The following is a 565,785-nucleotide window of genomic DNA, read 5'->3' as shown; positions in this document are numbered from 1 at the left end:
CCTTCTGTCCAGAGAGGGCTGAAGACAAAAGCCTCCTGACTGGCTAGCCTTCAATTTTCCAGACTGCTTACACCTTTGCACAGATGGGAATGATAGTAAGTTCACCTTGATGCTTGTGTGTGAGACACACACACATACACACACATATATGCATACATATACACATACGTGTATACATATACACCCATGCACCGGCATGTGTACACACATACATACATACACGTACATGCATACAAATAACACAATACATCTGTATACATATACACATATACCCGTCAGCATATACACACAGACATGTATACATATATAGATACACATATACATGTAAATACACATATATGAATACACATATTTCATATATCAACAGTGAACTTCTCTATACATAATTATATGTAAATAAAAAAATTTTAAGCAAATATCTTATAGGAGAGTTTATAATTTATAATTTCAAGCATATTTTCACTGAAAGCTCTTATGGACAAAATAATTGTCCTCTAATTAGTTAGTTTTGACTCACTTTTTTTGCTTAGCATAATACTTTCGAGGTTATCCATGTTGTAGTGTGTATCAATACTTCATCCCTTTTTATAACTAAGTAATATTATATCGTATGGATGTACTACATTTGTTCATCCATCAGTTAACAGACTTGTGTTATTTCTACTTTGTAGCTATTATGAATAATGGTTCTGTGAACATTCACTTTCAAGTTTTTGTGTGAATCTGTTTTCAGTTCTCTTTGGTATATACCTAGGAGTGAAATTGCTGGGTTATATGGTAAACTTCTGTTTAACCTGTCAAGAGCTGCCAAACTTGTTTTCCACAGTTAGCTCACCATTTTGCATTCCCACTAGAATGTATGAGGGATCGAATTTCCCCATGCTTCCCAACACTTATTTTCCTTTTTTTTTTTAAGTTATAGCCATTCTAATGGGTGTGAAGTCGTATCTCATTGTGATTTTGATTTGCATTTCCCTAATGACTAATTGTATCAGTCAGGCCTCTCTAGGGAAACAGATATCTGACATATTACGAGGTTTATAAAATTGTCTTATGCGACAGTGGGAATGCACAAGTCCAAATTCTGTAGGGCAGGCTGCAATCTGGGGACTCACTTGAAGGTTTTTGATGAATTCCCCAAGAGAAGCTGGCTGGCTGACGTAGAGATGGAAGTTCTTTCTGAACTCTACGTCAGAGAGACAGCTGAGCTCATCACCTCTCCCTCTAAAGCCTTCAGTTGATTGGATGAGACATCTCATTGCTGAAGACAATCTCCTCAGTCCACCATAGATGCAATCAGCCATAGATGCAGGTGATCTCCTGGTGGTTGAAGTCCCCAGAACGTCCTCACAGGAGCACTCAGGCCAGTGCTCTAGGGAGAAAGGGGGCTCGGGCCTGGCCTCTTCCTCCCCAAGCACAGCTTCTTCTTGATATCTGCTCTGGTGCCTGCTGCACACTGGAGCTTAGCCAGGCTTCCACAAACTCAGCCCACCCAAGTACATTCTCCTAGAGCCTCTTCTCTCCGCACTGAGGTTTCTTTAGTGCCAGTAGTAAGTCAGTGTTACAGCAAGACTGAGTGGGCAAACCAGTGAGGAACTGCAAGGGTAATGATGGGTTCTTTAGGTAATTTCAAATAAAACACAAGCAACAGACTTGAGAGAGTGCCAATAGGTGCCGATTTTTAAAAATCTCCCAACCAAAGCCAGTTCTCTCTCAATCCAAAGACCAGGAAATGGGAAGTCAAGCAAGATAGGAAACATTTAGACAATAATCACACTAGTCCAGCCAAATGACACTGAAAAATCTGTCATCTATCTGACCCCTACTCCCACCCCAAAGAATAAATGGGGAATCGGGACTTCCACACTTGCCAAGCTGTAATGTGGCACCCAGCCCCCTTGCTGGGATGGTGTCACCACCCAATGGCAATACTACCCAAAGTGGGAAACGGACTTTGGCCCAGTGGTTAGGGCGTCCGTCTACCACATGGGAGGTCCGCGGTTCAAACCCCGGGCCTCCTCGACCCGTGTGGAGCTGGCCATGCGCAGTGCTGATGCGCGCAAGGAGTGCCGTGCCACGCAAGGGTGTCCCCCGCGTGGGGGAGCCCCCACCCGCAAGGAGTGCGCCCGTGAGGAAAGCCGCCCAGCGTGAAAAGAAAGTGCAGCCTGCTCAGGAATGGCGCCGCCCACACTTCCCGTGCCGCTGACGACAACAGAAGCGGACAAAGAAACAAAAGCAGACAAAGAAACAAGACGCAACAAATAGACACCAAGAACAGACAACCAGGGTAGGGGGGAAATTAAATAAATAAATAAATCTTTAAAAAAAAAAAAAAATACTACCCAAAGTGATTTATAGGTTCAAGGCAATTCCTATTAAATTCTGACTACCTTTTCTGGAGAAATGGACAAGTTGATCCCCAAAATTCAAATGTCAATATGAGGGACCCAGAAGAGCCAAAACAGCCTTGAAACGGAAGGACTAAATTGGAGGACTCACTTCCTGAGTTCAAAACTTACAATTGGGGAAGTGGACTTGGCCTAGTGGATAGGGCATCTGTCTACCACATGGAGGTCTGTGGTTCAAACCCTGGGCCTCCTTGACCTGTGTGGAGCTGGCCCATGCACAGTTCTGATGCGCGCAAGGAGTGCCCTGCCACACTGGGGTGTCCCCTGAGTAGGGGGTGATGTGGGCTATGGGTGGCAGGCTCTTTGTCTCTTCAGAGATAACCTAAACTATCTGTGACTTGTGGGTGTGGGATGATAAAAGGTTGCAGTCCTGCCGTTGGTGAGCAGGAAACAGTTTAACAATGCAAGTTCTATAAACTTTAAGAATTCAGGGGAAATGCAAGCCAAATATGTTAAAAGCTTATCTAGAATGTCTGGAGTCCATGCTAAAAGCTTACCTAAGATGTGGAAGACAGATATGCTAATTCAAGCCTATTGAGAACTGAAACAAAGGGGCCATTTGGCCTTTCCTCTCTGTATAAAAGACATTTGAAAATCTTGTTCCGGGCTTGGGATTCAAACAGAAAGCTCCTGAGTCTGGCCGGCCGTAAATAAACCATTTTTCCTTCTCAAAATCATTCCTGAGTCCTGGCCTCTCTACACGCAAATAATTGAACCTCTCTCAAATTCTACAACAGGGGAGCCCCATGCACAAGGAGTGTGCCCCATAGGGAGAGCCACCCAGCACAAAGGAGGGTGCAGCCTGCCCAGGAGTGGCACCGCACACATGGAGAGCTGACACAGCAAAATGACGCAACAGAAAGAGACACAGATGCCCCTGCCGCTGACAACAACAGAAGTGGACAAAAACAAGAACACGCAGCAAATGGACACAGAGAACACACAACTGGGGTGGGGGAGAAGGGGAGAGAAATAAATAAAATAACTCTTTTAAAAAAAACCCCAAACTTACAGTTGTCAAAAGTGTGGAACTGTCATATGGAATTTTGAGTTTCCTTGGCTGCTCAAGCAAATACCATGCAAGGGGTTGGCTGTAACAACGGGAATTTATTAGCTCATGGTTTTGAGGCTAGAAGAAAGTCCAAATCGAGGCATCCTCAAGGCAATACTTTCTCCCCAAAGACGGTTGCATTCTGGAGCTGGCTGCTGATGATCCTTGGTCTGAGCTTGTCTCATGGCAAGGCACATGGCAGTGTCTCCTGGTCTCCCCCTTCTTTTCTGGGTTCCATTGGTATTCAGTTTCTGACCAGTCCCTCCCTAGCTCTCTTTCCTTCTGTCTGAATTTCATTCCACTTATAATGGATTCCAATAATAGGATTAAGATGCATCTGCCTGAGATGGGCCACTCTTTAAATGAAAGATCCTGCTTACAATGGGCTCACACCCACAGGAATGAATTAATTTAAGAACATGCTTTCCCAGGGTACATATAGCACCAAAGGATAGACATGTAGATGAGTGGAATAGAATTCATCTATGTTCAAATGACTTTTAACAAGGGTCAAAGAACCTTAAAGGGTAAAGATGGTCTTTTCAACAAATGGTGCTGAAACTGTTGGATATTCACATCCAAAGGAAAGAATCTGGAACCCTACCTTACGAATATATACAAAAATTAACTCAAAATGGGTCAAAGACCCAAATGTAAGATTGAAACTATAAAACTCTTAGAAGGAAATATAGGTATAAATCTTCATGTCCTTGGATTAGGTGATGGATTCTTATATGACATGAAAACAAAGCAACAAAGGAAAAACGTAGATAAACTGACTTCATCAAAATGAAAAACTTTTGTGATTTGAGAACACTATTACAAAAGTGAAAAGACAACCCACATAGTGAGAGATATTTACAAATCATTTATCTTTTGAGAGTCTAGTATCCAGAATTTATAAAGAACATCTGTAACTCAAGAACAGAAAGACAACCTATTTTTTAAATTGGGCAAAGGATTTTAGTAGACATTTCTACAAATTATTTTATGAATCTCCAAAAAGGAAAGATGATTTTTTAAATGAATCTATTTCTGTGGGTGTGATACCTTTTGATTGCCTTACATTCAGTAGAGGGTCCTTTGATTAGATTATTTGATAAGATGGATTTAGGGCTTTTGATTGGACTGTGTCAGGGAGACGTGGCTTAGGTTGTATGTTCACCACCTTCCTGGGTCTGATATAAACAGAGACCCAGCAAGACCCAGAAAAAGGGAGCTGCCATGTCTGATGTAGCCGTGTGAGAGAGGACTAGAGATCATTTGAGCACAAAGCCCCCAAGAGGCTGGTCCCACGGGGCAGCTCCAGAGGAGACCAGCCCTAAGCCATGTTCCCCACAGCGGCAGAAGGACAGAGGCCTGCGGAGATGGCCGCCATCTTGCTTTCCCAGGTGGCTGCCCACCTTGGTGAGAAAGCAGCTCTTATGGGGTCCTGCCTTGGACTTTTCACAGCCTCAGAACTGTAAGCTTTTACCCTAAATAAATCCCCTTTATAAAAGCCAACCCATTTCTGGTGCTTTGCATCGGCAGCCCTTCAGCAAACTAAAACAAGAAGAAAAATAAATATTATAAATATTAAACATTAATTTATAGTTATATAGTTCAGTTTGTAAAGAGAGAAAATAGATTTCCAGGAAGAAACAAGTTTTAAGGGGATTTTTTTCAGTAACATACCATTTAAAAAAACATTAGGAAACAATTTTCAACTTATCAAAATGTTGCAAAAATATGAATAATACCAAAAAATCATTATACCCATTATCCAGATTGCTGACACTTTTCTCCATTTCTTTATCAATTGCCCTCCCCCCTCTGAAAATTTTTGAGAGTATGTTGCGTATATCTTGGGCCTTCACCCCTAAAAATGCATGAGTGTATATTTCCTAAGAATAAGGATATTCTCTTACATAATCAGAATGTATTTATCAACTTCAGTAAATTAAACATTGATAAAGCAATTCAATACACAATCTGTACTCCAGTTTTGTCAGTTGACCCAATAATGTTCTGTATAACATTTTTCCGCCTCCAGTACAGAATTCAATCTAGGATCAAGCAATCCATTTAGTTATTATGTATCTTTACTCTCTTTTAATCTGAAACATATCCTGTGATTTTTTTTTTTAAATCAGTGAAACGGTAAAATTGTATCTGTCTCATATCATTTATGTTATTTATAGGTACTTGAAGCAGATTGTTATGAACTTAATACAAAAAAAGTAAAATTTTAGTTCTCTATAAGAGAAAAGAGGATCTCTTAGAAGCATGTAATTAAACTAGAAAGCGAAGTCATTACAAAGCCCATAAAAAAACATAAAATGTTTGACCCCAAGTTAGGAAGTTATTTATGTAAATTAGAATGGGAAGTATTGTTCTATCTTCACTTAAAAGCTTCTCGGATGACTCATGGAGGTACATCTGTACAATTTACACAGTAATTACCTGCTCCCAAAGTTCTAAAATGACAGATTTAAACCTGTGCTTAAAACAGTTTCATTTTAGCCTGCAGTGTCAGATTTTCCCGATAAATCCCGTTTGGATGTGGCTTGGGTAAGCATAGGCGAGAGACGCTGCAGATCTTCAGTCACCCTGCAGGCTGCACTCAGAGCTGCTTGTCAGGAAACTCCTGTTTAAAACTGGAGGGGCCGTTTTCCTGCAGGTGAAAGTGTCCTCCGCGTGAGGGGCTTGCCTTCCCGGCCGTGCTTGAACAGGGCACCTTCGACTGGGTCTCGGGCCTGGGCCAAGCCAGCCCTGGCCCTGTGTTTGCCTTTCGCCTGCATGCCCTGGTTGCACCGGCCTTGTGCTCTCCGCAGAGCTCTCTGGTGAGCAGCCCGGAATTTTCCTCACAGCCAGGAGTTGCTGAATTCTGCCTTCCTCTCCCCAGGGGCCCGAAAAATGTATAGTTTCTTACTGGCTTGAATTCCCGGTTTTCAAAAACAAGTTCCTGCCCTGCCCCTGGAGAAGGAGACAGCGTGCTTTCACAATGCTGCAGATTTTTGAGGTCTGGATTAAACCAGATATTGAAAGAGCTTTCCAAAGGAGAAGCAAATTTTCTCTGTAGTATTTATATTTGAATTTTAAGCAATGTGATGCTTGGATTTTCAAACCTGAGTGGATACTATTTTTTTTATGTGCCATTACTCTTAAACCATATTTCAATTCAGTGGTTTTGAAAAAACATATCTTGGTTTTATTTTCCCTAGTTGCCTTTGTGGTACAGCATTGTGTTGGGGTGGGGGGGGCGGGCGCCTGGGGTTACTGTCCTGATCAGACCCCGTCACCAGTGGGCAAGTTCCTAAAACCCTTTAAGTTTGTTTCCTCATCTGTAAAATAATAGTATAGGACAATGATTTAGTTTGCTAAAGCCTGCAATGTAATATACCAGAAATGGGCTGCCTTTTACAGTGGGAATTTATTAGGTTCAAAGCTGACAGTTCTGAGGCTGTGAAAATGCCCAAATCAAGGCATCATCAGAGATGCTCTCACCAAGGTCATCTGCACGTGACCTTGGACGCCTGCCATGGGGCAAGGCAAAGTAAGGTGGCGGCCAGTCCCTGCCTTCCCTCCAGGCTCACCTCCTCCCCAAGCTCAGCTGGGGGCGGTGGGTCAAGCACATAGCCGGGCACGATGGCGACGTTGGCTCCTCTCTCCGCTCTCCTCTGGGCCTGTTGCTGGGTCTGCTTCCGGCTGCTCCATCCATGGCTGTTCTCTTTCCCAGGTTCACCGACTCCTGGAGGCGTCTCCCTGTCCCTTGCCTTCTTCTCTGTCTGCAGCTCTCCCCCTCCATTTATAAAGGACTCCAGTGAGAGCGAGTCACGCCCTACTAAAGTGATCTAATCCAAAGGAAGGTCCTTAACCCAAGCTAATCAAAAGGTTGGCAAGCACTGGGATGGGTGGGCTTTAAGGACAGCATTTTGTGGGATCCACCAAAAGACACCTACCCCTGCAGACAATAGTAGTAGTGACATCCCAGGAGTTTAGGAGCAGGAAAACTTTAAATGAGACGGTGCTTGTGGAGACAGTAGAGCTACCTCGAAGCAGCACGGGGCCCTCGTGGCCCCGACTTCAGAGCGTCTGCTCCTGCCGCCTCGGGCAGGCTCCTGTCAATGCAGAGCAAGGAATCGGGGAAGAACGGAGGGGTGGAGGGAGGCCCCGCTCACCCCTCGGTCACGCTGCCCTTCTAGAAAAGTTTCAGCACCAAACTCGCCGGATCCGGCTGAGGGTCCCAGGCCCCCTCCCAGGACCCTCGGGGCCCTTCCCGTGTCTGTCCCCGAGGGCCGTGTGAGCAGCCCTCTGAGCTTGGCTGAGGACAGGCAGCGGGCAGCCGTGGAAGCAGCTGGGATTCAGCCTGGGGGGTCCACGTGTGCACACCTGCGGCCCCTCGTGGTGGGAGGAGGACGGGGTGAGCTGGGGCTGCCTTTCCTGAGCCACCACGTTCCCACGCGGAGCGTCGAGGAGTCTGAAAATCCTGCACCATCAGCCTTGTGCCCTCCCAGGCTCTTCCGAGTATGTCAGGATGGGAGAACACAACGTTGGATTTAAATGTTCAGTGTGACCAAAATAATTTCTAAATAATGCAATATTGTAAATATTTTCCAAAAAAATAGGACCCATGACCCCCATTTGGATTCTTGCCTCAGACCCCACAAATTTTGGGGAGAATGTTCGAAGTCTGCCCCATGGGGGACTCTTGCCTATTAAAGGCACCCGCAGTTTCACAGCAGCCGTGTCTTGGGCCCCAGACTTTAGACAGACAGCAGTTTATTTCAAGGACAAAAGGGTGGTGCTCAAGCACTCCAGAGCTGATGCCAATAATCCAAAGGCAGCTCGTTGATTTTGCTGGAAGGTTCTGTTCTTTTTGACGGATGTTTGTAGCAAGTCCAGAGTTGATTGCAAAAACACATCTAGTACACCTGAGTGATTACAGAAACTGTCACCTGGAGGGCCAGTGGAGAGGACTGGAGGGATTTTGTGTAATCGTTATTTTTAGATACTGGGTCTATAATATTTTTTTACTTGAAGTCCTGGGACTTTAAGTATTCAAGTAAATTTTTTTTTTTTTAAGATTTATTTATTATTTATTTTATTTCTCTCCTCTTCCCCCCGACCCCTGTTGTCTGTTCTCTGGGTCTATTCGTTGCAAGTTCTTTGTCCGCTTCTGTCGTTGTCAGAGGCACGGGAATCTGTGTTTCTTTTTGTTGCATCATCTTGTTCTGTCAGCTCTGTGTGTGTGTGTACAGCACCACTCCTGGGCAGGCTTCACTTTCTTTCGCGCTGGATGGCTCTCCTTACACCCCACTCCTTGCGTGTGGGGCTCCCCTATGCGGGGGACACCCCTGCGTGTCAGGGCACTCCTTGCACACATCAGCACTGCGCATGGGCCAGCTCCACACGGGTCAAGGAGGCCCGGGGTTTGAACCGCGGACCTCCCATGTGATAGACGGACGCCCTAACCACTGGGCCAAGTCCGCTTCCCTCAAGTAAATTCTTATTCTCTCAAGCCCTCAATTCTTACTCTGCACAAGCTGAGTAGCACAAGGATCATCACAGAGAGGCAGGGGGGTACACCAGCGTGTGCTGGTTTACACGGGTCTAGAGTCGGCTTCTTGAATTCTTCTCCTAGCTTCGCCACCTGATCTTGGGCATGATACGTAACCATTCTTGCCTCAGTTTTCTCATCTGTAATTGTAGTATTAGTGTTTACCGCATAGAGGTGGAATAAGGCTAAAATGAATTAATACTTGGAAACTGCAAGAGTGCTTGGCATGTGATTAAAACAGTGGAAGGTAGTAATATGGTTTCTGTGAACTAAGCACTGAACAAAGACAAATGAGATGATATCCCAGGCTGGGGAAACTGGTGACCCGTGAAACAGACTCAGGAGCACATTTCAGGTCATCAGGCAGCAGGTGGCAGGACTGAGGTAGCACAGGGTCTGTGGAAGAGAATGCGGGGCCAACCAAGGCTCTCAAAGGTTATTTGCTTGTGAGCATGAATTAAATTTTGAAGGATGATTAAATCCCAGATTAGTCATATTGGACGAAACCCAAGAGCTGGCTACTAAAATACAACAGTGACTTTATTCACTTGCACGTTAAAGGTCTATCTGTCGGTTTTTCCACGATCTACTTCAGGAATGTAGAAGAAATGTAATGTCAACAGTGAGGCGGGGAAGAGGAAGTTTTCTCCTCTGCTCCAAATCATAAACCCACTCCACCATTCCTCGGAGGCATGGCTTCATCAAGGCCACTCTAACGGGGTGGGCTGGTTTTGTTCGGCAATCCTAGAAGCAGTCTTAAAGAATGCCTTTGTATTGGAGAAAATCCAAATTTTGGTCAAGTCCCAACCTTTTGAAATGAGATCCTTTGTATTTGATTTATTTTCAGAAGAGACAAAGACAAAGTGCCTCCTCGGCTTTGTGAGTGACGTGCCCCTTGGCACGAACCACAAGCAGCACAAGAATATGGCACTTGGGTTTTATCGAGTCAGGTAATAATGCTGTGGTGGTTTGAAGCTGTATGGACCCCAGAAAATCACATTCTTAAAGCTAATTCGTTCCTGCAGGTGTGAACCCATCATAAGCGGGGCCTTTTATTAGGTTTCTTCAGTTAAAGCTGTAGTCCAGCGTGGGTCTTAATCCTCTAACTGGAGTCCACTATGAAAGAATGAAATACAAAGAGGGAAAAAGGCATGGAAGCCAGAAGCTGAAGCAATGAAGGCTGGGAGAGAAGGGAGAGCCCGGCAGATGCCACTGTGTGCTCTGCCATGTGACGGGGAGCCCAGGATTGCCCGCAGCCAGTCTTCAAGGAGAAAGCATGGCCTGATGGTGGCTTGATTTGGACGTTTTTCCTCAGCCTCAAAACTGTAAGCTTGTAAATGAAGAAATCCCCCGTGTGAAAGTCAACCCTTTTCTGGTCCATCCGCTTTTTGGCAGTCCAGCAGACTAGAACAAATGCTAACGATGGAGCTGATTTATGGGGTGCTACCTACCAGCATTGTACTCCGTGGTTTACACATATCATTTAATTTACTCCTTATAACCCAGGAGGGATAGGAGACCTAATGAGGGCGACTAGTTGCCCAAATTAACAAAGCTAGAAGAGGAGAAGTCAAGATTTGAACCCACATCTGAAAGCTAAAGAATGTCAAACATCCCCACCCCCAAAAAGGAGGGGATCATTTTCCAGCCCCAGATATGCCAGGTAAGTAGAGAGAGGTTTCACGCCTACCTGCTGGGGCTTGTAGAGTCTTTAGCGGTAAGCTGTTCTTGTTATAATCTTGGAAGAGTGATGATGGCACAGGTTCAACTGGATGGAGTTAAGGTCATGTTACATTGTTTGGAGTAAAAGAATACCATAACATAATTTGATAAGCCTTTTTCACCAGTCCTCAAAATACCATGTAAAATGTAAAACACCCTTGATTATTTTCTCTCTTTTTTTAACCTATCTTTCCTTCCAGCCTGACCTATTCTCCCACACACCCCTCCGACAAAAAAAATCGAAGCAACACTAGTTTCAAGTTGTTTCCTTCCAATTAGCTCTCAAAAATATCTATTTTTATGTCTCCCCACTGTCACTACTTCAGTCCAGGCCCGGGGGCAGAGACCAGAACAAAACTCCTGGCGTGGAAGCTCCAGCTCCAACACTCACAGCTGCGTCACCCCTGGCAAGTGAGCCAACCCCTCTGCCCTCAGCTTTAAATCTCTAAATTAGGAATGACAGCACATTAGACAAGTTCATAGAGATCAAAGAGCAGATAAAAAGTATTTAGAGGGAAGCGGATGTGGCTCAACTGATTGGGCTCTCGTCTGCTATATGGGAGGCCCTGGGTTTGCATCCCGGGGCCTCCTTGTGAAAGCAGGCTGGCCCATGTGCCATGGAGAGCTGATGGCCCATGTGCCATGGAGAGCTGATGGTCCATGCCCGCGGAGCTCGTCAGCTCCGCTGTGCCCGAGGAGAGCTGGCGCAGCAAGATGATGCAACAAAGGGAGACAAGCAGACACAGAAGAATGTGCAGCAAATGGACACAGAGACCAGACATCAAGCAAGGGGGGGGATGATAGATAAATAAATCTTTAAAAAAAGTGTTTAGAGTAGTGCATGGCACATATAAAAATGGTAGTAGTGTTCTAAACCTATTGTGAAAAATAAATCAGAGATCTAAAATACAGGGCTTTCAACAATTAACAACCTACTCCTGGTCATTTTCATTTAAAAGTCATTTGGTCGGGAAAACTATCCAAGACTTGGAAATGGGTGAGAACACTGTGTTTCCTTTCAGTGTATCTCCGGGCCTTGTCCAGTGGACCCCCCAGAGATTATCTGAGTCTCCAGGTGTGTGCCCCTTTGATGGTGTTTACATTGATTAGGCTACTGTACAAATCTGTATGGTTAGAAGTTACAAAAAATGGATAGTAATGCAAATAATCCTTGTCAGAAAAATGCAAAAAAGTTTTGCCTTTAGGATATTCCATTGATTTGATTTCCACAACATGAAAAAGATAACTGCAAACAGTTACTTTTTTGCCCTATGGGATATCAGCCAACTTCACAACTCTTAGCAAATTTGTTTTCATCATTCCTCATTGTATATTGTGCATGTGTGAGTGTGTGTGTGCTTTTATGTTCTTTGATTTCTCCTTTTTTAAACAGTTTTACCACCTTACTGGCTCTTCCATCAATGTTGCATTAAACAAAATCTTTCAAAGAGCAAAGGTCACTGCAGGTCATAACTAGGCCACCTGGGAGTTCCTGATGAGAAAGTGGAAATGATGAGAAGCTGCTCTTTTCTCAACACTTTCTAACATCCAAACAAGGGCCCCAAGATTGACCTGAGGCAGGTCTGGCACTGGCGAACAGCGCCCTAGGGAGCCCCGGGCAGGCACCGCAGCATGGAGGGGCAGAGGAACAGCTCGGCGTCTCCTGCTTTCATTCCCAAATCCTGGGGTCTCGCTGGGATAGACGAAGCACTGCAGGATGGCGACGGCGGGCAAGAGAGCCCTCTGCTCTGCTCGGGCACCCGTTCCCCTCCTCCCGCAGCACCGAGCTCCGCGGGCCGTGGCGGCAGCCGCCCTGCGCCTCGTCAGACGGCGCTGGACTCTCCCTGGCGGCTCGGCGGGCGCCTGGGCGTGGAGTCCGGAAGACGAGGCCCGCTTCCCGCCCTCACCTGCTGCGAGGCGGCCGGGAGCACGTGGCGCACTCTCTGGAGGGGCCTCAGCTGCCCTTGAACGGGTGCTTGGTGTGGTGCCTGGCTGGGGGGAAGCGGTAAAAGGTAGCAATTCCCTGCCCTCCAATTAAAACTTCCAGCAGTCTATGACCACACAGCCTGCACTGTGGCTCGCAGTGGTTTCTCCACCCAAGAAGGCAGAACCATTTTCACATGGCCAGTTTGGAAGTAGGAGGGTGGTAAGTTCAAAGCCATCTGTTCCTGCAGGGCTGACAGGGTCTACGCAGTGAGGAGCTCGTGATGCTGCAACGGTCCCGCAGTCGCCCATTCAGGTGTTCACATCCCTCTAAGAGCAGTCATCTCCACGTATCCTCCGTGCGGGCGTCCCAGCCCGGGCCCTCCTGGTCCCCAGCGGAGGTGAGCCAGTTCAGCCCTCTCTGCCTGGCGCTCTTCTCCAGGGCGGTTCGGGCTGGGCGCGGGGCGAGAGCTGTAGGATGGGTGCTTGACCTGAGCCAGGCTGTAGGGCACCTCTGCCTTTGCCCATTCCTGGCTTCCCCCATCACAAAGTGCACTGGGATCATGCAACACAGCAACGCCCAGAGCCGGGACTGCTGTGATTCCTGGGAACGGTGAACAGCATCTCTGCCTTGGTCACACTGCACCAGTGCATGGTGCGTTCAGGAAATGCGTGTCAGCCAAATGCTGCAACAGCAGTGGGAGGGGCCGTCGTGTCTCCGACCCCAACCCCCAGGGCTCACCCGCCCACCCCTGCCTAATCACGAGCCATATGTCGAGAGCGTGTACTCTCAAACCTGAGGGCGGGGAGTGGAGAAGGAGAGGCTACCGCTGTGGTCACAGAGCAAACAAGGCGTGGGCTGGGCTTAGGACTTCACTGGATGGTGTATTAGTCAGCCAGAGGGCACTGAGGCAAAGTACCAGCAATCTGTTGGCATTTATAAGGGCATTTATTTGGGGTAGAAGCTTACAGATACCAGGCCATAAAGCGTCAGTTACTTCCCTCACCAAAGTCTGTTGCCGTGTGTTGACATAAGACGGCGGGCGGTGTCTGTGAGGGTTCAGGCTTGCTCTTCCTCCTAAGGCTCCGTGGGTCCAGCTCCTTCCTTTCTCAGCTGTAGGTTAGCATAATGCTTGTCTCTCTCTCCAGGGCTCTCAGCTGTCCAGGGCGCTGGTCTCTTCAGCTGCAAACTCTCAGTCAAACGGCTCGGCTCTGTCCCTGGGGCTCCGCGTCCCCCACTCAGCTCCCCGTGCTCTCCTTCTCTGTGCATCCACTTCCATGGGAGAGTCTGTTTTATCCCCACCAAGGCGGTGGGCACTCAACCCTTCACACCCACTGATGTGCTTGAATCAAAGCCTCATCTTGATCTATCTAGGTGAAAGTGAAACCTCCGAATCTAATACGATCCAGTATGCCCAGAGGAACAGACCGGTCTACAAGCACAAGCCAGTATCTATTTCTGAAATTTATAAACAATATGAAACGGCTACAGATGGAGAAGGGGGAAGGGGAACATTTACACCGAAGATCTGAGGCTGTCCCTCCACTAGCCGCGATGGGGGGAGCTTCTGGGGAAGGCAATGGAGCACAGAGAGTTAGGAAGAGGGGAGGCAAGGTTGCCGGGGGTGGAGCCGGGTAGAGGGAAGAACAAGCAACCCGTGCATAGGAGTTAGATACAGGGAAGAATAGAGAACAGGGCGGGGCGTTGATAGAGGGAAGAAGGCAAGGAGGCAGGGGGATCCCCAAGTTAGGGGACCGTGGGAATGCCTGTCTTACTCTATCAAGGTGCTCTGCACGGAAAGCTCCACGGCCTGTCACCGCTCACGCGGGGCAGCAGAGCTGACGGGTGCTGCTGGCGCTCAGGAGGGCTGCCACGCCCCCGCCGGGCATGCACAAGGCTCCAGGCCTCTAAACACACCGCAGTGGTACCCACTCCGTGAGCTGGGGGCCAGGGCGCCCGCTGGTTCTCGGCCTCCTTGTCCTTGTCCCCTCCCTGGTGCCTCAGGGAGAAATCACGGCAATTCCTGTGGCTTTGTGAGGCGTGAAAGACAAGCAACTCTGACAGCCCTGCGAGGCTTGGTCTGCTACATACACCTGCCCCTGCTCTCATTTTCCTCGTTTTCTAATTGCCACAGAACACCCAAGTCAGGGAGCAAAGCAAGATACTGATGAGAAGAGGGGATGGGAGCTCGGTTTCCCCTGTGAAGCGCAGTGCCTGAGCCCTTCAGAGGTCGGGTGAGGGGCCGTGGGGGCTAATCTAGAGCCGGGGGGCTGCGGGCGGCGCAGCAGACAGGCGCCCCTGCGTGCTCCCGGGCAGAGGCAGGGTGAGGGGGGGCTTCGGCAGGGTGGGAGGATGGGGGTTAGGGTGCAGAGGGAAGCAAGAACTGTTTGGAATGACTGCAGTGGAGAAGTCAAGAGTGCCGGGAAGTAGCAAGGAAAGGAACACGTGAGCAGTGCAGGTGCGCCAACTGCAGGGGGCTGGCGGGCGGCGTGCTCCTCTCTGATGTTCTTTTCACCAACATTTGACAGCCCAGGAGAAGGCAGGACGCTGGGCTGCCTCGGAGGTGGGCATGTGTCCACTCGTGCTGCAGAAACCAGGCAGGAGTTTTCCGTGCATGCCTCAGTATGCCGCGTCAGTTATCATAGGATTTATGGCAATGGCGGGCACCTACCAAGTAAGGCGTCTAGCTGTATCTGTGCGCATGTGTGACTGCAGGTGACAGAACGCGCAAAACGATGCGCATAATGCAGCTTATGTATTAGTCAGCCAAAGGGGTGCTGATGCAAAATACCAGAAATCAGTTGGTTTTGATAAAGGGCATTTACTAGGGGTAGGAGCTTATAGACACCAGGCCATAAAGCATAAGTTACTTCCCTCACCAAAGTCTATTTGGAGCAAGATGGCTGATGACCTGTGAGGGCTCAGGCTTCCTGGGTTCCTACATTCCTGGGGCTTGCTTTTCTTTGGGTTCAAGGATCCTTCCTTCCTGGGGCTGGCTTCTCTTTCCTCTGCGTGCTGACTTCCCAGGTCTTCAGCATCAAACTCTAATATCAGAAACCCTCAACTCTGTCCTTTGCCTTTTATCTGTGAGGCCCCACCCACCAAGGGGTGGGTACACAACACCATAATCATAACTCAGTCAGGCCCAGGTACAGACCAGATTACAAGCATAACCCAATATCTATTTTTGGAATTCATAACCATATCAAATTGCTACAGTTTATGAACAAGTTTCTAGATTGGTAGGCTCCCTCTCAGGGCTGTTCCATTGATTCAATAAATTAACCATATAAAGCACACAAAACAGCTGCTAGCCCATGAGAGCCATGCAGTGAAGAATTCAGTGTCTCAACTGTCTTCCAGAACCCAGTACTTTGCACCTCTTCCTTCTGCCCACCCTTCTGTCAGCTTCTCCCTTGTTCAGATCCAGCATGAGAAGAGCTGCTTTCTAGTCTCTCTTCCAGAAGCACGAGAAAACTTCTTTCTCAACCCCCCTGCCCCTCACTGCTCATTGGTTTTTGATGTGGGCACATTTCCATTTCCCAAATCAGCATCTGTGGCCAGGGAATGCACTTGTTCATTAACTCAGACAATCACTGTGGTTGGAAAACTAGGTTTAACCCAGGAAAACAGAACTCACCCTTAGAGCTGGGGTGGGCCATTTTCCTGCCCAGATTACCAGCCTATTCCTAATGACTGGAAGGACGGGGAGTATGTCTGCTGGACAGACGATCCACAGCGCTCACCGTCACTGAGCTGTTTAAGAGAAAATGTGCAACTTGCTACACTGAGAGTGAATGGGAAAACGCTGTCCTAGGTCCCATGGAGTTGTTTAACTGCCATGAGATAGGGATGTCTGAGCGGGCACTGGCCCTACTGTTTAAGGACGGGTCAGAAGCACTGTCTTTAGGTCAACCGCTCAACATAGCAGATTTTGCAGAAACCCTTATATAAGTCATAACCCACTACAACTGAGCAACTCATTAGCTACTTAGACATACATTTTACAATGACCATATTTCCTCAATTTTAAGTCATCAGTTGTAAGATGTGCTATTGATTTGTGAACAATTTTTTTTGGAGAAAACAAGAATAAACAGTACATTAAATAGTCAAATCAATCTTGATTTCAGAAACATTATACTGTGGGAAAATGTGTACTTTAGAATCAAGGAGATGTGGTTATTTATCTTGGAGATATCATCAGGAAGTTACATTGTTTAAAACTAGATGATTTGTGAGTAATAACTGAGAATTTTAGAAAGAGCTGTCAAAGGTGATTGATAATGTTTCTTTAAAAAATTTCCAAATAATCACCATCAGAGTGATAGGCGAAAGCACAGAAATCACTCATTTGTCAGTGTGTTGATGATCCAAGAACTATTTCTGGAGTAAATGCTGACCATTTACTTAGATTTTTCCTTGAAACACACTTTGATCTTTTTAGCTATATTTCCTCTTTTGGAATGATTTATTTTTATCAGCCTTTGAGATTTTTTCCCCCAAATGATGCCATACTATAACTGAATAATGGAAAGTAGGAAGGAACAAACTGAATTGGCAGAGCATCCAGGATAGTTCTTTAAGGAATCATCTATCACTAGGAATTGTTACTTTTGCTTCCTGGAATCTCGGGAACCCTTCCACAACGGCCCCCTAACACTTCCGCGCCCCAATCCCAGACCTGTGAATAGGTTATGTTACACGGCACAGGAAACTAAGGTGCTGGCCGCTGACCTTAAAATCCAAGAGATTATCCCTGATTCACTGGTGGGCCCAGGGTAACCACAGAGTCTTGTAATGGGGGAAGAGGTGGGCAGGAGCCAGAGCACGCGGGCTGGCGCTGTAGGATGACCAGCCACTGCTGGTTTTGAAGATGCAAAGGAACGAGGGCGACCTCAGCAGCTGGAGAGGCCAGAGAACAGGTGCTTCCCGAGCAGCACCTGCCCGGCCTGGACACGAGTGGCAACAGTGCAGCTGTAGAGAATGGGCAAGGAGAGGAAAGGTGACCGTTGATGGGAGCCTTCCTGGACCTATGGAAAGAGGAAATTCCAGACATGAGACGCTTTGGTCTAAATAATTCACAAGGATTTCTGTAATCTGAAGTAACTGGTGCAATCATTCAATATCTGCACAAGGCCTACAAAGTCCCAGACCCGGAGCTAGGTGCTGGGGACAGCCAAGGCGCTTAGAGGACGGGACACAAAACAGCTTACATGGGACGGTTCAGGGCGTGGCCGGGGGAGCACCGGCAGAGGAGGGCACAGAGCCTACACGTGGGGATGCTTGCAGGAGGCGGCGACAGCTACTAGGCGGGCATTAGCCCCCAGAGGAGGGCGGTCTGGAAGGGGACCCAGTGTCCCAGGAGAGGACCCCGAGAGGAGGGAACGTGGGGCTGGAGGACCTGCAAGACGCTCGGGGCGGCTGGAGCGTGGAGGGGCCCTGAGGGAGCCTGTGGTTCCCTTGGAGCCTTGGGCTCTGCTTAGCAGCAGTAGGGGCCAGCGGGGGGTTTTAAATGAACGAGTGAGACCAACCCTTCGGAGAGCTCCAGCTGCAGAGGGGACATGGACTGGAAGGAGACAAGCCTGGAAACCATGTAGGACGTCTTTGCTTCCCACCACACCTGTGCAGCTGAGCTTTACAAGCCCCCACCCAAACCCTAGGTCTAACGTGTGTTTTTTCCAAACATGGCACCCTTGAGAATTGTTCAGACAAAAGTAAAAACCTGGAGGTGGGAGCTAGTCCTTGAACCTTCACATATACCAGTTTAATAGGTTCTAATGTTGAAGGGAACTAGAAAGGTGGAAAAAATAGGGATTAAAAAAATCAGAAAAGAAAGGTACACTGCATGTCATAGCTAATCTTTCAGTTTGCAGAGTGCTGTGATTTTAGGCTTTCATGGTATAAAACCATTAATCCTTTCTTTTATTTCCTTTTATTGTACTCACAGAGCTCCAGTTACACCTTTTCAACAAATCTTCCTGATTCTAAAGCCGGTGCCTGGGACGACAAGAAGGGAAGGGTTCGGCAGGTGCTGGCATTCCCCCTGGAAGGACGAGTTCTGTCATCGGCCTCTGCAGGTCTCACCGGCAGTAGCAGCGCCCCCGTGTCCTCCTGCCTTTTCTGCCCGGTCCCCTAACTTAGGAAAGCCAGGCCACCCTGAGTGATTGGAGCACTGGTTTTTCTGGGTGTGCTTTGTGTTCTCAGATCTGTAATTGGGCCCTGCTGTGCTCCACAAGACACCTCGGGAGACGCGACAGAGCCTGCCTGGTCTCACCGAAAGACCCTTAGGCCTGCACGCAGAGGACTTGGGGCTAAGTGCAGCTAGCACAGCCTTCTTCTTCACCATTTTCCATATAGGCATGTTTAATAATTCATATAATTCACTTGCTCGGCAAGTCTTGGTGTAGGTAGAGATACTATATGACTTCAAGTACAGGTTCACAAAGCCACGACTAAAAACATGAAGTAAAATGGCAAATTCCTAATCGTTATTCTTTTTTTGTATTTTTTTCCTTATTTTTAGTTCAGAAATCCAAGCCCTGCCCCGCAATGCCAAGGTTTATTACTTCTGTGGCAAGTGTTCGAGAGTGCAGGGCTGGAAGAGGGAAGCCCTGCGCCAGTGCAGACCTCTCTGCAGATAAGCGCATGCCACGGGGCGAGGCTTTGGACTCCAGCGTGCGCTGTGCGTGGTTCCTGCCAACACATTAGCTGGTTTGCTTTTCTGGACAAGGAGTCTGTCCGTGGAGCTGGTGTAGTTCTCAGATGCCGAGGGCTCAGTCTCTTCTAGTCTGTTCCTAAATGCAGTAACTTCAACTTGTGGGGTGGCTCTTTGTGCAGTTTCAGCTTAAGAAACAAAGTTAAAATCAGTTGAGTGTATGCAAGTAAACAGGAAGTGGCTGTCACAAATAGTTTTGTGCAGTCTCAGACATTTCTCCAAAAGTTATTAATGACATATATCACATACTGTAGGCTTCTGAGAAGGATTTATGTGAAGGAACTCAAAAGCAATTGAAATATTCTAGCCTGCTAGAATATTTGATTTAAGATAAAGTAAGAAATCACTTTATTGTCATTTGGGGAATATGAGACAAAAAAATGGTGTGAATATTTATATCCTTTTTAAAGTTAACATTTCTTACCCTTTCCCCACATTTTTGCACTGGTAGACAGTCTGCCAAACATGCTATGACCTAAGCCAAGATTTAAACGCTGCGTTAGTCCCCAGCTGGACGCACTGCTCGTGGGCTCCCTGTCTATCTCACAACAGCAACTTTGCTTGGTGGTCATCTCTAAAAAGTTTCAGATCAGAAATGGATTTAACCTTGAACACATAGAGACGTGACGGACTTTGCTTTCAAATCTTACAGATGTGAGCAAGGCAAAGCAAGGTAAATTCTTCCCCACACTTAATGCTGTGAGGATTTTTTTATCAGGTTTCTGTGTCCCAAAGTGATTTCTTGAGCTTGATCCACATTTGGTTAAGTTTTCTGATACAGTTCCATTTTGGGAAGTGCTTGAACATAGTGCAATAGAAACGTAGATTACATTTATAATAGTGAGGATTTGCTTTCTACATCTGCTTTCAGGATGATCTCAAGACTTGGCTCATTCTTTAATCCACTGGCATGGTTTTAAAACTTAAGCTTTTGATACTCGTACTTCTGCCAGTGAAGAATTAACTACAATACTATAAACACCTAGAAAACCAAAAAATATATAAAACATCTCTTCTTAGAAATTGTGTACCAGGGAGAAAGGAAATGAACAACAAAAGCCTTCTGTACCACTGCATTGGGGAGAGGCGGTACCCAGGACAGAGTGCTCAGCCACCCCCTGACTGGAGGAGGGAGACGGGAGCTCAGGGAGGCGGAGCAGGGAGGGCGTGGGGGCGGAGCCCAGGGAGGAGGGAGCCAGGGGAGGACTCCAGAGGTCTGCAGGCCCCCGGGGATTCATCTGGAGGCCGAAGGAAAAACACTGTAACGTGCGTGGCTGAAAAATAAGTGGAACTTAAGCAGGGCTTGGAACAGCTTTTGTTCCCTTGAGACTGAAGAGACTCAGACTGTAAGGGCCATTGGGGGGGTGTTTGGAGGAGTTACACCTCAGTAACGGTCCTTTGTCAGACTGGCCTGGGCCCCCCTACAAAGGCTTAAGAGCAGCCCCTAAAGAACCACCCTGGCCCTCCGTGTCTGAAGTGCATGGTGGGTCAGAGCAAAACACTGATTAAATTTAGGTTGTATGTATGTTATCAGAACAGAAGTGTACAGCACAGAAACTGAACCCTGATGTAAAATATGGGAAGTAGTTAATGCTTAATTATAATAATAATGCCTCATCAATTATAACAAAGATTTCACACTAACACAAAATGTTAATTATAGGGGAAACTGGTGGTGGGGGGGGATATGTGGGAACTCTGTACTTTTCTGCAAACGTACAACTACTCTAATTTTAAAAGGGAAAAAAATCCCTCTAAATTCAGTGATATAAAATTTACAATACCATCCAATAACAAATTACAAGGTGTGCAAAAAAAACCCCACCAAAAACCAAACAAAAACCAGGAATATATGATCCCTAATTGAGAAAAAAATCATTCTATACAAACAATTGCAGAAATGATCAAAATGATGGAATTAGCCAATAGGACATTGAAAAATCCATCATAAATATCAAAAGTATACTTAAGAATGTAAAGAAAAATATGAATATGATGAAGAGGAAAATGGAAGTCATTAAAAAAACCCAAATGGAACTTTAAGAAATGAAAAATAAGTATCACAAATACAAATACACTGGAAAGACATAATATGAAGTTAAAAACTGCAGAAGAAAAATTAGTGAGCTTGAAGTCATAGCAATAGAAAATACTCAAAAGGACATATTCAGAGAAAAAGCACTGAGGGGTGGGAGGACAGAGTGGACCCTCAGTGCCCTGTGAGAGCAGTTGAACGTACATGTGCCTAGAATCTCAGAAACACAGATGGACTGTGTGGTACTTTGAAATCATTTTATGAATACCAAAAAAGAAAGATTACGTTTGTAAGCGAATCTCTTCTCCTGGTGTGACACCCTTTGACTGCATGAAATTTGGTTGAGGGTCCTTTGATTAGATTACTTGATGAGATTGCATTAGGGCTTTGGATTGGACGCAGCAGTGAGGCGTGACTCAGGTTGAGTCTCTGCCCTCCCTCTGGGTCTGACATAAATGGAAACAGAGGCAGACAGACGCAGGAAAAGGGAGCCGCCATGTTTGATCCTGCCATGAAAGAGAGGACTAGAGGGTCTCTTAAGCAGGAAGCCCCAAGAGGCTGAGCCCTGCTGTATGGCTGAGAGCATAAAGCTGAACTCGAGAAGAAAGTGGAACAGCCAAGAAAGAGAAGAAGCCCAGGAAGAGCCACGCCGTGTGCTGGGTGCCCTCAGCTAAGCCCCGTCCTCGGCAGGGTTCGGTGGCCACCCTGCCGCAGCACGCGGCCGCTGCTGGTGAGACAGCATCCCTGATGGTGCCTCGGTTTAGACTTTTCACAGCCTTGGAACTGTAAGCTTTTACCCCAAATTAACCCCCTATATGAAAGCCAACCCATTTCTGGTACTTTGTATCAGCAGCACTTTGGCAAACTAAAACAGACAGAAAACGTGTTTGAAGTTACAATGGCCAAATGTTTTCCTCACTGATGAGAGCTGTGAACCCACACATCCGAGAGGTCAGACAAACATGAAGAAGATTAAACACCAATAAAGGCACGTCATAATCAGAGTGCCGGAAATTAGTAATACAAAGAGAATATTAAAAGCAGCAAGAGCAAAAAAATTATACGCAGAGGAACAGATATAAGAATTAAAGCAGGCTTATGGCCAGAAATTATGTAAGCCAGAAGATAATAGGATGGCATCTTTAAAGTGCTGAAAGTAAAAAAAAAAAAAAAAAAAAAATCAACAACTTAGAAATTCAGATACATCGAAATATCTTTAAAAAATAAAGGCAAAATAAAGACTATTTCAGACAAACAAAGCCTAGGAGACTCTATTGCCAGTAGACTAGCACCACAGGGACTACTAGTTCTTTAGGCAGAAAATAAATGATTCTGGATGGAAATTTTGTTCTATGCAAATATACATAGTTGAGAAAGTGTATAGGTAAAAATAAAACATTAAATTTTTTTTAATCTCTAAAGGATTATCGACTGTTAAAAGGAAAACTAACAATACAATTTTGGGTTTATAATATATTTAGAGTTAAAATATTTGACAACAAGAGCACAAAAACAAAAGGTGGTAAAAGAAAGAATATTATAATACAGTTTTAAGAGTCTTACACTGTACATAAGATGGTATAATATAATACCTAGAGTAACAGTGAAAAGAGAAAAGCAAAGGAGTGTTACCAGAAGACTGTGGTTTCTGGGTTCAGGACTTGCCACAGGGTAGGCAAGGGAGTAAAGAGTTTTTAAGAAACAAGAAAATGAGAAAAGTACCTGGTCCGAGGCATGGACCACGGGTGCACTGCAGGGTGAGCTGTGTGCATGGGGCCCTGGGGCCTCCTTGACCCGTGTGGAGCTGGCCCACGTGCAGTGCTGACACGCACAAGGAGTGCCCTGCCATGCAGGGGTGTCCCCCATGTAGGGGAGCCCCACATGCAAGGAGTGGGCCCCATGAGGAGAGCCACCCAGCGTGAAAGAAAGTGCAGCCTGTCCAGGAATGGCGCCGCCCACACGGAGAGCTGACGCAGCAAGATGACACAACAAAAAAAGAAACACAGATTCCCATGCCGCTGACAACAACAGAAGCGGACAAAGAAGATGATGCAGCAAATGGACACAGAGAACAGACAACTGGGGTGGGGGGAGGTAGGGGAGAGAAAGAAATAAATCTTTAAAAAATAAATGAGATTCTCATGGCCAAGATCTCGCAGTGTCTTTCCAGCAGCCTTCTTCTCAGGAGGTTTCTGGGCGGGTTTCTTGGCCAGGCCATGTTGTCTATTGGCCATGTTGTCTCTTGGGCCAGCCACCTTCCCCCTTCACTATGCTAACCTGTATCAGGTCTAATATATCAAAAGAGGACATGAAGTGGAAACTAAAAAGATGCTCAACTAATCCAAAAGAAGGCAGGAAGAAAAGGAAGAAAAAAACACAGAAAACAGAAGGGACAAATAGAGGATAATAGCAAGATGGTAGATTTAAATGCAAACACATTGTTAGTTTCATTAAAGACATAATCTAAACACTTTCATTTAAAGGAAGACATTGTCAGATTGGAGTTTTTTAAGGAGGTCCTGGGGATTGAACCTAGGACCTCGTACATGGGAAGCAGGTGCTCAACCACTGAGCTACACCTGCTCCCCGGTGAGGGTTGGCTTTTTCCGTTTGTTTCATTTTTGTTTTTTAGGAAGTACGGAGATCCAGCCCAGGACCTAGTTCATGGGAAGCAGGTGCTCAACCACTTGAACTACATCCGCTCCCCAGATTGGGTTTTTAAAAGAGTAAGGCCAGCTCTATGATGTCTATAAGAAACCCACTTTAAATATAAAGATACAGATAGGTTAAATGTGAAAGGATGGAAAGTCACCACACACCTGAGTGAAAAATAAAACTGGAGTGACGTTAAAATCAGACAAACCTCAGAAAAAGTAATGTTATCAGAGTTAAAGAGGGAAACTTCCCATGATGAACAGATCAAGTTAGAAGACATAAAATTTCCAAATGACAAAGAGCCTATCAAAAGACAACTGAAAGACAATATAGACAAATCTGTAAATTAGCTGGAGATTTTCAACTTCCTCTACCAATATTTGATAGAACAAGGTGACAAAAAAATAAGATCGTGATAGGGAAGACTTGAACATAATCAAGCAGCTTTACCCAACGGAAGTTTATAGAACACTACACCAAGCAATAGCAGAACACATTCTTTTCTAGTGCACATTGAACATTGTTTAACAAAGTTCATATTCTGGGCCATAAAATAGGTCTCAAGAAATTTAATATGATTGAAATCATGCAGAGTTTGTTCTCTGACCATATCAGAATTAAATTAGATGTTGGTAATAGAAAGATAACTGAAAATTATCCAAATATTTAGAAAAAATGATATATTTCTAAATGACCTATGCAACTAAAAAAGAACTTAAAAACATTTAATAGTAAATGATTAATAAAAACATACCACAATTTATGCTAATTTGGAGATTTAGTGGAGATAATTTTAACTACTTATATTAGAAAAGAAAAAAGTCTACAATCAATGATCTAAGATTTCTCTTTAAGAAACTAGAGAAAGCAAGAGTAAATTGAAACCAGAATTGGTAGAAAAAGAAGAAATAACAAAAATGAATAGAGGTATCAATGAAATAGATAATGGGCAAAAAGGGAAAAACAAAGACATAAAAAGTTGGTTTTTTAAAAGATCAGTTAAAGTCATACCCATCTAGCCAGACTGAAGATGGAGAAAAGTAAGAAAACACAAATTACCAATATAAAGAACAAGAGCAGCGTGGTTATACAGACCCTGCAGATGGTAAAATGTTACTAAGGAAAGAGTATACATAATTTAATGAGGGATAGTTCCAGAAATAATGACATGCACAAATTCCCCGAAAGGCACACACTGCCGGTGCTCATTCAAGATGAAATGATAACATCAATTGTTCCATATCCATCACAGAAATTGAATCCATTGTTTAAAATCTTTCCACAAAGGAACCTGCAGGTCCTCATGACTCTGCTGGGGGAATTCTACTAAACATATAAAGGAAGTAGCAGTATTTCTACACAAACTCTTTCAGAAAAATGGGAAGAGGAGGGACTTCCCAATTTATTTTAGTGGCCACTTTTATTCCAGTATCAAAAGTAGACATAGACTATTCAAGAAAGGAAAGCTATATCAAACAGCCCTCATGATTATAGATACAGAATGCTTAATGTTTTAAAATCGTATTGAATCCAGTTATGTAGAAAAAGGATAATGTATCTTACACAAGTATCAGAGGTTTATCACGGTAAACAGAGTTGGTTTACCATTTAAGAATAAATCATTATAGGAAACAGACTTTGGCCCAGTGGTTAGGGCGTCCGTCTACCACATGGGAGGTCTGCGGTTCAAACCCCGGGCCTCCTTGACCCGTGTGGAGCTGGCCCATGCGCAGTGCTGATGCGCACAAGGAGTGCCCTGCCACTCAGGGGTGTCCCCCGCGCAGGGGAGCCCCACGAGCTAGGAGTGCGCCCGTAAGGAGAGCGGCCCAGTGCGAAAGAAAGTGCAGCCTGCCCGGGAATGGCGCCGCCCACACTTCCCGTGCCGCTGACGACAACAGAAGCGGACAAAGAAATAAGACGCAGCAAAAAGACACAGAAAACAGACAACCAGGGAGGGGAGGGGAATTAAATAAATAAAAAAATAAATCTTTAAAAAAAAAAAAGAATAAATCATTATAATTCATAATATTAACAGACTAAAGAACAACCCTGTGGTCATCTCAATAGATGCAGAAAGTTTAATACTTATTCATGAAAAATTTCTCAGCAAAATAGGACCAGAAGGTAATTTTTCAACCTGACGAAGGGTGTCTTTGAAAACCAGCTAACTAGTTAGTTAAGAGTGACAGCGCGACTGTATTATTCCCAAGGCCAGAGACCAGGATGTCTGCGGCTACCGCTTCTCCTCAGTATTCTCCTGGGGTCCTAGCCAAGGGGAGAAGGCCAGAAGATAAAGAAACAAACGGCATGCAGGAAGCTCAGATGGAAAAGGTGGTGGTCTGTGGACACGGTGCGAAGGAACCTGTGAACAGAGCTGCAAGAACTAAGGAGTGAGTGTGGCCAGGTCCAGGACCCAACGTCAAGGTCAGGTACAAAATATCAAAGAATTTTCTATATCCCAGCAAACAGTAATTGGAAATTGCAATTGAAATATAAACTTTTAAAATGAAGCATGCGTTTTATTTCAAAATGTGAACATCCCTAACCATGTATACACGTTAAACCAATACATTTACAATCTCGTTAATCTTTCTCTTTTTGCTCATGCCACACAAGATGCATATGAAGTTTCACCTGGGCGTGTGCCGGGCAGCCCCGGGGCTGGACAGTGGTGACACTGCAGGGCAGAGGCTCGGGACGGCAGCTGTGGCAGGGGGGCGAGCTGGTTAGAGCAAGGAGAGCCGGTGTGGGGAGGGCCAGGGGCCACCCTGAACGTGCGCTCCCCGCACCCGACCTCGCGCGCCTGCTCTGAGACTCCCGCACGTGGGCCTGGGAGGCCACCCTGAGCGGTTAGGGCAGCGCTGGGCAGTGGCCCGGCTCCTCCTGCTGGGCAGCCAACTTGGGGGGCAGCCGACCTCGGGGGACAGCTGACCTCACGGGGGGCATGCAGCCGACCTGGAGTGGGGCATCCAGCCTTGGGGGGGACAGTCGACCCGGGTGGGGCAGGGGGCAGCTGGCCTGGGGGGGCATTCAGACTTGGGGGAGACAGTTGACCCAGGTGGGGGGGGCAGCCGGCCTGGGGGAGGCAGCCGGCTTGGGGGGGGTCAGCCGACCTTTGGGGGGCAGCTGACCTCAGGGGCAGTCTCTGGCCAGACCCATTTCCCATGGGTGTGGGCTGTGGCCTGCCCACGTGTCCTTCAGGAGGTGACATCAGTGAAACCTAAATGTGCTGGGAGCCGGAAAAATAAACTTTTACAGAAAGCATGAAACAGAAGTATTAGAGCAAATTTAACAAATTATATGCAAGACTTGTACACTGAAAATGACAAAACATTGCTGAGGACAATTAAAGAAAACTAATGTATCATGTTCATTGATTTGGAAGACTCATTAAGATGTCAAATATTCTGAAATTGGTCTATAAATTTAATGTAATCACAAACTCTCAACAGGTTTTAATGAAGAAAATTGCAAGTGGAATGTAAACTTTATATTGAAATGCAAAGAAACTGGAAGAGCCAAAACTATTCAGAAAAACATGATCAAAATTGGAGGATTTACACAATCTAATTGAAAGACTTCCTATAAAGTCATATTAATCAAGATAAAGTGGTACTGGCTTAATTATAAATATATAACTCCATGGACCAGAATGCAGAAGCCAGAACTAGATCCAGACATATGGGGTGATTTGTTTTTTTTTACTAAATTCCTAAGCAATTGAATGCTGGAAAAGTTAGTCTTTTTGACAAATGGCAGTGGTACAATTGGATATCCACATGAAAAGCAATGAATCTTGACCCTTACCTTAAACCAAATACAAAATTAATTTGAAATTGGTCATAGGCCTAAATACGGGAGTAGAAGCTACAAAATTTCTACTAGAAAATATAGGGAATAATTAGCGATTTGAAGTGAGGCAAATATTTCTTACATTGGAAAGAAAAAGCATAAGCCATACAAGAAAAAATAAATTGGACTTTATTAAAGTTTAAAATTTATTCTTTTTGAAAAATAATTTACAAAAGAAAAAGACAAGACAGATAGGGAGAAAATATTTATGTTACACTTTTATGACAAAGGAATTGCTTCCAAAATATATACAGGACTCTTACAATTCATTAAAAATAGAACCCAATTTAAAATATGGACTAAAGATTTAAGCAGACATGTCACCGAAGAAAATAGACCAATGACCATTAAGTGTACGAGTGATTCTCAACATTGTTAGTCACTAGGGAAATGCAAATTACAGCTGCAATGAGATTCCTCTGTAAATCCACGGAAGAGCCAAAACTGGGGGGACAGGAGGATAAAGACCCTGACAAATATATTTCTGACGGGAAATGTTAATGATGTGTAGCCGTTTTTGAAAACACTGTGGCAGCTATTTATACAATTAAACTTACTTCCAGCAACACCAATTTTAAGTATTTTACCCAGGAGAAATAAAACACACGTCCATGCAAAAAGTGTTGCCCAAGTGTTCATAACAGCGTCAATCATCACGACACGTGTCCATCAACGCGTGAATCAAGAGATCACCGTGTCACCCCAGAATGGAAGGGACTCAGTACCAGAGCAATGTTTTCCTGCACCGCAGCAGAGTGGATGGATCAAAACCACTGTGTGAACTGAAAGATCATATACCCTCTACTTCCATTAACATGGTTTCTCAAAAAGGCAAAGGTGGAGTAAAAAGAAAGATCAGTTGTTGTCTGATGACAGGGATGATCAGAGCAATGAAAAATGGCAGCAGGGAAAGTTTAGGGGTGACGGAAAGAGTTTTTATTTTGTTTATATGGTGGTCAAATTAGTGTATTAAAAATCATCTTTTCCACCATATTCTGCACTTGTGCATAGTTCATCACTTAATATTCAGCATGGCAAACAATTTAAAACAGTACCCATCAAAGCCTTTCCCAAGGATCATAAGAAATATAAGTTACAATGTGAAAGCAGTTTAAAGCTTCATGTTTTTATTCAGCAGTAGAAGACATATTTAAATTTTATTAACCATTTCTGTTCCTTCACTGGCCAGTTGTTACCTCTGGGTCATAAGATTATTGTTGATTTTTATTTTCTTCTTTATATTTTCTTATTTTACACACATTCTGTAATGACTGTCTTTGTTAGAAAATGTTGTAAACTGAAAGGACGCAGATTAAGTGATGTTGACTTTCACCGTTAACATTTAGGAATTTCGGGTGGCATTCTTGCGTAATGGAAAAGAACAGTAAGTTTAACTAACAACTACAGGATGGAAAGGCATATTTTAGTAATATTTTTTTATTCAAAAAGCCTATTTTTCTGCCAGGTTCAAACAGAAAAATAAGGCAATCCTTAAAGCAAAGCTTGGGGTAAATTTATAAAATGAACAAAAATCACTGGCAGTTAATTTTATAGGATTATTGAGACTGGTGAGGTACTTTCAGCTTCTCTGCAGTGAAATTATAAAAATAAATTATATTTTGTCAACTGTGCTTCTGGAAGACACATGTCTCCAGAGATATAGGGAAAAAAAAAAAAGCTAAAAATATGCTGCCTAGTAAGTTTTGAAATATTTTATCTTCTCAGACCAGGCTGAAAACACTTGCTGGGTTGAAAACAACATCATTTTTGTGTGGAGTTCTCTGTTGCAAATATTCAGATAGTGTTGGTTTTTTGAAATAAATTATCTGTTTTTAATGTGGGCTAGAAAGGAGAAAATACAAGGGCTACTCCTCATTTCATGATTATTTACCTAAGTAACAAGAAGGTTTTGCTGTTTTCCGTGGTAGTTCCTGAGTGGGAGATGTGGCCCCTTTCCACTGGCCCCGTTCTCACTCTGACTTCAGTGTTTTGAAAGTTCCAGGAGAGTCATTAGGAAAATGCAGGCCTAAGGTGGGAGGAGAAAAATTCTGACAGTCCTCTGTTCCTGTGACTCCAAAATGAGAATACACTGCTCATTGGGGCATATGTATCCAAACCGCCAATCTGTTTCGCTGCCTTACGTTTTAAAAATCATCACAACATTAGACTGGCATTCACAGACTACACTACTCTGCCACTTCGTCAGCCTTTTGCTTTTTTTAAAAAATATTGCAGATTTACTGGTGCCCTTCTCTTTTTAGCCGAGCATATTTTATTTCTGTAGTCTGAGCAAAATCTCTCCTGGAAAACACTGCTGAGGTTATGGATTTGATTTAAAACGAGTCAAAGAAAAATGTCAGAACACTTTCCTTAAAGCTTCCACAAACTCTGGTGCTCGCTTCACTTTTCCACTTTTCTGCCATTTTTTTCCCGGTCTTTGACAGTTGTCTTACCCACACCTAATTCAATACCAATTATTTAAATAATTTTCTGATCATGTTCTGGTCTCTCTGCATCACTCACACAGTTTTCATAGAAACAGCTACTTCTTTTTACATTTGTGTCTTACCTATTTACAGATCATTTAATTTATACAATTTTGATAAAAAGTACAACCGAAGTAAATTCGAGAATAAACTCCGCTCACATTCACGCAACTCAGAGCAGAAGCGGGCGTGGCTCGGGTTTGCTGGAGAATGTTCTAGGGTGCAGGGACCCATCAGCACGGGGTGCAGAGGGAATGGGGGTGGAGATTGTAAGGGTGTCTTCCGTAGGTGAAAGACATTCACCGTGGGTGAATGGACACAAGCTGTGGCTTTCCCCCTTCTCCAAGCTCCCCGCGTGCCCCAGTGTGGGCTGATTCTAAGGGCTGGTCGTCGGGGGCGCAGGCCTGGGCAAGTGAAATAAAATTCCCTGTTGCCTGGCGGTCGGGAAGGTCTCAGTGCTGTCACCAGCAAGTCACGAAACGCTGAGCGTTTCTCCCCAGACGCCCCTTCTCAAACTCCACTCCCCTCAGGCCCTTTCCTCCAACCCCCTACTGCTGCTGCACTCGTGGGGAGACCCCAGCCTCATGCGGGAGCCCCAGCCTCGTGCGGGAGCCAGTGCTGAGAGAACAGGGATCCCCGGGAACCGAGAAAGCCTTTTCTTCTGCAAAAGTATTGGTTATAGCACAAAAAATATACAAACCAAGTCAGATTTACTTTTTCCTCTGATGTCAGCGAGTGAGATATGTTACCGTACCTTTAGGGAGAGTCAGAAGGACTCAGGCAGCCCTAGGACTTCTGGAAATGGTTGGTCGGTTCCCACTGTTGACTTGAAGAGAAAACCCAAACGGAAAGAAAAATGTGTTCAAAGGATTGGAAGTTCTTAATATGCTGTTTCCTGTTGGGGAACTAGAAGGAAAGAAGGCGCTTTCACTGCTCCTGTACAAAAGGAATCCTCACTTTTTAATTTGCTAAAACATGGGAAAGGATTAAAATTGTATGGGGTTAAAATTCATTTAATCCTTAAAATAGACAATTGCATAGAGTAGCTCCACTTACCAGTACTTTGTCATGCCTCTTGTAAGAAAATTCCATTAGATTCTGATAAATTATTTTGAGTAAACAGAGTAACGTATGAAAGGATATTGGAGAAACACCTTATTGTTTGAATTGTAATGAAATTTAAAATGTTTTAAATTCCTGTTCAATGCTATCCTATGATATTTAATAAGATAATTTTATTATAATTCTTAATGAAAAGTGTACTTAATAAAATCAGTGGAGTCTGGACACTGAATAGTACCAAAAAATCTTCTTTACATAGCTCATTTGAATGAACATTTTAAATAACTCTTTCGTGGCTATCAGTGACCTTCGAAACCAGCTCACATGTATTTCTGGAAGAATTAAAATATAACTCCAATTGTTATCCAGGGCAGAGAGGACTGCCCCTGTTGGACTAGTGTTTCTATCTCTGGGGTTCACGTTTAGAACCCCAAATATCCTTTATGATATCACAATCAGAAGATTGAAATTGTCTCTTCTTGTAGATAAAATTACATTCTCATTCTATGTGCTGTGTTACTTAAGTCTGGCAAAATACCAAATGACTGTTTATTAAATAATTATATTAAATATAATTGTAAAAGTGATAAATTTTAGTTCATACCGGTCATACTTGTAAAACTAGATTTCACAATCAAAGCACTATGTATTTTATTCAGCAAGGATTTCGGCTTTGGTTTTGCCTCATACCTCCCTTGCACTTCAAAAGTAGTTTACTTCGTCTTCTACTGTACGAGTCAGGCGGTTTGAAGCGATGTTCTTTGGGTTGTTGAAATGGAATGAGAAGCGGTACCTGACTTACAGAGTTACTGTGAGGACTAAGCAAGCTGATGTGTAAAGCTTCAGAAGTGGCCCTGGCTCTTGTGCCCATTCTAAAGCGTCAGCTGAAGCTCCAGAGGCCAGCCCGACCCCACCCCGAGGTGCCCGCGCCCCGCTTGACCGCGCCCCTCCCGCCTGGACGTGCAGTACCGGGCGCGGCCCTCCTGCTTCCACTGTGCCTCCTTCCATCCGTCCCCCACGGCTGCCCGGGGACCCTCGTGCAGGCCCTTCCCACACAGAGCCCCCACAGCCCACCTCGTCCACAGGAGGCAAGGCCTTTCCGTGGGCAGCCCGCTCTGCCCAGCTGGCCCGTCACCTCTGTCCCCGTGGTCAACCTGCTTTGCCCAGTGGGTCCATCCACCTCCACACTGGTGGTCAGCTCACCCTGCCCAGCTGGCCTGTCCTCTCTCCATCCCACAGCGTGCCACTTTCAGCTGGCTCCCTCAGCTCAAACCCAAGGCCTCTGGGCTTTTGCACCTGCTGTTCCCCTGCCCAGAATGCTTTTCCCTGATGCCTGCAGGGCCCACCTCATCCCTCCTTCAGGTCCTGTCGTCCCCAGCACCTCCCTCCCGCTCCCCATTTGTTTTGTCCACAGCCCGGTCACCTCTGAAGTGCTTACTTACTGTCTGTGAATCGTTCCTCTACTAGCGGGTTACCTCCACCAGAGCAGACATTCTGTTTATACCCTCAGCTCAGAGACCATGGCAAACACATGGTAACATATAATAAATGTTGACTGAGCAAATGGAAAACGTTCTGGTGCTTTTTCTCTTGTGAATTGTCTCAAGTGTGCTGGAAACCCAACCATGCCTCCTGGCAGCAGATCCCTGAGGCAGCCTGCCCGCCGCCCTCCCCCCTCCCTCCTGGGCTGAGAATTCCATATTTTGGGTTCTCAGGGATCTCACTTACTACTTGTGCTCCTTCCTTTAAAATAGTATTTAAACATTCTCCCTGGTCTCCTCTTTAAAGAGCAGATAAGCACACGCCCTGTACTTTCTCCTCTCCAACTACTCTTCTTTGCAATCTCTTGTCCAGAGATCATGTCAAAAGTTCTTGAAAGGGTTGCAGTAGCCTCTGCCCCTTCCTCTTCTCCTTCACTCCTCAGCCACCTGCAGCCTGGCTTGTGCCCCCCCTCCTTGAAACTGTCTCTCCAAGGTCCCCAACCCCCCCTGGCACTTTAATCCCACTGATGCCACTTAGATGTTATCCTATCGGCTCTCAGCAGGACTTGACATTCTTGTCCATTCCCTTCTCCTCAAAAGTCTCTTCCCTTGCTTGTGGGACATTAAATCTCTACTCCCTTTTTTTCTTCTTCTCTTTATTTTCTTTTAAAATTTACATTAAAAAATATGAGGTTCCCATATACCCCCACCCCCTCACCCCACTCCTCCCACACCAACAACCTCTTCCCTCATTGTGGCACCTTCACTGCACCTAGTGAACACATCTTGGAGCACTGCTGCACCACGTGGACAGTGGAATATTCCCAAAATGCTCTTGGTTGCTCTGTCAATCCCCTCCTTCTCTAAATCCTTCTTCTCAATCTTTGCTTTTTCTTAAGGGATCTTCTTGGTCACTTCATCCCATACCTCTCACCTGAGCATCAGCCACCCACCCTGCTGTCTAATGAACATTCCCACAATTGCCCTCTGCACCTCAGACTCAGAGTATCTCAGCTTAACTCATCAAAAACTCTTCCTTTTCCTTTATTGTTCCCACATCTATCCTGGGCTTTAGTGAGGATAAAGTGTACAGTACAGTGAACCCTGTTGCTGAGGAAGAGTGTGGTACATAGTGCAAATATGAGAATGTTCATGAATCAGAACAAATGCATGTTAATATTAAAAGATCTTAATAGTAGGGTGATATTTGAGCAAAAATACACCTAAAGCAAACTATGGACCATATTAATATTTTTCATCAGTTTCAAAAAGAGGACTTTGCTAAGTGACAGAGCCTGGACACCAAGAACTACATGCTGTTGGACTCCAGTTATATAAATTGTAAATATAAATACATTTATAGAGATGGAGCTACACAAGCAGCTGGGAATGGCAGGAGCAGGACAGAGGGGTTGAGAGGCGAGTGGAGGGCCAGGGGTTTCTCCTTCTGGCGTAGTGGAAACGCTCTAATATTGACGGTGGTGGTGAATGCTCTGCTCCGTGATCACACCGACAGCCGCTGAATGTCCGCTTTAGATGGAGTATGGTGTGTGTGTATCTCAATAAACCTGCTTTTTAAAAAATGTAGTAGAAGGACCACCTGTTTCAGAAGCCACATTGGTTCTGAGAATTCTGATTCCTGGGTGACACCCACCCACTGTGGCAGCTCTGCAGACGGGGCTGGGCGTTTTGAACGGCTGGGGGGCTCTTAAGGACCTCCTTTGGGGTTAAAGACTGTTCTCTGGGGGTGAATCTCAGTTGAGGTCCTGGTTTCTCTCCTGATTACTTCTTGACAGGACAAAAGATTCACGTGGTTGGCGTAGCATTCTGGGCAGATGAACTTCTGGAGGGGTGGTTTTGGCGTTTCGAATTCACAGAGGGTGATGGGGAAGACTGACTCCATTACCAAAACAGACGAGTTTTCCAGAACACTTGTTTTTTGACAGTCTAACTAGCTCACTTTGGTATGGTGTTTGCCTGCCAGGGAAGCAAGTTCTCCCAGATGGAAGAAAAATGTAGCTGTGTTTAGTTAGCTGTGTTAGCTGTGTTTCAGTGCTCTGGAGTCTCATCCAGGATAACATTTGGTGAATGACAATGTCATAGTTCCAGAATACTCCAAGTTGCCTTGGTTTTCTTATTTCTTGTAGGTGTATGTGGCTACACAAAGACTTTTTTTCTGGTTCAATCTCTCATATATTCTCCCCCATGTATTAGTCAGCTAAAGGGGTGCTGGTGCAAATTACCGGAACTCTGTTGGCTTTTATAAAGGGTGTTTATTTGGGGTGGAAGCTCACAGTCACAAGGTCCTAAAGAGTCCTTCAAGGTACCATAAGAAGTACTTTCTCACCCGAGTTAGTTGTCGCGTGTTGAAGTAAGATGGCGGGCGGTGTCTGCCTGGCCTCTCCTTCCTTCTTCCTCTTTGGGCTCTGCGGGACCTGCTCCTTCTGATCTCAGCTCCAGGCTGGCACAGGGCTTGTTTCTCTCCAGGCTTCCTCAGCTCAGCTGCTCTGCTCTCTTCAGCGGCAAACCATCAAGCAAACGGCTCATCTCTTCCCACAGGATCAGAGTTCTCTCCTCTGCCATGTCTGTGGAGCTCTCTTTCCCATGTATCTTCTTCCGTGTCTTCTTGAGAGGGTGTCCATTTATATCAGCCCACCAAGGGGACGGGGGCTCAGCCTGAGTCACGCCCTACTGATGAGGGCAAATCAAAGCAATAATCTTACCATAATCGAATCAAAGACACCTCAGCTGAATCTAATACAATCAAAGGGGATCATGCCCGGAGGAACAGACCAGTTTACAAACATAACCTCTCTTTTTGGAATTCATAAATAATATCAAACTGCTACACCCCATGAAAGAGCTTTCCAGAACTCACGTTCTCAGTGAGGATTGTAAGCGGGTCCTCTAGGCTGTGTCCTCGGGCCCCCTCACCAGAGGCCGAACGTGGCCCTCGGGGGAGTTCCTGTCCTGTCCAATTTCCTGAAGGATCTGCTCCGCTGCCCCAATGCCCTCAGGAGGCACTTGCTGGTGAGGATACACTTTTCCCTCCACCACTCTCCCTTCCCTGAGTCAGTCCACCACAGGAGCCACAGGGGACTTCGAAGTTGTCATAACCTCAGACGTGGACTTAAAAAACTGAGCGTGCTTGGGTTTGCACTGGGAGCCGAGCTGCTCCGCTGGCTGCCAGGATCCTCTGCCTTGAACAAGGACTGGCAAAGTTTGGACTGGCTCTCCCCAGGCGCTTTCGTACATTCTCAAATAGAGAGAAACCTTCAAGTCCCAGAGCGCACGGTGTGAAAGGAGGTTGTCCCAAGTGGCCCCGAGTTAGCGACAGAGAAATAATGGATGGTATCTCCACAGGGAGCGCAAGTAGAGCAGCTGACCGCAGAGAAGGAAAGGGTGCTGGGAAGATGAGCGAAGCCTTGCCTGGCTTCGTCTGGGCTGCAGAGGCGGCTGGGTCCTGCGGGGCCCTCTGTGTCTGTGCGACCCAAGGACCCCAGAAGGGGCCGGATGGAGGCTGGCACGGGCGGCGTGCGCGCAAGTGCGCAGCACCAAGCGCGGTGCCCAGCGCCGTTTGCTCTCACCGCAGCCGGGTGAGATGTATCAGACCTAGTATGGCAGGAAGGCAACGAAAACATAGGCATAAACCCAAAACCGCACAGCTAAAAAGTGTCCCCGTCAGAAGGTACCGAGGGCTTCTGAATCCAGATGCGCTGTTCTTTCCCATCAGCAGTTTCCCATCCCTCCTGTCACAAACACAGGCTCATTGTCCTCACTCCAAGCCACCAAGAACAGTTTAAATTATGGTCCTTATCGTCTGTTTAAGAGAGCAGGAAAAGGAAACAGCAAGTAGGAGAGAAAGTCATTCCTTCAAATCCCCGCCCGCTGGGACCTCGGGAGCTAAGCCCCGAGTCAGGCCGACTGGCTTTCAGGGCTCATTTCCAAGGCGCCTCCTGCGACTTGTCCTGGAAGATGAGTGGACTCCTGGGTGGCTCTGGAGCTCTGCTCTTTGCCCTCGTGTGAGGTCAGATGACCTCGACTTGTCCTGGAAGATGAGAGGACTCCTGGGTGGCTCTGGAGCTCTGCTCTTTGCCCTCGTGTGAGGTCAGATGACCTCGACTTGTCCTGGAAGATGAGAGGACTCCTGGGTGGCTCTGGAGCTCTGCTCTTTGCCCTCGTGTGAGGTCAGATGACCTCGACTTGTCCTGGAAGATGAGAGGACTCCTGGGTGGCTCTGGAGCTCTGCTCTTTGCCCTCGTGTGAGGTCAGATGACCTCGACTTGTCCTGGAAGATGAGTGGACTCCTGGGTGGCTCTGGAGCTCTGCTCTTTGCCCTCGTGTGAGGTCAGATGACCTCGACTTGTCCTGGAAGATGAGAGGACTCCTGGGTGGCTCTGGAGCTCTGCTCTTTGCCCTCGTGTGAGGTCAGATGACCTCGACTTGTCCTGGAAGATGAGAGGACTCCTGGGTGGCTCTGGAGCTCTGCTCTTTGCCCTCGTGTGAGGTCAGATGACCTCGACTTGTCCTGGAAGATGAGAGGACTCCTGGGTGGCTCTGGAGCTCTGCTCTTTGCTCTCGTGTGAGGTCAGATGACCTCGACTTGTCCTGGAAGATGAGAGGACTCCTGGGTGGCTCTGGAGCTCTGCTCTTTGCTCTCGTGTGAGGTCAGATGACCTCGACTTGTCCTGGAAGATGAGAGGACTCCTGGGTGGCTCTGGAGCTCTGCTCTTTGCTCTCGTGTGAGGTCAGATGACCTCGACTTGTCCTGGAAGATGAGAGGACTCCTGGGTGGCTCTGGAGCTCTGCTCTTTGCCCTCGTGTGAGGTCAGATGACCTCGACTTGTCCTGGAAGATGAGCCGAGTGGACTCCTGGGTGGCTCTGGAGCTCTGCTCTTTGCCCTCGTGTGAGGTCAGATGACCTCGACTTGTCCTGGAAGATGAGCCGAGTGGACTCCTGGGTGGCTCTGGAGCTCTGCTCTTTGCCCTCGTGTGAGGTCAGATGACCTCGACTTGTCCTGGAAGATGAGTGGACTCCTGGGTGGCTCTGGAGCTCTGCTCTTTGCCCTCGTGTGAGGTCAGATGACCTCGACTTGTCCTGGAAGATGAGTGGACTCCTGGGTGGCTCTGGAGCTCTGCTCTTTGCCCTCGTGTGAGGTCAGATGACCTCGTAGACCATCCTCGGTGCCCTTGGAGGTGCCGCCCATTGCCCTAAGTCACCCGAGTTTTCCGTGATGGACCGGGAATGGGATTAGAGCAAAACCGGAGTATCTGGATTGTTAACGATTTCAGGTGATGAAAAAAGCTGGCCAGGGGGCCGCGTGCCCTTACCCGATCATTCGGATGTCCCGAGAGGAGCTAGTTCAGGGCAAGGTGGCAGAACCAAGGCCACGGGTGGTGAGAGAAGAACAAGGCACTCAGAGCTTGGCAGGGACTAAGGCGGTGAGAGAGAGCTTTGTCCTGTGAAAATCAGGTTTATGACCTTCTGGTTATATTTTCCTTTTTAATTTATTTTTTCTAAACATGGACCAGAAATAAATATCTTGCCTTTGGCTTAGTTAACTTGAAATGAATTACTGTGTGAGAATGGCAATCAGACAAGTCAGAACGTGTAGACCCAAAACCAACTGCAAATTGTTTAAACAATAAAAAGTTGCCCAGATCTCTGAATTTTGAACAGATTACACAAAATCTAAAGGAAATGACTGAAATAAAATATAAAACCAAACTTTAATCTATAAATTTCATCAGCCAAGTAACCTTTGTTTATTGTCTGAATAACAGCCCCATTTCATTGCTTCCAGACCCTGGCCCCTGCCCTTGAGTTGAAGTAAAGGATAACAGTAGAGTTGAATGCACTGCACATTATATTTTATTTTATATTTTGCTATAAAACTGAGCAAGCCAAGTTTTATATGCTTTCTTAATGTTATCAATCCTACATGTGCTTTCCATAACGCCATAATTTTCAAAGACGTTATATTCATTTTGTATTTATAGGAAACAAATTCCCTGGGTAAAAAAGAAATCTTAGTAGCCCAGTTTCCTGAGAACTGAGTTTATTTGACTTCTCTCTTTGAGAACTGGTCCCTAAGATAGGCCTTTGAAACAAAGTAATTTTCCCAGTGAAAGGTTTAATTAGTAGGGGCATATTTACAATTTCCTCAATGGGCTATTTTCCTTAAATTTGAATTGCATTGTAGTTTTTGAAAACTCATAGATTTATAGAAACCATTGGTCTCCTTGCGTTTCCTTTTAAAAACAATTCTTAGTGATACATTTGCGGTAGTAATAATTTACATATTGTTAATGATCCATAGCTTACTTAATTTCCTCCAGCCCAGCCGTGGCTTCCTCAACTGTAAAAGAGAGACAATAATAATTCTACCACAAAGAATTGTGAAGACTAAATGATCTAAAGTGTGGAAAAACAATGAGTTTAAAATACAATACAAATATAAAGTTGCACCCCATTGACATGCTTTTTAGGCCTATTTTTTCTCCCTGCCTTCTGCTTTTCCCTTCACATATCATCCCTCTCACTGACTATGTCTTAGTCACAAGTTATACGATGCATTTAGATACGATGGCTAAAGTCCAAGGGGCAGCCAGGTCCTAGCTTAGCAGTTTTCCTGATTGTCATTCAGGACATGCTCTTAGATACAAATTACGAACCCCGTAAATGATCAAAAAGTTGTTGTGCTTTTTAAGCATTAAATTTTCTAATATTTTAATTAAAAGGATTATAGTTCTCAAGGGATTAGAGATTATTTCCATGACAACTAATTTCTTCCTTTCCCTTCAACACATTAAAATCTCTTATGTATGTTCATATTAGGAATTGTATTATATTTGTACTTCTATTTGTCTTTTAAAGAAAATAAAATTGCTTCCACTTTAGAACTACTTAAGAAATCAAAAACAGTACCTTGCATTGAATTTTTAAAAATTCAATTCAGAGAAGAAAATGAAAAATCAATAGCAAGGGAGTCCCCATAAACAATCTAATGTTGAATAAGACCACAACAAAGAAAATGCGGTGACTGTCCATACTGATGTTCAAAAACGGGCTGAGAAAAACAGTCTACACTGGTTCAGTAAAGCGTTTGTTGAGTTTTCTCTGACTTTAGCATGACCTACCTGCAGAAATCAAGATCAACATGCGCTTAAATTTCTTCTGACAGACTTCTTCTGAACTACTCATCTTCCAGTAGAAAATAGCCGCCCCCTCTCTCCTGGGACCTCAAGTCCCGAGGTAAATCCAACCCTGGCGTAAAGAGGAACCAGACCAAGTGTGGGTTTTCTTTGCAGGACTCTGCAGTAAATTAAAATGTCTGTTCTAAGAGAAATTTGCACTGTAGAAAATCAAAATAAAAAGTGTTATTTTTCCTGACGTGACTGTTGAAAAATCCTTCTAATGAAATTGAGCTTTGTTTCATAAGTCATGCAGTGCTGGCATGTGATTAGCTGAAGCCCGGAGGGATTTTCACTTATCAGATGCGAGAAAGAGGCGGTTGCTTGCAGACGTTTAGCATTACCAGGAACAAAACCTACCTTCCCCTTCTGGGCGTGGAGCGCCCTGCTCGGAAGCCCACGGGGGAGCAGCTGGAACACCAGCAACCCCATTCCTCGAAGCCCATTCCTGGGCGGCTGGGGCTGTTAAAGCAAAGTCTGCTCCCCCTCTGGCTGCCAGGACGTCCTCCCCCGCCAGGCCCCACGATCCCCCGGCTGCAGCCCGGCTTTGAGCACAAGGTGTACGGAAGGGCCGCTCTCCGAAGAGAAGGCTCAGGCTCCCAGAAATGGCCTCTTCCGTGGCGTGCAGGGATCTGCCCCAGGTGTGCTTCCCACCCCTGCGTGGCACCCGCCTGCGTGGACTCGCCCTTACCATGTCCACTTACGCTCCTTGACTCTTTTAGAGAACAAGGGGCAATGTGCTCTCCTGACCACTTCCAGGAAGCAGAAAGTCATCTGGAAGCACAAGCTGTCGGGGAGAGTTCCTAGGGCGAGGCCCAATCGGGAGGCAGAAGGTGTTTTGTGCCTGTATCTCTAGCTCTTACAGCATGTCCACTGCCTCTCAGAGGCGACACCCGGGATTTGCAACCTCTTAGTCACTGCCTGTCGCAATCCCTGCCAATTCCAGGCGTCCAGAGAGAAGCAGAAGGACATCCCGTGCCCGGGGTGTTTTCTTTGTGCGGCTCTCTCTCCTGTCTCTCAAAAAGAGCCTCCCACGCTCTTGTGAGGGCTTTTAAGCTGCACAATTCTTTCCTTGTTATTAAGGGGAACATTTCTCAAGATATCTTCTTGAAAATACTAGTTCTGAGGGATGTCCTTGTGTAGGATATTCAGGAAATGCTGGGGCAATGCGGCTTGTCTTCACTGGCCGTTTGATAGAAACTCCTTCTGCCCCCAAATTAGATGACTCTTCCTAGATGGAACCGAGAGAGAGGCCGAGCCTGGCCTTTAATTGTCCAGACTTGACAAGTGCCAATTCTGGTTTTATTCCTGGGCCTTATCTCAGCTTTTCTACACTAAAAGCCAGCTCCACAGGCTTATTTCTAGTATCTTGGGTAACACAGATGGAGAGGAGTCATTAAAGGCCAAATATGTCCCCTCTAAATGTAGCCAAAGTAGGTGAATCTTGGCTTCTTTCTAGATTTTAGTAAGGAAGTAATTGATTTCCTTGACTCTGGAACTAGTGCAAATTTCATTTACTGCTCTACAGCCAGCCCCCCTTTTGCACCTGCTTCTGAACATTGGGAATGTTGTCGGTCTATTTTATTTTTCCTCACATAATTGTGCTTCACTTACTTTTTTAAAAGGTATATTGCCAGAATTTTTATGATGAAAGGCAGAGTCTGATGGCTGAAGGAGGAAATGAAAAAAATGGAAAAAGAATAAAGAGAAAGAGCCATTTGGGGAATAACATTTAATTTTATTGGCAGAAATTTTGAACGCCTTCCTTTCTCCATCATGGAGCTCCTTCACCCCAGGAGCGTCCACCGACTTATGTAGAGGGCTCTGTCTGAGCTGGTGGTTGGCAGTTCTACCTGAGCCAATGGGTTCTCTAAAGCAGGAACTTGAAGATGATTATCGGCCCAAGCAAGCTTGATTTTATGTAATCCTGGTAGCTTTCACCTAGTATCCCAAATCATGCATCACTGGAAAATTATTTCAGATTCCAAGTCAATGATTTTCTTATTGAAGTAAAATGCAACAGTGTTTGTTTGTTTTTGATAGAGGAACATGGGGACAAAAGGATAAGTGAACTATGCCCCACTTAGAGCTTTTTGTGCCATCGTGGGCAATGTGCAGTCTGCTCTTGTAACCACTTCCAAGAAGCAGCAGAGTAACCCTTGGACTCAAACTGTCCAACCATGGACCCAGCAGAGGCCAAGATGTCTTATCACAGGTTCCCCAGCGCCGTCCCCTATTCAAGCAGCCGTGGTCAAGCTAGACGGCAGTAGAACATCAAGGGCCATTGTAATTTCAAGAATTGCTGTCCTTCTCATCAGGGTTTTAGTTACAGTGCCACTGCCTCTTCCTAGGGCAAAATAATATCCTCCCACTCTTTGGGAGGATATGCTACTCATCTGAAAGAATTCTTTCCTTATTAAAGTGAGAGGAAGATATCTCTCCATGTCTTTCTGAAAATACTAGTTCTAAGGGATGTCCATATCTATTCTTTAAGTTGAGGGTTAGGGTAGGGGGTTTGAGAGGAGTTCCCTGGTCAAATAAGTTTAGGATTTGCTGAGTTAAGCAAAGCAAATATGTAGATTTCTTTACTGTGACAGCCTTCAGTATGTAAAGGGTCCTGGGAAACATTTACAAAGGAAATGTGGTTACAGCATTGTCCAAGGAATGACTGTGCAGGGAAAGCCATTTCTCAAGATCAGCCTTCCAAAGAAAATACTTTGTGGGAAAAGCAGAACTAGAACTCAGTATAATTACTGGTTTATGCTATAAATAAGAAACAAAGGGATGGAATCAGGAGTGGAAGTTTCTGTTCCTATGAGTGGGCTTGGTTTCCACTCACTGTCATGCTTAATGCACTTAGGTCATGAAAGATGGTGCTAGAATTGGAGTCTGCATCTTGTATTTTTATTAATAAAAATCCCAGACATGCAGGTGATGTTAGTGGTGATGGTGTTTAACTTCCAAACTAATCAGGATGAAAACAACAGAAATAAAAATAAAGATTTTAAAAACAGCGGCATCAAAGAAAAGTAATGAAATATTTTTATGTTTCTTTCTGGATCTGATGATTCACACAAATAACGAAGTGGTTTCCAAATTTATAAAGTGGAGAGCAAGGAATGTGCTCCCTCGCTTTTGCACAAATTACCATGCTTGCCCTTTGTCCTTGCATTTATGAGATGATCAATAAGCACTTTTAACTGAATTAAAATAACTCATTAGAAATTCAGTCATCATACATCATGCTGTTGTAATGCCCTGCTTGATTTAAAAAGATGAAACATTAAAAATAACATTAAACTATTCTCTAAAAATACTTTGAGTTTAAAGCATCAGATATAAAAATAAAAATATCTTTAAGGGATATCTTTTGAAATTCAAAATTTAATAAACTAATTTTAATGAGGCAATAAGACTAGGTTTTCCTTTTTTGTTTATGAATGTTTCTGTTCCAACAGAATTAGTAAGCATTCTGGAAATTCTGAGTATTCTAAGCAGGCGTAATTTTCTTATCCCAGTCCATTACTGCCTTCAGTTCTGGCTCTCAGTACTGTTTGGGCAAAGGCTCTCTCCAGATCTCCCATGATGCTGATGGACTGCTTCTCTTCCTCTAGCCTCTTGGTAGCTGCAGTGTACTGTATCTCCTTTTCCTGCTTGCTTGCTTTCTGGCTCTTAGGATCTTATAGCACATGGGTCTTGGTGGACATGTACGGGTTCAGATGTTTCTTTAGTCCCAATAAGAGGATGCATTGGGGTTGGCTAATCATGGGACAATTTTACTTTATTGTATGGTGACAACATCCATCATGTCTCTGAATTATTGTGTTCAAAAGTGGCCTCAGCGGTCACCATGGAAGGAGACATACCACACAAAAATAAATGCCTTACTGCACAATTAAAAATGGTTTAAAGAATATAAATCAGTAAAATTAAAAAAAAATGAAAACAGGTACTATTTGATAAAAACTGAGCATAATGAACAAAAAAAAAAATACATTCATGAGGCAGAAATGAATGTTCTTTTAGTACCAGGAAACTCCCTCTGGAAATAAAGGAAATCAAGATGAGAGAAAAATAAGTGTAGTTATTGTGGTATTCATTTAAATTATAGAAATATATAATGCTTATTATTTTATTCTACCACTCTTAGACTTTATGGACACTTAGCTCTTCATGTATAGTTCTAAGAACTCATTTTTAAAAAATAATTACTGTTTCTTGAGATACGCTACTTACAGCCTACATAACAGAAAGTCTGGAAAAATTCCCTTCCAAAGCAGACTGCTGCCCTTTTTGTCTGTTTTTTTCTGTCTGCTCCAGGCCTCAGGCCCTTCAATTCCACGATCCACTGCTGTCCTGTGGCCACCTCCAAGCAGGGATCTGCCTACAGTCCTTTATGAATGAATTTTGTTGGAATAAATGTGAGCTTTGACCGTTCTAGATGCTCTAACGATGAGGGACTACCAGAACATTCCATTCCTGCAGGAAAAAATGTGGGGACATATTTTGTTTGGTCCTTTGACCCATTTGACAGTTTGCTAGGTTTGGGTCTTTTCACTACAATTATTCTCTTTTATTAAAATACTTTGACTTCTTTTACAGACATTTGAGTTCCACCATGAACCTGGAAGTTAATCTGCTGAGATTCTGTACAGCACAGCTACAGTGCGAGGAATTGATGAGGAATAGCTTTCCATGTTGTTATTCTTAATTTACATTATTATGACTGAATTTGCTTGGAAAGTAAGATATAAAGACATTCTTTCTGAAAATAGACAAAATTAGAATTAATTTTTATGGATGAGTAGAAACCCATAAAGGCCCAGGATAATGAAATAGAATATTTAAATTTGGGACATAAGAAAAGCAATTTTTGTAGATAATTGAGTAAAGCATTTGTTAAAGTTTAATTTTGAAATCAATGATGAAAAGAACTCATGACAAAAGCACATACTTCCCTGATTCCCCAAATTACCATTTTGGTACATAAAATATGGTTGTTGCAATAAGCCTTAGAAGTAAAACTCAGAAAAATATGAGGTAGTAGTTTAATAATTGAGAGGTATTGAAATTTGATTTGATAATGGGATATATTTAGTGTTTAGCAAATTCAATATCAAGAAAATAAAGTATTGGGAAACGGACTTTGGCCCAGTGGTTAGGGCGTCCGTCTACCACATGGGAGGTCCACGATTCAAACCCCGGGCCTCCTTGACCCGTGTGGAGCTGGCCCATGCGCAGTGCTGATGCGCGCAAGGAGTGCCCTGCCATGCAGGGGTGTCCCCCGCGTAGGGGAGCCCCACGCGCAAGGAGTGCGCCCCGTAAGGAGAGCTGCCCAGTGCGAAAGAAAGTGCAGCCTGCCCAGGAATGGCGCCGCCCACACTTCCTGTGCCGCTGACGACAACAGAAGCGGACAAAGAAACAAGACGCAGCAAAAAGACACAGAAAACAGACAACCAGGGGAGGGGAGGGGAATTAAATAAATAAAAATAAATCTTTAAAAAAAAAAAAGAAAGAAAATAAAGTATCAAGAAAAGCATATCAACCATTATTTTGAATTTTAAATGCTTGGGATATTTTTTCCTTATAACTTCGGCACAAGCCCACCATCCTTCATATCAAAAACTGAAGTCTGGGAACCCAGGACAGCAGATCTTTCCTTCCCCACTCCCAAATCTAGAACTCCTGGTTCAATGGATAGGGCCAGCATTCCAATTAGAACTCCGGGATTGGCAAGTTCTGTATCCTCCTCTTGGAGTAAAATCCTGTGTCCCCACACCCAGGGTGATCCCTGGATATCCAGGTTACTTGACACCTTGTCCCTCGCCTCACTCCCGTCATGTTCTTCTCTTCTCGCCCTCGTCCAGGTGACACCTGTCCCTGCCCAGGGCTCTGTGTCCATATTTCTGAGGCTATGCCGAGCATTTCGTAGCACACCTGCCTTCCTTGGCAAGGCCGTCCCACAGTCTCAGAGCAGCTCAGGGCCTTGAGCACGAGGGCCATGTCTCCAGGTGCTGTCCACCTGGTGTCTCATCCTTCGTGAGCAGCAGTCCTGGTGGTCCAGCTCCTGGGTGCCCTTTACCACTGGGCCCGTCTATCTTCTCCAACGTGGGAATTCACCAGCACGGCCACGTCACTAAATCCTTTTCTTCCTTTAAGGCCTCATCTCGAAATGTCCTCTTTGACTTCAAACCCCTCTCTCTCCCACACTTTTGTTTCCCCACCTGCTCTCTTCTATGGACGCTGATCTTTAGAGGGTCTTGGTGAAGATCTCCACAGTCCAAACAACACTCTGCTCTTTTTTCCTTTTCTCAGACCCTAACGTTATATTCCCTTCCTTCCTTAAAACACTAGTTCATCTCCCCTCTCACTCCATAATCACTTCTCTTTACCATGCTCTTCTCAATCGTCCAAGCTCTGGTCTCAACTTGACTTTGCATTCATAACCTCTGAGCCCTTTCTCTACTCTCAAGTCAGGTGAGGAACATTCTAGATCGGCTCAAACCTGCCTTTGTAACTGTCTAGTCAGCTCCCACCTCAGCAGGGAACCCAGCGGCCTGCTTCCTAAGCCACCGCTCAGGCAACCAAGTGGTGAAGGAGAGAAAGCACTAATTTTAGGAGACTGGGATCCTTACGATGCTCTGCAAAACAAACACTAATAGACAATATTTGTTGAGGACTCATCAATTCACCTTTTGTGGACTTATTTTTATGTATGTATTCAGCTTCTATAAAGATTATATAAAATAATACTTATAGCAATGTATTGTTGGGTTTATAACATATCTATATATTATATGTAATATGTATAAAACAGCACAAACTGGGGGAAAGGGGAGTAGACCTATACAGGAGTGGTAATTTCTAGATCTCAGAGGAATTATTTTAGTAAAAATCTAAAGTAGATTCTGATGTATTAGATCAGAATAATGCAATAACTTTAAAATGTAGTGAAAAAGTATTATAGATATCAAAATGTTGTATTCGAAAATATTCACTTGATGCAAACGAAAACAGTAAAGGAGTACTAGAAAAATAAAAATATAGGAGACATATAGAAAACAAAAGCAAAGTGGCAAAGTAAATCCAAGTATAAATAGGATTAAAATGAAGGAATTGAACATCCAATCAAAAGGCAGAGATTGTCAGAGTGGAATAAAAATAAACAAGATCCAAGTATATGTTGCTACAGGAGTCACACTTTAGATTTAACGCTACAAATATATTGAAAGTAAAAAAATGTAAAAGAATGTTATCATATAAACAGCAACCTTAAGAAAGTGGGGGTAGTTAGATAATTACCTACACTACAGATGCACTACTATAACTGCAGATTTAATAGACTTTAAAACAAAAAAAAATGTTACTAGAGACAACAGGGGACATTTTATAATGATAAAAGAGTCAAACCATCAGGAATTTATAACAATTATATTCATATATGCATCTATTAATAACAACATAGCTCTAAACCATGTTTAGCACAAGGTGATGAAAATGAAGAAAGAAACGGCAATTTAACAGTAAGAGTTGGAGACTTCAATACACCACTTTCACAAATGAATAGAACAACCAAGCAGATGATTGAAAAGGCATAAAACTGAAAAGCTCTATAACCAACTAGACACAACAAATATCTGTAAAATGTTCCGCAATAGCAGAATATACCTTGTTCTCAACTGCACATGAACAGTATTCAGATAGCCTATATGCTGGGTCATAAAACAAACCTTAGTAAATGTAAGAGAATTGAAATAATCCAAAATATGCCCTCTGACCCCAAAGGAATGAAATTAGAAATCAATAAGAGAAATAAATTTGGGAAGCACACAAATAAATAGAAATTAAATAAAACATTACTAAATAACCAATGGGTCAAAGAAAAAATATCACAAGAAAAATTGGAAAATACATTGAGATGAACAACAGTGAAAATACAACATACCAAAAGTTATGGGATACAGCTAAAGCAGTGCTCAGACAGAAATTTATAGCTAAAAGCTCCCTTTATTAAAAATAAGAAGCTAAATCTCAAATTAGTAACATAACTTTTCACTGTAGGACACTGGAAAGAGAAGAGGAAACTAATCCTTAAGCAACAGAAAAGAAGGATAATAGAGATCACAGCAGAAAGTGATGAAATAGAGAATAGAAAAACAATGAAGAAAATTTTAAAAATCAAAAGTTGGTTCTTTGAAAAGATCAACAAAATTGAGAAATTTTTAGCAACTGACCAAGACAAAAAGAGGAAAGGTTCAAATTACTAAAATCAAAAATGGAAGAGGGGAATTACTATATATGATGGTTTGGAGCTGCATGTACCCCAGAGTGACATGCCCTGAAATCTAACCCATTTTATTCAAGGATTTATATAAAGTAATCCCGGATAAGTGAGTTTTAATCCTCCTCTTCCTCCTCTTCTTCATTCTAGTTAATCTGGAAGTAACATAATTCATAGCTTTCTGTGCTGTTAGAATCTACAGGCAAACAATCACGTAGATTAGCCTTCTTCAAATATTTTTTGGTGAGCTCTTTCAAATGCCTTTTGGAAAAGGGCTCCTCTGAGGCTACAGTAATCTCACTCTTGTTCCTTTCAAAGGTGATGACCCCTCCACCAAGGTTACCAGTTTCCCATTAACTTTCTTTCTTGTAGAAACTGCTCAAAATTGGCAGCATCCTTGATTCCACCTTCTGCAGGGGGTGTGTGGTCAAGAATAAACTTCTAAACCTGCTTCTTTTTTTGACCCCCCTCTTCGCCATAAGCTTTCTCATGGGTACCATGGTGGCAGCCAAGGCAGAGAGTCTAAGTAGGACTTTTTTTTTTTACCATAACCTCAAGATTTTATTGTCATGACAAAAGACAAAGCTTAGACCTGGATCTCTTGGCCCTTTCTCTTCTTGTCTCCTGGTTGAAACTGTTCGCATCTCTTAATAGCCAGCATCCTCTTAGGTCTGCAGCTGGGCTCCTCTCATTCAAGCCACAGCACAATCTTCTTTGCAGTTTTATCCTTCTTCAGAAACTTGGCTCATCTGCCCACTGTTGCCGCTCTACTTCCTGTCATAACGACGCTTTCCCTGGGCATGTAGAGACTATTTGCCCTTCTTGCACTGTGTCACTTGGTGGGACTGGTACGTGCCGTGCTTCTTACAGCAAGTCCCGCAGGCTTTAGGGACATTCACCACGTCGCTAAGTGTTATCAGCACGCAGAAGACGTTGAGTCGGACTTCCGATGAGGTGACTTCAGTTAAGGCGCCGCCCACCTAAATCAGGGTGGCTCTTAAGCCTGTTATTTGAGTCCTTTTTAAGAGAACGAAATTCTGACAGAGAGAGGGAGCCGCAGGGAGCAGCCGGATGCTGGAACTCAGTGGAACCCAAAGAGAAAGGAGAAGCCGGGAGAGGCGGATGTGCGTCGTCACGAGCAGGCAGCCAAGGGCCAAAGGCCACCGGAGGCAGCCCCAGGGCTCCAGCCTTCAGGAAGGAAGCAGCGCCTAGATGACGCCTCCATTGGGACTTTCTTTTAGCCTCAAAACCATGAGGTATTAAATTCCCATTGTTTAAGCTGACCCAGGCAGTACACAGCATTTGCTTTGAGCAGTCTAGGAAACTAAAACACTGTGCAGACCTTACAGGGGGAAAAAAGGATTATGAAGGACTGCCATGAACACCTGTATGCCAATAAATTAGATAACAGATGAAATGGACAAATTCTGAGAAAGACACAAACTATGGAACCGGCTCAAGAAGAAATAGGTTATCTGAATACGGTCATAACAAGTAAAGAGATGCAATTACTAATAAAAGTACATCCATAAAGAAAAGCTGAGGCGAGAAAATGTGGCATTGGTTTGGGAAGGGTGGCCATGGTGGCTGCTGGGTGCGGGGAATGGGAGGAAGAGATGAGATGGGGAGGCGTTTTCGGGACTTGGAGTTGTCCTGGGTGGTGCTTCATGGACAACTATGGGACATTGTAGCTCCCCCCAGGGCCCACTGGATGGAACGTGGGAGAGTGTGGGCTATGATGTGGACCATTGACTATGGGGTGCAGTGATGCTCAGAGATGAACTTACCAGGTGCAATGGATGTGTCATGATGATGGGAGAGAGTGTTGCTGTGGGGAGAGTGGGGGGTGGGGGCGGTGGGGTTGAATGGGACCTCATATTTTTTGAACGTTATATATATTTTTTTAATGAATTAAAAAAAAAAGATTAAAAAAAAAAAAAAGAAAAGCTGAGGCAACCAAAGAAAGAAAATAGATAAATGGCTCATCATCAAAATTAAAGAATTTATGTTTCAAAGAACACTATCAACAAAGGGAAAAGACAAACCAACAGAATGGGAGAATATTTTTGCAAGCTATTTACCAGATAAGGAATATGTAGCTAGAATATATAAAGAACTTTTATCTAGACTTGTAACTATAATTTAAAGGACTCTCATAACTCAATAATAAAAAGACAAATAACCCAATTAAGAATGGTCAAAATGGTGGAGCAGCTGTAGATCAGTGGTTGAGCACCTGTTTTGCGTGTACAAAGTCCTGGGGTCAATCCCTGGTACCCCCTTAAAAAAATTGGGTAGTGGGGATAGCTCGGTGGTTGAGCACCTGCTCCTCATGAATGTGATCCTGGGTCCAATCCCTGGTACATCCTAAAAAAAAAGCAGCAAATAAACAAACAAAAAGGTCTGTTTGAAAAGGGTGAATTTTATGTAATTTGAATATCTTAATAAAAATATTAAAAAATGGACAAAGGATCTGAATAGAAATTTCTCCAAAGAAGAAATACAAATGGCCAATGAGCCCATGAAAAGATGATCAACATCATTAGTTAACAGGGAGGTGAAATTCAAACCATAATGAGATACCACTTCAAACTCACTAGTATGATTATAATTAAAATGTCAGATAATAAATGTTAATGAGGATATAAAAAACTAGACCCTCATATACTGCTGATTGGAATGTAGGCTGGTACAGCCACTTTGGGAAACAGTCTAGTAGGTCCCCAAACAGGTAAACATAGAGTTGCCATTTGTTTCAGCAATGCTACTCTTAGGTATATTCTGGGAAGAGATGAAAATACGTTCATACAAAAATTGGTACAAAATGGTCATGGAAGTATTATTCATAATAGTAAAAAAATGGAAACAACCCAAATACCCATCAATTGATACATAAAATGTGATGTAGACATACAATGGACTATCATACATCAATAAAAATAAATAATGTACTGATACTTGCTGCAACATAGAGGAATCTTGAAAGCATTATGCTAAAGTGAAGAAGCCAGTCAGAGAGGACCACATATTATTATAAGAATCTGTTTCTATGAAATGTCCAGAAAAGTTAAATCAAAAGAGACAGAAAGTAGATTAGTTGTAGATTAGTTGCTTAGGAGAGTTGGAGATTTGGCAGGTGATAGTGACGGGTGCAGGGACCCTTTTGGGGGTAATGAAAATCTTCTAAAATTGGTTGTGGTGTTGGTGGCACAACTCTATGAGTACACCAGTCACTATGAGATGTAACTCTGTGGGTACACCAGCCACTATGCAGTGTAACTCTATTGAGTATATCAGCCGTTGAGATGTACACTTGAAATGGGTGAATTGTGGCATGTGGATGATATCCCAGTAAAACTGTTACAGAAAGTTTGAAAGTAAAATAATAGGAAAAAAAAAAAGAACAGAAAGAAAGGTAACAAAGCTATACTAAAATCAGGCAAACTAAACTAGAAAGCAAGATACACTACGTGGGTTAAGAGGTACATTTCAGAGTGATACAGAGTTCAGCCACCTGGAGGACGTCACAATTCTAAATCTGTATGCAATCAGTAATATAGTTTCAAAATCTATAGAAGAAAAATGGATAAAAGTGAAAGGAAGAATAAACAATCCACTTCAGAATGGGAGACAATGAAACACTTCTTTCAACAGCAGATGGAAGAAGCTTTCATACACACACATCTGTGCACACGAACAGTAAGCTATATTGATCAGAAAAACAAAATTAACAAACTTTACCTAGCTGACATTACAGAACACTGTGTCCAACAATGATCAAAATTTTTTTAAAGTACTCAATGTATCAACAAATTGCAAAAGATTGAAATTATTCAGAGTATTTCTTCACCACAATGGAATTAAGCTAGATAACATTAACAAAAAGATAACTAGAAAATCTCCAACCATTTGGAAATTAAGAATATACTTCTAAATTATCCCACTGGATCAAAGAAGAGTCACACTGGAAATTAGCAAATAACTTTTTTTTAAAGATTTATTTTTTATTTATTTCTCTTTCCTTCCCCCCTGTTGTCAGCTCTCTTTGTCCATTTGCTGTGTGTGCTCTTCTATGTCTGCTTGTATTCTTGTCAGCGGCACTGGGAATCTGTGTCTTTCTTTGTTGTGTCATCCTGCTGCATGAGCTCTTTGTGTGTGCAGTGCCACTCCTGGACAGGCTACACTTTCTTTCGCGCTGGGCGGCTCTCCTTACGGGGCGCACTCCTTGCGCGTGGGGCTCCCCTATGCGGGGGACACCCCTGGGTGGCATGGCACTCCTTGCACGCATCAGCATAGCACATGGGCCAGCTCCACACGGGTTAGGAGGCCCTGGGTTTGAACCCTGGACCTCCCATGTGGTAGGCGAACACTCTATCAGTTGAGCCAAATCTGCTTCCCCAAATAATTTTTTAAGATTTGTTTTTAGAGCAGTTGCAGGCTTACAGAAAAATCATGTGGCAAGTACAGAGTTCCTGTATTATCCCCCACCCCCCATACACACAGCTTTCCCTATTAACAGTTTGCATTAGCGTGGTACATTTGTTACAGCTGATGAACCAATATTTTTATAATTATATTATTACCTAGAAGTCTATAGTTTGTATTAGGGCTCACTCTTTGGGTTATTTAGATCTACAAGGTTTAAAGTCTTTCTGTTGTGGTAACATATATGTAACCTAAAACTTGCCATTTTAACCACTTTCAAGTGCATGGTTCAGTGGTGTTAACTGCAGTCGCAGTGATGTGCTGCCATCAACGCCACCCTTTACCAAAACTCTTCCTCCACCCCAAACAGAAACTCGGTAACATTAACCATTAACTCTCACTCCCCACCCCACCTGCATTCTAATTTCTGCCTCCATGAAATCACATATTCTAGTTATTTCATTTAAGTGAGATCCTACAATAATTGTCCTTTTGTGTCTGGCTTATTTCACTCAACAAGATGCCTTCAAAGTTCACCCATATTGTCACATATACCAGGACTTCTCTCTTTTTGCATGTGAATAATATTTTGTTGTATGTATATAACACACTTTGTTTATTTGTTCATTGTTTGATGGGTGTGAGTTGATTCCATATTTTGGTAATTGTGAATAATTCTGCTATAAACATTGGTGTCCAAATAGCTGTTTGAGTCCGGCTTTCAAGTCTTTTGGGTATGTAACTAGTAGTGGGAATCACTAGAGATGTTGAGCATCTATTCATGTACTTTTTAAAAAAAGATTTATTTATTTATTTATTTCTCTCCCTTTCCCCCCCACCCCGGTTGTCCGTTCTCTGTGTCTATTTGCTGCGTCTTCTTTGTCTGCTTCTGTTGTCGTCAGCAGCACGGGAATCTGTGTTTCTTTTTGTTGCCGCCATCCCACCGTGTCAGCCCTCCACGTGTGCGGCACCATTCCTGGGCAGGCTGCACTGTCTTTCGCGCTGGGCGGCTCTCCTTATGGGTGTACTCCTTGCGCGTGGGGCTCCCCTACGCGGGGACACCCCTGCATGGTGCGGCACTCCTTGCGCGCATCAGCACTGCACGTGGGCCAGCTCCACACGGGTCAGGGAGGCCCAGGGTCTGAACCACGGACCTCCCATGTGGTAGGCGGACGCCCCAACCACTGGGCCAAGTCCACCGCCCCTATTCATGTACTTTTAATCCATATGTATTTCCTCTACGGAGATTGTCTACTCAATTTTTAAATTGTGTTGTTTGCTTTTCTCTTGTTGACTTGTAGGAATTATTTATATATTATTATGGATATTAAACTGTTATTGATTATGTAATTTCTAAGTATTTTTTCCCATTGGGTAGGCTCTCTTTTCACTTTCTTGACAAAGTCCTTTGAGGCAGAAAAGTTTTTAATTTTGAAGAGATCCCATTTATCTATTTTTTCTTTCATTGGTTGTGCTTTGGGTGAAAAGTATAAGAACCATTACCAACTATAAGATCTTGAAAATGCTTTCCAACATTTTCTTCCAGGAATTTAATAGTTGTGTCTCTTATAATTAGGACATTGATCCATTTTGAGTTAAGTTTTGTATGTGGTGTGAGATAGTTGTCCTCTTTCATTCCTTTGCACATGGATATCCAGTTCTCCCAGCATCATTTGTGGAAGAGACTATTCTTTCCATAGTTAGGTGCATAAATATTTATGATTATTATTTCTCCTTTGGTGGATTGCCTTTTTATTAATATGTAGTGTCCTTTTTTGTCTCTTATGACAGTTTTGCCTTTAAAGTCTATTTCGTCTGATAGTACTATAGCTACCCCAGCTCTTTTTTGTTCGCTATTTGCATGGAATATCTTTTTTCAACCTTTCACTTTCAACCTGTATGTGTCTTTGGGTTTAAGGTGAGTCTCTTGTAAACAATAATATTTGGTTCATACTTTTTAATCCATTCTGCCAATTTCTGTCTTTTGATTAAGGAGTTTAATCTATTAAATTCAATGTGATGACTTACTTCAGCCATTTTATCCTTTGGTTTTTACATATCTTTTTTTTTCCCTCTCTTTTTACCCTTTTCATTACCCTTACAGATGATCTTCATTTCTTCACAGTATTCCAAGCCACTCTCTTCTGTCTTTTTCTTTCCATCTGTAGAACTCCCTTTAGTGTTTCTTGTAGGGCAGGTCTCTTTTTTATAAACTCTCTATTTCTCTGTGACCATTTTAAACTTTCCCTCATTTTTGAAGGACAGTTTTGCCAGATAAAGAACTCGGGGTTGGCAGTTTTTCTCTTCCATTAATTTAAACATGTCATACTCCTGCCTTCTCACTTCCATCATTCCCGATGAGAAATCCATACTTAGTCTTATTGTAGATCCCTTCTACGTGACAAATTGCTTTTCTCTTGCTGCTTTCAGAATTTTCTCTTCATCTTTGGCATTTGACATTCTGATTAGTATGTGTCTCAGAGTAGATATATTAGGATTTATTCTGTTTGGAGTACATTGCCCTTCTTGGACATATATGTTTATGTCCAAGAGTTGGGAAATTTTGGCCATTATTTCCTCAAGCATTCTTTCTGTCCCTTTTCCCTTCTCTTAACCTTCTTAGACATCCTGATGCATATGTTTGTATACTTCATGCTGTCATTCAAATCCCTAGACACTGATCAGTCATTTCTTTTCTTTTCTAGTTCTTCTGATCATATGATCTGATTTTTCTGTCTTCTAGTTGCTGATTCTTTCTTCTGCCTGTTCAAATATGCTGTTATATACCTCAAGTGTATTTTTAATCTCTTCTACTATGACTTCCATTCCCATAATTTCTGTTTCTTTTTATATTTTCAACATTTCCTTTATGTTCATTCCGTTTCTTTGTAATAGTTTTTATCACTTTATGCTTATTTTCCATCATCTACTTGAATTGATATAGGAAATTTCTTTGAATATCTTTGATCAGTTGTTCCAAATTCTGTGTCTTCTCTGAAATTTCAATTTGTTCCCTTGACTGGGCCATATCTTTCTGTCTCTTAGTATGACATGCAAATTTTTGCTGTTGTATAGACATTTAATTATCTTGATTAGTTTACTCTAAAGGTCAGTTTCTCTCCTTGCCTAGTGTTTAAGTTTTGATTGCCTTTGTGTTAAGTTTCTTCTTTGACACTCAAAGTTATTCTAATACTTTAGAATAGCCCATATTTAACTTATTATCTTTTTTCATTTCTTCTTCATCTGATTCTTGCTCTGAATACACAACATAATTTTTAAGATTGTTTCACCCCCAGGAGAAAGTTTCCTTTCATCTGTTTCTTAAACCAGAATCTTGATCTAGTTCTGCTTGATTTTGTTTTGCCTCTAAAGCAGGTTTTGTTTTTTGTGGTGTTTTTTGTTTTTTTGTTTTTTTGCCTTTTTTGTTCCACGGACCCCTTTGCCAGTCAGGTGAGAACCATGGACTCCTTATAAGTCCACAATATACCGTGTATTATTTAATAAATATATCACACCTGCAACCACACATCTCCACAAGAATAATGTTTTTTAAAATTTCCATTTAAGTTCATGGACCCCTTGTTAAGAACTGCTGCTCTAGTGTTTTACACTCTTTGCCTTGTCTCTAGCTGCTTTTGCCTGGAGTGCAAATTCTGGAAGGAGGGCCACCCAGGAGAGGACTTTTCCTAGTTAGTATTTCCCAGTCAAAACATGGCCAGTAGTGCAGAATGGCTCCAATGTGCCCTGGGGGAGGGGATCAGAAAGGATGCCAAAAGTCTCTTTGACAGTGCTCCAAAGTTGTGCTTTCCTGGTCTGCAACAAATACAGCCCTTCAGCCAGCTGTCCACCATAGCCATGAGGAAACACTGCATCTTTAAATCTCCACCACCTCCTCCCCTGTTGAGCAGCATTAGAACAATGTCTTCTACCACCTTTGGTCTAGGCTGGTTGAAACAATAGCTCAGAGGTGGGACACAGCAGTCTGAATTTCCTAATCAAAAGCTGTGATTAGTTATCAGCCATGCCCACCCCTGTTCCTGGGGAAGAGGATTTTTATGTCCCTTACTGTTACCAGCAAGCTGGCCAGGGATTGGACCCAAGGTGGCCTGCTGCACGAGTTGGGGTGGGCACCTGTAGCCACCTCACAGAGACAGCAGCTCACTGTTCTCTAGGTAGTTTATCAGTCTCTTCTTCCTGCTCTTCCCCTGATGCTTTATAGTGTTCTTCTATCATCCGGAGCCCAGAACAGTTGTTTCAGACAGTTTGTGCCTATTTAATAGCTGTTTTAGTGGAAGGACTGATTCCTTGGCACTCCCTACTCCGCCATCATTCCTGGAAGTCTTGCCCAGCAAATATTTTAAAGTCAAAATGAAGACATGACATACTAAAATTGTTAAGTTTTAGGTAAAAGAATACTTACAGGAGAATTTTACCCTTTAATGCACATATTATTTTTTAAAAGAAAAAAGACTGAAAATGGGTTATCTTAAATTTCACCTCAAAAAAAAATGATAAAGATATAGCAAATCAAGTTCAAGGAAAGTTGACAGAGGAAAAAAATTAAAATGCTTGTATCCTATAGCTATTCTTAGTATTTTTTAAAAATGTATATAAAATGTGCCAGAACTATAGTTAAACTACAGTCAGGTTTATTATTTTATTGTTTCTTCTTATTACTCTTATTATTATTAGCTTAGGGAAAAGAAGAGCCATATGATCCCATTTATCTTCAGGGGTAACATTTACTTTTTACAGGGTCTCTTGTCAATGTATCAGTGTTCTCCTTTCACTGGAAATCTGCCAGTGGGCTTCTGGTGGACATTTCGGGTGGGAATCTGACTGAAGAGTGAAGAAATAGCCAGTGGAGCTAACATCTATCCCATTTTCTATGTGCCAGACACTCTGCCAAGCACATTGCTTACCGTGACAGTTCGAAGTTTTATGAATACCAGAAAAGATCATGCTCTTTGAATTAGTCCATTCCTGTGGGTGTGGGACTCTTTGATTGCATTAGATTCAGTTAAAGGACTCTTTCAATAGGTCACTTTTGATTAGATCACTTTAGGGCCTCTGATTGGTTGCTACATCAGTGGGGCATGGCCAGGGCGTCTCCACCCTCTTGGTGGAGTCTTCTATTAGCTTAGAACTGACACAGACACAGACCCACTACTTTTACCCTACAATGTGAGAGTGGATCTAGGATATGCTACAGCCCCAGAATGACAGAGAAACCCCGAGAGACACAGAGAGGGGCTAGAGGCTGGAATAAAGTGAGCACAGAGTCAGGAAAAGAGGTCCCTGGGAGGTCAGGCCCACAGAGAAGCTCAAAGCTGAAGAGACTGAGCCTGCCTTGGGCCTACTCGCCCATGGCTGGGCTTGGGAGGAATTGAACCTAGAGGAGAAGGCAGAGCGAGGCCAACGGAGCCGCCATTTTGCCTGGCCTTGTGGCAGGAGTCCAGGATCGTCTGCATGACCTTGGTGAGACGGCATCTCTGAGGATGCCTTGATTTGGGCATCTTCCCAGCCTCAGAACTATAAGCTTTTACCCTAATAAATTCCTATTATAAAAGCCAACTCATTTCTAGTATTTTGTTCCAGTAGCTTTAGCAAACTAAAACACCCACATAACTTTATTAAACCCTCATAGGAACCTGAAGAGGTAGAGACTAATATTCACATTTCACAGATTTGGCTATTGAGGCTCATAGAGGTAAAGCAGCTTCTGTGAAAAGTCAAGGAAAAAATGTAGAGTAAACCCCAGTTAACTAGATACTAAATTTCCCTTTTGTTCCCTAGAGATAAGCTTGGTAAACTCTGATGACATGGCAGGGCCATATAAAAAAAAAAAGATGCTCTATAAAGATGCTATCAGACTTCAGAATCTAATCCTCAAAATTTGCTATTTTAGAAAAAGTGGTAATGTCTAATTTTACATATAACTTAGTCTGTCAGAAAAAGAAAACAATCTTCAACTGAGAGAGAGAAAGTGTTTTGGAATCTAACTCTTTCTCTCCCACCTCCTCCCCCAAAAAGCAAGCAACAAATCCAACCAAAGACCAAGGAACAGCAACCAAGAGGGTTTCCCAGCATTCCATGCCGACTGCTGCCAAATAGATGGCCAAATACTTTTGTTTCTGTTATTGGCATTTCTGAAATTCTCCTCAAATGTCAATATTTTTACAAAACAAATGTCTGTTTTCAGTTTAAATAGATGTGTCCAAAACGTAGACAGGAAGCTACAAAGCATATCTAAATCTGTGAAATGATGAGGCCTTAATTACCAAATAAAATGTGGTGAAGCTTTATTTGTTTTTGCTAAATTTCTGCCATGAAGACAGAGCCAGGAAACTGAGATGATGTAAACGTTTTCACTCAAATTAGAAAGGCATTGTCACTGTGGATAATCAAGGGAAATTTCCTTGTGAATCCAAGAACGTTTCCCGGGAAAATCTGCACCCTTTGAACATGACCTAATTTCTAGTGGACATTCCTCTTACAAAATATATGGTGTACACAAACAGTGAACCCTGTGTTAAACCGTGAACTACAGTTAATTATACAATTTTAAAATGTACTGTCATCATTAAAACAAACGTTCCATACCAACATAAGGTGCTCCTAATAGGGTGGTATATGGGAAGTCTGCATCTTAAGCATCGTGTTCTGTAAATCCACGATTTCTCTAATAAAGAAAAAAATCCACGATGAAGCTGCCCTGGCCCCAGCAGCCCTCTTTCAGAGAAGTGGCTTTTGTAAGTTCCGAGGGGAAAAACATTGGGGGATTTTATTCATGTCATGATGTGTATGTGGATAGTTGAGTGGAGGGCATGTTTGTGTCTACCCTAACTCAAAAAGGACAATCAGAACAAAATTATCCCTGGAGAAACTTCCCCTCGCTATTGCAATATTTCCTAGTGCCACCCCCACCTCCTCCTCAGCCTCCTCACATCACTGCGGCAACCAGAGTTCTCTACCATCAGGGAAAGTCAGCCAGCCACTGACCGGGGCTCAAATTGTCCCAGAGGTACCTTTCTCTCCCTCGGTAGGTCGTGGCATCCCGTGGTGAGGAGATCCCTGCTGTACTAGGGTTTCACAACTTGTCCACACACCAAGGAAATGCAGGTGGCTAGAGGGACCTGATGTTGGTTCAACCTGGAGCAATTTTTACTTTCAGCTGCTTAACTCATTTGATCAGGAGCCCCTAAGAGTTTCATCGGTGCCAAATGAGCACCCTTAACAGAAGTTCTGAGATCAGTACTGTGTTTCCCTGGCTGGCTCGTGATTCCAAAAGGCATTCCGGAATTTCTTTGCTGTGACTTCAGACTGACGAGGACCCATTGGACAGAGTGTGGACTGGGGGCCACATACTTGTACAGTTTCAGCCGCTTTTATTCTATCCATTTGATCAACACCCATGGCCTGGGGAATTTGGTTTTTGCCAATATCATGTGGAAAAACAACCTGTGGATTTGGTTATCTACAACACTTGCCTGGTTAATTCGGAAGCTATTTATTTTACTAATTACTCCTTTCCTTTTGAATATACTTGTCAATTCAGTACAAATGGTTTGCATGATAATCCTTTATAAATGGAGCCTAAATCAATATTTGGTTTCTGGTTTCCGTAAGTTATTTATCCTCTAAGCTAAATAAATGTGTTAGGAAGTTTTAAATTTGTCTGATTCCATTCAGGGGTCATGTGTATTGCCAGAGTAAATAGGTTTTTCATTTTATTAAGAAATTTCTTAATAGCATTCTGAAATGTCTTTTTGTGTTCTCTCCCTTTTTTCCTTAAATATTTAACTCCTGAAAAAACTACTTTTCTAGGAAGTTTTTCTCTCTCCTTGAAATGGAGTTTTAAAATGGCTTCTGCTGTTTTCTTTTTTTTTAAGCCACTTTATTGAGATGCAGTTCATGTAATGAATACAATTACTCATCTGAAATGTATAATTCAATGGCTATTAGGATACTCATAGAGTTGTGCCACCATTGCCACAATCAATTTTAGAACATTTCATTATGCCCAAAATAAGCCTCCTACCCCCTAGACATGGCGCTTCTATTCTCCATCTGTCCTAAACAACCACTAATATACTTTCTATGAACTTTCATATACATGTTTTTGTGTGATATTTTTCTTTCCGCTTGGGTATATATCTAGGAGTGGAATTGCTGGATTGTATGGCAACTCTATTTAACCATTTGAGGAACTGCTAGACTGTTTCTACAGTGGCTACTCCATTTTACATTCCCACCAGCAGTGTATAAAGGTTCTAATTTCTCCACATCATCACCAACACTTGTTGTTATCTTACTTTTATGATTATAGCTCTCCTAGTGGGTGCGAAATGATAGCTCTTTATGGTTTTTATTTTCATTTCCCTGAAGACTAATGATGCCAAGCATCTTTTCAAAAATCTAGTAGGTCACTTGTATGTCTTGTTTGGAGAAATATCTATTCAGATATTTTACTCATTTTTAATAAGGCTATTTCTTTTTATTGTTGAGTTGTAAGAGTTCTTAATATATTCTAGATGCAAGTCCTTTATATTTTATATGTTTACAAAATTTTTTTCCCATTTTGGGGTTGTCTTTTCACTTCTTACATGATATTTTTTGAAACACAAAAGGATTTAGTTTTAATAAGTCCATTGTATCAATTTTCTTCTATGGGTTGCATGTGCTTTTTTTCACACTCTATGACACAAAATAGCCTTCTATGTGAACTCTCTTTGCAACAAGCTGCTTCTGGCACTTAAGAACTAAAAGTTATGGAGTAGGAATTAGCTTTTCCTCTACAGGACTTCCTCTTGCCAAGTTAGAGCAGCAGGGTTTTTTGTAGTAAGAGCAGCTCTCAGCTGTGATAATCCATGGATCAATTCTGTAGAAATCTCGGTGTTCGTGCAGATCACCTGGGGATCTTGTTAAAATGAAGATTCTGATTCAGTAGGTCCGTGTGGCCCCAAGACCCTGATTTTCTAACAAACTCCCAAGTGATGCCAAGATGGGGCTCACGGATGACACTGCAGGAAGCAAGGTCACAGAGGTCAAAGTGAACTTCTATGGAGCCGGATAGAATAAGCCAACAGGGTGGGTGGAAGGCACAGGCCTCTGAACCAGGAGACTGGCTTTATGAATATGGACAAGTCACTTAACTTCCCTGAATCTAAACTGTCTCATGGGGAAAATGAATATACTAATAGGACAGTAATGCACACCTCATGAGATCGTTATGAGAGTTAAATGGGTAACTTAACATAAAAATGTAGGTGCACACTTCTTGCATGGTAATTGGCCAGTAAAGGACTGCTGACTCTCAACAGTAAACACATAACCCAGAATTGTCAGCCAGTAAAATGAGGAACCCTTCCTTGTGCCTCTCAGTCGTTCACACCATAGTGTCAGACAGCCCAGCACTGAGCAGAGCCAAAAAAGTGCTCCTAAAGGTCATTTAGCAGCCGAGTTAAATGCTGCCAAATTAGTAGTGTACATTTTTGCCTTAGAAGACACTGATACCTGGAAAATGGCCTGATGGCTCCCTATGGCAGGAACAAGAGAAAAAATCTTCACCAGGCAGTGATAATTACTTCTAAGTCTTGGTTCATCTTTCGTAGTCAAAAGTACCGTCGCTGGGAGACAGCTCGAGCAAAGAAACCAGCAAAAAAGTCCAATAAAAGCAGCGCTTTGGAGTTGCTGATCTTTCTCTGGCGGTTGGTGACCACAGCCTTCACTCGTTTCATAAATTGGATATGAAATTCCTCCATCCTTGATATATGGCCGGAGGACGACCGAGGAGTGTGGCCAGGCAGTCCCTGGGGGTGGGTCAGCTGCCTGGGAGCGCGGCCAGCCGTGGAACCGGCCCCTGTGGTCCTGAGCCGTCCCCCTGGGCCTGCGACTTGCCCCCCGCGCTGGCCTGGCTCAGGCTCGGCTGAAGGTCCAACAAAGGGCTGCGGACAACTCACCAGGCTCCAGACAGAGCCCCACGGCATGGGGGAGCGCGGGTGGAAGAGCCAGAGGCCCGGAGCGCCCCTCAGTCTTAGCATCTCCCTGGATTCAGCGGCAGAGGCCTCCTGGCCGCTCGAGAAAGTCTGGTTCAGTCGCCCTTCGGTAAACATCCAGAGTAAATGGCGTGGGCCTTCCTGAAAGAAATGAGATATTAAATCTAACCAAGTTACTTTAAAAAGTGTTATTAAATGGTTTTCTACTATCCCTTCTCATAATCTATAGGCTCCAGGGCAAAAAAGGCCCCATCATCTTTACTGAAGTCCAGTAAATACCATCCAGAGTTTGCAGGGGAGTAGTCAAACTTTGCCTCCTTATTAGCTGAGCAAGTATTTGTTTCCATTTAATTTCACACAATATTTTTAAAATTTGTTGTCAATTTTATAAATTAAAACTGCACAGATTTTCATATAGTGGCTTTAATTTATAAATTCATAATGGAGAACTAATCTCTATCTCAGTTTTCTTTTGATAAAAATTACAAGCCTAAATTTCTTCATTCCAGGGTAGGTAGGCTGTAGGTCAGGAAAACCCATTATATCAAGATATTCTCTATTGTCTTAGTATATTCTCTATCACCTGGGTGAAAGATGTTTCATGAACAATATAAGATTGCAGTTTTCATGAACACTTCTCCAGCCTTCAGTGAGGATTTGATGTTGTCACAACTCAAACGGACTCAATTACTGATAATATAGAGAATCTTCTTAATGCCTCTTAGAAGATCAAGGAAACTTGGGGTGATGGCTCCCCAGGGGGTAATATCTCTAATGCCACAAAACACAGATGCTGTTTATCCCTTCTCCTCCTTTCTCTACTTGTATCTAAATGATTTGATACTGTTTTCAATGTCCTGGATGTATGACCCGGCTATTGAGATGAAAAATAAAAATGGTCTCCTCTAAATTATTTTATAGTTTTATTATCACCTAGACATTTCCAAGACAGACAACAGATTCTCTATGATGTTTATTTTAGATAGACTATCCTTAAAATCAAACTCAACTCTTTAGACATGTGCACCACAGCATTCAATCAGCTCATATCTGGTACGTGAATCTATATTGTACTCTGTGCTTAGATACCCCTGGAAGATTCACCAGGAGGTAAAATTGGAACAGCTGGAGGCGGACATGGTCCAGTGGTTAGGGCATCCGTCTACCACATGGGAGGTCCAAGGTTCAAACCCCGGGCCTCCTTGACCCGTGTGGAGCTGGCCCATGCGCAGTGCTGATGCGCGCAAGGAGTGCTGTGCCACGCAGGGGTGTCCCCCGCATAGAGGAGCCCCACGCGCAAGAAGTGCGCCCCGTAAGGAGAGTCACCCAGTGCAAAAGAAAGTGCAGCCTGCCCAGGAATGGTGCCGCACACACAGAGAGCTGACACAGCAAGATGATCAACAAAAAGAAACACAGATTCTCGTGCCGCTGACGACAATAGAAGCAGACAAAGAAGACGCAGCAAATGGACACAGAGAACAGACAACTGAGGTGGGAGGGGAAGGGGAGAGAAATGAATGAATAAATAAATCTTTAAAAAAAAATTGGAACAGCCTTTGGATACTGTAAGCATTTTTTCACAGCTGTAATAAGGGATTTTCAAGCACGAGTTTTTTTCAATACTTTGGCCCTGCCCTATGCTTGCAGTTCCTTCCTCCTCCACCCACTTGCCTGTGCGCTGACACGGACATAGACTCTTTTCTCAAGGAGACATTCGCTAGGGCACCTAAGCCTGGCTCGTTCATTTTCTAAAGAGGACCCTCACTGGCCCTCTGCCAGCTGGTTAGGGAGAGTATGGAAACTTTGTTACCTTGGAACTGACGCATTTCCTCTACAAGTTCTCACCAGAGATGAGAACTTTGGAAGTCTCCTCTATTGATTCTCACCAAAGCCTAGTTTCAAGAAATAATATTTACAAAGAGGTTAACCTACTAGTCTTCTTGCCATTATTTAAACATATTGTTATTTTAGAGATTTTGCCATTTCTTCTGCCACTTTTCTCTCAGATATCCCTATGGCTTCCTTCTTCATCTCATACGTGTCTCTACTTAAATATTACCGGATTGGAAGCGCCTTTCAAGAGGATTCGGTCCAGCACCTTCGACCCTGTCATGTGCTCCAGCCATTCTGCCTGGCGTGGATTTCCCGTAGCATCCACCACACAGCATTTACCTTCTTCATTTGTGTCTCCATTGTCTGAATCCCTCAACAGAGTGTTAGTCAGGGCTACCTTCCCAGTGACTGTCGCTTCGTGGGTGCTCAGTAAAATCTGTGAAATGCATGAACAAGTGTAGACTAAAGACGTGGCCCAGCCTTTCCTGTACGTGCAAATGTCACTCTGGAATCAAGAGGTTTGGGTCGTCAGAGACCTGGGCCATGAGGGCCACCCACAGCAGGTTGTGTCCCACACAATGTTCGTGCCCGACACTGAGGGACATGATGAGACACAGCAAGGGGAGATCATTCATTAGAACTGCAGGTTTGGAAGCAGATTTGGCCCAGTGGTTAGGGCATCCGCCTACCACATGGGAGGTCCGCGGTTCAAACCCCGGGCCTCCTTGACTTGTGTGGAGCTGGCCCATGCGCAGTGCTGATGCGCGCAAGGAGTGCCCTGTCATGCAGGGGTGTCCCCCACGTAGGGGAGCCCCAAGCGCAAGGAGTGCATCCTGTAAGGAGAGCCGCCCAGTGCGAAATGAAGTGCAGCCTGCCCAGGAGAGCTTACACACAGATGATGCAACAAAAAGAAACACAGATTCCCATGCCGCTGACAACAACAGAAGTGGACAAAGAAGATGCAGCAAATAGACACAGAGAACAGACAACTGGGGTTGGGGTCGGGGAAGGGGAGAGAAATGAAAAAAATATATATATATATATAGTTAATTTAGAATGACTTCTTACTATGTCTACTAACCATCATTTCCCATCTTCAGAGACAACAAAATAATGGATTCCATCATATTTTCTAGTATTTTGACTGTGACTGATACTATGTTCACTAATCTGTTATTTCTAGAACTCATCTTTCCAATTTTTAAAAATTAGAAAAATAATGTTAGCCTTAGTTGTTCTGGGGCCTTTTCTATTAGCCATTATTCTTTAAGGATTTTGCCATTCTATTACAACAGTATTCGCTAATAGCTGCATAACGCTTTTCAGATACCTTCTCTCGTTGATCCTTCCTAGGGTGTTTAGAAGGTCCATGTAAATATGTACCTCAAGGACCTGGGGTAAGGCGTCACCAAACCAGGAGGTCTGTGCAAGCAGGAGGAGCCAGGTGACAGGTGGGAATAAGGCACAAGGGGACCCAGGAGAACCTGCTTTGATGGAGTAGAAAGTCTGGAATGAGGAAAATTTGTAAAACGAGACAGAAATTTAGAAGAGATTGTATGGAGTGGTCAGTAAGACCCATACTGGAATCCAAATTCGAATTTGGTAGGTAACAAGCAGCAGGGGTAAGTTTTGAAAAAGGAATTTTGAAATGTGTGAGAAAGACTCTTGGTGCAGCATTTAAAGTCCGAGAGGCCTGCTCCGTACATTTAAGCAAGAGGAGCTGAAAGCGTACTTGAGAAGAGCACGTTGGAAAAGATGAAGTCCACCACAGAAGATTCGATCGCACTTGGGTCTGAATGTCAGGAAGGAAGGAGCTCGAGGACTAGGCAATTCAGGGCTCTAGGACAGAGCACCCAGAAGACGTAGAAGAGACAAAGCTTCTGATTCCACAGCAGAGGACACAGGAGAGGCAAGGCTTGAGAGAGGGATGAAATACGATCGGCTTTTGGCTTTGAATAATTTTCCAATTACAGCAATAATATTTTTAAAAATGCAATATTGGAAACAGTAGAACTCAAAGTAACTCACCCTCCACATATGTACAATTTATCATTTTGCTGTATTTCCTGTGGGACAAATGCATGTACAGCCTCTCCAGTTTCCACATCTGAACCACATTTCGGGTGGGAGTCGTTCTGTCTCTGTAGCGATGTACATCCTCAGAAACACAGCCCTGCTGTGAAGGACCTTGCAGATGTGATTAGAGCCCCACTCAGCTGACCTTCCTTTATGGGGATTATCTGTTCAGTCTGCGCTGACCACAAGACACTTAAAAGGTGGACAAGGTAGAGGCCAAAATGACTTGAACACGAGACTCTGGGTACTGCTGCTGGTTTGGAGATAGAACAGCCACATGAGGAGCAGCCCAGGCATGAGGCCACACAAGAAGCACCATGGGCACGAGGCTACACGAGAAGCAGCATGGGCACGAGGCCACATGAGAAGCACCGTGGGTGAAGCACCATAGGCAAGAATCCACGTGAGAAGCAATGTGGGCACGAGGCCACGTGAGAAGCACCATGGGCATGAGGCCACGTGAGAAGCACCCTGGCACGAGGCCACACGAGAAGCACTGTGGGCGAGGCCATGCAAGAAGCACCGTGGGCAAGAGGCCACACAAGAAACACCGTGGACATGACACCACGCGAGAAGCACTGTGGGCACGAGGCCACACAAGAAGCACCATGAGTGAAGCACCATGGGCAAGAGGCTCGACAAGAAACACCATGGACATGATCCATGCAAGAAGCACCATGGGCATGAGGCCACGAGTGAAGCACCATGGGCATGAGACCACGCGAGAAGCACTGTAGGCAGCCTCAGAAAGCAGGAGCCCAAATGTCAGCCAGTGAGGAAACGGGGACCTCAGGCCTACAGATGCAAAAAAATACACAAAAAGCCCTGAATTCTGCCAACAACCTGAATGAGCGTCTGTGCAGATTCTTTCTAAATCTTCCAGGTGAGAGCCCAGCCCAGCTGACCCCTGCCTTTGGCCTTGTGGAGCCCTAAGCAGAGACTCCAGCTGGCCATCAGCTTCTGACCTACATTTAATGGTGAGATAATAGATGGATTTTGTTCTAAGCCACTTAGTTCAGTGTTAATTAGTTACAGAGCAACAGAAAACTAATACTCTCTCTCCACCCACATTCAATTGTTTACAAGTTTATATCCTGTTCTATTCACTTGCCATTATATTATATAAAGAATATGATTTTATTTATATTTATTTATTTATTTTTAAAAATTACATTAAAAAAATATGAGGTCCCATTCATCCCCACTGCCCCCACCCCCCTCTCCCCCCACAGCAACACTCTCTCCCATCATTGTGACACATCCATTGCACCTGGTAAGTACATCTCTGAGCATCACTGCACCCCATAGTCAATGGTCCACATCATAGCCCACACTCTCCCACTTTCCATCCAGTGGGCCCTGGGGGGATCTACAATGTCCCGTAATTGTCCGTGAAGCACCACCCAGGACATCTCCTCATCCCGAAAACGCCTCCCCATCTCATCTCTTCCTTCCATTCCCCAAACCCAGCAGCCACCATGGCTACCCTTCCCACACCCATTCCACATTTTCTCTGTGGACATTGGATTGGTTGTGTCCATTGCACATCTATGTCAAGTGGGGGCTTAGATTCCACATGGATACTGGATGCACTCCTCCTGCTTTCAGTTGTAGACACTCTAGGCTCCATGGTGTGGTGGTTGACCTTCTTCAACTCCATGTTAGCTGAGTGGGGTAAGTCCAATAAATCAAAGTGTAGGAGCTGAAGTCTGTTGAGGCTCTGAGCCTGGGTGTCATATTATCAGTCCAGAGATTCAAATCCCCTAAGTATATCTAAAACCCCAGCACCAACTACAATTCCAATACAGTAGCATGCAAGTCTTGTGAAAAGAGATCCCCTCTGAGTCCAATTCCATCACACAGAAACACCAGCTCCAAAGAAGGGCCATCTGCCATGGCAGTGAACCCCATCTGCCATGACCATAGAATCCGTGGGTCTCTTTATTCCTCAAAAGAACCAATACCTGGGGTTGTATCTGCTTTATCTGTCTCTCAGACTCTGCTCAGTTGTGCATAAGGGCATTCCTTCTGACAACCTTGACTCTTTTTTAGAGACTCACAGCCTTATATTCTCATTTCTCCTTTCCATTTCCCCCTTACATTAGGTCAAACAGCATTTTGAAGTCATGTTATTATATGTAGACAGGGATATTCTGCTGATCTGTGTTGAACCTTTAATTCAAGGTCCTTTTCTAGTTGCATCTTCAGCTGGTATATGGTAGTGATCCCTCGGTGCCGGGAGGCTCATCCCCGGGTGTCATGTCCCATGCTGGGGGGAATGCACTGCATCTACATGCTGAGTTTGGCTGTGAGAGTGGCCACATTTGAGTAACATGAAGGCTGTCACGAGGAAACTCCCAGGCACAGTGCTACTCTAGGCCTTGTTCTTATTGCAGGTGTATAGGCTCAAAAGCATAGCCATTAGTATCAGGAGCCCACTGTTGGGCCCTCCTTCCTTCCTCGTTCTTGCCGTTGCACCTGGGGAACTGCCGCTGCTCCCCCAGGGTCCACGACAATGACCCCCCGGCCAGGGGCCCAGTACCCCCCCCAGCTGTTGTTCTTAATTGTTTCCACTATAAATATATCTAGACATTACTATATACCCTGGGCATATGCCCTGTATAACTCCCTGTCAATAACATCCTATATCAGTATTCCTCCGCTGCCATTGTTGAACCACTCTGTGATCCAAAACTTCCTGTAAAGTGAATCCCAACATAATGTCAGCTTCACAAGAGTCTTAGATCACCGAAATTCATATATACAATATACAGTACTTCCCCAGATTCACCATAAAACCTTTTCCCTTCCACAGCGATAATCTCTTAACTTGTTCATATCATATTGCCTGAAACTGATGTACAGATTCCGAGACAATAGCTTTCAAACAAGATGACATCTGTGCTTACTATGTGGTCCATACTTTAGGTTGTACAGTTTTCTAAATTTTTTAGTTATCCTATGTTTTGCCTTATGGTTTACATTATTAGTCTGTCGTCCCCTATATGTTTTTGGTGTAATATTACATGTTTTATATTCATCCTCGTGTACTCTCACAAAACTCCTCTCTTGCCCCCATATTTACCTTGGTTCCATCCATTCCACATCCATTTTCCCCTCCCCTTGGGGCCCACAACGCCAGCCAATCTCCATTTCCCGAGAAGCCATGTCCAGAGATACTTGCAGCAGTATTCAGGGCCTGACTTTCTCAACTGCCCTAATGCCCTGGGAGCCATCCTTTCTCACTAGAGATACAGTTCTCTCTATTTGACAGCATTAGTCCTCCCCAGGATGTGGGTCCACCCAACTCTCACTTCTTGGGTCTCTTCCCAATGGTACAACCCACCTTGGCAAAATGAGCCTTCAGCTATTTGCCCAGAGTCCGTCCCGCATCAGACCATACCCCCTGAGCATCCTAACCAGGTGTCCCTCCTACTTATACTTTGATACGATTTTCTCAACATTTTGTTCTCAACGAACACCTGACACTCTCCCATGTTCATATGTTGCCCCTCCCTCCCCCCAATTTTTGGACAATATTATCCCTCTGCCCATCCTCAGCCCCCCTCAAACCCACAAAGCCCCACCCGAAGGTAACCCCTTGCCCCCATTTTGTCCCTTCTTTGTGCTCATACTTACCGCCAGCTCATCACAGATTCCACCCCTACAGACGTTAACTCACATCCTTCCTCCACCCCCCGATTTCCTGTAAGCCTCTTTTCCGGAGTCTAGCTCTCTGAGGCAGTTTGCTTATTTCATATCATTGAGGTCATGTAGTATTTGTCCTTCAATGCCTGGGTTGCTTCACTCAGCATAAGGTTCTCAAGATTCATCCATGTTATCACGTGTGATTGTAGTGTATTTGTTCTTACAGCCGAGTAGTATTCCATTGTGTGTATATACCACATTTTATTGATCCACTAGTCTGTTGATGGACATTTGGGTTGATTCCAACTTTTGGCGATAGTAAACAATGCTGCTATGAACATTGGTGTACATATATCTGTTTGTGTCCTTGTTTTCAGTTTTGATGGGTATATACCCAGCAGAGGTATTGCTGGGTCATATGGCAAATCTATGGTTAGTTTTTTGAGAAACTGCCAAACTGTCCTCCAGAATGGTTGGATCCTTCTGCATTCCCACCAGCAGTGGATGAGTGTTCCCCTTTCTTCACATCCTCTTCAGCATTTGTATTCTTCTGTTTTTTTCATAGCTGCCAATCTTATGGGAGTAAGATGGTATCTCACTGTAGTTTTGATTTGCATTTCCCTGATAGCTAGAGATTTGGAGCATTTTTTCATGTGCTTTTTAGCCATTTGTATTTCTTCTTTGAAGAAGTGTCTGTTTAAATCTTTTTCCCATTTTTTAAATGGGTTGTTTATCTTTTTGTTTTCAAGATTTATGAGTTCTTTGTATATGTAAGTTATAAGCCTCTTCTCAGATATATGATTGCCAAATATTTTCTCCCATTGTGTGGGTTCCCTTTTTACTTTCTTGACAAACTCCTTTGAGGTGCAGAAGGCTTTAATTTTGAGGAAGTCCCATTTATCTATTTGTTCTTTTGCTGCTCGTGCTTTTGATGTGATATTCTTGAAGCCATTTCCTATTACAAGTTCCTGTAGATGTTTCCCTACACTGCTTTCCAAGATCTTTATGGTCTTGGCTCTTATATTTAGGTCTTTGATCCATCTTGAGTTGATCTTTGTATAAGGTGTGAGATGGTAATCCTCTTTCATTCTTCTACATATGGCTATCCAGTTCTCCAGGCACCATTTGTTGAATAGGTCATTCTCTCCCAGTTGAGAGGGTTTGGTGGCTTTATCGAATATTATATGGCTATATACATGAGGTTCTATATCTGAACTTTCAATTCAATTCCATTGGTCTGTGTGTCTCTCCTTATGCCAATACCATGCTGTTTTCACTACTGTAGCTTTGTAGTATGTTTTGAAGTCAGGAAGTGTGATTCCTCCTATTTTGTTTTTCTTTTTCAATATGTCTTTGGCTATTCGGGGCCTCTTTCCTTTCCAAATAAATTTCATAGTTAGTTTTTCTAGCTCCTTAAAGAAGGCTGTGTTGATTTTTATTGGGATTGCATTGAATGTGTAGATCAGTTTTGGAAGGATAGACGTCTTAATAATATTCAGTCTTCCTATCCATGAACAAGGAATATTCTTCCATTTATTTAGGTCTTCTTTGATTTCCTTGAACAGTCTTGTATAGTTCTCGGTGTATAAGTTTTTTACCTCTTTAGTTAAATTTATTCCTAAGTATTTGATTTTTTTATTTACCATTGTGAATGGTATTTGTTTCTTGATTTCCTCCTGATCTTGCTCATTATTGGTGTACAGAAATGCTACTGATTTTTGCGCATTGATCTTATAACCTGCGACTTTGTTGAACTCATTTATGAGTTCTAGAAGCTTTGTTGTAGATCTCTCAGGGTTTTCTATGTATAGGATCATGTCATCTGCAAATAATGAAATTTTGACTTCTTCCCTTCCAATTTGAATGCCTTTTATATCTGGTTCTTGCCTCAGTGCTCGAGCCAGTACTTCCAAGACAATGTTAAATAGGAGCGGAGACAATGGGCATCCTTGTCTTGTTCCTGAGTTTAGAGGGAAGGATCTCAGGATTTCGCCATTGTAAACAATGTTGGCTGTAGGTTTTTCATATATACTCTTTATCATGTTCAAAAAGTTTCCTTGTATTCCGATCTTTTGGAGTGTTTTTATCAAGAAGGGTGCTGTATTTTGTCAAATGCCTTTTCTGCATCTATAGATATAACCATGTGATTTTTTTCCCTTCACTCTGTTTATATGGTGTATCACATTAATTGATTTTCTTATGTTGAACCATCCTTGCATACCTGGAATAAATCCCACTTGGTCATGGTGTATAATTCGTTTAATGTGTTGTTGAATACGATTAGCAAGTATTTTGTTAAGTATTTTTGCGTCTAGGTTCATTAGAGAAATTGGTCTGTAATTTTCCTTTTTTGTGGTGTCTTTGTTTGGCTTTGGTACTAGGATAATGTTGGCCTCATAGAAGGAGTTCGGCAATGTTCCTTCTGTTTCGATTTTTTGGCATAGTTTCAACAGGATTGGTGTTAGTTCTTTCTGGAATGTTTTGTAGAATTCACCTGTGAAGCCGTCTGGCCCTGGGCTCTTCTTAGTTGGGAGGTTTTTAGTGACTGATTCTATCTCTTTATTTGTGATTGGTTTGTTAAGATCATCAATTTCTTCTTTCGTCAATATGGGCTGCTTATGTGTTTCTAGGAATTTGTCCATTTCCTCTAAATTGTCATTTTTGTTGGAATATAGTTTTTCAAAGTATCCTCTTATGATAGTCTTTATTTCTGTGGGGTCAGTGGTGATATCACCTTTCTCATTTCTTATTTTGTATATTTGCATCTTTTCTCTTTTTTTCTTTGTTAGTCTCGCTAAAGGTTTGTCAATTTTGTTGATCTTCTCAAAAAACCAGCTCTTGTTCTTGTTTATTTTTTCAAGTGCTTTCTTATTTTCTATTTCATTTAGTTCTGCTCTTATCTTTGTTATTTCCTTCCTTCTTCTTCCTGTTGGGTTACTTTGTTGTTGTTTTTCTAATTCTGTCAAAAGTGCAGTTAGTTCTTCAATTTTTGCTCTTTCTTCTTTTTTGATATGTGAATTTATGGCTATAAATTTCCCTCTCAGTACTGCTTTTGCTGCATCCCATAAATTTTGGTATGTTGTGTTATCATTATCATTTGATTCAAGGTAGTCATTGATTTCTTTTGAGATTTCCTCTTTGACCCACTGTTTTTCTGACAGTGTGCTGTTTAATTTCCAAATTGTGGTGTGAAGTCTGGGCCTCCGTCCCTTGCAAATTTCCAGCTTCACTCCACTGTGATCAGAGATATTGTTTTGTATGATTTCGATCTTTCTGAATTCATTAAGCCTTTCTTTGTGGCCTAGCATATGGTCTATCTTGGAGAATGTTCCATGTGCGCTTGAGAAAAATGTATATCCTGCTGTGTTTGGGTGTAATGATCTATATATGTCTATTAGATCCAGCTCTTCTAGTATACTGTTCAAATGTTTTGTTTCTTTAGTGATTCTCTTTTGAGATGTTCTGTCCAGAATTGATAGTGGTGTATTAAAATCCCCCACTATAATTGTAGATGCATCTATTTTTTTACTTAGTTTTTCCAGCATTTGTCTCACGTATTTAGAGGCACCCTTGTTAGGAGCATAAATATTTATGATCGTTCAATCTTCTTGACATTGTCCCTTTCACTAAAATGTAGTATCCTTCTTTGTCTCTCACAATTGTTTCGCGTTTAAAGTCTATTTTGTCTGATATTAATTATATTAATATAGCTACTCCTGCCTTTTTTTGGTTGTTGTTTGCTTGTATGATTGTTTTCCAGCCATTCACTTTCAACCTCCATGAGTCTCTGGGTCTAAGATGTGTCTCTTGTAGACAGCATATAGATGGGTCATATTTCCTTATCCAGTGTCCCAGTCTGAATCTTTTGATAGGTGAGTTTAGTCCGTTGACATTCAGTGTTATTACGTTCAAAGAATTATTTGTGGTAGCCATATTTTGGTTGGATTTGTGTTTGTTATATTTTGTTTGTAATATTTTATTTTCCCCTTCTATTTTTGTCTTTTTTGTTGCTCTTACACTCTCCTCCATCTCTGACTGTCCTGTTTATTCCTTTCTTCCTGTAGAACTCCCTTAAGAATATCTTGAAGGGGAGGTTTCTTGTTGATATACTCTTTCAGTTTCTGTTTATCTGTGATTTTTTGAACTCTCCATCATTTTTGAATGCTAGTTTAGCTGGATAGAGTATTCTTGGTTGGAGATTTTTTTCCTTTAGTACCTTGACTATATCATACCACTGCCTTCTTGCCTCCATCGTTTCAGATGAGAAATCAGCACTTAATCTTATGGGGCTTCCCTTGTATGTGATGGTTTTCTTTTCTCTTGCTGCTTTTAGAATTTTCTCTTTGTCTTGAGCATTGGATAATTTGACAAGTATATGTCTTGGGGTGGGCCTGTTGGGGTTTATGACCAGTGGAGTGCGCTGTGCTTCTTGGATATGTACATCTGTCTCTTTCAGTAGATTTGGGAAGTTTTCAGTCATTATTTCCTGCAACACTCCTTCTGACCCCTTTCCCTTCTCTTCTCCTTCTGGAATGCCTATAATACGTATGTTTGGGCGTTTTGCATTATCATTCAGGTCTCTAAGTCCTATCTGGATTTTTTCTACCTTTTTATTGACCACTTCTACTATCTGTTTGATTTCCAATGTACTGTCTTCCACATCACTAATTCTCTGCTCTGCCTCTTCTAGTCTGCTGATATTTGCTGCAAGTGTATTTTTGATTTCTTGAATTGTGGCGTTCATTTCCATCATATCTGTTAATTTTTTGCGCCTGTCTGCAATTTCCCCTCCAAGTGTTGTCTTCATGTTGTTAACCTCTTTCATTACTTTATCAAATTTGTCGGTGATAAATGTTCTGAGATCTTTCATTGCTTGTGCGAAGATCTGCTCCCCTTCCTGATTTTTAGTTTGTTGTTTGGATTCAGCCATGTTTTCCTGATTACTGGTTTGGTTTGTAGATTTTTGTTGCTGTCTTGTCATCATTTTTTCTTGACGGGTTTAATCAGTTCCTTAGCTTCTTTGTCTAGTCTTGGAGATTAATTAGCTGTTGTTTTTGCGTAAGTGTTATATCTTCTCTTTGTCCCTTTGTTCTTCTTATTCCAATTTCTTATTGCTGGTTAAGTTCACTTTAAAGGAAAGTATTAGTGCTGGGGAAAGGCAATTGTGTAAGGAAGGAAAAAGTGTAAAGTAGTATTGGTTTTATATGTTAACAAAGCAACAATATGAGTTCTGGGAGGATGGAGGTTAGATCGTGTAAATTGTGTAGAGTTAGTAGTAGGAAAGTACCTATAATGAGGTAGATGACTGAATATGGGAGGAATATGGTAGGTACTAAGAAGCTATTGTTTTCGTAAGAGAGGGAAAGAGAAAAGAGAGGTAATAGTTTCAAGGGCGGATACCAGATGGAAAACTAAACAAAGGTATTAGAAATTAAGAGTTAGACACTTTGTGGGTCAAAGAAAGGGAGGTGGAATATAGGAGAGATAGCAGATGGTGGAGGATATCAAGTTGTAGGGGAAAGGGGATAGTGTAGATAGCCTAAATCTATTCACAGAGAAATGAGGCAGTGGAGGATGAGGAAACCCAGCAAATGTGAGGTGTTTCCTGCAGGACCTATTGTATTGTTAAGATAAAATAGAATAAGAAGAAGATCAGGGGCAAGAAAGAGAGGATTAAAAAAAAAAGAGAGAGACTTTGGGGATATGCTGGGAGAAAAGACTAGGGGATAATGAAAATCAGAACATTAAAAAACTAGAATAAAAAATAGAAATAGAATAAAAATAAAAACAAAACAAAATAAAACAAAGAAGAAAAAATGCAAACGTTGAGGGCTAGGACATTCAAGGGCCTCAGATGAGCCTCAGGGCGTGGTGGATTCAGGGATGGACAGTCTGAGGTATTGAGGCCTCAAGAGGTGTGAGTCTCTGGCGTGTGGGCCACCAGAGTCCAGGGAACTCAGACCTGGCAACCTTGCATCCAGTTAACAGGAAGCCTGGGAGCACCACAGTGCATCACAGCCTTCAGGGATCCCCGCAGCTGGGTGCCAGCCCTATGGGTGAGGTCTCATCCACAAGCTCTATCCTGTGTTCTGTGTTCTACAATTCACTTACTTACTAGGGTCTATTGTGTGGATATATCACCAATTGACTTCAGGAACCCTCCCACCCTGTGGTCCCCGGGAACGTCCACCTGGGGGCTCCTCTAGGCTGCAGCCAATTTAATGACTCAGATCAATATCCAGTTCCGGGGGAGGGGCTCCAGCCAGAAACACTAATAACCGAGTGCAAACCCGAAATTCCCACACTTCACAAAATATTCCCCTAATCAGCTTCCAAACGTCTGCCACCCCGCGAGACCCTGGTAGCATCTCTTTGTTGCTATCCCTTTGAGACTGCTGTAGGTCAGCAGCCAGGCTTGGGGGGGGGGCGTGGCTCTAGGCGGAAACGCTATTGTTTGTATCCGCAATCAAAAATTGCCCCCACTTTGCCCTAAAATCCCCGTCTGTCTGTCCAAATGGGTCCGCAAGCACCTCCCTTCCCACCAACCCCCAATAGGCTGCCCAGGGCCCACGAACTCCCCAGTACTGTATAGCCTCCAAAAAAAAAACAAAAAACAAAAACAAAACCTAAGAACAGAAACCCCGCCGGGTTCTGCCCCCGGCTCCCCCAGCCACCGCCGCTCAGCGCTGGGCCCAGCTCGGCCTCCCCCCCCCCCCCGCCGCCGCCCGGCCCAGCTCCCCCCACCACCGCGGCGCCAGACGCCTCGGCTCCGCCTACCCAAGGAGGGAATCCTCCACACGTAGCTGGGATGTCCGTATATATTTCACAGACGGATCCTGTCTGTTACCTTCCCTCCAAATCGATGTCCAGACACCTCCAGACCAGCAAAAATCCCGAAACAGCCTGGTCCCAAAGAGTCTCCAACGCTGCCCAGCCGATTCCCCGCAGGAGCTAGTAACCGGGAAGTTCACTCAGCCGCCATCTTGCTCTGCTTCTACATTCACAATATTGTGCAACTGGGAAGCAGACTTGGCCCAATGGACAGAGCATCCACCTACCACATGGGAGGTCTGTGGTTCAAACCCCGGGCCTCCTTGACCCGTATGGAGCTGGCCCACGCACAGTGCTGATGCGTGTAAGGAGTGCTGTGCCACCCAGGGGTGTCCCCCACGTAGGGGGGAGCCCCACATGCAAGGAGTGCACCCCATAAGGAGAGCCGCCCAGTGCAAAAGAAAGTGCAGCCTGCCCAGGAATGGCACCGCACACACGGAGAGCTGACGCAGCAAGATGACCCAACAACAACAACAAAAAGAAACACAGATTCCCCGGTGCCGCTGATAAGGGTAGAAGCCGTCACAGAAGAACACACAGTGAATGGACACAGAGAGCAGACAACTGGGGGGGGGGGGGGGGGAGGGGAGGGGAAGGGAGAGAAATAAATAAATAAATCTTTAAAAACAAAAAACAAAAACAAAAAATAATATTGTGTAACCATCATCACCATTCATTTTAAAAAGGGCTCATCACCCCACACAGGAACCCATTAAGCAATGACTCTTCATTGCCTCCCTGCCCTGGCAACTGCTAATCTACTTTTGTTGTTGTTTAGAGAAGTTGTAGGTGAACAAAAAAGTCATGGAAAAAGTACAGCATTCTGTATTCCCCCCTGTTACTCACACTGCATTTGTGTGGGCCTTTGTCACGAATGAAAAAATAATAAAATAGTATTAGCAACTATAGTCCGTAGTTGATGTTTTCCCCTACGTACCGCCCTATTATTCACACCTTGCATTCGTGTGGTCCATTTGCTATTACTCATGAAAGAACATTTATATATTTGTACTATTAACTGGAGTCCATCATTTACAAAACGGTTCACTGTGTCATACAGTCCTAAGTTTTATCTTTTAATTTTTGTTCTAGTAACATATATATAAACTAAATTTCCCCTTTTAACCACATTCACATATATAATTCAATGATGTTAAATACACTAAAAATATTGTGCTACCATCACCACCATTCATTTCCAAAATGTTACAAGTAAACTAAGTAGGAATTCTGTACAAATTAAACATAAACTCCCCAGTCTCTATTCCTAGCCCAGGCTCTGGGAACCTACAGTTTAGATTCTCACACTAGTAGTTTGCTTGTTCTAATTGTGTCATGTCAGTGAGAGGGAGATAATACAATATTCAGCCTTTTGGGTCTGACCTTTTTTTTTTTTCTTTTTTTTTTTAGGTATTGGGGGCTGGGGATTGAACCCAGGACCTTGTTTGTGCTCAAGTTCTGAGCCACATCATCTTTCCTGAGTTGTTTTTTTTGTTTGTTTTGCTTGTTACTTGTTTTTGCCTTTTTTAGGAGGCACCTGGAACTGAACCCGGGACCTCCCACGTGGGAGGCAGGCACTCAACTGCTCGAGCCACTTCCGCTCCCTGGGTCTGGCTTATCTCACTCAACATGCTGTCTTCGAGGGTCACCTTGTGGTCGCACATATCAGGCCTTCATTCCCGTTTAGGGCTGAACAGTGTTCCATTGCCGGTCCACACTGCGTTTTGTTCACCCTTCATCAGTTGATGGGAACCTGGGCTGCTTCCCTCTGGCAATTGTGAATACCACCTCAGTGACCTCAGGCGTGCGAGTGTCTCCACGAACCCTGGATCAGACGTTCTCACCTCTTTTCCATCTGATTCTCGCCCTGGATGGGTGGTCCAATTTTTCAGATTGCATTTTATGTGGACTTGTTACCCTTCCTGGAGAAAGCTTCCTTTCCTCTGTATCTTCTCTGGGAAATCTTCATCTGTTCATTTGTTCTTGTGAAGAATTTTCTCCCGAGCTCCTAAGGTTTGTTTAAATTCTCTCGCTCACTAGTGCCCCATCTTCCTTATCCTTCAGTTTCGTGGCCCGTCCTGTCTTCCAGCAGATCAGTTTAACTCTCTTCCTCCTCCCCTCGCCCCCCACACCCCCGCTTGTTTATCTTAAGTCTTTTCTGCTTCTGGTTTCTTTCCCATTAGGATATCCCACCCCGGGGAGCCAGATGGGATCTATCTAGAAAATTCCATTTTTCAGTGATGTCATCCAGCCAACAGATCCTCTGCTATGTGAGTGCATCCCGCGCCAGCCTCAGCTGTGTGGTCCCCCTCTCTCCCCCTCTCTCCTTCCCTCCTTTGGGCGGCTCTTTTGTAGGCAGCGTCACTCAGCAGCTTGTGCCTGCCCTGGGTCTCTGTGACGCAGGTCCCTGGGCACGGGCGCACGTGGGCTCTAGCTGCCCTGGCTCCTCAGGGTGGGCTCTAGCTGCCCTGGGCTCCTCAGGGTGGGCTCTAGCTGCCCTGGACTCTTCAGGGTGGGCTCTAGCTGCTGCCCTGGACTCTTCAGGGTGGGCTCTAGCTGCCCTGGGCTCTTCAGGGTGGGCTCTAGCTGCTGTGGGGGCTCCTCAGGGTGGGCTGTAGCTGCCCTGGGCTCCTCAGGGTGGGCTCTAGCTGTCCTGGGCTCCTCAGGGTGGGCTCTAGCTGCTGCCCTGGGCTCCTCAGGGTGGGCTCTAGCTGCTGTGGGGGCTCTCAGGGTGGGCTCTAGCTGCTGCCCTGGGCTCCTCAGGGTGGGCTCTAGCTGCTGTGGGGGCTCTCAGGGTGGGCTCTAGCTGCTGTGGGGGCTCTCAGGGTGGGCTCTAGCTGCTGCCCTGGACTCTTCAGGGTGGGCTCTAGCTGCTGCCCTGGGCTCCTCAGGGTGGGCTCTAGCTGCTGCCCTGGGCTCCTCAGGGTGGGCTCTAGCTGCTGCCCTGGGCTCCTCAGGGTGGGCTCTAGCTGCTGTGGGGGCTCTCAGGGTGGGCTCTAGCTGCTGCCCTGGACTCTTCAGGGTGGGCTCTAGCTGCTGCCCTGGGCTCCTCAGGGTGGGCTCTAGCTGCTGCCCTGGGCTCCTCAGGGTGGGCTCTAGCTGCTGTGGGGGCTCTCAGGGTGGGCTCTAGCTGCTGCCCTGGGCTCCTCAGGGTGGGCTCTAGCTGCCCTGGGCTCCTCAGGGTGGGCTCTAGCTGCTGCCCTGGGCTCCTCAGGGTGGGCTCTAGCTGCTGCCCTGGGCTCCTCAGGGTGGGCTCTAGCTGCTGCCCTGGGCTCCTCAGGGTGGGCTCTAGCTGCCCTGGGCTCCTCAGGGTGGGCTCTAGCTGCTGTGGGGGCTCTCAGGGTGGGCTCTAGCTGCCCTGGGCTCCTCAGGGTGGGCTCTAGCTGCTGTGGGGGCTCTCAGGGTGGGCTCTAGCTGCTGCCCTGGGCTCCTCAGGGTGGGCTCTAGCTGCCCTGGGCTCCTCAGGGTGGGCTCTAGCTGCTGTGGGGGCTCTCAGGGTGGGCTCTAGCTGCTGTCCTGGGCTCCTCAGGGTGGGCTCTAGCTGCCCTGGGCTCCTCAGGGTGGGCTCTAGCTGCTGCCCTGGGCTCCTCAGGGTGGGCTCTAGCTGCTGTGGGGGCTCTCAGGGTGGGCTCTAGCTGCTGCCCTGGGCTCCTCAGGGTGGGCTCTAGCTGCTGTGGGGGCTCTCAGGGTGGGCTCTAGCTGCCCTGGGCTCCTCAGGGTGGGCTCTAGCTGCCCTGGGCTCCTCAGGGTGGGCTCTAGCTGCCCTGGGCTCCTCAGGGTGGGCTCTAGCTGCCCTGGGCTCCTCAGGGTGGGCTCTAGCTGCCCTGGGCTCCTCAGGGTGGGCTCTAGCTGCTGCCCTGGGCTCCTCAGGGTGGGCTCTAGCTGCTGTGGGGGCTCTCAGGGTGGGCTCTAGCTGCCCTGGGCTCCTCAGGGTGGGCTCTAGCTGCCCTGGGCTCCTCAGGGTGGGCTCTAGCTGCCCTGGGCTCCTCAGGGTGGGCTCTAGCTGCTGCCCTGGGCTCCTCAGGGTGGGCTCTAGCTGCCCTGGGCTCCTCAGGGTGGGCTAGCTGCTGCCCTGGGCTCTTCAGGGTGGGCTCTAGCTGCTGCCCTGGGCTCCTCAGGGTGGGCTCTAGCTGCCCTGGGCTCCTCAGGGTGGGCTCTAGCTGCTGTCCTGGGCTCCTCAGAGTGGGCTCTAGCTGCCCTGGGCTCCTCAGGGTGGGCTCTAGCTGCTGCCCTGGGCTCCTCAGGGTGGGCTCTAGCTGCTGCCCTGGGCTCCTCAGGGTGGGCTCTAGCTGCTGTGGGGGCTCTCAGGGTGGGCTCTAGCTGCCCTGGGCTCCTCAGGGTGGGCTCTAGCTGCTGTGGGGGCTCTCAGGGTGGGCTCTAGCTGCTGCCCTGGGCTCCTCAGGGTGGGCTCTAGCTGCTGTGGGGGCTCTCAGGGTGGGCTCTAGCTGCCCTGGGCTCCTCAGGGTGGGCTCTAGCTGCCCTGGGCTCCTCAGGGTGGGCTCTAGCTGCCCTGGGCTCCTCAGGGTGGGCTCTAGCTGCCCTGGGCTCCTCAGGGTGGGCTCTAGCTGCCCTGGGCTCCTCAGGGTGGGCTCTAGCTGCTGCCCTGGGCTCCTCAGGGTGGGCTCTAGCTGCCCTGGGCTCCTCAGGGTGGGCTCTAGCTGCTGTGGGGGCTCTCAGGGTGGGCTCTAGCTGCTGCCCTGGGCTCCTCAGGGTGGGCTCTAGCTGCTGTGGGGGCTCTCAGGGTGGGCTCTAGCTGCCCTGGGCTCCTCAGGGTGGGCTCTAGCTGCCCTGGGCTCCTCAGGGTGGGCTCTAGCTGCCCTGGGCTCCTCAGGGTGGGCTCTAGCTGCTGCCCTGGGCTCCTCAGGGTGGGCTCTAGCTGCCCTGGGCTCCTCAGGGTGGGCTAGCTGCTGCCCTGGGCTCTTCAGGGTGGGCTCTAGCTGCTGCCCTGGGCTCCTCAGGGTGGGCTCTAGCTGCCCTGGGCTCCTCAGGGTGGGCTCTAGCTGCTGTCCTGGGCTCCTCAGAGTGGGCTCTAGCTGCCCTGGGCTCCTCAGGGTGGGCTCTAGCTGCTGCCCTGGGCTCCTCAGGGTGGGCTCTAGCTGCTGCCCTGGGCTCCTCAGAGTGGGCTCTAGCTGCCCTGGGCTCCTCAGGGTGGGCTCTAGCTGCTGCCCTGGGCTCCTCAGAGTGGGCTCTAGCTGCCCTGGGCTCCTCAGGGTGGGCTCTAGCTGCTGCCCTGGGCTCCTCAGGGTGGGCTCTAGCTGCCCTGGGCTCCTCAGGGTGGGCTCTAGCTGCTGCCCTGGGCTCCTCAGGGTGGGCTCTAGCTGCTGTGGGGGCTCTCAGGGTGGGCTCTAGCTGCTGCCCTGGGCTCCTCAGGGTGGGCTCTAGCTGCTGTGGGGGCTCCTCAGGGTGGGCTCTAGCTGCTGCCCTGGGCTCCTCAGGGTGGGCTCTAGCTGCCCTGGGCTCCTCAGGGTGGGCTCTAGCTGCCCTGGGCTCCTCAGGGTGGGCTCTAGCTGCCCTGGGCTCCTCAGGGTGGGCTCTAGCTGCTGTGGGGGCTCTCAGGGTGGGCTCTAGCTGCTGCCCTGGGCTCCTCAGGGTGGGCTCTAGCTGCTGTGGGGGCTCTCAGGGTGGGCTCTAGCTGCCCTGGGCTCCTCAGGGTGGGCTCTAGCTGCCCTGGGCTCCTCAGGGTGGGCTCTAGCTGCTGCCCTGGGCTCCTCAGGGTGGGCTCTAGCTGCCCTGGGCTCCTCAGGGTGGGCTAGCTGCTGCCCTGGGCTCTTCAGGGTGGGCTCTAGCTGCTGCCCTGGGCTCCTCAGGGTGGGCTCTAGCTGCTGTGGGGGCTCTCAGGGTGGGCTCTAGCTGCTGCCCTGGGCTCCTCAGGGTGGGCTCTAGCTGCTGTGGGGGCTCTCAGGGTGGGCTCTAGCTGCTGTCCTGGGCTCCTCAGGGTGGGCTCTAGCTGCTGCCCTGGGCTCTTCATCTGGCCGCAGGAGGAACGCTGGCCCGGCTGCCTCTGCCCCCACAAAGGGGGGCGGGGAGGGCCTGGTGGGTCTGGGGTGGAAATTTCCTACCTGATCTTGGGGGTGGACTTTTCTTTTTCTTTGATTCAGCATCTGTGGAGTCTTCTCCAGTCTCCATCATCCTCCAGAATTCTAAGCACGTGGGATTTGTCTTTTTTTTAGATGATTCCTCGGGGATGGCTGACACTGTCATGTTAATCTCATCTGTATCATCAGCTTAGGAGTTATAAAATTCATGCTTTAGGTGTTAATTAACAATTCCCCAACTTGGGGGCATTTAGTATCCCTTCTGATTTCTTTGTGGAAATAAGCACATGCACATGACTTCTTAAAGATGGATTTGGGATGATCGACTTACTAGATTCCTTGAGGTAGAATTCCTGCATCCTAAGGTAAGACGGATTTTCCTGCCACGACACGGTTGTGTGAATGGCCAAGTCAATATAGACTAAAGCTTCGTTTAAGGTATCAGGGATACAAACTAACTGCACCTGAAGCAGAGGGATTGCGGGTGTAACCAGCGGGCGCCGAGCTGGCAGGAGGAAGCTGCAATTGTGTACTGATTTTAGATTTTTTGCATGGTCTCATGTCAGTGCTATAGTCCTGGGGTTACTGGCTCATGTATTACTGTTCTTTAGCTTTTATTTTATAACATTTGGCATTTCCTCTTCAAAACGATATTTCTTTCTTGCTTAAATTGTTACAGTTTAGTACCGATCACACCCTACTAGCTGCTGGGAAAAACTCAGATTAGAAATGAGCCCACATTTTCTGGGTAGGGAAGCAGGCAGAATTCCAGATGAAATGATTCATCTCAGTTGTAATCAAAAGATGATTTAGTGCACAAGTACTGGAAGCAAGTTTCTCATGAAATGCCCATATGGATAATAGAAAAGTGAGAGAACCATTTTGTAGAGAAAATTAACGCAAAAGTAGTTGAAAGAGGCTGCACGTTCCTTGTATCTTTTGAATTACAGCCTGAAGAGCTGGTGTCTTGAGGAAATAATTGGAATAACTCTCAATTCTCACTGGCCCTGCCCTACTTCCTGTGGCTGCCGTAACGCATTGCCACCATCTGGTAACTTTATTCTCTCACAGTTCTGGAGGTCAGAGGTCTGAAGTCAGGGGCCGGCAGGCTATGCTGCCTCTGGACTTCTGACTTGTGTCTGCAAAGACCCTTTGTCCAACGAGGTGCCTTTCATGGTTCCAGGGATTGGGGGGTGTGTGTGTGTGTGTATGACACAAGTCAACCCTCGACAGTCCTCATTTACCAGAGGTGTTGTAGATTAGAAAGCAGTTAGGTTTATAGGAGATAATTTATGACCCACAATTGACGGGGGTGAAAATACTTCCCGGAAGTCCTTCAGTGCACGGTCACGATGTCGGACACGAGGGCGTCCTTCCAGCGGTGGCAGCTTCACGCACACTCCCTCCAAACTGCTCCTTCATCGCTTGGGAACGTCACCTTACACTTTGTGCTGTGAGCATACGCTACAGAGTATCCAAGCAACACTCACCCAGGAACATTTCTGGGTGTGGCGTTTGCCAGTGTCCGTGGTGTGGCTTGGCCAGCTGCTGGCTGCCAACGTGACCTTGCGGAGTGCGAGGTTGGGAAGAGATGTGTGCGGCTGGACCAGGCAGGGTTACTGCTAGAACCATTTTCTACTTCACATGCATTTTTCATGAAAGCTGACTTGTAACTATTTTATCCGCTCTTCCTCTTGAACTCATAAAGGCTGTAGAGACCAAGAATGGGCAGGCTTAGTACAGGAACTTCTAACAGGGTGAATTAACTGGAAGCAGAACTGCCTGCAATTGGGCTGACACTTAGGCAATGCTACCATTTAGCATAAACACACTGCCTGTCCTCAGAGCAAAACGTGACCCGGTGTTACGTGTAATACATGGCAGGTCTTTCCTCCTGCAAGGGCCTCTTCTTCTCTTTTAAAAGTGTAGTCTTGATCACTCCTTGAATTTCAGAGTCACGAGTGAAAGGTTCCAATCCCTGGAACCATGAAAGGCACCTCGTTGGACAAAGGGTCTTTGCAGACACAAGTCAGAAGTCACGAAAGAAAGGCAAATATAAATACCAAGGGCACATTCCACTGAACCAGAACTTAAAAGTATACTCTGCGGCTAGGGAATTAGACAGCGCGATTATTTGTTCTTGATAGATGCGTTGATTTGAAATCCCTTGTTGAAATTTTGGATTTTGAAATCTGAGTTTCTACTTGATCTCTAGCTGAGTAACTCAGAATTGGAGGGAGAAGTTTTAGGTGAAACACTGTGCTCTCTTTGCATTCTTTTTAGAACAAAAAAAAAGAGGGTGAAGTGAAATTAATGCAGGAAAGATAGTCCCTGCACTCTCACTTACTATGAAGTGCACCGTCTCAGGAAGTACCCGTCGGGGGGAGCTCAGTTTGCTCCTTTCCGGGGAAAGCGCCGGCTGAGTTTGTTTACAAGGGCGTTTTGACATCTGCGGTGTCCCGGTTCGTTTGATGCTAGAGGGAACGCGGGAAGAAGGGAGCCTGGGGGCTTTGTGGGGGTTTCCAAGGACCCTCGCCACTCCCGCGGGGCAGGCAGGTTTTGTTCTGTGGTGGAGACAGCGAAGGGCCCCGTGCCGCCCCCTCCGTGCCGCCCCCTCCCCGCCAACACCCCGCAGAGGAGCTCCCAGGATTCTCCAGGACCATCCCAGGTCGTTCTCCGGGGGACCCTGGTGCGGGCTGGCCTGGGATGAAGGTGTGGGAGCCCCACATACTGGGGCGCCCTCAGCCCCCCGGGAACCAAGACCACCGAGAGCCGGGCAGGGCTCCTGGATGGAAACCACTGGGAACTTGGGGACCACACCCCGTCTGCCCCTCTCCCCTCCAGGGGCTCCCCACTCTGTTAAAATTTCCGGTGTAATCTCCCCCCTGGCCTTGAAGGCTTTTGAAGCATCTGCCCAGGTGAGCAAACGCTCAGGTCGTTTCTCCCAGCAGGCGCCCGTCTCTCTTGGGTTGTCCGGTTGTCCTGGGACCTCAGTTACCTGAGGGCGTCCAGAAAAGCTGTTAAATTGTAGTTTGTCCGGCTCTTTTCCTATTTGTGAATGGGAGCAGTGCTCTTTCCTTTCCGGCTATGGATATGGACTGTGGATTAATATTGACTTGCACCCACAGTGTGCAAAAACTGAATCATATTGCCTGGCACATAGTAGGTGCTCATAAATGTTAGTGCTCATAGATTGTTGTGTTGGTGTGTTGTTGTTTTACACATCTTTCATGTGTAGTCTTTGTTGTTCTTTTTTAAAGAATTTTAAGGAGGGTGAAGACATGAGTTAGGTGAGAATAAAGAACTGTCTAGAAGGCTCATACACAAAAACCATGGGGTTTCTTGGTTGACATCATTGAGATTAAGAAGAACCTCCTCCGTTGAGGTTAGGTTACACTCTTCAGGCCTGTCTATCAAGCAAAATGGAATAACCCAAAATAATGCCTTTGAAATAAAATTCACTGAGGTGGCAGGAAGCTCACAATGTTGACAGCCGTCTTTACCTTGGGACTGTGATTTTTTCCAACTCTCCAAGTTCAGCTCAGAAAAATGTGCCCAGAACTTATAATCATGTCTCTAAGGAAAACTCTCCAGGCTGCAGGAAGTAGCAATGATGAATTTATTGAGTAGCAGTCTTCTGTTTACATCATTTATACAAGCTTCTACAAATCCACGGTGATGAGATGTTCCCCTCCAGTGATGCTGAACCTGTATCTGAATCTACACACAGGAGCATGGGAGACACCAGCTTTCTACAGAAGACACGAGCCTCCAGGGTGGTTCTTTCCAGCCTTACTTACTATCCATTATAGACATACATCTAACATACCTTAGACTTGATACAGTGCTCTTGCCTCATAAGTGGTCTGTAATATCCTCTTATTGCAGTTTACTTAAAGCAATACCATATGGGAAGGGATTCGATTTTCTCTATGATCTTGGCAGAACTTCATATCTCTTGGATAATGAATACTTATAAAAATGAAGAGAAAGATTTTAGGTTTAATGCAAAAACACGACATCAGTGTCATTGTCCAGTAGATGAATGCCCGTCCCATGGGAAAACTCAGCTTTAATCATTTTTATGTGTGAGTTACTCACAAGGGTTTCCTGGTAAATTTTAAATTCACTCGTTTTCGAGAATATAAATGTATATTTCGGATTTATTTAATACTGAGCAGCTGTTTTCGTTTCCTGGCTGCTAAAGCAAATACCATGCAATGGACTGGCTTAAAAATGGGAATTTATTGGCTCATGGTTCCGAGGCTAAGAGAAGTTCAAAATCAAGGCATCGACAAGGAGATGCCTCCCCGCGGAAGGCAGGGGCTCTGGGCTGGCTGCCGGTGCCCCTCGCGCCTCGGCTTCTCTCTCGCCTGGCAGCGCCCTTGGTGGCCTCCCAGCTTCTGCTTCCTCCAGATTCCCCCGACTCGCGGCCTCTGGCTCCTCTGCGGCCGTCCCTGTGAGGCCTGAGTCACAGATGAACCCCTGCCTGAGCTGGCCCCTTCGCTGGGACAGCCTCACCAGAAGGCCCCGCGTGCGGTGGGCTCGCACCCACGGGGAACGGTTCGGGACATGCTCTTCTGGGCGCCGTAGCTCCAAGCCACTACGCCAGCCGAAGGAGTTTGCTCCACTCGCACTTACAGTTATTGTATACGACTGTTTGCTCGCCTCTTAGCAATGTAACATGAATAAGGAGTTCACACATATTAAGAACTTAACAACCAGAAGATATCTCAAGGGAATGGCTGGTGTGCTTCAACAACTAACAGAAAACAAACCCCCAGGTCTAACTGCTCTGTGCATTTGCCAGTGCTGTGCGTTCTCTTTGGCTCGGTATTTTCCTGCTTGTGAGCCCCCGGGCCCTCCCGCCACCTGCTGTCTGTCTGTACGCAGGTTTGCCTTTTGGCACCCCTGAAGAGACAACCGTGCCGGGAATAGTTATTCCGTTAGGGAGAACGCCGGCCAGTGCACCTGTGTGGAATCTCGTTGGGCGCTACTTTGGAGAAAGTTCTCTAGACTAGAGACCAGGCTCCACCTCTCACGCTGACCCCCACCCCTTGCCTTGGGGTTCTTCAAGTCACTTCACCTCTTTGCGCTTTACCTTCTGTGTTCGTAAAAGGGTAGTTTTGTCATACTTCTTTGTAAGAGGAATTTCAGACAGCTGGGTGATTTTTTAAAACATGCTGGTGGTATCATATGGGATCCCACAAATGAAAGGATTTTACACGATATTAAAAACTTCACTAGACAAATGCAAGAAGGCCTTAGTGTATGATTAAATGTCCTATCAAAGTAAGCAGCAGCAAAACAACAATGTGCGATTGGAAAAGAGACTTTCAAGCTTCAATGGACACGTACTTACTTAAAGCACTGTCAGCTGGAGCTGTATGTTCAAGGCTAGTGACTGAGACCTCGGAATTTGCTACAGGATGATTTGCCTTCACAACAGTCAGGTCTATTATTAGCCCTAAAGTAAAGCAAGAATCCCTTGGCTAACTGAGAGCTACTGATCATTTCAGAATGTAGTTATGGCTGGGATGTTGGCCAGCAAACATTTGTTTTAAACCTCTTTGATGACTGGCGTAAATGGTGAATGGCCTGAAGCTGGACAATGCGGGTGGCAGGAAGAGGAGCCCAGGGTGCGACGCGTAGCAACAAGAAAGCATCGCGTGGTGGGAAGAGAGCCGGGGCGGCCAAGCGTCTGCTGAGCAGCGAGGCCCTGGACTGCCAGCCCTTCCTGGAGGCAGCGTTTCCAGAAGGACAGTGGCCCTTCCTCGGCCTGGGCACAGGTCATCCTGTGGCCACTGACTCTGGGAAGCCTCCACGGTGGGAGAAAACCACAGAGGAATAGAGTGAAAATGAGCGGGGAAGATGCTTTCCCTCACTTTGCTCAGAAACCCAAGCATTGCCCGTTCACGTTGTAGCTCACTGAGAGAAGCCGCCCTTCGAGAGCTAGTAAACTTCAAAACTTTGCTGGCATTGATTCTCTTCTTCAAAATGAATAAGGAAACGAGGCACACTGCCCTAATTGGTGGTGGACCAGCTTGCTGACGACAGCGTGGTGTTAACAAGCTAAGACTGGAATTCATTCTACATTTCATTTGAGTCCATTGTTTTCTACATCGCTAGCAACAACTACAATTTTTGCCATGGCAGGTGCAAGGCGGTGCCTTAGCGAGCCAGTCGACCGCACGTGGAAACGACCGCCGGCCCTTGGCCCCACACCGAGGACTTCCCTCCCAGGCTCACGGCGTGAGGTTTTTTTCCCACCTTTGTCCTGATGTAAACTCAGACATCAGTGACAGCGTAGTTTCAGCCTAAGGGTAGTCCACCCCAGTGGGTTAAACCTGTCAACCCTCTCAGAACCATACTTTTGGGAAGAAAAGTGATTCTACCCCCTTCTTAAGCTTCAGTGCTGGGGCGGACTGCAAAGGGAGCAGTGATTCCAGCACCGCCGCAGGAAGGGGGCGCGCAGGCGGACTCAGAAGCGGCCCTTCTTCAGCCTTTTCACGGGGAACTCCTTTGGCATCAATCAGCGGATGGCCGGGAAAATCAGTGTGATTTGCAGTAGAAGGATGCTTCGATGAGCCTTAACACTGGAAGCGGGATGTGTGTGGTATAACTACATTTCATGACTCTTGGTCTGGCCCCAGTATTAGATCCATTCACCAAAGTCATACGCACCAAAATTGCTGTTTAATCTAAATTTTCAACTCCATGCACGTCCTCTCATTAAATATGCAGCCAATGAAACTCTTTCTCCAACGAGCCCACTCTTCTCTTTAACCCACAGCGGAGGACTCGGCGCTGTGGCTCGGATCCTGGTGTGACTTGCGCAGTCACTTTCCTTATTAAAAAGCACAGCTCGCTTTCCTGGGCCTCTCTGGTCACCCTTGCCGGTCTCAGGCACAGAGGGGGAGGGAGGGCGTGCGGGCTGGTGCTCTGTGGGTCTATCGAGAGACTTCGAACCTTTTCAGTGGGGTTTTCGCAATGCCTCTCTTCTAGGATGCCTTATCCGATGAGGTCACAAAGTGTCCTCCAAGCCAAGCCTGGGGTGGCTTTGCAGGCTCCTGTGTGGGCTGCGAAGGCCAGAGGAAAGAAGCTGGAAAGACGCGAGTCAGCCCGTGTCGGGAGACAGGGTGCGTGGCCGCGTGGCCGGGAGCAGCCTCAGCCCTCGGGGGCCAGGCGCGGGGCACCATCTGCAGCTGCATGGCTGCAAGGGCACAGAACAGCTGCCCCCAAGGGAGGCTCCAGTCTGCACCGTTCCAGGAGGAAGTGGCCTATTATTCCCTCTTCTGCACACTTTTCACAAATACCCCTTAATTCCTCCGATTTCCTTCTTGAAATAAAATGATCTTAGCCCATGTTTAGTATAAAATTTATGGGCTACTTTAGTTCCTTTTGATCACTTTCTATTATAAGATGCTAACATTTTGCCATGTTCGTTCTAGTCTTTTGTCTCATTTTACCCTGCGAGGCAGATGACCCACCCTGTGTACCAGCTATTTTCATTATTTCCATTTTATCGCCACAATACATTAAATTCATAAATTAATTCAACAGGGCTATACTGAATGGCTGCTTTTGCCAGATATTGTGGGAGGCAATAGGAATAGAGGGTGTTGAAAAAGAACAGAAAAAAGAGGTACAACATTTGTCTTACAGCCTAGACAGGGAGATTATTAATCAAATAATCACTCGACAACGTATGTGAAATTATAGCTGTGCTCAGTTATAGCATGAAGAGATGGTCTCCAAAGAGCAGGGGTAGGGGTAGAATATTCCAGGCAAAGAAATTGCACACCAAGTTGCCCTAAGCAGGAGAGAAAATGGACTATGTGAGGAGGTGAGAAGGAGCGAGTTGTCAGTCGTAGGCCAAGCCTGGGGATGAGGACCTGTCGGGGTCCTTTGAGAAGAGCAGTGCGAGCAGATGTGTCCCCTGCAGGGGCTGCTGGGGGCAGAGGAGCTGCTGGGAGGGGCGATGCACATGTGAGCGGACCGAAGCTGGTGCCCTCTCTCGTTTTCTTTCAACTGCGTCCACAACCTCCTCAAGTGCCACCATGGCTTTTCATTGTCACGAATTTATAGATGGAAAACTCTGAACTTGTCAGGGCACATCGTTTCTCACTGCAAATGTGAGGGCTCTGACACTCACCCGCTGCATGTATTTCACATGTTAATGCCCACTGATCTGCAGGAACAAAAACTATGTTTTTATTTTTTTTCAAGCAGGGTTCTCTTTACCTAATCTGCTTTCATTCTTTCCTAATTTTCGAACTCTGCAGGCACTTAGCGCCGTAGACAAGGCTCTCCAGCTACAACCCAAGTGCCTCAAGTCATGTCTGAACTTTTTTTTTCACAAAAGGAAATCAACTAATAGAGCAGAACCTTCTTGACAACGATTTTAAAATATAAACACTTAAAATCAAAACTTTAAGTCCATGAATTAAAATTAATACTTCTTCAGTCTTTAAATATGATTACGCAGTAAAATCTAAGACCTTCACGTTTGCAGAACGAATTTTCTGATTAGCTGACATTATTTAATTTTTTTATGAGCCTCTTTTTTATCATGATCTTTTTTTTTAAAGATTTATTTATTTATTTCTCTCCCCTTCCCCCCACCCCAATTGTCTGTTCTCTGTGTCTATTTGCTGCATCTTCTTTTGTCTGCTTTTGTTTTTGTCAGCGGCACAGGAGTCTGTGTTTCTTTTTGTTGCGTCATCTTGTTGTGTCAGCTCTCCGTGTGGGCAGCACCATTCCTGGGCAGGCTGCACTTTCTTTCGCGCTGGGTGGCTCTCCTTACGGGACGCACTCCTTGCGCGTGGGGCTCCCCTACGCGGGGACACCCCTGCGTGGCACAGCACTCCTTGCGCACATCAGCACTGCGCATGGGCCAGCTCCACACGGGTCAAGGAGGCCCGGGGTTTGAACCCTGGACCTCCCATGTGGTAGGTGGACGCCCTAACCACTGGGCCAAATCCACTACCCAATCATGACCTTTTACTTGGCATTGTACATTCTTGCTTCAAGCCAGACTGCCCTCCCTTCCCCTCCCCTCCCCTCCCCCTCCCCCTCCAGCTGGACTGGCCTGCACGGTTTGGGACGTGTCTATACCTGCTTGTGCGCGTTAGGCTGTGTCTACACCTGCTGGTGCACACACCCAGGACACCCTCCCCCACCTGGTCCCGCTCAGCCCCTTGGGCAGCGCCTGCAGCCCCTCCCTGTTGGCAGCCACCTGCTCTGACATCGCTGGCCGTCCTGGCGTTCACGGGGCAGCTCGCGCAGGCGCTGCCAAGGTCTCTGGCAGGATGTTCCAGCTCCCGAGAAGCCGCGGTCTTCCCTGAGAGGCGGAGCCGCGCCTTTCGACGTTCACCTCGTGCCCTGGATCTTCTGGCTCTGCATGTGTCGTGGACGGCATTGGTGGAAGGTTCATACACAATCTGCACATTAATAAGACATTTACAGTAAATATAAATGTTATAGAAACACCATCCCTTTTCCTTTTCTCTGATAAAGCCACTAGTTGGAATTATTGAAGTCACAAGAATATACGACTGTATTATGAGCAAAGGAAAATTGCAAGACAAAATTTTGTCTTCATAGTGAGTACTGAGTGACTTTAAAATATGATTATAAAGCAAGTATGAGGACATTTGAAGAAATGGATTTGAATTTGAACCGTCAATACGAATGATCATGACAGATTTGAAATAGAAATTATCTGAATATTCCTCACCTGAGAAACCTTTTTATCACCTGCCTTCTTAAATTATGTTCTATAATGAAGATCATAATTTTCTTTGTAAAAATATGTATGTATGTTACTGAAAGTATGACTATATTGTTTTGAACACACACACAAAAGTATTAATGATTACACTATAGAGGATATATATATAAGTGGAATATTGGGTAATTAAGGGATGGAACGTGAGAGAGTCTGGGCTATGATGTGGACCATTGACTATGGGGTGCAGTGATGCTCAGAGATGAACTTACCAGGTGCAATGGATGTATCACGATGATGGGAGAGAGTGTTGCTGTGGGGGGAGTGGGGGGCGGGGGCGGTGGGGTTGAATGGGACCTCATATATATTTTTTAATGTAATTTAAAAAAATAATAATAAATAAATATTAAAAAAAAAAAAAAAAAAGAACAGCTAACCTGGGTTGAGCTGCAGAGGGCTTAGCGGGGGCACAGCCACCTGCCCAGGGGGAGCAATGAGTACAGGAATCAGTACCTTAAACTTGAGGTGCATCTGTGCGGAAGACGGGGGGCAGGCTCCAACTGCAGAAGAGGGCTCTGCACGTGGGCTAAGAACATGCTGGAAGGTACAAGGGGGAGCAGGGGATCTCCGTGGTCCAAAGAGAACTCTAGCACTAGAAGAGTGCTTTGTTGGTGGTGGGGCGTGCTGAGTGGATAAATGAGAGAAGGCAGGCGTGGGCTAGAAAATAGCAGGAAAAGAAGCATGATGAATTAACAACTGTGGGCAAAGAAAAAATACATGGCTTGGTGACAGACTGTGGCTAGCATAGTTGGGGTTTTTTGTTTTTGTTTTTAATATGGATATATTTTCATTATACCATAATGAAATGCTATCTGGGCCAGTTTAATCTTCACAACAACCCTACAAGGTAGGGGATGTGATTGACCCATCTACATTAGTCTCCTAGGGCTGCCCCATCAACTTAGTGCAAACTCAGGGGCTTGAAGCAACGGAAATATATCCTCACACGGCGCTAGGGACCAGAAATCCACAGTCAAGGCGCCGGCCACAGGCACCTGCCGCTTCCCAGCTTTTGGTGGCCCGGTCACTCCTGGCCTCCCTTGGCGGGCACCAGTCCATCTCTTGGTCGGTCTTCACATGGCTTCTCTTTGCTTCTGTGTCCTGTGAGGTCAGGCTCATTGGACTTCGGGCACCCCCAATCCAGGATGGCCTCATCTCCATCCTCACCGTAACTACATCTGCAAGGACGGTGTTTTCAAACAAGGCCCCATCCTGAGGTTCTGATGGACGTGCCCGTCCTAGGAAAGAATTGCCTAGCCCTGAGGAACGCGTGCAGGTCACACAATAACAGACATAACCAAGGTTTCAACCCAGGATTTCACCTACTCCCTTATGGTCCCACCCCCATTAAATATTAATTAATCCCAAAATATACACCCCACAAGTCTGTTTTTACGTTTTCTTTTAAGAGAATATTTTCTTATCATTTGCTTGTTTTATGTGTAAATAAAATGGAGGAGGATGGACTCGATTTTGTCGATTTAATGCATCTGTCCAGTTGTATTTATGCTAATTGAAATAATAAAAAATAAAAAATGGAGGAGGATGGACTCGATTTTGTCGATTTAATGCATCTGTCCAGTTGTATTTATGCTAATTGAAATAATAAAAAATAAGTATGTGCTAACTTTTAAATGTGTCAGTCTATATTTGAGTTGAGGCAGCTTTTCAGTCTTTGACTTCACACCTTTAAATTAACAGGTTTATGGCCATCACAGTTAGAACAGAAAACCATTATGGGGAATTTATTTGCAGGAAAATAAACAAATCATTTAAAGAAAATTCGCCAGGATATTCATTCAAAAGGATATTTATACTTTAGATAAAAATAAAAATCGGGGAGGGAGAGACGATGCAAACCAAACATTTGAAGACATTGCACAAGGCAGGAGACGCTCATCATGTGTTACTCCAGACTAAGAGGCATAGTTTGACTTAAAATATGGAAGGAAATTCTAGTACTTAGAACTCCCCATCGGGGAGACAGTCTTCTCGAGGAGGGGCTGGCCATGGCCACGCGTAGACGAGGTAACCACAGCGACGATACTAAGAAAGGCGCGAGTGCGGTGAGTGCTGTGCTGGGTTAAGCAGCTACTCTCAAATTCCATGGTAAGGAGGAATTTTTATTACAAGCTCCGTTTATATTGAAAACAGCAGAAAACCACAGGTTTTTTTATGGGTTGAGCCAGAGGGAAAGGATGCACTGTAATAGAAATCGCCTGGACTCCCAGCTGGCCTCTTCAGACTCTTTTCGTCTGCAACGTTAATTTGCAATGCCTTAGTGCAAGTGACGCATTTCCCCGCCCTCCCACAATGGATGCCATGCCTGGGACCGTAGAAAATAACAGCAAGAAAATGGCTTCATGGTGCCAACTATTGCATTTATCGTTTAAATTCTTGGATGGACAGAGCCCTTTTCCAAACCCTGCTGGGGTGTGCCTGTGACATGAAGACATAAATGTTCTGAAATCTACTCGTTTAGAGTTAGAGGCTGTCGTAGAAGAACTTCCACCCAGCGCTCAGGTGTGAGAAGGGAGTGTCACGGTCACCCTTCTGTCTTCTCTTCCACGACTCTCTTCTCTCTTAAACAACTGGAACCTGCCGGCTATTTTCTGTCTGAATTATTTGGAGATTAAAAAGAGATATTTAAATGTGAGATTAGCATGATTTGCCCCGTGTTAACCACATATCACATGTCATGACTCCTGCTTTTGTTTTTAATGTGCTGTTGCATAGTGGGCATGCCATTTTACTAAGCACACAGAGGGTCATGTCATCATGAGATGGAACATGACACATGTAACTTTTGTTATCGTTTAATAGCAATTGTACGTCCCGTGAGAACCGAGGTTCTCTAGTTCTCGACTAAGAAGATTTTGCCCCCAGGGAGCGTTTGGCAACGTTTGGGAACAGTTTACTCTCCTGACTTGGTCGACTCCTCTACCCTGGAATCTGGGGCCGGGGCCAGGGTGCAGCTAGAGACCCTGAAACTCACGGGCAGCTCCCACAACAGGGGGCTCCCAGCCCAAAACGCCAGTGTGCTGAGGTGGGAAAGCAGATGAGAGCTTAGCGGGGCTCATTTTCTTCACAACTTGACTTAAAAGTCAAGACTGAAGTGTTCCTTCAAGTATGGTTTTCCCACTTCTCCTGCATAGACTTTTGACTGGTAAATAAGCTTGCTTTGTTCAGTAGTAAAAGCTAATCCTGCTGACCTTAACTGGCAAGATCTAATAACAGAAAAGACTCGCTGTAATTCATTTATTCATCCACTTGTTCAATGAGTATTTATGAACGGTAGTCTCCGTGTCAAGTACTGTCCAAGGTCCTTTCTATGCATGCTGCCTTAATCGCCCACAACAGCCCTTGAACAAATCAGAGAACAGTAAACAAAATCCCCGCCTTCATGGGACTTCCATTCAACAGGAGAGAATCCATAAATATAAATACACACACACATACACAGAGACAGATATCAGTGAGTGCCATAGAACAAAGAAAGCAGATGCTAGGAAGTGGGGTTGCAGTTATAAACTAGAGTGGTTAGCGAAGGCCTTGGGGAAGGGTGACATTTAAGCAAAGGCTTGGGGGCCGTAAGGTGGCAAGCTCATGGCAATCTAAGCGAAGCAGACAGCAGGTGCAAAGGTCCTGGGGAAGCAAGTGAGGGGACATGGGAGGAAATGAGATCAGAGGTCCTCACGCCAGCCGGTGCTGAGCCCTGAGGACTGGGAGTCGGGAAGCCTCACTTGGTGCGGGATGGGTCGGGAGGTTTGGGGTGAGCAGGAGCGCTCTGTTCGAGTGAGCCATCCTCAGGCGCACCCCTGTGGGCCGAGCAGGTGACGGGTCCTGACCTGACCTACACGTGGACTGCCAGGTACAATGGGCAGTGGAGCGTCTGCCCCAGGCCCACCCCCCCTTCCCTGAGCCTGGGTGAGCTTAGGATGGGCAGGGGGTGGTGGTAAAGAGGGGGGCCCGGTGCCCCTATCAGAGGAGACAAGGAGAGATGAGGTGGGGGGGCATGGATGGCTCTTCCCAAATATTTGGGGAAAAAAAGAAGAGGAAGTGATGTAACTTCCTCTGGGGCTGGGTCTAAAGTGGATGGTAGAGATGGCCCCTCACCATCAGCAAACGTGATCAGCCTCGCGGAGACGTAAGCCACCGCTCTCTTCAGAGACAATGATGTTACCTACACATGGCAAGACAGAACCCTAGGACTCAGGGCTTTCAGACTCTTAGTCAAAGGTTCTGAAACTCGTTTAATGGCTTCTGTTTCAATGAAGTTAGGGCATCTTGGGGAAGAAAAAATGAAAGGGAAATCTGGGACACTAAGGGCTGCCACGCTTGGCCTGGTTTTCTTATTTATTTTATTTTAAAGGAGGCTCTGGGGGTTGAACCCAGGACCTCACGCGTGGGAAGCAGGCGCCCACCCTCTGAGCTAAAGCCGCTCAGCTTGGTCTGGGCTTTGAATGAAGGGCCAGGAGAGAGGTGCCTGGAGAGCAGGGGAAGGCCGAGACCCTGGCCCAGGCGCCTCAATTCAGGGAAACCTCTTGGAAGGACAAACTGACAACCAGCCCCGCAGAAGCGCATCCTGAAACCTGAGCTGACCGCCGGGTGTGCTAACTGAAGGAATACCAGAAGATGCCGGTAAGAGAAACATTGGGGTTGGAAAAAAAAAGAAATGCTGTGACAAGTTCTCGCTTGTCCAGGGTTTCATTAGTGTCCTCCTCAGGAGAGTGGGAGTTAGTAAACACCAGTTTTAAAAGACCCTTACCACTGATTTGTGCTTGGGCCACGGGGAGCCTGGGGGTCCCACTCAGCAAAGGGCATTTCTGAGCGCGCCTGTTCCTGCTCTCCCTTCCGCCACCTTGACAAGCAGTTCCGGGAGGAGCAGGCGCCCTTCCCCGCGCCTGGGGGCAGCGGTCCAGGCAGAGCTCACTGAGGCAGGCCCGCCTCAGCCCTCACGGAACCCTCATTTGGAACAAGCAAGGAGCCAGGGGGTCTTGGGTGCGAGCAGGTAACAGGACTTCACTTCCAGGGATGTTATGTTTGGGCCCTGATCAAAACCGAGAGAGTAGCCGTTTCTCATCCACATGCACAGTTTAAGCAAAAAATAAAAAGGAGAAAATTCATGTTTTTGGAAAAGAGAAAAATCAGAGGCGTTAGCTCTGAGGCGTTGCAGGAAATGGATATCAAAGGAGGCTGATTTACAGCCAGGAAGGAGCTGGAGGAAGCAGACCTGACGGTGACAGCAAAGGGCTAACGGGGTGGGGACAGGAGGGGGCAGGTACAGCCCGCGGCACTGAGGGCAGAGCAGGGGTGGCCAGCCACACTCGGGCAGTTGGTAAGCTCCACTGTCCCTCTCCCCTGTTCTCTTCATTTTATGAAAGATTCCCCCGCAGCCCGGGCTGTGTACCTGCTGCTGACACCAACGGCCGTTCAAGCGAAGATCAGAGTACGTCCCCTCGTCCCCTCGGCAGGTCCCCGACGTCAGCTCTTCCCTCCTCCACCTTGCAGGGCCAGAAAACCATTTTAGGTCTCCTTCCCGCTCGCCTGCCTCCCTGCCTCCCTCCCTTCCAGCACAGGAGTCTTCCAGACCCACGCTGACGCCTGACGAGCAAGGCCAAGCTCGCTCGCTGGGACGTGGCAGTGCGGCTGTCACCCGCACGGGTTCAGCCGAGCGCGCACTCTCGCCGGCAAGGCTGAGGACCCCCTTCTGCTGCCTGACCTGGTGGTGCCCCCTCTCCCTCAGTCTCCCTCGGGTCGGAAGTCTGAACCAGCAGTGCGTTCTTCAGAGGCTCAGGGGAAGCAGAGCGCGTGCAGGCAGGTGTCCCCTGCCCCCGGCCCTCGGGTGTCCCCTGCTCCAGCCCTCAGGTGTCCCCTGTATCTCCTGCTCCAGCCCTCAGGTGTCCCCTGCCCCTCAGGTGTCCCCTGCTCCAGCCCTCAGCTGTCCCCTGCTCCAGCCCTCAGGCGTCCCCTGTGTCCCCTGCTCCAGCCCTCAGGTGTCCCCTGCCCCTCAGGTCTCCTGCTCCAGCCCTCAGGTGTCCCCTGTGTCCCCTGTGTCCCCTGCTCCCGGCCTGGCCTCGGGGAGCCCTGCTGGGTGGGAGGCAGCCGCCTGCCTCCGTTTCTCCCCTGAGGATGGCGTCTCCCTCGGCTCCAGGAGCAGCTCTCACCGCCGTTTCAGGGAGTGACGCCTGCAGGAGAGTCTCCTGACCCCGGGTTCCTAGGAAAGCCTCGTGGGACATCCGCGGAGGGGCTCAGCCTGGAGGCCTGGGCCCAGCCTGGGCGGCGGTGCGGGGGCTGGGTGGGCCGGGGCCTCCCAGCAGAGGCTGAGGCCGCAGAGCGCTCCTCGCTCTCCTCCGGGGGTGTTTGCCCCACGGGCCGTGACCCTGCTCTTCTCATGGTGGAATGGGTAAGTTCAAGAGCAGTCAGGGAGGGTGCGGGGCCTGTCAGAAAGCTCCGCGCTCCTAGGGGCTCCCCGTTCGCAGGCAAACCCCGCAGGGCCCGGTCCACTTAGCTCCCACTGCAGGCCAGGCCCCCCGGGGCGGCTCTCCAGGCCCCACCGCAGGCTCTCCGTGGTCACCTGCTTCGCACCACCTGAGCCCCTGAGGCGCTCCCACCCCGCTCAGGGTTGGTAATTTGCCAGAACGATTCCCCAAACTCACTGAAAGTGCGACATTAAGGATTTAGTTTTGTTAAAGGAAAAGGTGACAAACAAGAAGCCGAAAGAAGAGATGCGCAGGGTGAGGGTAGGGGGCCTCAACCCCCAGCTGCCACGCCCTCCCACCATCTCCACCCATCTCCCAGTGCTGGAAGCGCTCCCGGCTTTGAGGGTCCTGCACCCCCCTCGGGCGGGGAGGGGCCGGCGGGTGCTCCAGCCTCCTGAGCCACAGTCCCCGCAGGGCCAGCCCTGCCCCGATGCCACCCTGTGGGCCCCTCTCTGCCCTCCGTTAGCGTATGAAATACCAGGTGCGGTCCTGGGTCCAGGGAGAAGAACAAAAGCACCCCAGAGCTTCCGAGGGTCTTCTCCAGGAACCCAGGCCAGCGGCCAGCCCAGGGTTTCATCGTCCTGCAGAGGGAGAGGTGGAAAGCTAAAGCTTCAGCCGGGTCCGTGCTCCAGTTAGCTCCTGGTTTCCTTCCCATGCTGCTCTGCTCTTGCACAGGGAAATGCCATTCCATTTTTAGCCATCCTGAAACTAAACGCGTAGAGAGCCACGGAGGCACAGCCTCCACTCTGTGTGGGGTGAGATACTTCAAAAATGGCAACTCCTCCAGGGGTAAGCCATTTGGGAAACACCTTCAAGAGAAAGCTCAAGTATTTCTTCAGAACCCAAATTAGCATGTCTGCAGTCTTTGTGGATCCTTCGGGATGACAGGGAGAAAAGGGTCAGAAGTACATTATTAGAACAGGGGTATAGTAACTGAGCTGGGAGAATAGAACCCTAGTAAGAAGTAAGCTAAATTCTACTTTGATACAAACTTTTCTCTTATCCCAATATATCAAAAGGAAATTACGATATTGTACATGGATATCCTTGCCCTAGGAAAGATCAAGGAGCTTGGTACCAATAATTCTTTGAGGAAATGTTTTAAATTATTTTAAGTTCATTATAAATGTCACTAGAATAGCAGTTCTCTGAAGTTTCAAAAGTATCCTAAAAACTGTAAATGTTTCTTTCCCAGTATAAAGTTATTTTTGAGGGGAAAAGAATATAATCCTACAACAAAAACATAGTTATAAACTATAACTGTTGCTGTGTTTCTGATTTCATTCCTGATATTTTCCCTTTGTGCTTTCTTTGCATTTACTTAATTATTTTGGCAGAAGTCGTGGGTCTTTATTAGTCTTTATTCAAAGAATGAGCTTTTGGTTTGATAGTGAATTCTTATTAATTCCTATTATCTTCATTTCTTATTTCTTTGGGTTAAGCCAATGGTTCTTCTAACTTCTTGAGTTGGACTCTTAGCTCATTAACTTTGTAGTTTTTCTTACTTTCTAATACAACCAAGCTTTAATACAAGGGAGAATTATTTTTCTACATTTCTATATGTGAAGATATTTGTTGCAAATTGATTATAGTAGTGAAAAGACCTAACATCAGGGAGTTATCTAGAATATTTGGTATATGCACCTACTACAATATTATACAGTTTAAAATAACTATAAAGTCCAGATGCAAAGTGAGCAAAATGTATTGAATTGAAAAGTAGAGAATATTAAATTTTGTTTACCTATATGAAAAACACTATATGAATATGGACAAGGATTCACATGAATCAGAAAAATCAAATGAAATCTTTCTTTATTACGGAATTTGGATGAATAATTTCTAAAAATATGGGCCTTTTTTGGCTTTATTTGAACAATTAATTGACATAGTTTACTTCATTGTTCTAGTCAGAGAAGTGAATTTCTATCATTTATTTATATGGGGTTGGAGTATATAGAGAGGATAAATGGGCTTTGTTTATTTTGATCTCCTTCCTTTGAGTTGGCAAGGTAAGCTTGTAAAGCAAGCAAAGCTGATTCCTTTAGCTGAGAATACGTAAGATAAATGTTTCATGTCAAAGCTGGTTAAGCTGTATGTAACAGCACTCACTGCTGGGTTAAATTATAATTACTATAGGTTGTGACTGGAGATGCAGGAAAAGATGCAGAATATATGTTCTAATAATAGGAGACTTAAAGAGAGCACTTGTTAGGTAGGTAAAAAATAAGTAAGGGTATAAAAGATCTAAACAACATAATAGGACAGATATTTTTGAATTTATATCAAACACTACACCCCAATAATAGGGTGTCACAGTTGGAGAAGGGAGTCGCAAATGTGGAAATGGAAAAGACTTGAATAAACCCAGTGAGGTCCTGGGAACAGTGACACACCAGTAACAATGTATACTACAGGAACAACTCATCAAAATTCTTCCAGTTCTGTGGGCCTAGTTAAAATTCCTTCTCTATAAAGCCTTCCTGGCTTATTGCCTCTGTACTAGTCAGCCAAAGAGGTGCTGATGCCAAGTACCAGAAGTCTGTTGGCTTTTATAAAGGGTATTTATTTGGGGTAGAAGCTTACAGTTATAAGGCCCTTGAAGAGGCCAACTCAAGGGTGTTTTCTCATCAAAGTCTGTTGCCATGTGGTGAAGCAAGATGGTGGGCGATCTCCTATGGTTTCTCCTTCCCTCTTCCTCTTAAGGCTCTGTGGTCCCAGCTTCTTCCAATCTCAGCTGCAGGCTGGCAGAGGGCTCGTCTCTCTTCCCAGGGCTTTAGCTGTTTGAATGTTCTCCTTTATGTGTGTCGTCTTACCTGTGTGTCCATTTATATAACCCACCAAAGGGGTGGGACTTAAACTGAGTTACACCCTACTGCCATGGTTGAATCAAAGCCCTAATGGTAACATAATTTAATCAAAGACATCTCAGCTGAATCCAATACAATTAAAGGGGATCACACCCAGAGGAACAGACCAGTTTACAAACAATCTCTCTTTTTGGAATTCATAAATAACCTCAAACTGCCACTCCTGCCCCATATATTTTTCTCTTTGGAACTAACAGCACATATTATCTATACCAGTCACTTGAAAACTCACTTGCCACTACTCACTGGGGAAACACCACCTGCTCATTGTTGATATCTATGAAATTTGACTCATTCCAACACTATTACACTGCATTCTTGGACGTTTTCACCATCACCAGATTCAATAATCTTTTTCTCAAACCTCGATCTCTAACACCATTCCATCCCAGGGCTTTTTGTAGAAGTGGCTGCTTCCAGATTGGGAAGGGTAGGTGTAAAATGGGCCGGAAACATTTTGTTTCGCCAGAAAGCAGAGCAGCGCTCACTGAAGTGGTGGGGGTTGCCACAAGAGCGCAGGTCCCGCTCGCAGGGCCTCTCGCTGGCCAAACCTGGAGTGATCTGAGCATCAAAATAACTAGGTTCAGTAATGAATTATAAACCTAGACCCGACCCTAAAGTAACAGCTGGAGACCCAAGAAAAGACACCCCGTGTGCTCACACAGGCGTCCTGAGCGTATTATATTGTTTTGTGTATTAAAAGAAGAAGAAGTTGGGGAAGGAAGAGAGAGGGGAGAAGAACCAGCGAGACCTGAAACGACACACCTGAATGTGAAGAGTTGACGGAGCACGGCAGGGGCCACGCAGGTGTTTGTGTTGCTAGTCTTTATACTTTGTTGTGTATTTGAAAGTCTTTTAAAGAAAAGGAAAGGAAAGAAGGACAGCCTAGTACAGCATTATACCTCCGTGCCCAATGAGTGATAGAGTATACACTATAGCAGTCGAAAGCTGAGACTTCTGTGGCCTGGATAATTAGGGTACATTAGGGGACAAGTCCAACTTAACCCGGGCTTTGAAGGACAGACACGAATTACAGATGAGAGCAAAGAGAAAGATATTCCAAAGGAGAGGGAAAATACAAACTTAACTATGGCTTTGGGATTAAGGAGAACACGTTCTAAGGCAGCGGCTTCTAAAGCTGAGTGTGTCGGGATCCCTGGGAAGCTTTTCGGCCCTGCATGGGCTTGAAGATGCGCTTTTACAATACACCTCCGGTGCCTCTCAGGTGGCCAGCCACGGACAGGTTCTCGTGAAAAATACGTGGAGCTGGCCTGCAAACGTGACCTGGGCACAGATGGTAGCAGGTTTATATTCTGGACTAAGTTCACTTTTTCTTTTTTTTAACTTTTTTTTTTTAACAAATCAATTTTATAGTACATATTAATAAAGCACACAATTCATCCAGTGTATACAATCAATGGTATTTGGTATAATCACATAGTTGTAAATTCATCACTTCAATCATTATTATAGCATTTTCATTATTTCAATAATAATAATAATACTCAAAAAGCAGACAAACAAGTAAACAAGAAAGTTCTTCTACCTCCCAAGTCTTTCTGTTTCCCCTGCTGTACATAACTGCTATTTCTAGTTATTCTTGCACAATTATTTATTTATTTATTCAGCACTTTTATTGAGATATATTCACATATCATACAATCTCTCCAAAGTGTATATGGTCAATGGCTTTTAGTATAATCACAATGTTGTGCATTCATCACCACAAAATTTTTTTTAATCATTTCATTACTCCAAAAAGAAAAACTCCACACTCCTTAGCATGTCTTCCCTAGCCCCACATTTTTTTTTAAAAGATTTATTTATTTCTCTCCCCTCCCCGCCTGGTTCTCTGTTCTCTGTGTCCATTTGCTGCGTGTTCTTCTTTGTCTGCTCCTGCTGTTGTCAGCGGCACGGGAATCTGTGTCTCTTTTTGTTCGTCATCTTGCTGTGTCAGCTCTCGATGAGTGCGGTGCCATTCCTGGGCAGGCTGCACTTTCTCTCACGCTGGGCGGCTCTCCTTATGGGTGCACTCCTTGCGCATAGGGCTCCCCTACGCGGGGACACCCCTGGGTGGCTCAGCACTCCTTGCGCGCATCAGCACTGCGCATGGGCCAGCTCCACACGGGTCAAGGCGGCCCGGGGTTTGAACCGTGGACCTCCCATGTGGTAGGCGGACGCCCTAACCACTGGGCCAAGTCCGCCGCCCCCCTAGTCCCACATAACCACTAATCAAATTTCACCTTTATAAATTGATTTCTATTTACATTTATATAAAGGGAATCATATAATATATTTAGTTCACAGTAACGCAATCACACAGTATTTGTCCCTTTGTGTCTGGCTTCTTCATTCAATATAATGTCCTCCAGGTTCTTCTTACAGCTGTATAATACCTGGTCATGTTAGTATGCCACTGTTTATCCATTCATCAGTTGGTGGGCAACTGGGTTGTTTCCAACTTTTGGCAAATCGTGAATAATGCTGCTATGAACATGGGTTTGCAGACGTCTGTTTGTGTCACTGCTCTCAGTTCTTCTGGGTAGATACCCAGCAGTAGTATTGCAGGGTCACATGGCAAGTCTATATTCAACTTCTTTAGGAACTGCCGAACAGTCCTCCAGAGTGCACCATTCTGCATTCCCACCAACAGTGAAGAAGTGTTCCTATCTCTCCACATCCTCTCCAGCACTTGTAGTTCTCCGTCTTTTTAATAATGGCCATTCTGAGAGGTGTGAAATGATATCTCATTTTAGTTTCGATTTGCATTTCCCTAATCATGAGTGATGCTGAACATTGTTTCATGTGATTTTTGCCATTTGTATTTCTTCTTTGGAAAAATGTCTATTCAAGTTTTCTGGCCATTTTTAAATTGGATCTTTTGATGAAAATAGTGAAAACTATGAACTGGGAAACCAGAAACAATGTCAAAATCTTTAAAATGAAAAAAAAAGTAACACGTATTTTCTAAAGTTCTGCATGTTTTTGTCTCCCAAAAAAGCCTGCTCTATAATCACTTATCACATTGGATATGCAGGCTTTGGAAAATGGTACTGATGCTGGAAATTCAGTGGTAAATAGCTTGAAGACGTACATAATCTTCTCTGCCCCTTCCCAACTCTCCCCTCCTTTCCAGCATTTAGCATTGGGCAGAGCACATGCTTTAAAGCATTTAATCAGTACTTCTGATGAATTCTAAGATGTTGATTTCCTGCTTACTTTTCTCCGTAGCTACAGAGCACAGCCAAATAAATGATCATCCCTATTTCCCTGAAGGGCATACAAATGTAATTGGCTTCATAATCCATTCCTTATGCACTTCACTCTTTGAAGATGAAAATAAAATGGAAGGTAAAAGTGTGGAAGAAGTTTGTACATGATGAGCATACAAGAAAAATTGCCATAGGGTTTCTTTTTATTATTATTAATTTAGCTCTTTCACACAACAAAAAGTATTGAGGGCAAGATCTTAGAAGAGTGTTCAGTAAAACTACTTTTAACTCAGAGAGAGACAGAAAGTTGTGGTTTTATAGAACAATCATGCATAACATAGAGGATTCGCATTTGCCACCCCACCTCCAACACCTGGCATTGGTGTGGAACATTGGTTACAATTGATGATAGCACTTTTTAAAAATTGTACTATTTTTTAAACAGCAATTACCTTTGTTACACTTGATGAACGTTTATTAAACGTTCCATTAACCATTGTCCATAGTTTAGGTGTATTTTCCCCACTAACCACCCTATTATTAAACCCTTTATTAGTGTCATAAAATTGTTATAATTCATGAAAGAATATTCTTATACTTGTAGTATTGCTCTAGTCCAGGCTTATTCTATTGACTATAGTCCATACTCTGTAACAGGGTTCACTGTGTTGTACAGTCGTTTTATCTTTAATTTTTATTCTAGTAACACATTCAACCTAAAGTTTCCCCTTTTAACCACATTCTTATATATAATTCAGTGCTGTTATTTGCACTCACAATAATGTGCTACCATCACCACCATCCATTTCCAAACCAAAACAGAAATTCTGTGTAAATTTAGCATCTGCTCCCCATTCTCTAACCCCAATCTATCCCCTGGTAACCTATATTCTAGATTCAAATTCTATGAGTTTCTTTATTATAATCAGCTCATATCAGTGAGAATATACAACATCGTCCTTTCGTGTCTGGCTTATTTCTCTCAGCATTATATCCTCAAGGTACATCCATGCTGTCACATGCATCAAAACTTCATTCCTTTTTATAGTTTAATAATATTCCATCTTATTTATATACAACATTTTATTTAGCCACTCATCAGTTGACGGACACTTGGGTTACTTCCATCTTTAGTAATTGTGAATAATGCCGCTATGAACAATGGTGAGCAAATACCTGTTCAGGTACCTGCGTTCAAGTCTGAGTAGTGGTTGCTGGATCATACGGTAATTCTATATCTACTTCCCAAAGGAACTGGCAAACTGTCTTCCACTGCGGCTGCACCAGTTTACAATTCTACCACCAATGAGTGTTCCTATTTCTACACATCCTCTCCACCACTTGCAATTTTCTGTTTTTTAAATTAGCCATTCTAGTGGGCTTTAAAATTTATCTCGTGGTTTTGATTTGAATTTCCCTATTGGCTAAGTGATGCTGAACATCTTTTCATGAGCTTTTTAGTCATTTGTTCATTCTCTTTGGAGAAATGTCTATTCAAGTCTTTGGAACGTTTTAAAAATTGGGTTGTCTTCCTATTGTTGAGCTGTAGAACTTCTTTATATATTCTGGATATTAAACCCTTACTGTATATGTAGTTCCAAATATTTTCTCTCAGTGAGTAGGTTGTCTTTTCACTTTCATGACAAAGTCCTTTGAGGCACAAAAGTTTATAATTCTGAGGAGGTCCCTTTTATTTTTTCTTTTGTTGCTTGTGCTTTGCACGTAAAGTCTAAGAAACCCATTGCCTAATACAAGGTCTTAAGGGTGCTTCCCTATATTTTTTTCTACAGGTTTTGTTCTCTGGACTCTAATATTTAGGTCTTTGATCCATTTTTAGTTAAATTTTTTTTTTTTTTTTAAATTTTCCTTTTTTTTTTTTTTTTTAATTTATTTATTTATTTAATTCCCCCCCCCCCCCGGTTGTCTGTTCTTGGTGTCTATTTGCTGCGTCTTGTTTCTTTGTCTGCTTTTGTTTCTTTCTCCGCTTCTGTTGTCGTCAGCGGCACGGGAAGTGTGGGCGGCGCCATTCCTGGACAGGCTGCTCTTTCTTTTCACGCTGGGCGGCTTTCCTCACGGGCGCACTCCTTGCGCGTGGGGCTCCCCTACGCGGGGGACACCCTTGCGTGGCACGGCACTCCTTGCGTGCATCAGCACTGCGCATGGCCAGCTCCACACGGGTCAAGGAGGCCCGGGGTTTGAACCGCGGACCTCCCATATGGTAGACGGACGCCCTAACCACTGGGCCAAAGTCCGTTTCCCTTTAGTTAATTTTTGTATTTGGTGTGAGATAGGGATATTCTTTCATTCTTTTGTATATGTATATCCAATTCTCCCAGCACTATTTGTTGAAGAAACTAATCTTTCTCAATTGAGTGGACTTGGCAGTTTCTCAAAAATCAACTGGCCATATATGTGAGGGTCTATTTCTGAACTTTCAGTTTGAATCCATTGGTTAATATATCTATCTTTGGGCCAGTATTATACTGTTTTAACCACTGTAACTTTCTAATATGTTTAAAAAGTCAGGATGTGTAAGTTCTGACTTTGTTCTCCTTTTTCAAGATATTTTTGGCTATTTGGCAACTCTTACCCTTCCAAATAAATTTGATAATTGGCTTTTCCATTTCTGCAAAGTAGGCTGTTGGAATTTTGATTGGGATTGTGCTGAATCTGTAAATTGTTTGGGGCATAATTAACATCTTAACAATCTTCCAATCTTAACAGTCTTCCAATCCATGAACATGGAACGTCATTCCATTTTTTATGTCTTTTTAAAATTTCTGTTAGCAATGTTTTATAGTTTTCTGTGAAGAAGTCCTTTATATCCTTTGTTAAATTTATTCCTAGATATTTGGTTCCTTTAGTTGCTAGTTACTAGTGTATAGAAACCCTACTGATTGATCTTGTACCCTGCCACTTTGCTGAATTCCTTTATTAGCTCTTGTAACTTTGCTGTAGATTTTTCATGATTTTCTGTATCTAGGATCAAGTTATCTACAAATGGTCAAAGTTATACATCTTCCTGTCCAATTTGGATGCCTTTTATAACTGCTCTGGTTCCAGTACAGTGTTGGATAACAGAGGTGACAGCAGGCATCCTTGTCTCATTCCAGATCTTAGAGGGAAATGTTTCAGCTTTCACTGTTGAGTACGATGTTGGCTGTGGGTTTTTCATATATGCATTTTATCATGTTAGGAAGTTTCCTACTATTTCTATTTTTCTAAGTGTTTGTTCTTTTTTATCAAGAAAGGATGTTGGGTTTTGTCAAATGCCTTTTCTGTCTCAGTGGAGATGAATATGTGACTTTTTTCCCTTTGCTTTGTTACTGTGGTGTATTACATTAATTAGTTTTCTTATGTTGAACCACCCTTGAATACCTGGGATAAAACCCACTTTGTCATGGTGTATAATTCTTTTAATGTGCTGTTATTCTATTTGCAAGTATTTTATTGAGGATGTTTGCATCTATATTCATAAGGGAATTTGATCTGTAATTTTCTTTTCTTATAGTATCTTTAACTGTCTTTGGCATCAGGATGAAGTTGACCTCATAGAATGAGTTACACAGTATTCACACCTGTTCAATTTTTTAAAATGTGTTTGAGCAGGATTGATATTAATTCTTGGAATTATTGGTAGAATTCGCCAGTAAAGCCATCTGGTCCTGGGCATTCTTTATTGGGAGGTTTTGATGATGGATTCACTCTCTTTACTTATAACTGATCTGTTGACATCTTCTATTTTTTCTAGAGTCAGTGTAGATTGTTTGAGTGTTTCTAGGAATGTGCCCATTTCATCTAGTGTGCCTAATTTGTTGTGATATGGTTGTTCATAGTATCTTCTTATGATCCATTTTATTTCTGTGGGGTCAGTGATAATGTCCCCCCTCTCATTCTAATTTTATTTATTTGTATCTTCACTCTTTTTTTTTTTTTTGTCAGTCTAGCTAATGGTTTGCCAGTTTTATTGATCTTTTCAAAGAACCAATTTTGGTTTTGGTAATTCTATTTTTTATTCCCAATTTCCTTTATTTCTGCCCTAATCTTTGTTATTTCTTTCCTTCTGCTTGCTTTGGGATGAGTTTGTTATTTTTCTAGTTCCTTCAGGTGTTCAGTTAGGTCTTTGATTTTAGCTCTTTCTTCTTTTCTAACGTAAGCAGTTAAGGCTACAAATTTCCCATCAGGACTGCCTTCGCTGCATCTCATCACTTTTGATATATTGTATTCCTGTTTTGATTCATCTCAAGATACTTATAGATTTTGGGACACTGACATGGCTCAACTGATAGAGCATCTGCCTACCATATGGGAGGTCCAGGGTTCAAACCCAGGGCCTCCTGGCCTGTGTGGTGAGCTGGCCCACGCACAGCGCTGCCACGTGCAAGGAGTGCTGTGCCACACAGGGGTGTCCCCAGCATAGGGGAACCCCATGCACAAGGAGCCACTCCACGTGAAAAAAGCGCAGCTTGCCTAGGAGTGGCGCCACACACATGAAGAGCTGATGTCACAAGATGATGCAACAAAAAGAGACACAGATTCCCAGTGCCACCAAGAGTGCAAGCGGACACAGAAGAACACACAGTGAATGGACACAGAGAGCAGAAAATGGGGGGAGGGGGGGAAGGGAGAGAAATAAATAATAAAATAAATCTTTAAAAAAAATGATATTAATGGATTTCCCTTGCAATTTCTTCTTTGACCCACTTATTGTTTGAGACTATGTTATTTAACTTCCATATATTTGTGGATTTTCCAGTTCTCCACCTGTTACTGTTTTCCAGCTTCATCCCATTATGTTCAGAGAAGATAATTCATATAATTTCAGTCTTTTTAAACTTATTGAGACTTGTTCCATGACCCAACATGTGATCTATCCTGGAGAATGACCCATGTGTACTTGAGAAGAATGTACATCCTGCTCTTCTGTGGTGTAATGTTCGATATATGTCTGTTAGGTCCAGTTAATTTATCATATTATTTAAGTTTTCTGTTTCCTTATTGATCTTCCAACTAGATTTTCTATCTATTGATGACAGTTATGTATTGGAGTCTACTATTATCGTAGATATATTGATTTCTCCCTTTAGTTTTGCCAGTGTTTGTCTCATGTATTTTGGGGCACCATGGTTAGGTGCATAAATATTTATGATAGTTATTTCTCTTTGGGGGACTGCCCCTTTTATTAGTGGCCTTCTTTGTCTCTTATAAAGAGAGACATTTAAAGTCTGCTTTTTTCCCCAATATTAGTATAGCTACCTCAGCTCTTTTTATTTATTTATTTATTTTTTGGTTACTATTTGCATGGATTATCTTTTTCCAACCTTTTGCTTTCATCCTATTTATGTCTTTGCATCCAACGTGAGTCTCATGTAAACAACATGTAATTGGATCATGCTTTTTAATCCATTCTGCCAATCTGTGTCTTTGGATTGGAAAGTTTAGTCTATTTACATCCAATGTTATTACTGTAAAGGCTGTCCTTACTTCAGCCATTGTCTCCTTTGGTTTTTATATGCCAGGTGTTTTGTTTTGTTGTTTTGTCTCGCTTTTCCCTTATTGCAATCTCCTTTTCTGTATTGTTAATCTTTCGTGTTGTATCTAACTGGTCCCTTTCTCACTTCAGTGTCTGTGTATTTTTAAATACTTTCTTTGTGATTACCCTGGGGATTTTATTGTTCAACCTACATCTATAACCTACTAATTTGAAATATACCAACTTAATTTCTGTAGCATACCTATTCTCTAAATTGCCATTTCTTCACACTACTTGGTCACTCTTGCCTGTCTTTTCCTTTCAACCTCCACAACTCACTTTAGTAATTCTTGTAAGGTAGGTCTTTTGTTGATGAACTCTCTCAGTGTCTATTTATCTGTAAATAGTTTAAACTCTCCCTCATGAGAACAGTTTTGCTGGATAAAGAATTTTGGTCTGGCAGTTTTTCTTTTTCAGTGCCTTAAACATATCATACCACTGCCTACTTGCTTGCATCATTTCTGATGAGAAATAAGCTCTTAGTCTTATTGAGGATTCTCTGTACTATGGTAAATCACTTTTCTCTTGCTTCTTTCAGTATTCTCCCTTTATTTTTGGCATTTGACATTCTGATTAGTATGTGTCTTGGAATAGGTCTATTAAAATTTATTCTGTTTGGAGTATGTTACACTTCTTGGAAATGTATATTTATATTTTCCATAAGAGTTAGTAAATTTTTGTCCATTTTTTCCCAAAATGTTCTTTTTGCCCCTTTTCCCTTCTCGTCTTCTGGGAACCCATTACAGTGTGCTTCATGCTCTCTCTCTAAATCCTGAGACCATGCTCAAGATTTTCTACTCTTTTCTCTATCTGTTCCTCTGCTTATATGATTTTGCTTGCCCTGATTTCTGTTTGCTAATTCTTTCTTCTGCCTATTCAAAGAAACTTTTTTCCTGTTGTAAACCTCTATTGTATTTTAATCTCTTACTGTGCTTTCACCACCATAATTTCTCTTATGTTTCTTTTTATACATTCTAATTCTTCTTGATGCTCACAGACTGTCTTTTTAATATCCTTTATTTCTTTATGCATACTTTCCTTCATCTCATTGAATTGATTTGGGAGGTTTGTTTGAACACCTCTGATTAGTTGTTCCAAATTTGGTGTCTCCTCTGAAGTTTTCATTTGTTTCATTGATCGAGTCATATCTTACCGTATCTTAGTACAGCTCGTAATTTTTGTAATGGGCTAGGAATCTGATTTTCTTGATAAGTTATATCTGACAATCAGTTTCTCCCTCATGTCAATGGTTTTATTGTTGATTGACTTTGTGTTAAGGTTCTTCTTTGATGCTTTGCCCAACTTATTCTGGACCTTTAGAATAGACCACATTTAACCAATCAGATGTTCTTGGTTCTTCTTCATTTGATTATTGTCCTGGATATACATATAATTTTTAAGATTATACTTTTTGTGTAATTGTTTCACCTCCAGGATGAAGCTTCCTGTCCTCTTGCTCCTTCTATGGGAAATCTTGATCTGTTCTGTTTACTTTTGTACAGAATTTTCTTTCCCACTCCTGTGTTTTATTTAAATTCTCTCTCTCAGTCGGTGCCCTGTTTTCCTTAACTTTCCAGTCTTATAGCAGTTCATTTTAACACCCACCCCTTTTGTTTCTCTCAGGTTTTGCTGTCTCCAGTTTCTTTCCTACTAGGGTATCCTGCCACTGGAGTCAGATGGGATCAGTACAGAAAGGTGGGTCACTCCAGAAAAGTCCATTTTGCATTTATGGAGTCCTGCTGACATTAACTGGACATTAACTGACATTAACTGACATTAACAAGTGCACCTGTGGGCCTTCACCATTTTGGCTTTTCTCTTCTTCCCCTCTCCCCATCGCCCCCAGGCCCTTTTGTGTGCAGCACTTCCCAGCAGCTTTTGTCCCTTCCCTGGGTCTCTGGGACTTGGGTCCCTTACCCTGCATATGTGTGGGGTTCTAACTCTCTCCTGTGAATCCCTCCAAAGTCTCTGTCCCTGGTGGGAGAGACCTCGGCCGCTGCCTCATGAGAATTCCCAAGCTTTGCCCAGGGCCACGTGATGGGAGAAGAGGACCAGCTGTTCCAGGATGGATATTTCATACCTGGCCTTTTTCTTTCTTCAGTCCATGTTTTGGAATTCTTTTCCAGTCTCTACCATCCAGAGTTCTAAGAAAGTGGAATTTATCCGTATATTTACTGAATCTCTAGGGAGGTTTTTTTCATGGTATGTCTTATATCTCCATGTTGATGACATTGCCACAGAAACTTCTCTCTTATTTCAACTCTGCTCATTGATACAGCTTAAATAAAGAAAATATCTGTGGCTCCGAATTGCAGGTAGATTCTACAAACTGAGTTAAAAGCAATGATATAATTGTCAAAATAATCAACAATTTAAAAGCCAATTTGCTTAGAATTAAAAATAGTTACAATAATTTTTGAGTCATTACATTATAAAATTATAATTGCATTGTAAGGCAATGTACAATGTACATTAATGTATTTTAATGTACTAGATTAGGTACCATTGCAAATATACTACTTGTAAAAGGAGCTCTTCTTTGTGTTTCAGGCCTTAAATAATGTATTTGGCATGCCCTTCCCTGTGGTGGATTAAATTGTGTGTCCCAATCTCAACATGATCCTCATCTTGTGGGTGTGAACTCATTGTAAATAGGATCTCTTGAAGGTGTTATTTTAGTTGAGGTGTGGCCCAGTTGGATGAGGCTGCATCTTAAGCTGGATTCCTGGAATCCTTAATAAGCAGAAGAAAGTCAGACACAGAGAAAGCCACAGAGAAGAACCAGAAACAGGAAGTCACTGGAACCTGGAAGAGAAAGGAGAGGAGGTTGCATGTGGCAGGAAAGCCAAGGAAGCCGGGAGCTGCCCACCAGAACCCTGCACTCCAGGAAGCAAGCAAGCCTTCTAGGTCCCAGAACCACCATCCAAAGAGCTCCTGGGTTCAAGCCAACCCAGTGTGTGGTGTCTGTGATAGCGACTCAGGAAAAGCAGGGCCTTCCCGGCGGTGGGCCGGTCTCAGCTCTGCTGTTTCCATTACGCCATAGTTTCTATGCATCATGCACCTGTGCATTCTCGACACAACCAAGATGTCACAGGCAGGTAGCGACAGAACCAGGCTAGCAGTTGCCTCCATTTCTTCTTTGTAGGACAGATGTGATTTTAGTAGGTAGTATTTAGACAATAAAATAAAACCAGGGGACAGCATATCAAATTAGCATGATTTCTTTTATTTGACACAAGAACATACCCAGTGATTCCCCTTAGTAATATTACTCCTTTTTTCATATGTCTGATGACTGACAAGTTCTTTCTTTAAAAAAAGAATTATTTATTTATTTCTCTCCCCTTCCACCCCACCCCAGCCCACCCCACCCCACCCTGATTGTCTGTTCTCTGTGTCTATTTGCTGCATCTTTTTCTTTGTCCGCTTCTGTTGTTGTCAGCGGCACGGGAATCTGTGTTTCTTTTTTGTTGTATCATCTTGTTGTGTCAGCTCTCCGTGTGTGCGGCGCCATTCCTGGGCAGGCTGCACTTTCTTTCGCACTGGGCGGCTCTCCTTATGGGGCGCACTCCCTGTGAGTGGGGCTTCCCTACTCGGGGACACCCCTGCATGGCACGGCACTCCTTGCACGCATCAGCACTGCTCATGGGCCAGCTCCACACGGGTCAAGGAGGCCCGGGGTTTGAACCGCGGACCTCCCATGTGGTAGACGGACGCCCTAACCACTGGGCCAAGTCCACCACCCCGACAATTTCTAATTATTGTTTTTGATCCCCTTGTTCGAACAATAACGTGGTCTCAGGTAGAATGTTTTCAAAGGTGTACAATTTCACCCATTCATTAACATTACTGCAACTTTTCGTACTTTTGTTAGAAGTTATTAAACATACAAATGGAAAAAGTCTAATCCAGAATTGAACCCCATATGAGGTCTAAAGAAAGGTCTAAACAAGTTGTTAGCAATTTTAAAAAGAAAGAGTAACTCACGGTAGGAAGGATTAATCATTTATTTATTCATTCATTCATTCATTCAACATAATCTCACATAGGTTCTTTGAAGCTTAATGGAAACATGGTTCTTTGTTCTAATATAACATTTCTTAACACAGCAGAATAAGCTAACAATTATGTACCAGAGATTGTACTCAGTGCTGGCACTATAGCAATAAACAGAACATAAACATCTTGCATTTTTCAATCTTCTTTTTAGTAAAGGGAGACACAATAAGCAAGAAACTAAAAGACCAAAAGTAATTTATTTTTGAGATACAGCATTTGCACATTTAACATCCGGAGACTTGTAGGCATCTTAGAATTGTCGTTGGCCAGGTGTCAGTCACTGTTGTTGATAGTGCATGAGCATTGAAGCTTAGGTGTGAGGTCAGTGGTTTGGGAGAAAATCCTGGAGACAATAGCAGAGCTCTCTTTTAAGGAACGCTGTATCACCAAAGTTCTTCATGTTTCAGAGTATGGGGTTTCATGGTAAAATACCCATATTTATGGCTCTGAGTCAAATGATTCATAATAATTGAACTCTAAATGTGACGAAGTATTAGAAATAACTTAATTTATCTTTTTGATATTTTCCTTTTAGGTATGCACAATAGTGGTATGTAATGAAACTGATGCCAAAATAATTCCAAAATCACTCTTCCAATGAATGTGAAATAAGTTTTGAAAATAAGGAAAAGCAATGTGTTAGTCTGATTGGCAGGATTTTTAAAAATTTTAGTGATACCAAAAATTATAGTGTCGCCTTTCATTGATCATTTCTTAGATTTAGAGCTGATGAAAGGTGATTTTTGTATACTAGGCAGGAATAAGTACTTTGGAGAATAATACGACAGGGAAGTGTGTTGAGGAATGCCATTGAGTGGGGCAGTTTACAGCTTTCACTGGAAGAGCAGGGAAGTCCCCTGGGAAGGTGACATTTCAAGAAAGAACCGGAGAGCGACTGAGCTGCACAGACAGCTGAGGAGAGAAAGAGAGGCAGCGTGAAGGCACCGAGCAGGAGCACATCTAGTTTATTTGAGAAATAGCAGGAGGCCAAGTGGCCGGAGAGCAGCGACCAAAGGATAGAGTAATAGAAGTTAATGGGGGAAACCATCGCACATAGGACCTTGTAAGAGGTTCTAAGGAGGTATTTTGAGATGAGGATTTTCACTTTTGCTCTACATTAGACTGGGATCTCGCAGAGGCTTTTCAACAGAGGAGTAACTTTACCTGGCTTATGATGTCAAGGATCACTGCAGCTGCTAGATGGAGGAAAAGACCGAAAGGACACAAAGACAGAATCAGGAATACTGGTTAGGAAGGCGTCATCATAATCCTGGTGGAAACGGCAGTGGCTGGGACCATGGATAGTGACGTGGAGCCCACGAGAGGTCGTCAGCCACAGTTCATGTTGAAGGCAGAGCCAACAGATTTTGCAGATATTTTGGATAAGGGATGTGAGAAATAAAGAGGATACAAGGTGCTCCACGGCTTTTGATCTGAGCAGCTAGGAAGATGAACTTTTTAAAAGATGTTTATCTTGAGATATCTATTAGATATCCAAGGGGAGAAAAAACTTGACCAAGGTATTAACTCAGTGTGATGGTTCTGGGCCAAACTCTGTTACTCAGTGGGCCCTGGAGTTCTCAAAAAACTTTTGTTAAAGTATTTATTCCTTTGATTTCTTTTTGGTTTTCTTCTTTGGAATTCCAATTAAGCATATATAGTTTATGCTTTCTTCACTTCTGTAGTTATGATTTGTCTCTTTCTCCTACCTCTTTATCTTTTTTTAATTTTGCTTTCCCATTTCTATCCTCTTTATCCTTTACTAGTCTCTCAATTGTGTCAACTCTCCTTTGTGCTCTTGCTAATATATATATTTTTCTGGAACATTTTTTCTTTCTTGCCTGTGTTCTGTCATCACTTTCTGTGATCTGTTTCTCTTCCCTTAATTCATGGCTTTGTTTTCTTTTTGGTGCTTGTGGTAGGCTGAGTTACGTGCACCAGTTTAGACGTGCTCTGAATCTTCACCCTCGCTCCCATTGCAAGGAGGACCTCCTGAAGATGTTGTTTTGGCTGAGTTGTGGCCCTACTGAATGAGGGGACTCCTAACTTGGAATCCCGGAGGCTCTGTAGGCTGATGATATCCACACGTCACGGAAAAGCTAGGGGGGCAGAAGCCAGAAGCTGGAAAAGGAGAAAGGGGAGCTCGTGGCATCCAAGCCCGGCCACCCAGGAGCACTGCAGCTGGACGGTTCCAGACTCAGAGAGAAAGCACCGCCTCGCTGGTGCCTCGAGATTGGATTCGCCTCCCCTCGGAACCAGGAGCCGATACAGTCCCATTGTTTGACCCCTGGTGTGTGATATTTGTCATAGCAGCCTGGTAAACTATGGCAGTGTTCGTTACTTTTCTAAAAATTACTGATAGACTGGTTATAATTTTTGTCTCCTCTCTGACCACTTTTCCTGAAACCTTCCTTCGTCTATAGAAAAATGTTGCTGTTCTTCCCCCATACTTTCTTCGAGTTTCGTTGGCACATTCGTCCTCTGTTTTGGGGTTGCGGCCGCTTGTCCTGAACAGCTTTCTGCGTGAGGCTGTGGGTGCAGGGACGGGGTGAGGCATAGTAGAGAAGAGGTTGCTCGCCTGCTTAGCAGCTCAAGAACTCTCTTCCTCCTCGTTAGCTGAGTGGAGGAGTGTTTCCCCGAAATACGATGCCCTCGAGGCCGCACATCACTTACTCCTCCCGACTTCAGCAGTTCACCCCTGGTTCCACCACAGCTGCCACAATCACGGGGCTCCCCAGGTGACCCCACACCCAGGTGAGCCTTTCCTGAGACACGCCCCCCTGAGTTCCCTGCACACCTCCTCCACTTTTCTCTCTGCCTTTCCCAGCACTCGCCAACTTGGGCCCAAGGCCTGCCTGGTGCAGGCCCCTCCTAGGACGGAACTTTCCCTTTCTTAGGGAATGATTTTCCAGAGAGTTCTGAAATGTGCTGCCACTGGCCTGCTGTACCTCCCATCCCGCCCCGTGCTTCCCCTGGATTTCTGTGGCGTTTTGCTGGCACTGGGGCAGGTTTACATGGGAATGGAGTTAGCAGACGAGCTCCGCCTCTCGGCTTCACTGGAGGAAGTTGTGAGCTTTTTCCCCAGTTCTCTGTTTGTCTGTGTGACTTCCAGGAAGAGTTGTGCTGAGATTCAGAATTGAGCTGGCACCAAATGCCTACCAGAAGTCCTACGACTGTGTTTTTAAAAACTGCTCTGTATTCTCTTCAAAACCTGTTTTCTATCTTTTAAAAAGAAGATGTGAAAAACCAAGTTAGCCTGAGATTTGAGACACATGCTGTGATCTGTGTTCTCTTTTCTTTGGAGTTTGGGAACAGAGTAAAGTAGCTGAAACGTAGTGGCCTTGGCCAAGTTGAATATTGAGAATGAATGTGTAAACGCTTTCGCGGGGCCAGCATTTGATATGTGATTGTCATGATTTCTTGGTGATTTCTGCAATTAATCATGAGGAGAGAAGTCAAAGGGACAGAGAGAGAAAGAACATATTGGAACTCTGCCATTAAGCCTGTGAAAAGAAATAGAAAATGCCAAAGGAGACCTGGTTCTGAGCCTAAATGGAGCAAAAAAAAAAAGGAACAAAATGAAACAAAACAATCTTCCTCTGACAAGAAAAGCTTTTGCATAAGCTGTGGTTCAGAAATACACTATCAGAGCTGTCCAAACTTGAAAAAAAATTTTTGCAATGTTGGAAGCCCAGAGTAGATCAAGTAACAATTGATAAGAAATTTTAGCATAAAGGTGTATCTTGCCATTTAGTTCAATCTTGCTAAATGTGGTAGCTCTTGTGTTTAGCTAGTATATCCTTTAAAAATGTCATATGATGGGATGCGGCTGTGGCTCCCTCACTTGGGCTCGTGTCCCGGGGCCTCCTTGTGAAGGCAGGCTCGCCTGCACGCTGCGGAGAGCCACCTGGCCTGCAAGCACCACCAAGAGCCACCTGACCCACAGACACCGTGGAGGACCAACTCAGCAAGGTGATGCAACAACAACAAAAATGGGAAACAAGCAAAAACACAGAGAGCAGACAGCAAGTAAGCCACAAGGTGGGGGGAGGGGAATAAATAAATAAAAATAAATACAGACACAGAAGAACGCACTGCGAATGGACACAGAAAGCAGACAGCAAGCAAAAAGCCACAAAGGGGGGATAAAACAAAAATGTCATATGATTGTGGGAAAAGCATAATCACCTGAACTGCAACCCTTATCCCATCCCTCAGTTATCCACGCTGCGGCCACTGCCCGGCCACACGTAGGTGAAGGGTCCACAGCCCACGCTGCGGCCACTGCCCGGCCACGCTTAGGTGACATGCCGCAGCCCCACTGCGCACGCCAGCCTTGGGGAAAGGACCAGCCAGGGTCCTTGGCAACAGAAGCATCACCAGTCTGGGAGCCTCGGGACCTGGAGGCCCACAGCCCCAGACTGCGCTTCTGGAGCTGACCAAGGGCAGAGAGGGTCGTTGTGGTCAGGAGGCCCTTTCCAGAATCCCCCAACCCCCGCCACGTGCCATCCCCCCACTTGCTGCCCCAGGCCGCGGGGAGCGGCGCGGCGGGGGCCCGGGCTCCGGAGCTCTGCGCTGGGGTACGGTGTCCCGGGGCCGGCGAGCTGCGGTGCCAGTGGCAGCGGGTCAGCGGTGCTCCCGGAGTCCAGTGAGGCTTCAGCTCCTGCTCCTGGGAGCCTGCAGGCCGCAGACGAGGTGCCGCGGGCGAGCCGGGCCCCTGCGCCCACTGCTGTGCCCAGTGGGCCCTACCGGGCCTTTCGTCCCCCCTGACAGCAGCGAAAGATCCCGAATGGAAGTAAGTCCTGCCGCTCTGCTGCGACAGGACTGCTCGTGGGCGCCGCGCTGCTTTCTGTGGATGTGTTTTCCACTTTGAAAGCACTTGACACTGAGCTACAGACCAGAGGCGCCCGGTGTTCTCACACGTAGTTAACACGTAGGAAATGAAAACACTGGCGTGGCGTTTGGTGGCAGTTTCTGAAAAGTTTTTCTTTCAGGGACATTTGTCACTCCTTAATGGTAAGTGATATTTACATATGTGCTACTTTCCAATTATGCCCATAATCATTTACAAAATGTAACGGCATAAACGCCTCTCTTCACTTGTTATGAAATCCACATCAACGCGCTGTGAGCTACAAAGGTGCGGGACAGAAATACGGAAATAAAGCCCACGACAGAGTGCAGCTTGGAAGGCAGAGAGGAGACTGCAGGAGCTCGGGGGCTTGTGTGGCACCTGGGTACAGCTGGGAATAATGCACCTGTTTATTATATTAAAGTGTCTTGTGCCTAGGTAAATACTAAGAACGATGCACCTCTTTTTAAAAGTACATCGTGCCTAGGTAGCTGCTAGGAAGAATGCTCCCATCTACTAAAGTGCGGCCAGGCTCCCGGGTGCCTCAGCCTGTGAGTCCGTCCTTCCTTCTCTCTGCGTCCGTGGTCCAGCACCTGGAGACAGGCGTGGGAAGGTGTTGCCAGGACGACTCCAAGCCCTCCCCTGAAGAAAAACAGCCCCTGGAGTTCTTTGGGCACCGGGCTTCCCCAGCTTGGCCAAGTGCAGGGAGCAGAACAGGCCCTGCCCCCGGTCACCGTGACTGACCCCGGGGCTGGTGCCCGCGCCCGCGGCCCCGCGGCTTTGCTCCGTGGGCGCCTCCATGGGGCGTGGTGACAGGCCCCGCCCGCAGGCGCTCTTCCTGGAGAGGGGCCTTCGGGGCGCAGGCGGCGTGGCAGCTGAGCCCCGTGCCCGGGGCTATTCCCCTCCTCTCAGGTGGACCCTGATGCGCAGCCCGCGAGGGGACGGCGAGCCCTGCGCCCGCCTGGGCCCTGCAGGCCGCGCTGCCTCCCTCCCCGTGGGCCCTAAGGCGGGCGCTTCCTGCACCAGGCCTGGGCACGCCGCCTCGCCCCGACTTCTCACAGCCCAGGGGCGTGTGAGCGGCAAGAGGAGGGCACCACCGGGTCCCCAGACCTGGGCTCTCCCTCTAACGCTGCTCCTTGCTAGAGGACAGCGCTGTCAAGTCTTCTCCGCCTCAGTTTCCCAATCTCTAACATGGGGATGTCAACGTGACCAGTCCTACGTCTCCCATAGAGGTCTCACGAGAATCCCCCAAATCATTTAAAATAATGAGCACACAAAAAATGCATAACCTGTAAACGATTATACAGAAGTTGTTTCATGCCTTCCCTGAAGCCCAGTATCTCTCCTATGCTTGTTTATTCTTTTCTTCCGTGTTGCAGCAACGTTGTTTGGGATCTCCAGGGAAGTTTCTTCAATGCCTCTTGCATGCATTGCCGTGTTATACCCGTGCCCTGCTTAGGCCACTCAGAGTGGGCAAGTGGGGCTGCGTCCAGCGGGCAGCACAGCAGGAGGGCCCACCTTCAGCCCAAAGGCCGCTCACACCCAACCTCGCCCCCTCTCACCTGCTGGCACCTCACATCCCCCAGAGCCGGTCGCTCTCCCATCATCTCTCTGTCTCTCCCTTTTCCTTGCGTCACCATCATGCCCCACACTTCAAGGGTCAGCTCCCCTGTACCCAAGGGCCTCTGGGAAAGAAAGCTCCATGTCCATTCCACTGCTGTCTCATTGCAATGGGCCATCTCATCCTCAGCCCAATTTCTGGATTGTGACTCACAACAATTTCTAGCCCCAGTTGGTGAAGCCTCCGCAGGGCCGGTAGAGGGGAAGGAAATGACCAGAGACACAACCAGAGCCTAATTTATTTGTCAGGGGCAAAAGCTGGGAGCACTAGCTTACGCACTTGTCACTTCATTCTACCACACGTGGACCGAGTGGGTGAAGAGCGGCAGCTATGAGGACGTGTCGCATTCCCTCTGGACATTGAGCTCAGTCAGGGAGGAAAACAAGCCCCGCTGCCCCAGCCACCACTGATGGAGCCAGGAATTCCGCCTAAACCAGTCTCTCACGAGGGAGACCCAATCCTGGTGGGCTCCTCGCTTCTCTCTCTCTGGTAGATGAAGCTACACTGCCCTGTCCTGGAAAGCTTCGTGCCGCAGAGGTTTGTACCACGCGCCCTCCCCAGCCCAGGGAGCCGTGCAGGTGCCTGAGGGAATGGTGATGATGAGTTGCTTTCACAAGATCAATCTGGAAATGGTGTGCGGCAGAAAGGAATTGCTGAGATCACAGTGATTTCCGTGTGTCTTTAGGGAGTTGGATGATGTTTGTAACTATCAAGTTTTCTTTGGAATGAAGAGAATCTGCCTGTGTTTGGCAAGCAGAGAGAACAGAAATTAATTTGATTGAACTAAAAACCCATAAAAGTTTGGCATCTGGGCTTCTATAATTTGATGGGTGGGGAAATGTAAATGTTTTGGACCAGAAGCTGCTGAACCATCATTTTTTTTGTCCTGTCTGAATGAGTTTTCAGCTTCCTAAATGGTGCTCAGATAGAAGAATCTAGAACTAGAGACGTGCCGAATGAACAGAGGCTGTGAAGGAGCTCAGGTGCTGCCTGCGCCAGCGTCACCCTTCCTTCAGCCAGCCTTGGCAACAGGTTCACGTCAGTCGGTTCTACCAGCATTCATGAAATGCTCCCTTTATTCAGCCCTCAGAGTGGACGACGTAGTTTTTCTTAATTAACTAGAGAGAACAATTTTTCAGCAATGCCCTAGTCAGGTGATTGAGAGGATTAAAAAGGATAAGGTTGTTGTTATGGGAGGAGTGGGGTGAGGGGGTGGGGGGGTATATGGGGACCTCATATTTTTTGAATGTAACATTAAAAAATAAAGACAAAAATAAATAAATAAAAAGGCTAAGTAATATAAAACGATAAGCACATTACCTGATGCAGAGTAGGTGTTCAGGAAATGTTTTGAGGATGGATGGATGGATGAATGAATGAATGAATGAATGAACACAGGAGAGGATTCGCCTCGCTGCTCTGTAAGCTTCACAGGTTTAATTCTGGACTCAGAGTCAAGAACCATGAGTTCTGAACTGAGATCAGCTCTTGTGATAGAGTTGCATGGTGGCAGGAATGCAGGCTCTTGAGTCAGGTTTGCTACCTTGAACCCGGGCTCTGCCTCTTACCAGCAAGTCACTTTCCTCCTTCACACCTCAGCTTCCTTGACTGTAAGTGGGGATCCAGAGCCCACTTCATATGGTCATTGTTAAAAGCACAGGGAAGGGAAACCAACAAATCAAAGGTATGAGGCGGAATAAGCTTGGCGTGCTCTAGGAAAGGAAATCAGGCAGATAGTGGGAGAACAGTGGACGTGGTGGCTGGGAGTTGTGTCCACCAGTGAAACATGTTCTTAATCTTAATCCATGCCAATGGGTCTGAGCCCATGGGAGCAGAACCCAAGTAAGAGTGCCCACCTGGCCAGGATGGGTCTTAACGCCATCTTAGGGCCTGATGGAAAGGCCACAGGAAAAGGAGCTGGAAGTCAGTGGAGCCCAGAAGAGAAAGGAGAAGGTGCTGCCATGTGCCCTTGCCATGTGAGAGAAAAGCCAAGGGCCAAGGGTGGCTGGCACCAACCTCCGAACGCCCCAGTCTTCAAGGACAAAGCAGCACCTTGTTGATGCCTCAGGTCTGGACTTCTTATAGCCTCAAAACTGTGAGCCCCTAAACTCCCATTGTTTAAGCCAACCCACTGTATGGTATTTGTTTTTGCAGCCAGGAAACTAAAACGACAGGTGAGGGGAAGGACAGCACAAGAAGATGCGGGGCGGGGGGACAGCATGATGCCACTCGTTGTTCAGGCCAGATACTGGGGAGTCATGCTTGAATAGTCCTCACTCACCCCTGTTGTCCTCCCTCCCCCGCTGAGTCAACAAATCCTGCCCGTTTTACCCACGTCTCTATTACCTCACCAATAGGTGTCCTTCTCTCCATCCCCTGTGTCATTGTACTATTTGAGGTTCTCATTATCTACTCTTGAACTCTTGTAATCACCACCTAAAATGCCACTTCTCTTATCTTCTTAAATCCAATCCCAACAGCCAACTGATCTATCTAAAGTGAAAATCTGGTCTTATGTATCCTACACAGGACATAAAATCCAATCTTCTTACAATAACAGAAAGCTCTTAATCTGGTAGTACAGGGTAATTGCTAAAAATATGGGATTTAGAGCCAGGTATACTCATTAGCCGATGTGAAGACTTGGACAAAGCATGTAACGATCCTGAGGCCCGCTTTCCTTTTCTGATAAATAGGGATATAAAAGTGTTGCGGCCACTAACCGCCCGCTACTCACCCTGCCCTGGAAAGAGGTTGAGCACATTTTAGGCTCTTGATGGACGTTTGCTCTTGACCATGTCAGAGCTACATCCTTCCTTAGGACATATCTAGTCTAACCTCATTTATTAAACATGTTCAGCCATTCCCTGACGTGGTCTTCCCCTGAAAAGCCCCAGCAGTGTTCTTAGGGCAGGAAGTCCCCATTCCCTTTAAGAAGACTCACTTCCCGTTACTGGCCGTCCCCTCTTGAGGCTCAGCCCCATCCTCCTTTAATCTTCCTAAGCCTGTCATCATGCCCACACTTTGTCTTTATTGTGAAGTTCGGAATAGAAATTGTTCTAGAAAGGGTCCACTTATGTCCAGGGGGAGTGGAAGGCTCTGTGGTCCTACTGTGCATGGCTTTTCGTTCTTGAACTTGATGGTGCTCTCTGGCCCTTAGCTACTTGTCTCTGGGGCCCCAGTATCTATCCCCTTCACTTTTGTTTGTATGCCCTTTTTTTTTAGGAGGTACTAAGGATTGAACCCGGGACCGCATACCTGGGGGGCCGGTGCTCAACCACTGAGCTACACCAGCTCCCCTTTGTTTACTCTTTCATATCTTCTCCTGCTGACTTCCCAGGCTCAAAGTAAATTTGTTGAGGAGGAAGCTAATTTTGTTTCTGCATTTTCTCTCCTTGAGCTATGTAATTTGAAACTCTAAACTTTAATGTGCTAGTTCCATAACTCAAATGCCCTTGGTAACATTGAGCAGAGTTTTCTGGACCATTGCTGAAAAAGATTCAGATAATGCTGAGCTCCAATGCTTCTCTGTCTCAGCTTTGTACCTCTAAATCTAGGCATAACAGGAACCACTAATCCCTGTGTGTAGCTCACTGCGCTGTCGGGAGCTTGAATGAGAAGCCTTGCAAATAAATCTTAGGAGCTTATAAATGTGTTTTCAACAGATTCGCGCATGAAAGATGACAGCTATTCTGATTTTTGGCACATTTCATTTTGGTCTTTGGGCAGAATATTTCCCTCCCCAGGATGCACTCATTTCCTTGGCACACCATTCACAAGTCACATCGGCCGTGCATTTTTAACAGCACATTCTGTACACATGCCGCAGCCAGCGACCTGGGAAGAGAGAAAGTACTGCTTGTTTAGCAAATTGCTCTCTCGACATGAGAAATGATCCCTAAGGGTCAGTAAAGAGCTGCAACGTGCCTAAAAACATGTTATTACACATCAAGAGCTTAATAATGGTGGGATATTACCTATAATAATATTAATGAAAATGACCAAGTGATCATTTAAACAGCACTCTCCAATTTTTCAAGCATTTTCCCATATATTACTGCATTTTCTCATTACAGAAATCCTGGGCTTACCTATATAATAAAAATCCTTTTTAAGACAGGAGTGCAGACAGCTGACCTCCTCAGGCTTGCACCAGAGAAAGGAGCGGCGTGGGAAGAGGACCCAGCACTGTCCAGCCTGAGGCCACTTTCCTTTTCACACAGTATGTATTTTCTAGAATCATTAATGAACTTAGTTTATCTGAGTCATTAAAATAACACCCTTTCCCGGCTGTGTTGGATCACGCTGCCTCTGCACGTCTAAGCGGGGATAACTCTCCTGTGGCTTTCCTGAGGTGTCCACTGGCCAGGGGTTCGCGGCCCTCGGGGCTGCAAAGCTGGAGCTTCGCAGAGGTCAGCTCCTCCCGACCTCTGCCTGGTGACCGTCCTGGGCTTCTACAGCTCGGGCCAGCAATGGCCCGGTAATCTTTCTCGTGCTTCCACCTCTCTGCTGCCCCTTCTGCCCCATTGCTTCTGATTTCCTCCTCTTCTCTCATCCAGACACTGTTCTCTGCTTGTAAGGGCAGACAAGCTTCTCTGGGTAGGCTCTTCCAAGTTCAGATACGAAACTCCACTTGACTAGCAAATCCAAGCCATGTTCTCCAATATCCCTTTGATATGTTTTATATGCTTTTTATATGTTGTGGTAATATTTGTTTTTTCATTATATTTTTATCTTCATCTGCCTGACTTCTATGTCCATTTTGGAATTCATTCTGAATTCCAGTGGGAAAAGGGGTTGTTTATAAATTTCCCTCAAAATGCAATGCAAATAAAATATAAACAAGACTGGTAGATTCTTCAGAATTTTTGGTGATTTTTTTTGTTTGTATGTCTCTTTGCTATGACTTTCCTATTGCAGCCATAATCTTAGTGGCTTAATAATTTTGTGACCTAAGAATGTTTTGTCTACTCTAAGAATTCTCCTCTGCTTGCTTCTAGAGGTTTGCTAGATTTCACTTTTTCATTTATACCTATATTCCATTTTGAGTCCATTTTTGTGAATGGTATGGAAAGGTGTGATATAGTAAGGTATGGTTTGGTGTATTAAGGTATGGTATGATAAGGTAAAGTAAGTTAGTGTAAGGTATGGTATGCTATGGTAAGATATGGTAATGTTCAATGTAGTATGGCATAGCAAGGTAATGTATGGTAATATAAGGTATGGTATGGTAAGGTAAGCTAAGATATGGTACGGTAAGATAAGGTAAGGTTATGGTATGGTAATGGTATGGTAAGGCATGGCAATGGTTAGGGTTCATTTTTTTTTCCCTAATAGATATCCAGTTGTTCCAGCACCACTGGTTGAAAATTCTTTTCGCATTGAATTACCCTGACAACTTTTTCAAATATCAGTTGACCAAAGTATAAAAAAGAGTGCCAAGTATATTATACTTCATGTAAGAAAATGGGGGATATAAGAAAACATACATATATTTGCTCATTGGGGCAAAAGAAAGATAGAAAGGATAAACCAAAAACTAACAAGATTGATTACCTCCTGCAGGGCACCGGAAAGAATAGGATGGAGTGGCTGGGGAGATGGGAACAGGGCAGTAGGGATTAGGGATAGACACCTTTTCTGATTGTAACTTTCCATAAATCTCTCTTAGAAACAGGGCAACATCTCACATACTCAAAGAATAAATAGGTCATTAAAATCCAACTCGTATATGGAAGGAAAACAGTAACAAAGCAAAGTGTATTACAAATGAAAAACATAGTTACACTGAAGGACATGGGAAAGGAAAGTAAGTACTAGCCCAAGTAACCTGAGAACATAGACCACCCTTTCCTTTAGACACAGACCCACCTGGAACATGTTGCAAACAACTCTTTTAGATTGAAAAGTAGTTAGCTCTTGGGAGAACCCATTTTACAATAAGGGTGATACGAAGGGAAAAAGGGAAAGAAACATTTATTGCTTGAGTACCATATGTCAAGCATTATCTTAAATGCCTTCACATATCGCATAATAGTCAACATGTATTGTCTATTTACAATGTGTCAGATATTGTATTAGTTATACACAGTTACAGTATTTTTCCTCTTCACAAGTATTTTGGGTAAATACTCTTATTTCTCTATATTATAGAAAGGAAAACTAAAGAACAGAAAGCTTAAGGAACTTGCCTGAGGTCACTGAGTGGGAAAGCTGAAATCTGAGCTCCTGTAATCTGGTCACAGAGTCTGGAGCCTGTGCCCTAAGCTGGACAAGATACTGTCATCCCAAGATCTCATGTAATTGTTGCAAATGCCCCGTGCGCTATTAGGTCCCAATTTTAAACTGATAGTAAAAGAGCAAACACTTACATAATGCTTTCTACCTTCCAGGTGGTGTTTTAATTAAAGCCCTGGCATTTAATCCTCGAACGGCCCCGTGCGTTAGTTAGGTTCGGTTCTCCCTTTACAGTCCAGGGAACTGCAGCACGTGGAAGTTAAGTACATTTCCCAAGACCTCACAGCGGTCCAGGTCCAGGCCAGGACCTAGGGCTCTGTTCCATGCTGCGTCTCACAGCAGAGGCTGAGAACCTGCCAAGGGCACACTCGGGAGGTGGCGGCTGGAGAAGGGCCTCTGCTCCCCGCGGCCCGCAGCCTCGCCCGCCGGCCGGTGCTGGGGGCAGACCCACTGGTGACTGAGCAGGCCCCAGCCCTGGCCTCAAGGAGAAGGACGAAGGCCCAGGACACCAGGGCTGGGGCAGCAGGCTCACTGGCAATGCTGAGGGAATAGGCTCTGTTTTTCCTTAGCTCATTAGCTACAGGTCTAAAATTTCCAAACATAATTGCCTTTAAAAATGGGTTAAATCGGGAAGGCCTGGGAGTCTCCGGCAGGCGGGCAGTGTGTGCAGACTGTTTGATTTTAATATATTTATAGAAGTTGTGCCTGTCACCAGGCCTCTGGGAACACTTGCTCAATTTAAAATATAAATTAGAAAAACATGCTGACGTAATGGTCTGCCCCGAGGAATTCTCCCCTCCTCGCAGCCTTCATGGCAGTCAAATCCCCGCTTGGCGGCCCTCCCCGGGCAGAGGTGGGAGTGTAGAGGAGGGTCTCCAGGTGCCCGAGAGCCCGGCGCAGGCGCTCCAGAGCAGCTCCCCGGGCAGCACCCCTGCTCTGCCCCCAGCCCTCACCCCTGCTGCAGGCCTCTGGGCTCTGCGCGGCCCCTTCTGGGGACTTCAAGCCCTCGTGCCCGCCCCAGGCCGCAGACACCCTCCAGCCCCCCGGACTGGCGTCTCCCAAGCCCAGTGCCCTCCAGGGTGCCCTGCCCTGGCCCCACCATGACCTCCGCTGCTCCCGGCTCACCTGGACGCGCTGCTGCACCTGTGCCACCCCGTCGGAGCCCTGTTCCTGCGCACGCCCTGTAAGTCCCCTGCGGACCCCAGAGCTTTCGGGGGCGAGGGAGCTGAGGGCACAGGGGAACGTGCCTGGACCCCGCCCGGCCGGCGCGCAAAGGCTCCTCGGGAAGTGCAGGTTTTCACGTCCTCCTTCTTTGTTAAAAAAAAACATAACCCACAGTGCCTGGCTTTTAGTAGGTGCTCCATTAACATTTTTTTTTTTTTAGGTAGTTTTGTTCAATTTTATTAGAGATACAACTTTACTTTTTCATTACACTTTAAAAACAATTTTCAAGTAACTTAATTTTTATATTAATTTTTTTTTTGCATTGTTAACCAGGTTCTTAGTTTCTAGCATCCTTTTTTTTTTTTTTTCCATTAACATTTTTAAATAACGGAAGTATTGTGGCAGAAATTATTAGAGACAGGTGGAACAATTTGTTGGTGTTTTTGTTAACAAACCACTTCTGGGGTCAGGTTTTCCCTCCGGGGCTCCAGAACCTGGACCTGAGTCAAGTACTCTTCCCAGCTCGGCAGCGAGTGATCCTGTTGAAGTTCAAGGCAAGTCGTGGCTGTGGTTTGACCCCGCTGCCCCGGGGCTGCCCAGCTGTCCAGGAGCCTGCGACGCCCATCCCCGGGCAGGCGTGAGCGCATGTGTCTTCTGCTTTCTGTCCCCGGCTCGGGGCTGAGAGCGAAGCCCGCAGGGTCAGGGGTCCCTGCCTCCAAGGGGTCAACGGGAATATGCCCCCGTCACGGGCCACCTTTAAACCAGAAGAACCAGCGCCTCGCAGGGCGGGTTCAAGGTGCCGCCTCGACCCTCGGGAGCGTGTTAGAGACGGGCCTTCTCGGGCCCACCCAGACGCCCCGAGCCAGAAGTTCTGGGGGTAGAATGTCCGATTTTTCGAAACTCGCCTTGCAAGTGACTGTGACGCACGTAAGCTGGAGAACCAGGACTGGACCGTCTCCAGAGTCAACATTCCGTGATTTATTAAAGTGAAGCAAAGGGGAAGAGCTGGACCCAAGGAGACCGTACCTGGGAAGACAAAGGGGCAGCTTTGGAAGGCGCGGCAGAGCCACTGCCCCCGGCATTCCCCACCGGTCCTCCTGACGCCTTCTTTAAGTCGCTTCACCGGGGCACCCCAGGGCTGTTCTTGTAGAAATCTTCTCTAAAACGCACCAACTATGCAAAGATCCAGGAACGTGTACGAGAAGCTGGAGAAACGTTTTTCCTTGTAATGTTAGAAAGGCGGCATCTATAGGATTAGGGGGCCCGTCACATACCCCGAAGCAGCCTGCATTTCTTACCATGGGACTTGGTTTTATTGTTGCTGTTGTTGTTGTTGTGTGTGTGTGTGTTTTAATTTGGGTCCATATTCGTTCAGGGACAGGAGGAGCTCCCTGAAACTGTGCACAAACCTTTGTTGTACCTTCTTTTCTCAGAGGAAAGCCCATAGTTTTCATAAAACATTCAAAGCATGGGAGCGGATGTCGCTCAAGCAGTTGAGCGCCCACCTCCCCCATGGGAGGTCCTGGGTTCGGTTTCCTGTGCCTTCTTAAAAAAACAAAACAAACAACAAGCAAAGCAAATGATAAAACCAACTCAGGGGCGCCGGTGCGACTCAGTGGTTGAGCGCCAGCTTCCCACACGCGAGGTCCCGGGTTCAATCTCCAGCCCTAGGTACCTGAAAAAAGCCAAAACATTCAAAGCAGTCCACGACTCAAAAAAGATTAAGCGCCACCCATAAAAGGGGTGGCCAAGTGCTAAATACAACTTGAAAACCATAAAGGTCGACTTTCTGCTCCCAGAGCGTCCCCAGCGCGAATTCAAACATGGAAAAGCACTAGCCCCTGGTGGCTTTGTTCCCTGCACATCTGACATCCTTTAGATGCACAACTTGCAATTTCATGCTTGTCAGTAGAGTTTTGGCGTGAGAGAGTGGTGTTGGGAAGTTTCCTGGCCTCACGCCGGAGCCTCCGTCTTGCTTTCGTAGCCTGTTAACGACAGCAGGCTTTGGAGTACATCTTCACGATTCTACAGCACGCAGCGACCTCTGTTCTGGGGTTGCTAATTCTCTCCTCATTGTGTTCTTCTCGTTAAGAGTCTCCCTTCTTCTTGCTCCTTGGCCCTCTCTCCGGCCTCGGCCAGGAGCCCCAGTGCTCTGGGCAGCCTCCGCTGTTCTGTCCACTGAGGACTTGTGCGGGTTGCAGGGCTGGGCAGCCGGGGGGAGTTAGAGGACAGTGTCACCCCATTTCAGGGGTGACCTCCGCTGCTTGCTGGGACACCAGGCGTCTGTCGTTTAACGTCCCAGCTGGGCAGATTGCCCGCCGTGCTGGGGCCAGGCCACCTCCGTTGATGAGGGTCCCTATGGGACTAGGAAGCAGACCAGGAGAAGCCCCAGCGGCGGCGCGAGGGCAGAAGCCCAGCTGGCACTCGGGCGCGGTGGCCGTGCTGGTCCAGCAGCCGCCGGGGCCACGCCAGCTCCAGGTGTGGAAGCGCACAGCCCCCGGCCTGGCGGGGACCCTGGCCCCCCTCCTGTCTGTCCCCTGGGCAGCCGTGCCGGGCCCCCTCCTCCCCAGTCTTGGCTCCTGCTGCCGCCCTCGCTTGGCGCCTCCTCGTGCTCACCCGGCCTGCTGTGCCGCCCTGCAGGTGCTCCAGGTGCTGCAGGTGTGCATAGAGCGACGGGCTTCTGGGCCTCCGCCGGGGGCTCAGGACCCCCCTTCCTGGGTGAGAGCGTGGCCACCGACCCAGGCATGCACGGAGGATTCACAGTTCTAAGAAGGGGGCCGGAGGGTGGCCCCTCCTGACGGCGCTCTGTGCGCGTGGCGGGCCGGGCTCCCCAAGTCCCCCAGGGGCCCCCGCCCCAGCCCGGCAGTGCTCCCCTACGAGGCAGAGGGGCTCGGCCAGCGCGCCTTGGCTGAGGACTTGGGGTTACCAGGGTGCGCCCCGTGAAATCGCAAAGCTCCTTGAAGCGCCTTGAAGGAGGAGGCGTAGGTCAGAGGGCGACAGAGACCCGGAGGCGCTGCGGGCGGGAAGGAGGAGCGGCGGGAGGAGGCAGGCGGCCCCAGCGCCGGCCGGCCCGGGCGGCGCCTCCCGGGGGAGCCAAGCCGATGGGGTGTGGCCCGCTAGAGGGTGCTGGACCTCGGGCCCCAGAGCAGAGGGCACGCGTGCGTGGGAAGCCACTGGGCCCGCGGCAGCAGGTTGGGAAGCTGATACTCAAAACCTTGTCTCTTGGAAGCGCTCCTGTCCGTAAGGAGAGCTTGAGAGGAGCCGGCGGCGCCCGCCTCCACCCCTGCCCGCTGTCCAGGCTCTCCACGGCCGCAGACCTTCCCCTGCGGCCTGCTAACGCCAGCCCAGCCAACCTCCTCCAGGGAATGGACAGACGGCCCAAAGTGGGCCGTAGCTGGTGGCCCAGGGATGGAGAAATAACCCGAACATAAGCTTCTCTGGCACAGACATGGGAGAAGAGCCTCTTAGGCAGTGGCGTTCGAGGGAGGGCTTCATTGAGCACCGTGCCTGTAAACAAGTAAACAAGTAAACCAGCCACCTGGGAAGAGAGGAGAGCTAGAGCCCTGCTTCCATTGGCTCAGCTCCTGGATCAAGCTACCCCTGAAGGGAGACCCCTTCCTGGCCTTTCTAATTGAATGAGCCCCTCATTTAATCCATCACGTTAGCTTTGTTTTCATACTATGTCCAGAATCCGATCCCTTGCCACCACTGTCAAGGCCACTTGCCTACTTCCCCCACAGCCCCGTCTCCCCTGCCTCTCTTCATTCTCTTCTCTCGCCAGCAGCAAGGACGATACTATCAAACCCTGAGTCAGATCTCCTCCTTCTTCCACGGCTCCGCATATCACTCAGAGCCACAGCGCTCCTCGCAGCAGTCCCCGGGCCGCATGTCCTGGCTGGCCCTGCTGCCTGGCCTTCAGCTCTTCACTTGACGTCCGCCTCTCGGCGACTCCCTCCACGGTCATTCCACACCCCATGCTTTAGCTCTGCTCACAGAACCGGTCAGGGTCTAAGGTCCTCTCTATGTCATTCTACCCGAGGGAGAGCTGCCAGCACACTCAGAGCTTTGCTTACAAATTACAAAATAACGACCTTCCTCCAAGCTAAGATGCAGCCCCCAGGACTCGAGGCTTAGCTGTAGAGCCTGGAATTCAGCCTCCGCCTGCTCTCCTGCGCGGCTGCTGCTGGGAATTGCGCTGCGCGACGTACCTGCCAGCCCCGAGCCTTTGTCAGTCTCACCCACTGGGCTCTGCGCTGCTTGAGGTCAGGGGTGTTGGGGTTTTGTGTATTTTGTTAACTATTATATCCCCAAGTACCTAGAACAGTGCCTACTATGGGTAAAGCTCACCACATTGTTAAATTCCCTGATATGTTCGTAAATTTATTTTGCGCTTCAGCCAGCCTGAACTAGTTTCCTGTCACTGGCAACCAAGAGCCCCAGGATACGCAGGAGGTGCTCAGACCTTTAGGGTGAACAGCACAGTGACAAATTCCTGTTCCATTGGACCGTTCATTCCATGTTTAGAGACTGACACTTCTGTGAAAACTCTGTCTGACATTGAACTGAAACCTACCCCCGTGAAAATTCTAGACATTTCTTTCACTTACAGATTGGGCAGCACAGAAGAAATTTAATTCTTCTAGCACCCGGCAACCCTTCCAGTATCTGAAGGCAGCTATGATTACACTCGCGTCTTCTCTTTTCCTGATTAAAACTCCCCAATTTCTTCAATTGTTTCTCATGCAATGTTGGGTGAAAATTTTTACTCTCCTTAGTCTCCCTTTGACTATTTCTGTTGTGCTTGTGTCCCTCAATGCCAGAGTGAAGGCAATACTCTGCAGAGCAGAGCAGGGCTATCATCTTTGGCCTTTATGATAGCCTACTTTTATGAAGGCAATCTGTGATTGCATTAACGTTTTTAGAAAGTCAAATTTAATACTGACTTATGTTTTGCCTACTGCTAATAACCTCCAAAGGTCCTTGTCATGAGGACTGTTGCTAAGGCGTAGATCCCCTACGAGGGCGTTTGACCCTTTGGTCCAAAATCAACTGCACTCGGGTTCTTGAGCCTCTGTGTCTCTCTGTCCGTTGCAGCTTGTGTCCACTTCAGATTTTACAAACGCCTTTTGTTACTGCTGTACAACCCACCCTGCCCTGTTCTGACCGCCCTGCCTTCACGTTCAGATCCAGAGGCAGAAGGCACCAGAGCAGGTCCAACCCCCCATTCTGGACCCTATGACAAGTCACTCTCACCCTGTCTGGGTTCCTCCCTCAGTGTCCTCGGCGGACCAGAAGGAAACCTGTTTTCCTGCACTGTTTCCATTTCATCATCTAGCAATTTGCCTAGAGTCTCAGTCTTCACCTGCCTCTGTGTCTTTCTATGAACTTTTTGGATGTTGGAGAACTTTGCTGATTCTCCTTCTAGTCCCCAAAGGTAGACCATAAGATGCCAGCACCTGCTGGCCAAGACCTCCAAACATCAGATGGTGTCAACTGTGCTCTGCCTTCCTGTTGGGACACCTGCTATCCCTCCTGAGAACCATATTCAAGCCGTAATTAGAAATTACTCTTATCTTCTATGCACAACATGCTAAGTGCAGAAATAAGCAGAAAAGAAAGGAAGGAGAAGAATGTTTCAAAGACAAAATTGTCAACAATGCCAAATGTGGCAGAAAGATCAAAGAGTTTGAGTTCCAGGAGAGCTCTGTAGTGTTTGGCAGAGAGTCCCTCACACCTGCAGAGAAGCTTCCGAGCCCGTTGTCACCCCGTTAAGGTACAATCACCGCATCTTCGGAATAGCAGCCTGGGCGGGTCCTTACAGGACTGCGTGGCTGTGAACTGCGCGGTCACAGCCACCTCACCTAGCCAGGCCTTCCCGCACGCAGAATGGACTAGAACTGAGGCTGCCCTCTCTGCTGGCTGCACAGAACTGGCGGAATCAGTAGATGCCGTTGTTTGCAAAAGGGAGGGAAATTCCAGAGCCACTCACCACTTCTTCCAAAGAGCAAGGACAGGTGTGGACTTGGAGAGCGGAAGGGTCCTCGTGACACCCGAGATCCACGCGCAGAGGAAAAGGCGGGCAGGGCTTCTCGCTGCAGGTGCGCAGCGGCGCGCTGGCCCCTGGGCGCCTCTGGAAGAGCAGGCCAGCTGGTCATGAGGAGGGTGGGCGTGGGGGTGGGGTGTCGCCTTCCTCCTGTGCAGCACGTACTCCCTTCTTTTTTTTTTTTACACTTCAGATGAACTTTTTTCCTTTTTTTTCCCCTCTATTTTTTTTTAAATGTTACACTCAAACAAAATATGTATGTTACACTCATACAAAAATATGAGGTCCCCATATACCTCCCACCCCCCTCACCCCACTCCTCCCACATCAACAACCTGTTTCATCATCATGACACTTTCATTGCATGTGGTGAATACATTTTGGAGCACTGCTGCACCACATGAATAGTGGTTTACATTGTAGTCCACAATCTCCCCCAGTCCACCCCGTGGGCCATGGCAGGACATACAATGTCCAGCATCTGTCCCTGCAGCACCACCCAGGACAACTCCAAGTCCTGAAAATGCCCCCACATCATATCTCTTCTTCCCTCTCCCTGCCCTCAGCAGCTACCGTGGCCGCTGTCTCCACATTACCGATACAGTTTCTTCCATGACTAATCACAATAGTTGGTAGTAGAATATCAGTAAGTCCACTCTAGTCCATACTCTATTCCTCCATCCTGTGGGCCCTGGGACGGTGGTGTCCCCTCCACCTCTATATCGAGAGGGGGCTTAGATCCCACATGGATGATGGCTCACAACTGACAGTCCTTTGACTAGAACCGCCCTCCCCCATCTAGCCAAGGGTGGGCAAGGGACCCAAAAGGAAAACGTGGTCCTTGCTGCTCGGGCTGCCCCGCTCCTCGCAGTCTGACACCTCCCTTGCCAGCCCCTCTGCTGGCCCCGGAGCCACCCAGCACCCTGTCCACTCCTTTCCCACATAAAGCCAGAATCTGTGCTGGCACTCGCAGCTGAGGAACGCTGGTTGGCACAGGCGCCAGCCGGGACAGGACCAGCTCCTTCTCTCCCTGACCCAGCCCCTGCTTCTTTTTAGGAAGCCTGGAGAAGGAAACCGCTTCTCCCTCTGGTGCAGGAATCCGGGAGCACTGCGTCTCCTCTCACAGTGGTTCTCTTCAAGCCGCGGCTCACTCTCCCCTTTCACATTTCAGCTAAACCACAGCAGAAGAGGGAAAGCCTGGAAACTATTTAAATGCACTTTGATCAGCATTTGTAATGAAACAGAATTAGACACACGGACATGCTGTAGCACTTTGATATGGTTATGAATTCCAAAAAGAGATACTGATTATGTTTGCAATCTGGTCTGTACCTGGGCACGATTAAGCTATGATTAGGACTTTGATTGGGCCACGTCATTAGGGCATTGAGTCCCCACTCCTTGGTGGGTGGAGGCTCATAGATAAAAGACATGGCAAAGGACAGAGTTAGAGCTTTTTGATGTTGGAGTTTGATGCTGAAGACTTAAGCTGGAGCCCCAGGAAGTAAGTGAGGAAAGAGAAGCAAGACCCAGGAAGAGAGGAACCCTGAGCCCGGAGAGAAGCAAGACCCTGGAAGGGAGGAGCCCAGGAAGCCTGAACCCTCGCAGACGTCGGCAGCCATCTTGCTCCAAATAGACTTTGGTGAGGGAAGTAACTTATGCTTTATGGCCTGGTATCTATAATATTCTACCCTAAATAAATACCCTGTATAAAAACCAACCTATTTCTGGTATTTTGCATCAGCACCTCTTGGCTGACTAATACACATGCTATCCCCAAGGGTTGGTGATGCAATAAAAATAGACCACACAAGATAAAAATCAACATACATTTCAGGTTCCAGAGAGAAACGTGGGGCCAGAGTTGCCGGAAATCAGCTCTGGCGAACACCCCCTCCGTTCTCACTCCTCTGGCTGTCACAGGAACAGCTCCCCACTGAGCGCCCGGAGCTACATCACATTACTTTCTCTTTGTATTATGGTCAGAGTTGTTTCTGTTTACAATTACATTTTTGGCAGGCCATATTAACGAGCAGCGTCAAAACGAATCAGGTTGCAGGAGCGCTTGCGGTGGCTCCTGGCTGCGCGGCCTTGCCTCTCGCTCTGCCCTGACTGGGGTTGGCTGGTCCCTGCCGTCCAGGGCGCCGGCCCGGCCCGCGGGGAGTTACAGTGTGTGCTGCTTTGAGAAGACCAGTGCCGCGGTAAGTGCCTGCTCACAGTCAAGCCGGACGCTTAGCCGTTGACCCTCCATTCTTCATCAAGAAAGTGGAGCGATCAGCCGCCACCTGACTCTCGAATGTGTGGGGACGCGCTCCGCCCCGCCTCTCCCTCTCGCAGTGCCTGGGGTAGTTCTCTGCGCACAGTCGACCTTCACTAAGTAGCCGGCATCGTCCACTCAACCAGTGCGCCTTGAGCCTTCTGTGCCAGGAGCTGTGACAGGTCTACGGGGGACAGCAGCCTTGGGTCGCTGCCCCCTCCGCCGTCGGGAAGCACGGTCACCGGCAGCTCTTGGCTCGTGGCCTCACGCCACACCGCGTCCCCCTGGAAGGGGGCTCTCTCCTCTGGGAGCGTCTCCACGAAGGACTGGGCTGCCAAGCTTGAGTGGGATTTCCACCCTGGACTAATGAGAGGTGGCTAGGGACGTGCTTACGGCGACAGCCCCGATTTAGCGGGTGCCCCGGGGCCCAGCAGCAGGGACGCCGAGAGCCACTTCTGTCAGGACATGGCACCTCCCGTTGGCCAATTCAGTGGGTAGACGGCATTTCCCAAAAAAGGGGGAGTCTGAGGAGGGGGCTTTTCTGGGCGTGGGTCCAGCGGTGGAGTCTTCGTCTTGTGGCTCGTCGTCATCCGCGTTCACTTGCCCAGTGACGCTTGTACTCGTGGGGTAATGAGTGTTTGTGGAACGGGAGGAAATGGAGAAGCAGAGAACACCGAATTGCCAGGCTATGTGGCGGTGGCTGTGACTGAAATGCAAGTTCTGAGAAGGGAAGAGCAGCGTGGGATGCAGGGCGGCCGTGGAGATGGCACTTCAGATGGGCCTTCAGGTGGGCTGAGAGCTGCTGGGGGAGGGTGGCTCACCTTCCACAAGTCTCGCGTGTTCACCTGAGGAGGCAGGGGCGGAGCCACCAGGGCGCAGGTGGCCTTCCTGGGACAGGGAAGAAGCAGGCTGAGGTGGAGGAGGAGGCTCTGGAGCCTCCACAGGCAGGGCCTGCCCCTAACGGCGCCCGCGGAGCCATCACACGGTGGTAGGGCCACAGAAACGGTGAGAACTGGTGTCACCAGCGGTGACCCTGGGCAAGGAAACGCACTGTGGGAAGTCAGCATCAAGCCCCGAGACGAGCCTAGGAGAGAGTCGACGGGGGAAGCGGACTTGGCCCAGTGGTTAGGGCGTCCGCCTACCACAGGGGAGGTCCACGGTTCAAACCCCAGGCCTCCTTGACCCGTGTGGAGCTGGCCCACGCGCAGTGCTGATGCGCGCAAGGAGTGCCCTGCCACATAGGGGTGTCCCCGCATAGGTGAGCCCCATGTGCAAGGAGTGTGCCCTGTAAGGAGAGCTGCCCAGGGTGAAAGAAAGTGCAGCCTGCCCAGGAATGGTGCCGCCCACACAGAGAGTTGACACAACAAGATGACGCAACAAAAAGAAACACAGATTCCCATGCCGCTGACAACAACGGAAGCAGACAAAGAAGAACATGCAGCAAATAGACACAGAGAACAGACAACTGGGGCAGGGGGGAGGGGAGAAATAAAATAAAATAAATAAATCTTAAAAAAAAAAAAGAGTCGATGTAAATGACTGATTTTGTGGCAGATGGCGTCTAGAAGAGCTGTATTTCAGCAAAGAGCAATTCAGAGAGCACTTCAAGTTTCTCTAAAGCAGCGAAGCCACCAGAACATGTGGGCTGGTGGGGAGGGAGCCAGTTTGGTTTGGGGTGATATGGGAATAACAAATTTCAGTTTTGACATGTCAGATCGTAGGAGAGGGCAGAACATTGGAAGGGGGTGACCACTAGACAGCCGGAAATATGACCCTGAATTCGAGGTGAAAGTGGAAGGCTTAATTTTAGGAAGCTGAAATTACCTGGATTTATGTAACACAGATGTGCTGAGCCTTTGTTCGGTGGAAGGTCTGGACTGGGGGTCCTGTTGGTACAAAGAGGGGACAATGCCCGTCCCACGGCGTCTCCCTCCATTTGGGAGGGCGTGACGAGAAGACACGACAACATAAACAGGCCCGTGACTGCTTTGTTTTTTAATGTTTTCTAACCAAAAAGAGGGATTAGACACTAAAGATAACTTTAGAAAGTGTTCCTAAAAAATTATAGGTCAGCAAACCTTGTCTTGGTCGGTTGTCATGCCAACGGAGCTTGGCGTTATGGGGAAATGTGCACTCAAGTCTCTCTGAGCAGGACACTGAGGCAGCTTCCAACGGCTTCTTAGAATTGCTAATATCTTCACATCACGGCCCGAACATGTACCTTCCCTGATAAAGACAGCTTCCATTTATTAAACTCATGCTTTTTGAGAATGAAACACTCTATGTCCATCATCTCTTAAATCTTGGAGCGGCCGGCACGAAGCCCGTCTCAAAGTGCCGATGACTGGGCTCAGGTCACACGGATCCCCCGTCACTCGCCATCCACTCACAGCTCGTCACCGGCCTCTAGTCCCTCCGCCCTGCCCTGGTCAGGAAGGCATGTCCCTGTTTTGACAAAGCTACGAGGCTGAAGGAGATGCAGAGCTTAAAGAAATTAATCACGGTGCAGTGTGTGGCCTGTTTTTATAGGAGATATGGAAATATGTATCAGGGAAGCAGAGAGGGCTTTGCTGAATAAGCAAGTGACCTTCAAACTAAGCACTCAAGGACAAATGGCATTATCAGCTAAAAGGGAGCAGAAGAGAATTCCAGAAAAATAATATGAAAAACACGCGTGCCTGGCAGTGCAAGGGGCCTTGCCTGAAGGACATGAGGACAGCTCTGTGAGTCTGTGTTGGAGGAAGAGAGAGGGTCAGACAAGCCACGAGTGCCCGAGCCAGGCTCAGACCTGAGGCCTCTGATGCCAATGCCTGCTCTTGGCACCTGTCCCAAACCCTGCTGACGCTTATGGAGAATCCAGATGTCCTAAAGGCTGGGAAGGAATGGGTTTCTAATTTTAGGGTGACAGCGCAGCCCCCCTGCGTGGGCCTGCAGTGTGAACAGCAAGAATGGGTTTTGAGTGTTGCTAACCCTGGAAAATCAGGACATCCCACAACGCAAAGGAGTGAATTCCAGCGGATGGTAAGGGAATTCAGAGAGGAAAACGTCTGGTCGTTTGAAACAACTTGCTGTCAACGCTAACTGTATAAATGACTATTTTAAGATTGAATTCTAGTTAACACATTTTTCTCTCTGGGTAAATTGTTCTCATTTTTGGAAGTGGCCTCTCTGAGAATTGAGACTACATAACCGTAGTCTTCAACCATTCCAGTGTCTAATCTAGAGAGAGAATTTAATTAGTAATTTAATCGTACACCTTTTTAAACAATATTTTTACCTTGAAAGTAGAGGTAATTATAAATCTGTATCACATAGAACTGTGTATTTTCATCAAAAAATGATTAAAGCATAGTTGATGATGATATTTTAAGAGCATTTTAAGAGCAACATTTACTTTGAAGATTATATGTTTGTTTTGCCTTTTGAGTAAGTGAGTAATTCTAACATTGCAAATTTTGAAGGCACCTATGGGAAAGACAAGGAAAATTTAGTCATTAATCATATTGTAAAACTAGATATAGCAGGAAAAAATGGAAGCAAAACTCACTGGACCAAAAATAATCCATGTTGAAAAGTACAGATTTACCTAGTCAGATGTGAGATTCAAGTAATATTTGTTTTTCTGAGTGACAGCCTGACCTAAAACAGAGAGCAGCAGTGAGCACATCTTAGTACTTCCTGTCCTGGACCAGGAAACTGGAAATTAAAAGACATACATTAAAAGCACTCCTCCAAAAAGTGTTACATAATTTAGAATTCCATGTTAAGAAGCAATCATTCCCACTGGTGTAGTTAAATATTAGGAGAAGTAAGTAAAGGCGAAGCCTTTGGTCCTGAGAGTGTATACAATGTCAAAACCAAAGGAGAGCCGCCCAGCACGAAAGGAAGTGCAGCCTGCCCAGGAATGGTGCCACACACACGGAGAGCTGACACAACAAGATGACGCAACAAAAAGAAACACAAATTCCCGTGCCGCTGACAACAACAGAAGCGGACAAAGAAGACGCAGCAAATAGACACAGAGAACAGACAACCGGGATGCGGGGGAGAAGGGGAGAGAAATAAATAAAAAATGGAAAAAAAATTTCTACAAAAAAAAAAAAAACCAAATGAATGCTGTGACCCGAGATGCCTGACGTAATAAAATGGACAAACGGATTCTTCAAAGATTTTCATCATCAACAGTCCCTAGAGATTCTCTCTCTTTGTTTATTAGAAAGCGTTTCTAATTTACAGTTTGCGTTCATTAGAAACATCACAAAAGTGGAAGGGCTTGATGAAATTGGGGCTTGCCACAGGTCCATTTCCTTAGAAATTCCTGATTCGTCTTTTAAGGTCCTAAAGGAATAATCCAGCAAGACTTACTTCTTTTGTGCACCCACCCAAGAGGGTTCCTTGGCTCCTGAAACCTTCCTTCATCTTTCCACGCCGGCTCCCTCTCACTTAGCCCTTCCCCAGCCCCGGGCTGTTTCCCAGGGCGCGCTGCCGCGTCCGGCTCCAGGGAGGGTGGCCAGCGCCTCTGCTGGCCCCGCCGCTGTCCCAGGCCACCTGGGCTGAACCTCCCGCCGACGTTTTTATCACACGCTTTGTTTTACTGTATAAATGCAAACTGTCTTCAGGGACCCCACCTCCCTTCCTTCTCCCTCCCCTTCCCCACTGCCGCTTTCTCCTTCTCTTCCCCCTCCTTCCTCTTTTCGCCATGAATCACTTCTCCCCACGGGTGGTCTCCCCAGTACCTTTCCTGCATTCAACCGGCAGGTGGTTACTAAAGGGTTGGCAATATCAGATTTGCCTCTTGGAAAGACGCGCCTGGCACAGTGTGGGACCCGCTGGGCTGGCCGTGGCAGGAGGCCCTGGGGGTCCTGCTGGCGCTGGAGCCCAGGCCGTGGGGTGCTGTGGAGTCAATGGTTTTGCAGCCTACCTGGGGGGGGGGGGGGCGGTCCCCATTCCCACCTGAACGTGACTTTCTGGACTTTGAGTAATTTTCTACCAAAACTTTGAAAACTCCAAGTCCACTAACATGAAAAACACCTCTGCTCCATGTGCAGCATGGAACCCGGCCCTCCAGCTGTGTGACTCGTGGAGAGAGCCTGCCCCTCCCCACTCGGTTCATTTCCTGTTAAGGTGAACTCGTGGGCTCGGCCTGTCTGGAGGACTGATCTCAGGACCAGCAGAGCTGTGGCTCCAAGGCACCAGGCCCGACACACAGCTGTTGCGGTGCTCAGCCCGTGAGCCCCGTCCTGCAGCCACTGCCAGCCGCCCCCGCCGCTGCCAGCCGCCCCCACCACTGCCAGCCGCCACCACCGCTGCCAGCCGCCCCCACCACTGCCAGCCGTCCCCCGCCACTGCCAGCCGCCCCCGCCGCTGCCAGCCGCCCCCACCACTGCCAGCCGCCCCTGCCACTGCCAGCCGCCACCACCGCTGCCAGCTGCCCACCTCTGTCAGCCGCCACCACCGCTGCCACCGCTGCGAGCCGACCACCACCACTGCCAGCCGTCCCCGCCACTGCCAGCCGCCCCCCGCCACTGCCAGCTGCCCACCGCCGCTGCCAGCCGCCCCCGCCGCTGCCAGCCGCCCACCGCCGCTGCCAGCCGCCCCCGCCGCTGCCAGCCACCCACTGCCACTGCCAGCCACCACCCGCCACTGCCAGCCGCCCACCGCCACTGCCAGCCGCCCCCGCCACTGCCAGCCGCCACCACCGCTGCCAGCCGCCATCACCCGCTGCCAGCCGCCCCCCGCCAGCACCGCTGCCAGCCGCCCCCCGCCACTGCCAGCTGCCACTGCCAGCTGCCCACCACCGGACAACCCACAGCGTTCTGGACGCTTTGCTGTTATGCCTTCAGCTGCATTTGCTCTACATTAATTCCTTTTCATAACAGAGAGTTAAATCATGTGGCCATTATTTAATAAGAGATCCTAGGAGTCCTCTGGTCTGAGCCTCCCGCGTGCAGGTGGCCAGCTCTGGTTCTCCTGTGCAGGTGGCCAGCTCTGGTCCTCCCAAGCAGGTGGCCAGCTGTGGGTTTCCCACGCAGGTGGCCAGCTCCGGGTCCACCCCAGGGCCGTGGGCTCCAGCCTCCCAGCCCTTTCCGTGCGTTTTGTACCTGCTCGACTGAGACGGGAGCTCCTGGCACGCACGCCCCCTGTCGCGGTGGCCCGGGCTCAACAGGAAGGCTTGCGCTCAACGCCCACCGCCAACTGCCAAGGGGAGGAAGACGAGGCCTCCTGCCGCAAGTTAGATCAAGGGGATTTATGAGCTCCCCACTTCCGGGCCCTCCTCACCACCTAAAGGGAGAGATCGGGCGCCCTGAAGCATGCTGCGTTCCCTAAGGACGTGTCCCAGGAGCGCGGGCTCTTGAAACAGCGGTCTGTCCCCGGACGGAGCTCTTCTCTGGGCGGGCTAAGGCTGGTCACAGTGGAGTCCCGCGGCGAGCGTTCCACCTGCTCGGCGGCTCTCCTGGGGCCTCCAGGGAGAGGGGCTCCAGGTGTCCCAGCTCCAAGCCCCATGAAGCCCGCGCCCCCCAAAAGGCAGGGGCGCGCTTCCCGGCCCGGGCAGGCGGGCGGAGGTCCTCGGCAGGTTCAGCCTCGGGCTCCTCTGACGGCGGCGGTGACCTTGCGGGAGGCACCCCGGAAAGGACCCTTCCTAAAAGTCTTCCAGAACGGGTTCTTCTCCGCTGCCCGTGAGCCAAGCGTTGCTCTTGAGTGTCTCCTTGGGTCTTACTTGTTTACTCGCTCCCTGGCCCTCGTCAGGGAGGCACAGTTGCTGGCTCAGCCAGTCAGGACTCGGCAAAACTGGCTCGATGCTGTTGGAGCTCTCTGCAAGGAGCGGAGTCATTCACAGCGCAGACCGCGGTCTCCCAGGACCGTCTGTGCTCCACGCCTGCCTCGCTCCCCTGCTCCCTGCCTGTCCTCTCCTCTCTTTCCCAGTCACCTTCGTTCTTTTAGTTCCTTTCCTCACTTGCTTTCAACAATTTCCTCTGATAAAACTGGCTGCTAAAAAATTGCCCCACTAACCCCCAAATTATAATACCTACCAACCCAAATGGATTTTTGTATCCGACTCATAGAACACTCATTTTCTTAGACTCAAAGAACTTTAAAATTGGAAAGGTCCTTAGAGAATTTGATACTTCCAATACCATTTGAAGTAACTAGGATGCTTTGTGTACAGCTCACTTTAATTTAGTACAGCTTTATTTCATTTATCAAGGGAAACGGTCACAGCCTTGCAGATAGGTCAGAAGGTGAGCAGGTGTCCTTCAGGTGAAGGCTGGCGTCACCTAACAGTCTCTAGGGAGGATCTGATTCTGTGTGTGGTCACCTTTGACTGTCTTTGACAAGGCCGCTTTACAAATCTGTGATGATAGAATTTTACTCTTGCAGAAAACTGATAATGCAAATATTTCTTGTCCATAGCAATGCAAATGACTTTTGTCCAGTAGAGAATGTCAATTTCTCATTTGAATCAGTTTCAATATTTTACTGGGCCCTCATTAACCAAAAAGTTAAATAAAATCTTTGACAAGTGTTCATTTTATATTTGCATGGGAATTATAATTTTGTCATTTCTCATATTATACTTTGTAAGAAGCGGGATTCAGTTTCGTTTTCACATAAAGGCAATATAAAGCAGGGAGGAAGAAAATATTAATTAATGTAACCTGGCAGCCTACTGCCTCAGTCTCCCACTCCCAGGTTAAGCAGAAACAAAAGAAACCAGCTTCAGTCAGTCCTATAGCCAGAAAAAAAGATGCACAAGAAAGAGCTGAGTCAGCACCAGTTCAGCACTACATTCCATTCCCTGTGCGGCAGAAGGAGCAGGTAAAAGCCACAATGGTTGGAATGGGATGCGGGGGGGGGGGGGGGGGGGGGGGGGGAACTGTTAATGTTAAACTGGAAGACTTGCAGGGAAAGTTAGACTTCTCAGATAGGCTGTAACCTCTGAAGTATCCAATCTATGGAGAAACAGAGGAAGGGCTTGTGGGCTAGGCTGAGGGGTATAAATTGTGTCATTTTCCTTTGTTCAGCACCGGCCATGTTTTCTGGTTGTGTGCCCCTTCTTACAAGATTGAGAATAAATTCTTTTCTTCTCTACAGTTGGGTGAGCCTTATTTTATCCCAGAAGATTTCTTGCTAACAGCTTTGGGGGCTCGTCTGGGATTCTGAGGCTTCAGGGAGCAGACCCCTGGGGTGGACGACCGGGAGGCGCGCCCCGCTGTTCAAGGGATCTTGGATTCCACCGGCGGGGGCCTCGCCTCTGGCAGCCGGGAGGCCCGAGAACAGATGCTTAGATCTGCTGATTGTGGATGAGAAAAAGGGAAGGGAAAATCTGCCTATCGTTGACCAGGTGACTCCACACATGGACCAAGGTAAGAACAAGGGCTATTAAGTATTACCTCGGTGGTCGGGAATTCTGACGAGTCTGAGGTTCACTGTGCGTGCATGAGACGCGTGACATACGGTGTGAAGTGAGTGTGGAGTCCCAACTCATTTCCCTTCTTCCGCGAGGGAAAGGGCCGGAGATGGACAAAGCAAAAGGTTCAAGAGAAAGAGACCCAGACAAGATTCAGAATGGGAAACAGAGGCAGTTAGTCGACTGGGAAAAAGGGGAAGGGGGTATCTGTAGGATCCCCCGGAGACATTCCTCCAGATAGTCCACTAGGGAGGATGTTAAGGCATTGGGCCCATAGTGATTGGGCCAGGGGAAAAGACAAGAAGAAAATGATTAAATGCTGATGTTGTATCTGGACCAAGGGAAGTATTTTACCACCTGCCGTATTCTGGCCAAAATATGAGGATTGGCTTTGTGCTGAGCTTGTACTGTATATTAATGGAAAACACCTTTCTCCAAAGAAGAACCTGACTATGCCATGTGCTGGTGAAAGGGAGCCACTCTCTATCCTATGAAAGCTGAAAATCTATACTTTGAGGCTAAGCTTGCAGAAACTAAGGCTGCAGAAACAAAAGCTGCAGGAAGTAAACCCTGGGACCCCCTGTCTAATCTCCCTCCTCCTTATGTTCCCCCTCCCCTCCCAGGAGAAGGGCCGTTAGACTTGGAGGGCCCAATAGAACCCATTGTAAGCCCTGGGGAACCAGAGAATCAAGCGGGGCCAACAGCCCCACTGGTTACAACCCACCAAGAGCTGGGGAAAGAATTGGAACAGTGGGAAGCGGACTTGGCCCAGTGGTTAGGGCATCTGTCTACCACATGGGAGGTCCACGGTTCAAACCCCCAGCCTCCTTGACCCGTGTGGAGCTGGCCCACGCGCAGTGCTGATGCGCGCAAGGAGTGCCCTGACACGCAGGGGTGTCCCCCGCGTAGGGGAGCCCCACACACAAGGAGTGCACCCCATAAGGAGAGCCGCCAGCGCGAAAGAAAGTGCAGCCTGCCCAGGAATGGCGCTGCACACACGGAGAGCTGACACAACAAGAAGACGCAACAAAAAGAAACACAGATTCCTGTGCCGCTGACAACAACAGAAGTGGACAAAGAAGAAGACGCAGCAAATAGACACAGAGAACAGACAACTGGGGCAGGGTGGGGGAAGGGGAGAGAAATAAATAAAACAAATCTTTAAAAAAAAGGTGAAGTAGAAACAATGAAATTAGAAGCAAAATAGAAAAAAAAAAAAGATATACAAAGTTTTCCATTCCCCAGAGCACCTGAGGAGAAGAGAGTGAAAGAGCAAAACTCCACTGAGCCTTTGTATCCCCTGAGAGAAGTTCTGATGGGACCAGGGGAGATTGGCTATGTAAATGCCCCACTGGTGAGTACTGAAGTAAGGAACTTCAAAAAGAAGATGAAATCTCTAATGGAAGATCCAGCGGGGCTGGCTGAACAAGTAGATCAATGCCTAGGTCCTAGTTTATACACCTGGCCTGGACTTATGTCCATACTGAATATCCTCTTTACGGGAGAAGAAAGGAATGGTGCGGAGGGCAGCTGTGAAGGAATGGGAAAGGCAGCATCCACCCAGACAGGGGGTGATGGCAGCAGAACAGAAGTTCCCAAACACAGACCCTAATTGGGATAATAATGACCTGGGGGACAGCGCACAGATGAAAGATCTTAGAGACCTCATTCTACAGGGGATCAAATTGGCTCTACCCAAATCTCAGAACTTGAGTAAGGCCTTTGAAGTAGCCCAGGAGAAGGATGAAACTCCCTCTGCTACCTGCAACGATTGAGGGACCAAGTGAGGAAATATTCAGGGATGGACCCTGATGATCCTGTGAGTCAGGGAATGTTAAAAGTCAGCTACAGGAAGGGGTCTTGGCCTAATATTCAGAAGAAGATTCAGAAAATAAAAGGATGGGTGGATAAGCCATTGGAAGAGTTACTGAGAGAGTCCCAGAAAGTGTTTGTAAGGAAAGAGGAGGAAAAGCAGAAACAGAAAGCAAAGGTTATGATAAGTACAGTTGACCAAATGGTTAGGAAAAGATTGGAGAAGAGTCAGGCAGAGGCGAGATAAAGAAGCAAAATCGGCTTATTTAGATAAGGGGACTAGGAGAATGCAAGGCGGTGCCAGTGCTATCACTGTGGGAGGCCTGGTCATTTCAAAAGGGAATGCCCAAGTTTAAAGAAAGAGAGTCAGGTAATCCACCTCATGAATTTTGAAGATTAGGGGGGTCAGAGACTCCTCACTTCAAAAGCCCACCAGGAACCTTTAGTAAATCTAAGGGTGGGCCCATATCAGGAAGAAATTACATTTTTAGTGGACACTGGTACAGCCCGATCCCTTGTGGCTCATCTCCTCAAAGGGACCAAACTATTTGGCATTTCCCTTACAGTCTCAGGGGTAAAAGGAGAAAGATAATTCCAGAAAGAATTCGAGCCATTCCTGAATTACCTCCTCCCCAGACAAAAAGAGAACTAAGAAGATTGTTGGGGTTGGTGGGATATTGTAGATTATGGGTAGATTCTTATGCATCCCACACCAAAGGGTTATACCAAAAACTGTTGGAGGAGCCTCACAGGTTAGAGTGGAAGGAGGAGGAAGTGAAGGCCTTAGAGGGGCTCAGGCAGGCATTGGTGCAAGCCCCCGTTCCAGCCCTCTCCTCCCTCGAGAAGCCTTTCCATCTGTGTGTGACAGGAGATGAGGGGACAGCTTCGGGAGTCCTAACCCAGATCAGGGGAGGCCAAAGGAAGCCCGTGGCCTCCTTCCCAGAATCCTGGACCCTGTCTCCAGGGGACGGCCAGGCTGTGCTCAGCCGTGGCAGCAGCTGCTCCCTTGGTAGAAGCAAGCAGGACACTGACCTTGGAGGGGCCTGAGTTGTTAGCACCCTCAGCAGGGCAGGACCATTTTGTCTCAAAAAGCAGGAAGGTGGTTAACAGATTCCCGAATTCTGAAATATGAGGTGATTCTAATGGAAAAAGATGATTTAATACTGACAATCGGTCATACTCTGAACCCAGCTTCTTTCCTTTGGAAAGGATCCAGCCAGGTAGAAACTCCTGAACCTGATTGCTTAGACTTAATTGAATACCAAACCCAAGTCCAGCCTGACCTGGGGCCTTCCCTTACATTTGGAGGGAAAATTGTTCATAGATGGGTCTTCTAGGGTCCTGGAAGGAGAAAGGCACAATGTCTATGCTGTCATTGATGGGCTAACTTGTGAAGTGAAAGAAGCTGGCCGACTGCCCAATGATTGGTCAGCTCAAACTTGTGAGCTGTATGCATTAAATCGAGCCCTTAAATTGTTAGAGGGAAAAGATGGTACAGTCTACACAGATCCTAAATATGCCTTTGGCGTGGTCCACATCTTTGGAAAAAACTGGGAAGAAAGGGGATTGATCACTAGCAGAGGGAAGGAATGAGTCCATGTGGAACTGTTGAAACAAGTGCTAGCCAGTCTGCTCTTACCAAGGGAAATATCTGTGGTACATAAAAATGGGCATCAGAAATGTCACATGTTGAAAGCAATGGCAGCAGATTGGCTGATGAGAAGGCCCAGGAGGCTTCCCTCTGCTCCCCTCTGGAACTAATGGTTCTGATACTCTCCATCCCCAAAGAAATTGGAATCCCTGTATTCTCTGAAAAGGAAGTAAAAGAACTAGAACAACTGGGGCAACCTTAGATAGCCAAGGGAAGTGGCTCCTCCCAGATGGCCAGCAGATGTTGAATAAGCAAATAATGAGGGAAGTACTAGCAGTTTTGCACCAAGGGAGCCACTGGGGAGTATGGACCCTGTGTGACCTTGTCCTCAAGCATTTCAGGTATGTGGGCCTTTATACTACAGCCAAGCAAATAAGTGAATGGTGCATAATCTGTCAGAGATACTAAGAAGTTTTAAGAAAGCAAGACCATTCCAGAGCATTCAGGCTGATTATACTGAAATGCCCCCTGTAGGTCAACTAAAGTATGTTCTGGTTATTGTGGACCACCTGACAGGGTGGTAGAAGCATACCCTCTAGCCTCAGCTACAGCATCAGGAACTTCAAAAACTATCCTTGAACAAATCATTCCCTGATATGGGTTAGTAGAAAACATAGATTCAGACAATGGTAGTCACTTTACATCCAGAGTGTTGCAAAATATTATGCAGGGTCTGGGTGTCACATGGACCTTCCATACACCCTGGGACCCACCATCCTCAGGAAAGTGGAAAGAATGAACCAAACCTTAAAAAAAACATCTCTCTAAGTTGGTCTTAGAAAACAAATTACCATGGGTTAAATGTTTACCTCTAGCTCTGTTAAGAATCCAGACTGCCCCTAGGAGGGAACTGAGAATTTCTCCTTTGGAAATGTTCTTTGGTCTGCCCTTCCCTGGGAAGCCTGGAGAACCCCCCTTCTTTGAGTCGAAGGATCTCTTTCTTCAGAATTATGTAGTAGCCTTGTCCTCTACTTTGTCATCCCTCAGACATCGGGGTTTGCTGGCTCAGACTCCGCCTCTTGAATCTGCAGTCCACCAACACCGACCTGGCAGCTGGGTCCTAATCAAGTCGTGGAAAGAGTCCAAACTCCAACCGACCTGGGAAGGACCTTATCAAGTCTTGCTGACAACTGCAACGGCAGTCCAAACAGCAGGAAAAAACTGCACTCGCTACACTTGAGTAAAAGGACTAGGACCTGAGCCAGATGATAAGTACCCAGCAACACTGTCTGAGTCCTGAAAAATAACTCTGACTTTGGATCCCTTAAGGAGCACTCTGAGAAGGCAATAGTTGGGAGGGAGTATCAGAGAGTGGGAGGCACTGGTCAGACTCTATATCAGTAACCTTTGAGGAAAAATATCCCTTCACTTAGAAGGAAGGCTATTTTCTATATCCACCTTGTCTAGTGCCTCAAGAGACTAGCAGATAAAGGATTGAAAGTTTCTGAAAATGAGAATAATTATACTGCCTATAATTTCTCATATTCAGGTCATGACAAGTCTTGTTAAATTAATAGTAAACATAACCGAAGTCCTAGAGTCTCAGTCTGTGCAGTCTGACTCCTGTCCAGTGTTAAGGTGTGGAGATTTAGGGCAGCAGTGGCAGCTGAATGGGCAAAATAAATACCTACCCAGAGTCACTGAGAGGTTTTCTCAACCTCCTCTCCCCCCATCTCAATTGGAGCCTTGTGTGGTGGACTCAGGGTACAAGGGTGGCCCGCTGGGAACGGAGGAGGCCATACTCACTGGAAACCGTTGAGGACAAGACAGCCTTCTACAAAGGTAATACCCCACCAACTGCAAAAACCTCCAGTGTAACCCGGTAGTAATAACCGTTGGAAAGGCAGACAGATTCAGCAATGATAACCGTTATTCTTCCCCTGACATAGCCTATGGGGTGGGGGTGGATGTCACAGGTAAAGCTCCTCTGGGGAGGTTCTGTGTTTGAGTCCTTCCTCTCCCTGTGGATATGTCAACAACGTCCCCTCTAGCTAGCCCATCAGAGATGCCAAGGGAAACACACCAAAGGCCAGTCCCCCAGTGCAGAATGATCCCAAAGCAGTCAGGATGCTTATGGGAGAAGATTTAAAGCAAACCATAGAAAGAGAGACAGGATATGGGGGCATACCCTGGATAGAATGGGTCCACTACACAGTCCAGAGTCTGAACAAAAGCAACAGGCCAGCCCACTGCTCATATTGTGCCCTTTCTGTTAGGTATGGAGGAGCATGAAAAGGAGTTTAAGGGAATGGTGCTCCTCTTCCAGAAGGCTACTCCTGGTGAAAATTGTTGTACGTTGTCCTCTCTCTTCCCTCTTGTCCAAAAGGGAAACATCAAGGCCATCCTGGCTTCACGCCTTGGTCCAGGAAGCCACTCTGCCCTTCTCTCTAGATGGGGAAAAGGGCTGCAGGATCTTGGGACCATGGCCTTGTGTACACGAATTTGGAACATGAGTGAGGATAGTACCAGCAAGGTCTCCAGTTTGGCCAGACCTCAAGCAGACCTTTGGTGGTACTGCAGAAAGTGTATCCTCCAACCAATACTGCCTGAGAGGTGGGGCAGAACCTGTGCTCTGGTCCAATTGGCTATCCATTCACCTTGGCATTTGAAAAAGAAGTGAAAAATAACATCTCAGGGAGGGAGAGAAAAGAGACGTTTACTTGGTTCTTTTGACGAGTGGCTCTATCTAGACAGTATAGGAGTTCCCCGAGGAGTCCCAGATGAATTTAAGGCTAGAAATCAGGTAGCCGCTGAGTTTGAGTCATTCTTGTTCTGGTGGGTCACCATTAATAAAAATGTAGACTGGATTAATTACACTTACAATCAACAGAGATTTATTAATTACACCAAGAGTGCAGTTTAGGGAATTGCAGAACAATTAGATGCTCCTAGCAGAACGGCATGGGAAAATAGAATAGCCTTAGATGTGATGCTAGCTGAGAAAGGGGGAGTCTGTGTTACGACTGGAGGTAGTTGCTGTACATTCACCCCCAATAACACTGCCCCTGACGGAACTAGCACTAAAGCTGTACAAGGCCTAGCAGCCCTAGCTGAGGAATTTGCAGAGAATTCTGGCATTAGCAATTCACTCACAGGATGGCTTGAAAATTGGTTTGGAAAATGGAAAGGGGTTGCACTGTCCATCTTAACTTCCCTCGTTATCTCAGCTGGGGTGCTACCACAGTCGGATATTGTATCATTCCATGTGTCCAAGGGCTAGTTCAAAGACTCATTGAAACTGCCCTAATCAAACAAATGCCCATGCAGTATAGGAAAAACAATCTGTACCTCTTAAAGAGGAGATCCCTATGATGAAGAGGGTGAGATAGCTCTTAGAAAATTTGAAAAACAGAAATGTGAAAACTGAAAAGTTTAAAAGAAAGAGGGGCGATTGTAAGAGATAAGGATCAGTTTAGTTTTCACATAAAGGCGATATAAAGCAGGGAGGAAGAAAACATTAATGTAACCTGGCAGCCTACTGCCCCAGTCTCCCACTCCCAGGTTAAGCAGGAATAGAAACCAGCTTAAGCCAGTCCTACAGCCAGAAAAAAAAGATGCACAAGAAAGAGCTAACTCAATACCAATTCAGCACTAAATTCCATTCCTTATGTGGCAAAAGGAGCAGGTAAAAGCCACAATGGTTGGAATGGGATGGGGGGAACTGTGAATGTTAAACTGGGAGACTTGCATGGGAAAGTTAGACTTCTCGGATAGGCTGTAACCTCTGACGTGTCCAATCTAAGGAGAAACAGAGGAAGGGCTTGGGTGCTAGGTTTAGGGGTATAAATACTGTTATTTTCCTTTGTTTGGAGCCAGCCACGTTTTCTGGCTGTGCACCCCTTCTTACAAGATTGAGAATAATTTATTTTCTTCTTCACAATTGGGTGAGCCTTATTTTCTTCCAGAAGAAGATTTCTTTCTTACATACTTTAACTCAACTTTGTTCAGGAAAATCAGTTTAAAACCTATTAACTGTTCTTCTATCTGTAGTAAATAGAATACAATACACTTTGTTAGCTTTCTTTTTTTTTTAAAGATTTATTTATTGATTTCTCTCCCCTTCCCCCCCACCCCGGTTGTCTGTGTCTATTTGCTGCATCGTCTTTGTCCACTTCTGTTGTTGTCAGTGGCACGGGAATCTGTGTCTCTTTTTGTTGTGTCATCTTGTGTCAGCTCTCCGTGTGTGCGGCACCATTCCTGGGCAGGCTGCACTTTCCTTCACACTTGGGCGGCTCTCCTTACAGGGCATACTCCTTGCGCATGGGGCTCCCCTACTCGGGGACACCCCCGTGTGGCAGGGCACTCCTTGCACGCATCAGCACTGCACATGGGCCAGCTCCACATGGGTCAAGGAGGTCCAGGGTTTGAACCGCGGACCTCCCATGTGGTAGACGAATGCCCTAACCACTGGGCCAAGTCTGCCGCCTATTAGCTTTCAATAACTAATAAACCTGTAGTAATGCTCCAGGATCATTGTGATAAATGCTAATTTATAGCCATGTGAGCAGACTCCAATGAGGGGCACGGGTGGCACAAAGGGTCAGCACATGGGTTTGGGGCCAGCCTGTCGGGTTGAACTCTTGGCTCTGCTCCTTATTAGCTGTGGGCTTGTGGTCCAAATTGCTTATGTTCTTAGCGTATCCTTTCCATCATCTCTCATATGCGCTTGAGATGATGACTAATGAATAAGCATCGACAAAGCACTTAGGACCATTTCTTGCACATGCTTTCATTGAGATTCACGCACTACAGCAGTGGAGTCTTCTGAAGCCTCCAAGCTGCTTTTAACTTCTGAAATCTCAGTCCTGCCACAGGGAGAGAGGAAACTATTTGAAGCTACGTGGGCAACCCTTGCCTGCACAGGGCTGGGTGAACAACCCGCCAAAATCAGGGTCAGTGACAGGCCGTTCCTCGGTGTTTCGTCCTGAGCTACGTTCCCACGGGGGTTCTGTGACGGCTTTGCAATGTGGCAGCTGGGATAGGCTAAACGACACTTCCAAGAATTCCCTTCCTTGTGTTTTTCTGGTTAGGATGGGCCACGAGAGATTCTTGCGAGTCTTTCCCGGGTGAGAAGGGAGGCCCCAGCCACCTTGCGGTGGGCCCTGCCTTCCCTGCTCTGGGGCTCAGCTGCTGGCTCGTCGCAGTGGCTTGGCTCCACCCTCCTGAGCCTTCCTTCGGTGTTTCCAACACAGGGCCCAGCTTCTACAGGACAGCTTCGCCACCCAGGGCAGAGGCGACTGGACAGACACAGCTTGCAGCCTACCGTCGCAGGCTCCACCCTGCATGCGAGCTACCCTTCCTGTCTGCCTACCGACTTCCAGCTCCAGCCCCCGATGCAGGACGGCCTAACTGAGCCGCTCAACCAGCCTCCAGTTACCTTAGCTAAGGTCCTGTGGCAAGTTCCGAAACACGCAGGCCCAGTCCATAGGTGTCCTCTTGATGCTACCTCTCTGACTGAGTGACGTCTGATGGAGAATTTGGTACCAGGAGTGGGGGAGCCACGAAGAGCTCATTCAATTATCTATCCATTCACTCAACAGAAAATGGCCTCTGATGCACATAATTTCTTAATCTATTTTTAAAATTAATTTTTAATCATATTTTTTGGAAGATACATAGATGACAAAAAAAGTTACATTAAAAAAAATAAGAGGTTCCCATATACCCCACCCCCGCCCCACCCCACTCCTCCCACATCAACAACCTCTTTCATCATCGCGGCACATTCATTGCATTTGGTGAATACATTTTGAAGCACTGCTGCACCGCTGGACTATAGTTAATATTGTAGTTTATACTCCCCCCAGTACATTCAGTGGGTTATGGCAGGAATAATAATGTCCAGCATCTGTATAATGTTTCAGCATCTGCTAAAATATTTTTAACACCCACAGCACTCAGATAGAACAAGATGCTAAGAGCAGTTTGAAAGTTATTACCAGAGTCTACCCATATGGTAATGTTCACAGAACTGTTTGTTTTTCATCATTTCCCACCCATTCTTTTTTTTTTTTTCAATGTAAAAGAAACAACCTTCCTATTTTACAACTGTGAAATCAACACCTCTGCAAATGCAGTTTTGAAATGGTGTGCTCCAACATGCACGACATTTTCTCGTCAATCTTCTCCTGTTCTTGTTCTGGTGAAGAAACTTTGCAGATTCTCCTCTACCAGAGAGTGTCCCATGGGCAGTAGCAGTGTTCTGGTGGGTAAAGGGTTAAGGGGCACGGGGAAGTGCTGGGCCATCTGTCAGTGCTGATCTTGGATCCGTAGATGTGGGGGATCTACCCCTGGCCTGGAGAGCAAGGAGAATACTGGACCTGCTGGATCAAGAGACGGGAAATCAATAAAGACCATGGATATATGGCAAAGGTATGGGAGCAAATAAGTGTATTTCAGAAAAGCCAAACAAGGGGCTTTTGCGAGGGAGATTTATTTAAGACTTGGAAGGCGTCCTGCTTCAGCGTCTCTGTCTAGCTAGGAAGATCATCTCTCGAGCGCATGCGGGCGTGCTTGTGTGCAGGCAGCCCCTTAGGTGCACTGCCCCCTCGAATTCACTCTTTGTCATTTGGGGTAATGTGAAGCAATCCAACTGGTTTCCCTAAAAATTCCTCTAGTCTACCCAAATGAGCCAGAAATGAAGTGCTTTTGGTCCTAGCAGGTCTCCCGCTGGGTAGTGCCCCTACAAGCTGCAGGCTGTTAACATTCCACTTGGGAGAGAGAAAGCGTTTGTCTTTAGAAACGCGGGGCGCTCGTCCTTAGACGCGCCAGGTGGCCGAGGCTCTGCTCTGGGGACGGGGCGGCTTCTCTGTAGCAAGGTCTCAGGGTCCTGGCTGTTCACAACACACTTACACGCTGGCATAGTCCCGCAGAGCCTCTCCGTAGAGTTTCAGAATGTCTTTTCTGATGGGCCGTATAAACGCCTGCACTTCAACGTTTTTGGAACCGCCTTCCCCATCTTGCTAGTCCCTCATTAATGCGTTACGCTTTTGACACATATTCATTCCATACTTGTCGGAATCATGTTTTTAACTTCTTGAAAATCACAACCTGATGGTCTGGGAGGTTATCCCACAGACGAGCTTGGCCAGACGATTTAAATTAAAACTGGCCAGAGCCAGTTAAACGTCCAGGCCCTCTGGTGCCAATTCTGTATCAGCCAAGGCCCGGTCAGGAGACAAACGTCGCGCCGTTTACTTGAACGGAGGAAACGTCCTGCAAACACCGCTCGCCAAGCACTGAGCGCGGGACACGGCACTCCGGGCGCGGTGGGGCAGAGTCACCGCTGGACTCGGCCGAGGCCACGGCAGGCGCTGCCGCAGCTCCCGAGCAGGTGCCCGGGGTGCTCCCGGGGAGGCCGGCGCCCCAGGACGGTGGACAGGCGAGCAGGCAGCCCTCCTCCTCCTCCTCCTCGGCTCCGGTCTCCTCCTGAGGTCCGCGGGTCCCAGAGCCGGCCTCAAAGAAGGGCGATGCGAGCCTGGAGCAGAGGCACACCCCGGGCAGGCTCCCCGGAAGTACCCCTTTGGGGCCGCCTCTCCTTTGGCGCCAGGGGAGTCCAGGAGCCGACTGGACTTGACCTGGGTGGGCTCCGTGACTCCGAGTCCCGCTGTTCCCCGCCTTCGTGGGGGGAGCCGGGCGGGCCTCTGCCGAGTGTGGCTCCCTCCCCGCCAGGTCTCTTGAGAGCCTGGAGGTCACCCTGGAGGCGGGGACCCTCACTCCAGGCCCTGCTGGTGGAAATCCCCAGCCCTTCCCTCCTGCTTTCCCCCACTCTCCGTGCATCTTGACAATTCCCCTCCAGAAAAGTGTTTTACTCGCGGGCCTCAAACGTGAAATCTTTCTTCTTAGGCTCTCGGGTCAGATGGTATCCTTCCGTCCACTTACTCTCCTGATCTGATTTCTCCGCTGCCTTCCCGCTCACGCTCACACCCGCGCTCACACACGCGTAGGAGCACACACACACTCAGCGCAAAATCCGGTAACTCAACTGCAGGTACATAGATAAGTATTTTTTCACATCCAATCTCTATGTAGTCCTTTAAAGGACAAAATGTACAAGTTTTAGCTAAAGCCCTTACTCCAAAAGAGCACAATGGAAAAACATGTCCAAAATAAGGATTTTGGTTTCAATGTGAAAATTGAAAGAAAGTCATTAGTCAAAAAAAAATAATGATCACCAGGTTCACCATACAAGAAATGCCAAAGGGACTTCTGTGGATCCAAAGGAAAGGACACTGTACAATTTACTTAAACGACGTAAAGAAATAAAAACCTCCAGTGAGATAATGACATGGAGAAATAAAATACTAGCACTATTGTGTTTCCTACAGGTTCTATATTTAATGGTTTTAGATTCATAATGTATAAATATGTAATTTGTGGCAAGAACTACATAAAGGTATGGAGTATAATTTTATATATGCTATTGAAGTTAAGTTGGTATCAAAGCAAATGAGATTGTTACAGATTTTAAATTTAAGCCCCACAGTAACTACAAAGAAAATATCATAGAATATATAGACTCATAGAGACTGAAAATGGAGGAGCAGGGGCAACGGGGAGTTAGGGCAAAATGAGTGTAAGTTTTCTTTGTGGGAAAGGGAAACTTCTAAGAAGGGATGGTGGCGAGGGAACTGCAACACTGTGAACGTAATAAATCCCACTAAATGGTGTGCTTGGCAAGAGTTGAGATGGAAAGATTTGTCCTATATATATGTTTTCACAATTTTAAAAAAGAAGAAGTTAAAGGGGTAATAACAATTAAATGCAATATATGGTACTGGGTGAATTCTAGGAATGGAGAAGAAGAGCCTCAAAAGGACATTATTGGGACTTAAGAAAAATTGGAATAAAGAATGTAAGGTTTATGTCAATGTTAACCTCCTTGAACTTGATAACTGCATTTAAGGGGATTTCATGAAGAAGTATCCTTGTTTCTAGGAAGTGTGCAGGATGGTATTAGGTGTCCAAGGAGTGTGAGTGTGCCGCCTGCTCGCAGGTATTCAGGAGACGGCTAGACGGCTAGGTAGGTAGGTAGGTAGGTAGGTAGGTAGGTAGGTAGATAGATAGATGATAGATAGACAGGCAGATGGTTGATAGATAATAGATGATAGATAAACAAATGTTGGATGATAGAGATAGATACATAGATGATAGATAGATGGTTGATAGATGATAGGTAGATAGATAGATGATAGACAGATAATAGAAAGATAGATGATAGATAGGTAGATAGATAGATAGATATGACAGTAGATAGATGATGATATAAGATAAACAGATGATGGGTAGACAGACAGACAGGTGATAGAAAGATGATAGGTGATAGATAAACATGATAGAAAGATAATAGATAAATAGATAGATAGTAGACAGATAATGAATGGATGATGGGTGGATGACGGATGGAGAGGTGGAGTGGTGTGGAAAGGGTTTCAGAAGGTTGAAGTCGGCGGAGCTGGGTGTCTGGGGTATGCTGGAGTTGCGCGTGGGATTTGACTACTTTCGCAGGGCTGTGAGGGTTCGTACCTCCCATCCTTCCAGGGTCTTCTTGCTTTGCAGGGGCACTGAGGACCCTCGTCTTAGCAGGGAGTCAGCAGCCGTCCCACGGCTCCATGGTCAGCCCAGCCAAGCCTTGCCTGACTCCGGGAAGGACCTTCTCTTTCGGCCAGCAAGTTCATCATCCTCCCCTATGCCACGAGGAGACAGAAAATAAGGAGAACGTTTAATTGAATGCTCAGTCCCGTCAGCACCTCCCTCCTTACAAATCTTACTTTCTTACCTCACTTAACCTCACAATAACTGGTGGGTTTTATTATCCACATTTATCAGATAATGAACTTTGGTCTCAGAAAGATTAAACCTAAGTCCCTAAATCACAGTTAACGTGTGACAGGACCAGGAGTTTGAACTCGACCTACATACTTTTGTTCTACGATGCCATGCGATGGGATGCTACTTGGTAAAGCACAATCAAATCAGCCCTCTAAAACCTGGCCGTGCGTCCAGAAAAAGGCACCTGCCATTCCGCAGCACCTGTGAGTTCCATGGCACGACCACATGCTGTTTGCTGTGGAACAGTAGCCCCAGAAGCCTGTTCCTGGGAAATGCTTCATCGCGGAGCTCGGGAAATGCTGCAGCATTTGGCTAATGGCAGATCCATTCTCAGGCTGGGCTCCAAGCAGAAGGAAACTCTTTCCTCTAGAGGCTTTAAATACTCTCATCTTCACAGCTTCGAGAAACACCACAACCAGACTACGTGTGTGATATGAAATTACATTTTAATCATATTGAACAAAACTATTTAAAAATAAAGGCATTTTTATCTTCAGTTTTGCTCCCCAAACAAAACTACTCATTTTTCAGTTTTCTTTCAATGTGTCTCCATCAGCATTTTTGCAAATTATAATGAGAGTAAAGATGTAATTTTATAATGTCCTCTCATTCAACTTTAAAAAGGTGAGAGAATTTTAATAGAGGGAAGAAGGAAACTCTAGACCAAGAAGGAAAAGTTGGCGTGGAGAATTCCTGAAACTTGACTACTTCGTGTAACCAGCCACCTGGGGACAAAAATAAAAGCATATTGACGGGACCTACCAGATCATTACCTTTGATTCAGTTCACACTAAGAACCTGATTTACACTAAGAAGTGGATTCCAGAAAGTCCAGGAAAGCCCAAAACTCAATACCTGCTCGCTAAGCCCTTGAGAGCATCAACTTTTCTAAGTCAAATTTTAGCCGCCCGCATAAATTTCACAGTCATCCAGTAACCTGCTGATATGCATCAAGCATCCTGATGTAACCAAGAAGAGGGATGAAACCAAACGCTCCTGCCAAGTAGAAGAGTCACATCAGTAGAGGCGTGTGCGTGCTGGACAGGCATGAAAACAGAGAAGGTTATCAGAAGGACTTCATCCTTTCCTTCTCTTCTTTCTTGGACATGAGTGAATGAATGAACGAGCCGCACTGCCTCATGGGGCAGGGAGTTGTGGCTGCGTGTACTGCGCTGCATCATGTGACCATCTGTGCTGATTTTAGGGAAATTGGGAGTTCCTTAGGGAAGTGTTAATTTGTACAGCATCCTAAGAAGTCCTTCTCACCAGTTGGCTTCACTTGGTTTGGGATAACGAAGGCTCAGGTAAGGGGTGTGAGGTGCCCCGCGGGGGCCGTCAGGAATTAGCACTGGGGCTGGTGGGAATCTGACCCTCCACTAATGATCTGGAGGAGGGAGTCACTGACTCATTAAGGAAACCACATAAGAAATGGGATGATTGACCGGATGCAAGAAAGCCGAGGAGTTAGTGACGCTAATAAAATGAGGTGCAGCTTAGGAAGCGTCACAGCCCCTGTAGACAGAGTCTCCTCTGAAGCTCAGTGATGGCCGTCAGTCCAGGGAGCATCCGTCCAGCAGAGTCTGCAGAGGCGGCTGGGAAGGAGGTGGGCGGGGCAAGAGGTGAGCCAGATGGTCAGCGCCCCTGGCAGGACCCCAGCCTCTAGCCTGTGACCACGTGCTGCCACAGCTCCAGACCCGCCGCAGCCCCTGGACCCGCTCTGCTGCTGCGGGGCCGACTGCGCTCTGGCTTCCGGCTGTGGCTGGGAAAGGGGCTCCCGTGGGCGCCCACTCTTGCTTTCAGCGAGGCCTCGCTGACGGCCTCCAACCTTTGCTCCTTCCTGATTGATGGGCAGGTCCAGGGCCCAGGGGAGGGTCCAGTGGTGGTCAGAGGACTAGGCAGTGTCCAGGGGCCAGGGGCTCCCATCACAGGCCCCATCTGCCGCCCGCAGCTCGCACTTCTGCCTTCACCCACCGGCTCAGCCCCTGGACCTGCTGGGCGGGCAAGGCTGCGGCTGCCCCGCTTCAGTGCCTGTGGCCTCCTGAGGCAGGTGGGGACGCAAGTGCCCAGGTGTCCACCTGTGAAAACCTGTGGTCTGCAAAGACCTGGTTGGATCTCTTGGGCACTGCTGCCGGGAAGGCGAGACGGGGTAGCTGCTGCGGAAAACAGGTTGGCGGGTCCTCAAAACGGTCAACAGAGAGTCACTGTATGACTTGGCGATTCCGCTTCTGGGTGTACGTTCCGGAGAAGATGAAGTCGGGGACACAATCAGATCCTCGTACACCACTGTTTACAGCAGCGTTTACTCAGAACCGCCCAAGTCCACCAACCACAAGGGCCAAACAAAACGTGGTAGACAGTGTTAATCCACCCGGCAGGAAGCGGGGTGGAGTTCTGACCCGCACCGCTGCACGGCGGACTTGGACACCTTCGGCTGGTGAAACAGGCAGACCCACAGGGGCAAGTGTGTTTGCGTCCACATGTGAGCTATCCAGGAAGGCAAGTTCAGACACAGAAAGAGGATTCGAGGTTCCCACGGGCTGGGAGGGGAAGTGGCGAGCTGCTGCTTGATGGGTGCAGAGTTTTGTTTGGGGTGACGGGAAGGTTTGGGTGATGACACCTGTAGTAGCACAGGATTGTCAATGTACTTAATGCCACCGAATGGGACACTTGAAATGGCCGATTCTGATCCACCTGTGTACACGTGCGCTACCACAATAAAGACATGGGCACAGCAATGGAAGACCTGGCCTCAGTGCTGCGGCCGCCCATCCCAGGCCGAGGGGCTCCCACTCCTCGCCCCTGAGTGTGAGCTCACAGGCTCCTGGCCTTTCCTATGGGAGCGGGGCCAGGTCTGCTGGACTCCTTTTCTAGTGCTCCTCCCATGGGGAAATAGGGCAACATTTCCCATCACGTCCCAGCACCACCTACGTTAACCCCGCATCAGGCTTTTAAGCCCTGGAACGATAGGTCGTTTCACAGTGAGAGCAAAATGTCCTTGAGAGGAGACCCCTCCAGCGCTGTTTCCTCAGGCCATCCAGAGGCTGTTTTGATTACCGTGATGTCACCCAGCAGGCTCGGCAGCGCAAGGCTGTCTCAGGTCCTGCGCGGCCCCCACGGGGTCGCCCCAGCCCTGGGGGTGCGCCTGTATCCCGGCTGCTCCGGGCCCAGGGTGCCTGGTGGTTACTCACCCACTGGGGGCCGAGATCGCTGGCCAGCCCCCACGGCCCCTCGGGCAGCCCTTCCGGTGAGCCCTGAGGCCAGAACCCGCCGAGTGTCCAAAAGACCCCTGCCGGCTCCAGCCGTGAGAAGCCGGCGCTGGGGACCGCCCGCGTGCGCCAGAGGCCAGGGGCCCTGACCCCACGGGCAGGAGGCTGGCGGCCAGGGCGCGGGGCGCGGGGGCGCTGCGGGGCCACCACGGCCACCCAGCCACCCTCCGGGGACGCGCCCGTCCCCAGCCGGGGCCTGCTCACCCAGGGGGCCGCCCTCCGGCCGCAGGTGCCGGCTCTTCCCACCCGGGCCGGGGTCTTCCCCCACTCTGAGCCCCTCACGCCCACCCCCCTCAGCTGGCAGGACCCGGTCTCCCCGCAGGACCAGGACCGAGAGGACAGGAGGGCGCGGGAAGGGACAGGCTCCCGCGCTCCGGCTCGTGGGCAGGTCGGTCCGTCCGAACATGGCTGCTCTCCTGTTTCCAGGCGCTGTGCACCCCCAGCCGGAGCCCTCAGAGCGCCCACGGGCTGCCGGGTGGGACCCCCGGGGAGCTGGAGCCAGTCAGCAGGGCGGAGGTGGGGGGGGGCGGGTTGAGGGGACCAGAGCTGAGCCGGTACCACTGCCCAGGGTGGAAAGGACCACCGGCGAGAAACAGGAAGTGTGGAGTGTGTGCGCATGTGTGTGCGCATGTGTGTGCGTGTGCACCCATGTGTGTGTGCATGTGGGTGCGTGTGCATATGTGTTTGTGTGCCTGTGCCTGTGTGTGCACGTGTGCATGTGTGAGAGTGTGTGCGTGCATATGTGCGTTTGTGTGCATGTGTGAGTGCATGCATGCATGTGCATATGTGCGTTTGTGTGCATGTGTGAGTGCATGCATGCATGTGCATATGTGCGTTTGTGTGCATGTGCACACACGTGTGTGCACGCAGGGCAGTACCAGAGCCAAGGGCACTGGGAATTTTCCAAAGGAAGTTCAAATGCAGCTCCTGGCAACCCTTCTCTTAAAAGCCACTCTTTCCCCTTTGGACGCTGGACCACATACAATCCAGAATCATTCCATACTTGTCTGTAGTTACCGGGTATTGGACATTTCTCTATATACAAAGTTTTATTACTTCATTACTTCTTTTTTATCTATACAGTATTTGAGTAATGTTAATTATCCAGAAAACAATATTGATACTTTACCTGAATGTAAGAAAAGAGCCCTTTTAATTTTTTTCATTGATATTTATTTATTTATTGTCTTTATTTATTTTTTTAATATTATGTTAAAAAAATATGAGGTCCCCATATAAACCCACCCCCTTTACCCCACTCCTCCCCCCATAACAACAATCTCCTCCATCATCATGAGACATTCATTGCATTTGGTGAATACATCTCAGAGCACTGCTGCACCTCATGGTCAATGGTCCACACCATAGCCCACACTCTCCCACAGTCCACCCAGTGGGCCATGGGAGGACATACAATGTCTGGTAACTGTTCCTACAGCATCACCCAGGACAACTCCAAGTCCCAAAAATGTCCCACATCACATCTCTTCCTCCCATTCCCTACCCCCAGCAGCCACCATGGCCACTTTCTCCACACCAATGCCACATTTTCTTCAATTACTAATCACAATAGTTCATGAATAGAATATCAGTGAGTCCACTCTAATCCATACTCTATTCCTCCATCCTGTGGACCTTGGAATGGTTGTGTCCACTACACATCTGTTATAAGAGGGGGCTTAGATTCCATATGGATGCTGGATGGAATCCTCCTGCTTTCAGTTGTAGGCACTCTTGGTTCCATGGTGTGGTGGTTGACCTTCTTCAACTCCATGTTAACTGAGTGGGGTAAGTCCAATAAACCAGAGTGTAGGAGCTGAAGTCTGCTGAGGCTCAGGGCCTGGCTATCACATGGTCAGTCCAGAGATTTAGGTCCCCTGGATATATATTAAACCCCAGCACCAACTACAGTTCCGGTAAAAGTAACAGGAGTGGCTTGTGAACAAAGATCACATCTGAGTCCAGCTCCATCACACAGAAACACAAACTCCAAAGTAAGGCCAACTGACATGGCACTGAACTCCATCTGCCGTGACCATAGAACCTGTGGGTCTCTGTAGCCCTCAGAAGAACCAATACCCGGGGTTGTATCTACTTTATCTGTCTCTGGGACTCTGCTGAGGTGTGCATAAGGGCAACCCCTCTGATAACCTCCCAGCTCTTTTTGGAGACTCATAGCCATATAAACTCATTTGTCCTTTCCATTTCCCCCTTGATTCAGATCAAAAGCATTTTTAACTCCTGGTATTATATGTAGGTTGAGATATTCTGCTGGTCCAAGTTGACCCTTTTATTCAAGGCAATTTTCTAGTTACATCATCAGCTGGTACTTGGTAGTAATCCCTTGGTGCCAGGGAGGCTCAATCCTGAGAGTCATGTCCCACGCTGGGGGTAAGACATCGCATTTACATGCTGAGTTTGGCTTCGAGACTGGCCACATTTGAGCAACACAGAGGCCCTCAGGAGGTAACTCTTAGGCACCCTACAGCTCTAGGCCTTGTTCTTATTTCAGATGCACAGGCTCACAAGCATAGTCATTAGTATCAAGGGCTCATTGTTGGACCTTCCTTCTTATTTGGTCTTTCTCGTTGCAATTGGGGGATTGTTGCTGTTTCTTTAGGGACTGTGATAGAGCTCCCCTGGTTAGGAACTCAGCACTCCCTTAGTTGTTGTTTTTAATTGTATCCACCATGAAAATATCCAAACATTTTTATGTACCCTGGATATATGCCCTGTAGAACTCCCTGCCAACCATGTGTCCCCTGTCAATAACATTCCACACCAGTATTCCTCCCATGCCATTGTTGAACCTCTCTGTGATCCAAAACGTCCTGAAAAGTGAAGCCCAATATATTGCCAGGTTCCATTAATAGTAAAATGGAATATAGTGATGAGTTTAAAGGTTAGATATAGAACACGTATTAATTTGGAAAAATTAAGGTAAGATAAATTGGGGTATCAAAAAATTTAAAAATGCAAAAGCTTTCTTTTTGATGTTTTGCCTTCCATCACTGCAATAAGTGTTGCCCTGTATGCAAATTGGCAAGGCAACTACTTACATCTTTTCCTCAGTGTCTACGTCCTATCTTTTGCTTTTCTTTTTTCTAATTATTAAGCTTATCTTCACAAGAGTTTTAGATCACAGTAGTTCATATATACAATGTACAGTACTCCCACATATCCAGCATAAAACCTTTTCCCTTCCACAGCAATAATCTTTTTACATATTCATACTATATTTACTGAAACTGATGTACAGATATTGAGACAATAGCTTTCAAACAAAGTAACATTTGTGTTTACATTGTGGTTTATATTTTAGACTACACAGTTTTCTAAGTTTTTAGTTATCTTATGTTTTACATTATGATTTACATTTTAGCTTATCAGCCCCTATATATTTTTGGTGTAATTTTACATGTCTTATATCCATCCTTGTGTACTCTTGTGGAACACTTCTATTGCCCACACAGTTACATTGGTTCCATCTATTCAATATCTCTTTCTCCCTCCCCTTAGGGTCCACAGTGATAGTCAATCTTCACTGCTTGAAGGGCCATGTTCAGAGATACTTGCAACAGTGTTGAGGGCTTGACATGCTCAACTGCCCTAATGCCCTGGGAGGCACTATTTCTCTTGAGAGATACAATTCCCTCTATTTGAGGGCATCAGTCCTCCCTAGGATGTGGGTATACCTTCACTCTCATTATATGGGTCTCTATCCAATGATATAACCCACTTTGGTAAAATGAGCATTCACATATTCCCTAGGAACCTATCCTGTGTCAGATTATCCCCTTTAAGCATCTTAAACAGGTAACCTTCCTTATTATCTTTTTGAAAAAGTTTTCTCAGCATTATACTCTCAACCAAATACCTGACAATCTCCTATGTTCGTATGTTGCCCCACCTTCCCCCCAATTTCTTGGGCAATATTACCCATCCCCCCATCCCTAGCCCCCCTCAAACCCACAAAGCCCCACCCAAAGGTAACCCTATGCCCCCATTTTATCCCTTCCTTGTACAAATACTTACCTTCAGCTTATCATAGATTTCACCCATGTAGGTGTCAACTTACATCCTTCCTCTACCCCCCAATTTCCTGTAAGCCTATCATCCAGTCTCTAGCTCTCTGAGGCAGCTTAGTTCACTTATTTCTTATCATTGAGGTCATGTAGTGTTTGTCCTTCAATGCCTGGGATGCTTCACTCAACATAAGGTTCTCAAGATTCATCCATGTTATCACATGTGTTTGTAGTGTATTCATTCTTAAAGCAGAGTAGTATTCCATTGTGTGTATATACCACATTTTATTTATCCATTCATCTGTTGATGGGCATTTGGGTTGATTCCAACTTTTGGCAATAGTGAACAATGCTGCTGTGAACATTGGTGTGCATATATCAGTTTGTGTCTTGTTTTCAATTCTACTGGGTATATACCCAGCAGTGGAATTACTGGATCATATGGCAAATCTATGGCTAGTTTTTTAAGAAACAGCCAAACTGTCCTCCAGAATGGCTGGATCCTTCTGCATTCCCACCAGCAGTGGATGAGTGTTCCCATTCCTTCACATCCTCTTCAGCATTTGTAGTCTTCTGTTTTTTCATAGCTGCCAATCTTATGGGAGTAAGATGGTATCTCATTGTAGTTTTGATTTGCATTTCCCTAATAGCTAGAGATTTGGAGCATTTTTTCATGTGTTTTGTAGTCATTTGTATTTCTTCTTTGGAGAAGTGTCTGTTTTAATATTTTTCCCATTTTTTAAATGGGTTGTTTATCTTTTTTTTTCAAAATATAGGGTTCTTTATATATGCAAGTTATAAGTCTCCTATCAGATATATGGCTACCAAATATTTTCTTCCATTGTGTAGGCTCTCTTTTCACTTTCTTGGCAAACTCCTTTGAGGTGCAGAAGGCTTTAATTTTGAGGAAGTCCCATTTATCTATTTATTCTTTTGCTGCTCGTGCTTTTGGTGTGAAGTTCATGAAGCCATTTCCTATTACAAGGTCTTGTATATGCTTCCCTACACTGCTTTCCAAAGTCTTTATTGTCTTGGCTCTTATATTTAGGTCTTTGATCCATCTTGAGTTGATTTTTGTATGAGGTGTGAGATGGTAATCCTCTTTCATTCTTTTACATATGGCTATCCAGTTCTCCAGGCACCATTTGTTGAATAGGCCATTCTCTCCCAGTTGAGAGGGTTTGGTGGCTTTATCAAATATTATATGACTATTTATATGAGGATCTATATCAAAACTCTCAATTGGGTTCCTTTGCTCTGTGTGTCTCTCCTTGTGCCAATACCATGCTGTTTTCACTACTGTAGCTTTGTAGTATGTTTTGAAGTCAGGTAGTGTGATTCCTCCAATTATATTTTTCTTTTTCAATATGTCTTTGGCTATTTGGGGCCTCTTTCCTTTCCAAATAAATTTCATAGCTACTTTTTCTAGTTCATTAAAGAATACTGTGTTGATTTTTATTGGGATTGCATTGAATGTGTAGATCAGTTTTGGTAGGATAGACATATTAATAATATTTAGTTTTCCTATCCATGAACAGGGAATATTCTTCCATTTATTTAGGTCTTCTTTGATTTCCTTGAACAGTATTGTGTAGTTCTCTGTGTATAAGTTTTTTAAAATCTTTAGTTAAATTTATTTCTAGGTATTTGATTTTTTTATTGACTATTGTAAATGGTATATGTTTCTTGATTTCCTCCTGAGCTTGCTCATTATTGGTGTACAGAAATGCTACTGATTTTTGCGCATTGATCTTATAACCTGCAACTTTACTAAACTCATTTATGAGTTCTAGAAGCTTTGTTGTAGACCTCTCAGGGTTTTCTATGTATAGAATCATGTCATCTGCAAATAATGAAATTTTGACTTCTTCCTTTCCAATCTGAATGCCTTTTATATCTGGTTCTTGCCTCAGTGCTCGAGCAAGTACTTCTAAGACAATGTTAAATAGAAGAGGTGAGAGTGGGCATCCTTGTCTTGTTCCTGATCTTAGAGGGAAGGATTTCAGGATTTCACCATTGTAAACGATGTTGGCTGTGGGTTTTTCATATATACTCTTTATCATGTTCAGAAAATTTCCTTGTATTCTGATCTTTTGCAGTGTTTTTATCAAGAAAGGGTGCTGTATTTTGTCAAATGCTTTTTCTGCATCTATAGATATAATCATGTGATTTTTTCCCTTCAATCTGTTTATATGGTGTATTACATTGATTGATTTTCTTATGTTAAACCATCCTTGCACACCCAGAATGAATCCCACTTCATCATGGTGTATAATTCACTTAATGTGTTGTTGAATACAGTTAGCAAGTATTTTGTTGAGGATTTTTGCATCTAGGCTCATTAGAGAAATTGGTCTGTAATTTTCCTTTCTTGTGGTGTCTTTGTTTGGCATTGGTACTAGGGTAATGTTGGCATCATAGAATGAGTTAGGTAATGTTCTTTCTGTTTTGATTTTCTGGAAGAGTTTCAGCAGGATTGGTGTTAGTTCTTTCTGGAATGTTTTGTAGAATTCACCTGTGAAACCATCTGGCCCTGGGCTCTTCTTAGTTGGGAGGTTTTTAGTGACTGATTCTATCTCTTTATTTGTGATTGGTTTGTTGAGATCATCAATTTATTCTTTCATCAATATAGGCTGCTTATGTATTTCTAGGAATTTGTCCATTTCCTCTGAATTGTCATTTTGGTTGGAATATAGTTTTTTATCCTCTTATAATAGTCTTTATTTCTGTGGGGTCAGTGGTGATATCTCCTTTCTCATTTCTTATTTTGTGTATATGCATCTTCTCTCTTTTTTTCTTTGTTAGTCTCGCTAAGGGTTTGTCAATTTTATAGATCTTGTCAAAGAACCAGCTCTTGGTTTCATTTATCTTTTCAAGTGCTTTCTTATTTTCTATTTCATTTAGTTCTGCTCTTATCTTTGTTCTTTCTTTCTTCTTCCTGTGGGGTTACTTTGTTGTTTTTTACTTATTCCTCCAAATGTGCAGTTAGTTCTTCAATTTTGGCTCTTCTCTTTTGATGTATGAATTTATGGCTATAAATTTCCCTCTCAGTACTGCTTTTGCTGCATCCCATAAGTTTTGGTATGTTGTGTTATCATTTTCGTTAGTTTCAAGGTAGTTATTAATTTCTTTTGAGATGTCCTCTTTGACCCACTGTTTTTCTAAGAGTGTGCTGTTTAATTTCCATATCTTGGTGTGAAATCTGGGCCTCTGGCCCTTGCAGATTTCCATCTTCACTCCACTGTGGTCAGAGATATTATTTTGTATGATTTTGATCTTTCTAAATTCATTGAGCCTTTCTTTGTGACCTAACATATGTTCTATCTTGGAGAATGATCCATGTGCACTTGAGAAAATTGTATATCCTGCTGTATTCAGGTGTAATGATCTGTATATGTCTATTAGATCCAGCTCCTCTAATATACTGTTCAAAGTTTTTGTTTCTTTGTTGATTCTCTTTTGAGATGTTCTGTCCAAAGTTGATAGTGGTGTATTAAATTCTCCCACTATAATTGTAGAGGCATCTATCCATTCACTTAGTTTTTCCAGTGTTTGCCTCACATATTTGGAGGCGCCCTTGTTAGGAGCATAAATATTTATGATTGTTCATTCTTCTCGAAAGATTGTCCCTTTCACTAATATGTAGTATCCTTCTTTGTCTCTCACAATTGTTTTGCATTTAAAGCCTATTTTGTCTGATATTAATATAGCTACTCCTGCCTTTTTTGGTTATTGTTTGCTTGTAAGATTGTTTTCCAGCCATTCACTTTCAACCTCCTTGAATCCATGGGTCTAAGATGTGTTTCTTGTAGACAGCATATAGATGGGTCATATTTCCTTATCCAATCTCCCAGTCTGAATCTTTTAACAGGTGAGTTTAATCCGTTGACATTTAGTGTTATTACTTTCAAGGAATTATTTATGTTAGCCATATTTTGTTTGGAATTGTGTTTGTCATATTTTGTTTTTTTTTTTTTTTTCCTTCTCTTTTTTGTTGCTCTTATACTCTCCTCCAACTCTGCCTCTCCTGTTCCTTCCTTTCTTCCTGCAGAACTCCCTTTAGTATTTCTTGAAGGGCAGGGTTCTTGTTGGCATACTCTTTCAATTTCTGTTTATCTGTGAATATTTTGAACTCTCCATCATTTTTGAATGCTAGTTTAGCTGGGTAGAGTATTCTTGGTTGGAATTTTTTTCTTTTAGTACGTTGACTATATCATACCACTGCCTTCTTGCCTCCATGGTTTCAGATGAGAAATCAGCACTTAATTTTATGGAGCCTCCCTTGTATGTGGTGGTTTTCTTTTCTCTTGCTGCTTTTAGAATTTTCTCTTTGTCTTGAGCATTGGATAATTTGACAAGTATATGTCTTGGGGTGGGCCTGTTGGGATTTATGGTATTTGGGGTGCGTTGTGCTTCCTGGACATATACATCCATCTCTCTCAGTAGATTTGGGAAGTTTTCAGCCATTATTTCCTCCAACACCCCTTCTGTCCCCTTTTCCTTCTCTTCTCCTTCTGGGATGCCTATAATACATATGTTTGTGTGTTTTGCATTGTTGTTCAGGTCCCTAAGTCCTAGCTGGATTTTTCTCTTTTTTTTTAAAGATTTATTTATTTATTTATTTATTTATTTCCCCCTCCCCCACCCCCACCCCGGTTGTCTGTTCTCTGTGTCTTTTCACTGTGTCTTCTTTGTCCGCTTCTGTTGTTGTCAGCGGCATGGGAATCTGTGTTTCTTTTTGTTGCGTCATCTGTGTTAGTTCTCCCTGTGGGCAGCACCATTCCTGGACAGGCTGCACTTTCTTTCATGCTGGACAGCTCTCCTTACAGGGCACACTCCTTGCACGTGGGTCCCCTATGCAGGGGACACCCCTGCGTGGCAGGGCACTCCTTGTGCGCATCAGCACTGCACATGGGCCAGCTCCACACGGGTCAAGAAGGCCCGGGGTTTGAACTGCAGACCTCCCATGTGGTAGACGGACACCCTAACCACTGGGTCAAGTCTGCCACCTTTCTATCTTTTTATCAATCAGTTCTACTATCTGTTTGATTTCAGATGTACTGTCTTCCATGTCGCTAATTCTCTCCTCTGCCTCTTCTAATCTGCTGCTATTTGCTGTGAGTGTATTTTTGATGTCTTGAACTGTGGTGTTCATCCCCATCATATCTGTTATCTTTTTGAGTATGTCTGCAATTTCCTCTCCAAGTGTTTTCTTCATATTGTTAATCTCTTCCTTTACTTCATTAAATTGGTCTCTAATATATGTTTTGAGATCTTTAATTACTTTTCTGTTTTGCTCCCCTTCCTGGTTTTTAGTTTGTTCATTGGATTCAGCCATATTTTCCTGATTATTGGTTTGGTTTGTAGTTTTTTGTTGCTGTCTGGTCATCATTTTATCTTGACGGGTTTAATCAGTTCCTTAGCTTCTTTGTCTAGTCTTGGGGATTAATTAGTTGTTGTTCATGCATAAGTGTTATGTCTTCTCTTTGTCACTTTGTTCTTCTTACTCTATTTTCTTGTTGCTGGGTAAGTTCACTTTGAAGGAAAATATTAGGGCCAGGGAAAGCAAAATGAGAAAGAAAAGAAAATGTATAAAGTAGTATTGGTAATAAATGTTAACAGAACAACAATGTGAGATCTGGGAGAATGGGTATTAGACTCATGTATGTTGTGTAGGGTTATAGCAGTAAGTAGAGTACCTATAATGAGACAGTCAACTGAATATGGGGAGGAATATAGTATGAATTAAAAAGCCAGTGTTTTCATGAGAGAGGGAAAGAGAAAAGAAAGATAATAATATCAAGAGTGGATTAAAGACAAAAAACAGAACAAAGGTATTAGAAATTAAAAGTCAGACAATTTGGGGGCCAAAGAAAGGGAGGTGGAATGTAAGAGAAACAGTAGATGATGGATGATGGCAAGATGTGGGGGAAAGGGGATAGTGCAGGTGGCCAAAATCAATTCACACAGAAACGAGGAAATGGAGGATGAGGAAACACAGCAAGCATGAAGTGCTTCCTGCAGCACCTATTATATAAAGAAAATAATTAAGAAGAAAAAGAGAGAAAAGAAAAAAGAGGTGGGCAAAGAAAAGGGGAGGAAACAAGCAAGAAAAAGAAAAGGAGGAAAAAACCTAAATAAACAAAGAAAAACCTTGGGGGATAAAATGGGAGAAAAGACCAGGAGACAATGCAATATTAGCAACTAAGACAAGAAAAAAAAAAAAAAGAAAAAAGAAAAAAAACACACAAACTCCAAGGGCTAGGGTAATCAAGGACTTCAGATGGACCTCAGGGTGCAGTGGATTCAGGGATGGGAAGTCTGTGATATTGCAGACTCAAGGTGTGTGAGTCTCTGGGGTGTCAGCCACCAGGGTTTAGGGGACACAGACCTGGGAACCATGCATCTGGTTAACAGGGGGCCTGGGAGCACCGCAGCACAACACAGCCTTCAGGGTTCCCCGCAGCTGGGCACCAGCCCTAGGGGGCGGGGTCCCACCCGCACCCTCTGACCTTTGTGTCAGAAACCCAAAATTCCACCTCTCACAAGAGTCTCTTCTGTCACTGTCTCATCAAATTGACATCCAGATACCTCCTGCCCTGCAAGCCCCCAAAACAGCCCGCTGGGGGTGCCACTGCACTACAAAGATTTCAGGGACCGCCGGGGATGGGCCGCCAGCCCTAGGGGGAGGGGTTCCACCTAGAACTTCTGACCTCCGTCTCAGAAACCAAAAGTTCCACCTCTTGCAAGAATCTCTTCTGTCACTGTCCCACCAAATCAACATCCAGACACCTCCCGCCCTGCAGGCCCCCGAAACAGCCCGCTCAAGGCTTGGGAACTCCCCAGCACAGCAAAACGTCCAGGAATCACTGCCGCCGGCTGCCAGCCCCAGGGGGAAGGGTCTCGCTTACAACCCCAACCTCTGTGAAAGGGACCCAAAATTCTACCTCTTGCAAGAATCTCCTCTGTCACTGTCCCACTAAATTGACATCCAGACACCTCCTGCCCTGCAAGCACCCAAAACAGCCAGGTCCAGCAGGACTCCAACCCTACTCAGCCACTCCTTTGCAGGAGAGATTATGTGGTGCACCGCCCTTTTAATTTTGGAATATGTTAAGCATGTTCTACAAATTCCTAATTATCACAGTTATTTCACTGAATTATATTACTCATGACAAGGCCAAATGGTCGGGTTGCCAAATTAAGCAAATAAAAAATGCAGGACATCCAGCTAATTTGGATTTTCAGTAAAACATTTTTTTAAGTAATGAACAAATATTACATGGGCATTACTTACACTGAAAAATGTATTTGGAATTCAAAGTGAACCGGATGCATTGTAATTTATCTGAAAAACCTACCAAGAGAACCATTTCACTCACAATGTTCATTTGCAGGCTGTACACCAGTACTGACCACATGCCCTGGCCTGACATTCAGAAACTGACCCCTCTTACAATTGGTCTAACGGCTGGGTGCCAGCCTGGCAGGATGTCAAGGTGGTGAGGAGGAAGTGAAGGGAAAGAGGCTGATGCGCATTTTTCTTCCAGGTAGGCACAGTCAATTAGCCACTCGTTATTCTTCATTCGATGTATAACTACTTGTCTTGGGTTTTTCCCACAAGGACTCCCTGCCCACAATAACCATCTTCATCACTCTGAAGTCTACTTGCATGGCAAAATAATATGAGAAACAGGAATTTCATGCTAGTATTTGGAACTGACTACATTGGTGTAATTGTGCCCAAAAAGTTGTTTTATTAAAATAAGATTCCTGAATTAGGCAAGTGATGTTTCATTTAAGGCTAAGTAGGGCAGCTTGGACTTGATTAAAAAAAAAGTTTTTTTGGTAAAGTTTATATATATACTACTCAAATTACCCCTTTTAGCCACTTCCAAATGTATAATTCTGTTATTAATTACATTTACAATATTGTGCTACCATCACTCACATCCACTACCCAAACTTTTCACCACCTTAAACAGAAATGTCACCCACTGAGCAATAATTAAATGCTTATTCACATTCCTCTTTTTCTGAAGATTGCCTTCATTCTAAAGAAATTAATATTTCTGTCTTTTGACTAAGTAGAAAAAAATATATTTTGACTTGTAAAACTACTATTTTAGAAAATCATTTTCCAAAATTTTTCAGAGGCTATTATGTTTGTTGAGTGAAATTTGTGGTAGGCTGGGCTATACCACTCTTAATTAGAGTTGAACAAAAGTAACTAGATCCTAAAACTTACATTAAAAACGATGTTCAATCATTTTTTACCAGTTCCAATACCCATCAGTAGTAGTGGCACTATAGAAATGATTCTTAAAGGAATGTGCATATATTTATTTTAAAACATTCTCCCAATTATGACACAAATATTGCTTAATGTGTTTTTAAAGAACTTCTTTCAAAATTTAATAATTATAGACAATATCCTAAATAATTCATTAATAAATTATTAGGGAAACGGACTTGGCCCAGTGGTTAGGGCATCCGTCTACCACATGGGAGGTGCGCGGTTCAAACCCCGGGCCTCCTTGACCCGTGTGGAGCTGGCCCATGCGCAGTGCTGATGCGCGCAAGGAATGCCCTGCCATGCAGGGGTGTCCCCCGCATAGAGGAGCCCCACACGCAAGGAGTGCACCCCGTAAGGAGAGCCGCCCAGTGCGAAAGAAAGTGCAGCCTGCCCAGGAATGGCACCGCCCACACTTCCCGTGCCGCAGACGACAACAGAAGCGGACAAAGAAACAAGACGCAGCAAATAGACACAGAGAACAGACAACCGGGGGGAGGGGAGGGAATTAAATAAATAAATAAATCTTTTAAAAAAACAAAAAAAAAGAAAAAGAAATAAATTATTAGATTGTGCCACCTGTATAAGTGACGTTTTTATGAGTCAAAATCGGTTGAATATCTGCAATTTTTATGTGTTTCACCCAAATAATTAATTCTTTTTAAGCCAGCTTTATTCAGACATAAGCTACATACTACAAAATGAACCCATTCTAAGGGGACAGCTCCAAGCCTTCAAGGAGATGACAACCTCATCACCCCAAAGTGCCCTGTGCCCATTTCCAGGCAACACTAACCTCCCACTTTCTCACTCTAGGGGATCACTATCTCCTTTTCAATAAGTATGGATTAGAGCTGTCATTTCTAAAATTTTGTATAAATTGAATAATGAAGTGTATGGACTGTTTTGTGTGTCTAGTTTCTTTTGCCAAGAATAATATGTTTGATATTCGTCCATATTGCTGCATTCATCAGTATTTCATTCCTTTTTCTAGCCAAGGGGTAGTTGGTTGAATGGATATACCATAACTCAGTTATCCATTAAGCTCTTGACAGACATTTGGATGGTTTTCAGTTTGCAATCAGTCTGTAACAAATAAAGCTGCTATGAATATTCATGTACAAATCTTTGTTTGGATATATATTTTCATTTCACTTGGATAAATATCTAGGAGTGGAATTGCTGGGTCATATTTAACTTTGTAAGAAACTGTCAAATTAACTTCCAAAGTGTTTTTAACTTTGTAAGTTCCCATTAGCAACGTATGAGAGTTCCATGTGTTCTGATACCTGAAAAAACACTTAGCAGGAATTTTCATTTTAGCCCTTGGAATATATTATTTTATTTCATTGTGTTCTTAATTTCTACTTTTCTGACCACTAAATTATGCTAAGTCATTTTCCAGGTAGTTATTCATAAATTTTCCATTGTGAAGTGTGTGTTCAAATCCTTTTTCCAGTTTTTAACTAATTTGACTTTCTTATTACTATAACTTCTTTATATATTGTTTATAAAGGAGTACTTTGTCACTATATATATATTGAAAACATTTTCTTCCAATCTGTAACTTGTCTTTTCATCTTTTTAATGGGGTTTTCTAAAGAGCAGGAGTTTTTAATTCTGGTGAAGTTTATTGGTTTTTTTCTTTTACACTTCATGGTTTTATGTCTCATCTAAGAAATATTTGCATAATACAAGATCACAAAGATTATTTCCTATGTTCTCTTCTAGATAACTTTTAGCTTAATATTTAGGACTATGACCCATTTAAATAACTTTTTGTATATGGTGTAAAGAAAGAATGGATCTTCGTTTTCTTTCCTTATGCATATCTAGTTCTTCAAGCACCATTCACTGGAAGGACTGACTCCCCTCCATTAAATTACCTGGCACCTTTGCCAAAGGCCAGTCGACCATGGATGTGTAGGTTGATTTCTGGGCTCTGTTTTGTTCCATTGATCTGCACGTCTATTTTGGAGCCAATACCACACTACATCTTAATAACTGTTGCTCAGTGATAAGTCGTGAATTCAGGTTGTAGATTTCCTATAACTTTGTTTAGTCTTTTTCAAAATTGTTTGGTTTGTCTAGGCCTTTTATATTTCCATATGTTTTAGAGTCAGTCAATCAAATTCTACCAAAAATGTCTTCTCATAGCTTGATTGGAATTATATTGAATTTATCAATCCGTTTGTGAAGCAATAACAGTTCAGTCAAGGTGAATCTACAAATCCATGAATAGGATATGTCTCCATTAACTTAGGTCTTCATTCATTTCTCTCAGCAATATTCGGAGAGTTTTTTTTTTTTTAATTATTTTAGTACAGATGTGGAATTTTTCATAATAAATTTACTCTTAACTATTTCATGTTTTTGAGGTCACTGAAAATGTTATATTTTCCTTTATTTAGTTTTCCAATTATTTGTCACATGTATTAAAAATTTGGCTCTGTATAAGCCTTTCCTGATAAATTCACTTCTTATTTCTCACTTTTTCAAAGATTTCTAATGATTTTCTACATGCAAGACCATGTTTTCTTCTAATAAAAATAATTTTTTCTTTCTCTTTTCCATTGCGGGTTATTTTTATTGACTTATTTCACTTGATCAGACAATGTTTATTATGTCTTGTGTGAGAGCACGTCTGTAACTTGTGACCAGTCCTAGGAAGGAAATATTCATCATTTATCACCGAATATGATGTTAATAGAAGATTTTTTTATAGGCACCTTTATTGGATTGAGGAAGTTTTCTTCTTTACTGAGACTTTTTTTATTATGAGTGGGTGTCAATTTTTTCAAATGCTTTTCTTCCATTTTGAGATAATCACATTTTTAAGTAAATATTACATTAGTTGACTTTCTAATGTTAAACCCACCTTACATTCCTGGAATAAATACAGCCTGATCATATTATTTTATTAATTTATACATGGAAATGTTGATTTTCAAATACTTTACTGGATTTAGAGAAGATTTATGAAGTTGTTCATTCTATTTTCTGAAAGATTTTATATAGTGTTGCCATTATTTCTTCTGTGAATATTTGATAGAACTCACTTGGGCAATCCTTTGGATCTGGCATTTTATTTGGGGGAAGTTTTTAATTAAAATTCAATGCATTCAATCTGTTTTAATCTATTTCATTGATCTCTACTCTTTATTTTTATTAAGTTTTTCTATCTACTAACTTTGGACTTTATTTGTTCATGATCTCTTTTTATTTGGAAACATAGATAATGATTTCCAAACTTCTTGTTTTCTAATAAAAAACAGCTGTGATATATAATGCTTTACATTTTTCTTTAAACACTATTTTAGCTGCATCCTACCAACTTTGAAAATATTTTTAAAATTTTATTTTCCTTCAGTTGAAAATATTTGCTGCTTGCCTTTTTTATTTTTTATTTTACCCATTTAGAATTCTATCACTTAATTTCTAATATTTGGGGAGATTCAGGTATCATTTGTTATTGTTTTCTAATTTACTTACATTCTGGTCAGAGATCATATTCTGTTGGATTGAAGTGCTTTTTTATTTAATGAGACTTGTTTTAGGCACAGCATATGTTTCTGTGAGCACCTGAAAAGAAATAAGTTGACTGTTCTATACTTACCAATTGAATCAAGTTGATTGCTAGTAGTTCATGCCTTCTATATCCTTATTGCTTGTTTTTTTCTTTGTTTTTTATGTTTTGTTTTGTTTTGTCTGTTACTTCTATCAAAGACTGAATGAGAGAGTAATACTGGAATTACTGACTATAATTATAGTTTTGTCTACTTTTTCTTTCTGCCCTATCAGTTTTTTGTGTATCTTAAAGATCTGTTGTTGAGTGCATATATAGTTAGGATTGCTATATCTTCCTAATGAATTGAAATCCTTATCATTTTGAAAAAGCCCACTTTAGACCCTGTATTTGAAAAATACTCTGCTTAATATAAATATAGCCACTCCAGCTTTTTTGGCATTAGGGTTTGCAAGGAAAATCTTTTTCCATCCTTTCCTTTTACCTTACTCTATCTTTATATAGCAAAGGTGTTTTCTGCAAACAACATATCGTTGAGTTCTGGGAGGGTAAGCCAGCAATGCATGTCGTGGTGCAGTCTTCCAGGCAGCCCAATACGCACACAGTGGCTTCTCTGTTTCCTCTGGAACAGAAACAGGGACCTACAGCAAAGCAAAGGCAGAACTGCCCCATGCCGTGGAGGGTGTGGGGGGGCCGTGTGTTTCTCATGCCATTTTTAAGTTGCCTTTCTTGATTTGGCACCTGCCCTGTCACTGCAGCCCTTTTCTGGAATTCTGAGGAAGATGCCTCTGGCAGCGTTTGCTAGGTGTTCAAAGATTCTGTGAAAGGACAAAACCCTGTTTTATGCTGCTATTGTAGTCAGCCAGAAATCCCTCCCATAACAATTTCATTTCAGATATTGTATCGTATTTTCCATCTTTGAAAGTTCTATTTAAAAAAATATTTTCCACATTTCCCTTCATTCATTAAGATATTTTTCATAAAATCTCTCTGTGTGTGTATGAAAAACAGTCCTTTTAATATCCTTTTTCACTTATAACACTATCCCTGTCATTTCTCAGTCAGAGTCTATTGATTTTCTCCCACTTGTTTTCTCACTTTATTTAATATCTAGTCATTTTTATTGGATGCTAGTCATTTTAAAATTTACTTGGTTAAATGATAGATGTTGACATCTTCCTTTAAGGAGTTTTGGACTTTGTTCTGGAAAGCAGTTAAGCTACTTGTGAACCAAATTAATCCTTTCAAGTATCATTTTTAGGCTTTGTCAGGGTGAGTTTAGAGTAGGCTTTACCCTGTGGTTAGTTTTAGTTGCTACTAAATGTCATGATTGTCAACAGAAGGTCTTCATTCCATTTGTTTGAAATTTGAATATATTTCTGTCCTTTGTGAGGTTTGAGAATTGTTTAATTTACAGTTCCCTCTTTGTGATTTACCTTCTAGAGTTTCATTCTACACTGTGTTACTTATTATTCTATAATAGGCTCAAGGGAACTCTATGCAGATTTCTGGAATTTCATCCTATTTAGCTCTCTCTTCACTGCTACTCTGTTCCACAAGTTCATGTTACCTTTACCTTCCCAAATCTAATCTCCTTGTCCTCGATTTCTCTTGAACTTCTTTCTTCTTTTGTTTTCCTTATCTCAAGGAACACAATTGTGTGTTGCCCATTGTCCAAGAGCTAAATAAAATTGTTTAAGATATTTTGTCTAGTTTTCTACATTTTTTATGGCAGGAAATAAGTCCCATCCAATTTGCTCTATCATGGCTGGTAGTATATAGCTTGATTGCATTAAATTTAATATATAATATGAATTAATGTTATATACACAAATTCCTACTTCATATAAGTATTTAATGTGGATTTATAATAAAACTATAATAAAGTTATTAATACTTTATCACAAAAGGCAAATGATAAAGAGTTTTGTGATACTTGGAGACTCAGGCTAAGAATATCAACTAAAGTAGAGCAAAAAACCTGATTTTTTGGTAGCCAAAGTAAAAGATAATAAAAGTTACAAACTCTTGCTAATAATAGGGCAAAACAGGTAATCAAAAAGAAGCGGCAAACATTTTCTAGCTAATAATATGTGTATCAATTAGACCATCACATTAGAGATATTTCTAAACTTAATGACTAATAATTATATAACGATTTGTGATTTATAAAATTTTTCTTTTATGAGTGATTTAAGTTAATGTATTGATTGAAATTCTCAAAAGAGGATTAGAAGAGAAGCCCTGCGTAGTGCATCTTCGTTGTTGCCTGGGCTTTCCCTCAGCCACCTCTGATTTAATATGCTTCCCAAGTTAATTTCATCTCTAAAGGCAGGCTTACCTCTTGTGGAGTAATTTTACATTGTGAATTAGTAAATTTCCTTCAGGTACAAATTTGTCTTACATGGTCTGCAAAGCCATTTAAACTGACTTTTCCTAGATTTTTACCTCTCCTACATTACCTAGAATCAAGGTTCCAGATTTGTTGTGCTAAGACAGCAAACTTGGTATGCAGAAAAATAAATGTAAATTTGGGAATTTTCTAGGGCAATTTTCTTTCTTTTCTGTATCTACCATATTAATTCCTATATAGATTAACATGAGCACTTTCTGATGTTAAAGGAAGTCTTTTTCTGTTAAATAACACATGTATCAGTATGCCTAGATAAACCATTTTTCTTCTATAAATACTTAGGTAAATATATAAATATTCATAATTCTCTAAACCATATTCTCTTTAGTTTATGAACTCAATAATGACTGGGCTAAATCGCTATTTAGATACATATTCTTCAAAGACAAGCCAGGCATTAAACACATATGCCAAAGACTCATTGACCAATGGACTCCTTTGTGGTAGTAAAAGGTCTTATGTATTTTAGCATGATGAAGAGTAGCAAGAGATAAAAGTGACCAAAGTCTTTGAAACACTGGAAAAAATTCTTACTAATTGTGATTATAAATAATTCCATTAAATGTGTCCCAATAATGAGTAATGAAAATCTAGGTAAATACTTGAGTTTCCCAGTCTCATGGATGAATAAATGAGTGTTTAATGTATGTTGTCTTAACTTATTAAAGCACTCAAAAGTTAAAATGACATATTTTACTATTAACCAAGATGGTCATGACTTTAATTGCAAAATTATCAAATTTAGCAGGCACAAGTTCATGGGAGAATCTTCTAAAAAAATTGGTCATTTAAAAATTCTCCACTCTCTTACCACCTACTTCTCTTATCCCTATACCCTCCCTAAAACTTGTTGAGTGTGGAGATGGTTATTCATTTGAATGTAAAACTTGGTTTACTAATTCAAGTATTGAGATTTGTCAGGTTTTTTTTAAAGATTTTTTCCCCCCTTCCCCTCCTTCTTCCCCAGCCTGTTTTTGCTATCTGTGTCCATTTGCTGTGTCATCTTCTGTATCTATTTCTTTTTGTGTTTTCTTTTTTACTTTTTCTCCTCTAGGATTCACCAGGATTTGATCCTGGAGACCTCAGATATGAAGAGAGCTTCCCTGTCAGCTGCACCACCTCAGTTCCTGGTTCCTACTGCACTTCATTTTGATTCTCCCCTTCATGTCTCTTGTGTTGCATCATCACCTTGCTGCGTGACTCTCTTGCACGGGCACTGGCTCACCACACAGGCACTGGCTCGCCATGTATGCACGCTTTCTCTTCTTTTTTGCCAGGCGGCCCCAGGGATGGAACCCAGGTCCTCCCATTTGGTAGGTGGAAGCCCTATCACTTCAGCCACATCTGCTTCCCAATTTGTCAGTTTTTAAACACTCAATATTATTACTGAGGATTTAGGGTCTTTCCTATTGTCAACCTGCCCATGAATTATGTGGGATGTCAGTGATCTCAAGGAACTGTTATATGTTATATGGAAAGCCCTGTCCTTAAATTAAAAACAAAACAAAAGAAAACAAACAAAAAAAAAAACCCTTTGTAAGTAAACTGAAAGAAGGGAGACCATCACACAGGCGATTATAAGAGTTAGTCCACGTTATTGCTTGTGGGTTTGGTGAGGAGTTCTTTGGGCAGGGTAGCAGAAGCAGAGTACGTCTTCATTTTGATTTCTTAAGACAAGTAGTGCCAATGACATGAGGCGTTGAACAAGGAAGGAAGGGCTATGTGAATCACAGGCCATTCGGAGACTGTAATTGCACAGCAAATGGGGATATCACTGCAGTTCTTAGAACCACACACCCACATACCCCTGTTGTCCTTCCTCTCTCTCACTCAGAGAGAGGAATACTACTAGAGCTATACTACTTTCAAGATCTCTAGATGATGTTGTTGTCTCAGAACGAGTTTGGAGCTGGAAGACAGTCTGGATTTGTGGCTCCTGTTTTTAAATGACAGCATTTAAAACAGGGAGTCCACAGGGGGCAATTGTAACACACAAGAAGAATAAGAGCAAGAGGACGACTCACCTTTGTAGGATGCTTCAAAAGCGTCAGCCTGACTGGTAGACCCACGCCAAGAGCACTTCACCCAGGGTCCATTTGGGTCCCACCATGGAGACCCAGGTGCCATCTCCTTCAGCTTAGAGATGGATTTTTCTACCTGACCAGGTGCATCACCAATTGTCAGCAATGGCATAGACACTGCCTTGGTTAGCTCCCAGTAAGTCTAAAGTGATTCAATCATCCAATACTACCTGTTTAGTTATGGAACTATCTTTTATATCTTTGGCCAGATTAAATAATACACTTCTGAAAATTTTTCCAACTGTTTCACTCCAACTTATAAGATGATATGCATAAAAATGTGGATACTTCTCTAGCGTTGAATTCATTGCTCATGTTGTAAGTTCTTGGACGCATATTCCAATGACACATATTCCAATGAGACACAGTGTAGAGGGCATGTAGGGAACTTGAGTAATGGCAATCTCCAAAAATTACCCCATAGTTCATATATCAGGTTTGTGTGTCTTGAGTAAGTCAAGATTTATACACATAAAAATACGCCCTAGAGGGTGCAGGCATTGTTAGGCTGTAGTTGTTGCCCAACATGACAGATGCTTGTCTGTCACTGGGGAAGGGCAGATTTCTTGGTGACGTTGAAAAACTCTCTGAGAAGAGAGTGAAAAGGGCAGCCCCTGTATTTGTCCCTGCCCCTGTGGCATCCCCAGCCCCCACAGGCAGTGCTGTGATTATTTTGTGGAAGTATTTGCTGTTTGTGGATCAGGTTCGGTATTTGGACGATGGGAGGGCAGGTTAATAAGACAGGAGTTCGGGGTGTCTGAGGGTTAGAGATGTCTGCCATATGGTTGTTGATTGACTTTGAGGGAAAGGAGAGGATCTAGAAGTGGGGCTCATTATTGACGTGTAGCCTTCCTGTCTTTTAGAAAACTGTGTTTGCCTTTCACAGCTATCACTCCTAGGACTGTAGGAGAACTGAAGAGGAAAAGTCAGGTGTTACCTTATTTAATTTGCCAGGTGCAGTAGGTTGAATTATGGACCTGCCAACAAACACATGCTCTCAGTCTTAACTCACGTTCCTGTGGGGGTGGACTCTTTGAAACTAGGACCTCTTGAAGATGTTCTTTTCAGTTAGTACGTGGCCCAGCTGAATGGGATTGGGTCTAAATATACTTTACTAGAGCCCTTCATAAACGGAAGAGGTTCAGAAGTAGGAGAGTGCCATAGGGAGGAGCCCGGGAGAGAAGGGAGAGGACATTGCCGTGTATGGAAAGCTGGGTGTGAGCCAGAGCACCCCAGAGATTGTGGCCTGCTGAGGAAGCACACCTCCTTGCCTCCCAACCCGCGAGCCAATAAAGTCCTACCGGGAAGCCACCCGGTGTGCGATGCTTGTCACAGCAGCCTGTCAGGTCACCAGGGCATTACCTTGTTTTGCTTTTGTTCTAAGAACATCTCAAATGTTTGGTCAAATCCAGTAATTGTGTTGGAGAAGTCAAATCCCTTATTTTTAGATTAAGACATGCACAAAAAATTAGGACAGTGCAGCAGAAGCAGCTGCCTTGGACTTGCCCGGAGGGTTGTCGGAAGGCAAGACATTGAAACGGTGATTTTCAAAACCTCCTGTGGACTGGCCCCTCGCCTGCTTCAAAACTGTATTAATATCAAGTCAGTCTTTGCTGGAAGTGCAATGGGTATGGCTCCAGTGAGGACTGCCGCTCCCCTTACATTTTCTCTTGCCGCTCTTCTGGTTGATGGAGTCAGAAATAACTCTTCTGGCTTTCCACTTGGTATTTCAGAGCCAGATGTTAGCATCTGGAGATCTTCCCGAATGTGCTCAAGTCATGTAGGTTTGGGAGGTGGGAGTCCAGGTTCCTGGATGTCTTCTAAACTCTTGGAAAATTTCTGAATCTCTTCTCAGGGTTTGGGGGAATCATGTGCCTAAAATCTACTTGCTCCCCATCCTTTTTTTTTTTTAAAGATTTATTTATTTAATCCACCCCCTCCCATTCCCCATTGTTTTCATACTTGCTGTCTGCTCTCTGTGTCCATTCTCTGTGCATTCTTCTGTGTCTGCTTGTCTTCTCTTTAGGCAGCACTGGGAACTGATCCTGGGACCTTCTGGAGTGGGAGAGAGGTGCTCAGTCTCTTGCACCACCTCAGCTCCCTGGTCAGCTGCGTCTCTTATTCTCTCCTCTGTGTCTCTTTTTGTTGTGTCATCTTGCTGCGCCAGCTCTCTGCGCAGGCCAGCTCGCCTTCACCAGGAGGCCAGGGGAATTGAACCACGGACTTCCATATGGCGGAAGGGAGCCCAAATGCTTGAGCCACTATATCTACTTCCCATTCCAATTCTTTTTTGACAGCTTGTTTTAAGTTTGTACTTTGGTGAGGGAAGCAGAGGAAGAAAGCGTCTCAAGAAGTTTTGGAAAGAGGGAAGAGAGTCCCGGTAAGAAGGAGAGACGTGTGACAGTGACGGCAGGGGTAGAGTGTAGGCAACGACTCACAGAGAAGTGTTCAGTGGAACCAAAGGTCTTGGTTTTTCCACATTTTTCATTAGCTTTGGACAAAGAATCTTTAAATGAAGCTTTTTGAAATTCTGAATTTTGATTAGACGCTTCACCTTAATGCTGAAAATGGCAAACTAATGAATATGAGGAATTTTGCTGCTCTTTTGCTGTAAGCTGCTTCTAAAACAGACAATTTTAATCACACTGAGAATTCATCAAAAGAGCCACATATTCCAAATTATTGTCTGTGATTGTACCGTTTCATAAGATATGCACGAGCGATAGGCTACGCTGAGAATATACACAAGATAGAGACAGCAGGCGGGAGGTCCTCTCGGGCAGGAGACATCCCACTGGAGCGGGCACAGCTCAGCTCAGATGACCCTTCTAGTTCTCCAGGCTCAAGCTCCGGCCGGAATTCAGCCATCACTGACTCCAGCCTGTCAACGAGGCCCGGCCCTGCAGCAGACGGAGGCTTTGGAAATTCACCTCCCAAATCAACTTTCAGGGACCCCGAGTCAGGGCAGAATTAAGAACAGTTCTCTAAAGAATCGGGGCAGGTTTACCTATTAAGTGCACTGGCCTGACGAGGGCTGGAAATCGCCGGTCACCTGGGGCGGCCTTGAAAAGTCGTGGCCCGCGCGTCCCTGGCGCCGGGTGGGACTGAGCCCACGGGGGCTTGCGGAAAGCCCCCCAGGACCGCAAGGCCAGCAGCCCCCGCCAGAAGCGAGCCCGCGCTCTCGCTCACCCGCAGCAGCCCCCCACGTGCCGCCCTTTCCCCGGACACCCCACCTGCAGCAGGCCGCGGCCCCCCCCCCACACACACACCGGGTCAGCCCCCGGCTGAGCACGTTTCAGTGCCCGAGAACATGTAACTCACCCTTGCTGCGCAGAGCGGGGGTCTCCCTTTGGACCCCCCATGCCGGCGGTCTAATACACTTCGCCACCTGAGCTTTGGTCTGCCTCCAAGCGCACGGAACCGAGATCTTTCTGAGGTCTGTCGCGGACGGTCTCTTCCCTTCTGTTTATACCCGTGTGCTCCTCCACGCTGCTGCTAAGTGGTAGAGTCAGAATACTTAGGAAGTGGGGGTTTTAGGGCAGGAACAGAGCCAGCAAACATTAGGCAATGACTTAGCTGCTAGCCCATCCCCATGGCCACACATTGCTAATCAATTATGATTAAAAAAAATTTTTTTTCTCCACTCAGGGATCCAGGTAGCCACTCTGATTCGATAATATTGGCTAACTTTATTGAGCATTTACTATGTGGCAGAAGCACGTTACAGCTCTTTACAGCTGTGCTTTTTGCAGATTCTATAAATTGGCCCAAGGTCATACAGCTAGAAAATGGCGAGCCTGGGGTGTCATCCGCAGCAGCTACATTTTAAGTTCTGCTTTCTTACCGCTGGCCGGAGTGAGCCTCGGCGCTATGACCAGAGCTGGCCTCCGTCAGTGTCACTCTCAGCCGCGTCGTCAGGAGGTCGAAGCACCTGCTGCTGCCCTGCCCCCCTTCCCGGGAGACCCCCTCCTGACGGCCCACAGCGCAGGGGGCATCCAGACCATAAAGGGCACCGCGCGGTGCAGGGGGCATCCAGACCCAGCTCGAGGGCAAGTCAGTGTCCTGCCACATGCATCATTAAATAGGGAATTTCATACTGCCACTGAGTGTTAGGGAAAGGCGGGTCCCTTCCATGATCTATCTACCGCTGAGTAATAAATTACCTTGAACACTAAAAACCAAAAAACAAAAAAATAGGGAATTTTAAATATCCCTTCTAAATGTGACCCATTTATAACTTGGCTCTAGGAATATGCATCATTTACTTAAAATATAACTGAAAATGACATTAGTTAATTCACATTTCATACTACAAATAAATAAAACCATACCAGAACGTAGAAGGGGCAGTGTTGTTTTAAACATAACCACGGGGCAACTCTTTCCTGATGAGAAGGTTTGCTAAACCCCTCCCTCGGGCCCATCTAGTTTTCCATGACTGACGTCTCCCCGGCCACTTTCCGAGAGTGACCCACTGGACGGTCCTGCTCAGTGATATTTTAAGACAAACCATTTGACTCCAAATTCCTGCGAGGGGAAATCACACTCACGTCGCTTAGTTCCCGTAGACCCAGAGCAGTTGTCTGCCCGGGTCTGGGCTGTTTTTCTGCTTGTCAGACCTGGGGGCACCTGGCATCGCCCCAGGAGCCAAGCTCCTGGCCCCGGGCCTGGGTCGGGGGGGCCAGTGTGCAGGGCCAGGCCTGCTGACCCATGCCCCTCGCGCCCGGCTCCCGGGTCTGCTCCAGCCTGCCGCCTGCCCCTGCGCGGCCTCTGCTTTCCCGGCTGTCGCATGTGGCTGTCGCATGTGGACGACGAGCCGCCTTCTCTCCCGTGGACGGTGGTGGCGCCTGTCGTCTCTCTTGTCCTCCGTCCCGTGCCCCGGGCAGAGCCCGCTGGCTGCGCCCGCTGACGCTGCCAGGCCTGGGCCACTGATGCCAGCCCTGCGGCCCGCCGCGCTGCGTCTGAGCCAGCTTCCTCTGAGATGTCATTTAAGTGCTGGAAAGTCGCCACCGAGTTCAGGTAAATTCCCCACAGTGAAGCTGAGCAGACAGCCTGGCCATCTGAATTTCTTTAAAAGCCAAGGTCACTTTGCTGTTAGAGCGACATCGTTAGGTAAACCGATAACCATGTAGGAAAACAATCTTTTCACATTAGGAATTGTTCTCTCATTTGAAGAGTAAAGGGAACTTATTTTGAAGGGTGGCTATTGATTACTGTAAGCTAAGAGAAAAGCTTATGGGAGAGAAATTTTAGAGTAAGAAACTGTGAAGTTTCCTTGTTTGGAGGCTTTTGAAAATCGCAGAAGTTTAGATGAGGCTGTTTGAAGGGAAAACACTGACCTGGGGAGATTGCTTCCAAAAGGCAAATATTTATAAAGGAGAAAAATATCTTTAAAGTCATAACCTTCCTACTTACTTTAAGTCAGATGCATTATTTAGCATTTTATATTTTCGTTGTCTGCGGTGACTTTTTTCTGTTGTGCTAGTAAGTTTATTTATTTTCTTTACTTACCTCAGCCTCATGTACACCATTTTAGAAAGAAATGACAGGGGGAAAGTTCTGTCTTTCCATCCCAAGTCTGCTGGAAATACCGTCACCCTGCTGCGAAGTCGTTGGGTTTCCTTACGAAGGAACTGCTGGGAAATGGAGCTGCTGTTAGCAACAACCCTCTTGCTTGGTTGCTTCTCATTCTTTCTTAAAAAATCTTTTGTGTGTGTTCAGTGATATATGACACACCCATTGAATGTGCTTAAAACATAATTATGCACAATTATGCATAATTACCCGTAATTTCTAATTTGCCTTCTTCCCAGACATTTTAAGGATCTCATTAGGCTTTGTCCACCCTCCTCCAATCACATGCGATTGTATTTATACGTTTTAATTCTCTCTGCATTTGAAACCTCATAAGACATTATTTGTATGGTTTTAAGCAGGCAATGTTTTCTCTTTTTATAAGCTTTGTTGAGCTGGAATTCACAAACCATAAAATTCGCCCTTCTAAGGTGTCCTCGTCAGTGGGGTATACTCACAGAGTTGTGCAACCAGATCACAATCTAACTTCAGAATGTTTCACCCACTCAGAAAAGAAACCCTTTGCGCATCAGCCGTCACCCCCAGGCCCCTGTCCCCAGCCCCAGGAGCTGGCCGTCTACTTCCTGTCCCTATAGATTGGAAGCAGCTGGGCTTACTCACATGGCCACGCTCGCCGTTCCGTTGCCTTCTGCCCCTCTACTCCGTGCTGTCCTCGGGAATCATTTTGGTTTTGCTGAAGACCACACGTTATTATTTCCCTTAGTGTGGTTTTCTAGCGATCAATTCTTCCTGCTTTTGTTAGTAAAATTCTTTCTTTCACCTCTGCTGAGATTCTCAAGAGCCCTGAAGCTGGGCTGAAGTCAGCGGGAGAGCTGAGCCGCTCCGAGCCCCCTTCCCTGGGGAGCCGCTCTCCAGGGCCCCCGCCCCGGCAGGGACGGTCAGTGCCCCCCTGGACCACGACCGTTCTGTCCCTGATCCCTAAGGGCCATCAGGCACTGCTCGCCTCTCAGCGTCTCTGTAAAAGCACAACTGCCCAAAAGCGGGGTCCGCTCGGCTCTCCCGGCCAACGTTCCTCCACCCCAGAGGAGGGGAACCCCAAATGCGGGTCACCGCTCACCTTCTCCCGCTGACGTTTCTCTGCTATTAACGATCTGGTGCTGAGATGCAAACGTAGCTTTTGTGGTGCTGGTTTTCTGGGTATCCTCAGAAGGACGGTTGATGGGACACATCACCCCATTACAGGGTGGAAAAGTCCTGCTCATCTTTTTGCTACCCATGACATGCCGTTTTCCCAGACTTTTAGCAACCAAGGACCTCAGCTCAGGTTCTCCTGCCTTAGCGTTAGAGTAGATGGAGCAAAGGAGCTCAAACTCCAGACCTGGAACTTAAAAGAAAGAAATCCAAGATTTCCCTGAACATCTTGGGGAAAGGATACCCTCAGAAAATATGTATTTTTGTTACACCTTCCTATTTTTAACTAGTTCTTTATCACCATACATTCGGCTTCAGGAGGGGATTTTTTTTAATTGGTTGAGGAGGGGGATACAGGTTAGAGCTAAAACAGTCAAATAATTTTGCTACTAATCCTTTTGTAACCAAGGACAGCCATGAAAATAAGGAATCTTTACAATTTATGCATGTGACGTAACACATTCACGTTTTGGAAAGAAAACATATCAACATTCTTTGAGGAGCAGTCTGATCCCAGCGGCAAGTTAGAAGCGGAGATGAACTGGGGGCTCGTTGGTAAGGGCAGCCCTCTGGGGTCCAGGGGTGGAGCTTTGTCGTCTCAGTCCCACAGCTGCAGCGAGGGACGTGAGCCCGGAGTGCACTCGACTATGGCCATCAGAGTGACGGTGCGTTCTCGTAAGGAGCTGGTGAGTGGAAACCTACCAGGCCCAGGGCATCCGACTTCCCCTTTTCCATCCTGGAGAATAGGAGCCTCAAGAAAATCACTGAGAGAAAAAGACAGAGTAAAACCACGCCCGTGAGCACAGTGTCACCTTTTTTCTTTTTTGTGCATAAAACGCAGGGCTCCCCTACCCGCCCTGCTAGTGACACCTTGCCTGGGTGTGCAGCGTTTGCTACAGTCACGGCTCACTTTTCACGAGCACGTCCCAGGCGCCAGGCCGAGCTCATCTCATCTTCCCCATCGCCCTTTGGGGTACTTTGGCAGTTTAGGAAGCTGGAACCGAGTCTAGTGGTCACCTGGCACGGGAAGACCCGCTTCTCTGTATGCCTCTTGGCTCTAGACCATTTAAGGCAAAACAAAGCAGTTGGTTTGAGAAGAGGTGTGAGTACACGGAGAGAATTTTTTATGAAAACCCTTAACAATTATACAAATTCTGCTGCTAATAAGGAACAACACAGCTTAAATGGAATCCTCCTTTATGCATAAAAAAAAGTACTTTTCAATTTTGGGGTAGGCAAAAACACACAGGGTTATATTTAATGGTGATAAATTATAGCTAAAATTAAATTAGCCATCAGGGCACTTATATGTGTCTAAATTATTGTCTTCTTTTAAAAATGCTCTTAATAGCATTTTCTCATTTTCTCAGCATCCTATTCACAGAAATGCTGTTATATGGCAATTTTCACTTATCCGGTCAATATTTGCAGAACAGTTACAATTTTCAGATACACCTCCCAATAAAATATCCCAAAGTACAAAAGGTGTCTTCTTTTCTGTCCTGCTAACGTTTTTCAGAGATGCATTTATAAAATGGAAGGGATAACATAAGCTAAAAAAGGTGAAATATGTGTGCATGACAACGTTTTGTAAACGGCCAACCTCTGTTGACCTGGAAGGCGCGTTGTGCTTAGTTCCCCGCCTCCCAGCAGCCACACCCCAGCGGCTGGAGCTGGTCCAGGGCTTCAGCTCACGCCAGCGTGTCCGCAGAGCGGCGGCGAGGGCCGTGTTGAGAGGATTCTAAGCCCGCCTCTGGGGTTAACAGGCGAGCCTTCCACAATGGGTCCCGGGGTTTTGCGCGGGCCCCGAGCAGAAGAGGCTTCAGGGTGGATTCCGTGGGCATCACGTCACCGCTGACGCTGCAGGTCGGCAGTGAACAGTGACTGGGCGGTCCGAGCTCTGTTTCTTAGGAGGCAGTAACGCTCATTGTCAGGGAGACGAAGCGCTCCTCTAATCTCCCAAACGACAGGTGAGGGCGAACGGATGAAGTCACCGGACACAGGAGCTGAAAGGGGCAGCGTCCGTGTGAGACTTGGAGTGTGACCCTATCTGGTCTTCTGTATGACCCCCACATCCACGGTACCCAGCGTGTTTCCAAGACGTGCGAAGAAGACACGGTTATTTAAAAAGAAAGCATCGTCACCCTGCCCTGGCTGTCTTACAGAAACAGAGCCAAAAATAAAATCCAAATGGCATATTTTACTTCCTTGTCAGCCAGGGTGGGGCCTGAGAAGATTCACTTGCATCTCTTTTGATTACCTCACGCACAAAAAAACGGGCCAAGAAATAAAACTTAGCAGCAGAAGGGGTAGAGACGGGAGATGTTTATTTCTCAAGGGAAATGGTTTGTCTCCAGATATAATTCTTACTTCTTGGCAGAGAAAAACTCACAAGCTAAGTTCTCCAACTCCTTTGGAAACAGAGTCTGCAATCCTTGCCACTGCCTTCTGGTGAGCCTTGCATTAGTTCGTTTGTGCCCAGAACCCACTAAATTTGGCTGTTCCTAGACCATTGTTTGCCAAGAGTATTTAGACTAGCTCAGAGGAGCTGCGTGAGCTGGGCCAACCCTCAGGAGCACGCTGGCTTCACGGTGTGCAAGTCCTGTCGTCACACAGGGTCTCACGCTGGGAAGGACACCGTGTGTGACGGTTAGGCTGTGTCAACTCGGCCAGGGCACAGTGCCCAGTTGTCTGGTCCAACAAGCACTGGGCTCCCTGTAACACAAGGGCATTTCACGGACTTTAATCATCAGGACTTTGAGTGCATAGCTGGCTGATTACATCTACAATCCATCAAGGAGCTTGCCATCAGCAATGAGCGATGTCTCATCCAGCCAGTGATTTCAGCACCGGGGGAGAGAACCCCCGTCTCTACTTCAAACAGCCTGTGTCTCCTGGGAACTCATCAGAGAGCCCTTTGTCGGAGACCCTGGCTTGCAGCCTGCCCTTTGGAATTCGGACTCGTGCATCTCCGTGATCATGTGAGACAATTTTATAAAACCTCATAGTATTTACAGATATCTCCTGTCAGTCCTGTTTCCCAAGAGAACCCTGACTAACAGAGATGAAATAACATGGTTTAAGGTCTGCTGTTTTTGACTTAAAATTCTTAGTTTTTTGAACAAAGGCCCCCATTTTCATGTTGTACAAGGTCCCACAAATTATGTAGCAGGTTCTGCTAGGGCGGGAGGGCAGTGGACCTGAGGCCCCTCTGGGAGGTGGTGAATTTACAAAACACACTTAGCATTCAAAACTGTAAGAAATATTTTATATAGAATAATCAGACTTTTAGATTTTCCTCATTATTTGTTCTTTTTTTCAAAACCAGCCATCAGTATTGGGATTCCTCATCTACAAACTAATAATCACACCTTAGCTTCTGAGTTTACTTCCCCATTTGCTACCACGCAGTGGCTCTAGGGCTTTTACCATTTGCTTTTTGTTTCATTTTGTTTTTGTAGACTTTACTGAAGATTTTAAATAGGAAAAAGAAGAGGATTTATAACATAGCTTCTGGGCAGCTCATTTTTTTCTTTCATTTTTCTTGCGGATAACTATCCATTAAAAAAAACAAACCCAACTCTGTATTATAAACATTTCTAAGGTAAAAAATTCTTATAACCCACCCCCTATACTAATCACTTCAAATTCTAAATTATAATGCATGGCCAATCATTTCTTCTGACTGAACAGGAATCAACTTAGACTAGTTGTCAAACTCTGTTAAATTTCCAGGAATTTTGTAAGCTGGTTGTTAAACAGTCATAAAAATTAATTATAAAAACTTACAATTATATAAATTATATTAAAAACATAAACAAAGATAAGTGCTCAAAACTTATTATTTTCTAATTATTTTACTATATTTTACTGTTAATATGGTTTTGACCTTATTTACACCTGTTGCATCTGTACGGTAGAAATACTGTTAATGGTTTGTATCTCTTTCAAACTGCATTCAGTGACACTGCCTTGGTAGCCCAAAATCACGATGGTGGGAATATGTATACCACGGAAACTGGCAACTGAATGAGGACCTTTCCTTTTTCCCAGAGAGCTGGCTCTTGAACGTGTACCCACACACCACTCTACATCCCAGCTGATCTACTTCCTTCCCCTGGAGATAATTTTGAAGCACATCCCAATCTTCACATTATTTCATCAGTAATTATTTCACATGTATTTCTAACAGATAGGGAATTTTGAAGAAAAATCCATAACCACAATAATATCATCAGGCATGAAAAAGTAACAAGAATTCCTCATGACCAATGACTATCCAGCCAAGGTTCACGTTTTCCTGCCTGCGATCCAAGTGAAGTCCACATGGGGCATCAGCTCACAGCTCCTGGCTTTCTTTCCATCCCTAGCTTCTCTCCTCTTTCCTTTTCCTTTTCCTACAGTTTAAGAAACCTGACCATTTTTTCTCTAAAGTTTCCCATTCTCTCGACTTTGATGATTGTACACCCTGGGGTGGTTTGACATGTAGCTCTGTCCCCTTCCTTTTTATATTTATATACTTTTTATTTTTTTTTGAAAAGAAGAAACTTAGATTACATAAATGTTACATAAAAAATATAGGGGATTTCTATATTCCCTGCTCCCTGGCCTCCCACACTTTCCCACATTAACAACATCCTTCATTGGTGTGGTACATTTGTTACAATTGATGAACACATTTTGGAACATTGCTACTAAGTGTGGATTATAGTTTACATTGTAGTTTACACTCTTCTGCACATTTTTATAAGTTATTACAAGATATACAATGGCCTGTATCTGTCACTGCAATGTCATTCAGGACAATTCCTAAGTCCTGAAAATGCCCCCAAATTACATCTATTTTTCCCTCGCCCTCAATCAGAACCTCCAGTGGCCACTGCCTCTACATCAATGATAAAAATTCTTACATTGCTAGAATCACAGTAAGTAGAATAAGAGTATTTTACTCTAGTCCATCAATCATTCCCCAATACTGAGGATTCTGGGGTGGTGATGCCCACACTGCCTCTAATTGAGAGGGGGCTTAGATCTTATGGGGTAGATGGATAAGAATATCTTCCTTGCAGTTGCAGACTCTCTCTGTTTCTTGAGATGGTTGTTATCCATCATCAACTCCTTGTTAGTTGTCCTGGGTGAGTCCAATGAACTGGAAAGTAGGTGTTGCAACTCTGTTGAGATTCAGGGCCAAAGACAGGCCAAAGATTTAAGTCTCTTAGACATACACCTATCATTTCTAGTAGTTACTATAGGTTTCCATTGAAGGGGCAGAAGAGCCATGTGTAGGGAAACCACAACTGAGTTCAACTCTGTCACACTGGAGAGCATAAATTCCAAAGTTGGGCCCACTGGCAGGGCACCAACCTTCTGAGCTGTCTGCCCTGGATGTCACCACTATTTGAGGCAATATTTATTTTGGCAGTCAATGAGATCCTGCTGAGATGTGCATAAGCGTAACCTCTGGAAAGACCTCCTGACTCATTTTGAAGTCTCTTAGCCATTTAAACTCATTTATCTTTACACTTTCCCTCTTTTTTTTTTTTTTTAAGATTTATTTACTTATTTTATCTCTTTCCCCTTCCCCCACCCCAGTTGTCTGTTCTCTGTGTCTATTTGCTGCGTGTTCTTCTTTGTCTGCTTCTGTTGTTGTCAGCGGCATGGGAATCTGTGTTTCTTTTTGTTGCGTCATCTTGTTGTGTCAGCTCTCTGTGTGTGCAGTGCCATTCCTGGGCAGGCTGCACTTTCTTTCGCACTGGGCAGCTCTCCTTATGGGATGTACTCCTTGCGCATAGGGCTCCCCTATGCAGGGACACCCCTGCGTGGCAGGGCACTCCTTGCGCACATCAGCACTGCGCATGGGCCAGCTCCACATAGTTCAAGGAGGCCCAGGGTTTGAACCACAGACCTCCCATGTGGTAGACGGACACCCTAACCACTGGGCCAAGTCCACTTCCCCTTTTCATCAACATCTCTTTCTAGTTGCATTGCTAGTTGGTGCTTGGTAGTAATCCTTTGGTGCCAGGGAGGCTCATCCCTGGGAGTCATGTCCTACATGTGGAGGAAGGAAATCCATTTATATGCTGAGTTTGGCTTAGAAAGAGACCATATCTGAGTGACAAGGAGGCTTTCAGGAGATAACTCTTAGGCACCCTATAATACTAGGTTAAGTTTCATTTTCAAAAGGAAAGGTTCATAAGTACAGTCATCATTATTAAGGGCTTATCAATGATCTATACTCCTTCACTGTCACTGCCCCTGTACTCAGGGGATTCTTGATGTCACATTAGAGAATGTGGTAGAGCTCCCCGGGATCAGAATTTGATATTATTTTGGTTATTGTGTGAATCTCCACCCACAGTAATGATGCCCCATGAACACATTTAAACACATTCATATGCCTTACAGGTATGCCCCAGGTGAACCTCCTCCCATGCATCCCCCTTTATTTCTTGTTACATGGAGGTTAAGTCTAGATTTAGAGTCATTTATTTTAGCAGGCTATGTTAGATGCTTCCACTAGGAGGCACAGGATGCCTGATTATCTCTTATGGTAAAGCTAGCAGCCACAGATGACCATTGGCTATATGTCATTTCATCAGAGATTGCAAACTGGTGAAATTCATAATTCTATCATCCCATCTTTATTTATTAGCTGTAATATTTCTATAACAAGAAAACTTCACTTATTTATCTGGTTACCCTGAGGTATACTTTGTATATATGAAAACCAGGATAAATACTTGATTCTTTCCCCTTCTTTATTAGTTTTCAAAATAATGATTTTGAACATTAGCATGAACTTATAGATTTTAAATATACTGATGATGTTTCAAGACATTGCAATTATTGTATCTCTTGATGCTCAAATTGCTCCATCTTTGGGAGGAATTCATTTGTCTTTTAAAATTTCCTTTCTTTCAGGCACATTTCCTCCCTAAGACCTAAAATCACCATTTTCCAAAGAGGTCTGGTTCCTGTTAGTGAGAAATGGTATTCAGGAACTTCAATCTAGGTTTTTGGAATACAGTCCAGAGGGTTAGTCATAGTCTCTAGGCAGTGGCAGAGAATACTTTTTAATAAAACACATCATGAGTTCATACTGACTTAGAGCTACATGGAATTTTTATGTCACGAGCTTTATACTTGCATCTATTTTCCCTTTTAATGATATTAACTCATTATTATACTTTAAAATACACAGCAGTCTCAAGATAACAAGCAACATTAAAACCAATAATATGATTACTTTCAAAGGTAAAAGATGCTTTAGCAAAGATTCTTGGATGTATTCTCCTAGGGAACATACAGTTAAATTGCTTTATTTTTAAGCCACTTGAGATGTTTTTTCTGTTGTTTATGTCAACATCATTATATATATTTAGGTTCATTTATTTTATTTTCTCTTTTTAAGGATTGCTCTTTATTATTTAATTACATCTTAAAATTATGTAAAATATTGAGATGGTTCTAAAGTCTTATCTATAAAACAAAGTACACTTACAGAAGTCCCCATCACCTTAAACTCTCTTACAACTCTAAGTATTTTTTGTTTATGATTTATCTTTTCTTAAACATGTTTTCTTTGAAAAATGGCATCCACTACACCATATTTTTCTCTGCCTTGCTTTTTTTACCTAGCAATGTATCTTGTTTTCCACATGGTAGTATATAAAGCCATTGCTCATTCCTTTTTACAGCTTCACAGTGCTCTACTACGTCATTGTATCACAAGTTGCTTATTAAATCCAGGTTAAGGTTATTCAGCCAATTCCCTGTTGATGGACTCAGGCTCTTGTCACTTTGGGGTAGACAAAGAGTGCCCTGATTAAGAGCCTGTGCTTCAGTCTGGGGTCCTGAAGGAGTAATAGGGCCAAGTGGCTCTCCTCCTTAAGCACAAAGCGAATGAAATAACAGATTCACGACACCGGGCAATGGGCAGATCGGGACAAGGACCCCTGAGCGGGGAACAAAAGGGCTGAGCTCTGAAATTGCCCCAGCTTCCTGCCAGGAGAAAGCCGCCAGGTTGTCACTGAGTCGAGGAGAAACAGTTCAGAGCTTGGGGAAGCCAAAGACGTTGAGATATGCAGAAAACTAAGGGCAAGGACGGACTTCCCCGGGAGGGAAGGACAGGTCTGGCCGGCAGCGGAGGTTGCCCCCTCGAGGTTTGCTTTGAGCACTGACCTGTGTGTGCAGGAAGAGACTCTTTAGACCAGGAAAGAACCGAGAGAGGGGAGAGCGGACCAATTTCCTGGAGCTCACACTGATGTATGTTCTCAGCAGCCGGAGTGGAAAGACCTCCCAACACACAGGGCATGTGGTGGAGTCCTCGGGAGGACAGTATCTTAGCAGGGAGGTTCACGTCAGCTGCCAACTGAGTGCCATTCTGGACACATCTTAACAAAACACAGAAGCAAGCACCAATAGGGTAGAACTGAGTCTAAGTAAATTAGTTGAATCTCAGAACCAAGTACAGCATGTGAAGAAATACAACACACTCAAGGACAAAAATCTCATAATATTCAGCATCAAATTAAAAATTAGCTGGCAAGCAGAGGAAGAGACACATAAGCTGAGAAAAAATAATGACTAAAAGGCTAGAAATAACAAAGGTGGCTGAGTTAGCAGAAAAAAATCATCAAAACAGCTATTCTAAATATGCTTGATTTGTTCAAGAAGATGAGAACATGAACCTGCTAATGAGAGAAAGAGAAAGTATAAAAAGAACCTAAATGGAACTTCTGCAGATGAAATATACAATATCTTATAAAAAAGACGAGATGAAATTAAGAGCAGATTAGAAACTACAAAAAAAATTCAATGTACTTTAAGAGAAAGCAATAGAGATTACCCAAATAAGGCACAGAAAGAAAAAAAGAAAGAATGAAAAGAAAAAACAAAACAAATCAGTGGCCAGGAGGATAACCTTGAGTCATTTAATGTAAGTGTAAACAGAGTCCAAAAAGAGGGGAGGAGCAGGAAATACACAAAAGAAATAAAGGCTGAACATTTTCCTAATTTGATAAAAACTATAAACAGAGAGGTCCAAAAAGTTCAAAGAACTGCAAATAGAATATAAAGAAAGTCATAGCAAGCACATTGTACTCAAATTTCTGAAAACCAGTAGAAAACCTTAAAAACAGAGAGAGAGAGAAAAATACACTGACAGTGAAGAAGTGACAAAGACAATCACACTGGCAGAGCTCTCATCAGAAAGTAGGCAAGACAGAAGATAATGGAGGATCATATTTAAATTACTGAAAGAAAAAATACTGTCAACTGAGAATTTGTAACCAGCAAACTAAACCCTGTCAAAATTGGATGTTATAAAAGGCCTTTTAGGGAGCAGATATAGCTCAGTGGTTTGAGTGCCTGCTTCCCATGTACCAGGTACCTGGTTCAATCCCCAGTACCTCCTAAAAAAAAAAAAGCCTTTTAAGATTAACTTAACCTGAGAAAATTAATTACCAACAAATCTGCAAGGAAAGAAATATTAAAGAAAATTCTTCAGACATAAGGGAAAGAATACCAGATGGAAATTTGGATCAACAAAAAGGAAAGAAACACTAGAAATGGAAAAATGTGGAAAATTTTATCCTCATTTTTATTCTTTTGAAAGTACTGTTTAAAGCAGAATAATAAAAATCATAGGTTCTTTTAAACATGTAAATATAACATAATCTAGGTGTGAGATAGTGATTAAAATTCATTTTTTCCATGTCAATATCAAATTGTCCCAAAACCATTTACAGAAAAGGCTACCCTTTTCCCTTGTACTACAGAGTAACTTTGTCATGAATCAAGTGACTGAATTGTGTGAATCTGTTTGTCTATATGCGTGCCAATACCCCAGTGTCTTAATGTTGCTTTAAAACCATTCTTGATATCTAGTTGTGGAAATTGTCCAACTTTGCTCTTCATCATGATTACTTAGTTATACTTTACTTTCTATATGTCCATAAAATTTTAGAATCTGCTTCTCAGTTTTATGAAAAGACCTTCCAAGATTTTTATTGACATTGCTTTGATTCTATAGATTTGTTAGAATTGCTATCTTAACCATTTTGAAACATCCATTTATTTAGAATGACAGTGAATAGTTTTAAAAATGAGAATTACATGGTCTGATATACTTTTGAGAATGACAACATCGATAGCAGGGTGAAATATAGGAATACCTACTGCACTACAAGACATAAGTGACGTGGCTGATGATGTCCAAAGTGAAACTGAGCTGAAATTCATTGGAGTTGATGAAGTGACATGCGAATGAATGATTCAATGTCCAGGACAAGGTGTCTAATTCATGGGACCATGAAAAATGAAAATGTGGTACTCCTTGTTAAAAAGGCAGGAATAAAAAGTATCATCAAAGGTACTAAAATATAAGCCTAATGCCTTTAGAAATATTTGATTGCTTATAAAGTGTAATAGAGGCAACAGTGACATATAAGGAGCAAGATCATCTTGCAAAATATAAAAAAATAATTTAGTATCATAATTTTATATAGCATAATAGATAATATTATTTTGCCAAGTGAGATTTTAGCTAATCATAAGGTTTCTCTGCATCACTTTTCTGCAAATTCATTTTTGGGTCATTGAATTTTGTATTTTCCTAACTTACTTTTTCAGCTGACGTATTAATATTTGAAAGTGACTTCAATTGCTCCTGACAAATGTAGACTGCAAATAATTTTTGATATTCTAATTTTGAGAAGTATCTTTGGCTGATGCAACTGTTACTAGAGTTGTTGAGGTATTTTATAAATTGTGACAACATTGGATACAGTTATGGTCAATTATTTCAAAATATAATTATCTTTTATAAGAATATAATCATCTAGATTATATCATCATCTAGATCATCTAGATGATTCTCATGGAAGAATTTTTCTAAAAAGACTTAACTTTATACAGATCGGTTTCATGTAAGTTTGAACTTATTTTTACATGTATATTTATGCGATGACACTTTATGCTTTCAATTTATCCTCTAACATTTCCTGTAAGTTGTGGAGGTCATATGAGAAACTTAAAGTAATTTTTTTATTAATATGTAATTAAGGGAAGTAGACATGGCTCAACTGATAGAGCGTCCATTTACCACGTGGGGTTTGATCCCCGTGGCCTCCTGACCCATGTGGTAAGCTGGCCCATGCACAGTGCTGCCATGCAAGGAGTGCTGTGCCATGAAGGGGCACCCCTGCATGGGGTGCCCCACGCGCAAGGAGTGCACCCCGCAAAGAAAGCCGCCCTACGTGAAAAAAAGCACAGCCCACCCAGGAGTGGCACCCACACACGCAGAGCTGATGCAGCAAGATGATGCAACAAAAAGAGACACAGTTTCCCAGTGACACCAGATAATGCAAGCAGACGCAGAAGAACACACAGCAAATGGACACAGAGAGCAGACAATGGGGGGGAAGGGGAGAGAAATAAATAATAAAATCTTAAAAAATATATATATATAATTAAAGGAATTCTGTCACTGTTTACATAGATAATTACAAGAAAAAATTAACTTTCAAATTTAACTGTAAAATTGTTTTCTTCATTAATAATTGTTTCCTCTGAACCTTCATATGAAAATAGTGTTCTTCTGTAGTATGAAAACAATCTTAACATTTAACTTCTCAGCAATATGTAGCAAGTTTCAAACCCAGAGATTCTAAACTCTGAAGAAGTCTAATAAGTCTCTGATTTGGTTTATTGCAGTGTCCGTAGACATGCTTTTATTCTGTAGTAATTTGACAACAAAATGTACTGCCCGAGTGCCTTCAAATGCAAGACTGCAAATAACTTTGAGACTCTTTAACTTTAATTTGTGCAGATGCCGCAGAGAGGCTGGCGTCCGGGGCTGGAGGGCGAGCCTGGTCACCTCTTGAGCAGCCCTCCCCCTTCCATCTGCTGCTGCAAATGTTAGGAGCCCGCAGCGCCCCGGCCCGCCCTGGGCCTGCGTGCAGGGCTGCGCCCCCTGCTCAGCGCGCATTCTGCCCACGTGCACACGGGCCCAGCAGCCCGTGCGTGCCCACGTGCAGTCTCTCGGGCACCCCCTCTGCTCGCACACATGCTCGGCTGGGCCGTTGGACTCTACATACAAAATCCAAGTTCGACGAGGAAATTATTAAGAATTTCAAGGAGGAGAGAGCGGGCTGCAGAAGCCGCACCTGTGAAGCTGGCGTGCACCTGGTACTGCTGTCACCCAGGCAGCAGCTCGCCTTGCAGGCCCAAGGGATGTGGGTGTGCTTGGGAGAGAGCAAGGGGGGTAATGATAAGGCAGCAGGGCTGAACGGCACGGAGTTAATGGGGTACCACGGTGCACTACTCGGGGGGCATCGCTGGAAACCAACGGCCAATAGTGAACACCGGGGAATGCGCTCGCCCCTCAAAAGAGATGCAGAAAGTGGCATTTATGGGAAAAGCTGGTTTTAGTTACAGCCAAGATGTGATGAAACCATTCTGAGAAAAGGCTAAGAGTAAAGAGGCGATTGCTTATCACGAAATGGGTGCTCCAGAGGACAAAAGTTAAAAAGAAAGGAAAGCAGGAGAGTATGGGTGGTCAGAGGAGAGGACTGTGGATAAGGGTTTAGGATTAGCTGTGCTGCGCCCTTGAATTTTAGGGGCTGACACTTTGGGCAAAGAACAAAGATGTCTGGAGGATGCCAGCAGGCTCCCTGACTTCCTGTTAACTGTCTGGTGTTGAGTCTGGTCAGTCTCCGCAGCTCCAGCCTCAGGGCCGGGTCTTGAGCATTGGGTTTGGCTTTGTGATGGAATAGATGGAAAAACTGAAACTGGAGATTGCAGTCTCCTCCTTGACAATAATTCCCACAAAATGGTTAGAACCAGATCATTTTACATCAATAAATATGGTAAAAATGTGGTGAGAATAATCAAATTATTAAAATCCTTGGTTTGCTATGCGATTCAATGTTTCTTTTTTAAACAAAGGCAAATTCAAGGAAACCTAAAGAGCCATGCAGTAGGAGATGGGTTAGCTAAATTTGACATATCTGTAAGAAGGAATATTATGCATTTCTAGCATTTTATCTCAAGTTGCATAATATTGCATCATGTAAATAGAATATTAATGATGAGGAAAATATATAATGATACGGGGAAAACTATTTTACACAATAGAAAAAGCAAGATACCAATTTATATTAAAGAAAAGATATCTATTTGAATAGACAAAAGACTAGAAATAATATAGTCACATATTTATAAGGGATATTTGTGGGTGATAGGGTAGGGATATTTAAAAAAAATTTATATCAGTGGTACATGTTACTTAGTTAACAGAAGACAACAACTACAATAACAATAAATCTGCTTTACTCAGCAGTTATACCCCCCTTATTTTCATTCATTCCTCAATTTTGTGGGATTTGGCATGATGTCCACTCTGACTATTTCAGGCTGAGATGGGATGTACATATTATGGCACAGAGGAATGGAATTGTTTTGCTTGCAGTTGAAGATACTCCTTGTTTTGGGGTGGGGCTAGTCCATCACTCTCATTTTGCTAGTTGTCCAGGGCAAGCCTGAAAACTGGACATTGGGAGTTGACCACCTGTACCTGCTGGGTTTCAGTTCTCAACCGGTACAGGAACAATTCAAAGCTTTAAGGCTCTGAGAAATACAATTAACAAGTAAATTGAAAATTAAAGGTTCAAGTAAAAGAAGTAGAGGAATCATGATTAGGGAATTTATATCTAACTGTAACTCTGTTATATTCTGTTATATTGGGAAATAGCTTTTCATATATTCCCAGATAGAGCCTGCCAAGGAGGTGTTGATTTCATGAGGCTGTGTGGCTTGCCTCTGGTGTCTGGATGTCCCCAGTGCCCTTAGGAGCACTTTTGTTTGTGGCTTTGTTGACTGTGGCATTTTGTGAAGTCTGGCTGAGACCTGCAGAAGCATAACCTATGGAATGACCTACGGAATCACCTCCAGACTTGCTTTGAAGTCTCTTAGCCATAAAACTCTATTTTATTTAATATTTCCCCTTTTGATCAATGTCTTGCTCTAATGCATCGCTGATTAACACTTGGTAATACTCCCTCAGTGCCAGGGAGGCTTTTCCTTGGAGTCATGTTCCACATCGGGAGGAAGGTAGTGAATTTATTTGTAGAGTTTGACTTAGAGAGAGACCACATTTGAGTAACGAGGAGTTTTCAGGAGGCAACTCTTAAGCATTGGTTATAATTAGGCTATTTCTTTATTACAGGAAGAGGGTTCATAACTGCAAGCATTAAGATTGTGTTCTTGGCTTATTAGCCTATTTTTCTTTATTAGGCAAGGCTTATATGTTCCAGAGCTTCTGGTCATCTTATTTGAGAAAGTACTAAGACTTCTCCAGGAGGGAAGTTAAATATTTGGTTAGTTACTGTGCCAGGCCTCTATCTTTCAGGAAAACATACCAATGACAACAATTTATATCCCATAAAAGTATGTAGCTACGTAACATTCAGGATGTTTAAAAGGCCCTGTCTTTCTAGACAGTTACCATATAAAACAGTATAGCTTACAGGAAAATTTGGTATATCTGTGACATATAACACTTTTCTAATAAAAAAATATGCAACATTCCCAAATTCCACCTACTGTTGACACTTAATAACTTAATATTGGTGTGGTGCCTGTTACATCTGATGTAAGAGTATTGAAATGTTATTGCTAACTATGATCCACATTTTGCTTTAGGTGTGTTTTTCCCCATATACCACCTTATTATTAACATCCTGTACCAGTGATGGGTTAGGAATATTTTAATTTTCTTCCTTCTACTTTTCTGTATTTTCTTCAAGAACAGGTAATATTTAAATAATTAGAAAAAATTTTGTTTATGCAAACTATTTTATCTGCTCTTTTGCTGATGTTCTGCCTTTGTGACATTGCATTTGCTCATTTACCAGTGATATAGGATGTACCTGAACATGATGTATCATTAGGCGAAAGATCACACTGGTCTGTAATTGGAAATCTGTTTTATTAAGAACCTACTTGCCCTTGCTTTACATTTAGTTGTGTCCTGATTTCTTTCAGGAACATGGTCCATCCTAATTTGCATGAATGACAATCTGTATGAGCCTCAGAGAGACACTTCTATACTAATTTATGTTTAAATTGCTCTGCGTGATCTAAGGTGTCTTAGAAGGAAGAATTGCTCTAATTATAAGTCCTTTAAAATAATCAGGACTAAGTAACGGGAATTAACTCTCATTTCCTTTTGGGCCCCTTTATTAAACAAAATGAGTGCTTTACACCTTAAGAGACAGGCAGAAGGGCTGATGGCTGGCACTTCACTGCAAACCTTCTCTCTCTGACAGTCACCTTTACAGAGTTTTCTCAAGCAGAGCAGCATAGAATCAAGGAACTATTGAACTAAAACAACTATTTCCCTACTGGTTTGTCTTTGAGAGGACTTAAGGTATCTTATTATTTTAAATTACTGACCTCAAATTCATCATCTGAACTATACAGAATAGAGATGCCCCTGAAATAGAATTGCACTTTGAGATTTCCCCCATCCCTTCCCTTTCAGTACTCTCTGGAGTGCCAGCACTCAGCCCTTAGCACCTTTATCCACTTCTGTCCATCGTCATGGAGAATTCTAATACTATTTCCACCTGAAAAGGAAAACTGGGCCCTCCAACCAGGGGTTATTGCGGGAGGGGAAAAAACACACTCTTTATAAAAATGTAGTATTAGAGGCACGCTTTTGGCTTAAGACCTTGTCTTTAGAAAGCCCCAACTAATAGGTTATTAACGTATTACAACTATAACTGTCCATCAGGGACACTTTCACTATCCATATTGGCTGTTAAGAGAAAGTTAGGCTTTTACGGTATTAACGTGACACAAAGACACACATATACATTGAGCAGCCATGGCCCCCAGACCCATACTTAGCCCTTTGGAATAGGAAGTATAACCTTAATAAATGTACTTTCAGTTGATTGGCAGAGATGTAGAATGGGGAGACGGCACACTCAGGTGTGTGTGGGATCTCAGCATTAAAGCTATCGGGGATGGAAAAGTTTTGAACAAAGGATGGAAACATCCATGCTCTGGATTTCCAGTTTCATTTCCTAATCACTAAAATTTAGGTCACCAAAAACCAAAGTGAAAACGGGTGAAATGTAGGCTGATTGTATGTTTGTTTCAATTCATTGTGTTTTCAACTGCTCAGCTTTGTTGTCTACTTTTCAGAATAAATTGCTGGTAGTAAAGAAACAAATACTCAGCCAAACTTAAGGTATAAGAAAAATTTTCTGCCATTTAACTTATTACTATTTCTTAAGATAATTGAGCTTTCAAAAGATTTTGGAAGGATGGGAATAAAATGTTGATTTTTGTATTTTATGTTTTCCTATGTGGATGCCAAATTCTAGTATTTATAATAATTCAGCAATGGAAATTTACCAGGACCTGAAAGAGTTAAAAGATTTTCGAATCTGGAGAAATCCTAGTAGTCATCACTCCGGGATAACACGTTTATTTACATATCATACTTGGCATTTTAAAAAGAAAAATAATCTATCAGCAAGGCGGGGAGGTTTAAGAGTCCAAGCCAGAGGCCTCACACAGTGCTCTGCAGGTGAAGAACTTCCCAAACCCAGGAAATAATGATCAGCCCCACGTGACCCACTGAGAGGGGAAGAAAAAGTAATTTGTTCAGCATCTCTTGGATGGTCCCAAGAGTTTAAATAAAAAATTAAAAGGGGAGAGATGTTTCCAGAGCCAATTCAGCCACTGCACTCAATCCAAAAATCGAACCGGGGACACTCTGTCTACGAGCAGACAAGAAAAGGCGAAGGAAGGTGTTGGGGCGCCCGGGACCCCCGGGAAGGGCCGGCGTCCCGGCAGGGTGCCCCCGGGCGGGGCAGGTGCTGTCGACGCCCCCTCCCCGGGAGTCGCCGGCCGCGCTGCTCCCCGGAGCCCGGGAAACCCGAGGCTGCGCCGGGGGCGAGGGGAGCCGCAGCCGTGCGCTCCCGGGGCTGGGGAGGGCGCCCGGGCCGTGCACCTGCCGGGCCGCGGGGCCTGGCCGGGGCGCCCCCGCCGCGCCCTCCCCGCGCCGCCCCCCGGGGCTGAGCGGACAGCGGGGGCCGACGCGGCCGGGGACGCCGGCGGGATCCCGAGGGGCGCCCGCAGCCCCTTCCCCAGCAGGCCCCGGCCCCGCGCCCCCCGCGCCCCCCGCGCCGGGAAGGCGGCGCCCGCGGGGAGCCCGGGCGGGGCGGGCGGGGCGGGGGGCGCCGGCTCGAGTCCCGCGCGGGGCGGGCGCGGGTGGCGGCCAGCGCGGGGCATGCGCAGTGGGGCGGAGGCGGGGGCTGCCGGGGACGGGCGGGCGGCGGCGCGCGGGCTCTCCGCACCATGCCCGCGCCCTCCCGCGGGCGGCCGCCGCGCCCCGCCGGGGCCGCGGGGGCGGAGGCGGGCAGACGCGCGGCGGCCGGGGCGGCGGCGTGATGGTGCTGCCGAGCGCGGCGCGCGGCGGCGGGGAGCGCGCGGGGGCCCGGCGGGGCTGCGGGCTGGCGCGGGCCGGGGCCGCGGCGCTGCTGGCCGGGGCCAGCTGCCTGTGCTACGGGCCCTCGCTGCGCGGCGAGTTCGTGCACGACGACGTGTGGGCGATCGTGAACAACCCCGACGTGCGGCCCGGCGCCCCCGCGCCCTGGGGCCTCTTCGCCAACGACTTCTGGGGCAAGCGCCTGGCGGAGAACACCAGCCACAAGTCCTACCGGCCGCTCTGCGTCCTCACCTTCAAGTGAGCCCGCCCGCCCGCGAGCCCCGCGCCCGCCGCTCGGGGTGCCCGCGCCCCCGCTCCTCGGAGCCCGGCGGCTGCGGTGCCCGCGCCCTCGGCGGCTGTCCTCTCGCGCGGGGCGGGCACGGGCTGCCCGGGGCGCCCCCGGCCCGCCTGCGGGACCCGCCGGCTCCGACGGGGCTGGCGCCGTGGCCTGTCGCCGGGGCGCGTGGGGCCGTGGGCAGCGGTGCGGGTGGGAGCGTGCAGGGGCCGCGAGCTGCCCGGGTGCGGGGCAGGGGCAAGACCCCGCGCCCCCCGCGCTGCCCCCAGCGCCAGTCCCGTCGGCCCGGACCGCGCTGGCTCGGGCTGAAGAGGGGACGGCGCGGGGGCGCGGGGGCGCGGGGGCGCGGGGGCGCGGGGGCGCGGGGGCGCGGGGGCGCGGGGGCGCGGGGGCGCGGGGGCGCGGGGGCGCGGGGGCGCGGGGGCGCGGGGGCGCGGGGGCGCGGGGGCGCGGGGGCCCCCGGGAGCCCGGTCCAGGCCCACAGAGCTGTCCTTCCCCTCTGTAACCTCGGAGTCATGAGTCAGCGTTTCTGGCGCGCTTCAGGGGGCAGGGGCCCGGGAGGAGCCCTTCTCCCGGGGGGGTGGGGGTGAGCGTGGGGGGTGTTGCTGGAATGGGAGACGCTCTCGCTCCCGCGGGGTGGGGCCCTAGCGGGCAGAGGCCGCGCTGCGTGCGCCCCGGGCTGGGTGTCAGCGCCTACCGTGCGCCCCGGGCTGGGTGTCAGCCCCTACCGCGCACCGCACCGCTCACCTGCTCGGGCTCCGGTCCCCGCGCCTCGGCCCTCGTGGCGGTGCGGTGGGAAGCGTCCTGCGGGTGCCTGGCCCAAGGCGCAGCCCGCAGCCCCGGGGGCAGCCGAGGCCCTGGGCAGGTGGCCCTGCGCTCAGCGGAGGAAAAGCGGCAACTTGGCGGAGGGTTGCGGGTTTTCCACCCAGTTCCTCCACTTTAAGTTTGGCGTGTTAAGGAGGGCGAGGAGGGAGGTTCTTTCACTCGGAAACGCGTGTCTTCTCCGAAAGTTGTCCTGGGTTTCCGCGGCGAGCCGCGCAGGCTGTGCTTCCCGCACGGCTCCCCCAGGCGGCGCGTGGCCACGGGCGGACTTCTGGGTCGGCTGTCCTGTCTCTTACTACAGGGGGCTGTTCTCAGGCGCGTGGGGCCGGCCGTGACAGCCGTGGAGACCCTCCACAAGCGCAGGGCCACGCGCCTCTGCCTCGGTGGGGGGGGCTGCTTTCCCTTCTTGAATGTCCCCAGTGCGCTTTTTTTCACGCAGGACACTGCAGGGACAGAGGAGGGGGTGGAGGAAGGAAATGGGCAAGGAGATGAGGTCCTTGAAAAGAGGAACACTAGCAGGTCGGTCCCTGGGGAGGGCTGGAGGGGGCCTCTTGCCCTCCTTGGTTGTGCTAACTGGCTGCCAAAAGCAGGCAGCCGTGCAAGATGCACTGTTCCTTAGTTCTTTAGTATTGTTTCTTAACAGCTATCCTTTTTTCTGGAGATTGAGTTGCAAATCTAGAGAGCAACTCAGATCTAATTTGAAAGGGACTGAGACTTAACTGGTCTTTAACTAGTCCTTCTCTGCTGGATGCACTGGTTGAAACAGGACAGGCAGCCTCACCAGGCACAGGTAAACCAGTCCTAGTTGACAGCAGTGAGCTCGGCCAGTACAGCAGAGGACGTTGATGGCAGGGGGCCACTCGTGCTCAGGGGCTCAGGGTTCCTGCGACAGGACGGAACGTCGCATTTATTAACGCTTCCATGTGAAGAAGCAGTGACCTAGGCGCTCGAGGAAGATGATGTCCTTATGGCTTTTATTAAGTCAGTGAAAATAGTTAAGTGACCTTTGAAATATGTGTATTCTCTTTTGACTCTCTCTTAAGTTATGCTGTTTGAGCAGAAAACTTTGAGACTTCAAACCCATTTTTAAAAAATTTATTTTGGGATAATTGTACATTCCCATGCAGCTGTAAGTAATAACAGATTCTGCATGCCCGCTGGTCCATCTGAGGGCCAGTGCACCGTCACTGCGAGGAGACTGGCGCTGATGCGCTCCGCTCACCTGAGACTTCACCTGCTTTGCACACACTGGGGTGTGTATGTTTGGTTCTTCGCAGTTTTGCACGTGTGGGTCGGTGTGCCCATCACAGTCAAGATTCAGAGCAGTTTTGTCTGTCTTGAGCTTCCCTGCTGTAGCAGATGCCTGCCTCAGCAGCCCCCAGTTGCCACTGGTCTCTCTTCCATCTCTGTAATTCTGTCGCTTAAAGAACGTGCTGCAGTGGAATCACGTGGTATGTAAGCTATTGAGAGGGCTTTCTCCTCTTAGCATAATTCTCAGGAGAGTCTCCTAGGTTGTGTATGTTAATAGTTCGTTCCTTTTTCATTGCTGAGTAGTATTCCACAATGTGATGTAGCAGTTTACTCGCTCACCCACTGAAGGGCATCTGGATTGTTGTGAGTTTGGGGCTGTTACAAAAAAAACTACTATAAACATTCATGTACAGTTTTTTGTGTGAACACAAGTTTTCATTTCTCTGGGATACATGCCCAGGAATGCAATTGCTGGGTCATATGGTGGTTGCATGTTTAGTTTAGTTCAGTTTGGTTTTTTTAAGAAAATGCCAGACTTTTCCAGGCATTCCCCCCAGCAGTGTATGAATGATTCAGTTTCTTCAGATCCTCACAAGCATTTGGTATTGCCACAGTTTTTATTGTAGCCATTCTGACAGGTGTGTAGTGATCCTCATCATACTTTTTTGTTTTTTTTTTTAAAGATTTATTTTTTATTTATTTCTCTCCCCTTCCCCCCACCCCACCTGCAGTTGTCTGCTCTCTGTGTCCATTCACTGTGTTCTTCTGTGACTGCTTCTATCCTTATCAACAGCACCAGGAATCTGCGTTTCTTTTTGTTGCGTCATCTTGCTGTGTAAGCTCTCCGTGTGTGCGGCGTCATTCCTGGGCAGGCTGCACTTTCTTTCATGCTGGGCGGCTCTCCTTACGGGGTGCACTCCTTGCACGTGGGGATCCCCTACGCGGGGGACACCCCTGCGTGGCATGGTACTCCTTGCGTGCATCAGCACTGCACAGGGGCCAGCTCCACACGGGTCAAGGAGGCCCGGGGTTTGAACCGTGGACCTCCCATGTGGTAGACGGTGCCCTAACCACTGGGCCAAGTCTGCTTCACCATTGTGGTTTTAATTTACCTTTTCCTAATGGATAATGACCTTGGAGATGTTTTCATGTGTTCATTTGCCCTCTGTAGATTTTTTTCAGTGAAATGTATCTGTGTGTCTCCTGTACATTTTCTAAGTGAATTGTTTGTTTTTAATTGTTGAGTTTTGAGCTCTTCTGTATTCTAGATACAAGTCCTGGTCATATGTTTGGTTGGTAAATATTTTCTCCCACTCTTTAGCTTATCTTTTCATCCCTTTTCACAGTTTTTTGCAGTATAAAAGTTGAACTTATTTTTAAAAATTAAATTTATTTTTGATACATTGTATCGGAATTGTACACACTGAATGAGGACTTCTCTTAGAACAAACAGTGCTCCTTGCTTGTATAGAAACGTACTAATCAATGTTTTTGCCAAACAAGAAAGGGGTTAAAGTTGAGAGGAAGAAACGGATTCTCAGAGCATCTAATTTTGGGGGGGTTGGGGCCGTGGATAGTGCAGGTGGTTTACTGAGATGCTGCGACTTCGCACCACGTCAGTTTTGCTAACCTGGAGCTCCTTGCATGGCTCTGGGTTGGACAGGGCTGTTGTATTCAGCTGCAAGTGGAAGCCTACGCAACGAGAAGGCTGAAGACTCTCCTGTGTTGGAGATGGGATGCTCAGTCAAGGCTGAGCTCAAGGACTGACCAAGGAGCCCTTCGCTCAGCCTGGCTGGACGGCTCCAGCCGGGACACAGGTGCCTGCTTCAAGCAGCTTCCGTGTTTTTAGGGAGAAGAGGGAATCAGACAGTAAACCCCTGCATACATGGACGAGGAGGGATCAGGGAGTGAGGAATGCTGTGTTGAGAATTAAAACTGCGATGTGCTGGGAGCACAGGGAGCACCTCGCAGGACCTCTGTGACGCTGCAGCTGACGAGTCTCCCAGGGTGGCCTCTGGCTGAAACAGGCTGTCACAGGCACAGCCAGAGTCGAGGACGCCCACCCTCGCTTGTCCCTCACGTTGAGGCTGTTGGCGCACAGCATTCTAGGAGTTTGTGATAAAGTTTCATTCTCCTGAAGACGTCTGACGGTGATGTAAACCATACCAGTGAAAGTGGGTGGTTTAAAATGTCAGAGTTAAAAAATAGAAGATCTTAATATGTGCAGCTGTAAGGATTTGCGGCGTTTTGATCTTGGGATCTTGAGAGCTTTTTGCAACAGTTTGCATCTTTTAGTAACAAACCATATGCTAACGGTGAAAATAAGCCCCCAAGCCTGAAAGCAGCGGAGCCACGCTCGTTTTGGTCCTGGTCCTCCTGACTTCACCTCTGGGGCGTCTCTTCCAGGCAGCCGGGCGGTACCAGCTTGCTCTCTAGGTCTGTGATGGGAAACTAGCACCTGGGATGCTTGGCTGGACTCTCCCGTTCAGTGGCCGAAATAGGCCAAGAAAACTATGACTGGAGGCAATACGGGTTTTATGGCAAAACATGAAAAAGCGGCCTTTGACAGTTTTCGGCCCAGCTAAGGTTATTTCAGAAGCGCCGGGGGGGGGGGGGGGGGCGGGGTTGGGCTGGAGGCTGGAGGCTGCGCAGGTGTGGGGTGTGCTCTAGCCCAGGACTGGGGCCGTCGGGGGCTGAGGAACACGAGGCGAGCGTGATCGTGGGGGGCTGGTGTCCGCCACGTGGCTGGGCCCCCAGTGAAGGTCGGTCGGTCTGCTTTTGTCCGTGAAGGTCTTTTGTCCCTTCCTCTGGAGCTCTGGTCATATTTTCCCTAACTGGGACGCGTGGTCATCTAGGTCGAAGAGGGCGTGGGGGGTGCCATGCTGGGGGGGGGGGGGGGGCGGGCCCCTCCTGCACACCAGGGAGCCCGTTTTCCGAGGCCCTCTGAGGACTCCCGGCGCCCCTGACCCCTCCCTGTCGCTCTCCACCCCACCTTCTCCGGCTCAGCTTCCAGAGCCCTTGTCCTCGCCAGGCCTCTGCCCCCCAGGGCCCCTGCCCTCGCCCCCTCCCTGCCCTGCCTGCTCCCTCGTCCCCTCCAGCTGGGGCGCAGGTGGCACACCCGGCCTTCCCTGGCCGCCTGCCCCGCACGGCAGGCCCCCCCCCCCCCAGCCGCTGTGCCCGCAGCCCGCGTGGCGTGGGCACCACGTGTGGGCACCACGCGTGTCCGCCACGCTTCTCGAGGGGCGCCTCCCGCGCCTGCAGTGCATGGTGCGTGGTCGGGTTTTTCCAGGTCCATACTGAGGGAGGGGCGCGTGTTTATCCCGCAGCGAGAAAGCCTGCTTGGGCAGTTTCTGGCGTATTTACCCCTTTTCCTTTTCTTGTGAGAAGCATGGGGGCCACTAGGACGTCCCTGGACCCACCGGGGGGCCCGGCGGGCCCTGCTCCTGGGAGGTGGGGGGCCCGGGCGGCCCTGACTCCACAGGGCGCGGGGAGCTCTGCCGTGCCCTGCCAGGCTGCTGCCGCCTGCGTCGTCCCCCGCGTGGGGCATGCTGGAGCGTGTGGCTGCGGGGGACTTCTGCACGGGAGCATGGACAGCGCCCTGCGCTGACGGGGAGAGGCGGTGGGTGCTGGCTGCAGAGGTCAAGTTTGGAGACAGCAGCTGAAGCTTCTGAAGCAAAACCGGTCCTGGCGCACCCCGCTGTCGGGGGACTGGAACGCATCTAGGGCACGCTCTTGCTTTCTGTAAGTGAGGTAGATGCGAAGCGCCACTTCCTGTTGGGTTACGTGCGGCAGAGGGACCTGAAGATGCGTCCCAGGGAACTGCCATGACCGATGTCCTCGCTCCAGGACCCCACCAAAGGCACGCCTTGCAGAGAAGAAAATGCTGGCAGCGGCACCGTAGCCCTAATTGCACCTGCCCAGATGGCGAGCTGTGCCGGATCTCGATGGTCGTTCTCTTTGAGGACGCTCCTCTGGGACTGGCTACCTCCTGTCCTCCGTTCTTCTGAATACTCAGGTGACAGCAGTGGCAGGCCACGTGCGGGTGCTTCCTCACCAGCTCCCTGGCCCTTCCCTGCTCGTTTCCCTAGTCTAGCAGGAGACAATGCATCGAGCTTGATCAAAACCGTGACTTGGGCTCTTGGCCCGGCGTGCTGCTCGCTCCTCTGCGCTGCTGCTTTGCTTCGGAGCCTGCGGCTCACATCCCGCCGTGCTGCAGCTCCATTAGGCAGTGATGACTGGAAGATTTGTTCCTGGTACTGGAGGGAATGCCCAAGAAGAGCAACCAAAATGATTAAGGGCCAGAGGGATTTGCCTTAGAGGAAACGCGAGCAGGACCAGATGTTATTATCGGCCGAATGATCTAAGAAGGCTCTGGCAACCACTCATAAGCGTTTGAGTGTTCTAACGATGGCCAGAGATGGCGAAGAAGAACGGCCAGTGGCAGGAGAGGACGATGGGAGGATGTGCCGCGTGTTCAGCCTTGGGCTGTGGACCTGCCAGGGAAGGGTGGAAAGCCCAGCGTTTGAGACGCCAGAAGCAGATGAACATTTAAGGTTTTCTTTTCCTTTGTTTGTATTTCTTGTTGGAAATGAACGTGTGTTATGTTACTGCTGAGAAGACTGCGTTGGGTTGGTAAGCCCATAACCCGTGTAGGCTGCCTTGAGGTCTGAGACCTGTATCTCCCATTGCTTGGAGCATCACCTGTCTTCAGTTAATAGGGTTGCTTGAGCCAGATCTCTAGGCCCCTTATCAGATCTACTGACTTATAATAATATTATTGGGGTGATGTTAGGGTGTTAGCAGTTGAAGAAAACCTTCCAGGTGATTCAGAAGCTTGGAAATCACGGGGCACAGTGGTGGCCTGCATTAGTGAGGTTGATGTGCCACATCTCCTTGGTGTATGTCAAGGAGGGAATCTAGAGGCTTACTGAGGCCAGAACGCTGCGATGGGCTCGGGTGACTTCCCTTCACTGCAGCTGCGCTGACCGAGCACTTGCAACTTTGAGAAGCTCTTCGGTGCCTCTCCTCGGCAGGTCAAGTGTGATGACGGGAGGTGCTGCGGTTGAGGTGGTCTCCCCAAGTTCACTGAGGGTGATGGGAGCCTGTTGGACCAGAGGCCAAGGAGCAGAGCCGCCGAAGTCAGGGGGACACTTACATAAAGGGCAGCTGGACATAGTGACCCGTGTGGAGACGGCAGGGACCGTTGGTGCTAATTAGAAACATTCTCCCTGGAAAGGAACTAGATGGGCAGGCCTCTGAACTGTTTGTTCTAGAAAACAGGAAATACTCCAGGTCTAGCGACCAAAACCCAGACCTGAGCCCTCACAATAGTGAGGCACGACCTCCTGCCTTTGGAGGGGAGACAGGTTCCCGTGAAGACGGATCCCAGTTTATCCCCTAGTCTACATTGTTCTTCCAGGGATACAGCCTTTTTTTGTTTTTGTTTTTGTATTTAAATCAGAGTTTATTTTTTATCAGAGCTATTTTTAAAGAAGAAAATTAAAAGGGAAATAGATACTTTAAAGCTGCAGGCTGTGAGGAGCACATTATGTCTTCACCTTTTGGGGTCGTTTTACAGGAAGGCAGACGGGGTTCAGATGGGATGCTTAGCAATTGTATTTGCCAAACTCTGGAACGTTTTGAACCAGAGTTCAAAATATTAAGGTTATTTCAGAATAAAAGGGTGACAATGCCTACTGCTTGACCCATTTTTAAGTGAGAAAGAAAGACTAAATCAAATAAAATTAAAGGAAAAGACGATCTTTTCCAATGTCCAAATACAAATTTGTTTTTTCATTCAGTAAACTTTGATTTAGTATCTGCTGTGCACTGAGATGGGTACAGTGATAAAAAGAAATTAATTTCTTACAATGTAAGAAAAAATGCTATGATCTGAGTAAGATAGCTCAAGAATTTTACAAAACTGGTTAGGTGCTGTAGTGAGGTGCGCAGAGTAAAGTAGGACATGCAATACTGTTCTTTTTTTGCGTGGCATTTTGGGTGGCTTGTGCTTCTGTTTTAACTTTTCCAGTTATCCAAGCACCTGCTCCAGTTTTAAAATTTAGTTCTTTCTTGAACTGAGGGCTGCTTCCTTATGATTTGTATACCAGGGGTTGAAAACTCAGAGACCAAAGTTGTGGGGTGATACAGCAGTTGAATGGCATGAACTGGATGGAAGGCCATCTGTCAGATAAGTGGGAATATTCTCCTCTTCCAGGAATATGCCTTGTTTCATTCCGCTGCCAACGAGTAGTCAATCTGGTCTTTTTGATTTTCCATGTTTGATAGTAATATAGGCCTGAGAAGTATTCTACTGTCCTGAGTTAGCGAGGAGCTGTGTAAAACAACAGCTTCCCACTGAACTGAGAGGGATTTCCCAGACCTAAGAATGACTCGGACGAGTCCAGCTTGGCGAGCAATCCAATGTTTATTAGGGCTTATGTGGGGTCCTCGTCCTTGGTGGGGGAGGAGAGACAGTGTTTTGTGAATTCGATCGTCCACGCCTGCTAAGATGTTGGTGGGTCTTTTTTTTAAAACATAGTTGCTATGTGCAGGTGAGGCGTAAGCATAACTAAAAGAACGCAGCACTTGGCTCATGGTGAAAGGTTTGTAGGTCTAAAGTTGCTTACCGAAGCATGCAGGGGTGCAGGTGACTTCTGCAGAATGCTTGATGACGATCAGAGAAGCAGATGTTTGCATTGTGTACCAGGGAAGGAAAGGCCAGAAAGTGATAGTTTTACTGACTTTAACGCCTGCTCATTCTCAGGCAATTGTCTCCTTCAGCCTGAGTCATGATCCACTGAATCTAGCTAGGGGTTGGGGTGCTGAGGTACCGTGCATATCTATGATGCTCTTGACTATCTGAAAAGACAATAATGCCTGTCTTATGGTAAACGGATGCCTTCAGGTTAGGAACATTATAGTAATTGGCAGGGACTATGGCAGATGTGCGCATTTGTCCATCTAAATGGGTGCCCAATAATCCACGCGGACTCGTAGGCCCAGAGTTTCCAGGTTTTATGATTTTTCAAGAGAAACCAGAGTTTTTATGTGAAATCACCTGATAGTTAAAATGTCAGGAAATTTTCTTAAAAAAAGATGAAACAAAAACAATTTGCAGGCTAAGTCCAGGCCTGGGCAGCATGTTAGCAGCATCGAATTGGATGTTGATCATAGTCTCCCCTCTGGGAGCTGCTCACAGTAAGTGTGCTCCTTCAGTATCTCCCTCCCTCCTCCTCTTTTCTCCTTCCCACCTTCCTTTCATATGTTCATCCACATTTATTGTGTGACATGCATGAACCAGGCATTATGTTAAACACAGGAAATATAGCCTAAATATGGAAAGATTCTTTCCCCTGGTGTATTAGGCAGGGTTCTCTAGGGAAACACAATCAACAAGGGATATCTGTCAATAATAAGAGATTTATCAGAGTCACACAGCCGTGGGGATGCACAAGTCCAGGTTCCACAGGCAGGCTGCAACCAGGAACTCCAATGAAAGTCCAGTGAAGGTTCTTGATGAGTTCTGGGAGATGTTGACTGTCCAAAGACGAGCTGGGAAATTCTCTCTCAAGGCTGGAATCACTTCCCCTTTTAAGGGATGCAGCTGGGTTAAGCATCACTTACTGCTGATGGCAATCTCCCTAATTGCTGTAATTATAACCAGCTATCTATGATTTACCACTGCAGTAAAGTCAATGGTGACTAAAGTCCATAAATGCCCTTGTATTACAGTTAGCCCCGTGCTTGCTTGACCAAACAAGTGGGCACAGTTACCTGGCCGAGTTGACACAATAGCCTAACCATCACACCTAAGGAACTTGCTGTCATTTTCTCTTCCTTCTCTAGTCTGAGCATCCCCCATTTCCTGAACCTGCTGAGATATCACTTTGGGATGCTCCCTCCCCACCATCATCACCCTGAGCTCTTGTAAGGGTGCTCTGGTGTGGAGGTAGCACCTGGCGGTCTACCCACAGTGGCTTTGGACCCCGTGCTTCTCCTGCCCTCAGGGTGATACCCCTTCTTTGTCATCTCTGTATCTGGTAGGTTCTTCCATTGCTGGATTCTTTCACTACCAGTGATTATCTGTTTTAATGGCTCTTTCCTGTTTTGCTGTCAACTTGCAAGCAGATGCCTTACCTTACCGTGTACCTCTGAGACCCGCATCATGCCTGACGTGTAGTAGGTGCCCAATTCATAACTGTTGGAACGGCTTGAAATGAAAATAGTTGACCATTGTAATTCAGTGCATCTGTCAGTTTTTTGGGGGGTTGGTTTATTTTGATAGCCAGGACACAGTAGCTCCTCGGTCAAATCGTGGAGACCGTTTTAATCTGGATCGCTAGCATTTTCTTCTCTTTTGTATCTCAGTGTGGATCTCTACCCTTACACCTATTCTACCTAATCTGTTGGGATTGACTAACCATTCCAGCCATTTAAGCTCTGAATCACAGTATCCAGTACATTCCCAGAGTCAGTCTTTTGCAAGCTTGATACTCACACACTTTATATTTTCATTTAGGTCTTTGATGAAAATATTGAAGAGGACAGAGGACATACACTGGAAGGCTCTGTCTGTGGAGATACTAATTTAGTATTCACCGCTCTTCATGTTTGCCAGAAATCCATCTTATTCCATCTTGTATGCAAGGAGATTCTGAGAGATTTTGATAAGTGCTTTTGTTAAAATGAAGATAAAATGCATTTATCACATAAATAGGAAGATAATCATTTAAGCCCTTGTTTTTGTGAACCCATATTGGCTCCTAGAATCAGAGATTCTTTTTTCAGTGTTCACAAATAGAACGTGCTGTAGGATTTCGTTAGCGTTTCGTCTCAAGGTCACTCTTCTGTAGTGTGGAGACTTCACTCCTCACCATGTTAAACATTTGGGAAGTCCTCCTATCTCCAGGTTATTGAAGATTTTTCAATTTAGCTCAACCAGTGTCAGATACTCGTGTAGGACTGTTCCACCACTACCTATTACTGCAGTCACTTCCCATTTAACAATTTATACTTTGGGATCTAATTTAATTCACTTAAAACACTGGGTACTGTGTCCTAATCGGTTTCAGAAATAACCGTCTTCATGGATAATGCCTGCACATTTTCAGTCAGCACAAAGGGGACTTGGGCCCACCACTTTACATCATTTTTGTGCCACTCATAAAAGTGTGTGATGGAAAAGCACCGTTTAAATGATGCCTTTTATCTTTGAAGTGGTTGCGTAACAAATGCTTTAGAACAGTAGCAAGTCTACTCCTTTTTTACAAAACACTGCTGCTACTTGTAGTCCAAATTTGTGTCTACATTAGAGTGTCTCTGGGAATGAGTTAAATCCACCAGGCATCAGGCGTGGCGACAGCTCGCCTTCCTATCTGTTGCCTTCGGCCCCTGCGCGGCACCTGCACTTCCCGTGTAGACGTGGAAGAGTTTAGACTCGAGCTGGGAGCGGACCGGCCCTCTGTGGTTCTCATATACAGATGAAGAACCGGGGCATTCTGGTTAAGACTTTAGAAAAATGAAGCTTTTTCTGATCATAATACAATAAAACATTTGTGGAAAATTCTGAAACGCTAGAAAAGCACAGAGATGAAAATGAAGCCCATGTGAAATCTCACGCGCCTTACTGTTTGATACAGTTGAGGGTCATAGTGAATGCTGGCTCTTACCCGCTTTCTAAAACTTAATAGCTAGCACAAGTTTACTCTACAAGGTCGTTCTAAACTTGTATTGCTTTATTATACAAGACCTTTGATTACTCTTAATGTTTATATTTATATGTCTTTTAAAAACAACGTGGACCCATACTGTACCATGTTTTTGTAGCTCTCTTTTCACTGATGATTTCTTATCAATTTCACTCCATGTCAATGAATGGAGTTCCACGTAATCATTGTTCAGAGTCCATAATCATTCATGATATGATACTTGCAACATTTTTTGATTTCCCCTCTGTTAGACGTTTAGGTTATTTTCAAATATTTTACTTTTATAAATAGTGCTGCAAGATGCCTTTTCCTGGCCTTCTTTTTGGGGAATTTCCCAGAAGTGGAGTTGCTGAGTCAAGCATTATGTGCTTCTGAAACCCTTTGGTATCCGTTGCCAACCTAGAGCCCTTCCGTCCTGCCCACCCACAGCTGGACGCACTCTTGCCTCTTTCCGCTCCGCGTTGTCATGATGTGGGTGCATTTCAGGTGAGTGGCGCTTCGTCTGGAACCCTTGGCTTGATGAAGAGGAGGCAGGGGATGGACTGAGGGGCCGAGTCCCCTGAGGACCTGGACTCCCGCTGCTCAGTGGCTCTGCTTCCCGGACTTTCCCTCTCCAGCAGCCCGGCCCCTGCCTGCGGCCGCCGGCACTGGCACTGGCGCTGCTCTCTGGCTCGCCTGGACCCGCTGGTTCCCTGGTCCCCTGCCCGAGTGGCCCAGGCCTGCAGGCGCGGCACTTGCCGACCCCCAGTGTGTCGTTCTTCTAAACTCCGGTAGGACCCATCTCTGTAGAGGGCCTGGAAACGGCTGTCATCACTGTTTCTTAGGCTGATGTGTCTGAGTAGAGCTGAGAGGTTGAAATTCTGCATGAATCGAGTTTTTCCAACATGCGTGTGCTGTTTAGAGTCAACTGCCCGTCGAACCACGAGAAGACGGGCCTGGGGTCGCTGTCCTGGCCAAGGCCTGGCCCGTAGGCCGCGCTTAGACCACGCAGGCTGCCCGGCTCCCTCGGGAGCACCTGCTGTGACCAGATGGCTTCTTCCCGTAGCCACAGACCCAGCTGGGGACGTTGTGTTGTCATTGAACTTAAGGCAAACTGGAGAAGCCTGGCCGCTCTGCCTCTGTCTCAGTGAAGCGCCACATTGACCAGTCCACTTCTCTCCTCTGCGCGGTTCATTTTCAGGTTCTTTGTCATAATCTTGGAATCCAGGTCCCAGGATCCGTGGGAATTTACATTAGAAGGCGTTTAACACAGGTTCCGAGACGGGGTTCTGGGCCCGGCCTCTGACGCCAGCTCATGGTGGGGTGCAGTGCGGCGCGTCTTCTAGGGTGCCATCTGGAAATCAGGTTCCTGGTGGCACCGGGGCTGAGGGAACAAGTTCACGCCGGGTTTGTCCCTGCCAGGGCGGGGCTTCTGCCTCGCGCCTTGCCTTCGCAGCTCAGCCGCTCAGGCAGAGCCTGCAGGGAAGGCAGGGTGCTGGCTGCGTGGGCAGCACGGAGGGGGGGGCAGCGCGGGGAGGGCAGGGAGCGCGGGGAGCGGGGGCAGCGCCCGCCTCTGGGAGACCAGCTCCGCCGGGCATGTTGGGGTGTATTTGCAGCGGTTGCGCCACAATTCTGAGACAGGACAAAAGCGATACTCAGATATGTAGAGTGACCAGACATTGGCAGTCCTCTAAAAATAATTTATAACTTACTCTTGTTTTTATTAGAGAAGTCATGGGTGTACACAACGACATGCACAAAATAGGGGATTCCCGTACCCCGCCCCCCCACCTTGCGCTGGTGTGGAACGTTGATTACGCCCGATGGCAGCACCGTTTTCTTCCTGTACTGTTAACCGCAGTCTGCGGTTTACCCTAAGGGCCGCGTTGGTGTGGTGCAGTTCCATAGATGGTTGTTTTAAGAATTATTTTTAACATTTATTTAATTCCCACCCTGCCTTGTGGTTTGAGCTCGCTGTCTGTCCTCTGTGTCTGCTCGTCTTCTTTTTAGGAGGTACTGGGAACCGAACCTGGGGCTTCCCATGTGGAAGGGAGGTACCCAACTGCTTAAGCCACATCTACTCCCTGCTTGTTGTGTCTTGTGTCTTTTCTTGTTTCTCCTCATTGTGTCATCTCGTTGAGATGTCTCCTTGCGTCGCTGTGCCAGCCCTTTGCGTGAGCTGTCTCTCGTGTCTTTCTTGTCTTCTTTAGGAGGCGGTGGGACCTCCCGTGAGGTAGGCGGGAGCCCAACCACTTCAGCCACATCTGCTTCCCTCCATAGATTTTTAAAAAGTTTTTATTCTGCTCCTATATATACAATCTAACATTTCCCCTTTAAATCACATTCAGATACGTCTTTCAGGGCTGTTAATTACATTCACAATGCCGTGAATCCCTTATCTCTTTAAAAGTTGAGTCCCTCTGCTCTCCATGTGTTTGTGTTCTGTTCGTAGCTAACGCCGTATTTTGTTTCTGTTTTGTTTTTTTACAGGCTAAACATATTTTTGACTGGCATGGACCCCTTCTACTTCCACGCAGTAAATATGCTCCTACACTGCCTCGTGACGCTGGTGCTGATGCACACGTGTGACACGGCGGTCTTCCGGCACCGCGGCCTCGCCTTCCTGACCGCCCTGCTCTTCGCCGTGCATCCCGTCCACACTGAGGCCGTAAGTACAGCCGGGGCTCAGGGACCTGCTGAAGCAGACATGCGAAAAGCAAAAGCTCACCCATTTTTTTCCCCTTTCAAAAACCACGTCCCATCACAGCCCTGCTGAAGTGTTTCTCTTTATATAGCAATCATTTTGATTGACACTCTTTCTTTTTGAAAGTTCACAATTACCTTTCTTACACCTCCAGGATTAAGTGCTGTTTTCAGTAACTGCTCTTATTCTTACAGGCAGTAATAAGTGACCAGTAATAAAGGTTTTAGAAAATTTAAGTCCCAGCTTATTTTAAACAGCAAGGGGCATTTTGAGATGCTTATCACGTCGAGCCGTTATTCGTGTTCTGTATTTATTTTTTGCCTCTTTTCACTCTGCTCCCTATTTGTAATATTTATGATGCAGAACTGTGGGTGCTGGGTGGAGGGCCGTAAGAAGTTAGGGTGACACTCTTCACATGAGAACCGCAGGTTCAGGGGACCTACCTTTTGTTTTCTAAGTTATTTGATAAGAAGTCCCTTTATCTGGTGGGAGGGGAGGAATTAATTTAGACAGTAGGGATAGCTTGGCTCTCGGACCATCTAAAGTATTTACTTGTTCACGCACTGGGATGGCATTAGGAAGCCACGTGTTGCGCCTCTCAGCAGGCGCAGCTGATTTCCTTGTATGTGTGTGGCTGGGGTAGGCTCTGACGTCCCGTGCCACCTTTTAAAGAGTCCTTTCCAAGGCTCGGCCACTCCTGGACACTCGGCTCAAGGGACCTGCTTGAGACCCCACCCACGGTAGAGGCAGCACATTCCTCCTCTTTTCCCATCTCCCCTTTCACATTCATCCTCCTCTAGTTTTTAACAAAAATAAGGAATACCACTCAGCCATCAGAATCTTCCTGTCATCCTGGTGCACACACGTCCGAGGCACCTTACAAAGGAGCAATGTGATACACGCTGTCAGCAAAGCCGTCTTCAGTTACGACGTTGGTAAAACCAAGCGAGGGCTTCGTGCTTTCCCTGCCTTATACCTATTTCTGGAAAAAGACAACATGGCCTCAGAAACAGCATGGGGAGGCCCATACGTCAGTGCTGAATCTAGAAGTGGGGTGGTGTCCCGCGGATGGGTGTGTGTGCTGAACTGACACGGTCAGTCTGACTGGCCAGTTGCTTTCTAACGAGGGCTGGTTTTGCTAGTTGGGCTATATGATAGACAGTCCCCCCCACAAAGTAATACTAAACTCATAAACCCAAGGTTTTGACAGCAGTGTATTTAGAGTGATAAGGGAAAATAATTTTATCCAAAAAGTTACATTCTCAAAGGTGTAGAATGCCTTATTATCCCCAAATCTTTCAGTAAGTTTGACAGAAAGAGATGCTTCGGATTGAAATAGTATGAGGTCTTGTAATGGTCAGTTGGAAAGTCTTGGCAAAGCCGTTGTGCTGGACTCTGAGAACCTGTGAAAATAAATAATGACAGGTCACTAGCGATAGGTTTATTTAAATGATTTGCTTTCAACTGAATTAAAGGAGGACCTGCTTGAGTCCTCAGCTGGTAGATCATTAAAAATAATTTAAGATGCTAGATCGCCATGTGATTTTTACAGATGGAGAGTGAAGTCACTGCTGTGATGGGGTTGCTTCCATTCTCACTTATTTATGTGAACATTCTAAAAACTGAAAATTAAGAAATAGAATTGATGCCGTATGCTGTCTCATTCTAACAGTAGGTGATATTCAGTTACAGATGAAATTATTGAAAAAGAAACTACATCTTTATTATATGGATATATTTTATATTTTGTAATGATCAGTTTTTCTTAATTGTTTATGATATGTTGGAAAATTGTGTATTGATAATAACTGAAATAAGAACAAAACAAAATTAAAAATCTAACATTCATAGCCTGGTGGTTACAGAAAACGTAAAAACAAATTTAAGTATATGTAGTGTTATTACAGAGAAATAGGATGATAGCTGAAATATTTTAAAGCTTAATTAGGTAATACATTTTAAAAATGCCAAAGAAGTAATAAAAAGTAAATAAGAGTTCAAGGAGAAAAGATGCAAAATGTCTACCATCTGAAGAGGAGATTGTTCTGTTTGTATAAACGGAGGATGGTGAGCTGCAAACTGCTGTGACGTTCAAATTCCACTTGGTACATTTAAAACAGTAACATTATTGCTCTTTTAAAATGTCAGTATTACAATGCACTTGAAGTTAGATCCTTTCAGTTATTTGAAATGAGAAATTTTAAATATGATGAGAAATTTTAAATATGAACTCGAAAGGATAAGAGAGAGGCATAAGTTTTTGACTTACCAGGAGAAACCATCAAGGACTACCGAGTGCTGCAGCTGTGTGGGAAGGGGGGGTCGCAGTTTTAAGCGGAGACCTCAGGCAATACTATATTTCTGATCTATGCTTTTAAGTGCAGTTGGAAATCTGTGCTTGGAGTGTATTGGGAACAATTAATGCAAGAAGGAACAGGTGAGTGGGGCCGAAACAGTCTTCATCCGATGCTGGCAGAGAGGAAATGATGAACACGGGGAGCCTGGCCGTGTGAGCAGGAGCGGATGGGGTTTAGGTCGAGTTCTAAGAAGAAAATCCTATTAGCGAAATGACCTTTAAAAAGGAGTTGCAGCAGGCTTTTGTGCTAATTGAAAAGGATCTGTGGGACACAGTGAAGGGCCAGACTCGCCTGAGAGTGGACATGTCTGTAGGGAAGAATGTTTGGGAAGGTGTGTACATTCACAAGAAGGTGAGAGAGGGAGGAGGCAAAGGAACTTGACCTGCAGAACAGTTCATACACAAAACAAAATCAAGAGACATATTTAATTACAGAGATTTCTGAGAAGGACAGAGAAATAAGAGCTGCACTTTATAGAAGACATAGAACCTGAGAGAAAAAAAGACCATGTGGAGGAGAGCAGGAGTTGGTGGGAAATTACCTTGTCTTTGTAAAACAAGAATAAATGTCAGCCCACACGTTATCCCAGGAAGGATGGATGACAAATTTTTTAGATGGGGTTCAGTTTGAACATGTTATTTTGTGTAAATCCAATAGCTAGACTAGTGGATTTGCTTTATTGATTATGTAGCCAACAACTAGTTAACGAGTGCTTGCTTGGGACAGGACACTGGGGCTGCCGGGGGATGTGTGGGTGGATTCGCGGTCTCTACCCAAAATTTGTTCAAAGCACATAGAAAAGCCAAGGAACAAACACATAAATAGATGCAAAACAATGCAATATGTTGTGATGAAACAGAAACCCAAGGGCGAGGAAAATTATTTCCAATTTGAGTGGGAGGGGATAGACTCATCTGCTTGCTCGCTCTTTCCAGGCTGTTATCCGCCCGCAGGGTCTGGGTGGGGCTGGGGGTTGGGGGGTAACAACGAGGAAGCAGACCCAGACCTGCAGGCCTTGTGGTTCTTGAGGGATTTCCTGGCAGTACGTTCTCAAGAAATTCCATGTTTTCCATGAGAAAAGTCAGTAGAGAAATTGGGAAAATAAGGAAAATAATTATTTTCTGGGAAGAATGAAAGCTTAGCAGCTGGGAAACACTGACACATGGAGTCACAGGCTAGGGCTGATGTTTCCAGAACTGGGATGGGAACTCACAGACGAGGCTGGGTCCCAGGCTAATTAGCCAGCCTGGCTTGGAGGTGATACCCTGGGTTAAGTGAGCGCTCACGGCCTTGGCTGCGGCTAATGGGAATTATTCTTGCTGATAACATAAGTATTAGGAAGTTTATATGTATAGCATACTTCCTACAAATCCCATGAGTGGTAGTCCAGGAAATAGCAAGGCTTGGGAGTAAATTGCGTCCTTAAATTGACAGTTTCCACACGTGAGTCTGTGTGATGCTGTTACTCTTGCTATTTGAAATCTACCCAGGTCCAGCGTTTGCATATTCACTGGAGGCTACAGTTCTCAGGTTACACCTGCCTCCTAGGTTAGGAAACCTGCAGGTGGAAGCATTTGCATGTATTTTTTCTCGCTGTCTACCTCCCTTGAATCATGCTCCCTTATCATGAATCAGCCAAGTCATTTGCTGTTTCTCAGCACCCTACAATTTAATCTACCCTGAAACAGACTCAAGTTCAGCCTGCCTTGTAACAGACTCAAGTTCAGCCTGCCTTGTAACAGCATCAAGTTCAGCCTGCCCTGTAACAGAATCAAGTTCAGCCTGCCCTGTAACTGAATCAAGTTCAGCCTGCGCTGAAACAGAATCAAGTTCATGTAACCTTCATCTGTGCTCTATTCATCCTGTGCTGTCATCACTTTAGACCTCGCCTTCTAGAAACACCCATATATTTTTAGACCTCTCATTCTTGGTCCTTCTTGTTGGTTTCCTCTGCCTTTCTGTCTTGGAAGCAGCTCCCCCACCTCTGGCTTCCTGAAATCCTCTTCCCCTCTCCTGTAATTGTACTTTACAGGCCAGCCCTTCCACGAAGCCCTCCGAGATCCTCGCTCAAAATTAATCCCGTCTGTCCTCTCACGGTAATCATTTCTTCTCTTTCTGATGCTTGAGTTCCCAGTGTCATGGTTAATCCCCTCTTGGCTCCCCACCAGAATTTAAGCTCTTTGAGGCAGGGTGTATCCTCCCAGCTGGCACAGACCTGACAAATTGGAGATGCTGGGAAAAGCTTGCTGACTGCAGAAAATGCAGTTACTGGTGAACTGAGTCAGTGAATGGCTGGGTGGTGTAGACACATCGTAGCTGATGGCAGGCACTTCTTTTTAGCACTGGCTCCTCGGGGGTAGGAGGTAGGTGTTGAGTGAATTTTCGGTGGTTGAGAACCGGCAGTAGAGCCTGTCAGTGTTAACGCTGACGTTTCAACACCCCGCTCAGCTGCTGCTCCAAGGGGGGCTGCATTTTTAAAAACCTGGGCACATCCAGCTGGCACCCTCTGCAGTAGCGGCTTCCCAGGAACCCCAGCTCGCTGCAGGTGGGAAGCAGGGCTTTAGGGTGCCTCTGACACATTCCTTATGCGTGCCTACCTGTGATTGCCTCGTTCTGCCTTGCTCTACCCAGCGTCAGCGGGCAGTCGTGCCCTGAGTTGGGCACGTCCATTCGGACTGCGATGAGTGTCCCTCCAGGCTCAGATGGCTCATCTTATCCCGAGCCGTTGTTGCTAGCGAGCGGGGCCTTCTCTGGAACCTTCAGGAGGTCTTGGAGGCAGTGCTGAGCTATGTGCTCAGGTGTGTCGGCTGAGCAGGGCTACCTGGGCCTCACAGGTGAACTGCACAGTGGTGCTTGCACTGCCTGCCTCCCCGTGTCGTGGGTCCTTCCTGGCTTGGCATCTAGTTCTCTGTTTATTAACAGATCAATGAAGAGTGTGTAAACCAGTCAGGCACACGAGGTCACAGCTCTCAGCTCCGTGCTGCCAGTGGAATGCTTGTGCCGCGTCCGGGTGTTCTTGTCTCAGGTTGCAATAGAATTTGTCTCTGTATATGACTTGATGTCAATCTTTTTGCCTGCAAATCATTGAGGTACTCTTTAGTTTAGATTGTAACTCATAGTGTTATTATTTAGTGAAGTTCATTTAAAATATCCATGTAAACCTTAAACCACAAACCATACAGAAAACCAGTCTCAGTGCTTGAGAATCCAGCACCAACATTTACTGAGCAAGGCACTTCATATGTATGTATCATCTTGCTAATTACAGTAATCACAAAACCGTGTCTTGGAGAGTTTAGGAAACAGCTAGCACATAGACACTCAGATGGTGAATGAAGAATCCCAAATTCAAACCTTGAATGTCTACTTCCAGGGTTGTTTCGTTGCCTTTCAATCATGCTCCTTTTATGAGGATATTTTTAGGTATATTTCCCAGAAAATTATTTTATGCTATTAATTGTTACTTGATTCTTTAACGCATGATATACTCCAAGTCCTCTGCGATTAGGGAGGTGCTGTTTTTTCTCTGCCTGAAACGTCAACACTGTTCATTTCTCTTGTGAAGTCAACTTTAAGGTTCTGTTCAAATGTGACCTGTACTTTAAGGCATTCTTTAACCATACCCCCTTTTTCCCTTTACATTTTTATTTCTTGCATTCTAAGTGATTACAGAAGAACTGTACAACATCTTAAGTGGTGAAACACTGCAAAGATTTATTAGGAGCTGTCTGTCCCTCCACTCCCCTCCATTCCAACCCCCCTCTGGAGTAACGTCTTCTGAAATAATTGCAAATGGTAAAAAAGGTCGCAAGAATGATGTAGAGGATGGCCATGCCTTCTGTGCAGATTCACCAGTTTTTAACATTTTGACGCGTTTGTTTTATTCTTCCTCTTTCTCAATATGTGAATCGGTATTTATTCTTGATGCATTTGAGAGTAGGCTGCGTTCATGTGCTTTTACACCGTAGCACTTTAGTTGTACGTTTCCTAAAACAAGGCATTCCTTATCCTTCCTCTTTAGTCGGAAGCAGTTGCCAGCCTTTCATTGTCTTTCCATAATATAATTTATAGATTTAAATATAATTTAAGAATTTATATAAGGGTTTACATTATATAAAATGCTATCAATATATTTATTATAAAAATAATCATAACATGATGTGTAATATGCATTATATTATGTTCTTATAATGTAAAATATATTATGCATGTTATATTGTTGATAACATGATTGATATGATAGTTTATTAAAATTACATAAATCAAAGTAATGTATTATAAATATGTAATAAACTCAGTATATACATATGCAATATATTATGTATTTGTAACATAACTATAATATCGACTGAAGTAAATAATATATTTTGATATATTAAATTAAAATGAGTTATTAAATCATGGTATAAGTTAGGATATATTAAAAGAATGTACTTAATGTTAAACATTAGTGATGTAATTCTATTTTATTACTATACAAATATCTGTATTTCTATAGAATGATCCTCATCTTGGATTTGTCTGATGGTTTCTAATGATGATATCCATGTTATGTGTGCCTGGCCAGAATGCCATCTAGATGGCGATGTGTCCTTCGAGCATATCACATACAGAGGCGTGCTGTAATCTGTCTGCACTTTGTATTGGTGATATTACATTTGATTACCCAAAGTGCAATCCAGTGTAGTCCATCTTCCCGTAGTATAATTATGCTCTTTATTTTGCCAGCTAATTATAATTGATGACACACTTTGAGACCCCGTACATGCCCTGTGCCTCATCACACTCTCACGTCCTGTGTTGAGCGTCCATTGGTATGTCTTGAGGTTTGGTTGTTTGGTCCTCAGTCTTTATTCTGGTGGATGTGAGAAGGGTTATTTCCCACCTCCGCTGCTCTCTCCACCTTCATTGTCTGGCTTTTAAGGTTAAGGATGCTTTCGCTCTCGTCTTCACTTCTTTGTTGGGGGCAGGTACACGGGTCCGTCTGCAGGCACAGCTGTGTCTACTGAGCGAGGCGCTCTCATCAGTGTGGACTCGTGGCTTGCGGTGTTTTCAGTGGTTGACAGACCCACTCCTGTCCTTTCTTTTGATGACCAAATAGACTCAGATTTGGTCGGTGGAAGTTCCCGTGTCCTCTGACGTGGGCCCGCCAGTTCGAGCCCTTTCTTACTTTCTGACAAGGATCTGGTCCAAGCTCCTCTGTGTCTCCCCCACCTCAGCCTGAACCAGCACTTCTCCAGGGAGCCCCGTTTCCTTAGGGGGAGGCTTGTGGTGAGCGCCAGGTGGCTCTTCGCTGTTGGGGTATCTTGCTTAGGCCCTTACACTCGGCAGCCACGAGTTCAGACTCCGTCCCAGTGTTGCTGGGTTTATTCCTCAGCTTATTTTTCCCTAGTACTCTGTCAATATCTTCTCATTCATTAGCACCCTGGCACCCCAAGACAAGCAGTGTGGCACTGAACCATTGCTCAAAAATATTTTTAAAGAAATCAATGAATGGGTAAACTTTGATGTTGTGAATCAACGCTTTAGAAAAAAGAGATTAAAAATGAAGGTAAGCATGAGAGTCCTGCCCATTCCTTTCTCCTTTTCTCCTTCTTAAGGTGGTTTCTTAGGAAAAGTTAAGAGTTCAGCATTCAGAGGGCATGGTGTAGACAGCCTCCTTAAGTATTTAGAGAATAGATGGAGGGATGGATAGATGGACGGAACGCTAGAATGGTATGGTGCACATGGCAAAAAGTTAACAGTTGGTAGGCCTGGCCGTGTGAGTGGGGGATAGCATGGAGTTTTCTGTTGGGTTTTGTACTATTTTGCAACTGTTCTGCAAGTTTGAATTTACTTCAAACTGAAGATCGATGGGAAAAAACCACGATAGCTGCAGGAGGCCAGTCGTACCGAACGGCGCTTCCCGTTGGACGGTGGCTTGCGATCAGCTGACGCTGTTTTCCCTGTAGGTGGCCGGGATCGTGGGCAGAGCGGACGTGCTGGCGTGCCTGCTGTTCCTGCTGGCCTTCCTCTCCTACATCAGGTGGGTCCCTGCTGGTGTCCCTCTGTGGGATTCCTCTCCCGCCGGGCCCTGGGACATTCGCCCCGTGGTGGATGGAGTTCCTCCCCGAGAAGGATGGCTTCTCGGCGTTGAGGGCTCAGCGGGCCTCCTGGGGACGGGGACAGGAAGCCGCCTCCTTAGCCCAGGCTGGACCGCTGGCCTGCAGCCACGCTCTGCCCACAGCGTGGCCTCACGAAGGGGCCGCGCCCGGCCCTGCCCTGCTGGCCGCTCACTTCCTGGCCCTTCTTTTATTTATTTTTTAAATGTTACATTCAAAAAATATAAGAGGTCCCCATATACTCCCCACCCCCTCACCCCACTCCTCCCACATCAACAACCTCTTTCATCATCGTGGCACATTCATTGCATTTGGTGAATACATTTTGGAGTGCTGCTGCACCGCATGGATAGTGGTCTACATTGTAGTGTACACTCTCCCCCAGTCCACCCAGTGGGCCATGGCAGGACTTACAATGTCCAGCATTTTTCCCTGCAGTACCACCCAGGACAACTCCAAGTCCTGAAAATGCCCCCACCTCACATCTCTTCTTCCCTCTCCCGCCCTCAGCAGCTACCGTGGCCGCTGTCTCCACATCACTGCTACCATTTCCTCCTGGCCCTTCTTGCGCTCAGTGTCTGACAAGTTTGGGACTTGGAATCTTAGCTCGGAGCCAGAACAGATGGGGTGCAGTCCTTTCTTCTACTTGTCTGTGATTGTTTTATTTTTCCTTTACGTTTTGAACCTCATCTGGTTTTACCTCTTTATATGTGTTTTTTTCTGTTCATAACCCTCACCAGAGTAGCCCAGAGCTTAAAATGACGAGACTGAATTGAAGGCAGTTTCTCTACTGTATTCTTCCAAATCACACATCCTTTCACCAGAATAAGGAGCTCCTTGCTTTGGGAAACTGAAAAGCAATAAAGGGTTTTCCCATTATTTTGCCTTCTCTCACCTCCTCCCCTACGATGGTCAGATGCTCACCAAGCTGTGGCCAGTCTACATGGGTGAAGACATAAAGACGTGGGTAAAGAAGAGAGGGCGTGAGCGCCAGGCCAGGCTTCCGGGCCTGGGCCCGGGGAGGCGGCGAGGCCTGGGGGTTCCCCCGGGTGGGCTTCTGGCCCAGGACGCGACCGCCTTGCCGTCGGTCAGGTCATCGCAGCACCCACGCTGGCCCTGCGGCATTCGGGCTGTTGGAGACGCCTTGTCCCACACCGGGGTTCTCGTTGGGGTGACAGTGCCCCTCTCCCGCCAGGAACGTTCGGCGATATTTGGAGACGTTTCAGTGGTCACCCAGCTGGGCTGGGGCATGTGTGGGCAGAGGCCGCGGGGCTAAACGTCCTCCAGGGTGCAGGCTTCCCCAGAACCGAGGGTCCAGCCCAAAATGCCAGTAGTGCCGAGGCCGAGAAACCCACTAAAACCCACTCTAGAGCTCGGCTCGAGAGTGACCCTGAGAGTCAGTCGCCTGTGGGCCAGGTTTCCTTTTGTTTACGAGAGGAGCCTCTTCTACACGCACACCTGACTCCCGCTCTGTCCCTAACCCTATGAACCAGGCTTCAGAAAGCTTAAAAATTAACCTCCAATTGGACATCTGTGTCCTACTTACACGGGTGTTAGAACAAGCTAACACTCGCGTTAAGTTGACAGTGTTCTCCGGCTTTTTCAGTTGTGGTGGCTGTATTTTGGGAGTGGTATCAGCACAGTCCTGTGCATGTGAGAGAGAGCCACGTTTTTAAGGGCTTTCTGTTGTGCTTGCCTGTCTCACTTTCAGAAATTTAAGCCGTGGATTGGCTCTGTAGAAAAATGCACAGCTCCTAAAAACCTTGCCTACACCTTCATGTTATTGTTCCAAGACAAAACAAGGGTAAAAAGCCACAAGTGCAGAAGTGTGGACCTTTCCTTGGAAGGAGTGGGAGCAGATGGGTGTGGCGGCCGCAGAAGGAAGAGCAGGCTGCTCGGTGAGGGCTGGCGCTATTTTATAAGTGAAAGAAAGGCTCTGCCACACTGCAGAGGGTTTAAAGATCTCGATTGGAGTGTGAGCTGCGAAAAAATATGTTTTTCCTAATACGGGTTCATGGGAGGTAAGTTTAAAATGCAGATTAGCCAACAGAAAAGAAAGGAAGGTGAGAACGTCTCTGTTTTTTATCACAGAGAGAAATGCTGATAAAATTTTGGTATATACCTCTACCAACTTATTTGTTTTGTGTACAAAAGCATGTAAAGACATTGTCGTGAAAGTAATGATGGCAAACATTCATCATGTCATAATCACATGGTCCTCCATGCGTGAGGGGGCCGAGGCAAAGTGAGGTGAAGTATCTTGCCCCCTGTTAATTGTTAGTTAAGTGCAGAGCTTTGGTTTGAACCCAGGACCCTGTTACAAACCCATGTTCTCCTTCTGTGCATGGCGCTTAGTAACCTGCATTATTCACTGAAAATATACTCCCTCCAGCACTTTCCCGTGTCTCTAAATAGATCTCTCTGCAGCATTTTAAATGGTTTTTCTTGTTCCTTTGTTGGCATTCACCACAAGTTAAGCACCAGATTCTCTGGTTGGATCTCTGCCTTTTTTCATCTTAGCAATTTTAATGTGTCTATGATGAACTTTTTTGAAGAAATCTTTGCTCACCTACGTAATTACTGAGAGTAAAATGAAATGGGTATCAGCGCTTCTCCTTAGGAGGCGCTGGTTGGTAGTGGTCACCGTCCTTCTCAGATTAAAAGCCCCTGGGCCTTGCTTTTCAGGAGCTTGGATCAGTGCTGTGCTGGGGAGGGGTCCCCTCCCACGGCCTCGCCCCCGTTCCTGCTGCTCAGCCTGTTCCTGGGCACGTGTGCCATGCTGGTGAAGGAGACGGGCATCACGGTGTTCGGAGTCTGCTTGCTCTATGACCTCTTCTCCCCGTCCCACAGGCACCAGAAATCGTAAGTCATCTTAAAGCTCTGCTCCTAAGCCCTGCGTGTACCGAGAAGAGTTACTTAAGAAAGAGAAATACAACGCTTTCTGAAATGCCACCTTATCTTGGATGCTAATTTAATAAATGAGATTTATTTCATTAACATAAATGCATTTGATATGTTCAGACTCTTCAACCTTTTATTAAATCAATGACGACTATGAGGTTGACTCACTGTTAAGTCAGACTTTTTTCCAAAGGGGAGAGATGTCTCTTTTCTTCCTCAAATCATCTTTCTTGACCTTCGTCATCATAAACTGCCAGACAGCGAGTTCTGTGGAAGGAATAATCCTGCTGCTGAGAGGCCCGGAGGCTCCGTAACGCGTGTTCTGTGTTTCCCAGACACGTTTTGCTCTCCTCCTCAGCCAGAAACCTTCATTCTTTCCTCGATCCTTTCACCCCACTTGTTCAAAATAGACTTTTTCTGTGCCTGGACCCAAAGAGCATATGGGCTCTTGGGAGAGAGACATTACACCAGTTCTTGCATGGAAAATTGATTACAGTTGTGGCAAGTGCTGTGAAGGAAACCCACGGGGGATGCACGGCGGCACGCAGCCCGGGCCGTCGGGAGCAGCTAATGCTGCACGCCACGCACCGCGCCGGTCCCAGGCAGTAAGGCAGGTGATGCGCTCTGCAGCCCTGTGAGTCAGGAAGCAGGAAAGCACTTTCCTTTAGTGAGAGAGTTTATCCCTAAATTTTACGTTCAGGCCATCCGAATGGAATAGGATTTTTGTTTTGTTTGACATCACCTTTGGGAGGAAGTATTTTCAGTGAAAGATCAGCTCCTGAAAGCTACCTTTTTCCTTCTTTTTGTAAAACTTAGGATGTAATTTCTGACCGGTAGGAAAAGCATTCCCTGGTCCTGTCCCCTCCCCTTCTCCTTGGGTGACCATGATCCTGAATTTAGAGCTTTTCATTTCTAGGTTTGTTCTTGAATATCAAATAACATTCTTTACAGGCTTTCAAACTTTGTGTAAATTGTATCACTTGCTTTGTTTCCATTTAACCTTAGATTTTTGAGTTACACTGAGGTTGACACAAGTGGCTGTACTTCATTCATTGTAACTGCTGCAACTTTTCCACTATCAGAATTTTATCCATCCCTCTGGATTTTTAAATTAGATTGTTTCCACATGTTCCTTTTGAGAACTCTGCTACCGTGGATTCTGGGCATGTAGAGGAGGTACCTGTGCACAGGGACCTGCTGAGGTGGGGTCAGCTGCGTGGTCACAGGGAGATGCCTGAAGTTGCCCTGCGTGACCCGCCGGGGCGATGCTCCCCGTTCACGCTCTCACCTTCATTGGTGCCACCAGACCTTCCCCTTCCTGCCACTTTGACGGCTTTGAATCGCATCTCAGGGAATCCAATGAGAAGAATGTCTTCCGACTACACTGGGTTGGCTCGGCTGTGAACCATAATTTCCAAGATCACGAGAGTGCAAATCGCGACCACTGAGGCAACCTACGAGAGAGGGCAGAGGGGGCCGGAGGGCGAGGGGCGACCAGGAAGGACGGGCTCCCAGCCTCTGCAGGAGGCCAATCTGCTAAGGCCTAAAATTGAAACACAATCAGGAAATAAGAATACAAGTATGTTACTTAAAATACGGGGGGGAGGGGGCAAATTACAGAAACAAGCGGAGCCCCCGGCCCTGCTGCCGAGCAGGGCCCAGGGCGGGTCGCTCTCCTCGGGCCTGATCCCCTCCTCTGTCCCCTGCCCCAGGAGCAACGGGGTGGTCCGTGCGCGCAGCCCCCCGCGGCCCCGGAGCCCGCAGGCCCCGCAGCTGCCGGCGCACCCCCACCGGGAGGTCGGGAAGCAGCGCTTCGCCCAGCGCGGAGCCTGGGCCGCCTGCCACGCGCCGCCGCCCGCTGAGCCCACGAGCCCGGGCTTCCCGGGGTGTCCGCGGGCCGCCTGGAGCGCGCTCAGGTACGGGGCACGGCGCGGGGCATGTGGCGCGGGATGCGGGGCGGCGCGCAGGGCACGGGGTGCGGGGCGCGGGGCACGGGGTGCGGGGCGCGGGGTCTGGCACGGGGCGGGGCCGTGGGGCGCGGGATGCGGGGGCACTACGCGAGGGTGCTGGGCCCGGGTTCCCCCCGCCCCCGTCTGTAGGCCAAGCCCTGGCGGGCACAGGCCCCCGCTCCTGCGCCCCCGTTTCCTGGAGGTTTATCAATCGCAGCGAATTGGCGGGAGGCCCGGGGCCCACCCTCCGGCGGCAGGAGTCCGAGGACGGCGTCCCGGCTCCTGTCTCGGGAGGCTGGCTTCGTGCTTTGGCTCGGCCGGGAGCCTTGGCACAGCGTGGCCGGCGCGCGCTCAGCCGCCCCAGCACGGCGCAAGGCTCGGGCAGGACACAGTTTAACAAACGCGGCAGTTCCGCTCTGCGACCCCAGCGCGCCTCCCATGTCGTGCGTCCCTTCTCAAGGCCTGTGATTCCAATTATTCCCTCCTTTACCTGCCCTTCTGTAGTTTGCCTCATTCGTTCATTCGTTCACATCAGCGAACCTTTGCTGAGCATCTCCCCTGGGCCAGGCACGCCCTTGGCACTGGGCGGGGGGTCGGGTTTTGGCCCTTGTGACGCCCCTTCCAGAAGGGAAGATGGGCAGGGTGGTGTGCGGTGGCCAGGAGGCCTGGCGAGGGTGGAGGGACGCGGGCGGCCGTGGACGGCGGTGGGCTGGGGGCCAGGGAGGCCTGAGGAGCGAGGGGTCAGCCCTGCAAGGCCTGCGGGGTTCCAGCCTGAGGGTCATGGGCGAGTGGGGACAGTGGGGACAGGGGGCGGGCAGGGCCCGTGAGGCAGGGCGGGGCTGGCCATGGAGGGAAGTGTGGCCTCCATCCTGGGGGGGAGGGGAAGGGTGGGCTCCATCCTGGGGTCAGGAGGCCGGGGAGCTTTACATTCTAAGGGTGGGAGCAGCACGGCCCCATTTCTGCTTCCTTGTGTTCGCGCGCGGCCTTCTGTGTCTTGTGCGTGGAGGCACTGGGAACCCGCGGTGATGGGGCGTTGCGGGTCTGGGGCGCGGCGGGCCTGAGGCGTGGTGGGCGTGGGGCGTGGTGGGCGTGGGGCGTGGTGGGCCTGGGGCGTGGTGGGCTGCGCAGGCTCCTCCTGCTCCCCCTGCCAGGGGAAGGGTTAGGGGCTGCTCTGCAGGCGGAGTGAGAAAAGAAGGGCTGCGGGTGAGAGGGAAGGGGAGGAGGTGTGGTGGATCGGGATGTATTTTGAATATAGATCGAGCAGAACTTGCTGATGTTTGGGGTAAGGGCTGGGCAAAGGGAAAACTCAAGAATTTTTGAGCTTCTGGCTGGCACAGCTGAGTGGCTTGTGAGGGTCGGTTACTGATGGAAGGCTAGAGGAGGAAGAGGTTTTCTGCATAAAATCACAGGAATGCGTGAAATTCCTGAGGGAGACGGAAGAGGGAAAAAACAGACAAAATATTGAAGAAATCCTGTCTTTTTTGAGGAGGTGTGGAGGGAAAGAAGGTAAAACAGTGGAGGAGATGGGGGATTTCTTTTGAGTAAGATGGAGTTAACCCGGTGGAGAAGCAGCGCCTGGCAGCAAGGCGGCAGTGGTGCTGGGGGCAGGGCTGCGGTGGCTCCGCTAGTCGCCGTGCCCAGCTCCGGGGCAGGGTCTGGCAGGCAGCAGCTGCTCCCGGATTTGTAAACTGAGTAAGTTGACGAGTGGACAGTAAGAGAGAGTTGGAATTAATCACAGATGGACCACTTTCAGTAAATTTGGCAGTGAAAGAAGGGCTGGGAAAAGTGGCTAAAAAGCAGAGGGAGGTGAGGTGTCTGTTTTCTTCTCTTAGATTTGGTAGACGAGTGTGCCTGTTCACTCCTCTGTGCGGAGGGGAGGTGAGAGGTGCTGGGCCCAAGGGGGTGAGAGGCGCTCGGTGGTGCTCCAGTAAATAGTCATTAAAAAAAAAGATCATGGGGGAAAAAAAAGAGAGACAAGGGGAGAGCCAAGGTGAAGCGCAGCAGAAACCAGGAACTGAGGTGGCACAGGTGACAGGGAACCTCTCCTCCCATCCGACATCTCTAGGATCAGATCCCGGTGAATTCTAGAGGAGAGAAAATAAGTAGAGAAGACAACACAAAGAGCAGAAACAGCAGGGCAGGAGGAGGGGAAGGAGGGGAAGTAAATAAATCAATTTTTTTTAAAAAGTCAAAAATATAAATAAAATACCTTTGAAATAAAAAAATAGCCAACTCTAAAGAAAGGAAACGTGATTTACAGCGTTTGAGATTCCCACGTAAAGACTCCCGTTATGGCTGGTTTCACGCCACCCCTGACGTTGCTGAATGCACGTGGGAGAGAGGTGCCCTGGCAGATCGTCCGGTATCATCTCTCTAGAGACGCGCATTGGGCGTCAGTAACGCAGGAGCCGTGAAATGAAGGATGCTGACTAGGAAGTGGTGTGTTCTGGGTATTTCTTACCTTTGTTTTAAAGATGACTCGTTCTGTTTTAAGTTCAAGTACTTTGATTTTTAGGAGTGGTTCTGTTTAGCGACCAGCTCTTGTAATTCCTGAGATGTGACCGTCAGCTCCACCGGCCAGCTCCAGGGCCCAGCGCGGGGTCCTCGGGGAAGGGCTGGCACGGCCGTGTGATCTGCGGGCAGCGCCCGCTGTGTCCTCTCGGGGTGGACGGCATGGGCACGAGTCCGAGCCCGGGGACCTGAGCGGTGAGGAACCCTTGCCAAGTGTGCAGGCCGAGCCATGGACGCGGGGTCCCAGCCCTGGCCTCTGCGCCCGTGCCTGCCCCCCAGGCTCTGAGGTCCCGCCAAGGCGAGGATTTCGCTGTGGGGGAGCCCCTGCCGTGGTCGGAGCAGCCCCTGCTGCTGGCCGCAGGGACAGGTGCTGGCAGCGGCCCTGGCCCCCACGGAGGCGGCTCACCTGGCTCCAGCGTGGACACTGCTCGACCCGGAGTTAGGTGGCGCACTTGGCAGGGCCGCCTCGGTGTTCGACCCTAAGCCCCGGGGTACTGCAGGGACGGGCGGCCGGAGGGCAGAGCTCACTGCGGAACTGGCCTGACGGTCGCTGGGGCCATGCACCTCTGGCTGTGTGCCGTTTCCCAACTTCAGAAGGATGGTTGTTGTGTGTTCCTGCGTCAGGAAGGAAGGCTGGCATCTGCTCTGGAGGAGGAATTGGGTTAGAATTAAAAACTGAGCTGGAAGTGCTGCCTGTTCTGTCAGGAGGTGATAGGGTCCAGCAGAGAGACCCAGTACGTGATAAACCAAGATCTGGAGGCATCTGCGCTGGAATCGATGGAATGTCAGTGCACAGTGCCTTTTCCTGAGTTGCTTCGTGAGGAGTGAGAGGTGTTTTGTATGTAGATACTCCTTAGCCGCTCTCCTAAGACATCACATTCGTGCACATTTGAACACATTGCCATTTCCCGTGAGAAAGCGTGGTGAATTTTACATGGCATCTTCATCTTGTGCGTGTGTGTATATGTATTTACACAGTCTGCATGATGGGTTTCACCTTTCAGCGATACTGAGCACAGTAAGCACTGAAGATAGTTCTTGGCTCGACATGGCGTTTCTCTGCCACGCTGCAGGATCTGGCATTTAACAATATTTACTGAGCACCTGCTATGTGCCAGGCAGGATTTTAGGTGCTGGAAATCTGGCGATGAACTAAGTCTGCCCTCCTGGAACTTGGCAGGTTGATATTCATGATGCTTCAAATGGACTCGGGACTCCAGAGCCTTTGTGGAGGAAACGTTGCTCAGATTTTCACTTCAGTGGTTGAGCACCAGCTTCCCACAGATGAGGTCCTGGGTTCATACTCTGGCACTGGTATCTCAAAGAAAAAGAATGCCTTTACTGTAAATACTTGATTATGAGCTTGTAAATTAAGGAACTAAGAAGGATTTGAACTTAACACTTCGGCATTATGGTAAAATTGTGAGATAATTAAAATTCACAGGGCTAGTTATTTGACCTTCACTGATGGAGCGGGTAGCCAGTCTTTTGAGTGTTGTTTTCAGGTCATATCTGTAGACCTGGTGTTGAACTCTTTTCCCTGAAGTGGGAAGGGCTGTACAGGTTAAACCCAAGGTGGGATTTTGAACTTTTATTCCATAGACGTGATACCATGAGTAGAGCAAATGTGTTTCAGATAATTATTAACAGCTTCGTGTCAGTTTCAAGAGAAACGTAGTGGCCTAGTGAGGAGAGATTCACAGGCGACCAGAAAAAAACCTGTGTTTTAAGCCCGTAGAGTTGAGGAGGAACCGGGTTTCTTGGGACCCCACTGCCACGCCCCTTCCCACCATTCACCCCTTTCTTGTGGATTGCTCTCATTCAGCTGCTGCCTTCAAAAATGAAATGACCACATGAAAGCGGCATGGAGCTAAGAAATGGGTCAACAAGAAAATACTTCCAACTCTTACAAGTGAAGTGTGTGGGTTCTTGTTTGTTTAGGAACCCCCCCTTTTACGATGCCTTCATGAAAGTGTAAACCGAAAGGGTCAGTGCTCATTGAGAGCACGAGCCACTTCATGAAGGTGTAGATGGCACCTCACATTTTCTTTTCAGGAGTCTATAACCTTCGTAATTGCCCCAGATTGTTTTTTCTCACTCCCTTTGCTTGGTTCATATTTTGCAGTGGGCTTTTCTCTCCTCTTGGGTGATGGAAACCCTTCAGTCTTTAGACGTAGCCCTCACGTGGCTGCCTCTAGACCCCCAGGGCTTCTTTGGGGGAGCTGGAACATGATGGTGGTAGACCCAAGAAAGTGATAATTTTAAGACTGCATTTTATAATGACACCGACCAAGACAACTAAAGGAATTCTTGTTAAATAATTTATGATTAGACAACCTTATAACTATTTATACTCAAGATCCTATCACCTGGATAATATCAAAATGCTTCTGACCATTCTCTATATGCATTCCAAAGGTTTTCATTGTTTTTATGGTTTACTCATTTTTTTTTTAATAAGTCAGTTTTAGTGATACATATTAATAAAGCATAAATCCATCCAAAGAATATAATCAGTGGTTTTTGGTATAATCACATAGTTGTGGATTCATCACTTCAATCATTAGAGCATTTGCATTTTTCCAATAATTGAAAAAACAAGAAAACACCTCATTACTTCTCAGTCTCTCTATGCTTTCCCTGTTGTATAGCTGCTATTCTGTTACTGTCTCTCTAGTTTGTGTTTATATTTTATAAAAAAAGTCTCATACATGCAATATTACCCATATTCACACTCCACATGAGGTTTTCCTATATTATACAGTCCCATGTTTTTTTTTTATCTTTCCTTCTAGTAATATACATGTCCTTAGACTTTCCCATTTATCCAATTGTAATACTTATATACTAGCTTTGCAAGTCACAACACTGTGATGTGCTTTCACATTTCTATTTATTTCCAAAGATTTGCAACCACCTTTTTAGACAGTTCTGCACATATTAACCCTCAGCTTTCCATTCTCTACCCTCGTTGTATTTTCTGGTGACCTATATTCTAGTTATTAACTCCATGAGTTTACAGAATATGTTTAGTTCATAATAGTGCAATCATACAGTATTTGTCCTTTTGTGTCTGGCTTGTTTCACTCAACAAATGTCCTACAGGTTCATCCATGTTGTCATATGCTTCATGACTTCATTTCTTCTTAGTGCTGCATAATATTCCATCGTTTATATGCACTACATTTTGTTTATCCATTCATCAGTTGATGGACACCTGGGTTGTTTCCATCTTTTGACAGTTGTGAATAACACTGCTATAACTGTTGGTGCACTGAGTCTCTTCGTGTCACCGCTCTCCGTTCTGGGTATATGCCTAGTAGTGCTATTACTGGGTCACATGGCAAGTCTATATTCAACTTCCTTAGGAAAAGCCAAAGAGTTCGCCACAGTGGCTGTACCATTCTACATTCTTATGCGGATAAGCATTCCTCTCTCTCTACATCCTCTCTCCAACATTTGTAGTTTTCTTATTTTTTAATAGTGTCCATTTAAATATTGTGAAATGATATATATCTTTATATATCATGGATATTATATTAGTTTGCCAAAGGGGTTCTGATGCGAAGTACCAGAACTCTGTTGGCTTTTATAAAGGGTATTTCTTTGAAGTAGAAGCTTTCAGTTACCAGGCCCTTAAGAGTCCAACTCAAGGTACTATAGAGATACTTTCTCACCAAAAGTCATTTGCCACGTGTTGAAGCAAGATGGTGGGTGAGGTATGTGAGGGCTCAGCCTTCCTCTTCCTTTTAAGGCTCCATGGTCCCAGCTTCTTCCCATCTCAGCCATAGGCTGGAAGAAGGCTCGTCACTCTCCCTGGGGCTCATTCCTTCTGGGCTCAGCAGCTCTGTTCTCTCCACAAGGTCAGCTGTAGACTTATCAGGCTCTCTCTTCCTAGGGCATGTCTATGGATTACTCTCCTGTGTATCTTCTTCTCCATGTGTTTACTTCCCTGTCTTTGATTGAGCATCTGTTTATATAGCCCACAGCTCTAGGCTAGCCATAGGCAGGGACTCAAACACTTACCCTAATGATGTGGTCAGATAAAAGTCCTAATCTTGATTTAATAAAGTAAAAGTGAAACCTCTGAGTCTAATACAACCTAATATGCCCAGAGGAACAGACCAGTTTTCAAACAACCAAAAATAGATATTTTTGGAATTCATAAATAATACCAAACTGCCACAGATATTAAACCCTTATTGAATATTTGATTTCCAAATATTTTCTCGCATTGAGTAGGCTGCCTTCTCACCCTTGTGACATAGTCATTCAACGTGCAAGAGTGTTTAATTTTGAGGAGGTCCCATTTATCTATTTTTCTTTTGTTGTTCATGCTTTGGGTATAAGGTTTAAGAAACCACCACCTACCACAAGACCTTAAAGGTGTTTTTCTTCATTTTCTTCTAGGAGTTTTATGTTGTTGCTTTTATGTTTAGGTCCTTGATCCCTTTTGTGTTAATTTTTGTATAAGGTGTGAGGTAGGGTCCTCTTTTCTTTCTTTTGGATATAGATATCCAGTTCCACCGGTACCTTTGTTGAATAGACTGTTCTGGCCCAGCTGGTTAGACTTGAGAGCCTTGTCAAAAATCACTTGACCATAGATGTGAGGGTCTGTTTCTGAGTTCTTGATTCAGCTCCACTGGTCAACCTATCTTGTCTTTGTGCCAGTACCATGCTGTTTTTATCACGTAGCTAAGTAATATGCTTTAAAGTCAGGAAGTGATTGTCCTCCCATTTTGTTCTTCTTTTTTAAAAGACATTTTTGGCTATTTGGGACCCCTTACCCCTCCAAAATTTTTTGATAATTGGCTTTTCCATTTCCACAGGAAAGGCTGTTCGGATTTTTATTGGGATTGCATTGAATCTGTAATCAGTTTGGGTAGAACTGATATCTTAATGATGCTTAGTCTTCCCACCCATGAACATGGAATGCCCTTCATTTTATTTGTCATCTTTAGTTTCATTTAACAATGTTTTTTAGTTTTCTGAATAAAGATTTTTTATGTCCTGGTTAAGTTTATTCCTAAATATTTTATTCTTTTAGTCACTGTTAAAAATGGAATGTTTTTCTGATTTTCTCCTCAGTGTTCAACAGTGGGTATAGAAACACTACTGGTTTTTGCATATTTATCTTGTATCCTGCCACTTAGCTGAACTTGTCTATTAGTTCTAGGAGCTTTGTTGTGGATTTTCAGAATTTTCTAGATATAGTATATCATCAGGGAATAGTGAAAGTTTTACTTCTTCCTTTCCTATTTGGGTGACTTTTATTTCTTTAGCCTAATTGCTGTAGCTAGAATTTCTAGCATAATATTGAATAATAATGGTGACAGTGGACATCCTTGTCTTGTTCCTGATCTCAGTGGGAAAGCTTTCAGTCTTTCACCATTGAGTATAGTGCTAGCTGTAGGTTTGTCATGTATGCGCTTTACCATATTGAGAAAACTTCCTTCTATTCCTATCTTTTGGAGTGATCTTATCAAGAAAGTACGCTGTATTTTGTCAAATGCCTTTTCTGCATCAATTGATTGGATCATGTGATTTTTCTTCTTCATTTAATTTAAGTGGTTTATTAAACTAATTGATATTCTTGTGTTGAACCACACTTGCATACCTGGTCATGGTGTATAATTCTTGGTCGTGGTGTATAATTCTTTTAATGAGCTTTTGGATTTGATTTGCAAGTATTTTGTTGAGGATTTTTGCATCTATATTCATTAGAGATATTGGTCTGTAATCTTCCTTTTTCATAGTATCTTCATCTGATTTTGGTATTAGGGTGATGTTTGCAACGTAGAAGGAGTTTGGTAGCATTCTTTCCTGTTCAGTGTTTTGGAAGAGCTTGAGCAAGACTGGTATTAGATTGTCTTTGAATGAGTGGTGGAATTCACCTGTGAAGCCCTCTGATCCTAGGCTTTGCATCTTTGGGAGATTTTTTTGATGTCTGTTTCAGTCTCTTTACTTTTGATTTTTTGTTGAGGTCTTCTCTTTCTTCTAGGGACAATGTAGATTGTTCATGTGTTTCTAGGAATTTGTCGGTCTCGTCTACACTGTCCAGTTTTTTGGCGTACATTTCTTCATAGTATCCTCGTAGGAGCCCATTTCTGTAAGGTCAGAGGTAATGTCCTCCCCTCTCATTTCTGCTTTTATTTATTTGTATATTCTCTCTGTTTTTCTTTCTCTCCTTGAGATTTTTATTGGGATTGCATTGAATCTGTAAGGTAGAATGGACATCTTAATGATAATTAGTCTTCCTGCCCATGGACATAGAATGTCCTTCTATTTATTTACGTCTTCTTCGGTTTCTTTTAGCAATGTTTTGTAGTTTTCTGAGTATAGGTCCTTCGTGTGCTTGGTTAAGTTTATTCCTAAATAATTTGATTCTTTTAGTTGCTATTATATATGGAATTTTTTTTTCTGATTTCTTTCTCAGAATGCTCATCGGAAGTGTATAGAAATGCTATTGATTTTTGCATATTTATCTTGTATCCTGCCACTTTGCTGAACTCATCTATTCTAGTAGCTTTTTATGGATTTTTCAGGATTTTTCTGTAGGATCATATCATCAGCAAATAGGGAATGTTTACTTCTTTGTTCCTTTCCAGTCTAGCTAAGGGTTTGTCGATTTTGTTGATCTTCTCAAAGAACCAACTTTTGGTTTGATTGATTCTTTTGTTTGTTTTGTTGTTCTCAATTTCATTTGTTTCTGCTCTGGTTTTTACTATTTCTTTCCTTCATCTTGGTTTGGGATTAGTTTGCTGTTCTTTTTCTAGTTCCTCCAGGTGTGCAGTTAAATCTTTGATTGTAGCTTCTTTTAATTTTTTTGTAAGCATTAAGGGGTATAAATTTCCCTCTCAGCACTCCCTTTGTGACGTCCCATAGATTTTGATATGTTGTGTTCTCATTTTCTTTTATCCCAAGATACTTAATGAATTCTCTTGCAGTTTCTTCTTGTCCCACTGATTACGTTTTGTTTAATCTCCATATATTTATGAGTTTTCCCTCTTTCTATCCATTGTTGATTTCTAGATTTATTCCTTTATGATCAGAGAAAGATTTCTGTGTGTAATTTCAGTCTTTCTAAATTTATTGAGACCTGTCTTGTGACCTACCATGTGGTTTGTCCTGGAGAAGGATCCGTGAGTGCTTGAAAGGAAAGCATGTCCTGCTGTTTTGGGGTGTAATGCTCTATAAATATCTGGTAAGTCTAGTTGATTTATCGTATTATACAAACTATTTCTTTCTTTATTGTCTGTCCAGATGTCTATCCAATACTGAGAGTGTTGTGTTGAAGTCTCCAACTGTTATTGTAGATACATCTATTTCTTCCTTCAGTTTTGCCAGTGTGTGCCTCATATATCTTTAGGCACCAGGTTAGGTACATAAATATTTATTATAGTTATTTCTTCTTGGTGAATGGCCCCTTTTATTAATATATAATGACTGTCTTCATCCTTATACCATTTTGCATTTAAAATCTATTTTGTCTTACATTTGTATCACTACTCCAGCTCTTTTTTGGTTACTATTTGCATGGAATATCTTTTTCCAACCTTTCACTTTCAACCTCTTTTTGTCCTTATGCCTGAGGTGAATCTCTTGCTGTAGACAGCATATAGATGGCTAATTTTTTAAATCCATTCTGTCAGTCTGTGCTTTTGACTGGGGAGTTCAAGCCATTAACATTCTGCAAAGGCAGTTTCTTCTTAACATAGTGATTGAGTAGTTTTCGCTGCCACCCTTCCTTGTTATCACAGCGCAGGCATGCTCAGTGAAGGTTGACGCACTGGAGAGGGAGGGTGGTGATTGCTGCAGGCACTTGGCCTCCTCCGGAGAAGGAAACTTTTCCTGGGGAAGGTGACCACAAGGTGTTTTCTTGGTATAGAAGAGAGAGAAACAGTGGGGACTAGTGGGAAATTTGTTTTAGAAAATAAACAGTTTCAGTCTCATATAGCCAGTTTTCTTAATTATGAACTGTGTTTAGGGGGAGCACGTCACTAGAACAGGGACAAACATGCCTTTGCTGTTCATTGGCACGTTAATCTACCCAGGCTGGGCTCCCACGTTTCTTTATTGCACATTCTCTCAAATAAGGAACTTACCAGAAAAGTATCGTGTGTGTGTGTGTGTGTGTGTGTGACTTCGAAGAGAGTTTTTTGTCTTTTACTATTTCCTAACTGTTAGCTGAGAGTCACATCATGTCCTCTGAACCAGACACAGAGTATGTGATAAAGAAGAAGTCGCCTAGAGTTCATCTGAAGGCGTACTGAAATCTGCTTTGGGCTTGAACTGAGCTCAGCTCTAAAATGGATCATTTCAATAAAATGTTACTTGGCTTCATTGAGAAGTTAGCATGGAAAGCCTCTCCCAAATAAATGACATGGTAAGAAGGCAAAATTCCTTTTAATTTATGGATAGCATTTGGGAGAGTTCCTAGCTGCTGGCAGCCCCTGGTTCATTCTGCTAGTCTTGATTGGATACCACTTCTTGGCAATCTCCATCCCCTGTGAATTTCATTCAGTGGATGATAAGTTCTTTCCTTTCTCAGTGCAATCAGGTCAGGCATCTGCTTTCCAACTGGATGCACAGGGGTGTATGTTGAAAGAGAAAACTCTCAAAATGTAGGCATTTCTGGTTGGCATGCAATTTTGTCGTGTTACAGTAGGCTCTTAGAAGAGGGTCCCGGGCTGCCAGCTTCTCCATCAGCTCCACAGCCACCATATGGGATACTCAGTCTCCAGCCCACATGGTTGGAGGGTGCCAGCTGTGACTTCGAGGTCACCAAACCTCGTCCCCTGCTTTTGCAGACCATTCTTGGGGTAGTCATAAGGAATTTGCTGCTGATTTCCTTGTTTTTTTTTAGCTCATGCCACGGGCATCCAGTTATAAATGTTTTTATTGTTTCTTTTTCTTTTTGAATATAGCTTGCCAAGAGACTGTGGAGTGATTTTAATAAAAGAGGTATCAGTGCATCTTAGCATTGTAAATACTCAGTGGATATAGGAATAAATCTTTCATGAGAACATTACTTGACACCAGGCAGTAGATCATTGTGGCTTTAGGTAATTTGGTGGGATTTCCAGTGGGTTGCTCCGAAAATTGTCTGGCATGCATTTTGAACTGGTACTTTGTTTTGTATATTGAATGTGACAGAATCCTAAAAATACACATACATGAAAGAAACATTTTTTTTTAAACTTTCAAGACAAGTTTGGAGGGCTCTTTTGTTCAGTGGAAGGGAAGAATTCCAGAAATACAAATGATTAGAAAATTCTTGTATTACCCAGAAACAAGAATCATGATTTTTACCATGGTCACGTTACGGGCATTGTGTAGCTTCCATCAAATGGGCACTTCCCGAGGACCGTGAACCCTGCTACGGGTTTTACGTAGCGTACGATTTTAATTCCTAAAAAACCTTCGGGGAAGGCAGTACAGGGTGTGGACTCCTACCAGCGCACCCCAGCTCTAATGCTGCTCCCCTCCCTCCCAGGCATGTCATCGTGGGCAATTACAGAACTCTGTGCCTCAGTTTCCCCTTGTGTAAAAACGGCAGGTGGTTGATGTGAGGAACAAATGAGTACAGACAGGAAAGGGGCTTAAAATAGCCTGGTAAGTCATGGCTTCTAATGCGTGGTAGTGCCAGGATATAGCGCCCCCGCTCCATCTTTACCATGTTTATTTTATGTCAAAGCCAATGTGGAAGAATTCTTGTTTAGAATTCTTTATGTATAAATGAAGGGATGTGACAGAGTCTTTGACTTCTTTATTCTATCTAGCTATTTTCTCCCTTTGAACTTTTAATATTTTAGGGGGAAATAGAGAATAAAAAGAAAACCATGCTTGTAGCAATGATGGAAAGTCCATCTAAGTTTAGCATTAAAATGAATACCTGTGTTAACACTTCATTCTTAACTGATGAATGTCATCCTAATGATAAGTTGTTTGCAAAGAGACGCTTTGGGTTATTCTTTGGTTTCTGAGACCAAGAGTTGACCTTTTAAAAAAATAAACATATTTGTTGTGTTGAGAATTGCTATTGAATAGAACAGCATTACTTTAAGAAACAAATCATTAGGTTGAAAATTGTATTTCATCCAAAGGGGTGCTGATGCAAAGAAGCAGAACTCTGTTGGCTTTTATGAAGGGTATGTATTTGAGGTCGAAGCTCACAGTCACAAGGCCCTGAAGAGTCCAACCCGAGGTACCATAAGAGATTCTTGTTCACCCAGAGTCATTTGCCATGTGTTGACGCATGATGGCGGACGATGTCTGCAAGGGTGCAGCTTTCCTTCTTCCTCGTAAGGGAAGAGGAAGTACCAGCTTCTTCCAGTCTCAGCTGTAGACTGTGATCAGGCTCATCTCCCTGGGGCTTGTTTCTTTCCAGGCTCGGCTGCTTATTCTCTTCACAAGGTCAGCTGTAGACGCTCAGGCTCATCTCTTCCCAGGACCTGTGCCATGTCTAATGAGCTGTCGCTCCTCCTGCATTCTCCTCTGTGTGTTTCCTTCCATGTGAGCATCTGTTTTATCCTGAAGGGGGCTGGTACTCGATGCTGAGTTGCACTCTAATGACAGGGTTGGATCAGAGCCCTAATCTTAACACAGTTTAATCAGACGTCTCCTCTGAATCTAATACAGTCAAAAGCTTATGCCAGAGGAACCGGTTTACGAACATAATCTAAATTTCTTTTTGGAATTCATAAGTATCAAACTGCTACAAATATCAAATAATAAACTATGACTGTATATAAACAAAAACTAGTACATTTAGTTTTTCACATAAATTACATTATAGCCATATAGGAAGGTGTGTTTCATATGTTGTCGAGTCTGTGCATTTTTAATACTATTTCTGTACTCAAACCATGGTCTTCATTACCTTATGTATAAGTGAGGAAATTCATATGGATTTTGAAATCACTCTGAGTGACACTTTAAGGAGAAGATCTTTAAAGATTTGCCCTTAATGATTTAACCATGGAAAGTATTGATTAAGGGCTTAAAGGGAGCATAACAATGGATTTTTAGGATAACAATGGATTTTTAGGAGATGGAAACAATTAATACATCAGAAATTGAAAAAAGTAAAATGAACAACCAGCCTGAGCTGTATAAAGGAATGCAGGAGTGTTTGAGTCTTCTGTTAAGAGCCGGTGTACCCTCAGTTCCTAATGGACAGCCCTGCATTTGGTTGCTGAGTGGTAGAGCGCTTTGTTCCTGAATCTTAAGTCTTTATCATAGTTGTTTTGTTCTATTTTGACTTTGCATTTGGTTCTCTTTGGTGACTATGAAAGGAATATAACTTTGTGAAAGGAATTATGATCCGTACTGCAAATATGATGGGAAAAAAGTTTTGATTTGTAAAGTTGTTCAGTTAAATAACTGCAGTTTGTTTTATGTGCAAAGTCTGTGGGAGAGTGTGCATTTCCCTCCAGTGCAGTTTGTTTCTTGCCAGTGGGTTCTTTATAGCATATCATTTGCAGCAGTAAACGACAGGACAGGCCTTCCACATAAGTCGCCACACCTTCTTTGAGCAGAAAATGCAGGTGCGATTATGGTTGATGACTCAGACGACAGTGTCTTGAGTGTCGACGTGCTCGCCGTTGGCCCCATTGTGTTGATGAAAAGCCTGGACAGTTCAGGGTCACTGATTTTCGAAGGAGAATAGCCATTTCCCAGTCAAGCTGGAGGTGATGCAGTGAGAAGCAGCCCCCTCTGGGTCGTGGGACGTGGGGCTCTTCTCGGCTTCTGACCCTTGGGCCGGTCCTACCTGCCTGGGTGCTCGTTCTTCTTACTGTGAAATGGCGGTGGGGGGCAGGTGGGATGGACCCTCGCCACTTGATACTCGCTGTAAGGTTTATTGCATCTTCAGAATCTAAAAATTGTGGTGCTTTCATTGCATAGTTGGAGGGTGAGCAGGTGCAGAGGACTGCAGAGGAAATTTTGCTCATGTGCGTTTTGTCATTTTCTCTTCTCCTTTTCAACCTGGGGTCTTGTCTCCCTAAGCTGTAGGTCCTTAAGTCAGAGATGTATTGGTAGAAAATGCAATGGTAAAAAAAGATTAAACTTTACCTTACACATATTTTGCCTTCACCTATCCCAGAGGTAAGCAAAATTATGCACTTGCAAAGTGTGACTTCTGCTGATTCTTAATAAGTAGCTCATTGGTTCCTTTGGTGCATAAACATTTATTAAACACTTATTAAATGCAGTGTCATAGTGATCATTCACTTGCAAAGAACAAAACTTTTTCAACGTGTGTTTAAGCAAATCGGGCTATGGCTTGGATGTCTACACCCAAATCTAATAGTCACAAATGACTGTTGCGCTGTTCTGGACACTGGGCTGACCAGGTCAAGACATTCAGTCTCTGTGTCTTTGGAACTTCATGGTTTCTCTCTGACATTTTTGTGCAAGTTGTCTTCCTTTTCTCCTCTTTTCAAGGCTGGCTTTTCTTAATTTCGTGAGTGCAGATCTCCCTCCAGCCCAGCTCCGTGCAGCTTTTCAGTTGAAGTCTCTAAAAGAGACTGGAATTGTTGTGTCCTGATGCCACGTTCTCAGAAAAGGGACTCGGATTGGCCCAGCGTGGGTTAGGTCCCCTCCCACCTGGTAAGGAAGTCCTATGAAAAAAAAGATGGTTTCGTTGAAGGTGGCAGGTGCAGTGGTAGATGTGTGTCCGAGGAATGATGAGCGCCACGTGCTAGAACATTCTAGCCGCCTGGGGAGCTTGGCTCGAGCTGAGTCTTAGAAAATGAGGCAGTGAGCCTAGTAAGGTAGACTGTACCTGCAGCCCAGGTGAGAGCACAGCCTGAGGCAAGGCACGGCTACTGTGTGTGTGTGTGTGTGTGACAGAGAGAGGGAGGGAGAGAGGGAGGGAGAGACTACAGGCTGCTCAGGATGTGCGTAGTGGGAGACTTGATTGGGAACGTGGGCAGCAGCCCAGGTGTGGGGGACCTTGGGTGAGATGCCAGTAGAGTTTGGCTCCTGCGGAGGAGGGCCACCAGCACAGGGTCATGACCATCTTTGTTTTGGATTCATATATTAGACAGTGTGATGACGAAGCCAGATAGAATATGTTATTTAAATGTGAAAATTTAAAAACTCAAACTATTTGATGTAATGGTTATATTTTTGAGATGGAGAGAGGAGCAGGTTTGAGATTTTTACTATAACTGAGTCCTGAGCTTTTGTGAAAGGTCAAAATTGTCTCCTAAATAAAATAAAATGTTCTTTATGTAGTTGTGTAGTTTTGGAAGAAAACTTTAAGAAAAGTTAGCAGGAGCCTTGAGAATGTACTTGTTTTCTTAGTGCATTATATGAAGGAGCTTTGCCATTTATCTACACCTATTATTTGATTTAAGCCTTTTAAATCGATACTTTTCTTTTAAAGAACTGAACTTAATGGAAACTTCTGGGGGTGACGATCTCTTCCTATTATTCATTGAGTATGCTAAGTTTGTAATTTTGGCTTCCCCTTGCTGATTAAGATGATCATTTGTTCTCATGCATATTAGGTCCAAGCCGCTTGTGTATTTTGTAGTGGAGCAGATAATTGCTTTCTTACAAGAAAAGGAGCAGGTGCAAATTCTGCCTTGATTGATTAGATTGGCGGTGTTGTCTTCAGTGGTGTGGCTGTGCAGCTCGGCATCCACTGCAGCTATTAACTGTCAGGAATTCACATGGACCAACATAAATTCTGAAAAAGTCTGCATATTGGAGCTCTTAGAAAATTAGAGCTTGAAGAGTAAGAAGAGTTTAAGGACAATTGTATATTGACTTCAAGGACACTATTTGTGCCGTTTTCCCCAAAACTGGTTCTGGAGTTGCCTTCTTGTTTACCTTTAATTGTGCTGGAGCAGCGTCCCTGCGTGCTTAGGAGCCTGGACCCCGGAGTCAGACAGCGTCCCAGGGCTCACTTTAGTAGTGGAATGAACTTGGATTGAAGGATTTCATCAGCTACCAGTGGGAACGATTACTAAGACCTGTGTCACGAGGCCATTGTACAGGAGATCAGGTGTGTAAACAGCTTCGGGTGACATCGAGTAGGACAGCAGCGCCCACCCCGCAGCTTGCACGGTGCTCTGAGATGCCCAGGCTCCTTGGAGCAGGGACAGAGGAAGGTGACGGCTGGTCTAAGGCGTCCATGGGCTCCTTCTCAGCGCCTTGAGAATCGGGCTTGACGATTCCCTGCCTCCCTCTAGCTCACGTGAAGTGTCTGCTACAAGCGAGGAGGTAAACGTGGCCCGGCTCCTCTAACCATCAGTGTATCCCTGTGCTTTCTAAGACAATTTCTGTCCCACCTAAATCATCCCGCCCCTTCTTCAGCCTCTGGCTAATCTGGTCATGAAGTTCCGGGCGCTAAAGGCGAGGCTGGGGGCCGCTATGTAATTTGCGCAGTGCTGCAGAGCTAGGGAGTGAGGGTGCGGCATCTGAACCCAGGTCCGTCCGATTTCACTGCATCGGCTGCCCAGCTCACACGGTCAAGCCTCTTAGGATTTCTCCTGGGAAGATTGAGGAGAAGCTTCTGGAAAGTCTGTTGTGGGGAAGGAAGAACTGTCCTGGTAGCCTCAGCCAGATGCCCTCTCCCTGCCCCGCGTGGGGCCCAGCTGGCTTGAGCCCGTTGGCAGGGCGGGCGAGGCCCAGGCTCGGGGCCAGCTCTCAGGGCGGGGGGGGTGGGCTTTCCTGCTCCGGGAACCGGCTGGCCCTTTGGAGGACGTGGTCACCTGAGAGGGAGGCAGGGGCGTGTCACAGGCCGTCTGGAGTCACAGGCGGGCCCTGCTGGGCGCGGGCGTCCCCCCCGACGGTCGTGCCTGCCGAGGCGCGTGCGGGTGGCCGTGCTCCCTGCACGAGGTGTCGTTCCCGTGGCCTTGCTGAGGTGGCCGTGCGGGGCCCTGCCCGGGGACTTCCCGGGGACACCCAGAGCACTGGCGTGGGCGCCGAGGTGTGCGTCTCGCTCGGTGGGCGCACAAGCCCGGCTGTTTTCTGTTAGGGTTTTTTGAGACCGTTTAAGGAAAATATGGTTTTTATCTTTCCTTGTTTTGTTCTGAGAAATTTAAAATAGTTGAGAGAGTATGAAACATAACATGACGAGCACTGCCTCCCACCTGGACGTCGCGTGTCCAGCCTCCTCTCTCTCCCTCTCCCCGAGGAGTGAGGGGACACTGCTGTGTCACTGGGTGCTGCCTCTGGCCTTCCTTCCCCCTCCGGGGGTCGAGTCTCTGGGCTTTCGTGTACGTAAGCTGCTTCTACGGCCGTGTCTAGCCCACCCGAATCACCCGGCAGTGTCCTCGGCTTCTGGCTCATCTGGTCACAGTTTCCACACAGAGTGGCCTGGAGACCTCTGTGGCCAGGAAGGTGTGGCCCCGGGACTCCACAGGCCGCACCTGCCCGTCTCCTTAATGGCCAGGCTGTCGTGCACCTGCGGAGTGCCTTGGGACGTGGAATAACCTGGAGACGTTGCATCTCAGAACGTCCTAACATACCTGCGGCCGATTCAGAGGTGTTTTTCCCTTCCCTTTTCTTGTCGCACCTGTGGCCCACAGAGCCCTCATTCTGGGGGTGGCTCTCGTGACCCCCAAGCCCCGGGGCGCCGCACCTCACCTCACCTTTGTGCCCACGTGCAGTCCCCTTTCGTCCATGCCAGACTTTTATGATCACATGTTTTATGAAGTGCCAATTCAGTCAGCTTAATTTTATAAGGTTTTATGAAACACCCACTAAATCATGAGGCAACAGTTCTCTTATAAACTGAATTCCAATAAATAATCCTCCAGAGTGTGTTGAGCACAATTACAAATAAGAGCCATTGTTTAGTGAGTATTTCTGGAGCCAGGTGCTGCTGCCAGCGTGCTGGGAGCCTGGTGCCGCTGTCCCCACGTGTCCGGGGTGAGTGCCGAGCCTGCCGGGCGAGTGGCTTGCCTGGGGGGTGCGGCCGGCAGGTGGGGCAGGTCGACGCCACGCCCCGTGGCTGGGTGCATCGCCCTTAAACAATTCATGAGGTTTTTTTCTGCAAACAGAACAGTTCTGGTGGGAAACCTCCCAACTTGATTCCACGATGGGGTCAGCTCGTCCGTTGAAGGATGGCACAGCCACGCCGGTGCCTGAGGGTCCAGCCTTCTGAGTGGGTCTGCATTAACTGCTGTTGTGGGCTTGACCACTGCCCACTTACCAGGCACAGCTCAGTCCTGGGGTTTCATGACGCGTGGGCAGGCGGTGATTGCTCGCTTACCTGTTAGAAATTGTAACCAGCCCCTGGCAGGCTAATGTTTGTTATTGTTGCAAAGCAGAGCTTGCACAAAAAGACCCACCAACTTACGTTTTGACTGTTTACACAAAGTTGGAATAGCCCCAGGGGTCCCAGGTAATCCCATTACAGGACAGCTTAAAGTGATATGAGATGGCTTGAGGCAGAAGGATCCAGGCCTGCTAGAAATACCCATGTAACTGTTCCTGTTGTATATAGCAAGAGAAGGAAAAAATAATTCCAAACCACCAATTACTGAAATGAAAGTAACTTTAAGTTATATTAGAAACTGAGCTTTGTGGAAAATGGCTAAAGGCGCTGCTGCCTGAAGAGCGTGGGCACTTGGGCACATTCTTAACGTTTTGCTGCGCTATTTCCACAGCAGGGCTTGTAATACGCGTCCATGTCATTGGGCTTGGGGGCTTTCAGGATCGCTTAGGGCCATGCTCATCGGCGCTGTCACCCATCTGTTCCCTGAGGAGCCAAGAAGGGGGTGCACAGGGGCGCTGCTTGTGCTCCAGCGCAAGGCAGGAGCAGGAAGAGGCCCGAGATCTTGGGAAGGGTCCGTTCGTTCATTCATGTGAAAAGTGCCTGCTGCTTCTAGAATCCGCTTGGAGAACAGCAGCACGCCAGCCAGTCCTCAGGTCAGGAAAAGCCCGTGGCCTCATTAGAGGCAGGTGACCCCAACTGAGGCTGGGAGAGACGGGCGTCCGCCTTATCACCTACAGCTGAGGTTGGGAAGGAGCCGAATGGCTGAAACTGACGCAGGAAGACACCTGGGAAGAAGCAAGCCCCGGGAAGCAGATCTGGCTCAATGTATAGGGCATCCGCCTACCACATGGGAGGTCCAGGGTTCAAACCCCGGGCCTCCTTGACCCGTGTGGAGCTGACCCATGTGCAGTGCTGATGCGCGCAAGGAGTGCCGTGCCACCCAGGGGTGTCCCCACGTAGGGGAGCCCCACGCGCAAGGAGTGCGCCCTGTAGGGAGAGCTGCCCAGCACAAAAGAAAGTGCAGCCTGCGCAGGAATGGCGCCGCACACACGGAGAGCTGATGCAGCAAGCTGACACAACAAAGAGAGGCACAGATTCCTGGTGCTGCTGACAAGAATACAAGCAGACACAGAAGAACACACAGCAAATGGACACAGAGAGCAGACGACTGGAGGGGGCGGAAAGAAGAGAAATAAAAAAAAAAAAATTAAAAAAAAGAAGCAAGCCCCATGCCAGGAGAGAGAGGCTACGGGGTCGCTAAGGCAGGAAGCCTCACCAGCCGGGCCCTGGGAGCTCACGAGGAAGAGGGAGCCCTGAGGGGAAGGAGGGCCAGGCGGAGGCCGCCATCTTGCTTCACCGTGTGGCAGCTGCCTTGAGGGAGAAAGCACCTCTCATGGTGACTTGACTTGGACTTTCCATGGCTTTGGGACTGTAAGCTTTTACCCCAAGTAAATACCCTTTATAAAAAGGGTATTCAGAGGAAATCAGACATCCCTGTGGATATCACATTTGCACTTTGCTCAAGTTTGACATGCACATGTAAACAGACAAAGAGCAGTATTGGTGAGAAAGAATGAATCATGGTATAAATAGATACCTTTTGTCTCTCAGTGAGAAAGCAGATGTTCCAACATTTATTTTCGGCTATGTTGTGTAGCTGGGTAGATTAAAGGAGTCTGGGTTCATCATGCTCTGAGAAGGTACAGGGACTTGAGCAGTAATATCAGAAGCAGGTTTTTTTTCTGCCAGCAAAGTGTTGGATATATGTCTTCAAAGAAAAATAATAATAAATTAACAGTTTCAGGTACCTTAGTGTTCCAAGGAAATTGCAATGAAAAATAAAAATTGGCTTTAGATTGCCAAACCAAATTGAGACGCTTCCCAAGGTAAACAGTAGAGCAAGCAGAGCCATATTGAAATGGGTAAAGAAAAGAACGTGATGTGTTGAGTACAGAAAAATTACTGATGGCGCAGAAACCAAGGGAAAGGCTGGTAAGGAGTGAGTAGAAAAGCAGCTCATAAGAAATTCAGGCTCACACTGAGTCCTGGGGCCAAACTGACTGCAAATTTCATCAGGTCCCAGCTAGAAGAGGGAGAAGGCAGAAAGTGTTTGGAAGACGGTAACTTTTATCAACGTGTGTTCACTGGAAGGAAGAGAGAAGGGCAGGGTGAACAGGTGGGCCTTAGCTGGCTCTGCTGGCCGCGACACCACCAGCTCTCAGCGTCAAGGACGGCAAGGCGTGATAAGTCGACAGTTTCTTATAGGATAGTGACGGCTTTTATGACAACCCGAGACCTTCCCGCGGTGACTGGAGGGCGTCAGGCCCGGGGCCCGGGCGTGCTGACCCGGCCGAGGTGGTCCAGCCCCTCAGTTCCGAGCAGGTGGAGGAGAGGACGGCCGGCGCCCGGGCAGCCCGCCTGGCCAGCTCCCGCCCGGCTGCCGCGGCACCCGCCGCCTGGCAGGTGCCTGGTGTCTTCGGGGACTGAGTGTCGTGTCAGTGGGAGTAATCGCAGCCTCCCCTCGCGGGGCTGTTCTGAGGGTCGGCGCGCTAACACCAGGCCTGGCCTCGTGTGGTAAGCCATGTGCTAGTTGGCGTCCCTTCCCTTAACTCATTTAGCCTCATAACATGTCTAACTTGGTTTTATTGTTTCCATGTTTTACATGTAGGAAAACGGAGCTTGGAGAAAAACCTTGAGACTCACATATGTAGACCCCACTTGAGTGCAGGCCTTTCTTGACCCCAGGTCCGAGCTCGCTGCTCGGGGACGCTCAGCCTGTACAGGGAGCCCACAGCGGGGCACAGGGGTGGGCCCCTGGTTCTGGGGTCCCGGGGTGTAATGGAATGATGGGAAGAGGGTAGGGGGCAGCCAGCTCAAGTCGGAGTTGCTGGACTGCCCTTAAGCTGCGGGGGGCCTCACGCAGGGGCATGGAGGGGGCAAGGCCCTGGGCAGCCCTGCCCCACGTCCCCTTCAGTCGTAGCAAAACGGGACCCAGCCTGTGGTGTGGCTGGTGACAAGTACCCATCCTGCACCCACGTGGGGGATTTCTTTTTATCTATCATCTATCATCCATCTATCTGTCAGCTGTCAATCTATCATCTATCACCTATCTATCTATTTACCTACCTACCTATCTCTATCATCTATCAATCTGTCTATCAATTTATCAGCTATCTGTTTTCCCATATCTATCATATTTTCCATATCATCTATCACTCTATTAGTTATCTCTTTCTCTATATCATCTATATCTATCATCTACCAATCAGCTATCTCTATCTATGTCTTCTATACCTATCATCTGTCACTCTATCAGCTATGTCTATCATCTACCACCTGCTATTTTTATTGTGGTAACATAAATCCGGAATTTGCCATTTTAACCACTTGTACTGTATGATTCATTGGCATTAATTACTTTGCAGTGTTGGTGCTCTTGTCACTGCCTTCCATTACGACACCGTCTCCATCTCCCCAAACAGAAGCCCTGGACATGTTAAACAATCAATACCCCCTCCCAGCCTCTGTTAGCCTCTAGTCTACCTTCTGTCCCTGTGAATTTGCTTATACTAGATGTTTCCTATAAGAGGAGTCATGGAATATTTGCTGTCTTTTGTCTATCTTGTTTCACTTAGCATGTTTCAAGGTTCATCTGTGTTGTAGCAGGTATCAGAGCTTCATTCTTTTTTATGGCCAAATGGTATTTCATTGCACAATACATCTCATATTTTTCTCCATTCATCGGTCAGTGGGCACTTGGGTTGCTTCTGCCTTTTGGCTGTTAGCATTTTGGCTAACGCTGCTGTGAACATTGGAGTATAGGTATCTTTTGAATCCTTGCTTTCAATTCTTTGGGGTACATACCTAGGTTTGGGATTTCTAGGTCAAACAGTAATTCTGTGATTAACTTTTTGAGGAACCACCAAACTATTTGCACAGAAGCTGCACTATTTCGCATTCTCACCAGCAACATGTTAGCATTGCAGTTTCTCCAGAGCCTTGCCAACACTTGTTATTTTCCATTTTTCAGTGAGAGTCATCCCAGAGGGTGGGAAGTGGTATCTCATTGTGGTTTTGATTTGCATTTCCCTAAAGGCTGATGATCTTGAACATCTTTTCACGTGCTGATTGGGTATATATATATCTTTGGAGGCATAGCTATTCAAGTCCTTTACCTGTTTTTAGTTAGCTTATTTGCCTTTTGTTTTTGAGGAGGTCTTTATATATTATGGACTTTAAACTCTTACCAGATATATGATTTGAAAATATTTTCTCCCATTCTCTAGGTTTTCATTTCACTGTCTTGATAATGCCCCTTTGCTGCCCGATTCTATTTTGATCCTTGATAGGAGTTAAACACAGTGATAAGAGTATTATCTAATCCTCAGAGTCTGAAAGGTAAGTTCTGCTGTTAGCACATTTTACGGAGGAGGAAACGGGCTGGTAGCTGATGCACCAGGTCTGGCCTGAGATTTGTCTGGCGTGTGCTGAGCTCCTGACTCCCTGTGCTGCGTCTCTTGGCACACGGAGGTGGCCTGGCGCCCGCCTTCCCAGCCTTATCTCTCGGTACTCCTCGCGGAAGGCGAGGGCTCTCCGCTCTGCCCCTGCACCATGCGTTTTATGTCGGGTGTCACAGTTTTCCTCCTCTTCTCCCTCCCTCCGAACCTTCCTGGCTGGAGCAGGGCCTCTGAACCTGCCGAGCAGCCCGGCCCGCGTGCTGCCTGGTCCCAACGCCGCTGCACGTCGGGTGGTTTATGATGTGCAGTTACACGTGCCACCGTGTCGTCATAACCTTTACCATGTGTTCCTTTTTTCCAGAAGGATTTCAAAATCTTAGAGGTGTTTTCTGTTTTAATGCTAACAGTGCTTTAACACTGTATTTTATACATAGTTTATATTGATAAATATCCTTAAATTGACTTAATTCCAGGGAAAAGAATATTCTGATCAAAAGAAATAATCACAATACGCATCTTAGCGTGTAAACTTTTGAACTAAGCTGTTGGAATGTTCTAGTAGTGCCAGAGGAATGAGAAGAAAATAGTAGCTATGAAAACCCGCTGGTTAATGGCAGGAGCTTACTGGGACCCCCTGGGGGGCTGACATGCTGGTTAGCAAGAGTTAAGTCAACTCTGCACAAAATCTGTACGTGTTTAACAAAAAGTAGTAACTCGTGTGACTGGAGCAATCTGAAGACACTCGTGTAGCTGCTGCTTTACTATTGTTGTTTTTTAAAAAAAGCCACTTAGTGAGACCTTAGACCATTACTGAACCCGTCCCTCTCTTTGTTGAATTAAATTCTCTCTTAAGGAGCGTTCCCCGAGAGGACTGGGAGAGTAGGTCTGAGTTAATTCGGCTTTGTTCTCCTGCCACCTCTCCTTCCTGCACGCTCTCGTGCCTGGCCTCTCAGCGCGTGTCACGTCCGCCCTGCTCGGGTCGTGCCAGCCGAGGAGCTCCGCGCAGCGAGTGCGCTGCCTTGAGGAATGCCGGGCCCTCCTGCTTCTCTATCCCTTCCTGTCCTGCCTTCAGGACGTTGCATTTTTGAGGGGGCAGGATGTGGCCATGTAGAGGAGGGACTTGGCTTTCCGGAGCCCCGAGGACGCCGACAACCTGGAGTAGAGGAGTCTGTCAGGCCAGTGCGCTCCAGCTGCCATGCCTTCTGTCCAAGTTTCCTTAACGTTCTTGTTGGCCAGTCTTCAGCCATGGACCAAGAGATGGTTTTCTGAAAACTGCCTCCTCCTCGGGGGGACTCGTGGCCTGAGGTGACACAGCCCAGCCCGGAAGCCACGTACCAGGCTCTGTCCTGTGGCCTGCCCGGACGGGGATGTGCTTCCACACAGATTCTTGAACACGGTGTAGAAAAGTAAACTATCGCATTGATCTTCTAATATTGAGTACATACTGAAACGATCTTACACTGTATATTTGGGTTAAATACGTTATTTCTCCATTTATTTACTATTTAAATGTAGCTACTAGAAAATGTAAACTTATTATGTGGCTTGTGAAAACAAATCTCATGCTCACTACTAGCAAAGGTCGGGTGTGTAGGCCTTTTTCTGTTTTTGAACAGATGCTAAGTGGACTTGCTTGTTCATGATCCAGATGGATTGCTACTGAGGTGACCGGGAAGCTTTTGGAACCTGAGAACCATTGTTACCTGGTTTACTGGCTCGTTACACAGGCGATTTATCCTGATTAGGAACAGTTGAGGAAAGAGCGGTGAACCCCTCTGCTGGCTCAGGAATAATTACCCGTCCGCGCTGACCCCACCCTCTGCCGCGGGTGGCAACAGGGTCGCCCTCCGCGGTCTCAGATTCTTCTGAATGCCGTGTCTCCGGAGGCTTGCCTGCAGCTGATTGACTTGTTTTTTAAGGATTTATTTATTTACCACCCTCCACCCCCCGCCACTTGCTTGCTGTCTGCTGTCTGTGTCCATTTGCTGCATGCTCTTCTGTGTCTGCTTGTCTCCCTTGCTTGCGTCATCTTGCCGCACTGCTGAGATCCAGCTCAGCAGTAGGTTTGCTCGAAGGGAAGGCAACTCAGATCTTACAGAAGTAAAGGATAAAGAGAAACACAAGAGATGAACCAAGGATCGAACCAGGGGGCTCGCAGCTTCTGAAACTGTGAGCCTCGACCCTAGTTTCTACCTTGTATTTAATGGAAACTTCTAAGCAGCATTTGCTATTAGAACTCCAACATCATCTACAATAATAGTGAGCAACTGCAATGTCTAACAACTGCAATATCTACAACAGAACAGGTGTAACATTTACAATAAGGAACAGGTAAGCCAGTTTCCCACAACACCACGCCAGCTCTCCGTGGGCACTGGCCAGCCTGCCTTCACAAGGAGGCCCCGGGTTGTGGAGCCAGGGCCTCCCATAAGGTAGACGGGAGCCCCGTCGGTTGATCCACAGCCGCTTCCCCAGCAGATTGACTTTCTATTTTCAGAAGGGAGAGTGGGAGAGAAGACACAGCATCTTGTGGTCTCCAGGTGTGGGTACTATTTTGATTATTTCATGCACATATGGGAAGATGATTGTGTCCAATCCCAACTTCAGAACTTTGAGCAACACATAGTCCTAATACATTTCGTTTAATCCGTCTGCCTCCAGGTGATGAGGCAGCATCCTCCTGGAGGGTTTGAGCAGCCAGCCAGGACACTGGTGCGGGCTGGTGCTCGAGCAGGTGGTGGGAGCACTGCTGCACGCGTGCTCTGATCTGACGGGAGCGCCGCAAACCTGCTTTTCTATGTGGTCATCGAGATCTCCCTTTCTGACCTTACTAAGTTAAAACAAGTTGATTAGGCTCAGGCCGCCTGGTGCGCTCGGCTCTGCCCTGGTCCGCTCGGCCCTCTGTGGTGCACTCACCTCTGCCCTAGTGCGCTCGGCTCTGCCCTGGTGCGCTCGGCTCTCCGTGGTGCACTCACCTCTGCCCTAGTGCGCTTGGCTCTGCCCGTGCGCTCAGCTCTCCATGGCGCACTCCCGAGGCCCTGATGGCGGTGCCCACCTGCCCCTGGCCTTTCGTGGCACATCTGCCTCATGGCAGCCGGCGGGCTCTTCACCCACGTGGCCAGTTTGATGCAGGATAGAGGGAGAGCTTAATGAAAAGAGGAAGCTCTGTTTATCCGCCGGGAAGGACGTCTGCTCGGTGCCATGTGCTGTTAGGTCTGGAACGTGAATTCCGTTGGGGCAGGGCCCATCGTCCTTTACTCTCCCTCTGTGTCCTCGTGGGGGAAGAGGACACTCCCTGGACGTACAGGGAAGGCTGGTTGGCTTGGTGGACGGAGGCAGGTGTCAGCGCTCACTGGGCAGAGTTGCCTCTCCTGCTTGCATGCTCTGGAGGCTGATTTTCCAGGGCACTGCTGACCTGAGCTCAGGCCCATGGGCCTCCTGGGGGCCATCGGAGGCCACGGGGCCACGGGAGCGGGGGGGTGGGCCGCCTCCCTGGCCACGTGCGGGGGGCAGCTGCGGCCCTGCCCAAGCCCTGCACCGCGCTGAGCTGAGGCCAGCGCTCTCCCCCCGTGCCGAGAGCCCCCCGGGACCCCAGGCCCTGTCCCGGGATTCGAAGCTGGGTCTGAAAACGAAGCCTGATGCTGCGGGCGGCGTCGTGCGGTTCTTTTGTGCCTGTTGTTGGAGCAGAAGCTTGGATGGTCCTAGGGAGCCTCGTGCGTCTTCCTGGAGCGCTCTTCCTTCGGAGGGCGGTTGCTGTTGAGTGGAGAGCGCACTCCGCCCGGCGGCGGGCTGCGGGGCTGCGCAACCTCCCCTCTGGGGGCTGCGGGGTGCCCCTGGTCCCGGGCACCTCCAGCCCCTGCCTGGTCAGGCCGCGAGTTGGCGTCGGCCGTGGGGCCCAGGCTCCTGCACGTGCAGCTTTGCCGCTCAGCCCCTGTGTGTGGCGGCCCCGCCCGTGGCAGGGGACCGCCCCCCCCCCCCCCCCGGCCTGTGCCATTCCTCCCCTTGGTCCTGCTGGCGCCTCTGCACTCGCTTGTGAGCAGCGGTGCCCAGCTTGGTGGCCGCAGGTGTGGGGTCCCGAGTGCCGGCAGGGCCAGCTGGGGGCCACAGCCGGCCCTGTGATCTCCCCGTTGTCTGCTCTGTGTCCATTTGCTGTGTGTTCCTCTGTGACTGCTTCTATCCTCATCAGCAGCACCAGGAATCTGTGTCTCTTTTTGTTGCGCCATCTTGTTGTGTCAGCTCTCCGTGTGTGCGGCGCCATTCCTGGACAGGCTGCGCTTTCTTTTGCGCTGGGCGGCTCTCCTTACGGGGCGCACTCCTTGTGCGTAGGGCTCCCCTACGCGGGGGACACCCCTGCGTGGCAGGGCACTCCTTGCACGCATCAGCACTGCGCATGGGCCAGCTCCACACGGGTCAAGGAGACCTGGGGTTTGAACCGCGGACCTCCCATGTGGTAGACGGACGCCCTAACCACTGGGCCAAGTCCACCTCCCTGTACCTTTAATTTGTGAACACAGAGACGCCCTCCAGCTTTAGGACCCCATGGGCTGGCCCTCTCCAGCTCTCTAGCGGCTCACCTGGCCGTCCAGGAACGCCGTAATGTGTGCGCTTCATTCCCAGCCATGACTCCATCGTGGGCTGGGAGCGCCGGGCTGGATGCTGGCCCTTCCCTGGGATGGGGACTGTGGGATTATGGAAGGATAAAGGGGTGCGCCAGTCTCAGGAGCTGTCGCAAAGCTTGGCAGAGCGTGGAGAGGGGGCAGGGAAGGTCTCGTGCTGGGGACCCGGTCTTGCCTCGACCACGTGCCTGCCTTCCTCCCGCCGATGGAGCCCGTGTGGGTGGAGGAGGGGCTCCCTTAACATCCAGGGCGAGCCGCCAGGCTGGCCGGGGCCCGGGAGGTGGGCGTGCTCGGCGGCTCCCAGGCGGGCCTGGGGCGCGGGGCCCTGCGTCGGCGAGAGCAGCTCCGTGGCCGCAGCTCGTGGCTTCCAGGAAGCCGGTCTGGGCCTGAGCAGCCGGGAGGCTGTGCCCAGCGTCTTGGCAGCAGGCTGGGCTCCCCAGCTGCAGGCCGGGGCCGTCCCCTGGGGCCGGTGGTGCCTCCTGAGTGGGCGCTAGAGGAGCCGGGAGGCCGCGCTGGAGTCCTCGCAGGCCATGTCCTCATCCTCACCTGGCCTGGGCAGCCTCGGAGGAAGGCTTGACGGTTACCGGCCGGCAGGAAACGTGCCTCCTCCTGCAGGCAGCCCGCGGTTTGGAGTCAGTTCAGGGCCTTGAAATATCATTTACAGAAGGACAGGATAAACCTTTGGATTTGGGTCTTGGGCTGTACCAAAGGGAGTCCTGAAATGCCGTTTTCTCTCTGGAAATCAGCTGCAGGGCGCCTCTGATGGCTTTGAAGTGTTACTAATGGGAGGTCGGATGCTGTGGCACGTCATTGGCTATTGTGAAGTAGGAGCTCAAGTAAATAGCTTTCCAGAGAGGACAAAAACTTTAGTACTGGCGCCTCTTGTCTCTGTGGGACGTAGAATTTGGACTCGTGATAAATAATCCCTTTTCCAGCATTTTGTCACTTATTTGGGTGCAGTGTTTTTTTGTTTTTGTTTTTTAAGACTTATTTTTATTTTGTTCCCCCTATTGTCTGCACTCTGTGTCCATTTGCTGTGTGTTCTTCTGCGTCTGCTCATATTCTCATTAGGCGGCTCCTGGAACTGATCCTGGGACCTTCTGGAGTAGGAGAGAGGCGATTACTCTCTCGTGCCACTTCTGCTCCCTGTTCTGCTCCGTCTTCTTATTGTCTCTCCTCTGTGTCTCTTGTTGCGTCATCTTGCTGTGCCAGCTCTCTGCATTGGCCAGCACTCATGCGCAGGGCAGCATTCCCGCGTGGGCCGGCACTCCACTTGGGCCAGCTCACACGTGGGCCAGCTTGCCTTCACCAGGGGGTCCTGGGCATCAAACCCTGGACCTCCTGTATGGTAGATGGGAGCCCAATTGCTTGAGCCACATCCACTTCCCTGGGTACAGTGTTTTATGCCCATGACTGTTCAGTGTTAGTCTTTGAACTCAGCCTTGATTTTGTGATGATCTCATCATTGAGAATGAGAAATTACCACAGAGTAGGAAATGGGTGGAGATGCGGCCAGGTTTTATAATGAAGTTTAGGTTGTCATTTTAATTAAAAATGTGAACTATATATATATAGCATTTTATCGTCTGTTTCTTGGTGCACTTTTATATAATGTTTTAGTTTTACCTTAAAGTTTTTGGTTAAATTTTGAGTAAAGAACTTAAATTTGGTGTAAACTTTAAAAATTAACAATACATTGAGGCTCCTGCCCCCAATCCGTTTTCTTCTCAGTGTCCTCAGAGATGACTTTGTCCTCATTTTTGGGTTTATTTTTTCCTTCCTTTTCTTCATAGGTTTATCAAGTTTGTATGCCAAATGACATATTTTCAATTTTTATGTAATTTAAAATTTAAAAATTGGTATAAATGGAATCATGCCATAGGTATAACTTGTGACTTGCTCTTTCGCTCACCTCTGTGCTCCTGAGATTCATTTCCCCGGCTGTTACGTTCTGTATGATGCTGTGTGTGTCGTGGGACGGCTCTACCCCTGATCATCTGGAATACGATCGAGAGGAGCCTCAGCTGTGCTTCCGTGAAAAAATCTGTTACTTGCTCCTGTCGCACACGTACCTGGATTTCACCAGCTCCTGGTCCTCGAAAGGTGTTTCGCGTCATAGTGCGCGCGCACCTGCGTCATGTCCCCAGCACAGTTATTTTTCTAAACCGGTGCCACCCCCACTGCGCTGAGCAGTCTGTGTCGTCACGCATCCACGTTCTGGGCACCACCTGATGTCGTCAGACTGTAATATTTTGCCAATTTCATATGTGTGGAATACTGTCTCACACTATTTTAATATAATTTACCTAAAAATGAGAATGAGCATATTCCCAAGCCTGGTATTGGCCACTTGGGTTTTCTCTTTGTCAGCTGCCTTTTCAAGTTTTTTGTTGGTATTTCAGTAGGAGTAGTACCTTTAATGAAGTAGAGTTTATTAGTCTTCTCCTTTACGGTTACATCTTTTGTGTTAAGAAATCCTTTTCTATTCTGAGGTTATGAAGGTGTTCTTTGATACCATTTTCTAACCATTTTGTAGTTTTGTTTGTTTTTGAGGTGTTTTGAGGAACTTGGGACCTCATGTGGGAAGCCAGTGCTCAACCACCAAGCCACATCAGCTTCCCTGAGTTGGTTTTTTCATTTGTTTTGTTATTTGTTATTATTTTTAGGAGGCACCAGGAATCAAATCTGTGACTTCCCGTGTGGGAGGTGGGTGCTCAACTGCGTGAGCCCCATCCATTCCCTGACCTTTTATAGTTTTGACTTGTATATTTGTTTTTAACTTACCCTGAATATTCCTTCCTCTCCCTCCCTCTCTCCCACCCGTTCTTCTTTCCATCTTCTCATATGAATAACCAGTTAATTCAGTTTGAGTCACGGAGAGGTCCAGCCATCTACCATTGATCCAGCAGTGCCAGGACTGTCGTAAATTAAGTTTATACATGTGTTTATCTCTTTCCGGGTTCTCTCTTCTGTCCCTGTGTCTTTCAGTGCTGATATTACCTAGTGACAATTAAGTAGCCTTCAGGAGTTCTAGTATCTGCCAAAGTAGCTGCTCTCTGCTGCTTCTGTATAGTTTTCATGGTTATTTTTAAACTCGTTCCCTTAAACTGTAGCTGGTTTTGACTGGAAATATGTTCCTTGTCAATTCCATAGCAGATTTGTCACCTCAGCACTCTGCCAGCAGTGGTGGTCACAAAGCACCCTGCTGTAGGAGGATTCTACGTCAGTTTACTAATGCCATAGCTTTTTTTTTTAGGAGTTATCAGGTAATGAACCCAAGACCTGGTATCTGGGAAGCAGGTGCTCAACCACTGAGCTACACCTGATCCCCAATGAGAGTTGGTTTTTTCCTGTGTTTGTTTTTAGGAGGTACCAGGGATTGAACCTGGGGCCTCATGCATGGGAAAGCAGGCGCTCAACTACTGAGCTGTAGCTCCATTCCCCTCCAAACATTTTGGGATCTCTGAAACTGGGATGCAGCTTACAATTATAGTTAGCTGTGGTTTTTGTTTTGGTCCTGTGTGAAATTGTACACTTTAGATTTGATAAAATACTGTAGTTCATATTTTGTTTCGTTAATTCCTATTTTTGAAGCCTTCGTGGGTTTGATTTTGGTTCTTTCCTTTCTGCAGGCCCACTCATGGTGCTTTGTTTCCTTTTGTATTTTGTAATTTTTAACTCTGAGTTCCTATTTCTTGGTACTTTTTCTGTGGGAATACTTGGACTCCTGGGTTGAATGCTCTTCATTTGCTTCAGTTGCCTGAGATGGTACAAAACCCAAGAGCACTTTAAATTAAATTCCCAAAATGAAGTTTTTGAAGTATATCAGTGGTATGAATTCAAGCTGTAAAACCATTGCGAAGCGTTAAGAGGGAAATCTGGGTGTGGGGGTGGGTAAATGGAACTCTGTATTTTCTGCATCAGTTTTTTCTAAATCTGTACATTCTCTAAGAAAAAGAAAATTAAAAATTAGATAAAAAGATGGGGGAAACGGACTTGGCCCAGTGGATAGGGCGTCCATCTACCACATGGGAGGTCTGCGGTTCAAACCCCGGGCCTCCTTGACCCATGTGGAGCTGGCCATGCGCAGTGCTGATGCGCGCAAGGAGTGCCGTGCCACGCAGGGGTGTCCCCCGTGTAGGGGAGCCCCATGCGCAAGGAGTGTGCCCCGTAAGGAGAGCCGCCCAGCGTGAAAGAAAGTGCAGCCTGCCCAGGAATGGCGCCGCCCACACTTCCCGTGCTGCTGACAACAACAGAAGCGGACAAAAGAAACAAGACGCAGCAAATAGACACAGAGAACAGACAACCGGGGGAGGGGGGGGTTTAAAAATAAATAAATCTTTAAAAAAAAAAAAAAAGATAAAAAGATGGAAAAAACCCAGTAATGCTTAGGAGGGCCGTTTGCTGACTGCATCCTCAGGGCATCTTCCTTCTGCGCGGTGCCAGCGTCCAGGGCTGACGGCTCTGAGGGTGTAGCCCCGTGCCATCCCAGCCTTAATTTGTTGGGGGGGGGGGTCTCTGTGGACTCCCTGTCTTGGGCAGTTCCTGGGCTCTTTTCTTCTCCCTCCTAAGGGCTGTGTGGCCTGGACTAGGAAGCTCAGGTACAAATGCGTTTGGCACCTGCTACCGCCGTCGTCCTCCTTGGTGCCCCAGTTTCACCTGGTGATTGACCTCAGCAATTTCCTAAGCGCTCCTCAAGATGCTGAATTTTTAAAAGATGAATTCAAGAAGTATTTTATCTAGCAATTTTAGTTGTTTTTCCTCCGGGGGATCTGCCTGCCACACTGCCAGGAAAAGGCCACCTCTGTGTTCTGAGCGTCACTCTGACCCGAGTGCGAGTGCGGGCGCCGTGCCAGCGCGGGTGCCATGCCAGGGCTGCGTGTTGCGAGGAGCAGCCCGTCTCCACTTGGCGAGCTGGAAACAGCTGCGCCGCATGCTCCGGTGCTCCCGGGGTTTATGTCGCGCTGTCCTGTTGCGGCGTTCGGGGCTCTCTCTCCTGGTGCTCCCATTGTGGGAGTCTCCCCTTCTCAGAGCTGCTGCGGTCAGCCTGGACGCAGCCCTCCAGTTCTGCAGGTCAGCCTCGGCCTTGCCGTCCGAGCTCCTGCTCCCAGGGGAGTGGAACCAAGGCCGCCTTGCCGCCGGAGGAAGGGCCCCAAGCCCCAGACCCCCGCCGGCGCCGCGCCCTTCTGCAGTGGCTCTTCCCTCTGGCTTCTGTCTGCTGTTTATCCCTCTCCAGCGCTTCAGGTAGTCACTCTTGATGTTTTGTACAGAGTTGATAGTTGCTTACTGTGGGAGGGTTGGGCTAATAACTAGATTCTCCGCCGTTACTAGAAGCAGAACCTCCCGTGCTTGTTTTGATATTTTCTCTTGTAGCCTGAATAGAAAGGAGGAAAACAGTGTTTACTCTGAGAGGCGTAATTTATTGCAAGTGATCTGCATTGTACTGTGGAGTATTTCATCTTGGTAAATGCCTGTAATTGCCTCCTCACAGATCCCTTGCAAGTTCGAGATACAAGTTGCCTAACTGTCGAGTAGTTCTTGGGCCATTAGTTCATGATAAGTGCACATCCTTCTCAGCATCCCGGAGTCATTGCTAAAGGAGTATTACGTGCAGGTGAGCGTGGCAGGTAGTACTGTCTCATACCTAGAGGGCGCCTTCAGCTGGAGAGGATGGCCAGCTCTGCAGCCCGCAGACGTTAGTAACCGTGTGCCGTGGTGACCCAGGTACGCAGGTGCGTTAGCCTTTGTACAGTATAAAACTGCACCTTTTAGGACTTGGGAGAAACGGTTGCTTTTCAGTGGAAGGCTCCTTAGCGGGCAGCAGGGACAGGCTGCCAGGGAGGTGGAGCCGTGCGGGTTTCTGCCGGCAGCCGGCAGCTCAGACCCGCGGGTTTCAGACCGCTCGGGGAGAGGGCTTTTGGCCAATGGATGATCTTGACACTTTGGCTCCTTCTAGGACAGTCCTCTTGAAACATGTCGGTTCACATGGTCCTCAGTTAATTTTGAAACACCATGGACTTCTCACATTGAGGTTGGCATCTAACATTTTTCTTCATAAGTTTTAGTAATTTCCCATATATTTTATATGTTGACAATTTAAATTTTCATACTCCTGTATTAAACCTATCCAATGAAATGTTAATACTAAAAGTGATCTGCTACCATTTGAAGAATACACGAATAAGCTTTACTTGTATCCCTAAGATTTTCTTTTTTCAATTTTGAATTCATATTTTCAATTCATTTGTATTCCATTGCAGAAGCTTATTCTCACGTATAGTTTTATGCTTTTATTAATCACTGTATCCTATTTCTTTGCAATAACATTATTAAAATTTTATTTAATAAAAAACATTTATAATTTTTAATTTTAAGAGCATTACATTTTTTTTATTTAATAAAGGCATTTAAAATACTTAAAAAGTTCTCATGTCCATAGGCTCTAAGTATTAAAAATTCTTCTGAATTATTAAGACTATAATTATTGCTACTATATAATTTATCAAAGCTGTTAATGTTTAATTTTTTATTGAGGAGCATACTGTGGTAGTTAGGAGCACAGACTGGAGCCTGGCTTGTGGGATCTTGTCCCAACTCTCACTCTTCTTGCTCTGTGGCTTCAGTTGCCTTTTCTGTAAAATGGGGATGAAAATAATATTAATCAAATACGAATGTTAGGTTAAGCGAGGTAATATAAGCAAGTGCTTGGGATAGTTGCAGCTGGACGCACGAGTGAACCCATCCTGTAAACCTTAGACCGTGGTTAGCACGGCTTCAGTATCGGTGCATCAGCTGTAACACGTACCACACTAACCTACGATGTCAGTGAGAGGGGAGTTGTGTGTGTGGTTGGGGTAGCGTATCTGGGAATTCCCTCTATTTTAGGTATAATTTTTCTGTAACTGTAAATATCTAAAATGTCTCTAAAAATAAAGTTAAAAACAAACAAAAAAGAATAGTTGCTAGTCCACAATAAACACTGTTTGCTTTGTTATCCTGTTTATAAGTACTGAAATTGAAAAGTAAAATTTTATTGGTACCTCATGTCTTAGTGAGTCGGATGTATCTTACGATTTTTTTACAATTGGTTCATGCATTCAGTGATGAGCATTATTTTTTCCTGGAATGCGTCTGAATTCCACATCCCAGTTATCGTGGGTTTCCAGTTAATATCCTTAAAATGAGAAACCCTTTTTATATAGATAGGTCGGTGTGAATGGGAGGAGTTTTCTCACGGCAACGCCTCTCAAGCCTTTGGGCTCCTTTTAGAGCATGTGCCGAGAGGTCCCTCGCCAGTCTTTCATCACACACTGTTACTGGCTCCGTTAGCTCCTGCTTCAGTTTTGTTGAAAGCGTTCAGTTGGAAACCACCTCGCTTGCACAATGATTGTTCTCTAGTCTTTCTAGTCATTTTCTTTTGCAACACCAATGCCAGTGTTTCTAATTGTGCCATCGTTGGTGCCCTGGGAGGATTTACCATCCAGGGCAGTGCGCTATTCATTATTATTTAAAAAAAAAAAAGTATGGGTAAGAGAGACCCTTCTTCTGGAAAGAGGGAGGGCTAATGTGAAGGGGAGCTGGGAACAGAACTCCAAGTCGCACCTGGACTGCAATCCTCAGGAAAACCGCTTCTATAAAATAACGAGTGGGGAGTCTCTACGCCCGCACATGAGCTCCAGTGCCAAGCTCGCGGCTCGCAGCTGCGCCGCCTTCCCTCTGGCAAGTCTGAACCAGGAGCAAGGCATGCCCAGCGACTGGCGGAGTGCGTCTTCTCGTCCCCGGTAGAGTGAGGGGTGGGGAGGGCCTGTCAGCTCCTGGAGCCTGGGAGTGGGGCGCGCAGCCCCCTGGGTGCCCCCAGACTCTTCTGAGCAGTCTGCGCGGTCAAACTAGTGTCGTAATAATGGGAAGATGTTATTTGCCTTTTTCAGTGTGTTGACACTTGCACTGTGAGCACAAAAGCAGTGGTTTCTTATCCCAAATCAAGTCAGTGCCCCAAACTGTACTTGTAGCCATTGCGTGTCCTGCCACACAAGTTACAACGTCCAGGCTCGCTTCAGAATGCCTGGGTGCCATCTCAGCACTGGACCACGTGCCTTTCTCATATTCCGTGGGATGAAATAGGAAGTATGCATCAGAGCACGAGGTACCGTGTTCAAATTGCAAGCCGAACTAGCCACTTTTCAATTTTTTAATGAAACCTTTTTTAAAAAAAAAAAACTATTATAGAAAGACTAGCATAGTATGTTTAATTAGAACTGGCTATTTGATAGACATTTTCTCCAAAATAAACAAGTCTGGTGCTTCAAGGAAAACAACTGACAATATTTTTCCATTAAAAATTTAGAATTTTGAAAAATATGTAACTGCCGGTACGGGCTTGAACGCTCCCAATGCCAAAAGACTCTTTTGATGAAATTGGTAGTGATATTAACAAATGTGATTTAAAAAAATACTTTATAATGAAATGTATAAACATTTTACAGATTTGTATAACTCAGTAGCCTAATATTTTCCAAATAACCAACACATGATGATAGAAAATTATCCGTGGGTGAAAAGCATCTTCAAAGTGAGCTTCTACACTGCAGCTGAGCTGGTGAAGCTACTGCCTGTTGAACGATACGGTATCAAATATGAAGAGTCACTATTACCTAAAAAACCTTAAAATACTACCCCTTCTTCCAACTTCATATCTGAGCAAGGACAGATTTTCTTTATGCTTCAACCAAAACAACATATAACAAGAGACTGAATGTGGAAGGAAATATGGGAATTCAGTTTGTAGTAATCTATTAATCTAGTAATCATCTATTAAGCCAGGCATTAAACATATTTGGAAAAATAGAAAAACAATGCTCCTTCTCTTTTCATTGATATATTTGGTTGTGGAAAATGTAGATTTTAATAAAATAATGCTATTCATGTTAAGCATTGGGTTGTTAATTTAATGGAATTAATACTATTATTTAAAAGTTCTCTGTTTTAGCTACAGCCCACATCAAACTCTTTGGCTTCTGTATTAGTCAGCCAAAGGGATGCTGATGTAAAATATCAGAATTGGTTGGTTTTTATAAAGGGTATTTGTCTGGGGTAGGAGCTTAGACACCAGGCCATAAAGCATAGGTTACTTCCCTCACCAAAGTCTATTTCCACCTGTTGGGGCAAGATGGCTGCTGACACCTGCCAGGGCTCAGGCTTCCTGGCTCCCCTTTTCCCGGGCTCGCTTCTCTCCGGGCTCAGCTTCTCTGCTCGCTGCACAAGGCCAGCTGTGGACTATCAGGCGAATGGCTTGTTTCTCCTCCTGGAGTCGTTGCGTGTCTAATGGAGCCTTTTCTGCTTCCTCAGGTAGCTGCTTCTCTGTGCATTTAACTTCCTGGGCTCCAGCATCAAAACTCCAGCCTCCCTTCTCTGTGGTGCAGTTTCTTTGAGTCCCTGCCCACCAAAGGGACGGGGACGCAAGGTCCTACTGACGAGGCCCAATCAAAGCCTCAGGCATTATTTAATCAAGGAAAAGGGAAACCTCTGAATCCACTATAATCTAATATGCCCAGAGGAACAGACCACTTCCCAAGCAATCCAATATCTATTTTTGGAATTCATAAACAACATCAAACTGCTACAGCCTCCTAGGCAAGTTTTTAGTGTAATGGGGTCTTTGGACAGAAGTTGTTTGGTAATTGTCACAGTAGTAGACGGTATAAGTGATAAATGGGGAAAGGAAGCACCCTTCCTGAGACAGCGCTCACTGGGCTGTGCTTTTCCTCGAGGTGCACCTCTGAGCCTCTGCGTGCTATCGTGAGCGTGAGGGGTCCCACAGGCAGCTGCACCCACCGGGGCTGGGATCCCCGTGGTCCCCCTGAGGGTGCAATGGTCTGAAACGAGCAGCCGGCTCCTTTGCAGGGTTCTCTTCGGTTAGGGTTTGTCGGGGGTCCGCTTGCGTTGGGGAGTGGCCTCCTCCTGTGAAAGGTTCCTGGGAACGCGGGGCTGCTCTGCAGGGGCGCCGAGGACACGTGGCAAGTGCAGGGGGAGCTTCGGGGGCGCCTGGGTCCCCACGTCCACACTGACCAGCAACCTTCTCCGTTCAGGGTGGTGGAGACCCAGGGCCGCAGCAGCTCCCGGCCTCCGGAGACCGGGGCGTCCCGCTCCCGCCTCAGTGTACCCGATTTTCGGCGTTAGAGCCCGGAGGGGATGTGCTGGGGACGTTTTGAACTAATGGACGATCCTTTATTCTCTCCCCTTCCTGTTTCCTGTGCGAAACCAGTTCCGGTGCAGACACCTTCCTTCTCACCTTGTGAGATACGCAGCTTTTACGGCTCCTTCCCTGAAAACGGTCCCCAAGGGCTCGGGCGGCGCTGCCAAGGATGTCCGAGGTCCGGGTGGACGCTCACTGGGCCCGGGCCAGCTTGGGCTTCTCCCCGCGGGGGCCCCTGAGCAGCCCGTGAGGCCGCGTGGGGGCCCAGGGCCACGCAGGGGGAGCCCCGCGCCCACAGCCTCGCTGGAGCCGCTGCCCCGAGGCCTCGAGCCCCTGCAGCCCCCAGGGCGGAGCCGCCCGCGCCTGGAGCAGCAGCTCGGGTGGGAGGCCAGCGTGTGGCTGCGCCGGGCCGGAGAGCGCTGGCAGGGGAAAGGAAGGCAACGAATGAGGGGAAGGGAAGCAGCCTGCAGATCCAGCGTGAGGCGGACGGCTCACCCGCGCAGCCGCCGCCGGGGCCTGTCGCCTGGACTGCGCTTAGTGGACGTCCCGCCCCGCGCGTCCCCAGGCGTCTGTCCTCGCGCTCTGGGTTGTTTCTCCGGGTCATGTCCTCTTCCTCTTAGTGATGAAGTCTCTCAAGTTCTGCAGTCAGAGCCCTTTCCTCTCTGCTTTATTGTCCGTCGTTAGACTGTCCTTCCACCTCAAGAAGCCTTCTCCCAGGTTGGCGTACGCAGCGAGCACGCCTTCAGTTAGGAAGAGTGTTGTCAGTGGAGAAGTGAAGACCTGAAACATTTCAGACCCGCTTTGGAACGCAGGCGTATAGCCAGACACGTGGCGCCCAGGGTGGATTGGCTCCATCAGCGTCTGGCATGTAATTCCTCCGAAGGGCAGGAGGGCTGAGAAAGGGCACGCAGGCACTGGGCATTTTCTTGGTTGTCTTTTCCAGCTTATTTTCTCTTTCTTTTGGGAATCAAATTTTTCAGTCACATTTTTTCCAAGTGCCCTTGCATTTTTAAAGGCCACGTGTGAAGGTACGTGCTCTGTTCTTTCCTAGCTCTGTTGATGGTGGAAATGCCTTCTCCTGCCCTCCTGCTTCCTCCCCGCTCTCTCTCCCACACCGTTTCTTAATGGCCAGATCCTGCTCAGAAGCTGTCCCGGCCTTTCTCGGGGACTCTCCCCACGGCCCTCCGGTGCCGCTGTGGTCGTTCCAGGTTTTGTCCGACCGCAGTCAGGGACGTGGGAGCTGAGTGTAGAGGGAGAGCGGGCAGCGGGGTGGGGGGGAGGTGTCTGGGGGCGTGGCCAGGGAGGGCTTGGGGGCGCGCCGGGGCCAGGTGAAGCGTGATGGGCAGAAGGGCTGGGGACGTCGGTTGGGGAGGGGGGGCTGCCGAGGGACAGCTGTCAGGGCCCAGCGCTTGCCCTGACCAGGCCAGCACTTGCTCGCAGGACTCGGCCCGGCAGTCAGCCCGGCGGTGCCAGGCCCAGGACCGCCCGGTGCCTGCCAGGCAGGAGCAGCAGAGGAGGAGCAGGCTTGACGAGGGCGCAGCCAGGAGCATCCCGAGGCAGGGCCAGAGCCAGCAGGGCCGCTCGCGGCCAGGGGGAGGTGGTCGCTACCTGCTGTGATCTGCTCAGGCCTGCAGCTCCCACCGCCCCAGGCCCCAGCCTGACCTCTCTCCTTCTTGAGGTCAGGTACCTTCTTCTCCCACACACGCCGCCGTGCTCCACACACAGTGGAATACGCTGCTCCGCTGGCTGTTCAAGCTTCTCTTCCTCCCCTTCCCCCTGGTGTTTTTTTTTTTAAAGATTTCTTCCATTTATTTATTTATCCTCCCCCTCGTTGTTTGAGCTCGCTGCCTGCTCTCTGGGTCTGTCTGTTGTGTGCTCTCTGTGTCTTGCTCGTCGTCTTTTTTTTTTCGGAGGCATTGGGAACTGAACCTGGGACCTCCCATGTGTCAGGGAGTCGCCCAATCGCTTGAGCCACCTCCGCTCCCTGTTTATCGTGTCTGTCCTTGTGTCTTCCTCATTGTGTCTCCTCATTGTGTCGTCTTGTTGCATCAGCTTGCTGCGCCGGCCCATCCCATCAGCTTATTGTCTTGCTCGTCTTTTTAAGGAGGCACTGGGAACTGAACTGGGACCTCCCATGTGGTAGGTGGGCCCTCGGCTGCCCTTTAGGCTTCGCTTTAGGCTTCGCTTACCTCTTTCCTCTAATACACACACACACACATCAACGTCAACATCAAAATCCTGTTGTAGAAAGAAATCACAACATAGAAACTAAAGTTTACTGAAAATGTCCTCTTGGAGTGTCGTTGGCAGAATTAACGGTAAACTCCAGGTTGCTGACCCCCGTCGCGCAGCCTGCAGGGTTGTCTCACGGACGTCTGCGTCCCGACCGTGGTGTCAGGGTCGTGGTGTCGGTGTTCTGGGTGAGAGCATAGCTGCAAACCTGTTCCGGTACTTCGTAATCACCGCCTCACATCCCCACGTGCCAGCAAAGGAGCCGAAAGGTAGATAAAAGCAATTACTTCCCACTCGATGCTGATGTAGCTCATTAGCACTGTGGCTCATTCAGGAGCACAGTATACTTTTAATTACTCAGATCGGAGATACAACGCATGAAATGGCTGGGCGGAAGGAAAACGCGTTCCCTTTATATTGAGGCGTAAAGGAGGTGGTGAAGGGTCTGTCGCTTACCTCTTGTGCCTGCTCTCGTGCCTGGCCCCTCCGGTTCTTTCCCGGTGGCCATGGCCTCCTTCCCCACCTGGGCCGCCTCCCAGACTGGACACGGCGTCGACCTGAAGCGCCTGCTTCCTGCCAGGCGTCCTTCCTGCGTGGTGGAGGCGCTGCTCCTGGGGCCGTACTGACTTGACCGCGTCGTGGTAGATTCAGAGCCCCCTGCATGTTACCCGCGGGGAAAGCAGAGCTGTGCGGCGCGGACTGTGGGCCTGATGCAGACCGCGGGCCGTGGGGGATGGCGCGGTTACAGCGATACTGTCTCATCGGTTGTAAATCACAATGCGAAGCGTTAGTAATAGAGAGCGCTACGTGTGGGAGTGGGGGCTATGGCAGCGCTGCGTTCTGTATGATTTTTCTGTAAACTTACAAATCAGCGCCTTCCCCCGAGGCAGCACCGCCCTTGCCGGTACCTTCAGTCTGTTGGTTTTATTCCCGGGAAGCTATGGAGAACAGCAGGAAACATGTTCTGAGCTCCAGGGCCGCCAGGGAAGATGGGATGCGAGCTGAATTACAAAGAGAAGCGCAGCCTTGTTTCTCTAACTCGTTACAGCCCGTAGGGGCTTTTCCTGGGTCTGCAGCGGCAGCGTCCTCGGAGATTTCATCAGTAGCAGGTCCTGGAGGTCAGCCTGCACCTGCTTAGGTGCCTCTAGAACAGCTCAGGCCTCGCCGAGGCGCCCCGAGATTGGCCAGGCCACCGGCCACGGGCCTGGGATCGGAAGGGACCATCGAGGTGGCCCAGCCGCCACCAGCCCGCGTCCTCCCCGACACAGCGCGGCCAGCCCTCCTTGCCCTGAACGCTGGGCAGAGGCGCCCGCTCCTGGCGGCACTGCCCGGTGCTCGGGCGTGAAGAGCACCTGGCCCTCCTCCCACCATCGTCCTGCCGAATCGGCAGGCCGCGTTTTGCGCTTCGGACTTATTCTTGTCCAGGATAATCACCTTCGCAGTTCCAGCTTTTCCTCCCGTGATGCTGTCTCAGCCTTGCTCGTTACTCGGCTGCTCTTCCTGTCGAGCCGACGCTCACGTTCCTCCGCGCGGCCGGGCTTTGTTCACGCAGGGCGGTGAGTCCTGCGTGGCGCCGGCTCTCCGGGAGCGGAGGACTGGGCTGCCAGCGAGCTCCCTGTTAAGCTGACGTTTTGTTCTTCTTCCAGCCTCTGCTGATGAACGTAGAAAGTCTTAAACTTGTACAGAAAAGGTCGTCCTGTTCCATTTCTGTGCATCAGGCTGATCTTTTTCCGCTCGAGATCTGTGGGGTTTAGCCTGTCACCCGTCAGTTCCTGCTGCCACGCCTGCCCCTGGAGTTCCACCGTCTCCAAGGGCGGACGCGCCGACGGAAGCAGCGGGAAGCGGGCCCGCCGGCCCGTGCCCGAGTCGTTCCTTTCCATTCGGAGTCTCCATCATTCATGCATTTATCCATTCACTTAGTCCTTCAACGAATGCTTCATTAAGGTCCTTTTAGGAACATAGCGAAACTGGGCCACTTCAGTTTTCCCTTATACAAAGCTGGGCTTGGCGTATATTTCTGTTAAGTTCAGTAAAGCTTAGCACTATTTTCTACACCCGTCCCAAATCATGTTACTCTTACATTATGAAAAATCAAGAAGGAATTTACAACTATAAAATTGGCTATAACCGAGGTCAGTAAAATCTATTAAGTTATCATTTTTAGCTGATTTCAGCTACTGATTATAAGAAAAACTCAACATTAGTTATGTCAGGAGGCTTGGAATATAGTAATTGTGACTTCAACTTCATTTCCCAAGAGGTGTTGGTGGCAGGAAATGTGAATGAGTTGCAGAGAGTTTGTGCAAATGTGAGTGGCTGAGCCGTGATGCTCTAAGGAGAAGCTAGACTGCACCCAGCCTTCACGCTGGCAGCCGCGAGGCTGCACGAGACGAGGTTCAAGTTCTCAGCAGAGTGAGTTCTAGACCCTTCACAGCTCTCGTTCTGGTGATGAGATTATCCTTATGTTATATGTAAGAGTTAGAGAAATGAGAGCTGTAAACTCCTTGTGGTAATGAGATTACCATGACGATTGTATTGTTGGCAAAAAAAAATGCAGAATGAGATAGTAATTCAAGTTAGTGAGAGCTTTAAAAAGTAACTAAAGCCTTTATAAAATTATTTTAAATCAATAAAAAGGAAAGTTCACAGTAATTTGCAGGCTGAAGTAGATTCTACAAATAAACCATCATGGAAATGAGCAGTGAAGTAAGTTTTTGCTTTTTTAAGACCAAACTCTTCGTAATGACAACTTCTCAGGCTTTTCCTGGCCTCATCAATTAAAAGAAGCTTCTCTGCTTTTGAAAGACGACTTTCTAGATCAACACCTGTGTTTAAAGCATTGCTTTTCTGAGCACCTCAGATGGTGTTTTTCATGGTTTCAAAAGACATTTTTCCCTATTGTGTTTTTCTCTTCCCACTTGTTTGCCCTGTGCATCCCAGAGAACCGACAAGTTCGTTTTTTTGTATTTGTTGTTTTTTTTTTTTTAAATAAAAGCGTCTGAAACCCTTAAAGGTTTGGTATGATCTCCTGTTTATTTCCACAAGTCCATCTTTGAGTGTGTGAGGAAATAGCTTCACTGCCTGCTTACCGTGATGGCGTGGTGGGCGCGTCCCCAGCGGCCATCCTGCTTCCTCGTGGTCAGCACTCTTGGTTGGCAGAGGGCGCGGGATGACACTTCTGAGTTGGGTTACCCTAGACTGCGACTTGCGCCTCGGGTGCTTCGCTCGCTCTGAGGGATGCCCGCGTGGCACCAGCTGGGAGGCAGGGCATGGCGTTGATAAGCCACGGTCCTTCTGTTGTCAAAAACGTGGCCGGAGTTCAGCACAGGTGCACATACAACGTCTGTCACGTCCTCTCGGAAAGTGTAGAATGGCCTTCGCTTTCCTGACTTGGCTAGAGGGGTGTGGGGCACGTTGGATGTAAGGAGATGGGGTAACACTGTCAGAGAGTCAAGAGAATCTTACAGACAACTGTGTGTCCTTCAGGAAAGGGGACCACGAGCTCAGCCATCCGACGAGGAACTGGAGTGTTTTTGGCTGAGTTACGACAGCAGTTTAAAGCCTTTTGGATCACACATCCCAAAGATGAGTTATAACCAAGGAATCTTTTTGGCTTTAAAAAAGGACTATTTTGAAAATAGCTTTTTGAACATAATTGTCCAAGTTTTCTACTATATGTGCAATAAGAAGTTATATGTTTCTAATTCGCTTCTGTTAAGTTTGGAGTCTCTACAAACAGCAAGTGCTTAAAGTAATCATAGAAGATATTTTGTGCCTCAGTGAATCTCTCCTTTTTTTCTTTTGTAAAGTACAATAAAACTTTAAGTTGCCTTTACCTTTACTGTTTTCTCTGAGCTAGGTTACTCATATTTATAAGAAAAAATATTTAAAATTTAGACGTGAACTTCAGGGAAAGTCATAAAATCATGTCTAAACACGAAAAAGGCAGAGCTGTGTGTGAGCGCAGATTCCAAGTTGACGCGGCCTGCGTGTTCTAGGACTTTGCTCTGCGCGGCTGTTACCTGTGTGATTCCACGAGGAGAAAGTCATTCCTTAGTCACAGGCTGGTTCCTCCAGCTCCTCCCGCCCTGGCCCCACAGGGCGTCCCTGGGCCGAGCATCTTGTGGGGTCTGTAACTCAGATTCGACCTGCGCACATGAACCCAGCTGGTCCTCCCAGTCTGTTGATTTCTTACCCCACACCTATCAACCACAACTCTGTTTCCCTTTATCCTAATAAAACAGCAGGCGGTGCCCTAAGGGAATGTGGGCAAGCCGATTGGCTCGCAGCTGGAGCGCGAGGTTTGGTCCAAGGACAAGATTTTCATGCTTTCCCTCTTGACTTACTCCCAGGAGCTGGCCCTCTGGCAGGTATGCAGGTTTTCAGGAGAGTGCGCTGCCCCTGCGCTGGCAAGGCTCGTGAGGCGGTGTTTGGACTCGATGACCCAGCAGGGTTAGGGGGCTCAGTCAGTGAGATCCCAGAGCAGCTGCTGCACGAAGGGCCCTTCTTGGCTTTCTGTGACCTTCTCCCGTAACTTAGAAACGTGGAATGAAGGGGACTCAGAGCCCACGTGTGGGGCCACCTGTGACGGGGGTTACCTGGAGGCCGTGCCCCTCAAATCGTGGAGCCGGCCGCACAGCCCGCATCTGTCTTCATCCTCAAACGCTTTGAGTGTCAGAGCACCCCTGGGGGCATCTGGGGTACAGGGGGCTTAGACCGTACCAGCGGGAGGCAGGCCGCTTCACGTAGAGGTGACAGGTGTACCACCCTGAGTGACAGGCGGTGACCGCCGCGGGAGGAGTGGACCCGGTCAGCCTGAGGCGAGCGTCAGAGGGCCCTGCTCGCCCTGGCGTCCTGGGCAGCGCCCTGGGCTGGTGTCCTGCCCTCTCGCTCGTGGACAGGCACAGCCCCGCATCGTCCCCGAGCCCGGCGCCGCTCGCGGTTGACAAAGCTGGTGAGTCTCCTGCTCCCACGAGGGCTGTAGTTCCCGCTCTGAGTGAAAAGGAAAGATTCCCTTGGAAACTTAATTAAAATACGCTTCTGTGGACCTGGCTTTAAAACACTTTTGTGTGCTCTCGTTTTATTTTTCTTTAAGAATATTTCTTCAGTGTAGACTACTAATGACAATTGGTTTAAATTCTTGGAAAATGTGTATAACGGGATGATTTGGGGTCGTCTGCAGGTACGAACAGTACTGTGTGATTTGGGAAAAAGGGATAACGGCCTTGGTTGGTGTGGGTGGGGTCACCTCAAATCTTTGCAGACTGAAAGATGTTTAAAATTTTCTTGTGAGTTTCTCAGTATCCTTTAAAGTTACGATGCAAAAGTGTGGCCGGCGTGTTACAGTGCTTGGCAGAGTTCCTAAGTTTAAAGGTAGGGCCCTTGGGGTCAACTGTTCGTGAATTCTCGTCGCTTCCAGAAGAAAGGTTTAAAAGCTCTTGGTGTTTGCTACTTACTCTCTTTTTGAAAAGACCTAATAATCCGTTGTTCTTTTTGCCCAGCTCCTTCCCATGAAAGCAGTAGAAGCCTGTTCTCCTAAGCGCTGCGGTGCCTCCGGGCATGTGTGACTGTCACACACTTTCCCCAGACACAAAATTAATATGCGTTGTAGAAGACTGAACTAAGAGTCCTGATACTGAGGACTGTGATAAGATGTCAAGGCGAAGAGCAAATTTTCTCTTTACAGTGCTTCACAGTTAATTAAGACACTTAATTCCAATTCAAGATGTCATCAATTACTCCTCTTCTGGAAAAACACATTTGGAAAGTTATAGGAGTCATGGAAAAATAAACTGCTGTCAATCAAGAGGAAAAATTTGGAAAAACCCGGCAGCATGGCAGAATAATGTGCAGCTGGGTCATGCATCAGGGAATTATATTTATTTCAGTTGTGGAAAAGGTTACTTCCTCTTCTCCCAGTAGGTCATAGCCAATCCTATCACAAAATCTGCTTCCATAATTTAGGTTGAAGGCATAGGTAAAAAGGAATCATCTTCACCTTCCAAAGGAAATCAGAAAAGATGGCAGAGCTGCTCTATTTTGATATGGAATCTTCAAGCCCTTTAAAATATTTTTAACCTCTAGTTCATATACCATTCCCAAATACTTGTCGAATAGCAGTGATACATGAGTGGTGTTGCCAACCACTGAGGCTCTTGGTTTATTAGAGCTGCAAGGAGCTTGCATGGAGTGGGTCAGATACAGGGATGGACCATTACCACACAGGTGAAAAGCCTCTTAAGATGTGTGTACCTATCTGTGAAAATGCAAGAAATATCCAAATACAACATCCAGCTTTTTCTGAAAAATGTCAGTTATTCTAGCTGTAAAAATTGTTTAACAAAATCTATTTATGTAAAATAACCTATTTTACTATTATTTACATTAAGAGTAAAAACCATAGTAATCTAAAGGCTTGAATTTGATGAATTTTTAAGCTGGAGTATACTGTATGAAGGAGTAGTTCAGTCTGCTCTGAAAATACCCTAAGAATAAAGCAAGTTGTCCAGTGTGGACTAAGTCTCTGAGCATAACACCTTTATCCGCCCAGGCTGTCAGGGGATTTTCTGTCGTGAAAATGTATCTAATTGCACAAGAGAACCATTGAATAGACACTTGTTATACTAATATTTATCACTGACATATAAAAATTGATAGAGAGGACTCTTTTTAAAAGCATTTTTGAGCTATAATTTACATTTCACAGGGTTCACCCATTTTAAGTGCACTTAAAAATGTGCAATACAGTGATTTTTAATACATTTATTGAGTTGTGCATACATCTTCTCGGTCTAAAATGCAACCTTGTTCTAGAGCATTGCCATCATCCCCAAAACCTCGAGGCCCACGTGCCCGGGGTCCTCACTCCAGACCGGCCTCAGGCAGCGACTTCGCTGTGTACCTTCTCTGCAGATTTGCCTATCCTGGGCTGTTTATATGAACGGAATAATACGCTGTGTACTTTTTGCATGTGAAGTCTTTAACTCAGCATAATGCTTTGAGTTCATCCATCTGTAGCATGCGTCAGCATTGCCCCACTTTTTATTGCTTGGTGGTATCCCATTGTATGGCTGGACCACATTTTACTTATCCGTTCTCCAGCTTGTAGTTGCAGATTATTTTTAATTTGGGCTATTGTGGACAGTCCTGGGAGACACATTCAATGTACAAGGCTTTGTATGGACATATGTTTTCATTTCATGGCTACATACCTAGGAAGGGAATGATGGAATTATAGAGGAAGTCATGTTTCACTTTTTTAAAGAAACTGCCAAGCCCAGCTATTTTTCAAACTGGTTGAACCACTGTACATTTCCCACTAGCAACCTTCGCCAATATTCCTTATCACTTCTCTTTTTTATTATGGATGTTCATGATGGGTGTGAAGTGGTATTTCATTTGCTTTTAACTTGCAATTTCCTAATGCTTAAATTTGTTGAGCTTCTTTCCATATGCTTTTTAGTCTTTATATATCTTCTTTGATGAACTCTGTTCAAACATTTTGCTCATTTTTTGTTTTTTTGTCATTTTTATTATTGAAGAATTCTCTCTATATTACTGGATATAAGTCCTTTATCAGAAAAAAATACTTGCAAATATTTTCTCAGTCTGTGGTTTATATTTCACTTTTTAATAGTGTCTTTGAAGTATAAAAAATTTAATTTTGATGACTCAGCTTATCAATTTTTTTTCTTCTATGGATTGTACTTTTTCTGTCACTTTAAAGAATTCTAACCTATGGTCACAAAGATTTTATTTTCTTCTGGAAGTTGTATAGTTTCAGCTTTTATATTTAGGTCTGTGATCCCTTTTGAGTTAATTTTGGATAAGCTGGGAGTACCTCTTTTTGCATATGGACAGGCAGTCGCTCCAATCCCCAGGAATTAAAGTGAATCTGGGCGTGAGGGGACTAGAACTGGACAGTCAGGAACCTCAGCTGCTTTCTGTCTCTTAGTGACCTTGTCACCTCTTCCTCTCTGCTTCGCTCTGTGAACTCACTCACTCCGTTTTTCTCTCCCGCGCAGCCTGTTCATCTGGTCGCCCTACGCCTCCTGCACAAAGGTCCAAAATGGCCGCCAGCCCTGGCTTCAGTCACAGTTTCCTGGCCCCAGTGTCCTCCCCTTCTGACTGCAGTCCCCGTGCTTTGGTTCAGATTCTTGAGGGAAGATCTGGTTTGTTTTGCCCCTGGTCAGCTGTGGCCTGGTATGAGTGGCGGGACGAAGGGCAGCTATTCCAGGGCCTCTGGAGAGAGCAGTGTCAGACACGCGCTCAGGCCAGGTCTCGCCAGGCCGTCCCCTCCAGCCCGGCAGCCTCTGACCGTCTGTTCCTCTGTGATGAGAAGTCCAGTTCTGGCGTCCATGATCTCCTGCCACCAAACTTGGTTCTGTAGTTTTGTTTAACGACCACCTTTCCCTCTTATGCTTTCTCCACTTTAGTTTGCAGATAACCTTTATAAGGTTGACCCAGCTTTGGTCAGAAGGAGCCAAGAAGAGTTTCTGGGGAAATTCCTCTAGCCTTGGGGAGCCTTTCCTCTTCTTACCCCTCATTATCCAAACAACCTCAACGTCTGGTTGAAGATTGCTGGGAAAATACTGCTATAAGTAAAATTTGCTGTAAAGTTATATTGAAAGGATGACGTTATAAGTAATATTTAACATACATGGGGAGGTAGACATAAGCTCCATTTTTGTCATCATCTAAGGTGAGTCCAGGAGAGGCTATAAACATACCTGTATCAGTCAGGGCAAATCCCTAAAAATGACACATTTCAGTTACCACATGGACTGATAGGGTTGCCATTTTGGGTGGAGGGCCTGTCATTGGTGCCTCTTTGGTTAGAGAAATCCATTACCTCGTTACCCCCTAATGGGCTATGCCAAGAGCCTTGAGGAATAAGAACCAGGTAGCAAATAGGACGCTGTTGAGAAGTCTGCAAGGACTGGCCATGAATTATCATTTTTTCAGTTTTGACTGAAGCTCAGTTTGACTGATGTTGGTCAGTGGGACAGTCATGTTAAAGAGGCTGAACATTATTAATTTTCAACTTAAGCCAGTTACTTAACCCAGGTCTCAAGGTGTAGCGTAAAGATTTTTCAAAAATGTAGTAAAATAAAAGTTATGTCCATAGTTGAAGACCTTTCTTGTGACCTCAAAGAATAGGGAAAAAAACACATGTATTATTCAATGTTTAATATGTTTATTACCAAATTAATGTGTGTATATATAAGCTGTGAACATCAAGTACTAGTAATATAGTTTTAATAAATAGAGTTTACATATCAAAGTGAATTGTATCTTTCAAAAAGAATAATCTTGACTATTAATCCATTTTGTAATTCTTCAAAGTTGCTTAGGAACTCTTATTTTGGAATTACATTAGTCCCATTTTTGAACCCAACAAAAAACTTATCTCATTACTTATCACCCTTACACATAAAATACAAAAGCAATATGCCTTAGTAATTGAAATTATATATGCATTTGCATTCTTATCTCATATAATGCCTAGAGCTTGGTTTAACCATTTTGAGATATGAAGAGAATCTTCCTTCCATTGCATTTCATGAAAAAAGCAATATATTAAAACAAAGAATGCACTAAATGCAATAGTTCTTTCCCTCTGAGTTCATTAGTCTTTCTCACTAGAGTTTACAACCAAGTCCTTTTACTACATCACACACACACACACACACACACACACACACACAAATTCTCCAGGAGGCTCTGAGATGAATCGCTTTGCAGCATGATGATAATCACTTGAGCAAAACATTGTATGGGGAGGACTGGTTTCAAAAGATATTTGTGCCGGGACCCATCCATTCCAGTATCTTCTTGAATTACCAAAAAGGGTCAACAGGGACATCCATAAGCGCGGATGTGTCTGTGGAGGAGTACAGTCTTGATGAAGTCAAAGGGCTTGGCTAAATGTGCAACGATCTGTCCTCCCATAACCAACTGTTTCAAAAACACGCAGATGTACAATGAAATAGACATGTGAAAATGCAAGCTACTTGTCTGTACTTTGCAGTTGGTTGATATGCCTCTAAAGTTCCCATCACCACATGGATTTTTCTTCCTATCCTACTCTTGTGTGTGTTGTCTTGCATCCGCATTTTGCTGACTACATCCCCATGGTGTCAATTGATGTGTTCCTCTGTCCCCTCTATTTCCTGTAACTTGATAGCTAAATCTAAAGGTTTGATTGCATTCACGTTTGCTATGTTTGGCAAGAATACTTTTTAGATAGTATCATGTACTTTCAGCAGGAAGCAAAATATTTATGGTTTTCTTGCCTCTTGTGAAGCAAGTTACCACATGATCATTGCCTAAACCCATTACTTTGGTAGTGATTGAAAACCTTATTCTGTCATTGTTTCTTTTTCCTTGAGGTTCCAGGCCTGAGGATTGAACCTGGGACCTCGTATGTGGGAAGCAGTTGCTCAACCACTAAGCTACACTGGCTCCCCTGAGTTGTTTTTTGCATTAGTTTCCTTGTTTGTTTGTTCTGTGTATGATGTACTGGGAATTAAACCCAGAATCTTGTACATGGGAAAAAGGCGCTCAAGTGCTTCGCTACATCTATCGTTCTTTTTTTTTTTTTTAAAGATTTATCTTTTTATCTCCACCATCACCAACCCTCCCCCTCCCCCATTGTCCTCTTTCTGTGTCCATTCACTGTGTTCTTCTGTGTCTTCTTAGGTGGCCCTAGGAACTGGTACTGGGACCTTCCAGAGTGGGAGAGAGGTGCTCAATCTCCTGCACCACCTCACTCCCTGTCTGCTGCGTCTCTTATTGTCTCTCCTCTGTGTCTCTTTTTGTTGTGTCATCTTGCCACACCAGCTCTCTGCATGGGCCAGCACTCCTGCACAGGGCAGCATTCTACTCCGGCCATCTTGCCATGTGGACCGGACTCCCCGTGGACCAGCTCTCCGCTCAGGCTAGCGTGCCTTCACCAGGAGGCCCCAGGAATCGAACTCTGGGCCTCCCATTTGGTAGACGGGAGCCCAGTTGCTTGAGCCACATCTGCATCCCTTGTTCTTTCTTCATTTTCCAACTAGATTATATCTCTCAAAAGAAACATGCCTTCAGGCATATTTGCTTACTGCGGAAGTACAGTTTATGTAGGCAATGCAGAACAAATGCTTGATTATTTGCTTTATTTACTGGCTTTCAAAATAATTGAGTTTACTAACATCTTCCAGAGCAATGTGAATTTTTTTTAAGTATCAGCATGCTCTCGTGGGATTATGCATATCTGTATATTTCAGTCCACCGTAGTTATTCTTACTAGTGGTCCAACTGCCCACCTCTGGCCAGTAGGAGGTTTCTCCAGGTGGGCCCTGCGTGTCTTTGATGAGGCCTCTGTAGTCTTGGACAGCATCCTTGGTACGACCAGATAGTTCACGTTCATCTCATACAAACTACCCCAGACCTGGAGAGAGCCGTTTCTCCAAGAATTTTTATTCCTTTTATTTGGAAATGATTTTTAGGACCAAAATCTAGCCTGTGGGAGCTCACTGCTCCTGGAGAGTTTACTGTTTCTAGGCCTTTTCAGGGGGAGTTTTATCAATATACTTGTTATTTTTAAAAAGATGAAAATAGATCCTGAGTTTAATCGATAGTTTGAATTCACATTCAGAGCTACAGGGATTTTTCCCAGCCCCGCGATCGTACATGTCTGTCTCCCTTACTACCAGAGAAGATTCTGGCTCTACAACTCCGGCGTGATTATCTGCTGTGTCCACATTCTTCAGACAGTAGTCTCAGAATAATGATGCTACCTTTGCCAGAAACAGTATGATTATTAAAAAGAGGTTAGGAGTTTCATTTTTGTAATTCTTTTTGTTTTTAAAGTATACACTCCTAGACTAAAATTACTGTTTCACACTTACTTGATACAGTCCCTTTCTGTGTGGTTCTGGATCACTTATTTCATGTAGCTTTTGGTTTTTAGTGATGACTTCTTTCTTGGACTTAATTTTGTTTATAACCATATAAATATTAGTTTTTAATCCATGAAAATGTCTACTCAGCGAGGTCTATCCCAGACCTCTTCCCTGTGAGCTCTCTCTCCCTGGATAACCCTTCTTCTCTCTCCTCCTTCATCTCTTTCTCCCTTTCTTCCTCATTTTGTCCAGTTTTCATTTAAAATGGCCACTCCCCTCTGTCTTCGATAAATGGTAATGTAATATAACCACTTCTCCCCAGTATGCTTCCCCCCCCCCCCCCACTTAATAGTGTATCCTAGAGATGATCTTCCTCATAGCTGCACAGGGTCACATTGTATGGATGAGTCTGTTTTTTTCAGCCTCTCCCCTGTTGACAGACAGATAGGCTGTTTCCTGGTTTCATTATTTCAGGTAGTAATGCAATGAAGAGCCTTGTGTATATGGTTTGGGAATATTTTAGACTGGCCTAATTTTAATCCCAGCTTTACCACCTCTGTAAATCATGGCATTGGACAAATCAGTTAAAATCTTTTCTTAAATTAATGAGTTTGTAAAATAGGAATATAATTTGAATTATTGTGAGGAGTAAGTGAGATAATGTAGAGAAAGTATGGGTTAACTGACAATTACCACTGAATCCCTTTATAAATACAGTCAATGGGAGAGCATGTTGAAAGAAATTTAAGAAGCAGAGTATTGTAAGAACTACATCATATAGAGAGATAAAGTTCTATAATGAAAAATCATTTAGGTGTGTTAATGGGAACAGAAAACTAATTCTACCAAAGCAGTAGGAAAAGTCTATCCAGAATACAGGTATAAGTGCAAGTCTGGAGATTGTTTTTTTTAAATCACATAATATTTAAATATTTGCATGTATACTAGAAACTATATATAAAATAGCTAACCACTTAACTGGTTTTTATAGTTTTAACAAAATAAGGGAGTAGATGGAAATGTACATTACTTTAATAAAATAAAATCTCACAGTATATACTCTAAAGAGAGATAAAATGTCATTTCTGATATTACAAATATTTTTCAAATACGAATGACAAAGTTCTACGTGTTTAAAAAGAAAAATGTAAAGGATTCTAAATGGCTTATCTTTAAAAAAGAATTCTTTGACAACAAAAGATACAGATCAAATGACAAGTTTTGAGCAGCTTCTGATGTTAGGAAACGACCAATATATAAGACCCTGTTCCTGCTATAATGAACTTTAAATCCAATTACAGAGATGAGTCCTTCACATGTAAACCCTGAATCATTTTATACTGAGATGAACAAGACTGTGTGTACTCCTGAATGTTGTTTCAGCCTTAGGTATAATAGAAGTTCAGAAAATACAGACGCAGTTGGGGTCCTGGAAACATGGGATGTCTTTGTGGGGAAGGTGGGACTCGAGGTGGATCTGGGAGAACTGGGAGGATTCCCAGGGGTGAGAGTGACTTTTGTGTGTGTTCATATTTTGGGTTTATATCTGTTTGCTCATTTCCTTAGGACCTTACAAAACCAAGAGGACTACTTTAGCCATTTCTGTTTTTGGCACACTACAGATTGTTAAATACACATCTGTGAACCAGCTGAATAAATGAATGAATAGTTGGATTTTTCTGATACCTGAAGCTTTATCAACATAAGGCCACAGTGTAAAATAAATTTTACACTTTATTTATTCTGGATGAAAATCTCCTGTAGACTTTTGTGTATTCTCTGCCTTCCCAGGCAGGGTACTTGGCCCTTGCCACGTTGTAGGAGCATCAGCTGTCGAGCAGTACCGCAGTAGCACCTCAGTACTTCCAGAGCCGCCCAACGGCTGCCATCTTTGTTGGTCTGCTTTTTTGCTTCTAGTTCTCAAATTGCTTTTGAAAAATTTGTCTATCCTTGTTTTTAACTTTGTTTTCATAATGGTATTTATTGATATTTTTCTGATTATGTAACGTTAATTGCTGAAAAATTCGAATCTATAGAAAAGTATGAAGAAGATATGAAAGACATGCATAAAATCAGTGATCACAGTAACTTCTTTCGACTGGTACATAACTCACCAGTCTTCTGCTATACTTTTCCTTAAAGACTGGACTTATATTTTATACCCTGTTTTCTCATATTCTTTGGTTTTATTTAATAGATAATGAGTATTTTCACATATCTTTAAATATTCTTCTAAGCATAATTTTTAAAAATTTCCCCCCCCTTGTGGCTTGCTTGCTGTCTGCTCTCTGTGTCCATTCGCTGCGCGCTCTTCTGCGTTTTTGCTTGTCTCCCTTTTTGTTGCGTCACCTTGCAGAGTTGGCTCTCCATGGCGCTGGCAGGCCAGCAGCGCTCTGCGGCTTGTGGGCCAGGAGGCCCTTCGCAGTGTGCAGGCGAGCCCGCCTTCACAAGGAAGCCCCAGGACACGAACCCAGGGCCTCCCCTATGGAAGACGGGAGCCCAACTTGTTGAGCCACAGCCACTTTCCTTAAGCATAATTTTTAAATGACTGTAATTCAACTTTATGGTTGTGGCAAAAGTTATTTGATTCTTTCCCTGTACTTGGATATTTAGGCTGCGTCCAGTATTTCACTAATGTAAATTATGTACATACATCTTTCCATGTATTTTCCTTGTTTCCTTGGAAAAAAAATTCTGATTTCTGAAGGTTGAGGAAGTGTTTTAGATTTTGATTCAGACTGCCCTATTGCTCATCACAACAGGTTATACAAAGTTATACAAATTTTCTTTTTCAGTATATGTGTCCTGTCAATAACTATTTCCATACGTGGACCCGACTTAGTCTGCATCTCAGCTTGAGGTCTGAAGTAAATTGTATTATTTTGGTTCTAACCAAATCGTCTCACTCATGGACAAGATGTTGTTGTTCTCACACTGGCATAGCAGCTGGGTCAGGAGTAACGGTTCCCCAGCTCTCCACGCTCAGGGGCCTGGATTAAGAGCCCTTCTCAGCATGGCCAGGAAGTGCTTCATCTGGTGGCCGCAGGCATCTACCGTCTGCCAGTGTATCATGGAGGTCTAGTTAGGAAGTGGTGGTCGGGCCTGATGCCTCCTCACCTTCCTGGTGGGGTTAGCACCTCTTGCCATGTCCCCACACCCTGAGGAGCGTTGCTGCCACGCTGTCGCTTCTGCGATGGCCCTTCTTTGGTCTGGATGTGGAGCTTACGTGGGGCTCCTGGAAACGGCTGACTGGGATCGGGGTTCCTCCCTGGGCGGGGACGTTTCCACGTATGTTCTCTGGGAAGTAGCTGCCTTTGTCGGTCTAAACTCCTCACTCGAGCTCATAAAGAGGTTCTTCTACTGGAGTAGAAGATTGTGGAACAGGGGAACACTCTGCTTATAGCGTTATTTAGTGCTGCATTGTAGAAATAGGGCCCAGAAAACTGGAGCGGTAGTGATTAGAGTGGGAATGGTTTAGATGATCTTCCATACAAAGAAAGGATGATAAAACAGAGTGACATGCAATATAGGAGAACTTGCATTAACTCTTAAGCTAAGTATGACCAATATTTAAAAATAAAAATAATATATGACACATGTGGAAGAGTAAAACCAGATAATATATCAAAATCATAGATGCAAGGTATTGGAATTTTAGGTTTTTTTGAATGTTTGTTTTTGTTTACAGCCAAGATTGGTCCTTCAGGCACCATTGCGTCCATCACTTTTAGATATGCTGTACTTTAAAATCAAGATGGTCAGATTCCTTTTATCAGTGGCATAGGCTTGATTTGAATTTATTGTTTAAAACATCAACTGCTACTACAATCACCCAGGCAGCTTTATAGTTCACTAAATAAGATGGTTACAATCCCTTTGATTATACATATAGGTGACTATGTACAATCTTAGGAGTTATTAAACCCTTTACCTTTTCTTTCCCTCCTTTTCCTTTTGTTCCTTTAATAGAATGACAGTGTAAAGTATACATTGTAATGGTTGATCCAAGTTAGAGGAAAAGATTTGACTGATTGCTTGAAAATGTGAGTGAGAAAATTCTAGTTCTTATATTTTCATATTTTCCGAACGAGCAAGCTGTACCAATCAGTAGATATCTAGAGCAGGACTTCTTAACCTTTTTTGTCCCACAAGCTCCTTTGCTAGTCAGATGCAAACTGCAGACCCCTTACTAAGTCCACACTATACTGTGTATTATTTAATAATTATACCTGCACCAACTTATCCCCACAAGGATAATGTTTCTTTCTTTGAATTTTGCAGAACTCATGGCTTGGTTTACTCTTTAGCAGTTTATTGTGTTACCTTGTATCAACTTACTCAAGGATGGCATGTAGGGTGACCATCTCATCCTGGTTTGCCCAGGACTTTCCCAGTTTTAACACTGAAAGTCCCACGTTCTAGGAAAGGGTTCCAGGCACACTAGACCCTCAGAGTGGGCAGTTCACGCTGGTTACCCTTTGATGACGAGCTTAACCTGCACAGCAGATGTGAGTGTCTGACCGCAGTATCCAAGCAGAAATAAGGGCATCTATGAACAAGTAGAATGTGGTAAAACCAACTAAAGCTTCGTCTTCTAGGAAAATATGCTCTTTTACCCTTCTCCTTCTAGCAAGGAGGTTTCCAAGAGAACTGGAGAAGGAGTAAATCCTTTTTCTATACTTATGCTAGCTGAATTCTTTTACTTATTTGTTCCTTATTTACTTGTGGCTGAGCAACAGTCCATATGTGTTTTAGTATTTTCAGCTAAGAAACAGTCATTGTTCTAAGTGGCTGCTTTGGGGGATTTTATGTGCTGCGTTGAGCTCTTTATATCCATCGTCTCATTTAAATCCCCTCAGTGGCCTGTTAAGGTAGAAATTACCATGTCCACTTTACAGCCTTGATCTTATTTAAATCCCTGCAGTAGCCTGGGAAGGTGGAAAGCACCATGGCCAGTTTTCAGCTGAGCACCCTAGACGGAGGTTGTTTAGGGGGCTTGCCCCTTCTCCCAGTTGCTTACTGACCTAACTGAATCCAAACCCAGGTCTGTGAGACTCCGTGGACTTTGCTGTTTTCCTGCTTCCACTGCTGCTGTAACAGGGAGGGCTCCATTCGCTGGGAGCTCATATATACACCTGAGACCTCATATATACACATAACCAAAACTTAGCAAATTGTAGTATTTTTAGACTATTTTCAGAATGTTTATTTTGGAAACCAGAAGTGAAATATAAGTTAAGTATACATAAAACTGAATAATATGACCTGAACTGGAATTTCTAGACCCTGACAACTTTCCTACTTAAGCTCCTTATTTATGTTTTAAATTGAGACTCTTAGTTGCAGACAGAAATTAAGAGAAAGTTTTTAAAAATTATATTAGTGAAAAAAAAGTATACATTTAAAAATTATATAAACTTAAATATTTTTGATTCTTTCACAGTACTGAGAGACATTTTTTGCAAACATTAAATTCCTAACACGGTATCTGAATAATGATAGTACCTCATAGTTTTCTTCAATGTGAGTGAATGTTGGAATTAAAAAATAAAACCAAATTAACTGGAGTTGAAGCCTTAAAACAGTTTCACTGGTTCTTTTTAATATAACACAGACCTTTGTCCTCAATGTGAAAAATAGAGTTCCCAGTGACATAAAATATGAATCCCTCATCCAAAGTAAGATTCTTATAGGAAAAGTGATTTTGAAGGATGGTTGCCAAGATTGTGCCGAGAACGACTGATTCCTGACTCTGTAGCCCTTTTGACTCTGTCAGCCCTCCTGTCTTCGAGAGAAAGCCAAATTGGGGCACGCGCAGGCAAGGGGGCTGTTCTCTGGAGGAGTTTATTGGGACAAAGTTTCTTTCCTCCTGCATGGGCTGTGTGCCTCCCTGTGAGTGGTGTCGGTCTCATCAAGCCACCTGCTGCTGCGGGGTTTGACCACAGCTTGCCAGTGGTGCACCCCGGTTTCGGGAGGAGCTGGCAGGAAGCGGAGGCTGCCAGCCGACCTCCTTGGCCTCCCTTTCTCTCTGAATTTCTGCACAGACCATAGTCCATGGAGCTTGTGTTTACCTTGCAGCAGCCACTACATACGTTAACCTTTAAAAGGCTACGTTTTAAAGGGCCCTTCAAGAATTATGCATTGCCTCAGTTCATTCATTCATTTGAAAAACCTTTATTACAGACCTGTTCTAACTGATGGAGAGATCAAAGATGAGCTTTATCATTTTTGATTAATGGAAAGTCATTGTGTTATAAATGTGCAGAAATGTCATTTGTTTTTTAAAAATCTATGTTACAAGCATTCTGGATAAGCCAGCTGTATTTTACTTTCATGCTGCGAGAAGTAGTGCATGAGGCAATGGGATTTTATTTGGGGTCTCCCCTCTGCCACTTGTCTGCTGTGGGATCTGGAATAAGCACCTCCACGGCCTCATTTGTGAGATGGGGAGGAGTATGGGCCCAGGGGACTGGTCAGAGGGTTAAGCGACATTGGAAAGGTACAGTGCTTAGCACAGTGCCTGGCACATAATAAATGCCTTAAGTTAATCACCCCCCTCATTAAGGAACTGAAACTTCCCTGGGATGGTTAATGACAGATATAGGTGATAATCACCAAAACAGAAATTTTGCTACTATTTGTAGAGGGAGTAAAAATCAGAGTCTAAGATAATTGTAGAAGAGGTATAACTGGGGGTCTCTGACTAAAGTAATGAAGGCTGAGCTTGTTGCTCTTAGACACTGAAGAACTATGTGGCTTTTTGCAAGTCAGTTCATGACTCTGGACTTAATTTTATTTTTCTCACATGTAAAATACCTGGGCTGTTTTGATCCCTTGGACGTCACACATTGACTCTCAGAATGGCTAAGAGAACTGAAATTATATTGCTCCATGCCTCCTCTCTCTGTATTTCCACTTTTCTTTGTGCAATAATGCAAGTAAATATTCTTTCTAAGTGGTCTGCTGAGTGAAGAATTTAACATTTCTGAAAAACATTTTACCACGGTTATAGAACAGGGTGTTGAAAGAATTTGGGCTTTAGATAGAACTGAGAAATTCCTCAGTGCCTTCTTGGAATAGCTAGCTCCTTCTTCTCAGAATCTGCATTTTAATATTGCAGTCCACATCACAGGTTGTTCTTCTGTAGACAGCCTTTGGTTATGAAGATTCTGACAAGAATGCATTAAAGAGAGAACTCATAGACGCTGATATTTCTTTTGTTGTTTTCTTACATTTGTAATCTTTTCTTTTTTTTTTTTTGGATTTGGATTTTATTTTATTTTATTTTATTTTATTTTTATTGACTTTGTAATAATATTACATTAAGAATATATATGTGAGGTCCCATTCAGCCCCCCCCCCTACCCCCCCTCTCCCCCCCCAACAACACTCGTTCCCATCATCATGACACATCCATTGGATTTGGTAAGTACATCTTTGGGTACCTCTGCACCTCATAGTCAATGGTCCACATCATGGCCCATACTCTCCTCCATTCCATCCAGTGGGCCCTGTGAGAATTTACAATGTCCAGTGATTACCTCTGAAGCACCATCCAGGGCAGCTCCATGTCCCAAAGACGCCTCCACGTCTCATCTCTTCCTGCCTTTCCCATACCCATCGTCCACCATGTCCACTTTTCCCAATCCAATGCCACCTCTTCTATGTGGACATTGGATTGGTTGTGTCCATTGCACCTCTATGTCAAGAGGAGGCTCAGATTCCACATGGATGCTGGATGCAATCCTCCCATTTTCAGTTGTAATCACTCTAGGCTCCATGGTGTGGTGGTTATCCTTCTTCAACTCCATTGTAATCTTTTCTAATGTCAGCTCTGACTCCCTTTGGTCAACTGAGAATTTTTTTTTCTTGCATTTCAAAGAGAAGCAGAATTTCTGAATTTTTATTCTAAAAAGCTCTGAATTCAAATTATTTTTTCAGAGTATTTGAGTATGTGACTCTTCATCTCTTTTATTATGTCGAAAGAGTAAGGAAAATTAAATTAACATGAATGATATTCTAGAAAGTTTTACATATACAAAACTGTTTATATTTATTAGTATAATGTTAAATAGTAACAACTTGTGGGTCTTAGGTGTTTGTCACTGAGGTAGTAGTTAAGCACAAATTTTCTGGTGTTTATAAATTCCATGACGGACTGGAAAGTCTAATACAATATTTTTGTCTAAACCATCAGAATTTAAGATAAAGAAGATAGTTCCATCCACATGGTTTTTCTCTTCTAACCATTCCACATTCAAAACTGTGGACATTTTTATTTTGTATCCTGGTATAACACTGGAAGGTAAAGGAGAACACACAGAAAGAAAAGGGTTTGAGTGGAATGTGGGAAAAACAGTTTAAATTCTGTTCAGTTTGGTAAGTATCATGTGACTGTCTGTACCAGTTACCTATTAAGCTGCTAATTGTGTTAAGAACTTCAGTGACTGAAAACAGTATGCATTTATTTAGCTCTCAAGATTATGGACGGGTTGGTTGGTTGGTCTGGCCTCAGCCAAGACCTCAGGAGGACTTGAGGAGTGAGGTCTGGAGGGTGAACTTCAGGAAGACGTCCCCTTTGGTTCTGAAGACTTGAACTTCATCACCGGAGAAGGTTGATATCATTACTCAGATAATATGGATTGTGGGGAGCAAAAGTTTAGGGGATTTATCTTGGCTAAGCTTGATCTTTTGCTTTTATTTGTCTAAAGTCAATAGAAGTTGTAAAAATGCCGATTGCACAGTGCCAGTTCCCCAAACTGGTGTTAAAATAACTTTTCATGCGCTGCTGAAATTGGGAAGAGTCTACTCAAAGTGGGGGATCAACTAATAGTTGTCCCCTCTAATCCCTTGGCATTCTTTTTTTGAAACACAGTAGGTTTCTTTATGTTTTGCTTAGTTATCATTTTATGATGTCAGCAGATGGTGAGAACGTCCAACTGTGACAATGTTAGAGCTGAAAGGGACCCTGAAACTATTCACTCCAGCTGCCTCCTTGATCAAGGAAGGAAATGAAGTTCCTGTGGGCTTGTTCCAAGTTATGCAGTAAATTAGGGTGAAGCCCAAGAATAGACTTGTGGACCTTTGGTTCCCGTTCTAGAGTTTTCCCTGGTGATTAGGCTTTGTTGGCAAACTGTCTGGTTTTGCAGGGACAACAATAGAGAACCGGATTGAAATTGAGAAGTTTGAGCGACAGCATTTGCATAGTGCCTTGTGTCCATAAGTCACTTTCAGGTGCTTTATCTTATGAAATGAGTAGCTGAGAGATTCAGGTGTCACAGGATCATTCTAGCTCTTTGCTTTTCTCCTCTTTAGAAAAGGAATCACGATGGCCCTCCTCCTGGAATTGTTGTTAGTGGTGGTTTTACGTCCTGCACTCCCTCACGTGATGGGGCCTGGCACGTCGTGACTGTTTGCTGGTGGGGTTGTTTTTCTGTTGTTGGGTTGATGAGGGCTGCTGCACTCTCCAGTTCTGTTGGGGGGAGAGGAGAAAGTGGAGCAAAGAATTCAGGCCCTCGGAGTGTTCCCTGCAGGAGCTTAGGAGGCCAGGCATTCTGGCTTATTTCCCATTTACTCTTGGTCAACAACCGGAAATAGAAATCTTGAAAAGAGGTGATTCCTTCAGTCACTTCTCTCCCTATCGGCCTCGGCCTTCATTGCCGTGGGAAGCTAAATCTGAAGAGTGAATTATCTGGTGCCTGGAACTTCTTGAGGAAATGGGCCTTCTTATGGAGGAGGACTTTCTAAACAGGGGGACAGTGTATAAATACAACTCACTGGAATAACCAGCGTATGAGCTTTCAGTGAGGCGTAACAGAAAAAAGTCCTCAAATCTGTGGCTTGTTCCTCAGAGAGGAAAACCATGTCTAATTTTTCTTCTGTGTTAAAATAAACAAGAGAGGTTACTTGAGAAATGGAGCTTCCAAAATAGACCCACCACAAAGCACTTTTCCCCTCCCCAGATGTCCTGCTCTCCCAGCTCCCTCCCCCCGCTGCCACCGACCTCACATCGTCCTTTACAGCAGGGTTGGAAATCGTCAGTTGGTCTTGGTTGAGTTGGCCTGAAATGGCAGACCTGTAGCTGAGAGTAAATTCACAAATGACTGTGTTACTGAATCATTACTTGGGTGCTGCTTTAACTTTCTCTAGTACATTGTAGAGCAGCCAAATGTTAATACCTGAACTTCTGAACCCGCCCACCTGGTCCCAGCCCTCCTTGTGTTGTCATGGTTAACCTAGTCCCAGCCTGTGTTTATGTTGTGATGGTGACCTCTCTACCTTCCCTTGTTTGGATCCATAAAACCCTCAACTCCGTAGACTTGTGGAGACAGGATTTTATGTCAGTAGGCTATCTGATCTCCTGCTTGGCCCTTAGTAATCAGCTCTTTCTCTTTGAAACCCCAGGGCCTCGGGAATTGGTCATTTGAGTGCATCGGGCAGAGAACCCTGCCTTTGCTTGGTAACAAGCATGGTAGATCGAGGCAGAGCTGAGAGCAGGATGCTTGGCAGGATGACAGGCCCCTCTGAGACTAGAAATCAAAGAAAAGGACACTCTCCAAAAGACCACAGAAGCAAACACATGCAGGATTTTGCTAACGATTTCAGTAAATAATGGACACTCAAAGTCCATTTTGGAACAGTAGCTGCACACCTGAGTTTCGAGAGCTTTCCTCCTTGGTATGTTCTCTGTTGAGCGCTGAGAGAAGAAAGGGATTTAAATGTGGTGCTAGGATTGGATCCAAATCAGAGCTTGTGAAAAGCTGGCTCTAGAGCTTTTAGTACCTAGTTGAATGGTCAGAGCGTCTGAGTCTGTCACTTCCAGAGCTGCTGGTGCACCTGCCTTTAGGAGTGGGAGGGGGAAGACCGCCCCGAGTGGCCGCTGCCTGTGTTCAGAGCCTTTGGAAGCACTGGACTGTTAGAGAACATGTTTTGTGAACAGTCAGGGTGCAGTCTGTGTGAGGTACTAGCCCACTCTGGTAGCTTCAGGCCTTAGCAAAGGATTTCTCTCCTTCCTGAACATTCCCATTCAAATGCAAATGTTAAGAGGTGCTGGAGAGAAATTCTTTGAAGAAAAGCTCTATTAAAAAGAGGAAAAGAAAAGGGGTAGAGGAAATAAGGTTGAGGTGGGAAATGCTCGCTGGCTTTTGTGGTTTGATTCAGCTTTTTTTTCTGCCTTCTGTACTTTAACAGGTAGATATATGCATGTAGGTGAAAGTGAACTACTTGAGGTTTCCTCTGGGGGCCAGTTGACTGCCCCTCCTGCTTCCTTCCGTTGTCTTCCTTAAATCAGCCAATCGCCTGTCCTCTGTGTGGCAGAGGCAGAGTCTACCCGGGGCCCCTGTCCCCCAGAGGATGACATTCTTGTCACCTGGCTGGGTTCTGAGGGACGCAGGTGGCTGAGAAGGTCACACGCTGTTTGTGGGCGAGCCCAGCTTTCCAAGGCTGTCACCATGGACAGGTTCACCTCACCTGGCCGAGGTTCCCTTTGTGTGAGGTGCTTTGTGGGTCCCTTCTAGCTGCCCTTAGGGGGAGATGAACTTACCTTGTTCAAGCTGCCAGGCTTACGTGGGACGGGGTGGGGTGTGGTGTTGATAGCTGGCTGGGCCCGCTCCTTTTCCATGTATTTTCTCCCCATTTTATAAGTGAGAAAAACAGGGGCTGAGGGATTAAGAAGTTTGCTAAGGCTCCAGGTGGTGGGGGGCCGAGTGGGGGCTGAAACCCAGGAGGTGGTGTGCTGCCCAGAGGACAGGTGGGTGTGGTGGCATTCGCTGCCTGAAGGGCTTTCTTTCCTCTTTCAGGTATCTGACAACAAGCAACCACAGAAGTTTCCTGCTTACCATGAGGCCTTTTTTAAAAAGAGCTGTTTTGGTCATCAGTTATGTAAGTGCACATGTGCTTTTGAAAGACCTGATACAGCGTGTTTTCTTAATACTTTACTTTGGCATGGATGTGATTCAGATGAATAGAATCAGCAGGAGATTCCAACCCCCTGATCGTAGTCCTGCAGACTGACGAAAGAGGTCACACATCATAGAGGTACATCAGGAACTGTCTGGGTATATGTGAAGTTATGATCCAAAAGTGTGAAGTACGGCACATCCCATCCCTTTTTTGTGCTCTCAAGAGAGCAGGCGAGAAAACCCCGGCTGCATCAGTCGCCTGCTGCTGCATAACAAGCCATCACAATGTAGTAACTTTAAATAACCACCACCAATTATTTGCCCCACTCCTTTAATTTGGGCAGCAATTGATTCTTCTTCATCATGATTGTTGGCTGGAGTTACTCAAGTAGGGTTGTTCGACCGTCAGCTGGGCCCGGTCAGGTCAGTTTTTCTCCACACGGCCTCGCTCTCTCTAATAGCTCATCATCTCGGGCCTCTCCAGCAAGAGCCAGGAGCTCACAGCACGGCAGCTAGGCTGAGAAGAATGCACCTCGAGGCTTAGGGTAGATCTGACCAACTACAGAGGCACCTTCTGTAGCTTCTACAGAGCAAGTCGCACCACCAACGGAGGTTTAGGGAGAGGGACATTTCTCTAATGGAGCAGAATGCACGAACAAAGAGGACAGGAATTATTGGTAGCCATTTCGGTGTCTATCACACTATCATTCTCTTGGATATTCCTATTCATAGATTAGTGAACTGGTGTGTTATAATGTTGCTCTTTCTCATAAGTTTCCGATCAAAAGTTATAATACAAGTTTTGATAAGAAACTTACGAAAATGTCTTTCAGTTGCTGTTACCAATGATAATTTTCTCGACATTAAAATGAGTTTATGGGAGAAGATAAGCATGCAAAATCAGAGTGAAGTAGAGATCTGGACATTTTCAGCCAAAGGGGCAAGAACTTTTTTCTAAAGAATTTCCCCACATTTTTTTGCATAGAATTAGGACAAGTCTATACTTGTCCCAGAAGTGATTTATTTTCTTAGAGTTGTTTGGAAATGCAAGCAATTTAGTATTATTGCTGTGACAAAAGTTGTGAAATACCATTTTCCTTTTCTTCTTTTACTGTAAACTCACTCTCAAAGCCCTTTTTATAATGGTTCTACACAACTGTTTTATTTATTTCAATTCCCAGAGTTTTTTTTTCCTCTTCAGAGTGTTTTCAGTTCACATTTCGGGTTACTTTCCCTGTTTCTCTGGTAGTCGGCAGTGCTGCTGGGATCTCTTTAAGGCTGTAAATTCTGTTTGTAAACATGCCACCGCCATGCTTCGCCCTGGAGTAGACCGTGGTGGAGTGAACCGGAGGGGCCCTCGGCTGCTGCCTGGGCTTTCGTCACTGATGCTGTGCTCAGGGCTGGCCGATGCATCCTTGTAGGTTTTTAAATAAGGCAGCCATGAACTAAATCTAAAAGAAATGCAGCTTTGACTTCCCCAAGCCTTACTCCCTTAGCTTTGTCCAGGCACAGCTCTCCTTCCGGTTTTCAGGGAACGGCGTCAAGGCCGTCCACTGACATGGGAAGTCCACCAGTGGGCAGCGAGGGTGGACTTCTCTGTGAACGAGCTCGTCCCCAGGACTGTCACTTGGGCCTCTGAGCAACGGGCGCTCAACTTTGGTGGCAGAATTCCAGAAGGTGAAATAAGAGGTACTCTCAGGGGCTTGTCGAATTAACCCTTCGAGTGTGCTCAGGACTGGGACATATTCAGGTATTTTCACTTGAGACCTGGCGGTGTTACGAATCCTGTTTTAAATGAGTTTAAATATGGGGCTTTGCGAGGGGCGGGGTGATAAGAGCTGGGGCTTCAGAGGTCAGTGGCGGGGGCTCAGCTGCCGGATCGTGCAGAATGCCAGCCCGGGACCCTGGACACACGGTTGCCAGCTTCGGCCGCCTCACCTTGCAGGGGACAGCGATCCCCAGGGTGTCCCCGGCTATAGCAGCCGGATGTCTTCCTTCCGCGCCCTGCCTCTTCGCCTTCGTTGCCTGCTCTTCTCCCTTTCCAACTGTTTCTACTTCCCCACTCACCGTGAGCATCAGGATTTTGTAGGCATGCTCACTATAAAGAATGTTTGCAAAATGCAGTGTTGGGAAGGCGCCTCCAGCTGTCCTCGGGAAGGCGGGCCACCCCGGTGGCGGCTGTCTCCTCACCGCGTCTCCTCCCCCAGGTCCTCCTGGTCCTCTACTTCCGGCTGTGGATAATGGGAGGGTCCATGCCACTCTTCTCCGAGCAGGACAATCCAGCCTCGTTTTCGCCTTACATCCTTACAAGGTCAGTAGAAGGACGTTCTTAAACTTTCGCTTGGCATTCGTTGGCTAGTTTTAATCATCTTGATCTATATTATTACTTTGGTTTTACGCTTTGCAGAAAGATGGGGTTGTGTCCTGTTCACAGTGTAGGGGGAAAGAAACTGCTCTCCCGCCTTGGAGATTCTTTTCAGCAGAGGGCACGGCTTTGTTGGTATGATCAATAATGTTCTCAGTATGTATTTGTTCAGCAAGTTTTTTATTGGGTCCATTTCAATAGCAAGTATCTATTGAGGGACCCATATGGCAGACATTACGTAACAATGCACAGAGAGGACTGTAGAAGTGTATTAGGCATCAGAATCGTTAAAATCAGTGGGGAGGTAAAAGTGGCAAACAGAAGTAAACAAATTTAGCCAAAAAAACAGCTAATTATATGTTATTGTTTATCTGAAAAATTTTTTTTTTAAAGATTTATTTTTATTTATTTAATTCCCCTCCTCTCCCCCGGTTGTCTGTTTTCTGTGTCTTTTTGCTGCATCTTGTTTCTTTGTCCGCTTCTGTTGTCGTCAGCGGCACGGGAAGTGTGGGCGGCGCCATTCCTCGGCAGGCTGCTCCTCCTTCGCGCTGGGCGGCTCTCCTTATGGGTGCACTCCTTGCGTGTGGGGCTCCCCTACGCAGGGGACACCCCTGTGTAGCAGGGCACTCCCTGCGCGCATCAGCACTGCGCATGGGCCAGCTCCACACGGGTCAAGGAGGCCCGGGGCTTGAACCGCGGACCTCCCATGTGGTAGACGGACGCCCTAACCACTGGGCCAAAGTCCGTTTCCCTATTTATCTGAATTTAAGAGTTCTGGAGATACTGGGTCAAGAAGTGGTATTGATCGATGAATCTGGTACATGGATTTGATTCATTGAGAATGTTTTTATAGAAATTATGATACTGGTTCCATAGTTAAGGGAGTATTTAAACATTTTGTTACCCCAGTTGGGAACTGCACAAGTACTTGTAAATGCGAATAACTTGGGGTACTTTTTATCCTATTCCATTCTTCCTTACTTAGAGGTCAGAGTATTTTGAGAGATACCTTGATTGTTGCTATACTTTCTCTAGTGACCCGAAAAATACGTAGGGAAAACCTTCTTCAGAAACCTTTAATAACTGTGTCTCTTATGTTCTATTAAAAATACTAAAAAATCAGTTGTAAATACTATCTGGAGGGCTCAAAACTGTTGCTTGATAGTTGAGTAAAGAAGTTGACTTTCATTTAGAAAAGTGAAAAATTAACAAACATCAACAACTCCTTATTTCCTAAACCATTGAACCTGTTTATAAGGCATGTTACCTAATTAAATAGGATGATACAGTCTTAAGAAAATACACATTTTTCAAATTATTTTACTTTTAACTTAAAATCAACTTAAAACATGGTAGCATGTTCCTTAAGAGACTGATGTATCTAGTTGAGAGTGACTTCAATTATTGGCTTTCTATTTTTCTAAGTACTTGGAGGGCTGTTTTATTTTTCCCTCTAGATGAGTAGATAAAAGCTGGGAATTGTAAGAAATCATGTAAAGAGTTTAGCACCATCTAGGCCAAGAGCTCAATTCAGGTAGTTTTTATTTTAGTCATTCTTGTCACTATAATGATGATTTTGTCTCCAGTGGCTTCATCAGTCTCGTCCTCATGGAACCCATGAACTCACAGCCAGGCATGGGTGAACTCAGACGTTTGCCTTCTCTCCAGCTCAACCATAGGGCTAGCTCCATAGAGCTAATCTCCATAGTCATCTTAAACAATAGGAAAAAACACTTAACGAACATTAAACACTATTTAAACTATGCAGCACGAGTCAGATTTCATTGAATTATCGCATAATTCATGGTATAATTAACTGTTCTGCTGTATTTGTCTGCCATGGGCTCCTCCTACAGATATGTGATGGTCTCTTTTATGTATTTATAATTTATTAATCTTTTATTACATTCTGGATGCTACTCCATGATCTCAACATTGAAACCTTCATGGAGTTGAACAGCTGTTAAATTGGCTTTGTAATTTATTTCCTTGAATGAAATAAATTGCATGCAAGTTGTGTGCCCTCACAGTGTCTAAGCTAAGTCATGACTAGTCCATGTGGTGCTTGAAATAACAGGCTCTTCCTTTGCCACCTGTATCTTTTGACAAGTAAGTAATTATTTCTGTTACTCATGAGTTCGTTTAGTTTTAAAATGCCATATCTTGAGCGTAACACTGTTGACTGATGGGTGAGATTGTGGGTGAAACAAATCATTTAGAGAAGTTAATGTTAGTTGGAGTACAGCTGGAGGACAATATTGGAATTTGGGCTGTAGATGAGAATCATGGTTAATACAAGTACAGGAACCTTCTACTATAAGATGTTAAGATTGTGGTGATAAGTGGGAAAATATAACTAATGTAATTTATAGACTGTAGTTAACAATATTGTATTGGTTTTGTAGCAAAAACAGAGAAGGTATTAGATTAATGTTAAAGGTCAAAAAAAGAATATGGGGTTTGGTTTTTGTGAGATATGAGTATGATTGAGCATTTTTTCCTCTTTATTTTTTTCATTAATAAAGAGACTTTGACTTTGTCTTATAACTAATCTGCATTCTTCTGTGTATCTTTCTGAGTGTTAGAGGAACAACTGAGTTAGCTGTTGGAATTAGATGAGATAAAAGTGCCTGGACAGAACTTTTTAAGAGTAATGTTTCTATAAGTTGTCGGGCTGCCTTTTTCTGTTATTTTATGGTTTGAATTTGAAATAAAGTTTGAATAGCCAAAAAAAAGTTACACTAAAAATGCCATCATAGCTTGATTCATAATTCCTTAACTGTTCAGTCTGCTGTGATATACTATGTGGCTTTCAAATATAATTTCTGACAACTTTAATAACTTTTCTTCAAGGTATATTGTTGCTGTATTTCAAACATTCAGATGTACTGTTATTAAATTTTCATAGTTTCATATACACTTTCAACATGATCTAGTATCATTTGCATGAAAGTAGCTTTCAATTTTATTTTTTACTTGCAAAAACAAGATAAACCATAAAATAAATCTTAACCTATAGCCCATTTATATTTTGATTTAATTATCTCCAAGAGACAACAGATTGTTGGATTTTGTTTTTATGCCAGGGAGTGATCTTTTTATTATATCACTCATTTACCTAGAGTGTTTTATTTGACAATTTCTACTGCTTTCTTTGCTCTGTATGTTTTTCTTTATTATTTCTAGTTGTTTTTTTTTTCTTATTTTGTAGATTCTTTATTTCCATTATAAAAGGATGTCTTTCAATCTGATTAGCTCAATTTTATAATAAATATTATGTTGCAGTTGTTTTTATTACTTTATTCCAGTGTATGTTTAGATTAAATACATTTTGAATATGCTTTCAGAAGCTATATCAAGTCCAGCTCACCCCTTCCAGGTCGTCTGGAACCTTTAAAAGTGATTGTTTATAGCTGATGTTTTTCAATATGTCATCTAGTTAAACTTGACATCTCTAACCCTGCTTTTCGTTAAGGTTGCAGTTGACATGTCCTTCCTAAGTATCTCTCAGTGGCTCTCCGAGTCCCCAGGCTTCTTGTCTGGACATTTCAGGCCGCAGTACCTCACTGGTAGATGTTCCAGGGTCTGTGCCCCCTGAAGAGGAGCTACTTCCTGCCTCAGGAGAAGAGCCAACGCCAGATCCTGTTCTTGCCTCGTGGCCGGTTCCTTTCCCTGGATCTGAGCATCAGGGTTACCTTCACTCTGATTCTGAGGGGCGACCGCAGCCTGTTCCTTCAGTTTCTGGTTTCTGGAAGCTCGACATGCACAGTCAACAGGCAGATGGCAGGGAACAAGGATGGACAGACAGCTTCTCAACCCCCCCGACTTACTTCGTTCATATCTTCTGCCGTCACTGAGGAACTCCTGCCCCACTGAGGTCCTTGGTGACAGGACAGAGGACCTTGACCTCCAGCCCCCTGCCATCCTAGCTGTGCATCTGAGCTGCTAAGGGGCTTATGTTGCATTTTTCTCCCAGGTGGCGAAGAACCCTTGGTCCAGTTATTTGCCGGGTTCTACCTTTCAATTCCGAGGCATGGGTGCACTTTCCCAGAGAGCCGGGCGTTTTCCCCAGGGTGCTCTCTGTGCATCTGTCCAGTGGCTGCACGTGGGCAGGTCAGTCAGTGGAAGGTGGTCTGCAAGGCCCTGAAAAGCATGCCCTTCTAGGCTTCCTCTCCTTTCTTTAAAAAAACACATCTTTCTGTGCTTGTGTTTCAAACTTAAAACCTGTAGGCATCCAGGACACTTCAGTGGCAAGTTATCAATGGCTGTTCACATTCCTCTGGGACATTGGTATGACATTTGGCTCTTGAGCCTCCAGAAAAGTACCCAGATAACGTTTCTACCCCGTTCGCTTAATTTTCTGACTCCTGGTGTGCTGGGATTCTCCGAGCGGATTAGCTCGGGCTGTTTCTCAGCCGTGCTGGCTTTTGCTTTCCTTCTCGTCAGCTGTGCAGTTTAGCTGTGACCTGGCAGCTCTCTGAGCCCATCTATTAATCACAGGTTTGAAGTCCCGTGTTGGCTCTCCACAGATGCTTTGCCTCCGTCACAAGAGTTTTAAAATTCGCCAAACTTCCAGGAGTACCTTTGTTTCTTTCTTGCAAGCTTTATTTCTTCTTTTACAATAGATACACTAAATTACCTATTGTCAGGTTAGAGTTTTCAGACGAGCTTTTTCCCCCCTTAATAGTGGGTCTTGTTATTGATTACATATGTTGTTTCTTTGGTTAAATCCTACTTGTTTTTAAGAGTAGTGTGGTCAAGTTTTCCCTTTTTTAAAAAATGATTTCTTCTAGCGATTTTAACTCCAGAGATTCCCTCTCTTTTTGATGATCTGTTTCTATGCATTTAGCTTGGAGGAAACAGCTTGCCTTCTTCTGCTTTATGAAACTGAAATGTATACTCATAAGAAATCTTTGAGAAAAATTATCTACCACCTGTGAATAAGACAAGTGATGGCAGAATGACCTTCAGCGAAATGCTAGAGCATCATCTTACACATCTGGGGCATGTAACTTGGATTGGCTTGTTATCTACTATTGATTAGGCTCCAAGCATTTTACAACTCTGTAAGATAGAATTGAACATATAGAAACCTGGTGGAGGTTGATGATTTTCTTTTCTCTCTAGTAGAAAATAAAACTCCAAATGTTACAGTTTTATTGCCCTGCAGAGCATTGAACAGATTTGTATCTGATTTACCAATCTCATTCCTTTTTATTTTTTCATACACTATAAAAATTTGTTTTTCAAATTCTCTTATGTGTGTGTGTATGTGTTTATACCACTTTTTACTGATAGTTTGCCATACAATCCACCCACTGAAACAGTAATACTCAAGTGGTTTTCAAGATATGCAGAGTCGTGCAACCATCACCATAATCAATTTTTGAACATTTTCATCACTCCAAAAGAAGCCCCATGCCCATTAGCAGTCATGCTCCGTTTCTCCCAAACTTGCTTTGTCTCTATGGATTTGCTTTTTCTGAACAGTTTATAAATGGGATCATACGTTCTGTGTCTTTCATGCCTGGCTTCTTGACTGAGCATAGCGTCATCCATGTTGCAGAATGTATCAGGACCTTTTTATTCCCCAGTAGTATTCCATTGTACAAATACACTACATTTGATGATTCTATTCTTCAGTTGATGGTCGTTTACATGATTTCCACTTTGTGGCTGGTGTATGTAATGCTTCTTTAAACATTTCTGTTCAAGCTTTGGTGTGGAAGCACGTGTTCATTTCCGAGGTATCTGTCTAGGAGTGGCACTGCCGGGCCATGTGATAACTCTGTATTTAACCTTTGGAGGAGCTGCCAGACTATTACAAAGTAGCTGTAACATTTTACAGCCCCACCAGCTGTGTACAAGAATATGTTTTTTCCATATACTTGCTAAAACTTACCTGCCTTTTTTTTATAACCCTTCTAGCTGACCTGAAGTGGTGCCGTAGTGTGGTTTTTCGTGGTTGTTGTTTTTTAAAGATTTATTTATTTACTCCCCCCCCCCTTGTGGCTTGTTCCTTTTCTTTCACCATCTCTTCTCTGTGTCCATTCGCTGTGCATTTTTTCTGTATCTGCTAGTCTCCCTTTTGTTGGGTCATCTTGCTGCACCAGCTCTCCACGGCACATGGGCCAAGGTTGCCTTCACAAGGAGGCCCCGGGATGCGAACCCAGGACCTCCCATATGGTAGACGGGAGCCCAGCGGATGGCGCCACAGCCGCTTCCCCATAGTGTGGTTTTGATTTGCATTGCCCTGATGGCTAATGTTGCTGCGTGGCTGTTCATGAGATTGTTGGACAATCATGTACGTTCTTTGGAGAAACATCTGTTCAGATCCTTTGTCCATGTTTAGTAGGTTTTTTGGTCTTGTATTATTGAGTTGTAAATGTTCTTTACATATTCTAGAATCAAATTTTATTAGATTTTGATTTACATTTTCTCTTATTCTGTGGGTTTTCTTTTCACTTCTTTGTTGATGTCCTTTGAAGCACAAAAGTTTTTAATTTTGACGAAGCTCTATCTATTTTTGTTGTTGCTTGTGCTTTCGATGTTATGTCTAAGAAAGCGTTGTCTAACTCACGTTCTCTCTTGAGCTGGATTTGCCGGTGTCTCTAGAATTGTTGCCTTACCTCCAGCTCCGGCTTCACCGTCTGGGGTGACACAGGCAGCCTCTCTGCGGCGTGCCTGCTGCTCCTTGTTGGCCTCTCTCCCTGGTTTTGCTCCCCCCAGAGCCCGCCTCTGCATCACTGCCCGGTGTTACCTTTTAACTGGCTTCCCATTTAGGAGGTCAGTGTTTCCCTAGCTGCTTTAGGATAAATATCAGACTCCTTGCAGGGCGGACACTGTGTTGTCAACTCTATTTTAAAGTGTTTATTCTGGGACATATTTATAACCTAACATTTCCCTTTTTAACCACATCCAACTATATAATTCCGTGGTGTGTGTGATGTTCCCACACTGAGCTCCATTGCCACCGTCCAGCCCAAAGCCGCAGCTCCTGCCCGCTCCCACCTCTGTCCTTAGGCGTGTCAAACCACGTCAGTCCCCCAAACACACTGTTTCCACATTTGCCGCTTGCAGCCCTTCATTCCTTAACCCTTGCTGCTTCCACGAGGGCTTGCCTCAGCCTTCCCACTCCAGTCTCGTGGATGTGTGTTCCTTCCTGTAGAATCCTGAACATACTTCTTATCACGCTGTATTGCAGTCTTTACCGGTTATTTTTGCTAATCTTTATCATGCACTGGCACGTGCATTCCTTGAGGCAGAGGCCGTATCTGGCCTGCCCTTGTATTTCCAGCAGGTTGGACTGTGCCGAGACGGGGTCGACAGTGATTGTTTACTGCACGATGGCTGTGTGACGATCGTGTCTTCTCACACCCCTGCTCCTGTAGACATCACACCCACACTTTCCTTTCTGTCCCTGATCTACCGTTGCTTTGATTTCTGTAGATACTCCCAACTGGACATGCTTTGTGCACTCTAATGTGGAGAAAGTGATGCTAATTATGTCATCATAATGCAACTCAGAATATGACCGTTCTGCCCTGAGAAGGGCCTGCCAGATGAAGCGACGTGTTTAAGATGCACGTGCTTATGTGCTTGAGAGAGCCTCAGGGGTTAATTAAATTAATTAATTACATCTGCTGGAGATTTGAAGACCATTGGCTCTGGGGGCTTCCATGGCCCTCCACAGTGTGTTTCTGCCACGGATTATTTTTAATTTGTAGATACCACCGTTCTGCAAAACCCTTCAGCTGAGCTCTGCTGAGGAGGTCTCGCTGCCTGGGCTTTTCAGCAAGGCTCTTACTTCCATGATTTGCTCAGCCCTGCTTCTTGCCCACTGCTCCCTTTTCTGTTCTTCCGAATTTCTGATCATTTATTACAAAGCCTCAGACTCTTCAGGCCGTGGTTCAACCACATCCAAATCAAGGACATCTCCATCCCTCCCAGGTGAGGCCGGGCTCTGCTGAGGCACCGTCCACTCTGAAATCTAAACGGCTTTCCATGCAGAGGTATGATTTTTGCTCACAGTTAGGACTGCTCATGTTCTTTGGTGCCGCAGCTCCTTGGCCAGTGTCTTCCAAGTGGGTTCCAAGCTGCTTAGATGATACAGTCCTGCCACCTGCCTCAGAGGAAGAGAAGGCCAGAGGGGCCCACTCTTCTCAGATACCTCCAGAAGTAGTGTGAAAGAGCGTGCGGGGAAAGCAGACTTGGCCCAGTGGTTAGGGCATCCGTCTACCACATAGGAGGTCTGTGGTTCAAACCCTGGGCCTCCTTGACCCGTGTGGAGCTGGCCCATGTGCAGTGCTAATGTGCGCAAGGAGTGCCCTGCCATGCAGGGGTGTCCCCCGCGTAGGGGAGCCCCATACCAAGGAGTGCACCCCATAAGGAGAGCCGCCCAGCGCGAAAGAAAGTGCAGCCTGCCCAGGAATGGCACCACACACGGAGAGCTGACACAACAAGATGACGCAACAAAAGAAACACAGATTCCCATGCCACTGACAAGGATAGGAGCGGACACAGAAGAACACACAGTGAATGGACACAGAGAGCAGACAATGGACAGGGAAAGGGGAGAGAAATAAATTAAAAAATAAATCTTAAAAAAAAAAATAGAATGTGTGTGACGCCTGTGCTTGTTCCCAGCATCCATCGTTGGCATGTACCACTCAGACCCTCTTCCTTTCCCCCTGCCACAGCTGACCTATTTTGAAACCAGTCCCAGATTTAATTTCATGTCAGTCCTTATTATTTTATGTAATATCACTAAAAGGGAAGGATACCTTTATGAAAATGTAACCACTGTAGCTTTTTTTAAAAAAAGATTTATTAATTTTTTTCTCCCCTTGCTTGTTGTTTTTGCGTTCTCTGTCTGCTTTCTGTGTCCATTCTCTGTGTGTGCTTCTGTGTCTGCTTGTCTTCTCTTTAGGTGGCATTGGGAACCGATCCTGGGACCTTCCAGAGGGGGAGAGAGGTGCTCAATCTCTTGTGCCACCCCAGCTCCCTGGTCTGCTGCATCTCCTATTGTCTTTCCTCTGTGTCTCTTTGTGTTGTGTCATCTTGCTGAGCCAGCTCTGCTCAGGGCAGCAGTCCACATGGGCCAGCTTGCCTTCACCAGGAGGTCCCAGGAATCAAACACTGGACCTACCATATGGTAGACGGGAGCCCAATCACTTGAGCCACATCCGTTTCCCTATCCGTTTCGCCCTTGAGCATTCCAGCTGCAGGAGAGCCCGCCACCTCTGCCCAGCCCCGTCGGCTGCAGTCGTCCTGAGCCCCGTGGGGACGTGTGCCGAGGAAAGGAAAGTGCAGCACCGCTGGACGTCGCTTGTGCTGACAAAGCCTGTCGTGGTGTTTTCCTTAAAAACAACCGACCTTAGAAAGTGGCTTTCAGGTCCGGCTTTCTGCCCCTGTTGACCGATCAGTGGGTGCCCTCAGGCGGGTTGAGCGCGGCCACTTCCTCGAGCACCACAACGGCTCGGCACAACCTTGGGCCCCCCACGCTGTCCGCTTGCTCTTCTGCATCTGCTTCCCGGTCGGCGTCCTACCCCTTCGGAAGGCTAGGGCCACACGGCTCTGCGGTTCTCTTCAGCCAGGTTGCTTCACCGACACCTGAGTCGTGCTGAGAGCCAAGTCTGGGGTCTGGTGCCCAGAGATGCTGCGTTCCGTGGGCTCGGGGGTTCCTGTGTGAGAATCGATGGCATGTGTCAGCGTGCAGCTTGTCCTGGTTAGTGCCAGTTAACCGTCGCCTTTTCTGCTTCTGTGGGTACTAGTCTTTAGGAAGGTGGTGCTTAGAAATGAGCCTTGTGACTCCGGGGTTAACCGTGAGAGTAAAAGTGTGAGTGCAGTATGTTCAGTACACGATGGCGCGACGCTTCGCTCTCGAGGCCGCTGTGCGGCCTGCGAGTTGGTTTCCCTCTCTGCAGCAGTGGAGGCGAGAGGAGGTAAAGCAGCACGTGCCTGATGGAAGAAGTGTTGTTTTCATTATATTGAAGACGGTTGCCTTTCAAATCCAGGAAATAGATGAAACAAGATTTTCAGCAAAAGCGCATCCTGCCTTTCGTGAGGTGCGTCCTGGACAAACAGGTAGAACCGCTTTGCTTGAGTGAGTCGATCGTTTCTGCCCTTCATAAAGACAGACGGAGCTTGTGTTACATTGTAGGAAAAGACAGCAAATAACAAGGTTAAGAGAGAGCTCAGCACCTTCCTGCCAAAGAAACCTTTGTCTCTCTTTCCATTTCCGTTTCCGTTGGTGGTGTCAGATAGGCACAGAACCTTGGGTTTAGCTTGTTCCAGCCTTCCAGCGAGGCGTCTTCCCATAGTTACACGCCTGATGACTCCAGCGTGGGGCCTGTCTGATAGTAAATGCTCAATAGGTATTGATTGAATTAAAAGAAAAAGTCCTCTTTTTAAAAACAGGGCATTATGTCTTTAAAGAGGGCTGTGCAAAACCAGCTGCTCTGTTCTTGCTTGCTGTTAGGAAGCCCTGAATAAATGCTCTTCTGAAATGAAATTCAGGTTATTCTTTTTTTTAAACCAATAATTAACAAATTGGAATCACTCAAGGAAGCGTGCTAGAAATAAAGATTTCCCGGTTCATTGCACAGAAATTCTGACTGAGGGGGTCACCTGGCTGGGTGGGAAAGTCTGTGCTTAACTAACAGCCTGTGTGTCTGGGCTCCTCTTTTTGACACCCGCAGGTGTGGTGTCCTCGGGCTGGAAACCTTGTCAGGGGTATCGCCAACACTGGGCATTTGTACTCTGTCCAGAGAGATAGCTTCATGGGGACGAAAGAGAGTATCAAGAGCAGCAAGTTTAAAATCACATTACAAAGTCGTGACATGTCTCATCAGTCTTATGCCATAGAAATACAAGGAGCAAGGAAAAGGAGAGAGTCCAGCGGGAGTTTGTGGCAGTGGCAAATGTTAGCCCAGGGATCCGCTGTAGGAAAATGCTGGTCCAGATCAATGATCAATTTTTTTTTTTTTTTTACCTCTTAAAGAATATTGTGTAACCCTTTAAATCTACAAATTGTGTTTCCATCAGTGTTAAGTTCCTGATAAGGCAGCAAAAGGTAAAGGAGCAGTTCTTTTATTCTCTGGCAAGGCTGAAACATAATTGCAAACATTGCTTCTCATAATGAATAAAATGCCAAGCCCAGGTTTTTGTTTTGGATTCTGTTCCTTGCTTTGTGGTGCTCGAGCAGGTATTCCCGGCAGTGTACTCGCCTGTTGGTTCTGCTGGTAGTGGAGGTTACGCACCAAGTTCAAGTTTATGTCAGCCCTGAGCTAACGGAGTGAGTGCTCAGGTTCCCCTGGGCTCACGGCTCAGTAAGAAGTCGGTGTCTTGGCCAGGGGGACTTCCAGTATTTGACCCACCATTTTTCCTTTCAGTTCTCCACCTTGGTAATGGCATGCTAATGGGAGGCCATGCGGGGGAGAATTGGATTCGGAGCCAGAAAATCCTGTTTTGTATGCAGTCTGCTGTGTGCTTGTTGCAGGACTTCGAACCATCCACGGTCTCCTTAAGGCTATTTCCCTTGCCGAACCGGAGATCCTGTTAGGAGCAGCTAATCCTCACTTGCGAATGCTCTGTAAAGGAGAAGATGCTGTGCATGTGGGGTGCCTAATGGGATTATGGGATTGGGTGTGCTGCGTTAGGAGATGAGCAGGGTGCTTGCCCGGCAGCCTGGCAGCCGGTGCCCGATGCATTGTCAGCAGCCAGGCGTGTGGCTGAAGGAAAGCTGGCCCTGTGCTCGGGCAGGAAAAGCACCTTGGTTCGCAGTCAGTAAGCTGCAAGTGCTTTATCGAGAGAAACAGACCCAAGGTGAGAAATGAAGCAAGCATTTATTTTGCAGAAGGGGTTGTTTGCTTGTAGATAATTCCGGTAAGAAGTCGTTGCTGGCAGACGTAGCTGTTGAAATCCGTTTCTTCTGCTCGATGTCACTACACTGGAAAGTCAGAGGCTTAGTGCATTTCAGATTCGCTTGGTAGGTTATGCAGGGTGACCGAGTGCTCGTTTAAACTGCACTGTATTGCAGTTGGATGCAAAATAAGAAAAAATGAGGCTAGGATAGCGTTAGAAGGCTGCTTCTGGGACAAGCGGGTGGGGCGTGCCCTCGCGCTTGCTGTGTGACGGTGTCGCACGAGCCTCGCACACCCGGGTGCGAGGGGGCTACGGAGAGCTGGAAGCACACGGGCAGCTTGCGCCAGATGCAGGCCAAACTGCAGGCATAAACGTCACGTGTGCCCAGGTTTTGTTATTTCTCTTTCGCATTGATTTCTCACAGCCCACAGCATCCATTTATTCAACGGGCTGGATCCCAGAGAAGGAACAACGAGCAGGACGGGGCATCTGCCCGGCGACCTTGTGCTTTGAGGGGGGCGGCTGGGCGTGGGTGCAGGGACAGTGTGGGGGCCCTGGGGATGGGTGGGAGCTGGGAGCTCGGCTGCTTGAGCGTTGATTCAGGCGCCAGTTCAGTGACCTTCTTGGGAATTTGAACCCGGAGCCGGGGGCGGCTGGATGAAGGCGGAAGAGCCGGTGTGTGACGACGTGCCTGGCGAGGCTCTGGGAGGCTGGTGCACTCTGTCCTGTCCTGTGTGCCTGCGCCCTGTGCCCCTGGAACAACAGTCCTTCCCTGGAGCCCGTCAGGTGGGCACGGATCCTCTCGGACCCCAGGAACCCTGACGGAACCCCCGCGACCGCGCTGCCCGGGGTGCGGGGACCCCCTCCTGGGCTGCCCGTGCTTGTGCCTGTCTCCTGCATCCCGGGCGCAGCTGAGGTGCACAGCGCGTGGCCCTGCACCTGTCCCCTGGCTGGGGAGCCCCCACCTGGCACCTCCCTGCAGCCCGGGAGGGAAGGGGTGGGCTGGGATGCCAGCTTGGGCCCGGGGCTCCCGCCTGCTGCCTACCAGCCGCCGCTACCCTGCATGCGTGGCCCTCCCAGCAGCACGTCGGTGCCGGGACCCTTGCCCTGGGAGCCCCTTCACCGCTGACCGAGGGCGGCCGTGTCGCCATGGACGCTGGCCAAGGGCTGTTGGTCCCCTCCCTAATGGCTCATTGCACCTGGGCTTCCCGTGAGGCGCAGGACACCGCGACGGGCCAGTCACACCTCTGTCGAGGAGTCCCTCAAATTTCAGGAAATGTCTCAAGTGTCCTCCCTGTTTACTGGCTGCGCCACCCGCGGCCAGTTACCTCGTCCTCCCAGGCTCGTTTTCCTCGCGTGACGTCGTTCCTTGCTCATTTATAGACTGGTCACATATAGATGAGATGACATGTGGCAGAGAGCGCCACACCGCGCGGGCCCTGCCTTCACGAGCAGGGCTTGGCCCACCGCGCACCATGTGGCCCGTGGCCTCGGCCTCTCGCACCATCTCTGGCAGGCCATGCACGGCGGCCTTGTTCCCACTCATGGATCAGAACCTGCTTGCTCTCCGAGCTGGGGTGGCGCGGTCACCTGGGGAGGGACACCGCCGTGGCCAGGCATCCCCCCGAGCGTCGGTTTTCTGTTTAGACCGTCTGCTGGGGCCATTCTGTAGTCTTTGAGCCCCTACTCTGAAACGGTCGCTGCTTGCTCTCTTCTCACCGAGCATCTCGCCCGTTGACAGCATGCAGCCTCTTCATTCGGTGGCCCTCAGGGCCTCCAGCTCGTGCCTTCCCTCCTGTCCACGCTTTGCTCAGACTCTCCCAGTGTCTTCCCAGAAGCCTCCGTTTTCTGTCCGTCTCTGCTTTCCTAGATCTCCTTTGGCCTTGGGTGTTCTGAAGAAACCCCACATGTGGCGCAGTCCCCGGCCGTGTGACGGTGCCTTGTTGACGTGGGGAGCAGAGCTCGTCAGTCTTCCCTGCCTGGAAAAGGCATGAGGAGGTGGCGGACTTGGCCCAGTGGTTAGGGCGTCCGTCTACCACATGGGAGGTCCGCGGTTCAAACCCCGGGCCTCCTTGACCCGTGTGGAGCTGGCCCACGCGCAGTGCTGATGCGTGGAAGGAGTGCCCTGCCACGCAGGGGTGTCCCCGCGTAGGGGAGCCCCATGCGCAAGGAGTGCGCCCCGTAAGGAGAGCTGTCCAGCGCGACAGAAAGTGCAACCTGCCCAGGAATGGCGCCGCACACACAGAGAGCTGACGCAGCAAGACGACACAACAAAGAGACACAGATTCCCGGTGCCGCTGACAACAACAGAAGTGGACAAAGAAGAAGACGCAGCAAATGGACACAGAGAACAGACAACTAGGGTGAGGGGGGAGTGGAGAAAAATAAATAAATAAATAAATCTTTAAAAAAAAAGAAAAGGCACGAGGCATTGCTCAGTGTGCGCTGACTCCTGCGAGCACCTCGGGCCTGCTGTGGCGCCTGGGGCGGGTGGTGTCTGCCTGGTTAGTCCTGGAGAAGGGTTTACAGAGGATGCTCTGGAAGGAAATGCGCAGGGAGTGCCGGGGCCCACGAGTGCCGTGGCACCCCCTCGCAGCGTGGGCGGTCAAGTGAGGACGGTGGGTACCCTGGGGGCAGGGCAGGCCGGCGAGACCCAGTAGGGGCAGCGGTTCCTAGCACCCGGCAGGTTGGACAGCTCCGGCGGGCAGGGAGGCGCTTTCCCCGGTGCCAGTCGAGTGGCAGCGTGGGCAGTGCGCGCCCTCAGGTGACCAGTATGCGCGTGGAGCAGCGCACTGCCAACGACCCGCGAGAGGGTCTGTAGGCGAAAGAAAGCGAAGGAGCGGTACACTGCACGGGAGATAGGCAGGGGCCGCCGTACCTTGCCACACATGCGTTTTTTTCCTAAGATTTATTTATTTCTCCCCCTGCCCCATTGTCTGCCCTCTGTGTCCATTTGCTGTGTGTTCTTTTGTGTCTGCTTGTATGCTCTTTAGGCAGCTCTGGGAACCGATCCCGGGACCTTCCAGAGTGGGAGAGAGGCAATTACTCTCTTGCGCCACCTCAGCTCCCTGATCTGCTGCGTCTCTTATTGTCTCTCCTCTGTGTCTCTTTGTTGTGTCATCTTGCTGCGCCAGCTCTCCGTGTGGGCCAGCACTCCTGCACGGGGCAGCACTCCACTCAGACCAGCACACCTTCATCAGGAGGCCCCAGAAATTGAACCCTGGGCCTCCTCTTTGGTGGTCGGGAGCCCAATCTCTCGAGCCACATCTGCTTCCCCTGTGCTTGAGTTTCTCACGTGAGCCTTTCAGAGGTGTCTTTCTAGGACGGGGTTGGGGGTGTGAGGCTCAGGCACTTCACAGCCAAGAAAGGCCTCCTTGAAGGCAAAGCACAGAATGCATGCAGGAAAGAACACCAATTTTTTTCTTGGTAAACATGAAGATTTAGATAGAGCCACATAGATTCATTAAACCCCCATAGCCGCCTCTTTCCTCCCCCTTCCTGAGTTTCTGTCATGAAACCTGTCGACTTTTTTCCAGCTAATCAATGAAAATGCATGCTTAGATTGTTTAAGCTGAATTCCTGGCTCTCTGTGCTATATAAATATGCATTTCATCAGTAAGGTACTCTAACGGCTTTCCTCCTGTTAGCAGAATTCACGGTGGAGCACTGGTAAATAATTCATTCTCCTTTTGCTATTGCCTTATGAAAAGAAAACCCAGCAGTGCAGGGATATTTGAAGGAATATTTCACTTTTGAAATTTTGGCAGAAATAGGCAAGCTGATTAGTTTTAAATGTAATTCATAGTCAACAAGTTAAAAAGAAATATTCAAGTTGCTGATTACAGCTAGTTCACCCACCCCCCCCAAAATATAATTAGCATTTGGAATGATTTCAGATGGCTTCTTTCTGCTTAATTTGCAAAAATTTTCCCATGCCATGTTGGTATTCCAATAGTATTTAAGGAGTTTATTAGCAACGTTTGTCTGAATTCATATGTCCTAGAAGATAGGGGAGTCTGAGTCCTTGGACACCCCACTTTTCTAGTAAATGGTGACCCCTTGGGCATTGGATAGAGTTGGCTCCTTCTGGTATTTCAGGAAGGAGAACTTGCCTTTGTTCTTAGGTTTAATTTTTCAACCTATTTGAGTTACTGTAAAAATTCACCATGAGGTTTTTTTTTTTTTAATAACTATAACTTGAGATTTATTTGCTAAAAAAAATTCTTTAGGATTGCTTTTTGGCAATGCAATATTGTTACTCCAGAAAACATGAGAAACTGAGAACAACATGAAGGGCAAGGCAAAATATGAGATACAAATGAAAATAAAAACTCTACAGAGTGTTTAAAAGATCTTCCTTGATTCAGATTGCTGCTAGAAATATAATACGCATTCTTGCTGCAATTTTGTTGCCTTTCCCCCCTATTTAAAAATAGTTCTTACTATAGAAAATGTTAAATATGTACCAAAGTAGAGTGTCAAAGAGAACTGTGTCCAACAGTGTTCCCTGGGCAAGGTGGGGTCTTTTCGCGGCTGTTACAAGAGGAGAGACCAATACTGAGCCTGCACTTGACTCCGTTCCTTGCAACCTCCTGCCCGTGCTCCGCAGACAGAAGGGGGGCCCAGCAGGGGGCTGCGCGGTCACGTGGCGCTCTCCTGCGTTTACTCTCAAGGCCTCATCGAGGATGTTCCGTCTGATTCTGGAAAGGCCAGTGAGAGGCCAGAGGCCAACAGTCAGAAGCAGGCTGAAGTTTAGTCCATGAGGGGACGGCGAGGCCACTCGGGTCAGCGGGACCGCGGCCTGAGGGGCCCACACACTTGCCCTCAGGGTCAGTACTCTGAGCTCGTGGCCAATCTGGTTTCATTCAAACCCAGCCACTGCCTCCCAGCAGCCCTCACTTGATTATTTTGGTGCAAATCCCAGACATTATAACATTTCCTATGTGTATATTTTTAAATAAAATTTTATTGCAGTATGTCATGCAGTATATACATGAACATACAAAAGCAATAAATGTATAGTAAAATTTCTGCATTTACAAAACAGACATGCGTAACATCACACAGGAGTCTTGCATTGTCATGAGATGTTTGTTACAATTTGTAAAAGAATGTTGTCAAAATCTTACTACTAATCATAGTCTTTATCTTACATTTGGTGTATTTCCCACCCTATTATTATTTTTAAAATATATTTTTATGACAGAACTTGTAAACTTACAAAACAATCATGCACATGTGCAGAATTCCCAAACAACACCCTTTAATCACATACCACACCATGGTGGAACACTTGTTATAGATTATAAGATAATATCATCCAATCATTACCACATTCATAGTGTACATTTGGCTCACATTTTCCATACTGCCCCATTATCAACACAGTGAATCTTTGGCATAGATGCTAGGATATTACATTATCCCTGCTAACCACAGTCCATAGGTCACTCCAGTTGTATTTTTCCCATACTTCTCCACATTCCCAACACTCTGCAGTAGTGATGTACACTTGCTCTAGCTCACAAAGGACACTCTTGCATCTGTACCATCAGCCACAGTTCTCATCCACCTCTGGGTTTAATGTGCTATTCAGTTCCTAGATTATTCTCTAGCATTCTGTCAATTGGCATTTACCTAGACTACCATTAGAAACGCTACTGATTTTTGAGTATCTTGTATCCCATCACTTGCTGAACTTGTCTGTTAGTTCTAATAGCTTTGTTGTAGAATTTTCAGGATTTTCTAGATACAGGATCATATGATCTGTGAATAGCAAATGTTTTACTTCTTTTCCTATTTGAATAACTTATTTCTTCATCTCACCTAATTGCTCTAGCTAGAACTTCTGGCACAGTATTGAATAACAGAGGTGACAGTGGCATCCTTGTCTTGTCCCTGATCACAGTGGGAGAGATTTCAGTCTTTCACCATTGAGTACAATGCTAGCTGTAGGTTTTTCATATATGCACTTTACCATATTGAGAAAGCTTCCTTCTGTTCCTTTCCTTTGGAAGGTTTTTATCAGGAAAGGATTTTGTATTTTGTTAAATACCTTTTCTACATCAATTAAGAGGGTCATGTGGTTTTTCTTCTTCTGTTTATTAATGTGGTTTATTTCACTAATTGATTTTCTTGTGTTGAAAAGCTCTTGCATGCCTTGGATAAAACCTACTTGATTGTCGTGTATAATTGCTAATGACAATGATCATTAAGAAATATGACCACAGTATCATTATCACACTTTTTAGAAAGTTAGTGATTCTCTAATATCTAATACCTAAACAGTATTTCAGAGTTTGTCTCATATGTGATTGTTTTTAATAGATTGTTTGCGCTAGCATCTAAGCAAAATCTAACTGTTGCATGTAAATATTTTCACTCTCCTTTGATTTATGCATATCCTTTCTCTCCTCCCCGCCCCGCCCCCCGCGCCCCTTACAATGTATTTGTTGAAGAAGCTAGACCATTTGCTCTCTGGCATGTCCCAGATTCTGTATTTTTCAGAATGCCTCCTTGTGGTGCCATTTAATATGTATTGCTGTTTTCTGTATTTGCTGTGTACATTTTTTACTGAACTGCATCACAGGTAGAGGACATTTGGCTGTTTATCTCCTTTCCTGTGATATTAAAATCGATTAGTCAGTTTTAGGCACCTGACTTAGCCATCTAGTATCAAGCTCCCTGAGCTCCTCAGCTCATAACTTTTGCAGCCTTTGCTGATCATTGCCTCGATCCAGTAATTCAAGGAGAAAAAGATTTTAAGGAATTTTTAAGGTCCAGGGTGTGGCTGAGTGATAAAGCTCTGATTTCCCTCTTGAGTCAGTGGCTCAACATTCATCTTTAAAGACTCTTTTCTGACCTGAGCCACGTAGCTGTCTGCCTGGAAAGGCTCGCAGACAAGCTCAGAGGGAGCCGGTGCTTAGTGAATTGTGTGGATTGCATGAATTTAAATGAATCCAAAGTCCTTCCACCCTTGAAGGGAAGAGGGCCCTTAGAAGCCCCCGCCTGCCCTCCCAGCAGGGCTCTTCACCAGGGGCCAGGAGCTGGAATTGAAATTCAAAACACCATTATTCTTGTGGGGACGTGCTGGTGTGGGTGTGATAGATTTATTTAATAATACGCAGTACTCTGTGGACTTGGTAAGGGGCCTGTGGTTCTCACCCGACTGGCAGAGGGGTCTGTGGAACCACAGAGTGAAGAGCTCCTGCCTTAGAGCCTCCTGCAGGCAGGAGTAGCCCCACTGGCCTTCCTTCTCTGTGTCCATCTGGCCTGTGGCCAGCAGGGTGAGCAGCACCCCCTTCCTTTAAAGACTTTGCCTCTGTATGTGAGTAAGGCCTCCTCTCTTCCTCCCACAGGTACCTTTGTTCTTTAAAGTAATTCAGTGTGGGTGAGTCTGTTATAAAAATGATTCTGGGAAGCGGCTGTGGCTCAATCAGTGGGGCTCCTGCCTACCATATGGGAGGCCCCGGGTTCGTGTCCCGGGGCCTCCTTGTGAAGGCAGGCTCGCCCGCATGCTGCGGAGAGCCGCCCAGCCCATAAGCACCTCAGAGAGCCAACTCAGTGAGGTGACGTAACAAAAAAGGGAGACAAGTAAAAACACGGAAGAGCACGCAGCGAATAGACACAGACAACAAGCAAGCCGCAAGTGGGGAGGGGAAATAAAATAAATAAATAAATAAATAAATACAGACAGAAGAATGCACAGCAATTGGACACAGAGAGCAGACAGCACGCAAAAAGCCACAAGGGGAGGGATAAAATAAAATTTAAAAATGATTCCATGTCCAGGTCTCCTGCAGGATGCCATACTCTTGTCAAGGCACAGCTCAGAAGTCTCTCCCCCAGGGCAAGCTCCCCGAATGGGGCAGCACTCCTGCCATGTGCTTTCATTGAGTCTTCCCTTCATGGTATTTACCTCAGGTTGTAATGTATTCAATTGTATGATCGTTTTAAAAATAGATGTCATGGAAACTATGTCTTTGTTTTTACCATGGAATAATCAGCATCTAATAGAACCTATCAGGTATATTCTAAAACAATCAGTTTGGTTAATAACTCCTTGGGTGGCTTTCCACCTCACCTTGTCTTCTCCTGTAGCACTGACAATGACAGAAATGCTATTTAGTAGAAACATGGTGAACGAATGCTCACAGAAGGCCATGGCTCGTGAGTTGCGTTTCAGTGACTCTTCTTCTCTTTGTAGATTCCTTACCTACTCCTACCTCTTGGCCTTCAACATGGGGCTTCTGCTCGCACCCGTGACCCTGTGCTACGACTGGCAGGTTGGCAGCATTCCTCTGGTCGAGACCATCTGGGACATGCGGAACTTGGCCACCATCCTCCTGGCAGTTGTCATGGCCTTACTGAGCCTGCATTGCTTAGCAGCCTTCAAGGTAACTGTTAAAATGCACCTGCACTCTCTGCATGTGAGAGTCTCTGTAGCCACCCGCTCTGTACCTGTGGTCCTGGGTCTATAAAACATTGTGTCTATTTGAGCTTTGGGTTGGTAATATATATTCTAAAGGCCTACTAGACTTAATAGGCTGTGGCCACCTTAATTATATAATTTCCTTGACTTTCTACCATCCCTGTGGAATTGGACCTGGAGTGTGTAATGTTTGCAAAGGAGAACTTTTTCACTACTGTAATTGGAGTCATTTGCTTTTCTATTATATTATAGATCAATGAGATCATGATAAATGTTAGCAAGTGGTTAAGACTTTACTTTCAATGATGGTTGTCTTAGATTATTTCTCCGTCCACACACAAAAAGTTGAAAGTGGTCAAAATTATTAAACACAACCATTCCAAAAAAGGGTCAAGGCAGCAGAGAACTTGAGAAGTGTTTACTCCAGAAAAGTGCCAGCTCCTTGGGTGGGGTGCCTCTTCCCTGGGGGTGCTCCCATCCCCAGCTCCAGGGGAGAAAGCCCACAGCGGGGCTGGCTGCAGGTGGCAGAGTGGCCGAGCAGCTGGAGATGAAGGAGGAGCTTCTGGAAGCAAGAGCTGAGGGATGCGCGCTGCTCATTAAGGTGTCATTGCTGAAATGGCCCTGAACACAGCTCCTGCGAGTCCCCCAGGCCCAGTGGCCACGGAGAGCCTGGGGACCCTGGTTTGCCTCAGTGATGAACGCTGCCTCAACCCAACACAGTGGAGAGGCAGAGAGTGGAAGTTTCTCTGCTTGACTTGCCTGTGTAGAACCTCTGTGCAAATAATTGGCTGACCGAAAATCTATGCCGGCATAAGGAATTTCTCCAGAGATCTGGGCCAAAAGGAGACCTCATCACCAAACAAAAACAAGAGACAAATAACTGAGCAGAACCTCCAGCACTATGCAGGAGAAACAGATTTTGCATTTTGAGTCCAGGCAAGTTTATCACATAGTCAACCATAAAACTCAACAAATCCCAGAAGAACAAAATAGGATCCAGAGTTATTACACTGGATGCCCTAGAAAGCCTGGTTTTTAATCAAAGATTACTAACATGTAAGGAAGCGGGAAAATGTGCCCAACTCAAGGAAAAAAATAGTCAAAAGAAAATGGCATAGGTCTTGAGAGTCTGTGAATAGACCCACACGTGCTGCACAGGATTTTGACCAAAATGCTAAGGAGTTCAATGGGAAAAGGATAGTCTTTTTCAATAAATGGTGTCAAATTAAGTGAATATCTATTAGGAACAAATAGGAACCCTAACTCTTAGCACACATTGTACACAGAATTTAATTCTATGTGGATCATAGATCTAAATAGAAGGGAGAAAAAATAGGAGATTAAGCAAAGAGTTCTTAGAACACAAAAAACACACACTATAAAATATAAAGTTGATAAACTGGACTCACCAAAACATAAAACTCTTGCTTATTGAAAGATGAAGGGAATGAAGAGGCAAGCCAAAAATTGGGAGAAAATATTTGCAAAACTTATCTATAAAGGCCTCGTATCCAGAATACTTAAAGAGCTCTTAAAATTCAATAAGACACCTCAGTTTAAAAATGGGCAAAAGATTCAAACACACTTCATACAAAAAAGATACAGAAGGTTAATAAACATATGAAGAGATGCATAGCATCATTAATCAAGAGGGAAATTCAAAATAAGACCTCCATGGTACTTCTTCCCACCCACCAGGACGGCTGTAATTAAAAAGAACCACAATACGGAGTCTTGGCCAGAATGTAAAGCCGTTGCAAGCCTCGTATTTTGTTTGTGGGAAGGAAAAATAGTTCACCTACTCTGGACAAATTAGGCAATTTATTAAAAGGCAAGCATTCATTTGTTTTTTATTTTAATTAAACAATAAAAACTTATATAATTATTGAAAAGAAATGAAAATACATGTCCAAACGAAAGTCCTTTATGTAAATATTTATAGCAACTTTATTCATAATAAAAAAGGAAACAACCTAATGACCTCGACTTGTGAATGGATAAACTTAATGTAATAAATTAATCAGAAATGTATTAAAGGAACAAACTACTCGTACATGAAACAACACAGCTACATCTCAGGCACATCATGCCAAGTTAAAGAAGCCAAGCACATACGACTGTGTACTGTATGATTCCTTCATAGAAAGTCTAGAAAGGGCAGAATTAAAATACTAGCAAGCAGAGGCGTCAGTGGCTGCCTGAGTGTGGGAACTGGGATTGACTCTGAAGGGACATGCGGGAACTTTTTGGGGTTTTGGGTGCTTCCTAAAATTTGATTGTGGTCATGGTTGTGGGAATATACATTTACTAGAAATCATCAAAAGATAGATTTAACAGGCTGGAGTGAATGCAGAACTGAAATTTGTATAGAATGCACAACGTATGTTCCTGAAATTTTGGTGGAAAAGTGTTTAGAATGATTCAAACACCTTATTTTAGAATAACTCTGCTTTTAATCTTTTTGAACATCAGTTGCCTAAGGCAAGGACGGAGTAAATAACCTTCCTCAAGTAGACTGGCATGCAGTTGGTCAGCCGCCTTTGCCTCATCTCCCTTCTTCACGGCTCTACCAGGACCTCCTTATTTAGATGTGCCCACCCCGGCCACCTCACTCCTAGCTCCCTCTCACTTCTTTTTCTTCAGTAGACTTACCCGTGTCCAAAATACTGTATAAGTTAGTTATTTTACTTAATGTCACTTCTCCAACTGGAGGGTAAGCCCTGTGAATGAAGACAGGGTTTTTTTCCCTCTTTTGCTCATTGCTGAATCTCCAGGACCGAGAGCTTGCAACACCCAATATTAATTGTTTAAATTATGTTGCTGGCCGCTTCGGCAGTTAGCAGTTCTGTTCAATTAGACTTGGGCGTGAAGAGCATGTTTTGAAGTGAAAGGGGCAGGAGTATGGTGCGATGAAGGCCCCACACTCAGTAGCACTGTGTCCTGTGTGGGGTGGGCGTTAGGGTCCTTTCCTCACACCTGGCCTTTCGCTCACAGCTCCGCACACCTGCCGTAGTGCAGCTGATGTGTGGGGCAGACGTGCAGAGCACGGGGCTGTGTGTCGGTGTGGGTTCTCCTTGACAGTTAAGGAGGGGGACGAGGCCCCCCGGCTGCCAGCCAGACCACGTGTGCTGAATACGGGCTTCGGGGTGGCAGGCACGCCTCGTCCCTCCCAGAGGGCTGTTTTTGTTTTTGTTTTTAAAGATTTATTTATTTAGTCATTCTCCCCCCCCCCCCCCTTGTGGCTTGTTCCTTTTCTTTTGCTGTCTCTTCTCTGTGTCCATTTGCTGTGCGTTCTTTCTGTATCTGCTTGTCTCCCTTTGGTTGCATCATCTTCCTGCGCCAGCTCTCCATGGCGCACGGGCCGTCAGCTCTCCGCAGCGTGTGGGGGAGCCTGCCTTCACAAGGAGGACCCGGACGCAAACCCACAGCCTCCCATATGGTAGGCGGGGGCCCAACTGACTGATCCACAGCTGTTTCCCCTCTCATAGGGCTGGTTTTTTTAAGATTTATTTATTTATTTCTCCCCCCCCACCCTGGTTGTCTGTTCTCTGTGTATATTTGCTGGGTGTCGTCTTCTTTGTCTGCTTCTGTTGTTGTCAGCGGCATGGGAATTTGTGTTTCTTTTTGTTGCGTCATCTTGTGTCAGCTCTCTGTTTGGGCGGAGCCACTCCTGCGCTTTCTTTCATTCTGGGCGACTCTCCTTACGGGGCACTCTCCTTGCACGTGGGGCTCGCCTACGCAGGGACACCCCTGCGTGGCAGGGCACTCCTTGTGCGCATCAGCACTGCGCATGGGCCAACTCCACACGGGTCAAGGAGGCCCGGGGTTTGAACCACGGACCTCCCATGTGGTAGACGGACGCCCTAACCACTGGGCCAAAGTCCACTTCCTCCCATAGGGTTTTGATGTCATGACGAATGAATGGAAACGTCCTCCTTGGAGGGCTTTTAATCCTTTTCTTTCACGGAAGTTGTTTCAAACTTTCTGTAATGCATCATGAAAAAATTAGCAAAGCATTCCAGCTGTGGCGATAGTGAGGGAAGCCCTTCTGTGGTGCTTTCATCCTGCAGACTTCTGCAAACATTAATTAAAGCCTCCGACAATTTTTAGGGGCCTCTTACCTCTCCGTTTTCAGACATTGGAGATAGGTTTGGCTTCTCGCTCATGTATTCGTGCTCCAGCCTCTCTCTCTCTGGTTGATCTGCTCGCACACTGGACGGGAGATGGGAATTGAGCTTTAAAGTCACATTCTCCTGCTTGTTAACCTCTGAAGTGGGTTAATCCTATGTAACTAATCCATGTGATTAGTTACTGAGGATGTGCTCATAAGGACTCTGCCTCTGGCATGGAAACAGTCCGAGTTAACTGTTAGGAAAACAGAGGTCCTGCTTTATGGGCATTCTGTTCTCTGTTAAAACAACAGTGGGTGAGAGCTGTGTGTGATAATGTCAGCAAAACATGGCAGCTGTGTTTACCTAGAAGAATTCCAAATGATACGTGTGCTGTGTCAGTAAGTTTTGGGTAGAAATAATTTTATAATGCCTAGCTATGTCCTTACATTTTGAGATAGTTCGGAAGTGTAATACATGACCAGGAAAAAAAAACATTGGCTCAGCAAGTGTGTACCCTGAGTCTAGAGGCTCAGGGAAAATATTTTTTATTTTCACTTCTGGTCAGCTCCCAGTCATTAAATCTGCCTTGGTGACATGTGGCGCAAGAACCTGCCCTCCGGGGCGTCCTTACCCCGTCCTCACCCGCCCCAGTGCCTGCTGAGTTCCTGGGTTAGAACAGGGGGCTCCTGCCTCAGGGACTGGCCCTGAACACGGAAAGTGCGCGTTTGTGTGTCAGGTGCTCAGAGCTGAGAGGTGAGGGCAGCTCACAGATGAGGGGGAGCTGGTGTAGACACATGGGGGGCAGTGACGGAGGCCTGGGGATATTTGGAGAAGAGAGAAAAGGAGTGCCCAGGCCCTCAGGCAGGAGAGTTCTGGAATGTTCCCAGAGTCACAGACCAGTAAGCAGGCTGGTGTGGCTGGAGCAGGGGGAGCAGTGTGGGAGGAATCGGGGAGAAGAGGGAGCGTGTGTGCGTGCAGGTGCATGTGCATGCAGTGCATGTGTGTGTGTGCATGCAGGTGCGTGTGTGCGTGCAGGTGTGTGTGCATGTGTGCGTGTACAGGTGTGTGTGCATGTGTGCATGCAGGTGTGTGTGGCATGTGCGTGCAGGTGTGTGTGCATGTGCATGCAGGTGTGTGTACAGGTGTGTGTGCATGCAGGTGTGTGTGTGCGTGCAGGTCCATGTGTGCATGCAGGTGCGTGTGCATGCAGGTGCGTGTGCATGCCAGTGTGTGTGTGTGTGCGTGCAGGTGTGTGTGTGCGTGCAGGTGCGTGTGCAGGGTTGGTGTGGTGGCCTTGGCGTCAAGGAGGGAGCTGTGAGGTGGAAATCTTTCAGCCGCTGGTACTCGCCAGGGTTTGGGCATCATTTGGGGGCAATACACACGCTTACGACCTGTGTCATCACCAGCCTAAGGAAGGCTGTCGCCCCACCTCGCATCGGCCAGGGGGCTGGGGGCGGTACCCTACCCTGCCGCAGTTGCATTTATACTTGTCCGTTTTATTCATATTTTTTTTAATCCCCCCCCGCCTTGTGGTTTGCTTGCTGTCTGCTCTCTGTGTCCATTCGCTGCGTGCTCTTCTGTGTTTTTGCTTGTCTCCCTTTCTGTTGCGTCACCTTGCTGAGTCAGCTCTCCGTGGTACTTGTGGGCTGGGCAGTTCTCTGCAGCATGCGGGTGAGCCTGCCTTCACAAGGAGGCCCCGGGATGCAAACCCAGGGCCTCCCATATGGTAGGCGGGAGCCCACCTGATTGAGCCACAGCTGCTTCCCTTTATTCATATTTTAATAATTGATTTTACAGAGCTATGGAATAACACACAATAAATAAAAAGCGGGTGCATTATCTCCCAGCTCCCCAGGCTTGATCTCTGTTAAACGTGTGTCCTTGTGTATTTTTACACTCATTAAAAAAAAAAAAACCAATAAAGTCTTCCTGCTTATAAGTAAGTTAAGTTAGACTTTGTTATGTCTAACATAACAGGTTATGTCCTCCAAGGCCACCTCTGGTCAGTCCTTTCACACGCGGACAGTGGGAACAGTGGATGTTTGACTTTTGACACGGTCCTGTCCTGGACCGAGGGGAAGCATCCAGAATCCAGGTTCTCGGGGTTTCCTTTCTTTAGAAGTAATTGCAGGGTAAAGGTGGAGGCTGTTTCTGACTCGGGCTGTTTTCAGTCCCAAGCGTTCAGGACCTCAAGGAGTGGTTTGTTTTTCAGAGAAGAGCCCGCTGGCCTCTTGGAGAACTCGCGGGTGGGCTTTGTCTCGGCGGCGCCTCGCCTTCCCCCGTGCCCGCTGCCGCACCCTTCACTGACTAGGACGACGTGTGAGCTCACGTTGCCGTTGCAGAGCCGTTCAGAGATGCGTGGTGGGTTCCGTGCGCCGAGGATGCTGGGGGCTGGCAGGCGAGCGGGAGAGCGGGAGCCGACGCCCTGCAGCTGCTCCTGGGTCTCCTCTCCCAGCTGGGCGCGTGTGCTCCCAGCGCGGCCCACGTCGGAGCAGCAGGAGGTGGCGTGGTCGGAAGGCCCGCGCCAGCTGGAGCAGCAGGAGGTGGCGTGGTCGGAAGGCCCGGCCGGCTGGTGCTGTTCAGGGCCCACGCGGCCGTTCTCCGTGACGGCCGTTCTCCGTGACGCCCCTTCCCGCGTGCTCTAGCGTGGTCCCCACCCTGCAGGGCAGACGCTGCTTGGATTTAGGACGAAGGGGATGTTGGGTCCCTGGTGCTTCTCACAGGGCGTCTTGGGGTTTTAAGGTCTTTTGACACCTTTAATATCTTGTAGCAAACTTGTAAGTGGAAAGCCGGGAGAGAAGGACAGGCCTCGGGACCTGAGCTCCCTGGCACGGCCCCAGCCTCTAGGTGGCTTTTGAGGATGGACACTAGCCCATGGGGTGTGCCCGTGAGGACTTCTTTGTACTCTTGGAAGGGATCGTTTTGTGCCTGTTGATCCACTTGTGCTTTCGTGCCTCACCTCCTCAAAACCAACGTGTCAGGGCCCTTAGAGACGGGGCCTGGGAAAGGGGCCGAGCTCTCAGGTCCTCGTGGGGGGGCTGCAGCCTGAGCACCGGGGACCCTGGGTGACGCAGTCCCTGCTCCACAGGGCCCCTCACTCCGTCCTCGGGGCCACTGTGCGGACGGTCCCCGCCAGGCACAGCCCATCCAGGTGCACACTCGGCCGCGTTAGATGTCGTCAGAGCTGTGCTGTTGTCACTTCCACCCGCCTCAGAACGTTTTCCTTACTCCAAAAGGAAGACTCCCAAACCCCTTTTTTCTCCCATTATCGGCCCTTAGCATTGGTGGAGTGCTTCTTTGCCATGGCTGTAAAATATTGCAGTATTACTGTTGACTCGTTGACTTCCTATGTCAAGATAGAATCATGCCTTTTACATTATTGAAAATAGTCGTAATCTTCTGAAACTTAATACTCTCAGCGCGGCCCCCACCTCCCTGTATTTCCCACCCTAGATAAAGGGGATGCGTGTCAGTTCTTGACCTCAGAGCTGATGGTTGTACCGTGCATTCAGCATTTAGTGCTGAAGTCTGTGTGGGAAAGCGGGTGCATTCAAATGTACCAGAAGGACCTGAAATTGTAACACTGCTATATTCATTACTACAGCAATTATCAAAAGAGAAGGAAATAGTGACAAATATCACTGACATATTTTATCAATGAACATTAGCGTCATCACCGAAACCTTGCACCTGTGAAAGTGCTACAGATTGTTTAAAGGTGTTGGCGTGTGGTGCAAGAGGCAGGACAGAGAGCAGGGATCACTGTCTGTTGTTCTCCAAGCCTCGGCTGCCCTCGCTGGATTGCGCCGTCACCTCCGTGGTGGTGGATGGCACAGAACGGGCCTGAGAAAAGGCAGCGTTTGCATTCAGTGGCCTGAAAACCAAAGGCCCTTGGGGAAGTCTTCCTCAGGCACTCCTTCCTGTCGGTTGCTATGCTGTCACCTGTGACGTCACCCCCTTTTTGGGGATCTGAGCCCCATACACATCCTTTTTCCTGGGGTTATGGGTAAGATACAGCTCAGCACCCCCAGTGCGCTCTGCTCTTTTTTTTTTTTAATGAGGTACCAAGGATTGAACCCTGGGGAGCAGGTGCTAAACCACGAAGCCACGTCTGCTCCCCAGTGAGAGTTGTTTTGTTTGTTTGTCTGTTCTGTTTTTAGGAGGTCCTGGGGCTCGAACCCAGGACCTCGTATGTGGGAAGCAGGCGCTCAGTCACTTGAGCCACATCCCTCCCCATCTGCTTGTCTTGATTGAGGCCTGAAAGGAGTTCCTCCATCTCATTAAATCGTTTTATTCTTGGCTCCCCTGCCCCCTGACATTTACCCCTTAGTTGGAAGACGTGTCACATTATCTGTGGAAGAATTAGGTGTTTTTTATTGGGAAAAAAATGGAGAGCTTTGTTGCTTTCTCTTGAGTTTTATGCCTTATGAGTCTCAGCCGACTTCAGTTTGCATTATTTGCTTTCACTAGAAATAACTGCTACCTTTCGAGTGGTAATTTCAATTTTTTAACATTTGTTCTTTCTCGTGACTTAGTGATTCTCGCTCTTATGCAAGCCTCTCGTCACCACGTGGCCTAGCGGTGGCGTCTGGTTCCGTAACCTCTTGGAGAGCCACAGGGCGTCTCTGAAGGCCCGGAGCCCCCCTGCCCTCCACTTCCGCAGAAAGCGGAGCTTCTCCTGAAGGAGCAGCCCTTTTCCATTTTGTTTCGAGAAAACCCTGACCTGTGGAATTGGGATTCCCAAAATCAAAGCAGCCACAAGCCCCTCCGAACAGAGAGGCTGCTGGGCACGGCTCGTCGTCATGTGAAACACGAAGGAGCGGACGCGATGGGCCGCCCGTCCCTATTCCCTCTCCCTGAGTTTCGTGGCCGGTCCCTCCTGAGCCCTGGCAGCGGCGCCTTGGCGCTGAGCCTGGCCCGTCCCGCCGCCTCCGCTGCTCGGCTCCCACCAGCCCGCCCTCGTCCCCGCAGCCCCGTTTGTCCCAGCGCTGTCATTGGAGGGATCTTTCAAACTGGCAGCCGGAGCGCGGCCCTGCGCGCTTTGAAACCTCCCTGTGGCCTCGTTGCCCTCAGAGGAACAGGCCAAGCCTCTGCGCTGCGAGAGGCCCCGTGGCCGGCTCTCCTGCCCGGCCCCTGCCTGGCCCTCTCCCCACTGGTGCACCCCGCTCAGCAGCGTGGGCTGTCCCGGCCTCCCGCCGCACCCTGCAGGGCCGCCCGGGGCCGTGCTGCCTCCTCCACCCGGGCCCTGCGCCCAGGGGCCCTCTGCACCTGCTTGGGTGCTGGAGCTCCTTCAGGCCTGTGCCTGGTGACCGCCCTCCTGTGAGGACGTCTCCCTGGCCACCACGTCTGGACACGCAGCCTGCTTCCTGCCCACCCTGCTCACAGTTTCTCTCTCTTTTCTCTCCCTGGAAAGGCAGGGATTTCCTTTTGTGTTGGTTGGTTGTTTTTGCTCCTCCAAAAAGCCTAGAATGGTGCCTGGAAAACACAAAGCAGACGGCAGGGATGGACTGCTGAATCCTCAAGTGGTTGCCTGCCAGTCCAGTGTCCCAAGAGATACGAGACGAGGACAGCACGCCTTTGTCCAGTGCCTGCGTAAGTGGTGACCGTGTTTGAAGGAAAGAGAACCACGGCAGAGCTCCCGGGAGGACGTCGGCAAGGCCAGCGTACTGCAGGCCAGGGCTGTCCGCCATGTCGTGGTCATCTCCTGCCCCTGGTGCCTTCTGCATCCCTCGGGCAGAGGCCATGGGTCCCGGCAGCAGATGAGCTGCAGTTAGCCACTGTACTCGGTGTGATCTGAATAGAGACACAGAGAACAAACCTGTTGGGGGTGTATTTGGGAATATTCCAAGGGTAGATGCATTTGGAAAGAAAAAACCTAGTGGAAAACATTAAGACAAAATATTAGATAGTTACCTTAATCCACCATTTATTAGTCATGCACTAGTCCTAAATAACGTGGAACATGGAGACTAAAGATGGAATCAGACCTCATACCTGCCTTGGGTACCTTGTTTTTCCCACTTCCATTCCTCCCACCCACCCCTCAGAGAGATACCACTGTCACATTCTAAACTCAGATGTGGTCTAAACGTGTCCTGGCCCTTCCAAAACCTTCTGCTCCCAGGACTTATTCCAGCTGGAGCCAAGACTGTCCAGATGAATGATTTAATAAAGCTCTCTAAACATATAGTATTTTTACATAGAAAATAGTCATCAGGTCCTCTTCATCTCTACCCAGAACAGAAGAGCAGAAAATATTCTTAAAATAGAATGTGCAGGATGTAGCTGAGATACAGGACAAATGATCTGTCAGACAGTGAGAGCAGTTTTGGGGACAGGTTATAGAAGCTCATATGGCAGACACTATTTTTAACTCCATTCTGTTAGAGCAGTTATGCCAGCATTTTCCAAAAAATGTGCTAGGCCATTAAGTCCGATACTGTACCCCAAGATTCTGTGGCACTAGATCATAGAACGTGACACGGATTTATTAACTGGAGAACTCCGCCAAGCCATTACTTTTCTGTGAGCCTTGTAAGCTTCCAAAAGGGACAACTAACATCGTTTGAATTTGGACTCCTTTTTAAAAAGAAACTTCTTGCAGGATCAGTGTTCTTGTAACATGTCTCCAGAAGTGTTGACTTAAAATGCGTGAAGGTGGGTTGAGAAATGTATTTGGACAATCCCTTCTTGCGCAATGTTTGGACATCGTTTTGCTTGCCTTACTCTTCCCTTCTAAACAGCTACAGCCGCCGAAGGCTTTTCATGCAGATGACCTCTCCAGCATTACCACCCAGAAAGGGGTCCTTTAGCCCATGGGTTAGAGTTAGAGTTACAACCAGTCAACAAGTGAAAGATAAGACCTTGGAATGGACCCATCCGGTCTTGTTTTTCATTGTATCGAATTGGAAATGCATATGCGGATTTTTGCCTAAAAATCCCTGTGAATGTTAGGCCCTGTGATGGAATGAGGGCTTCTACAATGCCACCCACAGAATGTTAAAATGTGGGGAGTTGAGTTTCACCTGGAATTCCTTGTTCTTCAGTAAGTTAAGTGGCAGTTTCCAAAGTTAGACCAAAGGGCCAAGGTACATATATCCCTATGTGTAATTTTCCGTGTTCTGGAATAAGTTAATCATTGCATCTTCACCTGCTTCCTTTTTGATTCCAGAGAAGTCACTTCAGAGCACTCTGGCTTGCCTGAGGGAAAGGGAGTGGCTCCTGCCTCAGACGACCGCCACGTTCTCACAGAGAACCTTTCATGAAGGTCCTTGTGGGAGCAAGGACTCCCCTGGGTGTCGTGCTGAGACGCGTGTGACTGCTAGTGGGTAGTTGCACTTTTGGTAGAATTTCATCTAAGACTTGCTTTTGTTTTTACACCCTGTCTAGTTTTAATTGCCATGGGCTCCATATTTACAAAGGGCCAAATTATTTTGCCAACCCCAGGATTCTGGCATTTGGTGTTAAAAAGGGGTTAATTGGGGAAAAAAACATTTATAAATGTCAGTCTCCCTGGCGTTGCCTTGAAAATTCTCCCTAGCCCAGTGCCTCACAGTCCCTTTTGCTTTGGTTGATTTCAGCCAGTGAACTCTAGTCTTCTGCCCATTTTGGACAAAGATCTTCAGAATGACAGTGTCTCCACTTGGGAATAATCCATGGCCAAGGTTTGATGTTTTTTCCCTACTTGCTTCAAGGAAGTAGGAAAGACTATTCCCCAAGAATAAAAGAACTCCCAATTATAGTGATAACTAGGTCTTCTTTCTTTACTCTTTAGTCAAGCCTTATGTAAAGCGTAGAAAGCTTTCTCTCTTTTCCATTCACTTTAGAGATTTAGGTTGTTGCCATTGGGTGGAGATCCAGCTTTAGCTGGTGTGTTTTGGTTATAGAAGGTATTCTGATTTGGGATGAACACAGAATGAATAACAGGAATCAAATCCACCATCAACAGCAGTGCCTCCAGAAGCTCTGATGTACAAGTGAATTTCTCACCAATTTTTTTACTGTTAAGATACATGTTACTTAATTTCCTGTTACTCTCATATATGGTAAGCTTCAAGATTATTTCTCTGCAGCTTGGTAAAGCATGATGAACCATTGTCTGTAGGAAATGCATCTATAAAATACAAGTTCTTCACTGAATGAGTGAAACTGGAATTTTTGTGGCTCCTTGTCCTTACTGGTTTTAGAGTATTAGGATGAAGGACTAAGTTCTGTGTGACAGTTACAAGTGGGTCGCTGAGTAATGCCTTTTAGTGAGTGTGGATCACTGAGAGAGTAAAACACCTTGTCTCTCTGTCAACAAAACTGAAGTCTGTGGAGTACCTACACTGGAGTACCTAGCAGCATGACATCTCCTTAACAGAAATATTTGAGCAGTAGTCTTTGGTAGAGCATGCCTGCCGACATGTACATTTTGATAGGAAAAAAACTGTTAATTTATACATCTCCCTGTTTCACCTGCTTCGTCATCCTCACTCTTTGCTTCATACCAGTATATTAGTCAGCCAAGGGGGTGCTGATGCATAATACCAGAAATCTGCTGGGCATTATAAATGGTATTTATTTGGGGTAGGAGCTTACAGATACCAGGCCATAAAGCATAAATTACTTCCCTCACCAAAGTCTATTTCCTCATGTTGACCAAGATGGCTGCTAATGTCTGTGAGGGTCAGGCGTCCTGGGTTCCTCCCTTCCAGGGTCTTGCATCTCTCTGGGTTCAAGGTGCCTCTCTTCCTGGGGCTGGCTTCTCTTTCCTCTGTGTGCTTACTTCCCAGGGCTCCAGCTTAAGTCTTCAGCATCAAACTCCAAATTCAAAATTCCAACATTAAAAGCCCCCACCTCTGTCCTTTGTCATGCCTTTTTTTATCTGTGAGCCCCACCCACCAAGGGGTGGGGATGCAACACCCTAATCATTACTCAGTCATGCCCAAGTACAGATCAGATTACAAACATAATCCAATATTTCTTTTTGGAATTCATCAATTATATCAAACTGCTACACACAGCTTTCTAGTTCTTTTCCATTTTCATTTAGAACCATGTATAAATAGAAGGAGAGCCCCAGAGCCTTTAACTTCCCCTGTGATAGTTTCATTCTACTCAGGGAAAGGTTTCTTAGCAACATTTTTGTAATTCATTTAATTTCCTTAACACCTTGCTAGTGTTTAACTTGAAGTGAATGGAGCTTTCACAGTCAATGAATATTTTCTGATACTACTCTTTCTAGAACAGTGCCTTTACAGGATTTTTGGCTTTGTTTCTCTTGGAACACTTAGAAACACTCTTAGGCAAAAGGTAACTGTCTTCCTCTGCTGGGCCGGCGACGGCGAAGGCCCCAGGTCATGTGGCCTAAACAGACGCTCATCAGCTCCCAGGCAGGACGTCTGAAATCATGCTGCCAGCAGGCCGTGCTTCCCTGCAGTCTGTGGGGAAGCCATTGTCACATGGCACTATCCCCTATGTCTGTCTGTGCCCAAATTTCCTCTAATGTGGACGGACACCAGACATACCGGATTAAGGGCCAGCCCCTATCCAGTTTGGTCTCCTTAATTAATAGCATCTTTATTTTTATTTTTTTAAAGATTTATTTTGATTATTTCTCCCCATCCCCTCATGGTTTGCACTTGCTGTATCTGTTCATTGTGTGCTCATCTTTTTTTTTTCAGAGGCACCAGGAACTAAACTCAGGACCTCCCATATGGGAGGGAGGTACCCAATTGCTTGCATCACCTCTGTTCTCTGCTTTGTGGTATCTCTCATTATGTTTTCCTCCTTGTGTCTCTTGTTGCATCATCTTGTTGCATCAGCTCGCTGTCTTGTTTGTCTTCTTTAGGAGGCACCAGGAACTGAATCCGGGACCTCCCATGTGGGAGGTGGAAGCTTATTCGTTTCAGCCACATCTGCTTCCTACTAGCATCTTTAAAGATGCTATTTCCAAATCATACTGCATTCACAGGACTGAGGATTAAGAGTTGAACATGTCTTTTTGGGGGACCCCGTTCAACCCATCACAACCACCTTCATTTCTAGAGAAAATTATATATTAATTTATTCTCAATTAGAGCAAAACAATCTTTATTCTACCTCATGTACCTCTTGTGAGGTAAGTTTTAATCTCATGAACTAGTGTTTGCAAGAAGGTTAAGACTATAGATTAAAAAATATCCAACAAAAAACCCTATGCAAAAAAATTAAGTCCAGAACCACAGGCCAGAAATCTAAAGTGTCAGTTCATGAAAACTGATTTTACTCTGCCTCCGGCTCCGTGCTCGTTAGTGCGCTGGCCGTGCCTCTTGGCAGAGAAAGTCTGGCGTGGAAAAGGCCATGCTTGGATTGGCTGGAGGAGGACACGGAATGTGCGGGTCTGCCCTGTCGCTGAGGGAGGATAATTTCTCCACGCATTTCCCCTTGTAAATTTTCCTCCCTGTGCGCTTAGGAGTAGCTTCTGGAGCTCACAGGAGTGAGCAGTGCTGGGGGCACCTGAGCGGGGCGGAGCGGGGGTCGCAGCGCTGCGCCCTCCTGCGCCTCAGCCGCTGCCGCTTGCTTTCTCCGGGTTTCTGATCCAGGGGAACATCGTAAGTGGCGCCCTCCATGCCTGCCCGCGAGGTGTGGACCGTGCTCCTGTCTCGGGAAGGTTGTCCCCAGGCCTTCCTCAGGGTGACATGGTGGCCTTTGGGCCTAAGTCCTGGCTGACGAATAATAGCCAAGAAACGGGGCAGCTGTGGCCGAGGCTGAGAACCGACTTCTAACCTGCCTTTTCTGTGTGCGCCTGAGAGCGCCCCACGTGCCCTTGTCCCCGGGCTGCCGTCGTGCCGTCGTGGAGCGCAGGGCCAGGCCTGGTCGTGAGGAGCGGCCCGTGGCCTCTGACGGTCACGGTGGAAACCCACGACTCGCTCTGCTCTCTGGCTCCTGGGATCTCGGTCTCTCTTGCCTGGGAAACGGCTCCCCCAGGTCCACGTTTGTCTTGGCTGTTTCTGTGTGTGTTTCATGTTTTCTAGAGCCTCGGTGGCCTCAGCAAAGGTGGCCACCCGAGGGCTGGGACGTGACGGAATCCGAGGGATGTGGAAATGGGGGCCGCGCCGCCAGCTCGCAGGGGCCCGCGTGGTGGCCTGCTTTGGGCTGCTCCTGTCCCCGGCGTTCTCACGTGGGTCCTGGCAGGCAGCGCCTGGCACGGCCAAGAGGCTGACCCAGGGGACTTGAGGAAGGGGCGGCCGGTGGCGCAGCGCGCAGCAGTGGCGCTCCCCGGTGCCGACGGCACCCCAGCGCCCCATCAGCCGAGGTCGAGGCACCCCCGGCTCTGGCCCGGAAGCCGCCTTGGTGGCCTCTGCGTTGCTGCGTTGAGGACGAGCCGCTCTCCACCCGGCTGAGGCAGCCTGTGCTGTCACCGGGCTTGGGAGCATCTCAGCACAAGGGCGCTGGCGGACGAGGAGCTGGCGACGCTGTGATCCGCTCGGGCGCAGGTTCCCTCGTGCAGTTTCTGTGGACAGTGCCAGGGCTGCGGCGCTGCAGACAGTTCTTCCAGTCTGCAGAAGCAGCGTGAGAAGAGCCAGGGCGCCGAGTTCAGCAGGAGGAACCGAGGCAGGAGGCCTCGCGGGCATTTTCACTGATTTGTAGTTGCAGCTATTTGAGAAGGGCCTCGACGTGTGAGATGAGGAGCCGTTCACAGCAGGGATAACAGCCCTCCACAGAGTGGTTGTGAAGATTAAGTTAGGGTGTATCTTGACTTGCACACGTTTGACTCACCCTGTCGCCTGGCTCCTGCTTGGAGCACGTAGCCACAGGGTGAGTTGCTAGCCACTCGGCCACCCCACCTCAAATTCACAGCAACTCCTTTGGGGAAGCTGAGGCTGCGTGCGGATGAAGGGACAGCGGATTCCAGGTGATGAAAGTGACTTGGCATCATCCATAATAATGATCATCAAGTGTTTGAAAATGTTGCTTTCCCTGAGCAAGAAGGTCCCATGGCCATGCAAGCCCAAGTAGCAGCGAGTAGCAGCGAAGAGGGAGAGGAGCGCTGAAGCACGCGTATGTCCTGGCTGGGGTTGCTGTACACTCAGGAGGCTTGAATCTCTGGACTGTCCATGTACTAGCTGGGCCCTGAGCCTCAGCAGAGTTGCAACGTCTACTTTCTTGTTCATTGGACTTACCCAGGTCAGCTAACAGGGAGGTGAAGATGGTCAACCACAACACCAGGGAATCAAGAGTGCCTACAACTGCAAGCAGGAGAATCACATCCATCAGCCATGTGGGATCTAAGCTCCCTCTCGATATAGAGGTAGAGTGGACATCACCATCCCAGGGTCCACAGGATGGAGGAATAAAATATGGACTAGAGTGGACTTAACTGATATTCTCCTATAGAACTATCATGACTAGTAGTGGAAGAAATTTTATCATGGACGTGGAGAAAGTGGCCACAGTAGTTGCTGAGGGCAGGGACAGGGAAGAAGAGATGTGATGTGGGGGCATTTTTGGGACTTGGAGTTGTATATTCTGCCATAACCCACTGAATGGACTGGGGGAGCGTGTAAACTACAATGTAAACTATAATCCATGCTGTGCAGCAAGGCTCCAAAATGTATTCACCAAATGCAGTGCATGTGCCACAATGATGAAAGAGGTTGTTGATGTGGGAGGAGTGGGTGAGGAGTGGTATATGGGAACCTCTTATATTTTTTAATGTATCATTTTTGTGATCTATGTATCTTCAAAAAAAATACAATTAAAAATTTAAAAAAATAAATTTTAATAATGTCTTGGTAATGTTGGTCAACTCTGCCAGGCCCTTCTGAGACCCACTGCAGGCCCCAGGACACAGAGGGCCTTTCACCACAACCGGATGTGGCAAATCCTGTGTTTCAGAGAACTCCCAAAAGTAAAGGATCCCCTAGTGGGAATTTTCTAGAATGGTTCCCCAAGCACTTGAGGAGCCGCTCGACACACAGCCCTGGGGCTGGTCGTGGGTCCTGCTGTTCGCTGAGCACCTGGTGTGTGTGTGCCAGGGTTCTGGACAACAGGCTTGAGTTCGTGAGAGGCGACTCCTGCAGAGGACTCCTAGGCTGGCGGGGGCAGGAGGCCTGCAGGCAGCCCGGGAAGCGCTCTAAGAGGCAGGCGTGCAGCCGTCAGCTGGGCGGGGGCCTAGTGCAGGGCTGCAGGGGGCTTCCCCGTCACAGTCTTCCCCGAAGGCTGGTGGTGGCTGCGGGCAGTTCCGTCCTTCGGGATGAAGGTAGTGGGCAGTCCTGCCGCCGCACCAACACGCCAAGCCCTGGGCGCCGCGCTCCCACCTGGAGGGGAGGGAAGAGCTGGTGGTCGTGGGGAGGGTGGTGGTTCCCGTCAGGAGACCGCTCGCTGCCCCCTGGAGAGGGGCGAGGCTGCGGTGGATGCTGTCGTGAGGCCTCGGGGCCTCTCTGTTGGGGCGCACGTCCCGTCTGGGGACCGTCCCCTGGAAGGGGGACTTGGGGTTGGAAGGGCAGGACGTAAGCCAGAAGCTGCCCGCTGCAGCTGGGCTCTGGAGCTGATTTCCTCGTGGGTCACGCGTGGCTCCGGAAGAAGCCACTGCCCTTCCCCTGGCCACTTGCCCAGCTGTGTGGCCTCGGTGCCGGGGCCCAGTGACCCAGGGCTCCCACGGTCACCTCAGAGACCCCAGCCGGGTGCCCGGGCAAGACGTGCGCCTCTCTAAGGCCGGGGTGTGCCTTCCTGTGGCCCCCAAGCCAGAAAGGGAGAGGCAGGTCTGTGCCCGTCACTGCCGCCTCTCACGTCGTTATTCCTGTAGCTAAGGCAGGCTCCTTTTTAACAACTCATCGTCCTCTTAGAACGCAGAGAAAATGGAATTCGTCTCAAGTCGCACAGTTAGTCAAACCCGTGCTATCCATTGCTGCTTCTTGTAAATCTCATGCCTCTTCTCTTATTGTAATGAGGAAGAAGTAAGTTTCCACTGGCCTCTTTCCCCAGAATTGAATGGACTCTGTGTACTTTGGAAAATGCCAGTTTCTCCCCTTTTTCCCCTCATATTTTGCCTGAGTTTCATCTGAGTCTGTTGGACTGAAAAAGGCTATAAATTAACTGGCCAGTTTTATCTCCTCCATGAGTCACAGGATACAAAGTTGGGTTCCCTCCCAGGCTTTCTCATTTGGGGATATTCAGCCATGCCCATGACATAGTTTTTCCTAATTTTATAGCTTTCTGCTTGGCAGATCGACTTGCAGTCTAAAGAAGTACGCCCTTGAATATTTTGCATCTCTGCACTAACTGGAGACAGAGGGAAAGGATGTGAGGAGCACTTTAATGCAGTGAGAAAGAATTACGCGTGAATATTACTTTACTCAGAATGAGGGAAGAAAACCTGGGCTGACACCAGGCCAGAGTTGGCGGAGGAGCGTTCTGAAAATGAAGGGGCCGCGGCCTGAGCCCAGCCCGGCGTGGCCCCGGCTCACACCCCCGCACCTGCCCCCACCAGCTTCAGCCACGCGTCCCCTTCGCGTGTGAGGGTCTGGAGACCCCAGCCCGCCCGAGCTCAGGAAGGGGTGCCGATGGTAGCACCAGGACCTGAGCTCCGGAGCCTCAGCCGTCAACCGGGGCTTGGCCGTCTCCACGCGGGGGCCTTCAGTAGCTCCCCACTGCACGTAAGGGTCAGCCCGCACGGGCAGCAATGCCCACGTCCTGTTTCCTGCCGCCCGCCCTTGCCTGTGTGACCCTCCCATGACCACTCCTCCCCCAGCGCTGCCTGCATTGTACCAGGTATTCATTTTCAAACCATCACCACCACCGGGAGGCCCTCCACCCCCTCCCACATGCCCTCTTGCCTGGCACATTTATTCATTTATTGATTTGCTCAACAAATATTTCTGAGTGCCCACTAAGCACCAGACACTGAGCAGAGCACACTGTGCACCAGTGAGCATGATGACGAGCTGCCTGTCCCTGCAGCTTACAATCCAGAGGAGACGACGCTAGAGCAGAGGACAACGTGCCATCACAGTCATCTGTGAAGGAGCAGGGCTGCGCCGGGAGCCCGACGAGCTCGGCGAGGGGGCCGGGGAGCACGAGGCACTGTGGGCTTTGGTTTGCACGTGGTCCCTGGGGGGGCTGAGGCTGGCGCTCGCCCAGCTGTTCACCGCTGTGCGGATCCTGCCAGCGCAGGGCTTGGCGCGTGAGGAGGGACACAGGGTCTGCGCCTCGGGATGGAGGACAGAGCCGGGGGCGGCGCCCGCCACCCTAGGGGCGGCTGAATGGGCGGCAGCGAGGCCGTGGGGGCTCGCACTCCAGGGCCTGGCTGCCTTCACCCCACTCCCCCAGGTCTCAGGTCGAGGGGGGCATGGGGCGCGCTCTTTGGGAACCTCCTTGGGAAGATGAGTGAGAACATTGAGTGTTTCAGCAAAAAGCCAAAAGAAGTACTAAACTATCTTCAAAAAATGAAAGTGCACCTATAAGTGGGACGTCAACACTACTCAGTAATAGATTGAGCGTTATTGGTTAGTGCGCCGTATGACCCTCATTGTGGGATTTATTTTCAGTTTCAGCAAGAAATATTCACCCTTAACACCACAAAATCCTGATGAAGGGGGTTACTTATTTAAGTGTGTTACATGGCTGAACTGCAGGGCACCTTGTAAGCTCAAAGTATAATCTAAATTATAAATAGGTAGCAGCTTTTACATAAAATGAACTTGATCCTTTTTTCACGTCCTTTCAATTTTAGTGAGCCATGGGAATACATCATTTAATAACATCAATTTTAGTTGAAGCTTTGGTATGCTATTTTTTATTTTCTTAATCTAAAAAATACGGTTCCTTAAGGTAAAAAAATGAGATCATTACTTCAGAACTGTTAATTATTTAAGGGCAACTGTCCAAATAGCAGTTCATAAAGAAGTGCTCTCAGAAATTTTATTACTCTCTATGTTATAGCCAGTAAAATAAACATTTTCATAAAATCCAGAGGACAAATATTCCAAGCTGTTTAAAATCTTTTACCTTGTATTAAAAGTATTTATAGTTTGTATTAGGGAGTCTGATTTATATTTTGGAAATTTTTCTATCCTTTACAGTTGGTAATAGGCTATTTTAAATGTTTACAGGAAACATTAGAAATTGAAATATGGGAAGCTATTTAGTTGTTACATTTTTTAAGCAAAAAACAAAATGCCATCCAGTACATTGTTTTAAATACGCCCCTCTTCAAATGCATGTATGCCATATACAAACACTGAAACACAAACTAATTTTTACAGTGCCCATTACGACATATTATTAGTAATAAACCATTTTTTCTGCTCATTATACATGACAGAAAAATGTTTATAAGTTAACATCTCCCATATCAGAGAAAGGTGGCTTTTCACATCTAATGAATTACTGTCATGATTTTTCTTATTGCAAAACGGGGCCGGGAGGCTCTCTAGCCCAGTCGATGCCTCCTGAGCGCACCTGCCCCTGGCACGCGTGTCCTTGGACTCGGCTCACCTCCCCAGGGGCAGTTCCTGCCCACTCAGAGCGGTGGGGACAGCAGTTGGACCTCCCTGCGCCCTGGGGACCGTCCAGCTGCTCCACTCCTGTGCCAGGCACTGGGCAGCACGTCTGGGGGGCCACACCCGGGCCGGGGTCCTGGTCGTGGGTGCCCTGCGGATCGGGGTCCCAGTGGCCGTAGGGGCCCACGTGGGCGCTTGGCGAGCGTGGCCTTTCTCCTGGGCGCTGTGGGCAGCACGGGGGGAGGCCTGGCCCGACGCCGCCTCCAGGAGAGCTGGGATGGGGGTGCGCGGGCCGAGCTCACACTGACGCCCCCTCTTGCGTTTCAGAGGCTGGAGCACAAGGAGGTGCTGGCGGGCCTGCTGCTCCTGGCCGTCCCCTTCGTCCCGGCCAGCAACCTCTTCTTCAGGGTGGGCTTCGTGGTGGCCGAGAGGGTCCTTTACATGCCCAGGTAACGCCGCCTGCGGGCCCTCGGCGCGACTGCCCCTCCAGCCTGACCGTTCCGGGACGTTCCGTGGGCATGTGGCAGTCATGACTGTGGGGCCGAGGTGGCCACGACCAGCCTCCATGGCCACGGAGGTGGGCGCGGGGTCGAGCCTCGGGGCCTGCCCTTGTCACCACAGGTCCTGGGCGAGCAGCTGGGCGTCTGCGCCAGCCATGCCCCCCACTCCCCCAGACTGCACGCCGCGGGGCCAGGGGTGTTGGCAGTATCTGTCGGGGTGCAGTGGTTAGCTGTGCTGGGGGGTGAGGCCGGGGACCCTCCTGTTTCCTCCTTCCCCCCTCTTCTTCCTTCCTCCTTCTTTGTTCCTTAATTCAAAAGTGAGAAGAACAATCTCAAGGAAATTTGCCCTTGAGACAAAACAGATTAAGAATGATAGAGAGCCTTCAGATTTGTGTGATTACATAATGCTGTTTAGTTCTGAATAGTGGCACCGTGCTCAAGTTCTTCCTTGTCTTGTCACATTCGAATGTCGTCTTTCCGAGGCCACACTTTCTGATGTCTGGACATGACTGAGTCTGGAGCCAGGCTGGTTCCTGCCACTTACCATCATGTGACCTTGAGCAAGACATGAAACCTTTTTGTGCCCAGGTGTTCTCATTTTAAAAAGAGGGATTTAGTAAACACTTCATAAAATTCAAAATTTTATGAAAGACATATGAGTCAACTATTTCTAAAAGGCAGTGTTATAAACTGAAATATTAAAAAGGAAACCACTGATTTTTATTTATGCTATTAAGCCAGAAATTCTTACAAAACCATGTAACAAATTTTATAATCTTTTATTCTCCTCAAATGAAGTCCCTAAGAGCTTCTGGGAGACCAAGCAGTACTTGGTTTTGACTTGATTAAAGGCAGGTACTGCCTAATTTGCTTCATTTGTCCTCATCAGAATTTGATATGCGTGTTATCACTCGACAGCTACCGTGATGAGACGGAGCTGCAGCGCTGGTCCCTTAGGTGCCGTATTGCGTCCGGATAAGTCTTACGAAGCCTGGCCAATAGCAAGGACGTACCCATGTTGGAGAAGGACAAAAGGAGCCACAGATCTCTGTTCCAGATACTCAGTGCTTCCCCTCAACAAGTTTATTAACTGCTGGCTAAAAAAAAAAAAAAAAAAAGACATCTTGCCCTCTAAATACCTAGCAGGTCCTGATAGCTTTAAAACAGGATTATCTTCACTAGCACTCTTTTAACATTAATTGTAGCAAAACTGTTACTGAACCTTATTGTGTGTCAGACACTAGGCTGAGCACATTATTTCATTATATTGGTTAATTCACACTGTTTGTGGTGGTTTAAGGTGTGCACGGGTCAGAGCTTGGGTTCAATTTTGGCCGTAGCGCCTCTAAGCCTCAGTTTCTCCATCTGTATAAAATGTGGATAATAACAGCACCCACCTCAGTGAGGTTGTGAGCATTGAACGTGGTAACCTCACGCAGACTTTGAGTGTTTGGCCTCTTGGTCAGTGTGAGCTCCCTGGGGTGGCTGTTAGCAGGATCCTGTTTCACCAGAAGGAGACTGAGCCCTGAGAGGGCCAGCAACTTGCCCAAGGTCTCACGGCTCATGGCGAGAAAGCTGGAATACGTATCCTCTCGGAAAGAGCAATTTTAATGTTCTTCTCAATTAAGAAAGAAGATCCAACTCCAGTAAAGTACCTTCCCCTCAACTCCATTTGGTGATCAAGACTTGATTGTGCCAAGAATCCTGAGCTTCACATCCCGTATTTAGCATCCTGGCTTCTGCGTGGCAAAGAATTGCAAGCGCCGTGAACTGTTTTCTGGTCCAGACACAGGAGAATAATTTGTGAGGGGATAGGGGTGGAATAAAGGGCTGGAATTTAAACAAGGGGTTCAAGGTGCATTTCTCCTGAAAGAGCCCCTGAGGTGCACGTCACGGAAGCTTGCAGTAGTGCGCTCGCCAGTCGTGGGGTGACTTATTTAAAGGAACGGGTTCCTGTGTCTGCGATCCCCGCACAGGACCTCGCCGGCCCTGGCTCTTCCCCTGTGCCAAATCCTAAACAGAGTTTTCCTGACTCCATTTCATTTTCTCTCACAGACAAAATAGTGTCCTGTTCCTTTCCCCCGAGGAATAAGCGGAGCTGGAGAAAAAGGAAAGTTCTGAATATGTAGAAAGCATCAGTAATACCAAGAACAAGTGCCTGCCTCTCAGAACCAGTTTGGATTTTGCCGCTTTTGGCAAACTTGAGGCACCGAAGTCCACCTCAGTAACTAGCCTTCATTTAAAAAGACGACTTGGCAAGCGGGTGGGGCTCAGGGGTTGAGCGTCTTCACGGGTACGAGCTCCCAGGTTCGAGCCCCGGTCCCTCCTCCAAGAAAACGGTGCCCGCCCTTTCCTCTCCACCCCCCACGTGCCAGGGCAGCGCGACCCGCGTCCCCGCCTGGGGGCCGCTCCTTCCCGCCCTGCGTCCTGAGGACTGTTATCCTGTCCACACTGCCCGGCCGGGGCTCCCGCGAGGGGTCCTGGGGCCGAGGTGGCGGCAGGTGGCTCAGCCAGGCCACCGCTCTGAGCTCGTCTGAGGGTTTAACTCGGGCGGGGGAGCCTGGGGGGCCTCGGAGTATTTGAGGACGTCGCAGCGCCGGCGCGCCCCCGGCTTCTTCGCGGCCGTCGTCATTAAACCGCAGGGCTCTTCTCCTCACGGCACTGACCCCGTGGTCGTCCGCGTTTGGGCGGCTGGTGTGGTCCACGGTGGGTCAGCAATGAGACCCGTGGAGGAAGCTTCCAGAGACTTCCCTGCTGGACGTTTTGCAAGTAGAGTTTTCTTTGACGATGGAGTAGGGAGGAAGGACACTGACAGGAGAAGAGTTGACCTAGCGGACCCAGCCGGCCCTGCCTCCGTGGAAGGGGGCGACGCGGGGAAAAGAGCCGCCGAGCCTTCCGGGCCCCAGGGAGTTCAGAGGCCTGAGCATGGCCCGAGCGGGGTCAGAGCACCCGGCAGCGCCCAGTGCCCTCGGCAGAACTCCAGACAGGCTCGGATAAGCGGAGAACCGGCCTCACAGGCACAGGCCCCTGCCCTGCCGAGGCCCCGGCCGCTGCCCTTGACAGGAACCGGCGTTCCCGCCGCCCGGGCGCGGTGCTGTGCGCAGGCGCGTGCCCGGAGCGCCGAGACCCGCCGGCCGCGCCGCGTCATCCTCACGCGGGATCTGCGCTGCCCCAGAAGCCTCCGCGAGCGAGCGCGCTGGGCGGCCTGAGGCCCGCGCCCTGAGCACGCCGCCGCCGCGGGGGGGCCGTCCCGTCGTTCACTGCGAGCGCCCCGGGGGTCGCGGCCGCCCTCTCCGGGCGTTCAGGGGCTGGTCAGGCCGTTTTTAAGAACAGCCCGGGGTGAGCTGGGCCAGGAGGGCCGCCTTCCGCCCGCCGCGAGCGCCCCTCTCCCTCCGTCCTCACCTGGAAACGGCCCGAAGCCACCTGCCTCGCACACGAGCTCTGAAATCTGTGGATAAAGGGGACAGAAAGAGGCCATTTATCTAGCACCGCAGGGTTTCAGGGTCAGGGTTTTGTCTCCAGAAGAAACGGGAATAATCTTTTCTTCTGGGGTTAAGTGTCAGTTGTGGCCGTTTTGAACAGGTAGGACCGCTGGGGCTTCACTCCTTCGTTCTCAGAAATTTTGATCTCTTGTTCCTTCCCTGAGAGAAGTAATTTAATGACTACTTTTTTGTGTGTTTAATAAAAGCCACCTTAAAGTGCGTCAGAGGACTAAAATTCCTTGGAATCGATGAAGCAGAAAAAGCTGCGTGTTCTCAAGTCATAGAATATTCATGTGCACGTCAGGGTGAGGGTGAGCTCTTCACTCCAGGGCCAAGAGGAGACCCCTCAGCTGCCGGAAGAATCGCGAATGAGCAGGGAGGGAACGAAATAGATAAGGGATAAGTGAAAGCAGAAGCAATATTACGAAATAGAACTGACCACGAATAATTGAGACTATGGATGGAGAAATTACGAGGGCTCGCGGTCAAGGGAAGGTAAAGAAACGTCAGGTCCCCTTGTTCTTGGAAATCCTGGTCCAACTACCTAGTCCCTAAGCTGTGAACTCGAGACGTGGAAAAATGTGAAAAGAGGGACTGTCTTTCATTTTCAATTTTGAGAAAACGCTTCAAACATAGTTGCCAGTTTAAGTGGATATTTGACTCCTACCGAGCTTGCAGTTGAAACAGTAGCCTCGTCGCCGAAGTGACACCACCGCCGTGTGCACGCGGAAGCCGTCCAGGCCGAGCCCCTTCAGAGGTGCTGGAGAAGAGAGGGGTGACGTCAGACCCCCAAGGGCAGAGAGGACCCCCGCCCTCCTGACTGTTCCCCATGACTCACCTTCCCTCGTGAACCTTGCAGACACACGTTCTGCAGGACACTTGGGCTCTAGCGCACCTGATGGCACCTTAGCTACCATATGCACAGAAGCCTCGTATGAGACATGTTTGTACCCGGAACACAGATGTACTGTACAGATTCTCTGCCCTATACTCAGTTTACCAGGATATAACTGCCTGTTGATATTAGTACACCATACTAGTGTTGTGTATTATTTAGTATGCTTCAGGCATCATGCATATCAGAACAATACAGGGAAGCACCATTAGTATTTGCTTTTACGAAATGGAGATCAAGAGAACAAATGATTTCTCCAAGTTCCAACAAAAGGAGGTGTCAGGATGGCGATGACAACTGAATCTTTTTCTACTCCAGAGATCTCCCTAATTTCCCTCGACAGATCTCATAAATTTCACACTGGTAAGTGAGCTACAGAGTTCAGAAGAAGCGTGAGGGAATTAGATGGGTCCTCAGAAGGTAAAGGCAATGGATTTTTTTCTCCCAGCTGTTCCATAGATATGCTGAGAAGAGAACAGTTTCACGGAGAGGTAAATAAAAGCAGTTTTTGAGAGAGCGCAGGCCCTGGGATGGGAGCTAGGGAGCACGAGGGCGCTATCGGGGATCCTTTTCTCAGAATATGAATAAACTGTCACTTCTGAATACCTTTTGTCTACTAGAAAATTCCTCCACCCGTGGAATAGTTGAGATAAAAGAGAACCAGATGGGGAATGTGGACTCTCTAACCTGTCTTGGCTCACAGAAGCTGGAAGCTTCCAGGGCAGATCTGAGCTGAGCATCCATCCCCTGTCCTTGGCTCAGTGTGCCAGGCCTGGCTGTTCAGCCTTTCCATGCCCACCTGCTGTGGATTAAGATCTCGCCGTCAGATGGTTTGCCAGGTGAGGACTCGGCAGATCAAAAGGAAATTAATTAAGGATATGTTTCTGTCCAAGTGTAACCAAATTAAAACATGTTAACATGCAGTTTAGGTCTTAAGGTGAAAGATCTATTCAAAATAGAAGCTTGGAGATTGATAGGTAAATGGAAACATTGCCTCTATGTTTAGACAAGAAAAAACGTGATATTCTCCTACACACTAGTGGAGAAAACTTAAGCAAGCTTGAGTTTAAAACATTAAGAAATTAGGGAAAAGTTTTCTTTATACATGAAAAATAAATTCTTTGCACAGTATGTACTGAGTGCTGATCAACTATTCAGTAATAGCACAGTTTAGAATGAGGAATTACAAGTCCATAAGTTAAAGAAGTGCATCTGTAGCATGTAGTGTTTGGCAATTTTCAAATCACAAGAATATGTAGTTTGGCGGTTCCTTAAAAAAATCAAACATTGAATTACCGTATGACCCAGAATTCCACTCCTAGGAATATAACCAAAGGGATGGAAAGCAGGAACTGCAGTAGATACTTGTATACCAGGTAGTCAGAGCATCAGTATTCACAATAACCAAAAGATAGAAATGACGCATTAACAGATGAGTAGACATAAAGTATTAAGTTCTGATGTGTGTTAGAACATGGATGAACTTTATGAAAACTTTATGCTGTGTGAGTAAGCCAGACTTACAAAAGGCCAAATCTATGATTCTACTCTAACGAAATATCTAGGATAAGCCAATTAAGACAGAAAGTAGCTTAGAGGTCACCAGGGGCCTAATCTTGGGGGGTGGGGGCGAGGGTGTTGGGAGTTACTGCATAATGGATAGAGAGTTTCTCTTTGGGATAATGAAAAAGTTTTGGTAATGAAAGGTGGTGATATGGAAAGTGGACTTGGCCCAATGGAAAGGGCGTCCGTCTACCACATGGGAGATCCTCAGTTCAAACCCCGGGCCTCCTGATCCGTGTGGTGAGCTGGCCCATGCGCAGTGCTGATGCGTGCAGGGAGTGCCATGCCACGCAGGGGTGTCCCTGCATAGGGGAGCTCCACACACAAGGAGTGCGCCCTGTAATGAGAGCCACCAAGTAAGGAAGAAAGTGCAGCCTGCCCAAGAATGGCACCACACATGGAGAGCTGACAGAAGATGACGCAACAAAAAGAAACACAGATTCCCGGTGCTGCTGATAAGGATAGAAGCGGTCACAGAAGAACACTCAGCGGATGGACACAGAGAGCAGACAATTGGGGGGGGGGTGGGGGGGAAGGGGAGAGAAATAAATCAAAAATCAAAAAAAAGGTGATAGTAGCACAGCGTTGTAAATGCAATTAATGCTACTGAATTGTGTATTTAGAAAGGATTAAAATTACCATATTTTATGTTATGGATATATGTTACCGCAATACATTCTTTAGAAAGAAAGAAAGATGTATACTTATTTGGAATTGATCTTGCCTCCCCCCTTTTATACCTTCTTTATCTGGTACACATCCCTTTAGAATTGTAGTAAATTTTCCTCATTGCCTAATTGGTTGCTCTGAAGACTGCTCAGTGGAAAACTCACCTCCTATGGCTGTCCTGCTTGACAATTTAGAAGAAGTTCTGGGATCAAAGTGAGTAGCCTCATTTTTGAAGGAAGTTATTTCTCAAGGTGTAAGGATGTAAGTTTCTCAAGGGTGGGGTTTTTGAAAAAGGTAAAATGGTAAGGTTGTGTCTTATCATTGAGGTTATTTATACATACCCAGCTGGCTGGTTGAGCCTGTTAACCAGTTAAAGGTAGAATTTCCCTTCTCCTAAGAGCACAATGATTCACTTTGTTGCAAATAATTAAACAAAAGGTGAAGGCCCAGCAAGCCTCATAAAATGCTGGGCCCCAAGGTGGGCTGCGGCTGTCTTTTAGGCTGATGGAAATGGAAATGGCAAGTGTTTTTTTAATCTCTTCAAAGCTTCCAGGCATGATTCTCTGTGGTGCATCCATATTATTTACACGGTGATTACCTGCTGCGAGGGGAAAGAAGAGCTTTATTAACCTTGGAACAGTTCCCCGTTGGGCAGCACTGAGTAAAAGCAGGGGTGCCACAGGTAGTCCAGCCGAGGGGTGTCAGGCGAGTTGTGCTCCAGCTTTGGGGCTTCAAGGCAGAAGCAGGCTCGGCCCCCTGCCTGTCCTGGGCCCTGTGACCGCCCTCCAGCTGCGCAGCCTCTGCCCGCAGCCATCTCGAACCCAGGGCCCGAAGGTCAGCTTGGAGCTCATGAAGTTCCTGAACAACAGGCTGAACGCTTGTCTTTAATGCTGACTTCAGAGGACGGACGCTGTTGGTTTGTGTCTCCTGCTGAATTCCCTTTGGATGTGCAGCATGAAAGGGAAATTAGAGATGAGCGCAGCTTGTCCATCAGCCGCGTTCCCAGCCGGAGCCATCGGCTGTGTGTGAGCCATCACCTGTGTGTGCACGAGCCATCACCTGTGTGTATACACGTGCCGTCACCTGTGTGTGCACGAGCCATCACCTGTGTGTATACACGTGCCGTCACCTGTGTGCACGTTTCTTCACCTGTGTGTGTGCATGTGCCATCACCTGTGTGTGCATGAGCCATCACCTGTGTGTGTGCATGTGCCGTCACCTGTGTGTGCACATGCTGTCACCTGTGTGCACGAGCTATCACCTGTGTGTGCACGAGCCATCACCTGTGTGTATACACGTGCCGTCACCTGTGTGTGCACGAGCCATCACCTGTGTGTATACACGTGCCGTCACCTGTGTGCACGTGCCTTCACCTGTGTGTGTGCATGTGCCATCACCTGTGTGTGCATGAGCCATCACCTGTGTGTGTGCATGTGCCGTCACCTGTGTGTGCACATGCTGTCACCTGTGTGCACGAGCTATCACCTGTGTGTGCATGTGCCATCACCTGTGTGTGTGCATGTGCCATCACCTGTGTGTGCATGAGCCATCACCTGTGTGTGTGCATGTGCCGTCACCTGTGTGTGCACATGCTGTCACCTGTGTGCACGAGCTATCACCTGTGTGTGCATGTGCCATCACCTGTGTGTGTGCATGTGCCATCACCTGTGTGTGCATGAGCCATCACCTGTGTGTGTGCATGTGCCGTCACCTGTGTGTGCACATGCTGTCACCTGTGTGCACGAGCTATCACCTGTGTGTGCATGTGCCATCACCTGAGTCCAAGAGCCATCACCTGTGTGTGCGTGTGCCATCACCTGAGTCCATGAGCCATCACCTGTGTGTGCATGAACCATCACCTGTGTGTGCAGGAGCTGTCACCTGTGTGTGCATGAACCATCACTGTGTGTACATGTGCTGTCACCCATGTGTGCATGTACTGTCACCTGTGTGTGTGCACATGCTGTCACCTGTGTGCACAAGCCATCACCTGTGTGTGTGTGTGCCATCACCTGTGAGTCCATGAGCCATCACCTGTGTGTTCACGTGCAGGCCGTGTCTCAGCCAGCAGTGCTGCCCCCCACGTGTGCTTTCGTGGTGCCTCAGCACTGACCTCAGCTAGACTTTTGGCAGCCGGGATGGCTTTTTTCACTTTGTCAGGTGTCAGTGGTTTGCTCTGGTTCCTTTCTCTCCGTGTAGAAGCCTCTGATCAGCGGCCCCGAGTTTTCATTACAACCAGAGCAGACTCTGGTTTCACCTCCCTGGAGGCCAAGAAAGCGTGTGGTTTGTTATTTGCTTGATTTGCACCTTTGGGATGAGGACTTGCCGGCCCCTGTGGTGGAGAGTGCATACCCCTGGCCCTGCGTGGCTGAGATCCGTGTTAAAGCAGATGTGGAGTGAGAAAGCTTGTGACGGGCAGTGCCTTCATCTCATGATGTTTTTGTCAGGCTTTTAAGAATGCAATACTCCAAGAAATTTGCAAACCTAAGTAGAGATTGGTTTATAGGGCTGAACGTTTCTTTAAACTGTGTGTCAGCAAAGGACTTTTGAAAATAAATTCTGTCATTTGCTGTGGAAGCCTGTGCTCAGCAGAAAGAAATTGTATTCTACTTCATTTTTTTTTTAAAGATGTATTTATTTTATTTATTTCTCTCCCCTTCCCCCCCCCACCCCAGTTGTCTGTTCCCTGTGTCTATTTGCTGCATGTTCTTCTTTGTTCGCTTCTGTTGTTGTCTGCGGCACAGGAATCTGTGTTTCTTTTTGTAGCGTCATCTTGTTGTGTCAGCTCTCCGTGTGGGCAGTGCCATTCTTAGGCAGGCTACACTTTCTTCCATGCTGGGCAGCTCTCCTTACAGGGTGCACTTCTTGTGCATGGGGCTCCCTTACGCGGGGACACCCCTGCGTGGCACGACACTCCTTGCACGCATCAGCACTGCGCATGGGCCAGCTCCACATGGGTCAAGGACGCCCAGGGTTTGAACTGCGGACCTCCCATGTGGTAGACGGACACCCTAACCACTGGGCCAAGTCCACTTCCCTCCTTCATTTCAACGATAGCAAAGATCACGAACTATGGCTCCTGGCCCAAATCTGGCCCACGACAGTTTTGATAAATCCTGTTGGAACACAGTTTACATCAAGTCCAAGGTAGCGCTCCTGCTCCAAGGACAGTTAAGCAGTGACCAAGGCCAAGCCTGACCTACCTACCATCTGCCCTTGGCAGAAAAAGCACATTGAGCCCTTGTCATAGCACAGCACGAGGCCAGTGGGTCTCCCGATGTGACTCACTACCAGCTATGACTGTAGGCAAGTTATTCCTAACTCTTAAGTGTCCTCGTTTATGAAATGAGTTGAGGATTACGTCATTAAATGTAATATATTTATAGCAAGTCCTGTGCTTACCCCAGACTCTGCAGATATTGCACACAGGCCTGTACCTTTCCATCCAGCCTGGTAAGCTCAGCACAGCACCTGGCATGTAGGAAGCACTCAGTAAATGCATGAAAGCATAAAATAGCTCATTATTCCTATTTTTGTTATTGTTATTCTTCTGCCGCTTTGTGGCCCCTGCCCAGGAGTTGGGGGTTCCCATGCTTTCCCTCCCGCGGCTCTGCCAGATGGCAGCTGTGTTCCCTCAGTGAGACGTCACCTGGCTGCTGAGACTTAGCTGGGAAGAAGGCAGGTGGCGCTGAGTGACCCGGCGGGACAAGCACCGGAGCAGGCACGGCAGCACGTGCGTGGTGCACCCCGGTCCCCAGGCTTCTCTCCCTGCTCGCCTCTTCACCAGCTGCTGGTTAGCCTTACCTCCTTGGTGCCCCGTGGGTGCGCTGGGGTCTCGGCAGACGGTTCTGAGCTCCTGGCCTTACTCCGTCGGCGCCGGCCCTCGGGTGGTGTGGGCCTGGGCACTCTGCGCCGTGCACGCCCCTCCGCCTGGGGTTTGGGCGTCAGTGACCTCACAGCAGGTTCTTACTGCACTCAGACCCACTCGGGCCCGGGGCCTCCTCGGCTCAAAGTGTCCTCTGGCCGCTGAGCCCTGGCATGTGGGAGCTGCACGGTGACTTCCGGGACGTGACGCGGGAATCAAGGCGCTGCGTGAGGGCTTTCCAGTCAGAAACATCAATACTCTTTTCTTGTTTTTCTACCCTTGATACCAAAGCATAGATAAGACGTGAACAAAGAATAGAAAGATGCTTTTTCAAAGGGGTGTGGAACGAGAGCTGTTTTTCCTCATACAGGACCTACCTCTCTCAGTGAACTGGAATTATTCTTTGAGGGCAGGGCCCGTGCCTGATTCAGAATTGTATTTTTAGTGTCTAACGTATTGCCAGGAGAGAAGTACTGAATGAATAAACCATTGAACAGGTAAATGGGCTGTGTGCACTTCTGGCTTCCAGTGGCATTAGTTTCTGACTGTAACGTTGAATTTCCTTTCCCCAAGTGTGTGTCATTCTTAGGATACTCTAATAATTTGTGATCTGTGGAAAGAAACAGATTTTGACCAACGTGCTTGTGAAAATGGGCGCAAGCTCAGTGAGTCAAGCCGTGGGCAGGCAGGAGTCTTCTCGGTGGGGGTGGAGACGATGCACAGGGCAGCGTTCCTTCCACTCACGAAGGTTCTCCCTTTACGCCCGACTTTCACGTGGGAACATTTGGAAGTCTTCATATGTGGGGAAAGCTGGCCAGACAAGCAAGAGAACTGTTGCTTGTTCGTGATGAGCCTGCGCAGTGCGGCTCTGTTGTGTGCCCACGGGTGGACTTTGCATGGGATGGGGCTGTGCCACAGCCTGTCCCCGGTGGCAGAGCGCCCTGCCTGGTTGACCAGCATCCCGCCAGGACCATCTCCACAGAGCTCGTTCTGCTGGAGTCCGTGGCACCGGCAGGTTCATCCGACTCCAGCTCCTGAGGGGACACAGGCAGAAGGGCCCTGGGGGCTGGCAGGCTGCTGGGGATGTCCCGTTGTGCCCGAGCTGCTGAGATCGCAATCTGAGCTCGCAGGATGAGCGCGGTTGCGCCCCTCGAGTGCCAGCAGCCCTGCAGACTTTCTAGTGCAGCTCTTTAGGGAACTGACAGGTGAATGTCGTCTCGGGGGCTGGCATGTGTCCCCTGCACGGAGCGAGCATGCAGGAGATAAAGTGGCTCGGGGGACTCTGTTGTACCCCCCAGTCACCGCCGCTTCTGTCCTCTCTCCCAGCATGGGCTACTGCATCCTTGTTGTGCACGGGCTGAGCAAGCTCTGCGCGTGGCTGAACCGCTGCGGGGCCGCCGCGCTGATCGCGTCCACCGTGCTGCTGCTGCTGCTCTTCTCGTGGAAGACGGTGAAGCAGAACGAGATCTGGCTGTCGAGGGAGTCCCTGTTCAGGTATGGCTCGACGGGCAGAAATAAACCCCTGCCCGTTTATTCTTTGTACGTTTGTACTTTGTCCAAACAAGTGAGGTGAGGCGGGTCTGGTGGTATTTGTTAATCCAGAAAATTCTTTTAAGTAATGCTTTGAGTGGAAGGTAAGGTTTTATTTGGGGTTTTAACTTTAGGTGTAAAACCGCGTTGTACAAAACTTGCCACGCGTTGGTTTTGAAGTGAATTCATGACCCAGGGCTCTTGGGGAGGTTTTGGGGGCTGTGAATTCAGGTGAAAACTCTCTTAATGATGAGCTGGGCTGTAAAATCAGCTACAAACAAAATGAAACCGACATGCCTAGATGGGAAGGGTGCTTACACAGAAGCAAGAGAAATGCAGTAAATGCAGTACAGTTTCTCTAGAATGTTCTAGGATGTTGAGGTCTCTGATCTTAGTGGCTTGTATTTTGCACATAAATTTTGAAGAAGGAAATGAAAGGCTTCATCTCCGGGTAGGCTTTGCTGGGGTAGAAGTCTCTGGATGTAACAGTACTGACTTAGAGCCGTACCTGGCTCACCACTCACCATGCCGTATGCCTGGGGCTTCGTCTCACGCTTTCAGCTCTGGTGGTCTCACCTGGGTCTCCTGGTACTGTCATGCCTCACGTCCCTACGCCATTTGCCCAGGCTCCCAGCAATCTCCACCGTACCCTCTTCCACCTTTCTCTTCTCATGTATGAGCAAATTGGCCCATTCTATCAACCTGGTTTTTATTTAATTCTTTAATCAGCTGGTCCACGGCAGTCATTCTTCGGGGGAAAATAGCGGAAACGTAGTTGCGAGTCCCTTGAGAAACAGGGAATTTATAGGAGAGAGTAGGAGAGTTCATAGAACTGAAGTTTGGAGGGCCTGGCTTACTAGCAGACACACCTGGACCTGTGCCTCGAGCACCAGCACAGGGGTGAGTGGTCAGCTTCCACCGTGCTCTCTACCTTCCCACTAAAGAAGGTCCTCTGGTGGGGCTGGAGCTTGGGCCACCTGTCTGCCCATGTCACCAGGGCATGAGAGGACTGGTCTGGCCAAAGAAGCCTCCTGTGACGTCCACAGTGAGGCGAGCGGGTGGGCAGGGGCCACTGCAACTGGACAGAGTGAGATGAGAGAGGATTCCCCACCAGGAATCTGGGCCCCCAAAATAAAATGAATAAATGAACAAGACGAATGTTCACTGCGCTCTTCTGCCATCTTAAAATAATGTATCTAATTTTACTACTTGGCAATATAGCTTTGTCCCCAGAAAACAAATTATCTATTTGGCATACATGCCTTATTAGTTTATTATTATTATGTCAGTGTTAGTTTAATGGGCACCGGGGTATGTTCTTGTGTAAGGTTTTTCTTTTTTTTTTTTTAATGAATTACTGTTTTTCACACACACCTGCAAACTTACCCTTTCAGATTCAGTCTTTGCTGCACCCCTCCATGTTCAACCCAGTTCTCACAGACCACATTTAACTCTTCCTTCTTGCTGCCCAGGCAAGGTCAAGGGCACTGAAGCTCAGTAATAGAACTCCTCCTGGTCCCTGCCAGCTTACATTTTTGGGGGTGGGACTTTATGACAGTTTTGCCCTCTGTTAAACCTGTTGCCTGATGAAGGTTCTAACAGTGTTTGTGTCTTCTGATGATGTTTACTGCTTAATCAAAGCCACTTGGCGATGGATTTTGGCAAGCAGTGGATTATTTCAAGGATAACAATTTGGCATTCATACCCTCTGTGGCTGATGCCAGCGATTTAAAAAAACACACAAAAAGCTCATTGACCTTGCATCTAGAAGCTTCCGTCCTTTTAGATGGGCCATGTAGTGAGCAAGCAGTTGGTTGCTGAAACCCAGCCGTTCCCCATGTGTGCTTAGACTTGGGCCCTGAGAGGCCCTTGCTGACTGGGGGGGAATTTTGTGTAATGTGCACAGCAAAGCTGTCAGTTTTTAGGAACTTTTCCTGTTACATTTTTTATATCCTGAGAAAACTGTCAAGTATCTGAGACTTCAAGAGGCCTGATGGTTCTGTCTTCATCTGTGCTGAGGAATGTTCAGCTCAGTCTCTCGTTTCCTGGGAATCTACAAGGCGGTAGAGGGCTCGGTGGCTGAGGGTGGGGCCAGTGACAGACGTCCTGGCCTCCACTCCAAGTTCCACCATTTAATAGATGTATGCTCTTGGGCCAGTTATTTCGCCACTCTGTGCCTCCGATTGTTAATTTCTAAATTTGGAAGAATGAAAGTGTTTACCTCCTTGATGTGGTATAAGGGTAGACTGATAGGTAAAAATGCGTAAGATAATGACTGGGTCTGGCACATGGAGCACATTCTAGAAAGATTTGAAATTGTTGCCGTAAACTAAGCACTATACATAAGAGATTGTCCCTGGTGTAAGGGAGCTGGAAGTCGGCATAGAGTTCAAACACATGGATACACTGCAATATAACGTGGCGAGGGTAAGGCAGATCAACCCAGGGCCCCGCATAAGGGTGGAAGGGTGGCCGAGAACTTCAGAGATGGTTCTTTGCAGGCCTGCCTGAGCTGAGTATTGAAGGATGCAAAGACCCCAAGGGAGCCAGAATGGCCAAAACCAAGAGCTGGTCGTGCTGAAATGCATGTAATTTCATTCCGTTACATATTCAAGGACTAGCTGCCAGTCTGTGCATGATCTGCTTGAAAAAAAATCAGAAAAAAGTATAGGACTTTAGAGAAGATGCTGTCCTTGGCAGAGGCACTGCTGCCGTTTTCTCCTCTGTCCCAAACTATAAACCCATCGACCGATTCTAGGACACAGAGCCTCACGCAGGCTGCTCCAGGTACGTGGTCTCATTTTGCTAGACAATACAATGAGCTGTCTTGCAGGACATCTTAGGACAGGCTTCTTCTTTAGAGAAAATAAAAATGCCTTTTCAGCTCACCATGAAGATCCACTGTCTCATGTATTTTCAGGAGACAGATGCTGACCCCTCCCAGCACAGCCATCTTTGTACATCTTTTGGCAGGAAGCTTGCATTTGTGTCTCATTGGAGACCCAGGGGGAGGGTAAGGAATTTGTCCAGCTGAACTAGCTGCTAGGAGAGGCAGCCAGGATTGGAACCCAAATCTGATGTGAAAGCCAAAGGATACACCAGCTCTCCTGTGCCAGGTTTTCACTCCCCATTTTCTCCTCTCTGCTTGGCCCAATGTAAAAAGAGAGATGTTCATCAGCATAGCTTCAAGGTCTATGTTCTTCAGTTCTTACAGTCAGAAGCTATTCTGAGCACCAGCCTGGGGCTAACTGCATAGCTCGGTCAGGTCTAGGAATGGCCAGGAAACATAGGTTTGTGTGTAGTTAACTATACCATAATAATGTAATGGACATTATTAACACACAATCTTCACGCACCTGGAAGGACAGAGAATAGGCATCTTTCTTTTTGCGTCCATTTCAGAGTCTCTGAATCCCACCTGAGAACTGCGGTCCATAGACCACAGATTGAGAAACTGCATTCCAGACCGTTCACCCCTCTGCAGGAAAACACAGCCCTTTCTCTTCGTCACAGAATTACTGCACCATTGTCAAACCTCCCAGGTCAGAGAATGTAAACTAGAGGTTGGCAAGGTTTTTGTAAAGGGTAAGAGGAACATTTTAGGCTGGCCTGGTCCATCATATCAGGAAGGCAGCCACGGACGACAGATGAGCAAATGGGCTTGGCGGTGATCCTGAGCACTTAGTTTTCTGACCTCTGATACAACATTCCGACTGTGGAATTCTAACGCCATTAGGACCCTGTGTTTTCTTTTTGGTTTAGCATCAAATGTTGATCAACTCCAGGGGTGATCCTCACCATATACTGGCTTGGGTCAAAACTCTCCTCAGCTATTCACTAGGTCTATAATCTGAGGAACATGTCTTGAGTCTCTGAGCTCAGCTTCCTTGTCTGTAAACCAGGAGGTGCCGTGATGCTGCCTAGCTGATGCGCCGTTGAAGGATTCAAGGCAGTAATCATGGAAGCCTGAGTTTAGCCCAGTGCCTGATTCAGAATGAGCCTCTGGGAGCATTGTCACACCTCAGGTCAGCGCAGGGCTCAAATCTGAGGAGTGCCACAAATTACTTTCCTTTCCTGTTCACCTCTGGCTGAATGCACTATTAAAAAAAAAAAAAAAGCTCCTGACCAGGAAATTGGGAATGGTTCTCCTGACCTTTTGTGTTCTGAAAAGTTGGAGGTAACAACGTAAAAGGAGAGGTTTCTCTGCCATTTCTGTTAATTCTCACACCTTCTGCAAATGTAAAATGTGAGAAGAAATGTAAACTGGGTGAATTAAAATCTGAAGTTGAGAGATTTTTACTTATAATCTTTGCTGCAGTTATTAATGGTGTTTTGGGTCCAGGCACATAACTGATGAATGTTCTATTTCTTTGTGGGGTAAATACGTGTAACGCTCATAAGTCCATTAAAATAATTGGAAGTACTACATCAGAGCATCCAGAGAGCACAGTGGGGTAACTGGCAATTGCAATTCTATGGAAAGTTTTCTTTGGGTCAGCTGTTTATTTCCTTTTTCACAGACTCTGCTTTGTAAAATGAGAGACTGGAAAAAGAGCAGAAAAATATCACAAAGAGAACGCAAAGGTTAAAAACAACCACAGGAAAGGCAGGTTTTTCTTGGGCTCCAGCTCCTCCGCCCACTGCTGCTGGCTGCTGAGAGTGTGTGGTTCCTCTTACCCTCACAGAACAATGCTCTGCTCTCAGCAAGGACCACGTGTCCACAGGCCTCATGGTCTGTTCCTCTGGTGGAACGTAAGTTAGTGCTCTGCTAACTGAGCAAGTGGTACACGAACGAGCCCAATAAAATGCTGGTTGCAGCTGAAATCAAAGTTGCCAGCCATTATTTAGTTCCGGATGGAAAGAGCAGACATTTTCTTGGATAGAAATTAAATTGTTTTTTAAAAAATATAACTAACATTCTGACATAGATACTGCTTCTGTGACTTTCCTCTTTGAGTCATATGCATTTTTAAATTGTAGCTTCCTGAGATCCAGTTTAAATCACTGGAACAGCCATCAGAAAGCTGGGGGTCAGCTGCTTCTGCATAGCCATTCTCCTTGGGATGGTCTCCTGCTTCCCAGCTGCCTGCCAGGTGTCTCCTCGAGAGAGTTCCTCAAACTCCCCACCAGTGTATTTTAAGTGGGCAGTCTTTGCTGGGTCCTAAAGAACTGTTATTTCAGTAAGAATTCAGTGAAGGACATGTCACTCTTATCTATTTCCCCAACAGGTTTTTTTTTAAATTCTAATGGAATTCCCCTATTAATCTTCTAAATTAAAAAATTAAGTGAAATTGTGTATTCTGGTAGGGTTAAAGTACAGTCAAGGTTCTCATCTTGAACCCCATCTCCTCTCTAATCATTTCTCTGCCTCACTCACTTCATCAGTATAAGGCCCAGGAGTTTCTTTCCAAATAGCTCTTAAGTGCATCAACTTTCATCACTGCTGCCTGCTGCCACCTGCATCCAGGTAAGGGAGCAGGGACTAGAGAGCCAGACCCCTTCCCTAGGTCGGATTCCCATCTCTGCTACTTGCCATCTGTACGATCTTGTGCAGTTTGAGGTGTTGATGCAACCACAAATGATGGAGGAGGATGACCCCCTCCTCCACCTGTGTTGTATCTCCACTATAAAAGCTCTGGGGTTGCCCTGAAGAGTTTCCTAGGCAGGTGGCTTCAGCATATAGAAGCACCAGACAGAGAGTAAACCTTTATGCGCAGCCACTTGGTAGTGCCTGGGTGACTATACTGCTTGCTCCTCGTTGGCAGCCCATGCCTTGTCTCATGGTTACAAGTGTGGGCTTTGGTGTCCATCAGTCCAAGGTTCAAATCCTGGTCGCATGCTGGCCAGGGACCCCGAGCATGCATAGAACCTTCCCGAGCAAAGTGCCCTTTCCCTATCTGCTACAATGTGGAAGCGTTACACCTGCATTTAATTAAAGTTAGCACAGTGCTAACATTGGAAATATTCACTTCCAATAAAACTTGTCCATAGGGAGGTCAGTCTGTAGTCATCTGAACCCACGCTGTGACTTTATAATGAAATGTCTTGACCACACTACAGTGATGAACTGGTTTTCATTAGTGCAGTTTGGAAATACAAGGATGGTAAGTTAAAATCCATTGATTTCTGGGTAGCTTACAGATCCTGATGCTGTGAAGAACTTGGTGGTACTGAAATGCTTGTCTACTCAATGCAGGTGTTCTCACATCTCTCTAAAAGTTATCTCTCTGTCCCTATAGCAGGCAGATTGGCCCCAACGCCTGGACCTGTAACGTGATATATTCGTGTTGAAAGACTTTGCAGGTACAATTAAGGTAGCAGACCTTGAAACGGGAACAATTCCCGATGATCTGGATGAGCATCCGTCTTGGCTCCAATGGAAAGGAAACGCAGCAGCCGAGGTCCGAGAGGTTCAAGACGTGGAAGGGCTTAAGTCGCCCTGAAGATGGGCGGTGGGGGGGACTCTGGATGAGGAAGGAGCTGAGAGCGGTTCCCAGGACAGCCAGCAGGAAAATGGGGAGCTCGGCCCTGCAGCTCCAGGACCCTCGTTCCACCAAGAACCCGAAGAAGCTTGGAGGTGGAGAGTGCCACCGGCTGGTGCCTGGGCTTCAGCTGGAGAGAACCCGGGCACAGGAGCCCTCTCTGACCACCCAGGAATGTGCGATGGTAATTTTGTGTTGGTCTACACCGCCAAGTTTGGGTGATTCGTTGCGGCAGCAATAGAAAACAAGTACTGCTCTGTGTACATGTGCTTCGCAGCCCAGCCCACGTCTGGTTCGGCATGGACATGAGCTACTACAGCTCTCTCTACCAGGTGGCCTCCACGTGGGTCAGCTCCGGTCTAGACTGAGCAGACAGCATCGGCAGTCGCAGGAGCTGGGTGCGCTCTCCAGGCATGGGAGATGCCCCGCTGCCCTTCCCAGCTTCCACTGTCCCCGAGATAACATTCATTTTGGAGGTCTGCATTCCAGGATCACCTAGAGCCTAGGACTGCTTTATTTCTTATAATACATAAATAAGTCATCTGCCTATGTAGCAATATATTTATACATATTTTCATATAGATGGGCAATTCCAGTTAACCAGTTGATTGCAGTAAGGCATGAGGTGCTGTGTTCTTCTCCTGTGCATTCCTGTGGCTCCAGCATCAAAACTCAGACTTGGGAAAGCGGACTTGGCCCAGTGGTTAGGGCATCTGTTTACCACATGAGAGGTCCACAGTTCAAACCCTGGGCCTCCTTGACCCATATGGAGCTGGCTCACGCGTAGTGCTGATGCGCGCAAGGAGTGCCCTGCCACGCAGGGGTGTCCCCATGTAGGGAACCCCACGGGCAAGGAGTGTGCCCCGTAAGGAGAGCTGCCCAGCGCAAAAGAAAGTGCAGCATGCCAGTGAATGGCGCCGCACACACGGAGAGCTGACACAACAAGATGATGCAACAAAAAGAAACAGAGATTCCCATGCTGATGACAACAACAGAAGCAGACAAAGAAGAACATGCAGCAAATGGACACAGAGAACAGACAACTGGGGTGAGGGGGTAGAATAAAATAAAAATAAATCTATTAAAAAAAAAAAACTCAGACTCTTCCTCTGCCATGTCATTTCTCTGTGACATGGCCAAATCAAAACCCAAATCATAATTTAATCAAGTGGAAGTGAAACCACAAAATTTAATACAATTTAATATGCCTAGAGGTACAAACCAGTTTACAAACACAAACACAATCCAGTATCTGTCTTTGGAATTCATAAACAATATCAGACTGCCACAGGACCTAGTTTTGCCTTCTAGAGTATGATACAATGTGTCCTACGAGGTGCTGAACATTGCCCCCAAGCCCACCGAGGAGCTGGGGACCACCGTGCAAGGGGAAGATCATGGTAGAATTCACAGAGGAAGTAACATTTGAGTTGGGCTTTGCAAGAGAAGTAGGATTTTGCTAGTTGGAGAAAGGGGGAAGGAATTCAAGAAGGCAAAACCACAGCAGGGGTAGGTGGGCTTGCTGAGCACGGGATTTGGAAGGTGTAGGTGCTTATTGCAGGACATCAGCAGGGGAGCCTGAGCAGAGGCTGGTTCCCATCTGAGGGCAGGGAGTTGGAGGGCTTTATCCTGTGAACGCGGAGCTGTGACAGTGGCAGAGATGGAGCTATCCAGGCTGGACGCTACCCATCCAAACCAGCCAGGGGCTGCATTTCCAACCCCTTTCCCTAGCCATGTGCTTGTTCTCACCAATGGCATATCAGAGGAAGCGATGCGGTCCTTTACAGGCGAGTGTTTGAGAAGCGAGTGATGTCTCCAGCTTCTCTTCTCAGCTCTTGGCTGGAGATTCGGTTCTCAGAGTGACTTTGGAGTTGGCAGGGTCCTCGAATGACTGCAGAGTAGGACCTGCCTGTTCAAAGTAGTAACGTCCACGGAGGACTTCACACGAGTAGGAAATGAACTCCCATTATGTCTTGCTGCTGAGAGTTTTGGATTTTTCTCATAGCCAAGAGTTACCTTAAGGAATGTAGTGCCGTAAAAACTAGAAAGGAGAGAGGGAGAAATCGCCTTTAGAAGGGGAAATCGATTTAGGAAACATCATACCTGTCAGGATTTACTAGGTTATGTGCAAGGAGCAAATCACGGCAAACTTTCAGATGTGTTCAGCTGTTTGTTTCTTACGTCTGTTGCAGTGCTGCTGCAGCTCATCTTTATCCCAGAACAGGCCAACAGAAACGCCGTCTCTGGCACATCGCCAAGTAATAATTGCAACGGGGAAGAGTTTGGTTGACCACATGTTGGTTATTTAAAGCCCCTGCTCAGAAGAAACATTTGTCACTTTATTTCTTATCTTACTGCTCAGAAGAAGTCAGTGGAGAGTGCCTCAGTCACCCAAAGACCTTGAGGTAATGTGGGACCCAGCAGGACTCTGAGGAGGTGTGTACTGGAGCACAGTGTCTGGGAAGGAGTTGGAAAGGTTGATAGAGAGATGAGGGCTCGGGAGATGTAAGAGCACGTGGAGGTTTCCAGGTCGGGCTGTTCAACCAGGGGCTCTTACCTTTTCTGTTCCACAGACCCCTCTGCCAGTCAGTTGAAAACCACGGACCCCTTAGTAAGTCCACACTATACTGTGCATTATTTAATAAATATATCACCCTGCACCAGCACGTCCCCACAAGAATCATGTTTTTATTTCAATTCAAGCTCGTGGACCCTGGTTAAGAACCCCTGGATTAAAGGTGTGATGCCTCCACTCTGATCTTGTTGTCATCTGGATGCTCTGCGCTACTACAGTTCTTCCAACGAAAAACATCTGGCAATCAATGCAAAGCACGTAAATCGGCATAGCTGAAGGGGCACGGGTGTTTCCATAACCCCCTTGGGCACGTGCACGAGGTCACAGGCCTCCAGATCCACGCAGAGCAGTTTCCTGTTATGCAAGGTGCAGATGAGGGAGCGACGCTGCTCCGCCAGGTGCTGGCCCACCTCGCAGCCCACGTCCTGAACAGAGTCATGTAGAAGTCAGGGCAGTGCTTTAACTTCCTGGTATGGGGCAAAATATTCCCAACTAATTCTACAGCCACTTATCCCTTTCTACTACCCCACCCCTGATATTCACCTTAGTTTTCAAATCAGTGCAATCATTGCCATGAAAGTAGAGACTACGGTGAGATTTTGATGGCAGGGGGGCGGGCGGTGTGAAGTTCAGTGCACAGTCTTGCAGTACAGCTAGAGCTTGGGGCTGCCTGAAGCTCGGGAACGACTTGAGCTGGGGGGTGGGTGAACCCGGAGAGAAAGGAGGGTGAGGTACGGTGGTCAAGGGATGCTCTAGTCTGCTGAAGCTGCCGGAAAAACATGCCAGAAATGACTTTGCTTTTACGGTGGGGATATATTAGCTTACTAGTTCACAGGCCAAGGCTGTAAAAATGTCCAAATCAATGTATCATCAGGAGATGTGGTCTCCCCGGACCACAGCCGGCAATCGTGGATCCTCTGTCACGTGGCAAGGCACGTGGCGGTGGCTGCAGGTCTCTCGTCTGGGCTCGTTGCTGTCGTCTTCTGGCGTCCGTGGCTTTCTCCCCTTTTCTGAATTGCACTCTTTTCTAAAGGACTCCAGAAAAGGGATTAAGACCCACGCTGGGCCACACCGTGACTGAAGTCACCTCACCAAAACGTCTTCCTTCCAGTAGGTCCACACCACAGGAAGGGATTAGCACTAAAATCCTGATTTTCTGGGGTCCTTCCAGCTTCAAACCATCGCAAGGGGGTTCACAGGTGATGCCCCCATCCCAGTGAAAAGTGAAATGGTGAGTTGGACCCTCTGCTGAATTGGGAGAATGGGGTGGGGTAGGTTGCTAGTCAAGAGAGGTCAAAGTTGGAATTTTCTGCCTCAGAGAGTTATAAAGATAGCTGATTAATAAAAAGTAATTTCTGAGCAGCAGTGCAACCTAAACCAGAGCTCTCATCGGTTCAGTTATGTTGTTTTCACCAACACATTTGAAAACCCAGAAGGCAAAAAGCTAGCGCTGGGCCAAGCTCATGTTGCAGAGAGCCCGGTGACCTCAGGGGTGGCATACAACCGCCAGCCCCCAGAAAGGAAAGCATTCTCTCGCCGTTTCTGTTTGGAATTTTTGAGGTTTCTAGTGTCACTAACAGAAAACTCCAGTCAAACTGACTTAAAACAGTAAAGATGATTTATTGGTTTAACATGGGACACAGGACGGTGAGCCTAACCTCAGAGGCTTGAACGGATTAAATGCACCAATACGTGCAGCACAAGAACAGTACCCAGATGTAGTGGGTGCTCGATAGGCATTTTCACATCTCAGTATTGACATCTAAGTGCATTGCTTTCAATTTCTCTCTTCTGCCTGCCAAGGTGTCTCCTACTTCCATATACAGTGAGAGAAGAGAGCTGACTTGGAGTGTCAGAAGAGTTTGGAATCACCTTTCTCAAAATCCTCCTCACAACTCACTGGAATGATGAATAGGATTACTTGTTGTAGCAGTTTGATATGGTTATGAATCCCAAAAATAGATACTGGATTATGTTTGTAATCTGACCTGTACCTGGGCACGATTAAGCTATGATTAGGGCTTTGATTGGGCCACGTCATTAGGGCATTGAGTCCCCATCCCTTGGTGGATGGGGATTCACAGATAAAAGGCATGGCAAAGGACAGAGTTGAGGGTTTTTGATGTTGGAGTTTGACGTTGAAGCCTTAAATTGGAGCCCCAGGAAGTAAGCTCAGAGAGGAGAGAGAAGCCTGCCCCAGGAAGAAAGGAACCCTGAGCCCAGGAAGAAGCAAGCCCTGGGAAGAAAGGAACCCTGAACCCAGATAGAAGCAAGCCCCAGGAACGTAGGAACCCAGGAAGCCTGAACCCTCACAGACGTCGGCAGCCATCTTACTCCAACATGTGAAAACAGACTTGGGTGAGGGAAGTAACTTATGCTTATGGCCTGGTATCTGTAAGCTCCTACCCCAAATAAATATCCTTTACAAAAACCAATTAGAGAAGCGGACTTGGCCCAGTGGTTAGGGCGTCCATCTACCACATGGGAGGTCTGCGGTTCAAACCTCAGGCCTCCTTGACCTGTGTGGAGCTGGCCCACGCACAGTGCTGATGCGTGCAAGGAGTGCCCTGCCATGCAGGGGAGCCCCACGCACAAGGAGTGCGCCCCATAAGGAGAGCCGCCCAGTGCAAAAGAAAGTTCAGCCTGCCCAGGAATGGTGCCGCACACACAGAGAGCTGACACAACAAGATGATGGAACAAAAAGAAACACAGATTCCCATGCTGCTGACAGGAACAGAAGCGGACAAAGAAGAACAGGTGCAAATAGACACACAGAACAGACAGCTGGGTTGGGGGTGAGGGGAAGGGAAGAGAAATAAAATAAATCTTTAAAAAAAGACAATTTCTGCTATTTTGCATCAGCACCCCTTTGGCTGGCTAATACACCTGTCCATTCTGGAATCATGTTCCTGGTCAGATTAATGTCAGGTGCTGACTGGCCTTGGCTTGGTGGGGGACATGGATTCACCTGATTGAGACAAGTGGGGGGCCCACCCCTGGAGTGGGTGGAGGCCAGTCTCCAGGACCCTGTCTCATGCCTGCTGCACATAGGGGAGCTGTGCAGTCAGCGTTAGGGAGGCTGTCACAGTGTCCCAAGGCTCAGTCCTTAAAGAAAACTAGAAAACTGCTCTCCTGTCACCTGACATGTGATTAGATTGTGGTGAGCTGGCAGTGTCCTGAGCAGCCAGCACCTGCTCTGTCGTCACCGTCAGGAAAGCCCTCCTAAGGGCGGCAGTACTCAGTCAGTTCTCACAGATCCAGTGAGCCGACCTAACACCAGCTCGTTAGTTACAGGGAAGCACGTTTCACAGCTTCCGCATTTCCTCACTTCTGTCCTCCTCGGTTATAAGACGCAGGACTGCTCTGGAAACAGCTTTTGGGAAACACTAAAGAGAAGAAGCAATGCTATGCTGATTGTGTACCAAAAAAACCCAATTTCACTACCTTTGAAGTGTTGAGTGTATTTTAGCCATGGGGAATTAGTGTGGTCATTGCAGGGTTGGCAGCGTGATGGAGAATGCAGTCCAGAAATTTTTCCAAGGAAAATCATTGTGGCCAGGAGCCATAGCTTGGAAACCTGCTGTGTGTTCTAGATCCTATCTGTTAGAGAGGGGCCCTTGATCTGCCCCTCCTTTGATCACTTTCTCATTCCCTTCGGGTTGGATTTTTTCGTAGGCCACATCAAGTTTTCATTGATGTGAAAGGCTTTAAGGGAATGGAGCGAGGAAGGAGCCGAATCACTGGCACCTTGAGGTGGTTTCCCTCTTTCTCGAGTATCCCGAGTCTTCCTGCTGCTGCTCCTGCCTGTGCGCAACTTCTTGCCGTCATCCCTGTCTCTCTCCCTTCAGTCCCTGCAGCCCCCCAGGCCTCCATGCCGCCAGCTTTCCCCTCCCGCCCCATCTCCACCTGGAGCCCCCCTGAAGTGCTGAGCCCCCTTCTCTGTTCCGAATCCCCTGCTGCTCCCTGCCGCTCTCGCACAAAGCCCGCAGGAGCCGAAGCCCCTGGGGTCCCCCGCCACCCAGCCTTCTGGGATGGGGCTCTCTGAACCCCCTTCAGCCCCTGGGACCCCCACAGGCACCCCTGTGGCCCCTCTGGCTAGGACATCCCCCTCCTCCTGAGACCCCCTCCCCCCCCCAGAGACCAATTTCAGGTCCCCTTGTCCTTAAAGTTGGGGCTTTGCCGTCGCTGCTCCCTGGAGCATCTGGAGGCCCACAACAGGGATGCCGTGCCCTGTCCCCGGACACTGTCCGCCCCCAGGGATGTGGTGTCCTACGCCGCGAGGCCCCCGGGCAGGAGCTCTGCCCACCCCGGGCCCTGCCCAGTGCCCGCCCGAAGCAGCTCTGCATGGAGGCCGGATGCCTGGCGGCCTGGTGGGGTCAGAGCTGCTCACCTCAGTCTGCGTCCTTCGAAACGACAGTACTGGAACCCACGCTGACTTCTGCGTTTCCCGTCCTGCCCCCAGACCCTGCTAGAGACAGACCGAGGTGCACTGCCTCAGCCGAGCCCCACCTGCCCAGGTGCGCTAGCTTAGCTGAGCCCCACCTGCCCAGGTGTGCTGCCTCAGCCGAGCCCCACCTGCCCAGGTTCTTTACCTCAGCCAAGCCGCACCTGCCGAGGTGCGCTACCTCAGCAAAGCCCCACCTGGCCACCACCCACTTGTGAGTGACGAAGGGGGTTTCTGAGTCCCATTCACACCCCTCGGTCTCATATTTGTTTTCCTTACAGCACGGCCCCCTGAGAACTGTGCGCCCAAAGCAGAGAGCAGAGACTTGGGGGGGGTGGGGAGCCTTCCCCTAAACCAGCTCCACAGGTCCCGACAGGAAAGCACCCCAAACAGGCAGGAGGGCGGAGGAGGCAGCCCCGCAGGCTGCCCGCTGGGTGCTCTCAGGAGTGCGGGGTGGAGAGGCTCCTCACGGCACGAAGGCCTCTCCGTGCTCGTGCCTTCCCTCGGGGCCTTGGGGTGTGCGGGTTCATCCAGGCTTCACGCACAAGCAGCCACGTCCTCAGGCGGCCGCCGAGGGGAGGGGTTGGGGGGTCCCCACGAGAGGGGAGCTCTGTGACCACCCTCAGAGGGTCTCCCCTGGTGGCGGCGGAGCCCACTCTTAAGGAAAAGCCCTGCTGGCTGGGGCCGTGCTCGCCTCGTGCGCTGTGCTCTCGGGCGCTGGCGTCCCAGGACCCTCTCCTGGGCTCTGAGCCTGCCCCCCGGCACGCAGAGAGGCCCTTGTTGGCCAAGGGTGCTCTCTTCACGTGCACTAGCGTATCTGCTCAGCTGTGCATGCTGTCGTGTTTAGTACCTCACAGAAGTCACCGATTCTGGAAATGGACCGTCTCAAATACAGGTTTGTGGAAGTGTGAGTAAACGTAAAGGCGACGGCCGGTGCTCCTAACCAGCACGCTTCTTTTCCTTGTTTTTTAATTCGCCACCCTTAGGTCTGGAGTGGAAACCCTGCCCCACAACGCCAAGGCCCACTACAACTACGCCAACTTCCTGAAGGACGCAGGCCGCGACAGGGAAGCCATCTCCCACTACAGAGCCGCGCTCAGGTGAGTGTGGTGGGCGCTCGCACTGCGCTTTTCACCCGCATCCCCCGCCGGAGCGCCTCTTGCCAGCAGACTTCTCCTGGGAGGTGCTGTGCGTCTTCAGGCTCACTGTTCTGTCTGTACAAACGAGGTGACCGCCATGCCCCTGGCTCCTGGCGTCTCCCTGTAAAGGTTTCTCTTTCTAAATATGAAGCCATGAACTCACGCCCAGATGGAAACATCCATGCAGGTCAGCAGGAGTGGTGACAAAAACTACTGGTAAGTTCTCAGGATATTTGTCCAATGAGTTATTCATGACGTGTGTGGGGGAAACTCTAGACCTCCCACCGTCTGAAAGGGTTTCATGTGAGGGCATTTGTGCTCCCTAACGAAGTATGTAACGGCCATGTTAATACAAAGGAAACAAGGAGACTGTTGCCACTCGTGTTGGGAACAGGCATATCTGTATATTTGTACTTAAACCGAACAGCTCTGACACTCTCCTTGTGTTCTTCCACTGGAAGAGAGTTTTTTGACAGGACTCTCAGGGGAAAGGAAAAATTTAAGTTCTCTCTTATGACCAGCAATCTGATTTGCTCTTTTTTTTTCTTTAAAGATATATTTATTTATTTATTTCTCTCCCCTTCCCCCCACCTCCCTGCCCCAGTTGTCTGTTCTCTGTGTCCATTTGCTGCGTCGTCTTTGTCCGCTTCTGTTGTTGTCAGCGGCACCAGGAATCTGTGTTTCTTTTTGTTGAGTCATCTTGCTGTGTCAGCTCTCCGTGTGTGCAGCACCATTCCTGGGCAGGCTGCACTTTCTTTTGCGCTGGGCGGCTCTCCTTACGGGGCACACTCTTTGCACGTGGGGCTCCCCTACGCGGGGGACACCCCTGCATGGCACGGCACTCCTTGCGCACATCAGCACTGCGCATGGGCCAGCTTCACACGGGTCAGGAGGCCCGGGGTTTGAACCGCAGACCTCCCATGTGGTAGATGGACGCCCTAACCACGAGGCCAAGTCCGCTTCCCTGATTTGCTCTTTAGGGACTCTTTTGTTCTGTAATTCTGACTTTCAAGATGGCCTTCTCTGAAAGATCCCAATAAAAAAATGTCTTTGGCCTCGAGCATGTGGAGACCTGAGCTCTACAGGTAGCCTTGGACTCTCCTGTGTGGGCTGGAAAGCACAGGTGGATCTCGCATTGAATACCATGATGCCACAGAAGCCTTTCTGAGAGTTTTGTGTGCCCCTCCGATTGGCCACATTTAGCCAAATTTTCTGATACTCTCCTCCCTTTGCTATTGCTTAAATGTGGATACCAATCAATCATACATTTCTCTGCAGCTACCAGGATTGTCTCAAAGCTTAGATTGACATCTTCATTCTTAGATTATCTACCGTGATTTTTTAAATTATCCTTTTGAACAACATTCTGTTCACGTGGATTGTTCATCAGTTACCATCTCTTACACTGAGGATCCTGTTAATTAACATTCAACATGGTAAAATTTCAAACTGTACACCTCAAGTTAGCTCTCAAATACTTTCCCAGAGATTACAAGAAATTTAAGTCCCAAAGGAAAAATTATAACAAAACTTTCTATTGTGGAATAGAACTTTTATTAAGGAATAGTAGACAGTTTTTAAGATTTATTAAAATATCATTTTCCTTCCTTAGAAAGAAGTTTACCAAAATGTTGACAAAGCTTGCCCCTAGTTGGTAAGATTGTGGCTTATTGCGTTTTCTTTATATTTTCTTTTGTGTTACAGACATCTCACAATTAATCTATATTACTTTTGGGTAAGGAAATGTCATTTTGAAAAAGGCGTATTCTCCCAAGGCTCCATATAAAAGTATATTTTGGATTTAAAGATTAAATAATATTTTGTGATTTTGGATGGCATTCCTGAGGGTCAAAAATAGCAAGTTTACCTAAAAAGTACTGGTTGGAAGGAAGTGCATCGATATTTTTTAAAAATTTATTTCTTTCAAACAGACTATTGTCTGTTGGGTACAAACAGAGAAAAAAGGAAGATCTTAAGGCACAGCTTGAGACAAAGTTGTAAATTAAGCAAAATCCACTGGCTGTTAATATTACAGAGTTATAGGAGCTGGTTGGGTACTTCTGCTTCTTTCCAGAGAAACAATAAAAATAAATGTTTGCTTCAGCAACTGTGCTCGTGGAGGAAACATTCCCCTTGAGAAATGAAGGGGAAAATTGAAACTATAAATAAGCCGCCTAGTAATTAGTGAAATATTTTATCCTCTCCGACCAGGCTCAAAACACTTGCTGGATTAAGTATCATTGTTTTTGTGTCGACAAGACTGTGCTGACTTCCGCATATGTGGGTGTCTTTTGCAATAAGTGGTGAATCCTTCACGTTAGGGACCAAGAGGCCCTCCAGGGCTGCTCCTCCTGTGGGGACGGCAGCCTTCGGTGCCTGGAAGGTTGCCTGTGTTTTGATACCGCTGTTTCTTTGTGGCAGTCGCTGAGGCAGGAGTCCCTCCCCCTCCCAGCTGCTCCACCTCATTCCACTTCAGAGCACCGCGTGTTTGCCCTCTCTGCACACAGCGGCAAGGAGCGTGGTTGGGAACGGCTGGGTGAGCACCACGTTGCCTGAAGTCAGTTCCAGCAGTCAACCTTCACTGCTGTGCTGGCTGTGTCGACCGCAGAGGTCCCAGCGGATGAAGCCACTAGGGCCGTGCCTACACCAGTCTCCTCTGGGCTCCCTCCGGAGTCCAGCAGTAGCACTGTATTAAATCATAGGTACGTGTGACGTGAAAGTGGTTCCTTTTACACTTATTTTTTAGATCATGTGAAAGTGCCATTGACTCTCCCTCTCCCAGGCATATTCATTTATTCCCGCAGTGCAGGGAAAATCTCCCCTGGACAGGGCCACAGCTAAGGTTGTGGGTTTAATTTAAGACCCGGTCATCAAAAAGAAAACCGTCAGAACCCTTCCCTTGAACCTCAGCAGACGCGTCAGCTTCGCTTTGCTCAGGGCCGCGCTCCCGTTTCTTCCTGCTGTGAGTGCTCCACGCTTGGGGTTTCCATGTTGGAGAATGAGAAACCCCTCGTGGATCAGCCACATGCCTCCTCAGCGCCGTCTGACCCTTTAGTGATGGCTTCCACATCCCACGGCAGGGGACGGGCTTGGAACACTGGGAAGGTTTCCACGATCCACAGCAGGTGATGGGCCTGGAAAACTGGGAAGGTTTCCACATTCCATGGCAGGTGGCAGAATGGAAGGTCCAGAGAACGGTGTTGAAGGGGACGAAGCCCACGGCGTGCTCCACTCTGCCGGCACAGCCAGAAGGGCGAAATGTGCTTTTCATGCTGCTGAAGGAGCCCCACTCGCTGCTCCCTCGGCTGGTGCTGGGAGGGCAGATGCCGTTTGTTTGGTGCATAAACTGGAGACCCGTCGTGACAGCAGTGCTGCTGGTAGAGTTCTTTATGTTCCTTCAGCATTCCCTTAGACTGCCGTTTATGGGGTGGAAATAGGAAGTAATGAAGGAAGGAGACTGAAGAAAAGCCTCATGTTACAGTCGAGTGAAATCTGACCATGTCCAGCCTGCTGTGCACTGATGTCCTGAGTATATTAAAAAAGATGACTGCATTATAATTTCTTTTGAAATGCTGTCTCTGAAGCTGGTGGAGGATGAGCATTTTTTAAAAATCAGGAGTCACTTCTTTACATGGCCTGTTTTGAATGAACATTTGAAATAACTCTCATGACCACAAGTGGCCTTGGAGACCAACTGCCATGTATTTCTGGAAAGAATTAAAATTCCAGTGCCATTTGTTGCAAGGTTTAACACATGGAGATGTATTCTTCAGCTGGTGTGATGGCTTCACTTAGAAGAGTCTAAATATTCTTTCCAATATCATGAGTAGACATTCGAAATTATGTTTGCCTCTTTTTTTGGTGGAATTACATTCTCACTACATATATATAGATATGTTGTGTTAAGTCTGGCGGTTTAATGCATTAAATTCAAGAAATTAAACATGTCATTTAGGAGGAAAAAAACTAGAATTTTAATCACATGACCATGCTTGTCGACTGACTTTCAAAATGACAGCCCCTAATATCTATTCACAAAGGTCTCTCTGTGTCTCTCGTCTGCCTTATGCCGCTCTTTTGGGTACAGCTCCCAGGGACACAGAAGTGAGGCAGAGTGCCCGCGGAAAGCCGAGCAGTACCCCAGGGAAGCTGGGGGGGCCCAGGGCAGCGGTCCAGGACCCCCCTGCTCCCGTGGGCTCTGCAGCCGGGCGGCCCTCCAGAGGAGCGAATGGAGGGGCCTGGGCCTTTGCACCCCCTTATCAGCCGGTCACCGCCGTGCAGTGAGGACTTCCCAGCGGGGGCTGGGCTGAACTCGGCACTGCGCTGCTGGCCCGGGACATGGCAGCCCACTCCCCAGCCTGCCCTGTGACTCCCCACACAAGCGGGCACAGGGTTTGGACCAAACGTCACTTCGGGTTTCTGCTAAATGAGAGTTGTGGGGATCCCTGCCCCGCCGGGTGGTAAGGATCGCAAGGTAGCCCACACAGAAGGCTGTGAGCGCTGCCCACCTGCCTGGCACGAGCAGCTCGCCATCTGTGTGACATGCTGGCCACCCGACCCTGCGCCTCTCAGCTCACCCGAGGCCTCTCAGGCTTCTGCTCTGCCCCCTCTCCTAAGTCTGTTCTTTTTTTAAAAAAGATTATCTGTTTCTCCCCCCCGCCCCCCATTCCCCCCATTGTCTGCTCTCTGTGTTCATTCACTGTGTTCTTCTGTGTCTGCTTGTATTCTCATTAGGTGGCTCTGGGAACTGATCCTTGGACCTTCTGGAGTGGGAGAGAGGCGATTACTCTCTAGTGCCACCTCAGCTCCCTGTTCTACCACATCTTATTGCGTCTCTCCTCTGCATCTCTCCTCTGCGTCTCTTATTGCATCATCTTGCTGCGCCAGCTCTCCCCGTAGGCCAGCACTCATACACAGGGCGGCACTCCTTGTGGGCCAGCTCGCCACACGGGCCAGCTTGCCCTCACCAGGAGGCCCTGGGCTTTGAACCCTGGACCTCCTATGTGGTAGACGGGAGCCCACCTGCTTGAGCTGCATCCGTTTCCCTCAGTCTGTTCTTAACAGCAGCCCCCAGGAGGCTTTGTCCCCTGCCACCCAGGCTCAGGCCCTCTGCGGCTACTGCCTCATGCTGCCCTGCGCTGCCCCTGGACGCCCTGTGCCTTCCCAGACCCCCAGAGCTGCTCTTCGCACTGCCTCCCCTGTAGCCCCCCAGGCTCCGTGTGCTTGCTGGTTGCCGTGCCCCTCCTCTGGGACCCCACATGTCCTTCTCCACGAGCCTCTCCCAGACCTCCCTTAAAAGTGGGCCACCCAGTGCACCGCCTGGCTCAGCGCCCCTTGGCCCCAGCCTCTGTCCCTCTCCAGTGCTGCCGCTGGGTGCGCCGTCAGTCAGCACTTCCATCAAGGGCAGGCACTTCTGTCCTTACCTCTGGCATGGACAGTGGCACTCAGGAAATTCTTGCTGAGTGAATGAATACTAGACATAGACGTCTTTGTGCTGTCTTTTTTTTTTTTTAAAGATTTATTTATTTCCCCTTCTCCCCCCCACCCTGGTTGTCTGTTCTCTGTGTCTATTTGCTGCGTTGTCTTTGTCCGCTTCTGTTGTCAGTGGCACGGGAATCTGTGTTTCTTTTAGTTGCATCATCTTGCTGCATCAGCTCTCCGTGTATGCGGCACCATTCCTGGGCAGGCTGCACTTTTTTTCGCACTGGGTGGCTCTCCTTATGGGGCGGCACTCCTTGTGCACATCAGCACTGCGCATGGGCCAGCTGCACACGGGTCAGGGAGGCCCCGGGTTTGAACTGTGGACCTCCCATGTGGTAGGCGGACGCCCTAACCACTGGGCCAAGTCTGCTGCCTGTGCTGTCTTTAAAGTACGTGAATTACCTGAAGTTAAAAGAATGCCGAGCTGTGCTGTGAGAGTGAAACCAGTCCCAGCGCAGCAGCCTCAGGTGCTTCCAGCCTCATCTCCTCCCCTCCTGTGTGGGGTGGAGGTTCCTCCAAGGCCCTTCCCCAGGGCTCGGAGCTCCGCGGTGTCTGGCTTTCGGAGACCTCACTGGTGCCCCTCCTGACAGCCTGCCCACTCTCCGCATCCCCTGGCACTTCCCTGGAGTATCTCAGGTCCCCAGGTTGCCCCACCTTCATGCAGGCAGACCAGCCTCTCCATACCTCTTGACCCCCTTCCCTGTCTCCTGTTTACCTTTCAACTGTCAGAAGTTCCTGGGACGGGAAGTGGTTGTGGCTCAACTGATAGAATGTCCGTCAACCATATGAAGGGCCCAGGGTTCGATCCCTAGAGCCTCCTGACCCATGTGGTGAGCTGGCCCACGCGTAGTGCTGATGTGCACAAGGAGTGCCCTGCCATGCAGGGGTGTCCCCCGCGTAGGGGAGGCCCACGCGCAAGGAGTGTGCCCTGTAAGGAGAGCCGCCCAGCGCGAAGGAGCAGCCTGCCCAGGAATGGTGCCACACACACGGAGAGCTGATGCAGCAAGATGATGCAACAAAAAGAAACACAGATTCCCAATGCCACATGACAAGAATGCAAGCAGACAAAAAACACACACCGAATGGACACAGAGAGCAGATACTGGGGGGGAAGGGGGAGAGAAATAAATAAAATCTTTTTAAAAAAAAAGTTCCCAGGGAGTCCCCGGGCCTTCTTCTTTCCCTGCAGTCTGGCGTCGCTCCTACCGCTGCGCCCTTGAAGTGACTGCGCAGTCACCAGCCCCTCCTTGAGGAAAGCCCGTGGGCCCTGACATGACAGTGCTCCACCTGACTCCGCAGCGCCAGGCTGTGACTGCACGCTCCCCCTCAGAGCTCGTTCCTCCTTGGCGTCCACGAGACCCCCCGACCCGAGGTTTCCCTAGACCCTCCTCCCCTCAGCGGAGCTCCAGCTGCCTGCCTCGGCCTTCTTCTCACCCGTCCTCGGCCTTCTTCTCACCCAGTCCTCGGCCTTCTTCTCACCCCGTCCTCGACCTTCTTCTCACCCCGTTGTCAGCCTCCTTCTCACCCGTCCTCAGCCGCCTTCTCACCCGTCCTCGGCCTTCTTCTCACCCAGTCCTCAGCCTTCTTCTCACCCCGTCCTTGACCTTCTTCTCACCCCGTCGTCAGCCTCCTTCTCACCCGTCCTCAGCCGCCTTCTCACCCCGTCCTCGGCCTTCTTCTCACCCCGTCCTTGACCTTCTCACCCCGTTGTCAGCCTGCTTCTCATCCTCCCTCAGCCCTCTTCTCACCCCGTCCTCAGCCTTCCTCTCACCCCATCCTCGGCCTTCTTCTCACCCCGTCCTCGGCCTTCTCATCCCGTCCTTGCTGTCTCCACGGGGCTCTTCGTGCTGACTCACATTAGCACCAGGAGCCAGTTAACTCTCAATTTGGTGCTTCCACGCCACAGCTCTCCCCTGCGTGGCAGAGCCACCTGCCAGCTGCTGGCCGACCATCTCCACAGATCGCCCCTGCACCTAGAACTCAGGGTGGCTGAGACCGAGCTCCTCCTCCTCTCCCTGAAACCTGCTCCTGGTCCTCCATCTTCCCGTATCCACAGTGAGGTGCTGGAGCTGCCTGGGTTTTATTGGTTCTGTTTCTCTTTGGAATGCCTTCTCCTCTGTCCACCTGGTCAAGGATCGCCTCTTCTGGACGGACCTCGGCGGGCGTCCTGCCCCTTCGTGGGTGCTCCTCCCACATGCCCATCACCCCTCACCCCGCTGGCTCAGCCCTGGTTGTGCCCTAGTGAAGTGCATGGGTGTGTCACTCCTGCGCACGTGAGCTTCCTGAGAGTGAGGACCTCTCCTTTCCTGTGTCCTTGGCACAGAGTGGGCCTGACTGTAAATGTTCGACTCTTACCTGCTGAAAGAACCTGGAGCCCCAAGATCTGCACCACAGGGCCCCTGGAGCCAGAGGACAGCTTGGAGGAATGAGCTGTGTCTAGTGGGGGCACTGGCAGCTCCGCATCCCGGCCCCTGCCCCCCCGTGTCAGGGGCCCTCCTGATCTGTGACGCACAAGTATTTAGAAGCAGCCTCCTTTTCTCCATCCTCTCGGGAGGCAGCTCTGCCCTGGGCGGAGAATGAGTGGGGTAGGTCTTGGTCCCCTGTAGTGCAGTGGTGAGTGCAAGGGCACCTGGGGGAACCCCCAAGAACAGACTTCTTGTTCAGAGTACCCCTTAAGTACATCCTAGAACTGTTCTACTGAAAGCCAGGGACAGGAGCTCGGAGAAAAAAATATTTGCCCTTTTACTCAAAATAATTGAGGGAATTAAATTATTAATGAGTCATTGAATCCTTGCTCCCTATTTTCTAAATATCACTCCAGCTCAGAACAGCCGTTGACGTGCTTCGTGGGTTTGAGTCTGAGAACCTGCATGCAGCTCCACGCACAGGCCCGGAGTCGAAGCAGCCGCGTTCAGGGTGCGTGGTGGTCTGGGGCGGCGTCCTGGGGCATTTTAACCAGCTGCCTAGGTCTTTTTTTTTTTCTTTTCTTGCCATCCTTTGAGAATCCCTGGCTCAACCCATTCTCTGTGTGTGGTTCTCAGGAGAAGAAGTGAGCCTGGCTCTTTGCTTATTAAAAGGAGAAATGCCAGCATAGTTATAATTTAGCTGTGCTAACCTTTAGAAGAGGTTTTTTCCTCCAGTTTTTTTCTACTTTATTAAATTGAAGCATATCATCCATACATGAATATACATAAACAATAAGTGAACTTACTAAATAAACATACATCACTTCATTCGGGGTTCCGTAGATCACCCCTCCACCAACACCTTACATCGTTGTGAGCCATTTGTTACACACTATGGAAGAGCATCGTCAGAATATTTCTGCAGTCCATAGGTCACCCCAGTTGTATTTTTCCCATGCTCCCCCACATTCCCACCACCCTGCAATAGTGATGTACATCTGCTCTAACTCACAAAGGACTGTCTTGCATCTGTACCATCAACCACAATTCTCATCCACCTCTGGGTTCACTGTGCTGTTGAATCCATAGATTATTCTCTAGCTTTCTTTCAGTTGACATCCCTAGACTATCCTTTTCAGCCACAATCCCATTTATGAGCTAGCTGCTATTCACTATAATATGTTACCATCAAATCTGTCCATTTCTACACCTTTACAGTCATGTTTATTAAAACTTATTACATTAAGTATCAGTAGTCCTTCTCAGCCTTCCTCTTATCTCCTAATAACCTATACTCTAGGTTATAACTCCATGAGTTTATTCTTCATATTTAGTTCATATTAGTGAGGCCATGCAATATTTGTCCTTTTGTGTCTGTCTTATTTCACTTAGCATAATGTCTTGAAGATTCACTCATGTTATCGTGTGTCCCAATTTCATTTCTTCTTACTGCAACATAGTGTTCCATCGTATGTATATATCATATTTTGTACATCCATTCATTGATTAATGGACACTTGAGTTATTTCCATCTTTGGGCAATTTTGAATAGTTCTGCTGTGAATCTTGGTGTGCAGATGTCTTCATGTCACAGTTTTCAGTTCTTCTGGATATATTCCGAGTAGAGGGATTGCTGGATCAGATGGCAGTTCTATATTTAGCTTCCTGAGGACTGCCAAACTGTCTTCCACAGAGGCTGCACCATTCTACAATCCAGCCAACAGTGAAGGAGTGTTCCTGTTTCTCCACATCATCTCCAGCACTTACTGTTTTCTGTTTTAATAATGGCCAATCTATGCTGTATAAGATAATAGTTCATTGTCATTTTGATTTGCATTTCCCTAACAGCTAGTGATATGAATATTTTTTCATGTGCTTTTTTATATAAGGGTCCTCTTTTTTTCTTTTGGTTACGGATATCCAGTTCTAGCACCATTTGTTGAATAGACTGTTCTGCCCCAGCTATGTAGGTTTGACAGACTTGTCAAAAAGCACCTGACAATAGAGGTGAGGCTCTGAGGATCTGTTTCTAAACGTCATTTCAGTTCGTTTGGTCTATGTGTCTATGTTTATGCAGTACCATGCTGTTTATACCACTGTAAAGTCCAAAAGTGAGAGTCCTCCAACTTGGCTTTTCCTTTTTAAGATGTTTCCGGCTATTCAAGGCCTCTTACCCTTCCAAATCAATTTGATAATTGTGTTTTACGTTGGATTAAAAAATGCTGATGAAATTTTTATTGGGATTGCATTGAATCTGTACATCAATTGGGGTAAAATTGACATCAATGATATTTAGTCTTCCAATCCATGAGCATGGAATAATCTTCCAATTATTTAGACCTCTTTAATTTCTTTTAACCATGCATTGTAGTTTTCTGAAAAGTGCTTTACATCCTTAGTTAAGTTTATTCCTAATATTTGATTCTTCTACTTGCTATTATATATAGAATTTTTTCCAGACTTCTATCTCAGATTGCACATTATGATTGTATAGAAACACCACTGACTTTTGCATGTTGGTCTTGTATGCTGACACTACTGATATCATTTACTAGCTCTAGCAGTTTTGTTGTAGATTTTTCAGGACTTTGTAGGTATAGGATCATATAATCTGCAAATAGCAAAAGTTTTACTTCTTCCTTACCATTTTGCATGCCTTTTATTTCTTTGTCTTGTCTGATTGTTCTAACTAGAATCTCTAGCCCTATAATCAACAACAGTGGTGACAGTGGGCATCCTTGCCTTATTCCTTTTTTTTTTTTAGATTTTATTTTCTTTATTTCTCTTCCCTTCCCCCAACGCACCCCCCCCTTCCCAGTTGTCTGTTCTCCGTGTCCATTTGCTGCGTGTTTGTCGTTTTGTCCGCTTCTGTTGTTGTCAGCAGCACTGAGAATCTGTGTTTCTTTTTATTGCGTCATCTTGCTGTGTCAGCTCTCCGTGTGTGCAGCACCATTTTTGGGCAGGCTGCACTTTCTTTTGCGCTGGGCGGCTCTCCTTACGGGGCACACTCCTTGCACATGGGGCTCCCCTATGTGGGGACACCCCTGTGTGGCAGCGCACTCCTTGCATGCATCAGCACTGAGCGTGGACCAGTTCCAAATGGGTCAAGGAGGCCCGGGGTTTGAACCGCAGACTTCCCATGTGGTAGACGGACACCCTATCCACTTGCCTTATTCCTGAATTCAATGGGAAAGCTTTCCATCTTTCACCATTGAGTACAATGTTACCTGTGGACTTTCCAAGTATGGCCTTTTTATCGTGTTGATAAAAGTTTCCTTCAAGTCCTATCTTTTGTATTATTTTTATCAAGAAAGGATGCTGTATTTTGTCAAATGCCATTTTGGCATCAGTCGATAGGATCATACAGTTTTTCTTCTTTGATTTATTAATATGGCCTATTATGCTGTTTGGTTTTCTTGTTGTTGAACCACCCTTGCTTGCCTAGTTTAAAACCCACTTGATCATGATGAATAACTATTTTAATGTGTTGTTGGATTCAACTAGCAAGGGTTGTTTTTGTTTTGTTTTGTTTTTTTTGAGGATTTTTACATCCGTATTCATTAGAGAAACAGGTCTGTAATTTTCTTTCATAATATCTTTTTTCTCTTTTTGGTATTAGGGTGATATTGGCTTCATAGAATGAGTTTTGTAATGTTCCTTCTTGTCCAATATTTTGGAAAGCTTGAGTGAGAGTGGTATTACATCTTCTTTGAATGTTGGGTAGAATTCACCTGTAAAACCATCTGGTCCGAGGCTTTTCATTTGGGGGAGCTTGTTGATGACTGTTTCAGTCTCTACTTGTGATTGATTTGTTGAGGTCTTCTGTTTTTCCAGGGTCAGTATAGGTTGTTTGTACATTGCTAGGAATTTTTCCATTTTGTCTACATTGTCTAGTTTTTTGGTGTATAGTTGTTCATAGTATCCTCTTATGTCATTTATTTCTGTGGGGTCAGTCACAGTGTCCCCGTTTTCATTTTTCATTTCATTTATTTGCATTTCCTTTCTTTTTCTCTTTGTCAGTCTAGCTAAGAGTTTGTCAGTTTTGTTAATCTTCTCGAAGAACCAACTTTTGGTTTTGTTAATTCTCTCCATTGTTTTTTTGTTCTCAATTTCATTTATTTCTGCTCTGATCTTTGTTATTTCATTCCTTCTACTTACTTTGAGATTAGTTTGCTGTTCTTTTTCTAGTTCCTACAGCTGTGTAGTTAATAATTGATTTTAACTCTTTCTTCTGTTTTAATGTAAGCATTGAGGGCTATAAATTTTCCTCTCAGCACTACCTTCACTGCATCTCATAGGTTCTGATATGTTCTATTTTCATTTGTCTTGAGATATTTATTGATTTCTCCCAAATTATCTTCTTTGACTCACTGATTATTTAATAGTATGTTGTTTACTCTCCATATTATTGTGAATTTTCCCTTTTTCCTGCCTCTTGTTGATTTCCAACCTTATCCCATCTATGTCCTTCAGTAGGGTTGGGAAATTTTCTACCATTGTTTCTTCAAATATTCCTTCTGCCCCTTTTCCCTTCTCTTCTCCATCTGGGACACCCATGACACGTATGTTTGCACATCTCTTGCCATCATTTAGTTCCCTAAGACCCTGTTTGATTTTTTCCATTCTTTTCTTCGTTTGTTCTCTATATATTTGCTTTTGGAGGCCGTGTCTTCATGCTCACTGATCCTTCCCTCTGCCTCCTCAAATCTGCCATTATATGCCTCCAGTGTATTTTTTTTAAGATTTATTTATTTATTCCCCACCACCACCACTGTTGTTTGCACTCACTGTCTGCTCTCTGTGTCTGTTCATTGTGTGCTCTGTCTGCTTGTCTTCTTTTTTAGGAGGTCTTGGAACTGAACCCCAGACCTCCCATGTGGGAGGGAGATGCCCAATTGCTTGAGCCACATCCACTCCCTGCTTGTTGTATCTCTCACTGTGTCTTCTCATTGTGTCAGCTCACCATCTTGCTCATCTTCTTTAAGAGGCATAAGGAACCAAACCCAGAACCTCCTGTGTGGGAGGTGGGTACACAACTGCTTGAGCCACATCAGCTCCCCTCCAGTGTATTTTTAATTTCATGTATTGCGCCTTTCATTCCCATAAGATCTGCTATTTTTCTATGTATGCTTTCAAATTCTTCTTTGTACTTACCAAGTGTCTTAATATCCTTAATCTTTTTAGCTGTCCCATTGAGTTTATTAAGGAGATTTATTTGAACATCTATGATTAGTTGTCTCAGTTCCTTTGTGTCATCTCGAGGCTCGTCTTGTTCCTTTAACTGGGCCACATCTTCCTGTTTCTTGGCATGGATTGTAATTTTTTGTTGTTGTCTTGGCATCTAACTGGTTGTATACTAGGAGCCTAGAATAGAGTTGGCGCTCAAGCTGCCCACATTGCCCCAGAGACCGATGACGCTTCTCCCACCTTTCTCCTCTGCCAGTGGTAGTTACAGAACCACAGCTATGTGTATAAGCCAAGTCATGCAGGCCAAGAACATCTTTAGTTGCCCAGAGAGACTGATGAGGCTTCATGCCCCTGCCTCCCCAGCCTGGGTGGGGATGGAGCTGCAGGTGTGGGCAGGAGTCTATGCAGTGCAGGTCCAAGGTGACCACAGTTGCCCAGGTAGACTGATGTAGCACCAGCACCCCCCTCCTGCCGAGGGTGGGGATGTGCCCTCTGGAGTGCCCAGTAATCTAATCTGTGTGGGCCAAATATGCCTGCAGTTGCCCTGAGGGGCTGAGGGAGTACCGTCCCTTCTGCTCTTTTGGGGCTGGGGACAGAACCACTGATGCCCACAGTTCAGTCCGTGTAGGCCGAAAGTGCCTGCCATTGCCCAGAGAGGCTGGGGACTCACCAGCCCCCTCTTAGCCCATCAGTGGTTGGGGTGGATCTACAGGTACTTAACAGTCCAGGCCACGCAGGCCGACAGTGCCTGCCATTGCCTGGGAAGGCTGAGGAGACCCAGCTCCCCGCCTACCCTACTTGGGAGCGGGGATGGAGCTACAAGTGTCTGACTCTTTAGTCTGTGTAGGCCAAAAGCACCTGCAGTTACCCAGAGAGGCTGGGGAAACACAGTTCCTCTTGTTCTATTGGGGGTGGGCGTGGAACCACAGGTGCCCAACAGTCAAGTTTGTTCAGGCCAAAAGTGCCTGCAGGTGAGAGGTGCTTAAGAGGCTAAGGGGCACCAGCCCCTCCTATCTTATGGGGGAGGGGGCAGAGGTGAAGGTGGACTCGAAGGCACTCCACAAACCAGCTCATGTGGATTGAAAGCATCTGCAGTTGCCCAGGGAGGCCAAGGAAACACAGCTCCTCTCCTACTGGGGTGAGAGGTGGAGCTCCAGGTGTCTTACTGTCCAGTCTGTGCCAGTCCAGAGCACCTGCAGTTACCCTGGAGGCTGGTGCAGGTCCCGCCAGCTTCTCTGCTGGAGGTGGGGCTGGAGCCAAGGCTAGAGCCGCAATCTGATCTGGGTGGAAAGAAGCCCGTCCCTACAGCACTGTGATTTTCAATCAGCCTCACTTCCCCTCATGCTGGGGACGAAGTTAAAATAGTGGCTACTAGCCTCTTTCTGGTTTGGACAGGTTCAAACTTTAGCTGTTCTTAGGATTATACTTCAGCCTGCTGATTGTACTAGTCAGTAGCTGAAGTCAGTGCCCATCTGTCTCTTCTTCCCCTATTTTTGGGAAGTGGAGCTTCCAACTCCAGTCACAGAACAGCTCCCAAGGTGGCTTGCGCTACGGACACCTGCCTCTGTGGCATGGAGGGCTGTACACACAAATATCCTCTGCAGACTGGCAGTCTCCTCCTTCCACTCTTTCGAGGATACTGCAGGATGCTCTTCTGGTCTCCTGGTCCCCCAAATGGGTGCTGTAGGGAGCTCTGGGTGGTTACTACTGCCCTGTAGCAGGAGCAGACTCCAGGAGCGCCTCACTCCACTGCCTACTTGTCTCTCTCCCTGCAAGAGCACTTTTGATATTCCCGACTCTCAGGACATTGAAGAAATCTGGTGGAGCTAGAGAATAATTGATGAGTTTTTCCGTACATTCTAACTTCTGAGCTAGTCCACTTGGGCACCGTGTTTGCCAATGTCTCCTTGCTAGGGAAGATGTCAATACAAGATGCTCATCTAAGCTCCAGTGGTAGGCATTTCAGAGGAAATTATAATTGGTGATTGAAATGTCATACAATGAGATTTTTAAAGGATGTCATGGCCGTGGACTTGGCCCAATGGATAGGGCGTCCGTCTACCACATGGGAGGGCCGCGGTTCAAACCCCAGGCCTCTTTGACCCGTGTGGAGCTGGCCCATGCACAGTGCTGATATGCACAAGGAGTGCCGTGCCACGCAGGGGTGTCCCCCGCATAGGGGAGCCCCACACACAAGGAGTGCGCCCCATAAGGAGAGCTGCCCAGCTCGAAAGAAAGTGCAGCCTGCCCAGGAATGGTGCTGTGCACACGAAGAGCTGATACAGCAAGATGATGCAACAAAAAGAAACACAGATTCCTGTGCTGCTGACAAGAACGGACATGGACAAAGAAGACGCGGCAAATAGACACAGAGAACAGACAACTGGGGTGGGGGTGGGGACGGGAAAGAAATAAATCTTAAAAAAAAAAAAAGAATCATAATTTCCCTGTTACTTTCATATGTACACAGGTGTACAAAGGATTTTTTTTTTTTAGCTGCTTCTCTTATTTGCTTGTATTTCCATGAATAAATGGTTTCAGTGAGGATTAGACATGGCTACTCAGCCCGGGCAGAATTCCTCCCAGGAGGCCTGCAAATCCCAAATTCCACAGTGGATGTTCAGGACGTGTCACCCCTGTACTCCCCCCACTGCACCCAGGATGTTCTTGTTTGGCAGTTACTAATTAGGAATTTGGACACTTTTCCTGCCTATGACTGGTTGCTCTCTAAATTGAGCCAATTAAATAACTAAAGTGCCATCTATGCTAGAAAGTGGCATTACGAGGATTCCACAAGCATGTTGTTCTGTCACTCAGGAACCACACGGGAGTTTGAATCTCCTTACAACCGTGGATGTAGCTTTTCAGTTAAGTGTGCCTGGAATTCTGTTTGGTGTCGAGCAGATGGGAAGAGCCTGAGGAAAGCTGCTCCGTCGCCTGTGAGGATCATTTGCTTCGGATGGTGAAGGATCGGCAGGTTTCGGAGGGAGTGTGTGGTAGAGAACATTCCACGTTCTTAGTATGGAGAAGGCCTCTTGCCCTTCATGTCTGAGAACCACGGAATGGCCGAAGCAGATGGAGGCCTGGGCTAGTGATGAAGAATAATGGGTGTTACTTTGACTAATGGCAGCAAGTCAAAGGCTGTTGATGGCAGTGAGGAGAACGGGTTTTCAGAGCATGAAATCCCTCAGAGAGAAGGTGAGCTGCCTGTGTCAGCCCCACATGGTGTGGGTTCACTCCGTCAGGGGAGGGGGCCCCAAACGTTAAACCAGGGCTACGGCGGGGATTTTTATAGATACATCTCCTTGTTGGAAGAGAAGCTTGATGAGCTATTAATGACCTCATTTTTACAGAGCAAGCAGCTAAGGCACATATATAAATCCAAAATCACACAGAAAGCCACAGTTAGAAAAATCACCCACGGCTCTTGCTCCAAAGCCAGTTCTTTTTCTGCTTCACCAAAGCAGTCTCCCATTCTGCCATAAGCACCAAAATTCATTATGATCCCCCCAAGCCTCTGAGAAAAATTTTAATTATGTTCACGGTTTTCTTTTCAAAAGAACAGAGAAGGATTTCATTTCGTAAATTTCCCACCTCTAGCACTTAGAGGGTAAATCCTCAGGATTCAGGAAAATTCCATTCTTTAAAATGACTCATTTGCTGAGGGCATCAGCGAGCCATGGTTTTCCTCTAAGTTGTCTTGGAAAATCAACAAGGTAGAGCCCTTCCGAGTCACTGCTGGAAGTCACCCTTTGTGAAAGGTCAGCCAATTTAGGTCGCCCTTCATTGGAAAGTACATCACATTTCCCTAAATTGCATTTGAGGTTTTTTCCCCAAGGTTTTCGGTTATGAATCAAATAAAGTGCAAAGCAAATACAAAGTGGCAAGAAAAATTTACTGGGTATTAGTGACAATTTGAAAGAAGCTAAACAGCACAATTTTTCATTGTTACCCTGATGCAATTTAATGGCATGGTGATTGAAAATTTACTACATAAAGGAGCCGAGCACGTTCGAAGTGGCAGCAACTAGTATGACTGAAACTGAGGATATGCTGCTGACTCCTGGAATGAAGTTTACTTTGGATCTTTTTTAGTTCAGTGAAAATCAGGTTCTGTGGTTAAATTTTTCCCCAGTCATGTTTTTCTCTTGGATTTTTTTTTCTCAACAGGAAATAGAAAATAAACATCTGACCTTAGCACAGTTCACCTCAAATAAATTGTGTGGAATGAAAATCAGACAAATAAATCAGGGTGTGTATATTCCAAAAGGAAATTGCAAACTGGAGCACATGATACATATTATATCATCAATGGAATGCCTCATAAAGAACCTAAACAATGAAAAATTGGCGACATCCTTAACTTTTGAACAGATTCTGCAAAATAAAAAGTAAATGACTGAAATAAAATATAGCCCTAAATTTAGTCATATATATTTTATTAATAGTCTGTGGACCTTTAGTTGAGGTAGATTAGGAAGCATGTATTTTCATTTCCTAGGCTGCTTAAAGCAAATTCCATGAGGTGGGGTGGGTTTAAACAATGGGAATTTATTAGAATTTATTACAGTTTTGAGGGCAACAAAGTGTCCAAATCCGGGCATCATCAAAGGGATGCTTTCTCCCTGACGACCAGTGACTGGCGGTCCTTGGCTCCTCTGCCACATGGCAGGGCACATGGCGGCATCTGCTGGGCTCTCCCTTCTCTTCTGGGTTTCGTTACTTTCCGTTTGTTCCTTCCATGGGTTTTTCTCTTTCTCTCTATTCATTCCATTAATAAAAGACCCCAGTAAGAGGATGAAGACCCACCGTGACTGAGGCGGGCCACACCTTAACTGAAGCAGCCTCATCAAGAGGTCCTGCTGGGTTCTGGATGAGATTTAAGAACATGCTTTTCTGGGGTACATACAGCTTCAAACCACAACAGCATGTGTATACATGTTATACATAGTGTTTCTGATTCTAAATAGCTTTCATAACAATGTGCTTTTCAGAGATGTGATGATTTTGTGGGGCAGAAGACAAATTTTTCTGCTTGAATAATATCTCAGTAGCCAAGTTTCTTGAGTATTCAATTTTTCCCACTTCTATAATTGACTAGTTCCTAAAATACTACAGTTGAATAGATTAGCCAAACCAAAAGGAAAATAAATCATTCTTGTATTTGTAGGAGCTTTAATTTGTAGCAGTATAATTAATTATTTGCTGCAAGTTGAATGGCTCATATATTGTTTGGGAAAAGAAATAAGATTTACAGGAACCATCTGCCTTCCTAACACTTAAGAACAAAAGTGCTTCTGAGATACTTATTTTTTGTAATCTATTTTTTCACTTACTTTATCCAATCCTGTCTTTCCTTAAATAGCACAATAATAATTCTATTTTAAAGAATTTTGAAGGCTAAGTGAAATAATGTATGAGAAGGTCTTCTATAAAAAATAAGTCTCATTAGCATATCTATAGGTCCTTTTGGACCCATTTCTTTTGTTCTTGGCTTCCATTTTTAGGCCACTCTTCCCTCCCAGTGACTTTTTCATATTAACATGTTGATGTACATTTTTCAGAGATGAGATGACTTAGGAATATATGGGTATCACAGTGTCCTTGACTTACTTCAGTTCTGCTAAAGGAAATGCCACTGGTAAAAAGTGAGAACCCCTAAATGCTCAAATGTGTGTTGTGTTTATCAAGAAACTATATTTCCTAAAACTTGAAAAAAGTCTTTTATTCAGCTCATAAAACTATGTCTCTATTCCTTTATTTCTTTTTTAAAGAGAAAAAACTCCCTTACACCTCAGGACTATTTGACAATATAACACATTTCCTATAATAAATTTTAAATTTTTAACTTTCAGAAATGTAAATAATAATAAAGAAATTACAAGAGAATGCCCATAAACAATGTAAATATTAAGTCAGAATGTGCGAAAAACAATTCAGTGACTGTTCTCACTGGTCTTCACAAGTGGGCCTGAAAATGGCCGTTCTGTGCCAGTCCAAGGGAAGCTTTTGTTGAGGTTTTTGTAGAAGGGGAAGGGAGCAATTACTGAGAGGACTTTTGTAAAGCTTAGTTAGAGAAGTCAAAGTCAAAATGTGCTTACTTTATTTTGGCCATCAATGTAGCAGTGCACACATCTCTTAAATTATTCATCTTTCCAATAGAAAGTTTCTCTCCTGGGACTTGAGGATTGAGTTAGATTCATTCTAATTCAAACACACGTTTTTTGTTTTTTTTTCTTAATTAAACCCTAAAAATAAATTTTGCACTTGCATAAGTCTAATAAACAGAGAAAAGTATGTTTTATAAAGTGTCTACATTGATAAACAAATCAAAATTGTTCCTGACCCAGCTGTTGAATAAGCCTTTGAATGAGATTCAGCTTTGTGTCATAAATAATGCAGTGCTTGTGCATGATAGGTGAAGCCCAAAGGAGTTTTGACCTACTCACATTCCCAGTGAGAGAGGATATTGCTTGCAGGCCCTTGCTATTACCAGGAATAAACAGCATCCACACATTTCCCAGGTGGAGGGCAGTGCTTGAAAATAGAGTCAGTAAGTGACGGTAAGTCCCGGCGGCCACCCTCTGGAAGGGCTGGGCTCTTGGTCAGCACGGGGCCTCTGCTCAGGCCACAGCAGCCCTGCAGCCCTGGCCTCCTCGGCTTCGCGGGCCTGCGGCCCAGACGCGTTCCTGGGCAGCAAAGGCCTTTTCTCTTGTAGCGCTTCTGTTTTTTTCTTTACTTCCCTTCCGTTTCTGTTTTTCAGAGTTCAGGGTGGACTTATATTCTGTTTCTGATTCGAAAAAGAAAAAGAGAAAAGCACTTCTCTAGTCAGGACCTTTCAAGTCCATGACTTTATTTCCATGGCGGTGGGGTGGAGAATAAACCCGAGACCCACGAGGTCGGCCTGAGGACCAGCGGGGACAGCGCAGGCAGGCGCTTGGCAATTGGGCCCGTTGCGGAAGCTCTTCCTGAGTTTGGACTGTTCTTTCCCACATTTAGTGCTTTCACCTCAGATATTTACATCAAGGGCTCCAAATCCAAAGAAATAAGAAAAGACTATGTGTCTTCGAAAAAAAAGAAAAAAAAAATTGGTGGGGGTTGGGGAGTGGGATATATGGGAAATGTGAGGAGCACGTTTTGGAGCATGGCCACGAAGCAGGGATTATAGTTGACGCGCTCTCAGTTTTGTAGTGCAGCCACTTTTAGTTAAACACATACTGCCCATGAGGCTTCTGCACATGGCGAACGGTCAAGCACAAGAGCACGGTTTGCCTTCTCATAGCTCTAATCTTCTCTAGGGGCACTGCAGAGAGAGCGCCGAGGACTTGCCATCCCTCAGTTCCTGTCCCAGTGAGCTCGGCTGTTACGGGGCTAGTACCAGGCCCCTTTGGTTGTCTTTGCTAATTGAAGGTGACCAGAGTAAGCAAAACTCACATATGCTAGCTCAGGGTGTGTTCTTTTTCCTGACCTGTCATACATAAAACAGCCTCCAGAGCCATGGTAAATAATTAGGGTTTTGGGGGATGTAATGTTCATCTGAAATGTTTCAATTCCTTGTCAGTCATGGAGCATCACCCAGAGTGCCTTCCGGGAAATCCTAGTTCTGAGGAGTGTACAGAGCTGTTGTGTGAGGGAGTAGGGAAGGGGGAATTGTAAGTCAAATAAACTTACGCTGGGTTAAGCAAAAGGTAAAAAAGCTTAATCAGCTTGTCTTCATTGGCCTTGTAATAAGAATTCCTTCTGTGTCCAAACTAAATTGATCTTCTTTTAGAAGGTATACAACAGGGCAAGGAGGGCATTTGTTTGTCAGGAGACTTGATAAGCACAGATCCTGTTCTTATTAGGTATTGTCTTGGCTTTTTTACATTAAAAGCCAGCTCCACAGGCTTGTTCAAGTACTTTAGAGGACAGAGATGGAGAAAATCTATTAGACTGCTAAATTTGTCCACTTTAAATGTACTAGAAACAACCAAATTATGTAGTCACAGTGATTTGGATTTTTTATAGTTTTAAGTTAAAGAAGTAAACTGATTCTCTTCTTCCTTAATCTGTACAAATTTGATTATTGATGTATACCCAGTCCTCCTTTATATTTGCTTTTGAACATTAGGAATTTTTTTGTTACTTTATGGTGCATTATTTAATTTTTCAGTTTTCAGGGTTTTTTCAGGATTTTTATTCTGAGGATTATATCGGGCCAAGTGAAGCCAAATGGCACTGGGGGATGGGGGAAGGTAGCAATGAAATGAGATGGAAACAGTCAAGATGGAGAGCTGTTTTGGGAATTGTATCCATCAGTTCTCCAGAGAAAGAGAAAACAGAATCAACAGGATATATGTGTATATATAATGTATATTTTAATACAAATATAACACATATTTTAAGGAATTGGCTCCTGCCAAGAATTGGGGCCAGCTGGGACTTCAGTCTAGTTCTTGGTCTGGAAGCAAAGAGGAGTGGAGTATAGGCGTCCCAAGGAGAATCTGCAGTACCTTGCAAGTAACTGCCACAGGGAAGCTCTTACAGGCTTGTCTGGCAAAGCAGGATTGACCTCCCACAGTGAGGGTGCAAGGGCGGCTTCCTTGGGACAGACCATTACAGATTTACGCTGTAATGGCAGGCTGGTGGACTGGAAATGCCAGTAACAGTAATGCTGAAATATTGAGTGTAAAATTCAGAAAGAAGTTGATGTAATCTTAAGGCAAAATGCCATCTTCTTTTTGGAACCCCAAATTCTTTGCTCTTAAGGCCTCCAACTAATTGGATGAGGTCTACCCTCATTATCAAGAGTCATTTTAACTGAAGGTCAACTGATTGTAGATGTTCATCACATCCACTGAATACATGCATGGCACTATCTGGGTCAGTATTTGACAAAGAACTAGACTCTCTAACCTAGCCAAGTTAACCCAGTTCACCACCACAGAGGTGTGGGTTATTTTCACGGGGAGACGTCGTATGCACCCTTTCTTGGCAATGGCGACCTTACTGATGCTCTGACCTAAAAACGCCTATGCAGATCCTGCGCCCAGTGGGTCTCAGACCCATGTGTAAGCGGTGGCCACTGTGCAGGCCATCAGAAGTCCTACCCGCCCGGAAACTGGCCCTGGAGATGGTACAGGTCTTCTACCAAAGGAAGACGGAAGTACTTACAAGCCCCTAAGTACCAAAATCTAGTTAACTTGGGTAGATCTGCCTACTATTTCAATTCTTGCATGATTTGGGGGTCACTTATTTATACTACTAACTGTGAATATGTGCTTCCCTGCCAAATTGATATACCTGAAAGTGCAAAATATATAAAGCAGCTTTAAACGGCCTTTTCATTAAAATTTGACGATGAAGATTTGATACACATATACAGTTAAAATGAAAGAAGAATTCAGGGTTTCAGTTTGGTTGTTAAAACTTTGGGGGAAAGACCAAGCAAACTGTACCCAATGTAGAGATTTTTGAACATTCATGGCTTAATATTTCTAAATTTTTCAGACTGTATCCGCGCCATGCAAGTGCCCTAAACAACCTTGGAACACTAACAAGAGACACAGCAGAAGCAAAGATGTACTATCAGAGGGCTCTTCAGCTAAACCCGCAGCATAACCGGGCTCTTTTTAACCTCGGAAATCTCCTTAAGTAAGTAGAATGTCTACCATTGATCAGATGGCCTTGCAATTTCAAGAACTTCTTTCCTTCTCAACACACTCAATTGTGGTGCCATTGCCTCTTCCTTGGAGCTGAATTATTGGGGCTTTCAAGTTTGAAGAGGATATAATTTTCAGTGAATTAATTCTATCCCAGGTCCTTCAAAGCGAGTATTTACCAGAATGCCTTTCTGGAAATGCTCATTCTGAGGGATGTTCAGAGTTGATCTCTGAAGAGGTGAGACTTGGGGAGGGATTCCATGGTCAAATAAACTTAGGAAATACCGAGTTAGGCAAAGATAAATATTCCTTTATTGCAAGAAGCTTTACTATGTTTTGCAAATCTTCAAGAAGGGAATATGGTATAGGGCATTTTTCAAAGTACTCTTTTTTGTTAGGGTGTTTCCCAAGATAAGGTTCCACGAATATATGTTGGAAAGAGCGCTGGTCCAGGAAGTGTTGCATTCTAAAGGTATAACAAAGGTGTAACCAAAAGGCACGACCATGGCTCATGCCCAGCTTGTCTTCCTGGCAAGAAATAAAGTATGGTTTGTCTGAAGTTAGCCATGGTGACTCTTGAATAATTCCCAGGAGTTCTCAGTGGTGCAGCATTTCGCTCATCGCCCCATTAGAGGCTGATAATGCAATTAGCGCCACTGAAAACTGTATCTTATATTTGTATTAATAGCGCAGTCATGCTGGTGGGGCTGCTGGCAGTGGTGGGGGTCACCCTGTGTTGGTTCTGGAATTTAGCTTCAACTCTCCCCGCCCCCCAGAAAAAAACAGTTTGAGAAATTCACAAATGGAAATTAAAAAGTGAAAAGAGAGTAATGATAATTGACCTGTGCTTGTTAGGATGCTGACAATGCACAGACTCGCTGGGTGAAGCTTCTGGAGAGCACATCTGGCTGCTTCACCAGGACATTACGGCTAATGGTCTGCTTGTTCTTCTCCCCTCTCTGTGGCAGGACTGACTCAACTGCCTTGGAATGAGGCATCTTCCTCACCTTCTGTTTCCTCCTTGAATTCTACATATTCATGTGGCTGTTGTTCCTTCTTACGAACGCGTTTTTATTTTATCCCATCTGATCAGAAGCATTGGTGTGTTAATCACAGAACAGATCAGTCTAACATCATGTAAGGGGGTGTCCTTCTGGGTGTGAAGTAAGTTTTATGTGGAATGGCTACGTCCATCCCTATGCTGGAACACAAAATCAAGGGAACACTGCAAAAACAAGTAAAGGCCAGGAAAGTACAGTTAGATAAAGTGGAAGAATTAAAAGTGTAAATCATTAAAAACTAGGTAAGCTTACTTTTTAAAATTAGATGATTTATTGTTATGATTTGATATAACTGAGAATACCAAAGAAGAATAAAGAAGTACACATTGACCTGGAAACTGCTTTAGCACAAGGAAGGTCCTTTGAAAAATAAAAGCAGGGAAGCGGCTGTGGCTCCATCAGTTGGGCTCCCGTCTACCATATGGGAGGCGTCTACCATACGTCTGGAAGCCTCCTTGTGAGGGCAGGCTCGCCTGCACGCTGCAGAGTGCTGCCCGGCCTGTAGGCGTGCTGCTGCGAGCTGATTCAGCAAGGTGATGCAACAAAAAAGGGAGACAAGCAAAAACACAGAAGAGCATGCAGAGAATGGATACAGAGAGCAGACAGCAAGCAAGCTGCAAGGGGGGAGGGGAAATAAAATTAATTAAAATTAAAAAAATAAAAGCAGATCAAAATATGTAGGGAAAACGAGTTCCAGCCTTGTAGATCACTCCCTACAGGTTGATAGAGTGCCTTCAGTTCACTCTGCTGCTTTTGTGGACACTTGTTTCTTTATGTGAACTTCTAAGGACTCACTTTTTAAAGTTATTGTTGCATCTGTTTATGTCCTACTTAGAGCTCAAATAACTAAATGACTGGAAAAAAGTCCTGAGAATGTGTTTTTGGGTATTTGGATTATATAGTACTTATTTCGAAAATCCTATAGATGAATATTTTTTCCAAAGAAGCCGGCTTTAATGGCCTGGCTACAAAATGATGTTTCCTATTAGGAATCATGTCCTGCCGTGATACTTACAATACTGTGCTGAATGTCACCCAGCTTTGAAAATAGTGGCAGAGATTCTTCTATCTTTCATCTTGCCAAGACCTGAGCCAGAGATGGATAGTCTAACCTTCCTTTTTCAGTTCACGCCTTCTTGCCCCTCTTATCTTGAATGAGTAACATGAGTTAAAAATAGAAGAAAGTATCTTTTGGAGAATGGCAGTGGCTCCAGAGCTCCAGGATTAGCAACATAGGATTTATTCCTCTCCTTCCATAAGATCAACTCTGGATGGTCATCCAAATTAACAACAGTGCAGTTTTCTAGTAACTTTTTTCTATGTGTTTTATGAGACTCTCCCAATGAGTGTTTGAGGTCATTGTGGAAGAAGAGGAAACTGAAGCTGTGGAAGGTGAAGCCCCTGTGCAAGGTCACCTTCACTTACCTTCTGCACTTTCGCGTTACACCACAGAACAGGCGTTCTGTCTCCATGTAGGCTTTTCTTAGAATCCAGTAGAATAAAATGGCAGTAACTCAAATTCGTATAGTACTTTCCATTTCACGGAGTGTTTTTATGCCCAGTATTTACTTTTTAAGACAGCCTATGGTGAAAAGTATATTTCATTCCTATTTTACAGATGGGCAAACCAACGTTCAGAGATGTCCTGTGACCTTGGCCTGGACTCTCTAGACCCACGATCACATCCTCGCCCTTGATTCCTCATCCTTTCATGCTCTGTTACCCATGTTGTCCAAGTAGCTCTCCAATCCAAGAATTATTTACTTAGCGTTTCCATGATGTTCGATGCCTTTGCGAGAACGCATCTTGCTGACTGTGTCTTTCTTAAGGAAGTTGCGAAGCTGGTTTACGTTCCCCTTTGTTTGTATCCCTGAGTGACAGAAAGAGGTGACCCCAGAACAGCAAGGCTTCTTCATGGATACATAGCTCCAGACTTTCTTCTACTTTCCTTAAGGTGCTTCTGCTACTAACAGTAGGTCAAAGGTAAAAAGAAGATAAGACTATTTTAAATTTGGTTGGACTTGATCCACTATACTATTTAAGATTTATAGTCTATTTATGTTTCAGAAGGCAGCTCACATGCCCTTGAAGATATTGCCCTTTTTTGTAAGCGGCAGCTTGCTCGGTCGGTGGTGGTGGGGTCTGGCTGCGGACGAGGGGTCGGTCCAGCTTTGGACGAGGGGTCGGTCCGGCTTGGGACGAGGGGTCGGTCTCACAGGGGTTGCGCGGTTCGGCTGAAGGGGTCGCCCGGAGAAGCAGGCGACGAACTGGGGACAAGGGAGGCCAGGCCCTTGTCGGGGGCTCTCAGGACTGGAGGGCGCACGGCAGAAGAACTACTGCGGAGACGAGGTAAACACGCAGGTCCAACTTTATTGAGGAAGTGGCTACAGTTTTATAGGGGCTGGGGAAGGCTGATTGGTCGAAGTTATGCCGTGTTCTGATTGGCTGCCGCAAGCAGTTACTGGGGAGAAAGGTCGGTGGGAGGTACTGGAAGGGGGAGGGGTGGTTAGGGATTGGCTGTCGCTGTTGCTGGGGGAAGTGGCAGGGTTTAGGAATTGGTGGCTGCTGTTGCTGGGGTGGAGGGCAGACTTGAGTCTCCCCCCTTGTGCCTGCCTGCGCAGGGAGAAAGAAGAAGAAGGGTGTTGCCTCATAAGGCATTGTGTGGCGCTATCCGGGAGGAGGGGCGGCCGCGGAAGCATGGCTGCCGAGAAGGGGAGACCCGAGGGCACTCTGCGCCCATGCCGAGCTCCCTTCAGGGGTGGCGGTGGGCCCAACCAGCCACCCTATTACAGGGGCAGCGGTTTGGAATAGGCCTACCGCGGCCGCTCCCCTGCCAGGCCAGCAAACCACACTTCAGCCCGAGGGGTGAACGCACTATTTTAAATTTGGTTGGACTTGATCCACTATACTATTTAAGATTTATAGTCTATTTATGTTTCAGAAGGCAGCTCACATGCCCTTGAAGATATTGCCCTTTTTTGTAACATAGAACTTCTAGATTCCAGAAGTTCATTCTAAGAACCTAAGTTATCTGTTTAGATATGAGCAGGTTAGATTTTATCATCCCCAGGAAGAAGTTTCTACCATTATGCTTATTTTATAAATGAGGAAACTATGGTTTGGAGATGAGTAATGTGCCAAGGAACCTCAGTGAGACCTGAGCCACCACTCTCGACTGCCACCTCACAGCCCACCTCAACACCGAGATGCCACTTAGAGCGTAACTGGACAGTAGAGACAGAAGGAGCTTCCTAGGTCATTTTAATTTTTAGTAGCCACATTTTAAAAAGTAAAAAGACCCAGGTGAAGTGAATTTTAATCTATTTTAAGCCCAATATAATTAGTATTAAAAATATTAGTGAAACCATTTATATTCTTTATTTTCGTCCTAAGTCTTTGAAATCCACCTATAGCACACTCAGTTCACATGAGCCACTTTTCAAGTGCTCAGTAGCCATGTGCAGCTCATGGCTCCATGATGGCCAGCATAGGTTTTTATTAATGATCTTAATTTTGACAGAAACATGAATTTTTGTCCAGGCCTGAAACTGTAAATAAGATGTGATTCTATCAAAACATCCCAGAAATACATACACCACTGGAGACACGTTTCATTTGAATCCTTGAAATCGTGGTTGTGTATTAGTCAGGGTTCTCCAGAGAAAAAGAACCAAGAGGATACGTATGTGCACAGGTATTATAAGATTTATCCTAGGAATCAGCTCGTGTGACCGTGGGGTTGGCGCATCTGAATTCCGTAGGGCAGGCCACAAGTTGGGAACATGGATGAAGGTTTTAATAAATTCCCTAGGAGAAGCTGGCTGACTGAAGTAGAGTTGGAAATCCTTCTTTCTGGCTGAGAACTCATCAGTTCTCCTTTTCAGGCCTTTGGCTGATTGGATGAGACGTGTCTCATTGCTGAAAGCAGTCCCCTTGTTGAGCACAGGTGCAACCAGCCATAGAGGCGATCGGCTGACTGATGACTTAAATCCAAGATTTGTACCCCGACAGTATCTTTCAGGCCAGTGCTTGCTGGACCAAGAGTGGACACCATAGCCTAGCCAAGCTGGCACCAGAAAGTGACTGTCACAGGCAGTGGGCAGCTCTAGGCCTTTACTCAGCAGGAGACCTCATGAGTACTGGCTGAGCACACCGGAGCTCTTTCATGACCGTTTCACTGGACCTTGAAGTTAACCTATTACGATTCTGTGCAGCCTGTCTACAGTGTGAGAGATTGATAAGAAACAGCTTGCCAGGCCAGCATTCTCAACTTACTTAATTACCTTCGGCTTCACTTAGAAACGAAAATGTGAAAGAAAATAGGCAACATTACCATAAACTTTCTGTGGATGAATAGAGCAGAAGTCCCTGATGGCTGAAGAGAATTTGCTAGAGTATTTAAAATTCAGGGCATGAAACATCTTTCAGTGAACACTTGAGTAATTCAGTTGCTGGTGTTTGTTACTGAAACAGTATAAATGGAACTTTGTAAAGAATGATGGCACAGCTTCCTCATTGCCAAAACTACCTTCCATTCACATAAGATGATATAAAAAATCTTATCAAAATTCAGAAGGAAATGAATTAGAATGTTCAATAATTGAGCTATATAGAAGATGAATTTGATCATGGCAAACAGTGTCTCTTTAGTCTGATCCTTTAGAAAATTGAATTTCTGGAGAGTTCAGGGACACAATGAAAGGTAATCATTATTTTTTAAATAAATTTAAATGTCTGGGATACATTTCCGTAGAGGCTTGGCACTAGCCATGTAGCATTTTATTTTTTTCAGAAAGGACATTTATACACTCAAGATATTAGCTCTCCCCTTCTCCACTCTAATTGAGGCCCATAGAATGAAAATACCAGCCCAATGGATAAAGAAAGAATTTTAGAGGCCCACATCACTACATTATGATGCCAGCGTTGCATTGCAAGTTCTCCATCCTCCTCTTGGAGTACACTCCTACCCACCTCCACCTTCACAATGACGTGTAGCGTCCAGGCCACCTGCAGCCTGCCTTCTCTCTAGTCCCACCTGCATGATGCTTTCCTCCTGCTCCTGTCTTTGTCCAGCTCATACCCGTCCCTCTCCATCATCAGCACCGGCACCTCAGGATCTTCTGTGCATTCTTGCGTCATCCCCAGGGACTCGAGCACAAGGGCGTGACTTTGCGTTGCTCTCCAGCCTATGCTGTAATCTTTAGCCAATTCAACAGTTATGTCAGTGGCCCGGCTGCTCTGCCTGCTTCAGTCCAAGACCCTCCATTTCTACTCAACCTTGGACCTCACCAACATGACTCTGCCCCTGGACTTGTAGTGATGCAGACCTTGTCATCCTCCAGTGCCCTAATTCTAAAATGCTCCTCTTTGACCTTCACCTCTGGCCCTTCCCCTCTTCTCTGACTCCTTCTGACCGTTTGACGGAGCCATGACAGTGGCCCCCCATCTCCTAGTGCTTCTCCATGCCCAGTTGCCTTCTTCTAAGACCTTAATGTTGCCATATCTCCATGACCCCCCCTTGCTCCCTCATTCCTGTTGGCCCCACTCTTTACCATCAGTGCTCACAATTTACAATCCCATTTCCAATTTTTCTCAACTATTTCAGTAATGCAATCATCTTCCACTCTTTCACACCTCTACCATCTTTTACCTGTCTGACCAGCCTCCAACCCAAGGTATACCCATTGCCTGCATTTTGCTTTCCCTAGAGCAGAGTTTCTCAAATTAGTTTTTATAGCACCCCCCTTATTTTAGTTTGCCAAAGGACTGCCAATGCAAAGTACCAGAAATGGGTTGTCTTTCATAAAGGGGATTTATTTGGGCTAAAAGCTATAGTTCCAAGGCCACAGCATGTCAAGTCAAGGTTACCATCAGGGATACTTTCTCACCAGAGTTAGCTACTGTTGATTCGGGGATCTTGCCACATGGCAAAGCAAGATGGCCAGTCTTTGCCGTCCCCTCCAGAACCCGCCGTACCCTGGAGCTCCGCTGAGGGCAGCCAGGCACAGGGCCTGCGTCTTTCCAGGTGCCTCAGCTGCTCCGCTTTCTTCCCTCCTTCAGCTGTGATCTGTTGGGCGTACGGCTCACCTATCCCTGGGCCTCAGCTCTTTGAGCCTCTCCGGGGCTTCTATCCTGGAACTCAGCTGTGGGTGGAACTGGAGCCTTTCTCTCCCAGAGCAGGATCAAACACTGCCGCTTCCTCTTTCTGCATGTGTGTCTGCGTTTACATCAGACCCAGCGAGCGGGGGAGCCTCGCGCCGAATCAAGCCTCACTGGTGTAGTCAAACACCCACAGGAATGGATTAGTTCAAAAACAACCTTTTCTTTCTAGGAGCCATAAAAGAATTTCAAGCTGTCACACCCCTCCAGGAGCCGTTTTAGATTTTTTCCCCCTAACTGCTCTCAAATACTGAAGAATAAGATTCGTTATATAAGGTTGAACTTTGGGAAAATGACAAACCATTATAATACCTAAAATTTTTGCCCCCACCGCACCCACTGAAGAACTAATTTTCGAATGAAAGCCCCAGACCTCTTATTCTATCTATCACGTGTTGAAGGAGAAAAACACCAATCTGAGCTGAAGGGACCCTAAGAGCTCTGGAGAGAGCATTGTGAGAGAAAGAGGACAGTTAGGGCTCTTCAAGACGTACCCTTGTGGTCTTCATGTAGAGTCGTCTGGGTATTTTCTGTTTTCTTGATACCTGCATCCTTCGCTCCTCTCCCCCCCCCCACATGGAGGCACGTTAGACAGAGTCATCCTCACTTTTACCAAGTATTACCAAAGTCTCTCCAAGTGAGTTACTGCAGCTTCCCTTCTTCCAACCTCAAGATTTCCTGCAGCTTCACAGGCTCCCTCATTTTTGCTCTTCCATGGGATAAAAAATTGCCCACCTTCTTGATAAGGCTAGTGCTTCTGCCTGTATGAATGTGTTTTTTTTTTAAATCAAGGCATAAATAAAATACAATAAAATACATTGATGTTAAGTGTTAAGTGTAATGAATTTTGACAATTTTATATACTCTTATAATCTCAAAACTAGATACAAATATTTCCATCACCCCAGAAAAAACACTTATGTCCCTTCCCCCTCCCAAGAGACAACCATTTTTCTGTTTGTTTTTTTACCAAAAATTAGTTTAACCTGTTTTAGAACTTCATATATGTGAGATCATTCAATATGTACTATTTTTTGTGTGGACATTTATGCTCAACATAATTATGAGGCTAAGCCATAATTCAGGACTCGGTATTCTTTATTGCTTAGTAGTATTTTATTGTGTAAATATGCTGCAAAGTGCTTACTTCCCTGTGGGTGGTACTTGGTTCGTTGACAGTTTTGGACTGTTACAAATATAGCGGCTGTGAACATTCGTGTCCCGGTCTGTGTATGTTCATTTTCCTTGGTGAGTACTCAGGCATGTAATTTGTGGGTAGAGCACTCGTTAATGTTACCAGTTGCCAAACAGGTAACTGGACCATTCTCACTCCCATCAGCAGGAGGTAGAGATCCAGGTGCTACGCATATTTGCTCACATTTGCTATTGCCACTCTCTCATTTGAGCCATTAATAGCCATTAGTGGAAACCCACATTTGCTTTGAGCATGCCCACCCCTTCCCCACCCAGTCCATCGTCCTGGGCTCTGAGGGCTTCAGATTCTCCCTGTTCACCAAATTCCAGCCCGTCCCAGAGGCTTCTAGAGGAGTGACTCCCGGAAGTGGTTTCCTCCCTCCTTCCTTTGACCAAATTGGCCAGAAGAGTGGTTAGACTGGCGACCCCGCCCCGTGCCGTCACTCTTCACTCAGCGGCCGAGCTCTCTCCTGAACGTCAGCTCTGGACTCCTGAGCTCCCTCAGCTCATTCCCTCTGCTTTCCCTGAAGTGGAGAATATTAGCATAATGCTGGGGAGCGGATGTAGCTCAGCAGTTGAGCGCCTGCTTCCCACATACTCAGTCCTGGGTTCAATCCCTGGTACCTCCTAAAAATATATGTATATGACTATAACGCTGTTGACCTCTCCCTGCATTTGATGCTCTCTTTCATTACAGATACTAATTGCGGTGCATTATTTTGCTTTTCTATACCCAACACCTACTTTTCTTGCACCATCCCTGTAAATGTTGGGGCATCTGAGAACGTCGTTGATTGTCCGTCACATGGACACAGAATCCAGACGTCTTGGCACACAGGACTTGCCATAGCCCTGCCGTTGCCTCCTTGTTTTCCACAACACTCCCACACTGCGTAAACCCAGATGCGCGGCCAAACTGCCCTTTTTCAGTGCGTGAGAAGCACAAACCCTGAGAAAAACTGCATTTGAAGGAATATTAGGTTTTAAGGCGAAAGCTCTTCTACTTCCGTTAAACTTGGGCCTCATTTGCGTGTTTATCATCTTATGTTTGGGATCTGAACAAAACTGAATTATCTGGGAAAGGACGAGTGTGCTTGCCTACTGCTCAGAGATTAGGGCGTTATTCATACGTCGCCACTTTACTAATTGTTACAATACTTTGAGCACTCTCTCCCCACACCAGAACCCTACTCTGATTTCTAATGACTGGAGCACATCTGAGCTGTTTTAAAACCACAGAGTGTTTTGCCAGAAGCTGGCTGAATGTGGTTTTGTTCACATTCTCTTGGAGGAGTTGGAGTGTCCTCTTCTTTCCTTGCATAAATATTTCTAATCGAGTTCAACAGGCAGGCCGCCTTGTCAAGCACAGGAGCTCCGAGGGCCCCTCGGTCCTGGAAACCGCTCCCCACCCCATAGCCCGCAGCGTCTTTCCTGGCTTCAGCTAGGCTGGCCCCGTCAGCTCCTGCCCTGCAGAAACGACTCCCGACGTGCGCTGGCGGCTGAAGGGGGAATGAGTCAACCAGAAGAACAAGGGACCGTGGGTCCTCCTGGAAATCTCTCCTCATGCACTTCTCCTCCCTCGAGGGTCCTGGGTGGAGACTCCCGTGCCCCTCAGCCTGACATCAGAGCCATGGGTCACTTTGCCCTGCGTGCGAGGAGTTGTGGAGATGACCGGAAGGCTTTCGGCTCTAGAGGAGCTCTGTGTGCACCGGGCAGGAGCAGGAGGGCCAGAGGGGGATGGGCGCCTTCCGGGGGTCCCCTCTGGCCCGGGCGCCCATGGCCTGCCCGCCGCACCCACGTGTCCTGGGAGGGAATCACTGTCGAGGCTTCTGCCTTCGGTGACCCCGTGCTGCTTCCGCCAGGCACCCTTCCCTTTTCCCTCCCCAGGCCCTGCCCTCCCAGCCTGGGTCCATCTCACCGCGGCCCCTGCCTGCTGGCAGCTCACCCCCTGCCCGCCTCCCCCAGGTGAAAGGGACCATCAGGTGGAACCTGAGCGGCCGCCAGGCGGTGCCCCTCCGTCTCACCTGCCCCCAGGTGGTGGGCAGAAGCGGCCCCATCACCCATCCCCCTGGAACCTCAGGTAGGGAGGCGGATGGGACAGTGGCCGTCTGAGGCTGGAGGGGCCTGGAGCCAGGGCTGGCTCTGTGACATCGCGCTGCCGTGCTGGCCCACAGCTGTGCTCCTGCAGGCACGGGAGCTGGCAAGCCTGACTCTCGTCCTGCCCTGAATGGCGTGACCCTGAGAAGGTGACTTTGACCGGCAGTGCCTCCGACTGCTCATTTATAAAATGGAAACAATACTAGTAACTTCCTCCTTCCTGAGTATTAAATAAGATGATGCATGCAAGTACTTGGCATAGGACCTGGCACCCAGTAAAGATGAAATAACTTTTAGTTGTTAGTAATTAGCAGTAGCCCGGGGACATAATCCCTTTTGCTTCTGATTTGGAGCTCAGCATCTCGGTGTAAACTGGAATCAGAAGTAGGAAATGCACGCTCTGTGCTGCAGCGCAGGCGCGTTCATCTCCCTCCTGGAGACGCAGCTTCCTGCGGTTTAAAGAAGGGGGCCCGGGGCCTCGGCCTCGTGTGTTCACGGAGCCTCTGCCAGGGGTGAACCCCACGGGCCGCTTACCCAGTCCACTGTACTGGGGGTTACTTAACAACACAGCACACCGCAGCAGCACGTCCCCGCAAGGACAGTGGTTCTTTGAATTTCAGTTCAAGCCTGCAGGCCCCCGGTCGCGAGCCCCTGCCCTAGCGCTCCCCAGCTGCCGGGACCGGGGTGGCGCGGGCTCCGGTTCCTCGGTAAACGCCGCCTGCCCGGGGCGCAGAGCGCAAGCCAGGGGCCCCTTAGAGAAGGAGGCCGCCCCTCCACTTGGCCTCGCGGTCGGGGCTGGGGTCTGCGGGGCAGCAGGTGGAGCTACTGTGAATACCTCCTCCTTCTCCCCTGTGCGGAGGCTCTGCCCGCCGCGGCGTGTGCTGGTCAGTGACGCTAGTGGGAGCCGAGGGGCACAGGCCCTTGCCCAGGCCCGGCCGCTGAGGCCCGTTGAGGCGCAGCGGCTGGCAGGAGTCGAGGGCAGGGCCCGCACGGCACCCCTGAGCCGACTGTGTGCATGTCGGCCGCTCTGCCTGCAAACTCGGGGTGTCCCCGGCTGCCTTCTCCAGGTCCCAGGCCGGGGTCCTGGTCTCCCTGCGCGGTGGCCTGGGCAGTCAGGGGGAACAGCAGCTGGGGCGCAACCCTCCCACACCCAGGGCAGCACCCCGTCCCTCCCACAGTTGAGCACCTGCCTCCACATGGGAGGTCCAGGTTGGGTCCCTGATGCCTCCTAAAAACAAGCAAACCCACCCACCCAGGGAGCTGAGGCGGCTCAGCGGTTGAGCGCCTCCTTCCACCATGGAGGTCCCAGGTTCAGTCCCCGCCCCGGCACCTCAAAAAAACAAAAGGAGACACCGGGCACGTGTCCCTAGCCAGGTGGGTGCTGCTGCCCACCGTCCTGCCCAGAGGTGTGCCCAGTGGCCTCGCACTGCAGGGGCTTCCCGGAGTCCAGCCCTTCTCATTCTGTGTGTGAAAGACAGGAGAGCCGCTGAGAAAGGCGGGCACAGGTCATCTCAGGCCGTTGGTAACTTGACACTCACGATTCAGTCTACTTTTATTTGTTTTTACTGGAGAAGTTGTGGGTTTACAGAACTGTCATGCATGAGATACAGGGTTCCCATGCACCACCCCATTTTTGACCCCTTGTGTTGGTGTGGGACATGGTACACTTGGTGAAAGCACTTTTTTTTACAACTGTCCTTTTAACTACAGTCCACGGTTCACCTTAGGGCTCCCTTTTGTGAAGTGCAGTCTCGTGGATGTTTTTTTTTTAATGTTTATTCTAAAATACAACATTTCCCCTCTACCCACATTCTGATCTGTTCTCCAGTGCTGTTAATTATGTTCACAGTGCTAGTTCCCATCACCACCATCCATCACCAAAACATCTCATGCTCCAAATAGGAAATGCATTTTAAGACTTGCTTCCCCTTTCCTTACCCCCACCCCTTCCCCCAGAACCTTTATTCTAGATTCTGATTCTGTGAATTGGCTTACTTTAATTATTACATTATCAGTGGCATTATACAATTCAGTGTTTTAGAAGAGCTGTTTAATTCTATCAGGAACAAAAAAAAAAGCCACTTTTTTTTAAAGATTTAATTTATTTATTTCCCCCCCTTCCCCTCCTCCTGCCCTGCTGTTTTTGCTGTGTTTTCTTCTCTTCTTATTTTCTCTCCTCTAGGACTCAACAGGATTCAATCCTGGGGACCTCTGATGGGGAGAGAGGTTCCCTGGCAATTGCACCACCTCAGTTCCTGGTCTCTGCTGCACTTGACCTTGACTCTCCCTTTGTCTCTCTTTTGTTGTGTCATCATCTTGCTGCATGACTCACTTGTGTGGGACACTGGCTCACCATGCAGGCATGCTTTCTTTTCTTCTTTTTCACCAGGAGGCCTTAGGGATCAAACCCAGAGCCTCCCCTATGGTAGGTGGTAGCTCTACACTTGAGCCACATCCACTTCCCAAATCACCTCTTTTTTATTTGTAAGAGACACGATTCTTGGCAGCAACCAAACACCTAACCAAGGGGCAGGGGTCCGAGAGCCACCCAGCACCCAGGGTCCCAAGTGACTAATGGGGATTTTATTGGTGCCAAGTGGATCACCAAACCCATTTATTCCTGTTACTGGCATTTCCTAAGTTTTCCCCAAATGTCAGTACTTTTTCAAAGCAAGCATCTGCTTTCAGTTTAAATAAATGTGTCATGAGATTTTACACAGAAAGCCAGAAAGATTTCTAGAACGACAAACTTAGCAGGTCTTTAATTACTGAAAGAAAATGTGAAGCTTTATTTGCTTTTGCTAAATATCTGTCATTGAGATAGAGCCAGGGAAGTGAGGTGATGCAAATGTTTCTACTCAACATGAAGGGAAAGTAGTCCCACTGCTGATGACCGAAGGGAAAATCCCCTGTGAGACCACAAATGTTGAATGGCAAAATTTGCATATTATGAACCAGATCAAATTCCTAAATAAGGTTTTCCTTAGGAAATCCCTGATGAAGGTTTTGCTGGTCCCAGAAACCGCTTTTCAGCAATCTTTGGCCTTTTGGAAGTTCTTGGGGGAAACAGTGGAGTTCTGCGTGCCGGCTGTTGGGTGTTGTTCAGGTCAGACGCTTGCGTGGCCCAGCCCCGCGCTAAGACGCGGAGGCCTCATGGCAAAGGAGACGCCTCAGCTGAGCTCTGCGGGGAGACGGCGTCTTCTCCTGCAGTACCCACCCCCCCCCCCCCAGCCTCCGCCCATCCCCTGGCTTCCAGGGAGAATCAACCAGCCCCTTCTCCTTGGCTCCGATTGTCTCAGGAAGTCTGCCTTCTCCTTCAGCTTCCAGCCACCTTTTACGTCACCCCAGTGTCAAGGCTCAGTTGACCCGGCAAATCCCACGTACTAACCAGGCGGAGTTTCTCACAGTGGGCTCAAGATCACGCCCTGGCCAGAAGCTCCTGAGGGGCCCCGGAAGAACCATTCCTGGGCCCCACCCCAGGCTTCCTGATCTGTGGCTGGGAGTCTGCATTTTGCCAAACGCCTAGTGACTTTTCAGCACTAGATTTGCGAGCTGTTCTTCTAGGGGGATGTAACTCACTCATGTCCCCACAAAAGGCGTGCTCCTCTTAATCCATGTCCTTGAGGGTGTGGCCGCAATTTGTAAATAGGACCTTTGAAGACTTTGTTAAGGTGTGGACTCAGCTGTGAATAGGGTATTTGAAGAGCGTGTTTCTATGCTGCCAAATCAGGTGGGCTTTAATTTATGTGACAGAGTCAGTGATGAAGAAAAAAGAATGTCCTTAACCTTAGCCCACTTTCTTATGGGTATGATTGAATGTCACTAGGACCTCTTGGAGGTGTCCTTTTTAGGTAAGGTGTGGCCAGCTGAATCTAATGGCTCTTAGTCCTGTGGGAAGGAGCCAGGCAAGAGAGGATAGGACAGCGCCAAGGACCCGGAAGCCACCTGCCCCGGGAGGAGAGTGCGAGCCGGTAAACGCCTGTGGTCGCGCCAGACCGCCATGCGGTTGGCAAAGTTTAGGTTGGCAAAGTAAGGCGGGGAGAGACAATATTTTCAGTCATGGACGATTATCCATCACCAGCTGGTGACTCTGTTTAGCAGATGAGGACATTCAGGATGATGATGTGTGATAATGTTGCCTAACATTGCCTAATTCTGGAGCACTTTCACCTGCCTCTCCCCCCATCCAGGAGTCCCTAGTGGCTCCACCTGTGCCAGGTGACCCCTCCCAGACAGGAAGTTCTGAGAGGTCTCTGTGATTCCAGATGCTCCTTTCCCTAACTCCACACTGAGGGTGTGTCTCTCGATGAGAATATACTGAGGTTGGAGTTTACCTGTTTGTTTACCAATTATGGGCCAGGTAATCAGGATTTTTCTAAATCTACAGAAACAAACTGTGGACTTTGTAACCTATAGCTCATGCTTGGCAAATTCAGAGGAAATTGTTTTTCCATATTGTAGCAGTTTGATATGGTTATGAATTCCAAAAATAGGTACTGGATTATGTCTATAATCTGATCTGTACCTGGGCATGATTGAGTTATGATTAGGCCATAAAAGGCATGGCAAAGGACAGAGTTGAGGCTTTCTGATGTTGGAGTTTGATGCTGAAGACTTAAGCTGGAGCCCTGGGAAGTCAGCATGCAGAGAAAAGAGAACTCAGCCCCAGAAAGAGAGGAACCCAGGAAGCCTGAACCCTCACAGACGTTGGCAGCCATCTTGCTCCAACACACGAAAATAGACTTTGGTGAGGGAAGTGACTTTTGCTTTATGGCCTGGTATCTGCAAACTCCTACCCCAAATAAATACCCTTTACGAAAACCAACCAATTTCTGGTATTTTGCATCAGCACCCCTTTGACTGACTAATACTCACATGTTCCCCTTTCTGAATTTACCTGGGGATTCTATCTAAATGCCTAACAGGGTAGTCCTCTGTAGACAAGGCTTACTTCAGTAGTGTGTGTCTGGTTTCCCCAAAATAGTTATAGAGCCAGAATGGCAGCTTGGGGAAGTTGTAACACTGGAATGCTGCCCCAGCAGGGGATCCGCACAGAGTGCGTGGCTCATTCCCATTGTTAAGCAATTTCATGATGCTTCTTTGAAATTTTCTACCCTTCTTGTTATGCCCACACCCTGTGGAAATAACTGCTTAGACCAGGGGTTCTTAATAAAGGGTCCATGAGCTTGAATTAAAATTTAAAAAAAAAACATTCTTGTGGGGACGTGTTGGCATGGGTGTGATGTATTTACTGAGTAAAATTTACTGAGTAAAAAACCCCATTTACAGTGTTTTCAGCTGACTGGCCAAGGTCCATGGAACAGAGAAGGGTAAGAACCCCTGGCTTAGACCTTTCTTATTTAACATGCTTTCCAAGTTTGGCTGAAGAAGAGGTTCAAAACTATACCTAAATGCTCCCCTTTTGTAACCACTCCTTGGACTGCCCCTCCATTCCTGGCTTGGCCCTCGTGTCGGCGCAGTGGCTTCTGGATGTCGGTTGCCATTAGGCTTCCTCGCCTGGCTGCCGGCCTTGGAGCGAGGCCTCCTCGGTATCGACCGTCACTGCCGTCGTCTCCCCATAGCCCAGCACTGGTGTTAAGTGCCTCTGCTGGAGACGGTTGTATTAAAATCCAGTGGCATTAGGCACGAGGAAAAGTCATTCTCACGTCTGCCGGGTTTTCCTGTGAAAGGTGGGAAATGTGGAAGGATACTTCTTTTGAGGGAACTTCAGAAGCACCTTCTTCTTGATTTTAAAAACTTGTTGAAAAGAAAGGGGGAGATAAGTGTTAATGGGTGATTTCCAAAAAAATCAAATGAGCCAATAACAGCCAAAACAAATATAGGACTCGCTAGGTGGCTAGACACGGATGGGTGAGGTGATTTGCCTAGGGATAGGCAGCTAGTTAGTGGTGGAAGGAAGCTTGCAACTAGTTCTCGTGGTTTCTGAATCTGCTTTTAATGACTGCGCAGAGTTCAGGCAACTAGCCTGCTTTGCAGTGCCCACAGCATCCACTCCATGGATGTAGCCTGCTCCACGGACATGGCGAGTGCCTCCTCCATGGACGTGGAGAGTGCCTGCTCCATGGACGTGGCGAGTGCCTCCTCCGTGGATGTGGCAAGTGCTGCTCCATGGATGTGGCGAGTGGCTCCTCCATTGATGTGGGGAGTACCTCCGTGGACGTGGGGAGTGCCTGCTCTGTGGATGTGGCGAGTGCCTCCTCCGTGGATGTGGGGAATGCCTGCTCCATGGACATGGGGAGTGACTGCTCCGTGGACGTGGCCAGTGACTGCTCCTTGGACGGGGCTGCGCTGGGGTTCCTGGATTCTGTCTTCCTTCGCATCCCTTCTGCGCTATTTAAGGAGCTGTGGAAAAGAGAGAAGAAATGAAAAATTATTTAAGCCTCCTCCCCCAAATTTTATTATAAAATTGGAAAATTTTAAAGTAGATTTGCAAAGGTCTAGATAGATATAAAATGATAAAGCCATGGCTCTTAAAAAGTTAGTTTAGGAACCACTGACTTTCTGCCGTGTGAGACTCACTGTTCCTGCCTCCAGAGGAGCCTAAAGCATGTTAATGTCACCCACAGCACGGAGGGCTCGGGAGAAGCGGGTGCAGCATGGGTGGTGCTGTGTGTCAGTGCAGGCAAAGGGCAGAGCTGAACTCCGAGTTAGAATCCTGGGTGCAGGACGCTGGGCAAACCACCAGAGCCCTCCACGCTTCCGTGTGTTTTCTGTTGGGTGGCAGTTATTGTTGTCTGAATCTTGACAAGGGGTGTGATTGTGGCTAATTCATAATGCAAGAATTATATAATGTGTGGAAGTCTCTTAGGATCATGCTCAGTACAGAGGAAACGTTCAGGAAACAATTGTGAAACACACAGCCTTAACCATGCCTGCCATGGTTAGTGACAGACAGACCTGAACTTGCTGCAGGAGGCAGTGGTGGGTGCCAGGGACGCAAAGAAGACAATTGTGTTGAGGTTCCATTATTCCTAAAAATGTTGAGCTGTGGAACCAAGGGCAGCTGGAAGAACCTGGCGCCTCCCCTGCCATCTCTTTTCCACACGTGTATAAAAAGGAAACCAAACACACAAGAAAGGTAGTGTGTTTGTGGTTTCCAGTTTCGCTGTGTGTTCAGGAGCTCTGAGGAGGGGCCTTTGCTGGGCGAGTCAGGGACAGCTTCCCTGAGGAAGTAGACGAGGCTTCCCTGAGGAAGTAGACGTGGCTTCCTTGAAGTAGACGAGGCTTCCCTGAGGAAGTAGATGTGCCAAGGAGTGGAAGGGAAAGCTGTCTGTGTGCTGGCATGGGAGAACATCGGGCTGGGCGGCCGAAGACCTGGGCCGAGACCTGCCTTCCTGCTTGGGGCCCACGCGAATCACTGAGCCTCTTTGAGCCTCAGTTTCCACTACTGTAAATCGAGGATTTGGATTATGTGCATAATTCTCAATCTGGGTGGTTATTATATTCCTAGAGCTTCCAGTGGAGTCCCAGCCTGAGAATGCTGAGGTCTTTTAAGTTCCTTCAGGTGATTTTAAGGTCACTGAGGACAGAGGAGTAGTGATCTCTGAGGTTCCTCAGAGCAAAGGTCAAAGGCCACCTGGGCTGGCCACATGAATACCTGTGGCATGTTTGGAACATTTGTTGGAACCATACTGACTAAGGCCATCTGTAGTAGGTTTTTATTTAAGAGAACAACGTGTTGAAAGCAGTGTTCTAGAAAAGTGCCTCTTTCGGGTGTCTCAGTGTGGCAACTGGAAACGGGTTTGTGAACTTGGGATGTGGACTACAGTTTTAGCAAGCAGAACCGAGCAAGGTGCCCTCTGAACTCATAATCCAATACAGTCCATGGAACAGTGCTGCTTTTTTTTTTTAACATGGGATAATTAGCAGAGTGCTATAATGATGTGCTTTAATGATGGATATGAAGAAGGATGCTACTAAGATCAGAAGCAGTTTGAAGTGTAGTTCAGTTCTCCTATGGTAATCACATTACTATATAACCAAGGAAGATTCCATTTAGATGAAAATCTGGTAGAGCAAAAGGGAAACGACAGAAGAAATGGCTTTCCTCTACTATTCCTTTCCTTCCCAGAAACAAAACTAGCTCCATCAACAAAATTACCACTTAACAACTTCCTCGGCTTTCTTAAAAACATTGTAAAATGTCTGTCAAGGTGGCCTTGGTGTCTGGGGCCTGGGCATTCTGTCTGTGATGACTCTCCAAGACCCCCAGTGAAGGCAGGAGCATGTGAGGATGCAGAGGCGAGAGGAGGTGTCCTCCCTGCCTGCGGTTTCACACCTTGGGAGACTCATGTCCTAGGTCAATTACCTGAGCATTCTTAAAGCGCGTCAGTCCCTAGGGGGTTTTGATAGTGTTTTGCATCAATGGTCCAGTTCCCCATGGATAACTGATAACTTTTCCAAAGTGTCACCTGAACGCTGTTGGGGGAACACAAATACTTAAATCCATAGTCTGTCTTCGGTCATGATGAATCTCACTTGAGTTCGTGTGTAAAAGGTCTAAGCTGCCCTTCTAACAGATGTCAGCCATGGGAAATAAGAACCGTTATCCTTTGCAATCATATTGTTGTGTTTCTCTGCCGATTTTGAAGAGCTTCCAAGTTAAATTAAGTCCTGTATTTGTCAGGGTTCTCTAGGGAAACAGAACTGACAGGAGATATCTGCAAATTGATGAGGTTTTTGTAAGAATTGTATCACGCAGTTGTCCAAATTCCATAGGGCAGGACGCAAGCTGGGAAGGTTTTCGATGAATTCTGACTAAAGTGGAGGTGGAAATTCATCTTGTGAGTGCTGCAGTCCTCACTTCTCCTTTACAGCTCTCAGCTGATAGACTGAGGCTCCTCCCATTGCTGACGGCATCTCCTTAGCTGATTGTAGATGTAATCAGCCATCTGTCCCATCAACTCACTGATGACTAAAGTCCATGAAATGTCCTCACAGTAACCGTCAGGCCAGTGCTTGCTTGATAAAACAACTGGGCACCATTACCTGGCAAGTTGACACATGAACTTAATTGAGGGACTTCGTTTTGCCTTAATTTCCTAAATCTGCCTCTTCCTTTCAATTTTGGAGGATTTCCAAGTTAACGTTAGTAAAGATTTACAAAAATCCTTGGAAGAAGAGTCCTGCTCACCATAAGATCCATAATAAAATTGCCTGGATTAAAATTAAACCTTTATAAACATGTGCCTGTGGGTGAATTGCTTTAAAGTATATTTTAGAATAAAAATTTGTATGTAGATACAACAGACTTCTGTGAAGTCTTGCACATATTCTTTAACCGTTTGTTGACTAAATGAATGAATCAACAAGAAAGCAGCGTTAAGAGCTACAAAATGCAGGAGTGGCTGTGGCTCGAGCAGTTGAGTGCCTGCTTCCCACATGGGAAGTCCCAGGTTCGGTCTCCCATGCTTCCTAAAAACACAAAAAACAAGCAAACAAAAAAACCAACTTGGGGCCACTGTGACTCAGAGGTTGAGCACTGGCATCCCACATAGGAGGTCCCGGGTTCAAGTCTCTCATGGACACAGCTGTGCATTGAGGGGAGCCCACTGGAGTTAGCCAGACCCCAATTAGGAGGGGCAGCAGGGGCAGCCACCTCCCTGCGAAATCACTTAAGTGCCTGGCAGATAACAGACAATGACAAAGTATTTTATTATTATTTGCTAAAGTGAATTGTTAAATGCAAGGTCAAGGTTGAGAACATGACTTTGTTGAGAATATGACTTTGTTTTTCCATGTCTATGATAGGCAGATTCCTTCTAAGTGAAATCACTTGTAACAAGGCTGCTTCTGGCACTTAACAACTAAAACTTACAGAGTCAGTATTAGTTTTCCCTCCGTAGAACCCATCCTGCAGAGACGAGCTGTAGGCAGGGAAGCAGAAGCCATGCTCAGCTCCCTTCAGTGGTTCATGCCCCTGTTCTGCCAGAATCTCAGCGTACATGCGCATCACCTGGGGGGCGTTTTTTAAAAGCCATTACATTTACTTTTAGTATATAAAACCTGGAAATAAAAAGTTAAGGGAGAGTATCAAAGGAGTCCACAGTGTGAAAGCTGCTTTCTTTTCTTTTCCACATTAGTGTTGACTTCTTTGCCAGTTGATGCATTGAGTCTGTGTTGGGGTTGAGTCTTTTATGTGCTCCCCTGAAAGTTAGGTTCTTAAGTTCGTCTGTTACTGTGGGCGTGGGACCCTTTGATGGCCTTGAATGCAGCTGGGGGCCTTTGATTGGGGAACGTCAGTGAGGGTGACCCAGGGTGGTTTATAAATGGGAGAAACATGTCATTTTACCTGCCACATGAGAGAGGACGCCAGGATCGCCGGCAGCCTCGGGACAGAGGAATCCCAGAGGCTGAGAGAGAGGCCGGAGGCTGGAGTGGGCGGAGCAGCCCGAAGCTGCAGCAGCAAGGCCGCCATGCCCGGCCACGGGGTGTGACACCAGGATCGCCAGCAGCTGGCCGTTGGTGACACAGCGCTCTGATGGTGCCTTGACTTTTGCACTTTTTCACAGCCTTGGAACCGTAAGCTCTTGCCCTCATAAACTCCCATTATAATAACCAGCCCATGCCTGGTATTTTGCATTGGCAGCCTTTAGCAAACTAAAACAGATGCCGAAGCAAGGCGTTCCTGGTATTTTCCTGAATTCTTCATTGTTAATTAGACCAAACGTCTTAATTCTCAAGAATGTCAAATTCTTCAAGTTCTTGTAAAGAAACTTTGTCATTTTTTTTTTCCAAAAATAGGGTCATCCGTTCACAGTTTCTTGCCTGTTTCTTAATTTGTCTGCATTTGCGTGCTCTGCACCTGGGGTTGCTGCTGCCTGCTTTGGCCTCTTTGTCCCATGGGTGCTGCTGCTGGGGGCAAGGAATCGCCAGGGAACATTTTAAAACGCAGGGTCTGCTGTCGCAGGCGTGAATGGGCCTGAGTCTGCATTTCTCTAAGCTTCTGGGTGGTGAGGATGATACTGTCCATAGATCGTACTTTGAGCAACAAGGTCATAGATGGAGACAGATTTCTAAGTAGCTGAGTAGGAGAAACAGATGCAGTATGATGGAAGGCCCCTGGATCTTAAGTCAGGAGACAGGTATGTGAACAATGACAAGTCGCTTGACTTTTCTGAATCCAAATTTTCTCATCAGAAAAATGAGTATGATAATAGATAATACCACATGGGATTACTGTGAGAATTAATAATGTTATGTGAAAATTTACCAGAGCATATGGTACATGGTCATTGCTAAATGAATGACTGTTGACTCTAAATATTACTGTAAGTACACAGCACAGAACTGGTAGCTGGTAAAGAGGAGGAACTCGGCTGGTACCTGTTGTTCAAGGGTTCTAATCGTCATCCTGTCTCTGTGGTCAGCTACAGCATCTCGCACTTAGCAAATGGTCAGTGTGTGGGGGACTGTGTTGGTAGCAAAGTCCATCGCTGCCAAGAACTAGTGTGCACTTGGGGCTTCAGAGATGCTGGCCCCAGATCTCCCCAGGCACTGGGGAAAGAGAACCTTCACCTGAGAAAGTGGAAATAGCGCTCAGTCCTTGGCTCCTCTCCGAGCCAGAAGGGAAATCACAGGAGAGGACTTGAGTGGAGAAGACAGAACCAGCTCGGATTTTCAACAAAAATATGGTGAGAAAGTCGCCGGCAGTCCTTTGCCAGCCAATGGCCACCATCTTTACTTTCCTGAATGGCGGGTGGAGTCCATCTCTGTCCCGTACAGCGTTGGCGCTGGACCAAGCCTGTGCCTGGCCTGCGGCACTCAGCCCCTGTGGGGACTGGGCTGCAGCGGTGTGGCTAGCGCCGCAGGCCTCGAGTCCTTTCCCACACCACCCAGGTGCTGTCCCCAGCGTTGGCCCCCTGAGGGCCCAAAGGTTCTTGTGGAATATTAAAGAACACTCAGAAAAGTGGACATCCTGCAGCTTCCCTTCCATCTTTAACTTCTCTTTCCACTGAAAATTCAGAGACGCAGAGAAACTGTTAGCACCTCGAGGCTGCCTGGTTTAATTCATTTGCAGTAAAATCCAGAGTGAGCCAGTTAGTCTTCGCTAAAAGAAATGAGATTTTAACATGTAATAGGATTTATACGAAGGGTTATTAAAAGGTGTTTTTTCTTCCTCTCATAATCTCCAGATCCCAGGAGAAAAAAGAAGAAGCTATCATCTTACTGAAGGATTCCATTAAATATGGCCCAGAGTTTGCAGATGCTTATTCCAGTTTAGCTTCATTATTGGCTGAGCAGGTAATAATTGTATCCATTTAATTCCACACAATACTTTTAAAATTTTTATTGTTGAATTTATAATTTAATACTGAACAGCTATTTGTACAGGTGGTTTATTTTATAAGATCATATTGGACACCTACCTCTGTCAGCTTTATTCTTGAGAAATTACAAACCTGGTTTTCTCCAGGATTCTGACAATAGTGTAGGCAAACTTTAGACAAAGATGGTCATTATTGGCCATTGATAAATTCTCTATCACTTTGGGACAAAATCTTGTCAGAAATAATACAGAGTTATTTTCAGTTTTTGTTATTCCTTACCCATCACACTTTTCTGTGGACTTGCTAATGGACTAAGACCTCTGAGCTCAATGTGGAGCCAGTTACAGATAATCTTACAGAGTTCATGTCTTAATACCTTCAGAAGATCAGAGAATGTTTTAGGATGGGCTCCTAAGAGAACATTTGTAGTGGCATAAAACAGAGGAGTATTTTGATTCCACTCCCTCTCCTTACTTGTGTCTGAATGATTTGATACTACTTTCCACTCCTTGAATGCATGCCCCCTTCTGTGGGGAAATAAACATGTTATCTTCTCTAAATTGATACACAGTTTTGTCAAATAGAACTGTAGATTCTACAATTGCAAAATTGTCAGATAGAATATCTTTAAAATAAAATCCTAAACCTTTGAAAAATGTCCTGTAGCATTCAGTTGGCTTAAATCTAGTGATGAGTCAATATTTCATGTCAGTAACATAGGGGTGCAATTTGCATTCAAGTATTTCTGGAAGTCTCACCAGGAAGCAAAGTGGGAACATTCTATGGGTGTTTAACTGCCAGAAATTCTAACAGTCTCCCCCTCGTGTAGGTGCGTCTTAGACAAAAGCCTGCATGTGTGGTGGGTGACTTTAATGCATGTTTTAATAAAATGTTGAAGCTAAAATCATCATGACCCTGCTCAACACAGTACACTGGCAGTCCTTAGCTGCCTTTTATTTGTGTTAAAGCAGACCCAGTGGGGTTTTCTAAAAAACAGGTTGGCTCTGTCCATCGCTACTCCCTTTCCTCATCGCGCCTGAATCCTTCATTTGCACGCTGCCTCTGCCTGGGTGGTTGTCGAGCATATAGAACTTGTCCTCGCTCCAACTAGATGTTCTTAAGTGAGAATATAACCTTAGGGGGCTCCTGACTGCTCCCACCTCAGCAGAAGTCAGGGCTTGAGAAGCGATGCTTCAGAGAGGCTGGCCGCACTGGCCGTCCTACAGTTACTCAGGCATGCCCAGCACAGGTCAGGCCTTCTGCACCAGCTACTCCCTCCACCTGCCACACTTCCAGAGTTTCCTTCCTTACATCATGCCAGGTTTTGCTCAAATATTGCCATATCAGAGGGATCTTCTCTGATTACCATTTCTAAATATCGACCTCCCAGCACCTTGCCCTATCTCCTTTTCCCCCATAGCACTCATGACCATCTCATATGCATTTTTTTTAACATGGTCTTTCTTTCACCACCAGAAGACTGAACTCCATGAGAATGACCATCCTGTTTTTTTCATGGCTCTGCTTCCTTGCCTGTCACATTGTGCATGCTCAATATATTATTTTTTGCTGAGTGAATAAATAAATCAGTATGAACTGCTGCAGAACCTGGAGTCTCTCCAATCTAGTACATATTCTAACTTTTACTCCTAGAACAAGTAAGATCATCAGAGAGCTGGGCATGGAGTCACATGGCTCTGGCCCTTCCTAGCCTGGTTGTTGCTGAATTGTGCCTGACAGATGCTCTTGACCTCCACCCAGGGACAGTGAGAGAGAGGCAGGTGGGATTATTCAGTATAACCAAGTTAGGTCAAGGCCATCACCCACTAAATCATTCAGTGACTTCTTTTGAGGACTCAAGGCAGAAATGGCTCTCATTTTTCCTTATTAAGAAAGGCTGAGCTTCTCCTCAATTATGTTTAGTTTTTTTAATCAATGGACACAAAATATTTCAAGGGCTAAAAGAATTTATGCCAACCCTACGCTACCCCTAAAACCATCCAGGCTGATTAGTCTATGTTTTGCTTTTACTCCTGGATTTATCATTTCCTATAATTTATTTTGTTCAATTGACATTTTATATTCTTGAAAGCTGCCTCAATTTCTTCATGGAATAACGGGGTATAAGTGCATAAGCAAGAATTTAAGTCAGTAAATAAATAAATAACGATAGTTCCCCATTCATATATTTTCACCCAAGTCACCAGGACAAATATAAACGCATGATTGCGCTCCTTACTGGAAACCACCCTTCAGTAAGTGACTCTTAACACACACCAGCGAGAGCACAGGGCTTGACTTCAGGGGCTCTTTACAGGTAGGAGTGGGACTCAGAGCTCTTCACAGAGTCCCGTCCTCCTGCAGTGCCATCTTTTCTTACCTTGTAACCTTGTAAATCTTACCCTTTCTTTAAGATCCAGTTCACCCTCCGCTTCATCTCAGGGTAAGTTATCTTTCCTCAGAGCTCCTCAAACAGTTAGTGTCACTCACATCTACAGGCAGACTAATCATGCCTTTTTATTTCCGGATTGATAACTCCAGCTGTGGCTTCAATCCTGTGTTTTAACTGCATGTTGACATCTGTGGTGGAGGCCCTTGTTTCAGGAAGAGTATGGGAAGAATGGACTTCTTTGTGGAATAAGATTCCTTTGCCCCTGGGAATTCTTTGAATGTGAGGGATGAAAGGAGAAGGAAAACAGAAAATTAAGAACTCCAGGGCTGACCACCTAGAAGCCTGAGCCGATACACGGAGCCACTTGTAGCCATGGGTAAGCCAGAGAGACACAAGGCTTTAAGAAAGAAGAAAGTAGTATTAGCTTCAACTTTTTTTTCATTAAACAAGTATCATAACAATGTAATGGAAAATTTGAAAATTCAAGGGAAATAAAATACACTCTATACCCATAATCTAATATCTGAAAACATCAAATGTTATCATTTTTTTATATATGCCAGAGGTCTTTTAAATATATTTACAATTTAATGATTGCTCAGTAGTTTTTATCAAGGTAATGAGTTGTAATTTACATAATAATACCCCTTCTGTTGATCATTTGGATTCTTTTTTTTTTTTTTTCACATCAATGGCTTGAAAATTTTTATTTACCATCAGCAAATATTGGAAATAGAAAAAGGAATTCTGCAGAATTTCACAAATAAACTTTCCGATTTCCACTAACAAGTGTTATCATCCAATGGCTAAGCAATTATAATGCTATGAATATTCACCACAATGAATGTGCTGAATAGAAAACAGGCAAGGAGACAGTAAAATGTTACTTACAACGCCATTATTTTTCTCTTTTTCTCTGTGTGTGTGTGTGTGGAGTGGACTTCTTACAGCTTTTTTTGTTGTTAGAGACGTTGTGGGTAAAAACAATCATACATAAAATACAGTGTTCTCATATGCCACCCTCTTGTGAACACCTTGTGTTGGTGTGGTATTTTTGTTACAATAGATAAAAGCACGTTTTTATAATTGTAATATTAACTATAGTCCATGGTTTAACTTAGAGTTCCACTGTTTGTATTGTACAGTTTCATGGATTTTTTAAAACTTCTATTCCAGTAGCAGATATAGGACCTAAAATTTCCCCTTTTAACTGCATTCAAATGTGGAATTCAGGGCTGTTAATTATCTTCATCATGCTGTGCTACCATCACCACCATCCATTAGCAAAATTGTCCCATCCGTATTTTGGATAAGTTCCTAATCATAGATTCCTAGAAGGAGAATTCCAATATTAAAGATTAGCATGAGCATATTTCATGACTCTTGAGACATGGTACTAAATTACATTCCAAAAGACTGGTTGGAACTGCCACAGTGTACAGCCTTTAGGTCATGAATGTTAGTGGAGCATTAAAATGGAAATGGCGTGTGGACAGATGACATGAGAGAGGTCAGGGTTGGAAATACAGCTCTGGGACTTCATCACATAAATGAAGCCATATTATGGGCAGGTGATTTCTCTGAAGAGTAAATGAAGAACAGTGTAGGAAGATGAAGCAAAGTAGAATTTTTTAACCTTCTCATTTTATAGATAAAAATGTATGGTACAGAGTTAGTGGCTACCCGAGGTCATTCAAACAACTAACGGTAGGACCGAGACTAGACCCTCGTCTTCTGACTCCTCACCCAGCAGCCTTTCGCCATTTGGTGCTAGAGTCCCATGAGTGAAGCAGGTCTGGGGGACCACAGCTAATGCGACTGGGTGCAGGAGGAGGGAGGAAGGAAGAAGCAGGGGCCGCCCTGTCACAGAAGGTAGATAGCTAAGGTACCCAACAGGAAGATGATTCCTTATTTGTCAACTGCATCAAGGACATCTGGAAAACCGAATAGAAAATACACTCTTAGATTTGAAGAAAGAGCACTGGGACTTGCTGTTCTCTTCTGGTCCTCCGTTAGCATTGAGAGCGGGCTGTATTCCGGCTTCTGAGACAGGGCTGTAAACGCTCACAAGCCCACACCCATTCTAGACCAGCCTGGCCTCACATAGATTACAGAGCGTGCACTGCGCCAGCAGTAAAAGAAAAGGAACAGTTACAACTCTTAATTAACCCACTGTAAATTGTCACCAGCCTATTGAAAAACTTATTAATAGCTTGATAGCATTTAAAATATTTTCCCTTCATGGATTTTGGAGATGCCTTTACCCAATACAAGAATGAAAATTAAATTGGAACATTAATTATAAATTAGAAGCACAGAGTGAGATTAAAAGATCTGGGATCAGTTTCTCTTCTCCTACAAATGCTATGTATACTCTCTTATATGTGGCCAAGTCAAATTGAACCGGACCCAAACTTAAGAATGTATTGATTTAATGAGTCAACACATATTTAGTGAGTACCTAAGCTGCACAGGCCCTAGAGCTTGCAGAGGTATCAAGGTGTAAGCCTTAGCCTTGTGGAGTTTACAGTCTAGAAGGGAAGATTTAGCAAATATCTACCTCCTTCCTCCTCCAATATCTAACCTGCCTGGAACAGACACTGCAAAGGGAAAGTACCAATGAGGATATGAAAGGGCCTAACTAATGTGGGAAGGGGCTTGTGGAAAATGGGGGCAGTGACCAACAAGGATGATTCCTTCTGAGACCTGAGGAATGTATAGATATCAGCTAGGTAGAAATGAACAGGAAAATCCATGGCCAGAGAGACCAGACCATAAGCAGGCTCTGAGGTGGGGAAATTTTCCTCTAACAGAGAGAAGGCCATGTACCTGAAGTGAAGGGAAAGGAGGCCAAGGTGGCTTGAGAAGAGTCTGGAAAAGTAGGAAACTGCAATTATATATATAAATTCTTGCCTGTGTCTCCTCCCAGTGTTATACCCCTGTGATTGCTTGCCCATTTCATAAATTCTCTTTTAGCTTGCATTTTACAATTCTTGGCATTTCCTTTTTCAAACGATTATTTCTCTCTCATTTAAACTGTCACAGGATGATTGTGATAGTTAAGCCAATGTGTCAACTCCTCCAGGTCCTGATGCCCGGTTATCTGGTCAAGCAAGAACTTTGCTAATTTTAACACAAAGGCATGGACTTGAATCATCAGGGAGCTGATTGCATAGATGGCTGGTTACATCTGTAATCAGCTGAGGAGATTGCCTTCAGCAGTGAGTGACGTCTCATCCAGTCGGTTAAAGGCCTTAAAAGGAAAAGAGATTTCAGCATTCAGAGAGAGAATTCCCTTTTCCACGTCAGACAGACAGTGTCTCTGGGAAACTCACGGAGGACTTCCTCAGAGCCCCTGGCTTGTAGCCTGCCCTATGAAATTTGGACTTGTGCATCCCCATGGTTGCCTGAGGCAATTTTATAAAACCCCATACTATTTACAGATACCTCCTGTTGGTCCTGTTTCCCTAGAGAACCGGACTAATACAGTGATGGTAACACTCTGCTGGATGGTGAGAAAAATCCAGGATTAGAAAATGCCCAACATTTTCTTAATGGGAGGAATGCAGGATTGATTCCTTTTAGTTGAATGTAAAAGAGTTTAGACATCAAATATTGATGGCATGTTTCTCATAACTGTCCGTGTTGATATCTGATGGATGGAAGAACTGTAAATGAAAGCAAAGGAGAATGTTAGAGAGGAGGCAGCTCTCCTTTATCTTTTGAGCCAGTGTGTCTTAAATAGTTTCTTTCTTGAATAGTTTATCTTGGAGAAGTCATTGGTATAAGCTTAAACTTTGTTTGATCCTGATTTCCCAGATTTGTAATAATAAGTAGTCATTTGACTGATGGAAAGAGACCTTATGACTTTGTTCTTACTTCATTGACTAGAGTGAAAGTACTTGTAGAAAGAAGTTCAGACACATTACCACGATTCAGGGCAGTAGGACAGCTTTCCTGTGGTGCCGGCCACCCAGGTCCACTTCTGTTTCTGTAGGTCCTTCACCCCTTTGAGATACCACACCCTACACCTTCTGTCCAGAAGTACTCATTCATTAAGCCAGCGTTCACAAAGGGTGTGTGGACTGGGACCCCTGCAGTCCAACAAGGGCTATGCATTTTTCAAAATAATGCTGAGAAGTCATTTGCCTTCTGCACTCTCATTCTCTCATGAGTGTATGGTATCCGTTTTTTTTTAAAGACTGCATAAGGCATATAATACCAATACAGGGTGTTAATAATAGGGTGGGTTTGAGGAAAACACACCAAATACAAGATATGGACTATAGTAAGTAGTAATATTTTGACGCTGCTCTTTCATAGTTGGTGGCAAATGTTCCACGACAGTGCAAGGTGTTGGTGGTGGGGTGATGTATGGGAGCCCTGTATGATGATGTGCCTGTTCGTTTTGTGAGTTCACAACTTTTACTATACAGTTTTTGTTTATATATTTTCATGTATGCCTGATAAACATCAGTAAAAAAAATTTTAAGTGAAAAAAGACTGCATCATGCTTCCACACTTCTGAAAAGGCTATTAAAATACTTTCTCCTTTTCCAACTAAATGTCAGAGGCTGGGTTTTCTTCACAGTCTGAAGCAGTAGACTGAGTTAAGATTTAAAATGTACACAGTTCCTATTTGGGTTGATGGAAAAGTTTTGGTAATGGATGGTAGTGAGGGGAGCACAATGTTGTAAGTGTAATTGACAGGACTGAATTAAATATTTGAATGTGGTTAAATGGGGAAATGTTAGTATGTATATAAGGTACTAGAATAAAAAATTTTTTTTAAATCCATGAAAGTGCACAACACAAATAGTGAACTCATTTTCATCAACCAAAGCAAATGTACTGCACCAGCGTAAGGTGTTAGTAATAGAGTGTTATACAAGAATACTGTATTTTGTTCATGATTGTTCTCTAAAAATCTGCAACTTCTCTTAAAAAAAACATACAAAACCAGATCGAGCACAAAAGCATATATGTGACTCTAGCTGACTTCTCTTAAGCCAGACATTAAAGAGATTGACAAAAATGTAAAATGATGCCACTATTCTCACTGATTTTATGCTTTGGAAAATAGAGTTATCTTTCATATAAAGGTTTTATTTATATTATGTTTGTGAATTGTTATATTAAATATATTAATCCATATTTTAACTATTTCTTGGCTTCATTTCTAATGTAGTAAGTTGATAGGTAAAGCCTTCAGAAGCCAAAGGTCTTTTGGGTCCTTAGTAAATTTTGGAAGTGCGGAGGGGTCCTCAGCCAGGAAGTTTGTGAATCGCTGCTTTAAGCAAACGTCCATTTTCCCTCCAGGTTGCTGCAGCCTCAAACATCAGGAATGTTTTCCAAACCTATCATTTGGCCCAAGACAGTAAACTGCAGTCAGGGGCCCCTCACCTTTCAGGAGACTTTACTCTCCCTTCCGTGAGGTAAAAAGCACTGGTTGGAGACAATAGTGCGTGGAAAGTGGGGCTGCCGGTGGAGCTTTATTTTCCCCCACGCCAAAGCTTCTGGGCCACAGAGAAGACCTCCTGGCGGAAGCTGCCCGTTCCCCGCTGAGGCAGCGTTGGGTTGGGGACTCTGGTGTACAGGGAGAGTATTATTGTCAGATCCATTCTCTGGGCCCCAAGTCTTCTCAAACAATTTATGCCCACTTCCCCTGGCACTCATCAGTCAGTGCCGCCTCGGAATGCTGGGGCCCAGCTCAGGCCTTCCAGCCAGATGGCTTCAAGGAGGGCGGTGCTGGAAATGGAGCTGCAGGGATCAGATAATACTTTTTAAGATAAATGCATTGCCCTTCCAGAGAGGGTAGAATTTATTATATATTAATACCTTTCCAATACTTTTCTCCTGCAGTGGTTCCTTTTCTTTTTTTAATAAGCCGAATTATTCATTCCTTAAAATGAGTCAAGTGAACAGAAAGGAAAGCAGATATTGAAGATGTTTTTCATAGAGCCAGAGTTTCGAGGCTGCCCCTGGGGCTGCCAAGGTTTCAAGCACGTGCTTACTGCCTTGCAGCCTGTTATTTTAAATCCCACCACATCTTTGGACTCTGAAAAAGTATGTCTAGTGGCAATCCAGCTCCTAAATACTGAAATAGGAAAGAAGTTTTCAGTAGACAATGTGAGAAAGCAGGGGAAAAAACAAAATTAAATTGGATAAAACAATAATTGCACTTGAAGACTGTTGTTCCCTATTGTATTTGCCTTCAGCAAGTTAGAATGCAAGGAAATCTACTTTATTCCTTTCAGGAAAACCACCTTTAAACTCCCCCAGAGTCTGGTTATAAAGGAACCACAGATACTTTTCCAGCACGTCTTTATATTACGCAGCTGCTGGAGTTGATGGCACCCGGTGTCCTTGGCATCCACATCACGGCAGCTGTGGAGCATCTGTCTACCCCAGGCCCGGGAGTCTCTCCTGGTTGCCTGCCAGGCCCCTTGGGCTGCTCCCCCCATGACCCTGTCTGCATTGCAGCATCTCCTTGTCTGGATTCCACTCCACTGTCTGGAGAGAAGGGACTATCTGCCCTGTTCACTCTTCTGTCTCCTCTCTAGTTGGCAAATAGTGCTCAGGAAATATGGGTGAGGGCATGGATGGGGAGATGAATGGGGGAGTGGGTAAGGAGGTGGATGGGGGGGTATGGGGGGGGAAGTGTTTGGGTGGGGAGGTGATATCTAAAATTTGCTTGTTCTGATGCCAGATGTACCCTTTGCTTAGTTCCAGAAATACTGCTCTTCTTTAGCGCTCCTCAGTTCTCCGCCCACTAAAAACCTAGGCTTTATTCTCTCTCCCCATGTGGCTATGAAATTTGGAGCAAGTTTCTGAACCTCTTTGACCCAGGTTTTGTCATTTGTTAAAAACGGTGCTGAACTAGTATCTATTAATGTTCCTTTCAACTCTAATATTCTGTATATTTATTCTGCTGAATATCTCATCCATTTTATTTTAATTTTTTTCATTTTTATTTTACCATGACTATGTTAGTGCGTTTTAAATACTTGTAAAATAGAAAAGTTGAGCCTTTGCAAACAAAGATGACAGTTTATAAAACACTAACACAGGTCTGATAACAGGAAACTCAAGATTTTCAGGAACTGATTTCCCAGTTTTGGATTAGCCAGGTTATTCTTTCCCTGGTTACTTCTAAGACACTAAATATTTATTGACTTCTTTCTGAGAAGATGATTAAGGAAAGACACTAGAATCAGTGAATTATTTCTCATATGAAGTTACTGACAAGAGGCCTCATGGGAGAGGAACTAGGCGTTGGCTAAGATGCCACTGGCGCATGGTTGTGATGCCTGAGGTGCTGAGTAACAGCCAGAGGCCTCCTGAGCTCAAGAGCACCTAAGCTCAGCTCTTTTATCCCTGGTCCCATTGAATTGTATTTTTTAGTTCACTGGTCCCTGCACTTCGTGAATAGCTGTATTATTGTCTTACTAATCTCCACATCTTTGGCAAATATCTTTGACATAAATCACTTGCAATATTCCTAATAATAATAATAAGGAGAAGAGCTATCATCGGTCAAGTGCTGACTGTGCTGAACATCTTTCTAAGTGCTTTTCGTGTTTTAATCCCATTTAATCCTCACAACAAACCTGTGAGATAAGTACTATTATTTTCCCTCTTGCAGAATTGGGGCCTGGGGAGGATAAGCAAGGTCACACCATGGCAGATGGCGGGGCTGGGATTCAAATCCACGTGGTCAAACCCTCGAGTCCAGTTCTTCATCGTCATACCATGCTTCCTATGGCTGCTGCAGTAGGCGTGTGCTAAAGGACAGGCTAAATCAACGCATACCCCATAGTACTTACCTTTTGACGTCAGTATCAGTGGGAGTTTTATATAATTTGTGTTCTTCCTGTCTCTGTTTAACACACACAAGGTTGTCAGTCCTTCAGTAGATGATAGCTTTAGAAAGTTTTTCTGCTCTTCAGTAGGTTGAAAGGGAATATTTTGAGATTTCCATCCATCTTTAACTTTTGATTTTGGCAGTTTGTGGAGTTTGACCATTTAAAAGCCCGTATCTTTAGAAACCTGCAATTCCATTTTTGCTGGACTTTGGATTTGTAATTCAGATAGGTAAATTTTCCAGGTTCATACCATGTCATATTCCCTAGCTAGTGCTGGAAGGGGTGGATCCAAATAGATGTCACTGATCCTTAGATCTGTTACCTTCTGAGTCATCAGCTTCAGCTCCATGGCTTTTCATTCAGCATTCAGTGTCAATATCTAACGTATTTTTATTCACAAGTTTTAAGGCTTCATGTCCGGGAAAATGTTAATTTAATGATTGTTCTACATTCCCTTTCATGGTCTAGTTAATATTTCATAGTCATTTCTTGGGTTAAAGTTATAGAAAATGCCCGTATGCATCCTAAAGAAGAAGTGACTGTATGCTTTATGCTAGATCATTTCCTTTTACTTGACCTTCCAAAGGTTCTAAGAAACCATAAAACTGTTTACTCACCAGTGATTGTTTGAACTTGGGTAGTTTTGACTAATTATATGTTACCTCCCATATTGTAAAAGAAAGTATATGAAGATCTCATATAGTTGTGAAAAATGTATGGTTTGACACTAACAGCTAATTTGGAATTATTAAAGTGTATTTAATCAGTAGGTACAGGCACAGGTCAGAAGCTACCCCCACAGAGTGTGATTTTCTGTTGATGAAAAAATGAAGGTAGGTCTCTCAGGACGACTGGTGTCTCCTGCCTGGGGTTGTAGGAGCGAATGAGGGGTTCCGATGAGCCCAGGCCAGGCATGGAGTGGTGGAGGCGGGCGCAGCTCTGCCTCCTTCCCTGTCGCCGTGGAGCGGTGGAAGGGCAGGGTGGCCGCCCAGCGGGGCAGCGCCGTGCCTCTGGCTTAGGGGTGGGGGGAGCCACTGCTTCATGGGTGCAGAGTTTCTGCTCAGGGTGACAGAAAGGTTTCTATGATGGGTAGTGGGGATGTAGCAGAACCTCGTGAGTGTGTTTACTACCACTGGGTTGTGCACTGGAAGAGGGTTAAAATGGGAAGTGTTGAGCTGTGCATGAGTTGACAAAAGTTTTTTAAAAATCTCAAAAACCCCCCCAAGGGAGTGGCGAGGACATTGACGATGTGGTAAAAACAACTCTGAAAGTAAATTGGTTGTTGAGCCTGCCAGAGTGACGGCGATGAATTGGCAGCAGGGCACATAGCTTTTTTCTGTGCATGTGACACAAATCAAGTTACGGGAGGAAGGAGGCACCTACCCAGGCTGTGGAGGTCCTTCAGAGCCTCACAGGGACAGAAACAGGCGCGGCAGCTTGGCAGAAGGGGAACGGGGAACGGTCGTTCCCAGGAGGAGTCACGGGCCCCCGCCTGGGCAGTGCCTTCCCAGGCCAGTGAAGGTGGATGTGAGCCACGTGTGTTATCTGTAATTTTCAAGTAATGTTTACTTTAAAAGGTGAAAAGAAAGCCATGGGATTTGTTTTAATGTTATGTATTTACTTATCCCATTATATCCAACAGACGTCAGCATGTAATCACCATAAAAATTATTATTGAGCTCTTTGACCTGGTTGACTAAGACTTCTAAATGTGGGATTTATACCCGCAGAAGCTCTCAAGTCCAGCCAGCCACCTCGAGCGCTCAGTAGCCACAGCACCGGTGGCTGCCTCATTGGATCACCCAGTTCTAGGTGCATTGACAAATTGAGATGCCTTTGGAACACTTACGGAATTAAATTAAGTGCTTTGGTTGATTGTGCAGGACCTTGAACTGAGGAGGGTGGTGGATAAGCAGGCCGTGCTACCTGCTGCTGCTGTAGGCGTGAGGGCCCAGGGATGCTAAATCTTTCACTTCTTCAACTGGAATTTTTGGCGCCTCTCGCAGTGAGGCAGCTGGTTAGGGCTGGTTGGAGCACAGAGCGAGGCCAAGTCTGCCGGCTGGTCCAGCCTGCGGGCAGCCAGCGCGGCCTCAGGAGCCAGGCAGGAGGCTGCCCCTAAAGCAAGGCAGAGGGTGGTGAGCAGGACGGGGAGCTGCAGGCGGTGGAGGAAGGGGCAGCCCGAAAGCCTCCCTGGAAGTGTGTCCGCGGCCACAGGCCTCGCCACAGGCGGGAGCTGAGGGGCGCCCTTGGCCTGGAGGTGGGAGCACACGGTCGCAGGAGAGGTGAGACAGACTGGCCGGCTCCGGAAATACTTGAGGCGAGGAAAGGTCCTGGTCTCAGGGCCGCCGTTCAGTGCCGCAGACTGCTGGCGGAACGACCGGCACGTTGGCGCGGCCTGAGGCCCTGTGTCGGGGAACCAGGCCTGCGTGGCCCGTGGGGGACCCTGCCCCGGCCTCCGCTGCTCCAGGGCCCTGGGTGCCCCGAGCGGCCCCCCTCTGCTGCCACATAGCCCTCGCCCTTGTCGGGTTTCCCTTTCTTTAACTTTATTTTTAGAGAAGTTTTAGTTTTACATTTACAGAAAAACTACACTGAAAATACAGGAAATTCCCATAATCACGCTCCACAGCCACGCACGGTTTCCCCGCTACTAACTCTCACATCCAGGTGGGACATTTGTTATAGTTGATGACCGTTCTTGAAGCAATGCCTGTCGTTGACCTTGGGGTTGTGCTGTCAGTCCCACAGGCCCTACCAAATGCATAAGGCCACATGTCCATCGTTGAGGGACCGTACAGGAGAACCTCACGGCCCACTCCTCCCACCACCCTTCTGAGCCCCTGAACCCGCTTTTGTCATAGCAGTGTTACAGGTTCTTCAGCCAACTCAAGAATGTCCCCCATGACAATCATCCCCCGTGGTCTCCGGCCCACCCCCTTCACCCCACGATCGTTCCCTCCCTAGTCCCGAGGGACCTCTGCTCCGCTGTGTCCGGGTTTCCGCCTGGTGATAAGGGCACCAGTCGTGTTGGATTAGGCCCACCCTAAACCCCATCTTACACCCCATCTGAAAGGAGGCTCTTTCCAAGCAAGGTCGCCTCCTGGGGTTTGGGGCTTAGGGCTTCAACAAATCTTATAGGGAGACATGACTCAACACATATCAGAAAGGATGGGTAAAGCTCTCTCCATATTCGCATCAGGCTCCTCTCCACTTCCCTTGAAAACCAACCCAAATAAACCAAACAGTGCAGGTGAAAAGTGTGCTAGCTATGCAGAAGCGCCAGCAGATGAGCCCCAGGCCTCCCGCCTTCCAGAAGATACTGGATATCTTCACCCCTGCAGATATTCCCATCTCGACACAACAGCCATTGTCAACCAGAGAGTTGCTGGGGTGAAGGGTCTCCCATTCAACAGCTATCATGGGGCCTTCTCCAGAGGCGGGGCATGTGGTACAGATCCGAGTCCTTCCAGATGTTCCTCTTTCGGAAGCATCAGCTTGTTTGTCCCAGAGGAACCAAGTGCCAACATCAACTATAGGTATTTGGTGCCTGTTCCATAGTAGGTGCTTGGCAAATGCTTTTCTGCTTTTCCCTCTCCTGTTATTCAGTATATTGTTTATTTTCTTAAATGTCTTATTTATTTTTCTTTGTTCTCTTTTAAAGGAGAGGTTTAAGGAAGCTGAGGAAATATATCAGGCTGGAATAAAGAACTGTCCTGAGAGCTCCGACTTGCACAACAACTACGGGGTATTCTTAGTTGATACCGGTGAGTGAATTAAAGCAAACCTGTTCTGCTGAGCTTCCATAATACTCTCGATCAAGCAAAATGGCAGTAACTCAAATAATACCTTAAAAATAAAATCCAGGGACTTGGCAGGAAGCTCACGCTGTTGACGATCACATCGAGGCTGTGATTTTTCAAAACCTTCAAGCTCAGTTCAGTAAATTCTGCCCCGGTCCTATAATCCTATCTCTAAGAAAAATCCCCAGATGGTAGGAAGTACCTTGGGTGATTGACTGCCTCGCCGTCCTCTTTGAGTATCATTTATACAATGACCTACGATGACGCAAGTTTCCTCTACAGCGATGCAGAACCTGCATTCAATCTAGTCACCAGCTCATGGTAAGTACCTTTCCACAACCAATATAAAGCTTCTAGAATCATCTCATTGTCCCATACTTAATGCCCGTATTATTATAATTGATAGAGTGCTCTCGTATGACAGGTGCTATATAAAATACACTAACTCCATCTTACTTAATGCAAAGCTTTCCTGGGCAGGGACTTTGGGTTTTTCTATGATTTATGCAGGGCCCCATTTACTGTTTGCATGTAATGAATACTTAAAAATAATGAAAAGAAAGAGATTTTAATTTAACGCAAAAGCAGCACTTTGCTCTCATTGACTGCTAGAGCAGTTGACTACAGTAAAATTGACTTTTAATTTTTTTAATATTAAATTGTCAGAGGTTTTTATTTTCTAAGATATTTAAAGTTTTTCTGTTTTATAGACTATAAATCTATATTCCAATATGCCTACTAAAATTAACCTTATTTTCGGGAAACGGACTTGGCCCAGTGGTTAGGGCGTCCATCTACCACATGGGAGGTCTGCAGTTCAAACCCCAGGTCTCCCTGACCCGTGTGGAGCTGGCCTATGCGCAGTGCTGATGCGCGCAAGGAGTGCTGCCCCACACAGGGGTGTCCCCAGTGTAGGGGAGCCCAACGCGCAAGGAGTGCGCCCCGTAAGGAGAGCCGCCCAGCGCAAAAGAAAGTGCAGCCTGCCCGGGAATGGCGCCGCCCACACTTCCCGTGCCGCTGACGACAGCAGAAGCGGACAAAGAAACAAGATGCAGCAAATAGACACAGAGAACAGACAACCGGGGGAAGGGGGAATTAAATAAATAAAATAAATCTTTTAAAAATAAATAAATAAATAAATAAAATAAAATTAACCTTATTTTTACATATAAAATTGTTGTTTACTGCCACCTGCTGGTTCATTGGCAACGTTTTAATCAATTGGGTACCATATTTAGAAAGGAGTAACAGACAACCTCTAATTCCCCTGAGCCCTCTTCCTTCTACTTCAAAAAACTCACCCTCTCCTTCGCTCAAAAAAAACCTCATTGACCACTCTGTGTATGTCCCCACCAATCTTTTCTCTTTGTATTCATGTTTTCAAACTTGAAAAATTCTCCCAATCCCATGACCTATATGTAGATTTATAAGGTCTGCCTTGGCACTTCCTAGTCACACTTATATTCATAGAAGATATCCTTGAAAAGATTGCTGTGCAGAAGATAAGCACTCTCTTCCATTTAGAACCTTAAACTGTTCTAAAGTTCAGTCACTTAGGTACAGTTTCACTAGGAAGCTTTTTGGAGGACTTCATCAGACTAGAGCAGGGGTCTTAGCAAGAGGTCCATGAGCTTGAACTGACATTCAAAAACGCATTATTCTTGTGGGGATGCATTGGTGCGGTTGTGATATATTTTTTAAATAATACACAGTGTAGTGTGGACTTAGTATGGCGTCTCTGCTTTCCCCCTGACTGGCAAAGGGGTCTGTGAAACAAAAAAGGTGCAGAACCCTGCACTAAAGAGACTGACTCTACGCCTCTACTTCTGGTTTTCACCCTCACTTGCACGGGATCTTTCTCAAGTCACCTAATGTCTTTGTGCTTTAATTTCTATGCCTAGAAAGCGATTGTTTTATTTACTTATTAATACCTCATAAATCCTAAGGGGCTGCTTTGTCATATCAAAAGGCAGCAAAATAGTATTAAAAATACCTACAGAGCAGACTTCTGGGAAGATGGAAGATTAGAGAGACACAAGACTTATTTCTCTCCCAAAAAAATAGCTAGAGAACAGGAGAAACAGCCTGGGGGAAAATGTTCTAGGGCTTAAGATACCAGGGGAAGGCTGGACACCAGCCAGAAGAGAGAGGGACAAAAGAAAAGAACCTCCATGGGAAAACTCTTGAGTAAACACTGCAGCTGCCAGCACCCCTCCCCCACACTCAGCAGACAGCTTTGAATTCTCTGGCCTCTGGTGGCGACAGACAGAGGGGGCTGCAGGGGTCCACCTCCCCAGGAAAGGGGGAGAGAGGGACACAGCCTACAACTGATTCAGCTTTTGATGCACAAATTTGGTCTGCTGTGTCCCAGGAACCCTTCCAGGCTGGGCGTGGCTGCACGGTGCTTGCCTGGGAGCCTGCATGGGACTAAAGAGAAACCACCCTCCTCAGTCACCCTCCCTACTGACCAGGACTGGACATTGAGGATGCAGAGGGGAGTGGAGTTATTTCATACCCAGGGAAAGAAAGAGAGCTGCTGGCAAAGGTTGCAGAACAGCCTCTGAGAAAGTTTGGACTGGGAGACTCTGAATAGCCCTGAGGCAGGACCTTCTGTTACATTGTTCCAGTCAGGATTACAGTGAACACGTTATGATGAGGATTTGAAACGAAAAGGCTGCTGAAGGTCACCATCTGCTGGCAGACCACGGAAGCACACAAAAAGAAAATGAAAGTTTATAAATGAGAGAGGCTTTTGGGGGCCTTTAAAGCCTCCCTTCCCAAGGCCTTGGAAATGGGTCTGCAACCCATTACTGGGTCCATGGCCAAGATTTGAGCAAATAACAAGGACAGTCTTAAAGAGCTAGAACAGGGTGAGCCAGGGATCAAAGAACAGCAATAACACACGGGCTTCCACCACTAAATCCCTACGCAAGAGAAATTGAGCATCCTCTCCATCATGATAAGATGCCTACACATCAGCAAAAAATTACAAGCCATACTACGAAAAAGAAAGATCGGCTCAAGCACAGGTATATATCAAAGCCCCAGGATTTGAGACAGCTAATCAGTGAAGTTCATGCAAATCTCCTAAAACAAATCAATGAGTTGAAAGGCAATATGGCTAAAGAGATAACATGCATCAAGGAGACACTGGGTGAACACAAAGAATTTGAAAACATGAATTAAAAAAAAAAAACAGCATATTGGAATGAGACACAGTAGGTGAGATAAAAACACATTAGACGCATACAACATCAGACTCGAAATGATAGAAGAAAAGTGATGCAGAAGACAGAACAGCTGTAATTGAAGAGAGAGAAAAGAATGGAAACAAATATTTTCTTTCTCTGGTAACACAAAGTACAACAACATACATGTCATTGGAATTCCAGAAGGAAAAGGGGCAGATAGCATATTTGAGGAAATAATGGCTGAAAATTTCCCAATTGTCATGAAACAAATGAATTTACATATCCAAGAAGCACAGTGTACCCCAATCAGAATAAATCTGAGTAGACCTACTCCAAGGCACACACTACTCAGAATGTCAAATGCCAAAGATAAAGAGAAAATTCTGAAAGCAGCAAGGGAGAAGTAAGCCATCACATACAAGGGATGCCAGGTAAGACTTAGTGCAGCTTTCTCATCAGAAACCATGGAGACAAGAAGGCAGTAATATGAAACAATTATGATACTGAAGAGAAAAAATTCCAGCCAAAAATTCTTTATCTAGTAAAATTGCCTTTCAGATATGAAGGTGAGTTTAAAATATTCACAAATAAGCAGAAACTGAACGTTCATATAAAAGAACCTGGCTTAGCAGGAAGCATTAAAGGGAGTCCTACAGCCTGAAATAAAAAGTCAGAGAGTGAAGATTGGAAAACTATCAGAAAGGTTAATTAAAAGAGTAAAAAGAAAAATAAGATATGACATGTGAAAGCCAATGATTAAAATGGTGGAAATAAATAATGCATTTACAATAATATCATTGAATGTGAATGGGCTAAATGTCCCAATCAAAAGTTATAGGATGACAGAATGGATTAAAAAAAATAAAAAACCACAAGCCATCCATATAGTGTCTACAAGAGACTCGCCTTAGGTCCAGAGATACAAATCAGGTGAAAGTGAAAGGTTGGAAAAGATACTCCACAAAATTAGTAACCAAAAAAGAGCAGAGGTAGCTATGCTAATATGAAACAAAATAGACTTTAAATACAAAAGAATTATAAGAGATTCAGAAGTCCATTATTTATTAATAAAAGGAACAATCCAGTAGGAGGAAGTAACAGACATATATATCTATGCACCTAACCAGGGTGCCCCAAAATATATGAGGCAAACTCTGGCAAAACTAAAGAGAGAAATAAACATCTCTACAATTATAGTTGGAGACTTCAGCACACCACTCACATTATTATAAAGAACAACTAGACAGAAGGTAACAAGGAAACAGAGAACTTAAACAATATGATAAATGAGTTAGACTTAATAGACATATACAGAATGGTGCATCCCAAATCAGCAGGTTACACATTCTTCTCAAGTGCCCATGGATCTTTCTCCAGGATAGACCACATATTGGGTCACAAAACTGGTCTCAAAAAATATAGAAAGATTGAAATTATACAAAGCACCTTCTTAAATCATAATGGAATGAAGCTGGAAAGCAATAATAGATGAGAAAGGGGAAATTTTGCAAATGTATGGAAACTAAACAATGAACTCTTTATCATTAGGTCAAAGAAGAAATTGTAAGAGAAATTAGTAAATATCCAAGATGAATGAAAATGAAAACACAGCTTATCAAAATGTATGGGATACAACTAATGCAGTGCTGCGAGGGAAATTTATAGCCCTAAATGCCAATTTCAAAAAAGAAGAAAGAGCTAAAATCAAAGACCTAACTGAAAACCTGGAGGAACTAGAAAAAGAACAGCAAACCATTCCCAAAGCAAACAGAAGGAAAGAAATAATAAAGATTAGAGCAGAAATAAATGAAATTGAGAACAAAAATAAGTTAGAGAAAATCAGCAAAACCAAAAGATGGTTCCTTGAGAAGATCAACAAAATTTATAAATCCTTAGCTAGGCTAACAAAGAAAAAAGAGAGAAGATGCAAATAAATCAGAAATGAAATGGGGGATATTATGACTGACCCCAAAGAAATAAAAGAGCTCATAAGACATTATGAAAAACTGTATGCCAACAAATTAAACAATCTAGATGGAGTGAACAAATTCCTAGAAACACTCAAACAACCTACATTGACTCTACAAGAAGTATAGGAACTCAATAAAACAATCATATTTACAGAGACTGAATCAGTCATAAAAAAATCTCCCAACATAGAAAGTCCAGGACCAGATCGCTTCACAGGTGAATTCTACCAAGTATTTTCAGAAGAAGTAACACCAATCCTGTTTAAACTATTCCATAAAATTGAAGAGGATGGAGAATTACCCAACATGTTTTATGAAACCAATATCACCGTAATATCAAAGCCAGATAAAGATGCTGCAAGAAAAGAAAATTACGGATCAATCTCTCTAATGAACATAGATGCAAAATCTCAACAGAATACTTGCAAATAGAATATCCACCAGCATATCAAAAGAATAATTGTGCATAACGACCAAGTGGGATTTATTCCTAGTATGTAAGGGTAGTTCAACACAAGCAAATCAATTAATATAATGTAGCACATTAACAAATTGAAGAATAAAAACCACATGATCTTCTTGATTGGTACAGAAAAAGCATTCAACAAAATCCAGCGTCTTTCTTCATAAAAACTCTTCAAAAGATGGTGTATTAGTCAGCCAAAGGGGTGCTGATGCAAAATACCAGAAATTGGTTGGTTTTTTAATAAAGGTTATTTATTTAAGGTAGAAGCTTACAGATACCCATCTATAAAGCATAAGTTAACTTCCCTCACCAAAATCTATTTTCATGTGTTGGAGCAAGATGGCTGCTAATGTCTGTGAGGGTCAGGCTTCCTGGGTTCCTCCCTTCCAGGCTCTTGCTTCTTTCTGGGTTCAGGATTCCTCTTTTCCTGGGGCTTGCTTCTCTTCTTCAATGATTTTACTTCCTGGGGTTCCAGCTTAAGGCTTCAGCATCAAACTCCAACATCAAAACTCCAATATCAAAAATTCTCAACTCTGTCCCTTGCCATGCCTTTTATCTGTGAGTTCCCACTCACCAAGGGGTAGGGACTCAATGCCCTAATGACATGGCCCATTCAAAGCCCTAAACATAACTTAATCACACCCAGGTACAGACCAGGTTATAAACATAATCCAATATCTATTTTTGGAATTCATAACCATATCAACCTGCTATAGATGGGAATAGACAGCAAGTTTATCAATATGATAAAGGTCATATATGAAAAACCCACAACCAACATTGTACTCAATGGGGAAAGAATTAAAGCTTTCTAGATTAGGAACAAGACGAGGATTCCCACTGTCATTACTGTTATTCAACACTGTACTAGAAGTTCTAGCTAGAGCTATTAAACCAGAAAAAAAATAAAAGGTTTCCAAATAGGAAAAGAGGAAGTAAAACTCTCACTATTCACAGATGACATGATCCTGTATTTAGAAAATTCCAAAATGTCTATGACAAAGCTACTTAAACTAATAAACAAGTTCAGCAAGGTGGCAGAATACAAGATCAACAGGCAGAAATCAGTAATGTTTCTGTAGGCAAGTACTGAACAATCTGAGGAGGAAATCAGAAAAATTCCATTTATTGTAGCAACAAAAAGACTCAAGTGTGTAGGAATCAATTTAACCAACAATGTAAAGTACCTGTATTCAGAAAACTGCAAAACACTCCTAAAAGAAATGAAGAAAGACCTAAACAAATAAAGACTTTCCATGTTCATGGGTTGGAAGACTAAATAGCTTTAAGATAGCAGTCCTCCCAAAAGTGATTTATATATTCAGTACAATACCAATCAAAATTCCAACAGCCCACTTTATAGAAATAGGTAATTACCAAATATATTTCGAAGAGAAAGGGCACCCAAAAAGCCAAAAATATCCTAAAAAAGAAAAAAAAAATTTGGGAGGACTCTCACTGCCTGACCTTGAAACACATTACAAAGCTACAGTGGTCAAAACAGCATGGTCGGCGGCGGACTTGGCCCAGTGGTTAGGGCGTCCGTCTACCACATGGGAGGTCCGCGGTTCAAACCCTGGGCCTCCTTGACCCATGTGGAGCTGGCCCATGTGCAGTGTTAATGCGCGCAAGGAGTGCCCGGCCACGCAGGGGTGTCCCCCGCGCAGGGGAGCCCCACACGCAAGGAGTGCACCCCATAAGGAGAGCCGCCCAGCGCAGAGACGCACACACGGAGAGCTGACACAACAAGATGATGCAACAAAAAGAAACACAGATTCCCGTGTCGCTGACATCATCAGAAGCGGCAAAGAAGCAGACACAGCAAATAGACAGAGAGAGCAGACAACCTGGGTGGGGGGAAGGGGAGAGAAATAAATAAATCTTAAAAAAAAAAACAACAGCATGGTATTGGATAAAGATAGACACTTTGATTAGTGGAATAGAACTGAGAGTTCAAAAGTAAACCTTGGTGGCGGACTTGGCCCAGTGGTTAGGGCGTCCATCTACCACATGGGACATCCGCGGTTCAAACCCAGGCCTCCTTGACCTGTGTGGAGCTGGCCCATGCGCAGTGCTGATGCGCTGAAGGAATGCCGTGCCCCGCAGGGGTGTCCCCGTGTAGGGAAGCCCCATGCGCAAGGAGTGCGCCCCATAAGGAGAGCTACCCAGCACGAAAGAAAGTGCAGCCTGCCCAGGAATGGTGCCGCACACACGGAAAGCTGACGCAACAAAAAGAAACACAGATTCCTGTGCCTCTGACAACAACAGAAGCGGACAAAGAAGAAAAACACAGAAAATAGACACAGAGAACAGACAACTGGAGTTGGGGGGGAAGGGGAGAGAAATAAAAAAATAAATCTTTTTTAAAAAAAAGTAAACCCTCACCTCTATGGCCAACAGTTTTTAACAAATCTACCAAGTCCATGTTATTGTAACAAAACTGTCTCTTCAACAAATGATGCTGGGAGAACTGGATATCCATAACCGAAAGAATGAAAAAGGACCCCTATCTCACTCCCTATATAAGAATCACCTCAAAATGGGTCAAAGTCATCAATATAAAAGCAAGGACCATAAGACTACTAGAAGAAAATGTAGGGAAGCATCTTAAAGACTTTGTGGTAGGTGGTGGTTTCTTGGACCTTACACTCAAAGCATGAGAAAGGGAAGAAAAAATAGATAATTGGGACCTCCTCAAAATTAAACACTTCTGCACATCACAGGACTTTGTCAAAATGGTTAAAAAGGCAGCTGACTCAATGGGAGAAAATATTTGTAAATCACATATCTGATAAGCATTTAATATCCATGATATATAAAAAGATTCTACAAAGACAAACGACCCTCATTAAAAAATGGACCAAAGACTAGAACAGACATTTGTCCAAGAAGAAATACAAATGGCAAAAAATGCATGAAAAAACTGTTCAGTATCACTTAACGATTAAGGAAATGCAAATCAAAGCTACAGTGAGATATTTCACACCTTTTTGAATAGCCACTATTAAAAAGAGAACTGTAAGTGTTGGAGAGGATGTGGAGAGATAGGAACACTTATCCACTGTTGGTGAGAATGCAGATTGGTAAAGCCACTGTGGAGGTCTGTTTGGCAGTTCCTAAGGAAGCTGAATATAGACTGGCCATGTGACTTGGCAATACCATTATTAGGTATATACCCAGAAGAATTGAGAGCAGTGACATGAACAGACTTCTGCACACTAATGTTCATAGCAGCATTATTCATAATTGCCAAAATTTGAAAATAACCCAGGTATCCATCAACCAATGAATGGATAAACAAATTGTGGTGTGTCCATGAGATGGAATATTATGCAGCTGTAAGAAGAAATGAGGCTGTGAAGCACATGACAACGTGGATGGACCTCGAGGACATTATGTTGAGTGAAGCAAGCCAGACACAAAAGGGCATATCAGTAGGATTCTAGTATTATGAACTAAATATATTAGGTGAACTCATGGAGTTAATAACTAGAATATGGGTCACCAGAAAATAGAAAGAGGGTAGAGAATGGAAAGCTGAGGGTTACTCTGTGCAGAATTGGTAAAAAGTTCATAAATCTTTTGAAATGAATAGAAATGGTGCGAGCACACCATAGTGTTTGTAACTAGCAGTGCTCGCATAGGGTAGCAGTGGCTGAAAGGGAATGTCGAGTTCATACATATTAATAGAGGGAAAGCTAAAAATTGTAACATGAGATTGTATAACATAGTAAAACCTGTGTGACATAAGAGAATGGGTAATATGGCATATATAAGACCTTTTTTCTTTGAAACTGAACAAATGTATGTTACTGTTACAAGATGTTCATATCAGGCAAAAATACAAGGAAAGCAAACTATAGACAGTAGTGTAGAGTAATACATTAATAATATTCCATTATGGGTTTAAAAAAAGGAAATATGTGAAAGAAAGTAGACAAAAAGGTAAAATATATTGTTTGACTCCATCTATACAAAATATAAATACAAATAAATTAGACAGAAACAGAATAGCAGTTATGTACGGCAGGGGAAGGATAGAGATTGAGAGGTGATTGTTAAGGGCTAGAGGTTTATTATTATTATTATTATTAGTGGAGTAATGAAAATGCTCTAATAATTAAAGCAATGAAGGCACAACTATGTGATTATACCAGATACCACTGATTGTACACATTGGGTGGATCGTATGCTTTATGAATACATATCAATAAAATTGATTTAAAAAAAAATCTGCAGTGGTCTAATGAGGTCTCAACGGTACTTTTAAATGTATAAGGCTTTGGACAAATGCAAGGTGGCATTATTATTATTTAAATATCCTTCAAAAATGTATGATTTGAAAAGAAACTTTCAAGCTGTAGCTGATACATATTTATAGCAATGCTTCCATTATTCTTCTCCTGTTTGTGTAATGAGAGGCAGCAGTGTCTTGGATAATAACTATCTTTGATAATTTCAAAACATCATATTAGAGTGAAGGCCAGACCAGAAAATACACTGACTAAAACGTACCACAAATAATAAAATAAACAGGTTTGGTTTTTGAAACTTTGTATAAAAATAGATTATTCCTTTCTCTGGAAGTAGAGATGAATGGTGAAATGGTCCCAAGTCAGGCGGTGGTAAGGGGTAGAAGTCCAAGTGCAAGCTACCTTGCAACCTGGAAAACTGAGGCACGGCTGTATCAGTGAGGAAGAATGGAATGTCAGGAAGAGATGGAAGAGCCCTGGGACTTGTAAAGGGATGCTCTGCCTTTTCCCACCCCCCACAGGCTCTCCAGAGAAGGCCGTGGCCCATTACCAGCAGGCCATCGCACTCAGCCCGAGCCACCACGTGGCCATGGTGAACCTGGGGAGGCTGTACAGGTCACTGGGGGAGAACAGCGCGGCCGAGGAATGGTACAGACGGTAAAGCTCCTTCTCTTCCCTCACACGTTGCTCAGGGCCTCAGATCCGCCTTTCTGCTCCGTAGCTGATTGAAACAGACGACGTGCCCTTGGAGCATAGCACGTTACCCGTTCAGGCAGTGTAGATACTGCCAAAGAGCTTAGTGCAGCGGTGGTTCCACGTAGTGAGCTCTTCAGCTGGCGGGAACATGGTGCTAAGCCAAGGTTGAAATAATTCCCATGTTAGATTGTTGTTTTCTGGCCCTTTGGACTGCGACACGAAATAGCCATTTTGCAAATGGAACAGATGAAAGCCTCTGCGTGCAGTAGAACAAGGTATCACCATCATGGAAAAGGCCTTGGGTGGGTTTCCCTCTTGGTAGCTCACCAGAGGCCTTACTCACAGCACAGCATCGTGGGTTTTATTTACTTATTTTTTGGACAAGTGCATTTTATTTTTTTTAATATTTTATTTTTAAGGAAGCTTTAGATTACATAAATGTTACATAAAAAATATAGGGGATTCCCATATACCTCCCTCCCTTCCCACACTTTCCCCCATTAGCATCTTTCATTAGCATGGTGCATTTGTTACAGTTGATGAGCACATTTTGAAGCATTGCCACTAACCATGGTCTATAGCTGGCATTATGGTTTGCACTTTGCACCGCACATCTTTATACGTTTTGACAAAATGTATGACGGCCTGTATCTGTTATTACAGTGTCATGGAGGACAATTCCAATGTCCCCAAAAAGCCCCACGTTACACCTCTTCTTCCCTCTCCCTCCCCTCAGAACCTCCGTGATATAAAATACCGTGTGGGTGCCTGTCTTAAGCCGCAGCTAGCGCTTTCGAATCTACCTTTAGGCTCTCGCCAATCGCCTGTCCCCCGTTTCCGCAGCGCCCTGCAGGTGGCCCGCAGAGCGGAGGTGCTGTCGCCGCTGGGGGCGCTGCTGTACAACACGGGCCGCCACCGGGAGGCCCTGCGGGTCTACCGCGAGGCGGCGGCGCTGCAGCCCGCGCAGCGCGAGCTCCGCCTGGCGCTGGTGAGGACGGGGGCCGGCGGGGGGCCGGGGCCGGGGCGGCGGGGGGCCGGGGGGCCGGGGCCGGGGCGGCGGGGGGGGGGGGGGCCGGGCGGCGGGGGGCCGGGGCGGCGGGGGGGGGGGGGCCGGGCGGCGGGGGGCCGGGGCGGCGGGGGGGGGGGGGGCCGGGCGGCGGGGGGCCGGGGCGGCGGGGGGGGGCCGGGCGGCGGGGGGCCGGGGCTGGGGGGGGGCCGGGGCGGCGGGGGGCGGGGGGGCGACGGGGGGGGCCGGGGCGGGGGGGGGGCCGGGGCGGCGGGGGGGGGGCGACGGGGGGGGGCCGGGGCGGCGGGGGGGGCCGGGGCGGCGGGGGGGGGGGCGACGGGGGGGGCCGGGCGGCGGGGGGCCGGGGCCGGGGCGGCGGGGGGCGGGCCGGGGCGGCGGGGGGCGGGCCGGGGCGGCGGGGGGGGGCCGGGGCGGCGGGGGGGGGGGCCGGGGCGGCGGGGGGGGGGGGCGACGGGGGGGGGCCGGGGCGGCGGGGGGGGGGGGCGACGGGGGGGGGGGGCCGGGCGGCGGGGGGCCGGGGCCGGGGCGGGGGGGGGGGGCCGGGGTGGCGGGGGGCGGGGGGGCGGCGGGAGGCCGGGCGGGGCCGCACGCACCGGGAGCTAGAGCAGATCCATTTACGGATGTTCACATAACCAGTGCTGGAGTATGCTCTAAGCATATGTGTTGGTTTTTTTTAATAATTTCAAATTTGCCAAAGAGTTGTAAGAATATTAAAGAACGCCCAGATACTCTTTAGCCTAAATGATCAGTTTTTACCGTTTTGGTACATTTGTTTCATCACTGCCTCGTTACATGTGTGTAGTTATACATATATGTGTATATGCACATATTTAAGTATATATTTATGTATATACATATTAATACATTTTACTTTTTCCTGAACCATGTGAGTTACTTATAGATATCCCCCTTATCTCTAAATATTTACACATATAATTCCTGTGAATTAGTATGTTCTTTAAATAACCATAGTACAGTTATCAAATTCAGGAAAATCAACAATACCAGCATTATTTTTTATTTCAATTTTTGAATCTTTACATGGATTTATTGCACATTCTTTTCATTAGATGTGAAATAAACTTGTCTTGTTTCATGTAGTGTTCTGTTGCGTCCTAGGACATTATCTTCTGACATATTTAGTCAACTTTATTTAAAAGGCACAAATCATTTCAATGGAAAGTTCTGGCATTTTACACACAAATACACATTGTTAAGTAACCAAACAGCAATTAAAATCTGTCAGCTGTAATCATTCAGCCCTCTTTGATTGTCACTAAATAGCTGCTGAACGTTTTTATGTGGGTGTTTCCTGAGTGCCCTGCTTAGGGGTGCTTGACCTGATAATACAGTGTCTTCTAAGCCACGGTCCCTGTGGTCTTGCAGGCTCAGGTTCTGGCTGTGATGGGTCAGACAAAAGAGGCTGAAAAGATGACGAGCCACGTCGTGTCAGAGGAGCCCGGCTGCCTGGAGTGTTACCGCCTCTTGTCAGCCATCTACAGCAAGCAGGAGCTCCACGACAAGGTAGAGCGCCCGCTCGGGGGTCGGTGCAGAGCCTGAACAGACTGCGCCTGAACCCCTGCCTGCACGTGCACAAGGCCGGGCAGCCTTGAGTATCATCAGTGGGCACAGCCTCGCCCACAGAAGCTGTTCACAGATAGCCCCTCAGCTCCTGAGATGTCCCCTTGAAGAAACATTTTCTTGGCTTATGGTTTTATGTGGTATTATCTCAGTTGGTTTTCAGCTAACTATATAAGGAAAAGGATTTGTATTTGTATACTTTATCATTTTTCATGTTCCTTCCAATATATTGCTTCATTTAATCTTTATAATGACCCGTAAGGTCAATGATCCTCTCTTGCAATCGTTATTGTTTACCTCCTTTTTGAAAGTCACATAATCAGTAAATTCATAAACTGATGCAACAAATGTGTGTTGAAAGCCAGACACTGTGGTAGGCCCCAGGAGTAAAGTGGTATGAAAAAAACAGTCGCTGTTTTTTTCATGGGGTGTATGAGCGAAGAGAGGAGACAGGTACTAAATGGGTAAGCAGAAAACAAATGTGAACATATTGGTGTGCTCAGAGCTGCCATGAGGTGAGGGCTGAATGATGGACAGGCGCTGACAGGCAAAAGGGGGCACTGGAAGAGCATCCTGGACAGGGAGCTAGCATGTGCAAAGGCCCTGTGGCAGGAACGAGTGGCCCATCTGAGGGATACGCTTGAAGAAGCAGGAGAGCAATGTGAGAAGCGACTGCGGAGGTAGGTGGGGACGAGGCTCCATGAGGCTTGTGAGAAGCTTTGGGGCTTTTAAAAGAGGAGCAACATGCTTGGATTTGTGCTTTGAGGTGACCTCAGGGAGCAGAGTGGAAGAGCGGGCACTGGGGATCCCAGTGGAAGCTGCTGGATTGGTCCACACAGACAGGTGGTCAGGGAAAGACTTCTGACCCCAAGTGTTTTCTCTTACATATACCACAAGGCCTCCCCGTAAAGAGATCACCAGCCTACAAATGGAAAACCTGGTCATGAGGTAAATCGTTTTGTCAAGGTCACATTCTTGCTCTCAAGAAAGTCAGGAAATTAAATAATGTGTTTGATTTTCACCCCACTGCACTATTTAACATACCATGTGAGAGGAACAAAACAGTATTAAGCTTTAGCTTTTAAGTTATTTTTTCCTTTGTCAGTCTGCTTTTATTCTGTTGCAATTTCCACCCCCTGCAGGCACTTGATGCTATAGACAAGGCTCTCCACCTGAAACCAAAGGACCCAAAAGTTACATCTGAACTTTTCTTCACAAAAGGAAACCAGCTAAGAGAGCAGAACCTTCTTGACAAAGCATTTGAGGTATTTCCCGTAATGAAATTATATCATCAAGTTCATGAGTTAAAATTAGTACTCCAAAATTTTTAATGAAGCTTACACAGGAAAATCTAATGAACATACTGTGGAGTGGACTTTCTGATCAACTCATGTTTTTTAAAAATCTTTTTTCCCTTTATTAGAGGGGTTGTGGTTTTACAGAACAATCATGCTTAAGATCAGGATTCCCATATATCACCCCACCACCAATACCTTGCATTGGTGTGGAACATTTTTACAATTGATTATAGCACATTTTAAAAATTGTACTATTAATCAAAGTCCATGGTTTAACTTAGGGTTCACTGTTTGTGTAGTGTAGTTCCATGGATTTTTTTAAAAAATTTTATTGTTACCATATATACAGTCTAACATTTCCTCTTTTAATCATGTTCAGAGTATATTTCACTGCTTTTAATTGCATTCACAGTCATCACCACCAGCCATTACCAAAACATTTCCATCATCGCATATAGGAGCACTGTACGCTTTCAGCCTTCACTTCCCACTCCCTACCCCTGGCCTGTCCCCTGGTTTATTCTAGATTCTTGCTCTAGGAGTTTGCTCACTCTAATTATTTCAAATCATTGAGATCATACAAGTGTCCTTTTGTGTCTGGCTTATTTCACTTCAGGGTTCATCCAAGTTGTTGCATGATTCAGAACTTCATTCCTTTATTCAGTTGAATAATAGTCTATCATATATATATACACACCACATTTTGTTTATCCATTCACTGGTTGATGGACATTTGGGTTGTTTCTATCTTTTTGCATTTGTGGCTATGAACATCAGTGTGCAAATTCCTGTTTTGATTTCCTATTTGAATTCCTGCTTTCAGTTCTTCTGGGTTTATACCTAGTAGCGGGATTGCTGGATCATATGGTAATTCTATACTTAACTTTCTGAGGACCTGCCAAACTGTCTTCCACCATTTTACATTGCCACTAGCAATGAATGAGTGTTTCTATTTCTTCACATCCTCTCCAACACATGTAGTTTTCTGTTTATTTAATAATAGCTATTCTAGTAGGTGTGAAATGATATCTCACTGTGATTTTGATTTGTATTTCCCCAGTAGCTAGTGATGTTGAGCATATTTTCACTTGCTTTTTAGCCATTTGTATTTCCTCTTTAAGGTATTATCTATTCAAGTCTTTTGCCCGTTTTAAAATTGTGTTGTTTGTCTTTTTATTGTTGAGTTGTAGAATATCTTTTATATTTTGGATATTAAACCCTTATCAGATATGTGGTTTCCATATATTTTCTCCCATTGAATAAGTTGCCTTTTTATGTTCTTGATAAAGTCTTTTTTGAGGAGGTCCCATTTATCTATTTTTTCTTCCATTGCTTGTGCTTTCATGTAAGATTTAAGAAACTGCCACCTACCACAAGATCTTGAAGATGTTTTCCTAGATTTTTTTCTAGGAGTTTTATGGTAGTAGCCTTTATATTTAGATCCTTGGTCCATTTTGAGTTAATTTTTGTATTAGGTGTGAGATATGGGTCCTCTGCCTTCCTTTTGTATATGAATATCCAGTTTTTGTAGCACCATTTGTTGAAGAGACTGTTCTGGCCAATGGAGTGAGTTTGACAGCCTTGTCAAAAGTCTCTTGACTGTAGATGTGAGGTCCTGTTTCTGAGTTCTCAATTCAGTTCCATTGGTCAATCTGTCTGTCATTATGCAATACCATGCTGTTTATACCAATGTACCTAAGTAATATGAGTTAAAGTCAGGAAGTGAGAGTCCTCCAACTCCATTCTTCTTTTTAAAGACATTTGTCAGCTCATCGGGGGCTCTTACCCTTCCAAATAAATTTGATAATTGGCTTTTCCATTTCTGCAAAATAAACTGTTGGGGTTTTTATTGGAATTGCATTGAAACTGTTAATCAGTTTGGGTAGAATTGACATCTTAACGATATTTGGTCTTACAGTTCATGAACAAGGAATGTCCTTCATTAATTTAAGTCTTCTTCGGTTTCTTTTAACAATGTTCTATAGTTTTCTGAAAACAAGTCCTTTATGTGCTTGGTTAAGTTTATGCCTAAGTACTTGATTCTTTTAGTTGCTGGTGTAACTGGAATTTTTTCTGACTTCCTCCTCAGATTGCTCATCAGTAATGTATAGAAAAGCTACAGATTTTTTGGATATTAATCTTATATCCCACCACTTTGCGTCATCTATTAGTTCTAGTAGCTTTGTTTGTTTTTGGGGGGGATTTTCTAGATATAGGACTATATCAATGTCAGTAAATAGCAAAAGTTTTACTTCTTCCTTTCATATTTGGGTGCCTTTTATTTCTTTTTCTTGTCTAATTGCTTGAGCTAGAACTTCTAGCACAATATTAAATAACAGTGGTGACAGTGGGCATCCTTGTCTTGTTACCGATCTCAGCAAGAAAGGTTTCAGTCTTTCACCGTTGAGTGCAATGTTAGCTGTGGATTTTTCATATATGCCCTTTACCATGTTGAGAAAGCTTCCTTCTATTCATATTTTTATGAAGGAAAGATGCTGTATTTTGTCAAATGCCTCTTCTGTGTCAATGGAGAAGATCATGTCTTTTTTCATCTTCAATCTATTAATGAGGTTTATTACACTAATCATTCATCTTGTTTTGAAACACCCTTGCATACTTGGAGTAAAACCCACTTGATCATGGCGTATAATTCTTTTAATGTGGTTTTGGTTTGCAAATATTTTGTTGAGGATTTTTGCATCTGTTTCATTGAAATTGTATTCAGAAATTGGTCTGTAGTTTTCTTTTTTTCATAATATCTTTATCTGGTTTTTGTATTAGGGTGAAGTTAGCCTCATAGAATGTTTGGTAGTGTTCCTTCCTATTCAATTTTTTGGAAGAGCTTCAGTAAAATAGGTATTTGATCATCTTTGAATGATTGGCAGAATTCATTTAGGCTTTACATTTTGGGCAGGTTTGAGACTACTGTTTCAATCTCTTTACTTTTGATTGGTTTGTTGAGCTCTTCTGTTTCTTCTAGGTTCAGCATAGGTTGTTCATGTGTTTCTAGGAATTTGTCTTGTCTGTGTCATCTAGTTTTTGGCATACAGCTGTTCGTAGTATCCTCTTTTGATCTCTCATTTTTGTAAGGTCAGTGGTAATGTCTGCCTTTTCATTTCTGATTTTATTTATTTGCGTCTTCTCTCTTTCTTTGTCAGTTCAGCTAAGGGTTTGTCAATTTTATTGATCTTCTTAAATAACCAATTTTTTATTTTGTTCATTCTCTCTATTTTGTTTTGTTTTTTCTCTCAATTTCATTTATTTCTGCTCTGATCTTTATTTCTTTCCTTCTCCTTGGTTTGGGATTAGTCTGCTGTTCTTTTTCTAATTCCTCCAGGTGTGCAATTAGGACTTCAATTTCAGTTCTTCTTTTTTAATGTAAGCATTGAGGGCAATACATTTTCCTCTCAGCATTGCTTTCACTTTATCCCATATGTTTTGATCTGTTCTTATTTTCATTTTCTTAAGATATTTACTGATTTCTCTTGCAATTTCTTCTTCAACCAACTGAGTATTTAAGAAGTGTTGTTTAATTCCCAAATATTTGTGAATTTTCCCTTTTACTATCCATTATTGACTTCCAGGTTCATTCCATTATGATCAGGCAAAATGCCTTATTAATTTCAGTCTTCTTAATTTTTTTTTCTTAAAGATTTATTTATTTATTTCTCTCCCCTTCCCCCCCACACCCCTGCCCCAATTGTCTGTTCTCTGTGTCTATTTGCTGCATTGTCTTCTTTGTCCGCTTCTGTTGTTGTCAGAGGCACGGGAATCTGTGTTTCTTTTGTTGTGTCAGCTCTCCATGTGGGCGGCACCATTCTTAGGCAGGCTGCACTTTCTCTCGCACTGGGTGGCTCTCCTTAAGGGGCACACTCGTGCGTGGCGCTCCCCTACGTGGGGAACACCCCTGCGTGGCGGGGCACTCCTTGCGCCCATCAGCACTGCACATGGGCCAGCTCCACATGGGTCAAGGAAGCCCGGGGTTTGAACTGCGGACCTCTCATGTGGTAGATAGATGCCCTAACCACTGGGCCAAGTCCACTTCCCTTCTTAAATTTATTGAATCCTGTCTTGTGACCCAACATACGGTCAATCCTGAAGAAGGATCCATGAGTACTTGTAAAGAATGTATATCCTGATGTTTTGGGGTGTAATACTCTGTAAATATGTTAGTTCTAGTTCATTTGTCATGTATTTCAGGCTTTCTCTTTCCTTATTTACCCCCTGTCCAGATGTTCTGTCCAATGATGAAAGTGGTGGTGCATTGAACCCCAAATATTATTGTAGAGATGTCTATTTCTCCCTTCAGTTTTGCCAGTATGTTTGTGCCCTGTGTTATCTTGGGGCACCCAGGTTAGGTGCATAAATATTTATTATTTTTTCTTTGTGATGTGCCCCTTTTATTAATATATAATGACCTTCTTCATCTCTTATAACAGTTTTGCATTTAAAATCAATTTTGTCTGATTTTAGTATCACTACACCAGATCTTTTTTATTATTATTTGGGTATTTTGGAATATAATTTTCCAGCCTTTCACTTTTAACATTACTGTGTCTTCACATCTGTAAGACAGCATATAGACAGGTAATTTTTTATCCATTCTGTCAGTCTATGTATTTTGATTGGGAAGTTCAATTCATTAATATACTCTATTATTACCATAAAGGGCATTACTTCCTTCATCCATTTTATCCTTTGACTTTCCATTGTCATATCTTAGTTACCCTTGCTTACGGTCTTCATTTCTACACAATTCTCCAAGTCTCTCACTCTTTTCCTTTCAGGCTTTAGCACTCCCTTTACTATCTCTTGTAAATCTGGTCTTTTGGTAAAATACTCTCTTAATTTTTGTTGTCTCTGACGACATTAAACTCACCCTCATTTTCTAAAGGACAGTTTTGCCAGATACAAAATTCTTGCCTGGAAATTTTTCTCCTTCGGTACCTTAAATACATCATACCACTGCCTTCTCACCTCCATGGTTTCTGATAAAGATTGGTACTTAGTCTTATTAATTTTCCCTTGTTTGTGATGCCTTGCTTTCCTCTTGCTGCTTTCATAATCCTCTTTATCTCTGATATTTGTCATTCTGAACAGTAGTTGTCTCAGTATAGGTCTATTGGGATTTATTCTGTTTGGAGTGCATTGTCCTTCTTGGATATTGATATTTATGTTTTTCATGAGGGTTGGGATATCTTCGGTCATTATTTCTTCAAATATGCTTTCTGACCCTTTTCCATTCTCTTTTCCTGGGACACTGATAATGCATATGTTTGTGGTTTTTGCATTGTCATTCAATTCCCTGAGACCCTGTTTCATTTTTTCTATTCTTTTCTCTTTCTGTTCTCCAGTCCTGAAGTGTTTTTATCAAGAAAGGATGCTGGATTTTGTCAAATGCCTTTTCTGCATCAATTAGGATGATCATTTTATATCTCTCATTCAATTTATTAATGTGGTGTAATATATTAATTGATTTTCTTATGTTAAACTGCCCTTGCATACCTGGAGTAAAACCCACTTGGTCTTGATTTAATGTGCTGTTGCATTTGATTTGCAAATATTTTTTGAGGATTTTTACATCTATATTCATTAGAGAAATTGGCTTGTAATTTTCTTTTCTTGTTGAATATTTATCTGGCTTTGGTATTAGGTTGATGTTGGCTTCATAGAGTGAGTTAGATAGTGTGCCTTCCTCTTCAGTTTTTTAAAGCGTTTGAGCAGGATTGGTATTATTTCTTCTTGGAAGAATAATGTCTGCCTTCTCATTTCTCTTTTTATTTATTTACATCTTTTCTGTCTTTTCCTTAGTCAGTCTAACTATTTGTCAATTTTTTTGAACTTCTCAAAGAACCATCTTTTGGTTGGTTGATCCTTTTTTGTTGTCATTCTCAATTTAATTTATTTCTGCTCTAATCTTTGTTCTTTCTTTCCTTCTGTTTGCTTTGGCATTAGTCTGATGTTCTTTTTGTACTTCCTTCAGTGTGCAGTAAGGTCTTTTATTTTGTTGTTTCTTCTTTTTTAATATAGGTGTATTAGGGCTATAAATTTTGCTCTCAGCTCTGCCTTCACTATATCCCATAAGCTTTGATATGTTATGTTCCCATTTTCTTTTGTCTTGAGATATTTACTCATTTCTCTTGAAGTTTCTTTGATCTCCTGATTGAGTGTGTTGTTTAACTTGCATATATCTGTGAATTTTCCAGTTCTCTGCCTTTTATTGATTTCCATCTTCATTCCATTATGTCAGAGAAAAGTGCTTTGTGTAATTTCAATCTTGTTAAATTCATTAAGACTTGTTTGTGACCCAACATGTGGTCTGTCCTGGAGAATGATACATATGCTCTTGAAAAGAATGTATACCTCCTGTTTTTGCAATATTCTGTACGGTCTAAGTTTATTCATCATATTATATAAGTTCTCTGTCTCCTTATTGATCCTCTATCTAGCTATTCTATCAATTGATGGGAGTGGTGTATTGAAGTCTCCGTATTATTATAGAAACATCTGTTTCTCCTTTCAGTTTTGCCAGTGTTTGCCTCATGTATTTCGGAGCAACATGGTTTAGTAAATAAATATTTATGACTGTTCTTGGTGTTTTGCCCCTGTTATTAATATATAGTGTCCTTCTTTGTCTCTTATGACTGCTTTGCACTTAAAATCTATTTTATCTGATATTAGACTAGCTACCCCATCTCTTCTTTGGTTACTGTTTGTGTGGAATATCTTTTTCTAACCTTTCACTTTCAACCTTTGTTTGTATACTTGTGTCTTTTAAGGTGACTCTCTTATAGACAGCATATAGATGGATCATCTTTTTTATCCATTCTGCCAATATGTGTCTTTTGACTGGGTGGTTTAACCCATTATCATTCAATGTCATTACTCTAAAGATCATACTAACTTTAGATATATGAACACCAGTGTTCATAGCAGCATTATTCAGTATTGCTGAAAGTTGGAAGCAACGCAAGTATCCATCAACAGATGAATGGATAAGCAAATTGTGGTATGTACGTACGATGGAATATTATTCATCTGTAAGAATGATGAAGAGGTGGGACAGAGGGTATGTTTAGGGCATTGAAATTATTCTGCATGATCCTGCAGTGACAGATACTTGACATTATACATTTGCAAAAACCCATAAAACTGTGCAGCACAAAGTGTAAACCATGATGTAAATGGTAGAACCAGTGCTTTGGTATTGGTTCATCAATTGTAACAAATGTACCACACTAATGTAAGATGTTATTAATAGGGGAAAATGTGGGGGAGGGTGGCTTATACAGGAACTCCCTATACTTTTGGTGTAAGTTTCTGTAAATATAAAACTTCTATACAAATAAAGTTTATTATTTTTTAAATGTGTATTAGAATATTGGTTTTCCTAAAAAAAAAAAAAAGACATTTACAAACAAATAGAAACATTGCAGAAATACAAGACTTTGATCTTGTGTCTGATAACGATATGACTCAGGATCTATGAAGTCATAAGATTACACTAATTGTATTTTGGATAAGGAAAAAATCCAAATGATGTAATAGCATGTGAAAATAAGTGAGTGACTTTTAAAATACAAGTAAAGATATTTGGATAAACTAATTTGTATAAAACTACAATAGAGGCATGTTGAGGCAAAAATGTTGGATTTTCTTCACTGCATGGCATAGTCAATACCTGCTTTCTTATCATTTATGACTCACATCATAATTTCATTACAAATATTTATAGTGTATCTATGTTTATCTGTATCTTATATGCCATATTGAAAAGTATTTTCCAGTGTTTGACCCATGGATCAAATAATCATTATATAGGGGATAAATTCATGAAGAGTAGGAAGAGGCCATTGGCCTAATCATAACTAGAATGTCTTAGCACTGCCAGGTGTGAGTCCCACAGGTTAACTAACTCCATCTTCGCAGCAATCGTGTAAGAAGGGCGTGGTCATTGTAACCATCTTACTCTGTTACTCAGGTGAGTAAACCGAGGTCCAGAGGTCATTTATCTTGCTCAAAATCACACATGGGGTACGAGAGGGACATCTTTATTTTAGCAGCTTTTCAAGGGTATAGTTTTCCATCATTTGTGTCTTTCCGCAAAAACAAGTAGAGGAGGGACAGCCCTGATTCTGGTTACTTTATTGTTTTTTTTTTTTCAGCTGGGTTCTAGCTAATGAACATAGCAAGGAACTTTGAAATACATGCAGAGCTACTTAGTTTTGTCACTGAAGGCAATATTCTTAGCCTTTGGCTTTATTTATAGTGATAACTCATAAAATCAAGACTCATTGGTAAGCATACCTTCACTAGAAAATAATATACAAAATATTAAAAATGCACATCACAGATAATACATTTAATATGGGACACATGTTATTCACACAAAAGAAAATACTTGAGAAAATGACAAAAGAATAAAATACAAAAGAAATACTAGGTAACATTTGAAAACCTTCCATATGGCAGGAGAAAAAGACTTTCTAATGATTTAAACTGTCTCCCAATGAAATAGATGTTTTTAAAGAAGTAATGAGTATCATGTCAAGGAAAGTATCTACACATAATCTGATGTCGTGAAATGGGATACTTGCTAGGGATAAGCTGTTTAAGAATCTTCTCCAAGAATCTATGATCATATGAAGATTTTTCTTATAAACTCCATTATTATAAAAAGGCCAAAAGGCAGGGCTTTTAGGCAGGTCAAGGCCAGCAGTATGTTCAGTCTGATTCGCATGATTGCATGCGAAGGTTAGCTCTGCAGGAAACTGCAGTTTTCTCCACATCAGCATCACTGACTTTGAAAAATGACAGTGTCGTGTGTAAACTAGTGGTTGCCAGCTTCGCTGTATTAGCCATTTAAATGTCCCCACGGGAAGAAAGCGGTCTCACACGATCCTGTGGCGCTGGAGACGGCCTCGTTCTAACCTGCAGGCGTTTCTTCTTCCAGAGCTACGACGCCGCGGTGGCGCTCAACCCCGGCCAGGCGCAAGCCTGGATGAACATGGGTGCCATCCAGCACATCAAGGTAGGTCCCTCCCGCGCCGCGCTCCCCTCGGGCTCCTCTCTAGTCGTTCTTCTCTCAGAAAGGCCAGAGAGACTATGACCAATTTCCTCTGTGAATTATGTGAATAACAGAAACACAGGGGTTTGAAAATCAAGGTAACACAGTTGATGTTCACTTTGCATTACTTAGTTATTGAATGTCATGATTCCATTGTCTTTTAATTAAATTCCCTGATTTTACTACTCCTGAAGAAAGCTGTATTATATAAAGGAAGTACTGTCAGCACACGAGCTAGAGCCTGTGGGAGTTTGCTGTAGCTTGTTTTCCTGGAACCTTGACTCGCCATCAAGACTGGAGTATTTCCTTAACTGTCATTTTCCTTTTTCTTGCATATAATGTCTTTTATTCCCTGAACTTTTACTGAAAAACAAGCTTGTTGATTTGTTTTTTTTTATTCCAAAAAATAAAGCTACCTTTGGGTGAATCATCCTGCCAAGAAGGATTAAACATAATCCTGGCAGCCTGTTGTCCCTAACTGTTGAAATCAAAGCTTTCCCACCATTCATTCATTCACTGAGTGGACAGATGCTTACGGAGAGCCTCCTGTGTGCCAGATGCTGTCTAGTTGCCGTTGCTGCTCTTGTGGAAACACCTGTGTACATAAAATATGCACATCAGATGGCAATAAGTGCTATAGGAAAAAATGAAAGTGATGGGAATGCCAGGGGCTAAGGGTTGCAATTTAAAAATAAGGTGGTTAAGGAAGGCTTGTTGGGAACAAGCCCTATGTCAAGGTGGGGGGGAAAGCACGTGCAAAGGTCCTGAGGTGGAGTGTGCCTGGTATGTGGGAAGATCAGTGAGGGAGCCACGTGGCTGGCAGAGCAAGTGAGAAGAAAGTTGAGGCTGAGGTCAGAGAAGTTGTCGGCACCCGATCGCGCAGGGCCCAGAAGGAGCTTACAGGGTCTTTGGCTTCTGTGCCAGATGAGCTGGGGTACTTCTAGGACATAGAGTGTAGAAATGTCGTGGTCCAACAAGTTTTTAAAGGATCAGTCTGACTTAGCCAACCTATATTCTGGCTGCTGCTTATTCCCTGCCCTGACAAAATAGTTGTGTAGGAATAAGAATATAAACAAAGGCCTAACCTTAGGGTTTATTATGAGGTAGAAACAGGTCATTCTCACAAACACAGCAAAACCAAAGGTGACCCGTGGCTCTGTGGATGGGAGAGGACAACGGGCCTGTGCCTGGCAGCCGCGATCCAACAATGGCCATAGGTGAGAAGCCCAGGCATGCCGGGCAGCAGAGCCAAGCAGCCCAGACTTTGATCTGGAGGATATTTAGCTGGACAACAGAGAATGATTTAATTTAAAGTGGTAAAAGATTATATAATGTGTCAAAAGTTATATTTTCAAATAGTATGCTTGGTGTATTTTCATATGGGGTGTGTCTTTATTTAAAACAATAGGTTCATTTGTTAATCAGAAAAAGTAACTATTTGGGGGGACATAACAGTGTCCCAAAAATCTGGAAACAGAAAATGATGTAATTCTTAAACATTTTCAGATTAACAGGTGAACCTATTGCTTTCAATTCACTTATTTCCCCTGAAAGGTACTTGGAGATTAAAAAAAAGATGCATTGTGTATATTTTTTAAAATGTAACTAACACTGAGTGAAAAATACATTTATCCAATGCTTTTCGTCTTTGCAGACATCACATATTAGGTTGAACCGTACAAAGTTGCTGTGTTTGTATTTCAAAGATGGTCACTTACTAGCGAGCCCGTAAGACTGGTTTGGCTGCGCTGCGCTGCCAGCGTTGGGATGCAGGATCGCCGTCCCAGGCCTTCAAGCACGGCTGTCACCGGTCTGCTCCCCGCGCTGCCTGGCCGCGGTGTCCAGGCACTGCCCCCCGCGCTGCCCGGCCGCGGTGTCCAGCCACTGCCCCCCGCGCTGCCCGGCCGCGGGAGTCCAGGCCCTGCCGCCCGCGCTGCCCGGCCGCGGGAGTCCAGGCCCTGCCGCCCGCGCTGCCCGGCCGCGGGTGTCCAGCACTGCCCCCGCGCTGCCCAGCCACGGTGTCCAGCCACTGCCCCCCGCGCTGCCCGGCCGCGGGTGTCCAGCCACTGCCGCCCGCACTGCCCGGCCACGGTGTCCAGCCACTTTCCCCCGCGCTGCCCGGCCGCGGGTGTCCAGCCACTGCCACCTGCACTGCCCGGCCACGGTGTCCAGCCACTATCCCCCGCGCTGCCCGGCCGCGGGAGTCCAGGCCCTGCCGCCCGCGCTGCCCAGCCTCGGTGTCCGGCCACTGCCCCCCGCGCTGCCCGGCCGCAGTGTCCAGCCACTGCCCCCCGCACTGCCCGGCCGCGGGTGTCCAGCCACTGCCGCCTGCGCTGCCTGGTCACGGTGTCCAGCCACTGCCCCCCGCGCTGCCCGGCCGCGAGTGTCCAGCCACTGCCGCCTGCACTGTCCGGCCACGGTGTCCAGCCACTGCCCCCCGCGCTGCCCGGCCGCGGGAGTACAGGCCCTGCCGCCTGCGCTGCCCAGCCTCGGTGTCCAGCCACTGCCCCCCGCGCTGCCCGGCCGCAGTGTCCAGCCACTGCCCCCCGCACTGCCCGGCCGTGGGTGTCCAGCCACTGCCGCCTGCGCTGCCCAGCCGCGGTGTCCAGCCACTGCCCCCCGCGCTGCCCGGCCGCGGTGTCCAGCCACTGGTCTCTCCTTGAACTTGGAGGAGCGTAGGAAGGACGGAGGGCTGTGAGGTTGGAGCTGCGACAAGGCTTGTGAGGAGGTGACGGAGATGGGTGGGAGCCGTGAGCGTCCTGGGGGTGGGTTCTCGCTCCTACTATTTGTTAATAGTTTTTATAAAGTTTGATACACAATGAAATGGGTAGATCACAAAACCTGCAGAAACATGCTTTATGAGCAGAGTGGGGTCACCCAGGCCTCGGCTTTGCCATCCCTCTGCAGTGCCACCTGTGGCAAAACCTGCATTTTCTAGAGCAGCTCTGTCCAACCGAATGTCTGCGATGATGGGAATGTTCTCTGTCTGCTGTCCAGGGCAGGAGCCACTAACCACGCGTGGCTACCAAACACCTGAAATGTGGCTAGTGCCACTGAGGAGCTGAGTTCTCAATGAAGTTTTATTAATTTGAATTTATGTAACCACGTATGGCCAGTGACTATCATATTAGCCCAATTCTAGAAATTGAATATTGCAAATCCCTTACCTAGCACCTAGGGAACTGTGGATGGTGAATTAAGGGGAGCAACTTTAAAAAATAAGGCTCCCAGTTTAATCAAGAAAAGAACTATTTGAGGGAGAGAAAACGTCCTTTATGACTAGGCTGAATGAAAGGACAGAGAGCCTGGTAATGAGACAGGAGGACCGCGAGACACCACGTAAAGCCCACGCTACATTCAGGGCAGCCCCTGGGGGAGCAGGTTAAAAACCTGCTGCATGGAAGCGTTGCGAGAGCACTCTAACAGCCACAGATGTGAGGTCGTCAGCATAGCCGTGCTGGGTCTAATAAACATCACAAGACCTTGAAGGTGGCAAACCCAAGTTCTCACTTGCTCAGAATTCTGTTTAGCCTCTTATCAGAGTCACTGTTAATAACCATAAAAATTGAAAGGGAAAAAATGCATATTTTCATTTGGGGCCATGCCAGAGCCTGAAGATTCCCAGCGGACTCCTCCTTGTTCTGTCACGGCATTCTCCTTCTCCCTCATGATGAGGGAATGCCGTAAGCACTGGCCGGTTTTCCCGGAGCCTGGGAGTCCTTTACTAGTAACCAAGCACGTGGCGCACTCAGCACGTGCCAGGCAGCATCTCGGCTCTTGGCACAAATTCACTCATTTGGAGCATGGCTCAGCACTCAGTAAACAGCACTTGCTCGTTGCTGCATTGTACCTTCATTCTCCAGTATACACTACTTTAAACCAGGATGGAAATTTGGGAAATAACCATTTTTCTTCTACATGGAGCTGTAACTGAGAATGTAGCAGAGCAAATTAGTATTTTTGAACGGGGAGAACAATCTTAATTCTGAGATTCTGCAGGACGTAGACCTGCAGTCAGGAGGCTGAATAAGGGAGATGATGAGCTGAGCAGCAGAAGGGGCTGGGGGAGGGGAGCAGCTGGGCCTGCCCGGCCAGGACCCACCGGTGCCAGGGCACACGAGGCAGAGCAGGCAGAGCCAGCGGTGGGACCGCCGAGGGAGGGACCCCACCCTCCTGCCTGGAGAGGCCCAGCAGGTGTGTCGTGCCCCGTTCTTTGGCTGTTGGGTAAATTTGACACTACTAATCTCAATTCATTCCCTTTTATAAAAACTTAAAATTTCATTAAATCCTCCATTAGGTAAAAGTTGCTTTGATGTTTATTTTAAATTGAAGATTAGAATAATTCCTCCACTAAGTAGGGATAATTGATACCTAAACTATTTCCTCACTACTCTTGCAGTTTTAAAAACCATTTCTTCCCTCAGCAATCTAGCCATAGTCCCATTTGATGAGAGTGGGGCAGTAGAATTGGAAATCTGGTTTTCTGGCGTTTAGCCATCTGGTATACCTCTTTATCCTTCACATTCTCGGCTGGCCTGGTACTTAAAACTAATGGATTCTCTACAAGCACCAGTGGGTGAAGATTCACTTACACACGCAGGCAGGTTTCTTCATGCGACGTAATGTTATGCTGGCCCATTTCTTAGACTCCCCGTTCTAATACATTTAGATCAGGACATAATTGCTCTCTTCTTTTCCCCACAGGGAAACTATGTGTCTGCAAGAGCTTATTATGAGAGAGCCTTACAGCTGGTTCCAGATAGCAAATTGCTGAAGGAAAATCTTGCCAAATTGGATCGCCTAGAAAAACGATTACAAGAAATTAGAGAAAAGGACCAAACGTAGCTGCAGTTTCACCCAATCTTGCGGGACTGTGTTGATGCCTCTGGAAGAGGAAAAAGTAGTGGAAACCTTTGCTTGCTCATCAGCAGGGGCACAGCCAAGGAAGCTTGCCTCTCCCTTGAGTGCAGGGCAGTACATTTGAGGACAGCTGCTGATAACTATGCTGTGAGACTTGATTTCCATGAAAGAAGACAAAAAGGAGCAAGGAGGGCAAGGGAGCTGGAGAGCAAAGAAAAACAATATTTTATAGGTTTAACTCCCTATTTCCCTTCATATATTTGTTTTTGCAACCTGGAGATCTAATTGCATTTTTTAGCTTAGCCTTTTTCCTCCCAGAAATATAGAAGCTTGAAATGCTATGAAGGTAGAACATCTATTCTTTATGCAATGAGATATTTCAAAGAGCATAGATTTTCTGGGGGAAGCCATTTGGGAAATTCACCAAGAGGTGGCTTCTCTAATTCTCCAGCACCAAAATGAATGTCTTTGTAGAATCTTCTGGGATATATGGGGAAATGGATATTGTTAAGTAAGCTTTATCTCAAATCACCTGAAGGATATTACTAGAGCTCTATTGAGAAACCAATTTCTCTCAGTTGCAAGCTTTTCCCAATGCCTAATATCTCAAAAGGGAGGCTTCTGGAATTGTGGATGGATATCCTTGCCCCTAGCAGAAAATCAAGGAACTTGGTACCCCTAATTATTCATGGAAATGTTAAAATTTTTTAAAATTTCATTACAAGTATTACCAGAGTAGTGATTCTGCTCTAAGAGTCAAAAGTACTTTTAAAATCATAAATGTTCCCACTTACAGATATATTGTTATTTTGATGAGGAAAAAGAGTATATTCTATGTGAAAATACTAAACTTATTAACTGAGAGAAATGCCCTACTTTATTATCTTAATGTTCAGGCATTGTGAGATTATTTTTTTGAGAAATATATTTAACCATGGAGGAATGTATATCACAGAAATCTTCATAGACTCTAATTAAATGGAAAGAGAGGTCTATTTATTTGTCTACCTAGGTTTAATGAGAATTCTGTGCTTAGAACGTGAGTGATTGAAACCCAAGGTCCTTGGTTCTGTATGTTTAATTTTGGGGATTTCATGGAAAATGCCCAAAAAACCTGAGAAAATGAAGTCTAAATTCATAATAAATATATAAATCTATATTTATATTTAAAAGATGGAGAAAACAAAGTTAAACTTACCATTTGGATCTTTATTTCTTAGTGTTATCTCTCATAGAATATGTAATGTATCTATGCACACACATTTTTTGTACATAGTAGTTTTAACACCAGCCTTCAAAACTGATCAGATAAAAAAATCTAAATCTAATTTACAAAATTGTTACGGTTTAACAGCCCCTCAAGAAACCTTGATAGGTTTAAAGAAGTTAGGACTCACCCTTCTGTGTTTGGTTAATATATTTTGGAAGTAAAGGTGCTGGAACCCGGATTGTGATTTGATTATCACCATAAACAAATTAACCTCTCAGACTGGTCTCTTCGCAAGCTGGGGCAGCGTCGTATGTGCAGTAACCTGAAGAGACACGTTTCATGAATTCAGGGCAGGGTAAAAAGTACTCTGGGTCTTTTCAGTCCAGCGTCAGGAAGCACCTATACTTGAACGTTCTTATACTTTTATCAAGGTAAGTCTAAATAAAAGGAAGAAACACTTCTTTGGGAGGGGACAGTGGAGAAAATACTTCAAAAGCAAAAGATTACAGAATTTGAATTAGCGTGCAGCAGGAGTCCAGTTATGTATATATTATTACTGTTACCTTCTCTAACAGTCTTTTAATGGGATATGTCATCGATTTATCTAGAATTCTGTAGTCCTGTGCTCTAGTTGTAGAATATCCACCCTGCCCCCAAATTGAAAACCATGAAGCCGTAATTAAAAAGTGTCTAGGGTCTTACCACAGAGGAGTCATCTGTGACAGAAACTTGGATTTTAAAAAGCAGTGGTGCCTTACCTGAAGTGCTCCTGAAGGTGGTAGAGTAGATCTGCCGTAATGAAACGGCGATTATGGTCTCAAAGTTCCTAAGGGAGAGGGGTCGCACGGCCTTCGGGGGCCCTTCTCTGGGGTGCTCCCACCCCCTGCCTCGTAGCGCCTTGCCACTGGCCCTCCTCTCCCTCGCTGCTCTATTCTGAGTGCATATGATGCTATCTTGGAACTTGACAAGTGAGCCTTGTTGGTTGGATCATTTTTTTCATCCTTGAGTTGATGCCTTCACTAAGATGGGGCCGGTGAAATAGTTTTCACAGTTGAAACTGCTTATTAGAAAATAATTTCACATTATTTCAAAAGGTCTTAGGCTAATTTTGTAGCTCTTTCTTTGGCCCTTCTAACATGAAATAACATTGCACCTCATCCTGACCAAAGTGAAAATGGGGTGAGCCAGTCATGTGGGTGCGTCCACCTTGCCGTCCCGAGGAGGAGGGCGGGAGAGCGGATGGCACCTGGGAGATGGCACGGAGTGGCCCCGGCGCCGGGACGCCGGAGCACCCCCTCCGTGGAGCACCTTGGGTTTCGAACAAGGGACCTGCAATTCCATTTTGCACAAGACCCACGTTATGCAGTCAGCGCTGGGTGGGAGGGGGGCGGCTGAGGCCAGGCAGTGGTGCTTGAGCCGAAGGTTGGTTTCTCTTGGGACCACGTTACCAGAGCACATCTGCTGGGTCTCAGCTGCCTTGAGGTCCTCGCAGCACGGCCCCTCTCCCCCTCCCGCTCTGTCCCACCTGTCCTTCAGTCCTACCTAAAGCCAATTCTTCCCAAATCCCCTGTACGTGGCAGTCCTGTGGCATGCCCTCTGACATAGAAGCCGTGAGACTGGATTTAGAAGCTTTTTTTAATCTGAATTGTTCATTCAGAATACTTAACAGATGAAGTGACAAATGGTGCTTACCTTTTCTTATCAGTGTTCCCAAACTAAGACCCCGAAGGAATGAAAAATGCAAGCACACAGAAGCTGAGTTTTAGGATTCTAAATATTGCTCAGATGCTTTCAACCTAGGATTGACATGCAGAAAACATGGTTCAGTGACGTAAGAAGGCGAACTAAACCAAAGAGTCAACTACCCTGGAAGAAAGGGAACTGTATTTTGTGGAATGCTGAGATAGGTCCCCCCAAGTTTGACTGACGCAGAGGGATATCCGCCCTGTAAGGCCAACTCCCCAGGACGGCCCAGCCCTGGTGATTTGCTGAAGCTCGAATGGGCAGCGCCTGGTCTGCTGGCCCTCTCAGTGGTGGCGCAGATGCCTCCTGAGAAGATCCAGCCTTACGTGGGCACCATCTCACAGCTCTGTAATTTGAGGTGGCCTAAGAAGCGCATGTGGCTTTGGGGATCGCTGCTGACCCGTCCAGTACCCTGATGGAAGAGCCCCATGCAGCTGATACTGGACGCCTGTCCCTTGTGCATGGAGCCCTCCACCCTGGCTGCAGGGAAGGGTCACCTGGGGGCCTTTAGGAAGGCGCTGAAGCCCAGGCGGGTTCAGGCTGCCCAGGGCCCCGGTGGGACCTGACAGCTTTAAAGGGAGTTGATAAGCTTTTGTAATGTTTACTCTTAAGTCTAGCCTAAAATGAACCAAAGAATTCTAAAGGACCAGTGACAGCACAAATTTGGGCTCTCGTTCTGAGACTGCAGCAGGTGGCTGGTTTTGCTTGGGGCATCCAGGCTACGATTTGGCCTTAGAGTAGAGTTCTTGGTTCTCAGATGGAGAAGAGTTGTCTTGCCATTGGCATGAACCAGTCGAGGCGCCCGAGTATAAAGTTCATATTTTTATGACCCATAGAAGATGTTTGTGACATAGCTGACCCTAGACCTGTGTCTCTCGCTTTGGATACACACATACCAGCTTTTGCTATTTAATTGTACTTCTTAGACGCTGTTCAAAAAACAAAATATCTTTTGATTTGTGGTCTATGTGCCCCTTACATGAGTAATTATCTATAGGATATTAATAACAGTGATCAGGGAAAATGTAGTCATAGTTTTATTCATTTGCCATTTTTTTCCTGATTTCCAAATTTCATCTACTTTGATTGGATTGCAGGTTGACATCTCCCATAGTTAACTATGTCAATGTGTTCTTTTGACATATTTTTAAAAGTGTAAATACCTGTCAAATTTTCCATTTAGGCTCATTTGAGTAATAAAACAGTTTACAAGCCCAAAAATAATATAGGGGAATAGTATGACTTTTTATGATTATTGAAGTTTTATTGAAAAAGAAAAATATGTTGAATAATTCTTCCAGAAACATCACTTTCCTTATTTTCATTCTTAGTAGCCATATAACTTAAAGAGAGAAAATAACTGCAATCAAAGACATAGTTTAAATAGAATAAACAGCACAATAGCATTGAAAGATAGCCATCTCTATCCCGTGGCTCGTCCTAAAGGACACCATTTTAACATGGAACTGGGAAGAGAAGCCTACTTCCCAGTAGTGTCCGTGGCATACGTCGCAGCACGCTTGACCGTTGCCAAAGTGCATCATGTCCTTTGGGGGGGGGACGGTCTCGCTGGTCTGCAGAAGGGCACACGAGTCGGGGAGTCAGGAATTTGGGACCCAGTGCAGGGGCTGCCCGCCCTGGGCCAGGCCCGGCTGGCTCGGTCACGGTCATAGCCACGGCCCGGTCAGCCCGATGGTCCCCTCGAGCCCTAGGAGCTTGTGCGAGGTCCCCTTCAGCCGGGCGGGGAGCAGCCTGCATCTGAGAGCTACCTTTGACATGGCGACTTTAAACGGCACCTGTGCCGCAGCCCTGAGAGGGACCCTGCTCGGGGCACAGGTCGTTACTCAGATGTTGCTGTCTGTGCCCTTAAAAATTCTTAGTGGCTTTCATTTCTACTTTTCTGGGGGGAAAAGATAACTGCCTTCCTGCGAAGAAATTAAAATACCTGGGGAAGCTGTGGCTCGCGTCCCAGTGGCGCCGTCAGCTGGCTGGTGTTCCTCGTCATTGGAAATGCCTCGCGCGGCCTCTGCGCACGCAGGGCTTGTTTGCTGTGGGGTCTGTCGTGTGTGAACGTGCATCTGTGTGGCTTTATTTATGAACGTGCATCTGTGTGACTTTACCATACCTGTTAGGAATGCATGTCCCAAAAAGAATTTCTCCCATTTAGTCTGATTGTGTATCCTTGGCCTAGGTCTTTCCAAAATACAGTTTATGTCAATGTCTATTTTATATAAAATATGCTGAAAATAAGTACGTCTCATTTCAATTTCTCAAGCACTCTTTGGTTAGTGCCCGTCGATGGCCATGTCACCAGCATATGTGCACCTTAAAACACAAGAGACCACCTTCCTCCCGTCCCTCAGTCGGGTCCTCACTCGGGTCCTTGGTCAGTGCCCTTGGTCGGGGGTCCTCAGCCGCACGGTTCTGCCAGCCTCTCCAGTGTCCGTGACCCCCTCCCGGGCTCCTCCCCTCATCTCGCTCTGCAGTCGCCATCACCTCTCTTCAGAGTAAATAAAAGGCGAAAAACAGGTCCTGCCTCAAGCTCCCTCTAAAATTTCCCAGCCCGCAGGCCTGGCCGCGCCGCTCCCTCTCCTGCTGCCCCCGGCTCTGCACACTGGCCCCTTGGGCATCTCGCCTCTCTTCAACGCTTTCTTTTTGTTCTTTAACTTCTTTTTCCTGGCTCTTCTCAATTCTCTTCTGTCTTAAAACACACACAAGTAACCACCACCAAATCATTTAAAGTAGGGAAGCAGCTGTGGCTCGATCAGCTGGGCTCCCGCCTACCATATGGGAGCCCTGGGTTCGTGTCCGGGCCTCCTTGTGCAGGCGGGCTCACCCGCGCCTGCAGAGAGCTGACGCAGCAAGATGACCCAACAAAAAGGGAGACAAGCAGACACGAAAAAACACGCAGCGAATGGACACAGCCAGCAGCAAAAATCAAGCTGCAAGGGGCGGATAAATAAGTAAATAATCCTTTGAAGTAAACTCTTGCCTTACTCTCTTTCCCTCTTTAGCTGCAACAGCATGTGGATGAAACCGGGTTCCGAGGTCACCAGCGATCCCCCTTGCCTCCTGGGCCCTGCCGCTCTGGGAGAGTTTTACAGTCTAGAGCAGTGGCGTAGCTGGGGGTGGGAGGACTGTTTTTTACACCAAACATGATTTGTCCATGATGTGCTCATCTCTCCTGGGTCAGACACAACACCTCGCCTTGCACGTGCCCTGGACTTGCTTCTGTCACGAGCCTTGGAAGAACCGCAGGGCAGGTGGCTCCTGTCCTGCTCCAGTGACAGGCTGCTCAGGTTAAAGGCAGAGTCCCCGTGCTTCACCGCGAGTCCAGTCGGGGGTGGTCCAGCAGTGCCCCTCCCCGACGTCCTTCCTTTTCGTAAGGTTATTTTTAAAAAGGATCAAGTTTTTAAAAGCATCCTTCCACTTGGAGGCCTCGACAGCACCACGAACTGCACACACACGTAAGCCATTCCAAACCTTCGAGGCCCGACGCCCTGCCTGTGCCGGGGCCTGCCGGCCCACTGAGGGACCGGGGGGGGTCCTTCTCTACCCCCGGGACCTTGTTTGATGAGGCGGGAAGGGGCCCACTTGAGGCTGCCCGTTTTGACCTCTGAACACAGGCAGCTCTGCTGTAGCAGGAAGTCAGCCAGTGCGCGAGCCCACGCAGACGTCCAGCTCTGAGACAAGGAACCCGGGAAGACTTTGCTGCAGGAGCATCGTGTGCAAACGATGGCCAAGGCCGTGAGCCTCACGGGAGAGCAGCCCTGCGGCGCCCAGGCCCTTGGCACTGAGCCGGCTGCTCTTGACTGCGGTCATTATTTTTCCTGCTTCCCTTTTCTTTCGTCAAGGCTTCTTGGTGGTTTTAACCTAACCTCTTGGTAAGGAGAAAGAGGAGTTTGAGCCCTTTTGGAGTCAGAGCTTTCTTGGCAGAGCAGAGTACCCCTGGGGCCCGTGTGATGGTGGAAGTGATAATCCTGGTGAGATCACCCAAGGGAAAGCAAATCTGGGGGAGCAGAGTGGCAAGGTCAGGCAGCCAGCCAACCGGGGGCTTTGTGGACAGGCCCCAGGCCCAAGAGACTGTGCCCTATGGTCACAGAAGAGCCGTCCACCTTGCTAAGACCCCTCCAGCATCCCTGGACATTCGAGGTTGAACTCCAGAGTCGTCTACTTAGTCAAACTGTCATCCAAGCTCTTTTTCTTTGAAGTAAACAGAAGAAAATGATGCTACTTGCTAGAACAGGACAACCTTAGAGCTTTCTGTGCTGGTGGAAACACTGTCTACACTGCCCAGTATAGGAGCCACTAGCCACACATGGGAACTGAGCTCATAATTTTTTTTTCACTAATTTTAATTTAAATAGCTACATATTGGAGAGCACCGCTCTAGAGCTTTTCAACATTATGAGACTTGGGACACGAAGATCACAGAAGTTCCTCTTGAGTCCATGAGTCAAGAAGGTTTGAGATGTATGTTTCTATTTTGGGTGCCAATCACTCTCTTATTTAATTTTTCCATGAAAAGGCATCTGGCCCTCTGGTCCCCTCACCGTTACAGGGGTCATCAGCCCCAGCTGCCTGTCCCCTGCTGCCCCTCCACCGATCGTGGTGCATTTTCCTGCCCATCTCTCTATTTCCATCCCACCCCAAGACTTTATTCCTATTTTACACACAAGTGGAACAACCAGGCTTGCAGGGAGTCCAGGTTAGTTGATTTTATACATACAGATCCATAATCTATAGAGAGAATGTCTACTTCACCTTTTCCCAAGTTTTTAATAAAATATGTGTCTGAGTCCAACTCCGTCACACTTGGGAGCACCAACTCCAGAGAAGGGCCCCTGTCAGGGCACCAGACTTGGAGCCACCTGCTTGAAGGCAGGACTTGGTGTCTCCAGAGCCCTCCGGAGCTCCTATGCGACTGGAGCAACGGGAGAAATTCTACGTTGATGCGAAGACAGGGCCCCCGGAGGGGCTGAAGTCCAGGAGAGGGAGAAAGAGGTGAACGATGGGGGCGTTTTCAGGATGTGGTGTTGTCCTGAACGACATGGCAGCGACAGAGACAGGCCATTACATTCCTGCCATAAACCACAGGACTGAGTGGGAGAGTGTAAACGACAATGTCAGCCACAATCCCTGCTTCCTGGCAACGCTCCAAATGTGCTCATCAACTGCAAGAACACACCACACTAAGGAAGGAAGTTGTTAATGTGGGGAAAGTGGGCGGTGTGGGGAGTGGGGCATATGGGAATCCCTTATATTTTTTATGTAGCATTTTATGTAATCTAAGTATCTTTGAAAAAATAATTATTTTTAAAATGAAGAAAACATGTGTCTCTTCCAAACACTGCCCCTCTTCCTCCTCCCCTCCGGCCTCCCTAAACCTCAGGCTAATTTACTACGTGGTAGCACTTGGGGGGATTGTGAGCTGATTCTGACCTTCTCACGCGCTGGCTGCGGCTGGCCTCAGAGCCGCGCGGGTCTGGACGCCGCCCGGGGCGGGTGACGGCGCGGGGGCAGAGTGACCGCGGGCGGCCCAGCCTTGCGCCCAGGCCGAGGGCGGCCGCAGCTTCTCGGCCCCGGCGCCTTCCCGCCTTGCCACGGCAGCTCCGAAGAGGCAGGCACCTTCGTGGGAGACGCCTCCTCCCCACGCCTCCAGCTGAGCCCGGCTGCTGGCCGCCACCTGCCCGCGGCCCGCGGGACCCTGCGCCGGGGCGGGCTGCGGGGCGGGGGGCGCTGCGGGGCGGGGGGCGCTGCGGGCGGGCGGGCAGGTGCAGGCGGGGGCGCGCAGGTGCGGCAGGTGCGGCAGGTGCGGCAGGTGCGCCCCGTCAGCGCGCGGGCGGGTGAAGAGCGCGGCGCGGCCCCGCTCCCGGGTGCCCCCTTGGCCTCGGCCGCCGCGGAAGGGGCGGAGGGCGCTCGAGCGGGGATGGGGGCGCTGGCGGGCCCCGCGCGGCTGCTGGGGCTGCTCGCCTGCGGCCTGCCCCGGAGCCTGGGTGAGCAGGCGGGGGGCTGGGGGCCAGGGGGCTGCGGGGCGACAGGGGGGCTGAGGGGACTGCAGGGCTGGGACCTGAGGTGCTGGGGGCCTGGGGGGTGGGGCTGAGGGGACCGAGGGGGCTGGGGGTGGGGTGCTGGGGGCCTGAGGGGACTGAGGGGCTACAGGGGGGGCTGAGGGGACTGGAGGACTGGGACCTGGCGTGCTGGGGCTGGGAGGTGGGGGGCTGAGGGCTGGGGGCTAGGGTCCTGGGGGGCTGAGGACCTGAAGGCCTGGAGGGCTGAGGGGCTGAGGCCTGCGGGGACTGACGGGCTACAGGGGGCTGGGGTGCTGGGTGCTGAGGGCCTGGGGTGCTGGGTGCTGAGGGCCTGGGGTGCTGGGTGCTGAGGGCTGGGGGGCTGGGGGCTGGGGGCTGAGGAGCGGCAGAAGCTGCCCCAGCGCGCTGGGGACGACAAGGATGGGGGTGCTCCCGGCGCCCGGGCTGGGCAGGGGGCCGGGCGGGAGGCAGGCGCTTCTGTCCCAGGCGGGGCAGGCCGTGCGGGGCCACACCCGGGCGCGGACACCCCGGGCAGGCCGGAGCGTGCGGCCTCGGGAGCGGGTGCTGAGCCGGTGCCTGCGCGTGTGCGCCCCGCAGGCCTGCGGGGCGGGGTGCGGGCCGCCGAGGTCACCAGGCAGGAGGCCGCCTCGGGCCGCGGAACCCGGAGGAGCTCCGCAGCAGGTGGACGGCCGTGGCAGGTCAGTGTGAGGAAGGCTGGATTTCCTGAGAAAACTTTGAAATAGTTTTTGTTTGAATATCGACACTCTGGGTTAGCAAATGATTTTTTTTTTCCTGCCTTCTACTGCCCTGCCAAAAAGTTTCCTTCCTGGGAGCAATCTCAGTAAACCGCGTGCATCAGTAGTTTAAGAATGTTCTATCCCATTAGTAGCGTTGGTTTCTAATGTTTCTGGAGGAGGGAAAATCGATGCTTTCATCTTTCTTCTTGGGCAGGTCTCCCTGAAATTAGGTGAGCGCCCCTTCTGTGGAGGACACGTGCTTGGGGACCACCGGGTTGTGACGGCCGCGCACGGCCTGCGGGAGTAAGTCGTGGGCCTCTGTGGCTCGCGCATCCTGACTGGGGCTGTGGAATGGGAGACGCGCTGCTGTGACTGTCAATGCAAGCATTCAGGCTCACTCCCTTTTTAAGAAAATGTTGCCACCCGGCCTCACCACCCAGAAACGTATGTCTCCCGTATGTCCCCTGCCTTCTGCCCCACTTATCAGACATGCCAAGTACCAGGCACGGCCTGTCATCCGTTGGTTCAGGGCTGGGGTCGCGGTGGGCGTTAATTAAAGTATTAACATTACATTTGAAATGGATGCTGCAAAATCTTAATGATCTGAGCCTGTCATTCGGAGGGGGAAGCCCCAGAAAGGAACAGGTAGTTGGCTGGATTAAAAAAAGGTGCTAATAAATTAGAGCAACTCTAGAAAGCAACTTTTATGTTAAAAATGGTGTAGCATGGGTACAAAAGAAGTCAAGGAAGCCACGCTTAAATGCGTTATGAGGCTAGATGATGATAGTTGAGCGTGGATTTCACAGAATGTAAACACTTAGATGGAAAATCATGAGTTTATAACACCAAAAGCTAAACTGACAGTTGGTAGGAATCCATAATGAAGCATCACCTCCTTTGCAGACTTGTAACTGCCTAAAGGTACATGAATCACTTTTCATTTAATTACCTGAAACTGACAGTCTTGCCTGGGGGAAGCAATTACTCACTGAAACATGTTCCTTCCAGTTTTAGGAAGCCCATTAAAAGGCTGACTGTGACTGCTGGGGAACACGACCCCCTCCAGAAGGATGAGCTGGAGCAGAATGCTCCTGTCTCAAAAGCCATTATCCACCCTGAGGACAACCCCCCGGGACACATGAATGCTGACATTGCCCTGCTGTATCTAAAACGCAAAGTCAAGCCTGATAAGTAGGGAGAGCTGCAATATCAGAAGTCCCGTGCATAGAACTGTTTTTACTACTTCGGTATCAGGTAAATTTAATGTCTGTGTCTATATCAGTAATATAAGTAATATTAGACTAGCTAAGCTTTCTTACTTTTAAAAATACTTTTTAAAAGCATTATTATGAAGCAGAGGGGAGGAGGAAGTTGCTTCTTCAAGCGAGGGAGTGAGGGCACCTTCCTGCTTGAACCTCGGCACTGGCTGGAGGTTCCACAGAAGGACCTGATCAGGAGCCAGCTCTCACGACAGCCGGAGGCTAAGATTCCCAGGACCTGGGGTCCAAAGACTCCAAGCCAAGACTTTGTTTAAAGTGGTTCAGGGTGAGTAGTCAAGACATCTGCCAAAGGCAAAAGTAAATCCTCTGAGGAAAGGAGCCTTAAATACCAGTTTCTATATACTCTCCTAGAGTTTTAACAACTGAGCATTAATCAAAGACATGGAGATAAATGTCCAAAGACCGAGGGCCAGAAATGATCACCAGAATCCAACCTTGGACGATTACATATGTTAAAATGAGATCAAATATAAAATCAGTGTCTTCCTGTGTTGAAAGCATCATAAAAGACCAAGACGCCAATAAAACATGAACTTTATGAAAATATAATTGGTATTACAAATTTAATGAAAGAATTGATAAATATCAGATCAGATGTAGAGGACTAGAAGATCTGAAACCACCCACAATGCAAGACAGGGGAAGAAATAGCAAAGAGAAACTGAAAGCGTAAAACATGCAGTGGAGATGTAGAATATAGATAATGGGGGACATCATGGGAAAGAAAGAGGCTGAGAGTCATAACTGATGAGTCATAAGTATTCAGATTTAGGAAGCCCAATAACTCCAAACTATGAGGATGAGCACACTTTTATACCTAGGCATGTTGTGATGAAACTGTAGAATGCTAAAAATAAAGTATTTATTTAAAGGCATCTAGAGGAAAAAGACATCTTACCCTAACAGAAATGACAGACTCATGCTGAGTTCTTCAGAGCAGCAGTGATACTCAGAAGAGAGTAGAACAAGATCCTTAAAATACTGAGAGAAAACAACTCGAACTAGAATTGTATATCAGAAGAAATACTGTTGCATTTTTCAGTTGCCCTTTATAGAAAAATTCTTTGAAAGGCCAAATCTGCTAGTATGTCCATTGCTTCTCAAGTCTCACAATTAGATATACTAGGTTTGCCATATCCCAGTTAAAACTCTCACCCCCACTACTCTACCAGTGCTGCTCTTGCCACAGTCACCAGAGATCTTCATGTTGATAAATTCAAATAAAAATCAATCCTTATCTTTTATTATAATTTAATAATAAATATATTAAATATGAAGACCCATAGACCCCCAAAGTAGAGAATATTTCATATTTCAGAAACTGAGAAAGTGTCTTTGTGCCCTTTCCCAGGACATTATAGGCAACAACTAATGACCTAATTGTATTTTCTCTTCATATAAATGGAATCATAACATTGTACTCTTTTTGGGTCTAGCATCTTTTATTCAATATAATGTTTTTTAGTTTCATCCTGTATCATTGGGTATACCAGCAGTTTATTCTTTATTTATTGTTGAGTAGTATTTATTCCATTGTGGGTTTTTTCCCTTTATTGGAGAGGTTGTGGGTCTACATAAAAATCATGCATAAAATACAGGATTTCTATACAGCATCCCACCACTAACACCTTGGGCTGATGAGCAGAAGTTCTTGCAACTGATGGTTGCACACTTCTGTAACTGTATTATTAAAGCCCACGGTTAAACTTAGGGTTCCTTGGATTTTTTGTAAAATTCTTACTCTGATACCGTATATACAATCTAACACTTCCCTTTTTAATCATATTCAGATATATGTATTTCATTGCTGTTTATTGAACCCACAATGTTGTGCTACCATCATCACCATTACCAAAAATTTCCATCATTCCAAATAGGAACCCTGTACTTTTCTTTTTAACTTTTTTTAAATTGAAGTATGTCATTCATACATGAACATGCATAAACAATAAGTGTATAGTAAAGATTGTGAACTTACAAAATAGACATACAAAACATCGCACAGGGGTCTCATGCATCACCCTTCTACCAACACTTTGCCTTGTTGTGAAACATTTGTTAGAAATTATGCAGGAGATCATCAAAATATTACTACCAACTATAGTCCTTATCTTAGATTTAGTGTATTTTTCCCCCAACTCACACTATTTTTTAAAAATATTTTTTTGTTACAGATGTTGTGAACTTGCAAAACAATCATACAGATGTATAGATTTTCCATACAACACCACACTATGGTGGAACATTTGTTATAGATTATGAGATAATATCAGATATTACCACCAATCATGGTCCATAGCATACATTCCACACACTTTTTCCGTATACCTCCATTATCAACACAGTACAGCTTTGGCATTGATACAAGAATATTATAGTACTGCTGTTAACCACAGTCTTAGGTCACACAAATTGTAGTTTTACCATACTTCTCCATATTCCAATCACCCTGCAATAGTGATGTACATCTGCTCTAGCTCATAGAAGGACTCTCTTGCATTTTAACCCTTAACCACTGTCCTCATCCACCTCTGGGTTCACTGTGTTATTCAGTCCATAGATTATTCTTTAGCTTTCTTTCTATTGACACTTACTTTCCCAGACTACTGTTTTCAGACACAATCCCATTTATTTATAGTGAGGTGCTGCTAACTATATTGTGTTACCGTCAACTCTATCCATTTCCACACTTGTACAGTCAAGTTAATTAAAACGTCTACATACGTTAAGCATCAGTAGTTCTTTTCAACCCTCCTCTTATCTCCTAATAACCTATACTCTATGTTTTAATTCCATGTGTTTATTATTCATATTTAGTTCATGTTAATGAGACCATGCAATATTTGTCCTTTTGTGTCTGGCTTATTTCGCTTAGTATAATGTCTTCAAGACTTCATCCATGTTATCACATGTGTCCCAATTTCATTTATTCTTACTGCAGCATAATATTCCATCGTGTGTATGTACCACATTTTGTTTATCCACTCACTGGTGAATGGGCACTTGGGTTGTTTCCATCTTTTGGCAATTGTGAATAATGCTGCTATGAACGTTGGTGTGCAGATGTCTGTATGTGTCATAGTTTTTGGTTCTTCTGGATATATTCCTAGTAGAGGAATTGCTGGATCAGATGGGCAGTTCTATATTTAGCTTCCTGAGGAACCACCAAACTGTCTTCCACAGAGGCTGCTCCATTTTACACTCCCACAAACAGTGAAGGAGTGTTCCCCTTTCCCCACATCCTCTCCAGCACTTACTGTTGTCTGTTTTTTTTAATAATTGCCATTCTATGTGGAGTTAGATGATATCTCGGTTTTTTAAAATATATTATTTATTTATTTTTATTTTTATTCCTCTCCCCTTCCTCCCCCCCCCCCCCCCATTGTCTGCTGTGTCGATTCACTGTGTGTTCTTCTGCATTCACTTGCATTATCCAGCAGCACTGGGAAACTGCGTCTCTTTTTTTTGTTGTGACATCTTGCTGCATCAGCTCTCCATATGTGTGGCGCCACTTCTGGGTGGGCTGTGCTTTTTTCACACAGGGTGGCTCTCCTAATGGGGCACACTCCTTGCACATGGGGGATCCCTATGCGGGGACACCCTTGCATGGCATGGCACTCCTTGTGTGTGGCAGCAGCACTGTGCATGGGCCAGCTCACCACATGGGTCAGGAGGCCCTGGGGATTGAAACCTGGACTCTCCATACAGTAGATGGATGCTCTATCAGTTGAGCCACATTCACTTCCCTCGTTGTTTTTATTTGCATTTCCCTTAATAGCTAGTGATATGGAACATTTTTTCATGTGCTTTTTGGCCATTTGTATTTCCTCTTTGGAGATATGTCCATTTAAATCTTTTGCCCATTTTTTTAATTGGATTGTTGCTCTTTTATTGTTGAGTTGTATTATCTCTTTATGTAGAATGGAAATCAAACCCTTATCAGATAAGTGGTTTCCAAATATTTTCTCCCATTGACTGAGCTGCCTATTTACCTTTTGGATGAAGTCCTTTGAATCACAAAAGTGTTTAAGTTTGAGGAGATCCCATTTATCCATGTTTTCTTTCATTGCTTGTGCTTTTGGTGTAAGGTTTAAGAATCTACCACCTATTACCAGGCCTTTTCCTACATTTTCTTTTAGGAGCTTTACTGTACTTCCTTTTATATTTAGGCCTTTGATCTATTTTGAGTTAATTTTTATGTAAGGTGTGAGATAGGGGTCTTCTTCCTTTCTTTTGGCTATAGATATCCAGTTCTCCCAACACCATTTGTTGAATAAACTGTTCTGCCCAACTGGGAGGGCTTGACAGGCTTGTCAACAATCACTTGGCCATAGATGTGAAGGTCTGTTTCTGAACCATCAATTTGGTTCCATTGGTCTGTGTGTCTATCTTTATGACAATACCATGCTATTTTACCACTGTAGCTAGGTAATATGATTTAAAGTTTGGAAGAGAGAGCCCTCCAACTCCACTTTTCCTTTGTAAGATGTTTCTGGCTATTCAGGGCCTCCTAACCTTCCAGATAAACTTGATAATTGTGTTTTCCATTTGCTTAAAAAATGTTGGTGGAATTTTTATTGGAATTGCATTGAATCTATATATCAGTTAGGGTAGAATTGACATTTTAATGCTATTTAGTCTTCCAATCCTTAAGCATGGAATATTCTTCCAATTATTTAGGTCTTTTTAAATTTCTTTTAGGAATACATTATAGCTTTCTGAATTCAAGTGCTTTACATCCTTGGTTAAGTTTATTCCTAAATATTTGATTCTTTTAGTTGCTATTATAAATGGAATTTTTTTCCTGACTTCCTCCTCAGATTGCATGTTATTAGTGTATAGAAACACCACTGATTTTTGCATATTGATCTTGTATCCTGACACTCTACTGAAATCATTTATTAGCTCTAGCAGCTTTGTTGTAGATTTTTCAGGACTTTTTAGATATACAGTCATATCATCTGCAAATAGTTGAAGTTTAATTCTTCCTTTCCAATTTGGATGCCTTTTATTTCTTTTTCTTACCTGATGGCTCTAGTAGAACTTCTAGCACTATATTGAACAATAGTGGTGACAGTGGGCATCCTTGTCTTGTCCCTGATCTCAACAGGAAAGCTTTCAGTATTTAAACACTGAGTAAAATGTTAGCTGTGGGTTTTGCATATATGGCCTTTATCATATTGAGAAAGTTTCCTTCAATTTCTATTTTTTTGTAGTATTTTTATCCGGAAAGGATGCTGTATTTTGTCAATTGCCTTTTCTGCATCAATTGACAAGGTCATGTGATTTTTCTTCTTTAATTTATTAATGTGGTATATTATGCTGATTGATTTTCTTGTGTTGAACCAGCCTTGCATACTTGGTATAAAACCCACTTGATCTTGATGGATAATTCTTTTAATGTGTTGTTGGATTCGATTAACAAGGTTTTTTGAGGACTTTTGCATCCATATTCACTAGAGAAACAGGTCTGTAATTTTATTTTTTGTAATATCTTTATCTCTGTTTGATATTAGAGTGATATTGGCTTCATAGAATGAGTTTTGTAGTCTTCCTTCTTGTTCAGTTTTTTGGAAAGCTTGAGTAAGATTGATATTAAATCTTCTTTGAATGTTGGGTAGAACTCACCTGTAAAACCATCTGGTCCAAGGCTTTTCACTGGGGGAGCTTGTTGATGACTGTTTCAATCTCTTTACTTGTGATTGGTTTGTTGAGGTTTTCTATTTCTTCCAGGGTTAGTATAGGTTGTTTGTACATTCCTAGGAATTTTTCCATTTCATCTACCTTGCCTAGTTCTTTGGTATATAGTTCATAGTATTCTCTTATTTATTTCTGTGGGGTCAGTCATAATGTCCCCATTTTCATTTTCTAATTCATTTATTTGCGTTTCCTTTCTTTTTCTCTTTGTCAGTCTACTTAAGAGTTTGTCGATTTTGTTAATCTTCTCAAAGAACCAACTTTTGGTTTTGTTAATTTTCTCTATCATTTTTTTTGTTCTCAATTTCATTTATATCTGCTCTGATCTTTGTTATTTCATTCCTTCTACCTGCTTTGGGATTAGTTTGCTGTTCTTTTTCTAGTTCCTCCAGCTGTGTACTTAATCACTGATTTTAGCTCTTTCTTCTTTTTTAATGTAAGCATTGAGGGCTATAAATCTTCCTCTCAACACTGCCTTCACAGCAGCATCCCATGGGTTCTGATATGTTGTGTTCTCATTGTCATTAGTCTCAAGGTATTTACTGATTTCTCTTGAAATTTCTTCTTTGACCCACTGATTATTTACGAGTATGTTGTTTAATCTCCACATATGTGAATTTTCCCTTTTTTTGCCGCTTGGTGATTTCCAACTTTATTCCATCATGATCAGAGAAAGTGTTTCGTATAATTCGATTTTATTGAATTTATTGAGATCTGCTTTGTGACCCAACATATGGCCTATCCTGTAGAAAGATCCATGAACACTTGAAAGAATGTATATCCTGCTGTTTGCGGGTGCAATGTTCTGTATATGTCTATTAGGTTTAGTCCATTTATTATATTATTCAAGCTCTGTTTCTTTATTGATCTTCTGCCCACATGTTCTGTCCAATGCTGAGAGTGCTGTCTTGAAGTTTCCAACTATTATTGTAGAGATATCTATTTCTCCCTTCAGTTTTGCCAGTGCTTGTTTCATGTATCTTGGGGCATCCTGGTTAGGTGCATATATATTTATGATTATTATTTCTTCCTTGTGAATCATCCCTTTTATTACTATGTCCTTCCTTGTCTCCAGTAACAGTTTTGCTTTTAAAGTCTATATCATCTGATGTAAGTATAGCTACCCCAGCTTTTTTTTTTTTTTTTTTTTTTTTTTTTTGTTACTGCATGAATGGAATATCTTTTCCAAGCTTCCACTTTCAATTACTGGTATCCTTGGGTCTAAGGTGAGTCTCTTGCAGACAACATATAGATGGCTTATATTTTCTTATCTGCTCTGCCAGTTTGTGTCTTTTGATTGGGGAGTTTAGTCCATGAACATTCAATGTTATTATTGTAAAGGCAGTTCTTATTTCATCCATTTTAATTTCTCTGTTTTATCAGTCATTTTATTTTTGACACTTTTAGTTACTGTTACTAATATAGTTGTCATTTCTAGACTCTCTTCTAGGTCTCTCTCCTGTCTTTTACTTTCAGGCTGTAACACTCACTTTAGTATTTCCTGCAAATGGTCTTTTTGTTGTAAACTCTCTCTGTTTCTGTTTATCTGTGAATATTCTAAGGTCACCTTCATTTTAAAAGATTATCGGAGTCACGGGCCCAAAGGGTATCGGGAATGAAAGACAAAGAGAGATTGGGATCAGGGGATCTGAGAGCACTGAAGCCTCAAGCAAGCTCATCAGACAAGTTTATTAGTCTCAGGGTCTTGCTTATATACCCCAATAGGTTGTGAGAAGCAGGAACTATTCTAGATAACTATTACCATTACCTCATTCTTACTAACACAGTGAATTAGATGGTTACTAAAGCTCATAATGTTCTATTATATTATTGAAACAAATATACTCATTAATCTTGTTGCTCAGGTCGTTCTATTCTAGCAAATCCTTGTTCCACCAGAATGTTACATTTCCCTGATAGATTTATGACCTGCACCTATATCTCCAAGGACAGCATGACTCAGTGGTTAAGGAGGTAACTTGCTATTATGGAAACAACATGCCTTTGTTTCCCACAAAAGATAATCTTGCTGGGCATAAAATTCTTGGCTGGCAGTTTTCTCCTGCAATATCTTAAATATATCATACCATACCACTGTCTTCTTGCCTCCATGATTTCTGATGAGAAATAGGCATTTAATCTTATTGGGTATCCCTTATATGTTATGCATTGCTTTTCTCTTGCTGCTCTTAGAATTCTCTTTGTCTTTGGCATTTGATGTTCTGATTAGTATGTGTCTCAGAGTTTGTCTATTTGGATTTATTCAGATGGAAGTATGTTGTGGAAGTATTCAGATGGAATGTATTCAGATGGAAGTACATCCTTCAATAGGGTTGGCAAATTTTCTACCATTATTTCTTCAAATATTCCTTCTACCCCTTTTCCCTTCTTTTCTCCTTCTGGGACACCCATGACATGTATGTTTGCATGTCTCTTGCTGTCATTTAGTTCCCTGAAACCCTGTTCAATTTTTTCCATTCTTTATCTGTTCTTTTGTATGTTTGCTTTCAGAGGCCATGCTCAAGCTCACCAATCCTTTCTTCTGCTTTCTCAGATCTGCTGTTATATCCCTCCAGTGTATTTTTAATTTCATTTATTGCACCTTTCATTCCCATGAGGTCTGCTATTTTTCTATGTATGCTTTCAAATTCTCTTTTGTGCTTATCTTCTTAATATCCTTAATCTCCTTAGCCATCTCACTGAATTTATTAAGGAGATTTGTCTGGACATCTAAGATTTGTTGTCTCAACTCTTTAATGTCATCTGCAGGCTTATCTTGCTCCTTTAACTGGGCCATCTTTTTCTCTTTCTTGGTATGGATTATAATTTTTTGTTGGTGTTTCCACATGAGGCTTGCTAGATACATTCATTCTGGGTGCAGTTTCTCACTTTAGTTTAGGGATTTCTTGTCTTTCTCCCTTGCTGGTTGTGTAGTATTAGCCAAGGATGTAGTTGATGCTGTAAGCTATTGAGGCTGAAGCTGCCCACGTTTGCCCCAGGAAATGATAAGACTTCTCCCACCTTTCTCCTCTGTCAGGGGCAGGGACAGAGCTGCAACTGTGTATAATAATCCAAGTTGGGAACAACAAGACTGTCTGCAGTCTCCTGGAGACACTGATGGAGCTTCACACCCCTTCTTTCCCTTCCTTAGGCAGGGATGGAGCTATAGTTGTGGTCAGCAATTTATGCTGTGTGGGTCCAAAATGACCACAGTTGCTCAGGTAAACTGATGTAGCACCAGACTCTCTCCCTTCCAGGGGTGGGAATCGACCCTCTGGAGTGCCCAACAATCTAATCTCTGTGGGCCAAATATGCCTGCAGTTGCCCTGAGAGGCTGAGGGAGTACTATCCCTTCTGCCCTTTAGGGGGTGGGAACAGAACCAGCAGTGCTCAATAGTTCAGTCCTGGAGGCCAGAAGTATCCACCGTTGCCCAGAGAGGCTGAGGAAGCACCAGCCCCCTCCTATCCTAGTGGGTGGTGGGGGTGGTTCTATGGGCACTCAACAGTTCCGTCGTTTAGGCCAAGAATACTTGTAGTTCCCTGGTGAGACTGAGGAAACACCAACCCCTTTCTGTCCTGTTAAGGCATAGGGTTGGATCCACAGTCACCCAACAGTTCAATCCCTGTTGACCGAAAGTACTCATTTTGACCAGAGAGTCTGTGGAGACACCAGACCCTCCTATCCTATTGGGGGTGGGGGTGGATTCATAGGCATCCCATAGTCCAGTCCATGCAGGCTGAAGGTCTGCCATTGCCCCAAAAAGCTGTGGAAACACTTATTGGGGGGTGATGGTCGGCACACAAGTACTCACCAGTCCAGGCTGTGTGGGCCAAAATCACCTGCAGTTACCCAGAGAGGCTGGGCAAACACAGTCTGTTCTTGTCCTATTGAGGATGGAGGTGGTGCCACAGGTGCCCAACAGTCAGGCTTGTGCAGGCCAAGACTACCTGAAGTTGCCCTGAGAGGGTGAGGCAACACCAGGCCTCTCCTATCCTGTGGGGGGACAGAGGTGGAGATGGGCTCAAAGGCACTGACAAACCTGTTTGTGTGGGTTGAAAACTCCTGCCATTGCCCGGGGAGGCCAAGGATACCCAGTTCCTCTCCTATTCTTTTGGGGTACAGGGATACAGCCCCAGGTGTCCAACTATTCAGCCTGTGCCAGCAGAGAGCACTTGCAGTTGCCTGGAGAGCCTGGTGCAGGTCCCACCAGCTACTCTGCTGGAGGTGGGGCTGGAGCCCCACTAGGGGGAGGGCTACAGTCTGATCTTGGTGGAAAGAAGCCCTTCCCTAACTTCACTGGATTTCAGTCAGCCTGGCTTCCTCTCATGCCAGGGGTGGAGTCAAAATGGTGGCTACCAGAGTCTGTCCCACTTGGACAGGCTCAGACCTTGGCTGGCTCTAGGATTATACTTTAGCCAGCAGAGTCCACTAATCAGTAGCTGAGGGCAGTGGATAACTGTCTCTTACTTCATTGTTTATGGGAGATGGAGCTTCTAACTCCAACCATGGAATGCCTCCTGAGGTGGCTTGCGCCCCTGAAGTAGGATGGACACCAGCTTCTGCAGCATGGCTTGCAGCTGCCCAGAGAGGTGGTGCATTCCCCCCAGCTTCCTCCCTGCAAGAGGTGGGACTGGGGTTTAGGCTAGACCTGCAATCCAACCTAGGTGGAAAGAAGCTGGTTCTTATAAGCACTGTAATTTTCAGTCTGCCCCACTTCCCCTCATTCCCAGGGTAGAGTCAAAATGGCGGCCACTGGCTTCCCTCTGACCTGGACAGGTTCAAAGATTAGTTGTTCCTAGGATTCTACTTCAGCCTGCCAAATCCACCAATCAATAGCTGAAGTTGGTGCTACACCATGTCTTTCTCCCTTTTTTTTGAGAGAAATGGAGCATCCAACTCCAGCCATGGAATAGCTCCCGAGGTGGCTTGCGTGCCATGGGTACCAACCTCCCCAGTATGGAGGGCTCTACTCACAGATCCTCTGTGCAGATGGGCACTCTCCTTCCACACTCTCTAGGATGTTGCAGGACACTCCTCTGGTCTCCTGAGTCCTCCAAACAGTTCCTTTAGATACTTCTGGGTGACCACCAACTGCTCTGTATCACGAGCTGACTCCAGGAGCTCATTACTCTGCTGCTGTCTTGGCTTCGCCCTGGAACCCTGTACTTTTAAGCCTTAACTTCCCATTCTCTATTCCTACCCCATCCTCTGATAACCTGTATTCTAGATTCTGACTCTGAGTTTGCTTACTCTGTTTCAAATCAGTGAGATCATACAGTATTTGTCCTTTTGTGTATGGCTTATTCATTCAACATGATGCCTTCAAGGTTCATCCATGTTGCTGCTTGTATCAGGACTTCATTCCTTTTTAAGGCTGAAAAATATCCCATTGGGTGTATGTGCGACATTTTGTTTATCAATTCATTGGTTGATGGACACTTGGGTTGCTTCCATCTTTTGGCAATTGTGAATAATGCTGCTATGAGCATCAGTGTGCAAATATCTGTTTGAGCCCCTACTTTTGATTCTTTGAGGGTATATACCTATCAATAGTAGTGGGATTGCTGGATCATATGGGAGTTCTGTACTTAACTTTCTGAGGAACTGCCAAACTGTCTTCCCCAGTGGCTGCACCGTTTTATATTGCCACCAGCAATGAATGAGTGTTCCTATTTATACATATCTTCTTACACTTATTTTCCATTTTTTACTAGCAGCCATTCTAATGGGTATGAAATTATATTTCATTATGGTTTTGATTTGCATTTCCCTGATGGCTAATGATACTGAGCATCTTTTCATGTGCTTTCTGGCCATTTTGTATATCTTCTTTGGTAAGATGTCTGTTCAAATCTTTTGACCATTTTTAAATTGGATTATTTGTCTTGTTAAGTTTCAGGATTTCTTAATCCTGAATTTGAGTTGCCTTTTGCCGATTTTGAGTTGACTTTTGTATATTATTTCTCAAATGAAGAAAAAGATTTCCCAGCACCATTTGTTGAAGAGATTGTTCTTTCCCCATTAAGTAATATTAGCCCTCTGGTCAAAAATCTTTTGACCATAAATGTGAGGGTTGATTTCTGAGCTCTCAGTTCTATTTCATTGGTCTATGTGTCTGTCCTTGTGTCAGTACCAAGCTGTTTGGATCACAGAGGCTTTGTAATAAGTTTTAAGGTCAGGAAGTATGAGTCTTCCAACTTTATTCTTCTTTTTCAAGATGGCTTTAGCTTTCTGGGGCTCCTTACCCTTCCATATAAATTTGATGATTGACTTTCCATTTCTGCAAAGAAGGTCATTGGAATTTTGATTGGAATTTCATTGAATCAATAAATTTTGTTGGGTAGTATTTACATCTTCATGATATTTAGTCTTCCAATTCATGAACACAGAATATCCTTCCATTTATTTAGGTTTATTTAGGTTTTCTTTAATTTCTTTTAGCAATGTTCTATAGTTTTCTGTTTACAAGTCCTTTATATCCTTAATTAACTTTATTACTAGTTGCTAAATGGAATTTTTGTCTTAATGTCTTGTTCTGATTGTTCACTGCTTGTGTATAGAACTACTATTGATTGATGGGTATTCATCTTGTATCCAGCCAATTCACTGGATTCATTTGTTAACTCCAGGACCTTTGTTGTGGATTTTTCAGGATTTTCTGTATATAGGATCATGCCATCTGCCAGTAGGGAAGGTTTTACTTCTTCCTTCCTTTTCAATTTGGATGCCCTTTATTTCATTTTCTAGCCTAAAACTGCTCTAGCAAGGACTTTCTGTTCAATGTTGAATAACAGTGGTGGCACTGGGCATCTTTGTCTTGTTCCTGATCTTAAATGGAAAGCTTAAATGGAAAGCTTTCACTCTTTCACCATTAAGTTGGTTGTTAGCTGTGGGATTTTCATATATGCTCTTTATCATGTGAAGAAAGTTTCTTTCTAGTGTTCAAATTGGTTTTATCAAGAAACACTTCTGTATTTTATCAAATGATGTTTCTGCATCATGTGGTTTTTTCCCCTGTCATTCTATTAATATTAACATGGTGTATGATATTCATTGATTTTCTTATGTTGAGCCAGCCTTCCATACCAGGGATAACTATCAGTTGATCATTGTGTATAATTATTTCAGTATATTGTCTAATATGCTCCAAAATATGTGAAAGCAAATACTGACAGATTTTAAGGGAGAAATTGATAGCTCTGCATAATAGGAGACTTTAATACACCAGAAGATCAATAAGGAAATCCAAGGCTTGAATGATACTCTAACCCAACTAGACCTAACAGACATATATAGAACACTGCACCTAACAAAATCAGAATGCTCATTCTTCTCACGTGCACTGGGATCATTCTCCAGTATAACCCATATGTAGAGTCACAAAATAATTATTACAAAATATTGAAATCATACAATGTATGTTCTCAGACCACAAAGGAATGAAGCTATAAATCAATAACAGAGGGAGATGTGGAAAGTTCACAAATATGTGGAAATTAATGTACTCTTCAACAACCAGTGTGTTAGAGAGGAGCTCAGAAACAAAATTAGGAAATCTCTTGAGGCAAATTTAAGTGAAAATACAGCATACCAAAACTTTGGGATGTAGTGAAGGCAGTGAAGAGAGGGAAATTTGTAGCTCTAAACACTTATATTCAAAAGAATTCAAATCACAGACTTAACCTTTTTTTTTTATATTTCAATTTTTAATAGATTTTAAAAAATTTTTAAAGATACATAGATCATACAAAATGTTACCTTAAAAAATGTAAGAGGATCCCATATACCCCACTCCCCACCCACCCCCACTCCTCCCACATCACCAAGTTCTTTCATCAATGTGACACATTCATTGCATTTGATGAATACATTTTGGAGCACTGCTACACAGCATGGATTTTAGTTTACATTGTAGTTTACACTCCCCCGCAGTCCATTCAGTGGGTTATGGCAGGATGTATGATGTCCTGCATCCGTCCCTGCAGTATCATTCAGGACAACTCCAAGTCCTGAAAATGCCCCCATATCACACCTCTTCTTCCCTCTCCCTGCCCTCAGTAACTCCTGTGGCCACAGTCTCCACATCAATGATACAAATTCTTCCGTTGCTACAGTCACAGTAACTCTTTAGTAGAATACCAGTTAGTCTACTCTAATCCATATTTTATTCCTCATCTTGAGGACCCTGGGATGGTGATGCCCCTCTGCCTCTAACTCGAGAGGGGGCTTAGATCCCACGTGGCTGATGGATGCGATTCTCCTGCTTGCAGTTGTAGACTCTCTCGTTTTCCTGGTGTGGTGGTTGACAATCCAGACTTCATCTTTAAACTAGAACTAGGAAAAAAAAAACCAAACCCGAAGCAAACAGAAGAAAGTTTGAAGTAAAGATTAAAGTGGAGATAAATGAAATAGGAAACAAAAATCAGCAGAATCAATGAAACCAAAAGTTGGTTCCTTGTAAAGGTCAACAAAATCAACAAATCTTTAGCTACACTGATAAAGAAAAAAGTTTATAAGCAACAAAAATCAAAAATGAAAAGGTGGATATTACTACCAACCCCACTGGAATAAAAATGGGCTATAAATGGATACTATGCACAATGGTGTTCCAAAAAATTAGATAACTAGATGAAACAGAAAAATTCTTCAAGACACACAGCCAACCTGCATTGATTTAAGAAGAAAGAGAAGATCTCAATAAACCAATTACTAGTAAAGAGATTGAGTCAGTAATCAAAATTCTCCCAACAAAGAAAAGCCCAGAATCAGATGCCTTCACAGGAGAATTCTACCAAACATTCCAAGATGACTTCACTCCAATTCTGCTCAAACTCTTCCAAAAATAGAGGAGGAAGGAATACTCCCTAACTCATTCTGTGAGGCCAACATCACCCTAATACCTAAGCGGATAAAGATACTACAAGAAAAGAAAACTACAGACCAATATCTCTTACGAATATAGATGCAAAAATCCTCAACAAATGCTAGCAAACCCCACGATCATCTTACTTGAGAGGTGCTTTTGACAGAACCGCTCATACTCCTTTCCTGGACATGTATTTTTTTCACTTGAATTCCAGGACTCCCTTGGTTTTCCTCCTTTCTTCGTTTTTCATTCCTCATCTTCTCGTCAACCGCCTTCTGTTAGCGTGCCCCAGGACACAGCCCTTGGCCACTTCTTTCCCTTCTGTTCTCACTTTCTCAGTGACGTCATCCAGGCGTCAGTCTTTAAACCATATCCATGAGGACTACTCCAGACTTTTAAAATCTGGCCCAGTCCTCTTCGTTCCTGTGATTCTGGGATTACCAGCAATCACGCAGCCAAGCGCTCACCGGATCGCCCAGGCTGCCACATTTTAAATGACGTCCCTCACACCAGCGTCTTTAACCCCCGTGGTTCTCTTCTCACTTAACCCAGTCTGATTTTCCCAGAGCACCTAACAGACTATGTAATTTGTCATATTTGTTATTTGTATTCTCACGCCCACATTTGTGAGTCAGCTCCGCCATGGTGGATTTTCTTTTCTTGTTCATTTGCTGAAGGCTAGAAAAGAGTGCTTGCTGCATAGTAATGCTCAGTAACTAATGAATGGAAGACTGGCCTTTAAGAGAAGGCCGTACCTAAAATGTGAGTAGTTTGGGGGGTTATGGTGGCAGGTAGAACAATGGGTTAGGTTTTCTCTTGTTCTACGTTTTTCTTAATTTTTCTAAATTTCTATAAATATAGACTACAAAGGGAAATTTTTTGAATACTGGCAGGCAGGGTGAAACTGCTGTGGAAAGATCCTAGAGGTTTAGCTGTTGGAAGAACTTAATTTTTTCCCCTAGGGGCTTGACAGGCCAAGGAACTGGAGGAGAAATTTCTTTTCTTTTTTTTTTAAGATTATTTTTATTTCTCTCCCCTTCCCCTGACCCCTAGCCAGTAGTCTGCTCTCTGTGTCCATTCGCTGTGTGTTCTTCTGTATCCACTTCCATTCTTGTCAGCAGCATGGGAATCTGTGTCTCTTTTTGTTGTGTCATCTTGCTGCGTCAGCTTGCCGAGTGTGCGGCACCATTCCTGGGCAGACTGTGCTTTTTTCACACAGGGCAGCTCTCCTTGTGGGGTGCACTCCTTGCGCATGGGGCTCCCCTACACGGGGAACACCCCTGCGTGGCATAGCACTCCTTGTACACATCAGCACTGCACGTGGGCCAGCTGCACACAGGTCAGTTCAAACCCTGGACCTGCCATGTGGTAGGCGGACGCCCTATCAGGTGAGCCAAATCTGCTTCCCTGGAGGAGAAATTTAGAACTACACCACTGTCCAAGTTGAACTACAGGTAGAGTAGATGAAGGGTGTTCTATCCATCTTCAGCCATTATAGGGAATTCTTTTTAAACCCCTCAGAACACTGCTACATTCTTGGAGGAAGGTTTAATCTCACAAAGTTGTTTGAAACATGTCTCTAAACAAATTACTCTGAAGGGCCGTTAGGGAGGGGAACCTGGAGTGGTGGGTTCCTTCTCAGCAGCTGACAGAGCGGGTGTGTGCTTCACACCCCCGGGGCCGCTCGGCCGCTAGGTGTTCCGTGCACAGCTCGGGGCCACTGCCCGGCTCGGCTCACGAAGCTGCAGGCTCGCGCTGGCCCGTTGCTTCTCGGTGACGCCAGGGACGAGCCCGGGTGGAAGCCGACGTCTGTGCGGCCCACCTGCTGCCGTGCCCCAGGCGAGGGGGAGACGGGACGGGAGAGTCGAGAGTCGGTGTGAGCCTGCACGACTGCGGGCGGCTGTGATGGCCGGGGGAAGACGCTGCCTCGGAACCAACGACGAGGAAGCCACACAGTGGACAGGCCATGCTCGCGGACAGCGACAAATGGGTTCTGGACCTCCTTTCTTCTTGAGGTGAGGGCTGGTGTTTGTGAAACCGATAGGCTGCTTTACTCTGTGTGTGCACATTTCCTCTCTGTGTGTGGAAGGTGGCCTCCGGAGGACCCCTTGCTTGCAGAAGAGACCGTGGGATCTGCACCCTTGCTGGGAAAACCTCGGGGGGCGATGGCCGTGTGAGAGGTGGGCCTCCTTTAACAAACAGCCAGAGAAGAGCCCCGCCGGGCGTTTCCTCCAGGGTGTCTGAGTCGATGGCGTTTATCGCGCAGAACACGTCACGGGTGGGCACAGTGTCTCTGAAGTCTTCCTTCCTCGTTTTGTTCTGAGCAGAACATTGAACGTGATTATTTCGAGGGCAGTTAGTCTGATCTGTTGCAGCTATAATCAGACCTAAACTTTAAACAAGAAAAGGGCTGGTTTTCGATTCTTAAACCAGTGTATGTAAACTTTCGTCTGAAATCATAAGCACTGGCTGACATCTGTCAATTTGACTTGAGCTTTAACTGAAACCCTGCATAGAAAGATTTCCAGAAACTTTTATATTTATGAAATTTTAAAACATTTTTGAAAAGAGACTCCTCAGAGGATTCTTTCCTTCTGTAGTCAGTTAATTTTCTGTGTCTCTGCACTACTTGAGAGCACTGAGCTGCTCCTCCCCACTGCCTCGGCTCAGCCTTGCGCAGGTTCCTCGCCACGGTGGGAGCATGGACGCAGCGTGGAGAGCTGGTGGGCTGACTCTGCGGCAGGCGCTCTGTGGAGTCCGTGCTGATCTGCACATTGAGGTCTCGTGGGAGCTTCTAGATCCACAGCACCGTCATCCAGGTTAGGAAAAGTGGGGTCTGCAGACGCCACACCTGGCCTGGAGAAGGTTCCCATCTGTTGGAGGAGACAAAGATGTAACTAGACAACGCATGGAGAGGTGATGCGCCGTGAGCGATGATGGCCCGAGGAGCAGGGGCCAGGAGGCGCCCTGGGCAGGGCGCGGCTGCGAGGGCGCTCGGAGCAGCCTCTGCAGGGGAGGGATGAGGGAGCACAGCCACCAAGAGCCAGGCGGCTGCCACGGAGGCAGGGCCCGGGGCGCAGCGCGTGGCCCTCGCTCCGTCCCGCTGTCCTCCGTGGCAGCCTGAGGCCGCGGGGGTCCCAGAGCACCAGCCCCGCTGAGAGCACTCGGTTCTCGACGTGGTCGTTGCAGGCAGTGTGTTTGACCATGGCCTCTATAGCAGGGAGGCCCTCCGCTCAGGTGTGATCCTGGAGAGAAGGCTGAAAACCTTAACAAGCCTGAACAAAGGTCAATGGGAACAATGTTCCAAAAGGGAAAGGAAAGCAGGCAACACCAGGGAATCCACAAACGTGTATCAGAATGCGATCAGTAATTTAGGTAAAACCTTCTTAAGATCTTTCTAAGCTTCTCATCCCCTTACCGCCTATTTTTTCTAGCTCTTCCCCCCCTCCCTAATTGACTATGCTTTGGAAATATGGTTAAATTGAATTTTCTTAACTAACATCTGAATTCAATCTTTTATTATTTTGAAAACTGTCCTAACCATCAAATCAGATTGCTTTCTCCTTCCATGCGGCCCATAAGCTTTTTTGTTTTTTAGACTTGTATGTCACTAACTCTGTGAGAGAAGGTCCCCTCTGTACTGATTTTAGTAGTAAATATTATAATACGTAATATTCTTTTACTGCCACATGGTTAAAATATTTCATTGAAATGATCATTTGAATGTTGTTTGTTGTTAGGAAAGGTATTGAAATGCTCTCCTCCTCTGAAGGTTTGGTTTAGGGTAAACCTTCCCAGAAATGGGTCTGAAGTATGTGACATAGGAGCTGAGTTCTGTCCAGCATCTGTATGTAGGCAGAGAGGAGAGAGTCTGTGTAGTGTTCATCATCTAGGTAGGCTGGGTTGGGAGAAGTTGTCAGGAAGACACAAAAGCAAGAATTGTATTTTATTCACAATCTGGATTTTATTTCAGTTTTTGAATTTAAACTTTAAATGGCTTTACATGTATATATATGTACATACTCTAAAATTTAAAATGACACTGGCATCTGAAAATTCAAAGGGATAATAGAGCCTCAAGCAATGCCATTGCTGAAAATTGTGTGCCTTTACTTCAGTATAAAGATATTTTATTAAAAATATAATCCAGGATATAAGGTATTTTATTATAATCCAAATATTTTTTTTGGATTATTTTATTATAATCTAGGACCTCTTAAAAGGACATAGGAAAACCCCATTTTAGTCCTATTTATTATAATTTCAACAGGCACCATGGGATTCCCATGGCATGAGAAAATCTGCAGAACTCCAAATACAGAAGAGCACTTTATCAGAAAATCCTGCTTACAAATTCAGTGTCTAGGTCATAGCATCTAAAACCATAAGCATTCCCATAAATAAAATCACATAGCCATAGATTGTACAGTCCAGGCTTACCTCTGTGCCATCTGTTTTGAAATGTCTGTAGGTGGGGCAAATAGTCAATGTCTTTCTGACATTTTGGAAGATTGTAGACCTCAGGGGGCAGTGATGTTCGGAGAAAGTGGGAAGATCTGTTCTCCCCATTCCAAAGAGGGCACCTCCTCTCATAACTGGTGTGTGCACCAGGCAGGAATGATGCCTGAGTCCTCCCCCACTCCACTCACCCAAATCGAGCCACTTAAGGGAATATGTTTTGGCAATTTTATCTAGTTTCTCAAATTCTATATCTGATACAAACGCCTGCCTATGTCACCTGATATTTTCTGGAGGGCAAGTATTTACTGATTGGTACTTCTGACATCCACTAAAGAAATAACCAACCCAAGGGGTATTAAAACTGGCACTTGCCTAAATTGAATAGTCAAATATTGAACATGAACAATATCTGACAATATTGCTTTACTAACTTAGTGACAGATCATATTATGCTTACTTCTGTAATCTTGCAATTATTTTGCTAAGCATCACAGAAGACCAAAAATGGTTCATGCTTTATAAGCTTCAGTATATTTTTAAATATTTTCTACCCTGTCCATTGTATGGGTGAAGGTATTTTTAAGCTTTAGAAGTTGGTTTTGCAGATACCTCACCTCATTTATTGATATAAACTCATTGTTAAAATTGTGTGGACATTGAAGGATATACAAAGGTAAATGAGAGCTCTGAGTTTATAATCCGATAAGAAGAGGGACCTGGAGAAAAATAATTATAGTAAAAAGTAGGACACAATAAGCTTTCTAATCCACACCACTGAAGTCCTATGGTACTATGGCAAATGGAGAAGCCACATCTCATCTGGGATCATTTTGGAAAGGTGTAGAGTATAGTGGTAGAAATGCTTTAGGAAAAAGATTGGTATTGAAACTAGGCATTGAAGGATAGCTATGATTTTATCACTCAGGAGGTCTTTTTTTTAAGTAGCTTAAATAATATTTCAACAGATGGGAAGAATGTATGTGATGTCAAGGTGGGGAAAATCGGGGTTGTTCAGGCCAAGACTACCCCAGTGCACTGGAGCGCAAGGGGGAAGTTTGTGGCAACTAGGTTAGCCGTGGACGATGCAGATAAAAAGGACGGTTGGGTCTTAGTTGTAGACTGTCTTGAATTCCACGTGAAGGAGCTTACACTTTATGCCACAGGCAATAGAAAGCTAGCACGATGAAAAGATAATTCATAAAACCAGTGTAAAATGAATGTAAACATTTGTTAGATGTATAGGATGGGCAAGATGAGGCTTAACTGCAGCCCTCAGTGAAAAGGCTGAAGGGTCTAAATTGACCTTCTGTGACGTTGACTACCTTGTGATGATAAGAGGCTAAGAGGGCCTTTACCATCTCTGCTTAAACTATAGAAGAATAATGTCCAGCGCAAGAATGGCAGTACTGTTTAATTAGTCCTGGGCACAGAGGGTCTCTAGATACAATCTTTGCAGAAGGAAATTGATAAGCTGGAATTTATCTCTGGAACTATGACCGAGGTGGAAAGAAACTTTAAAAGAGTCTTTGAGGAAGGGTTTGGAAGAACTAGAGATATTTTTGGTCCGAAGAAGCCTTGGAGGAGGATGGAGCTGTCTAGGTTTCTCCGAAGGGTTGTTGGAGAGGCAGAATGGGGCTTGTTTTGAGAAATTACAGAGCTCAGAACTAGGAGCAATGGGTAGGAGCCGACAGGGGGCAGATTTCAACCCAGCAGGAAGTGGTCTCTAACTGGAGAGCTCTGAAACGGACTGGCTTGCCTTAGGAGGCAGTGCACTCCCTAAGAAGCAGATGTTTAGCAGTGCGTGGAGGCTTGTGGGCAGGGATCTAGAAAGCATTTTTACACTGGATAAGAGACATGCAGACGGCAGCAAATTTACTCTTAAATATACGGAATTGGGGGCTGAAGTTAGACAGTGAAGTGTTGCCAAGATCTCGGCAAGGAACCTTCAGCACTAATGGGGTAGTTAGTGGAGTCGGATATGGCCGAAGTCAAAATGCATTCAGTGAAAATGCCATTGTAGGATGGCAGTTCAAAATGTGGGAGCTGATTCAGTCCATTCGTGGGAGTAGAAGCCATAGTCATGCTGCATTAAGCGATTATTGAATATTTGGTGTGTGTGTGTGTGTGTGTGTGTGTGTATATATATATTTTTTACCAAATAGGGCATTCTTACTGAGGCCGTTGAATGTGCCAGGTACTGTTTTAGGTACTAGAAATACAGAAGTGAGTGAAAAAGACAGAAATACTTGTCTCCGTGGAACTAGTTGGAAAGTGGGGAGTGGGAAGAATACAAAAAATTTCCCTGTGATAGAAGGCGGTGAGATAAATAAAGCAAGAAGGCGGCAACGAGTTCGGGGTGTGCTTTATTGCAGAAGGCGGTCGGGGAGGACCTCACCGTGAAGGGGATGCTGAGCAAACCTGAGTAAGGTGAGGGAGGAAATCTTATGGGCAGCTTGGGAGGGAACCTTCCAGGGGAAGGAACGGCAGTTGTGAGCAGGGAACAGCAAGGAGACCCAGGAGCCAGAGCTGTGAGAGAGAGGGGGGACGTGCTTGTGACGAGGCGACGAGCAGGTGGCCGGGTTAGGCCTCATAGGAAACAAGGGTTGGGACTTTACACCGAGGGAGATGGGAGCCGTTTTAGCGGAGGAGGGACATGATGGGGCTCGCGTTTTTAAGGGATCATCACTTTGGCGCAGAGCTGCAGACAGGCTGTCGAAGGATAAGGCCGGGAGCTGAGAGCCCGGCCCCTGCAACAAGCCACGCGAGCAACGGCGTGGCTTTGGCCAGATTTGCCGCAGTGGAGGTGGTGAGCAGGGCTGAGCCAGGGGCTTTGCAGGCGAGCTAAGTGTGCGTTTTGAGAAAGCGTCTCGTAAGTGACAGCAGGATTTTTACTGACCTTCATCTGAGAGGAAGACAGTTCAGCAGAGAATGGAAAGAGGAAGATGGCACCATGCCTTTGAGGGCTGGGACCTCATCTGGTTGGGTAAACTCAAAGGTGCTTATGGGCAGACGGGAGAGTGGGAGTGAAAAGCCAAGAGAAATACATGGAAATGTGAAGCAAGTCTCATGGGAACATTGATAACGATTTGGCTTTGGAAAGAAGGAAGAATAATTCCATTCCAGAGGAAACAACAAAAAATAAACACCATCAGTAGGAAAGTTGAAAGAATTTATATTAAGATATCATCTTACTAGACAAGAGATTTTGGTTGCTTCAGGTTGAGGAAATGAAGTTAGGATATTACGTAGTAAAGAAGACACTAAATAGCTTCTAGGGACTATAAAATAAGTAGTTAGTTAGAGATGAATAAAAAGACTTTGAGCGGCATTTACAACCCCGTCAGCATTAGCTTGGATTGGAATTGTTTTTTAGGAGGTACCAGGGATTGAACCCAGGACCTCGTACATGGGAAGCAGGTGCTCAACCAAAATACAGCCTGCTCCCCTGCATTGTATTTTAACACATAAGATAAATTGATTGCAATCTACATCATTATTTATATAAAGATTTAAAAAGAAAAAGCCAAAATACCTGAGACTGGGAGATACCTACATAAAGATGGGACCCCAGAGGCTGCGCCTTCAATGTAATGCTGAACAGCACATACGCCCCCACAGGAAAAGTGCTTCAACCTGGGCACTGGAAGTAGGGCAGGTAGAAAAATCTCCCCTGAGAAATTAAATCGCAAGCCGCTACTCCCGCAGGCCTACAGTCTAAATTCACACATAGTATAGTCCAAAACACCTCATGCGGGAGATTAATTTAAAGAATCACGATGCTGATGGTGTCCCCAAGTGACTGGCAGAAGCAAATCCCTCCAGCCCTACCCAGTGGTTCTTTAAATCCGGGCATACAGCAATGCTAAGATTCCATTAGCTGTGAAATGCATTCTTTTTTTTTTTAAGGTTTATTTATTCTCTCCTTGCCCCCCCCCCCCCGTTGGCTACTCTCTGTGTGCATTTGCTGTGTGTTCTTCTGTGTCCGCTTGTATTCTCATCTGGTGGCACTGGAGATCTGCGTCTCTTTTTGTTGCATCATCTTGCTGCATCAACTTTCCATGTGTGTGGCGCTATTCCTGGGTGGGCTTTTCTCACATGGGGCGACCCTCCTTGTGGGGTGCACTCCTTGTGCATGGGACTCCCCTCCGCAGGGGACACCCCTGCATGGCACGGCACTCCTTGCGCTCAGCAGCACTGCGTGTGGGCCAACTCATCACATGAGCCAGGAGGCCCTGGGTATCAAACCCTTGGACCTCCTATATGGTAGGCAGATGCTCTATCTGTTGAGCCACAACTGCTTCCCTGCATTCATTTTAGAAATGTTAAAATGTGAAAGAAAATGCGCTTTAGAACTAAAATAAGGCGTGGCGCCTCTTCCCCCAGGCATTACTTCTCCAGCTTGCTCAGCACCTTGGGTGGCAGAGAGTTCCTGTACATTTTACATGGAGGCTGTTAGGTAATGGTAAAGGAGAAAGCAGTGACGTGGAGAAGGAACGGGGGTTATACAGACCCTACGAGCTTTTCTTTCTTCTGGCAGGCTTCAGCCAGGTGCTCCTTCCTCCTACGCCCATGGGAGACCTTGTACTTGACACGTAAAGAACTCAAAAGAGGTTTGAGTTAATAAATCAAGGGCTAATTTTGACTCCCCTCTGTTACTTGGTTCGGCTAGACCTCAGCATCCTCCTAAATGCAACAACTGCTGACAATAAATCAATGGTGCTGTGTGATTTAAAACCTGTTTTCCATCTCTGAGTAAGACATTCTGAGGCAGAAAATAATTTGAAAACAGGAAAAAGTGCTGGCCTTTGAAATCATGAAGGCCGAACTCCTGTTCCTGCTCTATAAGAGACATAAATCTTAATACCAACGCTAGTTTTCCCATTTGGAAAAAGCCTTTAATATCCCCTGCCCTCCTCAGGGGTAATGAGTCTCAAGAAGAAGGATGGATGGTGGAGTACTTTTTAAATTGAAGTGCTTAGAATGGGACTTTTAATATTTAGGCAGGTTATTGCTCTTTAAAACAAAGTACTTAAAATTGATTTAATAATATTTGAGACAGCTGATTTTTACATCTATATTTAAGATGATGAAGAAAAAAAGACTAAAGAAAAGAGTAAAGAAGGGAGAATAAGAAAAGAAAGAATAAAGAGTAAAGGAGGAGATGTTTAGTAAGTAGAATTACTGACATTTAGTTTTTGGAATGGGAGATAAAGAATGACACAACAAAAAGAGACACGGATTCCTGGTGCTGCTGTCAAGAATAGAAGCGGACACAGAAGAACACACAGCAAATGGACACAGAGAACAGACAGGGGGGTCGGAAGGGGTGGAAGAGGAGAGAAATAAAAACAATAATAAATCTTTAAAAAAAAGGAAAGAGTTGGATGCCACCTGTAGTCATGAAGTTTTATTAGGTAGAGGTGGGCAGTGTGGTTAGCAGTTCTAAGGGTGTTGACAAAGACTGCTGCATTTTGGAAAAAACTTCATTCTGACATGTTAGATTCCAGATAAAATGCTTTACATTTGGGTGAACATGAGACGTGGAAGAAGGTGATGGGTTATGACTAACTGGGTTTTCTTTTCTTGAATAACAGTCTGAGTTCAGTTAGGAAAATAAGGATCAAGGGTAGTATGCTGAAGTATGTAATATGGCTTTCAGAATGCCAGAACGTGGTTATGGCTTTACTAGGCGTAGGGGAGCGCTTGGGGCTCAGCAGCCAGGGCACACCTGACCTTGGAGGAGTGGCCGCTTAGGGCTAGCGTGAGGTCAGTCTGTAACTCATAGGAGCTCTTAATCCGTAATTCAGCTGCTGGGAGAATATACATGAATTTTCAATTAGACCAATAATAGAACAGAGGCTGAAGCTTAGATTACTCAATTTATGGACAAAATTGTAGCATTTTATAACTAAAGAAATTAAAAGGGTAGTTTCTGGACATTGCCTAATACTCATTTATTTGCTGGAGAGATGTCAGCAGTTTGAACATCAACAGGTAATTTCAAATTTTCTTTTTTTTCCCTAATACCCTGTACAATTTCTTGGTAAGTTATGAGCCTAAAACACAGATATTAGATCTTATTTCTCAAACTCAACTCTACCATTTATTATGTTTTCTCCACCCTCCTCAACCCCAGGTTATGTAGGTAGAAAATAATAGTACCAGAAGATAAAATTATCCTGATAAGACTTAAACACTTAGATGTAGAATATCAAGTCAGATGTGATCATGACTATGTATCTTTCCAATCAAGCAAAGGAATGCTTATTAGTAAGTATGACATGTTTACTTTCATTTGTCATCTTAGAGTAAGAGACAAAGAGGTGCTAAAGGATCTGAAACTACATTCTGCACACAACGCAGCTATTCTGCCTTGCGCGCTGTGCCTGCCGTGGAGGGGGCTGGGGGAGTAGAAATGGTGACGAGCATTTGACTGATGTTTCTCTTGAGTAGTTTTCTACGTTGGGCACAAATACCACATTCCTTCCTCAAGTTTAAGAGCACAGTGTTGGCAAATTGATGTGGCAATTGTCAGAAAACTTCCTTTCCAAACGGTTCACTTTTCACTTTTGTCACAAAAGAGGCACATTTTTCAAATTTGGTAATATGAGAAGAAGGAAGAAAATACAAACCATTTATAGTCTGGATTAACCCCTGGAAGCATTTTGATACCTATCCATTTACGTGTATTCACTATGCACACTTTATTTTTTTTCTATTTTTCTGTAATTTTTTTAAAAGAAACTTTCGACTGCATAAGTGTTACTTAAAAAATATAAGGGATTCCCATGTGCCCCACTCCCCCACACACACACTTTCCCACACTGACAACATCCTTCATTAGTGTGGTACATTTGTTGCAGTTGATGAGCACATACTGAAGTATTGCTACTAAGCATGGTCTATAGTTTACATTATGGTTTACATTCTGTCCCACACAATTTTGTAATTTATGACAAAATATACAAGGCCGGCATTTGTCACTGCAGTGTCATGCAGGACTGCACTATTATCTAATGGACTTTTTTTCTTATGCCACAGTAGATCTTTTCCCTGTCATTAAATTTCTTATCAAATACCTCTTAGAAGCTATAAAAGCACTTCAACTGAAATAATATTTAAGCATGATAGAGGGTATCTACTGATGGTAGATCTTCAGTTCTCCAAAGGTCTGTGGTTAGAGCACATGTTTCTTCATAAAAGTTTGGCAGTATGCTATTTACAAAGTGTTGTGCTGGGTGTTGTAATATTTATTGACTAAATGACTTCATGCTTAAGTCTTACTATTTAGCTGTAAGTGGTTCTTTCAACCAATAATTTGTTAAAAATAACTGTTTCAGACATCATATCACATGCTAGAAATAAACGAAGTGTCTACCTGTAATAAGCTTTCAGTTTGCTGAGGTAACTAAGGGTGCTTCCAAAGTAGGAAATGAAATAAGACTAGGGAACAGGCTTCCTCAGATGACTAAACGGAGTGGCTATGAAGCCCAGGAGTCCACTTCTTGGTATATACCCAGGAGAAAAGAAAACATATGTCCATACAAAAACCTGTACATGAAAGTTTTATAGCAACATCCTTCATAACAGCCAGAAAAGTGGAAATAACTTGAATGTCCATCAGTAGACAAATAAAATTTGATATATCCATTTGGAATATTATTTGGTCATAAAAAGAAATGAAGTACTGATATGTTATATGGCTCAAACACTATGCAAAGTGAAGGAAGCCAATCACAAAAGGCTCCATTTTGTGATTCCATTTCTATTAAAGTCCAGAATAGGAAGACATAGAGAGAAAGAAGGTGGATGCTTAGGACTGGGAGTTGGAGGTGTGGGGATAGCTAAAGGGATATGGGGTTTCCTTTTGAAGCCATGAAAATGTCCTAACGTTGACTTTGGTGACGGTTAGATGTATCTGTGAATATACTAAAAATCATTAAATTCTATACTTTGGGTGAATTGTATCTCAAAGCTGTTCTTTTTTTATTTTTTTAAATGAGATATTTCCATTTGTATCTGGGAAGTTGGTGGAAGAAGTGGACTTTGCGTTAGCCCCTGCGGGATGAGTAGAATTTGGACATTTGAGACCTGGGGATGAGACGGTGACGGAAAGAGCAAAAACATTAAAGCAGGAAATGTAGAAGAAGGGGCCGTGAATCTGTCTAAACAGAGAGCTTGTGGGGGTCCTAGGAAAACAGACGAGGCTGCGCTTGTTTGTGAAGTCCTGCGGTCTCACGCCCTCCTCAGGGAGGGTCTGTGGAAACACGGTGGCCCCGCTGCTGCTGACAGACCCCGAGGCCGCGGCTGCTTTGGTGCTGCTGCTGACCTCAGGGCAGGCTCTGAGCTCGCCCTCGCCGCGGACACTCGCTCAGGGGCGCGGGGCTCAGCGCTCGGCTTCCTCCACGGTTCTCTGGTTTGGGAGGAGGAGGAGGAAGGCCTTTGGCGGCTCCCCCGGGCTCTCTCCCTGCTTCCGCAGGTTCGGGCTGTCCGGGGAAGAGGGGCTGGTTCCCTCTGCCAGCTGCCCCACCTGTGTCCGGGAGCGCGGTGCGGGTGGCGGGTCGTGCTCCACAGGGACACGTGGCAGGGGTGAGCGGCCCGCGTCTCGCCTCCGTGCAGCACCCGGCTCTCAGCTGGCTCCTTACCGACTTCCTGTGGACAGTCAGGGAGCCATTACGACTGGAAGTTCCAGTTGCCTTTTTTTTAACCTTAAAAAGGGATCCACGTATGTGGCTTCAAAGTTTAGCAGTTAAAAAGGACTCACAGTGAAAAGTAAGCTCCTTCTCCCCAGGCTCCCGCCCTGCCCTGTAGGTAACGCCAAGTCTCCTTCCTGGGTGCTCTGGGAGAGGCGTTCTGAGCATTTGTTAATGTTGAGTGTGTGCATTTATCTTGCTTGGCAGTGCTTTTCCACTTAAAAATATCCCAAGGATCCTTCCAGACGCGTCTACAGAGCCGTCTTTAACGACTACAGGAAATTGCACTGTGATGCCCGTGCTTGGTTAAGCCAGTTCCCTCGCGAGGCAGTGGCCCCTTTGCCCTAGCCGCAGGTCTGCCGTGAACACCGTGTACCAGGGCCTGGGACACGTGGGTGCGTCTCATGCCCAGCGGCGGAGCTGCGGGTCCTTAGCCTGCCAGCCACGGACCTGCAAGGGCTGCAGTCACTTACTGCTGTCCACATGCGAGGGCGAGACGGAGTGCTCTAACTCTCAGAGGGAAACGCTTCAACTGTATTTCTTTTCTTTCTTGACCACCTCTGTGGTTGTGCTTATAATTTGTACAGTTGCCATTTGAGGACTTTGCTGTTGAGTTTAATGAGAACTGTATTTATGATGCTGTTGTGATTTATGGCAGCCCAGAAGAGGAGCGTGAGCTAGGTGGGTAGAATTCCATCCTGTAAACTTAATTTGGAGAGTGTTATTCCAAAATAACCGTTGTAGTTGCAGCAGAGGTTGTTTTCGTTGGGTACTATTTGCACCTAAGAGAACTTCTTGCTCTGGGAACTCACAGTACCATAAACCCAGCCTTAGAACCCACAAACCAATTAACCGTCAGCCAGAAATGTTTTTAATAGAAACTTGTAAAATTTAAAAGAATGGACTGAACACTGGGAAGGTGAAAAGTAAGTCCCTAGAGAAATAGCAAAAAGTGTAACACTGAGTACACTGTTGGCAGTTTTTTATGGTAAAACCTTACACTCCCTTCTATTGTTGATATTTTCACTTGTGTCCATGAAAAGTAACCAAAAGCTGTCCTTTCTACTAGGGCCTTAAAGATGATTTTTTGAATGAAAGCTTCAAAAGTACCTTTCGCTCTGTCTAACTATTCTCTGAGTATGAAGAATCAGCTTCCAGCCATGTGGTCACTCTCTCAGCCCCTGTTAGTGGTCCCTCAGTTGGTGTTGCTTTGCTTGGTTGGAGACCAAGAGTATAACCGGAGTATTTTTATGAGCATTGAGGGCTAAGTGGAAGCACAATCCCGTGACCCAGCAGGTTTCGTGTGCAGTGCGGGCTTAGGTGAAGCAGATGTCGGGGTTACCTGTTCGCGTAGATGTACTCGCCTCTAGGTAGAAGACAGAATCCACCAGCTTGAGATTTTCTTCTCATTTACAAATTAAAAATCATTTGTGGTTTCTGTGTGGATTGGGAAACAGATGTCTCAATCATATTTATGGAGCATTTGCTGCGAGATAAAATTCCCTACATTGTTATCTTAAAACCACATGAGATATGAGGCTGTGCCTGAAAGCCAAAGTTGAAGAAAACCAAAGTTGCTGAAAAAAGCTAATTGTATGATCGTTAACCTCTGCTTCCTGACTTTTTTAAGCTACAAATTAAGCTTTCCTGAACCTTCTTAACAGCTAAGCTTTGTGGAGCCTGGACCCCGACCCCAGTAGTCGTCCTGCTAACATGATGGTGATAATGTTTTATTTTTTATTTATTTTTTTAAAGATTTATTTATTTATTTCTCTCCCCTTCTCCCCCCTGCCCCAGTTGTCTGTTCTCTCTGTCTATTTGCTGCGTCGTTTTCTTTGTCCGCTTCTGTTGTTGTCAGCGGCACGGGAATCTGTGCTTCTTTTTGTTGTGTCATCTTGCTGCATCAGCTCTCCGTGTGGGCGGCGCCATTCCTGGGCAGGCTGCACTTTCTTTCGCGCTGGGCGGCTCTCCTTACAGGGCGCACTCCTTGCGCGTGGGGCTCCGCTACGTGGTAGACACCACTGCGTGGCAGGGCACTCCTTGTGCGCATCAGCACTGCTCACCGGCCAGCTCCACACGGGTCAAGGAGGCCCGGGGTTTGAACCGCAGACCTCCCATGTGGTAGATGGACGCCCTAACCACTGGGCCAAGTCCGCTTCTGTGACACATTTTAAAAGTGATACTGAGAATAACTTCCGAGGCTTCAAGGCTGTCTTTACCTTTTTACCTGCAGGTGAGTGTGAGCACTTTTGTAATAGTGATTTTTTGCTAATGGAATACATGATAGGCAAGATGATTTAGCCGTGGTTGCCCACGTTTAGAGTACTTGAATCACTCAGGTATCATAATAAAAATACAGATTCTTGGGCCCATTTTCAGGGATTTAGATTCTGTTGATCTGCAGTGGGGCCCAGGAATGTATATTTTAACAAACACCTGAGGTGATGCACAAGAAACTACAGCCCCTTCCACATAAATGAAGACTCTAAGCACCATATGGAAAATAAAGATGTAACTCAGAGGTTGCTTCTGTTTTATGATGTTAGAGGATTCTGAAGATTAATAGTTATCTAGAAACTCTAGAGGCTAAAGTTCTCTTTAGCCAGACAAAAGGATTATCACATGCAAAGACTCTCATGAAAGAATGGAGGATGTACAGATAGATTACACGTAATTCAGTATTGTTGAATTGATGGAAGGAATGACAGAAAAGGCAAGAGTTAGATCATCATGGATTCAGGGAATTGAGTGTCCAGTGCCAGAGTGGTAGAGCTAAGCCAACATCTCTCCAGTTACTATGCAGCAGCATAGACTAAACCTTTCCTGTGCCATCTCCTTTATGAAGTGTGGACAGTGTCCACCTTTACACCGATGAGGGGGCTGAGGCCACAGATGCATGACTGGTGAGAGGTGAAGCCAGAATTCAGAACCTTGTCTCTCTGACTATGGAAGATGGCTGGGGGATTAGGAGTCAATTTACATGCAAGGAGAAGAGTGAACACATTATTGTAAAAACTCATGCTGGGGAGTGGATGTGGCTCAAGTGATAGAGCTTCTGCCTACCATATGGGAGGACCCGGGTTTGGTCCCTGGGCCTCCTGGTGAAAGAGAAGAAGAGTGAGCCGGCCTAAGTGGTGAGCCAGTGCCTGTGTAGGTGAGTCACACAAGATGATGATGCATCAAAAGAGAGACGAAGGGGAGAGTCAAGGTGAAGCACAGCAGAGACCAGGAACTGAGGTGGTGCAATTGATAGGGAACCTCTCTCCACATCAGAGTCTCCAGGATTGAATCCCAGTGAATCCTAGAGGAGAGAAAATGATAAGAGGAGACAACAGAGACAGCAAAAACAGCAGGGCAGGAGGAGGGAAGGGGGGGAATAAATCTAAAAAAACCCACAAAACTCATTCCAGATGTTTTGCTTGGTTTAGCTGTGTGGTAGGGAGGGGGATTGTGAAGGAGAAACATTCCAGTAAGATTTTCAGGATTCTAGCTTGGCGTCTGGATGGAGGGTGCAGCTGCCAAATGACCCAGTGGAACCTAAGAATGAAAACGTGCAAGCTGTCAGTCAAGATCAGCTGGTTCCATCTGAGATGTGGATTTTGATGAGCCCGTTGGGAAATCCAGGGGGAGATATGTATCAGTCCTAGGTCTTAGAATTCAGGAAAGAGATTCAGATTGAAAAGGGAAATCTGGACGTCATCTATGTGTAGATGAGTAAACCGAGAGTTGAGACAGCACCTTGTAGGATAGCATCTCAGTCCCAAGAATAGGATCTGGAAAACAGAACTGAGCCTGGGAAGGGATGGAAGTAGATCTGTCAAGAAAATAGGAAAGTTGTGTCATGGCTCCAAGGGAGGGAGAGGCAACAGGGAGATTGAGAGATACAAGAAGTTATGTTTACCGGATCAGACCTTTATGATGTGAAAGGTAGTGCTCTGAGGTCATTATTATAGTCGTTTATGACCGAGGCGAGTAAGCAAGCAGGGTCAGCTAGTATAAGCTGTACTAACTATTCTAAATTTTACAAAAACAGAACTTTTCCTTTTCTAGACTCTTTCAACAAAACTGGACCAACATCACCTCCAAAATCCAATCCCCTAACCCATGCAAAAGACGTGTCCTATGGTGAGTTGATGACCCGTGTGACTATCTGCTTAATCTCCTCTCTTTCTTGACTCGGTTTCTCATCTTGAAGGCCTCATCCAGCAAAGAATCTTGTCTGAAGTTCGTGAATAGGCTCTTACTGATAGAGGGAAGAGGAAACATGCTTGATGATAGGAAGAAATTGTACTGAGAGCAATTCTTTGTTCTTGCCTATTTTGTACAAATTTAACATTTAAAACCTTAGACTCTGTATTCAATATGATATGCATTGTTGGGCAAAGGGGCAAAGCAGTCTCTTAGCTCGTGCTTGCGTTTTTAACGTCCCTATCATCTAATGCATATGGATAAATATTATGAGTCTTTCATTGCTCGACATTCCCGTGTTGAGTGTGTTCTAGCTGATGGACTGGAATGGAAGGTCATCTGCTGAGTCAAAGAAGTCTTCCTAGAGGAGATAGCATTTGAGCTAAGTCCCAGAGGTCTTCCAGGAAAGGGAAAGGCATTTGCAAATTCAAACTTGGCATGCTGGAGGAATGGCAAATGGTTTCATACAGCGAGAACAAGAAGTTAATACGGGCATACAATGAAGAACCCTGTGTACTCTGCTGGCAGCCTTGGTGTTTTTCTGTAGAATGTGAGTTCCTTGAGGACCAGGACTGTCATCTGTTTTGTTCATTGCTGTATCAACAATGTCTAGAATAGCACTAGTCAGAGAACAAGCTCATGATGAATATTTGTGGAATGAATGCATGTTATTCTGGCGGTCAGTACCTGCAGACATGAATGCCGAGCCACGTCCACTGGGCAGCTTGTTAAACTGCGATTTCTCAGAGGTGGTCTTCTGGTGTTTGGAACGGTACTGTCGGCCCTGACAAGCCTGGCAGGCTGCGTGTGTTCTTATTTGCCTGGAGGAGTCATTGGTTCCATCTTCTTTGCTGCAGACCTCTGTGGGATTCCTCCATTCAGCCCCCTGTGGCTTTCCAGAAGAATCGCAGGAGGGCGGGAGGCCTGCCCGCACTGTTGGCCGTGGCAGGTGGGCTTGAGATTTCTAGGAGATCATCAGTGTGGAGGAGTCATCATCAACCCAACTTGGATTCTGACTGCAGCCCACTGTGTGCAATCGTGAGTGAAACGAATGGTATTTTACCTTTTGATTGAGCACCTGTGTTTGTAGACAATGCTTGGGACACAAGTATCATTGTCTAGGTACTGAAATCATCCTGACCGTTTCTAAAGCAGGAGTTTTTCAGTGTTTCTTCCACATAACCATTGAGCCTCTCTTTAAACACCAATGGGGAAAACAAGTTAATCAAATTTTGACATTGCTCGTTCTGTTTATGGTGATAGTGCTGATTAATGAATTCCTATAGCAGAAACCTTTTGCTCTAAATTTATTATAGTTCCAAAAAAGAGTCATATAAAAGTCCTTCATGTATTTGAAGACCTCTCTTACGTGGTCCTTTAATTTACTCTTTAAACTGATGCCTAGACTTCTGTTTATTGTTAGGAATTCCAGGTGTCTTCGCATGCTGTGCACCTTCTGTGTTGGTTTAGCTTGGTTCCTCTGAAAATATCATTCACATCAGTGGAGAACAAGGCAGGTTATCCACCCCCATGGGCTCTTAGTAAGCTAAAATATTGATTATGTATTTTAGATTGTGAACTATAGTGATATAATTGTAGAGTGGACATTTGTGTCCCCAAAACGCCCAGCTTAGGAAGTTACCTTCCAGGACCCCTTTGTGCCCCTCCTAAGGCATAACCACTATTCTAAATTTTGTGCTAATAATTCCTTTCAGTTTTGTTTTTTTAGTTTTAGCATGTGTGTATCCCTAAAAAACGTATCATTTGGTTTTGCTTAGTCGTTTTTTTTTTTTTAAGGAGGTACCAGGGATTGAACCCAGGACCTCATATGATGGGAAGCAGGCGCTCAGCCAGAGCTATATCTACCTCCCATTTCTACATTTAGTCTATTTTTAGGAGGTTCTGGGAATTGAGCCTAAGACCTTGTACATGGGAAGCAGGTGCTCAGCCTCTTGAGCTATACCCACTCCCCTGCTTAGTTTTCATCTTTAAGTAGAGTTGTAGTCTCTAGTCTTCTATGACTTGCTTTTTTCCTCATAACATTATGCAGATTAAGCCATATGTATATGATTCACTAATTAATTCATTTTCAGTCCAAACTAGGTAACCCAATCACTTGTGAGGGACACCTAGAAGTTAAAAAGCTCCACAGGTGCTTCCGGGGTGCAGCCAGGGTTGGGAACCACCCTTAGGTTTTCACCCGTCTTGGCCACTTCCCCAGGTGCTCGTGGCCGGCCAACCCCACAGCCTCGCTGTTCCTCGAACACACTGAGCGAGTCCCTCTGCCTCCTAGGACGCCACACTGCACTTAGTCCTCGTGTCACCTTAGGCTCATCATGGCTGTGGCACTTGCTCTCATGTCCCTTATTTTTGATGACCATGACAATTTTGAGGTGTACTGGTCAAGTGTTTTGTAGAATGCCCCTCAATTGGGTTTGCATGATACTTTTTTCTTGTTTATACCTGACTAATGGATTTTAGGGATGAGGAACACAGAGCTAAAATTCCTTTCCTATAACATTACACCAAGGGGACATGGTAGTAAAATGATTTATTGCTGATAATGTTAATTAATCTTGATCCCCTAACCCAGTTAGTGTTTTCCAGATTTCTCCACTGTAAAGTTACTTTCCCCCTTTTCCACACTTCATACTTTGGAAGCAAATCTGAATGGCACCTACACTCAAGAGGCGAGGAATTAAATTCCAGCCCCTTGAGGGGGTAATAGCTACATAAATTATTTGGAATTTTTCTGTATGGGAGATTGCTCTCTTCCTGCCTTTATTTTTAAGTCATTTCTATCAGTATGAACTCAGGGATATTTATTTTATACTTTGGGTTATAACATAATACCATGCCATTTATATCATTGCTGAAATTTTGTTTCAGTTATGACTATTAGAAGCTCTTTCAGGCTGGCTTCTCTGTCCCTTTTTAAGTCCCATCCTTTTGTGAATGCTTCAAGATGCTCCAACTTCACCTTGTATGTTGCCTACCCCAGTCCTGGAAGCCACCATTTTTCTAGGCCCTCCAACTCCTTTTATTGTCAACTGGTATTAGAAACAAAGAGCTGGGTAGTGAATATTCTGGTTGTTCCTGGGCTGTCATTGCTTCCAGGATCTTTCAGCTGATAGGGCAGAACATACACTGACCTCTGTTTACACACTCCTGTAATTATTTCTGTATCTACCCACCTGTGTCTATGTTAGGCTAAAAATGAGTCTTCCAACTACAGCTCAATACCACATTGTTCATCCGAGTTGTCTTCCTTGGAGAAGCCCATTTAATGAAAACCTATCAAAGCACATTTTTTTCTTAATAAATTTTCATATAAAGTTATGAACATACTTAAACAAGTGTATAAAAAAGTTGTAAACTTAAAAAGTAAAAAGGCTTTTTAAACCCTTTCTCTGACCACAGTGGAATGAAGCTCAATATCTGCAAGGGCCAGAGACCCAGATTAGGCACCAAGATATGGAAGTTAAACAGCACACTCTTAGAAAAACAGTGGGTCAAGGAGGAAATGTCAAAAGAAATCAATAACTACCTTGAAACTAATGAAAATGACAATACAACATATCAAAACTTATGGGATGTGACAAAAGCTGTACTGAAATGGAAATTCATAGCCACAAATTCATACATAAAAAAGAAGAAAGAGCTAAAATCAAAGACCTAACTGCACACTTGGAGGAATTAGTAAAAAAACAACAAATTAACCCCAAAGGAAGAAGAAAGAAAGAACAAAGATCAGAGCAGAATTAAGTGAAACAGGAAATTAATAAGCACTAAAAAAAAATAAAACCAAGAGCTGGTTCTTTGAGAAGGTCAATAAAATTGACAAACCCTTAGCTAGACTAACAAAGAGAAAAAGAGAGAAGATGCAAATATACAAAATAAGAAATGAGAAAGGGAATATCACCACTGACCCCACAGAAATAAAGACTATCATAAGAGGATACTTTGAAAAACTATATGCCAACAAGAAGGACAATTTAGAGGAAATGGAAAATTCCTAGAGACACATAAGCAGCCTACACTGATGAAAGAAGAAATTGATGATCTCAACAAACCAATCACAAGTAAAGAGATAGAAACAGTCACTAAAAACCTCCCAACTAAGAAGAGCTCCAGGCCAGATGGATTCACAGGTGAATTCTATCAAACATTCTGGAAAGAACTAACACCAATCTTGCTTAAACTCTTCCAAAAAATCTAAATAGAAGGAACATTGCCTAACTCATTCTATGATACCAACATTACCCTAATACCAAAATCAAACAAAAACAATACAAGAAAGGAAAAGTATAGACCAATTTCTTTAATGAACCCAGATGCTAAAATCCTAAGCAAAATACTTGCTAATTGTATTTGACAACACATTAAATGAATGACACACTGTGACCAAGCAGGTTTCATCCCTGGTATGCAAGGATGGTTCAACATAAGAAAATCAATCAATATGATGCACCACATAAACGGATCAAAAGAAAAAAGTCACACGATCATATCTACAGATGCAGAAAAAGTATTTAACAAAATACAGCACCTTTTCCTGATAAAAACACTGCAAAAGATAGGAAGAGAGGAAATTTTCTGAACATGATAAAGGGTATATATGAAAAACTCACAGCTAACATAATTTACAATGGTGAAATCCCAAAATCCTTCCCTGTAAGATCAGGAATGAGACAAGGATGCCCACTATCACTGCTCCTGTTTACCAATGTGTTAGAAGTACTTGCTTGAGCACCGAGGCAAGAAACAGATATAAAAGGCATCTAAATTGGAAAGGAAGAAGTCAAAATTTCACTATTTGTAGATGACATGACCTTGTACATAGAAAGACCTGAGAAAATCTACAACAAAGCTTCTAGAACTTAATGAGTTCAATAAAGTTGCGGGTTATAAGATCAATGCACAAAAATCAGTAGCATTTCTGTACACCAATAATGAGCAATCTGAGGAGGAAATCAGGATAAAAAAATACCATTTTCAATAGTAAATTAAAAAATCAAATACCTAGGAATAAATTTAAAGATGTAAAAGACTTATACACAGAAAACTATGCAACACTGTTAAAGTCAAAGAAGACTTAAATAAATGGAAGAATATTCCCTGTTCATGGATAGGAAGACTAAATATCATTAAGTGTCTGTCCTACCCAAACTGATCTACAGATTTAATGTAATCCCAATAAAAAGCAACAGAGCATTTTTTACTGAACTGGAAAAACTAACTATGAAATTTATTTGGAAGGGAAAGAGGTCCCGAATAGCCAAAGACATATTGAAAAAGAAAAATGAAATTGGAGGAATCACACTATCTGACTTTAAAACATCCTACAAGGTTATAGTGGTCAGAATGGCATGGTATTGGCACAAGTATAGAGACATTGACTAACGGAACCAAATTGAGAGTTTAGATATAGATTCTCACATATACAGTCACTTGGTATTTGGCAAGGCCACAGAGTACACTCAACTGGAAGAGATGGCCTCTTCAACAAATGGTGCTTGGAGAACTGGATATCAATATGCAAAAGAATGAGAGAGGATTACCATCTCATACATTACACAAAAATCAACTCAAGATGGATCAAAGATCTAAATATGAGAGCCAAGACCATAAAGACCTTGGAAGACAATGTAGAAAAGCATCTACAGGACCTTGTAATAGGAAATGACTTCATGAACTTCATACCCAAAGCATGAGCAATGAAAGAGAAAATAGATAAATGGCACCTCCTCAAAATTAAAGACTTTTGTACCTCAAAGGAGTTTACCAAGAAAGTGACAAGACAGCCTAACCAATGGGTGAAAATATTTGGTAACTATATATTTGATAGGAGTCTAATATCCAACATATATAAGGAAATCCTATTTCTTGAATATTAAAAGACAGCCCATTCAAAAAATGGGCAAGAGATTTGAAAAGATGCTTCTCCAAAGAAGAAATACAGATGGCTAAAAAGCACATGAAAGGATGCTCAACATCACTAGCTATTAGGGAAATGCAAATCAAAACTACAATGAGATATCATCTTCTACCCATTAGTCTGGTGGCTATTAAAAAAACAGAGGACTATAAGTGTTGGAGAGGATGCAGAGGAATGGGAACCCTCATCCACTGCTGGTGGGAATGTAGAAGGATCCAGCCATTCTGGAGGACAGTTGGGTGGTTCCTCAAAAAACTAGCTGTAGATTTACCATATGACCCAGCAATTCCACTGCTGGGTATATACCCAGACAAACTGAAAACAAGGACACGAACTGATACATGCACACCAATGTTCATAGCAGCATTATCCAGTATTGCCAAAAGTTGGAATCAACCCAAATGCCCATCAACAGATGAATGGATAAACAAAATGTGGTGTATACATACAATGGAATACTACTCAGCTGTAAGAAGGAATACAGTACTAACACATGTGATAACATGGATGAATCTTGAGGACCTTATGTTGAGTGATTCAAGCCAGGTATTGAAGGACAAATACTACTTGATCTCTCTGATATGAATTAAGCAAATCAAGCTGTCTCAGAGAGCTAGAGACTGGAAGATAGGCTTACAGGAAATAGCAGGGGGGTGGGTTGTGGGCCAATGCCCACACAGGCAGCATCTATGATAAAGTGGACGTAAGTAGGTGTGCAGTAAAGGGATAAGACAGGGACACAGGGGTCTCACTGGGGGGCTTTGCAGGCTTGAGGGGGGCTAGGGTTGGGAGGATGGGTCAGATGGTCCATGAAATAGGGAGGAGGGTTGGGGGTAAGCGGGTGAACATGGGAGATTTTCAGGTGTGTGGTTGAAACTATAATGTTGGGAAAACTCTTCGGAAAATATAATAAGGAAGGTTAATTGTTTAAGGTGTTTGACGGGTGCATGTGGCACAGGGTGCACCTGGGGCAGGCTTCTAGGGAGTGTGTGAGTGCTCATCATGTCCTATTGTGTTATGTCAGTGAGTAGAGACACATACAATGAGCAGGAAGGTGTTGTACCCCCATTCTGGGATGGACTGATAATCTCAGAGGGGAGGGTGTCTCTCGAGATCTTGGGTGGCTCCCAATGGGGGAGGACAGACGAATGTCAAGCCCTCAGCATTGTTGCAAGTATCTATGAATCTTGTCCGTCAAGCACTGAAGCTTGGTTGTCACTGTGGGCTCTGAGGGGAGGAGGAGAGAGGAATAGAGTAGAAGGAAGTGGGGATAACTGGGGGGCAATGAAAGTATTCCATAAGATCATGCAACAATGGCTATAAGCCATGTTAAATTTCACCAAGAATTTATTAAAGTATATAGTCTAAAATGTAAGCCATAATGTAAACCAAAAAAAAAAGCAAAAGGCGCATCATCATACAGTGCTTCAAAGTGCATTTCTATGTACCACAGAGATGAAGCTTCAGGCAGTAGCTGATAAATTGGAAAAGGCAAAATTTAGTATTGAGGCCAGAGGTAAAGAGGAAACCTTGGGCAGATTCCCTTGTTAAAAAGAATGGTTTATTCTTAAACTCTTATGACGGGCCATGACAACTTTCAGCAAGAATCAGAATATAGCAAGACCGTTCTTCTCAAGGTAGATGTTCAAGTTGAATCAACTGAGATTAATAAATGAGATTAAATTATAAATATATATGAACCATTGACATTAACCACAAAAAGCATCTGTATTTCATCAATGACTTCTTGTTTTTTTTAAAAAAAATGTATTAAAATAGTAATAATACTTGGGGAAAGAAATTAGAGAAGTTACAAGTAAAATCTATCACTGTCTCCAGTTTGCTAATCCAATCTTCTCTAAAAGCAGTTAATGTTAAATTTTTTAAAATTCTGATTTGCCATTGTTTAAGCACATATGCATATATTTTATGCTATTTATATACACCATATATCCTATAACTCTATATTGGTGTCCCATTTATACTACTGTGGGAAAGCTCTTGTGCCTCTTTTTTCACTTTTCATAGATCTATAACTTTTTTGACCAGGGAAATCCTTGGAATGGATCTTTCCGCTATGGCTGGGATGGTCACTGCTGCGTGTTCCGCTCGTGCCCTGCTTTGTGAAAGTCGAGTGGACTTCCTTATGGCCTTGTTTATCCTTGCCACCACTTCTTCAGCCTTTCAGACATCGAGGATGCTGCTCTCCAGTGAAGGCGCTTCCAAGTATCCAAATCCTTTGAAAAGGGGAGTTGTCCGTGTGTGATGAGCCAGCAGGGGCTGAGACAGACGTCACTTCTGCTGCACCGTCCCAGGTGCGGGGCTGGCTGGCATTAGCAGGTGTGCTGTGAAGATGGCAAGGGCAGGGCCAACTAACAGAACAGCACCCTCCGGCCCCGTATAGCTTCCCTTCGCAGTTCACGCGCTGGTCACCTGAAGGATTCTTTCAGTGAGTCTGGACAGGCGCCCAAGCGTCTGTAGGTCTACCAGATTCTCAGGGGATGCCGATGGTTTGGGGACCACACTCAGGAAACATGGAGTTCTCTTTGTACTAACTGCACGGCTGTCAAGTGGGATTTTTACCGTACTTCAGGGAACTAAACTCACTTTGCTCTTGTACACTGACATTTTTCTGTCTATCTAAGAGAATTTTTTTTCAACTTTAACCACTGTCTGTGATGCGGTAGTGGCTCTTTCTTCTCCCATAGCAGTAAGTGGCGTGTGTCCCATTATCTAGACTGGGGTGAGACGCTAAGGGCAGGAAAGCTGAAGTTTGATGATGGCCAAGCAGAAAGGAGCGGTGGAGAAATTCCTCAACTGACGTCTTGAGCTGTGATCCTACCAAACGAGGAACTACCTCAGGCTTTTTGCCTTATAAGTGTGAGCTGCTCTTTTATATGCTTTTCACACAGTATTTTTACCAAATTAAAGAATATTTAACAACTGTACACATAAAAGTCCTTTAGAAACTCTGGTCTGTATTACCAGTTCTACCATGATTTTTATTATTTAATTTTTTAGTTATCCTCCATGTGAAGAAGTGAGATGGCTTTAGGAAATAATGGTTTATTCACTACCAAAGTAATCTCGTGGGTGATTTGAAGCAGAGTTAAACCCTTTCCTTAGAGCAAGTGAGAGATGCCAACGAAAATGGCTGAAATGGTGGCGTTATTATCATTTGCAAACTACTCACCAAGCACTTCACCTGAGCTAGCTCTCTTAATGAAGGTAAATTGAAACTCATGAAAAGGTCAAACTCATCAAGCAAGGAACTTAAATTAGCACGATTAAGACGAGAGAGAGAGAAGATGCCCGTGTGTATTAAGAAAAACTTCATTTGAATAAAATCTACTAAAATACTTTCAGTGCCTTTACTTTTCTAAAAGAAACAGTTTTGGAAAGTGACAGAATCTCTAAACTGATGTGACAAAGTGACAGTGTATTTGTGAGAGATTTCTTCCTTGGATATTTTTTCAACTGCTAAATCTTTTCCTTTTTTTTTTTTTTTTTAAATTTAGGGAATCAGGGCAGGGATTGAACCTGGGACCCCATACTTGGGAACTCAGGGCTCAACCACTGAGCCACATCAGCTCCCCAACTGCTATATCTTGAGTGGGAAACAAGTGGATGTTCATTTTAGATTTTTTTTAACATATTAATAAACATATCATTCTTAAAGAGATGTGCTAATCTTAAATATACAGCTGAAGAATTTCACAAAGCAAATACGCATGTAACCAGCACCCATATCAAGAAAATAAAACATAACCCCACCTCATGCCCTTTCCTGTCATTGACCCAAGAGTAGCCAGTGCCCCGACTTCTAACACCCCGTTTTTGAACTAAGTGCTTCCTAATCTCTGTTTCATCAATTCTGGTGATTTGGTAAAAGGTGATCATTTGGGATGCATTCCTGTCGGATGACATTGGATACTTTTTTTACAGTAAAACAAAGGCCAGAAGCTACCTCATTATGAAGGTGATTTTTTCATGTGTGCTTAATATCACTGTGCAATTAAAATAAACTGTAATTTTTCTTAACATAAAAATAGCCCTTAGTGATTTTTGGTAAGGGCTCCAAGGGCATCTTATGGTCAAAAGAAGGAAGCATGGTGCACAACTAAGAACCCTCAGGGAGGTGAAGAGCTGCCGTGGCTTCCCGTGCGGGCACCCGCGTAGGACTGGAGGCGCCTGGCTAAACCCAGCAGTGTGTGCTGGCGGCGCCAAATGCGGTAGACCAAAAGATGGAAAGATGAGTGTTCATGTGAAACTTGTGTTTTCCTTTCTCCAGGAAAAATAATCTTCTCTCCTGGACTGTCGTTTCCGGGGACCATGATAGAACCCTGAAGGAACCCACAGGTGAGAAGTGTCTATTTTTTCCAAACCTGCACTGCCGTTTCCCCTTCCTGTAACCCTTGGTAACCTCTGTCCCGCTTTCTGTCTCTGCCAGTTTGCTGTATCTGGTCATCTCTGACAAGTGATAGCATGTGATATCGGTCCTTGTGTGTCTTGAGTATTCCACGAGCTGAGCGTGTCTGAGAACTCCCTTCTTACGGCTGAATGCTATTCCATTGTGTGTCTGGCCCACGTTTTGTCATCCTTTCACCTGTTGGTGGGCGCGTCGGTTGCTTCCACCTTCTGGCTGTTGTGAATAATGCCACCATGAGCCTTGTTCAAGCACCTCTTTGAAACCCTATTTCCACTTACTTGGGTATATATACCAAGAAGTGGTATTGGGGGGTCTTTTGGTAATTCTATATTTAACTTCCTGAGCAGCTACCATATTGCTTTCCAAAGTGGCTGCATGAAGAGAGGTACTTTAAAGGTGGTTTTGCCTGTGCTGTGAATGTTGTCCCAAGCTTCCTACGGTTTAAAAGCATTTAATGGGGGTGTGGGTGTGGCTCGAGCAGTTGAGCACCTGCCTCCCACATGGGAAGTCCCAGATTCTGTTCCATGTACCTCCTAAAAAAACCACAAAAACAACAAGCAACGCAAACAAACCAACTCAGGGAAGCCAATGTGACTCAGTGGTTGAGTGCTGGCTTCGCATATATGAGGTCCTAGGGTCGTTCCTCAGCCACCCGTACCTCAAAAAAAAAAAAAAAAAAAAGACATTCAACAGCATCGCAGCGTGATTCCAACCCGGGGCACAAGGTGAGAGGTGCAGGTCAGACGACCGGGCGCCAGGCCCGAGCAACCCCCTTCAGCCCAGCGTCTGGACTTCCTTCCTGTCGGTGCCATTTGACTGTGCTTAAAATGAAAATTGGTCGTTTCAATAGTGACAGTAGCAAAGAAATGCTCACCACATATCAAATATCAAGGTGACGAGGCAAAATTACAACATGGTGTAGTGACGCACGAGCAAGGAACCACAGAGTAGCGTTGCTTTGTCCCTTTGTACACTTAACACTGTGTTAAAGGGTTTGTTACACATCTAGTTTTATTATTATATACATCTAGTTTATGTTACATTGTACTAGACTATTGCAAACATGCAATACAATGTATTTCAGCAAAAAAATGGAAATTACAGATATTTAAAGCTCTCTGTTTTCTACTCCTTCTTTACACTGTCACTCTTAACCTTGGCAGTTGATACAGAAAAGCCGCATGTCACGGGCGGGTAAGCAATGCCAGATGCCAAGGTGGAGTTGACACATTCTGCACTATGGCTGCAGTGAGACCGTAACAATCTGTTTAATAAAGGTTAGACCCACTGTGGGTGCTTCAAATAGTCAATACTCAAGCTTAACCTTTAGCTAAAAGATGCAATTCTCCTGGTGTCCTTTCTTATTTATCATTTATGTTCACATTTAAAGATAAAATTTGAGAACACATTTTTTTTTTAAAGATAATTTAATCCCCCCCTTGCAGCTTGTTCCTTTTCTTTTGCTGTCTCATCTGTGTCCATTCGCTGCCCGTTTTTTCTGTATCTGCTTGTCTCCCTTTTGTTGTGTCATCTTGCTGCGTCAGCTCTCCGTGGTGCACGGGCCAGCTTTGCCTTCACAAGGAGGCCCCAGGGCGTGAACCCAGGGCCTCCCATATGGTAGATGGGAGCCCAGCTGACTGAGCCACAGCTGCTTCCCGAGAACACATTTTAATTTGAGAATTAGGCAAGGTAGATCAGGAGTGCGAGTTCAGGTGGGTGCGGACAGGTCCCTGTGGCCTCGATCCTCCAGGACCAGAGGAGGCTGTCCACGTCTTCCATCAGGGGTGAGCAGTACGGTCCTTTCCGATGCGGTGCAGAGCCCTGCTCCTTGCTGCCGTGTGCCCGTTGTGGGGCTTCTCAGGATGCAGGGAAGGGGCCTGACGCCCTGATGGTTCTAGCTTGTGATTCTTTGACTTGCCGTCAACACAGGCTAGGAGGGTCAAGCGCATTGTGGTGCACGAGGACTTCAGTATCCTGAGCTTTGACTGTGACGTGGCCCTAGTACAACTGTGCTCTCCTCTGGCGGTCAACGCGGTGGTGCGCCCAGTGTGCTCCCACAGGACACAGAGCCTCTCTTTTCCTCTGAGATCTGCACGGCGACTGGCTGGGGAAGCACGAGCGAAGGTGGGCATTGACTTTGTTGTTTTTGAGAATATGTCAAAACAAATTGAGCGGTGTCTGATTTAGCTCATCCTCCTTCTGAGTGATGGAAGCTATGTTTTATTTAGCTGATGTAGTCCATCAGGTGACGAGAGAATGAGCAGTTTTATTTTTTCCCTATAAGCTGACTTTGATTGTAGATCAAGGGTCAGCAATTTTTTTCTGTAAAGAGCCAAATAGTTAATATTTTAAGCCCTACAGAACTGATGGTCTGTTGCAACTGCTCAACTCGTCCCTTGTAGCACAAAGAAGCTGTAGACATGTAAAAGAATGAGTATGGCTGTTTTTCAATAAAATTTAATTTGTCACTTAAATGTCATAACATTCATGAGTTATGAACGTTCAAAAATGTACAAACCACTCTTAGCTCATGGATCATACCAAAAATTGGGAGGCAGAGACAAAGAATTGGCCGCTGGCTGTAGTTTCCTGACCCACGAGCTAGATTATGGTTCTTTAAACCATATCAAAACATGAATTTGAATGGGTTGATATTCTTTGCTTCTTTCATTTTATAAGGTCATTTTATTTGTATGTTTTCCTTCTCTGTATGTATCTTATACTTGGAATCTTTGAGCTTGAAGGAGACAGGCATTTACCTTTGAATTCTTACCATGTTCATATGTGCTACCTGCAGTCAAATTGCAATTTCACAAAATATTCACAACCACCTAAGAAGGAAATTTTACTATTCTCATTTTGCACGTCAGGAGGTTACAGCCCGAAGATTTATATAACTTCCTACAATCCTGTGGTTAATAAAAATGACAGCTGGGATTTAGGGCCGGTTTGGCTGAGTTTGTATCTTGGCTGACTTCCCATCACCTTGAGTATCAAACCCAAGCTCCTTCCTTGGACCTGGAAAGCGTTTTGCGATGTGTCCTTCATGCCCTCTCCAGCCGCGTTCCTCCTCTCGGCTCCTCTTGGCTCAGCGGCAGGCACCATGGCCTGCTCTCAAACGCCACCCTGTTCTGCTTTCGGGGGTTGTGCACTTGCTTTCCTCCCTCTTGGAACACTCCCCCCATCTTCTCACGACTGCCTCTTCCTCTTCACTCTCTTCTCCAGTCATGCCATTGCCTTCTCGGACCCGTAGCCGCAGCAGGGCTGCCCTCCGTTGCTTTCTACACATCCTAGAGTTTTTATCTCTTAGCCCCTCGTCATACTTGGCACTCTCCCATGGAATTATTTTCTGTCTCTCCATCGCTAGAACGCCTGGCTCTTGGAGGCAGATCTCCGTTTCGTCCACCACTCCCCCCAGGGCTGGAGGAGTACCTAGCAGAGAGAAAGCACTCAGATATTTAACTGACCAGCTTCAAAGCCTCTGAACAAAGGTGCCTGCTCCTCAGCACCTCATCCTGCACCAATTTCATGACCACCAGCCAACAGAGGTGGCTCCTGTTTTGTAAAAGAGAAGTTCATGTTTTTCAAACTGTGCAAGAAAATTAATTTTGGTTTGAGGCATTACCAGCGACATTGAAAGGGGTCATCTCAGAAAAGAGGAATTTTGGTGCCATAAAAAGAGCCACAAGAGTTGCATGAGCTCTAGCTTCAAGTCCTAGCTCTGTGTCCCACAAGAGGTGTGAGATCAAATTTCTAGAGCTCGTGCTTTTTCATCTGTGAAATCAGCATGATAATCCACCTCACAATTTTGTTATGGGTATCACATTGGAGTAAAAGGCCTTATAAATATTAATGTACTACATGGATGTAAAGAATTTTTTTATTTTATTTTTTATTTATTTCTCTCCTCTTCCCCCCTGCCCCCCATTGTCTGCTCTCTGTGTCCATTCGCTGTGTGTTCTTCTGTGTCTGTTTACATTATCAGGTGGCACTGGGAAACTGCGTCTCTTTTTTGTTGCATCATCTTGCTGCATCAGCTCTTCATGTGTGCAGCGCCACTCCTGGGTGGGCTGTGCTTTTTCATGTGGGGTGGCTCTCCTTGCCGGGCGCACTCCTTGTGCGTGGGGCACCCCTATGCAGGCGACACCCCTGCGTGGCAGGGCACTCCTTGTACACAGCAGCACTGTGCATGGGCCAGCTCACCACAAGGGTCAGGAGGCCCCGTTTGAACCCTGGACCCTCCATGTGGTAGGCAGATGCTCTATCAGTTGAGCCAAATCCACTTCCCAGTAATTTTTATTATTTAAGTTTGCCCAAAGAGGTATAGAATACTAAATTTATCCTTCTTTAATTGGCCCAAAGTCCAAAGCAATAGAAAAACTCATTTAGAATACATGCTAGCCTAAGCCTGCCTGAGGGCCAAGCATGAGAAGACATTCTTTGGTGTTCATCATTAGTGTGATTTTAAAGTGGAAGTGAGATTGTCTTCAGTGTTAGTAGAAGAAGGGAAACATGTTTTGGTTTACGTTAGGAAAGGCTTAACAAATCATATCTCGATGAATTTCCCTTTGTGAATTCTTATGTAGCAATATCACTGTTGTCTTCATACTTGAAATGCTAAAATTTAAGTTGGAAATAAGCTAAAAAATATATTTCTCATTTTGCTCCTCCAGTGGGTGTCACTTCACCAGGATGCCACTTCGGAAACGAAGGCATGCTGCCCGAGACAGGTCTTTGTTTCAGTATTGGACGCCAGCGCCGGCAGGACCGAGCGGCTGCGTTTCTTTTGATGCGGAGCAAGTGTGGACTGAGCATGTTTCCTCACTGCTCACCCCGTGCTGCTCGGAGCAAGTGTGGACTGAGCATGTTTCCTCGCTGCCCACCCCGTGCTGCTTGTTTCAAGTCTCTCTGCACATCTCTCTCACGTAGGTGGGGGCCTGGCCGGGCGCCTGTAGCAGGCTCAAGTGCCCGTGCTGGACAGGGAGGTGTGTGAGAGCGCCTATCACCCCACTCGCCCCGGCGGCATCACGGAGCGGATGCTCTGCGCGGGCCCCGTGGCACCTGGAGCCAGGGCTTTCTGCCAGGTGAAGATGCCGCTTTCGCAGGTGGGCTGGGAGGTCGCCGGCGGCGGGAGGCGCTCCTGGGCGAGGAGGAGGTGGCCGGCGGCTCAGGCGGCCTGGCCTTCAGCCTCACGCCACGGCCCCTGGTGCAGGGAGCAGCTGTGCAGCCAGCAGGCCAGGGGTCCCCAGAGGAAGCTGGGGGAGTGGGGGTGGCAGCCCCAGGAAGGGAGGCGCGCTCGGAGGGATTTCAGGCTTTGGAGAACGGAGAAGGAGGGGTAAGTTCATTCGTGTACCCTACTTACGGGTGGAAGTTTCCTTGTGGATTATTACCCGTCTCCTGTGCACCTGCAGCTCACCATGCATCTCAGATGGAAATGAAAAAATCACAGAGAGGAAAATGAAGCCCTTTGAAAAAAGATTCTCATTTGCAGTGGGGAAAAACCACACAGCAATGTTTTTTTTCAGTGAGATTAAAGAAATGCAGCGCTGTAGGGTTGTCTTCAGTGTCGGCTGGGCAAACACTCTTTAAGCAAGTTCAGAATCAGCTGAGAAAAAGAATACGGATGGGTGGCTCGTAAAATACCTCTTCATATCCAAGCCGACTGAGGAGCAGGTGGCTGCACGTGTGACCAAAAGCTTGACTCCGGGCCCCGGGAGGGGAGCCCACGAGGGAGACTTTGGGTCATCAGGGGCCTGTGTCTGTCCAGACAGGTCACCTCGCACTGGTCGAGGGTACAGAGGGGAGAAGGAGGGACGCTGGAGCCTCTCTGACATTAACGAAGGTCTCCACTGGAACCAGGAGAGCAAAGGGGCGCCTATGAGGGGCTCGGCTGGTCCGAGGCGCCCCGACTGTTGGGATCAGTCAGGCGCTGGCCACGCACGAGCAAGCGTGCTGTCCTTACGGGGGAAGGCACATGGCTCGTTCCAATAAACATGGCTCGTTCTCTTTAGAAGAGCATTGAATTACGGAAAGGGTGGCTTTCGAAACTTGCTTTGATGAAATTCTATTTCTATCAGGTAATTGATTCACCCCCCTGTGTGTGCTCCGAGGTAAGGGACCCACTGATGTAACTGCTCCCCCAGGAAGGTGAGAAGAGCAGCGCTGAAGCAGACACCTGCGGGTTCATCTGAACTGCAGAAGGCGCGTGTTCTTTGCTCCCTGGAGTTGAGCTTTATTTATTCCGAATTCTTTGACCTACAGAGCATAGATGTTTCTCTTCCCAGAGCGCTGCATCCCCTGCCTGTGCTGACTCCCCAGCTTTACCTCTCCCCTCCAGCGCCCTGCTCGCCCTTCACCTCCCAACCTGCCACGTCCTCGCCCCTCCCGGGCCTCAGCTCAGGTTTCTCTTCTGCAGAGGGTGCCGTTCCTCCAGCTTTGGAAAACAGGCTCGTCCTCTCTGCGTTGGCTCAAATGTGAATGAATCGCAAGCACACGCTCACACCCTGCCTGTGTTCTCCGTCTCCCTCTCATGCATTCTTTACGGTTCCTATTCCTTCTCGCCATTCTAATTTTCATCCTGCCTTGCTCAGCATGCCTGGCTCTCAGTAGACACTGCTTAGTATCTTAAATGAATTAATAGGTATACAGTTGTTTATTATTTACAAATGCGAGGCAATGGGGTTGGCACTGCAATGCCAGAAATATTAGGCTTCATGTGCCATGGAGTGTTTGTAACTGGTTGGAAAATTTTATGCTGATACGTGTTGGTAATGAATGATAGATAATAAACAATACATCAGACCACTTTCAGACTGGAAGGGGTCCTTAAGGTGTAATCTCATTTTATATGAAAGGGGGAAAAAAGGGCCCAGAGAAAGTGTTCATGTTCTACATTACAGGCGAAAAAATCTGTCTTTATCCCCAATTCAGGGGTCCTTCTGTGGAATTCTACATGTGCAATAAATACCTCAAATCTGTACCATCAGCTCAATATATTTTATAAGAGACAAAGGATTTAATTTGGTTCTAAGTACATTTGTGCCCAATAAAAAAAGGCCTAACTAAAGATCAGAAAGTCTACCTTTAAAAAATTGAACATATTCCATTAAAAAAAATTCTTATAAGAGAGACTGGAATAATAGTCTATTAAGAAAACAACCCTGAGTAGTTTAGAGAGGAAAAATGCAGATCCTATTTCCGTACCTCAAGTTAGACTAATCATAAAGAGGCATTTCTCGAGCATGCCGCGCAGTTACAGCATGTGCCAGGAGCTGCAGCCAACTTCCTAGGCTGCAGAGGTGAGCGAGGGGTGATGCCCCTGTCGAGACACACACTGATCCACAACACAAGTGTGTGTGTTGGTGCCCCACTGCGTGTCACGCCTGAGCCTGGAGAACCGTGCGTAAGGCGACTTGCTCATACTCATGGATAGACGAGAGTGTGATGGGCACATTTGGGCACCCTTATTTTTAAAATGTCGCTGTTCGTCCTCTTTACAGTTCCTCTGATGATCGTTTGTTCATTTAAACAAAAGCAGGTATTTTGGTGAGAAGAGTGATCCTTCTCACAATGCAGTTTAGGCCATATTTTTGGCTTTTTAAAGTGTTCACCCTAATCATGAACAAAGTACCAATATCTAATACAATAAAAAGAATAAGTTAAATTTTCATGTGCCTTGCCTTGAAGTTTGTTATTGTATGAATCAGATACTAGAGCTTTCTGAGGTTGCTCTCTTAATGAATATGTTTCTCCTTGATGGAAAGGAAAGAGCACTGCGCTTTAGCAGGGGGTGTAGATGCAAATTCCGCACTGCCACCCCCTCAGTGTGTGAAGTTGGACAAATCACTTATGTCTCCAAGAGCAAATTTCCACATCAAATATCCTAGAAGTTAAATTAGCATGGCCCATAAAATCCTTTACTTGTGTAACTCTGACGTGTATGTGTAAGCCCAAATGGAATTAAATCTAGAATTAGAATGAATGCACTTCCATAGGTATTCGATAGCTAGGTAAATCTCCCCTCAAGACCCTTTTTTACACCCAGACATATGTCATAGTGCCACCGTTTGACTAATCCAAAATTGACCTGAAAAGGCTGCTCGCAGAGGTCGCCGCTGCACGAGCCGAGCCCAGGGCCTTCAAGGGCAGGCAGCCTGTTTCTGAGGTTGCATTCGTTTGAGCCACTGTGCAGCTTCCTAAATTTGTAAATAATGTCCAGTTTAAAATCTTAAATATTGAATTTTCACTTACTGGTGGTGAAGTAGCTCAAAGAAAGTGCCCCTGTGATGTGCTGGGAAGACTTAGGTCATTGTTTTCTTATTTGAATTTTGTTATTGAATTTACTATTTGACCTGGGACACTAATTACTTTGTAACTATCCACAAACTTCCTCTTTTTCAGAAAAGTGTATATGCAGTTAAGTATTATAAAGTATAAAAAATGAACTAATCTTTAAAAAATTAAAGAATCACGTTATGAATGAATTTTTGGTCATTCCAAAACTGAAAGCAGATGCTTCCAAGTAAAGTCGTTTTCTAGAACATGTTTCCTTGATGTTTCGGGGAGACTCTGGTGGACCGTTAGTGTGTAGACATGAAAAGGGCCCCTTTGTCCTCCACGGCACCATCAGCTGGGGTACCAGCTGTGTCCAGGCGCGGAAGCCGGGGGTGTTTGCCAGAGTGAGCGTCTTCTTGGAGTGGATCCAATGCAAAATCGGAGATCAGTGCTTTCAGCTCTTGTAAGTACAGCGGTGCTCTCTTCCGAATGGGTGCAGGAGAGTAGAGTGTGGTAGAAGTCAGCATGGAGAAAGACAAAACCAGAGGAGTGCTGCGTTCACGTTCATTTCTAAATGTATTAAAGCACACAGAGTGCTCTAAGAGTTAAGTTTTCTCTAGGGCAGAGTTAGGAACTGACTTTTCCTGGAGTTGCTTTGGTCCTGGATTTGCATTCTCTTTTGACCATGGCTATTTTGGTACACTCTACATTTTGTCCTCAGGCTGTTATCTTTATTATTTATTTTTTATTAGAGAAAATGTAGGCTTACAGAAAAATCATGCATAAAAAACAGTTCCCCTATATCACCTTACTATTAACACCCTGTGTTAGTATGGTACATTTGGTTGCAATTGATGAAAGAACATTTTTCTAATTGTACTGTTAGCTATAGTCCATGGTATACTTCAGGATTCTCTATTTCTCTTGTATAGTCCTATGACTTTTAAGGATTTTTCCAGCAACCTATGTACAACCTAGAGTTTCCATGTTTAACCATATTCAGATATACATTTCAGTGTTAATTCTTACAATGTTGTACTACCATCTCCACCATCTATTACCAAAAGTTTTCTATCATCCGAAATTGAAACTGTACAACTTAAGCATTAACTCCCCAATACCTACCTATACCTGGTCCATGGTAAACTATATTCCAGTGTCCTACTCTACGAATTTATTTATTCTAATTATTTCGTATCAGTGAGATCATACAGTATTTGTCTTTTTGTGTCTGGCTTATTTCACTCAACATGATGTCTTCAAGTTTCATCTATGTTGTCACATGTATCACGACCTAATTCCTTCTTATGGCTGAATAACATTCCATCATGGATGTATACCTAATTTTGTTTATACATTCATCTGTTGATGGACACATGGATTGGTTCTATTTTTTGTAAATGTAAATAATGCCACTATGAACACTGGTGTGAAAATATTTCTTCGAGCCCCTGTCTCCAATTATTTGGGGTATATACTTAGATGGGGGATTGCCAGGTCATATGATAATTCTATATATAACTTTCTGAGGAACAGCTAAAGTGTCTTCCATAGTGACTGCTCCATTTTACATTCCCACCAACAATAAATGAGTGTTCTTATTTCTCTACATCCTCTCCAATATTTATTTTCCTTTTTTAAAATAATAGCCATTCTAATGAGTGTGAAATGTTATCTTATTGTCATTTTGATTTGAATTTTCCTAATGGCTAATGATGTTGAGCATCTTTTCATGTGTTTTTTGGCCATTTGAATATCTTCTTTGGAGAAATACCTATTCAAGTCCTTTGTCCATTTTTAAATTGCATTGTTTCTCTTTTTGTTGAGTTGTAGGATTTCATTATATATTTTAGATATTAAATTCTTATCAGATATGTGGTTTTCAAATATTTTCTCCCATTGTGTAAGTTATTTACTTTCGTGATAGTCATTTAAGGCACGCATTTCTTTTTATTTTGTTACTTGCCATTTATCTATTTTCTGTTTTGTTACTTGGGCCTAATACAAGGCCCTAAATGTGCTTCCCTACATTTTCTTCAAGGAATATTAGTTCTTCTTTGTATATTTAGGTCTTTGATCCATTTGGAGTTCATTCTTGTATGTGGTGTGAGGTAGGGGTCTATCTTAATTCTTTTGCAAGCAGAGACCCAGTTTCCCAGCACCATTTGTTGAACAGACTATTCTTTCCCAATTGAGTAGGCTTAGTACTCTTGTCAAAACTCAGTCGGCCATAAATGTGAGGGTTGATTTCTGAGCTCTCAATTTGATTCCATTGGTCTGTGTGTCTCTTCTTATGCCTGTACCATGCTGTTTTGATTATTGTGGCTTTGTAATAAGTTTCAAGATAAGAAAGTGTGATTCTTCCAACTTCTTTCTTCTTTTTCAATATGCTTTTGGTTATTTGGGGTACCTTAGCCTTCCACATAAATTTGATGATTGACCCTTCCACTTCTGCAATGAAGTGTGTTTGAATTTTGTTTGAGATTGGGTTGAATCTGGAAATTTCTTTGGGTAGAAATGACATCCTAACAATTTTTAGTTTTCTGATTCATGAACATGGAGTGTCTTACCATTTATTTAGGTCTTCTTTGATTTCTTTTAGCAATGTCTTGTAGTTTTCTGTGTATAAGTCCTTTACATCCTTGATTAGATTTATGCCTAGATATTTAATTCTTCCAGTTGCTATTATAAATGGAATTTTTCTCTTGATGTCTTCTATTTGTTCATTGCTAGTGTTACAAAAACTATTGATTTGGGGGTGTTGATCTTGTAGTTCCCCACTTTGCTTAATTTGTTTATTAGCTCTAGGAGCTTTATTGTAGTTTTTCAGGATTTTCTGAGTATAAAATCATATCATCTGGAAAGAGGGTAAGTTTTACTTCTCCCGTTCCAAATTTGGGTGAATTTATTTTTTCCCTTGCCTAATTGCTCTGGTAAGAATATACATCACAGTATTCAATAACAGTGGTGAGGGTGGGCATCCTTGTCTTCTCCCTGATCTTAGGGGAAGTTTTCAGTGTGTCACCACTAAGTAGGGTGCTAACTGTGGGTTTTTCATATTGCCCTTTATCGTGATAGAGGAGCTCCTTATTCTTAGTTTTCTACGTGCTTTTATCAAGAAGGGTGCTGGATTTTGTCAAATGCCTTTTCCGCATTGATTGAGATGATCATATAGTTTTTTTCCTTCAGTCTATAAAGTGGTTTATTACACAAATTGATTTTCTTAAGTTGAGCCATCCCCTGTATACCGATGATAAATCCCACTTGATCATAGTATGTAGTTCTTTTAACGAGCTGTTGATTTTGTTTGCTAGTATATTGTTGATGGTTTTCATCTGTATTCAAAAGGAATATTGGTCTATAATTTTCTGTTCTTATGGTATCTTTATCTGGATTTAATATGAGGGTAAGTTTGGCCTGAGAGAATGAAGGAGAGAGTGCTCCCTCCTTTTCAAATTTTTAGAAAAATTTGAGCAGAACCAGTGTTAAGTCTCCTTGGAATATTTGGCAAAACCCCAGTGAAGCCATCTAGTCCTGGAATTTTCTTTTGGAGGAGATTTTTGATTATGCATTTGATCTTTAATAGTTATTACTTTGAGATCTTCTGTTCTTCTTGAGTCAGTGTAAGTAGTTTTTGTCTTTCTATGAATTTGTCCTTTTCATCAAGGTTATCTAATTTGGTGGTATAGAGTCTTCATAGTATCCTCTTATAGTCATTTTTATTTTAGCAGGGTCAGTCTAGCGAAAGTTTTGTCAATAGTATTGACCTTTTCAAAAAAACAAGCTTTTGGTTTTATTGATTCTCTATATTTCATTTATCTCTGCTCTACTCTTCATTTCCTTCCCTCTGCTTGCTTTGGGCTTAGTTTGCTCTCTATTTCTAGATTCTCCTGTTTCGAGGTTAGGTCTCTGGTTTTGATGTTTCTTCTTTTTTTAATGTAAGCATTTAGAGTTCTAAGTTTCCTTCTCAACACTGCATTTCCTACATCCCATAACTTTTGGTATGTTGTGTTTACTTGCCTCTAGATAGTTCTTAATTTCTCTTGTGATTTCCTCTTTAACTTATCGGCTGTTTAAGAGTATGTTGTTTAATTGCCACATATTTGTGAGTTTTCCCTTTCTCCCTCTGTTACTGATTTCTAGGTTCATTCCATCATGTCAGACTTGGTTTGTGACTTAACATATGGTCTTTCCTGGAGAATGATCCACGTACACTGGAGAAGAATGTGTGTTCTGATGCTGTTGGGTGAAGTCTTTATATATCTGTTAGAAAATTTGAATGATGCTCTAAACCAATTAGACCTATTTCCTTATTGATCATCTATCTATATATTCTAGCCATTATTGTAGTTGTGTATTAAAATCTATTAATGTATAATTATCTATCTCTCTGCCTACAAATCTGTCAATATTTGTTTATATACTTTGGGGCTCTGCTTTGAGGTGCATATATATTTAAAATTGTTATATCTTTTTGTTGAATTGACCCTATAATCAGTATATAATGACCTTCCCCCCCCCATAATAATGGGTTTTTATTTAAAGTCTCTTTTATCTGATATTAGTATAGCTACCCCAGCTCTATTTTGGTTTCTACTTGTGTGCCATAATTTTTCCCATCCTTTCACATTCAACCTACTTATGTCTTTGAATTTAAGGTGAATCTCTTGTAAACAGCATATCGTTGGGTCACACTATTTTTATCCATTTTGCAAATCTCTGCATTTTACCGGAGAGTTTAATCCATTTACGTTTAAAGTGACTACTGATAATACAGGACTTTCTTTTGCCATATTGTTAGTTTTTGTAAGGCCTTTTAGACCTTTTTCTGACCCTCAATTCTTCTGTTAATGCCTACTTTCATATTTATTTGATTTCTTTTATTGTACCATATTAAATCTGTTCTCATTTCTTTCTGGCTATAATTTTCATATATTTTCTTTGTCATTACCATGGGGTTAAAATTTAACATCCTAAATATATAACAATCACTTTTGATATGATACCAATTTAAATTCAATAGCATACACTATCAAAAAATCCCACCATCCCCTCACCTTTTTTGTTGTACTTGTTACCAGTTATATCTTTGCACATTATATGTCTAAAACCATAGATTTATTATTACATTTATACATTTGCTTTTTAGCACCTATCAAAAGTAAGAAGTGGAGTTTCATACCAAACAATATGCTATAATAGTACTGGCATTTATAATTATGCAAGTGGTTAGCTTCATCAGAGCTTTTATTTCTTTATGCCACTTCGAACACTATCTAGTGTCTTATCTTTTCAGTCTAAAGAATTCCCTGTAGCATTGTTTGTGGGGCAGATCTAGTGACCATGAACTCTCTCAGCTTTTGTTTAGCTAAGAATGTCTTTATCTCTCCATTTTTGAAAGAGTCTCCCCAGATATAAAATTCTTGGTTAGCAATTGTTTTCTCTCAAAACTTTAAGTATTTCAACTCTATTTCAATCCACTGCCTTCTTGCCTCTTTGGTTTCTGATGAGAAATCAACACTCAATTTAATTGGCACTCTCTTATCCATAAAACATTGATTTTCCTTTGCAGCTTTCAGAGTTTACTCCTTGTTCTGTTCACTTAAGAATTTGACCACTATATGTCTGGGCCTATTTCTCCAAGTTTATCCTGTTTGGTGTTATTTGGACTTCTTCATTGTGTATATTCATGTCTTTTGTTAGATTTGGAAAGTTCTCTGTCATTATTTCTTTGAATATTCCTACTCCTTTCTCTCCTCCTCCCTCTTTGACTCCCATAATGCATTTATTGGTATGCTTGATGGTGTCTTACAGGTCTTAATCTTTTTTTCTTTCTGCTCCTCGGCCTGACTCATTTTAATTTTCTTGTCTTCCAGTTCACTGATTCTTTCTTCTGCCAGCCCCAATCTGCAGTTGAAACCCTCCTGAGAATTTTTCATTTCAGTTATTTTATGTCTTCAACTCTAGTAATTCTGTTAGGTTTCTTTTTAAAATTTCTCTTGTTCAGTCATGTGTTTCTAGTATTCTTTATTTGTTTGTCTGTATTTTCCTTCATCTCCTTGAGCATTCTAAAGTCTTTGTTGAGTATGTTCACAGTCTTGTCTTCGGTGATGTTTTCTGGATTCTTGTCCTCTTCCTTTGGATGGACCATGATTTCCTATTTTGTTGTCATGGGAGCTTTTATTGTACGTTGTACATTTTAATATTTTTTAATGTTATGTATGATTTAGTCCCAGAGCTGTCTGTTTCTGCAGTTTCTATCCAGGTAATGATATGACAGATTTTCTTGAGTGCCAGGTGCTAACAAAACCACACAAACCAATGCTCAAAAACTCCTCCACAGTCTTTGTAAATTGGCTTTGCATTGGCCAGTGCTCTCCTTCAGGGTTCATCCCTTCTTTCAAAAATTGCAGCCAAAGGCAAATGCAAGGTGCAGGGTCCTCCCTGTCTTTTCTGAGCCTATGTCTTGTTCAGGGCTTGTGCTTGCTAGTGGCCTTAGGAGTTGTCCTGTTTACAGGAGTTTGAATGCACCCTCTACTTCCTAGCAAACAAACCTTCTCCCTCTTCTGGGATGTTCTACCATAGGACTTAAGGCTTGTAAACATTTTCCCTAGACTGCCCAACTCCACTGTTTCCTATACAAGCCACTTTTGCCCAGAAGGCAAATTCTGGGAAGGTAGAGGTGAGTCAGAGAGAAATATTCTAGGTCAGTCTTTCTCAGCAGAAAGGAGGCTGGGAACCTGCAAAGGAAGAGCTGGCTGGTTCTGGGGAGGGGGCGAGAGAGTGGCCAGCAAGGGTGCCAGGAGCCTCTCTTATGGTTCTTTGAAGCTGTTCTTCTTGTTGGACACTTTCCTATAAAATGCAGTCCTCTAACTCTGTAGTTTTGAGGAAGGGTCTTGTCTTTAAGACTCCTATTCCAGTTTTCCCAAGGCAGTTTGGTACAATGACTGTCCTTGCTGCCAAGCAGTGGGCTCATAGCCTGATGTGCACAGAAGCCAGTACTGTGATACAAGGATTTTGAAAAAAAGGGTTTTATTGCAAGGTTGTCCAGCAAGGATGCAGGAAGCAAACTCAAATCTGTCTGATCAAAGAATTAAGGGAGATTTATGGGATGAGAACCAAGGGAGGTGGGGCAGTAATGGAGATTCAGGTTGGCATATTCTGATTGGTTGTTAATAGAACTGTCTCTATATGGTAGAAATATGTCAGCGGGTTGGATCTCATCCTCTTTGTTGAGGGATCCCTTGCATTTCATTCGCTTCCAACAACTCATCCCCATCATTTTTATTCCGAGAGGGGTGATTTTTGTTCCTGGTGTTTCAGGGGTTAACTGTGTTCTTGCTATCTCCAGTTTTACCCCCTGCAGCAAAGTTTAACTGCTTGAAAAACAGGCTCAGGAAAAAATTTTAGTTATGGGAGGGGAAGAAATCCTGATAAGCAGGTTTTGGGCTGAATGCTTATATTTAGTTATGACAATAATTTGGGGCTCTCTACTATCATGCCCAGCTTCACCTTCAGTGCCTGGCCCCCAGCAATGTGAAATCATTGGTCAAAAGCAGTGATCAGCAATTGGAGTTCACACCCCTGTATCTTGGGGAATTGCCTGCCATAAGGCTGGGGGATGGGCAATGGCAGCTGCTATATCAAGAGTATAATCCACCTGTACTTCCTGCAGATAACCAGCCTCTTGTCTGGATGCTGCACAGTGTTCTTCTAGACGCTGGAGCTTCAGAAGAGTTGATTCAGACAGATCTGCCAGTTTAACAGTGTGCTGGTAGAGGAACTGATTCCCGTACCTTCCTAGTCTACCATCTTTCCACAGTCCCCTTCTCTTTATTTATTTTTAACTTTTTCTCCCCAGATACAGGTCCTGCTTTTCTTCAGACAAGCGATGAATGCAAAACCTTAACAAAACAACAATTGGTACCAGCCATGCCTTCAGCAAACAGTGTGTCTGGGTCAGGAAATTAATGTTCCCATTATCCCATTAATACATACAGGAAGAATCTAGCAGAAGTCTTGGTCTATTTTTGTACACTGATCGTCAACACCATTCTGGCTGGTAGTTTAAGCTGTGAGAGAGGAGAGTTATTGTAGTTGTCTGGGCATCTTCCTGCCCCACTCCAAATATGCCTTGAAAATCTTGGGGTTGTGAACAAGTTGTTGCATTTTGGAGAAGGGCGCAGAGTTATTTTAACCTCAATGCTATTTATTCCTAGCTGAACAAGTGTCCTTAGAATTTCAGACATCTCACTCATCATGACCAAGTACCTCGGTAAAGACTTTGAGGTGACCAAGACCTATATCAGGTGAGTATCTCTCTTAATTCTCCAACAGTGTCCATGGTCTATTTGCCAGTAGGATTGTGGTTGTTTGTCAAAAGCAAACAGCAACTGGAGAATTGGAAGTCTGTGAGAGACTTGTATGGAGACAAAAGTTCTATGTTATCGTCACTCCTGGTTTCCAAATGGCCTTTTCATCCATCTCTGCCCCATCCACCCCCACATACGTATGCCCCAGTGGATAACTAGGAAGAGATGGGGTATGAGAGAGAGGGACTAAAAAGAGGGGCAAGATACTGATGCCGGTTAACTATGCCTGCTTTAGCTAATTCAGTCTCGTGGGAGAATTTTTGTCCTTCATAAGAAAATGAGTCAAATTTTCTAATTTTGGCAAGAAGACATTTTAACAAATTTTTAAAAACTGTATTATGTATCTACTAGTTCAAACAACCATGTTTGAAAGAATAGCTCCAATAACTATATGTACCTCTGGGTCTGGGAAAGGAAGGATCTGAAATAATGTCTTTTTGTGGAGGAAACAGACAAAAAAATAAATAATATTATCATTGAAAGTCATGTTTTTTTTGAAGAAAAATACAAGGAAAACATTGTTTTAACTAAAGTAAGGAAAAAGGTTGAGAGTCCCTGGCTGGGTAAGATAACCAAAGAAGTTGGTGTACATAAAGAAATCCAGTAAGTACTCCATGAACTTTTCAAGTATGGCTTTGATGCAGCGGTAGTGATAAAAGGGAGAAGTATATGTAAAGACAGATTTTTTTCCATAAAGGGCAGAAAATAATTGGGGTAGCTGAAGGCATAACATGGGGTCAAAAGATACTTAGGTTTTTGTTTTGTTTTGTTTTAAGATGGGAGAAATACAAAAGTGCTGTTTTACCCATGGGAATGAGGCAAGTAAAAGAGGAAAATTGAAGATGATGGGGGAGGGTGGAGAATTGCTAGAGTGATGACCTTGAGTATAGGAAAGAGGATGTGATCCCGTGCCAAGCTGAAGGGTTTGCTCTTAGAGAGGAACAAAGCACCGTTGATCCATAGCTGCCGAAGGGAAGGTAGCATGTAGGCACTGGTGCCTATGTAGGGGCCATATGGATATAGCAGCCATGGAAGTTTTCTTCTTATTGCTTCTCTTTTTTTCAGTGAAATAGGAAAGAAGATGAGCAGATGAAAGATGGGATTTTAAGGGCAAAAGAAAAAGTATGGAACATTTCTCTATTAAAAAAAATGGCAATGTGAATGAAAGAAGAAAGTGTAATACACTTGCTGAAAGCCTACTTGAGATGAATGATTATTTATTTAGGAGACTGACCTGTTAGCTTGGTTGTCTGTTTCTGCTGGAGATGTTGAGGGGGTCCCACATTGAGACAGAGCAGGTGTAGAGTGGATCTAATCAGTGTGGACCTTTCCCGAATATGGGAGAGTGTAAGGGAGTTGAGGGTGATTATGAGTGAGTAAAAGGATGGGCCATGGAATTTGAGGTAGGTAAAGAGTGTGATAAAGACAAGAGATGGGGACGTGGTTGTGGCTCAACTGATAGAGTATCCACCTACCATATGGAGGGCCCAGGGTTCAGACCCAGGGCCTCCTAACCTGTGTGGTTAGCTGGCCCATACGCAGTGCTGCTGTGCACAAGGAGTGCCGTGCCACGCAGGCGTGTCCTCTACATAGGGAAGCTCCACATGCAAGGATTGCACCCCGTAAGGAAAGCCGCCCTGCACAAAAAGGGTGCAGCCCACTCAGGAGTGGCGCCACACACACAGAGATGACACAGCAAGATGGCACAACAAAAAAGGGACACAGGTTCCCGGTACTGCATGACAAGAATGTAAGCAGACACAGAAGAACACACAGCAAATGGACACAAGAGCAGACAATGTGGGGGAAGGGGAGAGAAATTTAAAAAATAAATCTTAAAAAAAAAAAAGAGAAGACATGAGTTAGCAACACAAAGGATAAGATGGATGAATGAGAAGTCCCAAAGGGTGGAAGGACTGTTGGATGAAGCTGAAGAGCTAGAAGTTGGTGCTGGAAACTGAGATTACATCAGACCTGGAGGCATTGCTAGGGACAAGGTGGTGAGGGACTGAGGCTGGGGAAGGACAAGGTCCTTGGAGAAAAGGTGAGGAAGTGAGAAGCTGCCATGCTGGCTCACCGTGAGGGTATCGAAATCACCAAGAACACGGCAGGAGTGTTGAAGGAAACGGCTGCTGGACTGTTCCAGGAAGGAGAGTGCTACAGGGACTAGTCATCATGGTATGGTGTGAGCGTCAAATCACCAAGGTGGGGCTATTCATTTAAATTAAAAATAAGTCTGGAACTGGGACCGAGATAGAGAGCAGACTTGAGTCTAAAATCCTAAAAGCTAATGATTTCAACAGTCTGAGCTTAATGAACAGTTCCAAGTGCCTAAATAAGCTCCTAAGTATAAAGCACTTAGAACAGAGAGCACCTGGCCGTAAGGGTTGACGAGTGGTGGCGGTCACCTAATGTATTCTTTGAACAGCCACATTCAGGCTATTAGAAAATGAACATAGTTTAAAAAGTAGACAAGAGGGGAGCAGGTGTAGCTCAGTGGTGGAGCACCTGCTTCTCATCTATGGGGGTCCCAGGTTCAATCCCCAGTATCCCCTTAAAAAAAAAAAAAAGGTAGACAAGATATTTCTTATATGTATATAAACACTCATGCATGCCATAGAACTTTGTAGGTTCTTAAATTCTATTATTATTTTATTAGATACGTTGTTAGAGCTTGCCATATTTAACAACCACCCAATCCCACCCCTTGCTTTCTACACTAGGAAATTAATAAACATAAGCAATGTTCTTTTGAGATTGTTTCCCATTTATAAACAAGAAGTCACTAGCTGGGAATTCGAGGCTCTGTGGCTTGCCTTCCAGGCACATTTCCTGGCCAGTTTGTCCCAGAGGACACGTGCTGAAAGGGAGGAAAAAGGGAAGATTGGAAAGGCAGGCAGTCCAGACCACGAAGGGTCCTGCACACTGCGCTGCTGAAATTGCTCTGAGCAGGAAAAGGACTTAATTCCTTCATTTCACATGCTACTCTTGACTGGAGGGCAGGCGGGACAAGATTAAAGATTGGGAGATGAGCTAAATGACTATCAAATCAAAAAAGACCTGGTAAATATCTGAGCAGACCGTGGTAGCTGTGTCATGAAAAGGAGAATTTGCAATGAATTCGCAGAGGACTAGGTAATGGAGTAGAACCCTGGCTTCTTATAGCATTGCATTCCCCTTATCCTGCTTTGCATCTCTACGGTTCATGAAAGTGTACCAGTGGACGTCGCTCCTCTGTTAGAGGATTAATTTCTGTAGGGTAGTGCCATGTCTTACTTGGATATATTACACAGTTGTTCTTTTCACAGTTGTTTGTAAAGATTTTTTTCAAGGAACTAAACATAAGAAAGAAGGGTCAAGGAGGAAGCCTGGGGGAGATTAGGAGGAGAGGCTGCGGACTGCAGCACACAGAGCTGCGGCCCCTGAGCTTCTGCAGGCGGCTCCGCAGGTCCAGGCGTGCCTTTGGACTTAAGAGCAAGTCGAAGAAGTGAGGAGCAGCCAGTTGCATTCAGCAAGTTCCCCTTTCTTTGCCCTGGGTCACAAGCTCCATGAATGCCTTCATTTGTCCCAGCAAGTTAAATACTCGGCTAACTTAGGGAAGCTTTTGGGAACTGGTCTATGGGTTCACCTCAAGGAAGGAAAAAAATGAAAACATGTTGGGAATAGAGAATACTATCCACTGTGTATTTTCAAAGAAATTTTTAAAACCATTAAAATTTGTTTTAGTTAACTGTGATTAAATTCTCTCTCTACAATACCATTTCAAGAAAACATCAGGGAAGCAGATGTGGCTCAAGTGGTTGAGCCCCCACCTACCATATGGCAGGTCTGCGCTCGATTCCCAGTGAGCGAGACAGGGAGCTGATGGGGCAAGCTGACACAACAAGAGACACACAGAGGAAAGCATAATGAGAGATGCAACAAAACGGAGCGGAGGTGGCTCAAGTGATTAGGTGCCTTCCTCGTGCCTCCTAAAAAAAAAAAAAAAAGACCAGCTCACAACAAACCAGCAAATGCAAACAATAAGGGAGTGGGGAGAAATAGTAAATAAAATAAATCTTAAAAAAAAAAAGAAAATACAGTGTAGTAAATGAGATCACCTGTTTTAACTCTTGAACATTTAACTGATAATAATAAAGCTTTCATTATCCTCTGGCAAACTTAAGTTTCTCAGGCTCACTGTTGTGCTGGAACAGCGTTTTCCTTTGCCTCTTTTTGGTTTTCGTTGGCACCTTGTGTCTGTGTATTCTGAATTATAGTCTATTACTCTCAAGTGGACCCAGAAGAGCCCAGAGGCTTTTTTTCAACTCCAAGATAGCCACTGGGTTACAGGGAAAGGCTGGCCTGTTCTGGGCGCTCAGGCTTCCACCAAGCAGTGTGGCAGACTGGGGAGCACCTCTCGTCCCTGGGTCTCCCACCGGGAGTCAGATCTCTGTTCTCACTGTCCATGAAGAGCCAAAGTGAGCCGAGAGCGCCAGCTGCGCCTCGCTGGCTTGAGACTTCAGGTTGTGAGCCTCTCCTGGGTGGGCGGCTTATGGTCAAGACTTTTGTCTTGGTAATAGTACCCCCAAAATGTAGATTCGTGTAATAGGCATGCTCTTTTTCTAGACACTTAATCTTTACAAAATTTGAATTCACAAAGTAAATATACTAAAGGGTCTGTGTGTGTGTTAGGGAAAATAAAAAGATGAGAGGCCTAACTTCTTCAAAGCTGCTAGAACCATGCCAGATTGCCAGAAAACGGTATATGGCAGAGGAGGTGTTTAAAAAAAGGTTAAAAATAGAGGGAGGTTTTAAATTAAAAATGGAAGCAAACAGTTTCAAGTCTTTTAAGTAGTACGAGTGAGAAGATTTGCTATTAATATGCCACTGTCGTTTTATCTCAAGGATAGGCCGACCTGTTTTTGTCCAATGAAACAAGCTTGCACCTCCCGTTTGTACGGGCACAGCGGAGGCCTTTGGCTCGCAGCGAGGAGGGAGGCGGGAAGGGTGGAAATAACATAGCTGATGGAGACTTGGAAAGAAAATGAGTTTAGTTTGCATGCTTGTGTGGGTGCACACATGCTCACGCTTGATCAGAGTGCGAGGAGGCCAGGAGACGGCCGTGAGGGGGACCTGCTCTCAGGAGTGGTTCTGAGAGAGCGCGTCGTCGAGTGAGAAGACGGAAGCCTTGGTTTAGTGGAAATCCGAGGAGACCTCCCCACCGAGAGCCAGCGAAGGCTGCGTCCAGCGACGGTGCTTCCTCGGGGCCTGCTGCGTCCAGCCGGCCACGGCCACGGCCACGGTCACCGCGCTGGGCAGGGCGGAGGCGGGCGCGCTGGGAGGCCGTGTCCCCTGGCTCGCCTCTGCCGGGGGCACTGGGCAGGGCTGGGGGCCGTCCTGCCGGCCGTGCGGGGAGCGTCTGGGCTTTCTCTGGGGGTCACCTGTCGGGCGGGCTGACCTTGGGGCGCTGGCAGTGATGGACCGCGTGCTGAGCGTTTGTCCTGCTTGTCCGTTGGGGCAGCTGTGGCCCTGTGTGTGGTCAGTGTCTCGGTGTAAAGACTATTCAAGCACTTTCTCATTCTGAGTCAAGAGAAAATCCACTGGCCTGCCCACTGGGCACATGTCCCCCCATAATCAGACAGCCCCTCGTCCCCCCTTGATTAAGCCCCCCGAGGGTTTCTCAGCGCCGCTGGGATAAAGCACAGACTCCCGCGCACGGGGGGCCGGGCTCTCTCCTCCGGGGGCCGCTGTCCCCGAGTGCCCCCGCCGCCCTAGGCTTGTCTCAAACCCCTTCCTAAAGAGGCCCGCAGGCCTCCGCAAGGGCCCTCAGCCCGCCTCTGCCCCTCTCTGGACTTTCTGTGCTTAGCCCTCTCTGTCTTCCCGCTCGCCGTGTGAGTTTTTAAAAACCGCCTTTGTTGTCTGGCTCTGCACTCTCAGTGAGCTTGAGGTGGCCGGGAAGTTTAGTCTGTTCCCAGCTGGAATCCCCAGCGCCTCTCACAGTGCCTGGTACACAGAAGGCGTGAGATAAATAGATGAAGAAAGGCAAGTCCCCTCCTCCAGAGGCCCCCTCAGCCTGAGGGGCATCGGCCACCTTTTGTCTCTGCGGCCCCTTCCCTCGTACCACGCTCAGGCTATCACTTGCAGACTTAGTCGCTGTCTGAAACCGTCGTCTTTTACCTGATTGAAACAAAGCTTTCCTGAGAGCAGGTTCCTTGCTGTTTTGTTGCCTTCTATATCCCCCTAAATTAGGACAGGGCCTGGGGACTCGAACTTGTGCTTTGCATGAATAAATGCTGCCACGGTACTCTTCAGAAAGGCTAAATCAGTTTTCACTACCACTAGTGCTGGACAGGTACCTCTTTCAGCACACCCATAACCCAATCTATCAATCTGAGAAGGACTTTTCCTTTTTAGATTATTAATGGGGATTAATCCCTCTTATGTCAGTTACTCTATTTTTTATGACTTGTCATTATCTTGTGTCTGTTTTTATCTTGAGTATTCTCTTTTTTGGTTTATAAGAGCTTTCTATATGAGGAAAATTGCCTTTGTTGTAAGTTACAAATGCTTATTCTTAAGGTTATTTGCCTTTAAATTTTGTTTATTGTATGTTATGAAAGTTTTTAATTTTTCATTTAAATCTACCCATTGATTCTTTGATGTTTGTTTGACATTACTTTTATGCTTACATTCATACCTCATTCAGAAGTCAGAAAAATCTTTTTTTCCAGATTTTATTTTTAAACTTCTTGTTTAGTCCTGCTGAAATACATTTTTTACTTGGTAAAGGGACTTAGCAGATGTTTCTTGAAAAATAAAATGAAATAGATTATTATCTCCAGGGTTTGTACTACTATCTTTCTCACATCTACATATTCAGACAGTTTTTCTGGGAAAATGCCTTTATCACTATTACCTATTGAAAACCATGTTAGACTTTATTGTGGCTCACCTGCAGGAACCTCTACAATTTTCTAACCTGGCATTTCTTTTATTTGAAATTTTCAGTTTCATCTTGTGAAATTGTCCTGTCTGTTCTTATTATAGCTAGCAGAACTGCTACTGTAATGGATATACTGCCCTGTACTCAAGGTGAAGGGTACTCTTCCATACCGTACAATGCTGTCTGGTTCCCTGTGGGAACAGCAACTCATCCAAAAGCAACCTCTACTTACTACCAGTAAGTATTTTACAAGTCTTCAAATAGTATTTCAACATCATTTACCCAATATTTATGCCAACTAATGTTTTCTCTTTTCCTCTTCTTAGATAGAATCCTCTTTTTCCCTTCCTCCCCCTAAGTGTTTATTGAGCACCTGCTATGTGCCAGGGGAGCTAGTAGTGAATGAAATGGACAAAATTCCCTGCCCATATGAAGCTTATATTCTGAAGGGTGGAGAAGAACGCAGATGAGACAAAAATACAATATGTAATAGATGGAAGGGCTAAGGAGAAAAAATGAAGTAGGAAAGGAGAAAGAGAGTACAGTGGTAGCCAGTGTTACCAGTGTTTCTGAGCAGGTAACATTTAAATAAACGTTTGCGTGAAACCTAAGTATTCTTAGTAGCAGATAAATGTGATTCTAAGCAACTCCCAGGTTTTTCCCACACGTTCTCAAGCAGCCCTCAGATCGTTTTAGAATTATGATTATAGTTTTCCCTTCCATCTTTGACTTAAGTTCTCAGAGTAAAGCATTCACCAGAAGATTGACTGGAGGGAAAGAGTAACTTTTCAGGTAGAAAACGTTTGCCATCAAAGCTCTTTGAGGGGAGTTTTGTTTTGTTTTTGTTTTTGTTTTGTTTTTTGATTAGCAGGCCACCTTTTTATTGGAAGTGGCAAATCATGGTGATTTCAAAGGTAAAGTCTCTTACTACTCACCATCTGTCAGGAAGTGCTGTGACCGTTAGACTGTCTCCAGGACTGGAACTGGACCTGCCAGTGTGCCAGTCCCCTGACTTCTCCAGCCCTGTCTCCATCTTTTGCAGAATGGAGTAAATTTTTACCTCATCATTAAATTAATTGCTTTACCTGAAATATAGAAACATTTAAAAATTTTGCTTTTGCTTTCTTACTAGATTTGACTTTTTCTTTAAAAAAAAAAACACAGCACATACACAGGCATATTATGTGGAATAGGCCTTCACCACTGGTCAAGGTGGAATTCCTTTCCCTTCAGCAAGGTGCTTGTGGCATGAGCTACATTGTCTTCAGGGTCCAAAGTATGTGCGGTCAATTTATAAACTCATGCAGTTTTAAAATCAATCTTATTCTTTCTAGGAATATTTCAAACTGTATACAGTCTTTAGCACAAAATTATTTTTAAGTTTCTTTGCAAAGAAAAATCCATTTAAGTGATCCAAGATATGGTCTGGTCCAAAAGAGAAATGGATAATGTGGATAATATAGTTGACCAGTGGAATAAATGGTTGACTTGCAAATCATCAAGAGTTACGATTTCTTGGCATAGCTAGATAGGTTGGTTGCAAGGTAGTATTTCTGACTGTGATCATTTTTCTTCCCATCACAGCCTTTCTACAGCTGTTAACTCTCGTGTTTCAGAAGATTTGGGTTCTAAATCAATCGCTGACTTATTAGTTCTTGACAGTTTTTCATCTCTGTATCAGAGTTTTCTTTACAGTGATATTATAGTGATAAAAAAGTTAGAATGAGTTTTGTAAGCAAATATGAAATGATAGCATTATTTTAAAAATCAGTTGTATTTATGCTCCCCAGTGTGCCAGAGTTGGATTCCCTGCACATGGCTCTTCTGTTCTTCTATTTGAACTTACAGTTAGTACTAGAATTGATAGGCGTATGTCCAAGAGACTAAAATCCTCGGGCTGTCCATGTGCAAGCTGGGCTCTGAATCTCAACGGAGTTGCAACCCTACTCTTTAGTTCATTGGACTCTCCCAGGACAACCACCAAGGAGGAGGTGATGGACAACAACCATCCCAAGGAACCGAAAGAGTCTACAACTGCAAGCAAGAGAGTCCCATCCATCAGCCCTATGGGATCACAGCCCCCTCGCTTAGAGGTGGAGTGGACATCACCATCCCAGAATCCTCAGGATTGGGAAATGAACTATGGACTAAAGTAGACTTACTGGTATTCTACTATAGACTTACTGTGATTCTAGCAATGGAAGAAACTATATCATTGATGTGGAGGCAGTGGCCAATGGAGGTTCTGAGGGCAGGGAGAGGGAAAAACAGACATAATACAGGGGCATTTTTGGGACTGGGGAATTGTCCTAAATGATTGTAATGACAGATACAGGCCATTATATATTCTCCCATAACCTATAGAATTGTGTGGGAGAGAGTATAATCTACAATGTAAACTATAATCCACATTGCTTAGCGGCAATGCTCCAAAACGTGTTCATCAATTGCAATGAATGTACCACACTAATGAGGAAGGTTGTTAATGTGGGAAAATGTGGGAGGTGTGGGGAGCAGGGCATATGGGAATCCCCTATATTTTTTAATGTAACATTTATGTAATCTAAGTATTGTTTTTAAAAAAATTAAAAAAAAATTTTTAAATCTATTCACTTCAGAGTTATTGGACTGCCTTTTAGAATTGCAATTAGTGAAGCCTTTTGACTCTGGGTGAGTATAAAAAAACTGAAAGCTAGTTTCCCTCCTTGGCACAAAAAAGCATTGCAGAGAATATATTTTACTGGGCCTGTTTACATTGCACATTAGGGGTAAAGTTAAATGAGTAGTACAGAAAAGCATGTTTCATATAGAAGTTTTCTCTTGGCTAACCTTATTAAAATAGGCATTATTTGTAGGTATTCCACATTATCCTCCATAGACCCAAGGCTTATGCCCAAGATAGTTTAGAGGGATCTGCTCATCTGTGTACTCCTGACTGTTGAAGATCAAAAAACTTTGCAGTGAGACCAGCTGACATGTGACCTTTTTTTTTCCCCCTTAGATTGTAAGTCAGAAAAGCTGGTACCTTTCTTCTAAAAAAGCATGTATAGCAAGGCTTTTCAGTTAGTTTTTTCTCTCATTCCCTTTTGATCCTTCTCATAATTATTTTTAGGTCCAATGAAAAGGAAAATAACAAGACCTCCCCAGAGTTTGAACCAAGAGCTTGTGGCCGCTTGTGAGGATGTTATTTTGACCAAACCTGCAGGAATCATACGGATCCCAAGATATTCTCGAGGAAGCGGTACGCAGTGGGGATGGAGTTCTTACCACGATGGAGAGTCCGTGATGAGCTTGATGAGCACGAATCCTTGGCATGAGGCCTTCCATATTAAAAACAGGAATTTAAGACTATCTGTTGATAAATGGTGCTTTCTCAACAAAAGAAACCATTTATTAAGCAAAATTGAATATTGATAAGGCATTCTTGAAGTAATGAGTGCAAATTTTTCTGGCGCGTAGTGGGTACTCAATAAATGGTTCTTAAAATGCTACAACAGAAAGAGAGTTTTCCTTGAATGGAACATCAGAATAAATTTAAAGTGAGAAATGAAAAGGGAAGATTTATCTAATATCAATCCTAAGTAAATTTCAGTTATTTGGGGAAGTCTGGGGCAAATCCAAGCCAAGTGTAGGTCCTTCACTCTTATAGGTCACCAGTCAGAATCTAAGATAATACACGAGATTGGCCAACCATCATGGGAGCACTTAGTTAACTTTTTTTACAAATTAAGTATTAGAGAATATTTTAATAGCTGTAGTTTCAGGTGGAACTCAGTCTTTCATCCAAGCACAAACACAGCTATGAAAACTTAGCCTCACCAACAGTCTTTAGCGTGCGTACATTAAATTCTTAGCAAGGTAAACGGTGGTACATCCTGTTTGGAAATCATTTCTGACTTCCTTTCGTCTCTGCATAGCTGTCACTGGAGGTTAGTAGCTCCTTTAAACCACATCACTCGGCTCGATACTATCAACTCCCAGATGAATTCGACTACCTTAGCCTGTCCGGGTCATCTATGGGTTTATGAAGGATTTGGACCAACCGAAAAATTAATAGGTAACTACTAATCCCCTCCCCCCATGTAACTGTGCTATTGATTTTCTCTTATGATGACGTTCTTAGATTTTTTTGTATTTTAGTATATGACTTACATGTGACATAAATCAGCCTCTATTTGATGTTGAAATAGTCTTACTATTTTCTTAAATGTGTAATTAAGATTAGTATAACATACTCTCAGATTAAGTTAAAAACAAAATCCAATGATATGCTGTCTACATGGGTCACCCAGATTAAATTTGCTCAAAATAATAAAATTAAGAGAAGGATAAAGTTCTAGACGAATGGCAATGCCAGAAAACTGAGGCTATAATATTAATCAGATGAAGTAATAGCCACAGGAAAAGGCATTTAATTTGTTTATCAATTAGGTAGTAGACGGAAACCTGATTTTGGTGACTTTATTATTCGCAAACAGAAATCCAGAGATAAACAGGTTTTTGTTGACCCTCGTTCAGCATTTTGTCAGCATTGAAGTTTCAGCGATTCTCCTGGCCTTTTCCTAACATAATGACTATTGCAGTTTTTGCTATAGCACTGAAGGAAAAAAGGAAAACAAGATGGGGAAGGTGGTCAATATAAAAAAGGCAAAAGTGTTTCAAAGAATCTTATAGCAGATTTAAATCCCTTTGGCCATACTTGTCACCTGCCCATGCCTGGCTGGGAGGTGACTAGAGAGAAGAGAAATGGAAAAGTGTTTCTGCTTTGCTGACCAACACTCCCAGCATGGTCGGATGTAGCAGATCAGAGAGAGGTTCTGGCATCTGATGGTCCTGGGTCCAAATCTTAATTCTATGACTTCCTATTTCACTGATTTGGGGACTGTTTCTAGATCTAAGACTCAGTTTCCTCACCTGTGACATGATGATAACGATGTTTACCTGCAGCTTTTATATGGCATACTGGAAGAGTCACCTGTGACACCACACACATGCATGAGTGCTACAAATTACCAACTGACTTAGGCACAGGTATCACCACAAGGTAACCACCGAAGACTCTGATGGCCTTTGTCTCGCTGGGGAGGGTCCAGAAGCCAGTTCATCAGGCACATGAGGTATTAAAACATACCTTAGAACAGTGACAATTTAACAGGGTTGTTCCAGTATGAAAAGAGACCTACATGAGTAGAAATAAACATGCAGAGACCCTGGGGAATAGAAAACACATCTATGTGATAAGTTTGTGAGTACAATTCAGAGAGGATAAAGGTAAAATTGTATTCTTTATCACATCATACATGAGCTGAATAAAAAGTTGAGTCTCAAGCCATTGACGTAGAGGAAAACATGTAATTATCTTAACTATGAATGAAGAAGGATAAACTGGCAGAAGAAAATAAAAAGGAAATTATCAATTGCAGTCACCCCTCGGGCTGAAGTGTGGTTTGCTGGCCTGGCGAGGGGAGCGGCCGCGGTAGGCCTAATTCTGCTGCCCCCATAATAGGGTGGTTGCTCGGGCCCACCGCCACCCCTGAAGGAAGCTCGGCATGGGCGCAGAGTGCCCTCGGGTCTCCCCTTCTCGGCAGCCATGCTTCCGCGGCCGCCCCTCCTCCCGGATGGCACCACACGATGCCTTGTGGGGCGGCACCCTTCTTCTTCCTTCTCCCTGCGCAGGCGCAGGGCGGAAAATTCCAGTCTGCCCTTTTCCCCTCCCCCGACAGCAGCAACAGCCAGGCGTGGGCGGGAAACTCAAGTCTGCCCTCTACCCCAGCAACAGCAGCCACCAATCCCTAAACCCTGCCCCTTCCCCCAGCAACAGCGACAGCCAATCCCTAACCACCACCCCGCCCCCGTCCAGTACCGCCCACTGACCTTTCGCCGGCAACCAATCAGAACAGGGCGTGGCTTCGACCAATCAGCCTTCCCCAGCCCCTATAAAACTATTGCCTCTCCCTCAATAAAGTTGGACTTGCGTGTTTACCTTGTCTCCGCGGTAGTTCTTCTGCTGTGCGCCCTCCAGTCCTGAGAGCCTCCGACAAGGGCCTGGCCTCCCTTGTCCCCAGTTCGTCGCCTGCTTCTCTGGGCGACCCCTTCGTCGCCTGCTTCTCCGGGCGACCCCTTCGTCGCCGGCTTCGCCGGGCGACCCCGTCAGCCGAACCGCGCAACCCCTTGTGAGACCGATCCCTCGTCTGCTGCCGGACCGACCCCTCGTCCCAAGTGGGACCGACCCTTCATCCCAAGTGGGACCGACCCCTCGTCCGCAGCCAGACCCCACCTCTACCGACCGAGCAAGCCGTCGCAGTTGGCGCCCAACGTGGGGCAGAGCAACCCCACCGCCACCGACTGAGCAAGCCACCGCAATCAATGAAATCCAGTATGTTTCAACAGAAATAAAATTTAAAAGTAACAAGCTTAGAGTTTTCAACAGCTCTGAGATGTTTAGTTAATTAATAGGGGGATGTTTACAATTCAATATGAAAACTCAAATCTGTGACAATAAATTTTATAGGCATCAGATATCTTTGATTAAATTTCATGTTAACATTCGAGACCCAAAGACTCTTGTTTCATTTTTTTTCATTTTACTAGAGAATGATAAATTATTGACCCAAGAGCTTTTTTAAAAAAAATTGTGGTAACATATGACCCAAGTCCTTTTGAGAACACACAGAAGTGGATTAACCATTAGCCTTTCTTGATAGATAAGAAAGATTAATGAGGCAGCGGACTTGGTCCAGATAAGAAAGATTAATGAGGTGGAGAACTTGGTTAGGGCGTCCGTCTACCACATGGGGGGTCCGCAGTTCAAACCCTGGGCCTCCTCCACATGTGCAGTGCTGATGCTCGCAAGGAGTGCTGTGCCACGCAGGGGTGTCCCCCGCGTAGGGGAGCCCCATGTACAAGGAGTGCGCCCCGTAAGGAGAGCCGCCCAGCATGAAAGAAAGTGCAGCCTGCCCAGGAATGGTGCTGCACACATAAGAGCTGACACAACAAGATGATGCAACAAAAAGAAACACAGATTCCCGTGCTGCTGACAACAACAGAAGTGGACAAAGAAGATGCAGCAAATAGACACAGAGAACAGACACAGGGTGGGAGGGAAGGGGAGATAAATAAATAAATCTTTTTTAAAAAAAGATTAATGAATATTTACAGGGCAGTTACTTTATAATGTTTATCAGATTGCGCACAATAAAATTGATTTTCTGTGATCTGAACAGGGTGGAGTTTTCCTGTAATAGTGAAAAGTTTAATAATTCCTAGGACTGTTGACTTGAAACTTGGAAATGGTAAGTCCTATAGCAAATTACATTTGTTAGATTGCTTATTTTGGAAAATATTGAGTATGCTCAGTCAAACATAGAAAACGTTTGTCATAAGAAAGGAACTGTGATCTCCAACCTCATGATAATTAGCACTTAACTATAAACTTTCTACTGTTCTCTAGTTGACTCAACATTTATGAGACACTAAGGGAACTCTTTTAGAATTAGAGGATACTTAATGCACTATATATACGTGTGTGTGTGTAAAACAAATGAGTTTAACCAATTTATTTCTAAACACAATCCAGAATCACTATTTTCCATGAAAAATAGACAAATGACTTGAGTGAGCAACTTACAGACAAATCAAACACATATGAAAGAGAATATTTAGTCTTTTTAAAAAATGAGGAAAATATTTTTACCTAGTAAATTGACAAAAAGAATTTGAAGAATGATTGTACTAATTAAATAAAATGCAGTGTTCCAGGCATTTTCATTTTGATGGTGGTGTATAATTTGAAATCTGCTTTCTGGAGGGTGATTAGTAAATATTTTTAAAACTCTGTAAACTCATAACATTTTAGTGTTTCTACCTTTAGCTCTGCTTATTAAAAATATACTTGTGTATGGCGACATTTATACGCAAGATATTCATTCAACATTATAATCACAAAGGAGAAAGAACTTAAATGGGGAATTGGTTAAGTATAGTAAATCCATAGGATAAAATGCTATGCAGCCATTTAAGCAAAATTGGCAATATAATTTGCATTTTGAAAATGTGCTACATGTGAACAGACTAAAGTTCCAAAGGAGACACACCAATATGTTAAAAAGGATATTTCTTGATTACAAGACTATGAGTAACTTTTTGGAAATTTCCTCAAATTTTCACCCATGATTTAAAACTTTTCTAATAATAAAGCTATAAAAAGCAAAAATGGAGGGAAAAGTTTTGTTCTAGGAACTGAACTGGATTCCTAGGGTAAAGGTAGCAGGGAGCTCCTGAATACGCTCCAGCTCCTGAGGGATCTGTCTCCCAGAGAGACCCCACGGCAGGTTCAGACCCGACTGACAAGTGCTCCAGGCTGTCGCAGCCACCGTCAGCCAGGGCCTTCCAGCTCCATCCCGGTGGCCCGACACCTCTAAGCACCACGGCCTAAAGAGTCCTTTTAGTCCAGGTAACAATTTTGACTTTCATCCCACTTACTGCAACTTGCCTCATTCATTTGTGCTGTGGATAAGTTAAGGTTTTGTAGAGCTCAGATATACTTCCATTATGTGATTGGGTCTTTTTCTGGGGACAAGAATAACTTTTTAGTTCCCCAAGGACCTAGTCCTGCACTATGTTTCATATATAACTTTTGAAAGAGCCGTATGAATTATTCCAGACGCTATAGGAACTGGACACTGTCTTGGTTGGTTTGGGACTCCTGTCTTAGAACTGCTTATACCTTGAAACTCAGTACATCTATTTCTCTGTTCTAATTGATTTTATTCTGCTTAATTTTCCATTTTTATCTTGTAGGGTATAAATATGGTATTAATTTGTACTTTCAAAATTAGGATTTTTTTTCCTCTTTGCTTTATAACCTTTGCCTTGATAAAAGTAAGAATTTTTGTTTTGTTAGGAAACGTATGTGAAAGAGATTCTTCTGTAAAATCTCGCGGTCCTGTTATGACGTTGATTTTCATGTACTGTGTCAGTTCAGCTACGGAAGAGTTTTATTTGAGATATTCTTTTCATATTGCTGGTGAATCCATTATTTGTCTTCTTCTTTGCTGCTTGTTTATGTTTTCTTGTGTTTCACTGTGAAAAATCCTATCAAATATGTAAACAGACTGGAATTATTTTTTTATGTGTCAGTTTTAAGGGAGAAGAAAAAGATGAATATTTAAGGTCATGACGTCTGTAATCTGTGAGAACATCAAGCTAACCTTCAAAGTTAAAATTGATCAGATTTTTCCTTCTCTTATGGCTCCTGAGGAAATTTCTATCTCTAGCATAAACGTTTCAAGTCATTTTTCTTTTTGGGCATTAATATTTCCTTAATGTAATACTGCCAAGAGTAATAAGTCCTACTTTCTTTTTGTTTTATTTTTTTTAACTTTTTTGATGGTTAACTCATATATAGTAGTTTTGACCAGATTATTGAAACGTATGCTTTGCCCAGTATTCCTGTGGTTTGGCCTGAGGTACAGGTAGAATTCTAAAAAATTAGAACAGCTATTGCAAATGATAGAAGCTGGACTGTGAGAAAACACTTGTCATTATGTTTAATGACTTCTTAACACGTCAGTTATTAGAACTGCTTCCGTCTTTAAGATCAGTCAACTCATTCTCATTTTTAAAAATTGGCATGATTTGTTTTTCCACCATCTCAATTTCTGTCATTGCCTTTCAACATATATTAAATGGAATATGATATTAAGAGAACTTGGAGAGATGTTTCTATAAAAAATATCTTAATTTAGTCTGGTAAGATGGGAAGTGTCAAGAGTACTAATTTGGCATCAAGACCAAATTATGTAAGTTTAAGTGTACCTTAAGGGACTAAATTAAACAGAACAGAATGAACTCGCACATGTAAGTCTTTATTCAAACTGTCAACTCTGGTTCTTAACATGCCCCAGGCCCTGTGGATTCAGCTCTGAATAAGACAGTCCAAGCCCTAATGAGCTTATAGTCTAGTGAGGGACAGTCATTAAGCAAATAATCATCAGACATATAGAGAGAGTGTTTTGTTTTTTTACAGTTTTAAAAAGGGAAAATAAAGGATGCTGTGGAACTGTGTAATAGAAGGACCTTGTTAGTTTGGTGGAGGGGTGGAGTTGGAGTAAAAACCTAGGAAAACTTGGATTTCTATTTTCTTACACCAAAACTCTGTGAAACAGTTCTACTCTCAGTCTCTTCTTCTGTCCTCCGTTTTTCGTGTGACCTCATTCCTGTAGGACCTACTTTCTTTGCACTCCATGATCGTTGTCTTGACAAAGCTACCAGTTACTTTCACGAGTCTACATCAACAGTGCACAAGGCAGCATTCGACACAGATGAGCTCTCCTTCTCATTTGGCTTGACCTCCAGGAAAACCGTTCTCCTTGCTTCTTGGTTCTACTTCATTGGTCTCTCCTTCAGAGTTTCTTGGCTGTTTTCTTCTCATTTTCCCCACTGTTAAAGGTTGACGTGTCCCTAGACTCAGTCTTTGACTTTTGGTCTTCTTTACCTATACTCCCTCCTAAGTTATCCCACTTTCTTCCATAGCTTTTTTTTTTTAAAGAGTTATTTATTTATTCATTCCTCTCCCCTTCCCCTCCACCCCAGTTGTCTGTTCTCTGTGTCTATTTGCTGCGTGTTCTTTGTCCGCTTCTGTTGTTGTCAGCAGCACCGGAATCTGTGTCTCTTTTTGTTGCATCATCTTGTTGTGTCAGCTCTCCGTGTACAGTGCCATTCTTAGGCAGGCTGCACTTTCTTTTGCGCTGGGTGGCTCTCCTTACTGGCACACTCCTTGCGCATGGGGCTCCCCTACGCGGGGAAACCCCTGCGTGACGTGGCCCAGCACTTCTTGCGCGCATCAGCACTGTGCATGGGCCAGCTGCACACGGGTCAAGGAGGACCAAGGTTTAAACTGCAGACCTTCCATGTGGTAGAGGGATGCCCTAACCACTGGGCCAAGTCTGCCGCCTCTTCCATAGCTTTAAAGACCATTTAGACACAGATAACTCCCAACTTCATATTTGTACCTCAACTTCTTTATTGACTCCAGCACCATGTATCTACTTCCCTCTCCATTTGGATATTTAATAAAGATCTCAAACTTAACATGAATGAAATTGAAATCTTGATTTCCTATCCCATCTCCAAACTCTTTTCTCCAGTCTTCCCATTTCAGTAAATGGCAACTCCCTTTTACCAATTAATTGCTTAAGCTATTGATCTTGGCCCATTTGACTTCTCAACTCACAGCCCATACCTAATATAATACATCTGTGAGTCTTTGGCAAACCAGATCTAAAATTCAACTACTTCACAACAGGTCCACCATCACGTTCTGGTACCAGACTATCTTTAGTATATTTGACTTATCACAGCTAGTCTTCATTTAAAAACAATTAAAACAGATCATATCTCTCTTCTGCTTATAATCCCCAATGTTTCCCCAACTCTTTCTTAGTAAAAGTCCTCACGTAGGCCTACAGAGCCCTGTATGATCTGGCCTTTCGTATCTTCTTGACTTCTTTTCCTGTCAGTTTTCCTAATTCTCCACATCAGCATGACAGCCTTCTGACCAAGAATGCCCTGCTGCTGTATCCTGAAGCCTGTAACTGTGCCCAGAAAATAGTCAGTGCTCAATAATTGTCTCAATAAGCAAGTGCCATTTCAGCTGGAAGCTAAAGAAGGAGTTAACTCAGAAAAGACACTTGTTATACATTCAGTTCTTTTTCACATAAACATAGAAAACCATAAATGCAGATGTTTTTCCATTGAACACAATTACGGTAGATTTATACCCTATGCATAAGGTTTAGTGAAGATCCAATTCATCATTCATAGTCTAAAGCACATATTTAAATGTCATTAGAAATTAGGGTGTGTCTACGTGAATCAAAAATATAGTCATTAAAATTTATCTAAATTATTATAGAAAAATGTTCAAGTATATTAAGTGGGGAAAAAGTTATGTGAAATGTACTTTTTAGAAAATGTATAGCATAGGAAATTGGCAAGATATACATTAAAATAAGAATATTAACTGCTTAAAGAATGGGACCACAGTAGGTTGTTATTATTATTATTATTTGGAATCTCTGTATTTTCCAAATTTTTTACAATTAACATATATCGCCTTTATAGTCAGAAGAATAAAGAAATTTATTATAAAATATTTAATTAAATATATTGACTCTGAATATAATTTTTCCCAGATTCCATAAGAGGAAAAACTTAAGTTAAAAATGAAAGTAAGAACAAAAGAGAGGTAATGGACCAGAGATACAGAATTTGACTTGTCTTTGGTTATGTGATATTTTGAAAATATATTTAGGAATATCCTTATTGCTAAGCATTGTCCAGTAAGTAGAATACTCTGACTTGCGCAAACTTTTGAAGTCTATTGGTTTATGACCTGATAATGTTTGCTTTATAGTGAAATGTGGACTTTCACTCATTGTCTTGATATAAACTTTGGGAGCAGAGGAGACCTGGGGGCAGATTAGGCTGTAGAAAGTGAGGCAGTAGCTCCTTATCCAACCAACATTGTTCTGCTAATGGGAATCCCCCAAGCTATTGTAAGTCTATTCATTGCCCTTTCATTTGGAATATGTTACATATTCTCTCTTTTTTCTTTGCTGAATTTAGTGATATCTAAGGACATGGGTGAAGATTATTGCAGTAAGTCAATTTTGGGCTGGCCTGCTTTTATGTCATGTAATGCCTAGATGTTGCAGAATCCTCCATTCTCTTTTCTAGTAAAAGGTAGCATCTTAGCTCTTGTGAATCTCGGTATCCTGGTTTCAATACTGTAGGGGGATCCAATTTTCCTTACCTTGTAATTACTAGTCATTTGAATAATAGGTGATGTGAGGTTGGACTCCAGGAGCACACTCAAATCTGCTCAAGCTGCTTGCCTTGTTCTCTACTCATGTTACATGATACTTTATTGTGGGGGAAATGAAATATTGCTGTGGCATTTGCAAATTTAGAGAAGTCCTGAAATTCTTATCCACATCAGTTGAATGTCATCTGTCAGTTTGCTCATCTCTAGACTGAAGATAATATACCTGTTTCTCATGATTGTGAACCTTAAATGAGAATATGTATTAGGTATGAGCAACAAAACTAGCTTGAGATGCAGGTGTGGGGGGAATTGGGGACTCACAGTTTGTGAGTGAAGTCAAAGAACTTACGTCTTTTCTTTTTTAAGAGGCATTGTTTTAAAACAAAAGTAATTCAAACCCTGTGTCAATATACATAAGGAACTGTGTTGGACGCGGGAGGTTCATTGGGGTAAGGACGACAGAGATAAACTCACTCTGGAGACGGGTTCATACGCACATCTGCTTTATTCAGGAAGTTGCAGCGTTTATATAGCGGTTTGGCTTACGGGGCATAGCTGACAGGTGGAGGGCTTACAGGAGGAGGGTGAGGCGGGGCTGGAGACATTTGGTTCAGTGCTGGGGCACCATCTTTTGGGTGTGTCCAAAAGCGTGTGGTCTAGAGAGTGTGCTCATCTAGTCGCTTGCAACACAGCCAGGCTGAATGTCTCTGCCACTCTACCTACAGAACTGTAGATGCAAAGAAACTGGTAATAGAAATAAAGTACACTTACTATTTAGGTTTTAATGGCCTAGTTGTGTACACCAAAACCAGAGTCAGGAAATAGCTCCTTGACTATCATGCTATTTTTTTTCTTTTTGCATCAAGGATGTCTAGTACTGGATTTGGTTCCAGTAGGTTCTTTTGAGATCACATCACCCAATTATCCCAACATTTATCCCAAAATGCTGAACTGCACTTGGACTTGTTATTCAACATCAGGAAATAAAGTGAAAGCAGTGATTAAAGACTTCGTAACAGAAGAATCCTGGAACTGTGGATGGGATTACATCAATATTTATGACGGACCAGATGAGCAATCTGAATTGCTTGGTAAATTGATCTCTTTTAAAGGGCCTAGTTTAACTGGCACCAAGGATTTGTATAACATGTGTGCATGGCCACATAAACTGTATTAGTCTTGGTTTCCAGTCATAGCTTAAACAGAATCTGGGAGCACTACCCAACACAATGGAATGAGCATGCAACCATGCTCACTGAATCTTGACTTTTTTTTAATTTTTAAATCTTTAAATTTTTAATTTTTAAAAGATTATTTGATTACATAGATGTTACAGAGTATATATAGGGGATTCCCATATGTCCCACTCCCCACACCTCCCACATTTTCCCACATTAGCTACATCTTTCATCAGTGTGGTACATTCATTGCAGTTGATAAACACATTTTGGAGCATTGCCACTAAGCATGGATTATAGTTTATACTGTAGTTTACACTATCTCCCATTTGACTCTGTAGGTTATGGTTGGATATATAATGGCCTATATCTGTTGTTGTAATGTCATTCAGAATGATTCCCAAGTCCTGAAAATGCCCCCCCCCCCAATTACACCTGTTTTTCCCTCTCCCTAACCCCAGAAGAATATCCCTGAGTCACTGCCTCCACAACAATGGTATTTCTTCCATTGCTAGAATCACAATAAGTCTATAGTAGAATACTAGTAAGTTCATTGTAGTTCATAGTTTATGTCCCAATCCTGAGTACTCTGGGATGGTGGGGCCCACTCCACCATTAATTGAGGGAGCTTCAATCCCATATACCCCCAACTCACTTTGCAGTTTCTTAGCCATACAAACTCATTTGCTTTAGCTTTTCCCCCTTTTGATCAAGGTCTTTTCCTTTTTTTCTTTTTTATCTTTTCCCAGATGCATTGCTTGTTGGTACTTGGTAGCAATCCCTTGGTGCCAGGGAGGCTCATACGTGGGAGTCATGTTCCATGCTGGGGGAAGTTATTGCTTTTATATGCTGAGTTCAGCTTAGAAAGAGGCCACATTTGAACAACAAGGAGGTTCTCAGTAGGTAACTCTTAGGTACCCTATGTCACCCTACATTTCAGTTTCAAGAGCAAAGGCTCATAAGCATAGTCATCAATATCAAGGGCTCATCAATGGACCATCCTCACAATGACTTGTGAGTCATTGTCCCTATACTTGGGGCATTCTTGTTCTGTTAGAGAATTTGGCAGAGCTCCCCAGGATTGGAATTTGATATTCTTTTGGTTATTGTGTGAATCTCTACCCACTGTGACAATGCCCCATGAACATTTGAACACATTTATATGCCTTATATGTATACCCAGGTGAACTTCCTCCCATGTGTCCCCCCTCACTGACACCCCACACTAATGATCCTTGCCTGCCACTGTTGTAACCCTTCTGTAATCTAAAACCTCTTAAAAAATGAAGCCAATCCAATAGCCACATCTTGACTTTTAATACCAGGTCTTGTTGGTTTTATTCCAGTGGTTCCTATCTCTCTTTACCACTACTGGCTGCTCTAACTTTTTCTCCAGAAACTATGTTTTAAAATGTTTTATTTCCTAAATTACTTTTTTAGGTAACCTTAAAAAATATATATGCTTAATTAATTTTACCACTATCAGATACCATCTTCCCAGTAGATTTGGCTTTCTTAAAGACCCTTGATAAATTAAAAAGAAGACAATTGCCTTGAATATTCTTTAGATTTGACTTGGCCACGTGGTTTCTATCACAGTTGTTCTGAGACTGGGTCATAGAGGAACCTTGACAAAGATTTTGTAATCTGGTATTACATTGGCATCTCCAGTCCCCTCCTGGTTATGCCATCCCACCACAATGCACCTATCACAAACAACAAGCAGAGAGTTTCTGATGTTTTCTTTTTCCAGGGACCTTGACCACTCCTATGTTATTCCAAGATTTATAACACCAATAAATTCAGCTTTTTGCTTTGAAGATCCAAAGTTTCATAACATCTATGTATCGATGAGTTTGGTTCCTATTAGGGATTCTAAAGTATTTAGAGAATGGGGAAATATAGAATTTAAAGCTATTAGTTCTCCTCACGATTAATATGAGGTCTTTATAGTATCAGATGCTGCAAGCCTAACTCTTGTAGGTGCTCTTCAGTCAAAGACTCCCAGGAACAGAGCTGTAGCTGAACAAGTTGCATTTATTATTCATTGCTGAGAACACCACACACCATGGGGGACCGTGGGCTCCTTACATACTCTAGGATTTGGGCTTTGGCTGCGTAATTTTGGAGAGGGTCGAAGGCAAGGGGGCTTTGCTCTAGAATACAGGCTGTCCAGAAGTGGGGGCAATTTTATGATTGAGTGTCCAGAGGACAGAGCAGTATGAAGATAAACTGTAATTGGGAAAGAAATAGCAGTGACTTGTTTTAGCAAAGAGAAAGTGTTTGGTATTTTGTTGGTTGTACGTGGCCTTGTTTTCACCTTTCCTTATCATGGACATGGAGTGTCTACTGTTGAGATTCTGAGAGATTATTTATGTCCAGCAGGAGAACAGTATGGTCTGCTTATGAGCACCATCAGTGGCAGCATTTTCTCATTCTTTAATATTCTCCAATCTAGTTTCAGTATTCTCCTTTAAAAGTTCCAGCTAATCAAAATTGCATAGGAGTCAAATAATTACAAGGGAGACAACTTGTATTTCTATAATAATCTTGTATGATTCTCTGTAAAAGTGAGGGAACTTCCATTTGCTTCTGATCTCATCTAATTTTATTTTAATGAAGCATGTGGTTTCTGTAAGGATTTTTGAACTGTTGACTGTGAGCATTATTGCTACTTTTTCAGCTGGTTAATAGGGCTATCCCAAGCAGGGAACCATATTGTGTATATTGTCTTAGTTATCTTCTCTTACTAATTTTTTGTTCACTTAGGTAAAACCAGTTTTTAACTAGTTTTTAAGTACGTGAATGGAAATGGAATGATATCCTCCAAATAGTTCCCATTTCAATTCTTTTACAGTATTTTAATGAAAATAAGCACAATTAAGGTTTATGTCTACTCATTTGGTTTTCCTTCTTCCATTTACCCCGTGAAGGTTAAAACCTCAGTAACTAGGAAATTTAAATGCGTGAGTTCAGGTCATTCTTTAGTGGGCATTCTCTACTGTGCCAGCACATCGAGACTGAGTGGGGGACTCGTCAGAAACAACCACTGCCTCTTTCTACTAGATGGATGATAAGTAAGCAACCTTACTATTAATAAGTAGTCAACCCATTATTGACCAGCACAAGGGATCTGGAGGAACTCAGTTGCCGAGGTAGGGGGTAATGGTGGTAGGCAGCTGCTCTGGTAAGAGGGTCGGGGAAGGCCTCTGTGAAGCGTGAAGAGACCTGAAGAGTAAAAAGGGAACAACTGGGAGAGGGGAGGGCAGGAAGCACAGCAGAGGTGCCGTTACCTGGCCGTCTTCTCCCCTCTCTCCTCACCAGGTGCACGTGCAAAGGTGCCGTTACCTGGCTCTCTTCTCCCCTCTTTCCTCACCCGGCACCCCAGCCTCCTGAATGCTGCTCAGGCTGAAAAGCACATCCCTGCCTCTACCCAGAACAGCCATCCCCAGGTGCCTCGCTGTTGCATCCTCCCCCTGTTCAGATGGCCCTTCACATGCTGCCTGATCAGAGGCCACCCTCACCTCTCCCCGGCACCGTCACGCCCCGGCACAGCCCGTGTTTGTTTGCTCATCTATAATCCGTCTCCCTCCACAAGAAAGCAGGTTCCCTGCAAGTGCTCCCTCTGTTCATTGCAGAATCCCCAGGGTCTAGAAGACTACTTGACTCTCAGTAAATATTAGATTAAAAAGATCGTGGGGAAAGGGGCCCTGAATGTGGAAGAAGCGTGTTAACTCTGGGCCTGGAGGCTGGAGGCTGAGCAGGGCAGATGGGAAGATGCAAGGTCATGGACGAGCCCCCTCTTTCTGCAGCTCAGGCTGGTGATGAATTTGGATTTTATTCCAGTCAGCGGGAGGTCATGCCATGACTCTGTAGCTTGAAGGCTGCTCTGGCTGCTGTGTAGGGAGTGGATTTTAGAGCAACAGAGTGAGTTGTCTAGAGTGAGGAGGGGTTGTGGTGATCTAGAACTGTACTGTCAGTACGTGTTGCTTTTAAATTACTTGACATGAAATGTGGCATTAAGCATACTTAATACGAGATAGCTTTGTGGGGCAAGTGACTGCCCTGTAGGAGAACACAGCTGTAGAAGTTTCCATTGGAGCAAGATGTTCTGTTAGTACATCTGTAGGCAACAGACAATGTCCCAGAGGAGGATGGCAGCAATGGGGACAAGTGGACAGATATGGAGGGTGAGCTGACAGGGCTTCTTGATGGGTTGAATGTGTAATTAAAATCAATCTTTGGTTTATGATGTGAGAGGTTGGAGGTGGCACTTACAGAAATGAGAGCTATTAGAAGATGAAGCAAAAAAAAAAAAAAAGAAAAAAAAAGAAGATGAAGCAGGTTTGTGGGGAGAGATCAGTTCAGGCCCCATTAAAATTTTAATGATGCAGGTGTAGTTACCAATAGGTAACTGGAGATAAAATTCTTGAACTAGAGAAGTTTGGTCTAAAGAAAGAAATTTGGTAATTATCAGTTTCTCAAGAATTTTATTTAGTCATTTTTCCTCCTACATTATCAGTCTCCAATACCATTCTCATAGTTTCTTACATCTTTTAAGAGAAAACAATGTCGCTACTGTTCCATTTCTCTACTTCCCTTTATAGCAAACGTTCTAAGTTTCTTTAGGGGTCAATGATTTGAGAAAGTCAGTGGGATCACTGACTAAAAGGTCCTCGTGGGATCATGTGAGGGAAATGTGAATAGCGCTGGCAAGATAGGAAATGGTGATTTAGAAAATGGGTGTTTGCAATAAAAATCTACTGGATTCCAGAGCATTGTTAGTAAAGAACTAATATACAAAGGAAACCACAGTTCCGTTGAATGGTCAAACCCAGAATAGGCATTAGTGACAGGTGCTAGCCTGGTCTCACAAATGCTTCATGGTCAGTTTCCAGTCTGGTTTATTATTGCCCCTGCCATCCAGGTTGTTAAATATGTTGAATATCAGCCTTGGTCAAGGAGCAATTCTAAGGAATAATCCAAACTGGAATGCAAGGTAGAACATAGTGACCAGGATGCTGAGAGGTATGTGCATCCTAAGTATGTTTACCTTGGAAGAGAGAAGACAAAGAATTGTAATTCTTAGGTTCAAATACCGACAGCACTCTCATATTAAGGCTCTCAGATCAAGTATAAAACAACTTAGGCTTGTTCCACCCAATAATATCTAAGAGTTTAGGCACAATCTTAAGAATTTAGAACTCTGAATCTTTTAAATCCCTTTTTGGTAGGTTACATTTTCCTCCTTTTAAATATGAGGAAACCAAGGCACAAAAAGATTGAGTAACTTGCCCCAGGTGACGTAGCCAATAAGGAGAGAAGGTAGAAAGGTGGGCTTCAGACTCAGCACTCTGTTCACACCTCTGTGGTCTTGACCACTGCCCTAACCATGTGCAGTCATAGATGGATGCTTTTTCATTCATGAAAGAAGGAATAGTCTAACAACTAGAACTCTTCAAAAAGGGAAAATGGTACTAAGTGCCATGTAAAATCTTCAAGGCTAGCAGAAGTCAAATGTCTGGGATGATTTTAGAGGAGAAGCTGATGAAGAAGGGTTAAACTAAATGAGCTCTAAGATTCTGTATTTGAAGTAACCATGTATTCTCATCCAGTAATCTCCCACACCACCTCAGCCCTCAACCAAAGCCTTCAGATTTGATAAATCTGTTGTCTCTCTTTCTTTCTAAGTCATTCTCAGTAATACTGTATTTGGCAGAACACAGAAGCACTTGTGTATCATTAGGACCTTCCTTTCCTTCCAGGTGTATGTTTCTGGTATGGTGATTTAATTGGCTTAAAGACATCCCAAAATGATCTCCTTCACATTTGGTATCTGTACATACAGATATCCTAAGATCCTTTATGAAGTGCTCCACTGAAATCAAGATTCATTACATTTTGTCCCCCTCCCTTTTAGTTACCATCTAATAAGCTCTTTTGAAAAATGAAGTTAGGTTCATTTAATGTGGCACTGTAAGTATCCCATGCCGGCTTCTTATGAGCATCCAAGTGTTCAAAATTCAACTGTTTAATAATTCTAAAATTTTGCTGATGTTTATTTTTATTTAACAATTCATTTAATCCTGTGTATTTCTATGTCTCTCCTTGCTGGTGTTCATTTTTATCTAACAATTCATTTAATCCCACATGTTATTTCTATGCGTCTCCATTTTATAGGTCTAAAATATTGAAGCGCAGAGAGGGTTACATTGTTTCCCTAAGGATGCAGAGTTGAATGCAGAACTGGGATCCAAGCAGGCGGTTTGGTTAGAGTCTGCCCATGAGCACTAAGCTACACCGCTTCACTAACTTCTGGCTTTGGAAATCCCTTCACTATCTACTCTCTCTCCTACCTTCCTGCCCCCTCCCCCTTTCTGAAAAAAATGAGTTACATATTCCCATTTCCATAATTTTTAAACTTTTGGGGTATTCTACCCATAAACATAATTACATATGTATGCCCCAAAATGTCCCCATGATTTCCAGTTCAACAGTGTTTTTTTGAGGATAAGAAAGATAGAGAGATTAACTTCTCTCCATCTTTCTTAGAACAAGTTAAATTACAGAAACTGTGCAGATCCTTGGAGTGTCTTATAAGTTATCAAAACCATCTGTGGAACAGCTTTTGTATTTCTCAGTTCAGAAGGCATCATCTTTATTCAATATTTGAGCAACCAGTCCCATTACTTCTGTTTCTCAATTATCTTCACACAAAAAAATGCATTTTCTCATCCTTAAGATCACTGATTGCTGTACAATTGGATATCATCTTCACATCAAGGACTGACCTAATCTTTTCCCTTTGATCTGTTAAAACGTATGCCCTTCCATTTTTGCAGTCAAATCAAATCCTACAAATCTTAATTCTTGATAATCACTCCTTTATTAATTATTAGTAGTTGGGAGTCTGGGTCCCTTCTTTACCCTTTCACCTCTGTTACTGCACAAGAGAAATACTTTAATCATTGTGTACATCTCACATTGCAGCTCACTTACACGGCTCCAAGAAAGAATTTGTCTTAATATCCAATGGTACTTTCCTGACTTTGCATTTTAAGACTGATGAATCTGTGGGAGAAAGAGGCTTTAAACTTACTTTGGAAGAGATAGTTCAGAAGAAGCATCAGAAGAGCAATATCGCGCCCCCGTTGCCTACTGCTGTATTACTGCTGTAATTGTATTAAATGGTTCACTTAAGCAGGTGCTGCATAAGCCTTGAAGTAGAAACCTGGGGCCACTGGTTTAAGGGTCACTTGCCACTGCCCTGCCCTCATGCTAAAAGCAGCGTAACTTCATTTCACATCTGTCTTTAAGGATGAGACTTTGGTAGTTCCAGCCAGGTATCTGAGGTAATGAAGGGAATGGGCACATGTGTGTGTGCACATGCAGAGTTCTGCTCAAGAAATAATGACAAACACAAAAGTCAGTCAATTGCTGTTTAAAAGATCCAGTGGGGCCATTCCAGTGGTGTGTGTCCATGTGTGTGACTGTGTCGCTCTAAGCATCCCTCTCCCATAAAAGCCCCAAAAAACAATGTTGTAGCTGAACACAAACCAACTTCTATGCATAAAATAGAAACAAATTTAATGATTTTTCTACTTACGCAACCTACTTTTAAGCTTGAACTTCATCAGTTGTGCTTAAGATAAATAAAACCTAACAAATATGTTAATGAGAGATTCTCTTGGTTAGAGGTAATTCTAGGCAGATTTCTAATAATCAACTTATGATGAAAAGTTCTTTTGATGTCAGTTAGTCAAAACTGGGCAGTGAATGGGCTCTCTGCAGAGTCCTTGATCTGAGCCACATCATCCTATTGAGTTTGAGTTGTTTTCAAATGCTCACCCAGTTGTCCCTTCTTTGCCATTGGTTTTGTCTCTCCATTTTCACATCTCTAAACTAATCCTTCATTCTCATAGTAAAATATTTAGGCTACTCCTTTCTTTTTGTAAGTATACTGAATACTAATAAATAAAACACTGCTGTGATATATTATACAAACAGCTCACAGATCTCAAGGGACCACATGTGATGTGATTTATGAGTCCACCTTAAACTAAACGCAACAATCACTTTTGAATAAATACCTTCATGAGGGGATACGTCTTCTGAAATCTAAGATAGTCTTACTTTTGAAGAGTTTGCTTATATTTTGGTGTGTGTACTTAAAAGAAGAGATTCCATTTTTGCACACATCTGAAGAAAAAGTAAAAATGAGTTTTGATTTGACAAATATTGCATAAAAAATAACATGTCCATAGTGCTAAAAACTTTTTTGTTTTAAGTAGTTTTCTGGTGTGAAATAGAAATTGCCAGTGAAGAATTTAATGAATGAGCATAGAGCATATCTTATAATTCCCAAATTATATAAGGCTGTGGAGAAACTTAACTTTCTTCATATTTAAGGTTTTTTCATACTTAAGAAAATCTCCAGTTTTTTAATGACAAAAACAATTTCCTGGGAATTTCTTTTTAAATCTGAGAATGGAATAAACACATATAAGCACATTACTAGAAATGTTCCTTATGCCTTTCCTTTATGCATGTATATTATATATGAACATATTTAAAGTTTGGTGTTTTTGTTTGTTTGTTTGTTTTTTATGGTTCCAGGGGCTGGGAATTCAACCTGGGACCTTGTATGTGGGAAGCTGGCACTCAACCACTGAGCCACATTAGCTTCCCTGAGTTGATTTTTTCATTTGTTTTGCTTGTTCATTTTTTGTTTGTTTTTTTTCAGGAGGTACCAGGGACTGAACCTGGGAGCTCCCATGTGGGTGGCAGGTGCTCAACTGCTTGAGCCACATCCTCTCCGTAGTGTAAAGTTATTTTGGCGTGCCTAGATATGTTTTGCTGGAACAATAATATAAATACTGCTACTGAAAGAACAATGTGTAATAATTTCATGAGTGGGTACAATGTTTTTAGATTTTTAAAAATAACTTTATGTTCCAGTTTTTCTAAAGATATGTATATTGATACTTCAGTTACTTTAATTGACTTCTTCATTTTGAAAGTAGTGAAAGAGGAGAGAAATATCTCATCTCTCCCTAAGAATCCTAGTTTCGGTTCTCTGAAAGAAATCCACAGAAACCCCCATTCTTAGGCTTCAGTCAGCTTTCCTGAGGACTTCCGTCTAACGTTTGTTGTTTCGTTTCTAAGGGGCGGCAGCGGGCAACACTGCGGGAGGACGGTCAGTCCGAGACAAATGTGGAGCTCCGCGGCTGGCGCGTCTCTAAGAGAAGACCCGGGGAGCTGCGGCGCCCCGGGCGAGGCCCCGGGCGAGGCCCCGGGCGAGGCCCCGGGCGAGGCCCCGGCCGCCCGCCTTCAGCACCACGGAGAGCGCCACTGCGCAGGCGCGCTCGGGCCGAGCGGTGGGTCCTGACAGCGCGCTGCCCCTGTAAGTAGGTGCCTGGTGCGGGGCTCGGCGCGGGGGCCCAGGGGTGCCCTGCTGCTCCCCCCCAGCACACACAGCGCCCATCTGTGTGTGAACGGACATGCTGGCTTCATGAAGCCGCTTCCCAAGTTTGATTACCGCGAAGAGTTTTCATTTCAAAAGCCGCTTCCTGCTCCTGGGCGGCTCTTCAGGAAGAAGCAGCTCTTCCCCTTTCATCATCTAGAAAACGGAGATGATGAAGTCTTCACATCAACCTAGCCCAGCACCAAGGGGTTGCTCGATAACTGATTTCCTGTCCTCCTCGCTCTTTTCTACTGATAGCCTGATCGTCATGTTCACTCTGAAAATGCATAACTAACCTTTAAAGCTTCAAAGGGAAATTTTCTTTGATTTCATCTGAATCCTAGTTCCAATGTGGTATTAAGACATTATTGGAAAACCCCTTTCTCAGAGAACTCTTAGCTCAATATTTATTACTTTTAGGAGGTGCCAGGGAATGAATTCAGGACCTCGTACATGGGAAGCAGGTGCTCAACCACTGGGCTGCATCTGCTCCCCTTAATACTTAGTATTGATCCTTCAGAAGTGGTGAGACGTGGGCACCATTGAGCAAAGGCCGGTAGCCAAGTATTGATTAGAGACGCTTTCACTGTCTCTAAAATACTTTTATAACGAGAGTATCTGCTCAAATATCTTGGCAAGAAGGAACCTTCAAGGAACCAAAACTATTTTTCTTTATCATCCCCTATTACTTGTAATATAAATAAATAAAGAGAACATGTTCCTTTTTCAGGACAGACTTCAGACTTGGGGATTTTATTATAACTAATCTTCAGAACATTAATTCTGAATTTTTATTTGATATTTGGTCTGAGATTCTATGTTTTAAATGCATAAAATCTGGCATGTGCGTGTAATCTGTAGACACTTCCTTGAAAAACATTATATTACAGGATAGAATAAATATAACATTCAGAATAGCATTCAGTGATCATTATAGAAATGTACAATATTATAATAATGTATGGAATCATTATCTTGGGGAATCATGAACCTTAACTGGTAAAGGAATTCTAAACCATATTTTTTTTTGCTGTTTTGAAAGAAAGTAGATTCTTTAATTTTTTTCTCAAGGATTGAAGTAATTAATGAGACTGCCCATTTTCCAAGTATTCAAGACAGATTTTAATGTAAATTACAAATTTTAGAGAAGATATTTTTAGTAATCTTGAGTAATTATTGTGGCTTCATTAAACGTGGTATATATTTTCCTTGCTCATCTTATGACAAGTACTATCACAAACAACCTGGTAATAGGAAGAAATGACCTCTTGAAGAACATGGGAAGTAATGATTTGATGCCAGTGAAAGCTGTATACACTCATCCTGGCTTCTCACAGTTTCCTCTTATTGATGATCTATCATTGCTGCACCTGGAAAAGCCTGATGAACTAGGTTAGTGTGGATAACTCTAACCTGCTGAACTAGATTAGTGTGGATAACTCTAACCTGCTGAACTAGGTTAGTGTGGATAACTCTAACCTGCTGAACTAGGTTAGTGTGGTTAGCTCTTACCTGCTGAACTGGGTTAGTGTGGATAGCTCTAACCTGCTGAACTGGCTTCATGTGGATGACTTGTGTCTGTATCTTGAATCTCTGTGATACGTTGTCTATCTTCTGTATTGCTTAGTGGTATTGTAGGTACTGCTGAAATTAAATGATTACTTCAAAATGTCCTTATATCTAAAACTACTTTCTCCAAAAGCTGAAGTGCCTGCATAACCACTGCTGAACACTTTACTTCTATATATTTTTTCTATCTATTTTTAATTGATGGTGGTTTGGAGAAGAATTGAAAGAAATGATTTTTAACTTTGTCCTATTTTTCTTCTGAGACTCTTTGTACTAGGAGATTTGACACAAATATTTAAACAGGAGTTTGACCCATCAAATGTTCACGTTTCCTTATCTTAACGGCTTATAAAGTCTCCTTCTTTGGGGATGGTTACCTAAACCAAAGCTAATGTGAAAGGTAAGTGAGGAGTGGTCAAAACTGCTCCCTCACGCTGGAGAGCATGGCCTTGGGCCGTTTACCTTCTCTGCACCTCAGCTCTACCATTTGTCGAAGGGGAGCGGTAACTAGCTACTTAGCACAGTTGAACACTCAGTGAGAAAACGTCCTGGTGGACGTGTCATTACCGGTGCAGGCAGGCCTCTCCTTGAAGTCCTCGCCTCGGGACCCTTTCCTCCTGAACTCCGCTCTCCTGTGCTGCTGCGTTAGCTGGGTTTCCTCTGCCAGGAGCCTTCCCATGCTTGCACTCACCCACCGACAAGTCCTAGCCCGGACTCACCGGCCTTGGCTCTCTGTGCATTTGTAACAAAGGGAGTGAGGTGACCAGAACAGCGCTCCTTACCCTCGGCTGCACGTTATCATCACCTGGATTGCTTTTAGGGAAACTGAAGGCCAAGCTGCAGCCTGGAACAATTAAATCATAAAATTGGGGGTGGAATCCTGGCTCAGGAATTTTTCTCCCTTTTTCCTGCTTTGCTTTTATTTCAACTGAACATTTGATGCTGAGATATGTACAGAGTCACATGCAGTGTTATTAAACTGTAGAGATCCATGCACCCTTCACCCAGTCTCCCCAGTGGTAGCATTTTGCAGAATATCGAGATGGGAACAGTCAAGAAGCAGAACGGTTCCCTCACCTCGGGGATCCCTAGTGCTGTCCTGAAAAGCCACAGCTCCTCTCCCTCCTCTTACTTGTGCAACTACCAATCTCTTCTCCATTTCTATTATTCTGTCGTTTCAAGAGTGTGACGCAAATGGAATCATAGGATATGTAATCTTTTGGGATTGAATTTTTCACTCACCAAAACTCCCTGGAGATTTGTCCCAGTTGTTTTGCATATCAGTAGATTATTCCTTTTTATTGTTGAGTATTGTTCCATGATGTGGAGGTACTACAGTTCTACTCATTTACCTGTTAAAAGACTTCTGGGCTGTTTCCAGAGTTGGGATATTATAAATAAAGCTACTACAAGTATCCATGGGTGGGTTTTAGTATAAACATAAATTTTCATTTCTCTGGGTTAAATGCTCAAGAGCACAACTGCTGGGTCATATGGGACTTGCATGTTGAGATTTTTAAGAAACTGCTAAATTGTTTAATGGCTTTTCAAAATTCTTGTGTATATGGGTTGTTTACTTTTTTATTTAAATAATGTTGGATTGACTCGCTTTTGTATAAGTGTTTCTTCATGTGTAGGATTAATTTAAAACCAATTTCCCATAAGTAGAATTGCTGGATTTGGGGCATGAATATTTTTAAGACTCTTGACATACTTTTAAATCCTGAACATTTCTGGGTATAGTGTAAATTGGTGTATCCTTTTTTTAAAAAGGCAATTTAGCTGTATACGTCAAATTTTTAAAAATAATTTATTGAAATATATCACCCACATACAAACATACATAAACAATAAGTGTATAGTAATAACTGTGAACTTACAAAACAAACATATGTAACATGGTACAGGACTCTCATAACTCGCCCTACCACCAACACCTCACATTGTTGTTAAACCTTTTTAACTAATGAATAAAGAGCATTGACAATATATTACTACTAACCAAAGTATTTTCCCCCAACCCTCCCTATTATTATCTTTATGTCATTTATATATAAACATACATAAACAATTAGTATATAGTGAAAGTTGTGAACTTACAAAGCAAACATGCATATCATACAGGGGTCCCATAAATCAACCCGCCACCAACACCTTGCATTGCCGTGAGAACTTTGTTATAAATTAGGAAAAGAATATTGCCAAAATCTTACTACTTATTATAGTCCTTATCTTATATTTGGTGTGTTTTCCCCCCAACCCACCCTATTATTATTTTTTAAATATATTTTTTATGACCAAAGTTGTAAACTTACAAAACAATCATGAACATGTGCAGAATTCCCAAACAACACCCCCTATTGACAAACCACACTGTGGTGGAACATTTGTTACAGATAAGATAATATCTGACTGTTACCATGTCCATAGTATACATTTGGCCCACATTTTCTGTAATGCCCCATTATCAACACAGTACATCTTTGGCATAGACACAAGCATATTACATTATTACTGCTAATCACAGTCCATAGGTCACTCCAGCTGTATTTTTCCATACTTCTCCACATTCCCAACACCCTGCAGTAGTGATATACATTTGCTGTAGCTCACAGAGGACACTCTTGAATCTGTGCCATCAACCACAATTATCATCTGCCTCTTGGTTTACTGTGCTATTCAGTCCCTAGATTACTCTCTAGCATTCTCTCAGTTGTCATTTACATACCTAGACTACCATTTTCAACCACATTCCCATTTATAAACTAGCTATTACTATTTGTTACCATCCATTCTTTACATTTCCACACTTTTACAGTAAAGCTAATTAAAACTTCTGCATACATTAAACATCAGTAATAGTCATTCTTTTATCTCCTTTAAAATCCACCACCTACCACCAGGTCTTGAAAATATTTTCCTATAATTTCTTCTAGAAGTTTTATGGTTCTTGCTTTTATTTGTAAGTTTTTTATGCATTTTGAGTTAATTTTTGGATAAGGTGTAAGATAGGGGTCTTCTTTCCTTCTTTTGGCTATGGATGTCCAGTTCTTTCAGCACCATTTTGCTGAATGGACTGTTCTGCCTGAGCTGTATGGGTTTGACAGGCTAGTCACAGATCACTTGACCATACATGTGAGGGTCTGTTTCTACCATCAATTTGGTTCCATTGGTCTATTGTGTCTGTCTTTATGCCAGTACCATGCTGTTTTTACCACTATAGTGTGGTACTATGATTTAAAGTCCGGGGATGAGGGTTTGCTTTTCCTTTTTATGATGTTTCTGGCTATTCAAGACCACTTACCCTTTGAAATAAATTTGATAATTGTGTTTTCAATTTTTTTTTTTTAATGCTGGTAGATATTTATCAGGATTGCATTGAATCTATGTATCAGTTTGAGTAGAATTGACATCTTAATGATATTTAGTCTTCCAATTCATGAGCATGGAATGTTCTTCCAGTTATTTAGGACTTTTTTGATTTCTTTTAACACTGGGTTGCAGTTTTCTGAATACAAGTGCCTTATATCGTTAGTTAAGTATATTCCTGTCTACTTGAGTTTTATCTGTCATATTTTATTTTCACCACCCTTTTGATACTTTTAGTTACTTTTATTGATATTATCTTCATTTCTAGACACTCTTCCAGGCCTCTCTCTCCTGTCTTTTCTTTTCAGGCTCTAGCACACCCTCTAATATTCCTGAAAATCTGGTCTCTTGCTTAGAAATTCCCTCAGTCTCTGTTTATCTGTGAATATTCTAATCTTGCCCTCCTTTATGAAAGTCAGTCTTGCTGGGTATAAAATTCTTTGCTGGAAGTTTTTCTCTTGTAGTATCTTAAATATATCAGACCACTGTCTTTTTGCCTCTGTAGTTTCTGGTGAGAAATCAGCACTCAATTTTATTGGGTATCCCTTATATGTTATACATTGCTTTTCTCTTGCTGTTCTTAGAATTCTCTCTTTGTCGTTGGCCTTTGACTTTCTGATCAGTATGTGCCTTGGTGTTTGTTTATTTGATTATTTTTGGATGGGAGTATATTGTGCTTCTTGGATATGGATATCTATGTCCTTCAATAGGGTTGGGAAATTTTCTACCATTATTTCCTCAAATATTCCTTCTGCTCCTTTCCTTTCTGTGGGAAACAAAGGCATGCTGTTTCCATAGTAGCAAGTTACTTTCTGATCACTGGGTCATGCTGTCCCTAGAGATATACATGCAGGTGGCTAATCTCTCTGGGAAACATAACATTCCAGCAGAACCCGGACTTGATAGTACGAGTAACTTGGGCAACAAGATTTATGAGTATATTTGTTTCAATAACATAATAGAACATCTTGAGCTTTAGTTACTATCTTATCCACTGTGCACTGTGTTTTCAAGAATGAGGTAATGGGAATAGTTAGCTAGAATAGTTGCTGGTTCTCATGTTTGCTTGGGGTATATAAAGAAGCCCCTGATATTAATAAACTTGTCTGATGAGCTTGAGGCTTCAGTGCTCTCAGATCCCCTGATCCCAATCTCTCTTTATCTTTCATTCCCGATACCCTTTGGGTACGCAACTCCGACACACTTCTCTTCTCCTTCTGGGACACCCATGCCATGTGTGTTTGCATGTCTCTTGCTGATGTTTAGTTCCCTGAGACCTTGTTCAATTTTTTTCATTCTCTTCTTCATCTGTTCATTTATATGTTCACTTTCAGAGGCCATTTCTTCAAGCTCACCAATTCTTTCTTCTGCCTCCTCAAATCTGCTATATGATTCCAATTTTTAAAAAATTTCATTTATTGTGTTTCATTCCCATAAGATCTGCTATTTTTCTCTGTATGCTTTCAAATTCTTTTTTGTGTTCATCCAGTGTCTTCTTAATATCCTTCATCTCTTTAGCTTTCTCATTGAATTTATCAAGGAGATTTGTTTGAACATCTATGATTAGCTGTCTCAACTCCTTTATGTCATCTGGAGGTTTATCTTGTTCCTTTAACTGGGCCATATCTTCCTGTTTCTTGGTGGATTGTAATTTTTTGTTGGTTTCTTGGCATCTGGCTTACTGGAGTATTTATTCTAGGTGCAGTTTTTCTCTTTAGTTTAGGGCTTCCTACCTTTTCTCCCTTGCTTGTTGTGCAGTAGGAGCCAAGGATATAATTGGTGCTATAGGCTGTGGAGACTCAAGCTGCCCTCATTGTCCCAGGGACTGATGAAGCTTCTCCCAACTTTCTCCTTTGTCAGGGATAGGACAGAGTCACAGCTATGTGGAATAATCCAAGTCGTGCAGGCCTAGACTGTAGTTTCCCAGAGAGACTGATGAAGCTTCACACCCCTTTCTTCCCTGCCCAGGGATGGAATTGCAGGTGTGGGCAGCAATCTATGCAGTGCAGGGCTAAGATGACTGCAGTTGCCCCGGTAGACTTCCGATTATTCAGTCTGTGCCAGTCGAGTGCACCTGCAGTTACCTGGATAGGCTGTGCAGGGCCCGCCATCCTCCTCCCTGCCAGAGGTGGGGCTGAAGCCTGGGCTAGGACTGCAGGCTGATCTGGTTGAAAGAAACCGGGTCCTATCATCACTGTGTGATTTTTGGTCAGCCTGGCTTCCCTTCAGGCTGGGGGAGGAGTCAAAATGGCAGCCACTGGCCTCTTTTAGACTTGGGCAGATTCACTACCCAGCTGTTCCTAGGGTTATTCCTTAGCCATTTGAGTCTACCGATCAGTAGCTGAAACCAGCAGCCAACTGTCTCCTCCTCTCCTGTTTTTGGGAAATGGAGCTTCCAATTCCAGCCCCAGAATAGCTCCTGGGGCAGCTCATGCTGCCAGAGTAGAACAATCACTGGTAATTTCCCAGAGAGGCTAGTGCAGGTCCCCCCAGCTTCCTCTCTGTCAGGGGAGGGGCTGGGGCCTAGGCTAGAGCTGCCATCTGATCTGTATGGAAAGAGGCTGGTCCCCACCAGCACTGTGATTTTCAGTCTCGCCCGCTTCCCCTCATGCCAGGCACCAAGTTAAGATGGTGACTCTCGGCCTCTTTCTCGCTTGGACAAGCTCAAATTTTATCTCTTCTCAGGATTATACTGAATTTACTCCTCAGTAGCTGAAGTTGGTGCCCAACTGTCTCTTCCTCCCCCCTTTTTGGGAAGTGGAGCCTCCAATTCCAGCCACAGGACAACTCCCGAGGCGGCTTGTGTCTCCAGTGGTGGATGGGCACCAGCCTCCAGGGCGTGGAGCCTCTACTTATGAGTCTTCTTTGCAGATGGGCAGTCTCCTCCTTCCGTTCCTTCAGGGATGTTGCAGGATGCTCTTCCGGTTTCCTGGAGCCCCCAAACTGTTGCTTCAGCTAGCTCAGAGGCTCTGGGTGTTTACTAACTGCCTTGTAGCAGGAGCTGATTGCAGGAGCTCCTTACTCCACCGCCCTCTTGCTGGTTGTCCTCTAGTATCTGTCAATTTTAAATATATGTGTCTCATGGACCAGAAATTCTATTTTCCAGGAATTCTTGCACAAATACACAGATCTGTGATCTGAGATGCTTGATACAACT

At 45.5% G+C, this 565,785-nt stretch overlaps 2 protein-coding genes and 1 long non-coding RNA gene across 3 annotated transcripts; 2 read left to right on the top strand and 1 right to left on the bottom strand.

Annotated features, from left to right (window-relative positions):
• Positions 1-94,855: 94,855 nt before the first annotated feature.
• On the bottom strand, positions 94,856-100,138 carry LOC101443509 (uncharacterized). The gene is made up of 3 exons (XR_011646686.1): positions 100,005-100,138; positions 98,455-98,548; positions 94,856-95,660 (listed from the first exon to the last, which is right to left on the bottom strand). It is a non-coding gene; the product is annotated as an uncharacterized lncRNA (long non-coding RNA).
• Positions 100,139-206,858: 106,720 nt separating this feature from the next.
• On the top strand, positions 206,859-462,580 carry TMTC1 (transmembrane O-mannosyltransferase targeting cadherins 1). Its single transcript, XM_058282990.2, has 20 exons — positions 206,859-207,169; positions 221,459-221,636; positions 229,981-230,054; positions 232,816-232,992; positions 234,744-234,947; positions 298,912-298,993; positions 301,221-301,324; positions 321,450-321,639; positions 342,580-342,701; positions 354,553-354,720; positions 369,244-369,357; positions 391,959-392,102; positions 414,780-414,888; positions 428,830-428,932; positions 439,370-439,505; positions 440,388-440,532; positions 441,958-442,095; positions 443,295-443,417; positions 452,404-452,481; positions 457,222-462,580. Exons 1-20 carry the CDS (start codon positions 206,874-206,876, stop codon positions 457,360-457,362), a joined length of 2,826 nt encoding a protein of 941 aa, XP_058138973.1. The 5' UTR covers positions 206,859-206,873; the 3' UTR covers positions 457,363-462,580.
• Positions 462,581-464,065: 1,485 nt separating this feature from the next.
• Positions 464,066-527,230, top strand: OVCH1 (ovochymase 1). The gene is given in 17 exon segments (XM_058282361.2): positions 464,066-464,147; positions 465,886-466,326; positions 466,960-467,060; positions 468,166-468,290; positions 495,884-495,953; positions 496,685-496,778; positions 497,762-497,799; positions 498,249-498,330; positions 500,148-500,222; positions 501,143-501,323; positions 510,515-510,582; positions 512,403-512,436; positions 512,587-512,702; positions 512,705-512,776; positions 515,582-515,735; positions 519,213-519,376; positions 526,788-527,230. Coding segments are annotated over 17 exon segments (2,007 nt in total). The 3' UTR covers positions 526,898-527,230.
• The last annotated feature ends 38,555 nt before the right edge of the window (positions 527,231-565,785 follow it).

Source organism: Dasypus novemcinctus, chromosome 20, assembly GCF_030445035.2.
Source record: "Dasypus novemcinctus isolate mDasNov1 chromosome 20, mDasNov1.1.hap2, whole genome shotgun sequence".
Lineage (NCBI taxonomy): Eukaryota > Metazoa > Chordata > Mammalia > Cingulata > Dasypodidae > Dasypus > Dasypus novemcinctus.
This window is presented reverse-complemented; position numbering and strand designations above follow the sequence as displayed.

Coding starts and splice junctions, on each gene's coding strand:
- TMTC1 (XM_058282990.2), top strand. CDS start 206,874: ATGGTGCTGCCGAGCGCGGCGCGCGGCGGCGGGGAGCGCGCGGGGGCC. Junction 298,994..301,220: donor CTGTTTTGGTCATCAGTTAT/GTAAGTGCACAT, acceptor CTCCTCCCCCAG/GTCCTCCTGGTCCTCTACTT. Junction 342,702..354,552: donor AGGGTCCTTTACATGCCCAG/GTAACGCCGCCT, acceptor CCTCTCTCCCAG/CATGGGCTACTGCATCCTTG.